At 45.8% G+C, this 576,716-nt stretch overlaps 1 protein-coding gene across 5 annotated transcripts; it reads left to right on the plus strand.

Moving 5' to 3' along the window:
* Positions 1-18,508: 18,508 nt before the first annotated feature.
* LOC144767544 (uncharacterized) lies at positions 18,509-378,550 on the plus strand. 5 transcript variants are annotated; one of them, XR_013598250.1, is made up of 6 exons: positions 18,509-18,745; positions 75,529-75,616; positions 138,426-138,506; positions 172,323-172,423; positions 273,357-273,465; positions 378,218-378,550. XR_013598250.1 is itself a non-coding variant. In XM_078650962.1 (3 exons), exons 1-3 carry the CDS (start codon positions 18,699-18,701, stop codon positions 378,362-378,364), a joined length of 303 nt encoding a protein of 100 aa, XP_078507088.1. In that variant the 5' UTR covers positions 18,509-18,698; the 3' UTR covers positions 378,365-378,550. The 5 variants fall into 5 exon arrangements, 1 of the variants encoding a protein (XP_078507088.1); XR_013598252.1 differs by lacking the exon at positions 172,323-172,423; XR_013598251.1 differs by lacking the exon at positions 75,529-75,616.
* The last annotated feature ends 198,166 nt before the right edge of the window (positions 378,551-576,716 follow it).

Consider the following 576,716-nt stretch of genomic DNA (forward strand, 5'->3'; position numbering starts at 1 on the left):
CGCCTTCCCCCATTCCGTCTTCTTCTAACCCTGTCCTGGACTCCATTTTGGAAGAGGTCCGGGGTCTCCAACCATTCATGACTGCCACCAACGAAAAAGCTTAGGCAGATTGAGGAGCGATGGGTTGTCATGGAGAGTAAAGTGTTGAATTTGGAACAGCGTGTAAGCGACATAGAGGATGCCTCTACCAAAATCCCTCAGCTGGAACAGGAGATCCACAAATTAAGACTACACACCGAAGACCTTGAAAATCGTAATCGTAGGAACAATCTACGCGTTTATGGTATTCCGGAGAACGTGGAGGGTCCTGACATGGTGTCTTTCATACGTAAATTCCTACAGGAACTCTTGGATCTTCAACCTACTTCTCACCCCCTAAACATACAAAGAGCACACTGTTTGGGTCGTCAGACCTCCAACTCTGCCAAGCCTCGTGGCATCATTATGCTTTTCCTCGAGTTTACTGAGCTAATGTCTGTCTTGAAGGCGGCTAGACTTAAGAGGCGTCTCCAATGGTCTGGTCACAACATATTTATCTCACAAGATATTTCGTCTGCCACGAATGCCCGACGCAAAGAATTCTTAAATCGTCGTCCTCTGATGAGACAGTTGTATATTCAATATGGAATCCTGCATCCTTGCTTCTGCAAAATAACGCACAATGGTCGTACCCGCTCCTTCGACGATCCTCAGAAGCTTCACTCTTTTCTTCAAAGTGTCTCTTCTTCCTCCATGGACACGGCTAACTAATATCTCCCTTCCTATGGCCTTCATGTAGTGTTTCTTGTCTTCTCAATGACGTCTGTCGACTTTATCTCCTAGTTACTGATCTCTTTTTTGACATCCAGCCTTTGTATCTTTTATGTTTTTCTTATTTGTATACGTCTCTTCATTGGTAGCTCGTGGAGATGTGTCCCCTCTTTGGTGTTCCTTCGCCCCTGTTGTCTCGGTTGCTTTTCTCTTCTCCGATCAGGCTCTTTTGCCTTGATCTGCTTACTCTTTTCTTTTTCCTCTTTATCTGTCTCCTTCTCTTTTTTCCTTTCTCCTGTTCTTTCATTATCTGGCTATTCTACCTAGTTGTCTGTCTCCCATGTTTCTGTATTCCTGAACAGTATCTCCTTTTTTATTTGTTATGGTTGTTCTTGACTTTAGATGCATTGTACTTCAGTGTTGTGAGTGCTTTGAGTGTTTCCTCCTCATGTTCAACACTTGTTTGCTGTTTCCCTTTTGTTAGTTACCTCCTTGAAGTGTGTCTACTCCATTTGTCGCCCATCCTTCCCTTCTTCCATCATGTGTAACATTGTATCGTGGAACGTACGAGGTCTCGGTCATCCTGTCAAGCGTCAGAAGGTATTGTCTCACTTGTCCAAACTTAATTCTCATGTTGTTTTTCTCCAGGAAACGCATTGTTCTGATGTTGAATCTCTTAAATTGAAATGGCAATGGGTGGGGCAAGTTGTATTCTCTCCTGCTGTTAGTAAAAAAGGGGGGTTGCTATTTTATTTCATAAAGCGTTAAAATGTTCAAATTCTTTCCTCCTTGAATGATGATGAAGGACGTTGGGCGTTGGGAAAGGTTGTTATCCAAAATAAAGCATTGGTGTTACTAAATATTTATGGCCCGGTTCGTCCGGATCCCAAATTCTGGGAAGATATTAAAGTCCTAATATCGTCCATTGATTGCCCTGATTTTGTAATTGCGGGTGATTTTAACCAATGGCTGGATCCTTTCCTCCAGTAAATTCCAACCTGACAAATCCCATAGGAGTTTTCAATCTGCCATTGCCTCTCGTCCCTTATTTGATTCATGGAAAATGTGTAACCCTGACTTACTCGAGTATACTTTTTTTTCTAATGTACATCATACTCGTTCAAGAATCGATTACATTATGGTCAGTAAATCTCTACTTCCCTCTATTCAGAAATCTGTGATTGGTTCTATTTTTATTTCTGACCACGCTCCTGTTTATACTTCCCTAGACCTCTCCCTCATTTCCTCTAAATTTAGTCGATGGAAATTCAATTCATTTCTCTTATCTGATACTGTTTTTATGAAAGAAATTGAGGGTTTTTTTGAGGAATTTTTTGATATTAATGACCCTTCGGACACGTCTATCCCTAATAATTGGGATACTTTTAAAGCTGCACTTAGGGCCTTTACTATAGCTTATGTTTCTAAGAAAAAGAAACTTAACAGGAAGAAATATGAGGACCAGCTTCAGAAAATTAAAGGGCTTGAGCACTCTTACTTCTCTTCCAAATCCCCTTCTGCACTTCAAGATTTAATCCAAGCTAAAACTGCCCTAAATAAAATTATCACTAATGAAGCTTGTAATACCCTTATTAAAATCAAATCCAAATTTCAAGGTGATCAAAATAAAGCGGGGAAAATGTTGGCAAATTATTTAAAAATAAAGTCAGAACGTAAAACTGTAGGCCCTATCTATAATGATTTGATCAATAAACTTGTTTCATCAGATGAAGATATCGCTGATGTGTTTCATCAATACTACCAATCTTTGTACACTGATGACACACACCCTTCTGAGATAAACTTAACCTCCTTTTTTGATAGCCTTCCCTCACCCCCTTCGCTCACAGATGAATTTGCGCTACTAGAAAGGGATATTACTCTCCAGGAAATTACTCGGGCTATCAACTCACTTAAAAAATCAAAAGCTCGTGGCCCTGATGGACTATCTGTTGAATTTTACTCTGCTTTTCATGCCTTTTTTGCCCCAAAACTCCTACAATTGTTTATGTTATACTGAACTTTTTAAGCGCACGGGCACCCAGGGGTTTCATGGCGCTGGCAGTGAGGAAAGATGGAAAGCAGTTAACCTATCCCGAAGCTTGCTTGAATAGCCAGGTCTTCAAGGCTCCCCGAAACTCCATGAGATTAGTACATTTCCTGAGCGACAGGGTGAAAGAGTTCCACACCTTTGGGGCAAGAAAAGCAAATCAACACCCGCCTTGATGCTTCAGTTTGAAGGAGGGTAGGGTAAGAAGGGACAGATGGGCAGAACGAAGATTGCGGGTAGGCTCATGCTTGATGATTAGGTTATTGATGAAGATGGGACTTTTCCCGTGAAGAGCCTTGAAGGCCAGACATCCTACTTTAAATATTACCCGTTGGGCTATGGGTAGCCAGTGGAGAGTGGCCAGCAATAGTTTCGCCGAGCTCCCGCCGCGGTTCTTGAAGATCAATCTGGCCGCTTGGTTTTGCACTATTTGCAAGCGTTTAGACAAGAACAGGGGGAGGCCTAAGTAAATAGAATTAGAAAAGTCTAATCGAGACAGGACCAGGGCGAGTACCACTTGAATGAGCGCTGAGTGAGTAAGTAGATGGGCAATTTTTCTGATTTTGCGCAATTGATGGAAGCTGGAAGAGATCACAGCTCCCACCTGGCCTTTCAAAGAGAGATCAGAGTTAATAGTGATCCTGCGGCTTTTCACCGAGAGAGAGGGCGAGGGAGGAGATCCCATTGTTGACGGCCAGTAGTGGGGACCCCAGCTGATCGAGCTATTGCCCGGGAGTACCAGCTTGGTCTTCCCAGGATTGAGTTTTAGGTGGTTCAGCTCCATCCACCGTTGAATGTGCAGCATGGTCGCCTGGAATTCCACGGCGGAGTCAGTAGAGTCTAATGGGAAAATAAGTTGCAGGTCGTCAGCATAGTTGTAGATCGTTACCCTCCTGTTCTTTAGAGAATGTAGAAGGGGTTTGAGATATAGATTGAACAGGAGGGGGGACATTGACGATCCTTGCGGGACACCACAGGTGGTAGATAATTTAGGAGCGGTAAAGTTCCCAAGTTTAACTGCCTGGGTCCGATTGCTCAGGAATGATTTCACCCAACCGAGAGCCGAGCCTCGTAGACCAGCCTGTTCGACACGGTGTAATAAGAAGGTATGATCCACCGTGTCGAACGCTGCCGACAGGTCCAGAAGCACCAAGGCCTGATGTATACCCCTGTCGGCATTGGACCTCATAGTGTCCAGAACTGCGAGGATCACGGCTTCGGTTGAGTGCGCCTGGCGGAAGACAGCTTGGTTGGGCTCCAGATAATCCGAGGTTTCGATAAAATTGGAGATGCAGCTAGCCACATGGGCTTCCAAGATCTTTGCTCCAAAAGGAAGAAGGGATATGGGCCGTTAATTAGAGAGATTAGCCGGTTCGGCACCCGGTTTTTTAATTAACGGGACCAACGTTGCATTTTTGAACGAGATGGGGACCCTTCCCTGTGCTAGGGACTCATTCAAGAGGGGGAGTATGCCTAGCGGGAGTGCTGAGAAAACGTCCCTTAGGACATAAGGGGGGCAGCAATCGTTAGGTGAACCGGACTTCACACGATTCATCAGTTCCACCAACCGAGGCTGATCAATCGGGGGAAAAACCACGAATTCAGATGGGTTTCTACAGATGTCCTCGATAGCTACCGTGCTAAGCCTTTCCGGGATGCTTTCTTTTATGGTGGCTATCTTATCCATGAAGAAATTATTGAGCTGATTGCAGAGCTCTTGCGTAGGAGCTTGTGGGGGGGGGAGTTCTTACATCGTTGCAGAGATCGTTCACAACCCTAAAAATTTCTCTTGATTTATTGTGCGCGTTCAAGATTTTCTCAGAGAAAAATGCTGCCTTAGTAGTTAAAATGGAGTTCTTATAGTTCCTATGGGCAGTCGTGTATGACACTCTATCCACATCTGAGTACCCATGTCTCAATTTCCTCTCAAATTGACGCAGTTCCAATTTTTGTTTCTTTAAATCTGCCGTAAACCACCTATGAGCATCCATGCGATGGGCAAGGGAGAATTTGGAGAGCGGTACATGCTCATTACAGGCTGCCAGGAGCCAGTCAGAGAGATTTTTTTTCCATGAGATTAATATCGTGGGTAGGCGCTGGGATTGAGTTTGACAGGGAAGACAAGAAATCTTGATTGTTTAGCTCCTTTATTGCAGATGCTAAGGCCTCTGGGTCTTTTCGTGATGCGCTCATTATCATAATCCCCAAACCTGATAAAGATCATTCACAATACAAAAACTTCCGTCCTATTTCAATGATTAATTATGATTGCAAAATTTTTGCTAAGATTCTGGCTGCTCGTCTCGACTCTGTTATTCCCCATCTAATCAAAATGGACCAAGTGGGGTTTGTGAAGGGTAGACTTGCGGCTGACAATGCGTGCATGTTTTCAAATGTTATTGCGCAGAGTAAAAATCTTAAAATCCCAATGGCAGCTTTATCCTTAGATGCGGAAAAAGCATTTGACCCCATTAATTGGCAGTTCATGTTCCGCACCCTTCAATGGTTTGGTTTTGGTCCCTCTTTCATTTCCCTGGTTAAACTCCTATATTCCTCTCCCCAGGCCAGCATTTTTGTTAATAATCAATTTTCTAAGTTCTTCTCTCTATCCAGGGGCACACGGCAAGGTTGCCCTCTCTCCCCTTTACTTTTTATTTTATGTCTGGAACCCTTTTTAGAATGCATTCGTTCCAATCCCAAGATCGCTGGTTTCAAACTCCCATCTACGGAGATTAAATTGTCTGCGTATGCAGATGATGTGCTAGTATATATGGCTGACCCTACTTCTTCCCTTCCACACTTTTTGGAGGAGTTGCGTCTGTATTCCTCCATATCGGTATATAAGCTTAATCTCTCCAAATCAGAAGTCCTGCCCCTGAATGTGGCTTGCTATCAATACATGTTTAGTGATACTGAATTTGCATGGTGTCCCTCCAAAATTAAGTACCTCGGTATATGGTTCTCCTCATCCTTAGTTGACACCCTTAAATTTACCTTTGATTCCCTTTTAAAGAAACTCCAATCTCTCCTTCAAATTTGGTCCCCCTTATTCCTTTCCTGGTTGGGCAGACTGGATACGATTAAAATGATGATTACTCCCCATATTCTTTATACTGTCTCTATGCTCCCTTTCAAAATCCTTAATTCATATTTTCCCCGCATTAACTCAATTTGCACAACATTTTTGTGGAATGACAAACACCCTCGCATTGCTTTGCACAAACTGACACGCCCTAAAAATGAAGGCGGTGTTCGTTTCCCCAATTTTAAATTGTACAACTCCACCTTCTTGATTAAACAGTCCTTTTCGTTAGCTTATGATTTTCTAGATAATCCTGTGCCTAAATGGGTCCTCTTAGAGCATTCTCTCTTAAAAGGTTTTTCTTTCCAACATATTGTATTTATGACAAGCTGCTCTTTTTTGACTAAATTCCCTATTTTAAGATACTCACAAACGCTGCTTCATAATGCATTCTCTTCTAACCTCTCTCCTCTACAGTGTTTCTTATCCTCTGTAGTGTGGTATAATAAATTCCTTAAATACAAAGGCAAATCGTTTTACTTTAAATACTGGAAAGAGAAGGCTATTTTGTTTGTCTATCAGTTTTTTGATGGTAATGCTATTATCCCTTTCTATGTACTGCAGAATGGGTATCACTTGCCTTCTTCGTCTCTTTCCGATTACACTACTATAACGTCTGCCATTCAATTACACTTAGCCTCTTTTTCGTTACCTGATGCCTTTCCCAGTTACAACACCACCACTCAACTGTACCCGTTGTTTTCAACTCAACAGCCTAAGGCTGCTCTTGTATATACAATTTTGTTATCAAATGTTAAGGATCGCCTTAAATCAAATGTAGAGACTGTTTGGGAACATGATCTTGCTATTTCCCTCCCTGTATCATTGTGGGATCGTTTATGGTCCAAACTGTTTAAAGTATCAATTTCTGCTCGTATTACCCAATCTTTGTTCTTCATTTATCATAGAACTGTTATTACTCCTGTCAGTATTCATAAGTTTTCTCCAACTTCCTCTCCGTTATGTTGGTCATGCACTAAAGACTTAGGCACACTTAAACACCAGTTATATGAATGTCTCCCAGTTTTGTCATTTTGGAATGATGTTTGGAACATTTGCATGCCAATGTTTCACTGTTCCGCCTCACTATCATTATTGAATGTTTTTCTAGGTTCACTATCAGCTGATATTGATATTGTATCCTCTTCTGCTAGACTGTTGGACCTGTTTATTGCTCTTGCTTTTAAAGTTATTTTATCGTGTTGGAAGAATAACTCTAAACTTTCTGTACATACATGGTGGAATTTCATTTGTGATGAACATAGGATCGCTATTGCTTCCTCCTCTTCTATTCCCCTCAAAATCAAATCCGATCTACTCTGGATCCCCTTTACTACATATCTTTCTTCCAACTCTCCTAGCTGATTGCCTTACATCTATTCCCACATGTATTACCCGTACTGCATCTCCCTTTTCCTTTTCTTCCTTCTTTTCTTCTTTCCTTTGCACTTCTCTTTTTTTCCCCCTTGTGTCTTTTCTCCCTTCTCTTTCTCTCTTTCTATACTTGCCTCTCTCTTAAAACATATGTTTTAGACTCCATGTTATTTTATGATTTCTACCATTATATATGACATATGTATGGATTTCTTATTGAAAAATTACCAATAAAAATTTCTTAAACAAAAAAAAAAGAGAGATGTCTGGCCAGAAGTGATCCGTATGCTGACGGACTATCTAAAAGCCAACGTAATCCCCATAGGTCTGCAAGTTCGTAACGTCCCAGGGGTCTTCACTGACAACCCTAAGTACATCAACAGTTTCAGCTATATAGGGTCAACCTGCTAAAGACATTGGATGGTTCTAGGTATCGATACAGCTACCGAAGCATTAAAAGTACTTGAGCTAGAAATAATTGACATTGAGAAACAAATTAAAGATACCAGCACAGTCCTCGAAGGAAAGAAACTACTAGAACAAGCATAAAAAACAATTGAAGATTTCTATAGATGGGAACAAAATAAAAAAATCAATAAAGGTCAAAAAGGATATTAAATCATACGTACTTGAAAGGACATATCCTTATCTGCAGAAAGATTATTACACTAACCGTATTTATTCCAATCCCCAAAACACCAGACCCTGGGGCAGATTCAACAGGCGTAACAACTTAGTGGGATTCTCAGATACCTCTGCAGAATCTTCAGACAGTTCCGATCAAGGGGAAACCCCAAGTACCTCTAGCCGCCCATCTAACCAAACTTTTTTAGGCAAAGGCTGAGGCGAGAATCAAGGTCGAGGGAGAGGGAAGCCAAGATGGTACAATCCTCCTGGTGAGCGACAAATACTCCGGAGATTTTACCAGTGGTAACTGACACCAATACATCTCAAACTATTCTCATCTTTAACTTGTCCAGACATGTACTAGCCGACTCTGAATTGTCCTTATTAAGCAAAGGACTCTTCTTCGTACCCACCATTAAACCCAATTTCCTTGAACTCCAGACAGAACTCTTCAGATTTTTTAGACGCATACGTCTACATGCATTTTATCTAGCTAATCCCTCGCCTACTATCAACAGCAACACACCACTACGCCCACCATCCACATTTTCGCTCAGTTCCAGAATGATTCCGAAATCATCACGTTTGAGAAAATTCTATTAAAAGATCTTGTCTCCCTTGAAAATGTAAGACGATTCATCCCTTATAACATTTCCCTTGAGGAAAGAAAGGCTATTGACACACTAAAAAACAATGAATCATTGATAATTAGGTCTGCCGACAGAGGCGGTGGAATATTCCTACAGGAAAAAGACACATACAGAAATGAAATCCTACGCCAAATCCACAACACAGACCATTACTGCAGGCTTCTAACTAATCCCACTACTGAACTCCAAAAAATGATCTTGCAAATAACCCCACGCTCCCCCTATGTTTGTACTGCTTAAAAATTAGTAAGACCTGACAGGACTCACCATTGTGGATAAACTCGGCGCCGCCTCACTCCCGACCGTCATTTTGGGTGTGGGCTCAAAAGCGCTTCAGGGGCTAGCGCTCTAGTGTTTGCAAGTGCCTTTTTGGCAAACACTATTTAGGGGACCAGTCAGCCTCGCGCGGACAAATAAACAGGATTGTCACGCTGTTGCTGCTGTTCTAGAACCTCTGCTGCCTGCTAACAATTTTAGGAGCATTTTGCTCGTTTTTAAAAGTTTTGCTCGTTTTTAACAATGACTGTATTTTGGTGACATACTGTATGCTGGGATAACCTATAATTGTGCCCCACGCTCCCCCTATGTTTGTACTGCTTAAAAATTAATAAGACCTGACAGGACTCACCATTGTGGATAAACTCGGCGCCGCCTCACTCCCGACCGCCATTTTGGGTGTGGGCTCAGAAGCGCTTCAGGGGCTAGCGCTCTAGTGTTTGCAAATACCTTTTTGCCACACAATATTTAAAGATCAGTAGGCTAACGCGCAGCGTCGCGCCGGAGGAGCGCCAGAGGAAAGCCCGTCTGTGCCCGTCCGTGCCTTGGACGGGCGTAGGGCTAATTCCGCTGCTGGTTGCATTTACTCCAAGGACGAGCTATTGGCCATAGGTAAGAGGGTAGAGGGAACATCTCAAAATGCCCTACCACAGCCCCCTGTTATGTTGGATTGTGGGCTGATCAATAGCAGATCCCTGGTGAAACATCACCAGGAAGTATCTGAGCTGCTAAATGATATGGACCTAGATGCCCTATTCATCACGGAGACGTGGACCAGCGTGGACACCTCCGTAGAGTTGGGGTTTTCGTGCCCGGAAGGGTATAAGCTATTCCACAAACCTAGGCCAGTAGGAAGAGGTGGGGGGCTTGGAGTGATTCATAAAGACAAGTGGGACTTTTCCACCCTACAGATCGACGAGGTGGCGGGGGTGGAACTACTGGGGTTCTCCTTACAAGAAACTAAAGGTAGGATCCTGACTGGATTGATATGTTATAGACCACCCAGTGCGGATACACAATACCAGGCACTGTTTGACACAATTGCTGCTCTTGCCCTGACCCACTCCAGACTGCTGATTCTGGGAGATTTTAACCTATGGGACAATGGGTCCCTGGGGAGGCATCTGAGGGATCTGAAGGACATATGTGGAAATTGGGGTTTGGATCAGCTGGTACTGAAACCAACTCACTCAGGGGGACACATCCTTGATATGGTCTTCGCCAAACAGACTGAGACTAAGATGATTGAAATCTTACCTCAGTGCTGGACCGACCACTCCTTAATCCATTTCCAGATCTCCTTACCCATGAAGGGCAATGGAAGTGAGTGCCCGGTGACTTATAGGAAGGGACGGCTTTGGTCTAAATTACCAAAGGATAAAACAAAGCCTACTTTTACTGGCAACATATCCTATGATCCAGTGGAATCGGTTGATGTGAACTATCAAAAGTATTGTAATCACATCATAAATACCCTGGATAGATTTGCCCCTTTGACAAATATAAAGAATAAAAGGAAACCATCAGCCCCCTGGTTTAACGAGGAGCTGAAATCCCTACGTAATGCACGCCGGGAGGCAGAAAGGAAATGGCGCAGAGGCTATTTAGAGACGCATAAAATATCACTTAAAGTGGAACAGGCAAAATATAAAGGAGCCATTGCCAAAGCTAAGGCACTCTTCTATGCCACTACTATTCTTCAGTCCCCTAACAGCACAAAAACCCTTTTTAATATCATAAGGGATCTCTCGCACCCCACCTGTATGGGTAATAAGGTGGTTGCAACTCAAGAACTATGCGATGAGATTGCGATCTATTTTGAGGAAAAGATTGCCAAAATTGTGGGGGGGCTGAAGGAGGAAAGGACCAGCTGCAAAGATGTAGTGGCACAGACAGAAGAAGAGGAATCTCTACCAATATTGTCATCATTGGAAGATTTCACCCCTTTTACAGAGGAGCTCTTTTATAGTCTGGCCCACAATGTGGCATCAGGGTCGCCTCTAGACCCCCTCCCGCACAGGATCTGGAAGGAATATGGGTCAGAGTTGTTTCCTTGGATGCATCGGATCTGTCGCCAATCCCTTGAGGAAGGCATAGTGCCGGAAGCATGGAAGCAGGCAGTGGTTACCCCCCTGCTTAAAAAGCCTTCGTTGGACCCTACTATTCCAGCGCACTTTAGGCGTATATCCCTCCTGCCCTACCCGATAAAAATAGTGGAAAAGGTGGTCAGTAAGTCCCTGTCAGGATATCTGGAAGACAATGGCTTATTGGACAGGTACCAATTTGGCTTCCACCCAGGCCACGGAACAGAAACTGCATTGGCAACCATGCTGGATACCCTTCGAATGCGAGCCGACAATGGCAATCCCTCAGTCTTGGTGCTGTTGGATATGTCGGCCGCATTCGATACGGTTAGCCATGCGGTTCTGTTAAGTAGATTGAAAAAACTGGGCGTGAAGGGTAAGGCCCTGAGGTGGATACAATCTTACCTAACAGACAGACAACAGGTGGTGACCTTAGCACCCTTCTCATCTTCCAAGTCCAAGGTCTGTCATGGAGTTCCTCAGGGCTCCTCGATCAGCCCTATTCTTTTTAATCTTTATTTGCAGCCTCTGATCCCCATGATCAAATCCTATGGAATTGATTTGATAAACTACGCCGATGACACCCAATTGGTGTTCTCCCTGGAAGGAAAACAGGCAGTGACCACGGAGACCTTTCAGGACTGCATGAGTAGGGTCTTCAGGTGGCTGAAAATAAACTCCCTCCAATTTAACGAAGAGAAGACGGAGGTGGTTTATTGTTCGTCAGCCAAACTGAGTCACCAACCTTCTTGCGAGATCAGGCTTGCGCCGGGAGCTGATCCTTGCATCCCAGTGAAGACCGTGTGCAACTTAGGGGTACTGTTTGATGCGGATCTCCAAATGACCTCCCAGACCAATAAAAACATCAGTGTCTGTTTTGGATTGTTGAAAGCACTCAGACAGATTTTGCCCCTTTTGCCTGATGAGTCTAGACCGCTAGTGGTCAGGAGTGTGATCCTGGCCAGACTGGACTATTGTAACTCTCTATATCTAGGGGCCCCCTTATACATCTTACAGGGGCTCCAGAGGGTCCAGTCTATAGCGGCTAAGCTGGCTCTCAATAGACCTCGTAGTTCTTCCACTACGTTGGCGCTTAGAGATTTACATTGGCTGCCAATCGGGAGCAGAGTCGCTTTTAAGTCCCTATGTATTGTATATAGAGCTCTGCACAACATGGGACCTATTCCCTTACAGGAAAGGCTCACCTGGTATAAGCCTACAAGGTCCCTGCGCTCCTCTAGCCTGGGTCTGGCAGCAATTACCAGGATTAGGAGATCAAGGATGGGAGGCAGAGCTTTCTGCACTTCTGCATCTAGGTTGTGGAATGAGCTCCCCCAGAATATCAGGCAAATGGACACCTTGTTGGGGTTCAGAAAGAGCCTGAAAACATGGTTGGTCGTCAAAGTCTGATTTTTCTTGAGTCCTTCTAACAGTCCAGGCGGCTGTTTTTTGTATGACATGACAGCCAGTATATTGTTGTTCCATCTGACTATTTCCTGTTGGCGCCAGGATACCCGTAGGGTGACAGTTGCGCGTTATAAATAATAAATACAATACTACAATACAATACAATACAATGCAATACAATAACTACAGAGGGAAAACCCAAGGCTTCCTCAGCAAAAAGGAATTCCTATTCCTTAACATCAAGTCAACCTGCACTCCGGTAATCTATACTTTACCCAAGATTCACAAACATGGCACCAAACCTCCAGGACGACCCATATTTTTCTGGCTGTGTTTCCATCCTGGAACCCCTCGGTCAGTAGGTTGACTATTTCATAAAGGAATTTGTGCCCTAACGGAATGTTATGTAAGGGACAGTATGTCTATGATCAATTTGGTCGAGCACTACCCCTTTGACATAGAATCAGACATACTTTGCACATTAGACGTTGAATCGCTCTACACCAATATACCACAAATAGAGGCAATGCTGATCATCGAAAAAGTCCTTGACAAAAGGCCACGTCCCCATAATGTACCCACCAATTTCATTCTAAAACTGTTAGAAGTGTGTCTTACCAGGAATTTCTTTTCCTTTGAAAACGATTTCTTTCAGCAAGTAAAGGGTACATCCATGGGCGCAGTTTTTGCTCCTAATTTAGCCATTCTGTACATGGACCATTTAGAAACATCTAAAATCCTGACTGCACACAACCCGTTCTACGAAGGTATGAGCCTGTGGAAGCGCTACATTGATGATATTTTTTTAATTTGGCATTCCACAGAAAGTACTCTATCTCAATTTCTCCATTGGCTCAATAATAACTGTCAGGGACTTACCTTCACACTCACACACAACAAGTCATCAATAGCATTCCTAGATCTCACTATCTACCATCACAATAATGAACTCATTACTAAACTGTACCGTAAGCCCACAGAAAGGAATACGCTCCTTAAATACAGAAGCAACCATCCCCGAGCACTACGGGACTCTCTCCCCTATTCTCGATTTCTGCGAATAAGGCGGAACTGCTACCAAAAGGAAGACTACTTCCATGAAGCTTCTATACTGTCCTCAAAGCTCCAGACACGCGGCTACCCCAAAAGATTGATACGCAATGCCCGCAAAAGGGCAGGTATTGTCCCCGCGAAGTACTCCTTACTCCCAAAACCAAAACCAAAACTGAATCAAATTGGATGGTGTGTGTCACCATGTTTTCCCCAGTCTCAAACGCTATATGCAAATCCATCCTCAAACATTGGGCAATTCTTAATGCAGGATCCTTGAAAATTGACAGGCCGTTGTTTGCATTTAAGAAAAGCCGCAACATAAAGGATCATCTGGCTAGAGCTGCTCTCCCCGTGTCTAAAGCTGCATCCACTCTCACTGAACTTTGGGGCATGAATCCCTTGAATGGGCCACAAAAAGTGTGGAACTGCAGTGTGTGCGAGTTTACCATTGAAGGAGCAGATTTTTTGTTTAACGGTGTTAAACACAATTGTTTCACAAACTGAAATTCATGTAATTTTTTTGATACAATGTCCATGTGATAAAATCTATATAGGCCAAACAACTCATAAGGCGCGCATCAGGATTTGCCAACACCGCAGCCGTGTCAGATGTAAAACACCGAATGCCCCCCTGTTTGAACATTTCTCCACTGAAGGACACAATGAAAACGATATCAAATGGACAATCATTCACCAAATCAAACTCCCTCCCAGAGGTGGCGACATCGGAAGCCTATTGAACAAAGAGGAGCTCAAATGGATTTTGCGTACTCAAAGCATAAGAAATGGTTTGAACAGGAATGAGGACTGGACTACCCTCCTCTAAACACTCGCACCTACAGCTTCTTGAAATTGTATTGTTCTTTGTTTTTATTTTTTATTTTTCATTCCTTCAATTCCTTCCACAGGACCGCAGGTATTAATGTTTTCAAATTGTACATATATATGTGGTTCTATTGTCCTTCCGGGTACCTCATGCTTCGCCAACTGAAATTATTATGGAATACTACTGTATTTCACACACCTCTCCTCCGTTACATGGTTCTTATTGCTTGTTTCCAAAAGGGTGCACCTGCATTTATTCCGCTAGGGCTCCTTGGCCCACACCTAAGATGGCCGCCGTTATTACCATTCTTCCACTTCCGGCCCACTCACACACTCCGTCATGCCCGGTCCTTCACTATTTTCGTCCCCCCCTTTTTAGGGCTCGGGCCTACGTCACCACGAAGTGGGGGCGGAGTTTCCGAGCTCTTATGTATTAGAAAAAAAAAGAATTCTGAAAGGGGTCCGGGCTGCCACATTCCAGAAAGCGCGCGTTTTTTGCGTGTGGTATTTTGCCATGTGCATGGTAATTAGTCCAGGCAAGGCTGTGTTTAAGTAAGGCAGCACACCATAGGACTTAGGAATTTGTCAATGTCCACTTCCTGCATAAAGTGTTCGGACACGCGCAGAAGAATACATAAATCCTCAATTACCAGCTGTCCGAGGTGCTGGTAATTGAAGGCAGATGGTGCTGGGAGCGTGTGCACTGCTGTGTTTTTTTCCCTTCAGCTCTGTGTGCGCGCATGAACAGCCGGCCAGCAATGTAGAGAATCACATGCATCAGATCTCGTTTTTTTAAACAATTGCGATCGCGAAAGTGATCTCTTTCTGTGCTGCTTGTTTAAACAATTGCGATCGCAAAAGTGATGCTTTCTGTGCTGCTTGTTTAAACAATTGCGATCGCGAAAGTTATGCTTTCTGTGCTGCTTGTTTTTCGTATGTAATCTTGTTCTTCTACGAACTCGATGGTAGCGGAGTATCCCATCCTCACCCTCTAGGTCACTTCATTAATTTTCCACGAGTCCGCCGTGTCTGGTGGCGAGTGCAGATTGGTAGTGCAGAGTGCATAGTGGTAGTGCAGAGTGCAGAGTGGTAGTGCAGAGTGGTAGTGCAGAGTGGTAGTGCAGTTTGGTAGTGCAGAGTGCAGAGTGGTAGTGCAGAGGGCAGAACGGTAGTGCAGAGCGGTAGTGCAGAGTGGTAGTGCAGAGTGGTAGTGCAGAGTGCAAAGTGGTAGTGCATATTGGTAGTGCAGAGTGCAGAGTGGTAGTGCAGAGTGGTAGTGCAGAGTGCAGAGTGGTAGTGCAGAGTGGTAGTGCAGAGTGCAGAGTGGTAGTGCAGAGTGGTAGTGCAGAGTGCAGAGTGGTAGTGCAGAGTGCAGAGTGGTAGTGCAGAGTGGTAGTGCAGAGTGCAGAGTGGTAGTGCAGAGTGCAGAGTGGTAGTGCAGAGTGCAGAGTGGTAGTGCAGAGTGAGAGTGCAGTTTGAGAGTGCGAGTGGTAGTGGTAGTGCAGATTGAGAGTGAAGAGTGCAGATTGGTAGTGCAGATTGGTAGTGCAGAGTGGTAGTGCAGAGTGCAGAGTGGTAGTGCAGAGTGCAGTGCAGAGTGGTAGTGCAGAGTGCAGAGTGGTAGTGCAGAGTGCAGAGTGGTAGTGCAGAGTGCAGAGTGGTAGTGCAGAGTGGTAGTGCAGAGTGAGAGTGCGAGTGGTAGTGCAGAGTGGTAGTGCAGAGTGCAGAGTGAGAGTGCAGAGTGCAGTTTGGTAGTGCAGAGTGCAGATTGGTAGTGCAGAGTGCAGATTGGTAGTGCAGAGTGCAGAGTGGTATTGCAGAGTGCAGAGTGGTAGTGCAGAGTGGTAGTGCAGAGTGGTAGTGCAGAGTGCAGAGTGGTAGTGCAGATTGGTAGTGCAGAGTGCAGAGTGGTAGTGCAGAGTGGTAGTGCAGAGTGCAGAGTGGTAGTGCAGAGTGCAGAGTGGTAGTGCAGAGTGGTAGTGCAGAGTGGTAGTGCAGAGTGGTAGTGCAGAGTGCAGAGTGGTAGTGCAGAGTGGTAGTGCAGAGTGCAGAGTGGTAATGCAGAGTGCAGAGTGGTAGTGCAGAGTGGTAGTGCAGAGTGCAGAGTGGTAGTGCAGAGTGCAGAGTGGTAGTGCAGAGTGGTAGTGCAGAGTGGTAGTGCAGAGTGCAGAGTGGTAGTGCAGAGTGGTAGTGCAGAGTGCAGAGTGGTAGTGCAGAGTGCAGAGTGGTAGTGCAGAGTGCAGAGTGGTAGTGCAGAGTGCAGAGTGGTAGTGCAGAGTGCAGATTGGTAGTGCAGAGTGCAGATTGGTAGTGCAGAGTGCAGATTGAGAGTGCAGAGTGCAGATTGGTAGTGCAGAGTGCAGAGTGGTAGTGCAGAGTGCCTAAAACACATTGCCATTTACAATGCCATTATCTCTAACTTAAAACAAACCGGAGGCCTAATGCATTCCTAATGCTTGTTTATTCTTCCGGTTGCAACGCTGTGCGCACACCAAACTGAGCCATTGAGCTCTATGCACGCTCTACTTCGCGGCTCCATTCCTGCACGGTTTCCTGCTTGCGCGGCACCAACCAGTGTTCAGGACCCTTGGCACGAGTCTTCGTTCTACTAATCCCTAAGGTAAATTGCACTGCCGCATCCCCCTGCTCACCATAGAATTCACTACCATGTCAGGGTTCCTGTTCCATCACATGTCTTTTTTTGCAGGTATTTACCCTCAACGACGATCGTTGCCCTACTGTATCCGTGGCATTGACAACATCCCAGGACCCCGGGCCCGAGCGCCACCACCGTTCTACCACCTCTTGAGGTACATTACGTTCCCTCGCCCTGCCACTCATTGTAATACCGCACTAGCACGTCAGGGTCTGAACACCGTTCCTCCCCTCTTTTGTCATTTTTACAGGTCACCTTCCTCATTGAACCAAATTACAGGTAATCACCCCGTCCCTCCTCTCGTTCATATTGCACTAAGTCACTGTGCAAGCTATTCACCATTCCCTTTTCCCACAGTGACGCCAGCACGGAGGCCCCTACTGCTACCCTCCACCGAGAACGGCTGAGTTCTCTCGCACTTTGCTCAGTTAATATTGCTACCCAGCCGCGGTCCGTGGAGGGTGTTTCGGTGAGGCAGAGAGGCAGGGTGGCGGAGGGGCAGGGTGGGGGGTGCTAAAAACCGGAGTATGGGTAATTGAAGGTAAGTAAACAATTTAACTAATAAAACTAATTTCGTAGCGCGCCCTGCATCGCAAAATGTGATGCAGGGTGCGCTATGAAATTCGTTTTATTCATTAAATTGTTTACTTACCTTCAATTATCCATACTCCGGTTTTTAGCACCCCCCCACCCTGTCCCTCCCCCGCCCCGCCTCTCCGCCCCACCGAAACTCCCTCCACGGGCCGTGGCTGTTGCTACCTATTGTCAGGCACCGGCATTGACCCCTCATATTCTCACTGTGCCAGCTCGTATGCACCTTATCACTCATTATTGAACGAAGTTCCCACCTTCGCTTACAGTTTTTTCGCATGACCACTTTCCATTAAGTCGGTTCATTCACCCTTTTCACAGCCTGACTCAGTTTCTGATTACCTCGTTGGTCAACCACATGATTTACGATCCTTTTTAACTCACGCACATCTGTGCCCTTGATATATCTTAAAGTTGTCCTTCAACAAGATCTTTAGATCAGTAATGTATGAGTGACACAATTCTTGTTTTTTTCTCCCTTTTCCTTCCAATTATGGTTTCTCGTTAAATAGTCATTGCAGGCAGACAATATCACTGTCCTGATGATGATCCCTGTTACCTCCTGAATGGGATCGAAACGCCGTTGACTATATAAACAACGTGCACACAAATAATTTGATTCGAATGTGTCACAGTTGTTGTTACACACTTTGCTTGTAACATTATATTTAATAACAAGCTCCGCCCATTTTTTCTGTTTTGCCTGAGTGCTTTTTTCTTTTTCTTTTGTCTTTTGAATTTGATTTTAAGTATTGTAGATTCATTTATGTCCACAATTTTCACTCAAGTCACTCCCTCACTTTGTCACAACTGTTTTTAGGTCTCGGTACTATCCGGTTCGTCAGAACCGGAAGTAGAGAGATCTTATGTTTCTTAGAGGGGCTCTTGATCCCGCCTCTAATTTTGGCTGTCTCCCATTGGCTGGCTTCCTAAAAGGAGGCCAGCCATTGGAGGAGAGGGCCGTCACTCCGATTTAGCCCCGTCTTTCTCGGATTTGGGGGCGTCATTTTTGCTGTTCTTTAGACAGTGACATCATCCGTCACTCAGAACAGCAAAACCACGCCCCCAAATCCGAGAAAGACTGAAGCTTGTGGGCACCATTTTTTTTTTCCTACGACGAGCTGCAGGACTCCCTTCCTCCTCCCTACGACGAGCTGCAGGACTCCCTTCCTCCTCGCCTGTGCTGCCGGGCTCTATTCCGCCTTGTACCCGTGTTCCCACGTTGCTCTCTCCCTCCTGGACTCCCCCTCCGTCTCTCCCTCCTTCAGGCAGAATGGACCGATTTAGGTTGTTGGTCGTGCCCAGGGATATTATTATAAGGTGAGCCTTTTTTCCCCTGCGGGCCCACTTCCCCCATTGCGGGAGTGGTGCTTGGGCCGGGCTGCCTGCATTTGCGGGCCGCACTTGGGAGTTTCTGTTATCTGAAGCCGAGGAGGCTTTAATTGGTTGACCTGTTACTTCTCTGTGAAGTCCCGCGCTGTCCGTCCCTTAGAGTCCGGCTATGGCTGACAGAGTCGGGTGAGCTCAGGAGAGGGGCGCGTGCACCAGGAGGCAAACGGACAACGCCAGGGGCTTCTGGAAAGTCCTGGTCGTGTCTGCCAGGTGAGGCGAGGCAGGTGTTGTGTGACAGGGGCATATGCACGTTATGAGCAGGACATGGTGAATAGCGGATCAATGTTATTATGTGACATGTGGCGAGCTGCTCAGTAGACCCGCTCTAGAAGGACGAGGAACTACAGGGAGTTCGATCGGAAGAGTATGTTATTATAAGAGACGGGGTTTGCATAGAGGTTGAGGGGCGGGGGAAGTGGGTGTTTGAATGAAATAGTTTGGTTGGACTTGATCTGTAAAGACAAGCAAACGTCAGTAGAGCCGACATATTTTTTAGGAGGGTAAAATCGCAGTTTTGATGGAACCCTGAAAATGTAAACCAAAAATAATGACCCTTTGGTGTGAGTAAAGCTGGAGGTGCCAGTTCCAGCTAGTTCCTTTAGAGGAGGAGGGACTGGAAGAAACCGGCCGAGCGCTTGAATGGAAATAGCGAGGAATCTCACGTGCACTGCACTTCTGCACTGCTTCTATAGAATTCACGTTCTTTAGATCTCTCATCATTGTGCTCCTTTCTGTAGTTTAACACGTCCGTTTTTCGTACATCAATTTCAAATTCGTGTTGGAAGTGTAATAATTCCAACCTGGATAGCCTCTTAACGAAATGAAGCATGTAAATGTAGTTAGTCCTAGGTTCAGTAGAAGAGCTATGCACTATAGGTCTATTCTTTCACATTCTTTCACACGTACACAGTTAACGCTGGTAATGCCCCTCCCCTTCAGTAATTACATTAGTTCAAGGCCAGGGAATAATGTTGCTTTTTGTTAGTTAGTCTATTATTTCTGATACCCTTGCACTAAGATTATCTGTGATCCTCGTCCCTTTTGCAGACCAACTCTTTAATTTAGTTAATTGTTTCTGTGTGCAGATCAAATGAATCTAACGTATGCCTTGATTTATAATTTAAAGTAATATGTATTATAGTTAAAGTCCGTGAGGGCTAGGTTTATGGCTGTACCAAAATAAATAGTGACATCTGATTTTCAAGCATGAAGAACCCTATTTTCTAGCATACCTGCCAAGTAGATTCTTGACTTAAAGGTATTGCCAGTACGTTTCTTTTAAGGTGCAGACTTGCGTTTTGCCAGCATTATTTGTAGTTTCCTGTTTACTATGCCTTTAAATGCTGCTGTGCCTACTTCAAAGCAATACGACTTTGATACGGTACAACCCATCAGTATCGCAGTTTACTTTTGTATGCAAGAGTGTACCTCGTATACAAGTTTCATGCAGATGACTGACCCAGCATAAATTGTATAATTTCTCTGAAAAATAAGAAAAATGAATTTCACCTGCAACTACAGACTTTTCGTAGCCTCTTGGCATGCAATGACCTTGGCCCGGATATGGCACTCTTATTGGTGGTGCCACCAATGGGCACCATGGGACAGATTGCCATATGCAAGCAGTTCTATCATACATGGTCACATAGTTGATAGGTAATTTGAGTTTGATAGCACAGCCTGCAGTTTAATTAGATTCGGCTTGGGTCCTCCCCTTTCGATTACCCTCTTTCTTTGACCACTCACTGGCTTGAACATTGTCCCACATTTTAATTCAGCCCAATGGAGTATTCTGTTCTCACCTAATATTATTACACATATGATTATATTAGTGCCAAATGTATTGTATCTTTGACTTTTATATATTACCCAGGTACAGTTATTTCAAATTCTTAAAGGATTTTTAGTTTTTACATTGGTGCTAGAAACCCTCCCCCCATGGACTGATATGATCACTGTTGACAATCTTGGATCGGGTGGACACTATTACATCACTAATAGTAGTAGCTTAGGATAATTTCCATTGAACATAAGTAGCTCCTATCACAGAAAACGTGGGAGACTCATGATCTACTCATATTGTGAAATGTCCTTTTACTTTAATTATTTTGGGAGGATGGGCACTACACAGTCTCCCGTTCTCCCTTAAGGCACAATATTATGCAAATCTGCTACAATGGCATTTTGCTGTACTTCGAATTTGCAACAAACGGAACAGTCTTTATTTACCTTGGCCTAAAAGTGTGACTTAATGTGTTACATACATGCTGAATATGATCAATATTGATGAACCAGAATTCCTTGCAGATATGTGCAAAACATCAAAGGTTGCTGGTAAGCGACAACTTCTACAGTCACGAGTAAATATATTACACATTCAAATATTTGACAAGTACGATTCAGAAATGAAGCTATTGTTTTTTCTGAGGTATTATAGGCACAATAGGATTGTAAAATATGTATAAATGTACATGAACTACAAGTTTGTACCCAACACACCTCTTGAAAGAACATTAGGCACAATACACATGGTACTAGTCTCACAATAGTCAAGTCAAACTTTAATCAGCTAAAAAAGGCATAAAAAAACAGAAGAGTGCAGAGCAGTGAGTGCAGAGTGCAGAGCAGAGAGTGCAGAGCAGAGAGTGCAGAGTGCGGAGCAGTGAGTGCGGAGCAGTGAGTGCGGAGCAGTGAGTGCGGAGCAGTGAGTGCGGAGCAGTGAGTGCAGAGCAGTGAGTGCAGAGCAGTGAGTGCAGAGTGCAGAGCAGTGAGTGCAGAGTGCAGAGCAGTGAGTGCAGAGTGCAGAGCAGTGAGTGCAGAGTGCAGAGCAGAGAGTGCAGAGCAGAGAGTGCAGAGTGCGGAGCAGTGAGTGCGGAGCAGTGAGTGCGGAGCAGTGAGTGCAGAGCAGTGAGTGCAGAGCAGTGAGTGCAGAGTGCAGAGCAGTGAGTGCAGAGTGCAGAGCAGTGAGTGCAGAGTGCAGAGCAGTGAGTGCAGAGTGCAGAGCAGTGAGTGCAGAGTGCGGAGCAGTGAGTGCAGAGTGCAGAGCAGTGAGTGCAGAGCAGTGAGTGCAGAGCGCAGAGCAGTGAGTGCAGAGCGCAGAGCAGTGAGTGGAGAGCGCAGAGCAGTGAGTGGAGAGCGCAGAGCAGTGAGTGGAGAGTGCAGAGCAGTGAGTGGAGAGTGCAGAGCAGTGAGTGGAGAGTGCAGAGCAGTGAGTGGAGAGTGCAGAGCAGTGAGTGGAGAGTGCAGAGCAGTGAGTGGAGAGCAGTGAGTGCAGAGTGCAGAGCAGTGAGTGCAGAGTGCAGAGCAGTGAGTGCAGAGTGCAGAGCAGTGAGTGCAGAGTGCAGAGCAGTGAGTGCAGAGTGCAGAGCAGTGAGTGCAGAGCAGTGAGTGCAGAGTGCGGAGCAGAGAGTGCAGAGTGCGGAGCAGTGAATGCAGAGTGCGGAGCAGTGAGTGCAGAGTGCGGAGCAGTGAGTGCAGAGTGCAGAGCAGTGAGTGCAGAGTGCAGAGCAGTGAGTGCAAAGTGCAGAGCAGTGAGTGCAGAGTGCAGAGCAGTGAGTGCAGAGTGCAGAGCAGAGAGTGCAGAGTGCGGAGCAGAGAGTGCAGAGTGCGGAGTAGAGAGTGCAGAGCAGTGAGTGCAGAGTGCAGAGCAGTGAGTGCAGAGTGCAGAGCAGTGAGTGGAGAGTGTAGAGCAGTGAGTGGCAGTGGCGGCTGGTCCATAGGGGCAACGGGGCAGCGCCCTACAAAAGAAACGGCTCACTGCAGTTTGGGCAACAGGAATGTAAGCAGACGAATTTGTCTGTTTACATTTCCGACCGGCCTGTGAGTCACGGGTGAAATTGCACATGTGTCAAGGCACAGCACACGCAGGCGAGGAGTCCAGAAGATGGTCCGTCTGCGCATGTGAGTGAGGAGCGTCGCCCCTCACTCACATTCACAAACCATTAGGCATGCTGCGCATGCCTAATGTGGTGCAAGCGTCTGGAGATAGGATCCTGCTCGGGCGGTGACGCGTTTTTTGCAAAGTCGCCCCGTGCCCTATCAAGTGGCAGGATATAGAGTAAGTAAACAAGGGTTAGCCGACACCCTGCGCATCCAGTCTCCTGATTTGGCAGTTAGCATTGCCAAAGAAAAGAGCGGGCAGAAGTTAGTGCGACGCGGGACTGGAGGAGAATGGAGATGCCTGGTAAGTTTATTTTTTTGTTGTATTCATTAAATTAATCCCCACACCGCCTCCGCCCCCCGCGAACCCAGAATCCACGAGTCATGCAGGCCACGAGGAGAGGCATCTGTCGCCAGACGATTCCACACTGAACGAGATCGCACATCTGAGTGAGGGGTAAGCAGGTGGGGCGACAAAGCAAGCTCGAGGCCAAGGTGGTTGAATGGGCTAATGCTGCACCACGCAGAGCAGAGGTGCAGGTGCATACTAAAAGTCGTAAACAAGATCTTGCAGATATCAGAGGCTTTACATTCAATCAAGATGGGTATACAAACTAATTTTTTAAAAACACGGATCAACAATTATATTTTGTGTCTGGTTCACTATCATTGGCTCTGGCTCAGCACGCAGAAAAATCTACACGGTATGAGTGTTCCAATGATGGATGGATGGGTGGATGCATGAATGAATGATGGATGCAGGATGGATGAATGGATGGGTGAATGGATGAATGGCTGCAGGAATGGATGCAGGATGGATGGTGGATGGGTGGATGAATGATGTATGCAGGATGGATGGGTGGATGGGTGAATGGATGAATGGATGCAGGAATGGATGCAGGATGGAGGATGGATGGGTGGATGAATGAATGATGGATGCAGGATTGATGGGTGGATGGGTGGATGCATGATTGAATGATGTATGGATGCAGGATGGGTGGGTGGGTGGGTGGATGGGTGCATGAATGAATGCAGGATGGATGGATGGATGAATGGATGCAGGAATGGATGCAGGATGGATGATGAATGGGTGGATGGATGGGTGGATGGATGGGTGGATGAATGAATGATGGATGCAGGATGGATGGGTGAATGGGTGAATGGATGAATGGATGCAGGAATGGATGCAGGATGGATGATGGATGGGTGGATGGATGGGTGGATGGATGGGTGGATGGATGGGTGGATGGATGGGTGGATGAATGATGGATGCTGGATGGATGGGTGGATGCATGAATGATGTATGGATGCAGGGTGGGTGGATGGATGGGTGCATGAATGAATGATGGATGCAGGATGGATGGATGAATGGATGGGTGAATGGATGAATGGATGCAGGAATGGATGCAGGATGGGTGGATGGATGGGTGGATGAATGAATGATGGATGCAGGATGGATGGGTGGGTGGATGCATGAATGATGGATGCAGGATGGATGGGTGGATGCATGAATGAATGATGTATGGATGCAGGGTGGGTGGGTGGATGGATGGGTGGATGCATGAATGATGTATGGATGGATGCAAGGTGGTTTGGGCTCGCTCGCTGCGCTCGCTCGCTGCGGTGCAATATGCAAATTAGTTTACGCCTCACCACTTTCAAATGTCACCAGCCGCCCCTGGTGAGTGGAGAGTGCAGAGCAGTGAGTGGAGAGTGCAGAGCAGTGAGTGCAGAGCGCAGAGCAGTGAGTGCAGAGCGCAGAGCAGTGAGTGCAGAGCGCAGAGCAGTGAGTGGAGAGCGCAGAGCAGTGAGTGGAGAGCGCAGAGCAGTGAATGGAGAGCGCAGAGCAGTGAGTGGAGAGTGCAGAGCAGTGAGTGGAGAGTGCAGAGCAGTGAGTGGAGAGTGGAGAGCAGTGAGTGGAGAGCAGTGAGTGGAGAGCAGTGAGCGCAGAATGCAGAGTGAGTGTGCAGAGCAGTGAGTGCAGGTGCAGAGTGCTGTGTATTGGCAATGTAAATGACAATGCCACTTATTTATGATTTAAAGAAAAAAAAAGAACTGTCATGAGCAATGCCAATAGCTCTACTTTTAATGATGCCGAGACCATTGCATTGTAAATGCTTGTTTTGTATTACAATTGGATACATGACTGTATCCTACTGACCATTTCTACTGTCCCCTGACAGAAATGTAAATAATTACTAATTAAAATGCTATCCGACTGGGTAGATCTTATATAATCCATCGTGTTCTATATTTATTTTTGATATTTTGCTTTAACAAGGACCCCTGCTCTGTTTAAACCCTTTAGACGGGGCACCTAACCAAGTGGAGGGCTCAAGCCAAGGAGGAGATTGCCTTTGCTCCCCTCCTGACTCTTAGCTTGGAGGCTGCAGCCTGCGAGGGTTATTGGTGGTGATGAGAGAGGTTGAATCTTTGGAGAGGCTGCAGGGGCCGGCGAGCTGGCAGAGGGCTAGCGGAGAACACAGCGAGGGGCGCGGCGGGGGACATAGCAGCGATGACAGTAATTTGTAGGTCAGGGCCAGTGGGGCCTCAAAGCCAGATGCAGGCCGCACCCAGTACTAACCGGACCGCCTGTGCGTCTGCCTAGGGCACGCTCTCCGCGGCCGCCATCTCATGGCAGCCGCACTGCCTCCTGTGTATGCGTCCTGCGTCTGCGTCCTGTTGTCCCCTTCCGGTCAGCCTATTTAGCAAGCATTAACACAGACCTATAGGTCCCGATTTAATGCAATAATGCTTTCTGTGAAAGCACATTAAAGCTAGACAGAAAAATGAGAGTCGGACTGTATTAAAAACTGCTTTCAATACAATCAGGCTTTTGTTTCTTTTCAAAATAAAGCAAAAGGACAGGTGGCAAGTAAGCCTTCATTATAGCTCATCTTGTTTCTATATTATAGAAAGAAAGGAAGGACTATACTTAAGACTCCCTTGCCACCCGATCTTCTTTTACCATATAAACAAAAAGAGGACCATATTAAAGGCTAGGGAGTCTCCACTACAGATGGCCTTTTGTTTCTAGGAAGTAGATTTTTTTTTTAAAAAAGAGTCTCAGCTGTTTTAAGAAATAACGTATAAGAAAAAGACAGAGAGAGGGAAGTGAGCACTGTGCGAAGGTGGTTGGCCACCAGGAGGACCATACTAAGAAAAGGACAGATGCAGGAGGAACATAGAGGGTGTTAGAGAGTGGGAGAGGAGTACATGATTAAGTGGGTGTGGAAGGATGATCACAAGCGTGTTGCGGGTTACAAATAGAACAAGGGGAAATGTTAGACCTGGCACCTTGGCGTGAGTTTCCCTTCCACTTTTTGCTGTTGTGCCTCAAATGTTTTGCTGGTGTCTGCTACTCAGGGCACTGCGCCACGGCCAACCCGTGCCGCAGTGCAAGTGCTCCCTACTATAAAGTGTACATGTGATTGATGTCCATGATTGGTTCATTGGATTTACTGTTAGTCCCTAGTAAAGTGCACCAGGAGTGCCAGGGCTTGTGAATGCCAATACTGCTAGTGGGCCTGCAGCGCTGGTTGCGCCACCCACAGAAGCAGCCTTAAAATGTGTCTAGGGTCTGCCATTGCAGAACCTACGTGCAGTCTGGTACTGTCACACTGGCTGGGCAAGTGCCCACACTTGCCAGCCCCTAAACCTTCCCTTAACTTCATATTGGTCACCCCTATGGTAGGCCTGAGGGCAGGGTGCATTGTAAGTGTAAGGTAGGACATGCCCTGATGTGTGTGGCATGTTCTAATAGTGAATTACTGCCAAATTCGTTTTTCACTATTGTAAGGCTACCTGTTCCCTTCTAGGCCAGATGGGCTGCTGGAATTATTACACTCTATAATCCCAGCAGGCTCAGGGAACATGGTAGAAATTCATGTTTAGTATGCCTGAACTCAGAATAATAAAATACTTCTTTTAGTAAAGTTTATTTTAATATCCTGTGTTTGCAAATGCTACTTTTAGAAAGTTAGCATTTGCTTGCCTAACCATTTCAGCCCGCCTCTGCTTGGATGTGGATCTGACTGTCTGGTGTGTGTGAGTGACAGGGCTGGGAGTTGACAGGTAGTGATTAGTAGGAGGACCCCTTAGTGGGTGGTGGGAGTTTCCCCTGAATGATGCATCAGGCTGTGCCCCTGCCTCCACAATGCTGGCTCCACCCTCCTGGGGAGCGACTGATGACTCAGCCTGCACCTGGCCCAGGAAGGACCGAAGCTTGTCAACAAAGTGCTCAGGCCACTCCTGTCCTCACAATGCCGGCTCCGCCCCCTGGGGAGCGACTGATGTGCCTGCCCTCACACTGAATGCAGAAGCCAGAAGTACCCACAACAAGTGCTCAGAGACTGGAGCAGTTATGCAGAGGCCCCCCTGGCTTGCTAGAACAAAAGAAACTGGGTATAAAAGAAGGAGCCCTGCTCCTTGTAAATTAGATCCAGTTTGCGCAAAGAAGAAGCTCTGCCTGAAGAGAAGGACCCTGGAAGCTGCATGGAGAAGTACTGACTCTGACCCCAAGAGACTGGCCTGTGGTGGGTGCCTTGCTGCTGAAGGAGAGCAGGAGAAGAAAGACTGAAAGACTTTGCTTTTATTCAACTTGTGCCAAACTCTGCTAAAGATCTCCAAGGGCTTGCCTGTGAACTTGCCCCCTGAACTGCGCCCCAGGAACATTGGGCGCTACCCCCCAGAAGGAAGAAGCTGCTGCCTGAAGTGTTCTGACCCTCCAGCGCTGATTCAGGGGAGCGGAGTGCGTGAGGAACCCTCCCCGCACATTCCACGAAGCAGGGTGTCCCCCGTCCACTGAGCACCGCGACCTCTGCTTGGCCGACCCACAGGAAGCAAAGTAAAGCCCAGCCGCACTGGGCCGAGCACCGTCAACTGTTGGAAAGGCTGGGCCTGGGGCTGCAACGTAAGGAGGACCCGTCCGGTCCGAGCACCACGAGCTGCTGGCCCCCAACGCCGCAGCCCGTAAAGTAAAGACGGACCCCCGCCCCGCCTCGACCTCCCCGCCGTGATCGCACTGGAAGAAGCGCCCGCTGCTGTGAAGTGCACAGCTACGAGCGTCCAGCAGGAGAGTACGTCCCGTTGTGTCCAACCCGTACTCCTGCCCGCACCCCCTGAAGCCGCTCCCCCTCCTGGGTAGAAGCGCACGCTGCGGGTACGTCTGTCTGCCCCGCAAAGCACCGTCCTTGGAGAGCCCTACGCCTGACGAGCCGCAGCCCGCCTTGGAGCACCGCGACGTGATCAAGACTGACCCCCGCTGCTGTGGCCTTCGAACCCCTCAAGCAGGTACTGTGACTGTGTGTGCCAAGTGCGCGGCGCTCAGGACCCGAAGTCCGTGAGGCGCGCACTCCCTCGAGCCCCCTGAGACCCCTCCGCTGTGTGGCCGTACCTGGGAGACGTCCCCAGCCTGTCTCCCGGCCTCGGTGCGGGTCGCACAGCTCCAGCGCACAGTACGCCTCGCCCCCTTCCTCCAGCGCCGTACGCCGCTCACGCGAGATGCGTGAGGTTTAGCGGGGCCGCGCTGGATTCACCGAACGAGTCGCACTGAGGCTCTGCAAAGCGTACCAGAGCCAGCGAAAGGGGCCCACACGCCGCACACAGTCCCTGGACCATTGGGAGCCTAAAAGTTAATCTAAGAAAGGTCATTTCTTTTGGGAACATTGGTCCATGAGTAATAAGAACTACCAATTGCTTTTGAAGACGCTGAACAAAGATTGCTTATTGCTAATAAGAACTGTGGCACACTACAAGTAACTGGAATTTGGAAAGTTTAAAGACTGTATTTACAAGCCTGCGTGAAATTATATAAAGAGATATATTTTTACTAAATACAGTTTGGTGTCATTGTGTGGTGGGTTGGTGGTGATGGTGTAATGTTGCAAATGTTTAACCCTATGTGCCCCAGAGATTAGCCTAAGACTGCTTAAGCCACACTACCTAGAGGGTAAGCAGAGGTTGTCTTGAAGGTAACCCTCAGCCCTGACGGGGAAGAGAGAGGCCCTGTTTGTCGCCAGTGTTGCACTGCGCCAACCAGAGACTCCCCCTTCCTACATTGGACGCAGCGGTGAGGATCGAGAATTTACATTTGCAGTGTTTTACCTTAGCTACTGACCATTGCATAAGTGATTACAGTCCAGTATCTTAGCCACAGACTTTTTGGTTCTTAATTTTGCTAAAAGAAGAAGATCCCTAGTGTTGAAAGCATGCCTGGCACAAACAGCATTGATGGAGGAGAATCCATAGCCTCTGGTGCGCAGGAGCTAGAATGGGATGCATCAAAGCTGGATGACTACACAAAGAAGCAACTGAGTTTTTTTTGCAGGAAACTCAAGGTTCCACACGCAGGGTGCAAAAACAAACCTGAGTTCTACAAAGCCCTGAAGGCCTGGATGGAATCTAGGAAGGCACCTGAGGATCAGGGTGCACCTGTGGATCCTGTGAGTCTGGAAAAACCAGACAGCGTCATTACCTTTGGCAGAGGCCTGTCGCCAGAGGAGCTGGCAGACAGACAGGCAACCAGGGACCATGAGATAAAGCTGGCAGAATTGAATTTAAAGGGCCAAATGGAGCTTGAAAGCAAAAGAATGGCTCTGGAAGAGCGAAAACTCCAATTGGAGTATGATGTGAAAATGAGGGAGATGAGTCTAAATGAGAAAACCTTGGATCATCCTCCCTCTGGTGGCAGCGCAACGCCGGTGCAGGTAGAGTCAAGAGTGCACATCCCCAAAGATGTAGTTAAAGAGTTCTTTAAGGGGGATGACATAGGACAGTGGTTTAGGGCATATGAGGTAGCCATGTTTTCCCACCGGGTCCCTGAGAAGGATTGGGGAGCGGGGTTATGGGGAAGGTTCCTTAGCGAAGGGCGGGACACCCTGCTAGATTTGCCCACTGAAGACCAGAGATCCTATCCCCATATGAAAGAAGCTTTAATAACCAGGTATGGGCTTACCCCTGAAATGTATAGGCAGAAGTTTAGGGGGTGTAATAAGCGGCCTGGGAATACATATGTGGAGTTTGTGACTTTTTTTTGCAGAGCACTGGATGGTTGGGTGAAGGGTAACAAAGTGAATGATTTTCAGGGTCTCTTTGATTTAATTGCATGGGAGCACTTGTCTGAACAATGTTTTCCTGAGTTACGCCAGCACCTGATTGACAGCAAGCTGTCCAACCCGAGGAAGCTTGCTGAGGAGGCGGACCGCTGGCTCAGCACCAGGGTCCACAAGGGTCCAGTGGGAGACTCCGCCAAGGGTGGGCAGGGTCCCCAGCAGAAGAGTGGGGGGGACAAGGGAAAACAGAAAGGGTTCCAAAAAGGCCCCCAAAGTAATCCCCAAGGGGACCAGCAGAAAGGTTCTCAGCCTCCCCCACCCCCAAAGCAGAATGGGGCCCCGACAGGTAGACCTGTTCCAAAGGGGCCCTTCAATTGTTACAAATGTGGTGACCCGGGGCACATAGCCAGTGACCCCAAGTGTCGCCTGTTTGGAAAACCAGCACCCACTGGTGCTCCGCCCCGACAAGTGACCAGTGTTCACTTAGGAGAAGAAGTGATGGTCCCGGGGGGTGGAGATCCTGTTCAGATGACCCTAGTCTCACTAGGAGACAGTGAGATGGTCCCTACAAACTACCTGCCCTCTAACACTAAAAAATATGGGCAGGTGGTTACCATCAATGGTAAGAAAGCTGAGGCTCTTAGAGACACAGGAGCCAGTGTGACTGCAGTGAGGCATCACCTGGTGTCTCAGGAGCAGGTTGTACCCCATGCCTATTGTAGGGTTGTCAATGCAGACAACTCTGAGAGCCAATGTCCAATGGCTCAAGTTCCCTTCGAGTGGGGGGGGGTCTCTGGTACTCTGCAGGTCTGTGTGAGGAAAGCCATGCCTGTTGACTGTTTGCTAGGGAACGACTTGGAGGACTCCCCTTGGGAAAAGGTGGAGAAGACGACTCACCTGAAGATGGTGGGTCTACCTGACTGGGCGTGCGTGACCACCCGGTCAATGGCAGCCAGTAGGGGTGATCAAGAGGTCCTGGGGCCTGAAGGAGAGGCCCAGGAACCGGCCTTAGGGAGAAGGCGCAGGGTGCGCGGGAAACCGGCCCCTGAAGTTCCCACGGTCCAGGAGGAAGCAGACCTTGAGGGGGATGCCCTGGAGCCTACTGGGGAACAGATTGCCGAACTGGGGGACCTGCCTGAGCTGACCCATTGGCAGCAAGAAGGAGGCCCCTCCAGGGAGGAATTCTGCAGGGAGCAGAAAGAATGCCCTTCTCTCGTGGGTATGCGGCAGCAGGCTGCAGACCAGGCCAATGGTGTTCAGGCCAAAACACATTATGTGTACTGGGAGAATGACCTCCTGTATTCAGAGCCTAAGGCTGCTGAACCTGGGTCAGCCCGTGTGCTGGTGGTACCCCAGAAGTTCAGAGCCTTCCTACTGGGACTGGCTCATGATGTGCCGTTAGCAGGACATTTGGGGATGGACAAGACCTATGACAGGCTTGTCACCCACTTCTACTGGCCCCAAATGCACAAGAGCTCAGATGCTCATTGTAGGACCTGTCCAACTTGCCAGGCAAGTGGGAAGAGCGGAGGGAAGATCAAGGCTCCCCTCCAACCCTTCCCTGTGGTCAGTACTCCATTCCAACGAGTGGGTATTGACATTGTTGGGCCTCTGGACCCCAAGACAGCCATGGGCAACAGGTTCATCCTGGTCTTGGTGGATCATGCCACCCGGTACCCTGAAGCCATCCCTCTGAGGACAGTGACGGCCCCCGTGGTGGGGCGTGCACTGATGGGAATTTTCTCCAGAGTGGGATTCCCTCTAGAGGTGGTGAGCGACAGGGGGACCAACTTTATGTCCAAGTATATGAAGTCCCTTTGGCAAGAGTGTGGTGTAACCTACAAGTTCACCACACCTTACCATCCCCAAGGAAATGGGTTGGTTGAAAGATTCAACCGAACCCTGAAGGGCATGATCATGGGCCTGGAAGGTCCAATGAGGCGTAAGTGGGACGTCCTCTTACCATGCCTGCTCTTTGCATACCGCGAGGTGCCACAGAAGTCTCTAGGGTTCAGCCCCTTTGAGCTGCTGTATGGTCACCCCGTGAGAGGACCACTGAGTTTGGTAAAGGAAGGCTGGGAGCAATCTCCTAGGAAACCTCCCCAGAATGTATATAGCTACATGCTGGCCTTCAGAAACCAAACCAGGCGCTTCAGACAACTTGCTGAGGCAAATCTGGAAGCTAGCCAGGAGGAGATGAAGCGGTGGTACGACCAGAATGCCACTCTGGTAGAGCTTCAGCCTGGACAAGAGGTGTATGTCTTGGCCCCAGTGGAACCCTGTGCACTTCAGGATAAGTGGACAGGCCCATTTGAGGTTGTGGAGCGCAAGAGCTCAGTGACATACTTGGTGGACATGAAGACGCCCAGGAATCCTTTACGGGTCCTACATGTCAACCGCCTCAAGCCCCACTTGAAACGGTCCGAAGTGGGCATGCTGTTGGCCACTGATGATGGAATGGAAGAGGAGTCTGAGCCTCTTCCTGACCTCTTAGGGGCCTGTGAGAAAGATGGGTCAGTGGATGGAGTTAACCTCTCACCCACCCTGACCCCTGAGCAACAGGAAGACTGCCGCCATTTGCTGGGGCAGTTTCCAGATCTGTTCTCCCTGGTTCCTAGTGTCACAGATTGGTGCGTCCATGATGTGGACACAGGAGACAGCTTACCTGTGAAGCATAAAGCTTACAGAGTGACTGACAGGGCCAGGGCCTGCATCAAGGAGGAGGTCTCCAAGATGCTTGCTCTTAGGGTGGTTGAGTCTTCCAGCAGTCCTTGGTCCAGCCCCGTGGTCTTGGTCCCAAAGGCTGCTGCGCCGGGAGCCACACCTGAACTCCGGTTCTGTGTGGACTACAGAGGACTCAATTCAGTCACCAAGACTGACGCGCACCCTATCCCCCGAGCTGATGAGCTCATTGATCGGCTAGGGGCTGCCCGCTTCCTCAGCACGTTTGATTTAATGTCTGGGTACTGGCAGATCGCCTTGACCGATGGGGCAAAGGAGAGGTCCGCATTCTCCACACCAGATGGGCATTTCCAGTTCCGGGTTATGCCATTTGGGATGAAGAATGCCCCTGCCACCTTTCAGAGGTTGGTCAACCAGGTGTTGGTTGGGCTGGATGAGTTCAGTGCCGCCTACCTGGATGACATCGCAGTGTTCAGTGGCACCTGGCCAGAACACCTGCGGCACCTCTGGGAAGTGTTGATGGCGCTGCGCAAGGCAGGCCTCACAATCAAGGCAAGCAAGTGCCAGATTGGGCAGGGTTCAGTGGTGTACTTGGGACACCAAGTGGGGAGTGGCAAGGTGGCACCCTGGCAACCCAAAATTGAAACCATCCTGGCTTGGGAACCCCCCAAGACCCAGACTGCAGTGAGAGCCTTCCTGGGGCTCACTGGGTATTACAGGAGGTTTGTCAAGGGCTATGGCACTATTGTGACCCCCTTGACAGAGCTGACTTCTAAGAAGCAGCCCAGGAATGTGATTTGGACTGACACCTGTCAGAAGGCTTTTGACACCCTGAAGACTGCCATGTGCACGGCGCCCGTGCTCCTGGCTCCTGATTTCTCCAAGGAATTCATAGTGCAAACAGACGCTTCAGAGCAGGGTGTAGGGACTGTTCTCTCACAGATGACTGAGGAGGGCTGGGACCAACCCGTAGCCTTCATCAGTAGGAGGTTACTTCCCCGGGAAAGTAGGTGGAGTGCAATAGAGCGAGAAGCATTTGCTGTGGTCTGGGCGCTGAAGAAGCTAAGACCCTACTTGTTTGGGTCTCACTTCCGGGTTCAGACAGACCACAGGCCCCTCAGATGGTTGATGCAAATGAGGGGTGAGAACCCAAAACTGTTGAGGTGGTCCATCTCCCTACAGGGTATGGACTTCACGGTGGAACACCGCCCTGGCACAGATCACGCCAATGCTGATGGTCTGTCCAGATTTTTCCGCCTTAGTGATGTGGAACTCCCTGGGGAAGGGTAGTTCCCCCCACATTTCAGCTGGAGGGGACACGTGTTAGACCTGGCACCTTGGCGTGAGTTTCCCTTCCACTTTTTGCTGTTGTGCCTCAAATGTTTTGCTGGTGTCTGCTACTCAGGGCACTGCGCCACGGCCAACCCGTGCCGCAGTGCAAGTGCTCCCTACTATAAAGTGTACATGTGATTGATGTCCATGATTGGTTCATTGGATTTACTGTTAGTCCCTAGTAAAGTGCACCAGGAGTGCCAGGGCTTGTGAATGCCAATACTGCTAGTGGGCCTGCAGCGCTGGTTGCGCCACCCACAGAAGCAGCCTTAAAATGTGTCTAGGGTCTGCCATTGCAGAACCTACGTGCAGTCTGGTACTGTCACACTGGCTGGGCAAGTGCCCACACTTGCCAGCCCCTAAACCTTCCCTTAACTTCATATTAGTCACCCCTATGGTAGGCCTGAGGGCAGGGTGCATTGTAAGTGTAAGGTAGGACATGCCCTGATGTGTGTGGCATGTTCTAATAGTGAATTACTGCCAAATTCGTTTTTCACTATTGTAAGGCTACCTGTTCCCTTCTAGGCCAGATGGGCTGCTGGAATTATTACACTCTATAATCCCAGCAGGCTCAGGGAACATGGTAGAAATTCATGTTTAGTATGCCTGAACTCAGAATAATAAAATACTTCTTTTAGTAAAGTTTATTTTAATATCCTGTGTTTGCAAATGCTACTTTTAGAAAGTTAGCATTTGCTTGCCTAACCATTTCAGCCCGCCTCTGCTTGGATGTGGATCTGACTGTTTGGTGTGTGTGAGTGACAGGGCTGGGAGTTGACAGGTAGTGATTAGCAGGAGGACCCCTTAGTGGGTGGTGGGAGTTTCCCCTGAATGATGCATCAGGCTGTGCCCCTGCCTCCACAATGCTGGCTACACCCTCCTGGGGAGCGACTGATGACTCAGCCTGCACCTGGCCCAGGAAGGACCGAAGCTTGTCAACAAAGTGCTCAGGCCACTCCTGTCCTCACAATGCCGGCTCCGCCCCCCTGGGGAGCGACTGATGTGCCTGCCCTCACACTGAATGCAGAAGCCAGAAGTACCCACAACAAGTGCTCAGAGACTGGAGCAGTTATGCAGAGGCCCCCCTGGCTTGCTAGAACAAAAGAAACTGGGTATAAAAGAAGGAGCCCTGCTCCTTGTAAATTAGATCCAGTTTGCGCAAAGAAGAAGCTCTGCCTGAAGAGAAGGACCCTGGAAGCTGCATGGAGAAGTACTGACTCTGACCCCAAGAGACTGGCCTGTGGTGGGTGCCTTGCTGCTGAAGGAGAGCAGGAGAAGAAAGACTGAAAGACTTTGCTTTTATTCAACTTGTGCCAAACTCTGCTAAAGATCTCCAAGGGCTTGCCTGTGAACTTGCCCCCTGAACTGCGCCCCAGGAACATTGGGCGCTACCCCCCAGAAGGAAGAAGCTGCTGCCTGAAGTGTTCTGACCCTCCAGCGCTGATTCAGGGGAGCGGAGTGCGTGAGGAACCCTCCCCGCACATTCCACGAAGCAGGGCGTCCCCCGTCCACTGAGCACCGCGACCTCTGCTTGGCCGACCCACAGAAGCAAAGTAAAGCCCAGCCGCACTGGGCCGAGCACCGTCAACTGTTGGAAAGGCTGGGCCTGGGGCTGCAACGTAAGGAGGACCCGTCCGGTCCGAGCACCACGAGCTGCTGGCCCCCAACGCCGCAGCCCGTAAAGTAAAGACGGACCCCCGCCCCGCCTCGACCTCCCCGCCGTGATCGCACTGGAAGAAGCGCCCGCTGCTGTGAAGTGCACAGCTACGAGCGTCCAGCAGGAGAGTACGTCCTGTTGTGTCCAACCCGTACTCCTGCCCGCACCCCCTGCAGCCGCTCCCCCTCCTGGGTAGAAGCGCACGCTGCGGGTACGTCTGTCTGCCCCGCAAAGCACCGTCCTTGGAGAGCCCTACGCCTGACGAGCCGTAGCCCGCCTTGGAGCACCGCGACGTGATCAAGACTGATCCCCGCTGCTGTGGCCTTCGAACCCCTCAAGCAGGTACTGTGACTGTGTGTGCCAAGTGCGCGGCGCTCAGGACCCGAAGTCCGTGAGGCGCGCACTCCCTCGAGCCCCCTGAGACCCCTCTGCTATGTGGCCGTACCTGGGAGACGTCCCCAGCCTGTCTCCCGGCCTCGGTGCGGGTCGCACAGCTCCAGCGCACAGTACGCCTCGCCCCCTTCCTCCAGCGCCTTACGCCGCTCACGCGAGATGCGTGAGGTTTAGCGGGGCTGCGCTGGATTCACCGAACGAGTCGCACTGAGGCTCTGCAAAGCGTACCAGAGCCAGCGAAAGGGGCCCACACGCCGCACACTGTGCCTGGACCATTGGGAGCCTAAAAGTTAATCTAAGAAAGGTCATTTCTTTTGGGAACATTGGTCCATGAGTAATAAGAACTACCAATTGCTTTTGAAGATGCTGAACAAAGATTGCTTATTGCTAATAAGAACTGTGGCACACTACAAGTAACTGGAATTTGGAAAGTTTAAAGACTGTATTTACAAGCCTGCGTGAAATTATATAAAGAGATATATTTTTACTAAATACAGTTTGGTGTCATTGTGTGGTGGGTTGGTGGTGATGGTGTAATGTTGCAAATGTTTAACCCTATGTGCCCCAGAGATTAGCCTAAGACTGCTTAAGCCACACTACCTAGAGGGTAAGCAGAGGTTGTCTTGAAGGTAACCCTCAGCCCTGACGGGGAAGAGAGAGGCCCTGTTTGTCGCCAGTGTTGCACTGCGCCAACCAGAGACTCCCCCTTCCTACAGGAAAGATGATGGGGAAGGGTGTGAGAGGGAGGCGCCTACGGGGAAAGGGGAATAGCTGGGAGGTTGGGTGGGCTGGCAGGAAAGTGACAATGAGTACACCTTGATGGAGGCAGGAGGGGATGGGAAAAGAGCAAGACACACAGGAGCAGCGCTGGAATTGGAAATAATTTAGTACAGGAACCCATAAATTCAGGGGGTTCAAGGTATGGCAGAGGAAAGGGGGTAGAGTCATGCAATACAGAGCTTGAAACACAAGACTGACAGTAAATGTTGGACTTGACCCTCTCTGCACGGTTAGCCCCAAACGTTTTTATCTTAAGCCTTCCAGGTTTTGGGACACACTTTTGTTGGCTTTTACAACCATGTGCACTTTACTACTGCTAACCAGTTCTAAAGTGCTTGTGCTATCGCCTCCTCTAAACATGGCAAAATTGGCTTATACTCAATTGTCCTATTTTATTTACTTGTTTGTCCTTAGTAAAGTGGTACTACATGTACCCAGGGCATGTAAATGAAATGCTACTAGTGGGTCTGTAGTACTTATTCTGCCTCCCACTTAAGTAGCCTTTTAAAACGTATCCCAGCCTGCCATTGCAGCCTGTGTGTGCAGTTCAAACTGCCATTTCAAATGGCACCAGATTTATTTGATCGCATTTGTAGCAGGTAATTATGTAATTTTTTGTGTCTGAGGAATTTTAATTTGAAACCCCCTTTAATGGTAAAGTCCGAATGTAAGTCACAGTTCTGAAAATGCTACTTTTAGAAAGTTTGCAGAAAATAAGGAGTTAGGTCCCGGGTTACAGGGTCAGCTGGACCATAGAATAATTTATACAAAGAGAAATGCTGGCCCTGCGATTTTTGATAGCTATATTTTGAGCAACAAACCAAATCCTTGTTATGATTTGTATGGTCGAATTTATTTAAACCATTTACTTTTTCATATAAATCTCATTAAGTTAAAGCATTGATTGCATGAGAAAAACACTACGTACATACAATTTATACAAAAACATTTGACAAAGAATTTTAACAAAAATACATAAATACATATGACAAAATGACATCCAATCATAAAGTGTACATAAATATACAAATACGGTCATACGAGAAGCATCAGTCGTTATGTAGTATTAAGCAATGAAGCTATTTGCAGTAAGGAAAAGAAAACAAAATGAATTGTAACAAATACAAATTTTCAATTGTCTGATAAATAAACTTGAATTCTTTCTGCTATTGCCAATTCCTTTCTGCTATTGCCGACGCGTTTCGAACTCGCTCTGGCATTTGGCAAGTTCTCATCAGGGCTTTCTCGTATTATTCTTCTGAAAATTATGTACAAAGAAAATGAGTGAGATTTTGCAATCCTCATTTTCGTCCCCTATATACACCTGACCATTACTATATTGTAATTTGGTTCGTTGTAATTTTCTAGAACCGAATCTACATTGATTGAATAGGATCTCTTGAAAATTGAAAACCCGCTGCCAACTTGAAAATAAAGGTACACGTTTTCTAGAAAGTCTTGGTAGGGGGCAATGTATATAGGGGACGAAAATGAGGATTGCAAAATCTCACTCATTTTCTTTGTACATAATTTTCAGAAGAATAATACGAGAAAGCCCTGATGAGAACTTGCCAAATGCCAGAGCGAGTTCGAAACGCGTCGGCAATAGCAGAAAGGAATTGGCAATAGCAGAAAGAATTCAAGTTTATTTATCAGACAATTGAAAATTTGTATTTGTTACAATTCATTTTGTTTTCTTTTCCTTACTGCAAATAGCTTCATTGCTTAATACTACATAACGACTGATGCTTCTCGTATGACCGTATTTGTATATTTATGTACACTTAATGATTGGATGTCATTTTGTCATATGTATTTATGTATTTTTGTTAAAATTCTTTGTCAAATGTTTTTGTATAAATTGTATGTACGTAGTGTTTTTCTCATGCAATCAATGCTTTAACTTAATGAGATTTATATGAAAAAGTAAATGGTTTAAATAAATTCGACCATACAAATCATAACAAGGATTTGGTTTGTTGCTCAAAATATAGCTATCAAAAATCGCAGGGCCAGCATTTCTCTTTGTATAAACTTTTAGAAAGTTGGCATTTTCTTGTCCTAGCCATTAGATGCCTGCAGCATGCTCCTGGGTCACATGAATAGTACAGTTTGAAGTTGGCCCTTGTGTATTACTCCCAGACAGCTTGTCAATGGAGGGTCTGCGTGTTGGCAGGATGGGCTATCCTAACTTAATTGTGGTGGGAGCAGAGCTGTCACCTACCACACTTGCACTTCAAAGGCACTGGCCCATCTCACACACAAAGGACCTCACACTAGCCTCTTGTAACCCCAGACAGATTGGGATTAAGGCAAGAAGGCAGGGAATTCCAGACACCTCTGTATAGGGAAGCTCCAGAGGTTTATCCCGTTTTCAAAGTAGGCACCAGGCATGAAAAGGGCACTCTCTGACCCATTCTTCAGTACACTCCTGGACCTGTGGATAATACAGAAGAAGGACACCCTGCTGCATGAGACCCGCCGTGCTGCATGAGATCCGCCTTGTTGCATGAGAAGGAAGACTGGACCTGCACCCTTCAGACCGGGGGCTGAAATGACTCTAAGGGTCAGCTGACTGACCTCCTTTTCTGAGGTACAGGGATCTAACAAGCTGCAGAGGCCTCCCTGCATATGCCCAGCTGACCTGCTGCCTGGACCTTCACATGGACCTGCAACTGAACTGTCCGAGCCCTGCTGGCTGCTGCAGGAGTTAGTTCCTGATCAGCAGGAGGTGCCCCTCAGGTCCTGGTTCCTTGGTGTGGCATTAGTTGAGTCCCTCCTTAAGGAAGGTCAGAAGTCTTTTTTGATTGCCAGAGTAGGCTTAGGTTATTGTATCCTGTTTGTAGATGGAGGAATACTCCTGGTGTAGGACTGCTGGGCTTGCCGTACTAGTTTTCCCTCTGCCCCCTTCATGTGATTGATGCTGCGAGAAATAATTGGTAGTAGTCGCTCTTGTGAATAGTGGAGTTAGGGCCAGTGATGCTTCCATTTGAGCGTCTATTTGAGCTTCTAAAGTTGTTAAAAATTCCTCTGATAATGACCCCAACTCAGGGTCTGATGTGCTGCATCGAATTAGCTCCCTTTGTGGGGATTGTGACTCCACGTTGACTGGGGGCTTAAGGGAGTAACAGTTTCCTGAGAGGTGCCCTGTTTAAATGTGCGCTTTTGTTGTGATATGGTTATTTTACATAACCAGTCCTTAAGTATCACTGTTTTGAAAGAGTGTGAGGTAGGAGTTTGTTCTCCTATGTTGCCCCCCGTCGGCTTGTGCTGCCTGAGTTTATTGTGTCTGGCCTCATTAGAGATAATGAGCATCTTGTTGTTGTTACCTTTGCACCTTTTCCGGGGTCAGGACAGGGGCGCTTTGTATGCATGACTTTCCAAAAATAGTTCTGGATTCTCCGCTATGGATGATGGAGCAGGCGTATCGAGAGATCCTTCTTTTGGTGGACTCTTGCTTCGAGGGCTTCCACTTTCCATTGCGGAATGAGTTAGTAACTGTACTTGAGCTTTCCCGCTCCCTGTCGCATGCCCCCGGTCTTTCATGCAGGTGGTCTGTTTGTCCATTTCGGGCTGCACTTCTGGTCAGACATCTCTTTTTGACCATGGTTTTAACCCTACTACAGTTCCTGGAGGGTAATACTGTGCTGCTAATTACCGCAAGAAGCTGATGGTACCTTTCACGGGCCCTTGGGACTGTTGGACTAGGCCGCCTGAGTTATGGGGGCTGGCTATGTTAATTGCACGGTGGCCGGTGCTGGCAAGGTAGCGGGGGGTCAGCTGGGGGGGCGGAGTAGAGGCTGGGTGAAGAACCTAGTTGTACTCCTACCCCTGTTACAGAGTGCTCGCTGGATGCTAGGTCAAGCTCTATGGCACTGTTATCTCATACCTCCCACCTCCTCAGGTGTTGTGATGCCATGAAGGGGCCTTGGACCCAGATCTTGCTGTCATGAAGTCACTGTCCTCGACCTTTGACCTTCCAGGGCATTGGCTTGCCTTTCCTTGGCTGGCCCTGTTAGACGGGGCACCTAACCAAGTGGAGTGCTCAAGCCAAGGAGGAGATTGCCTTTGCTCCCCTCCTGACTCTTTGCTTGGAGGCTGCTGCCTGCGAGGGTTATTGGTGGTGATGAGAGAGGTTGAATCTTGGGAGAGGCTGCAGGGGCCGGCGAGCTAGCAGAGGGCTAGCGGAGAACACAGCGAGGGGCGCGGCGGGGACACAGCTGTCGTGGGGGTGGGGCGCTCGCGCACGTAGCAGCAGCGCTGCGGCAGCAATAATCACTTGGCACACCTGTTTCTGGTTTCTGCGTAGTCCCGGACTGCCTCGCCGGGCCACGCCTCCTTTATTTGTAGCTTGCGCATGACGACACGCGCCAGCGCTAACGTGACCTCTCCGGCGCGGGTAGACTGCACCGCTACCCCGCCCCGGAGGACATTGCATTCCTTCTAACCTTTATTAAACAAAACAAACACAGCAAAACAAATAGTTATCATTTGGAGTTTTTACCATTCACTAGGATGCCAGTCCCGGGATTGTCACACCATGAAGTCGGCCAGCCTGGATGATGGAGCTGGGTTTCTTCTCAGTCCATACCAGGAGTGCTCTCCCTGTGATGATGGCGATGATGGGGTCACCCCATGCGAGGCTTCACTCTCCTGGGATCTCGCAGGAGAGTTCGGCAGACTCTCCGCTGGCGTTACTGGCAGTGGCAGTGTGTCCTGGTCGAAAAGGTTCTCATCCTTAGTGGGGGTCATTCCTGGCACCTCTGGGCCTTCTTCCGCCGCCGGTTGACGCGACCAGATTTCTAGGTAGTCTGACGCCTGCAGGTCCGGACTTCCGGCGTGCATCTTCTTGAAGAAGGAGATGTTGCGAGTGACTACTTCTGTTCCCCTCCGGGCTGTTATCATGGTGCCGGTCCTGCGGATGACTGGCCATGGTTTGTGCTCAAAGGGGAGCCGGAATTTGCTCCCAGGGTATCTATCTTTGATGTATACTTTTTCTCTCACTTGAATGACCGACCTCCGGGCCCGTCATCTGGCACTAGCTTGATCATTGGAGTTTGTCTGGTTGGCTAGGTTCTTTCCAGTGTCAATCTGTGATGGAGACCAGCTTGGGTGATGCGGGATAGTGTCTCTCACTACTCGGCCCATGCTCGCAGCTCCCGGGGCTGCCTCAGTTGTAAGATGAGGCGTCAGGCGGTATTCCCGCAAGAAGCTGTATATGGCCTTCTCCAGCGGTGATCCATCAGCATGCGCAATGCGTATTGTTTTGTTGAGAGTACGCATTAATCTCTCTACTTCCCCATTTGCTTGGGGCCAGTGCGGGGTCACCTTCCTGTGCTGAATTCCCCAGGTTTTTAGATAGTCGCGAACTCTTGTCCATGGAAGGGTGGACCGTTGTCTGTCTTCACCACTTCGAATATTCCGTGGGTAGCGATGGTCTTCTTGAACTTGGTAATGACCTCAGTGGCCGTCTGACTCCCTACGACTTCAACTTCTGGGTACTTTATGAAGTCGTCGATGATTACGAGTGCATAGCGCCCATCTGGTAGGTGTCCAAAATCTACACTCACGCACTCCCATGGTCTTTGGGGGTTGTCTTCCATGATGATGGGGTGAGGACAATCTGGCTGCCCTGCTGCTTGGCACCATGTGCATGTTCTGACTGTCTGATCAACCAGTGTGTCCATTCCGGGGAACCACACCTTGGCTCTCAGCCGGCTCTTGGTCTTTACCATGCCTTGATGTCCCCGGTGTGCGAGGTCTACTGCTTGCTGAGTCAGGCTAAACGGCATTACCAGTCGTGGCCCTCGGAGCAGACAGCCTCGGTTGTCGACCGAAAGTTCATCCTTGACCCTCACCAGGGACTCCAAAAAGGCCTTGGCCTGCGGCGTCCGTCTGATCATGGTGGACTGAATGGGGCGCCAGTCATTAGATTGGACTGTGTTTACGGCCAGTTGTAGGCATTCATCATTCCGGGTGGCTTCAACAATAGTTTCAAGACTCATGGGCAGAGGTCGGGATCTTTCCTATACAAACCGGACATATTCTTCCGAGTCTTCCGCCTCCTCTTCCTCCGCTCTGGTGGCTGTTCGGGGATGCCTCGAGAGATAGTCTGCTGGATTGGACGAACCCGGCTTGTACTCCACCCGGTAGTTATATCCCTGCAGTTGGAGGATCCATTTTTCAATCCTCGTGGAGATTTGGACGCTGACCCTTGAAACAGAGGGATGAGGGATTTGTGGTCTGTGGACACTGTGAATGGATGGCCGTATACATAGACGTGGAAGTGCCGACAGGCCCACTGGATGGCAATTGCTTCTCGTTCTATTTGCGAGTACCTCTGTTCCGTGTCCGTCAGTGAACGGCTCGCGTACACTATCGGACACATTCTCCATTTTCTTGCAATTGTGCGAGCACGGCTCCGAGCCCATACGGGGCTGGCGTCCACTGCAACGTTGGTGAATCTGGTCGGGTTGAAATACGACAGTGTCGTATCCGCCGATAGGGCCGATTTGGTAGCCTTGAAGGCTTGTTCCTGTTCGGGACCCCACTGTCAAGTGGTGGGGGATTTCGTCAGTTCCCTGAGGGGCTTCCTTAGGTTGGACAGGTCGGGGACGAAACGTCTTCAAAAGTTCACCATTCCCAGGAAGCTTCTTATCTCAGAGATGTTGGATGGTGCCGGGGCTTTTTGTACATCTCGCACCTTGTCTGGATCTGGGGCCACTCGTTGGTCCGAGAAGGTGTAGCCAAAGAAACTGATCTTGTTCTTCAAAAATTGGCACTTCTCTCTGTGGAGGGTAAGTCCCGATTCTTTGATCCTTTGGAGAACCCTTCGAAGTCTCTTGTGGTGATCTTCTATTGATGAGGCCTATATGAGAAGGTCATCACTTACATTCAAAACCCCAGGGAGTCTGCTGAGGACTTCACGGATGGTGTTTTGAAACACGTCGGCGACACTTGAAATTCCGAAATTGAGGCATTGGTATCTCCTTAGGCCAATGTGGGTAGAGAAGTTGCTGATGTATCGGGAGTCTGGGTGTAGTGGTAGCTGGTGATAAACGGACCGGAGATCCATCTTCGAGAACCACCTTGCGCCGTTCAGTTCTCCCAGTATGTTGTCGATGGTCAGGGTTAGTTGACGGTCACTCTTCACCGCGGCGTTTGGGAGGCGCATGTCCACACAGATGCGAACTTGCCCCAGCTGTTTCGGTTTCCGTGCCACTACGATCGGGGACCCCCACGGGGTGGGCCCACTGACCTTTTCGATTATTCCTTACTTCTCCAATGCCTCCAGCTCTTCCTCTACCTTTTCCCGTAGGTGGAATGCAATGCGCCTGTGCCTCAGCGCCACCGGTTGGACTGACGGGTCGATATGGAGAGAGACTTCCTTCCCTTTCAGGCATCCAATACCTCCATGATGGCCTCTAGTTCCTCTTCCTGTACTGCCATGGCGAATGATATTAGCCTCAGCTCTTCAGCTGATTGCCCACTTTTCAGCATACCGCTGCCTTCCTTTGTCATGTACACCGTGGTGGGGATCTTGAGATCTTGGTGTTGTAGTTCCGTCTTGAAACACCCCAGGAGCGGGATGGGTGTCTTATGGCCATACGCAAATACTCTGATATTTGCCTCTCTTAGGGGTGGTCGTGTACTTAGTTGGTTATGTACATTGGCCGCCATCAGTTCAATCGAGGCCCCAGTGTCAATAGTGGCTCTCACCTCCTGGTGATGGGCTTTGATTCTGCACTTTGGAAGTCGTTTCTTCGGTCTTGGCTGATCGACTGTAAATACATAGTGGACCGGGTAGTCTCCCACGTCGCATCCATATCTTCACTGTTTCGTTCTTCCGCCACAGTTTGTGCTGCTTCCTTCTTTGACTTCACTGACCTGCATACTGCCGCAAAATGGTTCATCCACCCGCACGCACTGCACTTCTTTCCTCTTGCCGGGCAGTCTTGCATGCGATGGGGTGTGCCTCCGCAGTAGCCGCATTCCTTCTTCTCGTCTTGCTGTCTTCTCCCTGTGTTTTGGCGCGCTTTTGGCCTCACCATGTTCGCCTTCTCCGCCATGTTGACTTGTTCCGTCTTGATGGGTCGGTGGAGTGCCGCCTCCATGTGAGAAGATCTGCCTTGCGACAGTTCTTTTGAGCGCCCCAGTGTGAGGATGTCCGCCAGGGGCTTGCCATCTTCTTGTAGGATGTTTACTTCGAGTTTGGACGAGTAGCACCCTTGAATTATCTGACCTCGAATTTCTTTCTGTTCGTCGCGGAATCCGCACGTGCTGCCCAGCTCCTTTAACCGTCCGTGGAATGCGTCCAACGACTCCTCCGCTTCTTGCTTGGCCTGGCGAAAAATGAATCTTTCGTAGTCTCTGTTTGCCATTGGTTCGAAGTGCGCGTTTAGGGCTTTGAGGAGCGTGAAGTACGTTTTGGGTGTGGCTCCGACTAGGGTCTTGTAGATGCGGTGGATGTCTTTACCACCGAGGTGGAGGAGTAGGGCGCTACGCCTTTCCCGGGCTATGCCCACCCCTTCAAAGTAGATCTGGAGGTGAATGGTCCAGTCTCTCCATCGCAGAGCAAGGGATAAGGGTGCTCCATCCACCACAAAAGGCTCAATGGTAGGGATCGACGCCATTTTGGCGCAGACGTAGTCACACCTCGCGCACGTGCACTGCTCACCTCCTGGGTGCACTAGCAGCCGCCTGGCCAAGGGTGATGATGCCGTTGTCAGGGCCTTCTCCTGTGGCCTGTATGTCTTCAGCTTCCCTGTCATGCTTCTCCCCTCTTCCTTTTCTTTTCAGGCAGGATGCTGGGTCACACCCAGGTATGGGCTCCTCCCCAGGGTGTGCAGGAAGGGCCTTTCTCCTACATTAGGCACCTTCATGGGCGTCAGGGGCGGCCTCAGATACAGCAGACACACTCTGGTGCCCCCAGCAGGTCAGCAACAGCCAGGTCACGCTCCGTGGGCCCAGATCCCAGATTAAAGGCACACTGAGGGCTTCAAACACCAGCCACTTAGGGAGAGTGCACAGCATAGCATGGGGCCGTTTCTGCCCCTCGTTGCTAGTGTCGTGGGGTGGGGCCGCTCGCGCACGTGGCAGCAGCGCTGCGGCAGCAATAATCACTCGGGACACCTGTCTCTGGTTTCTGCGTAATCCCGGACAGCCTTGCTGGGCCACGCCTCCTTTATTTGTAGCTGGCGCGTGATGACACATGCCAGCGCTAACGTGACCTCTCTGGCGCGTGTAGACTGCACCGCTACCCCGCGTCGGAGGACATTACAACAGCAGCGATGGCAGTAATTTGTAGGTCAGGGCCAGTGGGGCCTCAAAGGCAGACCCAGGCTGCACCCAGTACTAACTGGATCTCCTGCGCACCTGCCTAGGGCACGCTCTCAGCGGCCGCCATCTGATGGCAGCCGCACTCGCGAGAGAAGCCGAGCTGGTCCCTTTAGGCTGCTTTTTTGGACCATCGGTGAGAGTCCCCCCAAAAACTCGCCGTTGGTGGGATGCTGAATTCTGGGCTAAATGGGTCACGGCCAGCAGCTGGAGCCGAGCTTGATGCCCGCTGTTCCTCCAGCTTCCGCAGCCTCCGCTTCCGATTCTACTCTGCGTCCTGCATATGCGTCCTGCCTCTGCGTCCTGTGTCCCCTTCCGGTCAGCCTATTTAGCAAGCATTAACACTGACCTATAGGTCCCAATTTAATGCAATAATGCGTTCTGTGAAAGCACATTAAAGCTAGACAGAAAAATGAGTCGGTCTGTATTAAAGACTGCTTTCAATACAATCAGGTTTTTGTTTCTATTCAAAATAAAGCAAAAGGACAGGTGACAAGGAAGCCTTCATTAAAGTTCATCTTGTTTCTATATTATAGAAAGAAAGGGGGGGGCGTGGCCAAGATGGCGACAGAGTGAGACGTACCTTTGTGTCCCTCCGGCGCCGCGATTTGCCTAGAATTGAGACGCTGCTTCCTGGGGCCGATTTCGAGATCGCTCTTGCCCCTGCCGAGGCCCGAGGCTTAACGGGAGCGAGTGGTGTGTTTTTTCGGCCTCCCGGAACGGGAGAATAGTTGATCCGCGGAAGAGCGGGAAGAGGCCCGACTCGGTGCCTGCTGTTGCCTTGGGCTGACGGGCCACCTCTGCTCCTACGTACGACTGGGCTGCGGAGCCGAGATCGAGCAGCCGAAGACTGCGTATGGTCCGCTGACTGCGAGGAGGATTCGGCTTTGGCAGGGTCCGGGGCTTGCAGGGACTCGGATGCGGTGAGGAACCCATTGATCCATCCACTCCCGGGAGCCAGAGCCATTAATTGAGGCTGGTGCTTTAAGGCCTTGCCGGATTGGGTGACCTGCAGTGACTTGCGGATCTTCCGCGCCCCCGAGCCCGGTCCCAGATGTGGCGAGTTCCTCCCTGTGGCTAGAGGAATATCAGGAGCTGCGTGGGGTCCCCAATCTGATCGGGAACCTCTAGCACGTGTGGCGCCAGAGCCAGCCGGAGGAGCTACAGCGGACCGCTGCGGACAAGCGGGGGGTCCACAGGGTCTTTCCTGACTGCAGGCGGCGCGGTCAGTGGGGGCTCGGCTGCTATCAGGGACACGGAGCGGCCGGTGCCTGGAGTGGGGCTGCCCTGATATCGTGGCCCAGACTGTTTCAGCGAACCTGGCCTGCCGCAGTCTGCACGTGTGAAGGAGCGACGGCTGGTGCGGACGTTGCCAACCTGGAATCTCGTTGGGGAACTCCCCGCGGAGCTGCTACGGAGTTGCCGGCTGTGTGGTTCGCAGGGGTGATTGGTAGCAGCCGGTCTCTGTGGCCTGCCGGACCTACGCTTTTGGGCCTCCTGGTTGCGGTAGACTGGGGAGCCTTGGATCCCAGGGCCTGACGGAGAGTACACTAGAGTGGGGGCCCGCCACGAGATCCCCCCTTGCGGAACTATAGGGGGTCGAGCATTGCGACGGCGACATGACTGAGGACACCGTTTTTTTACACTCTCGGAGTGTGTGGTGAGGAGGAGTTTCAACTACTTTCCCTGTATCCGGGTGGTCCACTGGCCTAGGGGTATGGCGACCAGACCACGTAAGGACAAACCAGGCAAAGATGGAGCACCGAAGGGCCCGCCGCCTGCCTCGTCCCCTGGCCCCAGCAAATCGCCCCCACGTGGAGACGACGACACGCCGCCACCAAGGCCTTTATGGTCGAGCTCTTTACAGCCATCAAGGATGACATCTCGGAGCTCCGCTCCCAGCTGGCCTCGGACCAGCGTGAGGTGAGGAGAGATGTGGACAGCATCGGAGAGAGGGTGGCGACATTGGAGGACCACGATCTGGGGTTAGCGGGGGAAGTGCATCAGCTGCAGCAGGAAGTGCTTCGATTATCGGAGCAGAATCTGGACCTCCAAGCCCATGCTGAGGACCTAGAAAACAGGTCACGCCGGAACAATATTAGGATACGAGCGGTGCCCTGGGAAGGAGAAGGGGGGGATTTGCAAGGCTATGTGGAAGCCCTTTTCCTACAGATCTTGGCGGAAGATGACCTCAAGGAAATTCGTATGGACAGGGTCCACCGGGTGGGCTTGCCGCAGGGCCAGAGAGCACCACCTCCTGATATATTGGTCTGTGTTCATGACTTCCAGTTGAAGGAGCGCATACTCAGGAAAGCACGAGGAATTAATCCCCTGCAATTTCGAGACCACTGACCTCAGCTCTTTCAAGACCTGGCTGCCTCGACACTGCAGAAGCGGAGAGACTTCCGCCCCGTGACCGCATTCCTACGTGAACAGAACGTGGCCTACTCCTGGGGTCACCCTTTTTGCCTTATCTTTTGCTGGCACAACAGGCTTGTTCAGATCAGGTCACTATCTGCAGCCAGGGAGCTCCTTGGCCTAGATGACACCACTACGGGGGGCTCCCCAGCAAGACATCGCTCGCGCTCCCCGGCCTGGCGAAGAGTGGGTGGGCCTGCAGCAGTGGGGGGGCCGGATCTATCGGCTCGCCTGCACGAGAGAGGAACAGCAGTTGCCTCGGTTGCGCTGGTGAGGGAGGCGGCGCGAACGGACAGCTCATCTGCGGCATGATGCCTCAGGACGGAGTTTCGTAGACGCCGGAGGGACACGTTTCCATCAGGTACTACGTATGATCTCTGTATTCCCTGGTGCGTCTTCCTGGAACTGTGTTTTGGGTGGACACTGCCTGGTCTCGCCGCCCAGACCCATGCGGTCATTATCGAGTGGCCCCCTTGCGGGGTCTTGCATTGTTTCTGTTACATGGCTTGTTACGGACTTGTTTCTTTTCTAATGGTTGGGAGGGGAAGGGGGACTGGTGGGTTGGGGGGACAGGGGGAGGGTAGTGGTGGTAGCAGTGAGCCTTGTGTTCGGGTCTTGTGGAGGATGGAAGGTGCTTGGTGTGCTGTGATGGGTGGCCTGTGGGATGAGGGGAGAGGGGGGATCGGGCATTGCGGGGCGGGGTGCGGACATGGACTTGAACTACTGTACACTGCTTGCTTTTGTGGTGGAGGGATAGTGGAGAGGCGCTGGTCCCGGGTGGGGAGGGGGGGCCTGCCAGACTTACTATGCCTGCTGAGCGGGGTGAGGTTCTACTTCTGTTATGCCTCTCACCTTAGGAACTTGGAATGTGAAGGGTTTGAATTCCCCTCAGAAACGCCAAAAGGTGTGGAAATATATACTTGACGTGGTGGGCCTTCAGGAAACCCACTTGGCGCGGAAGGATGAGGCCCGCCTTAAGCATAAGCAATTCCCCATAATGTACAGGTCCTCGGCCCCCACGAAACACAGGGGAGTGGCCCTTCTTTTCCGCTCGGCCCTTCACTTCCAGCCCAACCGACAGGGAGGGTCGCTGGCTTATGGTTAAAGGTGTGCTCCTCGGCAAGCTATGCACGTTTTTGGTTCTGTATGCCCCCAATGTAGGCCAGAATGGGTTTATTCGGGACCTGCTGCGGATTGTTGAGGACTTCGTAGAGGGGACCCTGATTGTGATGGGGGATTTTAACCTGGTATGGCATAGGGAACTGGACAGCTCTCATCACCAGAGATCCAACGCCGGCCTTTTCTCCGCCGAGACACAACAGAGGCTGGGAGACATGGGTCTTATAGACGGTTGGCGCTTTCTTCACCCCCAGGCTAGGGACTTTACTTTCTTCTCCCACGTACATCATTCTTATTCTCGCTTAGACCACATATTCCTGAGCCAATCCCTTCGGGGGAACCTGCGCGATGCCAGGATATTTCCCTTGTCGGTCTCTGATCACAGTTTGCTTACACTTTGCTTACACTGGGCGGCGGGTTGCAATGTCCAACGCTAGTGGTACTTTCCGGCCTCCCTGGTCCGGGATGACCCCTCCTGTAAGGCACTGCGGAAGGCTATCCGCGACTTTTTTTTATTTAACCGCGAAAATGACACCTCTGTCTTTGTTAGGTGGGACGCCTTCAAAACATCGATACGGGGCAGTTGTTTAGCGCTTAACGCCACCCTTAACAAGCTGAGAAAGACGGAGCAGGAAGAGCTGGAGAGGGAGCTCTCCGCTCTGGAGCTGGCGCATAAACAAAACCCCTCCAGACAGACACTTAGGCCACTGACGGCTGTCAGGGGCAAACTAAGAGCTCATTAAAATAACAGAGCGGAATTTACCCTGCTGAAATTGCGTCGCCTTTCCTACTCTCTGGGGAACAAAGTGGGGAAGCACCTGGCCGGCCACCTCCGGGACAAGAGAGAGAGAGAATACATCGGAGGGATCCGCGATGTGGCGGGGTCCTTAGTACACAGTGATGAGGCCAAAGCTGGCCTCTTCGGTGACTTCTACGCAGCACTGTACTCGGGGGATAACCTTGATCCCGAGAAGAAAAGAGATTATTTAGCTGGGCTCCCGCTCCCCCGGGTATCTGCAGAATGGGACGACCTACTCACTGCTCCCTTCACCAGGGAGGAGGTCATGTCGGCTATTAAAGCACTGAAGCCCCATAAGGCTCCGGGAGCAGATGGCTTTACGGCTCTCTTCTATCAGACTTTTGCCTCAGCGGTGGCTGATGTTTTGTTGCAGCTTTTTAATACCAATAGCGGAGACTGGCATGACTTCGGGATCCATGGCGGAGGCTATTATATCGGTCATCCCCAAGCCAGGGAAAGACCCCTCCAAGTGCTCTGCGTATAGGCCAATAGCCCTCCTTAACGTGGATGCCAAGTTATACTCTTCCATTCTCGCTAACAGGCTACAGGACCTGATGCCGGCACTCATCCACCCGGACCAATCGAGGTTCATAAAAGGGCACCAAACTCACGATAACACCAGGAGAGTGATCCATCTAATCGAAAAGGCCAACAAATTCAAGATCCCGGCCGTTTTGGTGGGCCTCGACGTCGAGAAGGCCTTTGACCGAGTGGACTGGGGCTTCCTATTCCAAACCCTGACAGCGTTTGGCTTCTCAGACACATTCTTGACGATGCTCAGAGCAAACTACAGCAGCCCCCGGTCTAGAGTGATGGTCAACGGGCATCTTTCGGCATTTTTTCCGCATTCGCGAGCTACTAGACAGGGCTGCCCCCTTTCACCCCTGCTTTTTGCGTTGAGCATCGAACCTCTGGCGCTCGCTATCAGGGAGAACCCGGATATTCGGGGACTGCCCTTCGTGGGGGAACAACACAAGATCACCCTGTTTGCCGACGACGTCCTGCTTTCCCTTTCGGACCCCGCTCACTCCCTCTCCCACATCCAGGATGCCTTAGCGTGCTTTGAGGAAGTGGTGGGATTTAAAATCAACCACGATAAGTCCTATATTCTGAACCTCACGCTCTCTTCGACAGAGGTGGATCACCTCCAACCACTCACGCCTTTGCCGTGGTCCCGCTCATCCTTACTGTACTTGGGGATCCACCTGACCCCCACGGTTGGGAAACTATACTCTGCCAATTTTCCTCCTCTAGTGGAGAAAATGCGGACTGATCTGGCGCGTTGGCGGCCATTGTTCATATCTTGGCTGGGGCGGATTCATGCTCTCAAAATGACCCTTCTCCCTAAGTTCTTATACCTCTTCCAGGCGCTTCCTATTGTACTTGAGAGGGACTTCTTCCGCCATATCAAAACACTGATGCTTTGCTTTATCTGGCAGGGGGGTCGCGCTCGGTTTTCGTTTAACATTCTCCGACGTCCCAGGAAGGAAGGAGGGGTAGGCCTTTCCGATTTGCATTTATACTACAAGGCGGCACAACTGCGGGTACTGGTGGAGTGGTCCCAGCCTACTTTGGAGAAGGATTGGTTGCACATGGACAGGAGTGTCACGGGGAGAACGATCTGGGACTTGATGTGGAAGCCCAAAGGTGATAGACCCCTGAACGCTTAAATTAGTACCCCCACCGGCACTACTTTGAAGGTATGGGACTCGATCTCTGGTGATGAGCGATGGACGTCATTCCCGTCCCCCTTTACGCCTTTACACTTTAATCCTGCCTTTCCCCCTGCTGCGCGTGAGGGCCCCTTTGATGCTTGGAGGGAGGGGGGCTGCCTAGCTCTCACGCATTTATTCCATGGCTACGCCCAGCTCACTTTTGATAACTGTATGCGGGACTATGGGGTCCAGCGGACTGAACTGTTCCACCATACCCAGTTACTCCATTGGGCATTGTCCACCTCGGTCAGAGACGCAGCCACCAGACCGCTTACCCCCTTTGAATCCTTCCTTACTAAGTCATCCACCATGCAGGGTACCATTTCCTTTCTTTATGGCCTTTTGCTGTCCACGACCATTTCCCCTAGACAACGTTACATGGCCCTTTGGGAAGATTTCCTTGGTTGAAGTATCTCGGATGGGGAATGGTCCCACCTGTGGAATGATATAGCTAAACCTAATCATTCATTAGAACTTAGGGAAGCCCATCTTAAAACAATGATGGACTGGTATTTATATCCGGCTAAATTGAGCCGGATTTTTCCAGGTTCCTCGGATAGATGTTGGAGGGGTTGTGGCCTCCTGGGTGATTTCAAGCACATATGGTGGGACTGCCCTGCCATTCGTCCCTTTTGGGAGGAAATTCTATCCCACATAAAAGAGATTCTGGGCTACCCGATCGCGGATTCTATGGCTCATATTTTACTGGGCCTTCGGGATCCGGATCTTGAACATCACACCAGAGCGGATAAAAAGATTCTTTGGCTTTGTATTGGCGCGGCCAAACTGACCCTAGCAGCGGCCTGGAAGAAGAAGGAGGCCCCAGCACTTTCCCTATAGCATGCAAGATTATGGAAGTTGTTGTGCATGGAACGTATGGCTGATATCTTCCTCAATGACTTTCTGAACTTTACGTTCCGCTGGGGCCCTCTAGTTCGCTTTCTCTCTAAAGGCTTGCATCTGCTGTTTACCCACCTACGGTGCGAGCCCTTCATCTATTTCAAGTGTAAGACGAATTTGACCTGTTGACTGTGTATATATGACTATGGCTACCACCACTAGGGGGGAGGGAGGGAAGAGGAGTGGGTGGGGGTAGTTTAGGTTCAAGTTCTTGTGATGTTCCGCTACTTAGAGGAGGCGGAGAGATGGACAAGCTTGGGAGAGTGCAGGCCTCCTTCATTATTTTGAATATGCAGTGGCACCTACTCTAACTAATGGCCCTGATTCTGTACTGCCTTATCTCTTCTTTGGGCTGTGCTGCACATACTTCCCTTTGTTTTATGCCCTTCTAGGACTTAGATGTGCAAACTGCCTTTGATTTATGCCATCTCTTCCGCCTGACTTAACATATGCCCCCTGCGTGGGAAGTTGTGCGGGATTTTTGCATGTTTTCTTTTTCTTCTGTTCCACAATCTACCAATAAAAATACCTTTGAAAAAAAAAAAAAGAGAAAGAAAGGAAGGACTATACTTAAGACTCCCTTGCCACCTGATCTTATTTTATCTTTTAAATAAAAAGAGGACCATATTAAAGGCTAGGGAGTCTCCACTACAGATGGCCTTTTGTTTCTAGGAAGTAGAATTTTTTTTAAAGAAAGGAGTCTCAGCTCTTTAAGAAATAACTTCTAAGAAAAAGACAGAGAGAGGGAAGTGAGCAATGTGCGAAGGTGGGTGGCCACCAGGAGGACCATACTAAGAAAAGGACAGATGGAGGAGGAACATAGAGGGTGTTAGAGAGTGGGAGAGGAGTACATGATTAAGTGGGTGTGGAAGGATGATCACAAGCGTGTTGCGGGTTACAAATAGAACAAGGGGAAAGATGATGGGGAAGGGTATGAGAGGGAGGCGCCTACGGGGAAAGAGGAATAGCTGGGAGGTTGGGTGGGCTGGCAGGAAAGTGACAATGAGTACACCTTGATGGAGGCAGGAGGGGATGGGAAATGAGCAAGACACATAGGAGCAGCGCTGGAATTGGAAATAATTTAGTCCAGGAACCCATAAATTCAGGGGGGTCAAGGTATAGCAGAGGAAAGGGCATAGAGTCATGCAATACAGAGCTTGAAACACAAGACTGACAGTAAATGTTGGACTTGACCCTCTCTGCATGGTTAGCCCCAAACGTTTTTATCTTAAGCCTTCCAGGTTTTGGGACTATTTTTGTTGGCTTTTACAACCATGTGCACTTTACTACTGCTAACCAGTTCTAAAGTGCTTGTGCTGTCGCCTCCTCTAAATATGGCAAAATTGGCTTATACCCAATTGTCCTATGTTGGACCTGGCCCTTTTGGCATGTTCACCCCGAAACTTTTTGCTTTTTCCTAGCCTGTTTCTGTGACCTGGTGTTGGTGATTTTAGGCCTCTGCGCACTTTTTCACTGTGGTACAGTGTAAAGTGCGTGTGCTCTCTGTGTATGTATGGTGAGTGACCTGCCCTCCCATAGGAATGAATGGGGAATATGTATGCCCATGGTAGTTCCTGATGTGTGGGGAGTGCAGGGTCGAGTTTGATATGTGCGAACTTGTGAGATTGAATGCTGCGTAATGGTGTATGCAGCATGATTGTGTCTAGTCTAGAAGTGCCACTTTGAGAAGTTGGCATATTTGTGTAATTTGTGCCTGGCGCGTGATTGGCTGGTGAGCCTTGCCCAGAGTGCCTGGGCCTGCTTGTGGATTGACTGTCTGGTTTGAGGGTGACAGGGGCTGCAGAGCCCCCAGGAGGTTGTCTGAGTCAGCCCGTGGATGAAAGGCAGCATCTGCTGCCAAGGAAGTGGGTGGAGATAGCACCTGAGTGTGGATGAGGCTGTGCCTGCCTGCCACAATGCTGGCTCCACCTCCCCGCTGGGCGACTGTCACCTCTGTCCCTGATACTGACAGGACTTCCCTATAACCAGTTCTAGCTGGTTCTCACAATGCCTGCACAAAGACTTCAAAGACGTTTTTCTGTATAAGAAAGGGCTGTGTCCCCTTCGAAAATGTTCTTGTTTTTGGACTTGAATCTGCCAGGGGCGTGCTGCTGCTTGGGCCCAGGGGAATCCCTGGGCCCTGCCTAGCCCCTGGACACCTGATGGACTTTCCCTGGGGACCTTTGCCTGTGGTCCCCTGCTGCAGACTTCTGGGAACTTTCTCTTGCTTTTGCCAAGGCGTGTTATAGCCTAAAGTGCCTGGAAGGACTTGCTGCATCCCCTGAAGAACTTCTGTGGACCCTTCTTGCTATAGGGGTCATTTCTAGGGGCCTGTGGGTGCTGCCAGTGCCCCCAGCGCGATGGAAGCGCTTTATTTTGTCCCATAGTGCTTGAGAGCGTTTTTTGCTGAAATCCAAGCGTGTCGCCGTCACGCATTTTGCGTGAGGTTTGGCAGGTGCCTACACTGCGACTTTGCCCGTTTATTTACTTATTTAGCGAGTGCCCATCTCGCTCCTATGTTTAGTTTGGACCTCGAGGGTGTCCACCCCTCATTTGTGCCCCGAGTTCTCACCGCCGCGGCCCTCGCGCCGCAAAAACAGGAACCCAGGCACTACGGTGCCTGACGCGGGGCGGGACTTCCGGTTTTGGAAGGAAGTCCTGCCTGCCGCCGCACCCCGATTGGCTGCCCGCCGCCACCGGGAAAGAGGAGGAAAAGCCGGCGAATGCCTGTGGCCCGGGGCTCCCAGGAGTGAGGTAGAGCCCCGGGGCCGCCAGCAAACCAGCGCCAGTGTGTTGCGGGGCTCCCATGTAGAGGAAGGAGCCCCGGAGATAGAGAGCCCCGCCGGCCGCCCGAGAAGAGAAGCAGAGAAGCGGAGTACCCAGAGAGAGCAGCCCGGTGAGTACAAAGGGCTGGGTGACTCCGTGGGGGCTGCTGTGGGTGCCATGAGATGGCACAAAGACGAGGGTGGAAGTAGGGCGGTCCCAGATGACAGTGGGCCGCCCCAATGTTCCGACAGGCTCCTGTGGGTAGTTCCGTTTCCGCTCCAAGAGGGAGCCTATGGATTGTTTTGGTGCCGGTTTGGAGGCACTGAGTCAGGGCGGCCCCGGATGGCAGTAGGTCGCCCCACCGCGTTGATGAGTCTCTGAGGCTCGTGGGGGCATTTGGCTATGTTTAGCCCACGAAGGGTCCAAGAGGTACTTTTAGAGCATCGAGGGCTCCGTGAAGGAGCCATGCCAGTGCGAAGCCCAAGATTTTGGTGGGAGATAGGGCGGTCCCGGATGGCAGTGGGCCACCCCAGCGTTGCACAGAGTCCGTGGTCTTGGGGGACACAAGTGTTTTAAGAGCCTGTGTGGCTCCCACGTTCTGCGCAGTGTGGTGTAAGAGCCTGTGTGGCTCCAATGATTGAGCGCAGTTCTGTCCTAGGGTCAGTGAGGACCCTGTCGCAGTTTTTGTTTCACAGCTGCCCAGCAATTAGTGGGCAGCTGCACCGTTTAGGTTTTGGGATGTTCCCAGGTGCCCAGCAAGTAGTGGGCACCTGCACCGTTTAGGCCCCTGACATTGAGACACAGGGCGTCCTAGCCCCAACAAGGCCAGTTGGCCTAGGGACTGCCACAGGTGGTGGCTTATGTAATTTTTGCACAATTGTATGGTTATTGCACCTCTGAATGTGATCTCTTGCATCATGTGTTATTCCTGCACCTCTGAATGTTTTTAGACATCATGTAATTTTTGCGCTATTGTATTGTTCTGGTACCTCTGAATGTATTTTTATTGCATCATGTGCTTTGTTCTTAACACCGCTGAATGTGTAGGTTTATGCATCATGTGTTTCCCTTTACTACTCCTCTGAATGTATATTTATGCATCATGGGTAATGTGTCCTTTTCTAGACCCCTAAACGCTGTGTGATACTTAGGTGGTTGTCCGTACACCTCTGAATGTTTTTAGGCATCATGTGTTTTCCTTTACTACTCCTCTGAATGTGTTTCATGCATCATGGGTAATGTGTTCTTGTTTATACCCCTAAATGTATTTTATGCTTAGGTGGTTGTTCTTTCTAATACAGGTGGTCCTAGTGAGGTCCTGGTTCCCTGCGTGACATTCTCCTAAGGTGGTTAGGGTTGCGTAGGTGGTACTTACCTGTTCCCAGTATTTACTGGATGTGATTTATAACTGTTATTTTGTTTTATATCTTATTTTCTATGATCTACAAAGTACTATTTCTAAATGTGTTGATTCTGACAGTGGCCCATGTGGCCCTGTCTTGTAAATAATCCCTTATGAATATTGCCCGTGCCAGTTGGCACAATGTACATGTGTGATTTCTATCTGATGTGTTTTGACAATACAAAAGTTATTTTAATATAACCTTGTGTGGAGTTCCTTTTGTGGTGTGCCTAGGATGTTGTTGCTGTCGTACGCTGGCGCAAATGGTTTACACATTGCCTCCGAGTTTAGCCTTACTGCTCGTGCCAAGCTACCAAGGGGGTGAGCAGGGGTTATCTTGGCGTGTGACTCCCTTGCCCTGACTAGAATGGTGGTTTCTGCCTGGCTTTGGCGTCAGCCTTAGCCTACCAGAAATAGCCAGTTCTAACATTGTTGGTCAGCGGTGCGGATTTGGACTTGTGTTTGCGCAGTGCCACAGCGACAGCTGGCTACATTACAAAACTCTGCATTTTTCAGATAATCACATGTTTGGGATTATTGTTGTGATTTTGTTTTTCCTCAAGAGTGTCATTTTCAAATTGTGTTCCTGCGCTTTATGGTTAGTGGCAGATGAGAGAAAGTGACAGGGCGGGACGCCAGTAGAGGGGGAGGTTCCCATAGATTAGGAATCCCTTGCTGGGTCCAGTGTCCAATCCCTATTCCTGTTCCTGTGTGGGTAGATGGAAGAGAGGGAGTGTAGAGGAGAAATGGCTTGCTTGGGAGGGTGGTTATCCCCTGAGTGTAGTGTGTGTGTCTGGATTCCCCAGTATGGTAGGATCCAGTGGTGGCAGCTTAAATGTGTCCAGTGCGTGAAGTCCCATTCCCAGTTCCCAGAGTATGGTGCCTGGTGCTCAGTAAGAGGGGTACAGGTTGAGAGTCAGAGGCAGTGAGGAACTGTCTCACCAGTCTGGAGGGGGAGTGTGTGGATGTGTGTTGAACTGGAGGAGTTGGTGTGAGTTTGTTTTTTATGATAAAAGGAGCTTGCACAGGAGGTGTACCTCTGGTGGTGTGCAGGAGGTCCTGCAGAGGCACTGGACAAGAAGGTGGATGTCTGGCGGTGTGCTAGATGTCTTGCAGAGATATTAGGGAGTGATTCTAAAAGTAGTGGCTTGTGTATCTGATGATCCTGTGTAGGTGAAGAGGTTCATGTGTAGCCCAGCTAGGTCCCATTAGGATGGTAGGGGTGTAGGGGCTCACGCCCTGTCTCAGTGGAGGCGGAGTGAGTGTGGGACGGTGTGTCCCACGTTGGCCCGAAACCCTGTCTCTGGGCCTGGAGGATTCCCCGGGAGCGCCAGGTCAGGGGCCTAGGCTGTACTTACAGGTCATTTGAGGAGGATCTTCCTGTGTCTAGAGGACGGGGAGTGTCTGTAACCAGAGCTCCGGCGGTCCTGGTGTTGGGTAGTACCGCTCCTAAGTGGAGGGTGCAGAACTCTGGAAGGGGGTGCAGAGGGGCGGTGTACTTCTGACCCCGGTGCAACCTGAAGGTTTAGATTCTAGGTTGGGAGATTAGGAAACTTCTAGGTCAAGAAGGAATCTCTGCCAAAGTAGGTCAGCTGAAGAGACTAGGGGGCTGCCCTTGCTGTGTGATCTGGGGCTCACCTGCAGTTTGTTGTTTCCACTAAGGTAGAGGAAAGGGGGCTTTGCTGCGTGCTGTGCCCCCCACCTGCTTGAAGAGGGACTGTGCTGTGTGCTTTGTACCTCAGAAGTGAAATAGTTTCCAGGTGATAGACCAGTGATGGAGTGAGGTCCTGATCTGGTAGGAGAGTTGTGTTCTGGTGAGTGCTTCCCTGTGAGGGTGCGGAAACCCAGAAGTAGAGGTAGGGTGGGACATTCTTGCCCGTGACCTCTGGTCAGCCTGAGGGTGTTGTCCCTGGGTTGTTGGATCAGTGGTAGTTGTAGCTACACTGAGAGGGAGAGTGGAGAATAGCTATTGTGTGCCAGGGGTTACTGCCCCCCACTCTGTGGTTTGGACAGGACCTGTGATATTTGGATGACCTAGGGCCTGGTCCTGGCTGTGGATGACTAGTGTGTACCAGTGGGGTATCCTAGTTGGGTCAGAGAGTTCTTGTTTGTAGGAAACCATGTAGGTTCAGAGTGGCGAAAAACTGGAAGGTGTCCCTGCCTTGCGGGCCCATGTCCGTGTTTTGTCGCCCAAAGCAAGGAAGCCCATCAGTGGAGTGATTGGTCTACCCTGCGTTTTGGCTGGAAGGGGGTTGTGTTGGACCTGGCCCTTTTGGCAGGTTCACCCCGAAACCTTTTGCTTTTTCCTAGCCTGTTTCTGTGACCTGGTGTTGGTGATTTTAGGCCTCTGCGTACTTTTTCACTGTGGTACAGTGTAAAGTGTGTGTGCTCTCTGTGTATGTATGGTGAGTGACCTGCCCTCCCATAGGAATGAATGGGGAATATGTATGCCCATGGTAGTTCCTGATGTATGGGGAGTGCAGGGTCAAGTTTGATATGTGCGAACTCGTGAGATTGAATTCTGCATAATGGTGTATGCAGCATGATTGTGTCTAGTCTAGAAGTGCCACTTTGAGAAGTTGGCATATTTGTGTAATTTGTGCCTGGCGCGTGATTGGCTGGTGAGCCTGGCCCAGAGTGCCTGGGCCTGCTTGTGTATTGACTGTCTGGTTTGAGGGTGACAGGGGCTGCAGAGCCCCCAGGAGGTTGTCTGAGTCAGCCCGTGGATGAAAGGCAGCATCTGCTGCCAAGGAAGTGGGTGGAGATAGCACCTGAGTGTGAATGAGGCTGTGCCTGCCTGCCACAATGCTGGTTCCACCTCCCCGCTGGGCGACTGTCACCTCTGTCCCTGATACTGACAGGACTTCCCTATAACCAGCTCTAGCTGGTTCTCACACTGCCTGCACAAAGACTTCAAAGACTTTTTTCTGTATAAGAAGGGGCTGTGTCCCCTTCCAAAATGTTCTTGTTTTTGGACTTGAATCTGCCAGGGGCGTGCTGCTGCTTGGGCCCAGGGGAATCCCTGGGCCCTGCCCAGCCCCTGGACACCTGATGGACTTTCCCTGGGGACCTTTGCCTGTGGTCCCCTGCTGCAGACTTCTGGGAACTTTCTCTTGCTTTTGCCAAGGCTTGTTATAGCCTAAAGTGCCTGGAAGGACTTGCTGCATCCCCTGAAGAACTTCTGTGGACCCTTCTTGCTATAGGGGTCATTTCTAGGGGCCTGTGGGTGCTGCCAGTGCCCCCAGCGCGATGGAAGCGCTTTATTTTGTCCCATAGCGCTTGAGAGCGCTTTTTGCTGAAATCCGAGCGGGTCGCCGTCACGCATTTTGCGTGAGGTTTGGCAGGTGCCTACCCTGCGACTTTGCCCGTTTATTTACTTATTTAGCGAGTGCCCACCTCGCTTCTATGTTTAGTTTGGACCTCGAGGGTGTCTACCCCTCCTTTGTGCCCCGAGTTCTCACCGCCGCGGCCCTCGCGCCGCAAAAACAGGAAGCCAGGCACTACGGTGCCTGACGCGGGGCGGGACTTCCGGTTTTGGAAGGAAGTCCCGCCTGCCGCCGCACCCCGATTGGCTGCCCGCCGCCACCGGGAAAGAGGAGGAAAAGCCGGCGAATGCCTGTGGCCCGGGGCTCCCAGGAGTGAGGGAGAGCCCCGGGGCCGCCAGCAAACCAGCGCCAGTGTGTTGCGGGGCTCCCATGTAGAGGAGGGAGCCCCGGAGATAGAGAGCCCCGCCGGCTGCCCGAGAAGAGAAGCGGAGTCCCCAGAGAGAGCAGCCCGGTGAGTACAAAGGGCTGGGGGACTCCGTGGGGGCTGCTGTGGGTGCCATGAGATGGCACAAAGACGAGGGTGGAAGTAGGGCGGTCCCAGATGACAGTGGGCCGCCCCAATGTTCCGACAGGCTCCTGTGGGTAGTTCCGTTTCCGCTCCACGAGGGAGCCTATGGATTGTTTTGGTGCCGATTTGGAGGCACTGAGTCAGGGCGGCCCCGGATGGCAGTGGGTCGCCCCACCGCGTTGACGAGTCTCTGAGGCTCGTGGGGGCATTTGGCTATGTTTAGCCCACGAAGGGCTCAAGAGGTACTTTTAGAGCCTCGAGGGTTCCATGAGGAGCCATGCCAGTGCGAAGCCCAAGATGTTGGTGGGAGATAGGGCAGTCCCGGATGGCAGTGGGCCGCCCCAGCGTTGCACAGAGTCCGTGGTCTTGGGGGACACAAGTGTTTTAAGAGCCTGTGTGGCTCCCACGTTCTGCGCAGTGTGGTCAAGAGCCTGTGTGGCTCCAACGATTGAGCGCAGTTCTGTCCTAGGGTCAGTGAGGACCCTGTCGCAGTTTTTGTTTCACAGCTGCCCAGCAATTAGTGGGCAGCTGCACCGTTTAGGTTTTGGGATGTTCCCAGGTGCCCAGCAAGTAGTGGGCACCTGCACCGTTTAGGCCCCTGACATTGAGACACAGGGCGTCCTAGCCCCACCAAGGCCAGTTGGCCTAGGGACTGCCACAGGTGGTGGCTTATGTAAGTTTTGCGCAATTGTATGGTTATTGCACCTCTGAATGTGTTCTCTTGCATCATGGGTTATTCCTGCACCTCTGAATGTTTTTAGACATCATGTGATTTTTGCGCTATTGTATTGTTCTGGTACCTCTGAATGTATTTTTATTGCATCATGTGCTTTGTTCTTAACACCGCTGAATGTGTAGGTTTATGCATCATGTGTTTCCCTTTACTACTCCTCTGAATGTATATTTATGCATCATGGGTAATGTGTCCTTTTCTAGACCCCTAAACGCTGTGTGATACTTAGGTGGTTGTCCGTACACCTCTGAATGTTTTTAGGCATCATGTGTTTTCCTTTACTACTCCTCTGAATGTGTTTCATGCATCATGGGTAATGTGTTCTTGTTTATACCCCTAAATGTATTTTATGCTTAGGTGGTTGTTCTTTCTAATACAGGTGGTCCTAGTGAGGTCCTGGTTCCCTGCGTGACATTCTCCTAAGGTGGTTAGGGTTGCGTAGGTGGTACTTACCTGTTCCCAGTATTTACTGGATGTGATTTATAACTGTTATTTTGTTTTATATCTTATTTTCTATGATCTACAAAGTACTATTTCTAAATGTGTTGATTCTGACAGTGACCCATGTGGCCCTATCTTGTAAATAATCCCTTATGAATATTGCCCATGCCAGTTGGCACAATGTACATGTGTGATTTCTATCTGATGTGTTTTGACAATACAAAAGTTATTTTAATATAACCTTGTGTGGAGTTCCTTTTGTGGTGTGCCTAGGATGTTGTTGCTGTCGTGCGCTTGCGCAAATGCTTTACACATTGCCTCCGAGTTTAGCCTTACTGCTCGTGCCAAGCTATCAAGGGGGTGAGCAGGGGTTATCTTGGCGTGTGACTCCCTTGCCCTGACTAGAATGGTGGTTTCTGCCTGGCTTTGGCGTCAGCCTTAGCCTACCAGAAATAGCCAGTTCTAACATCCTATTTTATTTACTTGTTAGTCCTTAGTAAAGTGGTACTACATGTACTCAGGGCCTGTAAATAAAATGCTACTAGTGGGTCTGCAGTACTTATTGTGCCACCTACTTAAGTTGCCTTTTAAAACAGATCCCAGCCTGCCATTGCAGCCTGTGTGTGCAGTTCAAACTACCATTTCAACCTGGTAACAGATTTATTTGATCGCATTTGTAGCAGGTAATTATGTAATTTTTTGTTTCTGAGGAATTTTAATTTGAAACCCCCTTTAATGGTAAAGTCCGAATGTAAGTCACAGTTCTGAAAATGCTACTTTTAGAAAGTTGCCATTTTCTTGTCCTAGCCATTAGATGCCTGCAGCATGTTCCTGGGTCACATGAATAGTGCAGTTTGAAGTTGGCCCTTGTGTATTACTCCCAGACAGCTTCTCAATGGAGGGTCTGCGTGTTGGCAGGATGGGCTATCCTAACTTAATTGTGGTTGGAGCAGAGCTGTCACCTACCACACTTGCACTTCAAAGGCACTGGCTCATCTCACACACAAATGACTTCACACTAGCCTCTTGTACCCCCAGACAGATTGGGATTAAGGCAAGAAGGCAGGGAATTCCAGACACCTCTGTATAGGGAAGCTCCAGTGGTTTATCCCGCTTCAAACTAGGCACCAGGCATGAAAAGGGCACTCTCTGACCCATTCTTCAGTACACTCTTGGACCTGTGGATACTACAGAAGAAGGACGCCCTACTGCATGAGACCCGCTGTGCTGCATGAGATCCGCCCTGCTGGATAAGAAGGAAGACTGGACCTGCACCCTTCAGCCCGGGGGCTGAAATGACTCCAAGGGTCAGCTGACTGACCTCCTTTTCTGAGGTACAGGGATCTAACAAGCTGCAGATGCCTCCCTACATATGCCAATCTGACCTGCTGCCTTGACCTGCACATGGACCTGCAACTGAACTGTCTGAGCCCTGCTGGCTGCTGCAGGAGTTAGTTCCTGATCAGCAAGAGGTGCCCCTCAGGTCCTGGTTGCTTGGTGTGGCATTAGTTGAGTCCATCCTTAAGGAAGGTCAGAAATCCTCATGTTTTGACCTCTTCGGGACCACAAACGTGCCAGTTTGAGTGAAGATCTTGCCACCCATGCCAGCTGCCAACATGAAGCTCCAGTGAACTTGACTCTTCATGCTACAGTGACCGCTAGTGACGACTGACAAAGCGAGATCAGTACTTCGCACTATACCATGGACATGCCATAGTGACGGCCAACGTGAATCTCCAGCAACGACCATCTGCGACACCGCTGGAAACTAGCTAGCTATTACTAGTCATGTGCATGATTTAAGTGGCAAAATTTTTTTAACAAACGGCTAAATAAACAAAATTATGCAGTGAACGAGTTATCACCACATGTGTTGAAAACAAGATTAGAGCAGATGGGAATAGGGCTCTCTCTATGCAGTATAGCTAATGATAATTTTAAATTCAGTGCAGGGAGGTTCTACTATTATTTTTTCTACTTAGTAGCATCAAGAACTGGGAGCATGCATGATAAGAATTAAAATGCTAACATTGTCCCAAAGAAATGTTTATATTTATAATCCTTGTTGTCGTTTATATTCTATTTATTAATTCGAGTGCTTGTGGATACACAATTTTATGGTTTTCCGTCTGGTGCGTACATCAGGATTCGAAAGATTATGAGGGCCCTGGGGGGCCGATATTTAAATAAATGTTATGCCAGAAACCTTTGCGGGAGTGTACTCAACAACTTCCCAAAGTTTCATGGCGATCGGATGAATGGTGTTTTAATTCTTTTTATTTATTGGAGTGCTTGTGGATACACGATTTGTTGTTTATCTGTCTGGTGCGTACATCATTATTCGAAAGATTATGAGGGCCCTGAGGGGGCCGATATTTAAAACATTTTTATGGCAGAAACCTTTGCGGGAGTGTACTCAACAACTTCCCAAAGTTTCATGGTGATCGGATGAATGGTGTTTTAATTCTATTTATTTATTCGAGTGCTTGTGGATACACGATTTGTTGTTTTTCCGTCTGGTGCGTACATCAGTATTTGAATGATTATGAGGGCTCTGGGGGCCGATATTTAAAAAATGTCATGCCAGAAACCTTCGCTGGAGTGTACTCAACAACTTCCCAAAGTTTCATGGCGATCGGATGAATGGTGTAGTATTGCATAAAGGACAAACTGAAATTAAAAGAGTTTTTCAGCAACCAAGCACCTCAAACTACAGACAGAGACACTTCTCTACGGAAAAAATTGAATTTCTGTCCACTGAACTCACAGGTTCCTATTGAGCTACTCACCTTTGAGCAGGCAATTATGAATGAGATTGATGGATTGAAAGACAGTACTAAAAAACCATTCCAAAATATATCCAGAGCTGAACAACAAGCTCTAGACGAATTGAGAAATGATGGTGAAATCATCATAAAGCAAGCAGACAAAGGAGGAGGTATAGTCCTTCTCTCTAAGGAAGGATACAACCAACAATGCTTAGATTTGCTTTCTGACCAAAAGTTGTATAAAGTCATCAACAAGGACCCTACACCGAGACTACAAAGAACCATCACATTGATGGTCACAGAAGCAGAAACGAACAATTGGATCTCGAAGAAGGAAGCAGAATTCCTAGAAACCAATACCCCTAGGATACCTTACTTTTATTCCCTACCAAAGACCCATAAAGCCCGCAACCCACCCCCAGGAAGACCAATTGTCTCCGGGATTGGATCAGTATTAGAACCGCTGTCGCAATTTGCAGACAAATACCTGAAGCCATTTACGCAAAAAACTCCCACTTATCTCAAAGACATGAGGGACCTTCTCAATCTCCTACAGGACATCAACTCCTCAGTGGATACCATGATTCTGGTGGGGCTCGATGTTGAGAGCCTTTACACGAGCCTTCCCGAGCAAAAGACTCTTACACACTAGAAACTATCATCTTCAACAGCGATTGGGATTATAAAACACCCAGACACTTTGTACTTGAATGTTGCAAGATGGCCCTCACGGAAAACTATTTTCAATATAATTACATCATGTATCAACAATGCCACGGCACATCAATGGGGAGCACATTCGCTCCAAGTGTAGCAGGGCTCTACGTGAGCAATTTCGAGTCAGAACACATCAATAACCCCATTAATCCATATCTCGAACAGATTTTATTTTGGCGTCGTTACATTGACAACATCATTTTAATCTGAGAAGGCGATATGGAAAGCCTCAAAAACTTTCATACATGGATCAATACAAGAGACAAATGGTTACAATTTACCTATACAGCAGATAAACATCACCTTGACTTCCTTGATATTACGATCTATGCCGAGAACCAAACTTTACAGACAAAAACCTACTACAAACCAACAGCAAAAAACAGTTTACTCTCATACCAGAGTTTTCATCCTCGCCCACTCAGAGAGAACCTCCCTTACAGTCAGTTCTTAAGATTAGGCAGAAATTGCAGTAAACCAACAGAGTATAAAAAACAGGCAACTGAACTCTGTGAAAAACTAAAAGAAAGAGACTACCCCCAAAGAATCATTGACAAATGTAAGAAGAGGGCAAGGAATCAAAACAGAGAAAGTCTTCTAGAACCAACACAGAGAACACCTGAACCAGATCTGATGACATGTGTCACCACATATGGTCCTGCTAGCAATAATGTCAAGAAGATCATCAACAAAAACTGGGGAATCCTCACCTCAGCGAATATAAAATGGCCAAAACCTAGATTTGCTAATAAAAGGACACGCAACCTGAAAGACATATTGGTCCACACCAGACCACCCGCGAAGAAGTCAACAGCTGGAACGAACCAACTATGGGACCTCTGTCCCGTCACTGGACACTTCCCATGTGGCTCATGTTCAGTATGCCCGTTGACAAAGACGACAAAGGAGATACAATTGCTACCTGACTTCAAATGGAAATTAATCAACCACACGAATTGCAACACCAGCCATGTGATCTATATGATCACATGCCCATGTGAAAAGCGCTACATAGGAATGACGTGTAGAAAGGTCAAGCAACGTATCTGCGAACATCGCAGCAATGTAAAGTGTGAGAAAATCACAACCAAGATGTCAAGCCATTATCTTGAAGCAGGTCACACAATTGAAGATCTGAACTGGGTAATCCTAGAAACCCTGGGAAATAAGGACCACAATGCTGAAAGAAGCCTTTTTGAGAAGGAGCAGAGGTGGGTGCACAGACTACAGACTGACTCAGATGGACTCAATGATAATATCCCGTGGGGAAGCGTATACAAATAACTGACTGTCATCTTGGACCCATCCTCATTATCCGATGAATCCATAAGCCATTAAAGAAAACACATCTGTCTATCAGACACGATCATTTACTTAGAGTTATGTCACTCAATGATGGAACACTCGAGAGGATAACTATTCTGTATCTGTAAATAATAATTTGATTATACGTGACGAAATTTTACTAGTAGAGTAGACTTTATCATGTACAAATTGGAGCGACCTTGCTCCAAAGTTCAAACTTCAACAAACATTTGTGATATAGACTCATATGAGATATTCTACTTCTAATAATCAATTCTGCTTAAAATACAAATAAAAACATTTTGCCAAGTAAGCACAAAACGAAAACAGACTCAGACCAATCCTGATGGGTCTTTCTTCGTTGGCCACACTGCCGTCTCTCATATCTGGCAACCCGGAACAGCATGCTCTGTCCCGGGCCAAGATTGGTAGAGTCAGCACAAGTCGTGCCGAGCGAGACTGCAGGTAGCACGAGGATAAAACAACCGCCGCCACAAAACCGTAACGTACCTATATATTTTAAGGTTCTGAAATCTACTATTATTTCTAGTAGGTCTCCCTGACCCACTAGGACCCCGATGAGGTAAATATAACCGCCAACGCAGGTATGTGTCGATATTACGGAAGTAAAAGAAGTATAGATTAATTAAGCACTGGCACAAGCGTCCACCCTAATCTATTCCAAACAACAGGGGCGCGAACCAGTCACCACGTGGCACAAATCGCTGCACATCCCTTTCCCCTATTTTTGAATCTTGAAAATATTTCGCTAGTAATCCTTTATCGAGTGTTTGTCCAATCGAAAGAATGAGTAGAGAAATCTTGCCATACCCCACATTATGTCCCAATATTTTGGGAGAGTTGACCTTGACCGCTGGTTTGAATGTGGTTGATGAAAGTATTGCCATTTTCTAGTTGCAACGCTTAATTTAGCGCTTCTTATGTTCCTGGTAAACCTGACCAGTACACTAGTTATCTGTGAAACCCACCTCCCCAATTCCCTTGTCTAGTTTTCTATATTCCATTACAGGTACCTAGCGACCTACAAGGAGTTGAATGATACATTATCTCCTCATTGATCTGAAAGAAGGCAATCCATGAAATACCTACTTGCCTAGAACACAGAGGCGCCCACGGTCTCTGTACACCTTGCACTTCGGTCCTGAAGAATGCCCACTTGACCTGCTGGCAACCAAGGGCTGAAACATGTCGACCTACAACATTCACGAAACATAGTGTGTGAGAACCATTATCACTCTCAGTCACACAACTTTATTTTAACTATATTATCTCAAAACCGGAACGAATAAAAATATAACTCTGGTATGAAGATATTTTTAATCTATTCACTACTGTTTTTAACCAAGGGTAAAGCCTCCGGGTGGAGGATGCATAACAACTAAACCCCATGATTATGCATACTACGTGTTAAGAATAGCGGAGAATCCAGATATACCGCTAAAATTACCAACTATACACGTGCTTGAGGGTTTTTTAATTGGGACTAGTCAGAACCAAACCTGCATACCCTGGTTATGCAGGACAAGTGATCCTTCTCTCTTGATTATATGATAAAGGACAAACAGACAGACAGACAGACATAAATTCGTTTTTATATATATAGATTGGATGTGTGGATGTCAGTGAATGGAGCACTTGCATGACAACAGCCACATATGGGTCGGTTTTGACTAATAACATGCTATTTAGCTATTCACGCTTACGTACATTGTTGCGACCAATATAAAAGAGTAGAGAGCGGGAACTTATGGGTCGGTTTTGAGTCAGTGACTCATGTTGAAGAAAAATTTTGAAACTAAGTTGATTAGCTGCTTAATTGTATTGAATATGAGGCAGAGGTATAAATAATAAGCTTCACATATAGTACATAAACCAGTTGAAGGTGCTTAACGGCAACGTAAAAATTAGAAAAGGAACTTTTTAATCGAATGATAGTTTGCTTTTTGTTGTCTAGACAATTTGAATGTGCATAATAAAATTTAATATCAGCAAAATTGAGAATATACCATTTTCTATTAACAGATACAGTTTTGTAACCCTTGATATTGAGGCGTTATATGCAGATGTACGTTGTTACAATGCGGGTTGTAACAACGCATACCTTTAGCACGCGACCGCTACAACGCAAGTCGTTACCACGACTTGCGTTGGAGGGCGCGGATTTAGGGTTTTTATAATTTTATATTCCAACACCAGTCCCCGTGGATACTAGGGAAGGTGTTGGAATATAAATTTATTAAATTCCTTATCCCACAGCGCCCTCCAGTGCAAGTCGTGGTAACGACTTGCGTTGTAACGGCCGCGTGGTAAAGGTACCGCGTTGTCAAAACTTCGTGGTAAACGTTGTTTACCTTTAGATGCTAACATGCCTCGAAAAGAAGCTATTGAAGCTGTTGAACAACTATTAGAAAGAACTCCGGGCAACAGACCCGTCCGTTTCATTCGAGATTTTCTAAAAGCGGTTTTATTCAACAACTATTTTGAATTCAACTGTGAAATCTACCATCAGATTAAGGGAACTAGGATGGGGCGTCTTGTGCCCCTGGCAAAGCAAACATCTAAATGCGCATGTACAAGGAAATCCATATCTTCAATGAGCACAGGCCCTTCTTTGAAAATATAAAGGGTGAGATTCATTGATGATATTTATTTCATTTGGTCAGGAGAGGATGAAGAACTAAGAGAATTAATTCTCTGGTTGAATGCTAGCAATAAGAATCTGAAGTTCTCAGAAAAATACAGAAGACAACATGTGGAATTCCTTGATATATGGATTGTGTGAGTATAAGATCATATAGAAGTGGTGCTTTATAAAAAACCCACAGCCAAAAACACCCTGTTAGAATTTCAACCCAATAGTTAGAAGATCTCTGTCCCCTACTGAGAGTTTCTAAAGATTCGCAGGAATTGTACCAGAGTGGAGGATTACTTTGAGAATGGAAAGAAACTGAAAAAGAGACTCTTCGTGGCTACCATAGAAGAGTACAAGGGAGTCAAGTTTGACAACCGAGAAGCTTAAATTTACAAAACAAGACAACAAAGTAGATGAACAGAACGCATTGTTTACCGTGACACAAAAAGAGAAACTATGTAAGAGTACAATCACGAGTTTAGTTCTGGTGAAAGGTAATCACCGCTGTGGTACGTGCCATGCCTGTGTCACAGTGATCACAACAGAGAAGTGTGAAAATAACTACTATTACATTATCTTGCATAATATCTTTCCTGTAGGAAGCCTGCAAAAAGGGTGTAACCTAGGATGCCCCAATCAGGGGCAAGGTTACTAGCGGCCGGGGGGGTTACAAGAGGGGCGCATAGCCCTAGTAAATCACTCATTCCCCCTGGCAGAGAAGAAATGAAGAAGGCACACCTGGTTAAAGGACTGAACCAGGCGAGATGGCGGCGTGACTGCGACATAGAGGATCGGAAGTGGGAGGATCGTCATGAACCAGCAAGGACTGCCTGGAGCTTGTATGGGCCAGCACACTCCTGCAACTTGGAAGGCGGCCAGAAGCCACCCAACTGCTGGCAGGAGCGAGTAGCGATCTGATGCCGGCACGCCTGGAAGTGGACTCCCACACCCTTTACGGGCATATCAGACTGCTCCTCGGCCCCCCACTAATGTCCAGAGGCGGCTGAGCTAACGGAGCAGGAGGCGACCGGCTGGACAAGTGCCAGCAACTGGGTGACGAGAAGAGCAGGAGCCCTGGTAGATTAAAGGGACCAGTCCCGAATTCAGGATTGTCCAAGCCTGGGTAATATACAGGGTGGCAGGAGGCAACCTGCACAGTAAAAAACAAAGGGGGAACAAGGATAGACACTAACAGACGGGGCAGGGGCCAACAACCAGCCATCTAATATCAAGCCTTGAAAGGGTCAGGAACCCATAAACACTCTAAGGGAGTGGTTTGCAGCATAGCTACAGCCAGCCTGGGCAGGACAAATTCTGGCAAGTGGGGGCAGCAAACACACAGGAGTAGCCCATCCCCCCCTCAGCAGCAGGATGGCCGGAATATGTGGGGGGGACCGGAAGAGAGGCGAGAACCAGTGTGGTTCAGGGAGCCACTGGGGCATCCAGAGCCCCCCAGAAAAGGTGGGGAAAGACCGAGAGAAGACGCAGGACCGGATCTGGACACTGATCTACAGGCCATGTTGGAGAAGGCCTGGGCCCTGGTGGCCCTGAAAGGAAAAACATGGAAGGACCAGCAAATCAAGGAAGGGGCGCTCGGGAAGAGGAAGATGCCTAGACGGGCCCCTTCCCCAGCACCGCCTCCAAAGAAACCAGGAGATAAGGGGCATGCAGCCAAAACGGCGGCCCCCAAGAAAAGCGCACACACCTGCCCTAAGGAGGGGAATGCAGGCAAACCAAAGGGCAGGAGAAGCGGGTAGGCCTGTGACAGGAAGCAGAGGGCTACATCTCCCGTGATGGTGCCCAGCTCGGACACCGAAGACAGCAGTAGCGATGAGGGGTCTGTGACCAGCAAGGCGACCCCTCAGAGTTCACGCAGAGGAAGGAGCAACATGGCCAACGATGGCTGTATTAAGCATAGCACACCAGGCACAAAAGGAAGGTGCAAAGATTCAGGGCAAATAGTGAACCGTGGGACACAGCTAGGGGTGAATAATCTAGCTATGGGGGTGCCCTGGCTGCCACCACCTCCATGGCAGGCGGGGCAAGGAAGTTACCAACAGGGCTTCGAGGGAGAAGCATGGGGACAGGGACAGGTCCCCATGGCTTTGTTGCCCTGGTGGCAATGGCATGGGATGGAGTACCCTTTTGGGGGGCCCTCTGGAACACTGGGAAAAATGGGACAAGCCAGGGGCTGGAGAACAGAGCAAAGACAAGGGGGGGACCCTAAAAAATGCGACAGGCAGGGCTCTGGGAATGCCCAAGAGGCCACAGAAACGGGCCCCAGAGCTCAACAGACAAGGGCACCGGCAAGGGGACAGGGAGAGCGGGTGAAGGCCCAAACCCTCATGGGAAACCGGCCAGCGAATATATTCGCTCCTCCCCAGGTGACCACCAGACAACCACAAAGCCCCTGGGCTTAGCCAACCTCATCCCTCTGGCAGTGAAGGAGAGGATCTGGAGAAAAGAATATACAGATATTTTCTCATTACTAGAAGTGCGCCTAGCCAGGCATAGACCTGACAGCACAGGACAAAAAAGACGATGATAGTAGAGACATGCGTAAACGCAGTGTGGAAAGGTCCCTGGAGAATTGGCTGAGGGCTTTTAGGACCCTAGCATGTGTGTTCATTGAAAAATTCCCACGAAGTGCAGCGGCGCTCATTCTATATGAACAGAAGGTGCACGACGCCCAGCAAAAATACCAGGGGGATGTTTGGCTGAAATACGATGAGGGTTTCAGGGAGAAAATGCAGACTTGGCCCATGATTGAATGGGATTGCCAAAACATGTAAGGGTTCACCACGCACATGATGGCGGCAAGAGAAGGGGTCCCAATTTTTGTTCTTACAGGAGTAGGAGAAGATAGGAGGGACAAGGACAGGCCTTCAAAGGGAAAATGCAGAGTGGTGGCAAAACTGGGAAAGCCTGTTGGAGGTTCGACAAAGATGAATGTAGGTGAGGGCAGCATGCAGGTTCATGTACGCATGTGGGTCCTGTGGAGGAAGCCACCCCATTATACGCTGCAAACAGTCCCAAGGGATGGGGCCCAAACATGTAGTGAGCAGGGAGTCTCACCGAAGGTCAGAGGGTGGGTGGATGGGGGCACACACTCATTCCCACCCCTATAAAAATATCCATTCTACTATATTTATTAAGACGTTACCCCAAGAGAGCGGACAAACAAAGATTAGCGGAAGGTTTCACAACAGGTTTCCCCATCCCAAACAAGGGACCCAGGGGTGACAGGGATAGCAAAAACTTAAAATCAATTGGAGACAACCCGGAGGCCGCAAGACAAAAAGTGGGAAAAGAAGTGTAGCTAGGAGGGAGGCGGGGGGGTGGCAGGCCCGGTCACCTCTCCCTCTGGAGGACCTGGTAGTGTCCCATCTAGGAGTGGTACCCAAAAAAGGAGGCAGGTATATTCCATCTAATACACCATCTGTCTCTCCCCCACGGTGACTCTATCAACGATTTGCTAGACCTTGGGAGTTGCTCAGTGGCATACGCATCGGTGGAGTGATGTGGTTTACCTAATTAGACAAGTAGGCAGGGGGGCACTGTTGGCAAAAACTGACATAGAATCGGCCTTCCGGCTCCTGACGGTCTACCAGGACAGCTACTCACTGTTGGGGTTCCGTTTGGACTGCCAGTACTACTATGATATGTGCCTTCCAATGGGTTGCTCCAAATCATGCGCCTACTTCGAGGCTTTTGGCAGGTTCCTGGAGTGGATACTGGGAACACGGGCCCCGGCAGGGGGGAGGGTCCACTACCTAGGTGACTTCTGATTCATGGGCAGGGCAGGTTTGAGTGAATGCACAAACCTTCTCATCAAATTCATAGACCTGGCAGAAGAACTGGGAGTCCCACTCGCCCAAGACAGAGAGCCCAACAACAAAGCTGTCCTTCCTCAGGATAGAGCTAGACTCACTGGCTGGGACGTGTAGGCTACCTCCTGAGAAGGTGGCTAGTCTAGGGCAGATCATTGGCCGCTTGAGAGAACAGAAAAAGGTGACACTAGGAGAAGTGCTCCAGGAAAGACATGGCTTGGCAGTTCGGGATGGACTGTTCCCATGAGGCACAGGGTCAGACTGATTTGCATATAGCCATGTATGAACTGGTGGCTGAGTGGGCTAAAGAATGGTGATGGATTAAACCCAGATCAGTTGACTGGGGGTGAGTGTTTGATTTGCTCAAACGCTCCGTCCATCAACCCCTTTTGTATCACTAGGAGAAGTACAGCAGCTGCTAGAGAAGTTGAATTTCGCCACGAGGGTAATTCCCGTGGGGCGTGCCTTTGCAAGACGCCTGGCTTCGATGATCAGAGGAATGACGCAGAAGCACCACAGGGTACGCCTAACACAAGGTTTTCCTGACAGACTTCAAAGGGACCATCATGTGGCGAGATCCATGGGTGCAAGCAGATCAACTAGAACTTTTCACAGACCCCGCGGGAGGGTTCGGTTTCAGGGCCATCTTAGGCAGAGCATGGACAGCTAGGGCATGGCCCGAGAGCTGGAAAACAGCTGGGATTACTGCTAACATATCACTACTGGAATTATTCCCCATTGTACTAGCAATCCACATATGGACACAAAGTCTGGCCAACAAGCAAATAGTTATTTGCTCAGACAACCACACGGTAGTGCAGGCAATCAACACGGGCACAGCAAAATGCCCCGCAGTGGTCAACCTGCTGCGTAAACTAGTCGCTGGCCAGTTAAAGGCAAACATTGTGCTTAGGGCTCAACACATCCCAGGGGTAGACAACTTAACTGCGGATGCCATTTCTCGTTTTCAGTGGGGCAGATTCCGAGAGCTTTCCCCGAATGCAGACCGAGGGATGACCGCCAGGCTGGAAGAGGCATGGGCATGGGTGGACCTATGATAAAGAAATTGTTGGACAGTGCGCTTGTTTGTCATCAACTTAAGGTCCCCAGGCTACCACCTAGAAGACAGAGTACACCTGACAGGGGTGGGGATGGAAATGTTGCTGCTGAACATTGTAGGGGTACACAAATAGATGAGTCTCATAAAAGGGGGAGGAGCAAGGAGCGTAGGGGGAGCTCCCTCCGGTCGGGAAACCGTAGGTAGCGTGTCAGAAGAATCTTAGCAAAATTAGAAAAATAGAGAGCTAAAAATACTAGCGGTAGATGGCTCACACAGTGTCCTTGGGATGCCTCATGGCAGGGGCACTGAGGCAGCTAAGGATGGCGCAAAGATGATGGCAGAGTAGATGTGATGCTCCAAAAAGACCCTTGGGATGCCTCACGGCAGGGGACTTGGTGAGTAGAATGTCAGGGTGCAGCTCCAGCAGAATAGATGAAAGGCTCATACAGGGTCCTTGGGATGCCACACGGCAGGGACCCCCGGAGGAGCAGGGAGGGGCCAGCAAAGGGTCCAGGGCCAAACGGAACGGCACTTGCAGCCCAGGCCGGTCCTGATGGACACCCACCCATTCAGTAACAAGTTGAAGCCTGGAAGCCACAAACAAAGGAGCCAGTGACACTTAGGCCCTCCCACCAATAGGCCGTTTGGTAATGCACAGCAACAATGAATGGACATTCTTAAGATTACAAAGACAATGAAGTGTGAGTTATTATGGAAATAGTGAAAAACCAATGAATTGCAAATGTATAACCATGTTTTAATAAATGTCGACCTTTTAAGGCATCAGAGCAAGTTGGCAAGCGGTGTAATTTAAATGAAAAGGGACGCAGTTGAAGGTGAGTGGGAGGTGAGGTGGACTTGCCTCTGAGAGTGGTTTCGTCATAAATGTTTAAAATCGCAAGAAGCTTTGGATCACAGACGAACTTAGCAATCCATAGAGAGAGGTAAGGGTATGTATGGTAGATGTTTTGATAAAGACTCTAGTATCAATAGCTAATTCAATTCGGCAGGAAGAGTGTGATAGTGCGATAGTACTCGCAAGTGGTGTACTCGCAAGTGAGTTACTGAAAACTATAGAATGGGTGAGTCTCTCTAGGGACCTCTGTCTCCCTTCATTGTTATGTTTTATCTTTCATGTAGGAGAGAGACAGAGATTCATAGGTGGTAGAAGCAGAACTATGAGAGACTAAGAACACTTCTCTTGAAAGCTGCAGAAGCCTGAGTGAAGGTACTGTATGTATAGGTTATGCTTATGCTAGCCTCCCCTCACTGTGTTAAACATAGCACTGTGTAATCTTATGGCTTAAGCAAATGTAGAGTAAGACTTCCATACATTAGATATTTGCCAACTTGTCAACATTAGACAGTGCCAAATGATGACATAAGGTGATAAATAGCCACATAGTGACAATTTGAATTGTCCCTTCCATCTCCCCTCCTCTTTATGTATCTCTTATAATTTCAGATCAATATATCTAATGTGGAGTTTTAGTGATTAACTGTATACCTTTGGTGTACTTATGTTTTTATTCTCTCAGTGAAGAGAATAGTGTTTTTATGCAGTAGAAAATATTGTTTTGCTGCAGTTTGTGAGCCTCATGCCGATAGAGAACGTTTATTACGAGCAGGTGAATTACTGATAGAGAGATTCCTTTGAGGAAGAATCCTTTTCTAAATCCTGTGGACCGGTTCTTTTAGGTATGCAGGGCACTATTTTTCTGCATACTCCCGTGTGTGACATCTAGACTTTCCTGTGTAGGCTTTCCAGAGCCTTTTCTAATTTTTGATGTTGATGGTTACATTGTTTCCAGGAGACCCTCACAATTATTAACAAAGGCTCTCCGCAGATGATACAAGTGACACATTATCCCCTTTGATGAAAGACTGGTGATAGTAAGCAAATGTCCTCTTCTCTCTTTGTATATACATTTCTCTTTAGGTCACAGGTGATTTTTATTCTTTGATGGCAGTGGTAGGAGAGTTTCATAAGATTGCACTTAGGGGTATCACTGAAAAAAACTCTTCTTGGTAAATATTCATCATTATGCATGCTTATTACGAAGTTACACCTACAGGGGTATTTTCTAAAGGCTTGCCTTCACATTCTGTTCTTATTAGCATGACTATGGGTATCTGTAGACAGCAACACAAATAAAGGTAAGTATAGGTTGCTGTCTACAGAACCCTACACAACAAGGTAAGTTTGATATCTTGATAGCTTGGTAGTATCGTACATTTTCAAGCCTTTCAGTGTTGGGGTCGCCCAGTTGTGGAGGTTTTAGTAAGAAATTTGAAAGCACAACTATTTGGGCTCTGTCCATACTGATATTATAAAGAGAGAGCCCAAACCTTTGAGGCGGGTAATCTCAGTAACCACAGCACCAATCACAACACCCAATACATCGTTGGAAAGGGCAGTTGCAGCAGAAGGACATAGGCTATGCAGATGGCCACCATATACATTTAAAAGGTAAAAGAACCGTGCCAGCAAAGTAGTCCCTTGTGGGCGTGTCTGCTTTGTGCTGTGGGCATGGGCTGGGGGCGTGACTAATGCTGGGGGCGTGTGGTACGGCCATCACATCGTGGGCTGTGGGCGTGCGCTGGGGGCATGAGAAACGCTGGGGGCGTGTGTCCGGCCTTCAAGCCATGTGAACGCAATTGCGCCGCATCAAGGGGCACGCTGGAGGCGTGTGCTACGTTCCGCCCTTCATGCCATGTGGGTCGTACATTAATCAGAAGTCTGCTGTGGCCGTGTGCTGGGGGCGTGACAAACGCGTTCACCTGGAGGCCTGGTAAGTAACGTTACTGCAGCCTCTCCTGCGCGCTGTTACTGAACTCTCTCATTCAACGAAATTACACCCGCCTGCTACCATCAACCAGGACTCTAGCCGGGCTCAGGCGGCGGATCAGTATACTAATTACACGCGCCTGATAACATCAACCAGGGCTGCAGCTGGGCCTCAAGCGGGGGAACACGCGCCTGCTAACATCAAACAGGCCTGCATCTGGGCCTCAAGCGGGGGAACACGCAAATGAGCGTGTCTGCAGGGACAATTACTGCAGCCTCTCCTACTCGCTGTCACTCAACTCTCTCATTAAACTGATTTACCCGCGGCTGATAACTCTCTCATTCAACGACATTACACGCGCCTGCTAACATCAACCAGGGCTGTAGCCAGGCTCAGGCGGCGGATCACTACACCAATTACAAGCGAATGCTAACATCAACCAGGGCTGCAGCTGGGCCTTCTCCGTCCCTATTCTAATGAAACAAAAAATGTTGTCTACCGCGAGATTTTAAAATAAATTGCCCTTGCCAAATACATACTTTACACACATTCTATTTCATACCCGGACAACGTTGGGACGGGCTGCTAGTATTGTATAACAGTCTGTGACCACATTTTGACATTACATTAAAGATAGTTTGTTCTGTTATTTCTCGTTTTAGATTTCTTTCCTTGCCCTCCTGTTGTATTGTATGAAAATATAAATCATTTATTTAGTCCTGAAGAAGGTGGTTACAAATTATAAATACCACCGAAACATGCATCCACTATCTGTGTGTTCAGTCCAGTCCCATTACACCAGAAAGAGAAGTGTATAGAGTTGATGGTGTACTTTTGACTGTTGGTGGTTGTTCTTCCGGACTAGTTGATGATGAATTAATGTTTTGTAGTGTGAGTGGAATGTGAGTAGAGAGTGTGATACAGGAGGCAAAGTGAATGGGTGGTTTTGCAAACTGAATATTTTAAATCCTATCAAGTATGTGTAAAATGAAAAATGATTTGAAATGTACAATCAGATTTATGTAAAGAAGAACTGTATATACATTTGTTTTTATAATAATAAAAAAATGAACAATGGATTGTATGAAAAGAATTTATAGTGAAAAAAATACAAATTGAAAAAATAGTATATAAATAAAGACTATCAGCTAGATTCATCAAGCCGAAAACGGCTCAAAAGGGCCAGATTCTGAGAATCTGGCCCTTTGCGAGTGCAATTTTTGCATTTGGGATTCAACATCCCAAATGCGAAAATCGCTAATTGCGAAATCGCATATTTGCGAGGAATTGCATTTAAGGAATCTCTATTTGAGATTCCTTAAATGCAATTCATCAACCATTTTCTATTTGCGAATTCGCTATTTCTGGCCGCTATTTACCACGAAGTCAGACTTCGTGGTAAATAGCGAAAACTCAGAAAAATGCACTTTAGTGCATTTTTCTGAGTGGCATGTTACACACACACATGTCCTTCGGACATGTGTGTGCGCAACATCTGGCTACATTTGCTTTTCAGAGGTGCTACAGGGTGTCCTTTGGACACCCCTGGCACCCTTGAAATCACATCCTTATTTGCGATTAGCAAATTGCTAATCGCAAATAAGGAATAACTCCCCATTCATTCCTATGAGCCTTTAGGCCCATAGGAATGAATGGGGAGTTATTCCTTATTTGCGATTAGCAATTTGCTAATCGCAAATAAGGAAGATGTAGGAATCGCAATATTTCTTGCAATTCCTACATGAATCCCGTTTTGCAAGTCCTTAATAGCGATTCCTTATGATTCGCTATTAAGGACTCGCAAAACGGGATAATGATGAATCTAGCTGTATATGGCAAAATAATATGCCTTGACAAGTATGTAGTGTGGTCTGGTACTGTTTGATTTATTCCTTGTAGAAAAGCAATATAGGTAGGACCCCTTTTTGTTTAAACATTTGTTGTGTTTTCTCCCACTGGTCCTATGCCTCTCATTTGTATATGAAGGGGGCCCTTTAAAAATGTCTGGTTAACTAGAATTGAGGCTTGTGCAAGGAGTTCCGGCCTTCTGTTATTTCCTCTTTATGTTAGAAATGTATGCCCTTTTTCTCTGCACATCTCGTCCATCTGCCCATCTTAAACCGCCTCACTTTTCTCTTCAGCACCCTCTTTACACTCTTCCCCGAATGCACTCCCTTGTATCTCCCTGACATCCCCACTTCCGAATATATACAATGCTCTCTCACTTTTATGCACTTTATTTTCTTTTGCCTTGAACATATTTCAACATTTGTGTACCCCCTTCGTACACATTTTCATAGAATTTCAATTGCAACTGGAATACATGACCATTGTTCTGTGTGCTCTGCAGAGAAGCCAACCCACTGACAGGCACTTTGCTTTGCCTTCAGCCTCAGTGCCAGAGCTCTCAATCAAAGGCTCTCATAAACACCTATCACGACTCAAGGTATGCACTATATTAGAGTAATAAGATGGATGAAGCAAATACGGAAACACATGATGAAATAGCTAACACTCTTGGGACATGCAAGAGTAAGTAAAGCATGTGAAAAAAGAAAGGAAGTAAATCGCTGATATGCATTGCCTCTACATTTTTTAACATTAATTGTTTGTAAATCAATCCATGTTTTTGACATTAATGTTGAGTGCTTTAAGATATGGACACTTTTATCGCCATACAGAAGATAACTGTGTCTACTATAAGCACATATTTCTTCCTTTGCGCTTGACTTGGATATTTGTATATTCCCTACATTGCTGCCACACTGGTTTCCTGAATATTAATATGCGTGCACGTTAACAGACAGGCCGGTCATGTTGTAGCTATGTTATATTTACTTTAACTAAACGTTACAAGCAGCTGATGTTGGTAAAAGGAGGAAAATGCTGCATACATCCTCTGCTCGTTCACTATATAACTTTAATTAACAATTAGGGTAGAATGTGAGGCTATGGCAGTCATTCACGTTTCTTAATTTTCAGGGATATACCAACCATTGTCTATGCCCAGGAAGCATTCTGTGGCTGGCAGATTCTTGTCTTTCAGCTACAGTTGGTTGTCATTTTATTGTAACCCTACCCCGGTCCACAGGTTCGGTTCTCTGAACCAGCAGATTACTAATGGGGTGAGCCTATAACTCACTGAGCCACCTAAGGTTTTTTTAAAAGCATTTAATTACATGATGCATAATCTATCATAAAGTTCAGCAAGCATTTCCAAACTTTCCACTACCACTGTTTAGACAGAAGTTACTTTACAGCCCAGGAAGTGAAGGAAAAAAAGAGCTGAGGAGGAAGGCATTTTCAACAATCATTTCGCTAATATGGACATTTGGCCCAAAATTTTATTTTGAACGTGAAATGTGTTTTGCGCACTACAGGCCACCTTGCTACCTGGAATCAAACTGGAACTTGGTGTCTGCTGCAAGGGAGGGCCAAAGATAAGGGGGTGTGGGGCTCCTACTAACACCTAGAGAAATGCAGTTTCAAACAATAAAATAGAAAAAGGGCAGTTTCAGGGTAAATTAAATGCACAGATAACAAGCCTACAGCAACTAAAGTAAGTGCCAACAAGATATCTGAATCAACTTCACAAGGGAACAAAAACCCTGCTCGTCTTTTGGATCAATATCGTAGGGGAACAAATACAGCAGCACCTCTTCTAAAGGGGCCAGCGATGTGCAGCCAGGGCCTGGGGTGTCACAGTCGGGGAGGTTAGTGTTATTGGGGGTCTCAGCACAATACACATAACCCAAGATTAGCATTATCACACTTACCATTACAGAGGACAGGGGACCAAATCACACGTGCTTGCGTCCACTCCTACGTGTGACAGATGAGAAAGGGTGGGATCTATGCCTGTGATTGATGAACATCTGGAATAACGCAGGGATGGAGACTCTGATGCCTGAAACCATGATGCTAAAAGAGTCACTGGCTTACAGTGGATTCTGCCATGGATCACAACGGAAATGAAGGGTTCTAGAAAGCTAAGCCCTGCATCATACAGCACAGTTCATAAAGTTGATTTACTGCCTGGTTTCTGTCTCCTGCTTCAGAGTGAGGCGGGGCAGGTGGCCTGGGTCACACAGCATAGGTTTAAATACTTGTTTAGAGATATGATTGTATCTCTAAATAAATTGATCTATTTAATATGTGTGTAGGAATGTGTAGGAATTTCAATGGGGTGCCTGATTTACAATACTGTCATATAAGACAGCAAATCTGTTCTAGCGTACTTAATTGGTGACAAAGAGGCTGTATTTTAGAATATTTAACAGGGAGAAGATACCTGCTGCTTAAGATCTTTCTATACCCAGCAATTCTGAGGGGATTATAACAGTGGTCCGATAACTCTGGTGGTTAATGCAGTTCTTGGAGAGCTCTGTGTTGTGTTCAATCTCAGTTTTGACTCATAAAATATCATAGAGGGTTATTGTGCCTGCTGCAAAAGCACACCTAGGAGAATGCAGATCACAGTTTTGTATTGTATGTAGATAGGTAAGTGGGCTACTGTTTTTAACATTGAGATCATTTTGTTACTTCCTATTCATAAGTTGCAATCCTTCTAATATGGCACATTGATTTATTTAATGTCATCAATGAAGATACATGCAAACTGTAATGGGTTTAGATTCCTATTGCTTTTTTCTCATTCTGTTCTTATTCTAAGATTGTAAAGAAGGGCCTCTTTAGGAATTAATAAATTCATGTTTATGGGTACTCACTAACATTTTCCCTGGGGCCAAAATATAGGGTCTGTGGTGAGACTGAAGGCCGCATTAAAAACATTAGGGCAGGACCAGTGTTGGGAAGGTGTAAGGTAGATGTAGGGAAGGGGAAGCATTCACACTGTGTGGACAGTTAGTCATGGAGTTATTTTGAGGATTTGATTCCATACGGCTTTCTAAATTAAGCTGCTAGTCTCTAGAAGGCTCATAAATTTGACAATACTATGTAATGCTGTATCTGAGTTGCTGTCTCTCTACCACTCCCTGGGATAAGCATTCTCTGCTTGCTATTGCTATTGCTACCTTGGCAAGTAAAGTGTACAAAGGACGTAACTTGAATGTTGAATATGGAATTAAATAGAATCTTAGGCGTCAAAACCTCCTTATTACACCAAGTTTTAAAAGGCAATACTTGACAGAGACCCCCTAACTTTCATTGAGGTAGGCAAACACAAACACCCAGCCTCCATCTGAAGGCTTGGGGTAGTGGGAAAGTTTCAGCGATGTAAATATTAAATTTGACTTTTTATCATGGCTTTACCATTTTGCCAAAATATGCTGGTTCGAAACTCTTTATGTATTTAAAGTATGGGCAGCATCTCCAGAACAATGATATTTTATTAGGAAGAGTAGTCCCTGAGTCTCACCATCAGAATCACTCACACCTCAGTTGTTGTGCAATGAGCAGGATGGAAATAATCGAAACAGAAGGCCTGTTTTTTTTTGTTTTTTTATATCGGCCTCGCCTTGTGCACTCTTGGGTAATGACTTTCTAACAAGACTTTTTTGTTTCTTATATTTAACAGATGTGGGGAACATCAAATCAAAATAAAAACACTCGTAGTAAGTATGTAATAAAATAACTGGAGTGTAACACAGCAAACATATGTTTTTACTCATGAAGGAGAGAACACCTAGTTTCCTTGCCCACTCACTAAAATATGGTAAAGTGAGAAACTGATGACTCTTGAAACAAGGAGTCCTGCACTGGGGCGTTGGCACGCCTGCTTCATTAAATTGTTTGATGATAGTCACATCATATCATCCCGATTCCTTTATCCCCTTAATTGTCATTATGTGATAGTAAGTGAGATAGCCACTGTGAGCTTGAACTTAGTGTGAACCAGATGCCTGGCTCTGGCTCAGATCAAGGTTGCCCTTGATCATTGAACCCAAAACTTGCTGAGCCTTAATGTAACTTCTGTTTGCCACCCACACATTTTTGATGTAAAGCGAGAAAGGGAAATAGATATGCCTTAAGGGGCTGCCTTGCACAATGTGAAAACCCCAAAGTCTGGGATCAATCCCAGAATTCCCACTTGGTCCAATTGTGTGATCCTAGGCAATTGTTTTTTTCAGTTTGATGCTTTTTTCTTCATTATCACGTATGAGAGTACTTTGAAATATAGGAGCTCAGGATGTGTGTTGTACGAAACCTCTTGTGTATGATGTAATAAAATATAATGTTGTTCCATGTGTATTAGAAACGTAGGCGATCCACAGGGTGCACACAGCAGATGGCTTAGCACTTGACTTACTAGAATTAATGTTTCTAAGTTCATGTTTGGAAACTCTCATTTTTAATACATGCCTCTTAATATGATGATACAGTCTGATGCACTAAGATGAAACATTCTGCATGTTAAGGAAATACACTTTTGGAATTTTGAAAAGACTATCATATTTTTACATGCTTATTGCACTATGCCTTTAAAAATGAAAGCATCCTTGAAGATAATTGGTGCAAGACACCTTGCTCATTTCCCTTTACTTTCTGATTTAACAGCTTTCTGAATGTTAGTGCTTAGTCAAGTAAACAGAAGCCCAGTGCTGCTGTTCACCATGAGACCACATGTAAAGGTCAGGAGGGCTGAAAGCGGCTCCCAAGGCATACTTTGAGTATGGAAGGAGGGTAGGAGCACACTGCCTCACATCCCAGCACTCAGTTTTCCCCAATGCATCATCGTAAATGCAATGCATGATAACACTTATTTCAGTAGTAGATTGGTGCAGCCTGTGTAGTGTAACTCGAGACGTGCTTCTGGATTAATACCTTCAACAGTAGAGATAAACAAGTCATGTGGGGGGTGCTAGGAATGCTGCCCAAAGTCTTCTCACATCTCTGTACGGCTCTCTGGGCGCAGGTGCATCAACACAAGTTTGTCGGGTTAGTTGCTCAAGGGAGCCTTTACAAACAGAATGATGGTGTGTAGGACCCTGGCTCTCTATGCAGTGCACTAGAATTAAGTGCACTGTGCAGAGAATCCAGTTGATACCCAATAGGCATGGAGGGGTAAAAGCAGATCATTCTAACACTCTTTTTGTGGTAGTGTGGGCAAGCAGTTAGGCTTATCAGAAGGGTAGTGCTAAGCGTTTGTTGTCATATACAGAGGTAATACATAAATCTGAGAACAATTAGGAAAATAAACTTGCATCTTTATATATAGTTTTTAGATACGAAGACTTTGTTCAATAGATAGTAATTGCTTTTTATGTCGATTGTTAACTAAATGCAGTTCAAGACACAAATGCTTACAGACTTTAAGCAACTGCAGTCAATACCGTCAGACAGAGACTGTTGCGGTCAAGGGGAAGAAAACACAGGGTTGGATAGCAGAGTACTGCTAACACATTTACCATTATGGTCGATGGAAGCAATGCTCCACCAGGGGGTTTTGGGGACCAACCGCCATGCCATCATTCAGGAAAAGTTCTACTCCAGAGGAGTCAGAGTTTTGTAAGTCCCAGGGCTCGGGCACAGCAGGAAATTCTGGTTTACCTAAGTCGGAGGTGTCTTGGGATACAAAATTGTTTCTTCGCTAGCAGCATTCAGCTACAGGTGCGGTAAGGGTAGTCCGCCACTGTGATGCCCAAGTTGCTGCTTTCATGCAGTCAACACCACCATAAAGCTGGTACAGGCTCACAGGAGAGGGTCTGTGTCTAGTGTCATTCGCAGATACTGTGAGGATCCCTTCGGCTGATGGATGCATTGTATGGTTTGGCTACTTGTCTGGTGGCCAACAAGCCTTGGCAGCAGCAAATTTTGGTTGGTGGTGTGAATCGCGTTGACACAGTCTGTGCAGGTCTTCACCACAGCAGTCTATAGCGACGGTGTGCCTGGGACTAGTGCCACTTATCCAAAGGGAGGTCCCAGGCAATTGGCAAAGGCTGACAGGGCTCTGCGTTTCTTGGAGGCTGCACTGGTTTCAGGTAGGGACGGCAGGCCACAGTTCTCGAACCCTTTTGCAGTTGGCACTGTGTGGCGCTGGTTCCTTCTTCAGCAGGGCACAGTTCCTGGTTCAGCAGCAGGTCTTCTACCTGTATCTTCTTTTGGTCTGTGGAATCGGACGTCAAGGGTTCGGGGATCCACCTAAATACTGAATGTAGGAATGTTACAAGGGAAGACAGGCAGCAGCTAGTGGGCTACTTACAGTTAGGGTATCTACACCGTCTAGTGACTACGTCCTAAGGTAAGAGGCACTACCCCAGCCTAATTGGTGGTTTTTCACCATCTCAAGATGGTGGAATTTCAAGAGAGGGGTTCACCTTGCCTGCCCCACCCTAGGGGCGATGCAGCCTGAGGGGGGACCCTCCTCCTCATCTAACTAATTTTCCTCCCACCAAAAGTGGAGCAGGTAAGGGGGATCTAATGCTGTAAAGCGCTCTGATACTCTTGGGTCCAGCTAGCGCTATATAAAACCTTTTAAATAAATAAATAAAAATAAAATTGGCCTCCTCCACTATCTGGGGTTTCCCGTGTTGGATTTCAAAGGCGACATTGCCTTTGAAGCTTCCCACCCGGGAAGGCCATCCTGTCTTGGAGGAGCTGTGAAACACCCATGCCCAGAGTATGTATTGTTTCTATCCTCTGAGAGCGCTGGCTCTCACCCCAAGAGGACAGAAAAAGGTCTAGTGGTGGCAGGTTTGTGAAAACCAGACAGAGATCCCAGTAGTGTTTGGTTAGGTTCAGGTGATCCTCTAAAATGGTCTCCTGTATGAATGTATTAATAAATCCAACACTGGCATTATTGAGGATTTATTAAGACAAGATATTTGGTACCAAACCTCTTGGAAATTAGTGAAGCCATCATGGAGCTACAAACCTAGTGCTGATGAACATCCGTCCATGTCCTCTTTATGGCTTCCCTATTTACTTAAAACATCACAGAATGGACTGGACATTGTAGAGGCATATCTGTTCACGCTGATATGCCCAGACATAGAAGATAGCACATCTTACCATAGGGCTATAGGTCTACAGTAGGGGTGGCTTACCTGTCTTATACAGTGTGGTGGTGGCAAGGCACACAGGGCTGTGTGCAATGTCGACTCTGTGGATTTCCTGCACCCAAGCTGCAGTGGCAGAGTGTTAGCCTTGGTGAGGGGAAACTGGGGTGGCACAACCAGTGCTGCAGCCCTAGAGGACCCTTTTCAGTACCCACGCCATAGGCACCAGGGGTACCATTTACTAGGGACTTAAAGGGGTAGCTAAATTTGTGCCAAACGTGGTACAGTGTTTTAGGAAATAGATCTGGCACTGGGGACCTGTTTAACAGGGACCCAGTGCACGTGCAGTTCGAAATTACATCAGGCATCAGGCAAAATGTGACTACAATTAATCATAGGGGGAAGGATCACTCGTCCTGCAGAACCAGGGTATGCAGGAGGTATGTGGGGTGTCTGAGGTAAAAAAAACCCTCATGCACGTGATGGGAAGATCGTGGTAGCGGTATATGTTGATTCTCCGCTCTTCATTCACGTGTGTGCATAATCATCGGGTCAGTATGGTTATGCAGCCTCCACCTGGAGGTTCTTACCCATGGTTAAAAAAGTAGTGATCAAGTGATGTGGATAGTGCTCAAATTCGTTAAAATACCCAGCCAGCCAGATGCTTTGCATAATTGGGTCTGGATTCGGGTAGCCCGTCAAATTGTATTGAATATCGTGCGTTCCGCGAATGTATTAGGGATTCTAACGCACTCAAAGTTAGTGATTAAAAATGGCCGACATGTTTCAGCCCAAATTGCCTAGATAGGTCTTGTGGGCTTTCTTCAGGACCGGGAGTGAAAGGTGACAAAGTGGATGTTTATAACAAAAAGTTGCCTTATTATAAACAGTGTAAGAAAAGGAAAAATTCAACCTGTTTCTTTGCAATACGGGAGGTCACAGTGTACCTGTAAAATATGAAAACAATATGTATACAGATGGAGGTGGGAGTGGAGGGATGGGGGTAGGAGACACACAAGGTACATACATTACAAAATCAAGGTTGATTTTGTCGCAACTAGAAAATGGCAATACTTTACAGACCCCATAGTCCTTGGCAGTGTCAACTCTCTCATTGTCTGACTATAGTAGCATGCACATGATCTTTAGTTATATTGTGGTTTTCCAAAATCGTCTGCGTCTTTAGAGAGCATGCAGTGGAATTGCTATACTTAGCATGCTGGCACAATTACTGGTGGTGGGCGCATGCGCGTGTAAGGGTGACTACTGTACACCGTTGGCCGTTTATAAGTTACTTTAAGGGTTGCCTAAATCGGCGCTATGCTACGCAACCATACAGTGGGCGTGTATCGGGTGAACGGAGACCAATGTCTCTTCTTTTGGAGCGCTTTTCAGAAACCATGCTGCTGGTTGGGCTTGACTTGGAAAGTCTCTATACGAGCTTGCCTCAGCAGAATACCTTAGACACACTGGAGACCATAATATTCAATACTGACTGGCCACACAAAACTCCAAGACATTTCCTACTGGAGTGCTGCAGACTCGCACTCATGGAGAATTACTTCCCGTATAAAGAGACCCTCTATTTACAATGCTACGGTACCTCGATGGGCAGCACATTTGCCCCAAGCGTGGCAGGGCTCTATGTCAGCAGCTTTGAGGAGATACACATCCAGAATGAGAACAACCCCTTCCGATGTCAAATACTGTTCTGGAAACGGTATATTGACGATATTTTACTAATCTGGAATGGCGATATAGACAGCCTACAAAACTTCCACTCCTGGATAAATACCAGAGATGAATGTTTGAAATTCACTTATAATGCTGACAAACACAGCCTGGATTTCTTAGACATTACCATCTATGCTGAAGGAGAGACCTTACAAACTCGCACCTTCTTCAAAACAACAGCGAAGAACAGCCTACTATCCTTTAATAGCTTCCACCCCCGCTGTCTGAGGGAAAACTTCCCCTACAGTCAATTTCCCAGGCTGCGGAGGAACTGCAGTAAGACCAAGGAGTATAGAACGCAAGCAAATGACCTCTGTCAAAAACTTGAGGATCGAAATTACCCAAGGAAGGTGATTAATAAATGTAAGAAGCGAGCCCGCCCTCAGATTAGAGATGGTCTTTTGGAAACAACAGAAAAAACAACACAGGAAGAACTAATGACATGCATAACAACCTACAGCCCTGTGACCGACAAAGTCAAGAAGATAATCAATAAGAATTGGAGTATCCTAACGACAGGTACCTTGACATGGCCGAAACCAAGGTTCGCCAACAAAAGAAGCCGGAATCTGAAGGACATACTTGTCCACACGAGACCACCTCCTACCAAACTCAGAGAAAGAACAAGCTTATGGGGTAATCCACCTGTTACAGGACACTTCCCCTGCGGCTCTTGCTCGGTCTGTAGTCTCACTCAACCGACGAAGGAATTACAACTTCTCCCAAACCTAAAATGGACCATAAGGAATCACACGAATTGTAACACCAGTCACGTGGTGTATATGATAACTTGCCCGTGTAACATGCGATACATCGGAATGACCTGCAGGAAGGCCAAGCAGAGGATTTGCGAGCATCGGAGCAATGTTAAGTGCAAAAAAAGCACCACCAAGATGGCCAATCATTTTTTGTTTGTGGGCCACACGGTAGAAGAACTACACTGGGTCATCCTTGAAACTCTTGAGACAAAAGACAGGAATGCAGAGAAGATCCTCTTCGAAAAAGAGCAACGTTGGGACCATAGGTTGAAGACAGATTCCGAGGGCTTAAATGACAATATACCTTGGCTGAGCCTGAGAAAATAATAATCCTCTTATTCATGAACGAAGTAACATGATTAGGACATTTACAGTAAAGATATACAGACAAAATCTGTATAAGTACTTATTTTCAAACACAACCAGTTACTTTTCCAATTTTGATTTTCAAAATTTCCCCTCCCCTCCCTCCCCCCGCGCACCCCACTCCCGCAATAAGCAACATGAATATAAAGGAAACATCAACAATATTAAGCATATCCAACTCTGATTTGCAAGTCAAATCGACTCTTAGATATACTTCTCATGTTAAGACCAACAATTTCGAAACCTGTATGAATTAATTTAGAGAGTTCCACGAATAGGTATTGTTATCGCATTAAAAGCATACACAGAAATTTCCAAGAGAGACTCGCGTCTATCGACCGAGTCTTTTTTCAGTTACCAACACTGAATACTCAAAATAGACCCGGTAGCAACCCCGCGGCATTTCCGGGTTAGCGGGCGAAGTGTCAGCACAAGCAGGGCACGAGGTTCAGAGCCACAGGTAGCAGAGACGGATCTCCGATTGTCTGCACCATGCGAACCGCATGTACTCTTTGAATAACGTTTCCCTCCTTTCATTTAATTTCCTTTTAATAAGGCACCCTCACCTCCTGCCATACCCCGAGGAAGTGTGACAAATTCACACTTGAGGTACGTCTCAAAAGCGCTCCAAAAGAAGAGACATCGGTCTCCGTTCACCCGATACACGCCCACTGAATGGTTGCGTACCATAGCGCCGATTTAGGCAACCCTTAAAGTAACTTATACACGGCCAACGGTGTACAGTAGTCACCCTTACACGCGCATGCGCCCACCACCAGTAATTGTGCCAGCATGCTAAGTATAGCAATTCCACTGCATGCTCTCTAAAGACATAGACGATTTTGGAAAACCACAATATAACTAAAGATCATGTGCATGCTACTATAGTCAGAAATGAGAGAGTTGACACTGCCAAGGACTATGGGGTCTGTAAAGTATTGCCATTTTCTAGTTGCGACAAAATCAACCTTGATTTTGTAATGTATGTACCTTGTGTGTCTCCTACCCCCATCCCTCCACTCCCACCCCCATCTGTATACATATTGTTTTTATATTTTGCAGGTACACTGTGACCTCCCGTATTGCAAAGAAACAGGTTGAATTTTTCCTTTTCTTACACTGTTTATAATAAGGCAACTTTTTGTTATAAACATCCACTTTGTCACCTTTCACTCCTGGTCCTGAAGAAAGCCCACAAGACCTACCTAGGCAATTTGGGCTGAAACATGTCGGCCATTTTTAATCACTAACTTTGAGTGCGTTAGAATCCCTAATACATTTGCAGAACGCACAATATTCAATGCCCTTTGACGGGCTACCCGAATCCAGACCCAATAAAGCAAAGAATCTGGCTGTCCGGGTATTTTAACGAATTTGAGCACTATCCACATCACTTGATCGCTACTGTTTTAACCATGGGTAAGAACCTCCAGGTGGAGGCTGCATAACCATACTGACCCGATGATTATGCACACACGTGAATGAAGAGCGGAGAATCAACATATGCCGCTACCACGATCTTCCCATCACGTGCATGAGTTTTTTTTTTTACCTGAGACACCCCTCATACCTCCTGCATACCCTGGTTGTGCAGGACAAGTGATCCTTCCCCCTATGATTAATTGAAATTAAAGTTTAGGAAACTGAATGGATCAGAACTTCCTCCTCCCTCATATGATTGATTGTTAAAAAATTTGACTAGCCATGCAAAAAGAGACCCTTTCCTATTGGGTTGGAGCACACAGCCTCACATCAAAGCACTCAATTTGCCCAAATGTCTCATAGTAAAATGCAGTACATGACAACACTTACTTCAGTAGTAGTCTGTGCTATGAATGTTGGGTGACCGTTGTCACTCCTTGTTGGTGCAGCCTGTTTTGTGCAACTCTAGTCATGTGTTTCTGGATTCATGCCTCCATCAGTAAAGAGCTGCATGTCTTTTTGGGGTTGCTGGAAATGCTGTCCAAAGTCTTCTCAGATCTCTGTACCACTCACTGGGTGCAGGTGCATCAGCTCAAGCTTCTATAAAAAAAAGTAAACAAAAAATAAATTAGTAGATGCCATTTCAATCATTAATAATGTGATTACTCATACGAATAGATACATCTTACTTTCTTAGAGTGAATGTACATCTCTTATATAGGGAGGTGTGGGAATTTGACAAAGTAAAAAACCTGCATCCAAGTCATAGTTTCGCTAAAGTACTTGTGAACTGATAAGCTATGAACCTTTGTTTCCTTCCCTTGTATTGGCATCTGGGTGTTCAGTTTCAGTCTGGATGTAACTTTAACAAAAGAGGGCACCGATGGCCATTTAAATCTGGAGTTTTTTGGTAGGTGGAAGTTAAAATAAGAAACCCCCACATTGCCTGCTGGTTGCTGCACCGAAAGGAATGCAGACCAGTAATCATTGGGCAACATTAGGGGTCAGACTTGCTGTTTTACCGCAGTGTGCTTTTTAAATTCTTTTGCTCATAGTACGTTTCACCCGATATGTGCAGAACTGTTTTTACTTGTTTTGAGGGAGCACTGTTTTTGCACTGCTAATCATCTTTATCCGAATTAAACGTACCTCATCTGCCCGTCGTCCCCGTTCTGCCGCGGCTTGTGCTGTTTGTAGCGGAGGGACTACTCTGGGCTCTCAGCTTCTACCACTTCCGGTTGTTCCGGCTGGTGTGCTTGATCAGTGGTCTTGCTGCGCGTCCTCCCGCACTTATTTGGACACGGCTTGGGTGCGGACGCGCGCAGCGGCGCGCCAAAGGCAAGCCCTTCTGCGCCCGTCCGTGCCAGACCACCGCCAGCCGCCAGAACCCCTGCCTGTTGGGAGTCTTGTTCTTATAGGCATTGTAATTATGGCTAAAATCTGTTATACCAGGGGTGAGCTTGTGGCATTAAGCAACCTTTCCAGCATGGTTGTACATACTGACTGTCTGTCAGGCGAGGAGATCACCATGAGCCAGGATTACATCCCTCCCGAGCCATCCACTTTATACACAAATAAGGCCAGAGCAACAGCAGAAGTCCCTCCACCCGAAGGCTATCTATTTTAACACACAGTCAATTCCCAAACATGCACTAGAAATTTGGACTCTCTTGAATCAAGAAAAACCGGAAGTTTGCTTTATTACTGAAACCTGTTTCCAAGAACAGTCCTCTCCAGATATAGTCATTGCCTTCCCTTCTTATTATAAGATATCAAGGCTGGACAGAGCAGCCGGGAGAGGTAGGGGCTTAGCCATTGCGTCGATAGGTTCATCAGAAACCATGATAATAGATTCTCTGCATCTAGAAAAAGCAGAAATACTACTTTTCAAACTAATGTCGCAATCTGTTAAGAAATGGACAGGAGCCTTAGTCGACAGACCGCCTGGTCATAAAGCCAATTTTGTAAACCAACTAGTTGAATTTATTGCTCCTTGTGTTATGGGTGCCAATAATTTCATTTTGATCAGCGACTTTAATTATCATGCCGAGCTGGCTCATGACCCCGACACCGACCAATTGTTTACATCTCTCCACACTTTGGACCTGGAACAATTGGTAGTGGGTCCTACCCACCAGGCTGGTCATACTCTTGACCTTCTGTTCACAAACTCCACCAGGATCACTGTGGATCAACCTGTACAGCTCTTATGGACAGACCATTATTTAATACAGTTCAGTCTTCCTGCCAAGGAGCCGGTAATAAGACCAGTCAATGAAAGCGTCATAATTAGACCTTGGCGCAAAGTTAGATCTGTCTCCTTTGCTAACAATTTCAACTCTGTAGCCGTTCTGAACACCAACGATATTTTAGGAGCTGTCACTGATTTTAAACAGGCAATTAGAATGACTTTGAATAAAATAACACCTTTTTCTAGAGTGAAGAGGAAGCATAAACCATCGCCCTGGTTTACTGCAGAACTCAAAACTCAGAAATTAGCTAACAGGAGGGCCGAGCATCTTTGGAGACAAAGGAAAACAGCTAAAGATCAAGTTAGTTACAGAGAAAGTCACCGGGCATATTTAAACAACATTAAAGAGGATAAAAAGATGTATCAGCTGGGAGGATTAACAACGCAGCCAATTCAAGTAAAGAACTCTATAACATTATGACATTCGATCCTCTGTGGCTCCTTCTCAGGAGTAGGTCAACAAACTATCTTCCTTCTTCGATGACAAAATAAAGGCTATATATCGATCCTTCCCACAGGAGGATGGTATCGATCTGCAGACAACCACCAGAAGCGATCCACAAATCTCCCTTTTGACTGAATTCCAACCAGTAACTAGGGAGCAGGTTTTAGAGGCTATTGTCAAAATCAAATCCGGTTCTCCTACAGATCCTTTCCCCCACGAATGATTAAGAACTTGGCTCCCTCTTTGATACCAAGGCTTACTGAGATCCTCAATCTTTCTCTGAACCAAGTGATCGTTCCGGTCAGATGGACAAAAGCCCTTGTCAGGCCCATATTGAAGAAGCCTACATCAGATGCAAGTGAACTAGCCAACTATCGTCCCATCTCTTGGTTGTTGCCCTATTTTGGGAAAGTCCTTGAAGCCTTAGTAAATAGACAACTAACCTGCCATCTAGAAGGGCAGAGTCTGCTCGATCCTTCTTAATTGGGGTTCCGTGCGGCGCACAGCACCGAAACAGCGGTAGTCGAAATGATCGATAACATAAGGCTTGCCCTCGACAAGAAGGAATTGGCTATTTTGGTGTTGTTGGATCTATCAGCCGCTTTTGACACCATCTCCTATGACATTTTGTTACAACGGCTATGGGAGATGGAGGTCCAGGGGAAGGCACTGGACTGGTTTAATAATTACCTAATAGATCGATCTACCACGGTGCATCTCGGTCCTATGGCAGCATGCAGTAGATCAGTATGTTTTGGAGTACCTCAGGGATCCATTTTGAGTCCCATGCTCTTCAATTTGTATGTTACTCCCTTGGCCAAGATAATTAGATCTTAGGTGTTAGAAAATGACAAGAGGACAAATGGGTCGGCAGGGTCCCAGATCCTGCCCAGAAATAGCTGCCAGAACATGGATCCGGCACGATCTCCCTACTTTCCTGCACTTAACAGGAGAGGGCTAGGAGGGGAGGACTGAGAGGGCTACAGATGTAATCCTTTATGCAGTTCAGTGCAAGCACTGGTGCAGAGACGGAAGTCTGCATCCAGATAGTCAGTAGCATTAGGTAAGAGATGACTATGACACTAAGCTGAGCCAAAATGTAATTGACAAGGTGTGAAGCCCACGGCTGAAAGAGGCTAGTAGATGTAAGCAGCCATGTCAAGTTTTCCATATCCATGCGTGATGTGCTGCTCCAGTTCAGGTTTTTTCTTTGATTTCTGAGACTTGTAGTCTTGTATATTGCATTATAAAACAGAATGACAAGTTTCAGATTTCAAATGAAAAAACATGGACTGTCTCAACACATATTGCATGGGTGTGGGAAACTTGGCAACTATGAGTGAGCCACTGGTTGGATGGTAGGACCCAAAGCTAGTCTAACTAGCCATGCCGAATTTACTAGGACATTCTAATTTTTTCACCATCTGTGTCAGCAAATTTCAGTAAATTTGGCACCTATCCCAATATTCAATGAGAGTCTGACTGAGAGAAGCATCTTTTTATGTGGGTCCAGTGCATAATTAATTAGCTGCCCCAAACAAAATGCAATGACACAGAGGATAGTGTCTACATGAAACTTTGAACCACCCTAAGAGCTTGACTGACTGTTATTTCTTTTCTGTGTTGGTAAGCACTGTCATTTTGTGCCCAATGGTTGTTATAGTCCTAATTCTATGTTTATGGAATGTCCCGGTTTCTAGTTTCCAAGATCTGGCTGCTCTACCAAAGCCCACTAAATGTATTTGGTAGAAACCCAGACCTAACAAAAAGAGGTCTTTTTTTAACTGCTGCAGAAACAGAACCCACATATAAGATAATACCATTAGAAGTTTCAGTTAAGAAATAAAATATATATGTTTTATTAGGCACTCGCACTCGCAATCAGTATGGAGGGAGAGAATGAATGAATGAAACGGTTCTTATATTGCGCAAACTTAGCCCAATGGGCGTCAAGGCGCCTAAATCAAATATGGAAGCTAAGACCCCCCCTCTGCAGCCTTATCTCATTAGTAGGCCTTCTTAAAGAAGCAAGTTTTAAGAGCCTTTTTAAATGACTCTATTGAAGGAAGAGTTTTTACTTCAATTGGGATGGAATTCCAAAGCTGAGGGGCAACCACGGAGAAAGCTCTGGCTCCCCATCTAGCAAGTTTGAAACGGGGCACAACAAGTTGACAGAGTCCCGCAGAGCGAAGGCCTCTTGTAGGGACATAACGCGTGAGAAGAGAGCCCAAAGCACTTGAGGGACCTTCTGTCAGTGCTCTATAGGCCAGACACAGAATTTTAAAAGCGATTCTGTGCTGGACAGGAAGCCAGTGAAGGTCTTTCCTGGCCGCAGTGGCGGAAGAGGTTTTCGGAAGAGCCAGAACAAAGCGCGCTGCAGCATTCTGCACAATCTGCAGTCGGTGTATAAGGCTTTTGTTGGCTTCCATATAAAGAGAGTTACAATAATCTAACCTCGAACCCACCAGGGCGACTGCAACCTGTTTGCGCGCCTGAGGGGAAAGATACCCGCGGATTCTGTTAAGTATCCTGATCACACCCCAGCAAGTGGCCACGGTCCTGTTGACTTGTAGGGACAGAGAAAGCGAGGTGTCAAATATTACACCAAGATTTCTGGCAGATTGGGAGGGAGTGGGGCAGATGCCAAGAGAAGGTGGCCACCACTCACTCGACCAAACATCTTGGTCCTTCCCAAAAATCAACACCTCCGTCTTTTCGCCGTTCAGTTTGAGGGAGTTTATAGTCATCCAGTCTGCCACATACTGCATGCATACCCTGAAACTGGCGGCTGATGTCCCGACAGAGGAGTGAGCCAGTGACACCATAATCTGGGTGTCATCTGCGTAGGACACCACCTCCATCCCCTGCGATCTAACTAGTCTTGCCAGGGGAGCCACATAGATGTTAAACAGGGTCGGACTTAAGGCCGACCCTTGTGGCACCCCACACTGCAATGACTTAGCAGGGGAGAGGTGGTTCCCAAGCATCACTCTCTGCTCCCTTTCCAACAGAAAGGAATTGAGGAGGCTCAAGGCCGGTCCCATAACACCAGCTTCCCTAAGCCGAGATGTAAGAATGGCAGGGGACAGGGTGTCGAACGCGGCCGTGAGGTCCAACAAAACCAAAACCGTAGTATGGCCAGAGTCCACTTTGCGTCGGATGTTATCGACCACACAAGTAAGAGCAGACTCAGTGCTGTGGTGTTTTCTGAAACCATGTTGCGTGTTATCAAGGTATTCAGATAAATCAAGAAAGGAGGACAAATGAAGATTCAGATGCGCCTCGAGCATCTTAGCGGGAGCAGGAAGAAGGGAGATCGGCCTAAAATTTTTCAAAAGGGCCGGATCGAGGGACGGCTTCTTAAGAAGAGGTTTCACAATCGCGAGGTCTACATTTAATAAAGAATTACAAACATTTGCTTTACCACACATACAAAGTAAAGCATTTTAGCACTCCTGGGCCCCATGTTTAAAAACATAAAGGTCCAAGACAGAAATGTGTGTTAAATTCAGAAATTCAGAGTTTAGTTCTTAGGAAAGAGGGGTCCTGCAATCCATTGACATTGCCCAATTCAATATTGTGACTCAACCATTCAGAGCTGACAAGAGCAGTTGTTTAATAGGAAAAAAACACAGAGGAGACCCACACAACCAGAAATATACCACCGAGACAGAGACACACAGAATACAGGCATGCAAGCAAGAACATATACCCAAGGAGAAGGCAGACACAGTGCACCCACAAATAGTTTCTTTTTCCAGGAATACGTACGTAGGAAGACAGAGAGACATTTACACACCAGTGATGTATGCACAAATTGTGATCCTATATGTCACACACTTGCAGAAGTTGCTGCTATAAGTTCGCACTTTGCATGTTTTCTACTGGCTGTATTGTACAGACTGGGTGGAGAACATGCACAGGCTCATAGTCCCTGTTTGAGTGCCAAACATCACTGCTCAGACCAATCATGACACTGCTGTCATGGTGATAACAGCGTCGTGATTGGCTTAGGGGAGCCTGTGTGTGCTTCCTGCTTTCGGAAGGAACAGATGAGGATGGAGGCGAGGCATTGACCGACAGCAAGGCAAGTAACTTTTAATTTATTTCTCCCCCCCCTCCCACACCCCAGCCATACTACTCGGTGGCAGCCACCACTAGTGGCCTCTTGAGAAATATCTCAGACCCGAGCACTTAAATGATTAATTAACCTCTAGACATCAGAACATATGACGAACAGACCACACCTTAACCAGTGCTGCTCAAATCATGCATAAAAGAATAGCTACTTCCTTGACCATCCAGAAAGTGCTTCGGGGCTTCTTAAGGGGCAGGGAAGTGCTAGACAAATTTTGCAATAGTATACAATGAAGAGAAAAGCAGGTGAACTTCAAATTATTTTACACCGAACGAGGGTTTCCTTTTATATTCCTGTTCACTGCTACTAGAACACATACACGCTGACTCTACTATGTATATAAAGTACTATTTCATGAATTATATTCAGACTTAAGTTTTCATATCTGTATTGTATTGTATTGTAATTGCATTTATATAGCGCTTACTACCCCTGACGTGGCGACAAAGCGTTTTTTCGGCGAGTAGCACGCTACTCTGGGACCCATAGAGGATTAGTGTTGAATTAGTATAGTGAAACATGCAAGTACATCTTAAGTGGTGGATAGGTTATTCAGTTATTTGGACTTGGAATGATAGCAGAAGGATAGAGGAGGAGTAAGGTTTGTATATCTCTAGAGACTTAAAAAAAATACCAGCATTTGTAAAGTGCACAGCTACCTCCGGAGAGGTGTCCCGGCACTGGGGGCCGTCGCGAAGATTAAGCAAGCTATTGCCTAGAGTAACAAGGTGCTGGACTAACCTGCTACCGGCACCTGGGATCGAACCGTGAGCCCACGTGTTCTAGAGTTAGCTGCCCTGGCCGCGGCACCACACCTCTTCCCTTATTGATTGTTATAAAGAACTGTGAATGCAATTCTGATATAAAAGTCCTTATTACTACTTGTCTAGTGTGGTATCTCTGGGGAGGGGGATACCACCCAGGCAACTATGAGTAGTTTAATGTTTTCTGGCACCAAAAGTGTAGGTCTCGATACACTGGACTAAGGTTTACTTCATGCAGATCCACACCCGGTAAAACCGTGGGTGAAGAGGTCCAGAGGTTGAGGGCACAGGTGCACCCTTTCCCTCTCCCTACCCCCTTCAGCACCACAGAGAACCAGACACTGCTCCCCCACAGTGAGTCCAGAGCCACCCCTCACTCTAGACCAAAGGTCTTCAAGCTGTGGGGGATGCTCCCATGAGTGTTCCTATATATTCCCATGGGGCACAAAAGCCTCTGCAAGTACTTGAAGATGGCCTGAAAGTGCAACCTTATTTATTTTCCATTTCCAGGCTGTCTTCATTTTCAGCACTTGAAATGCATAAAAAAGTATGGGAACTGTGATGGTGAATGTCATGAGTTGAGGGGTGGGAGGAGGGGTGGGTTAGTGAGTGGTTGGGGGCACCCTGGTGAGAAGGCCTGTTTCTTTAGCTCTCTTTCCCTCTCCAGTGGCACTGGAACTAAGGGTTCAGGAAGTGCTATAAAACCCCTCAGCATTTCCCATCCAGGTACAGTTCTTTCTTATCAAAAACGTAGGAGAACGGTTTTTGTAAAATTAAAACAGCAAGGGCACATTGGCGTCCAAAGACACTATCCATTTCAAGTGGCGGCTTCATCACTAAGGCAGAGGAGCATCGCCTCACTGTCCTGAAGCAGCAAAAGAAAGAAAAAAAATTATAAAAATGTAATGTTAATATCATTTTAATTTGCCCTCCTGCTGCGGCAGCTTGAGTGAGGGGGCAGGCGGGGCTGCAGAGCAGGGAAGGAGTAGTAGAACACTCCTAAGTGTGCAAAGACTGTTTGGCTGGCCCTCTCGGGTCACCCAAAACAGTCATGTGCACTTTCCCTGTTCTCCATGCAGGCTGCATTACAGCTTGCGTAGAGAACATGCCAACCCCTCCAGCCCCTGGCTGAGCACCGTGTCATGGCGCCCAGATCAATCGCAATGCTGCATTGCAATGTTGTGATTGGCTACGGGGAGGGTGGGAGCCCTGGTGCTTCCTGCTTCCTGTTTTTCCCAAGAAGCCAGGAAGAGGACGTAGGAGAGGGGAGGTGGCCGTCAGGGAGGTAAGTGTTTTTTATTTTAAATCTGACCCCCCCTCAGCGCCTTCCACCCCCACATGCCCCACTGCTGCTTCTAGGTAGCAGCCGCGACTGTCCACTTTAACCTCTGTGTACATGCAGATGTCCTTTCAGGTGAGTCCAGGGCATGGTAGAGAGCAGGCCAGCAGGGTCGTATTCAGATGCAGAGCCCCAATAGTCTGGACAGCTGGGACCTCAAAATTATTGTCCAGGAGAAAGAGCAATGGAGCAAGATTTCTGGATTCTGTCACATTATTGGCCTGAAAGAAGTGTCACTATGTGGGAGCTACTTTTTTAATTTACAAATGGACAGCAGAAGCTTCTTCAGAGAGATTCCTTGAGGAATAGGGTGATATTTCGGGGTTTGCTTGTGTTTTTTAAAGGGAAATGCAGAAGCTAATTTTTTTCTGAATGGGCGTGGTGGGGAAAAAGTGAAACAGGCCCAGGAGACAGTCTACTATTCAGAGGCACTGCTATCATTAGTGCACCAGCCGCAGTTGCTTTGTGACCTAGTAATGTGCGGGGATCACATCACCCCTATTATGGGGAGCAGTGTCTGTGGGCGGTTTCTGTTTTTGTCTCATGCATTTGCTCTTTTATCTGTCTCACATTTAACATGGATTACGAGTTATAGAAAAAATATCACTCAAATGACCTGTAAGCCTTACCCCCTGCACTGTGCCCTGCCCCTCTACCTCCCCCATTCCAGGTCATAAAGTCTTGGAGGGGGTCCCAATTTTGAAACATTTTGCATAGAGAGGCACAGAGCAAACAAGCCTGAAGACGTCGGCGCTAGACTCTCCCATTGCCCTACATCCCAGACCTAAATTGGCACTCATCCAAGAGCAGGTGGTATTTGTAGCAGAATAGTCTCTGGAATTGGGTCCACGTAGTTATTCTGTAATCTGGATATTCTTGGAATAAAACTCATTAGTCTTGATCACCGAGAAATCAATATTGTTAATGTCTATGCTCGTGGCTTACGCGGCGGTCGGAGTCCGGTGACAATTATAAAGGAGCTTGATTCACTACTTGGTCTAATAGGGAGGGATACGTTTGTAATTGTAGCTGGGGATCTCAATTGTACCATTGAGCCCCAGGGAGATAGTGGTGAGGACTTTACTGCTGAAGAGGATATGCTTTGGAATGTTCCCCCCCTAGACTTAAAACCCATCAAAAAAGTGACAGAGGCTGCACTTCACTGGTTAGGTTTCTGTTTTGAATGGGGGTTGAGAGCAGTAAATGGCCGATCATCTTCAGATGTAATGGGTAGGGTCACATTTGATAATGGGCTTAGAACGAGCAGAATTGATTACTTCCTTCTAAAACTTGAGTATTGGTCGTCTTTATTGGATATGATTGTTCTTCCTCGTCCGGAGAGTGATCATAAACCCCTGGTTCTTAGATTAAAGTTTGAAAATAGACCAACTGAAAGTTGCCCCACCGAGTGTACAACTGCAGAAGTGTTGTTAACAAATGATAGAAGGAGGGTAAAATGGAACATGATAGTGGAAGAACCCGTGTGGAATTTTAGTTTGTGTACTGAACATTATCTACGCCATCTTTCAGACTCACGTACGAACACACACGACAGCCATTTTAGGTACCACGGTCTCCCTGTTCACGATCGCCCGTCAGCACACTTCCCTGAAACTTGCAAGTCTTCCCCGCGCACCCTGGCTGCCCCCGCACTCACATGCACAAGTCATGAACCCTCCCCCCCCATGACTCTGTCTCAAGGAATCACACCCCGCGCCTGACCAACACCTCCTTTCCGTCCATGAATACCCCTCCTTTGATGACCCCTTCCTCTGAGCCCGACTGCCTGTACGAACCGCTGGTCATCCCTTAGCCCGAGGATACAGTTTATTGCCCATTACTGTATTCACTCGCCTCTCCTGAAAGGAGCCACTATTGATCACGACCTCCCCATCCCCTGAGATTCGATCAGGCGCACACATTCCAAAGGAATCGGCAGAACACTCAGCTGCGTGATGGCCCCTCCCAATCATATGAGGGGAAAGGGCCTCTACTGTTGTCATGTGTTGGAATGGGCCGGAACTGGGGGGGGGGGGGTGCCGGTGATGTCGTTCTCATACTTCACAATGTCCCTGTTGTAATAAAGGACGTTCACATGCCTTAAACCAGTGTATAAAAGACCAGGTCTCAAAGAGGTTGGAGAGCACCTCGAGACGATACCTTGTTGTCTGATCTGATGTGTTCCACTCCGACGGAATAAACTTGTTTCCTGTCTTCCTGTCTCCAGCGCCTGCCTCTTTATTGAATAACTTCGTATGGTATTAGAGGCGTTTTACGCCGGGCAAATTTAACTTAGGAACCATCTACTGAAATCGCCTGACCATTTTGAATTGATCTTTAACAATTGGCGTCCCAAACGCGGGGCCCATCAGCGACACGTGGATCCAGTGGGAGAGGTCCCGACGACAGAGTGAACAACTGCAACGATCGGAAAGAGCTCCTGTCCGATAGACCCTCGTCTGACAGCCGATCATCTGAACTTCACTGATTCCGAGCTGACCTCTCCCGAGTGATCTACGGTCCTGACTGGGAACCACCAGGAGTGGCGCGATAGCAACAGAGAGTAGAGGACGATCGGGCGCTGGAAGCGGAAGACGAGAAACTGTCCATGCGGTCCGGGTAAGGTCGTGATACACGACAAATTGCGAAATTGATTGATTGATTGTTTGAAAATACTAGTATTACTTATTGACTGTTCCTGAGGAATTCTCTATTTGCAAACAAGTACAGAATCGCCATACTCTGTTTAGTCTTTGCAGATAGTGAATGGTAGGCAACGCAAGCCTTTAACACGTCGTGCCTATTTTTTTCCTCCTCATTGATTGATTGATTGAATCGAGCATTGAATTGTTCGAAGTTGGTTCTCTTAAGGATCTTCTCTGTCCGCAAACGGGGAAGAATAGGAATATTCTCTCTCCCTTTGCCGATAGTGAAGGGTAGGTAACGCAAACATTTAACACGTCGTGCCTATTTCGCTCCTCATTGATTGATTGTTTGCCCGAACATTGACTGTATTGGGAATTGGTTCTTTTCGGAGGTATTCTCTGTTTGCAAATAGCGCAGAATAGAATATTCTGTCCAGTCTTTGCAAATAGTGAAAAGATAGGTAGTGCAGGCTTTTGCCCCCCATTGTAATCCGTCATGCCTATCTTCTCCCCATTGGTTCATAGTTGGGTCAACCCGGACCGCTTATTAGAGATGAACCATCCAGCTCCACTGGAAGGCACCCCTAATAAGGACATGTTTACTAAGCAAGGACTAGTCGCTATAGCTTATAGTAAGTTATGGCATAAATATACAAAAAAGGATCCTAAAAATCAATGGCCACTGATAGGTTCTTTTGATAAAAATAAAATAAAAACACTAGAAGCAGCTGTAAAAATAAACAAGGCAACGCCCACTATGCTCGATAGTATTGGCATGTGGCGCAAAGAAGCAGAACATCGCAGGAAAAGAGAGGAAGCGAAAATAGTGAAAGAGTTACGAAAAACAGCCCATCTGGCCGCAAAAGAACTAGATGAAGAAATAAGAAGAAGAGAGGAAGTTAGACAAACGCAAGAATCAGGACTGGCAGGCCAATGCCCTGTCAGGACCACCTCCGCGCTCTACCCGGAGATGCCCTCCAAACAGCGGGCAAATGACGAGTTACTACTCGGTCCTCCAATTATCTACATGCCTCCTCCTTATGCTCCCAGCCAGCCTCTAGCACAACACTCACCAGCCCAAAGTGCAGGTATGGGTGACTCTAGCGCTAGTGCCCCGGCTCTTACGGCCTTCGCACCAGCCGCATTGGTAACAACAGCAGATGAACATGAGACTAGCAGGCACCTAACAGCCAGACCAAATAGGTTGAGCAAAGATGAGCGGGATGGAATCGACAAGATAGCAAAAACATTGGTAGAACGGAAGGAGAGCGAGGAATATACGATGAATATGCATAATTCACATGCCAGTAGTCACAGACGGCATTTCATTTTGCGGTTCAGCTACCACACCCTGAACGCGTATGAGGATAGGTACCAGAATAAAGGTCCTGCTAAATTGACGGCTCTATATAGAAGGGTCGATGTTGGAGATGGAACTGAGAGCGATGTGACGGACCTCTTCATGCAAACGCTTGAGGTCTTCCGCCACCTCGCGGAACAGAAACCAGAGGTCAAGATCACAGTCCCTGAGACGATTGAGCCCTCAGTAGAAGCAGCCAACACGATGATGCCCATCAGAGAAGCCGCCCCCTATTGGGTTCCCCCAAGAGGTCAGGGAACAAACGATGATATCAACCACGCAGATGCAAAAGGGAGGGTTGTGTACAACTGGGTTTACCAACCATGGGATCGGCAAGATATTTTAACCTTTAGGCAAACCCTGCCCGATCTGCGAAAGAACCCTACGGCATTTTATACAGAACTAGGCACAGCCTTGGGCTCAACCATAATGACTCTAGCGGACATTGATTTGTTTTTTGGGTTGTGTCTGCCGGCTGATGTGTGGAAGCAAATCCGGAAAGCCGATCACACAGACCTGTTCGGACACACCTGGAAACAACTCGATGACCTAGATAGGCAACGAGAGCCCGGAAAGAAACCTGTAAAAGACATACTGGAACTCCCCGACAAAATAGTGCAGAAGCTAAAGACGTTGATCCCAGAAAAGAAGGTAGACTGGTCGGTAGTCACGGCTCAGGAAGATGTATCAGAATACTTCTCACGATTTGAAACAGTGTTCTCCGACTACAGTGGCCAAGATATGACCACCGCAACCGGACAACACCTATTCGTGCAAAACTACGTAAAGGGGCTATCGCAAGAGGTCTCCCAAAAGTTACAAACTAGCGAGAGCAGTTGGGGAGCCTCTAAACCTGCAGCTATCCTTCAGATGGCTCAGTATTACGAACATCAAAAGAACGAGAACGAAAGGGCAACTGAGAAAAAGAAAAAGGACTTAAAGGAACGAGTAATGATTGCTCAACTGCAGGGAGTGACTACAGGAAGGGAACGGTATAGGGGAAACTACCAGTCGAATGCCCCAGGAATTCGGCCCCTAGAGACCGCAACCCCACACCTGGCGCTCCACGAACCGACCTCGATGAGAACCAGTGTGCATTTTGCAAAGAATTTGGGCACTGGAAGTCTCAATGCCTGGCCCTTCGGGAAATGATTAGAAATAAAGAAACAAGGGACATGACCAATGGCTCCAAAACTGGAGGGCAAGGACGAGGGCAGACCCGCGACACCACCAATGACCGATCTGACAGACCAAACACATTTGACCGCCCCCGACAGAATCAGTGCCAACAGTCCGACTGCAACAATGCTCACGACTCTGCATAGGACTGCCAGGGGCAAGGGAGGGATCCAGTCGAGCTCTGTGTTGACCAGCAAGGTCCTTACGTCACTGCTAAGGTCCTGGGTACAAAGTCTCCATTTTTGGTAGACACTGGAGCGACACGTAGTGTATTATCAAAACGACTGATTCCAAGGGCACCTTGTCTGGCTCACACATTACCTCGATAGGTTTCGATGGAACGCCCTCCACTAATCCCCTGTCTGTACCGATCTCCTTTGACCTAGGAAACAATCCCACTGACACAACGTTTCTGCTCTCCTCCAGCTCCCCTGACGCCATTATGGGTATTGATTTACTGAAACATTTCCGAGCTACTATTAGGTGTTCCCCGGATGGAGTCCGAGTCATCCTGTACGACAACCCGAGCATGTCCAGACCCCACCCCGCACGACATATGTACGCCATAACAGATGCTGACCTATCCTTGCTCGGTACTCTACCCCTGTACCTCTGGGCCAGAAACGACTCGGATGTAGGACGAATGATGATCGATCCTGTACACATAACTGTTCGACCAGATGCAATACTCCCGAAACTCCCACAGTACCGGATATCGCCCGAAGGCGAGAAGGCATTGGTAGCGATTATTCAGTCCTTGGTAGATGCAGGAGTGGTAGAGGAAGTGGTTAGTAATGTCTGCAATAGCCCTATCCTACCCATTGTTAAGAAGCAAGGTGAGGGAGATGAGAAAGCGTACCGCTTCATCATCGACCTGCGAGAAATCAACAAAGTGGTGGTGCCACAGTACCCCGTAGTCTCAGACATCGCCACCATCCTGACTCTCATCCCATCCACTGCCACCACCTTCACCGTTATTGATCTTAAAAATGCATTTTTCTCTATCCCCATCCATCCAGACAGCCGTTATCTCTTCGGCTTCACTTTAAAAAACCGTTCGTACCGATTTTGTAGAGCTCCCCAGGGCTACACTGAAAGTCCCAGCATTTACAGCCAGGCCCTCAAAAGACAGCTGGACGCCGTCCAGCTACCAGATGGAGTGGTGTTGATCCAATATGTTGACGATATCCTTTTGGCGGCCGACACCACTCCACTTGCAATCACAGCCACTATCCAACTCTTGCACTTTCTTGCGGAGAATGGCCACAAAGTCTCCAAAAAGAAACTGCAGTTCTGTCAGCCCCAAGTAACATACCTAGGCCACCTCCTGTCCAAAGAAGGGAGAAAACTTACGCCCAACCGAATCCAAACCATCCTAGACACCCCCATTCCAAAAACACAGAAGCAAGTCCGTTCATTAGTGGGCCTTACTTCTTTCTGCCGACAATGGTTACCAAATTTCAGTCTCATTAAAAAACCCCTACTCTCCCTGTTGGCCAAAGATGTTCCGTTCCCACTCCCTTGGACTCCCGAATGCCAAGCATCCTTTAAGGAGTTGCGGGATGCCCTTTGCTCGGCACCCGTTCTAGGAACACCAGATTACTCCAAGCCCTTCTCCTTCTTCACTCACGAAAGGGAGGGATGCGCATTGTCTGTTCTAACTCAGCCCATCGGCGCCAAACAACGCCCTTGTGCCTACTTCTCTGCCACTCTTGATCCAGTCGCCAGAGCTCTACCTGCCTGCCTTCGAGCAGTAGCCGCTGCTGCTGTCTCTATCCGCCAGAGTGAGGGAATTGTGCTTTCAAACTCCCTCACGGTATTAGTGCCCCATGCAGTTGACACCCTTTTGAACCAGACTAAGACTCAACATCTGACTAGTGCACGACTAACAGGGTACGAATTGACTCTACTTGCACCCCACATCACCCTGAAGAGATGCACGACATTGAACCCTGCTACACTGTTACCCTTGTCCGAAAATGACCCCGATGTGCCCCCTATACACGACTGTGTGACCCTCACGGACGAACAGACTAGGAGTAGAGTTGACCTCCGAGACATTGCTTTTACAGATCCTGATGGAGAACTATGGGTAGATGGCTCTTGTATCAAACTCCCAGACGGCACCACTTCTGCTGCCTATGCGGTGACGACAGCTCGAACAGTAGTTGAAACCGCTCGCATCACACAACGATCCGCACAGGCAGCAGAACTAATTGCCCTCACGCGAGCATGTATCATAGCAGCAGGAACCACGGCAAACATTTACACGGACAGCCAGTACGCCTTCGGGGTGGTTCATCATTTTGGGCTCCTGTGGAGGGAAAGGGGATTCCTGACGTCCCAGGGTACACCCATCCTTCACGGAGATTTAGTCTCCGCCCTGATTGAAGCAGTTCTTCTCCCCAGACAATTAGCAGTGATCAAATGCCAGGCACACAAGAAGGTGACAGATTTAGTTGGACAGGGAAACGCACTAGCCGACACCACCGCCCGAACCACAGCTGAGAATAGGACAACGACCCGCATGTATGTGACCAGGTCACAAGCAGAAAAATGGACCGACGCTAGGGAAACAATCAGGGACATCCAATCGACCAGCACACCACACGAATTGACTGAGTGGGCGTGGGTGGGTCTAAGGGACGATGAAGGCTGCTGGCGGACAAAAGACACGAACAAATGGTTGCTGCCTGATGCATATTCAATCGCCATACTGACAATGGCACACTCCCCTGCACACATAGGCTCTGCCCCCATGATTAAACTCATTTCCAAAGTTTGGCACAACAACAAGATCCCCGACTCGGCCAAACGTCTAGTCCAGCAGTGCCTCATCTGCTTACAACACAACCCCGGGAAAGGAACTGTGGTACCCCGGGGAGGGTTTGGGATCCCCGACCACCCCTTTGAGGTCCTTCAGATGGATTACATCCAGCTAGAGAGGTGCCAAGGCTTGAAGTACGTATTGGTCATTGTATGTGCCTTCATCAAATGGGTGGAAGCCTATCCGACCCGTGATAACACTGCCATGACTACTGCCAAAGTACTACTGAAAGAGTTTTTCCCTCGCTACGGCCTTTGTCAAATTCTATGGAGCGACAATGGCCCCCACTTCGTAGCTGAAGTTATCCAACTAATCCTGAAGGGGTTGGGGGTAAAACAAAGATTCCACGCAGTCTTCCACCCCCAATCTGCTGGCCTGGTTGAACGACACAACGCTACACTGAAACTGAAACTGTCAAAAATAGTGGCCACCACCGGACTTAAGTGGCCAGATGCCCTTCCACTGGCATTACTATCGATGCGCTCCACTCCCACTAAGCACCACTTGACCCCCTACGAAGTTGTGTTTGGGCGGCCTATGAACCTCTGGACTGCCCCCAAACCGACCTCCATTCACGACGTCCCCGACGTCCTGCTGTCAGATTATTTGTGCAAATTAACTAAAACATTGTCTGTCATTCATCAACAGGTGCAGCAGGCCATCCCCGATGCTTCCAGGGGTCCCGGTCACGATATCCAGCCGGGGGACTACATCCTAATCCGGAACTTTCAACGAGCGAAGAGTCTGGAACCCCGGTGGACGGGCCCCTGGCAAGTACTGATCACCACTCGGACGGCTCTTCGAGTGGAGGGGAAAAAGAACTGGCTGCATGCACACCACTGCAAGAAAGTTTCCTCGACCCTGGCCACGACAGACAACGTCAGCACCCAAGAAGAGCTCCTGAACAAAGACCGACCATCACTGAACTGCTATCCTGATACCGAGGCACTTGAACTTGCAAAACACTCTGATCCCACTGTGCCGTCCCGAGAAGGGTATTTCCTGCGTCGAAAGGAGGGAGCTTTGGCTAAGTAGGCCACTGACTAAGTTAAAAATCTCAGAACGGTGACCCAAAGCAACCAAGGGTTACCCGGAGAGAAGCTAAACGAAGTCTGTGGTTCTGCCCACTACCGAGCACCTTGAAGATGAAGATGATGGAAGCGCCAGATAAGAAGATGATGGAAGCGCCAGATAAGAAGACGTCGGAAGCAACAGGAAATACCCGCTACAGGAACCCAAAGACTGACAATTTGCACAAATCTAAGACAATCGCTTTCTTCATTGTCTTCCTCTTTTGCCTCCTCCTCATGACTTCCTTCTGGATCTTGGAGGAAAGCACACCCGCTCACCAGATGTTGCCAACCACTGTCCAGCCAACCACGAAAGAGCACCACCTGATCACCCTTTCACCTCAGCTCCGAAAAAGGCGTAGGGAGTTCTGGAACAATTCTTTCGTACAACTGTTGCACCAGCACAACCTTGCTGCAAATGCCACGAACTGCTGGATCTGTGGGTTGCTCCCACATGCTACCGGACACTCCATCCCCTTCATCCCCTCTCCTTTCTCAGTTCACGGCTCCTGCCTCGCCTGGTTGATCCTCATGCAGGAAAGCCACAAGAACAACGCCACTTCTGGTCAAACCGTGTCACACTTCTACTATGGGTTCTGGTTGAACAAGACAGGAAAGCCCTTTTGTCCTGCAATTTCAGGCTCAACCTTCCTTACGAACATCCCTGCCAAAGAAAGGGTCGAAACGCAAGTGCTCCACAATCCAGCCAGACCCACCTTCTCCCACCTGCGGAAACAAACGGCTGCCACCCTGACCGTGGCCCTGTCTGTCATCAATGTCACAGGACTCGTATGCCTCGAAGGACAAGGAACGCAGCTGGTGGGTCACAGTTCTTGTCGCATCACCAAAACATTGGTCTCAGCTGACCCCCCCACCTTTGTTGCTTCCCCGAATATGTACTTTGTTTGTGGCACCAAAGCTTACACTTGGCTCCCAAGAGGCTGGAGGGGTACGTGCTACATCGCCTTCATTCTTCCTCCCACGTATGTGGCTTCAGCCAACCACAACCGGCAAAAGCGTGCCGGAGATGTTGAACAAGCCGTCTCCACCGGAGCACAGTTCCTGGATGCAGCAAAGGGACTTGTTCCTCTGTGGGGACCAATGGCAAATAGCCGCGCTATCCGACACCTGACTCAGGCATTAGAAACAACCATTAACATCACCGCTGGCATCCTTGCTAACAACACGGCTGAGCTTCAGGCCGTCCGCCTGGTGGCTCTTCAAAACCGTCTTGTTCTAGATGTGGTTCTGGCCGACCGCGGAGGTGCATGCCGCATCATCGGTTCCAGCTGTTGCACCTACGTGCCAGATAACTCACCTTCAGTCTACAAAGCAATCGAACACCTTCACAGACTGTCCTCGGAGGTTCACCAGGAGCAGGAAGGATGGTCGCTTGGAGGCTGCTTCTGGGACACGTTTTTATTGATACCAATCATGATACTGTGTGGGTGTTGTTTAGGTATTCAATGTTTACCATCTTTATGTGCACTCATTTCCAACTGAATGTGCCCAAAGACTTTGAACTTTAAAACTGAGCACATGAGTCCCCTATACGAGATAGAGGTGCGTGGTCTCATGGGAATCGATCCGAACTGACAAGCTGGCGAGACATGTTAAAGGGAGGACTGTGGAATTTTAGTTCGTGTACTGAACATTATCTACGCCATCTTGCAGACTCACGTACGAACACACACAACAGCCATTTTAGGTACCACGGTCTCCCTGTTCACGATCGCCCGTCAGCACACTTCCCTGAAACTTGCAAGTCTTCCCCGCGCACCCTGGCTGCCCCCGCACTCACATGCACAAGTCATGAACCCTCCCCCCCATGACTCTGTCTCAAGGAATCACACCCCGCGCCTGACCAACACCTCCTTTCCGTCCATGAATACCCCTCCTTTGATGACCCCTTCCTCTGAGCCCGACTGCCTGTACGAACCGCTGGTCATCCCTTAGCCCGAGGATACAGTTTATTGCCCATTACTGTATTCACTCGCCTCTCCTGAAAGGAGCCACTATTGATCACGACCTCCCCATCCCCTGAGATTCGATCAGGCGCACACATTCCAAAGGAATCGGCAGAACACTCAGCTGCGTGATGGCCCCTCCCAATCATATGAGGGGAAAGGGCCTCTACTGTTGTCATGTGTTGGAATGGGCCGGAACTGGGGGGGGGGGGGTGCCGGTGATGTCGTTCTCATACTTCACAATGTCCCTGTTGTAATAAAGGACGTTCACATGCCTTAAACCAGTGTATAAAAGACCAGGTCTCAAAGAGGTTGGAGAGCACCTCGAGACGATACCTTGTTGTCTGATCTGATGTGTTCCACCCCGACGGAATAAACTTGTTTCCTGTCTTCCTGTCTTCCTGTCTCCAGCACCTGCCTCTTTATTGAATAACTTCGTATGGTATTAGAGGCATTTTACGCCGGGCAAATTTAACTTAGGAACCATCTACTGAAATCGCCTGACCATTTTGAATTGATCTTTAACACCCGCAGTTTTAGATAAGATCTCTAACTTAGTTTTGAGAACTTTGCATGCCATGCAGGCTTTGTCTGACTCTCTGGTTAATATTTTGGGACAAATAAGTGCATTACATGTACATCTTTTTAGCTCTTTGAAGGACCTCTTCTCTAAAAAAACCACAAAGTCCCTGGCCCCCTTGGCTGCGAAACCAGGACATAGATGGTATAACAAAAAGTGTTGGGGGGCACAGAGTGCCTTGATCCTTGCCTTAAAGACTCGTGTGAGCGTAGACATTAGGAAGGCTAGGCCTGAGTATAAAAAGATCCAGAATGAGGCTAAAAAGGAATGGGAAGATTTGTACTGGTCGGATTTATATGATGCGAGTCTGTCTAATAACCAGACTAAATTCTGGCAGATCGTAAAGTGGGGGAGAAGTAACGATTTGCAAACCCCATCCAACCATGTTGCCGAAGAGGATTGGGTAGTTTATTTTGAATCTCAGTTTAAAGGTCCTGAAAATGTGTGTAGTGGTGTATCGGAATCGATTCCCGCACAGACAGGACCGTGGTGCCCTCCCGTAGCATTTGAGTGCAAAGATACAGAGATTGCTCTGGGTCTCACGAAAGTTGGTAAGGCCCCAGGAATGGATTGCATTCCGGTTGATCTATTTAAACATGCTCCTGGGTTGTGGGTGCCATACATTACAATACTTGCAAATGCCATCGCAAACGGTGCCCCGATTCCGGATTTGTGTCTGGGAGCTGAAATTCTCCCCATATTTAAAAAGGGGGATTGCTCAGTCCCCGGGAACTGCCAGCCAATTAGTCTGATAGACGCGATCAAAAAAATAATATCTGGGATGGTGTTGGCTAAAATTCAGGTCTGGATGGATACTGAGAACATCTTATCCTCTATGCAGGCCGGTTTTAGACCCTGTGTCAGTACGATCGACCAGGTGTTCAGATTTATTCTCATCTATTGGAAGGTAGTGTTCCTGGGTGGCGGAACTATCTATGCAGCGTTTGTAGACCTAAAATCTGCATTCGACCTTGTCCCCAGAGCTAAGTTATGGGAGGCCCTGAGAATCATGGGCATGCCTAGTGACCTTTTAGATCTGGTTATAAGATTGCATGAGGCAAGCTACGCTCAAGTTAGATGGGGGAAGCAGGGGCAGGTCACCCAGAGATTTCCGGTCACACGTGGAGTACGCCAGGGGTGTGTCCTAGCCCCGACTCTGTTTTTATTATTTATTAACAGAGTAGTGCAGTTTTTTTGCTGACACACTGACAGATGCTCCTTTTCTGGGTGGCACTAAGTTTCCACTCCTTATTTTCGCAGACAATACCCTTATTCTCTCCAAAACCCAAACAGGTCTGCAAATAGCACTGAATAAATTTGAGGAATTCTGTAAGATCAATGACCTACAGGTCAATGTGAGTAAAACCAAATTTATGATGCTATCAAAAAATAAGTTCCAGACGGGCCATGTTACAATGAATGGTATTCGATTGGAGCAGGTGAAAACAATGACTTACCTGGGGGTCATTCTTGAGAATAGGGTTAGGTGGAAAGAACAGATCGATGGACTCTCCTTGAAGTTTGCCCATTTGACGGGGTGTCTCATTAAGGAACAGAGAACCTCAATAACTAAAAGAATTGGTCCTGCACTTAAAATATACAATGCTAAAATAAACTCTGCAATATTGTATGGTGCGGACCTTTGGGCCCATTCGGATTTGTCCTCCCTGGTAAGAGTGCAAAACAAATTCCTGCGTTCTCTGGTTGGTTTGCCCCAATCAACTCCCATGAAACCTCTATTATTGGATATAGGATGTCAACCGATTGATGAAGCTGCACGCTTCAGGCCTATTGCCCTGTGGAGGAGGATTTGGTCAACCCCAGAACCCGCATCTTTTGCAAATGAAATCCAAGACGTTAGATCAATAATAGGTTCTGGTAACCTCCCCTGGTTTAAGTCTGTTAAATTCTTGCTAGAGAAAATGGGCTTAAGTGAGTTATGGTTGAATCCTGGTGGTAATGTATTTACGCCAAAAAAGGTATTTAAAGAACTTTACTGGGCGGCTCAAAGGAACCAATGTGTGGCTCAGTCTGACTTAATTTCTCTGACTGGTAGGTTCCTGATTCACAAGCTTGACCCTTTGTTTGAAACCTACTGGGATGTAATTACCAAGAGTGCTGATAGAAAATTGTACCACCAGTTTAGGGTTGGAACGTTACCATTGAGATCATTTACAAAGAAATGGAGTACTTCGACAATGGCCACTTGTCCATGGTGTTGCGACCAAACAGAGACAGTTGATCATGTTTTCTTTGTATGTCCCGCCTATTTAGCCCCCCGGAGAAAATGGCTAAAATCAATTTGTAAAAACATGAAAACTCAGCTGGAAAAAGAGGCTATCTGGCGGTTGAGGACAAAAACTTCTGCTCCAGTTGCCATTGCGGTAGCTACATTTTTGGGATGGAGCTGGGTAATCAGTGCAAGGCACCTTAAATCCACTTCTTGATAAAGTTTTGATGATATGTTTTTATATTCAATGTACTTTTAGGGACGTCTTTATATGCTTATTTAATCCTGTTTTATGTATATTACTCATTTGCTTAACTAGTATCACAGTGCAACTGTGCTACTATGTATAGGATAGAGATGTGATTGGGCTTTATTATTAACTCATGATTTTAATATGTGCACTTTCTTATTCACTTATTTTAATATTTTTGACAATGGCTGTAAATAGAAGTTGATAGTGTTTTAGCATGTCTTTTATGATGAAACTTATCGAAATAAAGACGTTTGAACTGAACTGAACTGTAATCCGGGGAATTTAGATGTGTGGATACCAACTGGACTAGGGGATCCCAGGTATCCCCATGCCTATATCCGGCCAACTCATAATGAGGATCTTAGTCAGTTGTACATGTAGGGCTTTCCCAGATCTTCATTGTTGCTTTTCAACTAAACAGTTTTCACAGGACAATATAATGTATGAGTACATTATGTTTATTTTCTCTGAAATTATGTGGCATTCCATGTATCTTCAGTGAGCAAATTGTTTCTCTTGTTGCAATCTGAAGTGCAAACATTTGAACCATTGCAAAAGATCAAATGAAAACGTTTTTGTTTGGATAACTATTTGAGAGAAGTAATGAAGTAGGACCAGGTGTGATTAACATTGTTACACTTAATACGAAGTAGGGATTGTGGTTTAATCTCATAACTATAGGAATGCGTGTTATAAATGAAGTTGTATTAAAAGTGTCAACTTTTACAAACTGACCTTCTCTTTATACAAAATTGCTGCAGCTTTGGCCTGCAATCATGAGTAGGCAATTACATTGCGATATGTGAGGTAACACCTACTGACTGCTCTCTGTGCTGAGAGCATTCACTTCTAGATCAGATGCATAGTCACATGAAACTGAACCTCATTTACAGAGTTGCTCTGTTCCAGAATACTGAGGCAAGCTGGAGGGGTTATTAGTATAATAATTTCCATTCCTAATTGTTTTAATATAAATAGATACAGGGGCGGCTCCTCCTCTATGGCGGAGGAGTGTCGCTCCACTGCTGAAAGGCAGTAGATTAAAAATAAAATGAAAATAAAGCAGTCTTATTATCATTTTAGTTTTATGATATTCCCCAGTCCGTTGAGTGGAGTGTGGGCGGGCCATCCTCTCTATCCCGGCATCGTCTGCTAGGTAGGAGTAGTGGTAGGTGCACTTTAAGTGCGCATGTCTGTTTGGCCAGCCGTGTTAGGCCGGACAAACAGACATGCGCACTTTGCATTTCTCCACCTGGTTGTGTTGCACAGCCGGGCGGAGAACCAGTGCAGGCTCCCAGGCCCTAACTGTGCGACATTTCAGGCCGCCCAGGCCAATCACAACCCTGTTCTCATCTGAGAGCAGGGTCGTGATTGGATGAGAATGGGAGCAGAGTAGCATTGAGGTGGCGGGAGCAGAGGAGCATTGACTCTGCATCCAGCAGCAGCGGCAGGGAAGTTCTTTTATGTTTTTTTTTATTGTAAAGCCGCCCACCAAGTATTATCGGCAGTAGCCGCTACTGAATAGATATTTCCTTTTACCTGTTATTTTGTTAGGTAAAACTCACTTAAGTAGACAGTTTTTTTTTCATTAATCAGCACAGGACACTGGTCTTTGAATTTTCACTCATGTTTTTATTGGATCTGGGAGTTCCCTTTGTTTTATACAATTTTTCTTTTGCTTCTTAAGTCATACTTTACTCATGAACTTGACCAACTGTCAATTCATTTAATGTGTGTTATGAAACATCAGCATACTAAACCACTTATTCAAACCCAAGAATGTTCTGCAAAAAACACATCTGAAAGAGTATGATGACCACAAATTGAAGAAAAGTGGAGTAGAGGTCTATATTTATGCAAAACATTACATGGGGTAGTGAATATCTTATTTAACAAAATCTAAAAAGTCAAGCCTGGGGCGGATCATGATAGACGAGGATTCAAGATGCTTCAGTAATAAGTTAGTTCATTTGTATCATGCTAAATTGTTGCAAAGGCTGAACACAAGCAGAAACCGAGCCTTAGGAAAAAGAAAATGTAGTTAATTCTGTCATGCTGTCAGAAAACCGCAAGAAAAAAAAAAATTGGACTGGCTGGAAGGTTGGAGATCGGCAGGGGGGCGAAACGGTGAGGTGCCGGATCCACAAAGTCAGAGGGGAAGGGGTGATCCAGTGGGTGCGCCAGGGATAAAATACTCCACACAATATAAACAAGGCCCATACTCGTTTACCCAAATTTTTCATCACTTTTCCCCGGTACCCGCTGGGGTTCAAGTTATATAATTCACTCAGATGTCGATTAGTTATTTTCATGTAGTCTTAAGATTTTCAAAACAAAATATAGAGTCTAACTAATCTTTAGCCGATCCATGGTGGACCATTAGTTGAGTTAGTGGATGGTGATATTAACAGTTTTCTAACTAATTCATATATCTTAGTGAAATAACCACAAACTCTGGGTAAGATTTATAGGTTTTATCTAAATTTCAGACATATAGGTGAATGCTCTTTAAATACAAATTCACAGTGCAAACGCCATCATTTTCACATGGGAGAGATAAATCATTTAGCAAATACAATCAATGACACACACTCATTCAATAAATCAATGCAAAGGAGTGGATGAAGAGACAAAAGAGTTCAGAGGCAAAAATACATTTGCAAAGAAATATGCAAATTTATGAGTCAGAATGATATTTACCTATTTGAAAGTACTGAAAAATCACCCATCTGGCCAAAGGAATGGTGGGGGTCCCCTGAATTAGAATCAGGAGACAAAGACTATAGCACAGGATCAGGACAGGACAGATACTTACTAGACTTCTCTATAAACCCGACGTACAGCGGCGCATCCCTCCCTTACACTTTTTTCCTCCTCGATATTCTTCCGGAATCTTCAAATCTAATCAGACTGTCATTTCGGATCTGAATCATCCCAGACTGCTCTCTCCTCTCTCTCGACCCAGCAGCAGTTTGGCAATCACATCTCCAACTTCTTCTACTTAACATTCTAAAGTCTCTCTAGATATAGTCTTCATTTCTGCATGTCCCAACCTCAATAGTTGCAAATATTAATAAAATAAGGAATATGATTGGACAGGGCTAGGGTAGTTTTCATTACACTATGCTGACAATCATTTTTATTAAGGTACCATTGTTTCACAAACCCTTCCCCTTTAGCTCATTCATGCTTCCTTTCACAATCATATATTTGGCAAATTTTAATAACAATTTTTATGCAGGCTCCATAGACGAGGCATACACGTCTTCACGTTCCCACGTCTTCTGTCCTTGATGTTTGGCTGCAGTTCACTTCTTCGGTCATTGGGTCATATTCTGAATCTACTGAGCATGAGCAATCTCATCGTCATTCAACTTCATTTTCTCTCCCTGTCATATGCAAAGCATGCCCAAATGCACACTATTGATAAAAGAATCATAAACAGATGTTATTTTCTCAAATATAAAATTCTCACTGTTCACTACCCACTTCTACTCTATCCCACATTATTATTATTTTTCTGGGCAAAAGCATTAACGTAAGCGGTTTTGTTTTTAGTTCAGGTAAGCAGATGCCGGGCATGCGGTTCTACAAGACCACATGTAAGTCCTTCTTGCTCATGCGCAAAGATTTCCCTCCATAAGCGAGTCATGTTATCTCTACGTAATTCCAACTTGCAAAAGCGCAAAGCATTTTTACAAATCAAAGCGGTTTTAGCCGCGTTGCACTTTATTCCACATTAATTAAGATGCGAAAAGCTTTCTTCCCATTTGTCGGGGTTTGGTGTACATTAGTTTCGTCTCATCTACAACTTTTAACGGTTAGAAAAAGTCAATGAAGGATTTGTTTTGAGCAAGTTTAGTTTTTCTTGAATCCTTGCTCCATCAGGGGTAGGGTGACAGCCCAGGACACCCACTTACTGACAAGGGAGTCAGCCTTGCATAGACTTATTGCACGCTTCAGGGGAGCGAGGAAGGATGGAGATCTGATCTGTCTGTTGCTGGGGGATGCACCCTGACAGGGGCCTTAAAAGACAAATTGAGATGCTCTACTGAAGAAAACACGGGGGCCAGAGTAAATGTGCCTGCCACGAATTTGGCTGGGGGCCTCACATAAGGTAATGCAAGACTTTGATACTGAGTCACCGTTGAGTAGCACAATTAATTTGATTGGGGAGGGGCATATCTCATTGTTAGACCTAGTAATGTTTTGTAGGGCTGGGCGTCAGGCAATCTGCACCTATTGTGAGCAGGACAGTGGGGAAGGAGGAGTTGGAGGAAGTTCTGTGGTTCTTCAGCAACAGTCACATAGATGGGACCCACTGCAAGTACAAAACCTGTTGACCTGGAAACAGACATCAGAGAGGGTGCACACAACTCCACCAAAGTCCACACATGAAGGCCACTAAACTAAAGATACTTTCCTGGAATGTAAATAGTCTGGGAAAAAATAAAATAAAGAGGGGAGAGGTCACACAATATATTAAAAGAAAGGGGTCGGATATAGCGCTAATGCAGGAGACCCATCTGAAAGGTAACTCCTGTAAGGTATTGAAGAGGCAGGGGTACAGAGTCCTGGCTAATGCTGGCTTCACAACTGATTTGAGAGGAGTGGCAATCCTGATCTGTAGAACTGCACCCTAAGTCCATAGCAGAACTTGGCTCGAAGACCAAGGCCCCTTTGCTGCCTACACAGGTACCTGGTATGGGGAGGTGGTGAATATCTGCTCCTGTATGTGCCGCCAAAATTACATGCCTTGCGCGAGGTGGGCTCACTGCTGCTGTCGCTGCCGCTGGGATACTCATATTGGAGGAGTGGGACCTCAATTTAGTGATGGTTGAATATTTATTTATTTAAACTTATAAGGCGCACAGCTACCCGCAGTGGGTTTCCCGGTGCCAAGGGATAGACTGAAGAAGAATGAACTACCAAGCCTATGTAAATGAAGCTACTAAAGAAGACTGCTCAAATTACTGCTGAAAAACCCAAGTTTTTAAACCACTACGGAAGCGAAGAAGATCTGTCTCCAACTTCAGGGTCACAGGCAGGGCATTCCAGGATTTAGTGCCTAGATGAGAAAAGGAGCGGCCGCCCATCTTCGCCAACCTAAATCTAGGGACAATAAAATCTCCTTTTCCTGAGGATCTCAAACTGCGACTGGGCTTATAAGCATGAATGAGGTTCTGTAGGTACCTCGGGGCAGAGCCCTGTTTTATCTTAAAGATATAACATAAGGCCTTGAATTTAATTCTATTTGTTATTCTCAGCCAATGCAGATCGCGAAGGGCTTGAGAGGCAGATGTTCTCCGAGGAACATTGCGTAACAGCCGTGCGGCCGCATTTTGGACGACCTCAAGTTTACTCACTGTTGTTAAATCGGCACCAAGATAGAGGACATTCCCGTAGTCCAGGCGAGATATTACCAAAGCCTGCACCACAGTCCTATGTGTAGAGGCGGGAAGCATCCACAAGTTTTTTGAAGCCATCTTAAGGTGGCAAAACAGATGGAAGCCACCCTGACGGCCTGTTGCCGCATTGTGAGCTTTTCGTCAATGAGGAATCCGAGATTGCGAACCTGAGAAACGGGTTGAGGGGTAGGATCCATGCTCTCGGGCCAATGTTGAGGACCCCATAGATCTTTACCCTTGCCCAGGATCACAACCTCGGTCTTATCCCCATTTAACTTGAGGAAATTATCCTGCATCCACTCTGCCACTCGAGTCAAACCCTGCTTAAGAGCCGAGATGTTATTACCTTCCCTGTTAGAGAGGGAGAAGATGATTTGTGTATCATCGGCGTAAGAAACTAAAGTCAAACCGGCTTCCTCCACAATAGTGGCCAGGGGTCTAACATAGATGTTAAATAGTAGTGGACTGAGAATAGACCCCTGGGGAACGCCGTACGCCGATGCACATATTTTCGAGGATGCTTTGGCTGAAAAAACCTGGAAGGTACGACCACTTAAAAAAGAGGCTATCCAAGCCAGAGCTGAGCCCCCATCTCCCAGAGATTGGAGAGTTGTGAGAAGGATGGAATGGGACACAGTATCGAATACAGCACTTAAATCTAAAAGGATAAGTGCAGATGTATCCCCGCGATCGATACTGTGCCGTAAATTCTCAGTAACTCAGAAAAGTGTGGTCTGTGTGGAATGGTGTGCTCTGAAGCCGGATTGCGATGGATGCAGAAAGCCCGAACTCTCTACCAAGAGAGTCAGCTGTGAATTGATGTGCCTTTCCAAGATTTTAGAAAAAATAGGCAGCAACGAGATAGGCCTAAAGTTGGATAAATTGGAGACATCCGCTCCAGCCTTTTTTAGCAGAGGGATAACCATCGCATGTTTCCACTCCTGTGGAACATGGGATTCTATCAGCGAAGAATTGAGGAGCTTCATCACCACACGCCGAGGGTTCAAATCAAGTTGTTTAAAGATTTTAGCCGGTAAAGGGTCACGGGGAGAACCGGATTTGATGCTCTTGAGGCAATGAGCAAAAGAAACGTCATCAAAAAGCGGCCAATTGGTAAGTTTGATTGTCAAGGGGGACTGACTGTTTTGAACAGGCACAAACATAGATGATAATTCTTCGCTCGAAGGTAGAAGACTCAAAGAGTCATAAATCCGTTCCACCTTGGTGATAAAAAACTCAGCGATAGAGTTACATTGTGCCTCATTCAGAACAGGAGGGGCAGGAGTAGAGTTTGCGCCAGTCAGTTTCCTTACTACAGAAAAAAGTGTGCGAGGACAATTCTGAGCGTGTGTTACAGTATTGGCGATATAGGTAGCTCTAGCTATTTTACATTGTTTATGGTAATCTCCAAGAGCCACTCTATATGCCACCTTACAAGAGGGAGAGTAGGAACGCCTCCATTGCCTCTCAAGTGCCTTACATTGAGATTTCATGGTTTTTAAATTCTCCGAAAACCATGCCGCAGGGTGACGGTGGGGCAGAGAATGCATGGATGCAAGAGGAACAAATTTGTCAACAGCAGTAGTCAACCATTTGGAGACTGCCGCCTCCAACACCAAAAGGGATGAGTTAACATTTGGTGAGGTATCAGACAGATGCGAATTAAAATCAGTGATATTAAACTTGCCCCAACAACGTAAACTTTCTCCTGTATCAGCATCATCAGATGCTGTGATCTTAGTACATGAGAGAGAACATTTAACTGCCAAATGATCCGACTATTCCAATAGACAGACAGACAAAAGCAGGTGGCGAGGTAGGAAGGTCTAGCCCCTTTGCACAATTTGTGGCGGCTATGAGGCTGATGGACATTTGAAGGAGACACCATCCTCCAGGCAGGCAATTCACCTGCTCCTCGGGGGCACACTGGTCCTTTTCCAGGATTGACTATCTGTAGACATGCAGGGGGTAAGATTTAGAGAGGTGAGGATTTTAGCTTGGGGTATCTCTGACCACTCCACAATATGGGTGGAACTTGTAGGACGGAGTGGAGAGGGGATGGGATGGATACTGCACCCATTGTACCTGAAGGATAGGCAGATTAGAGGCAGTCTACGGACCTCAACTAAGGAATATTTTCCAGCCTACCAGGGTTTGGTTGCCTCCGACTGCATGCTGTGGGAGGCATACAAAACAGTGGTGAGGGGCAGGCACTGTCACTGATAGCAGGGGTCAAGAAGAAGAGGAGGGCACAGATGGACCACTTAGAATCTGAGTTGCTAGACTTGGAGGCCAGAGCGAGCAATTCAGCAGAGGCCGGATTGGTCCTCCAGATGGAACTCAAACATCAGGAATACCGAGACATAACTGAACATAAGACCAAGACGCTTTCTTAGTCATCCAATGCAGGCTATATGAGGTGGGCAATAGATCTGGATGATGTTTGGTCTAGCTGGGGTAGAGGGACCATTAGTGGAATTGGGAGGTAGCGGTGGACACTGAGACACAACAGAGCCATAGGGAAGGTATTTGCTGAGTTTTATTTTGGACTATACGCCTCTCCCAGACACTGCAGAGGCCCAAGAGTTCCTGGAGGACTTAGACCTCCAGCTGCTCTCTCCACAAGACAGGCAAATGCTGGACGCTGAGCTCTCTACAGTGGAGATAGAGCAGGCCATCCAGGAACAGCAATCAGTTAAAGCGGTGGACCGAATGGTCTCTGTGTTGAGCTCTATAAAGGGTTGTGGGAAAGGCGGCCCACTCACCTCCTAAGTATGTTTAAGGAAGCTGGTTAGTGGGGTATGTTCCCATTCAACTAGCAGCTAGCTACCATAGTGACCATTCTGAAAGAGGGCAAACCAGGGCATAGATGCAGCTCCTATCATCCAATATCACTGTTAAATGCTGGCCCAGAATACGAACACCCCATTCAGACCACCATCCAAATTCTCACCAACTGTCGGTATGATCCCGGGTGAAATTCTCACCTTTGAGAAACTTCTCCTCAATGACTTGACATCCCTTGAGAAACAAAAGCAGTATGTACCTTACAGTATTTCACTAATGGGGAAAAAGGCACTATCTACACTCAAGAATAACCAGTCCCTAGTCATCAAATCCGCTGACAAGGCCGGCGGGATTGTAATTCCGATATATAGACATATATATATATATAGAGGAAATCCTCAGACAACTGAGGAACCCTGATCATTATTGCACCCTACCCTGCAATCCTACTAAAGAGATACAAAAACTCATTTTGCAACTCACAAACGAAGGCTTGGAGACTGGTTTTCTCAATACGAAGGAACACCTGTTTCTTAACATCAAAGCGCCAAGAACTCCGATCGTCTCAGGGTGCGGCTCTATTCTGGAACCGTTGGGACAGTACATTGACTTTTTTATTAAAGATTTTGTTCCACGAACAGAGTGCTATGTAAGAGACAGCATGTCTATGATTAACATCATAGAGGAATACCCGTTTGACCCCACATCCAGTACCATGTGCACGCTGGATGTGGAGTCACTGTACACTAACATCCCCCAAATAGAGTCAATGCTTGTCATCGAAAGAGTACTAAATAGGCGCCCTCGTCCACACACTGTTCCAACACTATTCATATTACAACTCCTGGAAATTTGTCTGACAAAATTTTTTTTTCTGTTCAATGACCAATTTTATGGCCAGGTGCGGGGTACTTCGATGGGAGCAGTTTTTGCTCCCAACCTAGCTACCCTGTACATGGACAATCTAGAAATGAGCTGCATCCTCAACTCTACCAACCCCTTCCACAGTGGCATTGCCCTGTTGAAGAAATATATTGATGACATATTTATGCTTTGGAATGACTCTACTGACTCCCTCATACAACTGCTACACCAGCTTAACAACAACTGTAGTGGACTCAAATGTACTCTATCTGAAAGCAAAGTTTCCATCCTTTTCCTAGACCTTGAAATCAAACACCAGAATGGACTTCTAACCACTAGCCTATATCGTAAACCAACTGAACGCAACACGTTACCTAGTTACAGCAGTCACCACCCACATGCTCTCCGTGATTCTCTCTCTTATTCTCAATTCCTCCGTATTCGACAGAATTGCTATTACAAAGAGGATTATTTCACTGAAGCCAAGACACTGTGTGATAAGCTCTGTAACCGTGGCTATCCACGGAAACTTGTTCGCTGGTCCCTAAAAAGGGCCTGGTACTGCCCCAGAGACGTCCTCCTGGAACCCAAAATTAAGAAAGCACAGGAGAGACTTGTATGTGTCACCACCTTTTCACCAGCATCCAACGCTTATACGCAAAAGTGTATTGAAGCATTGGAAAGTTCTAAACGCATGAGTACTCAACATTGAATGGCCCATGTTTGCCTTCAAAAGAGCCAAAAATATTCAAGACCATCTCGTAAGGGCTGCACTTCCACCAACTACTGGTAGGGGCACTCTCAATGACTTATGGGGTCTCCCTACCCTCGTAGGCCACGCCAAATGCGGGGAATGTGTTGCATGTGATACAACCATAGAAGGCAAAGTATTTACCTATGACAAAATAAAATATGAAAGGAGGCATTTTACTAACTGTAATTCTGCAAGTGTTATATATGCAATCTTCTGCCCCTGTATGAAAATAGATGTTGGACAAACAACGCACAAAATCAGACTACGGATTGGACAACACCGCAGCAGGATCCGTTGCAGTACTCCCAATGCCCCACTAGTGGATCACTTCGCTGCTTTTGGGCATAAAAACAGGACTTCACATGGGCAATCATTACTGCAATTAAACCCCCACCCAGGGATCTGACACTGCACAATTGTTGAATTAGGAGGAACTAAACTGGATACTCAGAGCAAACAGCATCTGCAATGGCCTGAATTGCCTCGAGGACTGGACATCATTACTATATATTCATTTGACATTAAACCCTTGCCTGGGTTCTCAGTTCCCCCTTGAATGTATATACTGTGAATATATATACTATACTGCTTCCATGTCCAAAACTTTGGTTTGCCTTCTACACAATCGTCCTCTGAATTTTAATTCACTGTAATTATACCGCACAGTGTCAATATTGCACCTTCTTTTAATTGTATGTAAATATGCATAGTAATATCAAAATGTTCTTTTCACCCAGTGAACATCTGAGGGCTTTGGCCTCGCGCTCCTCCCAAGATGGCCGCTGCTTTGCTTTACTATTGTACCGTCTCTATTTTTATGCCCTTTTCTGATCACTTGCGCCGTAACCACATGATATTGCCCTTAGATTTCACTTCTCACTGCACGCCGACTCCTCACCACGAGTTGCGCCATCCGGCCCCCCACGAGCATTGTCTCTGTAAGTTTTATTGCTGCATAGCCCGTTCACAGCCTGCCCGCCCTGCCCCTACTGTTGTGTTTAAACCTTAAATCCCTTACGACAGGTCTTCGCCTTGATCGCTATCCGCAACGGCTTTGTTTATTGAGTGTAACCTCATCGCTCTTGGATTCCCTCTTGACCCAGACCCCGGTCCCAAACTACAAGCGCTCCCAATCGGGTAAGGCTTTTTTCATGATTAACCGCCAACCGGCAATCTCAGTGACGGTGGGCCTTCCAATTAACCAATGCGCTTCCATTTTCAGGACTGATCCCCGCTAGCGCTGACCCAAACAACGTTATTCCGGAAGCACTACAGCTGGAATAGACGTTAGCGAATGCTCCTCTCCCCTCACGCGGAGAACCCCTCCGATCTGAGTTTGCTAGATCCTCTTGGAATCTGCAGACCCCCCTGGTAATTATTAGTTAACTACGTTCTCCTTCACTGCGCAGTTAATTCTACCGCCATTTACGCCTCAATCACTCTGACATGTGTGTTCTCTTCTTGCACTCACAGGCCTCCAAACACTCCCTGGACACTCTTTACATTCTTTTCACTGCGCCGTCAATTTCACTGCGCCGTCAATTCACTACAGCTTGCCTCACGGGTCTTGCCCTAGCCTCAATTAGCATTGACTGAACTTCCTCTTTGCGGCGCCTCACCTTATTGATAGTCACATGAAAAGGATAACTTCAAAACTCACTCCCACTCATGTTACTGCACATGAATATGGTCATTTTTTATTTGAGTGGTCTGCCCTTAACACTTCCTAACTTGCCCATTGTTTCAATTTTTCTCCCCTTTTTCTCCCTTTTTCTTCCCCTCTATTTTTCATTTGTATTTTATTGTTAAGCTGTATGATTGCTTCCAATAATAAGGATGACAAATTGTTTGTAAAACAGGCACGTTTTATCTTTACTGTCCTGAAGATGATCCCATGTATCTAAGCCCAGGGATCGAACTTCGACACCAAGTGTACCATATGTCACAGAATAATATGTATATAATGCTCAGTGGCACCTATATGAGAATCAAGTCAGTCCAAAACACTCCTGCATACAGACTCCTTCCTTTTGCCTGAACCCCCTCCCCCCATACCCTGCTTTGTTTTGTTCATGTGGGTCACAGGTTGCGTTCCAATTGTATTTTTTTAATTTTCGTTTATATAAACTATTTTCTGAAATAAATGCTGTTCGTCTGGACAAAGAACATATTGTCTATTTAGCATATGTTTATAAGTTGTTTCTCTACTTGACATAGCCTAGGGACCGCTGTCTTTAGCAACAAATTGTCTCCCCCAAGGTCCCTAGCATAATTACCTTTGGGTTCCCTTGTCTTTTTCAAATAGAAGTTAAAATTCTGGCAAAACGGTTAGCCAACAGATAGAAAGGGGTGGTGCTGGACCTGGTCCTCCTGTATATTAGTTGGGATTCCTGCCCAACAGGGGGAACAGATTTAACTTGCAATGAATTTCCGGTTGTATGGCCTATACGGAACGCACTATGGAGGAAACAGTGGTGCTCTCCCTTGATACAAAAATGGCTTTTGGCTCCCTGAAATGGCTCTTTCTGTACGGGTGAACCTGCTGTATAACCAACCTTTGGCCCTTGGCACGGGTCAAATTAATGGGGATCTTTCAGATGCTTTTCAGTTGCACAAGGGATGCCTGCTCTCACAAAATCTTCTCGTGGTGGCTCTGGAGCCACTTGTGGCATGGATCTGGAATGATGGGCTGGTGCGAAGGTTGGGATGGGATCCCCTTGGGACGACAAAATCTCACTTTGTGCAGATGGTTTCCTTCTCTATGCTTTTCTGCTGGACTCCATGATCCCAAGAATCTTTGGCACATATTCTGGCTATACCATTAAAGAGTAGAAGTTCCTATGTATACCCTCTGTCCCCGGGTGAGGGGGAAGCCTTCGGAGGCCTCCCACTCCAGACAACGTTTGGGGGCTTTAGGTACCTGGGCATCGGGGTGACAAGAAACGACGAACAGTTCCTCAGAGTCAATCTCTATTGGCTCCTGGATGAGTTCAGGAATGATGTAAAGTTCTGGAGGACTCTGCCCCTTTCCCTTCTGGGAAGGGCAGCACTGTGCAAAATCATCATGTTGCTGAAATTGTTATATGTACTCCAGAATACACCATTCAGGGTGCCTTCTTCCAGCAATTTGGCAGTGAGGTTAGGCTCCTATTGTGAAACGGCAGGGCAACCCATATAACATTGGCAAAACTGTTGAGGGGGTATACAATGGGGGGATAGCCCTGTCAGATGTCCAGAAGTATTATTGGGGGGCACAGGTGGTGGTCGTAAATCACTGGCGCTATGTACCAATTAGGGAGCCTGCATTGCGGGTTGACAGGCCTGCGATGGGTAGAGGGGGATACATAACAGCTCTGTACAGATATCGACAGCAATATTGAATCCCACAGCACCCACATACCATTGCCATTGCCAGAGTCTGGACACAAGGCTTAAAGCATCTAGGCTGGGGAAATAAACTGACTAGGGCTTTGCCTCTGTGAGATAGTGGTGCACTAAGGCAGGTGCGCAGACTTGAGGGCCTCATTCCAAGGGAAATGATCGGCATATCCACAGTGGGCGATGTTTGGGACGAGTGGAGCTGAAGTCCCCAAAGAAGCTCAGACAGGTGTATAACTGAGGTATTCGTCTACCTGAAAGTGCAGCATGTCCTTGCAATACACATTACTGATGAAGACGATATTGAGGACTCCTTGTACCTGGAGGATAGGGTGTTAAAGGAACCACAGACTAAGAGGGCAATCTACCTAATACAGGAAAATAATGGCCAATTCGCCGGAGAGGTTGATGAAACTGAGGACTGAATTGGAAAAAGACGTTAAGCCTTTGAATACGGGGAGTGCGAAGAAGCGCTCAAGGACTGAGAGGGAAAAGAGAGCTGGGTTCCATTTTGTACAGCTCTGTTTATTGTATAAAACAAACTGTACCAGGGTGATCTTCTATAAGAGTGGGGAGGGTGGACTCCTCTGAATGCAGTAGGGGATGTGGGGAGATAGAAGATTTCCTGCACACAGTGTGGTCTTCTGAGAAAATACAGCCCTACTGGTTAGCAGCTGGACTGGGCCCCTATAGTGTAACCAGACTAAAGTGGACAATAATGTCAAGTCGCTCATACTCAATGTATGGGGGAATGTGTATCCACCGTGGTACACCAAACTGCTGCTAATGGTAGAACTGGCTGTGGCTAACAGGAACATTGCCAGAAGCTGGAGGGCTCGAGAAGCACCTAACTTTCACACCTAGGCAGAGGACATGGACTGGTGCATGAAGGCGGAAAAGCAGGTATATACAGGACTGGGGTGCCCCAAAAATGGGAGAAGAGTTGGCGCCCATGATGGAGATACAGCTTCCTGGATGGGCGGACTTAACCGGGTCTGGGAGTGAGAAGGCAATTGGGCCAATTGTGTGGGATGGGCGGGGTGCGTGGGTGAAAGTAATATGGCCCGATTTCCATGGACGTGGAACTTTATGTGCTTGTAGGGGAAACAGTGGCTGTTGATGAATGTTAGTTTACATGTTGCAACGTTAAAGATCCTGAAATGTTATGGGAAACATTTAACAAAAGCATAGAGGGCAGAACTTTCTCAGACCAACAGAAAAAGCCCAAGTAATTACAAAGAGGTGTGGGAATGTATGCAAGAGTTCAAAGAGCAGGCTCATCCCTGTTCAAAACTATATAGACCTGATTCACAAAGGTAAATATAGAGTTGATTAAATACTCCTACAGCCCTAGAATTATGTGCATTGCTCCACTTTTTTGCTGTTTGCCATTTACATAGATGTAAATGAGCGGGATGGAGCCCCCTACAACAGAATTCATAAGGGTAAAGTTACAACTAGTAACTTTTCTTCTGTTGATGGAGATCCTCCTATGGGAAAGTACATGGACATTTTATAAAGGTTATTATTTAAAAAACAATAAAAAGTAAAACTAGTTTTATGTATAATATGAGTTAATTGAAAATATTTATTATTAAACTAGAAATAATAAAATAACATTTTACAGCACATTAACTCATTCAAGTTGATATGTATTCATACCAAATATTAGATTAAATTCAGTATGGTAATTAAATGTATAAATATTACTTTTGAACAATAATTTGAACAAATAGTCACTGTCACTATTAACTGTTATTTAATATTTAGTATACATTTTATATTTAGTTATGCATTTAAAGAATTTTAAAGTGTTCCACATATTAAATGTTTTTACAAAGTAAGTTAATTATTACATTTAATATATATTATGACCCCTGTGTGATGGATCAGCACAAACCTTTTTCATGAACGAACTGAGGTGGAACAACTTTAAAATAAAGTTTTGTGCAGATTTGCCAAATGGCACCTAGGTTATCAGCAAAATAAAAAAACACTTACGCAGAAACTCTGACCTAACTGCAATGACACAGTGATGACTGAACCTTTTTTAAAAAATTGATCCAAGAAGAGCGTTTTTTATTTCGCTGATTTCCTACGTGCCGTTTAGCGAATCTGAACAACATTTTTTTTTTTTTGTTGATCCACCTCAGTTTCTTCGTGAAAAAGTTTGTGCTGATCCGTCACACAGGGGTCAGGAAAAATAGGGTTACAAATGTGCAATTTCCCATGTTAATTCTCATGGGAATTTTTACTCGCCAAACCACCAAAAGGGCTGAACAGACCTACACCACATTTGGCTTAATATTTGATCTTTACTTAGAAAGCAAGTTTGTTACTGATTTAGTGTAATTCTGTTCAGCAATTGTTGAGAAATTAGCATTTAAAAACGGGGCTTGGGTAGGGCATGAAGGTACACTAGACAATCTTCAATGGCTGGCCAGAACTTGAACATGTTGTGGAAACCATTACAGAAATCAGGGACATTCTGAAAAAAAATTAAAAAAAAATAATGAAGCAGGGCGGGCACACCCCAACCCCCAGGAGCATGTGGGTGAGAGGGGGAATCCATTAGGTGACCACAACATGGACAATATTTTTTGGGAGTCTTCATAGGACCCAGAGACATGCTTCCCATTGAAATGCACTGTAGTGAGCAGCAGATTTTGAGGGGTCTCAAAAAAGGAGCACATATAAAGGTGATAACACATTTTAGTCCCAATATAAATCATTTGTTGGTAGTGTTATAGTCATTTTATTTTAGGATGTCTGTTGAGTTGTCAGGTGATCTTACCCTGTGAAAAATGTTGACTGTGCTGGGATCTGATGAGCTAGGTTTGAGAGAACACGGTTTTCTCTCATGATTTTCTCATATAGGTTATAGAAGGTGCTCCAAAAGCTAAAAACAGAGCACAGTTTGGATAAGTTCATACTGGTCTCCTCAGCCATGTGAGAATAAAACCTGATATTCTGAGTAAAATGTGCACTTTCAACAACAACAGCAGCCTGTGAGTTAATTCCCCAATGTGTAACTGCCTGCAGCTCCACACAATGATCAACTAGAGATTCTATCATTCTATATTTACGAAAAAAGTGTGGCACACTTGAATGACATCTTGATGGAATCAAAGCTGTAAAACCTAAAGCATTTTCTTTATAAATTAAGGAAATGAGGGTGTTCATTTTGTCATGGAAATTATGGATAGTGCTTTAGAAAGCTAACATGAGGGCACATTTCATTATCTATGAGTTCTCAAATATCTTTCTTGTTCATGTCAGTAGATCATTCTGACATGCAGTCTGAAAAATGTTTTTAAACACCTGCAGTAGTCTATTACTTAACCCCCTAGTTATCAACTGCAGCTTCCCCACAGAGTTTATAATGAGCAACTAGAGTGCACATGATCTGAATTTATGACATGTGTGGCACACATGAATGCCATTTTGTTGAAATAGGAGCTATTGAATTTAAAGCTTTTCCTGAGGAGAAGGCTGAAGTAAATGAGCATTGAGATGTTAATGCAGGCATGAAACCAGTGGGTTAAAAATGTGACTGGTGGTATGGGTTTTTAGGAATTTTAGGCATAATTTATTTTTAAAGGGGCTAATAATAGTGAAAAAGAGAGATGTCTGGATAAATAGAACATCCTCTTTCTAAATTTGTTTACTCCTACCCATCTTCTTGGTCACTTAACAGTTCCCTAATTTATAAAAATGTAATATTTTGGGGGACAAATGCATATATGTTCATTAACAATCCAAAGTTAAATTGATGTTATAGTCAAGTTAGGTGCTAACAGATTAAAATATGTTAAACCACGGCCCAGAAATTTGCTGAACAATTGTCCTGAATGAGATGCAAGCTAACATTAAAAAAACACAGAACAACACTGAAATGTACCAGTTATGGTATAGTGAACTATCATGAACTGCTTATGACCTTACATATTACATCACTCATTACATGTTAAATGACTTCACTCATGACATCTCAGTTGCTAGAAATTGGGTTGTTGGTTGACTTGGGTGTGAGCCGTGGTCAAGCAACAGCCACAATCACTTGCAGGGTGAACCACAAATGTCACTAAATTAACCTGTACTTAACCCTGGGTAGCTTGGCACAAAAAGCTGTCATGCTTAACTTGGAGGTAATGTGTAAAGGATTTATGCAGCACATAGACAATAAACAAGTGAAAGCAAAACACTAGAAAAATACCAAATCAACCTAAGAAAATAGGGTACATTTAAATAAATGATTTGATACCAAAATGCCAAAAATCTAATCAGTAGAAACGGAATTTGAATTTTTCAACTTTTTAGTAAAAAGTTGTGACTAAAAGATCAAAGTGTTAACTGCGGACATATAGTTGTGCAAGACTGGGTCATAGTAAAAAAATATGACCGACTACGATAGAGCGCAGTTTGGGTACAAGAAGTGGATTGGGCCCGGTCAGCACTTCTCTTCAGACTTAGAAAAACTCTTGAGAAAAATAATAAGGTAAAGTACAGCAGGGCAAAGTGTCTGATGATTGAGCGTTGTCTTCCAATAGCCTTGGATCAAAGGCGCAGTGAAGATTTTTACATTTGGACTTAGTGTCGGAAGTAAGACTTAAAGGGCTGTAGCCGAAGACTGTTTCACTAGATCAGCTACCCCTTTGGCAAAGGACCGCTTAACAGATATGCTGCTGCAGAGAAGAACGTAACAGGAGAAGCCATGTAGTCAATTTAACCAGCGATGTACCTCGGGGAATAGGCAAGCAGGTTGGTCCCAGTCTTCTCCTGATAAGGGTATTAATAGACTGCACGTACACCAAAAGGTTTCATGGAGCTAATAGCCTGAGAAGACATAAAAAAACAGTCTGCTAAGAGAAAGAGATACCCTAATTGTACACTTGCTGGAAAAGTCAGGTCATAAGTGCCCGGCTGAACTTTATGTAATTTGGGGCCATTTGTTTATTGAGAAGAAAATAGTTCCAGATTTGGAGGGGCACGACAGACAATCTGGAATCTCTAAATCTTTTCTTTTTGATCTTCTGTATAAAAAGAATATTCGTAAAAAAGGAATGTAAAGTCCTGTTAGTAAGTGTATTTCATAGGCCTGGAGATTATGAAGGCGGGACTCTTTTCAGCGAGAGCTTTAAAAATAATACATCCTATTTTAAAGACAATCTTTTGCTCCATAGGAAGCCAACGGAGATCTTGATAGTGTTTATCACAGGTTATTTATATATCAGACTAGCTGCTTGGCTCTGGACAATTTATCGCCTGCTAAGAAAAGCCTAAGGGAGTCCAATATAAAGAGAAATGGCATAGTCAAGATGAGATATTCCAGAGGCAATTACTACCTGGGTTAATACTTCGATGGTGAGAATTTTTTTATTCTGTGAAGCGATAAGAAAGATGATAAAATGACTGCACATAACTGGGGTTTCATGGTCTTTAGCATTACCAAAATGTTAAAAAAATCAAAACACAACACAAGAGGAATCCCTTAACTGATTTCGAAAAATCAAGAAAATTTTTTAAATGACACAAAAATTATTAAAATCTGTTCAGAGGCAACAGAGATGTGATTTGTAAAGGTTTTTAGGTGAAAAAGCCGTGAAACAGCATAGCCTCTATGAATGTGTTAGACCAGAACCTACGCACAAGTTGAGGCTGACCGTAATGCATTTGCTGCTGGCTAAGCCTAGTACAAGGGCCCTGTCTAGGAAGTTACCTTCTCACTTAGAGTGTGATTTTGAGTTTGGTGGACGTGTACTCCATCACAAATGCAGTGGATATCTTGTGTGCCTTATTACAGATGCCATAAGATATAAAGTACTTGTAATGAAGTGTACTGGATATGCGTGATCTGTCTGCCAAACCCTAAATCAGGCCATTAGTGTTTTCAAATTCCAAGGTTCAAATCTGCATCTGATAAAGCTCTCTTGAAGTTGGATAGCTATTGGGCATCGTCCTGCTGAAGCTGTTGGTTTTGGTGGGAAAAGCTCTGAGTTGGTAAATTTAAAATTTTGCACCCGCCAATGTCCACTTGTCGGTCAGATACTGTACGTGCCCTCACCCAATAAGAATTTGTACACTGGGACTAAGTCTCTTTTTTGGTGTTCAAAAACTTTGAGCCTTGAACTCGTAGCCTGACATATTTCACTGAAACTGGATACCTTAGCTGCGAAGTACCACTGAAACCTTCTTTCGGTTGACAAAAAGCTGCCTCATTTTCGTGCCTGATAATGCTGCACCTCGAGTGGATAGCTAGCTGATTGTTTCCAGTTTTCCAGATGTCTGGAAGTCTATTTATTTTTAAGTCTTAACTTTTTCCAATCTTCTGGAGTAATTCCTCTTGGTCACTTGTATGGCTCCTTTGACCTAAGGGCAGGACTTAACGTGGCTTAACGCCGCCTTCTAAATAAGGCCCCCTTTCACACTACACTTACTGTGAAAGGGGCGTGCAATGGGTGTTACGGTGGGCGTTCCACGGCAACACTCATTGATTTTGTTGCTACCCCCTATTTACAAGTGTGGTGTAAAAAGGAGGCATCGCCAAAATGAAGACCAGGGAAAACCTGGTTTTAAAATGGCAAAAAGAGGAGAAATGCTCAATTTCTTCTTGTTTTTGCTGTTTCTGTGTGCTGCATAGTGTAGCACACAAAAACAGCAAATCGCCATGAAGAATTGTTCATGTACCGGAAGGTGTCTCTTCCTGCACATAAACAATTAAAACAATTACGATTTGCAACTTCTATGTGTGCTGTACAATGCAGCACACATAGAAGTTACAATTCGCCATTCTGGATTGTTTATGTGCAGGAAGGAACAACTTCCTGTACATGAACAATCATTTATGGCGATTCTGACCCCCAACACTAGCACCCTTGCACTATGGTGTTTGGGTGCCTGTGTTGGTGCTAGGCAGCTTGATTTAGCACCTTCGCTAGGGGAAACGCAGGGGTGTGCTGCATTGTCGTAAACATTCCTGTGTTTTCAGAATGGCAGAGCGTCGCGTTAGCAATGTTTGCTTAGTGCCACACTTCTTCATTCCCTTGTGAAAATGCCCCAAAGGTTCTAGGTGCAACTTCCCCTCCTTGTGCAGCACAACCTATTTGCCTTGCAGTAATCTATCACACTGTACACTACTCCTAGTGAAGCATGATATGGCTCATTCTTTCAACTTTGGAGGAAGCTGTCAGCCCACCACAGGATGTGTCTACTCTATGGAAATGAGTAGCCCTCTTTTCCTCAACTACGCCACACTGGTTCTGGGATGCAGTCAAGTTCACTACAATATGCCCTAGGATAAAGAGGCCACTCCTCCATAGTCTCTCTTCATACTATGAATCAATGATTAAACTTCATTCTGTTATCTTTCAAGTTACTGTATTTCCTGAACCCTCTCAACTGCCCTTCCCGAGAGAGGATCCTTAAAGGCCCAAGCCTTTGAATCAGGCCTGGGAGCAGTTTTCACACCTCCTCAATGGGAATACACTGACAGTGGGAAACTTCAGGCAGGGTAATGCTAATTTGTCTACTGGATCTTTAGGCAAGAAAGGATAATCATATCATAGTTAGTTTTCCGTTCGGTTTACCAAAAATATAACTTCTCCATTAAATAGAAGTTTTAATGAATATTGAAACCAGTGGTTGAATGGACTCTGAAACCTATTCTAAACCAAACACACAAAAATAGTATTTTTATTGTACTTTAATTTTTTCATAGAAACAGCTACAGCTCTATAAAGTGAAAGAAGGGTTTGGGGGATAGTCACTGTAGGAACAGCCCAACCATAAATTCGTACATACATGTTCCACATTTAAATATTAGGCATCCTAGCCTACTACTTAGCGGTGACTTACTTAATGTGCAAAAGTAGGTTTCCTTCCTGTAAATTAGCTCATAGATTTAAAAGATTCAGCAGTCAGGCTACACATGTAGGCTAGTGCTGCGCGAATTTCGCTGCAGTGCTGAAGGGTTTAAAACCGTATTGGCTCATGACGGAAATGTTCCGTCATCAGCACTGGAGCACTGACGCTGATGACGGAACCGTTCCGTCATGAGCATGCAAGGGGTTAAAGCCATGTATTCTTGCCAGCCTAGTGGATGGCTCAATATGTAGTTCGCAGGTGACATTTAACTTCCATGCCTTGTATTTCTTATACCATATACTACGGCCTTACTTGAAAATTAAATATGCCAACATGGAATATCCTGTTATATTATGTTTTAGAGGTCAGACCACGAAGACTGGGGATGTCAGCAGTGCACCAGTGTACAGAGCTAAATATTATTGGGCTGGGTGAAATTAAAATTATGCCGGCGTAATTAGCGGTATTTCAGGATCTTCATGTTACACAAAATTTCCAAACCATGATGCCATTTTGTGTCATTATGTGGCAATTACCATTAAAATTTACAGAGAATGTGCCAGTCACAGTAAAAATTGCAAATGCACAGAAACAACTGAGTGCTGTTGCTCACAGTGTTTTTATTTTTCGCACTATTATTTTAGGTCAAAATGCATCTTTGGATCAAAAATTAGTACAAGGACATATTTTACAGAAAAATATTGTGCGAAATGACCGACTTGCATTTCACGTAACTACACGTAATTTTACATAATTTTTCAAACATTTCATGCAATTATGCAAAAGCACATTATGCAAATTTCGCACACCCTTATTAAAAAAACAGCAGCATCAGACATTAAAAACATGGGGTGGACATGCAAAAGATGTAATTTCTCACACTTCCCTACTACCATAATTTGTGTGATCCTATTGAATAAAATAACTGTCTATAGACACAGTGTAATAAATAATAAACAATGCTTGATTGCTTCATTGCTGGGCCTTTTCCCCCGTTGCTGAGCCCTTTTTGGAATATTTGGGGTAGTTTGTGCTTAGGCCTCCATATCTTTTTGTCCACATAAGGTATCCATGCCAAATGTCCTTCCATTTTTACCAGCATCTTGGGGATTCTCCAGATACCCAGAGTTTTTGGATTCCCCTGAAGGGGCCTAAGACAATAGCCAAATATAGCTAACTTTTGAGTTTTGGGGGAAAAATAGGAAAAAAGTGATAAAAGTGTCTACTTTTTCCCCGAGAAATGACATCAAGACCGGTTTGCTGCGCTAAAGTCAGCATCAGTCCAGGAAGTGGTAAGGAGACAGACTAGTGCTGTCTCTTCCCAAGACAAAAAGCTGTTTAAAAAACGATTTTCACTTTCTGTGCTTACTGTCTATGCCTGTGGTTGTTACAGTTTAAAATTTGTAGTTTTAGCCTGCCTGTAATTGCATATTTTATCACCTGTGTTGTGTTTTAAATGTGTGGTTTTCCCTGCCCATGATTGCCTTCATTTAGTGTGTTGAATTGTGGGATTTGCAGTCCAACCTCTGTAGTTTGCCCCTCTAATTCCTTGGTGACAAATCAGTTTTCCCTCCAAATTTCTCCTTTGCTCTGCGCTTAGGCCTGTGTGCTCAAACAGTGCACCCCCAGCCTCCATTTTGTGTTCACAAGCCAGTGAGGCCAGCCCCCCTGCCTCCCCCCTCCCCCCCTCCCAGCAACAGGGATTTTCTACATCAGAGGGTGCTTCTGTGAGCTGTTGAAACTGTATTTACTGGGGCCTGTGCACTTCGTTTTTTGGCCAGCAGGGGGAGTAAAGCTTTATTCAATCAGTATTGTTAGATTTCGAGTTAGTGAAGCCTTTACCTGCTGAAGTCCAAATTTGTGGATTGAGCCTGTCTGTCTCCTAGGAGATTCTGAACAGGAGCAAGCAGCTCCCCAAACCCCGCCCCCAGGCCAGCAGACCATTGGCTATTCAGCTACCAGGCAAGTCTGAGCCCTCCCCTCACACCAGCCCAGGCCCCTAAGGCCTTGCTGGGTGCACCCCCAAATCATTCTCCTCCATCTTGTGAGTTGCAGCCTACATGTGGCCCAGATTGCAGTGAGCAGAGTCCAGGAAGTGGTAAGTAGACAGACTAGTGCTGTCTCTTCCCAAGACAAAAAGCTGTTTAAAAAACGATTTTCACTTTCTGTGCTTACTGTCTATGCCTGTGGTTGTTACAGTTTAAAATTTGTAGTTTTAGCCTGCCTGTAATTGCATATTTTATCACCTGTGTTGTGTTTTAAATGTGTGGTTTTCCCTGCCCATGATTGCCTTCATTTAGTGTGTTGAATTGTGGGATTTGCAGTCCAACCTCTGTAGTTTGCCCCTCTAATTCCTTCTAATGCACTACCCTATCTCGCATCCTATAGATCTATCAATATATCCTCTACATCCACTCTCTCATTTATCCCAAACCCCATACCACTACTATGATCGCCAAAATAACCTTTTCTAGACTCTCTCCTGCTCTACCCCTCCATGCATCATCTGACACCTTTTTACTACACCGATCCCCTAAAACAAACATTTCTAAACTCTCCCCTCTGACTCCTTCCCTCCAAAACTCCTTTTTACTCATCCAAAAGCCTCTTCCTACTACTAATATATATATAAAAAAAAATCTTTTACTCTTTTATCCCTCCACTATCCTTTTTTCAATAAAAATTAACAGACTAACATGTTTCACTTCTCAAATTCCATATTCAACTATACTAATATACTGCCTAAATAACTGAATAACATATCTACTACTCAAATTACTTCATATTTATACTATACTAATTTTCAACACTAATCCTTTATGGGTTCCGGAGTGGCGTGCTACTCGCCAGAAAAGCGCTTCAACGCCCATCAGGGGTAACAAGTGCTATATGAATGCAAATCTTTCTTCCCCTTTTATCCATCCGCTATCCTTCTCACTCCAAGTAACAGACTAATATCCACCACTGAAATTACCTCATATTTCACCATATTAATTCACCACTAATCCTCTATAGGCTCCCTGAATAGCATGCGTCAACAAGCGAGCGATAGATAAATACGAACCTTTGTCCTACTCTATCCTTCTGCTATCATTCCAAATCCAAATAACTGATTAACTTATCCACCACTTAAAATGTACTTGCATGTTTCACTATACTAATTCAACACTAATCCTCTGTGGGTCCCGGAGTAGCGTGCTACCCGCCGAAAAAGCGCTTCGACGCCTCGTCAGGGGTAGTAAGCGCTATATAAATGCAATTACAATACAATACAATCTGGACAGCTTTCATTAATTTGCAGAGCTGAATCCAAAAACTAAAGTTGTCCCATTTTTCAAAGAGGTATTCCATTTATCAATTTTTTTGTGGTGCAAACCTGTGCGAAACCCATGGGTGATCCATGTGAGCTATATATTCCTAAAACATAGACACAATTCTGAATTCAGGAAGGGGTCATATGTTTAGCTCTCTTATGATTTTTCCAAAGAAATTACGTGTTGAATTAAAGAAATATTGAATATGAATAGGAAAAAAACAGCCATTTGTGACCATGTAACATTTTGTCACGGTGGCTGATTTACAAAACCAATGTACCATTACGTTCGGTAAACCTTTTTAGTTGTGGGTATATGTAGGGTTTGTAGGTTCTCCAAGAATCTGAGCTACCCAGAGCCAACAACTGAGCTGCACCGTTAAAATGTTTTTTCATTGTGTACTGAGTATACACCAATTCATATGGTGAAATATGTAGTTTAAAAAAGGTATCAAAGAAACCTATGTATGTCTGAAATGTACCCAAAATAAGGATTTTTGGAGCAGTGGTTATTTGTACATCTATGAATTTGTGGGAACCTGTACGAGCATATGATTCAAACCTTTTTTTTTTTAAATATCTTTTTTCTTACACAGTGGCTGGAGATCTGGAAGGCACAAATGAAGCACAATCAAATTGTTAAAAAGAATGTTCCCACGTGTCTTCTGATAAAAATGGTAATTTATACTTTCTCTACTGTTGCACTCACTGGAGTGGGAATAGTAATTTTTGCCCCTCCGCTATCCACCACTTTCCCTACTGTTCCACTCACTGGAGTGGGAAATGTAAGTTTGAAGATTTTTAAACAGTTAAATGTTTTAATTTATAATAGAATGTTTTTTAATTAGATTTTATGTTATTGGTATATATATATATATATATATATATATATATATATATATATATATATTATCACAACCTCCGTCTGGTGAAGCCGCCGCTCCACCACTACCAATTTCGTAGCAGCTCCTCGTCGAGGACGAAAAAGAACAAACCCTTCTTGTTTGAATTTCAGTGGATTTATTTCATAAAGTTAACCCAGCAAGTCCGCATGACGCGTTTCGCCTCCAACACGAGGCTTGGTCACATGATAGCGTCGCGGAAGAAAAGCAGGATATTTAAACATTTACAACTGGCGGAACAGGAGGAGTCAAATGATCTCACTCCTACGTTTTAATTTAACTCTTGCTTCTCCAGTGCAATGCAAATTGACGAGTGCAAATACGCAAGTGCAAAAAAGATAAAGGGCGCAGTGCCCATCATAATAGGGTAAATACAATTCTGATTCAATGCTCCGATCACACACTATTTCATACAAAGTTGTTAAAACCCACAGTTCTGTACATTAGACAACTTAATATATATACACACTCCCATCTAATTATATACATACATTCAACTAGTTGCTATCAAAAATATATACTCTATAATACAAAACTACAAAAATATGCATCTATGATAAATATTTACATTTTCACATAATTTCATAATATATACATTTCCCAAATATCCAATGGAAAACTTTAAAAGATATATACTCCCATTTTATTTGTACCTGTATATGTATGTTTATCTAATTGTTGATCAGAACACTGTTGACATATCATATCGACCAGCAACCATAATACACTTTGGCTGGTCAATCAAGTATTCTACCCCTTCTTATTATTCTTACTCGTTCTCATAGTCATTTGCTATACTCCTATCTTCACAGGAGAAATTTCCACTCCGTTGTATATCCTGTATATGACCCACACCTTACAGTGACTACCAACAAAATCTGTAAAAAATCAAAAAATCACCAAAAAGAAAAAACAGTCTTTCTTTTAAAATCTATTCAATTTAATTGAGTCAATAGGGGGAAGGACTTGTTCTGACACACTCCTACCACCACCCCTGTGGACCTTCATGACACCAGTATCCCAATTCTTACTTAACCTATTTCCAAATGTATCATTGTACTTTTATCAGAGAATTTCAGGGTTCTTTTCGCATGATAAGTTTAACCTAACGGAATATGAGTGGAAACAACGAGAATTGGAGCAGGTCCGAAGGCACTACAGGCAAGTGTATAAATCTTCACTCGCGTTCATGCCATTCGGAGTCTTGCTATCCAATTCCAGTATATACCTCGTCTCCAAAGCTCTTAACTTGGCATTCCTATCCCCCCCTCGCTTTAGCGGAGGGACACAATCAATGGCATAGTATTGTAACAAGGCTGCATCACTGTTATGTTTAGCTTCAAAGTGGCGAGCCACTGGATAGCTCTGGTCTTTCCCCACAATTGCCCTAATATGCTGAAGAACTCGTTTATGTACGGGCAACCGAGTACTCCCTACATAGCGCAGGGCACATGGGCATTGCAGTACATAGACTGCAAAGTCTGTTTTGCAGGACATCCTTTTCTTAATTTTTACAGGCTCTTTTCTGAAAGGTACATTGTACTGCGTTTTACTGCAGCCATGTTTACAGGCCTTGCATACAGCACATTTTTTAAAACCTCCTCCCAATGCCCCCCATGTGTCGGAGACTCGTTTTTCGAGGAAATTATGGACCAGCTTATCAGCCATGGACCCTGACCTTCTGAAAGTTATTTGTGGTTTGCCATGTATATATTTACCAATAACAGGATCCCCTGTTATTAGATTCCAGTTCTTATAGAATATCTTGCGAATCTCCTTATGTTGCCTACAGTATTTTACAATCACCCTGGGTTCAATCACCGGGTTGTCAGTCACTTCAGTAGAGGGACCTTTCCTGGCCCTTACTGCAAGCGCTTCCTGTCGGGGAATTGCATTAGCTCGGTTTGTTGCTCTTAAGATGGTTTTTAACGAGTACCCACGTAACAGGAAGCGATCTCTACTTTCCTCTTGTGCCTTTATGCAGTCCGCATCCAGACTACAAATTCGCCTAATCCGCAGCATCTCCCCAAAGGGGATGCTGGTGATTAAGTGCTGAGGATGATGACTTGACGCGTGTAAAACGGTGTTGCCCGCCGTAGGCTTTCTGTGCATTTTCGTGGCTATACCTGACCCTGTGACAAACACTTCTGTATCAAGGAAGGCGACGGATTTAGTATCGATATTGGAGGTAAACATCAAATTTATACCATTGTTGTTTAAGGTTTCCACAAAATCTGCCGCCTCCTGCTCCGTACCACGCCATACAAAGAACAGATCATCTATGTACCGTAAGTACAGAACCACATGCTTCTTCATTATCTCATTTAGCGTGCCCCATAGGACCTGCTCCTCCCAAAGCCCCATGTGCAAGCACGCTAGACTCGGAGAGAAGCAGGCCCCCATTGCTACGCCCCTGATCTGTTGGTACACCTGATTATCAAATAAGAAGAAGTTTTGTTCCAAACACAGTTCAATCATAGCCAACAACATCTTGTTATGCACTGAAAAATTCAAAGGTCTCTGATTTAGAAAGAATCCCACCGCTCTTAAACCATCTGCATGCTTGATTGATGTATATAATGACGAAACATCTAACTTCATCAACAAACAATTTTCCTGCCATACCACCTGATTCAATTTCCTGATAAAGTCAGACGTATCCTGGACGTATGACTTTAAACCTTTTACCCAGTCCTGTAAGAAAAAGTCGATGTATCGCGAAATGTTCTCAGTGGCGCTATTGATTGCCGAAATAATCGGGCGACCTGGTGGAAAATTAATATCCTTATGCACTTTCGGTATAAAATAAAATGCCGGGATTACAGGATAGTCATTTTTCATGAATATATATATATATATATATTGGTAAATGTTTATATAGTTTTAAAATTATAAAATAAATTAAAATTAATAATTTATTGTTTTAAAGTAAATACATAAGAATTATTATGTATGTGTTTAACTTTTTTATTACAGTTATTTATTATATCTTTTTTAATTTATATTAAATCTACTTTATTTTTATATATTCATTCTAATATTTATCATATTTAATATCTATTATATGTATGTATATATATATATACATATATATATACATATATATATATATATATATATGATACACACTCGTCTCCAGACAGCCAGCGTACCCGTAGTTATCAGGTGTCGTCGGTTGAAAAACGAAAGTTGACCCAGGCTGAGGTGAAAAGATATTTTTTATTTAAATTTTCAGAATCGCCACCAGCATAACGTTTCGGCCTTCTCAGAGGCCTTGATCACATGACGTTATGGGAGGGACACAGGTTTTTTAAAAGTGCAAGTGCTGAAAATGTTAAAACATGATTGGAGGGTTTTAGTACAAGGTGATAGACATAGTAAACAGCCTTCAAATGTATTGCACGATCATGGTCAGTTGTACATAGAAACAAAGGCATTATTCTCGGGGGGGGCAACGATTTCACAACATTTTATAAAATCAAATTTACACACCCTTATCCACTTGAAATGCACTTAGTTTTGGAAAACAGAAAGGAAGAACCACACATTACTGCATAAAATTACAAAATCTGTGATAACTCTTCATAACGTATCTCCAAGCATTACCAACACCAATGTCTCTGTACAAACAAATTAATAACACCCAAGTGGGTAATGTGTATTGACCGTGTAACTGTATGCCATTCACCTGCACTCTAATGGTTATTATATACTAATCACATTGGGGTAAAACATCCCCAAACTAAAACCCCCCAATTATATACCATACATCTAAAGAAATGTGTAACAGAAAAAGGGTGTAAATATGAAAAAGTGTGATGTTAAAAACCCCCTATTAACAAATTAATTCGAGTTATAGTTTCATAATTTCATATATTCTTGACCACCATGGGATAACCGTCACAACGAGCAAGTATGGAATTTACAGTTAGAAATACTCAAGTTATGACATGTGTCCCAGCCTTAATATATCCTTGCACAGGAGTTCTTAGATTTACAGGACAAAACATATTCGTCAGAGTACGCAACAGGATTCGGGGCTGACCGTCATCTTATGGATCGAGGGAACGGAAGTAGGGGATACGTTATAAGTGTGTATGGAAATCAACACTTGTATTGAGACCCATAGGGGACCTGGTATCCAGATCCAGAATATATCTGGTCTCCAGGGCCCGTAACATTGCTTCCCTATTGCCACCCCTACGTAAAGGTGGAATTCCATCAATGGCAAAGTATCTCAGAAGATGACTCTGTGTGCCATGAAATTCCTTAAAGGCATCCTCGGTATTAATTGCCCTTATGTGCTGGAGAATCTTTTTGTGCACCTGCAACTTGGAACTACCCACATATTGCAGGGCACAAGGACACTCCAGCACATAAACTGTATACTCCGACTTACATGTGAGCTGTTTGGTAATCAGCCGGGGGGTATCAGAAAAAGGGGTCAAATATTGAGTTTTATTGACACCATGTTGGCAGGCTTTACAGGATGAGCACTTTTTGAAGCCCTTAATGGCTTTAAACCAAGGGGTCACAGTGACCACTTCAAGGCTGGATTTAACCAATGATTCTCTCAGTGAGAATGCCCTTTTACATGAAAAACTGGGCTTCAAAGGCATCAGATGACCAATAGTGGGATCATTGTTGACCAAATCCCAGTTTTTAAAAACGATTTTACGTATAGCCTGGAATTGCTGATTAAAAGTCAACACCAATCTAATTGGTTGGTCACTGCTGTCAATTTCCTGTTTTCTACCCTGCCGAGTTTGCAAAACATCTTTCCTTGTCATAGTATTGACTTTTCTAATTGCAGAATTGATGATATCCAAAGAATACCCTTGGGCTACAAACCGCTCCTTGCTGTCCTCCTGTGCTTGTCTACACTGCTCTTCTGTACTGCAAATGCGTCTGATGCGCAGCATCTCCCCATAGGGGATGCTGTGAATCAGGTGTGCAGGATGATGACTCCTTGCGTGGAGAATAGTTTTCCCAGCAGTTGGTTTGCGGAACAGAGTAGTTTGGAGTTTGTCATTTTTGATCAGAACCTGAACATCCAAGAAACATACACTCTCCTGACTCATATCGTGAGTGAATTCTAAATTAAATGCATTGATGTTAAGTTGCCTAATGAAATCTAAAGCTTCTGTCTTGGTACCGCGCCAAATCAAAAAAATATCGTCGATGTAGCGGTACCATTGAACAATCCGTTCCGCCACGATCAGGTGGTGCATCCCCATGAGGACCTGTCTCTCCCAGTAGCCCATGTGCAGACAGGCATAACTGGGAGAAAAACAGGCCCCCATGGCCACACCCCTGATCTGTTGGAAAAATTCGTTGTTAAACTGAAAATAATTATTGTTCAATTGGTATTGGTATTGGTATATTTGTATAGCGCTTCACTGTCACCCCACGGGCATCCTGGTGCTTGAGATCACTATCTGCAACAGGACTACAACTTACACTACCCTAGGGAACAAGTGGGTCTTCAGCGCTTTTTTAAATGGTAGAAGGTCCTTTTGACCTCGTAAAGGAAGTGGCAGAGAATTCCAGAGTTTAGCCGCTGCAACACTAAACGAGCGTTCAAACAGAAGGAGGTCATTGACATCAGCATTCTATTGTGTTCCGCATACTGGACAGATCTGTTATCCAAGTAAAATTACATAGCCCTTAAACCATCACAGTGTCTAATACTGGTATAAAGTGATGAAACATCAAGTGTAATTAACCAGTACCCAGTTTGCCATTTCACAGATTCTAATTGTCTTAAAAAGTCACTGGAATCTTGCACATATGACGGCAGAGCAGTAACAAAGTCTTGGAGAAAAAAATCAATGTACTTAGTGACATTTTCTAATAACCCATTTATGGCAGAAATGATCGGTCCGCCAGGAGGTTTGTGGGAATCCTTGTGAATTTTAGGGATTAAATAGAACACAGGCATAACTGGAAAGTCTTGTTTCAGAAATTTGAGTTCATCAAGACTCAAGAGGCCCACACTCTTCCAACTCAATAGTAGGCTCCCCAATTCATTTTGTGCCTGTTCTATGTCAGTAAGTTCGCATCGTTTATAACATGAGGTATCCAATAATTGTGAATATGCCTCTTCCCAGTATAACGTCCGTGGCCATAGCACGACATTGCCCCCCTTGTCGGCTTGACGGACAATGATCGAGTTGTCGGCTTGTATCTTCCTGACCAAATTGTTATACTTGTTGTTGTGGATGCTGTTTTTTCATTTTGTTTTTAAAGTTGACACATGTAATTTTTTAATCCCTGCAACAGTAAGGTCATGGAAAATGTCAAGATTGTCATGAACGGTCAATGGTGTAAACGTAGACCTCGGTTTAAATTTCGTCAGCCCAGGTGCGGTGGTTATCACAGGTTCATCTTGTGATGCTGAAGATGCCCCTTCATTTCTTAAGGCAGTTAGATCCTGGAGTAGGTTAGCATCCCCGGCTACAGCTCTCTGCGTTGGTAAGCCTCGTGGAATAATCCATGGTTTCAATGAGGGACGGCTGTTTAGGAAATGTTTTTTGAGCTTGAGTTTACGAATGAATTTAAATAACTCAATCCTTGTTTGCGCATAGTTGAAATTGTTAGCTGGACAGTAGGAAAGACCTAGAGATAGGATTTCGACATCAGACTTATTGAGTACCGTTGGAGTGAGATTAATCACCGCTGGACCTCCCAACTGTTGTACTTGTATTATGTCTGTGTCAATTAACTTTGTTTGTTCCATCTCTTTTTGCTTTTTGCTACAAATTTCTTATTCGTTGTTGGTTGCTCGCCTTCAGGCTGCTTTGCGCCGCTGGTATCGCTTGCGGTTCTGTTCTTGTTTGCTTGTGTCCATGGGATTCTGGGGCGGAGTGTGTCTCGACGGTCTTGCCAGAGACAATTTACTTCTTGCCCCAGCGAGAATTTGGTAAACCCCAACTTCGGGTTTGTTCTACCACTATCTGTGTCTGACCCACTTTCCGGAGCAGAGCTGTACTCCGAGGCTGAGGAAGGCAGATTGGTGGCCGATGTTCCTGCTGCCCCCGCTGATAATGTACCTGACCCTCCACTGCAATTAGCCGCTTTAATGGCGTCGTATTTTTTAGCAAATGTGATAATCAGCTTTGTCCCTTTGAAATTTGAAAGTTTTTCGTTTTTTTATTATGTCTTCTTCCTTAAGCAGCCTAGCTGTCATCTCCTCTCTTAGCTTTTTGGACTCCTCCTCAGAACCTTTTTCCAGCTCAATGATTTCATTTTCAAGGGCATCAATTTGTTGTAACAGAAGTATACGGTCACTTTCTGCATACTTCACTAAGATTATCACTAGCCTTCGTGATGAATCCAAATTGCATTGTGCCCACTCATCGAGCATTTTTGGGTCCGGTTGCTCAAATGATGGTGCCAGCATAACACGCAACCCGCGGGGAATGGGCCCCACCTCCAGGTATTTGCTGAGAGAGCAATGCTCCCACCACTTGGATTGCTCTCTCCTCATGATCTTTTCCAGTTTTTTGTATATACAGTTCGATATTTTGTACAGCTACATTCTTTACATCAATATTTTTTCCCGACAATTTTATACTTACCTGTTTAAGTATAGGGAGTCGATATTTTTGCATTCTATATTTTTTCATCTATATTTTTTACATCTAAATTTTTAACATCGCCCATAGGCAAGATGGCGCCCACACGAGTGGACGCGTAGGCTGCTTGCTCCCTGCTAAATCCACAGGCTGCTTATGTGGAAGGAAAGTGCGGGCAGAGAGGAAAGGAAAGGCCACCGAAAGGCTTGTGAATTACGGGAGAGAATTTACCAACAAAGAGGAGTCGCAGTAGCCGCAGTAGACGCTGAGTTGGAGGACGCCGGGAGGACGCCGCGAGCTCTGCCTTTCTCTTCGATTCAGCCCCGGTGGTGCGCTGTGTTGGGTCGCGGCGGAGAGCAATCGCGTCTACAGGTGGTGTAGGCGGGCAGAGCAGCGGACTGTTGATTGGTATCGTAGGAGCAAGTTACAGCTGCAGCCGTCGAGGAAAAAACGCTGGCTGTGCGCTTTATTGATTTACCTGTGTTTGAGTGCAGGGCCATTTCTTCTGGTAAAGTGGTTCAGGGAGTGTTTGCCATGCCTCCCAAAGGAGCAAGAGGGAAGGCACGAATACCAGAGGAACAAGTGGAGAATGGCGCCCCCTCAGAGGTGAGCAGAAAAGTGGCTACTCCCCTGCAAACTAACACTAAAAACTCTAAAAGCCAGCAGGAAAGTTTAAAAGCAAAAACAGCGGGAGTGGAAAAAAATAAGATTATTCCGGCAATTTTTGCAGCAGTAAAGGATAAATCTAAAGGGGGTAAAAACTTGTCTAATGCGGCAACAGAACTGACTGTAGAACACACTACCCTAACTACTACAACTGCAACAGATACAGGGATAGATCTCTCAGCAGTGGATGATAATCGCTTGCAGAGTAATACTGCTGGAATTGCTTCAAAAGAAACAGTTTGTTCTAACCCGACTGCGTTAGTAGCCGAGAATTCTTATTCTCTCCCACCTGTAACCGCAAACTTGGATTCGCAATCTAAACAACAAAGCAGTAATGATGGAGTTTCTGATGATAAAGACCCTCGGGTACTAGGAGGTGGGTAGGATGCTCAAAATATACAACAGGACACGGAATCTGGAGATTTTTATTCTCTGTCTGAACAATCACTACCTTCATCTTGTGAATATTTAGTGTCACAGTATGCTCAGCATATGAGTATGGAGGTGGGGAGCCCTTGTAGTAGCATTTGTCTGGATGACTCGGTGGATATTGTGGAGAATAGTCCATCTACAGTGCGTAAAAACTTGGAAAAAAAGATAGATAACAAGGGTGAACAAGACATCCAGCATCATTCTCAGGATGGAACAGACGGGGGAGTATCTCTATCATTGATCTACGAATCCATAATGTCCCTGCGGGACGAGACAAGGGAAGAAAGCCAGAGGGTTCAAACTCTCTGTCGCAAACTGCAGAGCTGCGTTCGTAGAGTAGCAAAATCACAGGCTGACTTTGCATCCAGATTTACTGAGGCTGAAACCCGTATTTCAAACTTAGAGGATGAAGTTGGGCAACAGAAAGTGGTGACTGATTCATTGAAGGCGATAAAAGAGGATACGCAATGGAAATTGGCAGACTTTGAAAATAGAGAACGAAGAAATAACTTACGGGTGCTACTAGTCCCAGAGGGAAAGTAGGGTCAGGACCCCCGTAAATTTATGGTTGATTTATTTAAGAACGCTTTCCTTGAATTAAGTAAATGGGATTGGGACAGAGAAATTGAAAGGGCGCATCGCTTCCCTTTCAATAGTCGAGTACGCAATGGACAACCTGCTGTAGCTTCGGGCGGTCAAAACATGGATAGACCTAGAGCATTGCTAATTTCGTTTAACAGCTTTTTGGCCCGCGAGGATGTGTTTAAACTTGCTCGCCCAGATAAGCAGAGAACTGGTTTAGGTCTCGAATTCTTTGTTAGACCTGATTTTTGCAGATACACTATGGAAACTCGGTTGCAACTCCGCCAATTAATCACACCATTTCAAGCTAAAGGGGCGCAAGCTTACTTATTGAATCCTGCAAAATTGAAGATAATACATCAGGAGCGTACACAATACTTCTCTATAGTAGGCCCTGCTAAAGAATTTTTGAACAGTATTTAGTTAAACATTGGCTAACTACTTAATCGATTGAAATATGATTGAAATATGACTTACGATTTATGATTCATGATGTAGATTACATAAATTATGCAATGTTCTTTTGTAAACTAACTTCTCTTTACTCGTTCCTTTCGCTTCCTTAAGTAGGGAGACAAGAGGTTTTGTTGAAGATCATTTATTGTTTATCGACTTGGTTCTCCCTTTAATGAATGAGGATAACTCATGTGACCGGCCTGTGGGTAAATGCAGGGAAACCGGCAGCCGGCATCTACAGGACCATAAGTCCTAAAGCCTTGCTAGAGGGTGGGGTGGGGGGGATCGAAGTTCTTGGGGTTTTGGGGATTTGGGAGGTACGGGAGGTAGGGGAGGTCATGGTGGTGGGGTAAAAGTGGGAGAAAAATTCACAGTTTTAACAAAACAAAACAAAGTGAGTTAATAAAAGGGCAAAAAAAGCAACAAAAAAACTTTTTGGGGGGATAAAGGCACTGCTTATCCTTGGGCGATCTCATTTGGAATTCGTTATGTGGTTGGATGGCGGCTAGAGATATCTGAATATGCTCTCTTAATGTCTCTGGCTTAAATAATATCAATAAAAGAAAGAGGATTGCATCTGAACTGCGCTATAGTCATCCGGACATTTTTTGTATTCAAGAGACACATTTGCCATGGAGTAAACGTTACTTATTAACAGATTTGGGGTTTCCCACTCTCGTCTCTTCGCAACAATCAGTCACAATTAGGGGGGTGGCTATTTTAGCAAAAAAAAAACATGTTTACCGCTCACCGAACATTAGCAGATAAATTCGGCCATTGGGTTATTGCTGAACTTAGTGTTGGGTCAATGACCTTTACTATATATAACATCTATGGGTGTAATTTAGATGCACCTACAATCTTGGAAGAATTACATACAACACTGGCAAAGTGGCCTACCCCCTTAATTATTTGTGGCGATATGAATATCAATTTAAGTAGACATGATTTCTTGGGAGGGCCAAAAAGTTATAAAGGCCGTAAACCACAGGTTTTTAAAGGTTTGTTTAATATACTAAAGGACTACGGCCTGGTAGACGTATGGAGTACATTATTTTCAAATGACCGCGGCCATACGTTTTATTCCTTCCCTCATTAAGAGAAAGTGCGCTTAGACTATTATTTTCTGGGTACGGCATATTTGTCCAGGGCAAAAATGTAGATTTATCCAAAAATTGCATCTGACCACTCTCCGATTTTATTAACAATTTCTGGTTGGGGAGGAATTGGAGTACTTAAAAAATGTTCCTTTGACCGGAAGCTTTGCCTGAATAATAATTTTAAGAATTATATGTCTGTCTGGCTAAAAGAATTTTTTTATGACAACAGGGATTCAGCTAGTATCAGTACTGTTTGGGATACTTTTAAAGCTTGTTTTAGGTGGGAGGTGTTAAGCTTTGGGCTATTGCAGGAAAAAAAATTAAAAAGAGAGATGGAGAGGCATTATTATGAGCTAAATTTACTCAGGGTATTATCTCTAATCTAGAGGATGAGGATACTAGAAAAAGGGCCAAAATAATGAGGGTTTGGGATGAGGAGATCGCAAGAAAATATTTGACCCAGAGGCGCTTTCTGGGCATTCTTCCTGCTACCTGTGAGGAGCCAGACTTGTGCTGTGTGTTTTCCTGCCTCCCGGCATTCTCATCAACTGTTCGCGACACCCGCTGCGTGGGTGCCGCTCACCGCTTTGTTGCCCCATCCTCCCTGGTGCGAGCGGCTCCACAGTCCGTGGAGAGTAACGCGCTCCCAGGTTGAGGTTAGACATCATTAGATTGTGCGTGGAGCCTACCGGGGGACTGCGAGGTCCAGCAGCCTCAGCTGCACACAGCTGCTGCCTCTTCCCCCGGCGGCCACGCCCCCAGCCTCTGCAAATATCATCGCCTGGGTTTCCGGCTGAATTGGCGCTTTCTGGGCATTCTTCCTGCTACCTGTGAGGAGCCAGACTTGTGCTGTGTGTTTTCCTGCCTCCCGGCATTCTCATCAACTGTTCGCGACACCCGCTGCGCGGGTGCCGCTCACCGCTTTGTTGCCCCATCCTCCCTGGTGCGAGCGGCTCCACAGTCCGTGGAGAGTAACGCGCTCCCAGGTTGAGGTTAGACATCATTAGATTGTGCGTGGAGCCTACCGGGGGACTGCGAGGTCCAGCAGCCTCAGCTGCACACAGCTGCTGCCTCTTCCCCCGGCGGCCACGCCCCCAGCCTCTGCAAATATCATCGCCTGGGTTTCCGGCTGAATTGGCGCTTTCTGGGCATTCTTCCTGCTACCTGTGAGGAGCCAGACTTGTGCTGTGTGTTTTCCTGCCTCCCGGCATTCTCATCAACTGTTCGCGACACCCGCTGCGCGGGTGCCGCTCACCGCTTTGTTGCCCCATCCTCCCTGGTGCGAGCGGCTCCACAGTCCGTGGAGAGTAACGCGCTCCCAGGTTGAGGTTAGACATCATTAGATTGTGCGTGGAGCCTACCGGGGGACTGCGAGGTCCAGCAGCCTCAGCTGCACACAGCTGCTGCCTCTTCCCCCGGCGGCCACGCCCCCAGCCTCTTCCTTCTTTGCTGGTCTCAGATCTACCGCGACGCGGGACGCGCGCGGGACGCAGCTCGGGGCGAAGACCGGGCAAAGAGCGGGCCGTTTAAGGCCGTTCAAGGACGGCAAAGGACGGCCCCGGCCCAGTACTCCTGTTTCTTTGCCCTTGATAATTATAACACCTAAGATGTCGACTATACGCAACAGAACTCGAAGTTGCGTGAAAAAAGCTACGGCGGTAGCACAGGTGACTGGACCTATTGATCTTTTTATTTCACGAGTCCATGAGACTATTGACCAAAGTATTGTTCTATTGGAAAAAAGAGTCTCTATGGACCTTGCAAACGCTAGGCGCTCATCTTTGGGCCCTTTGGCTAAGGTTAAATCACCTGCTCCGCAGACTATGAATAATTGCTCCTTACCCATAAATATGCCTACTAGTAGTGTTTCGACTGTACTTAATACTGTCGATCTATCGGTTGCCCCATCAGACTCAGACCCGTCTTTTGAAGACCTGGAGGTCACACCAGACCTAGAAACCTGTCAGTCACCTGACAAAGCGGGGCTGAGTCTGAGCGGGTTTAACGATGCGGAAACAGTTCCCGTACCTATTGTTCCCCGGGGAAGGGCTCCTAACCCCCCTAAGGTTACATCGAAGGGCAAAAATAAAGTAAAAGCATCAGTTAGGAATCACAATTTGATTTCCCCCACTCCACAAATGACATTAGGTATCCCATGCTGGGTACAAAATATGGTAATAGATTTAAAACTAGACCTTGAAGCCACTTTAGCAGCACAAATTAAGCCTTTAATTTCTAAAGTGGACAGGCTTACTTCGTTAATACATTCTAAATGGCCACACAAAAAGCAGGGACAAGGGCCTGATCAGCTACAAGGATCCACAGATTTAGCCCCTGAATGTTTATCGAGCACCCAGCCTCCTAAAGATGTATTAAATAAGGGTCAAGTTATTACAGCCCCTGGGAACCCAGTTATATCCCTTGTATCGCAAACAGGGAACAACTTTGTCCAACCAACAACTGTACTGGTTTCGAAGGAGAAGGCTCCGGTTCAGGCGAATCAACACCCTGTTACTGATAATAATAACACCTCTTCTATTCAAGCTAAAGATGTTGTAGGAAAACCCAATCCTAAACCTGCATCCCTCCCTACAAATAAACCAGAAGGGTCTAAGCTAAAGCAGGCGCGTTTTAGGTCCATTAATCTACCACCAGAGGTTTCCCCTTTTGTTGTTGTGTTGACAGCTGTTCCTCCATTGAAGGAGGGAGTAAAAGAAACGTTTACTGAGCTTAGAAATAAATGTGCTCAATGGCTCCATCTACACAAACCCCTACCTAATAACATGAACGGTGAAATCCTTACCGTGCGTAGAGGGGATTGGGTGGGCAGAAGCAAGAAAACAATAGCAGGGGACGTAATCACAGTTAATTTTAGGGATGTAGGGGCAGCAAACTACATATGTAATGCACCCAATAGTGGTCCTGCGACCCAAATCAATCCACTCCCTTTGTCTTATTTCTTATCAAAGCCAGCACGACCCAACCCTCCATGTCCCACTTTTCAAGATAACAGAGGACCTGTGTATTTTCCACAGCAAGCTGCCAAACCTTGGCTGCAACCACCTTATCCACCTCCTTTTTTCCCACATTATGTTAATTTACAACAGCAATTACCAAATGTCACACCATTTCCTATGCACCAAGTTAAAGCCCCCTGGCAACACCCATTTCATTTTCCGCCACCTTTACCCCAGTCTGCTTATCAATGGCAGCAACCTTTTCAGCCACCACAATTAGATAAACAACCGTGGCAACAATCATGGCAGGACCTGCCCCACTCCCAAGATTCTATGTCCTCACAATTCGCCCATCCAAATAGATATGCCGTGCTAGATGAGGTAGACTGACTCACCCCCACAGAAGCACTGGATCCAAACATTCCTACGCCCTTTCTTGAAATGGGGGGTTCTCTCCCCCTTGTCACCGCCCCAGCCGAACTCACTATATTGACATCCCTAACACCTTTTCAGCATACAGGCAATCGGGGTAGCTCTGACACATGCATAACCACTGCTAGCCCCAGCATAAGTCCAGTCACCATCCTTCGGGAAGATAGTCCTGCCTTATTACCACCAGCAAATCAGTCGGAGTTGTCTGTTGTTGGTGATCATGGTAAACCAGCAGGAATTTCTCTTATTTCCTGGAACATCGCTGGCCTTTCCGGCAAATTAGGTACACCTTTTTGGACCAGCTTTTTAGGCGAGGGATTTGACCTGATCCTATTACAGGAAACTTGGTGTCCAGACCCTATCTATATCGAAGGGTATGCATCCTTCTGCCTTAGAGCAACCAAATCCAGCTCGGGCAGGGCTAAGGGGGGCCTTTTATTGCTTGTGTCAACTAAGCTGTGTGACTGTACGGTCAAATATAGTACGACCGTAGGGACACACAGCCAAGTTATAAGGATGGGGTGTAGGAAGAACATTGATTTAGTTATTGTTAACTTTTATAACAATATCTTTGATGCTACTAGGGGGGATATTTTACTGCCCCTGGAAAGGGAAATTATCAAGGCCCTTAATATTTCGAAGGAAAGGGCTGAGGTGGTTTGGGCTGGCGATTTTAATTTGCAGCCCTGCCACTTGTCTAATGGGAACATCTGTGGCTTTGATGCAGCATTAAATAGCCATTGGGGAGACTTGGGGGTGAGGGAGGATTCTCCCCACTTCCAACACTGCAGTTATGGTTCCACGTTAAATAATATGCTAGTCACGCTGGACATGACCCTGTTAAACTGCAACGTTGATAATCGGGCAATTATCTGCCCTACATTTACGGGCAGAGATGCAGGTTCATTTATAGACCACATTTTGCTGTCTAGCAGTGGAAACTATACTGATTTGTACGTAAACAAAGAAAGCCTTAGTGACCACAATAGCCTACGTGTTACCCTTTTGGGGCATGGTACCTCATTAGTTCCAGGTGGTAAATGTACAACTGACATAGTGCCTACCAGACCAAAGGGCCTAAGGATCAAATGGACTGGTTTAAATTCTAAAGTCAAGCAGAAGGAGGTCCTTATTCAATGTAAGAAACAAATTAGTTATTGCCTGGACGATGACTGTGATTCTGGCTGCTTAATAGATTATTTTGTATCTATGAATAGTATTATCGATGGCATTTTTACTAAGACCCCGTCAGCCAATAGTGGTCCTAAGCAGGGGTGGTTTGACAAGACCTGTATAGTTGCCCTCCGCGACCTAAAGAGTGCTTTAGGCACCAAACCACGTGTTAAGGCGGACATACAATACCTTAGGGCCAGTTACAAAACAGCTATCGATAAAAGGAAAAGGGTATTACAGACCGAAGCGTGGGATAAGTTGAGGGAGGCTGCTGAGACTAAGAATAGTAAACTTTATTGGGAAACAATTAATAGCCCGTTTCTCAATAAAGAAAATGTCCCAGAACTGACCTCATATGTGGCATGTAATGACTGGGTTAACCATTTTTCCAAAATATTTAATCCAGAAGGTTTAACCTCTGAGTTACCACCATCAGATATAAACCCATGGTTGCCCCTTCCAATGGCTATAACACTAGAAGAATGCCATGAAGCAATCTCTTTAAGTAAAGGAGGCAAGGCCCCTGGTCCCGATGGGGTCCCGCTGGATTTATATAAAGATGAAACAGTTTTATGGGCTCCCATTTTGATGAGGATTTTTAACTGTGCGGCTGAAAGTGACTTTCCATCTACGTGGGGTCAATCGATTATCATTCCTTTACATAAGAAAGGTGACAAATCAGAGGCCTCTAATTATCGTCCAATTTCACTACTGGACGCCTCTGTAAAGGTGATGAGTAGGATTTTGCTGAAGAGGCTAGAAGACTGGGCTATTGATTTTAATATCTTAACTAGAGTTCAATATGGCTTTCGCAAAGGCCTGGGTACACTGGACCAATGCGTAAATCTGGACCTTTTAATTAGTAAATATACTGTGGCTAAAAGTGGCAACCTCTTTTTATGTTTTGCTGATTTGAGCAGCGCTTTTGATTTGGTTAACCATAATATTTTATGGGAGGTTCTGCTCGATGCAGGGGCCCCAAGGGAAATAGTTTACTTTTTAGCTAGACTATATGAAAAACTTTCATGCAAAGTCCGCTATGGGACCCTTGGCGAATGTACCCCGTTTTTTAGAGTGTCCCGGGGTATACGCCAGGGTTGTGTTTTAGCCCCGCTCCTATTTTCCTTATTTATTAATGGTGTCGACCGAACCCTGATCGACATCCCAGCAGATGCCCCCCTGATTGGTGGTAAACCTGTTCCGCTGTTACTTTATGCGGATGACGCTGTTCTTCTATCTCGAACACAGATGGGCCTACAACGCCTAATTGATAATTTTATGCAGTTCATCCAAGCTAGGCGGCTCTGTGTAAATAAAACAAAGACGTATGTAATGTCATGTGGTCAGGCATCCAAGCAGGTAAAGCATACTTTTTTCCTAGATAAGACAAAGTTGACCTCTGTTAAATCCTTTTGTTATCTGGGAATAACATTTAATAATAGTGGGTCCTGGAATGTGGAATTTGATGCTGTAAACCTAAAGATGCTACGGTCCACTAGTAGCATATTTCGCTTTGCCTCTAAACTTGGCTCACGAAGTATCTTTGATATGATGAACATTTACAATGTATGTTGTGTTTCCTCTGCTCTGTATGGGGCAGGGGTGTGGGGACACTGTGAGGGTACTTCCCTGCAGAAGGAGGAAAACAAGTTCTTAAGGAGATTGTTATGTGTTCCCCCTTCTGCTTCCATCCAACTGATCCATAAAGAAGTTGGGATCGAGTACATCTCTGACTTAGCAGCAGTTCGGCCACTTTTATTGTGGCGTTCTATTTGGGCTAAGCCAGAGACTCGATTCACCCAGGATATTATCCTTGACTGTATAGGTTTGGATCATTCCTCACGTATATCCTGGTTAAGATACATCCATCGCTGGTATCTCCTTCTTTTTAACATCGATGTGCTCCGTGAGCCCGAAAAGGTTGTCTCCATTTCAAAAAAAGAAGTTAAGACAACATTTTTAAATTTTCGTAAAGCTGAGCGAGATAAAGCCGTTGGCAACCTTGTCACCGTGAAATTCTACAAAGATTTAAATTTAGCTCCTGGACTCCAATCCTATCTTGTATATGTGACTCGCCCCTCTCACCAGTATGTTTTAACACGGGTTAGATTGGGCATTGTTCACCACTTGGTTGCTTTCCCAAACACAAAAACCAGTTCAAATATGCTCTGTCCGTGTGATAGTACCTCTCGGCAGAGTAGTTGCCATTTTTTACTTTTTTGTAAATTTTTTCAGTCCTTTAGGATAAAGTACCTTAAACCAATTTTTATCAAATATAATATTTATACCACACAAACAGCATTGATATTTTTATCTTCACTAGAGAACGAGGAGATCTGTTTCTTCTTGGCCACTTTTATCTTAAAATGTACAGCTGCCAGGAAAAGTATTGTACTATAATAATGTTTATTTACCTGTCTGTACTTATGTTATACAGCTGCCAGGAACTGTTTATGATATTACCGTTTACACTCCTGTCTGTATATATATGTTCTTAAATTTGTAAACTTTATATCAATTTCTGTAATTAAGGTATCATTATATATGTAGAGGTCCACAGTATTGAATGATTATTTAATAATTTTAATCTACAATCCCCAGGAAATGCCTAGTGAGTAACTCCTTCTGATCCCCAGACTGTCCATATAAGAATGCTTCGTATCTTACAATAACAGGTTGACCTAAAGAGGCATGATTATTTATCACTTTCTGCACTTTAGCCTTTTTCTCTTTTTTCTCCTTTTAGGAGAGATTATATGGTGATTTTAACATTTCAATTATGTATTTGCTTGTATGATTTGTATGCACAAATCGAATAAAAGCTTTTGAATTGAATTGACCCAGAGGAAAATATTGTCAGGTCCGGGTGTCCTCAGGATCGTACGATGCTCAATGGGTTCCACCTCTTGACAGCCCCTAGGTCTGAATGAACACAGACTCGCAGGAGTGGTCAAGTGAGGGATAAAAGGTAGGGTAGGATGGGGACGGCGGGGAGAGGAAGCTGCAACGAGAACAAGGCACTATAAGTCAAGCACATACACTGGAGACACTTTACCCAGATGCATTAAACATTGTACCACAAGAGATAAATGGACTCATAAGCTTAGTACCTGTAGGAATGAAAAAGGTTTGCTTTGCCTGGCAATCGGAATGTAGAACATGTGTCACAAATCTAGAAAGCAAAGAACTACAAGTTATCTTTCAGGTCACCAGTACATGACATAATAACACTCCAGTACTTTAAACACGTACCAACTGTAATAACAGAAAAGGCTTCAACAGAGGGCAATGGAAAACAGCCTGGCAGGCGAAGCTCATAAACCCCTGTTGCAAGAAAACCCAAAGATAACGCAATCGTTAGTCACAGATCCCACAATGGATATGAACTCCTGGTTAGCTTCACCTGGAGGGTGGTACTATGAATAATAGACTTTGAACAATCCAATATAGGAATACCTACTGCATATCACATAGGGACCAAGTCAAAAGATTGCTGAATAATTCTTCCGCAAAACAGAAAGATAAACATCAGTTTGGCATGATGTCCCTAAACTGTGCAGTCGCACTGTACCGAAGGAAACCTCCCAAAAAAAAGAAGTATTACCTCTCTTAATCCAGAGAGCTATCGCCCAAGTCAATGCAACATGACCCTAAGGGCTTGGAAACAGTGTCACGAAATCTCAGGAAAAGAATCATGAAATAATGTCACTCAATCCGAGGCCCCGATCCAGGCGCTCATACACTCAATGTCAATATCACTCTCGTGAACGGAGAGTCCAGTGAAAGTTCCGACACTAGGAAGCAGAACGTAAGCTCCTCCTCAGGAACTCGAGAATTGGAGCCTCCAGCCAACTGATCCAAACAACACACAATAGTCACCTCCCACTCGAGCAAGGAGCTCAACCAGGATACTCAAGGAACTGGAAACCTGACGAGCCGAGGCTCACGAAAAAGGATACTCTGGAACTTGGTGCGAACACCCCTACCGTGTCTTCGTGAAGAAAGGTAGGATCAACGGCGAGGTGCTGTCGTCCACGGCTCCGTCTTGAAGCTTCCGCGTGTGACGTCATCTGCATAATGCATCACGCGCATCGCCGAGGATCATGGGAACTGTAGTTTCCACCTGAAAAACACGTCTCAAGGCAGGGTTTGAGGCTGCTCACCTCCATGGGACATAACAGTACATCCCTCCCCCGAAGAACACTGACAGAGACATGGCTTGAATGGGAATCGTTTGTGGAATTGTCTTACGTACTTAGGAGCATGGACACCCGCTGCTGGTTCCCATGAATTTTCCTCATTGCCATACCCCTTCCATGCCACCAAATACCATAATCTGGTGCGGTATATTTTTGAATCCACAATCCCTCTCACCTCATGTTCTTCTTCACCATCTACTGCAACTATTGCAGGGCTGATTCTCTTAACAGAACGTGTGGGTTTGACCAGAGACACGTGAAAGGCAGGGTGTATCCGCAAAGATGACGGGAGAGCCAACTTGACCACCACAGGATTGATAAGTTTGACTACCTTGTAAGGACCTATGTATTTAGGATTGAAGATACTGTAACGTTTGAAGCGTATGTTCTTAGTTGATAGCCAAACATAATCCCCCTTTTTATACACCGGACCAGATTGTCTGTGCTTGTCCACATAGGCCTTGTAACTCATATTGGCTTGTCTCAAATAACCCTTGACTTTCTGCCATGTCTCCTGAATAGCCTTTACTCTTTCCTGTACTTCTGGAACTGGTGTTGCCGATGCAGGATGTAGGAAGGGTGTGAAATTGGGATGAAAACCATATGTACTGTAAAAAGGGGCATGTTTAGTGGAACCATGTACAGCACTATTGTACGCTATTTCAGCTAACCATAATCTGTCTACCCAATCTTCCTTTGTGACATCCACATAGCATCGTAAATACTGCTTTAGAGTTTGATTAACCCGTTCAGTCTGCCCGTCAGTTTGGGGATGGAAACTAGTGGAAGCGCTAGATGTTATTCCCAGGGCCTTACACCAGGTCTTCCAGAATCTAGCTGTGAATTGACTGCCCCGGTCTGAGACTATCACCCTGGGTAGTCCATGTAGCCTTACTATGTGTGATAGAATTAAACGAGCTAACAAACTAGCAGAAGGAACCTGCTTGCATGCAATAAAATGAGCCATCTTCGTTAAATAGTCCACCACTACCAGGATGGCTGTACAACCTTGGTCAACAGGCATGCCCACCACAAAATCCATAGAAATGTTCTCCCAGGGTACTTCAGGAGTAGAAAGAGGCTGTAATAATCCAGATTGTTTGGTATGTAGTGCCTTCATTTGACTACAAACAGGACACCCAGCTACCCAAGCAGCAACATCCTTTCTTATATTCGGCCACCAAAACTGTCTTTGTAATCTTTCGAGTGTCTTACCGGTTCCGTTATGACCGGCACACGGGGCACTGTGACACCACTGGAACGCTTGCTTCCTTAGCGCCAGGATGGGTAACAAAAGTTGTTTCTGCCACATAGGGAGTCCCTGAACCACCTTGAACTCGTTGTTTTCTTTTAACCATTTCTTCCACCCATCCTGCAATATGCTTCTAGCGACACTACGCAGAAAAGCCTGGGTACATGTTACGCCGATAACCTTCTCCGGGCTGATAATGGATTCTTCACGTACTTCATTGGGTTCTGTCTTAGTAGACTGCCTAGATAAAGCATCCGCCTTTCTGTTATACTTCCCTGGCCTGTATGTTACGATGAAATCAAATTCAGCGAAGAACATCATCCATCGCATCTGCCTTGTTAAATGGTGGGCTGCTGCCATGTATTGCAAGTTACGGTGATCTGTATATACTGTTACTGTGTGCCGAGCTCCCATGAGATGATGTCTCCATTCCAAAAATGTGGTTCTTATAGCCAGCAGTTCCTTTTCTGAAATAACATAATTCTGTTCAGCCTGATTCAGTTTACGTGAGAGGTAGGCCACTGGATGCAATTGGCCTGTATCAGCGTGGCGTTGAGATAAGACTGCTCCTACCGCGGAATCCGAAGCATCAGCTTCCACTATGTAAGGCTTGTCGGAATCTGCATGTACCAAAATGGGTGCTGAAACAAAGGCCTTCTTCAGATTTTCAAAGCTTCTTTGGGCTTCCTCTGTCCAAACGAATGGTACCTTCTTTTTCAAAAGTTTCATCATGGGGTGGCCATTGCGGAAAAATTCTCAATAAACCTGCGATAAAAATTCGCAAACCCAATAAAACACTGGATATCCCTCACTGTTTTGGGTATTGGCCAATTCTTCACTGCCAAGATCTTTCTTTCTGACATTTCTTGTCCTCTCGGCGTGAGCATCACCCCTAGGAATTCCACAGAGGTAGTATTAAACTCACACTTGCTGAGCTTGCAATAAAGACTATGTTCCAGTAATGTACGCAGGACAGTTTTCACATGCTCTGCATGTTGTTCCTTGGTAGACGAATAAACCAGGATGTCGTCTATATATACAACGACAAAGCGCTCCAAGTAGTCCTTGAGCACATCATCCAGGAAGAACTGGAAAGCGGCAGGCGCATTGCATAACCCGAAGGGCATTACAAGGTACTCGTAGAGCCCGAAGCGGGTCTTGATGGCAGTTTTCCACTCGTCCCCTGATCGCATTCTGACTAAGTGGTATGCTCCCTTAAGATCCAGCCGTGTGAAAATCCCCGCCTTTTTCACCTGCTCCAGCAGCACATTGATGAGGCGGAGAGGATATCTATTCTTTATCGTGATGGCGTTCAATGCCCTATAATCCGCACAAGCACGAAGTTCCCCATTAGCCTTGGGAATAAAGAACAACGGGGAGGCAGCAGGGGACTTTGATTCTCTGATAAATCCAAGCTCCAACAGCTTATCTAGATAAGACCGAAGATGTACAGTTTCTGGGTCTGTAAGCGCATAAACACGTCCTGCTGGTATCCTTGCCCCTGGAATCAAGTCGATCTGGCAATCATAAGGTCTGTGTGGTGGTAACACCTCTGCCATAGCCTCACTAAAGACTTCCGCCATCTCCTGATACTCAATTGGGAGTTCCACGTCTTGTTCTGCTGCAGTGGCTATATGATGTATACAAGCTAGACCAGAAGCGGGACTATGCCTTAAAGGGTAGCAATTCTGTTGACAATAATCCGATGTGAATTGTAGGGTCTGACCTTCCCAATCCACCGTGGGGTTGTGTTTTCGTAACCATGGAAGTCCCAGGATTACCCCATACTGCGGCGCCTGGATAATGTTAAAGCACACCATTTCATGATGTTCCGTTCCCATGGACATACTGAGATCCCCTGTTTGTAACCTAATAGGTCCCGAATCCAGCTTTCTACCATCCACTGCAAAAACGGCTTCGGGTGTCTCCTTTTCCAGCAGTACAAGTCCTAAGCCTATAGCCTTGGTTTTGTCCATAAAGCAACCCGTTGCTCCTGAATCCAACATTGCTCGGATCATCAACCACTCACTGTGTATTTCCAACCTGATCTCAACATAGAAATGTAGACCCTCCTTTATCACATCACCGTCCAATGAAGGGATGAACAAAGTACTTGAAGGGATCCCTTCGTCCACCTTCAAGCTTTCTCGTTTCCCGACCCCTGGTCCGAAGCAACCACAGATACCTTCTTGTATCCGTATTTGGGTCTTGTTCTCGAAGGGCATTCCCTGATAAAATGCCCCTTCCGGCCGCAATATAAACACAATCCTTTCTTTCTTCTATATTCTCTTTCCTCTGTAGTTAAGGGAGACCTCACTGCCCCTATTTCCATGGGTTCCGGTTTGGCTGCTGCATTACCCTCTGTGACTCTGGAATGTTCGTAACGTGGTGGTAGCCTTTCCTTCTGCCGGGTTTCTCTCCTCCTGTCACTGAGGCGATGATCCAATCTCAGAACCAGACTAATCATATCCTCACATGTGCTGGGCTGAGGATCAATCTGTGCCAATACGTCCTTCATCTCCTCCTTCAGGCCCTTGTAAAAGATGGCATGACGTTTCTCCTCCGGCCAATCAGTTTCTGCTATGAGCCTTCGGAAATCATTGAGGTACGCAATCAAATCTCTGTTTCCCTGTTTTAAGTCCAGCAATTCCCTATTCGCTGACAGGGTTGCTGATCTACGATTGAAGGTTTTCTCAAAGTCTAGAAGAAAAGCCTCCCAATCCCTCAATATGGAGTCATCTCTCTTTACTAAAGGTACTGCCCATTGAGCCGCATCCCCGGCTAGGTAGGAAATAAGAAAGGCCACCCTGGCATGATCCGTGTTAAAGACCTTAGGCCTGCAGGAGAAGTGTAGTAACACCTGCGTAAGGAATACTTGTACCTTGCTGCTATCCCCATAGAATCTTTCCGGGGGGGGGGGGGCTAGGGGTATTGGAGCGGGTACTTCCACCACCAGGGAGGAAGTCGGTGTGGTACCAGCATCAAAGGGATTTCGGCTCAACCTGTCCACCTGTGCCTGTAACGTAGCAGTCTCAGCTCTAGAAGCCTGCACCTCAGACTGCACCAGTGCCAGAGCTGCCATAACATCGTCTATGGTGGACATTGTATCGTACGATCGGGAGGACTATATTTCTTGGGCCGTTGATTCTGTCAGGTCCGGGTGTCCTCAGGATCGTACGATGCTCAATGGGTTCCACCTCTTGACAGCCCCTAGGTCTGAATGAACACAGACTCGCAGGAGTGGTCAAGTGAGGGATAAAAGGTAGGGTAGGATGGGGACGGCGGGGAGAGGAAGCTGCAACGAGAACAAGGCACTATAAGTCAAGCACATACACTGGAGACACTTTACCCAGATGCATTAAACATTGTACCACAAGAGATAAATGGACTCATAAGCTTAGTACCTGTAGGAATGAAAAAGGTTTGCTTTGCCTGGCAATCGGAATGTAGAACATGTGTCACAAATCTAGAAAGCAAAGAACTACAAGTTATCTTTCAGGTCACCAGTACATGACATAATAACACTCCAGTACTTTAAACACGTACCAACTGTAATAACAGAAAAGGCTTCAACAGAGGGCAATGGAAAACAGCCTGCCAGGCGAAGCTCATAAACCCCTGTTGCAAGAAAACCCAAAGATAACGCAATCGTTAGTCACAGATCCCACAATGGATATGAACTCCTGGTTAGCTTCACCTGGAGTATTATCTCTCTTAATCCAGAGAGCTATCGTCCAAGTCAATGCAACATGACCCTAAGGGCTTGGAAACAGTGCCAATTGCAATTAGTAAAGGGTGAGAACTGGTCCAAGATGGCGGATTGACACCGCCGGAGTGGAGAACACTGAAACGGGTCCAGGCGGATACTAAGCTAATGGCCTGAAAATAGCAATACAAACTGGAGCGGCGAAGTTGTAAGCCTACGGTGCTTTTTGAATTATTCGCCTTGTAAGGAGAAAATCGAATGAAGACTTACTCGCATTACAAGGATCGAGGACAGAGGAGGGTGTTCTCAATGCTGCAGCTACAGCTACAGCGGATTGGGAGCCGTATCCGGAGCCTGCTACAGTCTGCTAGCACAAAGAAACCTGCGGCTTCACCACGTCGGGAACCCTTGAGTGGCAGGCCGAGCTGGGTGAGTCTGACGCGGTGGACGAAATCGAGATTGACGGCAGTCAGCTGGTTTGGCCTGCGTTCCCCCGCAACACCGGCAACAGCACAGCCAGAGGAGACGAGCGTCAGCGGGAGCAGCGGCAGGATGGCGCCGAAACCTCCTACACGGACAACCCGCACAACAGCGGCTAGCGGGAGAGCGACGGTTACACCGGTCACCCTGCCAGTCTCAGCTACGGCCACTAATGCTTTTACAACAAGCAAAAAATCCTTTTGCTTCAACAACGCGAGGAGCGCAGCTTCAGATGCGGAGCAACTGAATTCAGGTAAACTTGGGGAGAAAAACCCAACTCGTTTGAAAGATAATGCAGCAGATAGCACGGCTGATGACACAGCAGAAAGTCCATTATTAAACGAGGGCGCTCAAATGAGAACAGAGGACTCTCTTCAAAGCAGTTGTGTTACAGCACAGAACGATGATATCTTAAATAATGTAACTATGCTATCTACATTAGACACTGCGGAGCTGGTTGGTGTAGAGGAAGAGGTAATTAATCTATCTACTACTCTAGCTAAAGGAGAGATCGAACCCTCAGAAGCTCTGAACAAGGTGATTAACCTTGATATTGACACTGATACCAATACTAATGTGAGCACCCCTCATACTGAAATAATTAACACGACTAGCATGCCTGCAGACAAGGGGAGCGCTGAAGGTGTGGAAGAAAGCGAGAGAGCTGAAAACACTGACAATACAGATATCGCTGAGACAGATGAAGAATATGTGGATCTTAACGATATAGGAAGTAATGCGACTAAAAACAAAAATAAAACCCTCACTACTAAGAAATCAAAGGGCAAAAATAAGAATAAAGTTACTAAAATCACAAGCAAATCCAAAACAAATGTTATGAAATTGATTGCTGAGAATAGTCCAATCAGACAATGGGTACAGGCTAAGGGTGGTGTAAAATCTATGGCAATGAGACTATCTGGTAATAGCCCTAATGATCAAAACACTATTTCCAAAGACTTAAAGCAGATTACGGTACCACTCAGCCCTACTCATTCTAGTGTGACAAAGGTGACAAAAGCAAAGACCGATAGTTTTGATAAGGCTGGCTTGAGTAAGGAACCAGCAGAGTCTTTGGGGAAGAGTCTATTGGACCAGCCACACCCCCCTGTACCTAATACGATACTCACGGAAGACAACTCCGCTTCTTTGTCAATTAGCTGCAGCAGTGACAAAAGCAATAATAACAGTAGTGGCAGCATAACCCAAGACTTGCCGGATACTCCAAATGGGTCTACAGGGGAGGCAGCAACTACTCCGATAGAAGAGGCTATACAAGAAATACATCCGGAAAATATCGCTTCTTCTCTATCTAGCGGGCCAACTGAATGGATTCCACAAGGGGAGGTGTCTGCTTCTTTCCAGACAATTTTACAACTCCTACATGAACAGAAACAAGAAGCTAAAAATCATTATCAGCAAATGAGGGAGGACAACAACAGAACTCAAACCTCTCTGCAAGAGATGGCGTGCAAATTGGGGGCAGTGTCTCAAGATATAGAGGAACTACAACAAAGAGTAGTGGTGACAGAGGAGAAATCACAGCGCTCGGAAATAGCGGTGAATAAACATGCTTCTCAATTACTTCAGATGCAAAATAAGCTGGAAGACTTGGAAAATAGACAGAGAAGACAGAATCTCCGTGTTTTTGGAATTGCTGAAGGAGCGGAGGGGGCGGACCCGAGAGCATATATTACCAAACTATTCCAAAAGGCCTTTCCCGACCTCTCAGACTGGGATTGGGACTCTCAGATCCAGCGGGCACATCGCTTACCCCTAGTTCAAAAAGATAAGAGTGGTAAATTCCCACGACCGATTTTGATTTACATAGGTAACTACCTGCTCCGACAAGCTATTTCTTTAAAAGCAAGGCCTAACACTCCAGTCACCATTGATTCTACTATTTTTTTTGTGAGATCTGACCTAAGCAAGCTTTCGCTAGAAAGACGATGGAAATTGAAGCAATTCATCGATCCGATTAAAGAACTTGGATATCAAGTTTATTTGCAGGAACCTGCAAAACTGAAAGTGATTAAAAACGGCCGATCCTATTTTTTCTTGGAAGCAAATGAGGCTGAAAGCGCTATTGCTTCCTGGCGACAGGGGAAATGATTAAGCTAATAACTAAGTTAGTGTCTAATGCTCTACACATACGGTTTTGTAGACTCGTCAGTTATAGTTATATTTTAGATAGCTATAAAAAGTTTTCTGTGGTAATTAAGCGATTGTTCCTATGAACGAGCATTGGGTAGCACGGGTCTCTTTCTTTTCTTTTTGTGTTACTACGATTAGTATCTTATGCCTGGATCTTATCAGCGTTCTATCCGCTCACTGACTGCCAAGGGAACGGCAGTCAACCGAATGGGGGGACCAGAAGGTAGCTATTGGGTGGGAAATGGGGGAGGGGAAAAAACAAAAAAATGCATCATGAGTATAAATATATCTGTGTTTTTTTTTTTTTGGCTAAGAGAAGCTTATATGGTATGCAAAAGTGCTTTTGTTTTTTCTTTTTTTTGGGTAGAAGCTTTGTCAGAATTTTTAATAATACCAATTAAATGTATCAATTAAAACTTCTAGTTTGGAATGTGGCTGGCTTAAACAGTCGGAATAAGAGGAGATTAGTATATGAAGAACTTAGGATGCATAACCCTCAGATAGTAGTTATAACTGAGACTCATATTGCATATAAGGATAGACGTTTATTGAATCAGTTAGGCTATGATCTTTTGGTTAGTACAGAGTTTAATGCTTCAATCCGAGGTGTGGCCATACTGAAGCATAAACAGCTCAAAATAGAAGTTAGCAAAAAAATGACGGATAAAGCTGGCAGGTGGGCCATGGTACAAATGACTCTGGAAGGTCTCCAATATATAATTTGTGGGGTATATGCCTCAAATCAGGACGAACCAAGAATAATTGATCAGGTCAATATGGAGTTACTTACTTGGGAAGGGGAGCGAATAGTGTTGGGTGATTTTAACTGTGTTATGGATTATAATATGGACACAACTAGAAAGGGTGCGTTTCAAAGGATGCGTAAGACGAGGGCTGCCATCATAGATTTGGCTAATATACATGCAATCAAAGATGCTTGGAGGTATCTTCACCCACACTTAGCAGGGTATACTTATTACTCATCCGCTCATAAACTCTGCTCACGCATCGATATGGTTTTTGCCTCTGACTCTACACTGTCAACTAGTACAATGTCAATATGCCCTAGGGTAACATCGGACCATAACCCGCTTTCATTTATAATAGAAATTGAAACGGACAGGCATCCACCTAGGCCCTTCTCCTTTCCCAGATACTTATTCCTTGATGCTAACTTTGTAAATTTGTTGAAAGTACATATAAAAGATTTCATGGATATCAATGGGTCCTCTACATCTCCTTTGATGGTGTGGGATGCATGTAAGGCCAGCATTCGGGGGTTCACACAACAGTTTGTTTGGCAGCAAAATAAAACCAATAGGGGAAAAAATAAAAAATTACTAGATGATATATCTAATATCGAAGAGAGGCTATCTAAGAGGCTAGCTACTAGCACTACTACTACAAGGGCAAAAGAAATCGAAGATTTAAATTTAAAACTGAAGGAATCAAGACTTGTTCTGAAAAATATTTTTAGGGAGAAAAGCATTTCTAAATTAGCTAAATATAGGTTGAATCAATATGAAAGTGGGGAAAGGATAGGAAAAATTCTAGCATATAAAGTGGCAGAAGACCGAGCCCAAATGCTGATTAAGGAAATAAAAGGTGACGATGGACAACTACATCAAGATTCTAAATCAATTTTACTTCAGTTTGCCACATACTATCAAAAGTTATATACGCCTGAAACAGTCCCAACAGGAGATAATATAAAAGTCTATTTGACAGAAAATGCCGTACAGAACATAGAGGATGAGCAAGCTGATCATTTAGAAGAAGATATAACTGTAGGAGAAATACAGACAGCTATTAACTCCCTAGCATTGGGAAAAGCTGCAGGCGAAGATTCAATTCCCCTTGAACTTTATAAAAAATGCATGGAAGAATTAATTCCTCTCCTGATTATGGTTATTAAAGCTATTGGTAAAGGAGAACAAGCTCCAAAATCTTGGAATCGCACTCAAATTATTTTTTTTCTTAAGAAGGGGAAACCCCCACAAGAGAGAGGGTCTTATAGACCCATATCATTAATTAATGCCGACGCAAAGATATTTGCAAAAATACTAGCAACAAGGCTTGCGCTACTAATGCCACAGATGGTTTCACCATTTCAACACGGGTTTATCCCCAAAAGGGATACTGCCGCTCACATTAATACTGCTATAGCGGCATTTGATGTTGCTAGGACGTGTCCCACCTCACTCGGTATGATCCTTTTAGATGCGGAAAAGGCATTTGATCGCGTGGGGTGGGACTTCCTTTGGGCAGCTTTGGTTGCATTCGGCATAAAAGGTCAGTACTTGAAATGGGTTAAATCCTTGTATGATCAACCAAGGGGTAAAGTATGCTACTCAGGACAATGCTCACCTATCTTTCCAATTGAACGTGGCACACGACAAGGGTGTCCTCTGTCTCCTCTGTTATTTGCTTTAGCAATAGAACCCTTCTTGATTGCATTGCACAAGCAAGAGATGATTGTACCGTTTAAAAATGGCCTTAAAGCACTAAAAATAACTGCTTATGCAGATGACGTAGCGGTTTTCTCTACAAATGTCCCTGAAGCGATATTAGGTATTGGTATCGAAGCAGATAAATATGGTATGGCATCAGGGTACAGATTAAACATCAGCAAAACGCAAATAATCACAAACTTTACCTCACTAATACCAATGGATGGAGTATGTAATGTTGCAACATACCTCGGTGTAAAAATCTCTGCTAATCCTGATTCAATAATCGCACTTAACTATGAACCTTTATTAAAAGAAACTTCTCTTCTTCTTAAGAAATGGCACAAACTTCCAATGGGGATCTTGGGACGAATTAACTTAATCAAGATGAAGATTCTACCTAGATTTCTATATCTTTTCCGGTCCATACCTTTAAGAGTATGCAATACTTATTTTAGCAGACTGGAGGGTATCATTAGCAGCTTCATATGGGGGTATAAGAAAGCACGACGGGCGATATCTCTGCTTAAACTCCCCTATGATCAAGGTGGACTTGGGTTACCAGACTTTAAGTTATATTATTGGGCTGCTTTTTTAACTCGTTTTCGCAGCCTACTCATTTCCGATAAATGTCTTTATTTTCATAAATTCACACTAGGGGAGGAGGCAATTATGTTTTTGTACAGACTCAATGACCCCAACTACTTTAAACGAGTACGGTTCAAGACGATTCGAGACACAGTAAATATCTGGCGATCTATCCTTAATAGGAATAATATCTCCCTATTTCATGTCAAAACACCACTCTGGTATAACCCAGGGCTACCAGGTGTTTTTCATGATTCAGCTAGTTTTATGTTTTCGGATAATGGCATGAATAATCTGGGAGATTTGTATGACCATACTGGATTTTCTACTTTCGAAAAGCTAAAGATGATATATAAACTACCAGAAAGGGCTTGGTTAAAATACAATCAGATCAAGGATTATATCATCCGTAGAACAGGCCTTGACAGTTTATCTGAATCGGAAATCTGGAGCTGTATGTATAGGGATTCTGACAAGGCACTGATCAGCTGTGGGTATAAGGCTTTCTCTATCTTACACAAGGATGACATTAGTAAGGTGGCAGAAAAGTGGAGTACAAAGCTGGATGTGAATGTAACATCAGATATGATAACTTCCTCGCTAAATAGCCTAAATAATGCAGTTCAATCGTCTAGTCTGAAACTACAGCTGTTTAGAACTTTGTTTCAATTGTATTATTCACCAGACAGGATTTTAAAATGGGCTTGTAATAATGAACTGAACGAATCGAATGATCGTACAAAATGTCCTAAATGTGCACTCAAAGGGGCAAACATCGTTCATATGTTTTTCTCATGCCCTGAGCTTTCCATTTTCTGGAAGGATGTAGTGGGGGTCATCTCGAACAAAATGGCTAGGCCAATTATACTCACGCAACTGGATATTTTGATTGGAGTTGTTGGGGCAAATAACAGATTTCGGGACTTGATGAATATACTTTTTACATGTGCCAGATTAACTATTGCCAGGGCTTGGATACAAAGTCATCCCCCCACGGTCATGGAATGGTGGCTTTTGGTTAAAGACATTTATAATATGGAAAATTCTTTAGCAATGACTAAGGGACCGAGGCAAAAACGGAAGATACAAGAAATTTGGGGAGTAATTATGTCTTAATGGTCAAATAGAAACATTGAGTTTGTAGTATTATTTTAGATCAATGCCCTTTCATATATGATTTGTCTGATATTGTACATATATATGTATTTGATGCTACTCATGATGCTAATAAAAAAATTATGAAAAAAAAAAAAAAAAAAAAAAGGAAACAGTGTCACGAAATCTCAGGAAAAGAATCATGAAATAATGTCACTCAATCCGAGGCCCCGATCCGGGCGCTCATACACTCAATGTCAATATCACTCTCGTGAACGGAGAGTCCAGTGAAAGTTCCGACACTAGGAAGCAGAACGTAAGCTCCTCCTCAGGAACTCGAGAATTGGAGCCTCCAGCCAACTGATCCAAACAACACACAATAGTCACCTCCCACTCGAGTAAGGAGCTCAACCAGGATACTCAAGGAACTGGAAACCTGACGAGCCGAGGCTCACGAAAAAGGATACTCTGGAACTTGGTGCGAACACCCCTACCGTGTCTTCGTGAAGAAAGGTAGAATCAACGGCGAGGTGCTATCGTCCACGGCTCCGTCTTGAAGCTTCCGCGTGTGACGTCATCTGCATAATGCGTCGCGCGCATCGCCGAGGATCATGGGAACTGTAGTTTCCACCTGAAAAACACGCCTCAAGGCAGTGTTCGAGGCTGCTCACCTCCATGGGACATAACAAATATGTCATGAGTATGGAGAATCTGTTGGAAGAGCTTTAGCGCTTAAACTACGGATGAATGATGCTTATCGTAATATTGCTTCATTAAAGGATAAGGCAGGGATTTTAAGATCGGACCCAAAAGAGATATTAGTTAGCTTTCAACAATTTGATATGGATCTTTATACTTCCTAACAAGGGGGGCCTGTGGAAATTACACCAAATGTGTTAGACGAAATGTCCACATTGGAATCAGAGGCAATAGAAATGTTAGAAGCCCCAATAACGATGGAAGAACGATCCAATGGAGTGAAGACGGTACCCGTGGGGAAGGCAGCGGGCCCGGACTTATTACCAGGAGAGATATATAAACTCTTTTTTGATGATTTGAAGGAGAGTATGTTAGCTACGTTCTGGGCAGCTCAAAATGGTTTGGCACCAAACTCCTGGGATGAAGCGACAATTGTAGTTTTTAGCAAAAAGCGGAAAGATGCAGAGCTACCGGGTTCATACCGCCCCATTTCACTTCTAAATTGTGATGGGAAAATATATTCAAAATTTTTAGCTAACCGTCTCTCCAAAGTAATATCCTTATTGGTATCTCAGGATCAACATGGTTTTATACCTGGTCGGGGGACGATAGCACACATTAACAAAGTAATTACTTTGTTTGATATAGCGGAGGTAGAGAGGCGAAAACATGGGCTGATTCTGCGTGACGCAGAAATACCGCTTGATCCTGTAGAATGGCAGTATCTATGGACACTAATGGAAAATGTGGGATTTGGAGAAAAAAATTTGACTGCACTGCAAGTTCTATATACTACACCTGTAGCGAGAATAGCGACAATGGGATTTACCTCAGAAATACTACGGATTACCCGAGGGACGAGACAGGGATGTCCCTGTTCCCCGTTACTTTTCGCTTTATATATTAATCCCTTTATAGAAATGCTTTCTAGAAGTCAGTTAATTAAACCCTTTTTGGTACGTAACACTCCCTATACTGTATTTGCATATGCGGACGATATCGCAATTACATCTGCGGATCCGGCTACTGCCATATTCGAGATTGAACGGCAGGCTGCGATATTTGGGCGGATGTCGGGATATAAGTTGAATGTTACTAAGACGCAACTTGTATGTACTGACACTGTAATATTAAATTACCCAAGAGTTGTGACAGAAGCCACGTATTTAGGGGTGAAAAGTAGGGCTACAATTAACACACTGGTTGATGCACACTGGGGATCATTATGTAGTAATATTGCAGATTCTTTGGAGAGATGGGGTAGGCTGCATCTCACTCTAATTGGGCGAGCGAATGTCTTAAAAATGAATATATTACCGCGGGTACTATATCTATTTAGAGCAATACCTTTAGAAATTACACCAACTCAACTGCAGAAGCTACAGGCATTCTGCTCTAAATTTTTATGGGCTCCGGAAAAGCCTCGTAGAGCTATGAGATTTATGTTGCTTCCGACTTCAAGGGGTGGGTTAGCAGTGCCTGATTTTGTTCTATATTATTATGTTTGTTGGTTACAAAAAATGGCTGTATTACTGTGTGGAGCGGATGAGGATAACATAAGTATTACTAATTCTATTTTTTATTTAATTTTAGGAATAGAAGCTAATCGCAGCTTATTTCGTGAAATTGAGGGAAGCTACTACAAGAGGACTAGGTTTAAGATTTTGGATGAAGCGATAAAAACATTGAGGAAAGTACGTAAATTAATAGACCTAAGACCTCTTTCTTATTATACTCCCATTGAATGCGACGAAACTGCTCCCAGTTAGTATTTTTGGTGATAGGATGGTAAGGGGCTGGCAAGACAAAGGTATATGCCAACTAGGTGACTTATTTGATGATGGGGGACTTATTAAACAGTATAGAGATTTGGTAATGGTATATAATTTATCACATTCACAGTTTTTTAAGTTTCTTCAAATACGGGACTTTCTGTTAAAAAAGAAATTAAAATTGAATTCCAATCCTCTGATTGAGGCTATTAAATCTCAGAATAGAATTGGTGTGTTGTATAAAATTTTGACGTCATGTCAAAAGGATGACTTGGAGAAATACAATCTACAATGGTCTTTGAAACTGGGAGAACTGTAAAAGTACAGTTTTTTAAAACTATATTCAGATTGTATTATACCCCAGCACATATGTATAAGTTGGGGGACCGCTATGATGGTAAATGTTTTCGATGTGGGGATGACAGTGCTGACATAGAACATATTTCTTTCAGTTGTGTCAAATTGAATGTGTTTCTACATGATATGGAAAATGTCCTATCCATTATTCTGGGGATTGCGTTTAATATCACTCCAGTCTTAATGCTCCTCTGGCTGGGGCGGCCAGTCACAAGAGGGAATGTACTGTATAAACATCGATTGTTCTTGTTTTTTGCAATGACGGTTGCTCGCTTGTGTATTGCCGGGGACTGGGTATGCCCTGAGCGACCAAGGTTTGAAGACTGGAAGGCAAAAATGTTTCGATTAGCCATTCTAGAATTTAGCTTATATTCCGTAAAGGGTACTACCAAACGTAAATTAGGATTAAATATTTGGGAATTGTTTTTCACCCATATGAATACTTGAATGTACGATGATATGATATATTGATATATTGGTTTTATGATGACTTAGTTATTTTTTCGCTTTTTAAATTAGCCTCATCGGTGTTTGTATCTGTAACTTGCACATTTTGGATTTATGTCTCTTTTCCTTTTTTTTATTTATTTTGTTGTTTTATTTATTTTTTTGCTATCTCATGTTGCTGAGCTGTGGAATTAAATAAAAATAAAAATAAATAAATAAATACATTTTTAACATCGATGCCAGTAGGTAGTTATAGTTAGGACATAGGGGGTGAATATGATGGGGGACGAATATACGTCCGTCCGCCACCGTCCCAGGAATTGGGACCGCCCGCCTATGTGGCGACGGTCCCACACATGAATGAACTTCTTTATTATTGATTAATACAACTCATTACAAACAGAAGTAAAGAAAGAAAAAAAATCCTTTGGATTACAACAAAAGCTTAATTATACCAATTTGATCTAGCTAAAATCATGTCTTTACATATCGTGGCATTTATAATCCATTAATTTGAAAATAATAACAAGGTACGTTATATTTTGGTTCCATATTTCATGCTGATAACATAAGACATCGCATAATATTGGGAATAAAAAATATAAACGACCTCGATAGAACGACCTACACTTCCCCACATTTTAAAATTCATATCATAATTAAAGTACAATAGTTAAAGTGCACTAATACAATAACTTACATTTAGCAGCAATGGCTTCAATCAACTCAATTATACCAATCCAATCTGTCTAATGGTGCATCTTTGAGATAACAGCTAACCACCTACACTACCCCTTAATTTAAAATCCAGATTTAAAATACCATAATTAAAATGAAAATTGTTACTATGAACCTGTGCCATGTTTGACATGTCAGACGCTGACTGTGTAGACAGCAGGACGCCGGTTATATCGAACCACTTTTAAATACAGACTGAAGTGTATTTTGGTCAGAAGGGGAAAAATAAGACCACATTTAAGGTAACTGCTCCTGAACTATTGGCATTCACTGCTGGTACCAGTGGGAGGCTATTTAGCTATCCCTCTTCTTGATTGTGGATCATTAAATAAAGCTTAATTGTATCCACATCATGTTAGAAGGGTCATTCATCTTTATACTAAATGTCCTGAAGATGGAATGGATATATACAATATTAGACCGAAATGTAGATCTTCACACCTATTTCACACATCATTGGAATGGAGTACATGCTGTCTTTTTAGTCGATCATATTGCCCTATCACTGTCTTTGAAAAGATGTTCACAACTGTAACAAAGGGGTGGCTGTAATATTGAATCATTGTAAACATCCGGTTGCATTGTGTTTATGGAATATTTTTTATATTTGTTTTTGTACCCTCTGCAAATTGCTTTACTAGTATACATTTTTTGAATACATATACCTGTGTCTAAGAATTCTTCTGATGATTAGTTCATATGGAAATAATTGAAATTATATTTATAAAAGTTGAATTGTAAAGTACTGGACAGAGCTTATTAACATTGAATCCAGAAATTAACATGAATTTGTAGTTTAAGAAATCCCTTGCTGGCACATATACCTGACAATGTTTGACATCTAGCAGCAAATACTAAAGTGCACTTGTGCAATTGATTACAGCCTGCAGCAATAATTAAAGTGCACTTGTGCAATTTCTTAGGCAAGCATCTGATATCACACTCTGAGAATAGTTCTTTCCTGCGATAACGGTAAACTTTACAAACGATATTGACCGGCAATGCATGTTCAAAGAAAGACAATTTCAGACAAAAAAAAAAAAACATTTGAAGTACATGAATTAAAGCGTACCTGTGCAATGTTTTACATCTAGCAACCATTGTCAAAGTGCTCTTGAGCGATGGGTAAATCATATCTATACAATCGTTTGCAACTAGCAGCAAATATTAAAGTGCTCTTGTGCGATGACTTTTTAACATCTTTTAAAACTTCTGTTTCAAACCCATGCACACAACTTCAAGTACAATATGTGCAGCTCCATTTTCCGTTTAGCGATTTAGATATCTAATAAAATCATTCATTACTATTTTTTAGTTTAGCATTATTTAAGACTAGCAAAATTATCTGGTAAGACCAGTCATTAATTCTCTAGGCGAGTATCTAATATCAGATGTGACACTCTGAGAGGAGCTTTTTTCTGTAACAAGGATGCTTTACAAACTGAGTAGTCAGGCAAGACGAGTACCCAGAGAGACAAGTTATAATGGCTTGACGACACCCCTCATTCATTAAAGATGGACTTTAAAAAAAAAATCCTCTCTTCTATCAGTTGTGGACAAGTGGATACAATATGCATAAGAGATTCATTATAAAAAACACATAACTGACTGACAACTGTTTGTGGGCCAATTTAATTCCCATTTAGGAATTCCATCCTTTGTGGGGTATCTCCCAAATCATAACTGCATAAATCTGTTTCTTAAAGATGGTTTTTAGTGTGTTGTGAGGTACGATTGTGATTCCAATTTAAAGCAGGCCAAGTGTGTCTCTTTTTAGCGAACTCATCCTTATCCAGAAGAATCGATAAGAAATTAGCTGAGCAATTTATTGTCTGTTTAAACACCACTTTACTCCTGGTTTCATTTTCAAAGGGCGGAGACTTAAAATTGTTTAAACTCTCAGTTAAATAAGCTCTCCAAACCTTAGCATACTCATACCTCATTACCTCCTGCCAACTCTGGTTTGCCAGAGATCCCTTGTCTGAACAGAAAAAGAATATAGGGGCATATTACCAAGATTAAGCGATAATTATCGCTTAACACGGTTAGCGGCAATATTATTATCGCCAAGCTCCGCCGGTTTTTATCGCAGATAAACCTTGCTATTATCAAGGTTTATCTCAAAAGCGATACAAATCGGCCGAAATGCATGAATATCGCTGAAAAGTCAGCGATATTCATGCATTACCGAGCTAATGCTCCTAGCCATGTTATCCACCTACCATTGGATAACATGGCTAAGAACTGCTCTGGGCAGGCGTTAGCTTTTGGAGATATTCGCGCTTAGCGCGAATATTTCCAAAAGTACGCCTTTGTAGGTAATAGGAGATAGCGATGTGCTAACATCTTGGCATGCCCACTTTGCATGTCATTAGCGATAAATATCGCTGACATGCAAAGTGGGCCCCAAGATGATCGCTATCTCCTACTAGCTGTCGCGACAGCTAAGTAATAGGGCGATAAAATTATCGCCGCTTTAGCGAGAAAAATTCCCGCTAAAGCGGCGATAAGGCCCTTGGTACTATGCCCCATAATGACTTTAAAAAGGCAGATTGTCTTGTCAGAGTTTGTCTTTTAAAACCAAATTCCAATCTGACATTAGCATGTCCAATATACTTTGGGACCCTAAAAACAGATGTAATTTTTTATTTGTAGGTTATCAAGTGATTTTGAGTCTTTACCTCGAAAAATCAATGAGCCGTAAGTCAAAGAGGGAATTAGCTTTCCTTTCATAATCTTAAGTAATGCTCATGATTTGGACATGCCAAAGTATCTCTCAGCTTTCTAAAAGCATAGGACAAGGCACTAGCTTTTACTTTTTGTAATCCCCAAGTAATTCATCGCACATGAAATTACAATGCAACCACCACTGCGGCGGTCAGATTGTGCCTGTTTCCCATTGCGGCGGGTGCTGCTGGCTGCAGCATCTGCTGCAATGATAAAAATGCATGTTGTGCATTTCCCTGCACTACGTGGCAGGCACGACGCGGTGCCTGCCACCTAGTGCAGGGAACTGTGGTGCCCCCAAGTGCAGGGAACTGTGGTGCCCCCAAGTGCAAAATTAACATGCCCCTGCACAAGGGGGGCCCGCTACGGGCCCCCAAAGTACATCCCCAACAGCCTTTCAATGGTGGTTGAACCGCCATTGACAGGCTGGCAGGGATGCATCATCCAAATCTGGCGGCCGGTGCCTGCTAGGTAACGCAACCATTTTGTGGATGCGGGGTGGGTCTGACAGGCAAACGTAACGATTGCCTGTCTCAGACCCGTGGCGGTAATTGGCCGCACGATGGCGGTGAACCCGCCACCGGCAGCCTACCGGTGGCGGGTTCACTGCCATCATAATAACCCCAATAGTTTCCATAGACAAAGCATTTTCTGTTTTGCTAATAACTTTGGAGCTGTTTGGTGAATCTGGTTAAAACTAGCTTGCCACTCACTTCAGCTTCAGCAAGAAAAAGGGGTGTCCCAAATACTTTTCCCCATGCAATTTCCCATAGCAATTTTGAACATGATAACTGCCTAAACTGCTGAACGAAATCACACCAAATTTGGCAGAAAGTTAGCCATGGTCCAGAATGAGCCCTTTTTGTAAATTTGTGATTTGGTGTAAATCCATTCAGCATGTGGAAAAGTAAATTTTGCCATGTTCTGTGTCCCTACGCGTCCTCCATCATATGTTATGTGTGCATGATTAATATGCATATGTATTCCCCATGTTCGATTAAAGATGCAATTACAGCTGTGTCCACCTCTAGTATGCCAGTTTCCAGTTCTCGTGAATACTACGAATATCAGGCCTATGTAAAGCTACGTTGCCACGTTTCTCAGTGTGCACGTTATTTCATTGTAAAGTCCCCGTTTCTAGGCCTCAAAAGGGCCCGGATACTAGATTCAGCTCCTGTCTCCTGAGCCTCGCTGAGGAGCGATACAGCCCCCACCTGTGTTCCTGACCCTTCACTTACTTCCTGCCTCACAGTGCCCGGCTCAGCCTGGCTCTGCCTCTGAGTCTGCCAAGAGTATGTTATGATTCCAGTTATCAGTTCAGTCCTCCTTCTCTGCATTCCTAAGCTACTGAACCGCATCAATAGTTTCCGTCATTGTCTAGCCTTTACGTCTCCATGTAAGAGAAATACTGCATTTAATGGTCATTTAATATTCTTCATCACGCACTACATGTAGAATAATGCATGCACCATTCTTAGAGTCCGTTAGCCTTTACCCCGATAACTTTTGGATTCTATCAACATGTTCTCTAAACATCAGATACTAGATACTGCTTAGGTACATGTCGCCCTGACTCTCCAGACTTCAGTCTCTGCTCCTAGCACAGAGTTCGTAGCCCCAGCTTCTTCTAGTAACACGTCATTGCCAGTTTGCGCGCACCATTAGGTCAGAGGTCCCGGCTCCTTAGGTAGCCCCCTCCATGTCTCCACCCCATTCATGACATATTCTGTTACGTTTGCATCACATGTCTATGTATACGCCTCTGTTACACCTACTTTCACCCTTATCTTTCGCGACTGCTATTGACCACACCCACTGCTCCGCCTATCGTATGTATTGTAATGCAACTGTTTTAGTATATATGATCGTGTATTGTTATTAAATGTTAGCGCGCTCATCCCAGATCCTGCCCGGCAGCTGTCGGGACCCCCCTGTCAGGCTCTGCCATCCTATTCCTATGCAGGTTGTCCTGTTCCTGTCCTTTATGCTGTAATAAACCTGCAAACTCCTACTACCTCGAATCTTGACTCTTATTTATTGAGCTATCTGTTATTGCTATGCCTAGACAAAAATAGATCCGGTATTATTTATTTATATACCACATAATGGCGCCCGAACAGGGACTTGCCCTTTCCCCACGCGCCGGTGAAGCCACGCCGGCCCCCTGACCCTCTGCAGCCGTGACGGAACCATACCGTGCACGTGCAGATATTTCTGCTTCAAGTATCCCTCAGGCCCACGGAGGAGACGGAGGAGGCGGTCCAGCATCCAGACGATGCGGTGGAGGAACGCGGCGAGTCCCGACCAGAGCCCAAGCCGAGAGTCCAAGGTCTGAGGTATCCGGAGGCCCACCCGTAACAGAAGTTCGAAGTTCGTCCGTCCGGCGTCGAAGCAGTCCAGTCCAGTCCGAGGCCTTCCGTTCTTGCTGCCCGGTGAGTACCGTTGCTGGGGTAGTATCTAGACAGGGTCAATCTAATTGACTCTGGTCCGTGGGTTGGTGGTACACAGACCCACAAAACGAAGTGTCCACTTCGGTGGATACGGGTCCTGACGTGTCTCTGTATGAGACCGGTAAGTTTCGTACTGTTTCAGCAGTGCATCTAGTCTCTGTTCTAGTCAGTTCTGTTCTCGAGAAAATTCATGTATTCTGTTTCCCGTATTCCAGGTAGTATTCTGTTCGAACTGTTATTCTGAATGTTATTCATGTATTTTAATGTCGTGGTATGAGTGTGAAGTAACTATCGTGTTTATTGTGTATTGTGTTGTGTCCAGATTATAGTTCAGTCATGCCGCTATTTTCAAAACTGCGTCAGTTAAAAACCAGAAAAGGTCTGCTAGAAGCAGCAGTTCCTGTTCCGCCTAGGGACAGTCCAGGTCATTTCATGTATCAGAAGCATGGCATAAGCGCCATATTGTATCTAGATTTATGGGTAGAGTATACCAAACAGTTAGAGGAAAAGTATAGATGGCCCGTATCAGGTACGTGGGATGCCGAGTGCATCATGAGAGTAGAAGAAGCATTATGGAAAAAGAAAGCCAGACAGTCACAGAAAGATGCCATTGAGTTATGGCGCAAAGAATCTCATAAAAGAACCGAAAAAGAAATCAGAAAGTCAGAATTAAGTAGAGAATCCTTAGAACGAGCCCAAGAAAGGGAATTAATCGAGATAGGTGAACGAGTTAAAACCGAACAGTCAGACAGACAGAGGCATGCTCTTATTAAGGGTATGTATCCTCTTCTTGCCGAGGGCTTGCCAAAAGCGACCCCGGAGGCATTCAGTAATTTTCCGCCACCATTAGTTCCGACCAAGCTACGTCACAAACCGACCGCAGCTGATATTTTCATTTCGTCCTATTTGGACGACACAATCCCAGAATATGCAAATCCTGTTCCTGCTCCGCCAGTCCCTGTAAATCAGGCACTTCCCGCGCCTCCAGACACCGGAGTACCTGTTACGGTACCCCCGGTCCAGCCCGCCATACAAGTCCAGCCTGCATTTCCATTTCCCACTCTGCCAGGACGAAGAGCATCAGTAGACGACTCTAGTTTAGGGGCCGCAGGGGGAGGTCCTCCAGGAACCCCGCCGCCACACAAGCGTTTAACGTTAGCCGAATTACATGCACAAGCGTCACAGCGTACGCCCAGACATCAGTCTGTTGCAGAAATAAGAAAAGCCCTTACCGAATGTGGCTATGATCCAGTCCCAGGCGAGGATAATATGGTTTTATATTCATTACGCGTGAGAAAGGTGACCGAGTATCTAGTCACCCTACCAGATATGAAAGAAGATCTAGACAGAATATATCGTTTCATCCGTACAGGGAATGATCCAGAAAGTATTAGTGACGTCATGTGCCAAAGAAAAGTTGAAGTCCAGCTCATGATATTAAAGTTTCTGATTAATTGTCTAATAAGGGAACAAGATTATCCGACCAAAGATCGAGCCGAAATGAAAGTCCTGACAAGGTGGAGTGATAATATAGCCGAGGGTAAGCATAAGACCATCAGTAGTATAGAGAGTATGTACAAGAAGATTCGTAAAGAAATAATAAGGATACACGAACAACGTAAAGCAGCACAAGTAAGCGAGAAAGAAAATGACTCTTCTACAGAAGAGGTAGAGGACGAGAATCCCGACAGAATAGCGTATGTAGGAAAATCTAGATTTCCAGATCGCCATTTGCGCCTAGAACACAAGTCAATTTTTCATCATCCAGCACCAGAACAAGGTTCTCTGGAACAAGTATTTCAAGCTACCGATCACATTCTGAAATCACGAATCGGTTATAGCGAGTTAAGTACTATGCATGAACAAGAACTAGTCCGATCAGCAGTCCGATGGATTACTGATTCTACCACTTTTCCAGACGAAATAGTGGCACAAATGTTTCTGAAAATGCCCCCAGCCGAGCAACGACTGGCGGGTATGTATATGATCCAGCACCTCATCACATTGTATGAGGGTCAACATTCTGATCCAGGTCCGTTACACGAAGTCCTGAACGAGTTACTCCAGTATAGATGGAAAGGTTTAGGTACCGATTTAATTAGTGTCATTCTAGAACAGCGCCACAAATACAGAATGTTTCTGAACCCACATTTTGTTCATGTCTCACCCCCAGAAAGTAAACCCTTTTACATAGACAGACAGAATCCGTTACGAGAAGTGCATCCAGTTAAGACAGAGGGTGGTGAGATGCAACGAGTGTTTGTTTACACCCCTATCACAAAGATGGAACTCTTAGAGATGAAAAAGTTAATTCCCTGTCATGATAAAGATCCAGCAGGGTTCCACCGAGAATTAAAAGACATGCTCCGTATGGGAGAATACACGTATCCAGATATCATTAAAATGTTAAAGGTCTTGTTGCCCGCAGGGGTATATGAGAAACTCAAAGAAAAAGAATGGGAGGTGGGAGAGAAAAAGATCGATTGGACAGTCCTAGAAGCTGAAGACAAGGCACGAGTACCAGGTACCGGTCTTGGAGATAAATGTAAAGAATTACCAGAATTATTAATACAAGTTTTGCCTAGGTTATTGACAACTAGAAAAGAAGACTGGGATGCAATCTCAGCCTGTAAACAGAAACAAGATGAAGATATTAGTGATTATTATTCCAGATTTGAGAAATGTTTTACCATAAACAGTGGCCTCAAGACAAGTAGCGAATCATACCCTCATCTTTTTGTTACTAAATTAGTCGAGAATTCAAGTCCACAAATTAAGAATCGAGTTTTGAAAGTCGAAAGTACCTGGCAAGCTAATACCCCGTCCCAAATGTTACAGATGCTTCAATACCACCAGAATAGAATCAGAGAAGAGCAAGATCACGAGAGAAAACGTATGAAAGACACGAAAATGAAAGTACTAGTTGCACAATCTGTTCCTCAAGACAGTCAGAAGAGGGGACCAAATCAAGCCAGTCATCCTGCAGCTCCCGTTAAAGGAAACTGCAATTATTGTAAACAGCCAGGTCATTTTATAAACGAGTGTGCAGTTCTGAAACACAACATAGCTACCGGTAAGACTAAAGAAAGACCACGTCCGCCGAGACAAGAACAAGTTACACAGACTCCTCAGTCACAGAATGCACCACAGACAGTTACAGCACCGCAGCCTATCGCTGCAACACAGCATGTTACACAGCAGATGTACCAGTATGCACAGTCTGAGTATCCAGAGTATCAGCCATATTCATGAAACAGCCTAGAGAGGGAGGTAGGCTTGCCTCTCATCGAGATACCTGTAGATCAAGAAGGTCCCTATGTTCATAGTCAAGTATTAGGGAAAGATAGAAAGTTTTTGATTGATACAGGGGCAAGTAGGACCACCATCAGTCACGCCGAAGTTCCAGGGGCTCCGCTCTCAGGCTCAAGAAATGTTTCCCTTGGATTTTCAGGAAAACCTATTGTAAATGAAATATCAAAGCCAGTTACTCTAGAAGTAGGTCCATTGTCCCGCACTACTGATCTGTTACTTACTAAGTCATGTCCAGAAAATCTATTAGGCATTAAGACACTGAAAGAGTTAGGTGCAGTTATATGCTGTTCCCCAGAGGGAATACGATTGTTCCTACGTGACTTCAAGGGTCACTATGTATTACGAGATTTTGATCCGAGATTGTCCAATGTCCCGCAGCATCTATGGGCACAAGGTCCAACTGATGTTGGCTTTATGCAAATCACACCCCATCGTGTGACTCTCAAGCCAGGTGTAGTCCTGCCACGAATCAGACAGTACAGATTGCCACCTGGGGCTGTAGCAGCCTTATCCAAAATTATTGACGAGCTCATGGCTCAAGGAGTAGTTGTAGAAACTGACTCCAATGTATGCAATTCTCCGATCATTCCTGTTATGAAACGTACTGATCCGAATGCACCTCCCGTATATCGTTTAGTGATTGATCTCCGAGAGCTTAATAAATGTATTATTCCCCAGTATCCAGTTGTCCCAGATATCTCTTCCCTGTTGACAGCCATTGATTCTGAAGCCTCATTTTTTTCAGTCATAGACCTCAAGAACGCGTTTTTCAGTGTTCCCATTCATCCAGACAGCCAGTTTCTTTTCGGATTTTGTTTAAATGGAAGGAGCTATATGTTCACACGCGCTCCTCAAGGTTTCACAGAAAGTCCTAGTATTTACAGTCAAGCACTCAAGAGACAACTAGACAACATTCACATGCCAACTGACACTGCCCTGCTCCAGTATGTCGATGATCTCCTGATCACAGCCCGTTCTGAATGTGCTTGCGAGCGAGCATCCCTTACAGTCTTGTATTTTCTAGCCGAGATGGGACACAAGGTGTCCCCTTCGAAGCTTCAATTCTGTGTCCAGCAAGTGATCTATTTAGGCCACTTACTGTCCAAGTGGGGTAGGCAGTTGACACCAGACCGTATCCAGTTAATAGCGAGTCTTCCTCAGCCCAAGACCCAGAAGGAGGTACGTGCTTTTATTGGCCTTACTTCTTATTGCAGACAATGGATTCCTCAGTATGCATTTCTAGCCAAGCCACTGATACAGTTAACGACACAGGAGGCAGCCGTATCGACTGTCCTCCCTTGGACATCTGAACATACACTTAGTTTTAGTGAATTAAAGAAAGCCCTATGTCAAGCTCCAGTTCTAGCAACACCGAACTACAGTAAGCCTTTTACACTTTTCGTCACAGAACGCGAAGGTACAGCATTATCTGTCCTCACACAAGACCAAGCAGGACAATACAAGCCTTGTGCTTATTTTTCGAGCACATTAGATCCTGTAGCCCAGGCTCTGCCTGCGTGTCTCAAGTCAGTTGCAGCCACAGCACTAGCTATCAGACAAAGTGATTCCATAGTATTAGGACACTCCTTGACAGTACAAGTCCCACACTCCGTGGAAGTTCTTTTAAACCGAACACAAACTCAGCACTTGACAATTGCACGTTTAACAGGTTATGAATTGACACTGTTCCAGCCACACATAGAAATCAGACGCTGCAACGTTTTAAATCCTGCTACATTGTTACCATCAGTTACTTCGAATTCTGCCACACACGACTGTGTGGAAGTAGTTAACATCATGACAAAGCCAAGACAAGATCTGACAGATATTCCATTACCAGATCCCGACCTGACACTTTATGTGGATGGTTCATGCATGAGAACTAGTACAGGAGAACTAGTAGCCGCGTATGCAGTGACTACTGACACTGAAGTTATTGAAACACACCGCATTGACACCCTGTCTGCTCAAGCAGCGGAGCTAGTTGCTCTGACTCAAGCCTGCATACACGCCAAGAACCTGAAAGTTAATGTTTACACCGATTCACGTTACGCATTTGGAGTTGTACACGACTTCGGAGTGCTCTGGCAAGAGAGAGGTTTCATGACTTCTCATGGAACCAAGATTCAGCATGGTCTCCTTATTCAAGCTCTGTTAGATGCCATACATTTACCGACATCCATTGCTATCATGAAGTGCAAAGCACATACGAAAGCTACTGACACTATTTCCCAAGGTAATGATCTAGCAGATCGCACAGCCAAGCTTACAGCTCAGACTCCAGACATTTCAGTTAATCCGACACAGACACACACTCCAGATCCGACTACATGTATGACAGTTAAAGACCCTACTCAAGATGTCATAGATATCCAGTTACATGCTACTCCCGATGAAATCAAGAAATGGTCCGAACAAGGAGGGGTACAGACAGATCAAGGATGGTTAACGAAGGGTAGAGCCACATGGTTTCTCCCCGACTCTATGGTTCAAGTCATTATTAATACCGCACATAGTCCAGCACATTTAGGAGAAAAAGCTATGTTAGACAGTATCCAGAACATTTGGTTTAACAAGCATTTACGAGCTGCAGCCAAGCAGAAAGTCCGTACCTGTATGATATGTTGTCAGTTTAATCCAGGTAAAAGTGTCCCGGTGGAACAAGGTGGATTCCAGCCCCCTGACCACCCTTTTGAAGTCCTCCAGATGGATTACATTCAGATTGAGCGATGTCGAGGTTTCAAGTATGTCCTTGTAGTTGTATGCGCTTTGTCCAGGTGGACGGAGGCATATCCAGTTCCAGATTACACAGCCACGACTACTGCCAAGCAGTTGGTTCGTGAGTTCTTCCCCCGTTATGGACTCCCTAGGGTTGTATATTCTGACAACGGCCAGCCATTCTCATCTGAACTCATGAAGCATGTGTCCCTTTTGTTAGGATACCAGTGGAAGTTCCATTGTGTACGCCATCCTGAAGCAGCCGGTCTCGTAGAGAGACATAATCAGACCCTGAAAATTCGAATTGCAAAAGTTTGTCAAGAGAAAGGTGTGGACTGGCTCATAGCTCTGCCAGTCGCCCTGTTCTATATGCGCATGGTCGCACATTCCAGATCAGGTCTGTCCCCGTATGAGGTCGTTTTCGGCCGCCCCCCTAACATGTGGGGTACTCCTAGACCCCGAAGTATTACCGATGTTTCAAGTAATATGCTGACAGATTACCTAGCTTCCTTGATGTCTGCCCTCAACTCTTGTCGTTCACAGGTTGCCGCCGCATTTCCAGACAATACCGAGGTGGCACCGCATGAAATCGTTCCCGGATCCATGGTCCTAGTGCGAAATTTCGATCGTTCAAGTCCGCTGGAGCCTCGCTGGAAGGAGTCCCGACAGGTCCTCCTGGCCACCCGCACAGCCGTGAAGTTGGAGGGACGCAAAGGCTGGGTGCATCTTTCGCACATCAAGAAATTTTATGGATTGAAACCAGTTTCAAAGAACATTTCCGAACATTTAAAAGACTGCCAAAGTACTATTCTTAAGGACTGTCCCGCAAAAGACACTGATACTGCACCCTCCCTGTTAGAGACAACTCCGCAACAGGAGTATAAGAAAAAATTAAGGTCTAGTAAAATAAGTCAGCCAGTTTGATTGTCTAAGTCCTCCCCTAGGTGAAACGGTTAGACCGGTTTCTGACATGTATAAAATAGACCCCCATAGTGAGAGAGTTAGTCAAAACTCAATCCGATGTATCATTTTTCTATGTTTCATATTATTTCTCAGTATTATGATTTCCTGCACCAGTTATGCATTTTACTTGTATTTTCCAGTTTCTCATGTAAATAAGTCCTCTAATGCTACAGTAGAGCACACGTTTAGTGATCTGCCTCCTCATGAACTCTCTTACCGCCTCGCTATGCGTAACAATTCTTTTATCCGCATGTTACATTATTCACACCAGACCAGCAATGCCACTAATTGTTGGGTGTGTGGTCGACTCCCCCCTTTCCAGACCCCGAAGGGAGTTCTGCCACTCTTTCCTTATCCATTCTCACATAATGGTTCGTGTGGAGCATGGTCCACGTTAACGTCATCCTCAACGGATATGTCTTTCCTTAACAGTACATGTTTCCCAGACAAGCAAGGTCTTCCCCACAGAACAGGGTTAGATCTAGAAAACGAAGTTTACAATCTAGGTAATTATTCTTCGAATTTTATGGTCCTGAATGTTCAGTCTGATTCTACTCCAGACTTACCTGCTATTTCAGTACTACCAGTCAAAGGCGAATTATGTGTTAGAAATAATGGTTCCGTACATGTAGGACATAGCGATTGTACTACTATTGTCAAATATAGTGACAGTGGGAAATCTATTTTCAAAGCTTCACGTCATTCTTATTTTATTTGTGGTCAGACCGCATATGTTCGTCTGCCCCTCGATTGGGAGGGAACCTGTTACATTGCCTTCCTACTGCCACCTGTTTTCCTAGCTCCATCTGATTATCATAGAAACACACATCTAGTACACATTAGACATAGAAGGGAGATTGAGTCCCCCATTGTCGATTATACTGAAACTGCTCTAGAACAGTATACAGATTTCAATAGAGGTTTCTTTTTCTTTATAGGACCTATCCAGAATAGTAAGCTAATTCGTAGGTTAACCAGAACCCTTGAAGCAGTAGTTAATGAGACTGCCTCTGCTCTAGGTAACTTAACTGAAGAACAATCTGCTATGAGATTTGTCGTTTTACAGAATCGTCTCGTCCTTGACGTCATATTGGCCGATAGGGGCGGGGCCTGTAGAGTCATCGGATCTAGTTGCTGCATTTTCATTCCAAATAACGCGCCGTCTGTTTATTCAGCTATAACCAGACTCCATAAAATTGCCCATCTGTTACACCAAGATCCAGGCACCTGGACATGGTCCGGTTGGTTCTGGAATATAATTTCCGCTTGGGGATGGAAAGTCTTGTCCTTTCTAGGTATTGCAGTAGCGATCATATTCAGCTGCTGCCTCTGTATACAATGTGGCCCTGCGATTTGCGGCATTTGTGCTACCTCTTGTATTCCTAGTCCCAAGCCCCGTTCTAAAACCCGTTCCCAGAAAATTCGAGACGAGCAAATGATACTGTATGAAATGATAGATGGTATCATGAATATTGATGTTTCCTGATGGAAACGTAGTGACAAGGAGGGAATGTGGAAAAGTAAATTTTGCCATGTTCTGTGTCCCTACGCGTCCTCCATCATATGTTATGTGTGCATGATTAATATGCATATGTATTCCCCATGTTCGATTAAAGATGCAATTACAGCTGTGTCCACCTCTAGTATGCCAGTTTCCAGTTCTCGTGAATACTACGAATATCAGGCCTATGTAAAGCTACGTTGCCACGTTTCTCAGTGTGCACGTTATTTCATTGTAAAGTCCCCGTTTCTAGGCCTCAAAAGGGCCCGGATACTAGATTCAGCTCCTGTCTCCTGAGCCTCGCTGAGGAGCGATACAGCCCCCACCTGTGTTCCTGACCCTTCACTTACTTCCTGCCTCACAGTGCCCGGCTCAGCCTGGCTCTGCCTCTGAGTCTGCCAAGAGTATGTTATGATTCCAGTTATCAGTTCAGTCCTCCTTCTCTGCATTCCTAAGCTACTGAACCGCATCAATAGTTTCCGTCATTGTCTAGCCTTTGCGTCTCCATGTAAGAGAAATACTGCATTTAATGGTCATTTAATATTCTTCATCACGCACTACATGTAGAATAATGCATGCACCATTCTTAGAGTCCGTTAGCCTTTACCCCAATAACTTTTGGATTCTATCAACATGTTCTCTAAACATCAGATACTAGATACTGCTTAGGTACATGTCGCCCTGACTCTCCAGACTTCAGTCTCTGCTCCTAGCACAGAGTTCGTAGCCCCAGCTTCTTCTAGTAACACGTCATTGCCAGTTTGCGCGCACCATTAGGTCAGAGGTCCCGGCCCCTTAGGTAGCCCCCTCCATGTCTCCACCCCATTCATGACATATTCTGTTACGTTTGCATCACATGTCTATGTATACGCCTCTGTTACACCTACTTTCACCCTTATCTTTCGCGACTGCTATTGACCACACCCACTGCTCCGCCTATCGTATGTATTGTAATGCAACTGTTTTAGTATATATGATCGTGTATTGTTATTAAATGTTAGCGCGCTCATCCCAGATCCTGCCCGGCAGCTGTCGGGACCCCCCTGTCAGGCTCTGCCATCCTATTCCTATGCAGGTTGTCCTGTTCCTGTCCTTTATGCTGTAATAAACCTGCAAACTCCTACTACCTCGAATCTTGACTCTTATTTATTGAGCTATCTGTTATTGCTATGCCTAGACAAAAATAGATCCAGTATTATTTATTTATATACCACAAGCAGATTTAGAGTTCTTTACGAAAAAAATTATTTTGTATATCTAGGGACGCAAACCTTTCCCGGATTCGACAGATCTCATGTAGATATCCGATTGGCTGCCAACATTTAACCAGGAACTGTTGGCAGCCATCTTGGGACTCAGAGTCGTTGAAATCCCGAGAAAAAAGGTGAAAAAAGATAGGGGCAAGATATAAATACCCTGACCTCCTCGGCCTTGTGGTGAGGTCTAAAAGGGTCCCCGCCAGAGGTAAAAAAGTATTTGTTTTTTCAATTTGGCTGTGATTTTATGAAAGATCCGTAAATTTGTGGCAAAATTGAAAAAAAAACAAGAACAGGCTCCTGCACTTATTAATATGTCTTCGGGTGGCCAGTTTCCGGGGGGGAGGGGTTGGATAAATGATAATAATGGGGGGAGAGGCCGCATGACCCCCTCCTCGCCATTTTTTGGACCTGAGGACCACCACCTCTGAGAGCCATGCGATTATAAAAATGGAGTTGGGGGCCTTTGACCCTCCTCTCGGGTCATATTGGATCTGGGAACCTCCACCTCCTATATATGTATATATATAGGGGATGGGGGTGTGCAGCCCCCCTCCCAGGCTATATTCAGCCCTGGGGACCACCACCTCACTAAGGCCAAGCTGCGATCGGCCCCAGGACCCCATTTCCCAGGGCCCGGCCTGCATATGAAATTGAGGGGGCGGTGCAGCCCACCTCTCAGAGCCAGAAATGGGGCCCTGGGGAGCCCATCCCTCAGGGCCAGACTCCGCTATGCCCTGGGGTGCCCACCTTGGGACATAGTGGCTTCCCTGACCTGAGCAGGGAAACCTCAGTTTACTCTTGCCTGACAGGAGCAATTTAAAGCTCCTTCTAAATAAGAGCAAACAGTAGACAGTAAACAGCAAACAGTATGTCCACTCCCAGCTGGCAGGAGCTTCAAAAATGCTCTTGCCAGCTAGGAGCAGACGTTTCATTTGTTCCCTGCCCACTGTCAAGCAAACTTGGAAACAAATCAAAAATTTCACCCACAAACAAGGAGCAATATTTGTTGCTGCTCCCTGCCTGCTGGAGGCAGGAAGCCATCTTGAGCCGCGGGGGTATTGGGGCTCCCCATTTCCCCTAGCAACAATCATATTGCTGAAATTAAATGCACACAAGATCGCTGAAGCCATTTCCTCGTGGTCCATTACACAGCTGTACTGTAGAGTACGCACTTACTATTTACCCAATGAGGTAGCACTTACCAGTGGAAAGCACTCCAGTAGGGTAAACATTTTGTGCAAAACTGTGGACTCTTGTTAGATAAACAGGCAGGTGAAATTCCGTTCTGGCCTTGATGCTCATTTCACAGAAATTAAACCTCAACAGGAAACACTTTCAAATATAAACATAGCAGGTGCCCCAGTTGAAGCTCCACTTCTGTAAAGGATAAATGATCCTAACTTCCTGGGCTTGGGATAAGGTTAAACAAGTGTGTTTTCTAAGCAATTCCAAATTGAAAAATGATCTGAAATCCTTGGTTAGGGTGAATGCATCATTGATCTATCGGAGCATAATCTGTTGTGACGGTGAAGATTGGTTCTTTCCTATCACCTCCTGGTGTGGTGAGAGCAGAATCCATGGTTCTCCATTTAAATTAGTATGAGTATGCAAATGCACATAATCACCTAGAAGCTTGCCCGGTTGTCCCCCCCCCATCCACCTTAGTAGTATGCAACTTTCTTCTTGCCTCGTGCCAGGATGTTGGACAGCTTGCCAAAAGGCCAGCTGAGCACTTTTGTCACCAATTTTGGTGACACTTTCTTGATGTCGAGGAATAGGAGGACATCTCTACCAAGCAAAGAAACACTTACTTCATATGTTAAGAGGAAGTACCTTTGTTTGGTGGAAATTCACTTCTTTATAGTCTCATCATCTTCTCTAGATTTCGGGCAGAAGACACTCGAGGAACAATCACATTGCCAAAATCAAATGCATGCAAGGAAACTGGAGACATTTCCTTGTGGTCCATTACGCAGTTGTGTTGTAGAATATGCACTAGAAATTATCCAATGACGTAGCCTTTATTAATTAACCAGTAGAAAGTACTCTAGTTGGGTAGACATTTTGTGCAAAACTGTGAAGTCTTGTTGGATAAATGGTAAGGTGAGGTTTTGTTATATTCCATATAGGCACGGGTAACATTGCAACCTTTCATCTATATTCTTCCCTACACTACATACATAACGATTCTTAGGGACTGACCTTTTACCTAAATATGACACTGCATTAAGAACGCAGGTTTATCCCTAGTTCAAATCTCATAAATTATGCATGAAGCTTCTTGGAAGCACAGCAGAACTAACATCTCCTGTATAATATCTCTGTATAAAGTTCAGGCCCAATGTCATCCTTTAGGCCCACACCGCAACACAGCAAGCAAGGACCCCTGGGGAGACCTAGGGGTATATATACATCACATCTTGCCTAGAAGGACAGAGGAGACCGAGACTTCCCGGCCGACACACTGACCAGAGATGGTGAGGTTCCTGCCTGCAGACGCTCCAGCTCGCAATGGTCTAACATCCCTCACGGCGAGTCCAACTCGAGACCAGGACGGGTTCCCATACTCTCTCATTCTCAGGTAATGGGGTTGACTGGATCCTAGAGGGATTCTTGGCATAACACCTACACAGATGCTAAGTACATTTAGGTACATCTAGTTAGGGAGGCATTGTAGAAGTATGCACTTTTTATCATGCATTTTATGTACTTGCATATATTCATGATTACTGCAAGATGGTAGAACTCTACCAACCCTTTACTTTCATAGTACTTCGAATCATATATCTCTGCTTTTGTCTAATGGTTGTTGCAGCTCATCTATTCTACACTTGAATAACAACTGTTCAATAAATTCTTATTGAAAATGCCCAGCCTGTTTATTCTGCGTATCTCTCTGAGACAAACTAAGTGAGCACGAGTGTATTATAAAATGATGAAAGGGTCCACACACAGCGTAGTCTTCAAATAGGATTTATTTCCAAAGAAGAAGAACAGCTTGACAACCACCAACTGCCCACACCGGCAGTCCAGCTCCAACTGACCGGAGCTGAGCGGAACATTCTAAATTCCAGAAGCTCGCGTGCTGGGGCGCACGCAAGCCGCATATAACACACCTCCCCCCCTAAACACAAAAAAAACAAAAAAAAACTAAGAACAAACATAATCTTTCAATTTGCAGGTGGACGCGAGACACGTGCACTCCTTCTGAGTACCGCATCTTCAGTTCTTTGCACAAACTCACCTTGAACCGCAGGTTCCAAATCAATGACATTCCCCAAACAATCAGAATCACTGAGATTCTCCTGCGGACCAAGTGTAGTAACAACAGGCACATCAGAATTGACAGGCAAAGACACCTGTGAGTTTTGCATAGTGTTGAACTCATCCAAAAACAATTGTTCATTATCTTCAACATAGGCATGAGAAACACTTTTCCTGTGATTCATCAACCATTTCTCAGATCTAACCACAGATACACGTCTGAAGTTCCAAATTTTCCCCCCTTCGACACGTACAGCCTTACTAAAAACTTCAATCACTCTGAGAGGATCCGACCACTTAGCCCATTTCCTGGCAGATGAACTTCCAAATTTCACACGCACAAAGTCGCCCACTTTAACCTTGTGACGTGAACCACTTTCCGTAGAACCTTTACCCATTTTCTCTTGATAAATCCTGACCCGTTCACCCATTTCCCTGGCATTGGAAGCAGACACAACGGGACCATTGGATTTCAACCACCAAGGTAACAACTTAGAACCAGGTTTGCGACCTCTTAATAATTCGAAAGGGGAACACCCCGTCACCGAATTGGGTGACGTGCGATATGTAAGCAAGGTGGCACTTAAAGCTTTCCTCCAATTCAACTCATTCCTGACCGCTAACTGAATAGACTCTTTGACCACTCTATTAAAGCGCTCGGTCTGGCCATTGGCTTGAGGATTATAATTGGAAACTCTCTTGTGAGATATACCGTGATCCTTAAAAATGTTTTCCATCTCACTGCTGGTAAACTGCGTTCCATTATCTGAAATAACCTCAGAAGGTAGACCCTCCCGACTAAAAACATTGTTAAGGAAATCAATGACCTGCCTGGAGGTGATTCTTTCCACAATTTTGACCTCCGGCCATTTCGAAAAATAGTCTATTAGGACTATACCGTATACCTCCTTGCAACCAGGCAAATTCAAAGGACCAATGATATCGATCCCTAACCTCCTCCACGGCCCTTCGGCATACTCAATAGGAGTGATTGAGGAGGACAGTGGTTTCACACTTTTGTCACTATTGGAGCAAGACACACAATTCCTGACCCATCTATCTACAAAGGCATCTAAAGAAGGCCACCAATAGTACTCCCTTAACCTCCTCTTGGTGGTGGACATGCCCATATGACCCTCGTGAGCAATTTTAATCAATTTCTCCCTAACCGACATAGGGGGAATGATCTTGTCACCCCTAGTGATGATGTTGTTAATACACATGAGCTCATCCTTAACCTTAAAAAATGAACTTAAATCACCTGACAACTTCCTTTCTTCAGGCCAACCATACTCAAGATAAGTGTTGACCAAACCTAAAATGTTATCCTCAGACATTGCTTCCGCCCACAGATTTTCACTGATGACCTCTGAATCATCCACATTGATGTCTTTCATAGTGTAAGCTACGTCACACTCATCACTGTGTTCAACATCGTGATGGGGTAAAGCTAACCTTGACATGCAATCGGCATGCACATTGAGTCTACCAGGAATATACTCCACTGTACATCGATACTCCTGTAGTTTGGCCGCCAGTCTGGCCAAACGGGCTGTAAGAATCCTTCCACCACCCGCAGCCAACATACTTACTAACGGCTTGTGGTCGGTTCTAAGCACAAATTTTGTACCCCACAAAAACTGCCGGAAATGCTGGGCTGCCCAGGTGCACGCTAAAAGCTCTTTTTCAATCGTCGAATAGTTACTTTCAGCACCTTTCAATGTCCTTGAAGCATAAGAAACAATACTTTCTTCACCCACATCTTTCTGCATCAGAACTGCACCCAACCCAGTGTTACATGCATCAACAGAAACAATACATTCTTGACCCACAACAAATGGTTTCAAAAAAGGAGCAGAACAAATTTCCTTTTTTAACATATCGAATTGCAGTTGCTGTTCATTTCCCCATACAAATGTTGCACCTTTCTTCAGTAACAGTCGAAGAGCAGCCACTTTGGAAGCATAGTTCTTCACAAACTTGCTAAAATATTCAGTTAACCCAAGGAAAGAAAACAATTGATCCCTATTGGTAGGAGAAGGAGCCTTTGAAATACTGGAAATGTGATCAAATTTGGGTCTTATTCCTTCCTTGGAAATCTCATGTCCCAAATAATCTACCTTCTCCTGTCTGAATTTGCACTTAGCCAACTTGAGGGTCAAGCCTTTAGATTGTATCCCTCCTAACACAGCTTTGAGATTCTTATCATGTTCCAGAACATTGAGGCCAAACACCAGGATGTCGTCCTGGAATGCTATAGCCCCTTCACATTCATTCAACACCTCCTTCATTAAGCGCTGAAATACTGATGCAGCACTGGCAAGGCCAAACGGCATCCGTAAGTAGCGAAACATACCCTCAGGCGTGACAAAGGCTGTCAGATTCCTAGAATCCTCATGCAAGACCACCTGGTGGTATGCACTAGCAAGATCTAAAGTAGAGAATACACTTGCACCAGAAAGGGTGGAAATAAGCTCATTGATTTTGGGTAGGGGATGCATGTCAGACCAAATCTCTTTATTGAGGCTTCTTAGGTCCACACATAGGCGGAGCTCGCCATTGGCCTTTAGTGATAAAACAATAGGGGAAACCCAAGGAGAAGACTCTATAGGTTCAATGATGTTGGATTTAACAAGATCATCCAGAATCCCTTTCATTTTACTACGGTAGGCTAAAGGTACATTCCTAACCCTATGCCTTACCGGTACCGCATTGTCCTTAAGAATGATCTTATGTTTGAATTGGGCATACTCGCCTAGCTTCTCATTAAATACTTTTGGGAATTCATTCTTGATACTATCTACAAATTCACTGTCATTTGGGGCTACCATGCAAACAGGCCATGGAATAGTTGGATCAATATACACAGGAGGAGAGGCATTCGGATCTAATTTAATGCCCATCTCTTTCTGATGGGGCCATCCTGAAAGCGATTCCCCTTTATTGGCAATATATATTTTAGCTTGAGTGAACCTGTCTTTAAAAACAACCTTTGCCCAAAAGCAACCCATTAACTCTATCTTGTGACCAGAATAGCTGCCGGGTTTGATATCAGGACTCGTAAATTCTCTATTAGGCCACAATTCTTCAAACACATCTTTCCCAATTATGGAATACCAGGCACAGGAATCTACTAGCATGGATATCTCTTTACCATCTATATGAAATAAAGCAGAAGGAAAACTTTTGCATTCATCAGAAGATACACACGAAATACAGTTGAACTCACTAAATTCTGCATCAAACTCATCTTCATCTACGGAAATACAATTTACTTTTTGTGGTGAACGACACATTTTCCCAAAATGACCAGTCTTTTTACATTTTACACAGATCTTATTTAAAGCAGGACAACTTTTAAAATTCCCCACATGCTCAAAACTTCCACATCTGTAGCAGATTATGAAAGAGCGTCTATTGCTGAACCTATTTTCTTTCGAGAAACTTTCATTAAACCTATTGTCCCTCGTAAAGCCTTCCCTTTTAAAATTTGAAACAACAGGTTTCTTTTGAAATGCTTGACCTCTGACCACGGAAACTTCAGGTACGGCCTCTTGGATCTTTACTGACATGCCTTGACTCTGACCTCTTATTTCAGACACAAACTTTTCTGACTGCTCGATCCCTTTGGCTATATTGACTACAGCTTTTAGCGAAGTTTCCGTCCCTAGCCACAAACGTTCCTGTATCTTCTTGCTCTTAGTCTTCATCATTATCTGGTCCCTAAGCACCTGTTCATAATTAATTGTTTCGAAGGCACAGGAACCAGCAAGAGCACGTAACGCAGAAATATAGTTCTCAATGGTTTCGTTATCCTTTTGCGCCCTTGAATAAAATTTGAAACGTTCCATCACTGTATTTACCTTTTTCCCAAACCTAATGGTAAGTTGCTTGACTGCAATTTCAAAAATATCTGTTTCAGTGTCAGAATCTTTTAAGGGAGGCAAATCAGATAACTCCTTTAGTCCTTGTCCACCTAAAGACAAGCGTAATAAATCTAACTTTCTTTTGGCTGAACACCCTTCCTCTTCTAACACACTGACATAGGCCAAAAACATGGGATACCACAAATCCCAATCCATTTTCGGCTCTCCTGCCACTGGTAAGAAATGTGGTGGTACCATAATATTAGACATTGCTTTAGTGTAAATGAGCCACTACAATTGAAATCTTTTTTTTTTTTTTTTTTTTGATGAATAATTCTTATTATTAGGCACTGCTGCGTTGCAACTCGAATATTTTTAACACATCCCTTAAACACTCTTTGAATGTGTTGTTGAACGTTGCACAGTGTGCTCCTCGAACTCCCCCAAACCAAAATGGCCGAAGGAAATCAGAAACGTCACTCCCAGAATGCTCTTCGACAGAGACGACCATCCGGAGGGCAGATGCTGACGTGCAGAGCAGGGAGAAACTGGGAGGCTTCAACGTTCTACTGCGCAGTTAAAATGCGCTCGAGCCTTCAAGTGAGTGACTTTAAAACTCTTCCAATTGCGCACTCCCCATGTAGTAGAATCCCCTTTTTGAGTAGTTCACACTCAATTACCAGCCGCGGGTGCCATCACGTGCACAGATTTCAAACAGCCGCCGACCACAAACATGAACACCCGCTTTAACCACGGACACAGGCGCTCGCACTTTAAATCTTTCACCAGCAATGAAACTGCCGCAGGTGCTATCACTGCACAAATGCCCTCAGTAACCTGCCGCTGGCGCTATCAATGCGCTTTACAAAATTAAACCATTTAACTTCTTACTTCCTGCTGGAGCTTTCGTGAACGCTGTTCTCCTTTCCTTTTCTCCTTGAAGACTCGTGCTCCCAACGTCGCCAGTATATTATAAAATGATGAATGGGTCCACACACAGCGTAGTCTTCAAATAGGATTTATTTCCAAAGAAGAAGAACAGCTTGACAACCACCAACTGCCCACACCGGCAGTCCAGCTCCAACTGACCGGAGCTGAGCGGAACATTCTAAATTCCAGAAGCTCGCGTGCTGGGGTGCACGCAAGCCGCATATAACAGAGTGACTGAGCGAAAAGTAGTATATTGTTTCCACGATTCCGAGGGATCAGGTTTGTCATGTTCTGATGTTGCCAGAAACTGTTCTCTCCTTGATAAAAGGAGATTATAGTGGCACTGTGAGCTAGCTGATACAGAAAGGCTAACATACCCGGTGGAGGTGTACGGAATCAGTCTGCCACCAATCTCACAGTTTATGTTATCCAAACACGCAGATCCCGTATAGGTTATATAGGAACTACACAACAGTTTGTTTCTGGTCTTACTGCTAATTTCACAGAAATTAAAACTCAACGGGAAGCGCTTGTAAATATAAACAAGCAGGTGCCCGAGTTGAAGCTCCACCTCTGAAAATAAAAAAATTATCCTAACTTCTTGTGCTTGGCAAAGGAAAAGCAAATGTGTTTTCTTGCCAATTCCGTGGAATAAGAGGACATCTACACCAATGAAGTACTTGCTTCATACAGTTAAGAGGAAGTACCCTTGCTTGGTGGAGATTTAACACTTTATAGTCTTGTTGTCTTCTCTATATGATGATTCATGTTATCACAGACTTCTGGAAGAAGAAGCTTGAGGAAATCAGCCCAAGGAGGGGGCTTGTTTGGGGGTTGGCTTTAGGGCCTGGCCTCAGACCAGGCCTTCGACTAACCACCCATTGTGCACAGCCAAAGGCTGTGCCAAGTGTGGGGTTAGCTGCATGCGGGGTTGGCTGAAGGCCATGCCTTGCGCCCACCCCCCCACACGCACATGGACGAGGCCATGCGTGCCAGCGGTTGGATTAACTCATTGTTGTTATGTTAAAAAAAGATAGAAATTCAATAAAAACAAAGGTTACAAGGACGCTATGGTTAGGAAATACCATTTAAAAAAACGTGGAAATTCACTGAAAAAAGCAAAGGTTACGGGGACGTTACAGTTAGGATATAGAATTCAAAAAAACCTTACAAATTCACTAAAAAAAAAACAAAGATTACAGGCATGTTATAGTTAGGGTCACATTTTACACGCACAAAACCATAGAAATCCAGCAGTTATAGTTATAGTTATCTCAAATAACTATAACTTGTGGCCTAAGGTAACTAAAACTCGCACCCACACCATTAACTGCTAATTACACCACATGTTACATTACTCATAACATCTTCTATGATAACATTGATAATATCTCTGTATCATTTGCAGTGAAATTATTGATGAGAAAACTGTGTATGGCATGTGCGCGAGTTAAAGGTACCTTAGGGCACGAGTTATACTTACATGGAAGTGTCTGGTATTGCATATCTGTTTTGGCTGGATCACACAGATGCATCTTAAAAAGCATTACACATTACTGCTTAATAGCTCGGCTTCTAAACCTACATTGTAAAAGTCATCTCTAAGCTAATTAGGTGTTCTTAAAACAAGTGTATATATTGCAGTAATGACATGGACTGTGCACAAGCGCAAGATGAGTGTAGGGCGAAATTATTGAGGAGGGGCTATCAACCAAGAATGGTTGAAGAGGCCATAAAGAAAGCTAATGATCCCAATAGTCTTCTAATCAGAAAAAATCAGCCTACTCAAGTGAAAGCAGACATTAACCTGAACCGCCTAATTATGAAATACAGTAATCAACATAAAAACATTCGCAGGATAATCACCAAGCATTGGAGTCTTATCACCAGTGATCCGGTTCTGGGTCGGACAATGACACCTTCGCCCAGTATTGCCTACAGGAAAGCAAAATCTCTTGCTGACCACTTGGTGACTAGTAGTCCTGAAGTAAGAGTGAATATGAACTGGTTGAGTGGCAGTAAAGGTTTTATAAAATGTTCAGTTTGCAAGGCCTGTAAATTTGGAGAAAGTAGAACTCAATATACAATTCCACTGAGTACTAATCCAATAATTATAAAAAGCAAGCTAACCTGCAAAACTGAGTACTCCGTGTATGTGCTGGAGTGCCCTTGTGGGCTGCGCTATGTGGGAAGCACTAAGCTGCAGGTGCATAAGTGAGTGCTCCAGCACATAAGGACCATAAACAACGGTGACACGGCGTACCCGGTGGCCAGGCACTTTGGAGAAGTACACAATGGCAATGTTTCAGGCTTGAGATACTTTGTCATAGATACGTTTCCACCGCAGAGAAGAGGTGGTAACCGGGAGGCTGAACTGAGGAAACTCGAAACCAGCCATATAGTTTTATCAGATTGCAAAATGCCTAATGGATTGAACACAAGTGAGGATTTTTATACCTATCTTCACTAAGGGTGGTTTAAAAGAAAGTTAAGAACATCTAATGCTGTTGCCTCTCAATCTATTTAGTAGAAAGATCTCATGATTTTAATCTTTTTAATCTTTAGTTTTCCAATTATAAGTTGCACAGGGTGAGCACATATCCACACATTTATCCTTTTAAGTAGTCCCAGTAGTCTGATACACTATGGTTGTAGCAATGAAATTTGCTAAAAGAACAGTAAGAGAATGTTTTGCAGGAGGTTGGCTAAATGTATGATATAATAATACACAACCAACGTAGATACAAAACAAAAAAACTTGTTCTGTTGAAAACCATAGAAATGTAGAGCTTTTACGTTTTTATCTGTGCAAAGTAAATCAATGGCTGCTAATATAAATCGAGATAGCACAATTATTTATATATATTTTTTTACATGAAAATTTTATGGTTGTGTATAGATCAATTATATTTATGAATGTACAGTTGGTGTATATAGATATATAGATATATTTATGATGAAGATGTATATAAGTATTTATCTTTTATATCTATACACTTATTTATTTATTTATTTATATATGTGTGTGTATATATATTTATAGTTGGATGAGGTAAGATCTTTATGCATTAATCTCGAAATTTATCAAATGTAAGTTTGAGAGACATAATGTAAAGCCAACATTTTCATAAGCAAGCTTTAAAGTCATGGACAGGAATTTTTAGCATGTATTTTGCACAGATTTATAAATAACGGAAAGCTCATGCATTTATGCAGCTATAAAAACTAAGTACTGTTTCTAACTCAATGTCTCAGGCGAGGAAAGGGGAAGTACTTATTTGCACTAGCACTTTAAAAGGGAGGTGACCCCTCGCACATGTCATGTGACCAAGGCCCTACGAGGGCTGAAACTCGTCGTGGCGATGGTGTTGCTGGGCTTAACAAAATAAAAATTGCACCATCCATCTGGGTTTGCCTCGTCTGATTGTCCATCCTTGGAGCGTGGTTGGAGGATGAATTCTGGTGATATATATATATTACCTACTGGCGGTCGCCAGTAGGTATATATAGTTAGGATTTTTTCCCTATGGGATTTTTGAAAATTCTATGTCTAATAACTTTGGCGTTTGTGGACGGAATTGGCTGAAATTTTCTGGAAAATGGAACATTTTGTTTCTGAGCAGCCCTTGGAAATTTGGGGGGGTTTCGTCAAGGGGGGACCGAGAAAAAAGGGGGGTCCCAAAATGTGTTTTTAACATTGAGTTTTCCATAGGGCGGTTGGCCTCACTTTTAGCCCGAACGGCTGAATGGATTTGCATGAAACTTGGCAAAATTGTAGGGACTGGTAGCCCGATGTGCCTTTTGTAGGTCTCAATATATGTGCTGCAGTGGATTTTGAGAAATTAACGTTTAAAAAAAGATATATATCTGTAAGCGCGCTCCGGGCAGCGCTCCGGTCCGCGGACCTTAAGCGTACCGGAACTTCGCGTAGCTAAGCTGATTGGCTCTCCGGTGTCTGTCAACATTCTAAACAGTCCGGAGCGGCCGCCATCTTGTCTCTCGGTAGGATTGAGAGACAAGAGGAGGCCAAAACAAAGGCGAAAATGACCATAAGGGGGCATACTAGATCCTCCCTGACCCCCTAGGTTTAATGTGGAGGTTTTAAAAGGGCCCCGCGGGGCAAAAAAAAACAAAAAAAAATTTTGGGGTTTTTTTGCGTGGGGAGCGCCCGGTCCGCGAACCGGGAAGCGTTCTGGGCAGCGTACTGCAATGAAAAATGAATGATAGACTTTTCAAATGCTGTATGTTAATTGATTGTTGTTTTTGTTGATTATTTTTTATTTTTTTTATTTTTTAAGCATTTTTTTTTATTGTGATTGTGTTTCATAATTTATTAAACTTTCTAACATTTCATTGTCAGAAATTTCATAATTATCATGGAATATACATTGTAGTCTCTGAGGGTGTAAAATGTCCTCATTTGCAAGGAGGTTATCTACTGCTTGTACACATTGCAGTAGTTCATTGTCCCAAGTTTCATCGAAAAATTCAATGTCAATTTGATCAATTGTATCAATCAATTCTTGGCTGCTCTCTTGCAGGTCCATTTCAAAAGAAACTTGGTTTTCGCCTTCCATTTTGCCTGAAATTTGGATTAAAAAAATATATATTAGTAGAGATAGGGCAATGTTGGGAATAATTTTAGATAGGCATTTTTTATCAGTGAATTTATCTTTGGGCAGTGTATAGTATCAGAGTGGAAGTAGGAATATAAAAAAGTGTATGTGATTTAACGTAAGTAAATTCATAATTATACAAGAGAAGCCTAACTCCATCCATAACTATAACAGAGAAGTCTCTCTAAATCTATAACTACTACAGAGGGATAGTATATATCTATCAGAAAAAGTTTACCATATTAACTTATAGTGCACAATATACTTCAGTTTTAAAAATAAAAACTTACCTTTAGAAAGAAGTTGAAGGAATTAGTGAAAATACTATTGAAATGTACAGCAAGAAGTAGTAGTCAAAATGGCTGTGTTTTCTTCTCTTCCTTTATATATATTCAGGTATATAACCAATGAAATGTCAGGTAAAAAAAGTAGAAAATGAAAGTAACATTTTCATTGGTTGTCAATTCCAACACTTCAGATGTGTTTTGTGAAGTAATTTACCTCAGGGTATTTAGAGAGGTCTACAGGCTAAATGACTAAATGGAATTCCAATCAAATTTGTGAAAATGGTAGGGATTGGTATGTAGTATGAGCTAATCTATATTTGGTGAAATTGTCTCCAGTGGCTTTTCTGTGAACTACTTTCCCACCTTTTTTGATGGTGCGCTTCCCAGGGAGCGACCCGGTACGCGTACCGTTGAGCGCCCCGGTTCGCGAACCTTAAGCGTTCCGGGAGTCCACCATTTTGTGTTTCGGTCGAATTAAGATACAAGATGGAGGGCAAATAATGTTCAGAATGGGTAGAAGGGGGCACGGTAGAGTTATCTTGACCCCCTAGGTTTTCTGAGGGTGGCTGAGGAGGCTTATATGTGCGAAAAAATAACATTTTAAAAAAAAATTCGCGAGGTTAGCTCCCGGTTCGCGTACCGGGTAGCGCCCCAGGGAGCGTACTTTGTTGGAAATTTGTGAAAAATGTTAGAGTAAAATAATAATTGTGAGTGATCAGATGTAGGGTAGCTCTGAGAAGAGCTTTTGGGTTTATGGTACATTTAGGTACTTATAAGTAGGTACCAATGCACATTCTTAAATTCAGAGTGAAAACTCTGTTGCCCTCATCTGAGAAGTGAACTCCATCTCCTCTGTAGATATCTTGCATGTAGTAACGCAAGTTATTGTTGTACAGGGAGCCCATTCCATGGTCTCTCATGTAAGCTGAAACAGATTTGTTTACATGCTTCCTCGACTTCTCAATTTGTGGACAAAATTGGTTTGACCACCTCCATTTCTGTCTTTGGCATATATTTGAATATACCAAGGCAGTCTGAGGAAAAAGTACCATTAATTGCTCAAAGGTGTCCTTTAAAAGCATTTCCAGACCTACACCAGTCAAAGTGCCCAAGTCATTACCTCCACAGTGCACAATTAACAGGTCAGGTTTGGGCAAATGCATAAAGGTTTTCACCAATGGTATCAATTGGTGACATTTTAATCCTCTGTGGCCAAACCACTTAATTTCCACATCTTGTAAATTGAGGTTAGGTAATTTCCTGTTTTCAACGTACCTTTGAGCCCAGTGAATATAACTATGTCCAACAATCCAGACAGAAAACATGGTGAGAGAAGGTTCTCCTGCAGTCAGATGAAGTGTGGCAATGAAATGGCAGTTGAAAAAATGAGAGTTTAAAATGAAAAAAACTGTGGAGTTTCTGTGTTCATGAAGCAGTAACAGTGATTGGTGGATTTTGATTGCTGAAAACAGAAAGTTAGGGTGCACGGATGTGTTCTTTGAAAGATGTATTTTGAATGGTCAATAAAAAATCATTAAATGAAAGAATGCACTGGATATGCAGGTGCACTGAGAGTTCAGAGTTCAATTGCAACAAAGTTGTGTGAACTTGCAAACACCAGAAGTCTTCCAAGAGGTGGTTGCCATGCAGAAAAGGCAGAAAGGGCAGAGGGAGGAAGGGTTTTCATTTGAAAAAAAGTGAGGGAAGAGTTTTGATTGGGTGACATGAGAGATATGTGTGAAGAATTACAGCATTTCTGTGCTTTTGATAGCTGCAGACTCTGGAGTGCATACCTTTTGCTCTGCTGAAGACAAATTGGTGTGTTTCTGAGACTGTTTTCAAACTCAAAGTATTTGCTAAGGTGAGAAAATATTTCTTTAATTTAGATAGAGAATAGTGTGCTTTTAGGAGAAAATTATGAATTATGTGGCGCAAATTGCTTGTAAATATGCTCCCACATGTGCATGGAAAATTTAGATTTTGAATGTTTGTGTTACATAGCCATGTTAAAAGTGATACAAACATGCTGCAAAGGCAATCAAAAAACGCTTTTATGTGTCTTAAGGACATTTTAAGTAATTTTCCCATGTGCAGTGTTTTGAAATTATGATTTGAAAATCGTTTTTGGGGAAAAGGAATTGTTTTTAAATTTATGACAAGGACATAATGGTGTATGCTTCTTTATACGGCAATTGACTGTCCCTGATGTTATTTTTCCCATTTTAATGTAAGACCTTTCTCTGTGGCGCAAGTTGCTTGTAAATATGCTCCGACCTGTGCATGGGAAATTTAGATTTTAAATGTTTGTGTTACATAGCCATGTTAAAAGTGACCCAACCATGCTGGAAAGGCAATAAAAAAACACTTTCATGTGTCTTAAGGACATTTTAAGTAATTTCCCTGTGGGCAGTGTTTTCAAATTATGAATTGAAAATCGTTTTTGAGGTAAAGGAATGTTGTTAAAATTTATGTGCGCCATATGTCCACAAATTTCGTTTTCAGGGGTGCAGCAGGGTGTTCTTGAGACACCCCTGCACCTTTGGAAAAATTCCTAATTTGCGATGAGCTAATTGCTAATCGCAAATTGCACCTTCATTCTTATGGGCCTCCTGCTCCATGGAAATGAATGGGTAATTTGCAATTAGCAATTTGCTCATCGCAAATTAGGAATGGTAAAGAATCGCTATTTATTCCTTAAAATTCGCTATTTTGGAAATGCAAAATAGTTATATGATACATATGGCGGTTGATGTCTAACAAGATAAGAAGCTTAGGGATACATTTATGATGACTGGCGCAATGAAGTGGACATCACTTACTTCATTGGTAGAGCTTTACATGTATTATGTCCTCTGTATTCTTCATCAAGCGTAACTTTAATCTGCAATCCTGAGTAGGCCTCACCTTAAACAAACCTCTGGATAGGCCACACCTTATTGTCATCCTGAATTAATCATTTAAAATGCTAGGGACAGATTTATGATAGGTGTATGCCTCTTTTGCACCACTTACAAAACACTGTCCACGGGGAAATGACTTAAAATGTCCTTAAGACACATGAATGTGTTTTTTTAAAGCGTTTGCAATTTTTTGGGGTGACTTTTAACATGGCTATGTGACTCAAACAGTCAAAATCTAAATTCACCATGCACAGGTGGGAGCATATTTACAAGGAATGTGCTCCATGGGGAAAGGTCTTATAGTGTAATATGGGAAAAATGACATCAGAGACACTGAAATGCCTTATAGAGAAGCATACATCATTATGTCCTTGTCATAAATTTGCAAACCATTACTTTTCCCCAAAAACGATTTTCAAATCATAATTTGAAAACACTGCACATGTGGAAATTACTTAAAATGTCCTTAATTCAAAATTTGCTATTCCTTATTTTGCGATTGCACTGAAGGATTTGCAAATTTTGCGATTCCTTAAATGCAATGTATCAAACAAAAAATATGTAAAAAATGATATTAAGGATTTGGAAACTACCACCAACTTCTAGTTTGTGGTAATTTGCGAATTCTTTTCAAAAAGCATTTTTTTCCAAAAAACAAAAGGTGCCATATGACGCCTATACATGTCCTTAGGGCATGTATGTGTGCCATATGCCCCCAAATTTCTTTTTCAGGGGTGTAGCAGGGTGTTCTTGAGATACCCCTGCACGCTTGAAAAAATTCCTATTTTGTGATGAGCTAATTGCTAATCGCAAATTGCAACCTTCATTCCTATGAGCCTCCTAGCCCATGGAAGTGAATGGGTAACTTGCAATTAGCAATTTGCTCATTGCAAATTAGGAATGGTAAAGAATTGCTATTTATTCCTTAAAATTTGCTATTTAGGAAATGCAAAATAGTTTGATGGTACATATGGTGGTTCATCTGTAACAAGATAAGAAGCTTAGGGATACATTTATGATGACTGGCGCAATAAAGTGGACATTACTTACTTCATTGGTAGGCCTTTACATGTATTATCTCCTCTGTATTCTTCATCAAGCGTAACTTTAATCTGCAATCCTGAGTAGGCCTCACCTTAAACAAACCTCTGGATAGGCCACACCTTATCGTCATCCTGGATTAATCTTTTAAAATGCTAGGGACAGATTTATGATAGGTGTATGCCTCTTTTGTGCCACTGTGCGTCACTTTTATGATGCAGCGGCGGTGCTAATTTGCAATTAGCAATTTGCTCATTGCAAATTAGGAATGGTAAAGAATTGCTATTTATTCCTTAAAATTTGCTATTTAGGAAATGCAAAATAGTTTGATGGTACATATGGTGGTTCATCTGTAACAAGATAAGAAGCTTAGGGATACATTTATGATGACTGGCGCAATAAAGTGCACATTACTTACTTCATTGGTAGGCCTTTACATGTATTATCTCCTCTGTATTCTTCATCAAGCGTAACTTTAATCTGCAATCCTGAGTAGGCCTCACCTTAAACAAACCTCTGGATAGGCCACACCTTATCGTCATCCTGGATTAATCTTTTAAAATGCTAGGGACAGATTTATGATAGGTGTATGCCTCTTTTGTGCCACTGTGCGTCACTTTTATGATGCAGCGGCGGTGCAAAAGATTTGCTATGAGGCGACAACATTACAAATTGATGCATTTAGGCAGATATGTCATGGTGTAAAAAAAACGTACCACATGAAACCGATGCAGCAGTGATGCAAAAGATGCACCATGTCGCAAGACAGGCCTCACTTGGGGCCATATGTATCAAGCTAATTAGCATTCGCAAAGATCAAAATTCTACGAATTTCGGCCTTTGCGAATGTTAATTAGACAAATGGTATGTATCAAACAAGTTTGATGCAAAATAAGGAGTAGCAAAATTTTCTATTCCTTATTTTGCAATTGCACTGAAGGATTTGCAAATTTTGTGACTACTTAAATGCAATGTATCAAACAAAAAATATGTAAAAAATGACATTAAGGATTTGGAAACTATTGTGGTAAATTGGTGGTAATTTGTGAATTCTTTTCAAAAAGCTTTTTTTCAAAAAAACAAAAGGTGCCATATGACGCCAACACATGCCCTTAGGGCATGTATGTGTGCCATATGCCCCCAAATTTCTTTTTCAGGGGTGCAGCAGGGTGTTCTTGAGACACCCCTGCACCCTTGGAAAAATTCCTAATTTGTGATGAGCAAATTGCTAATCGCAAATTAAACCTTCATTCCTATGAGCCTCCTAGCCCATGGAAATGAATGGGTAACTTGCAATTAGCAATTTGCTCATTGCAAATTAGGAATGGTAAAGAATTGCTATTTATTCCTTAAAATTCGCTATTTAGGAAATGCAAAATAGTTTCATGCTACATATGGCGGTTCATCTGTAACAAGATAAGAAGCTTAGGGATAGATTTATGATGACTGGTGCATCACCAGGGATGTGTCAGTCATCCTGCGCCGCTGTTCCGCCACCCATGGTGTGCTGCATTTAGAATACGGGGCATCATGGGGCAAAAATGGCACAGATGCGTGACGTATCTGTGCTGTAAAGGTAGTGATTGCTGGAGTTGTATCGCAAGTGCGATGCAGCTCAAGCAAGGCTCAGGGGTGCCCCATCTCCACAATGTTGTGTCAAGACCTATGCCTGCTTAAAGCAGGCGCAGGGTTTTGACGAAGCTTTCTCCTATCTGATTGTAAATACGGCACACCATGGGTGGCAGAGTAGTGGTGCACGTTAACTGGTGCATGCCTGGGGATGTGCCATTTAACATAAATCTGCCCCTTTACATTTAAGTATGTGCAGGACACACAGAGTCGGTGAGGCTTATCCAAGGTTAAGAAGAGATGAGTCCTGTTCACTGAAAATTTAGACATAGTCTTCACCTGCTCAGCATTGCTGGACATGGCTAAATAATAGCTGCAAAATATTACTCTTGTTAAACAATTTTACTATTATAATCTCTGAGATTTGTCTCTTACTCTGCAACATCTCATTGTTGTTATCTTTCTTTAAAGATAAAGACAACCTCAACATGAGCGACAATCTGCAATCAGTTGATTTTGACCTCATCATTGAACTTGTAATTGAAACATCAGTGGATGTTGATCCCTTGGATGATTTAAATCCTGAGGATGAAGAAGAGCGTGATGAGGATGCAGATTTGTCCGAATTATATGACATAGGATGGGAAGCTGACCTGCTTGAGCCTATGGAAATATAAACATTTATTTTTAAAATTTATAATTAATAAAAAGTAAAAAGGTAAACCGTTTAATTTAAAAATAAAGACACCTTCAAAAGCAGGTTATGTGTAGTGTCTTCAATAAAATATTAAAATATGCTCATAAAATTAGATCAGATTCACATATAAAATAGCACAGGTAACATAAATATAAATGTCATTTCTTTTCTGCTATTTCTGTATTGTAAATTTGCAAGGACTAAAAAATCTATTTAAAATGTCAAGTAGTGTGTTAAGTTTTTGATCACTGTTATTGTTTTACTGTTTGGTAATAATGGTTAATAAAATTTTTTATTATATTTTACCACAGATTCAACTGCAGATCATTTCAAGATTTCACCATGCCAACAATAGAAAGACAGAGAAAGGCTGCAAAACGTCAAAGACAGCAGGTGAAAGAAAATAAGCAGCAGTCCTCTAACAAAAAGATTTGTCAAGTCACGAAGAAAGCACCGGGTAAGAGCACAAAATATTTCATAAGAAATATGTGTAGTAAAAAAAATATTACTACAGAAAATGTTTCAGTCCATAAAACGAGAAGGAATTCAAATGGAAAGGAAAGGCCAATCAAAAATGTTACTGCTAGAGCAAGAGATAACTCTGTGCATGATAGTAGAAGGAAACAACAGTTTAGGGAGATTCGTAAACGAATGTTCCGCAACAGGATAATTGGCAATTTGTTAAAAAATATTAAGAAAGGTCAACAGAAACTGTTTTTTTATAAGAGAAAAAAAAAAGTTGAGAAAGTTATTGATCAGGCATTTGAAATTAAACGTAAGTTATTTATTTTGATAATCAATAGAATTAGGAAGCTAAACAAGGCAATTTATGATTTCAAAAGAAATAGTAGATGGAAGAGAATAGTTAATCGTAGTAATTTTTGTGAAGTTTTTTCTGGAGAATGGATGCATAGTTCAAGCTGTGAGGCATTTTTTAATGAGGAGAGTTATTTCCAGGATAATGATTTGGTGCATGCAGTTGACACCAGTGGTCGTGCTTATGAAGTGAAAGATGGTTGTCCAGTTGAAAAAGAAAAACTTGTGACAACAGAGGCAGAAGAGGTGTTAGGTAATGAGGTTTTAGGAAGACGTGCTAAGGGTCCTGTGTACACCTGGAAGTGTAGTAGTATTTGCAGTGTGCGACAGGATTCCATCAATTTGCTTTGTGATTTTGTACGGTCATTTAATAAGAAAAGTTTGAAGCAGAAAATAAGGTTGTTGCAAGAATTAGATCCTTGCAGAGTAAGAGAAGTGACAGGTTTGCATGGTCATTCACTGGCTTGTCTTTCCAGGAGAGTATGCCAGAGTGTTTTTCATCATTTCAGGATGCTAGCAGTGCATCATAATAAAGTGAGGAAATTAGTTAGAATGTTGTATTATGCTAAGAGTCCAGCAATTATGCTTAAACAATTATGCGCTGCTCTTTTGCATGGTTCTGAAATAGATGTGAAGAATATATGTGAAGAAATTGAGTTTTGTTACTTTGGAAGTAAAGAGGAGAATGTTGAAATTGAGCAAGAAGAAGAGGGTCATGTGGAAGATAGTGTACAGGTTTCCAGTACAGATAATTTCCAGAGGGAAATTGCGACGTTTGAGGTGAAATCAAGTGAGAGGCCTAATTTCACTTGTGTGTGTTGTCGACGCACTTATTATAAGAATCAGACTAAGTTAGTGGAATTATATGCAAAAAGTGAAAGGGAAGATAATAGTGAATGGAAGGATTTCGCAACATACTTGATGGTAGAAAATTGTTTTGATTTGGGATTGGATCAACGTGTGTGTACTTATTGTTGTTGCAAATTAAATCAAAACCAGATGCCTGCTAGAGCAGTTCATAATAATCTGGAATTGGTTGAGATTCCTTCTGAATTGAAGGATTTAAATACTTATGAATCTATTTTGATTCAAAGTATCCATCCCTTTCAGGCTATTGTAAGAATGGAGCCAAAGACAGGGAAATTGCCTCCATCAGATTTACAGAGAGGATTAAAGGGAAGAGTTGTTTATTTGCCTCTAGATTTGAAGAAAAACATTAACACAATTGGAGTAGAAAAAGTGGAAGAGGAACCTCTGGTTATCTTAGTTAATGGGGTTCCGACAAAGAATAAGAAAATATGGCAAGATTTAGTAGATGTTAGGAAAGTTAAAAAGGCAACATTGTATTTGAAAAAAAATAATAAATACTATAAGAATGTATATGTTGCAGAAGAGGAAGTAAGTGAGGAAGAGGATAGCGATTTGTGTGCTGGTCAAATTGAGAAAGTAGAACCCTCTACTAGTGAAGAAATATATGAACATTATAGTGTTCATCCTTTGCATTCCAAGGAAGTCATGGGGAATGCTATTGAGTTGTTTCAAATGAAACAAGCCAAAGGGAGTCCCATTAGTGTTTGGGAGGAAAGTTTGGAAGCTCGGTGTTTCCCACAGCTTTTTCCAACAGGTCAGGGAGGAAGATATGATGAGCGACCTCATCAAATTCCTGCTTCTGAATACCGGACTTTGCGATTGTATGCAGGAGATGCTAGGTTTCGACAATGCATTCCTTATTTGTTTCATCTCCTGTTTGAAAGCGATCTGTCTGGACTGTCATATGCAGTGAACCACATCTTGAAAAGTGGTATACACATGCAAAACAGCTCGGCAAGTGACTTTATGGATAAAGTCAATGTCCAAGACAGTATTTTGGATTCTCACCTGATTAATCTCATGGCGTGTCAGCGTGGTACTAATGAGTACTGGTACCGTCGTCATGGTGATTTAAAATGTATGCTGAGGAACTTAGGTACTCCCACATGGTTCCTCACTCTGAGCTGTGCCGAGTATGGCTGGGAAGACTTACTTGAATTTCTACGAGAGGCAAATGCTAACGTAGATAACATCGAATTCAAGACACCCGGAGAACTGTGCTCTTTGGATCCAGTCAATGTATGTAGGTACTTCAATCATAGATTTGAAGCTATGATGTCTTTCATCATGAATAAGAAGAATCCACCTCTTGGAGAGGTGTTGGATTTCTTCTGGAGAAAGGAGTACCAAGCAAGAGGTGCTCCTCATATACATATGTTGCTGTGGATCAAGGATGCACCTAAATTTGGAACGGATCCAGAAGACTCAGTGATGAGTTTCATCCAACAGTATTCTACGTGTGCTGTTCCAAACGCAAAGGAGAAGAAAAGCCTAAGAGAAAAAGTTCTGCGTTTCCAAAGCCATCGATGTGGAAAGTACTGCCGTCGTAAATTCCGAAACAAGGACAAGTTCTACACCAAATGTCGTTTCGGTTTTCCACGACCGGTGATTTCTAAAGGAAGAGTAAACAGTTTGATGTCTTCGCTGCGACATAATGTCATGAAGAAATCACCTAAAAACACATACAATTTGAAGAGGAACGAAGAGTCCAAGTACATCAACGACTACAACCCGGTGATTTTGTCCATGTGGAATGCTAACATGGATATACAGTTTGTGGCTGATAACTGTATGGCTGTGGCTCGGTATGTGACGTCTTACATCACCAAAAAAGAGAAGACAGAATTGAAGGATATGTGGGAGGACATTTCCCATGAAAAGAGCCTCAGCAAGAAGTTGTACAGTTTCAGTCTGAAGATGTTGTCGCATCGAGAAATTGGAGCTTACGAATGCTCTTACCGGTTGTCTTCAGCAAGTCTCTATGCCAAGTCCAGGAGTATCGTTTGGGCGAGTATTGGTCTTGCTGCAACGCGTAATCGAGTTCTGAAACCTGTGCGGGAAATTGAGTATTTGGCGGAAAAGGAGCCAAACAGTACCGACATTTTGAAGACCAACATGTTGGATACATATTATCCAAATAGAAGCAGTCACCTCGACAATGTTTGTCTGTATGAGGTTCTTCAAAATTACATACTCAAGAGGAACATCAAAGAAGATACTGAGAAAGGAGTGTATGCTGTAATAGGAAGTGAGGGATGTCTGGTCAAGCAAAGAAAATGCCACTTGGTAAACCATCGAAAATTGAGTGGCGAATCTCCTGAAAAAAAGGAGTTTTTCTATTTAGCACTTTTGCAACTTTTCAAGCCTTGGCGTGCAGAAGAGGAACTGCTTGGAGATTTCCTCTGTTACGAAGACTCTTTCAATGCCGCCAAGGAGACCATAGAATGTCCTGCTTTTCCCAAATATGTAGAAATGTTGAATGCGGAAATTGAGCAGGAAGCAACGATTGCAGCCGAGATTGCCAGAGACAGTTCTCAGGACAGTCAGAGTTCTGCTTCATTGAGTCAGGATCCACTAGGAGGACCTGTTATCGAAAATGAAGCTGCCACTGCCATGAATGAAGTGGAAAGAGCCATGGCACATGCTCAGGAGGATGCGGTTAACTTAGAAGAGTTGGAAAGACAACTCAACGTTGAGCAGAGGAAAATATATGACGAAGTTACCATGCAAATTGATCATGGATTAAGTCATGACAAGAAAGAGTGCTCATGTACGTCGTTGAAGCCTGTCCGACTGTACGTGAGTGGAGAAGCGGGAACTGGAAAAAGTTTCCTCATTAAAGCAATTTCATGCTATTTGCAGGAAAGGACAGAGTCATCGCTGTCTTGTGTTGTCACCGCTCCAACTGGACTGGCAGCACATAACATTAAAGGGATTACTTTACATCGTTTACTGATGCTGCCAGTGGAGCATGACAACAAATTACAATATCACAAGCTATCTGGAGATGCTTGTTTTGAAGTTTCAAGAATCTTGAGGAAAATGAAACTTCTTATCATTGACGAAGTAAGCATGGTTTCCAATGTCATGCTTGCCTTTGTGCATTTGAGGATGCAAGAAGTTCTCAAAACAGAGTATGATGTGTTATTTGGTGGCAAACACATCATTGTTTTCGGAGATCTTCTGCAGCTGACACCAGTGAAAGGGCAACCTGTGTTCAAAATGCTCACGCATGAGGATACCAGGAAGTGCCTAGGCAGCATTGGCAACGTCAATATATGGTTAAACTTCATTTATGCTGAACTGCATGAAAATATGCGTCAGGCGAAGGATGAAGTTTACAAGACTATTCTACAAGATGTTAGAATTGGAAAAGTGACCGAGCATGGGAAAGAAGCTTTACATGCACGATTACTGTCAAATTTATATCCAGAACAAGATGTTGTGCCTGAGAATATTTTTCAGAAAATTACTGATAAGAAATCTGGAATATGTTTGATGCCAACTCTTGCAGAATGTGCCAAATTCAACAACAAAATGTTGCATTTAGAAAAGCAAGAGATTGTGAAACTGGAAGCTATTGACAGAGTAGAGCATATGGGATCAACAATTATTTTGTCTGAGAATCTGAAAACAAAATTGGATTCATTAGAGAAGAGTATATCTAAAACTGCAGGTTTTGAAAAGACTCTGAATGTGTGCTTGAACTGCCGTATAATTTTAAGAAGGAATTTACATGTTGAAAGAGGTCTGGTAAATGGATCAATGGGTAATGTTGTTGATTTTGTAAAATACAGAAATAGAGATGGAATTGAATTTTTAAAAATTAAATTTGATGGCATTGAGGAAGTACAGCTAATTGGTCGTTGCTCTGCTAGATTTTTGCTTGTAAAAGACTTATATGTTCGCCGTAAGCAGTTTCCTGTTTGCTTGGCATATGCGGTGACAATCCATAAATCGCAAGGTTTAAGTGTAGACAGTGCATTGGTGAATATTGGCAGTTCTGTGTTCAAGGAGGGTATGGCATATGTGGCATTGTCACGAGTTAGAACTTTATCGGGATTGTACTTGATTGAGTGTGATGTCACAAACATTTGTGCTGATCTAGATTGTGTTAAGGAATACAATAGGTTAAGAAGAGAGTATGCGCCACATTTGCCTCAGTATCCTTTGTTTGAGAAACGTGTGGTAGGCCAGAAACGAAGAAATGTGACCAATACTGGGGAGGTTGTAGCAAAAAGACGAAAAGTCGATGAACCTAAAATTACAAGCAGAAACAAAAAGGATTCTGTTGAAGATGTTGTTGGTTTTCAATTTGAAAACAGTTCTGGTGTCAACTGCTATGCTAATGTAGTGGTTAATGTTTTGTTTTCTCTAGAAAATGTAAAAGAAGAGATTGTGGTCAATTCTGATCAAAGATTTTGCAGTTTGTTAAATTCTGTGTTAGAGAAATGTAGCACTGATAGAAGAAACATAGAAAGTGTGTCTGAAATTCGAAATCTGTTAGACAGATGTTCAGGCCAAACACAATTCTCTCAAAATATTCAGCAAGATTGTCAGGAGTTTTTAATGTATATGCTTGATGTATTACATGCTGAAGGTGTAGATGTAGATCAGCTGTTTGGGCTTTCTTATCAATGGCAGCATGACTGCGAGAACTGTATGGTATCAAGTACTACTAGTGTAGACTCAGAAAGATTTATATATTTAACTTTGCCAGACAGTAAATCAGTCTCCTTTAATAAGCTAGTAAAAGCAGCTGATCACAACATGGAGTGTAGCCAATGTAAATCTGAAATGATTTCCACATTATTTATACGAACATATGGCCAGTATGTCATTTTAATGTTCCAACGATGTAGGCCTGATGGAACAAAATTGACAACTTTAATTAAAAATTTTGTAGCTTCGCAGTTGTCAATATCAGGAAGGACTTTTGTAACTGCAGCAATTATATATCATGACGGCCCTTCAATAACATCAGGACATTACACAGCTTATTTAAAGTCTAGAAATGGCTGGTCATTCTGCAATGATTCTGTTTTAATTTTAAAAAAAAAATTGCCGTATGACCTTAAAAACTCTTACCTGGTGTTTTTAAAACCAACATTTTAGGGAAATAATCTCGGGATGTGCTCTGTGGAATTTCAAGAAGTTCTAATGGCTCCTACACAATTTGGCCTTGAGGATAAGTGTAGTTCAGAGACATAACTTCTAACCATAGGACTGGACGTAATGGAGAAATACGTGCACTTTGAATGAGTTCAGAAAAACTGTTTCTTTTTATAAGCTAATTGAAGCAGCCAATCAAAACATGGAGTAGAGGGAATGTAAGTCTGCAATGCTGTCTACTGTTTTACATTGCTTTGTGATTAAAAGTGATGTAGAGAATTAAATAATTGTAGTAGTCATAGAGGTAGTGTAAGTCTGCTTCATAGTAAGCAGTATCAGTGTCATAGGAAATGTAGAACATGACTGAGCAAGAAGGGGAAGATATTACTATTCCAGGATTGTGAAAATGATCTTCAACATTTTAATTCTGAAAGTTGCGGAAATGCCAAATGACGGGATTGGCTTACAAGAAATCCAAGAGTTATAAATGGCTCTGACCAGATTTGGCCTTGTGGAAACTTGTGGTAGAGAGCAAGAAGTCATTTATTGCATGTAAAGTGTTTTTAAAAACGATGGAGATTTTCTTTCAGAAAGTGGCGGGCTGAAAGTAATAACAGCACAAAAGAGTGTAAGCTGTTCATAGGACATCCTTGGACGTCATGGAAAGTAAGTTAACTTTAAGGAGTTCTGAATTTTGATTTCTTATGTTGTATGGGTTTTTTAAACACAATCATTTTGATTGTGTTTTTTTTTCCCCGCTGTTATATGATGAATACCTTCAAGTCACTGTTTTTAGTGAATTTTGATACATTCTGAGAACAGCAAAAATAAACCATTTAACATGTATAATTAATTCTGTACTGTTTGCATTTATGATGTATATGTAGAACTGTGTAGGAGGCATGGAGAAGGTGAGGCTTCTGTAAGTGTCAAAGTTGTTGCATGCAGTGCTGCACTTCTGCGTATTCTTTCATATGCTGGACTACATCTGCACAATGAGATACCTAAGCAAAGGAAACACAAGTGATGTGATTGTGAAATGAGCAAAATAAATTGCACGTATTTCTTTTACATCACCTGTGTTTCCTATCATTACGAATCACATTGTGCAGATCAAGTTTAGGTCTGTCCAGGGAAACATAGGAGGTTTGGACTTTGTTCAAGAGTGCAGTGGACATGACTCACTTCATTGGTAGACCTTTACATGTATTATGTCCTCTATTCTCTTCAACAACTCGAAATTTCATCTGCAACCCTGAGTAGGCCTCACCTCAAACAAACCTCTGGATAGGACACATCTTATTGGCATCCTGAAGCAATTATTTAAAATTTTAGTGTCTTGCGACACTTTTCTGAGACAACAGCAATGCAAAAGATGCACCATGTTTTAAGATAGGCCTCACTTCATCTGCATCAAGATACTGTTAGTTTAAAATGTATATCTTTAGGACTGTGTAGGGGGCCTGGAGAAGCAGAAGCTTCTGTAAGTGTCAAAGTTGTTGAAAAACTGTTTGTCCTTCAATCTTTTCCCTTGTCTTTTGTAATTTTTAAATACATGTTTTAATATTTTTGAAATGTTTGTTCTCTCTTTCACAGATTGAAAGTATAAAAACAAAAAGTGAGTAATTTAACGACAATTATAAGGTAAATGCTTTGTACTCTTTTCGTTACATTTCTATCACATTCACCTACTATTAGTTCCACTGCTTCATTTCTTTAACCCTCAGTTTCCTGCCTTTGCTACTTCCCTCATTCCTTTCTCTATTACCTACTTACTCAACTCCTTCCACTCTTTTTCTCAGTCCCTCTCTTCTCATAGTTCCTCACTCTTGTTCACTCACTCCGTCTCTATTACTCTTAGTGTCTTTGACTGATCACTCTATCACTACTTGTTCATAATGCTTTCTCTGTGTAGTTGAAGCACACTAAGGGGCATATTATGAATACAGCCAATAAAATTATTGCTGTTTTTATTGGCAGAAAACTGGTGCAAAAGTGGTTTTAGCGGCAGTTTTCTGCCGCTAAAAGCAGCTTTAGCGACACATTTCTGCCAATAAAAGCTGCAAAACTTTTATTGCCTATGTTGATGATATGGCTCAATGTTACTTACATTTCTTTGCTGTTTCAATTAATCTTTTTCTGTTATTTTTTGTTTTCTGTTTTCTATTTTTTCTCTCTGTTATTCCTCATGTTTTAATCTTATTTTGAACATTCACTCACATTCTCCAAGAAACTCTTCTTTGTTAATGTTATACTCTCTTTTTTTTTCTTTCACTTCGTTATCTATTTTGTTTTTCACAATTATACCCTCTTCCGTCTTTTCTTCGGTAAATAGATCTATTAAACAGTATCTCTTCTTTACTCCCTATAGCTGTCTTTCTTTTAACATCACTCTCTGTTTACTTTCCTTATACTTACTCTTTTTTTTTTTTTTTGGTTAGCTCCCGGTCCGCGTACCGGGAAGCTAACCCGGGAGCGAACCAAAAGAAATAGAGCTTGCCAGAGTGCTAAACATTCTAGCAATTTTTTTTGAAAGGGAAGGTAGTTCTGAAAAGAACTTTTTTTTTTATATTTTTGTTGTTTTATATTTTTTTTTTATTTTTTGAACATTTTTTGGTTTTTTTGTATTTTTTGAACGATTTTATATATTTTTTGGTTTTTTTTGGGGGGGGGGGAAACAACAAAAAACAGGCGTTGAAAAGGGCTCAACAGGAGCAAAAAAAAATTACTGGGGGCGGTTAGGGCAATCATGGTGTTCATACGCCAGGTTGAGTGCATTGATGCTCATGTTGCCACAAGCTAATAATGTACGACAGTGCATACATAAGTGAATCATGTGCCCAAAATGTTCTTGAATATTTGGCACAGTTTCCCGTGCCTCTTCTGGTGTTAGAGAAATCGGTATTGTTGGTCTGGCCACAGGAGTTGGTCTTGGATTGTCAAGCATATCCCTTATTTCCGCCCGGCTGTAATTTAGTGGATGCTTCCTTGTCATGTGCCTGTGCATTGTGTGATTTCCATAGCTATATTTTTTGTCCGTCCCTCTGGACAATTGCTCTTTGCATATGCGGCAGGTGACATACCTCGCATTGACTTTTTTTTGGCCACGAGGGATCGAATAAAACTGCCAGATGAAACTGGCTTTCTTTCTGGAAACCCGGGGCACCTCTTCTAAGAACTGTGGTTCTTCTCCCTCCTCATCCATTTCTTCATCTTCCTCCTCAGTGTTGGTAATGACCTGGGGAGGTGGTCCTCTCTTCCCATGAGGAGGTGGAGGTGGTGGTGGGGGTCCACCAGCTGAAGCTACCAATGAAGCCATTTTCCAACAAGCAAAATAGGTCTTCCTCTCACAATGATGAAAGTCAGAGTGAGGAAAGAAGGAGGGGTTTTCATCATTTGGGAAAAACAATACTTCTCAACCAATGAAAAGTGTTATTTTTAGGTCACCTGACCTAGCCTTACATCATTATGAAACCAAAAGTGAAATGAACCAATGAAAAGTTTTATTAACAAGTCACATGACCTCTCACGCTCATGTTACGCGCTGCGGAACGCGCCCCGGTTAGCTTCCGGGTCGCTAAGCTTCGCGCCCCGGTCCGCGCCCCGGGACACTTCCGGGTGCGCTAACGCGGTAAGTCACAAGACGCATTACGCGGCAACGCGATACGTCGCGTTTTCGCGAAGCGCCGCGGATCGCTTCCGGGGAGCTGCGTTTCGCGCCTCGGTCCGCGCCCCGGGGCACTTCCGGGTGCGCTAACGCAGTACGTCATAAGACGCATTACGCGGCAACGCGATACCGTCACTATGTTGATTTTTTACCGGTTCGCGGACCGGGTCGCGGCATCAAATTGAGCTAACGGGAAGCTTCCCGGTCCGCGGACCGGGAGCGAAACAAAAAAAATATTTAAAAAAATTTATTAATAAACATATAAAATATATTTTTGGATTTAAATAAGAATAAATTTTACAGCTATAGATATTTGCTATTAAAAAACCATTGAAATTCACTGAAAAAAACATAGGTTATAAACCATATATAGTTAGGAATTAGCATTTACAAAACCTTGAAAATTCACTGAAAAAACCATAGGTTATACACCATATATAGTTAGGAATTAGCATTTAAAAAACCTTATTTTACTCACACAAAACCATTGAAATTCCATATATAGTTAGTTGCACTAACTATATATCGCGCACCCGCAATCCACTGCTGATGATGTCACATATTACATCATTCATGACATGGTCAGTGACATCACTGATGACATCACTGATGACATCTCAAATGACATCACTGATGACATCACTGATAACAACATCCAGTGATTTTATGTTTCTGTAAAGTTTAAATATGTCTTACATATTGAAGAATGAGTGGATGTATAAGTGTCTGGACGAAGGATTTAGTAGGTGCATGACTGACTGTATGAGTGAGTGATTAAATGTATCTCACTGAGTGCATGGGTTAGTGACTAAACTGTCTTAATTTGTGCATCATTATGTCTGTTGTTCTGTAAACTGCTGCATGTGTTGATCAGTAGCTATATGAGTAACTATATGGGTTATTGATTGATTGTCCAAGTATTTGTATGGGAGACTGAGTGTGTGTGTGGCTGGCTGGGAGGTGTGTGACTCTGTGCAGATCAATGTGTACTTATATCAATGATTGTATAACAAGGTAAGTATGTGTTAGTATATGTTTGAAAATGTAAGGTGCTCTATGATTAACTGTATAGACAAGAAAATAGAAGTGTGATTGATTCTTTACAGGACTGACTAGGTGTGTGAGTAACTCCATGGATGAGTGGCAGAGTGTGAGTGTCTGTATAGGTGTATGAGTGCATATGATAGTGTTGTAAAGATGAGTGATTGTATGTATGAATGATTGTATGGGTGAATGAGTGAATGTGTGTGTAGACATAGGAATCAGTGAGTACATATGTAGTAACTAGTATTGGTGTGTCAATGGTTTCAAAAATTATACTCTGTATTTAACACTGGGTGAAACAGAGGTTATATTAAAATGTGAGGAGATGCATTGTATTGTCACATGAATGATATCATCAGTGATGTGGTCATTGATGTCAAATGAGATGTCATCAGTGATGTCATCAGTGATGTCATTTGAGATGTCATCAGTGATGTCATCAGTGATGTCACTGACCATGTCATGAATGATGTAATATGTGACATCATCAGCAGTGGATTGCGGGTGCGCGATATATAGTTAGTGCAACTAACTATATATGGAATTTCAATGGTTTTGTGTGAGTAAAATAAGGTTTTTTAAATGCTAATTCCTAACTATATATGGTGTATAACCTATGGTTTTTTCAGTGAATTTTCAAGGTTTTGTAAATGCTAATTCCTAACTATATATGTTTTATAACCTATGGTTTTTTCAGTGAATATATATATATATATATATATATATATATATATATATATATATATATATATATATATATATATATATATATATTACCTACTGGCGGTCGCCAGTAGGTAGTTATAGTTAGGATTGTTTTCCATAGGGAAATCGCAACATTCTATTGGGAATAACTTTGGCGCCGGTTGAGGAATCTGCCTGAAATGTTCCTCAAATTTGCCTCGCGGCTCTCCGCTCCTTCCCTGAAAGTTTGGGGGGGATTCGTCAATTGGGGGCCGAGATAAAAGGGGGGTCCCAAAACATGTTTTCCCCGTGTTAATTTCCATAGGGCGGTTGGACTCACTTTTAGCTCGAACGGCTGAATGGATTTTCACCAAACTTGGCAAAATTGTAGGGACAGGTAGCCCGATGTGCCTTTGCTATGTCTCAAGATATGTGCTCCAGAGGATTTTGAGTAATTTAGGTTCAAAAAAATATATATATCTATAAGCGCGCCCCGGTACGCGCACCGGGGAGCGTACCAGCGCGTAACGCGAGTTCGCGCGCGGAAAGCTGATTGGCTCTCGGGTGTCTGTAAATGTTCCAAACAGTCCGGAGCGGCCGCCATCTTGTGTCTCGGTAGGATCGAGACACAAGAGGTGGCAAAAACAAAGGGGGAAATGACCAAAAGGGGGCAGGGTAGACCCCCCCTGATCCCCTAGGTTTGATGTGGGGGCCATAAAAGGGTTCCGCGGGACAAAACATTTTTTTTTTTTTTCGATTATCGCGGGGGAGCGCCCGGTACGCGCACCGGGGAGCGTACCAGGGAGTGTACCACAGGGGTAACCAAGTGAAACAGTAAAATAATAATTGAAAGTGCTTAGAGGTAGGGTAGCTCTGCATAGAGTTGTTGTGTTGTGTGGGTGATATAAGTACCAGCATATAGGTACGAATGCAGAGTTTTAAATTCAGTGTAGACTGTCTCCTCTGTAGATAATTTGCATGTTGTTACAGAAGTTATTGTGGTATATGGAATCTATACTATAGTCTGTCAGGAAAGCAGAAACAACATGGAGGCAGGAGATGAAAAAGAGATGTCAAATACACATTGGAGATAATAAAGTGGGAGAAAGGAAGTAACTATGAGCAAAATTACTATGTTACACAAAAAGGTTGCACAGTATACTATAAGTCTCACTTTATATCATAATCATTTTGGTACTACTTCATGAATTACATATAAAAATGAATAATGTCTCGAACAATTTTTGATTATTAAATATACATTTATTTTTCTGATTCTTTTTCAAAATTTAATAAAACTTCTAACAATATATTGTCTGGAATGTGCTCATTTTCATTCTGTGATTCTATTGCTTGCACACACTCAAGTAATTCATGGTCCAGAGACTCATCCATAAAGTCAAAGTCATCATTCTCATCAATATTTTCTTCAGGGTTGTTCTCCATAACAATTTCGAAAGAAATATTAATTTTATTCTGTTCTGCTTCCATTTTCTTGCTGTAATTGCATAAAAAATAAATATATCAGTAGAGATAGGGCACTGTTAGGTTTAAGTTCAGACAGGTACTTCTGAGTTTTTAACAGTGAAGTTATCTTTGGGCAGTGTATGGTATCAGGCAGGAAGTAGAACTATTAAAAAGTGCATGTGATGAAGCCTAAGTAAAATCATAATTATACTAGAGAAGCCTAACTTAATCCATAAATATAATAGAGAAGCGTATCTCAAGCTATAACTATAACAGAGGGACAATAAATAAGTATCAGAAAACGTTTTTACTAATTAATTTAAAGTGCTCCTTACAAATTAACAACTTACTTTTGAGAGAGGTGAAGAAGAAAAAATGTGAAAATCCTTTCAAGATGTACCTCAGGTAGTTGTAGTCAAAATGGCTGTGTTTCCCTCTTTTTTCATTTATATTCATGTACATAACCAATCAAATGTCAGGAAAAATTGTAGAAAATGAAAGTAACATTTTAATTGGTTGTAAATTCTAACACTTCAGATGTGTTTTTGTCATGTAATTTACCTCAGGATATTTAGACAGGGCTACAGGCCAAATGGCTCAATGGAATTCCATCAAATTTGGGAAAATGATAGGGACTGGTATGTAGTATGGCCTATTCTATATTTGGTGAACATCTCTACAGAGGTTTTTATGTAAATTAACTTTTAAAAAATGTTTGGGAGCGCTCACTACGGGAGTCCTCCATCTTGTGTTTCGGTAGATTTGAGACACAAGATGGAGGACAAACAACGTTGGGAATGGGTAAAAGAGGGCACGGTAGACACTCCCTGACCCCCTAGGTTTTCTGAGGGGGACTTAGAAGGCCCATATAGGTCCAAAAAAAACAATTTTTTTTTAATTTTCGCGGGGGAAGCGCCCGGTACGCGCACCGGGGAGCGTAGCGGAGAGCGTACTTTAGTGAAAAACAGTGAAAAAAGTTAGAGAAAAATAATCATTTTGAGTGATCAGAGGTAGGGTAGCTCTGAAAAGAGCTTTTGGGTTCTGTGGCTGATTTAGCTACCTGCAAGTAGGTTCCAATGCACAGTCTTATATTCAGGAGGAATATTCTATTCCCCTCATCTGAGAAGTGCACACCATCTCCTCTGTAGATATCTTGCATGTTGTAATGCAAGTTATTGTTGTATATTGAACCCATTCCATAGTCTCTCATGTAAGCAGAAACAGATTTATTCACATGTTTCCGTGCTTTCTCAAATTGTGAACAAAATTGGTTGGACCACTTCCATTTCTGTCTTTGGCATATATTGGAAAATACCAAGGCAGTTTGAGGAAAAGGTGCCATCAATTGTTCAAAGGTGTCCTTTAAAAGCATTTCCAGACCTACCCCAGTCAAAGTGCCTAAGTCATTTCCACCACAGTGCAGAATTATGAGGTGAGGGTGTGGCAGATGCAAAAAGGTTTTCACCAATGGTATCAATTGATGACATCTCAATCCTCTCTGGCCAATCCATTTAATGTTCACATTTGGTAAATCAAGGTTGTGAACATTTCTGCTAGCTGCATACCTTTGAGCCCAGTGGATGTAGCTATGTCCAATAATCCATACAGAATACATGGTAAGAGGAGGTTCTGGTGCAGTCAGATGAAGTGTGGGAATGAAATGGCAGTTGGAACAGTAGGAGTTTGCAAAAAAAAAAAACTGTGGAGTTTCAGTGCTGTTGAATCACAAGCAATGATTGGTGGATTCAGATAGTTGAAAACTGAAAGTTAAGGTGCATGGTTCTGTTTTGTGAAAGAAGCAATTTGAATGGTTAAGAAAAAGTCATTTGAAGAAACATTGCACTGGATAAGCTGGGGTATTGAGAGGTCAAACATCCTTGCTAAGTTCAATTGAAACATTGTAGAATAAACTTTTAAACCTGAGAGCTGAGTGAGGAGGGAGTTGCTATGGTAACAGATAGAAAGGGCTGAGGGGGGGAAGGGTGTTGATTTGAAAATAGAGAGGGGAGAGTTTTGATTGGTTAGCATGAGGAATATGTGTGTAGAATTAGAGGTTCTCTGTGCCATTCATGGTTGCAGTGCCTGGAGTACATAGCTTTTGCTCTGCTAAAGAAATATTGGTGTGTGTGTCTGACACTGTTTTCAATCTCCTAAAGCATTTGTAAAGGTAAGTAATGATTTATTTAATATAGATAGAGAGTTGTATACTGTATGGAGAATATTTGAAAGCATATTGTGGTTTTTAAATGTTGTTTGTGTCCTGCTTTTTGATAATGCTTGGTAAAAAGTTTGCACTGCATAGAGGAATTGTATTTTGTAAAATTGTGAAGTTTCAGTAGTGACATGGAATGCTTGTACATAGGTCCTGTGCTGTGTTTCTTAAATGTGATGTCAAAAACGATTTTGGGGAAAATGAATGGCTTTTACATTTTTTAGAAGGAATAAATAATGTTTGCATGCTTAAAGATATAAATTTGACCCTTTCACAATGATGTTACCTGTGTTAACTCAGTGTAGGAAGCACATTGAGTTTCTTTGCATAGAGGAATTGTATTTTGTGAAATTGTGAAGTTTCAGTAGTGGCATGGAATGCTTGTACATAGGACCTGTGCTGTGTTTCTTAAATGTGATGTCAAAAATGATTTTTGGGAAAATGAAAGGCTTTTACATTTTTGAGAAGGAGTAAATAGTGTCTTCATGCTGAAATATATAAATTTGACCTTTTCACAATGATGTTACCTGTGTTAACTCAGTGTAGGAAGCACATTGAGTTTCTTTGCATAGAGGAATTGTATTTTGTAAAGTTTTAGTAGTGACATGGAATGCTTGTACATAGGACCTGTGCTGGGTTTCTTAAATGTGATGTCAAAAACGATTTTGGGGAAAATGAATGGCTTTTACATTTTTGAGAAGGAATAAATAGTGTCTGCATGCTTAAAGAAATACATTTGACCCTTTCACAATGATGTTAACTCAGAGTAGGAAGCACATTGAGTTTCTTTGCTGTTGGTTTGTGTCATGTTTTTTGAGAATGGTTGAATTTCAGTAGTGAAATTGAATGCTTGTACATAGGACCTGTGCTGTGTTTCTTAAATGTGATGTGAAAAACGATTTTGGGGAAAGTGAATGGCTTTTACATTTTTGAGAAGGAATAAATAGTGTCTGCATGATTAAAGAAATACATTTGAACCTTTTACAATGATGTCACCTGTGTTACCTCATAGTAGGAAGCACATTGAGCTTCTTTGCTGTTGGTTTGTGTCATGTTTTTTGATAATTCTTGGTATGAATATTTGCAAGATAGGGGATTTGTATTTTGTGAAATTGTGAAGTTTCAGTAGTGACATGGAATGCTTGTACATAGGACCTGTGCTGTGTTTCTTAAATGTGATGTGAAAAACGATTTTGGGGAAAATGAATGGCTTTTACATTTTTGAGAAGGAATAAATAGTGTCTGCATGATTAAAGAAATATATTTCAACCTTTCACAATAAGGTCACCTGTGTTACCTTAGATTAGGAAGTAGATTGTGCAGATGAGGTGAGGCATGTCCAGAGGGACAGAGGAGGTGAGGCCTGTGTTCAAGACTGTCGTGGGAGAGAGACCTTTCCTGGGGAGCGTAGGTGGTGAGGCCTGTGTCTAAGAGTGCAGTGGACTAGGCTTCATGAAGCCTATCCCCCACTGCACTCTTAGACACAGGTCTCACCTAATTTGTACCCGTGGACAGACCTCTCTTCCACTACACTCTTCAATACAGGCCTCACCTCTTCTGCACCCCTAGACAATCCTCACCTCATCTGCAACCCTGAATAGACTTCAACTAATCTGCATCCTTAGACAGGCCTCACCTTATTTACACCCTTGGACATGCGTCACCTCATCTGCACCCAGTTACCATCAATTATACTCAATACATTGAAGCCTGTCCAGAGGACACAGATGAGGTAAGGCTTGTCCAAGGGTGAGAGGAGGTCAGTCCTCTCCACTGTACTCATGGACACTGAATGCTTGTACATAGGACCTGCACTGTGTGTCTAAAATGTTATTTAAAAAACGATTTTGGTGCAAATCAATGACTTTTAGATTTTTGAGAAGGAATAAATAGTGTCTGCATGATTAAATACATATATTTCATCCTTTCACAATAATGTCACCTGTGTTACCTCAGATTAGGAAGTAGATTGTGCAGATGAGATGAGGCATGTCCAGAGGGACAGAGGAGGTGAGGTCTGTGTTCAAGACTGTAGTGTGAGAGAGGCCTTTCCTGGAGAGCGTAGGTGGTGAGGCCTGTGTCTAAGAGTGCAGTGGACTAGACTTTATTAAGCCTATCCCCCACTGCAGTCTTAGACACAGGCCTCACCTTCTTTGTACCCCTGGACAGACCTCTCTTCCACTACACTCTTCAATACAGGCCTCACCTCCTCTGCACCCTTGGACAATCCTCACTCTAGATTTCAAGAAAAATATTGATACCATTGGTGTAGAGAAAGTGGAAGAGGAACCTCTGGTTATTCTAGTTAATGGGGTTCTGACAAAGAGTAAGAAAATCTGGCAGGATTTAGTGGATGTTAGGAAAGTCAAAAAGGCAACGTTGTATTTGGTCAAAAACAATGAGTACTACAAACATGTATGTGTTGAAGCAGAGGAAACAGCTGCAGATGAAGACAGTGATTGTTCAGCTGGCCAAATTGAAAAAGTTGATGTGTCTAGAAGTGAAGAAATATATGAACATTATACTGTTCATCCTTTGCATTCCAAAGAAGTGATGGGGAATGCAATTGACTTGTTTCAAATGAAAGCAGCAAAAGGAAGTCCCATTAGTGTATGGGAAGAAAGTTTTGAAGCTCGTTGTTTTCCACATTTATTTCCAACAGGTCGAGGTGGACGATATGACGATCGACCACTTCAAATTCCTGCATCTGAATATCGAACTGTAAGATTATATGCTGAAGATCCAAGGTTTCGTCAATGCATTCCCTATTTGTATCATCTACTGTATGAAAGTGACTTGTCTGGGCTTTCTTATGCAGTAAACCATATACTGAAAAGTGGAGCACATCTGCAAAATGTTTCGGCGAGGGACTTTACGGAGAAAGTGAATCTGCAAGATAATATTTTGGAATCTCATTTAATCAATCTCATGGCATGTCAGCGTGGTACAAATGAGTATTGGTACCGTCGTCATGGGGAATTGAAATGTATGCTAAGAAACTTAGGAACTCCAACATGGTTCCTCACTCTTAGCTGTGCCGAGTATGCATGGGACGACTTACTTCAATTTCTACGAGAGGCAAATGCAAATATACAAAATATAGAATTCAAAACTGCTGGAGAACTGTGTTCTTTGGATCCAGCGAATGTTTGCAGATATTTCAATCATAGATTTGAAGCTATGATGTCTTTTATTACCAACAAAAAAAATCCTCCCCTTGGAGAGGTTTTGGATTTCTTTTGGAGAAAGGAGTATCAAGCGAGAGGTGCTCCTCACATACATATGTTGTTGTGGATTAAAGATGCACCCAAATTTGGAACAGATTCGGATGAGGCAGTGATGAGGTTCATTGAAGAGTATTCAACATGTGCTGTTCTGAAAACTACCGAAGAAAACAGTTTAAGGCAACAAGTTTTACGCTTTCAATCCCATCGTTGTGGAAAGTACTGTCGTCGAAAATTCAGAAACAAGGACAAGTTCTATACAAAATGTCGTTTCCACGAACAGTGATTTCTAAAGGAAGAGTAAATAATTTGATGTCTTCTCTGCGACATACTGTGACGAGGAAATCACCAAAAAATACATACAATTTAAAAAGAAACGAAGAGTCCAAGTACATCAACGACTACAACCAGGTGATTTTGTCCATGTGGAATGCTAACATGGATATTCAGTTCGTTGCTGACAACTCTATTGCTGTGGCTCGATATGTGACGTCTTACATCACAAAAAAAGAAAAGACAGAACTGAAGGAAATGTGGGAGGACATTTCACATGAAAAGAGTGTAAGCAAGAAATTATACAGTTTCAGTTTGAAGATGTTGTCGCATCGAGAAATTGGAGCATATGAATGTTCTGATCGGTTATCATCAGCAAGTCTCTACGCCAAGTCTAGAACAATTATTTGGGTGAGTCTAGGTCTTGCTGCAACACGAAACCGAGTTTTGAAATCTGTACAAGAAATAGAGTATTTGGCGGAGAAAGAACCAAATAAGGGTGGGCGTAGTTCACGAAGTAGCGCTACGCGAAGCTACGCGAAGCTACGCAAAGTGCACTTCGCACTACGCAAACTTCACGTAGCACTACGCGAGCTGCGTAGTAGCATGTTCGCACTGTGCAAGATGCGTTTTCAATGATTGCACAGTGCGGACAAGCATCCGGCACTGTGCAAGCATTGAAAACGGCATCTTGCACAGTGCGAGCTGTAGTTTTCTGCTGCTCGAGTAGATTATCACTCGAGCGGCAGCTTTCTCAACGCGAACAGGTAGTTTCTCATTGAGAGCGGTCGCGAGCATGCGCAACCACTCACAATGAGAAACCTGACCTCCTCGCGTTGAGAATCTCGCCGGGATGTCATTTTGCTTGCTGGCGGTCGCGAACATGAAGTTCAGGACCGCGAACAAGCAAAAAATGACCGCTGCACTACGCTACGCTGCACTACACATGTTCGCACTGTGCTATGTGCAGCTCGCGTAGTGCGAAGTTGCGAAAACTTCGCAAACTCCGCGAGCGTAGCGTAGTGCTTCGCCCAGGGTGAGAACCAAATAGTACAGATATTTTGAAGACAAACATGTTGGATACATACTATCCAAATAGAAGTAGTCATCTTGAGAACAGTTGTTTGTATGAAGTTCTGCAAAACTATATTTATAAGAGGACCATCAGAGAAGATATCAACAATGGAATATATGCTATCATTGGGTGTGAAGGATGTCTAGTGAAGCAGAGAAAAGGCCATTTGATTAATCATCGAAAAATTAGTTGCGAAAATCCAGAGAAAAGGGAATTTTACTATTTAGCTCTTTTGCAACTCTTTAAGCCATGGCGTACAGAAGAAGAACTACTTGGAGATTTTCTCTGTTACGAAGATTCTTTTAATGCAACCAAGGATACCATAGAATGTCCTGTTTTTCCAAATTATCTGCAAATGTTGAACAAAGAAATAGAGCAAGAAGCCACAATTGCTGTAGAGATTGCTAGAGACAGTTCTCAAGACAGTCAGAGTTCTGCTTCATTGAGTCAGGATCCACTAGGAGGACCAATTATCCAAAATGAAGCTGCCACTGCCATGGATGAGGTGGAAAGAGCTATGGAACAAGCTCAAGATGACGTAGTTAACTCAGAAGATTTGGTGAAACAACTAAACCTTGAGCAGAAACAGATATATGACGAAGTCACAGAACAGGTTGAACATGGATTCAGTCATGAGAAAAAAGAGTGCTCATGTATATCATTTAAGCCTGTTCAACTGTACGTGAGTGGAGAAGCGGGAACTGGAAAAAGTTTTCTGATTAAAGCAATTGCAACTTATCTGCAGAAAAGGACTGAATCACCGCTGTCTTGTGTTGTTACCGCTCCAACTGGGCTGGCAGCACATAATATTAAAGGGATTACTTTACATCGTTTACTGATGCTGCCAGTGGAGCATGATAACAAATTGCAATACCACAAGCTACCTGGAGATGCGTGTTCCGAAGTTTCCAGAGTCCTGAAGAAAATGAAACTTCTTATCATTGATGAAGTAAGCATGGTCTCAAATCTAATGCTTGCTTTTGTGCATTTGAGAATGCAAGAAATTCTTAGAACAGAGTATGATGTGCTATTTGGAGGGAAACACATTATTGTTTTTGGAGATCTACTGCAGTTGACTCCAGTGAAAGGACAACCAGTGTTTAAAATGGTCACGCATGACGATACCAGGAAGTGCCTAGGAAGCATTGGAAACGTTAATATATGGTTAAATTTCAAATATGCAGAACTACTCCAAAATATGCGGCAGGCAAAGGATGAAGATTATAAAAATATTCTACAAGATGTAAGAATCGGAAAAGTAAGTCAGCATGGGAAAGAAGCTTTACATGGACGATTAATTTCAAATTTGTACCCAAATGAAAACATCCTTCCAGAAAATATTTTTAAGAAAATTAACGAGAAGAAATCTGGGATATGTTTGATGCCAACTCTGAAAGAATGTTCCTTGTTCAACAACAAAATGTTAAAGTTAGAAAATGAAGAGATAGTGAAACTGGAAGCTATAGATAAAATAGAGCATATGGGAGCAATAATTATTTTGTCTGAAAATTTGAAATCAAAATTGGATTCATTAGAGAAGACTATATCTAAAACTGCTGGTTTTGAAAAGACTTTGACTGTGTGTTTAAATTGTCGTATCATTTTGAGAAGGAATTTAAATGTTGGAAGAGGTCTGGTAAATGGAGCAATGGGTCATGTTGTTGGTTTTGTGAATTACAAAAATAGAGATGGAATTGAAATTTTAAAAATTAAATTTGATGGCATTGACGAAATAGAACAAATTTGTCGTTGTTCAGCTAGATTTTTGCTTGTGAAAGACTTATATGTTCGCCGAAAAACCGTTTCCTGTTTGTTTGGCATATGCGGTGACAATCCATAAATCTCAAGGTTTAAGTGTAGATAGCGCTTTGGTGAACATTGGAAGTTCTGTGTTTAAAGAGGGTATGGCATATGTGGCATTATCACGAGTCAGAACTTTATCAGGATTGTACTTGATTGAGTGTGATGAAACAAAGATTTGTGCTGATCTAGATTGTGTTAAAGAATACAATAGGTTAAGAAGAGAGTATGCTCCACATTTGCCTCTATATCCTCTGTTTGAAAAACGTGTGGTAAGCCGAAAAAGAAGAAATGAGAATAATTGCAGTGAGGTAGTAGCAAAAAGACAAAAAGTAGATGAAACTGTAATTGTAAGCAGAAAGAAAAAGGATTTTGTTGAAGATGTTGTTGGATTTGAGTTTGAAAACAGTTCTGGTGTCAACTGCTATGCTAATGTAGTGGTTAATGTTGTTTTTTTTCTTCAAAATTTACAAGAACAGATTGTTGAAAATCGGGATCAAACATTCTGCTGTTTATTGAATTCTGTGTTTGAGAAATGTAGCAGTGATAGAGCAAAAATAGAAAGTGTTTCAGAAATTCGAAATCTTCTAGACATATGTTCTGGTCAAAATCAATTTTCACAGAATATTCAGCAGGATTGTCAGGAATTTTTAATGTATATGTTTGATGTTTTGGAAGATGAAGGTGTAGATATAAAAAATCTTTTTAGCCTTTCTTATTAATGGCAGCATGACTGCGACAACTGTAGTTTATCAAGTAGTACTACAATAGACACTGAAAGATTTATATATTTGACTTTACCAGACTGCAAATCAGTGTCTTTTAATAATCTAGTTAAAGCAGCTGATCACAATATGGTGTGTACCCAATGTAAGTCTGCAATGCTGTCCACATTATTTTTACAAACTTATGGTAAATATGTGATTTTAATGTTCCAACGATGTAGACCTGATGGAAGTAAATTGTCAACTTCTATTAAAAATATTGTGGCTTCTCAGTTATCAATTTCAGGAAGAACCTTTGCAACTCTAGCTATTATTTATCATGACGGTCCTTCAACAACTTCAGGGCATTACACATGCTATTTAAAAAGTCGTAAAGGTTGGACCCACTGTAATGACACTCATTTGACTTTCAAACAACGTTTACCTTTTGACTTAAAAAATTCATACCTAGCGTTTTTAGAACCAAAATTTAAGTAAAGGTAATTGGCCTATGAAGACGGGAGCAGTTAATAAAGGTTAGTTTGCTGTTTAAAATTATATTCTGAGTAAAAGTGATCAAGATAATATAAAAAACTGACTTGTCATATAGGTACTGTAAGTGGATCTCATAGTAAGTGATATCAGTATTATACAAATTGATGAACATGAGTGAGTCAGAGATGGTTTTACGAACATTTAAATATTGGGAGTATGTTGCATGAGCCTTTCTTTCAGAACATCGGAAAAACGGTAAATTCACAGTTTCTTTTAATTCATTTGAAAATATACTCATACATCTGACACTATTTGGCCTTAAGGAAAAGTAAAGGAATGAGCAAAGAGTCATGACTGAAAAAAAGGAGTATATGAAAATAATGAAAATATTTCAGATGTTCTTGGAGCTTTTCTTCTAGAAAGTCGATGAAATGGCTTTTTTAATGAACAGCAGAGTACTTTCCAACGAAAAGGACCTTCATGATATACTATTTGGCCTAAAGGAAAAGTAAGTGAATGGAGGATTAGTGTTTTTTTTTCCCGCTGTCATATGATGAGTAGTTTGAACTCACTGTTTTAAGTGAAATTCAATATATTCTGAGAACAGCAAAAATAAACAATGTAACATGTTGTACAAGTTATTCTATAGTTTGTATTCTGTAATTTAAATTGTATTCCCATTGTCTCACACTCACTTTCCATTTTCCACCCTCTTTCAGCTCTTTTTACTCACTTATAATGTCTTTCTCTCACTCTCTTTCACCCCCGTTCCTTTACTCCACTTCTTTCACAACCCCTCATTCTCATTTCAACTGTCTGCATCCCCCCTCTCCCTTGCATAACTATTCAGCTTTCAGTCTCTCTGCTTTACTTTCCTTTTCCGTCTTTTCCTCCTTTGCTCTTTTAGTAATTCCTCTTTACTCACTCAGCAGTATTGTCGCACTCTGTCACTATAAATCACCCACTCTCCCTCGCTTATCTTTGTTTGCTCCTTTCTTTTGACCTCTGCTCTCTATTTTCCGTTCACTACCTCAATGTCCTCAGTCCCTCACTCTCCTTGTGTTATGTTCACTTGTGTTTATCTACCTTCTATCATTTCTCTTACAACAACTTCACTGCTCCTCTCTCATCGTTCTTAATCCCATTTCTTTTACTCTGGTTCCATTACTATCCCTCATTTCCTATCTTTCAGTGTCCTTCTCTTTACTTTCATCACCGAATCATTTTCTCTCAAAACCACTGTTTTAGTCCTCTTCTCCTCTCTTTCCTTTTTTTGCTCCCTTACTCATTTCCTTTCCTCACTCATTGTACTTCACTTCACTCAGTTTTTCTCTTAGTCTGTCTGTCTACTAACTTCCTCACTCCTTTTCCCTCAATCCTTCTATATTATCCTCTCTCCCTTCATCCGTTCACTTTATGACTGTTCTTCACTTACTCTCAGTTATCTTCCATTCCTCATTCTTCTAAATGCATCCTTAATTAGACTCTTTTCCATCTCAGTCATTATCTTTTTAATTACTACTGTTTCCTGATTTAGTTTTGCTAACTCACATTCTTTTAGTATCTTTCTTACCTTCAGTTCATTTCTCTGTTCTTCTCTTCCTCTCTGTTAGTGAATCTATATGCCTTACTCTTAGTAATTTGCTCTCCTTCTATTTCTTTTTCTCTCTTTTTGTCCTTCTACCTTACTTTATTTCTCTTTCTGTGTCCTTCACTCTTACTTTATTTCTAAATACACTGTTATGATTTTTAACCTCTTCATTTGTATCTTTTATTTTAAATTACATATTTTACTAATTATAACTTATTTTTTCTTCTCTCTTTCACAGATACAAAGTGTAGTAAAAAAATGTAATAAAAGTTACATTTATTATATGGTAAGTGTGACTAAAAAATGTAGTTTGTCATCACCCTTTGCTTTAACCTCACTAATAATTTCTCAACCAACCTCACTCCTGTTTCTTTACTCTGCTTCCGTCACTTATTCTTATTCTCCATGTTTACTCCCCTTTCCCTATTTCCCCTCTCACATTCAACTTCTTTCAGTCCCCATTCTTTAGTTCACTTACCCTCTGTTCCCTTCCTTTGCTCCCTCACTCATTCTCTTTTTCTTAATTATTTACTTTACTCCTACACACACACCTCACCCCCCCAACACATACACATACCTCTGACATACACCTCACACACACACCACACACACACCTCACACACACACCCCCCACACACACTTCTCACACACACACACACACACATCCCACACACACACATACATCCCACACACATACCCCCCACACCCACACACCCCCCACACATATCTTACACACCCACACCTCCACCCACACCCAAACACCCCACACACCCACACACACACCTTACACACCCACACCCCCACCTACACCCACTGACTCCCTATAAGTCACCCACACTGCCTTACTTACCTTTCTTTGCTGTTTCACTCAGACCCTTTCAGGCACTGTTTCCTTTACTCTCTCTGTCCTTTCTCTCTGTCACTCCCTATGTCTTATCCTAATTCAATTTTTTTCACCCTCTTTCACCCCTCTTTACTTACACTCACTGCTCTTTTGTCACCCTCCCTCACCGTTGTTCATTTATCCCGGTTCCGTCACTACCCTTCATTCCCCATTCTTTCAACACCCACTTACATTCTCCCAGTACCTCTACTTTAGTCTTCTTCCTCTCTCTTCCCTACTTTCGCTCCCATATTCATTTTACTTTTCTCACTTTCACCCTATAACACCTTCTCTGTTTTTTACTATGTAATAAACAATCCCTCTGTGTTGCTCCCTCAATGCTCTCTTTCTCTTAACATTACTCTCTCTGTGTTCTTCCCTTATGCTAACTCCTTCATTATTTTTTTTTTTTTTTTTTGTGCGCGCCCCGGTGCGCGTACCCTAAGGAAAAAAGAATGACAGAGATTCTTTAAAAATATAGGTTTATTTTTATAAATTAAAGGTAGTTCTAAAAAGAACTGTTTTTTTTATTCTTTTTGTTGTTTTATATTTTTTTATTGTTTCTTTGAACATTTTTTACTTTTTTTGTTTTTTCTGAACAGTTTTGTATTTTTATGTATTTTTTATGGGGAGAATAAAAAAACAGGGAATTGTAAACGGCTCAACTGGAGCAAAAAAAATATCAGGAAAAAATTAGGGTTTTTTGGGGCAATTGTGGTTGTCACCAGCAAGAACGATGAGCTCTACACTCTGCTCACCATAGCTGATGGTCTTACCACAAAAAATGCAAGTGACCCTGAATTCACCAAACCGTGGTTGTATGATTGGCATCGTCTCCCTTGTTTCTGGTCCCGATGGAGTGGGTTGCTTTCTTTTGGAGGTGCTGGGTGAAGATTGGGGAAGGTTACTGGCCAGATCTCTCACCTCTGCAGCAGCATAGTTGTTGGGATGCTTGCGCTGCATATGCCTAATCATGGTGTAATTACCAAATGAATATTTCCTATTAGGGTTCCCCCTTGAAAGTTCCATGCCACAGATTCGGCAAGTCACCTTTGGCGCATTCACTTTTTCTTGCCCTCTGGGATAGAAAAAACTCCCATACAATGTGCTTCTTTGGCCTATATGGGGTATTGTCTTCTGGGAGGTATGTCCTTCTCCCCTCCTCGTCCTCCTCCTCCTCTTCTTCTTCTTGACAACCAATGTGATGTTGTGGTGGTCCTCTTGGTGGTGATGGTGGTGGTGGTGGTGCAGATGCTCCAGCTGCTGCTGCTACTGTAGCCATTTTAAAGTAAAAAAGATTAGAGACAGATCTCCAAACAGGTCTTCCTCAGTCAAAGGACAAAGTCAGAATAAGGAAAAAAGGTGGGGGCTTTCATCATTTGGAAAACAAAACTGTTCTGGACCAATGAAAAGTGTTATTTTCAAGTCACATGATCCAGGCTTTCATCATTTGGAAACCAAAACTGATCTGCACCAATGAAAAGTGTTATTTTCAGATCACATGACCCGACGCGCTTACGCTACGTGCCCCGGGGCGCGCCCGGGGGCGCGTAGCGTAAGCGCGTCAGGACGTTGCGCGATCATATGCGCTCGCGTGCTTCCGGGTGCGCTTACGCAGTGCGTCATATGACGCATCACGCGGCTACGCGATACGTCACGATGTTGTTTTCGTTCGCGGCAATAGCGCTAACGGGACGCTCACTGGTACGCGCCCCGGGGCGCGCCGTAACAATGCGCTCACCGGTGAGCGCATCGATACGCGCCCCGGGAGCGCTCCGGGGCAAAAAAATAAAATAAAAAATAAAATAAATAATATACATAATTATACAATATAAAATTCGTTATAATTTTTTTTACTTTTTATACCTATAGAGATTTGCTATTAAAAAACCATTGAAATTCACTGAAAAAAAAGGAGGTCAGTCGCTCTGTCACAAGGATGGTGTCATCAGTGATGTCATGAGTGATGTCACTGACCATGTCATGAGTGATGTAATATGTGACGTCATCAGTAGTGCATTGCACGCGCAAGTTATAGTGAGTCCAACTAACTATAACGTGGGAATTTCATTGGTTTTATGCGAGTAAAATTTCCAGCTAACTATAACTGGTGTGAAACCTATGGTTTTTTCAGTGAATTTAATAGGTTTTTTAAATGCTAATTCCTAACTATAACTGGTGTGAAACCTATGGTTTTTTCAGTGAATATATATATATATATATATATTTATTTTTTTGCTGATGATGTAATATGTGACATCATCAGCAGTGGATTGCAGGTGCGCGAAATATAGTTAGTACAACTAACTATATTGGAGCAATTTCAATGGTTTTGTATGAGTGAAATGTCCAGCTAACTATAACACCCCTAAAACTTATAGTTTTTTGAGTGAATTTCAAAGGTTTTTTTTAATGCTAATTCCTAACTATATAAGGCCTGAAACCTATGTTTTTTTTAGTGAATTTCAAAGGTTTTTTAAATGCTAATTCCTAACTATATAAGGCCTGAAACCTATGGTTTTTTCATTGAATTTGCAAGGTTTTTTATATGCTAATTCCTAACTATATAAGGCCTTAATCCTATGGTTTTTTCAGTGAATTTGCATGGTTTTTTTAATGCTAATTCCTAACTATATAAGGCCTGAAACCTATGGTTTTTCATTGAATTTCAATGGTTTTTTAAATGTTAATTCCTAACTATATCAGGCCTGAAGCCTATGGTTTTTTCATTGAATTTCGAAGGTTTTTTAAATGACAATGTTTAAATGTGTTAATTGTTATTTTTTTTAATACTGATTTACTACATTTTTGCAGGCAGGTGTTTAGAGGGCACGCCCCCTTTTTACAACACTCTGCAGCGCAGCTCCATGGCGCTTACTGGAGATACCTGTTGGACTAGTTCCCTCTAGGGAACCTCTGGATTGAACAGGAATTAATTCCCCAACTTAAACTGTGCAAACACGCCCTGTAGAGTGTTCTAAATTGGGGGATTAAGTTCCCTTGCATACTGGGGGTCCCTGGGGGCCAACTAGCCCACCATGAGCCTCCATTATGCGCCAGGGGGCTGCGTTGCTTTTCCCCGGGGGGCGGCGGTCCTTGGGGCAGTGTAGGGGGGATTGGGCCCCCTTCACACTTCTTTATCACTATTCCCTCTGTGATGTTGTCCCCCCGGGGGGTAATTTGAAAACAAAACAGGTTTAAAACAAAAAAATTGGGCCTTGGGGGTCCTTGTGGGACCACCTGGGCAGGCCTAGGGGGTCAGGGTGTTTCTACCCTGCCCCCTTTTTGTGTTCTAAACGTTTGTTTTTCTGCTTTCTTGTGCCTCGGTCTACCAAGCACAAGATGGCTGCCATCAATTTATGTTTTGGAGTGTTGACAGACAGTGGCAGCCAATCAGCATGTAGCTCGTGCACGGGAAGGTGCGCGCACGGTGCGCGCTTATAGATATATAAAAAAATGTATTCGATTTTCTCAACAACTACTGGAGGGATTTACACCATTTAAACAAAAGGGCGATCTGCGAATCAGACTCTACCATTTTGCCAAATTTGGTGTAATTCCGTTCAGCGGTTCGGGCTGTAGCCGTGTCTAAAGGTCCTATGGAAATTAACATGGGGAAAACACGTTTTGGGACCCCCCCCATATTTTCTTGGCCCCCGCTTGACGAATCTACCCGAGACTTTCAGGGAAGCAGCGGAGCGGAACGGGCCATCTTCTTTGAGAAATTCGCGAAGCTTCAACAACCGGCGCCAAAGTTATTCCCAATAGAATGATGCGGATTTCCTATGGAAACTAGGTCCTAACTATATATACCTACTGGCGACCGCCAGTAGGTAATACATATATATATATACATATATATATATATATATATATATATATATATATATATATATATATATATATATATATATATACAGATATAAAACTATAGATATACAAATATTTGTATAAAACAATCAGCAATAGTGATTCTAGTTATTATTCAGATGCACTTCAAATTTGAAAGACATTTATGGTTTGATAATAACTGCACTATTTGACAAACCTACGTAACGTTTTGCACTCGCTTCCTCTATCTAGCTAAGTTCAGGAATACGATGTTTTATGCAGCTTTCATCATAGAACACAGGTCTTCATACTGGGGGGTAGGCCACCTAGGTGTGCTCCAGGTGATCCCAGGGGGGCCTTCAGGCTCTGGCCAAAAGAAGCATTATGATCTGTAATGGGCCATCACTAACATCTTTTGTCATTTATATCCTAGCTGGGAGAATGTGTCAGAAGGGGAATGACTCCAAATATTCTTCAACTCTCCCAGCCACACACTGCGGATACATTTCTTTTTTTTTATTATTATTTTTATTAACGTTTCCAGTTACAAACATTGCTGCAATATCATAAATTTTCTTCGTTGCATACATCACATTATGATTAAGTCTTATTCGTGAAAAATCTTTCTTTGCCCATAGACATGTTGGGTTTTTCTATTGCACTCTTATCATTGTCCACATATCTATACAGTATATCAGCATCTGCCATGGATACAATATCTAGTCAGTGTCATCTGATAGTGATTCTTCATGCGGGGGATCACAAATATTACCTCTATACTTATTCCACTTTCTCCACACTCCTGTCCATTTTTTGGGGCACCTCCTATGTGTGTATACTGATTTTTCGGTTATCCTTAAGTCATCCATGTCTCGACACCACCTACCCACTGTGGGGTTTTGTCTAGCTCCCCACAATTGTGCTATATTTCTCTTCGCTAATGCCATACCCAGCGCTACCCACGTTTGCGCTGCAAGGTTGAGGTCTGTCGGCTCCCAGATATTGAGTAAACATCTTTTAGGCTCTGGCTCAACCGTCATTTCTACTGCCTGGGAAATTGTGTGCATGACTGCCTTCCAGTATTCCGTGACTTCTGCGCATTGCCAGATTGTGTGACAGAATGTGCCATGCTCTCCACATTGCCTGAGGCAAGGTGGCGTATCTGCCTTGTGTATTTTATACAACAGTGTTCTAGTATAGTACGTGCGGAGTAGAATCTTTGGTTGTATTCGTTTGAATTTAGAGGGGATCGCCACCTCCCTGGGGGATGCCATTGCCTCCTACCACTCTGTCTCGTCCAGTGCACCTAGGTCTGTCTCCCATCTAGCTTTCAGGGTTGTCGTCAAGTCCGGTTGGTTGTTTATTATTTTCCTGTTAGTGAGTGAGATGACTTTTTTAGTCAAATGGTCGGTGAGCAGTCTATCCTCTAGGGGTGGCGACTCCAGTATTTGGGTCCCCTGTGGAATCAATGCTGTGAGGGCGTGCCTGGTTTGTATGTATCTATAAGTCGCAGAGTCTGCTAGACCATAGGTCTGTTGTAGTTGTGTAAAGGGGATGATCTCATCTTTCCGCCATAAGTCCCCCACCTTCGAAATATATACATATATAAGGTCCCATTGCCTAACAGCTTTAGTGTTGCATAGTTTACCTAATTTTTTGGTGTCCCATAGTGGTGTGGCCAGTGTCACAACCCCTTCCCATCCTAGTTCTCTTTGCACCGCATGCCATATCCTAATGGTGTGCGCTGTCGGGCCTGTCAGAGTCGTCGTTTTATTCTTGTTATACAGTTCTCCCATCATACCGTCTGCTCCCACAAGGTGTCTGTCTAACCGGTAAGCTGGGTCCTCCTGTGAGGCATGGAGCCATTGATTTATTACTGTCAGTTGTGATGCCCAGTAATATGTTTTGATATTAGGGAGCGCTATGCCTCCATAGTACCAGCTTCTAACCAGTTTATGCATGGCTATACGGATTGCCTTACCATCCTATAACAGCTTATTCACTTCACTATTGATTGCAATGAAGTATGTCGGGGGAACCGGGAATGGCATATTTTGTAAGATATATAGGAATCTGGGGAGCGCCAACATTTTAAAGAGGGCCTCCATGACCAGCGATGTGAGTGGTCGGGATCGCCAGTGGAGAACATCTCGACAAAAGCGCGCCAGAGGCTTCATGAGGTTTCGTGCAATAAAGTGCGTGTCTTGACATGTTATATAAATACCCAAATACTTAAACCCTTCGCAAGCTATTTGTATGTCACAGTGGCACGGGAGACGTGGGATATCACCCGACAAAATGAAAATATGTGATTTTGCCCAGTTTATACTATAGCCTGACACCCGTCCATATGCCGCACAAATATCCATGAGACAGTCAAGCGAGCGTGAGGACGAGGCCACGAGGGATGAAAGACGTCGCCGAATGGATGAAGAACAGCCGCCTGAAACTGAACTCAGATAAGACGGAAGTCCTCATCCTGGGAACATCGCCCTCTGCCTGGGATGACTCCTGGTGGCCCCCAGCCCTGGGCACCGCTCCCAAGCCAACAGACCACGCACGCAACCTGGGCTTCATCCTGAATTCCTCCCTCTCGATGACCAGACAAGTCAACGCCGTCTCTTCATCGTGCTTTCACACCCTTCGCATGCTTCGCAAGATCTTCCAATGGATCCCGACCGAAACCAGGAAGACGGTCACCCAGGCCCTCGTCACCAGCCGACTGGACTACGGAAACACCCTCTACGCCAGAACCACAGCCAAGCTACAGAATAGACTCCAACGCATCCAGAACGCCTCCGCCCGACTCATCCTGGACATCCCCCGACGCAGCCACATCTCCGGCCACCTGAAGGACCTGCACTGGCTCCCCGTCAACAAGAGGATCACATTTAGGCTCCTCATCCACGCACACAAGTCTCTCCACGACCTTGGCCCCAAGTACCTCAATGACCGCCTGACCTTCTACACGCCCACCCGCCAGCTACGGTCTACTAGCCTCGCCCTCGCACCACGCATACAAAGAGCCCCCGCCGGAGGCAGATCCTTCTCCTACCTGGCGGCCAAGACATGGAACTCCCTCCCCATCCACCTTCGGCTGACCCAGGACCACCTCGCCTTCAGGAGACAACTCAAGACCTGGCTGTTCGAGCAGCAGCGGACCCCTTCCCCCAAGCGCCTTGAGACCCTTCCGGGTGAGTAGTGCGCTATACAAGTGTTATGATTGATTGATTGATTGAATATAGGAGCACATTGTCGGCATGAAGCGAGATGCAATCCTCCCATCCCATTGTCTATTTGAGCCCGCAGATTACCAGGTCTTGTTGTTTCCATGCCGCAAGTGGCTCTAATACTATTGCTAAAAAAAAGCGGCAATAGTGGACAGCCCTGCCTAGTCCCTTTACCCAGTGGGAAAGTAGCAGAGATTCGTCCATTTGCTACCACATGCGCCATTGGTTTTGTGTATAACAATTTCACCCATCGTATGATTTTGGGTCCAAAGCCCAAGTGGTGCAGAGCAGCGAACAAAAAGGGCCATTCCACCATGTCAAATGCCATTCGGGCATTGAGAGATAGGATAATTGCATCCTCTTCTATAGTAGATCTGCGCGCTAACACGCTAAGAAGCCTTTGCAAATTCAGTGCCGTATTGCGTTGTGGCATGAATCCTGATTGATCCGGTGGATCACCTTTTCTAAGTATGGCAATAGTCGTGTTGCCAGTGCTTTGGCTAATACATTTGCATCTGCATTGATAAGGGAAATCAGCCTGTGCGACATGCTGCTGTGTGGTGGTTTGCCTGGCTTATGTATTGCGACTATCGTTGCTTAGCGCTTATCTTCAGGAAGTTCGCCCCGTTCTAGGCTGTCATGGAACATGTTAAGTAGGTGGGGCACAAAGATACTGTGGATACGTTTAATAGATACGATTTAATAGAATAATTGTGAAAAATTCTCAGTGGGGCCTGTGGGGGCAGGGGGTGGGAGGATCATTTTTAAGTTTGAAGACCACTGCCATAGTAGGAATTCCCCAGAAAAGTAACTGATGTCTTATCTGTAGTGAGAGTGGAAAGTGAGGGAGGCCAATTGATACACAAATGTGATCCTGTGCCTCTGCACTCGCCTAGAGAAGCAGGTGGCACACTTGTCAGGTGATACAAAAATACAATTTCAAACAATGTCATGTTGTTCTCCAGAACTACAGCAATGGTAGGATGAGTGACATTGGGGGTTATGTAGTTGGCGTGTGTAGAGCTCAGTCTGACATTAGTATGGCTGTGCAGTCAGTTTTGCTGCTTCGGGTGCCTGTGTGTACGATTCCAGAATTTCCATCTTGGAGTGGAGTCTGTCATTCTGTGAGTATTCCAGAGTTTCCATCTTGGAGTGAAGTCTGTTATCCTGGGACGATTCCAAAGTTTCCATCCTGGAGTGGAGTCTGTTATCCTGGGATGATTCCAGAGTTTCCATCTTGGAGTGGAGTGCGTTATCCTGGGATGATTCCAGAGTGTTCATCTTGGACTGGAGTCTTTTATCCTGGGATGATTCAAGAGTTTCCATCTTGGAGTGGAGTCTGTTATTCTGCGATGATTCCAGAGTTTCCATCTTGGAGAGGGTCTGTTATCCCTGGATGATTCCAGAGTTTCCATCTTGGTGAGTGTCTGGTATCCTGGGATGATTCCAGAGTTTCCATCTTGGAGTGGAGGCTGTTACCCTGGGATGATATGTCCTGGGTTCAGAGGCCTAGTTCTTCTCCGTTTGGGTGGTGGTGTCATGGTTGATGAGCTGTTAATGTGCATTATCAAGTGCAAAAATCATACAAGCAAACATTGATGAAACATTATACATCTAGAAACTGTGTTCGGCTGTTGGCCTGCCTGCATGCAGCTTTCTTTCCCGCCAAAGGTATGGTGCAAACACAGTTGAAATTAAATTCCTTCCTTAACAATGTGGCATGATTGCCCTACACAACAACATTGTAATATGACCCTTATCGCTCATTAGTAATTTACCGGTGGCAGTGCTGAGCGCAAGACATTTCTGGTGTTGGGATTAAGATACGTTTTTCGGCCCTACACATTTACCGACATCCCCGTATTTACTGAGCTGTTGAAAAGGGAATACCAGCAGGTCAAACGGCAACAATGCATATCTGGAAATCTTGGAGACGTCTTAAACTGCCTATTGTTGCCAGATTAGTTGTGAAGAAAAGACCAGTGGGAGCCGCGCTGCCACTGGTGATTCCCTTTCTCTGAGGGCCTTGTTCTGAACACACAAGAAATGGCTGCCAGTCATGGTATTACTAGCTATTCTCGCATAGATTTATTAGCAGGTTCGTTTCCGGCCAACTTTTTCATCACTACAAATGACTGGGTCTGCGTCTGTAGGCCCATTAAAATACCCAGGCAGAGTACACTGCATACCTACATTTCAGAGGAAAGATAGGGTGGCGCTGTCTTACAGGCTGATTGGCAAGTGGACTCCAAAGAAGAACATGCCCCTGCCCCCAAAGGCACCATAAGCAGTGCAGAGCAGAGGACAGACAGAGGGAACAAACCCCACAAGGTATGCTCAATGTGCAGAGCATATATTTGTGATTTTTGGCGGAGGGCAATAATGAGGCATGCAGCACATAAGCATCTTCACGAGTCGGGATCACATATACTTGTGATTTCTTGATGATAGGACCACACTGAAATGTGAGGTACACTCTAAGGGTGTCCACTTACAGACAAACAGATTCTTAAGCTACTTGGTATTTATCCTTTTACCATTTCACTCGTTGTTACTTGTGTCTGTTCCTGCAGGTGGCCATTAAGAGTTTAACTAACGCACAATTGATTGTTCCCTGACGAGGGGTTGTTGTAAACCAGAAACGCATTGGGCAGGATAAGAAAAACAAGAATCAAGTTGTTTTGTTACTTTGAATTTTGTATACACATATGGTGAAGTATGTGACACAACTTTGACTTGATGATGTATATCATGAAAATGTTATACCTATGTTATCTAGAATGGGGATTTGGGGGGGTGGCCGACCAGCGGGAGGCTCTCCTCCCGGGGAAGTTTGGGGCACCAGGGGAGGGGGGGGAGGAAGTTTGTCACACGGGGCTTCCCGTAGCTGGGTCTGTTTGGGCTGGTTTGAGCTCCTTGGGCTCTTTGGGCTTGTTTTGGGCTGGTCCCATTATATAGTCGGCCATTTTGTGTCACTGCACACTGTTTGGTGGTGCAGTGACACAGCAGCCAGGGGTCTGTAGGCGTTTTTTTGTGAGACTTATTTACCTATTTACCAGTAGTGGATTAAACGCGGGAGTCACTGCGAAAGTCGATTTGCAAGTTGTGCGGAGTTTTTTGGTGCCCAGGCGGTGGTAGCGTTGGCGGGATGGCGGCGAGTTCAGATCCGCGATTGGCCGAGGCTTTGCGGCTGTTGAGCGAGGCGGGCCGCATGGACATCGTGCGGCCCGACCTCCAGGTAAGGCCGCAGCGGCACGCTGCCAACGGCGCCGCTGCAGCTGTTGTGGCTTGTGAACCGCCGCGGTCGCGGCCGGCTCAGCAAGGCGGGAGGGGGGGGGGGGCGGAGGGGCGAGGGGCGGGGGACTGTGCACGGAGGCAGCGCCGCGTGCGAGGCCGAGGGGAGGTGCCACGAGGGCAGGGCGGAGGGGGAAGAGGCGAGCGTTGGACTTCGTGGAGGCGGTGGGGGAGAGGGGGGAGGGGGCGGGGGCGGCTCGCAAGGCAGTGCCAAAGATGGTGGGGCAGGGGGGGTGGGGGCGTCGGCGGGGGCCCAGGCAGGGGCGCTGGGGGAGGGTGGGGTGGGGGGCCGGGGGGGCTGAGGATGCGGAGGGGACCGTGGGGGAGTGGGGGCACGGCACGGGAGGGGCAGGGGGGCCGAGGGGGGAAGAGCAGGGTGGGCCACAAGTGGGGGTGCGAGGGGGGTGGGGGGGGCGGGCTCCCCGCTATTGATTGACGAAACGGATGTGGAGGAGGGGGGGAGGGGGGGTAGACACTGAGCTGGATTGGGGTTCATCCTCCTCGGAGGAGGGAGGGGGCATGGTGGGTCCGAGCAGGCAGGTGATGCCGGGGCGGCGGGGGAGGGGTGGGGGGGCCCAGCAGAGGGGTGTGGCAGGCCAGGGGGGCTCGGGCAGGGCGAGCGGGGGAGGAGGAGCGGCGGGCGGGCGGGGTGGGCCGGGGCTGGGGGAGGGGGTCGGTTGGGGTGGTGGGGGGGTGTGGGGGGGCGGGGGGCAGCGGTGGGCCAGGGGGGATATATGGCGAGGGGGGGAGTGAGCAGGGGGTGCGGCAGGGGGTCCTGGGGCAGGGGCGTGGGGGGTTGCGGGCCGAGTTGGGGTTACGGGGGGTGGGGAGGGCCGGGGGGCTGGACTTGGGAGGGGGGTTGGGGTCTAGGTGGTGGGGGGATCCCGTCGCGGCGCTGAGGTCACTCGGCAGGATGGGGGCGGGGGCGGCACTGGGATGGGGGTGCGGGGGAGGGGGCGGCGCGTGGGGGGGAAGGGGGGTCTTTTCACCCTGGCATGCTGGACTCCCCCTTTTTTCCTTGGCAGGAGCTTTTTGCAAGGCGCTCGGGTGAGCAGCATGCGGCTCCAACCCACCGAGAGGATGGGCCGGCTCTGTCTGGTGCGGGCGGCCGAGCTCCAGCGAGGGACCTGGCTCATGACCATGGCGAATGGAGGTGGGCTTCATCTTCGCCGACCCCTCCCCGAAGGGTCGTTACGGCCGCCGGGGGTAGGGGAGTGAGGATGGATGCGCATACTTCTGATTGGACTGCGAGTGTGACGGATGGGAGTGGGAGTGTGGACTTGGTGGATTTGATGCGGGTGTGTCGGGAGAGAGCGGGTTTGAGCCGGCTGGAACCCCAAGTGGGGGGCCGGGGTGGTGTGGAGCCGGCTGATGGATAGTCGGAGGAGGAAGGGGAGATTCGGGAGGACGGGGGGCTTGTAATGTTGTTAGCAGTGTATTACAGGTGCCAGCAAGGCGAGAAGTGCCCAGGGTGACGGCCCCCTCAGCTCCACTGGTTAGGCGGCGGGATCCGGCAAGGACGCCGACCTTGACGCCAGGTAAGGAGGGAGACGGAGCGGGGAGTGGCAAGCGGCGCTGTGTGCATGTTTCAGTGGGGACGGGGGGCGAAGGGGAAGATGGGTGGTGGCTGGTGCGAGGACGGTACGTGCAGGACGCTGGAGTGGGCACGGACGGCACGGCGACGGGCGGAGACGGGTCAAGCGCGGGCGGCGGGTCGGCGGCGGTTGGAGAGAAAGAGCCGGCGGGCGGGGGGAAGAAGAGTTGCATGGTGCCGGTGCGTAAGTTACCGTACATGGGGCTGACTAAGCCACTGGGGGCGCACCTTTCGGCGGCGACGAAGGAAAAGATATGGAAAGGGGAGTACATTGACATTTTGAAGCTTCTCCACAGGGAGTTGACGTCCAAGGAGGGGTCAAAGGAAGAAGAGCAGGAGTTAGCTAGGCGCCCAAAGGTGCCCCTGACACTGGACAACTGGTCAGCGGCTTTCCTCATATACGCGAGCGTGTATTGCGAGAAGTTTCCGGACCGGTCCGTTGCGCTGTTCAAGTACATGGATGTAGTGCGAGGGCACAGGTGACTTACGGCGGGTTCGCGTGGTCACACTACGACGAGGAATTCCGGGTGCGCATGGCGGCGGACCAGGGGGCGCAATGGGGGGAGTTGGATTCGGATCAGTATCAGCAGACGATGGGCGGGGCCAAGTTTGGCCGCACCATTTACACGGCAAGCGGTTTGCCGCTGGTGCCGCCCCCCTTTGCGGCCCGCCCCACCCGTGGGGGGGTGGGGGAGGGAGACTCTGGCGGCCAGGCCACGGTCAGGGCCTGCTGGGACTTCAATAGAGGAGCCTGTGGGCGGGCGGCATGCCGTTTCCGACATGAGTGCTCGACATGCGGACGTCGACACCCAGTGGTGCGGTGTTGGGGGCTCGGGGGCCCTCAGGGGCTGCAGCCCGCGCAGGGAGGTGCCCCAGCCAGAGGGGGACAGGGTGGTGGGAGAGGGGGAGCCAGAGGGGGGGAGCCGGAGCTTTGGGAAAAGGCTTGTACGCTGGTTAGGATCGAGCGGATGGAGCCATGGCTGTCTGCATATCTGCGGGCGGAGGATGCGGCGGTGCTGTGGCGTGGTTTTCGGGAGGGGTTTCGGCTTGGCTATGAGGGCCCTCGCATTGCTCGCTGGGCGGACAATCTGAAGTCCGCGAACGCGCACAAGGGCATTGTGCGTGAGAAACTGTTCAAAGAAGTCAGAGAAGGTAGGATGGCGGGCCCTTTCACGGAACCGCCGTTGCCGGGCCTGATCATCTCCCCCATCGGTGTGGTGCCCAAGAAGGAGGAGGGGCAGTTCCGATTGATACAGCACTTGTCTTGGCCGGAAGGGGAGTCGGTCAATGCCTACATTTCGGCGGAATTGGCGTCGGTGACTTACTCGTCGGTGGACGTGGCGCGGAGGTTCATTTCGGCGGCCGGAAGGGGCGCGCTGATGGCAAAATGTGATGTCAAGTCGGCTTTCCGACTCCTTCCGGTGCACCCGGCGGATCACCAGTTGTTGGGGATTCAGTTCCAGGGACTCATATTTGCGCTGCCGATGGGGTGCTCCATTTCGTGTGCGCTATTTGAGCGTTTTAGTTCTTTTCTGCAGTGGGTTTTTTCCAGGCGCACAGGCTCGGAGTCAGTGACGCACTATCTGGATGATTTCTTCCTGGGGCCCGGAGCGGCGGACTGTCAGCGGCAGCTGGATGGTTTGGCCGGGTTGTTGGGGGAATTTGGGGTTCCCATGGCGCCAGAGAAGACGTGCGGTCCCAGTATGGTGTTGTCCTTTCTCGGTATCGAGCTCGACTCGGTCGCCATGGAAGCGCGCCTGCCGGAAGACAAGAGGTCAGCGATGCTGGTTCTGGTGGATGGGATGTTGGCAAAGAGGAAGGTGACGGTGAGAGAGGTGCAGGTGCTGTTGGGGCATTTGAATTTTGCGTGCCGCGTGGTGCGGGCTGGTCCACCGTTTTGCCGGCATTTGGGTTTGGCGTTGTCCGGTTTGACCTTGCCTCATCACCATGTGCGCCTCTCGGCGGGGATGAAGGAGGATCTGTGCATGTGGCGGGCGTTCTTGGAACGGTTCAATGGAGTACCCATGGCGCTGGCGGAGGACTGGGAGTGGGATGTCACCATGTACTCGGATGCGGCGGGCGTCGGAGGTTTTGGTCTGTATTCGGAAGGAAAGTGGTGTGCGGAGCAGTGGCCCGAGCACTGGCAGGCAGGCGGGAGGAGCATTGCGTTTTTGGAGTTGTTCCCTTTGGTGGTGGCGGTCACGGTGTGGTCGGGGGCGTTGGCGCACAAGCGCGTGCTGTATCGAGTGGACAACATGGCTGTCGTGCAGGTGGTGAACAGGCAGTCGGCCCGGACCCACAGGTGCTGAAATTGATGAGGGTGTTTGTTTTGCGTTGCTTAGAGAATGACATCCTGTTTCAGGCGCGCCACGTTCCAGGGGTGGACAATGACATTGCGGATGCTTTGTCTCGTTCACAGTGGGAGAGGTTCCATGGGCTAGCCACGGCGGCGGAGGAAGTCAGGACGCCGGTGCCAGAGGACCTGTGGTCGGTGGGCGAGGCCGGGTCTTTCAGTTGGTGAAGACATCGGTAGCGGTGTCCACGTGGAAGGCATACGAGCAAGCGTGGGAGGAATTTCTGCAGTCCGGTGCAGTGAGGAGAGAGGACCGGTGGCAGTGCGAGGAACAGGTGGTGAGGTTCATGCTGGCACTCATGAACAGAGGTTTGTCGCAGGTGTCGATTGCGGGCAAGTTGTCGGCGGTGGCTTTCATGGGTAAGTTGTGGTGGGGTTACCCTCCGTCGGCGGGGAATCGGGGACCCGGCTGCTGGAGGGGTGGGCGAGAGAGAGGGGTGCGGCGGTGCGGCCGCGACGTCCCATCACGGTTCAGTTACTGGAAGGAGTCATTGGCGCGCTCCCGGCGGTGTGCAGGGATGAGGGAGAGGCGGTGCGTTTTTCTACCTTGGTGTCCTGGCTGTTCTTTGGAGCGTTTCGGGTGTCGGAATTGCTGGGCGCAAAGGGGTGTTGTGGGAGGATGTGGAGTTGCGAGCACAGGAGGTGGCGGTGCGTTTGCGTCGCTCGAAGACGGACCAGTGGGGGGGTCGGGACCTGGGTGGTACTGGGCCCAGGCGGCGGGGAGGGGGTGTGCCCGGCGGCGTGGGGGAGGCGGTTGATGGCAGGCCGTGGCGAGACGATTGGGGAGGTTTTGATAGAGATGGGGGTGACGGAGTTACAGCGGCTCAGGCTTTGTGGGTTCTGCAGCGCGCCCTGCGGTTCATGGGTGAGGACCCGCTGGCTTTCGGGACGCATTCCTTCCGGATCGGGGCGGCAACGGAGGCGGCACGGAGGGGTTGGGGTAAGGAGGAGATTCAGAGGCTGGGACGGTGGAAGTCGGATTGTTACCGGTTGTATGTGCGATTGAGGGAGGCGGATGGGGTGTTGTAACAGTGTTTCCCGATTTTGATATGTGTGTCTTTTCAGGTGGCTGTTTTGAATGTATATATCGTGGGACACTCATTTGTCAAGAGGGCAGAACAGGCGGAGTGGGACATGCATCGGACACTCAATTTGGGATTGGATGCGGGGATGTACCGTTGTCATTGGAGGGGGAAACGGGTAGGCGTTGGCATGAGTTGTTGCCATTGTTGAACACGGTGGTGAAGGGGGGTATGCCCGGATGTGGTGGTGATTCATCTGGGCGAAAACGATTTGGTGCAGTGCAAGGGTCTGGCGTTGCTCAAGCAAATGAAGAGGGACCTGAGGGAAATTAAGAAGCAACGGGCTGGCTGTCATGTTATCTGGTCCGAGTTTATTCCCAGGCGGGTTTGGAGGGGGGCAGAGCGCCCGGGAGCCATAGACAGGGCACGGAGGAAGATTAATCGGGAGATGAGGGAATTTTGTGCCAGGGAGGGGGTGGGGAGGATGGAGCACCCGGAGTTGCGCTATGGCGCGGTCTATTTTTTCCGGGAGGACGGGGTTCACCTGTCCAGGTATGGCATGGAATTGTACATCATCCAGTTGAAGGAGGCTTTGGATGGGGCTTTGGGGGTGCTCCGGTATCCCAGAAGGCAGGAGTCCTAGGGGGGGGTCAAAAGTCGTAAGCGATTTTCGAGTGGCGCTTTCCTAGGAGATAGGGTGGATTTGCTGGAGGCCTGGGACTGTATGGTAGGTGGGGGTGAGGTCATGGAGGTCACTGTGGCATTCAGTCGGGGGGTAGGTTGCTGAGCGGATGTGTTGTATTTTCAGTTGCAATGTTGGGGTTAACTTTAGGGGTGGGGTGGGGGGCTGTCAGGCAGTTGTTATTTAGTGAGCACTAGTTTTGTTCGGTACAAGCCAGGTGGGACTTTGTTGTAGGTGCACCTGATTCCAATAAAGCGGCCTTTATCACTCTAATTTGGTGTCTGTGTCAGTGCTTCCCCCCCTCACCTACTGGTGTGCCCCAATGGGGATTTGGGGGGGTGGCCGACCAGCGGGAGGCTCTCCCTCCCGGGGAAGTTTGGGGCACCAGGGGAGGGGGGGAGGAAGTTTGTCACATGGGGCTTCCCGTAGCTGGGTCTGTTTGGGCTTGTTTGGGGTCCTTGGGCTCTTTGGGCTTGTTTTGGGCTGGTCCCATTATATAGTCGACCATTTTGTGTCACTGCACACTGTTTGGTGGTGCAGTGACACAGCAGCCAGGAGTCTGTAGGCGGTTTTTTGTCCCTCCCACCCTCCCTGTAATTTTCCATCGGGGTTTTTGTGTGGCGGGGTTGGTCCTGGTTCTGAGGGGTTTTGTTGGTCGATGGTGCACTGGTTAGGGTTTAGCGTTGTGGTGTCGCTGGAACAGGTGCGGTTACTGGGGGCGCTTTCCTAGGAGATTGGGTGGATTTGCTGGAGGCCTGGGACTGTATGGTAGGCGGGGGTGAGGTCATGGAGATCACTGTGGCATTCAGTCGGGGGGTAGGTTGCTGAGCGGATGTGTTGTATTTTCAATTGCAATGTTGGGGTTAACTTTAGGGGTGGGAGTGGGGGGCTGTCAGGCAGTTGTTATTTAGTGAGCACTAGTTTTGTTCGGCACAGGCCAGGTGGGACTTTGTTGTAGGTGCACCTGATTCCAATAAAGCGGCCTTTATCACTCTAATTTGGTGTCTGTGTCAGTGCTTCCCCCCCCCTCACCTACTGGTGTGCCCCAAATGTTTGACCAAAATGTCACGATCATTTTGCTATGAGTTTTTTCTAAATAAACTGGATGGGAACACATAATTTGTTAGAACCCTATAAGTCTTGGAGTAGTGCGCTTTGCGAAAGATGTGAATGTTGTTGCACACCAGGCTTTGTAATTTATGCATTTGGACATAGGCAGGTCCTTACTCAAAGCAGCACAAACTGATCACACTGATAAACTGTAGGTTTCATAATTTCACATGTGAACACGTAAGTGGAGTGATGGTGAGCTCTTAGATGGCCCAACTACATAGACAAAGAACAGAGTCGGATGGCCTATGGAACAGTCTGGCAGTGCTCGATTGGTTGGGCGCACAAATCAGTGTGTGGGCTGTTAAGTTTACTAGTATGTGGGCCAGGTTGGCCGTTTTTTTCCCTTACTTTTGATTTCCCTGATATCACCCCAAACCTTGCGTGCAGCAAAAACAAATATATGCAGTCTTCCATACATTGCATAATACTCATACCATGTGTCTTTAGGTAAACAACCTTTACAACGAAACTATTACAACACACTACCATTACAACGCGGTCATTACAACGCAAACCATTACAACGCATTGCGCTGGGGGGCGCTCTAGGATAGGGAATAAGTTTAATTTTCTATCCAACACCTTCCCTAGTGTCCACGGGGACTGGAGTTGGAATAGAAAATTATACTTACCACTATCCAGCACCTCTAAGCGCTATGCGTTGTAAAGGTTTCCGATGTAAAAACCGCGTTGTAAAGGCAGGCGTTGTAATAGCCTGCGTTGTAACGTCATACATCCGTGTCTTTACAAGTTTAAAATATCCTGGTTTGCAAATATGGGCCACTTTTGTTTTTAGCTATCGGCTTGTTGAAGGGGACAGTTTAATTTTGGTGCCCACTGCCAGCGCCTATTTTTCGTCCTAGTCCGACCCTGATGAAGAATCATAGCAGTAGAAAGCACTGTAGTTTTGCTTACAGTTACAAAACATATACATTCTGGGATAGACTAGAGCGGTGTCTTTTTCAGTTAACAGACTTTCCGGGCATGGGCATGAGAATTTCCTTTTAAATAAACATCGAGCCACTGCTGTCTGCAGGCTCTAGTGGGAGAAGTGAATGAGCACGGAACAGACAATACTGCCTTTTCATATAATGGGAATCAACAGGAGCAAACAATCACACCGTGGCACGGTACGCCGAGCTGTAATTAGAGCGCGCTCCGAATATCGGCGTCTCGGCGGCCGCTTCCGGTAAGTCGAGGAGTCTCACCGCCTGCCTCATTTATTCTTTCCTTTTTCCGTGAACAACAGTAATAACGGCAGAAGTCATCGCAGGGAATTGGAGGAGAGGTTCCAGGAAGGCTGCAGCTGGGAGGGTTGGCGCTGACGAGGACAGAGGACCCTCTTACCTCATTTCTCCTCACTCGCGTTATTTGCCGACTGTCCTGTTTTATTTCTTCCTTTCAGCTGAGGAGAAATCACGCACGCTTCTCCGCCCGGGGCACGCCCTCATCACCCTTACCGCGAAGAGGGTCGTGAATGCTGGTTTATTTCCCGAAGTTTAAAAACGTGTCTGTCTATGTTACATCATATTATGTCATGTAATGTTATCAGCATTTACATAAATCATTTCAGTCCCAGAGATTAAAAAACCGCAGGAATGGAATTTCCTTTTCTATTGAAGCAGAGGCACTTTCAGAGGGGAGACAGCTAAAGGAATGCAATTTTTGGCTTAAAAAATCTGGAGTCTCCCACCTGAGTCTGGTCTGTTGGCATGTATGCATTTTGCATGGATTCGTGGCCCTTTCAGGAACAGGGCGCCCATCTCACATGGTTCTGAGGTTTCTCCTTCACAAAAGGCATAGTGGGCAGGAACCTCTGTGTTCGCCAGTTTCCTTTGTCCTTCATACACCTTCATCTGTCTTTCACCGCTCATCTCTAATCTCAACTTCTCTCTGCTGCATTTTGTCCTCTGTCCTCCCCATTCCTGCCCCCGCTCTACACCACCTATACCTCTCTTCTAACACTCAACACCTTACACTGCCAACTGGTTTCTCTCCTTCACTTCTCCAAATCAGACATTTTGCTCTCTGGTTTCTTATCATCTCCCTTCAGCACGAGCCTCTTAATTCTTTTCCACTACCTGCAACTTCACGTGTATTTCCAGTTTGTTGGCACTGGAATGTCCTCTGCATGGTAAAGTGGCTTGTACCTCTTCCCTGAGTGACCCGACCGTGTGTGAAACCGATATTTCAGTCTCTTTGTTGGCACAGCTAGCATGTTAATCAGGCTCGTGCATCGAGGACAATGCCTGTGCATGGCAAAGCCTGAAGTGGAGACACAGGCGAGGCAGTGGGGGAGAATGGAGACAGAACTACCCTTAGAGGTTATTTGAGGACCTTTAAGCAGGCATAGCTGATTAGCTAATCCTGAGCACTGCCATGTGGCACGGGAGAGCAAAGTAAGTCAGCAGATGCTGCTGTTAGAGGTGAGGTTCTAGGCAGGTCCAGCTCTTTTGTCTGCCCCTGATTAGTACTTCAGGATAACTAATGACAGCCAGGCAGGAGCGTCTATCAAGCCCCTACTTTAACAACTACAGCTGGGGTAGGGTCCTTGATGGGCCTCTTCTGTCAGCAACTCTGCAGATGAAGCCTCATAATTACAGTGAAAGGGTGGGTGAGAGAGTAAAAGGATGGATGGATGAGTGAAAGGGTGGATGGATAAACATGCATGAAGGAGTGAAACGATGGATTTAAAGATGAATGAATAAAAGGGAGGAAGCATGGATGGATGGATGAATGGGTGAGTGAAAGAGTGAATGGATGGAAGGATGCATGAAACAGATGGATGGTGAGACAGGATGGATGGATGAGTGAGGGAACGGATGGATGGATGAGTGAAAGGGAAACTGGATGGATAGATGAGTGGATGGATGGAGGGATGAGTGGAAGGCTGGATGAATGGGCATTGTAAAAGGGTGGATTGATGTATAGATGAAAGGATGGATGAGTGAAGGATTGATGTAAAGATGAATGAGTGAAAGAATGGATGATAAGTGAAAGGGAGCATAGATGGATGACTGGATGAAAGGGTGGATGGATGGATAAGTGAAAAGGTGAATAGATGGACAGATGAGTGAAAAGATGAATGGATGGATGAATGAGACAAGGCATAAATGAATGGGTGGATGGATAAGTGGTAATGTGGATGGATGAGTGAGTGCAAGTATGAATGGCTGAGTGAAAGGGTAGATGGATGCGTGAAAGGGAGGATGGTTGAATGATGGAGTGAAAGGGTATATGAGGGGTTGGAATGAAAGGGTGGATGATTGAAGGATGGATGAATGAAAGGGTGATAGTGAAATAATGAATGACTGAGCGAAAGGATAGATGGGTGGATGGATAGGTTTGAAGACAGATGGATACATTTGGAAACGTTTACCACTGGTAACCTCGCTGTTTTAAGGGCGCTCAAAATATCTCCGGGGATTTGTAATTCCTTCTCAAATTAATGGTGCAGCTAGGTGAAAATGGGGGTGATTACCAGACTACCCCCAAAAACCCACACGCAAGTATGGGAGACAAACCTTAAACAATGGGAGTTCTCACCTGCGCTCCAGTATATCTAAATACAACAGTAGTCCCCGTACGGGTTCGCAAACGACTAAATATTACTGATATATAGAACATGCACATGAACAATTATAATATATAACACAGGTATAATGCAAATAACGTGACCAGAGTTCCTGGTCACAGCAACTCAGTGTCCATTCCTCAAATCCTGGTTTTAAGAAGGTTGAAAATAAATCATATAGTTCTTCAATAACTCCAAAATCCAAAAACAATGTCCACAAACTTAATATTTGGTTGTAGATTTCTTCTCTTTATTCTTAACTTCTTGTATATGTCGATTCAAACTTCAAAACTTTCAGTCAACAGCCTACACGTGTTTCGTCTGGCTTAATACAATAGCCAAATTACTTCATCAGGGCTGTATAATAAACATAAAAATATATACATTCATCAGTATTTGATTTTCTTCCCAGTTCATTTATTAATAGCTGAAAAGTCAGTCAAAAGGGGTATAAGATCAAAGGAAAACACCCCAGTGATTTATGAGGAATATGAGAATCAAGAAGTCTACTACACCACCAAGGTCATCAGGTCACCACTGTGCACACCTAGTTATCCAAGAATAAGTAAGTATGGCTGTAGTCACCTTTCAGTGTAAAACAGAAAACGTCAAAAGGCACTCATCTAGTCTTCTAAACCGAAGACCATCTCCTCATCATCTGTATAATACAAACACATCAAATCAATAAATTTCCCTACTAGGATACCATACCTTGTCCCATCAACCAAAACATAATGTCGCCAAGTCTTCCAGTCATCATTTTCCTAAGTCAAAATATTTGTCGATAGTAAAAAGTAACGTTTCTTTACAAACTTACCAAATCTATAATTCAATTCTCATCCCATAAGTTAAGGGGGTTTGGGGTCTAGAATCACTCCTGGATTGTACGTGTTAGTGTATATCTGTAATAAATATATTAACGTACAACTATCACAATTCGATTGTCTCCCTGTATCATACTGTAATCACTGCCCCTCGTGATTACTTACTTACAAACTTACCAAGTTAATAGTTCGGCTCCACTTCTCATAAATAAAGGTATTGAGGTCTAAATTCACTCCTAGTTGCACACGTTAGTGTCTATCTGTAATAGAGATATTAACGTGCACCAGTCACTACTCACTTATCTCCCTATATCATATTTTAATCAATGCCCCTAATGTTCACTGTATTACTTACATTAATATGATTCCATATCTCGTAGAAAGTAATATGTCCATATGATTCCAAAGTCCTCAAGTATCTGCGTTTTTAAAAAGAAATAGGCTTCAGTCGGTCACATTTCTAAGAACGGGGATTCCACATCCGCAACTAAATATCACTAAATATATACATAGTGCTCACCTCAGGTTCACGATTGCGTCATTAATGATCTGAGGGAGTATAAGAGAGCGAGGATATATCAGTGTTGGTAACCCTGAGTGCAAGTTGAAAATTGTGCTGTTATTTAATAAATAAACAAATAAACAGACCCCAGACGGATCACTCACCCACTATTTCCATATCCGTAGCGGAACTATCCCGAATCACGTCAAAGGGCAAAAAAAAGGAAGAAAAACCGAAATACCATGTATTACTCTAAAAGACATCCGTATCATAGTTTGCATTATAATAAACGCAGCATTTTCACTTACCGAGTATCTAAACGTGCCCCATCTTATCACAACCTGGCGTGCAGCACGGCCGCCATATTGGACTGCCTTTATATACTAGCCAAGTTTGGGCGCCATCTTGTAGTGTGCAATGTTACATCATATTTAAAGTGTTGCACTTCAATAGTTTATTTTTTATTTTCATTTGTACCACGGGGTTACCTACTCTATGCTTCAAAAACCGTAGTAAGAAAATCTCGAGTCTATATCACTATCGTATGTAGTACATCAATCGAGTATTTTTCGCACCGATTCAATCTGCGGTACCTAGTACTATATTAAAATCTTATGTTCCTGTAGTCTTGTGTCGTCCAGATATATATCTGACAAAAACATGGTAATTGTAGTCCACAAATTCAGAGTCTTTTGTAACCAAAAAAATATATATATTTTCGTAACCAAAAATTGATAACCAGACTATACCAGTCTCGAACCGTGTATTTATGTGTATATGTCACTCTCCCCTATTCTCAGTGCTACCGATCATTCTATTATCCAGATATGGAAACAAGTGAAATGGGATAGGATTCAGGTAGAATCCAGTGTAGGAAAGGATATAAGAAAACTGAGTGCAAAACCTTACTTCAGTAGGAAAGTGAGTTATATAGAATATCAAATATAAGCCCACAGACCCAGAAAGTAAAGGAAACAGAATCTAAGAGAAAAACACATCCTACGTTGAGGGTACAATAACTGCCTGTCTATATTTAATTAATACAAATTTACAATGTTTACTACATAATAATAGGACATTCTCCTAACTTATCAAATCTTCCTTCTAAAGGTTTACATCATACTCTAATAGAATTACAGACACCATGCAGTACAGGACTAAATTGTTTACATCCTAATACAAATAACAGATATATAAAAAAAATATATAAAAAAGTCAATGTCATCATCTAGTGATACAATCTATTCAATGTCCTAGATAATATTGTAGTTCTGATTCTATATTGAGGCCGTCTTCGACGGCCCTAAGTTTCATGATCCACATACATTCCCTATGTCGTAACTGTAAGGTTCTATCACCTCCTCTTTTATCTGCACACACTACGTCTATACCATGATAATGAAATTCGTGTTTCATCCTGTCATTCTGAGTTCTGATATAATGTGCAGCTATAGGATATCTGGTGTCACCATTTTTAAGTGCTCTAAAATGTTCTGTCATCCTGTCGCGTAGTCTCCTAATGGTGCTACCGACATAAATCTTAGCACACGAGCATACAATTACATAGACCACATGTGTGGTCTTACACGTGATGAAAGAATTGATTTTGAAAGTCCCCATTCCATTATAGTTAAATTCCTTACTCAAAAAAGGTTTAAACTTCTGTCCATCTAACAAAATTGATTGGAACTTAGCGAAAATTGATCTGTATAGATTTACGAGGATGTTGAAAATAAAGAAGCATTTTGCAAATCATCCGAAGCCATACAGTACTGTTATTAGACCAGATCTGAGTAACCTCTCAATTCAAGAAGTACAAGATACGAAATTATTATTGTCACTTACAGAGCGCGAAGAAGACCCAGTCACCATGTCAAAATTACTTATGGACTTGGAGATTAACCAGACTAGTGTAGAGAGTGGCTTGAAAAATAAATCACATTGGACCCCACAGTTATCCTCGGGTAATGTGATCGATGCTTTCTTTAAGGCAGTCAATTTGGATATTGATAAGCAGATCAATAAAGACATCATACATAATAATAGATATCCCAAATATAATAATTTGACTACTAAAGAACGTATAGCTTTGAAATCTCTAATCACAAATACTGATATAGTCATAAAAATGGCAGATAAAGGAGGAAATATAGTTATTCAGAATACTTTGGATTATGAAAGTGAAGTGTTTTCTCAACTTGATAATACTCATTACTATGAGAAGATGGCTACAAATCCGCTACGTATAATAATACCAGAGATTAATGATAAATTGAAAACTTGGTATGACCGATCTTTGTTGGATTTTGACGAATACATGTACCTGAAAATTGTATCACCACGTTCCCCTTGCTTTTACTGTCTGCCAAAGATTCATAAGAATAGAGAAAGACCACCAGGGAGGCCGATTATATCAGGCATTGATGGACCCACGGAGAGAATATCACAATATATAGATATCTACGTACGCCCATTTTTACATAATTTACCATCTCACATTGAGGACACTAGACATGTCCTTAACCTTATGAATGATGTTACGTGGGAGAGTGGTATGATTTTGGTAACACTAGACGTTGTCTCTCTGTACAGTAATATTGATCATGATTTGGGGATAGCAGCCATAGAAACTTTTTTAAGAAAACGACCAGCTGAACAATATGATCATACCATGATGTTACTAGAAATGACTCGGCTGGTTCTTGAGAATAACTATTTTCTTTTTAAAGATAAATGGTATAAACAAAGACATGGAACAGCGATGGGATCCAGGTTCGCTCCGTCTTTTGCCAACCTTTTTATGGGTTGGTTCGAGGCGGAGTGGATCTGGGGTCCCAGAGGCAGTAAATGGATCGACCACCTGTACTACTGGGGGCGATTTATAGATGATTGTCTGATGATTTGGAGAGGCACCATAGATGAACTGAATGAATTCTTTGTACACTTAAACAATAACCATGTACATATGAAATTCACAACAGAATACAGTTATGAAAGACTAACCTTTCTTGATGTAGAATTATTTATCAAAAATGATAAATTATGTAGTAGAATGTTCAGAAAAACGACAAGTTGTAATTCAATATTGTCAGCAGAAAGTTGCCACCTATCTTGTCAGATTAATTCTATTCCATACGGAGAGATGTTGAGAGCACGGAGAAACTGTTCAGAAGACAAAGATTTTGAGACTAACTTGCTTGATATGAATGAAAGGTTCAAAGCTCGAGGATACTCAAGTAAGGTCATCAAAACAGCCACGAAAAGAGCCCAAAGTGTCTCTAGACAAGATACACTGAAAGCCAAACCGAGTTCAAGAAATGCTAGGGATAGCAAAAAAATGGTGAGACTAGTGACCAACTATGGAGAAGGGAGTCATCAGTCATTTTTGATTCTCAAAAAATACTGTCATCTATTATTGAGTGACTCTGATATTAAGGTAATGCTGAATGATAGACCAAGCATTACATACAGTAAAGGTATAACCTTGTCCAATAAACTTTGCCCAAGTTATCATAGTACACCAGTTAAACCCAATTGGCTCAGACACCAACCGCAAGGCTTTTTTCACTGTGGCAACTGCAGCTCCTGCAGATGGGCCATTAGAAGGATTAAGGAATTTAACTATAATGGAATGCGGACTTTCAAAATCAATTCTTTCATCAAGTGTGAGACCACACATGTGGTCTATGTAATTGTATGCTCGTGTGCTAAGATTTATGTCGATAGCACCATTAGGAGACTACGCGACAGGATGACAGAACATTTTAGAGCACTTAAAAATGGTGACACCAGATATTCTATAGCTGCACATTATATCAGAACTCAGAATGACAGGATGAAAGACGAATTTCATTATCATGGTATAGACGTAGTATGTGCAGATAAAAGAGGAGGTGATAGAACCTTACAGTTACGACGTAGGGAATGTATGTGGATCATGAAACTTAGGGCCGTCGAAGACGGCCTCAATATAGAATCAGAACTACAATATTATCTAGGACATTAAATAGATTGTATCACTAGATGATGAAATTGACTTTTTTATATATTTTTTTATATATCTGTTATTTGTATTAGGATGTAAACTATTTAGTCCTGTACTGCATGGTGTCTGTAATTCTATTAGAGTATGATGTAAACCTTTAGAAGGAAGATTTGATAAGTTAGGAGAATGTCCTATTATTATGTAGTAAACATTGTAAATTTTTATTAATTAAATATAGACAGGCAGTTATTGTACCCTCAACGTATGATGTGTTTTTCTCTTAGATTCTGTTTCCTTTACTTTCTGGGTCTGTGGGCTTATATTTGATATTCTATATAATTCACTTTCCTACTGAAGTAAGGTTTTGCACTCAGTTTTCTTATATCCTTTCCGACACTGGATTCTACCTGAATCCTATCCAATTTCACTTGTTTCCATATCTGGATAATAGAATGATCGGTAGCACTGAGAATAGGGGAGAGTGACATATACACATAAATACACGGTTCGAGACTGGTATAGTCTGGTTATCAATTTTTGGTTACGAAAATATATATTTTTTTTTGGTTACAAAAGTCTCTGAATTTGTGGAATACAATTACCATGTTTTTGTCAGATATATATCTGGACGACACAAGACTACAGGAACATAAGATTTGAATATAGTACTAGGTACCGCAGATTGAATTGGTGCGAAAAATACTCGATTGATGTACTACATACGATAGTGATATAGACTCGAGATTTTCTTACTACGGTTTTTGGAGTAGGTAACCCCGTGGTACAAATGAAAATAAAAAATAAACTATTGAAGTGCAACACTTTAAATATGATGTAACATTGCACACTACAAGATGGCGCCCAAACTTGGCTAGTATATAAAGGCAGTCCAATATGGCGGCCGTGCTGCACGCCAGGTTTTGATAAGATGGGGCACGTTTAGATACTCGGTAAGTGAAAATGCTGCATTTATTATAATGCAAACTATGATACGGATGTCTTTTAGAGTAATACATGGTATTTTGGTTTTTCTTCCTTTTTTTTTGCCCTTTGACGTGATTCGGGATAGTTCCGCTACGGATATGGAAATAGTGGTTGAGTGATCCGTCTGGGGTCTGTTTATTTGTTTATTTATTAAATATCAGCACAATTTTCAACTTGCACTCAGGGTTACCAACACTGATATATCCTCGCGCTCTTATACTCCCTCAGATCATTAATGACGCAATCGTGAACCTGAGGTGAGCACTATGTATATATTTAGTGATATTTAGTTGCGGATGTGGAATCCCCGTTCTTAGAAATGTGACCGACTGAAGCCTATTTCTTTTAAAAAACGCAGATACTTGAGGACTTTGGAATCATATGGACATATTACTCTGTTTTTCTACGAGATATGGAATCATATTAATGTAAGTAATACAGTGAACATTAGGGGCATTGATTAAAATATGATATAGGGAGATAAGTGAGTAGTGACTGGTGCACGTTAATATCTCTATTACAGATAGACACTAACGCGTGCAACTAGGAGTGAATTTAGACCTCAATACCTTTATTTATGAGAAGTGGAGCCGAACTATTAACTTGGTAAGTTTGTAAGTAAGTAATCACGAGGGGCAGTGATTACAGTATGATACAGGGAGACAATCGAATTGTGATAGTTGTACGTTAATATCTTTATTAAAGATATACACTAACACATACAATCCAGGAGTGATTCTAGACCCCAACCCCCCTTAACTTATGGGATGAGAATTGAATTATAGATTTGGTAAGTTTGTAAAGAAACGTTACTTTTTACTATCGACGTATATTTTGACTTAGGAAAATCATGACTGGAAGACTTGGCGACATTATGTTTTGGTTGATGGGACAAGGTATGGTATCCTAGTAGGGAAATTTATTGATTTGATGTGTTTGTATTATACAGATGATGAGGAGATGGTCTTCGGTTTAGAAGACTAGATGAGTGCCTTTTGACATTTTCTGTTTTACACTGAAAGGTGACTACAGCCATACTTACTTATTCTTGGATAACTAGGTGTGCACAGTGCTGACCTGATGACCTTGGTGGTGTAGTAGACTTCTTGATTCTCATATTCCTCATAAATCACTGGGGTGTTTTCCTTTGATCTTATACCCCTTTTGACTGACTTTTCAGCTATTAATAAATGAACTGGGAAGAAAATCAAATACTGATGAATGTATATATTTTTATGTTTATTATACAGCCCTGATGAAGTCATTTGGCTATTGTATTAAGCCAGACGAAACACGTGTAGGCTGTTGACTGAAAGTTTTGAAGTTTGAATCGACATACACAAGAAGTTAAGAATAAAGAGAAGAAATCTACAACCGAATATTAAGTTTGTGGACATTGTTTTTGGATTTTGGAGTTATTGAAGAGCTATATGATTTATTTTCAACCTTCTTAAAACCAGGATTTGAGGAATGGACACTGAGTTGCTGTGACCAGGAACTCTGGTCACGTTATTTGCATTATACCTGTGTTATATATTATAATTGTTCATGTGCATATTCTATATATCAGTAATATTTAGTCGTTTGCGAACCTGTACGGGGACTACTGTTGTATTTAGATATACTGGAGCGCAGGTGAGAACTCCCATTGTTATGGATACATTTGGATATAGAGGGGCGGATGGATGGACGTAAAGATGAAATGATGATAGATTGAATGATGGATGAAAGATTGAATGGAAGACATAATGTAAAGGTAAAATGGTATGTATCAGTGGGTGGATGGAAGGACGAAGGGTGAATGGATAGATGCTTAGATGGAAGAGACAAGGAAGATCTTCTGGGGAGGGTTGTGATGACATGCTTCCCTTGCTTGTTTTTAAAGGAGTTTGGTTCAAAGTGGGAGGTATTTTCATTTTCTGACTACCCCCTTGTAGCCAGGTGCAGAGTTTTCACATGTAATGATACCCATATTTCATATACTCTTGCTTGGAGTCAACCTCATCTCTACTTCCTGTAAGGTCCATCACCTTGCACAAAGGCTTTGTCTGCACTAAAATCAGAAAAGAGCATTTGAATAGTAAACTACCCAAACCGGTTTCCGAACCTTTGACTGTGGATCCACATCCCCTTTCTGGAAAATGAGTATAAAAATGCGATCCAACCGTCCAACTTTGTTCCATGTCCAAGATCTTCTTGAACAAGGTAGGGCAAGCTCAGTAGATTACTCAAAGGGTCATTGTAAGACCACGGCTCATGTCTGCATGACAGCCAGTCTCCCAAAGTTAAAGAGGACAAAACCTGATATAAGTGTAAATGTTTGGATAAGCTGTTGATCTGCATATCACTTAGAAGAATGTCTAACTTCTCAGAGAGGGAATGAGAGCCTGGCCATGCAAGAGGACAGACTTGCCAGGAGGAGAAGCTCAACCATGCTTTTGCTATGTGGAGCACCCAGAAAAGCTGACGACATTGTGAGCGAAGCCTGTGCTGACCCTAGTTTTCAATAATGACCCCATACTCAGGGGGAAACGTTCCTTTGGCATGGGGGTCATTCGTTTTTGGTGGATGGCCATCAAAACTGACTAAGTCCATCCACCAAACCTTTTCTACTTTGACAGGAACCGTCATAATGGTGGTTCCTGCCAAGGTACAGAGACCATCACTGGGCTAGTGGTGAGCTCTAAATTTGTCAAGCAGTAGTCTGTCAGTGTGGAGGAATGAATGTCCTCCACCACTGGGATGGCTTGAGTACCGTCTGCCAAACTCCGTCCCTAGAGCTACATTTTCATTATTTTATGTTTTCGTTGTTCACTCCCTAACAGGCTCATATCCCTGCTTAATGTCATTGGGGTGTGCTAGACATGACATCCTTGGCTTGGTATTACCCAAACGTTTTGCCTTCACTCCATGATTTTGCTGAACTAATTTTTGTTAGCATTAATACTCTATGCACTTTACTCCTGTTAAACAGTGCTAAAGTGCTTGTGCTCTCTCCTTCAAACAGTAAAATTGGACTACACCTAATTAGCAGCTTCAATTTACTTGTACTACCTGTACCCAGGGCCTCTACATTAAGTGCTTCTATTGAGCACCGACCCTCTTTGTGCCACCCACTAAAGGAGCACTGTAAAACATCTCAGGTGTGCCACTGCATCCTGCGAGTGCAGTTTTAAAACTGTCATCTCAACCTGGCAGAATAAACCTCATGCCATGTCTAAAACTTTCTTTTTATTACTTATATGTCACCTCTAAAGTAGGCCCTAAAGGCTCATCGGGCAGGATGCATTGATTTAAAAAGTAGGCCATGTGTACTTAAGTTTTACATATCTGGGTAGTAAAAAATAGCTAAAGTCGTTTCCAGTTTCGTAAAGGCCTGTGTCTACCATTGACTAACACTGGGTTACTTCATTACATTTAATAAGTGCTGACTTCTGATGTGAGCAGATAGAATTGTGTAATTTAAAATCCTTTTTAAAGGCAAAGTTGGATTTAAAGTTGCAATTCTGAAAATGTCATTTTTAGAAAGTTAACACAAAGGAATGATGGACGTAGCTCTTAAACTTTTCAGACACTCACTCCAGTCACAGATATGAGTTGAATCCATCATCGTTCTTTAGCTCACTTTGCCACCCCAGTTCAGAGACATCCATATACAAATTAGTCTTGACCCTGCTCCTCATGGGAACAGTCCAGCTCGAACTGGCAAGCCAGGTCTTCCCTGGAAAAAAGCGTCCTGTGACCGGTTTCGGAGTATCACCCCATATCAGCCAGACTAGTTTGAATCCTTAGGTTTACTTTTAGAAAGTTGGCATTTTCTTGACCTGAACAGCTGTGCCTTTCTACCAGTGTCATGGGTCGCCTGGTATTCAAGTTTGGGTATTGCTTCCAGTCAGTGTGACTCGGTGTGGACATTATGGGTCATCCTGACAGGATTGCTGGGGAGGGGCTGTTCCCAGTCTTACAACTCAAAGGGCTTTTGCCTACAAGTCACCAGTTGACAGTTTTGGAGCCTGGACTAGGGGAAGGAGAAGATCTGACCAGAACCAGTTTTGTGAGTAGGTGAGAGAACACCCACACACAAAGGCTGGAACCAGGTATTCACATAGGACCTTCAGAAACACTCAGAGGAACATTCCTGAACCTATGGAAGATTCAGAAAAAGGACTGCTTTGTTCCCAGTCGGGATACTCTGCTGCCTGAAGAAGGAATTTTGGATCTAATTGCCTCGATCTCAGTCTACCCAGAGTGCCTCCAAGTATCACTTGGGTGACCTCCTGTATGAGATACAGGGACAGAACATTTATTTTATTTATTTATTTTAGTGTTTTATAGAGCGCAAACTTGACCTGTGAGGGTATCAGAGCGCTTTACAGGGTTTTACAGAAGTGAACAAAAATGGCTTAGAAATACAGAAGTATACAAACAATTGGAGATGGGCCGAGGTGCTGGACATGGGGGAATAGAGGGACACGTGTGTATGGCTATAATTACAGTTAATCAGTATAAGACTCCACAGTTTCTAGGTGGAGTGAGTAGGTGATCTGAGGAAAAGGCGATAGTCATAGATTAGTCAGGCTCTCTGTGGTGGTTGAAGGCAGAGATTAGGCGAGGAATTTACCCATGAGGAAAGTTTTGGCCTCCTTTTTGAAGCATGCCAGAGAAGGGATTCTTCTGATGGCGGGTGGGAGAGAGTTCCAAATTCTTGGTGCGGCCCCGGAGAAAGCCCGATTGTAGTTTTTTTTTTTATGAAAGCGGGCAGGTTGGAGCAAGAGGTCTCTGGCGGACCGGGAGTTCCTGCTTCCTCCAGATACCATGAGTTTCTGTGCAAGATAAGCAGGGGAGTTTACATATAGAGCTTTGTGTGTAATGCCACCAGTTTCAGCTGTATTCTGGCCTTGAGGGGGAGCCAGTTCAAACCTTTCAGATGTGGAGCGATGTGGTCAAATTTCCTTGCACTGGCACCCTGTCAACAAGAGGATTTCCTTTAAGCTCCTCATCCATGCACACAAGGCACTCCACAAGACCGGCCCAGCCTACCTCAACAGATGACTCTTCTTCTACATCCCCAACCGCCAGCTCCGTTCTGTCGACCTCGCCCTCGCCACCGTCCCTCGTATCCGAAGAACAACCACCGGTGGCAGATCCTTCTCCCACCTCACCGCCAAGACCTGGAACATCCTCCCACTGAGCCTACGACAGACCCAAGACCTGCTGACCTTCAGGAGGATACTCAAGACCTGGCTGTTCAACCAGTAGCGCCCCCCCCTTTTTTCCCCCAGCGACTTGAGACCCTCACTGGTAAGTAGTGCGCTCTACAAATTCTTGATTGATTGATTGATTGTGCTGGTAAGTAGTCTGGCGGCTGCGTTGAGGCAGGCTTTTAAAGGTGTCAGGAAGATCTTGGGTAAACCCGAGAGGGTGGAACAGCCATATTCCAGCCTAGAGATGACTAGTGCTTGGACTGCCATTTTTAGGTCGGGAGCATCGATGAAGGGTTTCAGCTTCTTTAGGTAGTTCAGGAAGAACCTGGCTGATTTAGCCATCGAGTTGATGTGCTCCCGCATGTTCAGGTTGCAGTTGAGGATTATTCCCAGAGATTTGGCCGATTCCACAACGGTCAGTGGGCAGTTTAAGGCTGTGATGGCCTTGATCCACATCTGAATCTCCTAGTTGGCTTTTGTGGGGGAGATTAAAAGAAATTCTGTTTTCTTTGTGTTGAGTTTGAGTTGGTTAAAGGCGAGCCATTGGACGGTCATTTTCAGTGCCTCATTCAAGGAGAGTATCTCCTCGAGTGATGACATTTTAATGTATATTTGGGTGTCGTCCACGTACATATGGTAGGAGATGTTAGCGGTGCGAAGTACTTCGGTAAGCGGTTCTAAGTAAAGATTAAAGAGGATGGGGACAGGGTTGATCCTTGAGGGACTCCAACCGAGACCGGGGAGGGAGCGGAAAGGTTGCCGGTAATTAGGAATCTCTGTGATCGGTTGTGGAGGAAGAACCTAAACCATTCTAAAACAGAGCCATCGAAACACATCCTGAGTTTGAGGCGTTCGAGTAGTTTTTATTTCATGGTTGACCGAGTCGAAGGCCGAAGATAGATCTAGGAGGATTAGAAGGCAGGTTTTGTCTTGATCAAGGGCTTGGGGGCATCGTCCACGATGTGGAGCATGGTAGTTTCAGTGCTGTGCCCAGGTCTGAATCCAGATTGGGAGTCATCGAGTAGGTGGAAGTTGCTGATGTGTTGACTTAGTTGCTGTTGTACTCACTTCTCTAACACTTTGGCTAACAGAGGGATGTTGGAGATAGCTCTGAAGTTGTCAGGGGAGACTGAATCCAGCGACATTTTTTTTAAAATGGGAGGACTTGGCCGGCTTTCAGAGAGTCAGGAATCCATCCCTGCTGGAGAGAGGCGTTGATTATTGCAGTCCAGCTAGGAACAATGGATTGAGTGGCAGCAGCAAGGCAGTTGGATGGTAGCGGGTCATTAAAGTGATTGTTCGTGTTTAAGGTAGAGAGGATATTAGAGACTGAGTCTTCGTCATGTTACTTGAAGTCGGTCTGGCGTGCTTGATTTTTAGGTGAGGCCGGTGGGGGCAGCACGGAGAGAGGGGGCAGGTCAGAAAGGGTGTTGGACCTGTCAGCCTTAGGGTGGTCTTCCCCTACCTTTTTGCCCTTTTGCCTCCCAGTTTTACCTTACCTTTTGTTGGACTTAGGACTCTGGGCGCCTCACCACTGCTAAACAGTGTTGAGTTGCAGGTGCTCTTCCCTAAAACCTTGTGAGGCTGGCATATCTGCCAGAAGCCACTGCTACCGCAGTACGGCTTAATCCTCCATAGGCTAACATTGGGAACCTCCCCTTATGGGATAACTTCTGATAGGGACCTAATAAGCCTGTTATGTTTGGTCTTGTTGGAATCGGGGCGGGGAACCCTTTCCAATGATATATAGGGTTTGGGCATTACTACGCTAGGGATCCCACTTTTATAAAGGGGACCTTTTCCTGCCTACACTTAGATTAGGCTCTGCAGATTCCCCCCTCCCCTCTGCATACTGATAGCCTGCCTGGGTTGGGAGTGGTGATTCACACCTTCTTCCCTGGGATGAGCTGTGATGGGCTGCCCACCGTAGCCTTAATGGCCTGTCTCTCGTCACTGTGACAGCTAGGTCAGGGAAGGCAGGGAACATACCAGAACTCCCTGGACTCTTCCAGAAGCCCCTGCCCCCAGACCCCTCCAAAGACTTCACCACTTTCTAGCCCCTGGACTGTAGAATATATATGGGAGGGTCCTGGCCTCACTCTTTGTTACACTGCTGGACCTGGAAGAATCCCTGCTGGAGGGAGGACTGCTGCGCAAGAGGATTAACACTGGGAAGGAGGCTGACTGATCCAAGGAACTGCTGCCCCACAACCTGCTGAGCTGCCCTACTGTCTGCTGATCCTGCCCTGCGTGGGAGACTGCAACATCACCACCAGAGTGTCTCCACAACATCCCAAAGGAACTACTTTTCTTTGAACCACATTTTAAAGAGTCTTCAACCTTTTAAAGATTGCCTTTTTGGGACTGCACCCTTTTTAAGCTAAAGGAAACTAGCTGTCCTTGGACCACAGCGTTTTAAAGACTGACCTTTGGAACAGCAACAACACAAGATTTGCCCTGCAACGCTGTACCTGCCCTCAGCACTGCTTGTCCCATGATCCTCCCGAGGGCTCTGTGATTGCCTCTGCTTCTGGCGCAAGCCGACTGAAACTGGCCCTGAGGTCGCCGCCACTGGGAACGGAGCGCGCTGTGTAGCGCTGAGAAGCAAAGCGCTGTGTGGCAGGAGGCTCCGTCATTGCCCCGGACTTGGAGGCACTGTTAAGCGCTGTGCTAAAGGAGCGCTGTGTGGCCGCGCCCCCACACGTGCAGCGCCTGCTGAGCCCGAGGCCCCAGGGGGAGAGGAGCCTCGCATCCTCTCCCGCAACCACCACTCCAGGTAACGCCTCAGTGCAACCAGGCTGCTGCGAGGGGGCGGGGTGCAGGTTGGCCGGGTACCTGGAGTGTGAGCTTTGTGCTTGGCTGGGAACTGACATTCACTGACCGGCCTACGGGGGCATAATTACTTGGTAATTGACACTGGGGCATTTTTTAGCATTACCAGCAGCGCCTGGGCAGCCGCACTTCCTACGCTGGGATCATCATTTCTATGAGAGGCACACTTATTACGCTACAAGGGAACTTTGGCCTAAGAACCTTCCCACAGTGAATTTTGACCATAAGAACCTACCTCAAGTGAACTTTTGCCATCCAAGGGCACTGTGAGAAAGACATTACCAGCAGGAGCCCTTGGCACACATGAGCTTTTGGTGATTGGATCAGGCCTGGGAACTGGATTCATTCTTATTGATTATTGATCTGGCTTGGAAACTGGAATCCTTTTTATTATTGATCAGGCCTGGGAACTGGATTCATTCTTATTGATTATTGATCTTGCTTGGAAACTGGAATCCTTTTTATTATTGATATTGCCTGGAGCTGGATTTACCTGCTTTTGGTTCTCGCATAATTTTTAGATAAAGAAATTCTTATTCTTATACAAAACTGGTGTGGTGTTCCTTTTGTGAGTGTTTTTACTGTGTCATCGCCGTTGTGTGTTGCACAAATACATTACACATTGCCTCTGAAGTTATGCCTTTGCTGCTCTGCGCCAAGCTACCAGGTCAGAAGCGGTGGTCCCTACTTGGACTAGGGTGCATACCCCTGCCAACTAGAGACCCCGGTTCTAACATTGGTGATCGAGCGATGGGATAGGACTTGTGCTTGTGTAACACCACGCAGCGACGCAGTGTACACCGCAACCCTACACCTGACTCTACTGAATATTTGTCTACCCTCTCCAATTGGCATTTTTGAATTTTTTTAAATTCTCCCTGACTGGCTGCTCTTTTTTAAAAGTCCCTTTTGCCTAAGTCCCATTTGATTTTCTCTACAAACGTCTGAGGCCCCACCTAGCAAGATGGAATTCGAGCTGGCCAACCTGGAAGTTTACACAGTGGCGCAACTCAAAGAGTTCTGCGAGGAGAAAGGGGTGCCCTTCAAGTGAAGCGCCAAGAAGGCAGAGCTTCAGAAAGCCTTGAGAGCATAGGTAACAGCCCACCCAGAAGGAGATGGGGACGAGCAAGGACCAGAGCATGACGCCACAGGAAATATTGACCGACTGCACTTGGCGGAAAATGGTAATTTGTTACCAGGTACAAGGGTACCTTCCAGGGCAGGCAGTACTGTGTCAGTAAAGACCCTGTCCTCAGAGGACTTGGAGGACAGGAGAGAGGAGAGACAGCTCAGATTGGAGCTTGCCAAGCTGGAGAAAGAGCGGGAAAGAGAAAGGTGGGCCATGGAGCAGGATCGCGAGAACAAGCGACTGGCTATGCGGGAAAAAGAACTTGCCCATGAGCTCAGCCTGAAGGAACTGGAAATTCGGGCCCTCGAAGTAGGGGCCAACAGCAACAAGAATGGTGGCAGCGTACCTTTGGAAGCTTCACGTGAGTCCAGGGTCTTTATGCCTAAAGATGTGATGGCCAGTTTTAAGGTGGGGGATAATATTGATAAGTGGTTAGCCGCCTATGAGGTGTCTTTAAGAGCCCATGGGGTCCCAGAGAGTTATTGGGGGGTGGTTTGTATAAATACCTACCTCCAGATGTTAGGGACACCCTCCTTTACCTAGAGAAGGAAGCCCAGACTAACTATTCTGTCATGAAAGCCGCATTGCTTAAGAGGTTTGGTCTTACCCCTGAGAGGTATAGGCAGAGGTTTAGGAATAGCCACAAACTTCCCACACAGAACTGGGTAGACTTCCTGGACTACGCTAGTAAAGCTTTAGAGGGCTGGGTGTGGGGCAGCAATGTGCATGACTAGGAAGGGTTGTATGACTTGTTTTTAAGAGAGCACCTTCTAGAGAAATGTTTTCCAGAGCTGCGCCAACACCTGGTTGACCGCAAGTTGACCAATCCTAGTAAACTTGCGGAGGAGGCGGACACATGGGTCAGTACCAGAGTGTCCAACAGGGGTTCTGGGGGGGACTCCCAAAGGGGTGATCAGGGTTCCCACCAGAAGAAAGAGGGGGGGACAAAAAGAAAGAGTTCTCCAAAGGCCCCAAAATAATTCACAAGGGAAAGGGTCTGGGTCCCAGCCCCAATCCGGCCACCAGAAGCCTCCTTTCCTGACAAAGGTCAACAGCCCAGAATTGCCGGTGCTATGAGTGTGGTGAACTTGGACACTACAGGGGGGATCCCAAGTGTCGCAAGAATGCACCACAGCCCACTGGAGGTAAAAACCCCGGGGTGGCTAGTGTAGCGCTTGGGGAGGAGCTGTCCCTAGATGATGGGAGTGAGGGGGCAGGGCTTGTCCTAGTGTCTCTGGGAGACAGTGAGATGGTTCCTAAGGTCCATGTGCCCTCCAATACTACTAAGTATAGGCAGTGGGTCACCCTCAATGGTCAGGTGGTGGAGGCCCTGAGGGACACAGGTGCCAGCATGACTATGGTAAGGAGTCAGCTGGTGTCCCCAGAGCAAATAATTCCCGATGCATTCCATCCAGTTGTGATGGCTGACAACCGGGAGGGTCATTATCCCGTAGCACAGGTTCCATTTGAGTGGGGAGGGGTTTTAGGCCTTTTAAGAGTTGCTGTGATCCCTGCCATGCCAGTGGACTGTCTGTTAGGGAATGACCTTGAGCACACTGCCTGGAAGGAGGTAGAGCTCAAAGCGCATGTGGAGATGCTGGGGTTACCAGAGTGGATCTGTGCTACCACATGGTCCATGGCTGCCCGGAAAGGGAGTCAACCAGGGCTGGAGCCTGGAAAAACGGCCCAGCCAGCTGTTAGAAAGGGAGGAACCCGAGGGCGTGGGAAGCCCGCCCCAGGCGGTCACCCCGTGAGATGGATGGGGCACCTGAGGAGGTCGCACTGGAGTCCGCGGAGGGGGACGTTGTTCCCTTGGGGGACCTACCTACCCCTGCAGGGTGGCAGGTGGAAGGAGGGCCTACCAGGGAGGAGTTTTGCCGGGCCCAGAAGGAGTGCCCTACCCTTGAGGGCATGAGGCGACAGGCCGAAGCCCAAGCAGCAGGCAATGCCTCTGCAAAGTATCATATTTACTGGGAGGATGGGCTCCTTTACAGTGAGCCCAAGGCTCCTGTGCATGGGTCATCAAGGGCCTTAGTGGTCCCCCAGTGCTACAGGGCCTTTCTTTTGGAATTGGCTCATGAGATCCCTTTAGCTGGACACTTGGGCCAAGACAAGACCTTTGCTAGGCTTGTCCCCCATTTGTATTGGCCGCAGATGAGGGTCTCCTCACATGCATTCTGCAGGACCTATCTGACCTGCCAAGCTAGTGGGAAAAGCGGGGCTAAGCTGAAGGCTCCCCTGGAACCACTGCCTGTCGTTAGCACCCCCTTTGAGAGGGTGGTGTTGTGCAATCACGCTAAGTGCTCCAGTTGTTTCCTCTTGACGCCGTTAAGTCCCAACTCCCTCTTAGACTAGTAAGCGTAGCAAGGATGTAACTCTTACTAAGCCTGCTAGTCCATAAGGGAAAGGGGAAGTGGAAGAGAAACAAACAAACAAACACTGGTTCCACACTAGTTCCAGCTGTTGCTTCTCTGGAAGTGTTCTGGGCCGAGATCTTGCTGGCACGTGTCCTGAATTATTGTACACAAGTATTAATATTCACTATTCTGGTTTTGAATAGTTCTAGACAATAACTTGTGCAGCATATTACATTACTGACCATATGATTTATCGGCCCTTGTCCACACTTCTCTGGTACAGGTTTTGCGCAGACCGCTTTGATTTGACTGCCGCCTTAAGATATCAAACAGAATTACTTAAAACTAAGCCTCTCTTAAATTTCTGCAAAATTAGTGGTTACTGATTGTTAGAGCTCACTTCTATAACCATGCACATACCTGAATACCAGGTGAATTATTCTCCAAAAGGGATTCTGTGAATTAAAGAAAAAGAAAGAACAAGCAAGATACCAGCAACCACCAGTAACAACTGTATACTCAAAGATAGTTGCTCTTGAAAATCCAACACTAATCACAACTCGGTAGAGCAGAGCATGCTTTCTATAATTGTAAAGTCTTTTCACCAAGTATCTAACAAATAAGTCTCAGAGTTCCTTATAATAGGTTTTAAACAATGAAATAAATAATTGTAGTTGTAAAGGCTTGTTTGTTTTTCATTTCAAAAGTCTTTTAAGCCCAGCACTAATGTTCTTAGGAAAATAAAACTAAGTCTCTGAAGCTTACTGTCCTTCTTTTGTTTCCGTAGATATGTGGTCGGGTTTCCTGGACGCAAACGGATGTTGCTCGGACTTCCGATGAAGCTCTGCAATCCTCCAGTGTCTGTCAAGTCCGAACAAGAACTCGAGGTGAAGCAGGTAAGGAGGAAACAAGAAGTGAGAAAGGAATTGAAGGGGAGGCGGGAGGAGAGTCAGGACGGGGTTGCAGGACGAGGGGAAGCTGGAAGGAAGGGCCGGATCTGGAAGTCTGAATTCATGGGAGAAAACTGAAGCACTCGTCGTGACGATCAGCAGGTCTTTAAGCCAGCATCCACATAATATATTAACCTGCCTGAAAACTGGTTATCTCATTTAGGGAATGAGCTCTAGAGAACGATTGAATCAGTGACTATATGTAATTTAGGTAGGAAAACCTGTAGCTGTGTGTATTCCCTTAACAGGTGGGCATCGACATTGTTGGGCCCATGGATCCACCAACTTCTTCTGGTCACCGGTTTATCCTGCTTCTGGTGGACCATGCCACCCGGTACCCAGAGGCTATTCTACTGAGAACCATCACTGCACCTGCAGTGGCCCGGGCCCTGATGGGGATTTTTACCAGTGTGGGTTTCCCCAAAGAGGTGGTGTCCGACAGGGGAACCAATTTTATGTCTGCTTACATGTAATCCATGTGGAAGGAGTGTGGGGTTACTTATAAGTTCTCCACCCCTTATCACCCACAGACTAATGGTCTCGTGGAGAGATTTAACAAGACCCTAAAAGGCATGATCAGGAGTCTGCCTGAGGGCCTGAGGAAAAAGTGGGACGTCCTCTTGCCCTGTTTGCTGTTTTCCTACAGGGAGGTACCGCTGAAGGGGGTGGGTTTCAGCCCCTTCGAGCTCTTGTACGGTCACCCTGTTAGGGGACCTCTCAGTTTAGTGAAGGATGGGTGGGAGAGGACTCCAAGGAGGCTTCCCCAGGATGTAGTGAGCTACATGCTGGCCTTCTGTAGCCAAATGGCTAAGTTGTGGAAACAAGCTTCTGACAACTTAAATGCCAGCCAGGCGGAGATGAAGGAATGGTACGACCAGAACTCTCACCCTGTAGAGCTAGAACCTGGACAGAAGGTGTGGGTCACGGAGCCTGGGGAGTTTAGTGCCCTCCAGGATCGCTGGATGGGCCCTTACGGGATATTGGAGAAGAAGGGTAAGGCCACTTACCTAGTGGACCTTAAGACCCCCAGACAGCCCCACAGGGTGCTACATTACATGCCAACCGTCTCAAACCCCACCATGAGAGGTCTGAGCTCACCTTACTGATGGTGACTGATGGGGCAGAGGAAGAGGAAAGTGAACCTCTCCCGGACCTCTTTGCTTCCAAAGAGAAGGATGGATCGTGGAGGGAGTGGTCCTCTCCCCATCCTTGACTCCTGAGCAACAGAGGGACTGCCGCCAGGTCCTGGGGCAGTTCTCCTCAGTGTTCTCCCTTATCCCAGGGATTACCCACCTGTGTACCCATGATGTGGACACAGGAGACAGCCCCCCTGTCAAGTCCAAGTCTTATAGGCTGTCAGATAAGGTGAAGGCCAGCATCCAGAGTGAAGTTACTAAGATGCTGGAGTTGGGGGTGATAGAGCCCTCCAACAGCCCTTGGTCCAGTCTGGGGGTTCTGGTACCAAAAGCTGCCCCACCGGGCACCACACCAGAACTTAGGTTCTGTGTGGATTACAGGGGACTGAACTCTGTGACCAAGACTGATGCTCAACCTATCCCTAGCGGATGAGCTCATTGACCGACTAGGGGCTGCCCGATACCTGAGTACCTTTGACCTCATGTCAGGGTACTGGCAGATCGCCCTAACAGATGGAGCTAAAGAGAGGTCCGCCTTTTCCACCGCAGAGGGCCACTACCAGTTTAGAGTGATGCCCTTTGGACTGAAAAATGCTCCTGCCACCTTCCAGCGGCTGGTGAACCGGGTCCTCTCCGGTTTAGAGGCCTTCTCTGCTGCCTACCTGGACGACATAGCTGTCTTCAGTAGCAGCTGGGAGGACCATCTGGGTCACCTCCAGGAAGTGCTTCAGGCCCAGCAGCAGGCAGGCCTGACTATCAAAGACAGCAATTGCCAGATAGGGCAGGGGTCGGTAGTCTACTTAGGACACTAGGTGGGCGGGGGCAAGGTGCAGCCCCTACAGGCCAAGATAGAAACCATCCTGGCCTGGGAGCCTCCCAAAACACAGACTGAGGTCAGGGCATTCCTGGGCCTCACAGGTTACTACCGCAGATTTGTCAAGGGCTATGGCACCATTGTGGCCCCCTTGACTGAGCTAACCTCTAAGAAATACCCTAGAAGAGTGATTTGGACAGAGGCTTGCCAAAAAGCCTTTGACTCTCTAAAGCAGGCCATGTGCACAGCTCCTGTGCTCAGGGCCCCTGACTTCTCCAAATAGTTTATTGTCCAAACGGACGGCTCAGAGCATGGCATAGGGGCAGTACTTTCGCAATTCAATGAGGAGGGACGGGACCAACCAGTTGCTTTCATCTCCAGGAGGCTACTCCCCCAAGAACAGCGGTGGAGTGCGATAGAGAGGGAAGCCTTTGCGGTGGTCTGGGCTGTGAAGAAGCTGCGCCCATACTTGTTTGGCTCCCACTTCCTGATTCAGACTGACCACCGGCCCCTCAGGTGGCTCATGCAAATGAGGGGCGTGAATCCCAAATTGTTGAGGTGGTCCATTTCCCTACAGGGGATGGACTTCAGGGTAGAACACAGACCCGGAGTAGACCACGCCAATGCTGACGGTCTCTCTAGGTTTTTCCGCCTTAGTGATGAGAACTCCCTAGAGGTTGGGTAGTTCTCCCCACTTTCAGCTGGGGGACACACGTGTTGGACCTGTCAGCCTTAGGGTGGTCTTCCCCTACCTTTTTGCCCTTTTGCCTCCCATTTGTACCTTACCTTTTGTTGGACTTAGGACTCTGGGCACCTCACCACTGCTAAACAGTGCTGAGGTGCAGGTGCTCTTCCCTAAAACCTTGTGAGGCTGGCATATCTGCCACAAGCCACTGCTACCACAGTAAGGCTTAATCCTCCATAGGCTAACATTGGGAACCTCCCCTTATGGGATAATTTCTGACAGGGACCTAATAAGCCTGTCATGTATGGTCTTGTTGGACTTGGGGCGGGGAACCCTTTCCAATGATATATAGGGTTTGGGCATTACTACGCTAGGGATCCCACTTTTATAAAGGGGACCTTTTCCGGCCTACACTTAGATTAGGATCTGCAGACTCCCCCCTCCCCTCTGCATACTGATAGCCTGCCTGGGTTGGATGGTGGGAGTGGTGATTCACACCTTCTTCCCTGGGATGAGCTGTGATGTGCTGCCCACCATAGCCTTAACGGCCTGTCTCTCGTCACTGTGACAGCTAAGTCAGGGAAGGCAGGGAACATACCAGAACTCCCTGGACTCTTCAAGAAGCCCCTGCCCCAGACCCTTCCAGAGACTTCCACCACTTTCTAGCCCCTGGACTGTAGAATATATAAGGGAGGGTCCTGGCCTCACTCTTTGTTACACTGCTGGACCTGGAAGAATCCGTGCTGGAGTGAGGACTGCTGCGCAAGAGGATTGCCACTGGGAAGGAGGCTGACTGCTCCAAGGAACTGCTGCCCCACAACCTACTGAGCTGCCTTACTGTCTGCTGATCTTGTCCTGCTTGGGAGACTGCAACATCACCACCAGAGTGTCTCCACAACATCCCAAAGGAACTACTTTTCTTTGAAACACATTTTAAAGAGTCTTCAACCTTTTAAAGATTGCCTTTTTGGGACTGCACTCTTTTTAAGCTAAAGGAAACTAGCTGTCCTTGGACCACAGCGTTTTAAAGACTGCCCTTTGGAACAGCAACAACACTCTCAAGATTTGCCCTGCAGCGCTGTGCCTGCCCTCAGCACTGCTTGCCCCGTGATCCTCCCGAGGGCTCTGTGATTGCTTCTGCTTCTGGCGCAAGCCGACTGAAACTGGCCCTGAGGTCACCACCACTGGGACCGGAGCGCGCTGTGTAGACGCTGAGAAGCGAAGCGCTGTGTGGCAGGAGGCTCTGTCATTGCCCCGGACTTGGAGGCACTGTTAAGCGCTGTGCTAAAGGAGCGCTGTGTGGCTGCGCCCCCACACGTGCAGCGCCTGCTGAGCCAGAGGCCCCAGGGGGAGAGGAGCCTCGCACCCGCGCCCGCAGCCACCACCCCAGGTAACGCCTCAGTGCAACCAGGCTGCTGCGAGGGGGCGGGGTGCAGGTTGGCCGGGTACCTGGAGTGTGAGCTTTGTGCTTGGCTGGGAACCGTCCTTCACGGACCGGCCTATGGGGGCATAATTACTTGGTAATTGACACTGGGGCATTTTTTAGCATTACCAGCAGCGCCTGGGCAGCCGCACTTCCTACGCTGGGAGCATCATTTCTATGAGAGGCACACTTATCACGCTACAAGGGAACTTTGGCCTAAGAACCTTCTCACAGTGAATTATGACCATAAGAACCTACCTCAAGTGAACTTTTGCCATCCAAGGGCACTGTGAGAAAGACATTACCAGCAGGAGCCCTTGGCACACATGAGCTTTTGGTGATTGGATCAGGCCTGGGAACTGGATTCATTCTTATTGATTATTGATCTTGCTTGGAAACTGGAATCCTTTTTATTATTGATCAGGCCTGGGAACTGGATTCATTCTTATTGATTATTGATCTTGCTTGGAAACTGGAATCCTTTTTATTATTGATCTTGCCTGGAGATGGATTTACCTGCTTTTGGTTCTCGCATAATTTTTAGATAAAGAAATTCTTATTCCTATACAAAACTGGTGTGGTGTTCCTTTTGTGAGTGTTTTTACTGTGTCATCGCCGTTGTGTGTTGCACAAATACTTTACACATTGCCTCTGAAGTTACGCCTTTGCTGCTCTGCGCCAAGCTACCAGGACGGAAGCGGTGGTCCCTACTTGGACTAGGGTGCATACCCCTGCCAACTAGAGACCCCGGTTCTAACAAAGGGGTTTAGAATATGAAGCGGAACTGAGTTTATATCCTAAGGCTGTGATTTTATCAGCGAAGAACGAGGAGAATTCTTCAGATGATATTAGAGATTTAGGAGTTTCCTTCTGTGATTTAGCCAGTTTATTTGATTGGTGTTTAACCAGTTCAAAGAGCTTGCTGCGTCTATTCTTGGCATTCCCCAGTTCCGATCTGAAGTATTCTTTTTTTTAATTGAGGATGTTCTTGTTGAAGGTGTTTTTTTGCCTGGTGGAGAAGTTTAAAATGCGCAGCAGAGGGGTGCTGTCTCCAAATTCTTTCAGAATGCCAGAGGGATCTCCTCTCCAAGTTGAGGGAGCCAGTGAACCAGGGGTTTCTGTCTTTGATTTGTGTTATTTGTAGTTTTAGTGGGGCTAGGTCATTCAGAATGTTCAATGTAGTCATTGAGTAGTGATCGTTGAGGTCACTGACCGTTGTTATATGTGAGGGGGGAGGAGGTCAGAATTACAGCGAGCTTTCAGTTTTCTGTGGTCAAGGTTCTTGGTGTCTCTGACCCAGCGTTTGGGAATCACCAGTTGCGGGTGCCTTTGTCTTGTGGGTCCCGGGTAAAAGGAAGGCAATGGCATGGTGGTCAGACCAGTCACATGGGTCTATGGAGATAAGCTTGACTGATGATTCCTTAGAGGTGATCCAGTCCAGGGTGGCCCCTTTTCAGTGAGTTGGCAGTGAGCAGGCTTGAGTCAGGGCTTGATCAGTTAGGAGATCTTTAATGGCGTTGACGTGAGGATCCTTGGGTTGAAATCACCAAGGAAAATCTCTTTGGCGGTGAAGGAAATCTTAGTTGTGATGATTTCCAAGAGGTGATCGGTGAAAGAGTCATTCAAGCCTGGAGGGAGGTAAAAGATGTGCAAGTTGCACAGTTGTATTGAGTTGCAGCAAATGGAGAGGGCAAGGTATTTGCCGGAGAGAGTGGTGTCGGCTGTGAGTTCAGTGACAAGGAGGTTAGATCGGTAGATGCAGGCGATGCCTCCTCCTTTCCTGCTGGATTGTCTGTCCAGTCTAGCAATGTTGTAGTTGGGAGGGACTAATAGGTCCAGGCAAGGAGATGAGTATTCATTGAGCCATGAATCAGTTAGTATTGCTAGGTCGAAATTTTTGTTCAGGATGAGATCAGCAATATCGGCGGCATGCTTAACTGCTGATTGGCAGTTGATTAAGTGACCAGATGGGGGGGGGGGGTCGGGGCAGTGTCAGGGGTCTGGGCAGACAGGTGTACAGGAGTAAGGTTGCTTTTAACCACACTTCTGTTACGGTGGGTAGATGACCTGTTGGGGTTGATGGTGACCGTGCTGATGGCACAGAACTTGTATCTAGTGGACCAGGGACGACTTGGACAGAGATGTGGTCTTGGAGGATGGCTAGGATTTAGTTTTCCGTGAGGTCTAGTGGAATTGAGGTGGCAGTGGTAGAGTTGTAAGAGAGGGCGAGAGCTCGGGATTCCTCCTCTGAAAGGTGGCATGGTTGCTTCTGCGGGCGGAGGTGTCTTAAGGGTAGCGGTAGTGGGTGCTTGGGAGGCTCTGTGACCTGGGGTGGATATAAGCGGGCTTGAGGTTAGCAAGGGAGAGTTCGGCAAGATGAAGGAGGTTCATTAGGTCTAGACTGGAGATATGGATGCTCTGAGTAAGTTTGGCCGCTCTGAAGTGCAGAGTTTCAAAGTCAATATAAGAGGAAGGTGCTAGAGGGCAGGGGGGCAGAGGTGCAGGAGCAGTACAAGCGAGTTTTTCCAGAGATTTTCTTTGTGAGACGCCAGCCGCATTCATCAGAACACAGTGTCATATCGTCGCAGAACAAAATAAGCATTTGTGCATCGATAATTGCAACTTCGGAATAAATAAAGGATTTGCTCACCGATAATTTTCTGCATTTTTGGAATCGCCATCTAGACAGCTGCTGCTGCAGATAACCTTTTAAAATTATAATTATTGATACAGATAGTGATTCACTCTCACTTAAGTGGTTCATCAGACAGCACCAAATTTTACTGTCCTGAAGATGGTCTGAAAGACGAAAGCTGAACAGACCGAAACGTCGACTATCACATCTATTTCCAAGTGGAAATTAATTTGGTGGATCCCCACCGAGACCAGGAAGACCGTCACCCAGGCCCTCGTCACCAGCCGACTGGACTACGGCAACGCCCTCTACGCCGGTACCACCGCCAAGCTCCAGAAGAGACTCCAGCGGATCCAGAACGCCTCAGCCAGACTCATCCTCGACATCCCACGCACCAGCCACATCTCCGGACACCTGAGAGACCTTCACTGGCTCCCCGTCAACAAAAGAATCACCTTCCGCCTCCTCACCCACGCACACAAAGCCCTACACGACCAAGGCCCGAGCTACCTCAACAGCCGAGTCAACTTCTACGCTCCCAAGCGCCACCTCCGATCAGCCAACCACGCCCTCGCCGCCGTCCCCCGCATCCGAAGAACGACTACAGGAGGAAGGTCCTTCTCCTACCTGGCCGCCAAGACCTGGAACTCCCTCCCGACCGACCTGCGCCTGACCCAAGACCACCTCTCCTTCAGGAAGAAGCTGAAGACCTGGCTGTTCGAGCAGTAGCGGCACCCCCCCCCCCCCCCCCCCCCAGCGCCTTGAGACCCTACGGGTAGGTAGCGCGCTCTATAAGTGTCAATGATTGATTGATTGATTGAATTTCTTTGAGAGTTGCGTATTCTTATTGTTTGATTTGTGACTTTCATCATTACATTTGGAATAGTCATCTTTTATGTATTGTTAGCACAATGTGTTTTTGGCTTCTTTGCATAAATTTGTTGCTGTAAATATTTACTTTTATTCTGTACCCTACTTTAATATTTAATGTCTAAATAAGACTGACCTTTTCTAAATACCCAAGTTCTCCCGTGTTGTTTTTTCCCCTTTTCCATCTGTTTGCATTGCTGCTTTGTTGTCTATTGACACTACTTAGTAATCTCCTGTTGGAGTGACACCTTCAGATTAAACCATATAATTCATCAGAAGTTATTCTACTTAAACAAAATCCCTTGCAGGTTCCTTTTACTTGATTAAAGCATTGCCCAACCCTACAGAGGTATATTGGGTTTCCCCCCTTTTATTACTCGGAGCAGTACAAGCGGCATGCATAGGTGGTAGGGGAGAAGGGTAGACTCGAACTGAATCGAAGGTCTTTAAAGGCGTACCAAACTCGCGTTTCAGGTGGATGGCTGGGGTGGAGGTGGTCAGAGGTCTAGGGGCGACTCTGTTGGAGGTGCCGCGGGATGTGCTATGAAGGTTAGGATGATCAGTGTTGAAAACCCTTAGAGGGCTAGCTCGACCTGAATCAGAGGTCTTTGGGGACGTACCAGTCTCACAGTCAGTGGGAGACAATGGGGGGGGGGGGATCAAATGTGTAGTGGCGATTCTGTAGTCAGGGTCAGGAGACATGCTGGGGAGGATAGGATGAACTGTGTTGGAAGCCCTTGGAGGGGGGTATGTGGGTGGCTAGGTACGTTATGCTGGCTGGTCATGGGGTCATTGGTGCAGGTGTTAGTTACCCTGTGGGTGTCGTGCACATGGTTTCTGAGGAGGGTGAAAAGGTCTGCAAATTTATTGAGGTTATTGTTTGAGGCTTGAATCAGACCGATACCATTTTTGTAGAGGGTGATGGTTAGGTCAGCTCGCAGGGTTGAGGAGGGCGCTATTGTGAGCTTGTTGCTGTATGGAATGTTCTTGTTTGAGCGAACAATAAGAAGGTGCACAAAGGTTTTGCGCCAGGAAGCTGTTCTTCTGGAGTAGAAGATAAGGTCATTAATGACTATGCCAATGCCCGCGCTGTAGCGCAGGTCGGATATCAGCGTCTCAGGGTGGCATTTTAGAGTGGCATGCTTGAATGATTTAGCAGCGGTTTTGGAGAGGTTGGGGGGTAGACCAGAGTATAAGAGTTTTCCCCAGTCACGGTCGGGCCAGGACCTGACATGTTGGCTAGGGTAGGGCACTATATGATTAAAAGGGACAAATAGGCAGCGGAGGGATTGGTCTCCAGGCACCAGGCGTGATAGAACTATAGAGACTAAAACTGGTCTCTCCGGAGTGCTACTCATCAGTCACCAAGGTGGGGCGGCAGAACAAGTTTAGGAGAGACCTCCTTGCAACTGCGTAGCTGGCCAGCTTTACCTGGTCCTGCTTGGACCTGTCTGAGCTCTGCTTCTGGCCTCTGCTGGAGTGAGCCCTGAGCCCCAAGACGTGCCACCAGAGTTCTGGAACATTGGCTAACATCATTGGAAGATCCTCTGAGAAGAACAAGGTAAAAATCCTGAAGTTGGGCTCTGCATGACCGTGAGCAGGCCCATTTGCACTGAAACTCTGCCACATGCGACAACCACCAACGCGAAGTTCCGATGAGATATGCTCTGCAGGTCGACAATGACCAGCTACGATGATCGCCACGCGAGACCTGCACTTCGTCCTACAGCAATGACAGCCAACAGCAACCGCCACCGAGAACCTCCAGTGATGACCTGATCTTCGCATTACAGCAACAACGTTCCACAACGCTAAATCTGTACTTTGCGCCAAAAGCCTTCTTTTGCAGCCTCCTCCAAAGCCAATGGGACTCTTTGAGCAAAACTTGAGAAGGTAACTCTTCAGTGGGACTAACCTGGTCCCATTATCCATCTCGTGCTCCATCCTAGTCAGCCAAAACTTGTGACTTTTTATCGGTCTAGAGTGACCAGATGACCGCAAGTGGGGCTTTGTGCCTTTAGGCGCTATTTTATCGAAATCTTTAAAATTGAATATATCTGTTTCTACTGATTAGATTTTTTACACTGTTTTGAGATTTTTCTTGTTTTGTGTTTTCACTTTAATACTGTTTGTGTGGTGCATAAATACTTTGCACATTGCTTCTAAGGTAATCCTGACATTTTTTGTGCCAAGCTACGAGACGGTTCAGCAAAAATGAATTTAGTGAATTTTCTGGTTCACCTTGACAAGGATTGTGGTTGTTTTCGGAGTCGGGTTTCCAACCCCTCAAATAATAACCAAATTTCTTTCAGGTGGCATAGCCATGACTGTGAGTAAATCAAGGGCTCGGAAAAATACTATGCCCAAAAGGGGTCCTATCGAATATTACGATGTACTGCCTATCTATCAGAAAGCAAGGAGTAAACCGAGTACTAGAAATAAGCAATGACTAAGTAACACACCCTCACACTTTCCAGTTAGGTGCAGGCTATGGCCATTCCCTACTCACCCACAATAATTGTAGCACAAACTTTATGACAGGCCTTTATTTTTTAAAATAAAAAATCCCAATAGGATGTCTAATTTGTTTTCGAATATGTCACCTATTGATCCATTCAGTGGCACAACAATCAATAAAATAAACAAGCAAGGAAGGAAAGTGACAATAAAGTAAAGCCTTAATAGTGCATGAAAGATTGGAATTTCACTCAGTAAAATTTAGTATCTATTTCCTTCTTCCTCAGTTTCTTGTGTAATAATCTTTCCAGTCGGTTCCAATATTGTAATGAAATGACAGCTTCAGTCTTCTGCTCTACACTCCTTCCCTTCAATGAAGATGGGACAGCCACACAGACATGCAATAAAGGTAGAATGTTCAAACCCCCTGTTGGAAATGGCCCTTTTTGCTGGGTTATCCCCAAACTTTTTGCTTCTTCCTCCTTCCTTACCTGTAGTTGTTGGCTATAGGACTCTGGGCACTTTACCACTGCCGATCAGTGCTAAAGTGCATATGCTCTCTGTGTAAATTGTTATTGTGCTTGGTTATCCATGATTGGCATATTTGCTTTACCAGTAGGTCCCTGGTAAAGTGCACTAAATGTGACAGGGCTGGTAACTCAAATGCTACTTGTGGGCTTGCAGCACTGATTGCGCCACCCACATAAGTAGCCCTGAAAAGATGTCTCAGGCCTGCCACCGCAGTGCCTGTGCGCAGTTTGCTAACTGCCATCTTGACCTGGCCAGTGAACCCACTTGCCAGGCCTTACCCTTCCCTTTTCTTGCACATTGGACACCCCTATGGTAGGCCGAAGGTACCCCCTGGGCAGGGTGCAGTGTAGGTAAAAGGTAGCGAATGTACTAGTGTGGGTAACATGTCCTGATAGTGAAATACTTCTAATTTCGTTGTTCACTATTGAAAGGCAATTCTGCAGTTCACTGCTGGAAAATTCATTGGCCTTGGCCACTACCCTCCCCAACTTTATGATTCTAGGGGACCTAAACATCCACTTTGACAATGGCGGAGACAAGTTAGCCTCCAAATTGTCAATGGACCTGGCGACCTATCAGCTTCATCTGGGGAGCCTCCAGCCCACTCATACTCTGGGGCATCTCTTGGACCCCATTTTTCCAACATCCCTGACATCAAAGTACCCACACCTATTCAAGTTCCGTGGTCAGACCACTTTCTTATACCGATTAATTGGCGATTCGCGGCCATCCATCGCCCCAAACCAGCCCCCAGTAGGCTTGCACGCCCATGGTATAAACTGGACCCGGAAGAATGGAAGCGTATCTTGGAGCTCTCACCTCTAACGGGTGAGACGGATCCTCTATCAGCGGACATTACGTTTTCAAAGTGGATTGAAAACTCATTGGATACAGTCCTTCCGAGAACATCCACCTGCAAACCTCGTGGCAAAACCACAGCGCCCTGGTTTACTAAGGAAGTCCAACTCCTAAAAAAACTTTGCAAAAAGTCTGAAAGGGCATGGAGGAAGGACTTCGATCCCTACAAGAAGCAGGACTATAAACTCATGATTCTCAAGTATAAAAAGGCTTTGAAATCGGCACAAGCCTCATTCTTTGAAGAAAAAAATTAGATCTTCTGCCAACTCGTCGAGGGAAACATTCCAAATTGCGAAAAAGCTTTTAAAAATGCCTGACCCCCCCCTTGCCCCATAGATCCCTCGGATAGTCGCTGTAATGAGCTAGCCGAGTTTTTTGACTCGAAGATCCAAAAAATCTTAAACCATCTCCCCCTGCACAACACTACTGGCATCCATGACTTACGAGATTCGCCTAGTTTAACGTCATCGCAACCCGAGCCCAATCTGGATATGTTTGTTCCTATAACAAAAGACTCCCTTTCCTCCATCTTTCAATCAATTAAAAGCGGTTCGCCGTTAGATCCTGCCCCTTTGAACATCTTAAAATTAGTGACCCCGGTTATTCTCGCACCCATGGCAAATTTGATTAACCTCTCGCTCTTGCAGGGCACTGTACCCCTAAGTTGGAAAAGGGCTGTCGTTAAAGCACTGATCAAAAACCCAATCTGGACCCGCTGGAATTGAACAACTTTTAGCCAATCTTCCTTTTACCAGGCGTCAGCAATACATTAATCGTCAGTAATCTGACTATCTTGAAACAAATTATCTACTTAAACCCTCACAGACGGGCTTTCGCCCTGGTCAGAGCACGGAGACCGCAATGATTGCGGTTGTGGAAGAGGCTAGAAAGATCATAGACTCAGGGGGATCAGTGGCAGTGATCCTCCTGGATCTGAGTGCGGCCTTCAACACCGTGAATCATCTCACACTGGTCCACCGGCTCGAGAACTTGGGTATCTCAGGGTTGGCTCTGTCCTGGCTCAAATGCTTGTTACATAACCGCTCATTTCAAGTGGCGGATGGTAATGTTATCTCTAAGACAACTCCTGTACACTGTGGCATCCCCCAGGGCTCTTCTTTGAGCCCCACGCTTTTTAATGTGTACATGTCCCCACTTGAAAAGATTGTCACCCCATATGGTATTAAGCTCCTGACCTATGCTGATGACACCCAGCTTGTTGTATCACTAAGTCAACAGGATCACCCTCCTACAGATCTTTACTCCTGTCTTGGGGATATAACTAGATGTATGGACAGGACCCATCTCAAGCTTAACAGCGATATGACGGAGATCCTGGTCTTGGGCAATCAATCACACTTTCGCCCGGAGACCTTGTGGCCCCCCTGTATGGGCCCACCTCCAATCCCAAAGTCTGACATCAAAAGTCTGTGGATTTGGTTAGATTAAGGCTTACACTTAACACCCAAGCCAGAAAAACTGCTGGAGCCTGCTGTGGTCTCCTACGCATTTCTCGAAAAATCCTACCCCTACACCCGACCCAATCTAAAAAGCTTCTGATCCAGGGCCTCGTTCTGTCCCGATTGCTCTACGGCAATGCCCTTTACCTCGGTGCCCCTAATAAAGTAACGGCGAAGCTCCAGGTTGTACAAAATACCGCTGCCCGGCTTCTTACGGGCACTAACAACCGCTGCTCAGCCAAACCAGCCTTCAGGTCACTCCACTGGCTACCCATAATTGAAAGGGTGTATTTTAAGGCCCTATGCACTACCCACAAAATTCTGCATGGCAAGGCCCCTCCCATCTTAAAGGACCTCGTCGTTCCCTACAAAAGCAACAGAACTCTTCGATCCACTCACCTTCATCTGACTTCAATACCCAGGATCAAGAGGGCCCGGTCTGGAGGCCGTCTTTTTTCATACAATGCCTCCTAACTGTGGAATGCACTGCCAATCGACATTCGGGCTCAGCCTAATCTTCTATTGTTTCGTAAACTTCTGAAGACTTGACTGTTCCCCTAATTAATTCCCCCTCGATCCCATCTGTTCTATCACCAGCGCTGGGACGCTCATGGGCAGCCATGCACTCTATAAATCCGTAAACATAAACATCTTACCCATAGGACAGAATGGGGAATGCCGTGTAACATGTTTACCTGCATATCTTCGCATAGGAGTGAGGTAGAAAATTGGAATCTGGTGTCCCTGAACTCAGAAGTTGATAACACATCGTTTAGGAAGGATGGCTTTTAAATTCTGTGTTTGAAAATAGTGCTTTTAGAAAGTGGCTATTTTCTTGTTCAACCTTTCTGTGGGCCACTGCCTGTTTGTGGATTGACTGTCTAGTTTGAGAGTGACAAGGGCTGAGGTGGCTCGAGGAGTCTGGGTGAGTCAACATTAGGATGAATAGGACAATCTACATTTGGCCTGGTGGGAGGAGTAGCATAGCCCTGTATCCGTGTGTGAGGCCCTTGCTGCTGGGAGTTGGAAGCATGACGCAAGGAGGGAGAAGCTTGATGCCGCTGCCGCTGTTCCCCGTCGCATCACCGGAGAAGCGTGTCCCTGGACAGTCGCATCACTAAGGAAGCGTGCTGTTGCAGATCGCCATTGCATCACTGGAGAAGCGTGTTGCGGCTCAAGAAACCACCAATTTCGCCGCACAGCCGTAGGGCGTGCACACATCGAAGTTGATGCATCGCACCAAAGACACCTTTTTACCACATCGCACCAGATCGTCGCAACGCATCGAGGCGCCATCTTGTTACATCGCAACTGGAGTGGAGGAAGAATCAACGCATCGCCTTCTCTGCGACCCATTTGTTTGTTCTGCGTTATGCATCTAAGTTACTTTGAGAGAAAAGTGGCTCATTTACCATCTACAAGTTTATTTTTGCAACAACCCTTTTTAAAGTCATTCTACTGAGTATTTATATGTTGGATTTGTGTTGTTTTGGTCTTGTTTAGTTTAGATAAAGATATTTTATTTTTCTAAACTGGTGTGGTGTCCATTTGAGGTGTTTTCACAGTGTTACTGTGAGTGTTGGTACAAATACTTTACACATTGCCTTTGGGATAAGCCTTTCTGCTCATGCCAAGCAACCAAGGGGGTGAGCAGGGGTTATCTAAAGTGTGTATTCCCCTTACCCTGACTAGAAGCAAGGGTCCCTATTTGGACAAAGGTACCTACCTCTGCCTACTAGAGACCCCTAGCTCTAACACCTCCCATAGCCCATAAATCCTTGGGACATGTTACATCTGGCCCTACCACCACTCAAATCTTTTCTCCAAAGTAATCTCCTTGGTGGTGAGTGGGCTGTGGCAGGGCCCATCGCTGCTTTGTGTAGCGCTTCGCGCTTTCGTATTTTTAATAGCTTGCTCAATTCAAAAGCATTTTAACTCATTTTTAATTGCTTGCTCAACTTAAAAGCACTTTAACTCATCTAATTTGCACTTGTGCTGGGCGGGCAGCGGGATAGCGAGTGAGGCTTCCCGTCTAGGCGGCCCTTAGCGCAGTATCCGGAACACCTACCTGACTAGGGACGCACACCGGGGGGCTGATCTGTCATCCTTCCTTCCCGCCCCGGTCCGACGTGGTGGCTAGCACCTTTGTGCAGAGGGCGTGGAAGGTAAGACAGCCACTTCCGGTGCGCGGGAGGCCGATCAGCGGTCTAGTGTTCCTCACGCAGACGGGCTGCGGGATACTTAAGGCACTAGAAGATCCGCCCGCATTGTGGTGAGTGGGCTGTGGCAGGGCCCATCCCTGCTTTGTGTAGCGCTTCGCGCTTTCGTATTTTTAATAGCTTGCTCAATTCAAAAGCATTTTAACTCATTTTTAATTGCTTGCGCAACTTAAAAGCACTTTAACTCATCTAATTTGCACTTGTGCTGGGCGGGCGGCGGGATAGCGAGTGAGGCTTCCCGTCTAGGTGGCCCTTAGCACAGTATCCGGAACACCTACCTGACTAGGGACGCACACCGCGGGGCTGATCTGTCATCCTTCCTTCCCGCCCCGGTCCGACGCGGTGGCTAGCACCTTTGTGCGGAGGGCGTGGAAGGTAAGACAGCCACTTCCGGTGCGCGGGAGGCCGATCAGCGGTCTAGTGTTCCTCACGCAGACGGGCTGCGGGATACTTAAGGCGGATGCCTACCCGGCCGTGCAGCGGACGCGCGCAGCCGGCGCGCCGGCGGCGTGCCGAAGGCGCACCAAAGGCAATCCCGTCTGCGCCCGTCCGCGGCTGGACGGGGGCAGGGGCCAGAACCCCTGGACAAAACGGGGTAATAATACGGTGGAGTCCCTGTCAACTCCGCGCACTGCGTCCCAATACCGCTAAGGCCTGCCTAGATTGCTTGAGAGCTGAGGAGGATAACAGCTGCAAAGAGTGCAAATACACGTGGCGTACCAGTCAAACTAGGGAGACTGAAGACCTAAGGCTGATTTGCGGACTACTAAATGTTAGGTCTATGTGTAAGCACAAATTAGATATATATGATCTGCTTATGGAGATGAAATTCGACCTTCTATTTCTCACCGAGACATGGCTTGATTCCAACTCCGAGCCAGACGTAGTCGCCTCCCTCCCGGATGGTTATACCATGGTAAGGTTGGATAGACCTGTGGGTAGAGGTGGAGGAATAGCGATAATCTCTAAAATCCCGCTATGCTGTCAACTGGTACCACTCACCACTGTGGATAGTGAGGCAGGAGCCTTCTCCATAAAGGTTAATGCAGGTAACACAGTGAAGGGCCTTCTGATTTATCGTCCACCTGGCCCTTTCACTCGTTTTACCACCAGTTTGATAGAAGGCATAACGGAAGAGGCCCTACGTAGGGACAAGTTTCTGCTATTGGGTGACCTTAACTTACATTTGGACGACCCACAGGATAAGGGAGCCACTGACTTCTGTCAGGAATTACATGCTCTCCAACTTCACCTTAGATCTCAGGCCCCCACTCATCAAAAGGGCCACTTATTGGACCCTATCTTTGCCAACTGGGAGGAAATGAAAGTAAGTACCCCTATACCTATTCCTTGGTCTGATCACTTCTTAGTACCCTTTGTTATAAGTGTGCCGGTAACAAACACCCAAGAGCGGGTCAATCCAAAATACCCCAGTCGGAAATGGGCAACTTTTTTCAAAGCCAAGTTTGACACTGCCCTGGTCAAAGGAGGTAGACCTGGAGAGCAGGATGCTAATTCTGCATCCGATAGACTGGAAGAGCATATCAATAATGCATTGGACGCTACCGCTCCACTGTGCTTAAAAAACCCTGGTAGCAGACCTCAGAAATCCACCCCCTGGTTTAGCGATGAACTCCGTCGAGCAAAGGCGGAATGCAAACAACTCGAAAGGCGATGGAGGGTTGCCTTTCTGGATCAGGCCAAACAGGAATATAGGGTTAAACGGAGAGATTACCATAATTTAATCAAACGCTCCAAGGCCAAATATTTCGTAGGAAGAATAGGGGAAGCTGAAAACTCCATTAAGGAGCTATTTAAAATCTATAAAGAAATGTCTTTCCATGGACCATGTGCAGATCCGTCTAGCGTTTCAGAGGAATCTTTTAATCGCATCGCTACCTTCTTCTCTGATAAGGTGGCTGCTATATACTCCGCCTTTTCAGGAGGAGACAGAAGGGGCTCTGATTTCAGACGGATAGAACTGGATGTTGTGGATGAAAATAGGCTGGTGAACTTTCTCACGCCACCTCCAGATAGCCTGATACAGATATGCTGCTCCATCAAGTCAGGATCCCCCCGAGACCCGGCTTCACCCAAGCTGCTCGCGGGGAGTATCGAGATCCTGGAGCCCTATATTAGGGATGTCCTGGACCTATCGTTTAGTACTCATACCATACCTGACAGATGGAAGCAAGCAGTGGTACTTCCGCTTCAAAAAAAGTTAAATGTGAGCTGGGAAGGACTGGATAACCTCCGCCCCATTTCTCTCTTACCCTACTTGGCCAAAGTGGCAGAAAAGGTGGCTAATCTTCAGTTGATGGCTCATGTGGAGAAGGCAAGCCTGCTTCATCCAACTCAGTTTGGCTTTCACACACGCCACTCCACTGAGTCAGCGCTGTTGATGGCCACTGAATCCATCAGACAAGGGGTAGATGAAGGGCACACGATGGCCCTTATCCTACTCGACTTGAGTGCAGCGTTCGACACTGTAGCACATTTCACCTTGCTACAGTATCTGAACAAGGGTGGAGTCATGGAGACTGCGCTGAAGTGGATCCAGTCTTTTCTGTCCAATAGGGGCTTTCAGGTTAGACAGGGGGAGTATTACTCCCCTATGATCAACTTGGATCAAGGAGTGCCGCAGGGCTCTGCCTTGAGTCCAACCCTGTTTAACCTTTATGTGGCCCCCGTAGCAAACATCATGGAGAGTCATGGCCTGCAAATTGTGTCATATGCCGATGACACTCAGCTGGTCATCTCGCTGTCACGAGCGCCCGAGGTTGCGGCATCTAACTTCAGTGCCTACATGCAGGAGCTTGCCTCCTGGATGTCTAACAACTGCCTGAAGTTGAATGGTGCCAAAACTGAGGTGCTCGTGGTGGGGGGGTGACCAGTCTGTGTGGTCATCGGCATGGTGGCCGGCATGCCTAGACAACACTCCTGTACCCTGTCAGCAGGCTAAAAATCTTGGGGTAATGTTTGACTCAGACCTTTCATTCACTCCCCAGATTGGTCGTGTGGTTGGGACGTGTGTTGGCGTTCTCAAAAACCTGCGGAAGACTCTGGATTTGCTTCCTGTTGGTGCGAGACGGACGCTGGCGCCCGCCCTGGTAACTTCACAACTAGATTATGCTAACCTTCTCTATCTGGGGACCACGGTTAAAGGTCTGAATCGTCCGCAGGTGTTACAGAATGCCGCAGCCCGGCTGGTATTGAGGCTCCCTAAAAGAGCAGCCTCTAAAGCCGCCTTGAAAGCTCTCCACTGGCTTCCTGTCAGGGAGAGTATTGTTTTTATGGCGCTATGCATATGTCACCGCATTATTGGGGGTAAGGCACCCATTCCCTTACTGAGCCTCATCACACCTTACAGACCTAATCGGGTACTCAGATCCACTGGTGTTGGCTTAGTAGTTGTTCCCAAAATTAAGAAAGTGCGAATGGGAGGCAGATCTTTTAGACACCTTGCAGCTAAGAACAGGCTCCCGATGGAACTGCGTCTTGAACCTTCGGAGGCTAAGTTCCGGAGAGCTCTTAAAACCCATTTATTCTGCTCTACACGCCATTAGTGGCTTGTTGGCCTACTCACTGTCTCTCACCACAGCGCGAGGACACGCCGGTGCGCGTAACCAGGCGCTTTAGAAATCTCCATAATAATAATAATAATAATTGGGGACCCTGACACATCTTCCAGCCTTTCACTCAAGCTGAGAACTACCCTATAGACTTCCACCTCCGATCCCTGAAGATCTTTATTGTAGGTTAACTAATTTAGTGCCTGAAGTGCAGTCTCTAAGCTATCAACTTAATTATTTGCACTTTCCTTAGATACCAGTTGCAAAATGTTTACACATCCTTATTGATGATTTACACCATTATGCCAAATTCAAATGAATATGACTGCTTTTCTATGTTAAGTAAAGTACTTTACATTTAAATATACTTTATGGCATCATATTTTATTGACGTACTCAGACCAATGTTTCACAGAGCTCTTATGTTTTCCTAAAACATTGCATCTTAGCTTAGGACTCATGGTCATACCAACTATGGTTCCCTTATCCGATTCCCCAACGCTTTATTTGTACCGATTGGCTAAAGATTTCCAGTCCCTTCTGGAGAGAGTATCAATACCCACATAATGTGGTTCAGTGTTCCTGATATTAATTCCCACATTTTATCTGTTAACCTCACCTGGGTACAATCACCAGACTCACTGAAACCCCCATATTGTTCGACAGAAGCATCCGATCGACTCTGCTAGTGAAAAATTAAAAAAATGCTGGAGACACATGATAACTCTCTGAGCTCTATTGTAGACAAGGAGAAATAAACGTGTAGTCAAACTTTGTACTCATGAGAACCTGAGAAAGTAAAGCAGCATACTGTATAGCCACCAGAAACACTCGCATTCCACATAATTTACATATTTATCCCACAATGTTGTCTGAACTTCAGCATCTCTATTACCAACAATCATGCTAATGACACTCTCAGAGAAACTGAACAGAGCTAATTTAACACTTGCATTTTTTAAGATTTGCAGTGTTATCTTTGTAGCCTGTCTACCTCATTTATCCCGCTTTACTCATGAGCGACCCTCCAGCCCAACACTATTCAATCTCTATGTTACATCGCTGGTTTCTCCCTAGCATCATACGTTGACGACACTCAAATTGTGGTGTCATTAACAAAATGCGAAATTAATTTGAGCTCTGCCTTTAGGACCTGCATGAGCAATGTGAGCAAGTGGATGGACAATCATTGTCTTAAACTGAATGCCACAAAGACTGAGGTCATCATTTTTGGCAATAATCCCTCCTTTTGGACGTCGGCTTGGTGGCCGCCCGAGTTGGGCCCACTCCCTCAACCCACAAATAAAGTAAAAAGTCTTGTTTTTTTGTTAGATAACGAGTTGAAGCTCAAGGATTAGGTGAACAAAATTGTATCCGCCGCTTTCTGTTCTCAGAGGCTGGTAAAAAAGATTGAAAAGTTCCTACCTCCTGAGGTTTGGAAAAGTGTAATCCTTGCTTTGGTACTCTCAAGGCTTGACAACTGCAGCAGTCTTTATCACAATCTGGCAGTAGGTCTCATGAAGAGGTTTCAGACTTTGCAGAATGCAACTGGAAACTTCCTCTTCAAAATTCCAAAATATAAATCTGCTAAAGGAGCCATTAGGAAACTCCACTGGTTACCAGTCAGACAACGTTGCAGGTTCAAGGCCCTCTGTCTGGCCTATAAATCACTGTACGGACTGGGACCAGTCAGTTTGAGGAAGAAGCTTAAATGGTATATCCCAAGGAGGACTCTCCGTTCAGGTTCTGCCATGAACCTGACTGTCTCTCCATTTAGGAGGAGCACCTGGGGTGGAAAGAGCTTTATCAGGATCACTGCAATGCTCTGGAAAAGCCTACCACTGACACTAAAACTTGCCTCCTCCTTACTCACCTTCAGAAAGATCTTGAAGACCTGGCTCTTGTCACAAGACTAGGAGGCACCCAACCTTCTGCAAGAAACCTTCTCCGCAATAGCTCTGCATCCATTCCCGCCCCCTATAGTGGCAAGATACCCTTGGGCATGAGTTCGCGCTTTACAAATTACATTCGTATCATATCATATCCCTTGGTATCTATTTAAAAAACATTATGCACCTCCACACTACTTCATTTTCACATTTCTTTCTCCATCCTTCCCATATTCTCCATTGTTCCCTTCTTTATTCTACTCCACTGCTCTCATCCTTATTTACGCGTTCCACTTTTCTCCACCATTCCCCTCTGCATTATTCACCACCTATTCTCACTTATCCGTTCTGTGATCTTTGCTTCAAAATGCCTTTTCTGTCATTGTTTACACTCTAATGTATTTGATCTTTGTAGTATTCACCTTCTTGTCTAGGTTAGAATGTTGAGCATGGAATCCAGTATTCGGTTTCCATGTTTGAGGAGGGGTTCGGGAGAGTGACAGTTAGAGTGCAGCTCTAGACAAAGAGTGTTGCTGGTGGCTCATCAGTGTAACTATGTGTGAATAAAGAATTTTACCTTAATCCTGACTTGACTCCTGGCGTTGAATCACCCCTCTCCTTCTCAGTCTTCTAGCTTCTTGTCTATCTCCATCCTCTTCACATCTCTCCTCTTCCTTTCACCTTCCTTCAACCCTCTTTCTATCACTTCTCCATCCTTCGTGCCTCTACCTTCTCCCCTTCATTCTGCTCTTTACTCACTAATCTTTATATCTTCCTCAAAATCCCTCTCTTCTCTTTCATCTTATCTGATACTTTTACTGTCTCTTTCTTACTTCAGGGGGTTTCCTCTTATTAGCTCCACCCATATATGTACTTTTCTATTTCTATTCTTTTTTCTTTCCCCTAACATCTCCTTATATACATCTTCCAAATTATCTCTGATTTCTTTGTATCTTCTTTCTATCCTGTTAACTCTCTTTGCCTCTTAAATTGCTTTAGTTTGATACAGTTAGATTTGGCACCATTGGCGTGAGTCTCCCTTCCACTTTTTGCTGTGGCCTCATCATTTTTTGTTGGTCTAGATGCTTTGGGCACTTTGCCACTGCTGATCAGTGTCAAAGTGCAAGTGCTCCCTACTGTAAAATGATGTAATGGATTAGTGATTCCATGATTGGTTATTTGATTTACTTGTCAGACTCTAGTACAGTGCACCATGTGTGCCCAGGGCCTGTAAATCGATTGCTCCTGGTGGGCTCAAAGCACTGATTGTGCCACCCACAGAAGCAGCTTATAAAATGTGGCTCAGGCCTGCCATTGCAGAGCCTGTGTGCAGTCTGGGACTGCCGTATCGACAAGTCCATAAACCTTCCTTTTTCTATATATTAGTCACCTCTAAGATAGGCCCAAGGGCACGGTGCATTGTATGTAAAAGGTAGGACATGCCCTGATGCTTGTGGCATGTCCAGATAGTGAATTACAACCAATTTCGTTTTTCACTATTGCAAGGCTACCTGTTCCCATAGGCCAGAAAGGGGCAGTTTGAGTATAACATCTTATAATCCTAACTGACACAGGGAACAAGGTAGAAATTTGAGTTTAGCATGCCTGAACTCAGAATGTTAAAATACATATTTTAGTGAGGGTCATTTTTACGTTCTATGTTTGAAAATACCACTTTTAGAAAGTAGGTATTTTCTTGCCTAACCATCCAGCATGCCTCTGCTAGGTTTGTGTATACCATGTCTGGTTTGTGAATGACAGGGGCTGGGGTGGCTCCAGGAGTCTCGGTGAGTCAGCACTAGGCTGAATAGACCTATATGCATTTGAAGTGGTGAGAGGAGTAGCACATGGGCCTGAATAGAGCTGTGCCTGCCTTCCACAATGCTGGCTCCATGGCTCCACCTTTTGTGGTGCGTCTGATGACCCTGGCCCATACTGACAAAGGAAGAAGTTCTGCACTGGCAGAGGGCACCCAGAACTGGTTTGGACTGGGTCCAGGACCCCTCACACACAGAGAACAAAGACTTTTGGGGTTTAAATATGAGAGCTGAAACCCACGAACTTTAGATCACTTCAGGGAAATCAAGAGGAACCTTTGCCAGGGAGATGAAACCGGAGAAGCTGAAGGAGGATTACTGCCCCTGTGCTGTTTGCTGTCTGGGGTTGGCCTGCAGTAGTTACTTGTTGCCAAGGAAAGAAGAAAAGGACTTTGCTGTTTGCTTTGTTATCATGAGGAAGATTTCCAAGGGCTTAAACTGAGCTTGCCTCCTGTCTGAAGTCTGAAGGGTACAAAGACTTCACCACCAGCTCCCTCTGAGCTCCGTTGCTTGGAGTTCTACCTGCAGTGACGTGCCTGCTGTTGTTTGGGCCCTCTGAGAGACTGCGTGTCGCTGGGAGCTGGAAGCAGGATGCAACGGGCAGAAGTGTGTCGCCGCCGCAGCAGTTGCCGTCGCATCACTGAAGAAGCGTGCTGCCGCAGCTCTTCACCATCGTATCGCCGATCAAGCACGTCGCATCACCGGAGAAGCGTGCCGCCCCGTCGAGGTCGCCATTGCATCACCAGATAAGCGTGTCGCAGGGCCTGTCATGGCTCCAAAGATCATCGATTTCACCGCACGGCCATCAGGCGGGCACGCATCGCATCCACGTTAACGCATCGCATCAAAGATGGTATTTTGTCGTATCGCACTGGACCATCGCGTCACATCGAAGCGCCATCTTGTTGCATCGCACCGGCTCACAGTAAGAAACCGACGCATCACCTCTTTCCCGGCAAGGAGCCGACGCATCACCTTCCCTGCGCAGCAGTAAGGAACCAACGCATCACCTCCCCTTAAGCAAGGAACCAACCCATTACCTTCCCTGCGACCGTTTTGTTTGTTTTGCGTGACGCACCCAAAGTACTTTGAGAGTAAAGTGTCGCATTTTTCATCTACATTGAACTAAGCTATTTCTACCATTTCAAAGTCATATTTTTATTACAGTATTGTGGATTTTTGTTGTTGGGTCTTGTGTTAAGTCTAGTGAAGATTACTTTTTTTTCTAAACTGGTGTGGTGTCTATTTGTAGTGTTTTCACTGTATTACTGTATGTGTTCACAACTGCTTTACACACAGCCTCTGAGATAAGCCTGTCTGCTTGTGCCAAGCCACCAAGGGGGTATCAGGGGTTATTCAGGAGTGTATCCCCCTTTCCCTGACTAGACGCAAGGGTCCCTATTTGGACAAAGGTGTATACCATTGCCAACTAGTGACCCTCATTTCTAACACTGGTGGTCAGCAGTGAGGATTTGGACTTGCCTTTGTGACTCATATACAGTGATTGGTGTACACTCCTAGTGAGTGCAGACCAGAACGCGACCACATACATTTGGTAGAATATTTCTGGGACTATTTTTTGAGAACTGCCAATACTTACCATGAGTAAGCCATCCTCCAATGCATCAATGGATTTAGACTTTGAAGAAGAAAGGATTGATACCTACACTGCACCACACCATAAAGCTGTTTTTAGGACATTCAAAATCTCCAGGAGAGGCCTCACCAAGAAAGAGGAATTCCAAAAGGTGCTGAGGACCTGGTTGGAATCTAGGGATGCCAGTGAGCACCCTTTATAGCGAATAATGGAGGGAGAGAATGTGGATGGGCAGCTGGAGAGACCATTGGGCCTGGCTGGGGGGAAAGCACCTTCCAGAGCAGGTAGCAGTGTTTCTTCTAAAGGCCTGTCTACAGAAGAGCTGGAGGACAGAGAGAGAACCAGGATGCATGAATTGGAGCTCACAAAGCTCAAGCATGGGAAGGAGGATGCAGAGTTGGCATTTTAGAGAGAGAAATTAGCCCTAGAGGAGAAAAATGTGCTTAAAGAGCATGAACGAGGGTTGAGGGAGTTGGATCTGAAAGCAAACAGTTTAGAGATCAGTCCCTCTTGTGGCAGCACACTGTCAGTGCCTGTGGAAAGTAGAGTTTATATTCCCAAGGATGTCATTAAGGAGTTCATGAAGCATGAGGACATTGGGCAGTGGTTTAAGGCTTATGTGGTGGCCATGATGGCCCATAGAGTCCCTGAGAAAGACTGGGAGCAGGGTTGTGGAGCCGCTTTGTCAGTGAAAGGAGGGACACCTGTTAGACCTTCCCAAGGAGGATCAGATGTCCTATGCCCCCATGCAGGAAGCCTTAATGAACAGGTATGGGTTGACCTCAGCGCTTTACAGGTAGAGATTTAGAAACTGCAGGAAGCTGGAGTCTAGTACCTCGGTGGAGTATGTGACTTTCTTTTGCGGAGTCCCGGATGGTTGGGTGAAGGGTAGCAAAGTAAATGATTTTAAGGCGCTCTATGATTTGATTGCATGGGATCACTTGTCCAGTAATTGATTTCCAGAGCTAGGCCCACACTTGATTGACAGTAAGCAGACTGAGCTCAAGAAGCTTGCTGAGGAGGCGGACCGCTGGGTGAGTACCAGGGTCCAGAAGGGTCATGTGGGAGACTCTGCCAAGTGTGGGCAGGGTCCCCAGCAGAAGAGCAGGAGGGACAAGGGTAAACAGAAGGAGTTCCAGAAGGGGCCCCAAAGTAATCCCCAAGGGAACCAAGGGAAATGTTCCCAGACTCCCACTGAGAAAAGGCCATGGGTCCCGCCAGGCAAGACTGTGCAGAAGGGTCCCAAAGTCTGTTTTAGCTGTGGTCAGGAGAGTCACTTCAGGAGAGATCCTAAGTGTACCAAAACAGTTAGCAGTACACCCACTGGTGCACTACTTCGGCAGGTGGCTAGTGTAGCCCTGGAAGTAGAGTTAGGTGTCCAAGGTGGTTGGGGTCCTGCAGAGATGTCCCTAGTCTCTTTAGAAGACTCAACTGCCTGATAACAAACAATACAGGCAGTGGGTGACCATCAATGGCCATAGAGTGGAGGCTCTGAGAGACACCGGAGCTAGTGTGACAGCTTGACAGTTGTCGGCTGGTATCTGAAGAGCAGGTGATCCCCAATGCATTGTACCCTGTTGTTGCCGCTGACAACACAGAGAGCCACTGCAAGGTGGTTCAGGTTCCCTTTGAGTTGGGGGGGTCTCAGGTACCTTTCAAGTAGCTATGAGGCCAGCCATGCCTGTTGACTGTCTGCTAGGCAATGTTTTGGAGAGCTCCCCTTGGGTGAAAGTGGAGCGGAGGTCTCATTTGGAGATGTTGGGTCTGCCTGAGTGGGCATGTGTGACCACTTGGTCAATGGCAGCTGGTAAGGGTGTTCAAGAGAACCTGGAGCCTGAAATAATGGCAGAGGTGCCTGCCTTAAACAGAAGAGGCAGAGAGCGCGGGGAACCGACCCCCAAAATTCCCATGGTCCAGAAGGAGGCAGACCTTGAGGGGGATGCCCTGGAACCTACAGGGGAACAGGTAGCTGAACTGGGGGACCTGCCTGAGCTGACCCATTGGCAGCAAGAAGGAGAAGGGAAGAGTTCTGCAAGGAGCGGAAAATGTGCCCTTCTCTTGTGGGTTTGCGGCAATAGGCCACAAACCAGGCAGCAGGTGATCAGTCTGGATCACTTTGGATCTACTGGGAGAATGGTCTCCTGTATAGTGAGCCTAAGGTTGCTGAGCCTGGGTCAGCCTGTGTGCTGGTGGTACCCCAGCGCTTCAGAACCTTCATACAGGGTCTGGCTCATGATGTGCCTTTAGCAGGACATTTGGGGCAAGACAAGACCTTTGAAAGGATAGTCACCCATTTTCACTGGCCCTAAATGCACAAGAGTTCAGATACTCATTGCATGACCTGTCAGACTTGTCAGGCAAGTGGTAAGAGTGGGAGGTAGCACAAGGCTCTTCTCCAACCTTTCCCTGTGGTCAGCACCCTCTTTGAGAGGGTGGGTATTGACATTGTGGGGCCTCTGGATCCCAAGACAGCCATGGGCAACAGGTTCATCCTGGTCTTGGTGGACTATGCCACCCGGAAGCCATCCCTCTCTGGACTGTGACGGCCCGTGGTGGGTCGTGCATTGATGGGGATTTTCTCCCATGTGGGATTCCCCAGAGAGGTGGTGTCAGACCGTGATACCAACTTCATATCTAAATATATGAAGTCCCTGTGGCAGGAGTGTGGTGTAACTTACAAGTTCACCACTCCTTATCTCTCCCAAGGTAATGGGCTGGTTGAGAGATTCAACCGGACCCTAAAAGGCAGGATTATGGGTCTTGAGGAACCTAGGAGGCATAAGTGGGACGTCCTCTTATCATGCCTTCTGTTTGTTTTACAGAGAGGTGCCACGGAAGTCCTTAGGGTTCAGCTCCTTTGAAATGCTGTATGGTCACCCTGTAAGAGGACCTCTGATTTTGGTAAAAGAAGGCTGGGAGAAAGCTCCCAGTAAACTTCCCCAGGAAGTATATATGCATGCTGGGCTTCAGAAACCAGACTAGGTGTTTCAGACAACTCACTCAGGCAAATCTGGAAGCCAGCCAGGAGGAAATGAAACAGTGGTATGATCAGAATGCCAGTCTGATCGAGTTTAAGCCTGGACAAAAGGGTTGGGTCATGGCCCCAGCGGAGCCTTGTGCGCGCCAGGATACATGGACCGGACCATTAGAGGTGGTGGAGCACCAGAGTAATGTTGCCTACCTGGTGGACTTGCGGTCTCCTAGGAACCCTTTGCGGGTCCTGCATGTTAACCGCCTAAAGCCCCACTTGAAGAGGTCCGAAGTGGGCATGCTCCTAGCAACAGATGCTGGGATATAAGAGGAGACTAAGCCTCTTCCTGACCTCCTGTCTGTCCAGGAGCAAGATGGGTCAGTGGACGGAGTAAACCTCTCTACCACCCTGGCCCCTGAGCAACAGAATGACTGGCGCCAGCTGGTGGGGCGGTTTTCTGATTTGTTTTCCCTGACCCCTGGTATCACTCAGTGGTGTGTCCAGGATATGGATACTGGAGACAATTCAGTCACCAGGACTGACACGCATCCCATCCCCAGAGCTGTTGAGCTCATTGATCATTTGGGGGCTACACGGTACCTCAGTATGGTTGATGTAACGTCTGGGTACTGGCAGATCGCCTTAACTGATGGGGCAAAAGAGAGGTCAGCATTCTTCACACCAGATGGGCACTGCCAATTTCGGGTTATGCCCTTTGGGATGAAGAATGCCCCAGCCACCTTTCAGAGGTTGGTCAACCAGGTGTTGGATGGGCTGGAGGATTTCAGTGCCGCCTCCCTGGATGATATCGTAGTGTTCAGGTCAGTCGGGAAGAACATCTGGGCCACCTCTGGGAAGTGTTGATGGCGCTGCGGAGAGCAGGTCTCATGATCAAGGCGAGTAAGTGCCAGATCGGGCAGGGTTCTGTGGTGTACTTGGGACACCAAGTTGGAAGCGGCCAGGTGGCTCCCCTACAGCCTAAAATTGATACCGTTCTGGCTTGGGAACCCCCAAAGACCTAGACAGAGGTGAGAGTCTTTTTAGGACTCACAGGGTATTACAGGAGGTTTGTCAAGGGATATGGCAACATTGTTGAACCCTTGACAGAGCTGACTTCCAGGAAGCAGCCCAAGAAATGGAACTGGACTGATGCCTGCCAGAAAACTGAAATCTGCCATGTGCATGGCACCCGTGCTTCAGGCGCCCAACTTCTCAAGGAAATTCATTGTGCAGACAGATGCTTCAGAGCATGGCGTGGGGCTGTGCTTTAACAGATGAATGAGGAGGGCTTAGACCACCCTGTAGCCTTCATTAGTAGGAGGTTACTTCCACGGGAACAGAGGTGGAGTGTAATTGAGCGTGGAGCCTTTGCTGTGGTCTAGGCACTGAAGAAGTTGAGATCATACTTTTTTGGGACTCACTTCCGGGTTCAGACAGACCACAGACCCCTCAGATGATTGATACAAATGAGGGGTGAGAATCCAATGTTTTGAGGTGGTCCATTTCCCTACAGGGAATCGACCTCACAGTGGAACACTGCCCTGGTACAGAACATGCCAATGTTGATGGTTTGTCCAGAATTTTCCGCCTTAGTGAAGAGAACTCCCGAGGGGTGGGTAGTTCTCCCCACATTTCCGCTGGAGGGGACACGTGTTAGACTTGGCACCATTGGCGTGAGTCTCCCTTCCACTTTTTGCTGTTCCCTTATCTGTTTTTGTTTGTCTAGATGCTTTGGGCACTTTGCCACTGCTGATCATTGCCAAAGTGCAAGTGCTCCCTACTGTAAAATGATGTAATGGATTAGTGATTCCATGATTGGTTATTTGATTTCCTTGTCAGACCCTAGTACAGTGCACCATGTGTGCATAGGGCCTGTAAATCAAATACTGCTGGTGGGCTCGCAGCACTGATTGTGCCACCCAAAGAAGCAGCTTGTAAAATGTGGCTCAGGCCTGCCAATGCAGAGCCTGTGTGTAGTCTGGGACTGCCATGTTGACTTGGCAAGTGCACCCACTTGCCAGTCCCTAAACCTTCCCTTTTCTACATATTCATCACCCCTATGATAGGTCCAAGGGCAGGGTGCATTGTATGTAAAAGGTAGGACAGGCCCTGATGTGTGCGGCATGTCCTGATAGTGAATTACAGCCAATTTTGTTTTTCACTATTGCAAGGCTACCTGTGTCTGGGGTTGGCCTGCAGTGGTTACTTCAAGACGTGATGGGGTTAAAAGGTCCAAAACCCTTACTGGCCAAGGAAATGAGCATAAGGTTGGTTCTAGTAGTCTTGCCTTAGACAGGGGGTGCAACCCCTGACCCCCTAGGGTAAGTATGAAGCAACCGGTTTTTGCTACGGCAGGATACATACTTCAATGATAATTGAAAAAATTCCAATAGTTCACGCGAAAAGTGTTTGAAAATGTATTCGCACTCTGTTTGCCAGAGTGGGTGAGATGAGTGAACAGCCAACACGTGTTTCACCCCTTACACGGCCATCTGGCCTGGGGCTTCCTCAGGGCAGTTGAAATATAAAGGTAATCCGTCAGCGTAGATGAATGGTCAAATATCTAGTTAGTCTTGAATCTCGGCGTAATGCTCGGCATGTCAGTTCGATCCGGTCTCTTCAGTGTGTCAGATGGCCGTGTAAGGGGTGAAACACGTGTTGGCTGTTCACTTATCTCACCCACTCTGGCAAACAGAGTGCGAATACATTTTCAAACACTTTTCGCGTGATCTATTGGAATTTTTTCTGAGAATTATCATTGAAGTATATATCCTGCCTTAGCAAAAACCAGTTGCAGTGGTTACTTGTTGCCAAGGAAAGGAGGAAAGGACTTTGCTGTTTGCTTTGTCATCTTGAGGAAGATCTCCAAGGGCTTGAACTGAGCTTGCCTCCTGTCTGAAGTCTCAGGGACACAAAGACTTCACCACCGGCTCCCCTGAACTCCCTTGCTGGGAATTCTACCTGCAGTGAGGTGCCTGCTGTTGTTTGGGCCCTCTGAGAGACTGCGTGTTGCAGGGAGTTGGAAGCGCGCCGCTACGAGGTAAAGCGTGTCACTGCCCCAGCAGTTGCCGTCCCATCACCGAAGATGCGTGCCGCCGCAGCAGCTGTTCGCCATCACATCGCCGAGGAAGCGTGTTGCATTACCGGAGAAGCGTGCCACCACAGCAGAGGTCGCCGTCGCATCACCGGAGAACCATATCACAGGGCCTGCTGCGGCTCCAAAGATCATCAACTTTGCTGCACGGCCGTCGGGCATGCACGCATCGCATCCACGTTGTCGCATCACATCAAAGACACCATTTTGTCGCATCGCACCGGATCGTTGCATCGCATCTAGGTGCCATCTTGTAGCATCGCTCCGGATCACAGTTAGAAACCAACGCATCACCTCCCCTGAAGCAAGGATCCGACGCATCACCTTCCTGGCGACACTTTTGTTTGTTTTGCGTGACGCATCCAAAGGTACTTTGAAAGTAAAGTGTTGCAATTACCATCTATATTGAACTTAGCTATTTCTACCATTTCAAAGTCATATTTCTATTACAGTATTGTGGATTTTTGTCATTGGGTCTTGTGTTAAGTCTAGTAAAGATTACTTATTTTTCTCAACTTGTGTGTTGTCCGATTTCTATTACAGTATTGTGGATTTTTGTCATTGGGTCTTGTGTTAAGTCTAGTAAAGATTACTTATTTTTCTCAACTTGTGTGTTGTCCAATTGTTATGTTTTCACTATATTACTGTGTGTGTTCACAAATGCTTTATATACTGCCGCTGAGATAAGCCTGTCTGCTTGTGCCAAGCTACCAAGGGGGTGAGCAGGGGTTATTCAGGAGTGTATCCCCCTTTCCCTGACTAGAAACAAGGGTCCCTATTTAGACAAAGGTGAATACCATTGCCAACTAGAGACCCCCATTTCTAACAGATACATTTTGTTCTCATTCATCTCTCTCTAGTACCTGGAGTTCCATATTTCTTTCAATTATCTTTTGTTTGGCCTCTTTCATTTTATCTCATTATTTTTCACCTCAATCGTTTTTCACCACGTTCTAAATTACTGCCTCTAATTCCCTTCACCATTTTTCTTTCTCATTCTCTTCTTTCCACCCTCTCTTGTTGTCATTTTTCTGTTTGCTTTATTTATTCTTTCTGCTTTTTGTTCGACTTAATACCATCCGCTTTCTTTACTCCCTCTCATTTTCCTTCCTTCCCTCTCACCGTTTGTGACATGGAGCCGTCTGCTGCTGACCATCAAGAGTATCTAGGCTTCCAGAATACATCATATGTAGAAGATATAGAGATGTTTATTGACTTGGGGCCAGATGTAAGATGTAAAATTGCATGTGCAAACGGGGTTGCGTCCCGTTTGTGCATGCAATTTAGTCTGGGTCATGTACATACACTATTTTGCGAGTCGCAAATAATTAGCGACTCGCAAAAAAGTGTTTAGAGACTCGATATTTGGAAGAGGCGTTCCTGTCCAAATTGCGACTCTCCAAGTCATGTATGAATGTTTTGCGGCCACAATTGCAGTCGCAAAACACTTGCAAATTACCACTCTCTTCAAGAGGGTGGTGATGGAGTCGCAATATGGAAGAGGTCCCCAGTGGACGCCTTCCACTTTGTGACTGACTCCAAAAATATTTTTTAAGGGCTGGCAGTGGTTCGAGGGACCACTTCCTGCCCTTAAAAAATGAAATGATTTTTTTTTTTTAAATGCATCCCGTTTTCCTTTAAAAGCAGTCCCAGACATGGTGGTCTGCTGAGCCCTCCAGGCCACCATATCTGGGAGGGCCTGTCATTCCCAATGGGCTCGCAAATTTGAGAGGCTTATTAATATTAATGAGCCTCGCAACTTGCTTCCCCATTGGGAATCGCAAACAGTGTAAAACATACTGTTGTACAACGGAAATTGCGCCTTGTAAATTGCGACTCGCAAAAGAGTTGCAATTTGCGAGGTGCAATTTTCTTGGTCATACATCTGGCCCAAAATGCCTTACTAATTTTGTTCTTTTTGCAGGTCATCCAAGCATTCATACGGGTCTCAGGTTATAGAGTGATATCTGTGAGGCTGATTTAATATTAGTACATTTTGGTGAAAAGGCCATTTCAGTAGTTTCTGTCATTTGAAAACAAGCCTCTGTCTGGCGTTCCACCCTCTTGGAGACCCTTTCAGCTTTTATCTTCCAGGTAGGTTCCTGTCTCAAACCTTGGCATCACCAAGTTTGGAAAAACTGGCTTTTAAACACCATCGCTTACAAGAGCCCTTCCAAGGGTCAATGTTGAAGGTTATCTTGTAAGTTTTTCGAAAACAAAAGCCCGGCGGAGTGTCATTATGTTTCCTACAAATCCCATCCAAAGGCCTATAAAGTAGAGGATAATGATGATGTTGAAGATAAAACCTCTACTGAAACTCAGCCCACCAGAAATGGCAATAACAGAGATGAGGTTTTACTGGACGTTATTGAGGTTTTACCGGACATCTCTGACCCTATGATTCTCGACCAGCTTTTCCCTTATGTCCAAGTCTCATGTCCTGCTCCTTCCAACAAGCAACGCTAATGTAATAATAGTCATCTTGCCTAATGATGATTCATTCACGTCTAGCTTTTTCTCTCTTCTTTACCCTTCAATGGGTCAGATCAGATGTATGGATATATCTAGGCTGCAAAATATTGGTCGGAAATTGTGACCAGTGTTTTTTGCGAAAATTAAGGGTTTTTAAGTGACAACCTATGTACTAATATATAGGGTCTTAATCTGAATTGTAGTGGGTTGCAATCTGAATTAAGTCATGAATATTAATGATGTAGGTTGCAAATTGTGACTCACTATGATTGAAGGGCTGGCACCTGAGGTGGAAGCCAGGAGTGTTTTTAAAATTGTTCCTCTACTCTGCTCTTTACTTTGCGCCGCATTATATCCTCATTTGACATTGCACATTATTTTTAAAAAATGAATTCAACTCTCTCTCTCTCACCTACCTTCTTCAAGCCGATTAGGTGCCTGAAGACCACACGCTAGGACGCTGCTCACCGCAGGAGCGGGAGACATATTGGGCAGGTAGCTCACTAGTCGTTGGTTCCTCGAGGTGTTAAAACCGAGGCTGTCAGCGCGTGCGCGCAGTCTTTTGATTGGCTCCTGAGGCGGAAGCCGGGAGTGTTTTTAAAATTGTTCTTCTACTCTGCTCTTTCTTTGAGCCGCATTATATCCTCATTTGACATTGCACATTATTTTTTAAAAACAAATTGAACTATCGCTCTCGCCTACCTCCTTCAAGCCGATAAGGTGCCTGAAGACCAAACGCTAGGATGCTGCTCACCCCAGGAGCGGGAGACATATTGAGGAGGTAGCTCACTTAGCGCACTAGTCGTTGGCTCCTCAGGGTGTTAAAACCGAGGCTGTCACACGTGCGCGCAGTCTATTGATTGTCTCCTGAGGCGGAAGCTGGGAGTGTTTTTAAAATTGTTCCTCTACTCTGCTCTTTAGTTTGCACCGCATTATATCCTCATTTGACATTGCACATTATTTTTAAAAAACGAATTGAACTCTCGCTCTCACCTACCTTCTTCAAACCGATTAGGTGCCTGAAGACCACACTCTAGGACGCTGCGCACCGCAGGAGCTGGAATCATATTGGGCAGGTGGCTCACTTAGCGAACTAGTCGTTGGCTCCTCAGGGTGTTAAAACCTTGGCTGTCTACGCATGAGCGCAGTCTATTGATTGGCTCCTGAGGCGGAAGCCAGGAGTGTTTTTAAAATTGTTCCTCTACTCTGCTCTTTACTTTGCGTCGCATTATATCCTCATTTGACATTTGACATTATTTTTAAAAAACAAATTGAACTCTCGCTCTCGCCTACCTCCTTCAAGCCGATAAGGTGCCTGAAGACCAAACGCTAGGATGCTGCTCACCCCAGGAGCGGGAGACATATTGAGGAGGTAGCTCACTTAGCGCACTAGTCGTTGGCTCCTCAGGGTGTTAAAACCGAGGCTGTCACACGTGCGCGCAGTCTATTGATTGTCTCCTGAGGCGGAAGCTGGGAGTGTTTTTAAAATTGTTCCTCTACTCTGCTCTTTAGTTTGCACCGCATTATATCCTCATTTGACATTGCACATTATTTTTAAAAAACGAATTGAACTCTCGCTCTCACCTACCTTCTTCAAACCGATTAGGTGCCTGAAGACCACACTCTAGGACGCTGCGCACCGCAGGAGCTGGAATCATATTGGGCAGGTGGCTCACTTAGCGAACTAGTCGTTGGCTCCTCAGGGTGTTAAAACCTTGGCTGTCTACGCATGAGCGCAGTCTATTGATTGGCTCCTGAGGCGGAAGCCAGGAGTGTTTTTATAATTGTTCCTCTACTCTGCTCTTTACTTTGCGTCGCATTATATCCTCATTTGACATTTGACATTATTTTTAAAAAACAAATTGAACTCTCGCTCTCACCTACCTACCGATTAGGTGCCTGAAGACCACACGCTAGGACGCTGCTCACCACAGGAGTGGGAGTCATATTGGGCAGGAAGCCCGCTTAGCGCACTAGTCATTGGCTCCTCGGGGTCCATAAATCAAGGATGCCAGCGCGTTCGTACCGATAGCGCGCCAAAGGCAAGCCCGTCTGCGACCTTCCGCGTCAGGCCGGGCCCAGGGGCCAGCCCCCCTGCACGAACCACCATTTACACCTCGGGGGATCTAAGAAGGCTTCATCAGGTAGACCTTTCACTCTGCCCTACCACTCATGCACGTCTCAAACGCCTGGGTATCCTCCATAAGCAGAATATACGTCAAGAGCTTCCGCTTATTGTCCCCAGCCAAAGTCAGATGCTTTCCTCTGGGCAGGTTATAAACTCCACGTTGCGTATCTTCTACCTCAACACCCGCTCCCTAGTTAAGCATCAACTAGATATTTTTCTCCTTCTCCTATCGGAACTACCAGATATTTTCTTAATCACCGAGATATGGCTGAACACTGTTTCTGCCCCTGATATCCTGGCAGCCCTTCCGGACACATATTAAATCTTACATGTCAATCGGGTTCCAGGAAAAGCTGGTGACGGAGTAGCGGCTATTATTCACAAAGACCATGTCTTTACCTCTATGGCCCCCTTAAACCTTCCTTCATTAGACAACATGATCATTAAACTTGATTCTAATGTTGGCCCACTAATCTGTGTCTTAATATACAGACCCCGTCACCCTATGCCCCTATTCCCTCTGTCATTGAGCGAGCAGCTGGCCACTTTGGTCACGGCCTACGCAAAAATACTCCTACTTGGCGACCTCAATTATTGGTGTAATGATGTCTCTGGCGGCCCCCATGCCAGTGAATTAACAGAACTCCTCTCTAATCTATATTTTAGTCATCATATCTCCTCTGCCACACATACCAAAGGTCACATTTTGGACCAGGTATGGACCACTAACCTTACAGCCTCCACACCCACTATATCACTGTGTATCTGGTCCGATCACCATTTAATTAACTTTACTATCTCTTTTCCTACTTATAGTAAGACCCCGGCGTTCGAGGGGACCTTATCAGGAAATGGAGAACCTTTGATAAACAGGATTTCTGGACAGCTTAGCTAGCTCCACCCCTGTAGACAATCTAGATGTGGACTTAGCCGAAGCCGATATTTCGGCTTGGCTACTAGCAGCTTGCAATATACATGCTCCACTAAAAAAACTTAAAATTGCACGCAGTTCTGAAGCTCAGAAATGGTTCTCCCATGGCCTTAGGACCCTCAAATTAGATCTTCGCAAAAAAGAGAGGAAATGGAGGCAGGCTTATGCCCCAAATGCGAAACTCCTGTATTCGGCCGCGCGCAAAGATTATAAAAGAGCCATCGTTACAGCCAAAGCCACCTATTTCTCTGAAAAAATTGAAACATCTAATAACAAATCTAAAGACATCTTTGCCATAGTCAACGAGCTATCCAATATGGAGAGAATCCTCCCTAAACTCGCACCTACTCAATACCTGTGCGATTCCCTCAACAAATATTATTTGGAAAAAATCGCCACCATTAAAGCTATCATCCCTTTCGCTGACCACAAGATGGACCCTCCGGCCATGATTATCAGTACCCATACCCTTGATCATATTCCACCAATAGATGTACACTCTCTACAGGCCCTTCTGGTCAGGGTAAAGTCCGGTTCCCCACACATCTTAAAAACGCCTTCTCAGCACTTTCATCTCCCATCTTGACTTTTCTCAACGGCTTCCTGTCTCAGGGTACAGTCCCCAAAGCCTTTAAGGAAGCAGGCGTTGTTCCTCTTCTGAAAAAAAAACCTGGAGCGGATCCTTCTGACCCCGCAAACTACAGGCCCATTTCCCTCCTCCCTTATCTGGCCAAAATTCTCGAAGCGCACGCTACCACCCATCTCTCCTACTTTATAAAGCAGTCTGACTACTTTGACCCCCATCAAGCTGGGTTTCGCCCTGCTCACTCCACTGAGACGGTCATAACTGCAGTCATGGATGCCCTTCGAGGAAACGCCGACAAAGGAATCCCACAAGCCTTGGTTTTCCTGGACCTCTTGGCCGCGTTTGACACGGTCGATCACACCATCCTATTAGACCGTGTCAAACAGGCCGGCATCCGTGATTCGGCTTACAGCTGGATCAGGTCCTTCCTTAGCGACCACACTCAAGCGGTCCACCTCGGCCCTTTCACTGCTCCTACACTTCCCACACCCTGTGGGGTCCCCCAGGGGTCTTCACTTTCCCCTTTATTGTTTAACTTGTATATGTTACACCTGATTCTCTCCCTGAAAGACTTGAAGGCAACCACGTTCAACTATGCCGATGATCTTCAATTGATTTTCACAATTGATAACTCCCCTGATTCTATCCGGGAGTTCCAGGGTATGCTTCACATCCGCCAATGGATGGATCTTAACCATCTGAAGCTAAACCCTGGGAAAACCAAGCTAGTTTTGAACGGTAACAGTCAAACGCTCTGGGGCCCACATTATTGGCCCCCAGAACTTGGTCCTCCACCCATCCCATCCCCCTCGGTAAAAAGCCTAGGGGTGACCATTGATAAGGATCTCTCCCTAAAAACCAAAATAGGCACAGTTGTGTCCTCCTGCTTCTTTCACTTCGTAAGATCCGGAAGATCAGCCAGATGCTTACCCAATCGGCCCTGATCCAGGTTGTGATTGCCCTGGCATTATCAGACTTGGACTACGCCAATTCCATCTATTTAGGCCTCCCACTCTCCCTTAGCAAACGTCTTCAACTGGTCCAAAACCAGGCGGCCAGACTGATCCATCAGCAACCGCGCTGGCAATCTGCCAGACCTTTGCTAAAAAGACTCCACTGGCTTCCAATCTCCCAATGTTTTGCCTTCAAGACGGCCTGTATGATCTTCAAATCCCTCCATGGCCGCAGCCCTCAATTTATTAGTCATCTTCTGCCTAGGTACACTCCCTCTCGCAATCTTCGCTCCGCCAACCTCCATCTCTTGGCCATCCCCTCCTTCAAGCTTCAACGAGGACGCAGGTTCGCGAAACTCCCTCCCACTGGAAATCCGCTCCTGCAACAATCTCCTAAGCTTTAGAAGATTGCTCAAAACATGGCTTTTCACTCAGGCCCACGCTTAAACTATACTGGCATTGGCATTCTCTAGACTTAGCGCCATGAAACCTCTGGGTGTACGTGCGCTCTATAAGCAATTTTTAACATAACATAACAAGGGCATCATAGGAATGGTGGCTGGCTAGGGTAAGTAGACCACTATGTTACTAATTGCTTTAAAATAAAGCAACCATTTTTTTTCTTCAATACAGCCTGTTTTCCTTAAAGTAAAGGGGACTGGATTTAAAAAGAAAGTTTCCTTTTTTGTAAAAAGTTTGTCCCTTGTACCACTGTCTACATTTTTTTAATTCACAAAGGGGAAGTGAACCCAAGGGTATCCCTTCCCTTTTACGAATGGGTTACTATCTGTTAACTTTTGAATGTTTTGGTATCAGATTTTGGTTGCAAATTATTGATGCATAGCATACTGCTTTGGTATTAGGACAGGAAACATACAACACATCCCTTGCAGATAACAAATCGGCGTTTCTATTCACAATCCCATTTTTGGAGTCAGTAAAATATTTCTGACTTCTAAAATGGGTTTAGTAGATCCTAAAAGGCATTTTTATTGTTGTAAACTGTGAATCGACAAATTTGCAACCATAACAATTCTTAGTAGATCTGGCCCCAGATCTCTTTCCATTTAGGGTTCCCTGAGGCACTTTACAGAACGGAGTTCACTCTGCCGACTCCTGTTAGAGCTTAGTGTTTGGTGCAACCTCCTGACTCCACATGCCCACGGTTGCCATGATTTGTCCTCAAGTTGCTTGTTTTGAAACGTCTTTCCCTTTCTTCACTCTAAGGCTCCTCCTGAATCTTTCATTGACTTCTTTTTACTGACCTTTCCTTTTTTGTCAATTTAGTGAGCTCTTGTTCTCCCTCTGGGTTTGTTAGAATGTTGATAAAATGAACCTAGAATGAAAGTGCCTTGGACTGATGTGATACAAACAGAGGCTTACCAGTCCCACAAGTCAGGGTTGTAGCAACTCTGTTACTAATGAGGTAACAGTGATCCTTCTGCCTCCTTATTTCCCAGACTCTAACATGCTGGGAATCCAGTCAATTTTTCAATAGCTTCTTCTTTATAGGCTACATCTCTCTAGGCAAAGACTCTTGTGAGATCCTCTGTCTGGTTTCTTGGGTCAAACTGGAACAAACCTTTTCTATTTGTTTAGAATTGTAGTCCTAGAAGAACCTGTCTCTCTGCTCATGTCCCCTTTGCCTTTAAGATCTAGCTGGTTGCACGTCCCCTGTTTGCATAGACCTGTCAGGGTGAGGTTGTCTTGGTTTGACTGGGTGCATTCAGAGGATTTTGGTGGCCCCTCAGGGACCTCTGATTACAAGGTACCTCTTTGATGGTTCCAGGCCCTTCCAATTCAAGAGTGGATTGGGCATCACTATCCATTGTGTCCATGAACAAATTGGTCCTACGTGGTGATTCTCATTGAATAGCTTCAGGGTTTTCATGTTGCTAATTGGCCCATACTACTACCTTCAGGACTCTTCTCCTTAAGCCTGCCATCTTTAAAACTGTTGTAGTTATTAACTGGCAATAAACTTGCATATACTGCTGCCTCTCGAATTGCATTAAAATGGGGATTTTCTTAGCTTTAGCACAGTGGAGGCCTCAAATAATCATAATATCTCCTCTACCCCTGTTGTGGTCTATGGGTTTATTGAGGTAGTGACTCTTAAAGTATAGTTTTTAATTTCCTCTTGCTATTTAATAGCAGGCCTTCATTATGCCATGCATACTTCTACCTCACATTTATTGTTTATTTCTTGCAATTTTTGCGTCTTTGGGTCTAGCACAGTGTTTTTGTTCTTCACGTATGTGTTATGGCACTGTAATAGCTTTTGTGATTGGCTTTAGTGTTCTTCAGCAATGGTCCACGCTATCCTTGCTCTTTAATGGCAGTTTTTTTCTTAGTCTGCAATGACATAACAATTAACATTTAATTGGGAGGGAATCAATTGTACATTTAATGGTTTGCCTCTTTTCACTACCTAAACATGCTATGGAATGGCTGGTCTTCTCCCTAATGCCCTATTCTCCCATATGTCCAAGTATAGGAACGAGTCTTGGGCTAAACTTCAATTATAGCTATTCTTTTATCCTTCATCAAGGCACCCTCTCGGCAAAGGCTGACTTTGTGCTCTTCAACAGGTGATCCTATCACGCAGTTGCCAGTTATCACTTGTCTAGAGCTTCATCATACTCTCCAGTTCTGCAGCTTTCCTACTTCACAGGGAGTAATCTACTTTTCCTACCACAGAATGCTAGCACATTACTGTTTGTGATGCTGGGAAGCCCAGTATGTTCTTCATGGAATCTAGCCTATCCCTGTTAACGTTTGCCTTGCCATGAGTTATGTCAAGCATAATATAATTGTTCTCTTACCTCCAAAGAATTTATTGATATTTTGTTGGTGGTGTCTCTCTAGCTTTCTTCTTTATGCCATTATCACTTTGATCCTCCTTTGGCTCCTTCTTTCAGAACCACTAGAGCTATTGTTTACACAGTCCTCATCCACACTTGTTGTTCACAGTTGTCTTGTGTAGATACCTAGCCTAGTGTCTCCTTCTTTGTGTTTTGACGTTGTGGTCAATTTTCTGGTGGGGATTTTGTTAGACCTGCATCCATGGCGTGGTTTCCCCAGACATTTTGCCTTCTGACCTTTTCACTGACTTCATTTTTGCTAGCTTTAGGAATCTGGGCACTTTCCTACTGCTAATCACACATTTGCATAGGTGATTTCCTTATAAGTCCCCAGTAAAGTGCACTACCTGTTCCCAGGACCAGTAGATAAAATGCTACTTGTGGGCCTGCAGCTCTGATTGTGCAACACACTTAAGTAGCCCTTTAATCATGTCTCAGTCCTGCCACTGCAAAGCCTGTATGTGCAGTTTTAAACTGCCATGTCGACCGGGAAAGTTAATCTACTGCAAGGCCCAAACCTTCCTTTTTTATTACATATAGGTTGCCCCTAAGGTAGGCCTTGAACAGCCCATGGGCAGGGTGCAGCGTATTTAAAAAGTAGGACATGTATGTTTAGGTTTTACTTATCCTGTTTGTGAAATACTAATTAAATTAGTTTTTCACTACTGCATGACCGATCTCGCCCATAGAATAACATTGGGATTGCCTCATTACATTTTAAGTGTAGTTTCCAATTGGGAAGGAATGGGACCTCCTTGTTGTTTCTGGAGTCACAATTTAAAAACACAACTTACGGTGAAGTTGGTTTTTAAATTGCAGTTCTGAAAATGCCCCATTTTAGAAAGTTGGCATTTTCATACTTAAAGCATTTGGAGGCACATGCATCAAACCATTTTGCAATCGCAAATAGTGCGCATCGCAAAATTAGGCCATTTGCAATCGCAAAATGGCCTTTTGAGATGCATGTACTTTTTTTCAATTCGCAATTAAGGAAATCGCAATTTTTTGCTTCAGGTTGATGGTAATTTGTAATTCCTTTGAAAAATGCAAATAAATGCATTTTTAAAAGTGCATTGTGCTGCACACTCATGCTCTTAAAGGATGTGTGTGCACCACAAGTGCATACTTACCTTTCTTAGGGGGTGCATCAGGGTGGCCTTTTGGCACCCCTACGCCCTTCAAATTGCATGCGCAATTTGCGAGTACCTATTTGGTACTTGCAAATTGCACATGCAATCCCATTCATTCCAATGGGCCTCTAGGCCCTTAGAAATTAATGGGAAGCCATTCCTTAATTGCGAATTGCAATTTGCAAGTCGCAATTAAGGAATGTGTAGGAATCGTAATTATTTTTGTGATTCCTACATGCATAAGGAATTGCGTATCCTAAATTGCGATTCCTTAAAAATCACAATTTAGGAATCACAATTCCTCACTTTGATGCATGTGGCCATTGGTGCCTTCCGCATCTCTGGAATACACGTCTATGGTGGGTGACAGCTGGCTTCCTGCATTCTTTCTAGACAGCCACACACAAAGGTAGGGTAGGCGTAACTGAGTAGCCATCTGCATGTCAATGATTAATCCTGAGTAGGATGGGAGGGTGGCGCTGGCACTTTTCACCTGAAAGGGGCTGTGTCCTGTCCCCACACAAAGGATTGCATACCCTTCTGGAGTGAGTCTGGAGCCAGGGCAGGAAAGGCAGGGTCTGGTGCACCGTCTGGTGCACCTCAGAGCATCTCTTTGAAGTCTCCCTACTTCAACTAAGTACTGGGCCACTGACACCACCAACTCAGAACAGTTCTGGAACTGAGGACATTATACCAGGAAGATGGACAGCTTTGCAGCCAGAAGGGTCTGCCATTGTGCTGAACTGCTTTGCTGTGTTGGCCTGCTCCCTGCTGCTTCTTGTCTGGAGTGAGAAGAACTGGACCTGCATCTTTACATCCCAGAACTTAAGTAATCTCCAAGGGTTTGAAGGCTTGCCTTCTATTTCCGAAGTTTCAGGGATATCAAATACTTCACTTTCATCTTCAAATCAGGACTTGGACTTGACTCACTGTAAGTCTTGTTCTGCCAAATGTTGCCAATCCATTCCAGGACCCTTGGAAATGAATTTAAAGTGCTGAATTTGCATGAACCTGCATATCAAATTTACTGCACTGATCTAAACAGGCACATGGCCTGCTACTAGATCAGGATTGATGCATCACTGCTGCTACAGGGACTGGTACTGGCGCATCGCATTTAGAACCACCGCACTCCGGAATCAGCACTTCGCCCACAGAACTGGCGCATCGCCACTGCTGCATTGAGATATCTGGCACAACCTCGCAACTGCTTGGGATCATCGACGCATCGCTCGACTGCGCCTCCCATTTCGTGCTGTGACAAGGATTAAGGTACTTTTGCTCAGCTGGCCCTGCATGGGTCCAGTCGCCAGCCTGCACTCTATTGCAGGGGGCCCGACCTCTTGACTTTGTCCTGGTCCAGCGCAACCATATACCCCTTTAAGCGATATTTGCTTCTAAGATCTATTTTTACACGTAATGTTAAAAAATTCATATCTTGACTTCCATTTTTGTCATTTTGGTCTTGTTTACTCTTAAAACTATTCTCTATTTTTTCTAAACTGGTGTGATGCCATTTTGTGGTGTTTTCACTGTGTTACTGTGTGTTGTGTGTACAAATACTTTACACATTGCCTCTTCGTTAAGACTGACTGCTCTGTGTCAAGCTACCGGAGGGTGAGCACAGGTTAATTTAAAGTGTGTTGCTGACTTACCCTAACTATGATTGGGTTTCCTGTTTGGACAGGGTGCATACTTCTCCCAACCACAAATCCAATTTCTAATACATTTGCTTCCTTTTTCATGGATATGTGCTGTTGATTGGTTACCAGGAACCCAATGTTAAATGGTGTTCCTTGAATCGGATGCCTACGTATGATATGTTCTAGACTGGTGAAAACATGCTGGGTTGGTGTTGCTGGTTACTGTTTGCGGCCTTGAACTGCTGAATTACCACAGTGTACTTGATGCTGGGAAATACAGTACTAGCAGGATTTGCATATTTTACTATCCTTATTTTATTTAATCGCACCTTATATTTCCTCCGAAATAAAGCTATGATCATCTAAGAATTCAATGTTATTAATCCACTGTTGTCAAAAGGCAATTCCTGCATACTTCAGAGCCGTATTCTGGTCAAATCTTAAGACTATACACAGTGTCCAAGTTGCCAATGACTATAGGGAACTATAATACCTGATTCCCAAGCCATTATAAAAAAGTTCAGGGGCATTTTACTACTATCACTTGCTATCCTTATTTAATGGTTGGTCGTATCAATATTGTGAAAATGATAATAGTCACAGAGAGGTGACAACAAAATCACTGAGTTGGTGCTGTGTAGCTTGGTACGGGAGAGGGGAGAAGGATCAGAGTTTTTGGACGTTGGATTTATGTTATGAATTTTTATTCTTATTTCAGTGCAATTTCTACTCACTTTTCCTCTATTTCTCTATAAGGCGATCTCTAAATTATCTACCACTAATTGAAAAGGACCCCCGTGTAAGGTGATATATTTAGAATACGAGCGACAAATTGATTGCCCTATTTCTTTTAAGTTCAAGAGAAATTTATTGATCATAATAAAAGGCATGAATACATAGTACAGTTAAAGAAACATGGGGGGAAGAAAAGGGAGGAGGGGGGGGAAAGGGAAACCTAGGAGGAAAAATTCAGAATACAATATAGATATAAAAGTAACATCAGGAAACTTGGCATGGGCAATAAGAGTAAAGAAAAGGGTATAATAAATACAAAATGAAAACAACTATAAGCGAAATTATGTAGGCAATTATGTTAAAGCAAAGAAACGGGAATGAAAAAAGGGCATCAAGGGGGTTTGGAAACTTCCTGCTGAGCAGGTCTTGGGCAAAAGGAGCGAGTTGCACAGTGATCTAAAAACAATGTAACAGGAAGCCATAAATCTGCACGTTTAGCTGCCAACTGGGCAGGAAAAACAAAAGCAGTATCAAGTCTATGGTTATGACAAACATTATACCACCATGCTTTGAATGTAATAGTAGAGGAAGATTTCCAATTAAGAGTTATTTGTTGGAATGCAACAGCTAATAATAAATCAACAATACGCACATAAAGATTAGTCTCGTCCCAACAGGGAGAAAGACTTCCTAAAAAGACATGGGTGGGAGAAAAAGGAATACAAGTGTGGAATATAACATTAATTTGTGCCCAGACCCGCAACCAAAAAGCATGTACATTCTTGCAAAGAAACAGCATATGAAGAAGAGTGGCATTGGGTGAGGAATATGACCAACAGACATCAGGGGTGCTAGGAAATCGTTTGTGTAGAGTAAATGGAGTGTGGAGCAACCGATTGTATATGAAAAATAGAGATTGAGTCAAGGAGGCCGATCTAGAGGTTTTACGAACCTTTGTCCAAATTTTGTCCCACAAAGAAGCTGGCCATGAAATAGAGAGGTCAGTTTCCCAGTGCTCTTCGACCTTGGATTTGGGTCTGGGGAATACATGTGCATGGAGGTGTTTGTAAATAACGGAAGCTTTAGGAGAAGGTTGCAGAATAGAGTGGAGTCGAAGGGTAGGGTCAGGTGAAATAGAAGAAGGGGGCGCAGACAAGAGTCTCGTGTAGACCTCCATGACTGCTGCTCTAAGGAGAGGATATTTAGAAGCAAAGGAAGATGGTAAATTAAATGTGGAACATAAGGCAAGGAAAGACAGGCAGGTGGACTGTGAAAAGAGCTGTGATACCCAGATCAAACCTTTGGATCTCCAAGAACTCCAATAAATGAACTTACCTCGGATTAAAAGGTACTTATTATGCCATATAGTGGAGGAGAGGAAATCAGCAATAGTTGTGGGGGGGGGGGAAGGTTTAGAAGATAGAAGGAGTTTGACAGTAAATTTATGAATGGTAGTGGGAATCGAGAGGGGTTTACGTGAGAAGGAGATATATTCAGCAAAAGAAAAAGGAGAAAGACAAAGGCGCTCAACTTTGGTCCATAAAGGAGAGGGGGAATCAGGATCCTGTAACCAAAAGGAAGCCTGGGGTAACAAAAAAGCTTTATGATAAGCCGGAAAGTCAGGGAAATTAACTCCTCCTTCAGAAGTAGGGCGAATGAGCCATGCAAGGGACATTCTGGGCTTTGCCTTATGCCATAAAAAGGAGGACAAGATCGAGTTAATTTTCTTTAAAAATTTGGCTGGGATAGAGACAGGGATGTTAGAAATTGTGTATAAAACAATGGGGGATAGCATCCTTTTAATGGTATCTAAACGACCCCACCAAGACAAGTAGAGAGGATGCCACCGGGCTGTAAGTTCAGAAATTTTCTGAGTACATTTAGTGAGGCAAAGGGAAACAGTGTCAGGGATAGAAGGAGTAATATACAATCCTAAATACTTAATGTGGGAAGGACTCCAGGTAAAATTAGAAGCGCTAAAATCAGGCTTAAAAGTGAATTTTGTCAGGGGGAGGATCTCACATTTGTCATTATTGAGCTTGTAGCCAGAGATGAGAGAATATTGTCGCACTTCTTCCAAGAAAGCAGGAATGGAGACCGTGGGATTCGAGATAAGGAGTAGAATATCATCCGCATATGCAGCAAGTTTAATGGAGGATTCTGTGGTTTGAAAGCCATGAATATCCGGATTCTGTCGTAGCCTGGACAAAAAGGGTTTTAAAGCAAGATTAAAAAGAAAGGGTGAAAGGGGACAGCCCTGGCGAACTCCTCTACCAAGGTCAAAGTAAGAGGAAATTCGACCATTGGCATATAACTGCAGCACGTGGGCGAGAGTACAATAATGAGACAAGGGAAGTCAATTTAGGGCCGAACCCGAACCAACCGAGAGTGTGGAAAAGATAAGGCCATTCAACCCTGTCAAATGCCTTTTCAGCATCCAAGGCTATCGCGGCTATGGAGTGTTGGAGATTAGAAGATTTTGACAGGATATTAAACAGAAGTCTGGTATTATCTGTGATGTAACGACCTTTGACAAAACCAGACTGTTCTTCTCCTAAAAGATCAGGTAAAAGAAGGTCTAGTCTCAACGCCAAAGACTTGGCGTACATTTTATAACAAGTGATATAGGTCTATAATTTTTGCAATATTGCACATCTTTGCCAGGTTTGGGGATTAAACAGATGTGTGCATCTGAAAAAGACCCCGAGGAGACACCTAAGTCAGAAAAGGAGTTAAGAAGAGAATGCAGTTTTGGGAGTAACAATTTGGAGAAATTAAGGTAAAATTCGACAGTGAAACCGTCTGGGCCAGGAGCTTTGTTAGGTTTAAGATGTTGGAGTGCGTTAAGTAGCTCTTTCTGTGAGATGTCAATTTCCAATGAGGATAGATCAAGAGGGAAATGTGATGGTGGTTGAATAGTGGAGAAGAAATGGGCGAGGGATTGAGGAGAGGGTTGAGTGTCAGATGTATATTAAGTTTCATAAAAGCGGGAGAATGTGGAGAGGATGTCAGCATCTTTGTGATGTAAATGCGCATTAGAGTCATAAACAGATTCAATATTCATCTTGTTATGTTTGACCTTCAAATAGTTGGCAAGGATTTTTCCAGCTTTGTTTCTCCCACCATAAAATCTAGCACTTGATTTAAGTAGATACAAGGAAGCATCTTCAGTTGATTTTTCATTATATTTAAACTTAGCAGTAACCAGAGCTGTCAGACTATCGCTGGAATGTGAGGTGAAGTAGGCGTGTTCCAATTGCTTAATGTTATTAAGAAGGATTTTAGTGGATTGATGCGCGTTCCTGCGCTTCTTTGCAACATAATTAATAATGAAATCTCATGAGGCAGCCTTGAAGGCATCCCACACGGTATGTTGTGGGGTAGGTGGAACATCATTAAATAGAAAAAACTCATCAAAAATGCAGTGAAGGAAGTAGAAAACTTGGGATCTAGCAGAAGGGCATTATTAAATTGCCACCTTCTTGGTCCATCGACTTTCGGGAGTACATCTAGGCTGACTACAACAGGAGCATGATCCGAGAGCAGAATCGGACCAATATCTGCTGCAGTAAGCGTTTGGGCAAGATCATGGGAAACAAAAATGTAATCAATTCGTGACTGGGAATGATGACATGGTGAGTAAAAGGTGAATTCTTGCAAAGTTGGATTACAGAGTCGCCAAGAGTCAACAAGTTTATGTTGGGAAATAGGCTGGGTAAAAAGTTTGTGTGGTTTATTAGGGATAAAAGTGGCATCAGATTTCCTGTCTATAAACGGATCCAGAGGCTTATTACAATCTCCAGCGAGAATGAAATTATCCTCCATAAATTGGGAGATGCGTGGAGGGAATTCAGCCCAAAACAAGGGTTCGTCAGTGGTAGGACCATAAACATTAAGGAGAGAAATTGGAACACCTCTAAGCGATAGTCTAACATGTGTCCACCTGCCATTGGTATCAGATTCCTGGGAAATAACTGTGAAAGGTAAAGACTTACGACAAAGAATTGCAACACCATTACGTTTGCCATCACCCTGTGAGTAAAATACATCACTGACCCAACCTCTTTTGAGCTTAGCAGATTCTGCATCAGAAAGGTGAGTTTCCTGAATAAATGCAATGTCAACGTTCAATTTGGGTAGATGGGATAGGATGCGTTGATGCTTGATTGGATAATTAATACCCTTAACATTCCAAGAAGTTATATTCAGAGACATAGCACATTCAATAAAGCAATGAATTCGCAAAAAATGAAATTAAGATAAAAACCCATGAGAGAGAACAAATGGATAAAAAAGAGAAGTACATTAAGGAGGAAGAAGAGGAAGAGGGAGAAGAGATAAACGAGAAATAGGAAGTGTGCAGAAAGAAAAAATAAAAAGAAGAACAGTGAGGTATGCAGAAAAAAGAAGAGAAAAAAGAAAAGGAAGTAGTGAATAGAACAACCTGGAAGAAAGATGGTATAATGACAGTACGGCCAAAGGAATTGAAGCACACCAAAAAAACAGAGAACCATAAGGAAACAAGGGAGAGGGAAAAAACAGTGAATGAACATACCCACAAGAGGAGAAGACGAGGAGGAAGGAGAAGCGGGGGGAGAGGGAGCCACAGAGGTGAGGCAACACATCCGAGGACGGACGGGTGGAAAACCAGGGAGACATCATCAAACGAGGAGGGGATCCTGTGAAGGCAATGAGGGGAGATGAAAAAGAAAGTTACAAACGTACATCAAGGGAACAAACATTCAACAAGCGTATAAGTAAATATGAAGAACATTAAGAAAGCCTCATGTGAAAGGGATAAAACGAAAGCATGAGCAAATATGAATAGCACAAGGACAGATTAATTGATATCTCAGCCGGGGCGCGAAGAAGAAGGACCAGCGGAATCCATGTCAGTAGCCTTATGTGCATTGATGAAACTCTGCAGTCTCTCTGGATACTCATAAGTGGTCGTCTTGTTGTTATAAGTGACTTTGAACATGCAAGGATGATACAGGCCATATCGAGCACCCATGGAGCGAAGGTCATCTCTCATCCCAAGAAAAGCCTTCCGGCGATTTGCAGTTGCTTTAGCATAGTCCTGTGCGAAGAATAAGGAAGAGCCAGACCATGACAAGTTGAGAGAAGCCTTGGCAGTTGTAAGAACCTTCAAGAGATCAGTATATTCCAGGAAGTAGAGGATGACACCACGTGGACACTGTGATGTGGAGGTGGAAGTATGAGGGCGACCCAGACGATGAGCGCGCTGAATATTTAGATTCGTACCTTCCGGCAAGTGGAGTAGCTTAGGGAGAAAGGATTTGAAAAAAGTAATAGGGTCTGCACCCTCAAGACCTTCTGCCAAGCCACAAATACGAAGGTTGTTGCGCCTATTTCTATTTTCCAACTCCTCCACCTGCCTTTGGAGGGTGTCCACCTGCGAAGTCAGATAAAGAACCTTGGTGGTTGTTTCTTGGAATGAGGTGACCGATTGTTCAACTGTAGAAACTCTTGTCTCGATTTGTGACCAGTTGTCGTTGAGAGCCTGAAGCTTGACAGTAGTTTCCTCCATGAAAGGACGCAGAGCACCAATCTCTTCCAAAAAGGGGCGAAAAGATCGTATCTCCTCCAGCAAGAGTTCCATGGAGACAGGTGTGGATTGCTTGGGCGGCGAAGGGGGGTCTTTTTTTAGTCTCTTGGTGGTGGATTTTCCTGACGGTGGTGGAGGAAGATCCATGGTGTTACCAGAGCCAGAAGAAACGAGGGAGTCTTCTAGTTTAGAGAAGGCAGAAAAAACTTTAGAATTTTTCACGAAAGCCACCTTTGAAGATGATTTGGGGGATGAGCGTGACATAGATAGAAATCGCCTCATGCAGCTAAACAGATGGGAAAAGATGGAAGGATGAGAGGGTGCTCTGTGGGGTAAAGGGTCGTCCAAACAAGGCTATAGCCCAACCTCTGGTATCAATTGAAGAAGGTCGTCTGTAGATACGAAGGGAGAAGGGATTCTGCTCAATGTGGTCACAAATTCGCCACACCCGGAAGACGAATAGTCTTTATGTAGAGACACAATCCATAAGCCAATATACTTGAGGAAGGTAAGTAATCATCCAAGAGCCATGTAATGAACGCAGTTTCAAAAGCACCTAACAAAGTTAGGGTAAAAAAGAGTATACCAGGTCCTGAAAGTATAGGAAGTGAACTGCGCAGGATACCGGCAACATCAGTGATATCAAACTGGAGTCACTTCAACAGCACCGTGAGAAAAAATAAATGAATGCCAATGAGCTTAAAAAAACATAGCAAATGGACAATAGCTAGCCATATCAAGGTCTGAGGCAGGACATAAATGTAATGATATGCTGAAAAGCGTGCTGGCAGTCAAAGGATATCAATGAATGAAAAAAAGAAAAACTGCGCACTTAAACATATGTCTCCGCATATGCAAGCTTCGTGTAGTAGAAGGTTAACACCATTGCGCCGTAGATAAGTATTAGACTTTTATGAGGAATAGTGCAACAATGGCACAAAGGCAGTAAGTAATCTACTGCAGGTTCAAAAAGAGGTGAAATGGTGTCTGAAATTCAATACAGAAAGTGGCATAAATAGGAAATGCCTGAATTCAAATTGTAATTATGAGGCATGTGCTGTCCTGAGAGAAAATACGTGGCGCGCCAGCTTGCACAAAATGGCGGCCGCGTCAAAAAAAGAAAAATGCCAAAGATTCACTTTAAAGGAGGCCGGGTCATTACAAAGCAGAAAAGGATTCCAAACGCCATGCAGCAAATGGTAGCAGTCACAAGCAGCTCACCAGTCTCTCCGTGCGAGGCGTAGAGCAAAGCACTCGCACTTCGGTAAAGGAACTCGGCACGTCGGCCGATGTAAAATGGTGTCGGCAACTGCAGTGAACGCCGTCTGAAACGTTGGGAGCAAATGCTGCATCTTCAAGCGATGAAGAGGGTCCTCAGGGTTCGTGGAGCATAGCGGGATAGCTCCGACAGCAGAGACGAGCCTCCATTCAGGAAACAAATGTAGATGGAAAGGAGTTTCCCCGGAGTCGCCGCGGAGCCTCACTCAGTCGCCGCCATTCCTCTCAGGCGCCAAGCCACGCCCCTGATTGCCCTATTTCTAATAAACTCCGACCTTGAGTATGCTCCAAATTCTAAACAAGCTCTCTCTGAACAGTATCCCTGTCTTGCTCTGGGCCTTTAGAGCTAAAACCCTCTGCTGTGTCGATTCCAACATTAGATCCCAGACCCATCACCTCTTTATAATTTCTTACTCCTCCCCACCCATCTAAAATCCTTGAATTATCAGTTAATGCTAAAATACAACTGTGTACCTAAAATAAAGCAAGATTCACTGTTTCGAAGAAGACTTCAGGTTGTATTCACACCACATCTCTCCCTTGAACTGCATTCACTCTTTCTTGACACAGTCTTTGACTCTGCCCCTGTTGAGTCTCCACATTATTTGGTGGTGTGGAGTGTCACACAATGATCTGCTGTTTGACCACTTTCAAATCAAATACCTTTATTCGGCACTTCAGAGAGTACCATAAAAGAGCATAAAAATATGAACATACAATCTATATGTACACGTTATTATAAAAAGACATACTTATAAAAAAGGCATTATTAAGAAAAAGAGACAGGTTAAGAAGAAGGTATAAAATATCCCAGAGTATCCTACACATGGGGCAAGATCTTCATTAGGGAGTTTTACTAGAATCTGAGGCTGGATTTTACAGGATGTTAAAGGTCCATTGCTTCTCGTGTATTCCTTATTCTCATTGCCATCTTAATGAAGCTTATTATGCATAATAAAGTGTGGGGGTTTGAAGCTTCTTGCAGAAAGAGTAGAGCAGCTTTCGCCTGTCCCAGCTTCTTTTTTTTCAGAATCCCTACTAAAAACGTACGCATAGGGACTGAATAAAAAGGGCATAATGAAACAAAATGAAGGGTATCCTGCGGAGACATAGTGTCGCAGCCGCAGGTACCCTTCAGTTCTACTGATTTTGTAAAGCCCGAGGGGACGGCAAGTAGATGGTGTAAGAGATTTAGTCTGAGGCGAGTCATATAAAATCTTTCCTGCGCATTGTGCATAACCGCCAAGTATGGTTCCATTCCATGTGATTTTTTTAACGCACAATGCTCCATGACTGACAATTTCCCCTTTACCTTAAGGGCCCTTTTTGATGATGTCCAATCAAAAAACAGTTTTTTGACCTCCGCCTTGTTCAGATGAGGCGTGGCTTCAGGGTCCAAAAAGGCATTTTGCGGCCTATTGTTTCCAAAGAGTCTTTAACATACTTTAGCCACGGGATCTGTCCCCCTTTGTCCCGGCTCATGCAGTCTTTAATGAGTTGTCGGCTGAAGTTTGCCTCAGGGTTCCTCCAAATTTTGATCCAGGCCAAAAGCGGTCTAATCATTATTCTGTCCTCGCTATGTGATTCCCCCAGTTCATTATGTGTGATATACGACGAAGTACTCTGGGGAACCTTTAATAGCCTTTTGAGGAACTTGTTTTCCTCTGTTTGAATATGACACACGTAGTTAGTCTTAAAGCCCCATACTTCCGCCCCGTAAGAGACTTTGGAACAGACGATTGATCGGTACAAATTGAGAATCTGCTCCGGCGACCATCTTCCAAGTCTCTTCCCATAGGCCAATATGGCGCACGTTGATGCCACCAGTTTCGCTGCATGTTTTTCAATGAGACCTCTGAAGTCCAGTTTCTCATCGAAGGAGACTCCTAAATAGGAAAAAGACTTGACCCTTCCCAGCCTATGGGATCCTATCGTGTGTACAAAGGCCTTTTTGGTACTTGTGCCAACTGACATGACATATGATTTCTCCAGATTTGCTGCGAGGTCCAGTGAATTCATGAAGCTTACAAAACCATCGATCAGTTTTTGAAGACCCAGTGAGGTGCAGGCCAGCAACACGGCGTCGTCCGCATATAAGAGGACAGGCACCGGGTGCGGCCCTATTCGAGGGCAATCCACACTCAACTTCTCTAGCTCTTTATCCAAGCTGTTAATGTATAATGAAAAAGGAATGGAGCTAATATGCACCCCTGGCGCACCCCGCTTGTACATAAGAATGGCTCTGTCTTCTTTCCATCTTGCGTGTATCTCACTGAGGCTGTAGTCTCCCAATGTAGGGCTTTTAGTATGTTAACTAATCCATGGTCCAATCCTAGACTTGTCATCAGGGCCCATAATTTTTGTCTATTGACGCGATCAAAGGCCGCTGAAAGGTCCATGAACCCCATATGGATAACCTCTTTGCTGGCGATGGTGTACTTAGCCGTCAGGAGATATAGGTTTAGGCATTGGTCCGTTGTTGATCTTCCTTCTCTAAACCCGTATTGCGTGTCAGTTAAAATATCATTGTCCTCTGCCCATGTTTGTAACCGGCTTAGGATGACACGCCCCAGGACCTTAGCCGTCACATCAATTAGTGATATAGGGCGGTAACATTGAGGGTCCTCACGATTCCACTTTTTATAAATTGGCACGATGGTTGCCGAGGACCAGGAACGGGGCAGTCCTGCCACTACTGCCTCGTTCAGGACCCTCCTGTGAATGGGGGCCCACAAGTCGATGTGACTCAAGTAAAGGTCCGGTGGAATACCGTCAGGGCCTGGCGCTTTGTTTTTTGTTAGCCCTGTGATTGCAGATTTTACTTCTTTCAGAGAGAAGTCTATGCTGACAGGTACTGAAGGGTTTATTCCTCCCTCCTGCTGTGACAATCACGTATGACTATACAGACTCTGGTAATGGGTGTACCATTGTTCGGGTAATATTGAGTTCACCATCTGTGGCCCGCTCGGGTCTCTAAAGCATGGGTCGTTGATGACTTTCCAAAAAGCGGCAGTGTCTCTCCTTTCCGCCGCCTCCCTTAGGTCCTCCCAGGCCAGATTTTGCAGGGTAGATTTGCGACTTTTCAGGGCTTTTTTATAATTAAGTCTGCTACAAGCTATTTTGTGATTATCCCTTGGTCTCTGACTCAGGCATTTTTTTAAGTCTTTGAGTGACTTAGTGCAAATCATGGTCGAACCATCGCGGGTTCTGGGTTGATTTTAATCCTTTTGTTGTCTATAATAGTCCGTCCACAAGGCAGGCTATTTCTTGGAATGCCCTGACCACACTCTCTCCTGTCGTACTTTCATCAAGGCAGACATCTATTGTTTTTTTCCCTTTTATTACAAGGTTGCGGTAGAATTCATCTCCATTTACCTTGGCCCACCTTAGTCTCCTCCCCTGATCTGTGACTTTTTCTATTGTGCCAATTGTACCCTCTGGTTTTTCAAAGTTAAAACAGTTTAGGTCCACAACCAAAGGATTGTGGTCACTAAAGGGGCTAAGTTCAATATTGAAGTGGCAAGTCCAGTTTCTAATCGTGGGCGAAACCATAATATAATCTATGTAGGAATGGCAGCCTCTTCCCTTGAATGTTGGATTAGGCTCCTCAGCAGTGTCTACTTTTATTAGATCCATTACGTGTATCAGGTTATGTTTATTAACAAGATTAGCCATTTCCAGCCCTTCTGCAGAATGGACAAAATGTGGGCCCTTTACAACTGTACATCTTGACCATTCCTTGTTGATTGGTCTTAATCTCTCACACAAATGACAGTTGAAGTCTCCTACAAGAATAATGTATGGGTTCCTAGCAGGTTTGTTGGAAGCTGACTGTGCCTGTAGTTGGGCGTCCAGTTCTTTTATGGTGTTTGTTCTGGTGTTTGTTCCCACAGCGTTATACCGGTTTACCACCATAATGTTTAGCCTTTTATTGCGAAAGCCTATTGCCTGCATATTCACTGAATCCCATTTAAGATCGGACCATGTCCCTTGTATCCGGAGATCTACGTAAGTGAGTAGCCCACCCATTGCTCTCCCTGATGCCCCCCTTACAGCTGGTACAGCAAAGCATTTGAACCCATCCAATGTACACTGGGCGTGATCAATTGCCCAGGTCTCCTGGAGACATATAATTTGGAAGCTGTTTATGTAATCCCTCCATTCCTGGCATTTGAACTTGGCCGCCAGCCGAGCTATATTCCAGGATATAAATTTCAAACCATCCTGGTTATCCAGCCTTATTACCTGCCATGGAGTTTGCCACTGTTCCTGTCTAATTTGTTGCCCAAAATGAGGGGCTCCACTCAGGTGGTCCCTATTTGTATATGATGGTCTCTGTGGTGCCACGGGGTAAAAATATGACAGGTGTAGTGGGAAGATGTTGGAAGCAGAACCATGCGTTGACACATTACAGATATGGTTCACTGCTGAGGTGTCCCTGAAATTTATAGCTATGATGTCTCCAGCTATCGTTTTGATTCCCTTCCCTATCCATTCCCCTCTTCTTACAGAGAGTATTTCCCCAGAAATATGGGGCGGTAAGGGCCTATTTATTCTTAGCCATTGGACGCATTTGTTTCTTAGTTCTGTGTCATTTCCCGTTTTCCCTTCCTTTAGCAGGGGTACCCCTGTTAAAACTGCTACGTAAGGTAGTGCCTGCGGTGGTAGGTTAATTGTATGAAAACTTATTGGGCCTTTCTTCCCTTCTGTTTTTTTGGGGAGGCTATTCTTTGCTGGGATAGTGTTCTCCTTCTGAATATTGCCTGTAGTGTTTTTGCTTGCGGTCAGACTGTTTTTACCCTGTCCCTGAACTGTTTGCGTCAGCATTGTGTTGCTGCTACTGGAACATGACTGAGAGGGGACTGTTGATTTAGTAATAGTTGTTATTTGGGAGGCTGCGCTGTTTGTTTTGATGAGTTATTATCTAATGCTGTTATACTGATACTTGATGTACTTAATGTTTTTGTACTTCCCTTTGTCTTGGTTTGTGGGGCTGGGGTAGTTACCGATTTAGCTAATCCGGTCCCTCTATTATTTATTAATGAAGTGAGTCTGTCAATTTTTTAAATCAAGGGTTTGATTTGAGAAATGATAGACTCTTCCAAACCTGCCTTGAGGTCAGCAACCATATTGGCTATCCAACAGGGTATGCCCTGCGTGGTATTAGACATTGGGGTAATCAAATTTTGATTAGTTTTATGATGAACCCCCCCCCTTTTTGTTGGACTTATTTCCATGGGCTTTGTTCCTTCCTCTTGTACTGGAGTTATCCGGATTCGTCTTTTCTAGGTTAGGTGGCGAGGACACGTCCAAACTGAGCGCCTGTGGTTCTCTGGGTGTGTTTGTGACTGCCTGTGCGCATGGTAGCTCTACATAAGAAGAGGTTAGGGAGAAACTAGTGTCAGGTTCATCCGCTATTACTACCAAGGGGCCATCCTCAGAGTCCTGGATCTCTATTGATGGTGCTAGTGAGAGCCGTCTATCGGTATTTACAATGGCAGATGCCACTACCCCTATGGTTTGCTGCAACATCCTATCAATCGAGGTTAGGGTCGGTAAAGGCTGTGGCGTGTTCACTTTTGGTCTTGTGTTAGACCTTAAGGTAGGCATCCTGGACGTTTTGGCCCCTTTCCTCATGCCTAAACAGTCTATACTTTTTTGTCAAAAAATCCCCTTAAGCGGTATCAGTAGCTGCCTGGATCGAACAGTAGGGCTTTAAGACAGGTAAACAAACTCTGGGGATAGATGTACAGTACCTTTGTAAGAGCCGAGTCTTTGTAGCTTCAGACCTGGAGTTAGAGGAGTGGCCCAGCCCAGCCTTGTCCGGCCTTAGAGGGCCGTAGAGGGCCCGCCCTTTGCCCGGGCTTAGCCCGGCGCTGCTCCCGCGACGCGGAGTACACAGGTGATTTTAAGGCGCCTCCTGGCGCGTCATCCCCCAGCGTCAGCTGCACAACGCAAGGGCACTTGGGAGATGCAGTCTCTCCGTGCCCCTCGATCTCCCCTCCTCTGCTGTCCCGCTGAAGTTAGAGCAGCGCCGACAGCGGGGAGAGACCGGGCGCTGCGTGGGCGGTGGTGATGAAGGCTTTCCCAGTGGCAGGGACGGCAGGGACAGTGTTTCCCCCGGCGCCAACACGCTCTACAGCAGGTAGCCCCGCTCCGCCGAGTACACAGGTGATTTTAAGGCGCCTCCTGGCGCGTCATCCCCCGGCGTCAGCTGCACAACGCAAGGGCACTTGGGAGATGCAGTCTCTCCGTGCCCCTCGATCTCCCCTCCTCTGCTGTCGCGCTGAAGTTAGAGGAGCGCCGACAGCGGGGAGAGACCGGGCGCTGCCTGGGTGGTGGTGATGAAGGCTTTCCCAGTGGCAGGGACGGCAGGGACGGTGTTTCCCCCGGCGCCAACATGCTCTACAGCAGGTAGCCCCGCTCCGCCGAGTACACAGGTGATTTTAAGGCGCCTCCTGGCGCGTCATCCCCCGGCGTCAGCTGCACAATGCAAGGGCACTTGGGAGATGCAGTCTCTCCGTGCCCCTCGATCGCCCCTCCTCTGCTGTCGCGCTGAAGTTAGAGGAGCGCCGACAGCGGGGAGAGACCGGGCGTTGCGTGGGCGGTGGTGGTGAAGGCTTTCCCAGTGGCAGGGACGGCAGGGACGGTGTTTCCCCCGGCGCCAACACGCTCTACAGCAGGTAGCCCTCCATTATTTGGTGGTGTGGAGTGTGACACAATGATCGGCTGTTTGACCACTTAATAGCATTAGTACCTAATAATGTAGGGCCCTATTTACAAGAAACTAACGCAGCACTGTGCCGCAAATCATTTTGCTGCGCCGTGCTGCATTAGTTTCGAAGCATAGGGATGCAACATATTTACAACATATTTAATCTCTGTGCTGGCAAACAAATTGCTGCCATGCGCCGGTGCCGTCACCCTTGCACCGTGGTACAAGGATGCCTGCGTCGTGGAGAAATTGTTTTTGTAAAGGAACGGGCACCTTTCTGAACAAAAACAATAAATTGAGGTGCTTTCCTCTTTTGATGTGTGCTGTAGAATGCAGCAGGCATTGAAAGAGTAAACATCATCCCTGGGGGTGTCATAGTATTCTGATGCATTTCCCGGTTTACGATTGCTTGTAAATCTGGAAATGCATCAGTGGACAAGGCTGTTGCGTGGGAACACCCACAGGAACACCCATGTCACGCCCCTAAGACGCAAAGTGTTGCGTAAAAAGGGGTGATATTTACAAGCACACATAAAGCCAGGCAGGGTGGCTTTATGGATGATTGTAAATATCACGCAGCAGGTTGCACTGCTGGTGCACCACGCAACGTGACACACCGGCGGCACAAGGGGCTTAGTAAAGGGGCTTGTAAGTAAGCCCTGTAGTGTTCTTGCTTCATGCCAATGAGTGAAATATTTCAAGCATAAAAAAAATACTAAGCATAGGATGAGTTTCAAAAACAAGCCTAACATCAGCCCTGCTGAGTGCACCTCGGCCATCCATTGGCAGACGCCAGAGGATATTCTATAGTGGAAGTGAACGAAATCCAAAATCCCACTGTCAAAGGATGACTTCCTTCTTTAGGAGACCAGATTGTGGCTTCTTCTTTGAGCCAGTATCCATCTCCCACCACTGTGATCAGTATTTTGAAATCACTTTTAATAATGGCCTGTTCTTACTCCTCAGGTTAGTTCCATGATCAAGAAGATTTTTACGATTTAAACAGCAGAAATAAACTTTCTTTCACGTTCCAGTCCCATGAACACGTCCTTTCTTTGATTTTGAACACGTGTTTGATTTCATTATGAACACGTCACGTGCCTGCTCTGATTATAAACACATCACGGCTTCCCAGCTACGCATCGGACGTCTACCACACGTTCAACGTGGCTGCAAGAGTCCTGTAAAGCAATGTAATCCATGAGCACTGCCTTCCCGCCACTGACTTCCTGTACAGAAAACAATTCTATTTACATCTCTCAGCCGGAACCATCTGACTTTTGTTTGGTTCAGGCCCAACACTTCTGAGAAATATAGATTCCAGAAGTATCAACAGTGGCAAGCTTTGCATCTTCATGTAGCTGCATATTCTATGTTCTGTTCTTCAGATAGCCGTGGCTTGGGAAAGGGCATTCCGTATAGAAAGTACCCTGCCAGGAAACTCTCTGCCCTGGGTCATCACTTAAAATTCCACCCAGAATTGAGCACAAAGTGTTAAACTCTGTTTGATCTGATTCACAAAGCGGCTCCTCAGTAGGCCTAGGTGGAGTTTGCAGAGTTTTACCATGCGGAACTCTGCGAAGTGCCAAAAAACTCTGTTGCATTCCACGGAGTACTGCCAGTGGCGGAGTCTGTTAAGTTGCACTGCTTGCACTGATTTCTAGCACCAGGAGTTTGTCCTGCGCTGTAAAATCAGCGCAGATGCCGCTTTCTGCCACTCAAGTAGACATTCTACTCGAGCAGTAGCTTCCTCAAAGAGAGCTGCAGATTCCTCAAAGCAAGCAGTCGCAACTTGCTGCCACCACCCGCATTGAGAAATCCCCCCCGGGAGGAGGTCCAGCACACCATACCGTGTCACTTTGCTGAGTTTGTTCAGAACTTTGCACTACGCGCGGAGTTGCCAAATCTCCGTGAACTCTGCTGGCGCAGCAGAATTTTTCGCCCACCCTTACTCCTTAGTCGTGTCGGAGCTCTACAATGAGAACTCTCATTGCGGATATTCCACCACGAGTGAAGACCATCCTCCACAACTGCAGAGGCTTTTTGTGAATTGGGTCTAGAACATTGATGTTCTTTCCTAAAAAAAACTCCTGGGTTAGGCACAACCTATAAACCTGCATAACTTATCAAGAAATGACAGGACATTATATTACATAACTTAAAACGTTAAGGGCTTATTTAGAGTTTGGTGGACAGGATACAATGTCACAAAAGTGGTGCATATCCTGTCCACCATATTACCAGTGTGTTATAGCCTATGATGTTTGTAATATGGCAGAAAGAATCTCTGCCACGTTTTGACAGAGTATCCCTTCTGCCAAACACTAAATAAGGCCATTAGTACTCCCCACGCACCTGTACTTCAAACACAGTACACAGAAACATAATGCTTTCACATGGATATCAAACTCATAACACCCTTCGTGTGCACTGGCAACCGCATATGACACTTGAAATCGCACCACTACACCTTCCGTTGTTAAGCAACACTAGAGACCCAAAGGAAGGTCAGCTTGGCATGTCTTGACCACAGAAGAGAAGCTCTGTTATAAGGACCATACAGCCAACACACTGAATCTTGCGCATTATGATAGGCTTTAAGAAACGCTAAAGACCCAACTGTATGCTGCCTTTAAATCTGATGTCTTGTACACAAAAGGGAGGTATGGTTATATGACCATACAGAAAACACCCTTAGCCTTACACATTATGATGGGCTGAAGTATGAGTCTACATCCCTAAACATGTCAAAACGAGCCATAAGACCTGAAATATTCCCTCTCATTCATAACATGAACATTGGGTTTGCCATAAACTTGGAGGATTAGTCCAGTAACAAACCTAATATTCCTTATACACATGGTATGTTTAATACATACACATACACACAACTATCCCCTCAAAACAGGTGACTCTTCGGATCTCCTACTTAAACACACGCTCATTAGTGAAACATAAATTGGAGATTTTTACACTACTCTCGAATGAATCACCGGACATTCTGTTTCTTACCGAAACATGGCTGACTCCTGATTCCATTCCAGATATACTGACCGCTCTCCCTACAGATTACTATATACTCCACACTGATCGCTCTCCAGGAAAAGTGGGTGGTGGAGTGGCTGCTATTATTCAGCGTAAACATACTTTTACGACTATTACGCTTCTTAATTTGGTTGTAGCAGACAATGTAGTGATCAAGTTAGATTCTGATCACACCTCTCTGATCTGCATCATTGTCTACAGGCCCTCTCAGCCTATGCCCCTCTTCCCCCTCACCTTGAGCGAGCAGATAGCAAACTTAGCAACTAAATACTCAAATATTTAGCTAATTGGTGATTTTAACTACTGGTTCGGCGATCCGTTAGGCGGCCCTCATTCTCTCGAATTCACTAACCTCTTAACAAATTTTAATCTTACACAACATCTCTTAACGCCAACGCATCAGAAAGGCCATATACTGGACCAGATCTGGACGACAAACCCGATTATTTCTGCCCTGAGGGTACTCCCATGCATATGGTCTGACCACTTTTTGGTCACATTCCAACTAACTCTGTCCATAAGAGTCAAGCCCCCCCTAGTTGAGGGTGGCTCAGTGAGATGCTGGAATACTATTGACAAGCCAGAATTTATGAACATTTTAACTCGCTCTATGCCAAGTCCTGTGCAGAATGTGGACATTTACGATTCTCAGATCTCGCTGTGGCTAACAACAGCGAGCGACCACTCTGCACCACTAAAAAAAGATCAGGATTAATCGAAAGGCAGAAGCTCATAAGTGGTTTACCAAGGAATTAAAAGAAATGAAACTGTTACTCCGCCAGAGGGAGAGAAAATGGAGAGCTCGTTATGGCTTAGGGGACAGGATCCTTTATAAACAAGAGCAGGTAAAATATAATAAAGCCATTAAAGCAGCTAAGGTAGAACACTTTTCCTCGAGGATCCTTACCTCTTCCAACAAGTCGAGAGAAATCTTCTCGATTGTGGATGAGCTATCTAACCCGGATAGACTGTCACTTAAACCAACTCCTTCATTGGAGCTATGCGACAAGCTGAACCCTTTCTTTCTGGAAAAGATTGTAGCTATCAAAGCTAGCATTGTATGCTCTCCATTAACTGAGCCTCCGACTGATACTATCATGAATACTTCTACAATGGACATCTTCCCTATAATTAATGCTGAATCACTCTCTCCTCTACTGTCTAAAGTAAAATCAGGTTCCCCCCGGGATTGTTGTCCACCGCACATACTGAGGGAGGTTTTTTCCATCCCTCCTCAGCCTGCCTTGTCCTTGCTCAACTCCTCATTAACTCAAGGCTGTGTCCCTAAATCGTTTAAAGATGCCATAGTGGTTCCTTTGTTAAAAAAGGTCGGTGCCGATCCTTCGGAACCTTCCAATTATCGCCCCATCTCCTTGCTCCCTTACCTGGCTAAGGTCCTGGAGGCACACGTGGCAAAATGTATGTCCGGCTTTATGGAACATACTGGATATCTGGACTCCCACCAAGCCGGCTTCCGGCCCGATCACTCCACGGAGGTGGTTATTTTGGCAGTCCTGGACGAGCTCCGAAGGAAGGCTGATGCTGGAATCCCCCAAGCACTGGTCCTTTTAGATCTGTCTGCCGCGTTCGACACGGTGGACCACAATATCTTGGTGGACCGTGTCGGACGGGCAGGCTTTCAGGGCAAGGCCTTGAAATGGATCGCCTCCTTTTTGGAAGATCGTATGCAGGCAGTTCGCTTAGCAAATTTCACTGCTTCTAGGTCGAACACCACATGTGGGGTCCCACAGGGATCTTCTTTGTCCCCACATTTGTTCAATCTCTACCTTCATCCCCTGATTAAAGCTTTAAAACAGAGGAAAGTATCCACATTTAATTATGCGGACGACTTGCAGCTCTCTTTCACCATAGATAATTCAACTGAGTCTATCACTAATTTTCAGGAAACTATGGTGTTTATCCGCCATTGGATGGATCATAATCAATTAAAGCTCAACCCCGGGAAGACGGAGGTGCTATTGATAGGAGACAGCTGCATCTCCTGGGGCCCCCACTATTGGCCTACAGAATTAGGGCCTTTTCCCAAACCCTCCTCCTCTGTAAAAAGTCTAGGGGTAACTATTGATAGAGATCTCTCTCTGAATACTCAGGTGGGTACAGTAATATCTAAATGCTTCTTTCAATTGCGAAAGATCCAGAAGATACACCACCTGCTCACCCAGGCAGCACTGATACAAGTTGTGATAGGATTGGTCCTGTCTCACCTAGACTATGCAAATTCAATCTATCTAGGACTCCCCTTGTATCAGATCAAGAGGCTCCAGCTGGTACAAAACCATGCCGCGAGATTGATCTATCAGCAGCCTAAATGGCAATTGGTAAGACCCCTAATAAAGAAGCTACATTGGCTTCCACTGCTCCAACGGTCCATTTTTAAAACAGCTTGCCTAGCATTCAAGTCCTTATATTGCTATAGCCCCATCTTTATTAATAACCTGATATTAAGGCACACTCCCACTCGTGATCTCCGTTCCAAATATCAAAATCTGTTAGTGAGTGCCAGGTTCAAACGGAAGCGACATGGCGGTCGTCACTTCGGGTTCCTGGCACCACAACTCTGGAACACACTTCCATTAGAGATCCGCTCCTGCTCTGAGTTACTCCGATTCAGAAAGCAGCTTAAGACCTGGTTGTTCACACAGGCATATGAGTAAATTAGTCCTGCCCGCATCCTACTCTGAACAGCGCCATGAAACCTTGGTCTACGTGCGCTCTACAAATGGGTTATAACATAACATAACATAACATAAACTACCATTTTGCAGGTCATGCCCCTGAAAAGGTCACCTTCTGCTATGGAAGCAGATGTTGGAGCCACCCCACCTTTGTCAGGCCCAGGAAAACCCGGCTGGACTGAGGGCCTCTGAGTTTAATGTTAGCGGATAGCCCAGATTCATGGTCTTGGTCTGCCAGAGGTATGGGCAACCCCTTCTGGTAGCTTCAATGCTGCTGATGGTAGGAGGTGCCTGAGCAGATAGTGCCTTCCAGAAAAAGCCTGTGTTGGAGGAAAAAGCGACTTGGCAAAAAACCTCTAGATGGAGAGTAACAGTCTAGTGCCAGAATCCGGAATACTGAAGGAGGCGGGGTCAGAAGCAGGGCAGGAACCAGAGGTGAATTGTAGAACAGGTACCAAGACTCATGAAACAACTAAGAACGAAGAACTCCAGACGGGACTGATGAAGCATTGCGATACAAATGCAAGGCAGTTATGCTCTCCTTTTATACACAAATCCCAGCAAATTACATCAGTGAAGGAGGAAGCCCAGATGGATTGGGAAATTATTATGTGAGACTATGGATGGCTGCCCTATTGGATTGGGATAATATACTGTAGTAATTGAGAGAAAAATGTATTGACTCAGTTTTGCATAACTGACTCCATTTTCTGACCTGACGCCATTTTCTGTGCTCCCATGTAGCTGCAAAGTGGGGAGGGCATGTTTCTGCTCCTCACTTGTTTTTCACTCCTCACTGACCAGAGTGAACTAATTATTATCTGTGGAATGGGTAACTCTGCCTCGAAGTGAAAATACGGGAGCTTGTCCAGCCTCCGTCTTGGCCTTAACACAGACTGGTACAGCCAGCTCGTTTTTTCCAATGAGAAGGGGGCGAGGTTTTCTAGAAGCTTCGCCTCATGTTGAGTAATGGTAATAAAGCTGGGAGCCTTCGGGCCAGGTGGAAGCTCACTACAGAGTAGACGTATTGCAATGGAGGTGACGGAATTTGGGTCCTGATCAAACTCCTTCCTGGGCTGTTGACGGGCTTTCCCAGCTGGCAAGGATGTTGCTTAATCGATTGGTGAGGTGTTCCTAACCAACATATATATATTTTCTACTCTTTGCTACTTGTATATACTGCATTTTATTCTAATTGTTCATTTTAGTCACTTGATACTTGAGAATGTGCATTTACTGATATATTCGGCCTACCTTTCTAAAATATTGCATTAATAAACTTGTGTGTGTCATTTTAAATGCACCTGGATTTGTTTTCTTGCCTCGCCTTAAGGGAGTGCTGTTCAAACCGTGTATTATTTAAAGGTGCAGTGGTATATTTGCCTCCAAAGTGGGTGTGCAGGGTTTGGGTGTGGCTTATTGGTGAGAAGTCACATTCATTGCATATACATATATGTCTCATTAGGGATTTTGGGAGGGAGAAAAACTGGGAAAATTGAGGTAAGCCTGGTACCTTATAGCATTAAGCCCCCCACGGACAATACGATGGCGCTGAGGACAACTTGTAGTAAGGTAAGTAAACATGAGGAGCGTGGCATCCAACAGGAGCCCCCTGCACCGCTACCGTGGTGGATGCACTGCATGTTGTGCTAAAGCCTGCATCGGAAACAGGTATTGGGTGCGGTCACCACAGTATGCACCTCAAAAGCTCCTGGTTTATCAGGAAACTACTTTACTTTACTTTACTTTACTTTACTACTCCAAAACTGAGAAAGATTCTAACTTTAAGACTTTCGGTATTCACAGAAGGCATTTAGGAGTCCTAAAGTTAGGACTCCTAACTTCTGTGAATACCGAAATGAGTAAGTGCCTTCTGTGAATACCAAAATGAGTAAGTGCCTTCTGTGAATACCAAAATGGTAGTAAGTTTGGGATTTTCTCTTAAGTTAGTTCTGTGAATCGGGCCCCATTTCTTCACGGTCTTGGTTTGCCAGAGGTATGGGTAACCCTTTATGGTAGCAACGATGTTGCCAAAGCTAGGAAGTGCCCGAGTAAATACTGCCTTCCAGAAAAAGCCGTTGTTGGAAGGAAAGGCCAACTTGGCAAAAAACTTCCAGTTAGAGAGCAACAGACTTGACCAAGAAACCGGAATACAGAGCGAGGCAGAGTCATACGAAGGGCAGGAACCAAAGGTACGTGATGTAAGTAAGTGGACTTTGGCAGCCCGTTGGAGCCCTCTGCACCACTTCCACTGGAGATGCGCCACATGCCACGCCCACTTGAGCCTGCATCAGAAACCAATGTTTGGCGCTGTGCCACAGTATGCCCCCTGAATGTTCCATCATCATCTCAGTTTTCGACACAACCCAAGGGCTGTTGTTAGCCTGCTCCAGAGATTAGGACTCAACTCGGCAGGCACCACTTATCATGATCCATCTTTCTCCAGACTCGTACAATATACATTATGTATTCTCCAAGCTGACCCTGTGCACCCCTGTCCATCGTAAGCCCATTGGCCAAGTTGTTGTATAAATACACTCTGTTAACTTTCTGACAGTACTCTTACCTCATATATTCTACCAGTACAGGGTCATGGTGGCTCACATTGAACTGCTGACTGTTATAGGCGAGCTATTCATATGATGAAAGATAACACATTTTTTTTTCTATTCAACTGTTCCCACCCTTTTATTTGCCTAGCCTTCTCGCATTATCCACTAAATCTAAATCATTCACGTTCAAACACTTTCGTAAACCTGTGGCTTATGCATTACCCTCTGCTTTACATTCCCCACTTGGTATTATCTAATCATACGAATTGTTCTAGATAATGGTTCAGCTGGTACATCTGAGATCGCGACAAACCTAAAATATATTTCACTTAGCAATTAAAAATGCTTCTAAATAATGGCCACACTCTGCATGTATGTATGCAACATACAATCGATGACATTCTTTAAAATTATTGACAAATAACGAGGTCTTGTCTTAATCCTGAAATATGTACTTGAAATTAGTTTTGCTAGCCGTGCTCCTCGATGACTTAAACCTAGTTATACCGCTCCATTGGAATTGCTTGAAGGTCTAACTACCTGAAATGGACTTCAGGTGTTAGCAAGTCTTGTTGATCATGTTAATGTTTATCTTTGACATCAGAACACTTGGATTGCCATTTTTTAACTGCACGCGGATATTGCTGCGATTAATAAACAGTCTTTGCTAGCACAGATCCACCAATCTTGACCTCACTCTGCTAAGCGCTCAAGGAGAATACCATTTTATACCAAATTAATTAACAATTAAGTCGAAAATGTACCTGATGCATGAATGTGAGTCACCTATTCTCAGACATCCCATCATTCTCATCAACGGTTTCGCGGAACACAATTTCCATTCGTCTCCCATCCCTGGTGAATTTATCAAAGTTATTTGAAAACAGCTGTTCATGCAACAGCTTCTAGCTGTTTACGAAGCTGACAAGAAACGTTGTGGCAGAAATCTAAAGTGTTCTCAATAAACGGATGTAAAATAACTTTCCCTCTTAAACACTTACCCCTCATTGACGTTAGGAGGTATTTCCAAAAACATAATAAAAAGAAATACCACATAGTAGTACTGCATGTACCCACTTTGATTATATTGCCAATAGTGTGGTAGAATTGAACAGATGTAATTTGTGTGCATGGATTTACCACTGGCAATTTGGTACAGCAAATTAGCTCTCACCCAAACACTGACTACTAAAATTCACTAGTGAAATACCACATACTGTAACTTTGATGATTATGAGTTTTAGAAACAAGTATATAATAGTCAAAATTACTCCTGAAAGCCTTAGCCAGATAAAAGAAACCAAACCTATTGCAATTATTCTTAACACTAGTTAAAAATGAATCCTAATACACCGTAACATTCACAAATAACACTGCAAAGAAATTAGGGCCAGATGTACGACCATTCTGTTTTGCGACTCGCAAATTGCTTGTCGTAATATGCGAGTCAGAAATTCCAATGTACAACAGTGTCCCAGACACTGTTAGCGATTCCCAATGGGGTTGCAAAATGCGAGGCTCATGAATATTAATGAGCCACTCGCAATTTGCGACCCCATTTAGAAAGGCTGGCCCTCCCAGGGATGGTGGCCTGCTGGGCTCAGCAGATTACCATGTCTGGGACTGCTTTTCATTAAAGCAGTTTTTTTTAAATGCAGCCCATTTTCCATAAAGGAAAATGGAATGCATTAAAAAAAAAGAAAATGTAACATTTTCGTTTCATTTTTTAAGGGCAGGCAGTGGTCCCTGGGACAACTGCCTGACCCTGAAAAATATTTTCCCCTGCCTTTGCAAAGGGGATGCTAGTGCATTACCACCCTCTTGTATAGGGTGGTAATATGCGAGTGAAAACATTCATACATGGCTTTGGGGTAGCTATTAGGAAGGGAATGCCCCTTCCTAATAAAGACTCGCAATTCCTAAATAGCGAGTCGCAAATAAATTGTGACTCGCTATTTAGAAATGATACATGGCCCTGTGAATTTTTGCAAACCCGTAAGCGCGTGCAATTTAGGGTCGTACATCTGGCCCTTACTCTGCAAACAAAGTTAAACGATACTCAGTACACACCTGTTAAAAATGTGGAGCCTACAAGTCAGTAAGATGTAAAAAAACACGGAAATGCCCTAACCAACATTATATTTAGGAGGTCCTCTTTTAAGTTTAAACAAATAAATAGTGAAAAACACCTGCACAACCACAACCACAAACTAAAATACCATTGAAATCAATCAATTAGGATTTCTAAAGCACGGCTAATCACCCGATAGGGTATCAAGGCGCTTGCAGGCCCCGAAGGGTTATTTGAACAGCCAGGTCTTAAAGGTCATTTGGAATTCAGGAAGTAAGGTGATGGCTCGGATGTACATGGGGAGGCTGTTACAGGTCTTTGCTGCGATGTGGGAGAAGGAGCATCCTCCACTTCTGCTTCCATAGATGCGAGGAGTATGGGCAAGTGAATTGGAAGTGGAGCATAGTCTTTTCAAAGGTTGGTCGCAGTTCATGCGGGGTTAATGTAGGCTGGTCCATGGTTGTGTAGAGCCTTGTGTGCGTGGGTCAGCAGCTTGAATTGGCATTTCCTATGTATGGGGAGCCAATGGAGTTTCCTGAGGTGGGGTGTGAATTGGGTTTGTTGGGGAAGGCCAAGGATGAGGCTGGCTGTGGTGTTCTGTATGGTCTAAAGTCTCTGTAGATGGTGTGCAGCGATTCCTACGTAGAGGGCACTGCCGTGGTCCAGTCAGCTGGTGATGAGGGTTTGTGTCACAGTGCGTCTCGTGTGTAGGGGTAGCTACATGAAGATCTTACAAAGCATGCGCAGAGCGAGGAAGCAGGCAGAAGAGATGGCGTTCCTGTGTGATTTCATGGTGAGCTTGTAAATGATGATTCTGAGGTTTCTGGCGTAGATGAAGGGAGTGGCTGTGGGTCCTAGGTCTGATGGCCACCAGGAGTCTTTCCATGTGTTGCTGCTGTTGCAAAAGATCAGTACTTTATTCTTGTCTCTGTTCAGCTGCAGGCAGTTGTTCTTCATCCAGTCTGCGATGTTTGTCATGTGGTTGTGTGATGTAACAACACATGCCTCAACAACGCATGCCTGAACCACGCGGACTTAACCACTACGGCATCTTTAATGCACATGCCTTTACCATGCATGCCTTTACCACGCAATATCATGGTAAAGATATGATTGGTAAAGGGACATGTGTGATAAAGATCACATTCCTGCCCCTTTGGCCTGAGTCCTAAAATTCAGCCCTCCTGTGGTCTATTCTTCCTGCCCCAGCACTATAAATTTTCTCCAACCCCTATCCTATACCTTAATACTCGACCCTGAGCCCCTAAAAATTACTCTCACCACAGCCCCCCTCCCTGAGTACTAAAACCAGCCCCACCCTCTAAAACCTACCCCACTTCCCTCCCGCCCCAGCCCAACTGCCCCCTTAACCTGTAAACAGCCCCTCTTCCGGGTCCTGCCTTGAGCCCTAAACTCGGCTCCTAAAAACTACTCCAATCCCAGCCCTCCTCCCTGAGCCCTAAAACCAGCCTGACCCCTATAATCTACCCCTACCTAGCCCATTCCCCAGCCCAACCGCCTTCTTATCTTGTAAACTGCTCCTTTCCCATCCTCTGCCCGAGCCCTAAAACTCCTGACCCCTCCAAACCCTACAAAGTACACGCACCCCCTACATACTACCCCCACCCACCCAAAACCTCACTTACCTCACCGCCTCCTCACAATCTTTCCTCTTCCTGCCCTTCCGCTGAGCAACTGCCAGCAACTATACCGCGCAAATACCTTAACTATGCATGGTTAAGGCATATGCGTGATTAAGGCAAGTGTGGTTAAGGCATGCGGGGTTACGCTTGCGATGTCACAACACACGTGGCTTAGGCCATGGGGTTCCGACTGTTTCCCTTTTCATGCATCTGCGGAATTTGGTTCTAGTGGTGGTGGGGTCGTCGGTGAGTAAGAGGATGAGTTGGGTGTTGAGACAATGGTATCTGACGATGTAGGCCAGCGGGGTCATATATGCATTGAAGAGCGTAGCCTGAGTGTTGAGCCCTGGGGGACACCGCAGGTGATCTCCTTGGGTTCAGAGGTGAAAGGTAGGAGGTGGATCCTCTTGGTTCTTCCTGTGAGGAAGGAGGTTATCCATCTGAGCTCGTCCCCTTGGATGCTGTTGTGGTGGAGTCTTTCGATCAGTGTGCGGTGCAATATGGTGTAGAAGGCTGCAGAGAGGTCGAGGAGGATCAAAGCCGCTGTTTCTCCTACGTTGAGGAGAGTGTGTCGTTGGTGGCTACGATCAGGGTGGTTTCAGTGCTGTGACTGCTGCTAAAGCTGGATTGGGAGGCGTGTAGTAGCTGGTTCTGCTCCAGGTATGTCATGAGTTGATTGTTGATGATCTTTTCTAGTACCTTCGTTGGGATGGGAGTAGGGAGATTGGCCGGTAGTTTTTGAGTTCACTGAGGTTGGCGGAGGGTTTTTTGAGTAATGGTATGACTTTGGCGTGTTTCCAGGTGTTGGGAAATGCTCCAGTGATGATAGAGGTGTTGAGTAGGGTAGTGAGTTCCTGGCTGATCCTTTGATTTTCGAGGTTGAAGATGTGGTGCGGGCATGGGTCTGTGGGAGCTCCAGAGTGGATGGATTTTATGGTGGAGGTGGTGTCCTGGGTGGAGAAGATGATCCAGGTGGTCAGTGTGTGGTCATGTTAGTTACAATGGTGGCATATCTGTTGAGAAAGTTCATAGGTGTGGGTTGGGGTTCGGAGTTTCTGTACATAGTTGTGATCTTGTTGTGGAAGAAGTGGGCGAGGTTGTCACACAGCTCCTGTGAGGATTTGATGTTGTTTTCCCTGGCAGATGGGTTGGAGAATTCCTTAATGATGTTAAGAAGTTCCTTAGTGTTGCTGGCACTGGTTTCGATCCGTGTGTCAATGGCTGTCTTCCTTATTACCCTCAGCTGGCAGTGGTAGATGTTGAGGGAGGTCTCGAAGGTTGCCCAGTCAGAGATGTCCTTGCAAGTACGCCATCTTCTCTCCAACTTTTTGCTGTCTCATTTCGCTGTTCTGAGTTCTTGGGTGTACCAGCTGGCCTTTTTAGAGGATTTTCTCTGGATATTGCTCTTGATGGAGACAATGCTGCCTGCGCAATTGGTGATTCAGGGGTCGAAGTTTTCACTCCCTGTTCGAGGTTGGTGGTGGTAGCAAGGTTGGAGGTATTGAGGGCATTCACCCAGCTGGTCTCTGAGATTTTGTTCCACCTCTGGTGGGGGGCGTTGGTCATTTTGGGGATAGCGGTGCGGGCTAGAGACGCTGAAGTGGAAGATGGAGTGTGTTTGAACCACCATCCAAAATCACAGACCAAACAACTACCATCTCACCTTTGACGCCAAATGTTGTAATACGTAGATTAGTTGGATTCTTTATTACGCAGTTACAAGGAGAAAACAAGGAATCCCACCAGGAGCAGCCACCCTGCTGCTCAGCCTATACCCAACTGACACTCACAGACATCCAACATTCCATCCACACCAACATTCCACTCCACAATCCTACTGGCTAAGCAGGAGGTACAATAGAGTGATCATCCATCTGAGTTTTGTGACATGACTGTATTTGACGCTGATGCTGGAGATGAAAATTAGGTCCATTGTTTGTCTTGCGGAGTGTGCAGGGTTGTGGATGAGCTGGGTCAATCCGAGGCTGCTCATACTGTCGAGGAGGTGTGCAGTGTTTTTGTCATGGGGCTTGTCGATGTGAAAATTTAGGTCACCGAGGAAGATGTAGTCCTTAGAGTCTAAGGCTAGGGGCGTAATGAAGTCTGCAATAGTGTTGCAGAAGCTGGAGCGTGGGCTTGGGGCTCGATAAGTGAGGGTGCCTCTGATGGTTCTCTTGTCGTCCGTGTTGAGTTTGAAGTTGATTGTTCCATGGGTTTGGTGGTGTCGGAAGTGGTGGTACACTGAATGGTCTCTTTGTGAATGATGGCTGTTCCTCCTCTCGGCTTGTTGGGGTGATTTTATATTCATTGGGGATTGCAGTCCCAATGTCTGGGGTGGATGTGGGGTTGAGCCAGGTCTCAGTGAGGGCTATGTCGGGTGCGAGGCTGGTGATGAGGTCCCACAATTTATTGGAATGCTTGCCTAGTGAGCGTGTGATGAGAAGGGCGCATGCGAGTTGGTGTTTTGTTCAGGTGGTTTCTGTGCTGTGTTCGGGGTAGGACTGGTCGGTGGGCTGGTGTGTTTGCAGTAGCAGGTGAAGTGGCTGTGTGTGTAGGTGAAATGTCCTACTGTGGAGCGTGGGTCGGTGGGATGGCCGTGTTTGTGTCGGCGTCCAGGGTCTAGGATGTAACGCTCAGTGATGGTGTATCTTCGGCCAGGGGTTGTGGTGCTGGGTACGGTCCCGGCACCGTCGGGTGCAGATGGGCTTCGTTAGACCTGGCATATCTTGGCATGATTACCCCAGACTTTTTGCCTCTACCTCCTTTGCTTTTAGATGCTTTGGGTACTTTGCCACTGCTGATCAGTGTCAAAGTACAAGTGTTTCCTGTGTAAAGTGTAATGGTAATTGGTTGACCATGATTGGTATGTGTGCCTTACTAGTAAAGTTATGTGCACTGTGTGTGCCAGGTCTAGTAATGCAAAGGTGTGCGGAGAAGAGAACTCAGGCCTGCAGTGGAGGGCCTGCGCGCAGTTTGCTAAGTTAGCATGTTGTCCTGACAAGTGCAACCACTTGTCAGGCCTTATTTTCCCTTTTACGTACACAGTGGGCACCCCTGTGGTAGGTCCCGGGTATCTCCTGGGCAGGTGCAGTGTAAGTAAAAGGCAGGACATATACCGAGGTGTGTGCTATGTCCTGACAGTGAAAAACACTCCATTTCATTTTTCACTCGTGAAAGGCCATCTTGCTCATAGGGCAGAATGGGCGAGGCTGGGTATTGTGTTTGTTAGCCTAGTTTCCCATAAGTTTAAAATAGAGAGGTGAAGTTTAGTATGTATGAACTCACAGTGTCATAACACATCTTTCTATGAAAGTGGATTTGTCACTGTGTGTTCAGAAAACACTCTTTTAGAAAGTGGCGGAGTTTTGTGCTTTAACCCCTTCGACGCTGATGACGGAGCGGTTCCGTCATCAGCGTCGGTTGGGCTGTGCTGATGACGGAACCGCTCCATCATAGGCACAGCCCTCGGGGGGAGCGCTGGTGCTCCCCCCCTGGGGCATCGATCTCGGTGCTTTTCCCTGGGGTGGCAGCAGAAGACTTTCCGCTGCCAACCCCTGGCCCCCGATGCTTCCTGGTGACGTCAGCACGCGCCGACGTCATCAGGAAGCGCTGGAAGCCATTTGTTTCCAGCGCATCCAGCGAGAGGAGGTCGGTTTTGGCCTCCGGTGGGGCGGGGGGGCCGCTGTTCAGTGCCTTGAGGCATCGGGGGGGAGGAAACAGGGTTTCCTCTCCCTTGATGTCCCAATGCAGGGCATTCCTGGTGCACGATCGCGCACAGCGTTGCGATCGTGCACCAGGAATGCCCCACTAGACACCAGGGATTGTTTTTTTGTCTTTGTTTGTTGTGCAGGAAGCGACCCCTTGGGCAAGGGTTGCTTCCTTTGGGGGCAAATAAATTTACAGACTTTTCTGCCCCCCCTGGGGCAGATCGGCCGTTTTTTTGGCCGATCTGCACCCAGGGGGAGGGGGCAGAAAAGCCCACTAGACACCAGGGATTGTATTTCATTTATAAAGGAAGGGACCCCTTGGGTAAGGGTTGCTTCCTAGGGGCCCACATTTTTTTTAGACTTTTCTGCCCCCCCTGGGGACAGATCGGCCATTTTTTGGGCCGAATCTGGATCCAGGGGGGGCAGAAAAGCCCACTAGACACCAGGGATTGTATTTTATTTGTAAAGGAAGTGACCCCTTGGGTAAGAGTCGCTTCCTAGGGGCCAACAATTTTTTTTAGACTTTTCTGCCCCGGCCGTTTTTTGGGCCTAATTTGGACCCAGGGGGGGGTGGGGGTAGAAAAGCCCACTAGACACCAGGATTGTTCTTTTTTTATTATAAAGGAAGCAACCCCTTGGGCAAGGGTCGCTTCCAGGGGGCTAAATCATTTTTTTTAGACCTTTCTGCCCCCACTGGAGGCAGATCGGCCGTTTTTTGGGCTGAATCTGGACCCGGGGGGGTAGATTAGCCCACTAGACACCAGGGATTTGTTTTTTTTTATAAAGGAAGCGACCCCTTGGGCAAGGGTCGCTTCCAGGGGGCAATATAAATATTTTAGACTGTTCTGCCCCCCCCTGGGGACAGATCTGCTGTTTTTTTTACCGTTTCTGGACCCGGGGGATAGAACAGCCCACTAGACACCAGGGATTGTTTTTTTTTATAGGAAGCGACACCTTGGCCAAGGGTCGCTTCCTTGGGCCCATTTGTTTTCAAAAATATGTTCTGCCCCCTCTGGGGGCAGATTAGTGTCTTAATTTGGCCTCTCTGCCCTCCGTAGGGTTGCTTCCAGGGGGCCCACATTTATAAAGATTTATATTCTGCCCCCCATGGGGACAGACACCCCATTTGTGACATACCCTGTGACATGGCCTGTTGTAATGTGTGTTGTTTTTGTTTCTTCTAATGTGTATTGTTTTATTTTCTCTTTAGATTGTTGCAGTGTGCGGTTCCGTTACTGGTGGTTCTGTTGTTCTGCTGTTTGTGTAGTTGTATGTGTTTGGTAAGAGACCTTTTTTGTTCAATTGTAATGTAATTGTTTTTTTGCAAAGTGTGTAATAATACGAGTATGTTTGGTTTCTGTTTTTTGTGATTGTAAAACATGTTTTGCATTTGTTCTTGATGTGTACTTCTGTAGATGTAATTTTTTTTTTCTTCTTTCTAGTGGGATATCGTTGCCTATTTGCTGTGTCTTTGCAGAGTAGGTGCTGGTGAGTGTAGCTGTCTCTTGTAAGTGAATTGTACATTTTTTCAATATATAGATATTTGTGATAAAGGCTTACGTTTTTTTACTTACTTTGCACAGTGTTGGGGTTGTTCAGTTGTTTGTGCAGACTCCTTTATTTGTAAGGATAATGGCTAGCCGACGGATTACTGCTCAGCAAGTTGTTGGAATGCTTTTTGATTCTTCCTCTGACCATGGTCCAGAGACTGACTCTGATTCTGAGCCAGAGGTGGGAGGTGAAGATTCAGGTAGTGGGTTTTCTCTACACATGGCTTCATCTGATGATGAAGATACTCTGAGTACTGATGAAGCTACTTTTGGTGTGGATGAAGTGCCTGTGGTTGCGGAAACATTGCTGTGCCAATAGTGCCGCAAGAGGCGTCTGGGCTGCAGCCTGGGGCTGCTAGACTTCCAGTTGGTGTAGTGAGACAAGAGGCAGCTGGGCGGCAGCCTGCGGCTGCAAGACTTGACGTTGAAAGTTCTGACCTCTGGGTTGCACCAGGCATGGTGCAGCCGGCATTGCCTGAATTTACTGGTGTTCCAGGGTGTAGGGTGAACACTGAAAACTTTTTGCCAATTGATTTTTTCAAGTTGTTTATGGACGATGTGTTTTTGGCAGCGATTGTAGAGCAGACTAATTTGTATGCAGACATTTTTTTGAGGGTGAACAGTGCCAGCCTTAAGCCCCACGCTAGAGCTACCCGGTGGACTCCCACAAATTTGGAGGAGATAAAAAAGTTTTTGGGTTTAACTTTTTTGATGGGCTTGCTTGGGAAACCATCAAGGGCTTCATATTGGTCTACTAGTCCCTTGATGGCAACAGCTACATTTCCGGCAGTCATGAGCCGTGATAGGTATTTGCTTCTGCTTCGGATGCTGCATTTTGTTGACAATAGTTCTGCTTTGGCACAAGATCACCCTGATTGTGACCGTCTTTTCAAGATTCGGCCTGTAATTGAACATTTCGTTGATCGATTTCCTGAGATCTTTTATCCTGGGAAAGAAATTGCAGTGGATGAGTCTTTGCTGTTGTTCAAGGGCCGCTTGGTATTTCGGCTATACATTCCTAGTAAGAAGGCACGCTATGGAATTAAGCTTTATATGCTGTGTGACATTCTGACTGGATATGTCTTTAATTTCAGGGTGTACACCGGTAAGGAATCCAGGATTAACCCCCCTGGTTGTCTGTCGACTTTTGGAGTGACTGAGAAAATTGTGTGGGAACTTGGTCGTGGATTTTTTAACAAAGGCCATCATTTATATGTAGATAACTTCTATACTGGTGTGTGGTTGTTCAGGGAATTGGCCAAGGTGGACACTGTTGCTTGTGGCACAATCCGCTCAAACCGTAAGGGTTTCCCAAAAGAACTTGTTTGTCAAAAGCTTGCTCGGGGACAGTGCAGTGCATTGCGTTGTGAGGAGCTTCTAGCTGTGAAGTTTTCAGACAGGAGAGATGTCTACATGTTGACTTCCATACATGATGAAAGCACTGAACCGGTGACTGTTTGAAGTCAGGTTGCAGAAGCGCGCAAACCTGTGTGCATAATGGACTATAATATGCACATGGGTGGTGTTGACAGAGTAGATCAGAGGTTGGAACCGTATGCTGCTCTTCGTAAGGCTTACATCTGGTACAAGAAGTTGGCTATCAATCTTTTCCACTTGGCAACCTTTAATGCTTTTGTTGTGTTCCAGAAATCTTGTCCCCAGTCAACGATGACTTTTGTAAAGTTTCGGGAGTCTGTAATAGGCAGCCTTGTTTTAGTGGAACAGGCAAGTGTTCCTAGAGTTGGAGTGGTGGAGGATGTTGCCAGATTGAAAGATCGCCACTTTCCTGATCAAATTCCTCCTACAACCTCAAAAGACTTTCCCAGTCGGAGATGTAGAGCCTGTTGGCGAAGAGGATTGCGGAAGGAGGTTCGTATGTACTGCCCCGACTGCCCTTCAAACCCTGGGCTGTGTGTACCTGCTTGTTATAGATTGTACCACACGCAAAATAATTTTTGGGAGCATCCATGAGTGGTAAAGTGAACTGGTTGGTCTTTATTCTTTAAAACTTATTGTTCAGTTTCAAAGTTGGCATTTGTGTAGTCTTTTTATATTTAGTTGTTGTGTTAGTAGATTTGTATCAATTTGCAATTTGTTTTTGTTTTTCATTTGTTTTGAAAAAAACCTAAAGTATGATGTTGGTTTGCGTGTAGTATCCATTGTCTGACGGTGTGCATGGTTTGGCGCTTGGCTGGCGGTGTCTGTGGACTGGTGCTTGTCTGCCGGTGTCTGTGGACTGGTGCTTGGCTGGCGGTGTTCGTGGTCTGTTGTTTGGTTGGCGGTGTGCGTGGTCTTGCGCTTGCCTGGTGGTGTGTTGGGATTGGTGCTTGGCTGGTTGTGTGCCTGGGCTGGAGCTTGGCTGGCGGTTTGTGTGGAGTGGTGCTTGCCTGGTGGTGTTTGTGGACTGGTGTTTGGCTGGTGGTGTGTGTCGTCTGGCGTTTGGTTGGCGGTGTGCATGGTCTTGCGCTTGCCTGTTGGTGTGTTTGGATTGGTGCTTGGCTGGTGGTGTGCCTGGACTGGTGCTTGGCTGGCTGTGTGTGTGGAGTGGTGCTGTCCTGGCGGTGTGTGTGGACTAGTGCTTGCCTGGCGGTGTGCGTGGTCTGGTGTTTGGTTGGCAGTGTGCGTGCTCTTGCGCTTGCCTGGTGTTGTGTTTGGATTGGTGCTTGGCTGGTGGTGTGACTGGACTGGTGCTTGGCTGGCGGTGTCTGTGGACTGGTGCTTTCCTGGCGGTGTGTGTGTGGACTGGTACTTGGCTGGCGGTGTGCGTGGTCTGGTGCTTGACTGGCGGTGTGTGTGGTCTAGTGCTTGGCTGGTGGTGTGCGTGGACTGGTGCTTGGCTGGGGGTGTGTGGGAAGTGACTTAATGCTGGTTACTACACACAGTGCTAGTTGAGCTCCACTCCATGTAATCCATGAGTTTGTGTAGTTGCTGTGTCAGGAATGTGGGTGTGTGAAAATGATGGGCCCTTGATTGGCGTTGCCTGCTGGTGGAAGTGTAGTAATGTGATGGGTCCACAGCTGGCGGTGTGTATGTTTTGTATGTGTCACATGTATGAAAGGTGTATGAATGGCCTGTAAAGCGGTTGGTGCCTTGTCATGGCTTTACAGCTCACGAGCTGTGAGTCAATGGTTCAGTTTCTTGTCCTTTCCATTATTAACAGTGTATTTAATTTTTTGTGAAATCACTTGCTAATACAATGGTATATAATGAACCATCACTCACACCAGTATGTGTGTGTGTTTGAAAACTTGATGTCTGTGTAGTTTTTTTTTTTTAAGCAGGACGCACCTTGTCACTTTTTTTGTAAATGTTGTGATCTGTTCCTTTTGTGCCTGGTGGTGTGAATGGTGTTCTGTGTGTCAGGTATGAAAGGAGTGTGAATGGCCTGTAAAGCGGTTGGTGCCTTGAAGTGGCTTTACAGCTCACGAGCTGCGAGTCATTGGTTCAGTTTTTTTGTTCATGTAATTGACAGTGCATTTAATTTTTGGGAAATCTCTTGTTAATAAAATTATATATACTGAACCATCACTCGCCCTCGTGCCAAATCCAACCAGTATGTGTGTGTGTTTGAGGAATAGATGGCTGTGTGGGGATCTTTTTTTGTCTTAGTCTCTGTGCCAAGGTGTACATTCCGCTTACGAATAACCTGCCAATTGTAGATATTCTTGAAAACCCATGGGACTACATGGTGATGTCTCTCTGGTGAAATCTATCAATTAATTGTATCCACAATATCCTGCAAAACTCACAATGTCCGTCATATTTTCCTTGCAATATTGCGCCCAAATTGTCACGCTGCACAAGTAAACAACTAATTTTGTCAAAACTAATTGGTTTAGCTAGGGGGGTCAAATGGGTTTTTCACTCCTTCCTCGGTTGCCATCTAGGGAAACCTAGCATACCCACACATTTTTGGAAAGTAGACATCCGGGGGCTTTCAAGGGGGTATGGCTTGCATGGATCCTCCAACGTTCCTTTTCTCAGAATCCCTAGCAAACTTTAAATGTAGCTGAAATAATTTATTTTTTTCAAACATTTATGTGTTTAAAAGTGTGGCATCACTGGGCTCACACAAATTTCGACCCACCCCGTGTACCCCCAGGACTCCTGAAAACAATGGTACCTCACTTGCCAGGGTCTGCCGCGTGCCTGTGACAGGAAACAGCGCAAAACGCAAACCAGGTCGCACTGGAATTTTCGCAGTGAAAACGGGCCCTTTTGTGGCAAAGTGCCTACCTTTCGTTTTTGAACCCTAGCTCTGCCGGCACCTAGAGAAACCTAGCAAACCTATACATTTTTGAAAACTAGACACCCAGGGGAATTCAGGATGGGGTGACTTGACTGCCTCCCACCAGTTTCTGTTACCCAGAATCCCTTGCAAACCTAAACAATTGACAAAAAAACACATTTTCCTCACATTTCTCAGAATCCCTAGCAAACTTTAAATGTAGCTGAAATAATTTATTTTTTTCAAACATTTATGTGTTTAAAAGTGTGGCATCACTGGGCTCACACAAATTTCGACCCACCCAGCGTTCCCCCAGGTCTCCTGAAAACAATGGTACCTCACTTGCCTGGGTCTGCCTAGTGCCTGCGACAGGTAACCCTCCTTGCAAAAGCTGGTGGTTTTCACATAGGCAATTTGCCTATGTGAAAACCACCAGGTTTTGCAAGGGGGTTACCTGGGTTTTTCGACCGTGCTAGACGCCCATCTAGGTAAACCTACCAAACCCACACATTTCTGAAAAGCAGACACCCGGGGGCTTCCAAGGAGGTATGGCTTGCATGGATCCTCCAACGTTCCTTTACCCAGAATCCCTTGCAAACCTCAATTTTAGCTGAAAACAATCAGTTTTTTCACACTTTTCTGTGTGGGAAAGCGTGGCATCACTGGGCTCACACAAATTTTCTCCCACCCAGCGTTCCCACAGGTCTCCCGATAAAAATGGTACCTCAATTGCGTGGGGAGGCATAGTGGCTGCAACAGGAAAAGGCCCAATTCGTACGGTGGAGACTTAAAAATTACCTTTAGCAAAACTACCTTATTTTTTGGGGGGGTCACCTGAGCTTTTGGCCCGGGGCTCGGCGGGCATCTTTGGAAACTACAAAACCCAAACAGTTCTGGAAATGAGACACCCGGAGGAGTCCAGGGAGGTATGGCATGCGTGGGTCCCCCAATGTTTTCCTACCCAGAAATCCCTGCAAACCTTCAATTTAGGCTAAAAAAACACTTTTCCATACATTTTTGCGTGGGATCTCCGTGCCGGCACAAATGTCCTACCACCCAGCGTTCCCCTTGATCTCCCGAGTAAAATGATACCTCACTTGTGTGGGTGGACCAAAGGCCTGTGACTAGGATGACCCCAAAACAGTAGAATTCTCTGTGCTTAATTTGTCAATCCTGAATGCTACAATTTCTTAAAAATAAATTTTTGGCCTGTTCTGCTTTGGCCCACCCACACAAGTGAGGTATCATTTTACTCGGGAGAACTAGGGGAATGCTGGGTGGTAGGACATTTGTGCCGGCATGGAGATCCCACGCAAAAAAGTTTGGAAAAGTGATTTTTTTTTACCTAAATTTAAGGTTTTCAAGAATTTCTGGGTAGGAAAACATTGGGGGACCCACGCATGCCAAACCTACCTGGACTACCCCGGGTGTCTAGTTTTCAGAACTGTTTGGGTTTGGTAGTTTCACAAGTTTGCCTCCGAGCCCCAGGCCAAAAACTCAGGTGCCCCCACCCAAAAGAAGAAAGTTTTGCTATAGGTTATTTTGAAATCTGCCCCGTACGATTTGGGCCTTTTCCTGTTGCAGCCACTATGCCTACCCACGCAAGTGAGGTACCATTTTTTTAGGGAGACCTGGGGGAACGCGGGGTGGGTGGAAATTTGTTGATCCACGCAGATTCCAGAACTTTCCACCACAGAAATGTGAGGAAAATGCGTTTTTTTGGTCAATTTTTTAGGTTTGCAAGGGATTCTGGGTAACAGAACCTGGTGGGAGGCAGTCGAGTCACCCCATCCTAAATTCCCCTGGGTGTCTAGTTTTCAAAAATGTATAGGTTTGCTAGGTTTCCCTAGGTGCCGGCAGAGCTAGGGTTCAAAAACGAAATGTAGGCACTTTGCCAAAAAAGGGCCCGTTTTCACTGCGAAATTGTGGTGCAAATACGTTGCGTTTTGCGCTGTTTCCTGTCGCAGGCACTAGGCAGACCCAGGCAAGTGAGGTACCATTTTTTTCGGGAGACTTGGGGAACACGGCGTGGGTGGAAAGTTGTTGATCCACGCAGATTCAAAAACTTTCCACCACAGAAATGTGAGGAAAATGCATTTTTTTGACAATTTTTTAGCTTTGCAAGGGATTCTGGGTAACAGAACCTGGTGGGAGGCAGTTGAGTCACCCCATCCTGAATTCCCCTGGGTGTCTAGTTTTCAGAAATGTATAGGTTTGCTAGGTTTCCCTAGATGCCGGCAGTGCTAGGGTTCCAAAACGAAAGGTAGGCACTTTGCCAAAAAAGGGCCCGTTTTCACTGCGAAATTGCAGTGCAAACACGTTGCGTTTTGCGCTGTTTCCTGTCGCAGGCACCAGGCAGACCCAGGCAAGTGGGGTACCATTTTTTTCCGGAGACCTGGGGGAACACGGAGTGGGTGGAAATTTGTTGATCCACGCAGATTCCAGAACTTTCCACCACAGAAATGTCAGGAAATGCGTTTTTTTGGTCAATTTTTTAGCTTTGCAAGGGATTCTGGGTAACAGAACCTGGTGGGAGGCAGTTGAGTCACCCCATCCTGAATTCCCCTGGGTGTCTAGTTTTCCATAAATGTATAGGTTTGCTAGGTTTCCCTAGGTGCCGGCAGAGCTCGGGTTAAAAAACGAAAGGTAGGCACTTTGCCAAAAAAGGGCCCGTTTTCATTGCGAAATTGCGGTGCGAACACATTGCATTTTGTGCTGTTTCCTGTCGCAGGCACTAGGCAGACCCAGGCAAGTGAGGTACCATTTTTTTCAGGAGACCTGAGGGAACATGGGGTGGGCAGAAATGTGTTGATCCACGCAGATTCCAGAACTTTCCACCACAGAAATGTGAGGAAAATGCATTTTTTTGTCAATTTTTTAGCTTTGCAAGGGATTCTGGGTAACAGAACCTGGTGGGAGGCAGTTGAGTCACCCCATCCTGAATTCCCCTGGGTGTCTAATTTTCAAAAATGTATAGGTTTGCTAGGTTTCCCTAGGTGCCGGCAGAGCTAGGGTTCAAAAACGAAAGGTAGGCACTTTGCCAAAAAAGGGCCTGTTTTCACTGCGAAATTGCGGTGCGAACACGTTGCGTTTTGCGCTGTTTCCTGTGGCAGGCACTAGGCAGACCCAGGCAAGTGAGGTATCATTTTTTTCGGGAGACTTGGGGAACACGGGGTGGGTGGAAATTTGTTGATCCACGCAGATTCCAGAACTTTCCACCACAGAAATGTGAGGAAAATGCATTTTTTTTGAATTTCTTTTAGATTTGCAAGGGATTCTGGGTAACAGAACCTGGTGGGAGGCAGTTGAGTCACCCCATCCTGAATTCCCCTGTGTGTCTAGTTTTCAGAAATGTATAGATTTGCTAGGTTTCCCTAGGTGCCGGCAGAGCTAGGGTTAAAAAACGAAAGGTAGGCACTTTGCCAAAAAAGGGACCGTTTTCACTGCGAAATTGCAGTGCGAACACGTTGCGGTTTGTGCTGTTTCCTGTTGCAGGCACTAGGCAGACCCAGGAAAGTGAGGCACCATTTTTTTCGGGAGACCTTGGGGAACACGGGGTGGGTGGAAATTTGTTGATCCACGCAGATTCCAGAATTTTCCACCACAGAAATGTGAGGAAAATGCTTTTTTTGGTCAAATATTTAGGTTTGCAAGGGATTCTGGGTAACAGAACCTGGTGGGAGGCAGTTGAGTCTCCCCATCCTGAATTTCCCTGGGTGTCTAGTTTTCAAAAATATATAGGTTTGCTAGGTTTCCCTAGGTGCCGGCAGAGCTAGGGTTCAAAAACGAAAGGTAGACACTTTGCCAAAAAAGGGCCAGTTTTCACTGCGAAATTGCGGTGCGAACACGTTGCGTTTTGCGCTGTTTCCTGTTGCCGGCACTAGGCAGACCCAGGCAAGTGAGGTACCATTTTTTTCGGGAGACCTGGGGGAACAAGGGGTGTGTAAAAATGTGTTGATCCACGCAGATTCCAGAACTTTCCACCACAGAAATGTGAGGAAAATGCGTTTTGTTTGACAATTTTTTAGCTTTGCAAGAGATTCTGGGTAACAGAACCTGGTGGGAGGCAGTTGAGTCACCCCGTCCTGAATTCCCCTGGGTGTCTAGTTTTCAAAAATATATAGGTTTGCTAGGTTTCCCTAGGTGCCAGCAGAGCTAGGGTTCCAAAACGAAAGGTAGGTACTTTGTCAAAAAAGGGCCAGTTTTCACTGCGAAATTGCGGTGCGAACACGTTGCGTTTTGCACTGTTTCCTGTCGCAGGCACTAGGCAGACCCAGGCAAGTGAGGTACCAATTTTTTGGGGAAACCTGGGGGAACACGGAGTGGGTGGAAAATTGTTGATCCACGCAGATTCCAGAACTTTCCACCACAGAAATGTGAGGAAATGCTTTTTTTGGTAAATATTTTAGCTTTGCAAGGGATTCTGGGTAACAGAACCTGGTGGGAGGCAGTTGAGTCACCCCATCTTGAATTCCCCTGGGTATCTAACTTTCATAAATGTATAGGTTTGCTAGGTTTCCCTAGGTGCCGGCAGAGCTAGGGTTCAAAAACGAAAGGTAGGCACTTTGCCAAAAAAGGGCCCGTTTTCACTGCGAAATTGCGGTGCGAACACGTTGCGTTTTGCGCTGTTTCCTGTCGCAGGCACTAGGCAGACCCAGGCAAGTGGGGTACCATTTCTTTCCGGAGACCTGGGGGAACACGGAGTGGGTGGAAATTTGTTGATCCACGCAGATTCCAGAACTTTCCACCACAGAAATGTGAGGAAATGCGTTTTTTTGGTCAATTGTTTTGCTTTGCAAGGGATTCTGGGTAACAGAACCTGGTGGGAGGCAGTTGAGTCACCCCATCCTGAATTCCCCTGGGTGTCTAGTTTTCAGAAATGTATAGGTTTGCTAGGTTTCCCTAGGTGCCGGCAGAGCTAGGGTTCAAAAACGAAAGGTAGGCACTTTGCCAAAAAAGGGCCCGTTTTCACTGCGAAATTGCGGTGCGAACACGTTGCGTTTTGTGCTGTTTCCTGTCGCAGGGACTAGGCAGACCCAGGCAAATGAGGTACCATTTTTTTCAGGAGACCTGGGGGAACATGGGGTGGGCAGAAATTTGTTGATCCACGCAGATTCCAGAACTTTCCACCACAGAAATGTGAGGAAAATGCATTTTTTTTGTCAATTTGTTAGCTTTGCAAGGGATTCTGGGTAACAGAACCTGGTGGGAGGCAGTTGAGTCACCCCATCCTGAATTCCCCTGGGTGTCTAATTTTCAAAAATGTATAGGTTTGCTAGGTTTCCCTAGGTGCCGGCAGAGCTAGGGTTCAAAAACGAAAGGTAGGCCCTTTGCCAAAAAAGGGACCGGTTTCACTGCGAAATTGCGGTGCGAACATGTTGCGGTTTGCACTGTTTCCTGTCGCAGGCACTAGGCAGACCCAGGCAAGTGAGGTAACTTTTTTTTGGGAGACTTGGGGAACACGGGGTGGGTGGAAATTTGTTGATCCACGCAGATTCCAGAACTTTCCACCACAGAAATGTGAGGAAAATGCAATTGTTTTTACAATTTTATAGCTTTGCAAGGGATTCTGGGTAACAGAACCTGGTGGGAGGCAGTTGAGTCACCCCATCCTGAATTTCCCTGGGTGTCTAGTTTTCAGAAATGTATAGGTTTGCTAGGATCCCCTAGGTGCCGACAGAGCTAAGGTTCAAAAACGAAAGGTAGGCACTTTGCCAAAAAAGGGACCGGTTTCACTGCGAAATTGCGGTGCGAACATGTTGCGGTTTGCACTGTTTCCTGTCGCAGGCACTAGGCAGACCCAGGCAAGTGAGGTACCATTTTTTTTGGGTGACCTTGGGGAACACGGGGTGGGTGGAAATTTGTTGATCCACGCAGATTCCAGAACTTTCCACCACAGAAATGTGAGGAAAATGCTTTTTTTGGTCAAATATTTAGGTTTGCAAGGGATTCTGGGTAACAGAACCTGGTGGCAGGCATTTGAGTCTCCCCATCCTGAATTTCCCTGCGTGTCTAGTTTTCAAAAATGTATAGGTTTGCTATGTTTCCCTAGGTGCCGGCAGAGCTAGGGTTAAAAAACGAAAAGTAGATACTTTCCCAAAAAAAGGCCAGTTTTCACTGCGAAATTGCGGTGCGAACACGTTGCATTTTGCGCTGTTTCCCGTCGCAGACACTAGGCAGACCCAGGCAAGTGAGGTACCATTTTTTGGGGGAGACCTGGGGGAACACGGGGTGTGTGAAAATTTGTTGATCCACGCAGATTCCAGAACATTCCACCACAGAAATGTGAGGAAAATGCGTTTTTTTTATAATGTTTTAGTTTTGCAAGCGATTCTGGGTAACAGAACCTGGTGGGAGGCAGTTGAGTCACCCCATCCTGAATTCCCCTGGGTGTCTAGTTTTCAAACATATATAGGTTTGCTAGGTTTCCCTAGGTGCCGGCAGAGCTAGGGTTCCAAAACGAAAGGTAGGCACTTTGTCAAAAAAGGGCCCGTTTTCACTGCGAAATTGCAGTGCGAACACGTTGCGTTTTGCACTGTTTCCTGTCGCAGGTACTAGGCAGACCCAGGCAAGTGAGGTAACATTGTTTTTGGGAGACCTGGGGGAACACGGAGTGGGTGGAAATTTGTTGATCCATGCAGATTCCAGAACTTGCCACCACAGAAATGTGAGGAAAATGTGTTTTTTTGGAAAATTCTTTTGCTTTGCAAGGGATTCTGGGTAACAGAACCTGGTGGGAGGCAGTTGTGTCACCCCATCTTGAATTCCCCTGGGTGTCTAGTTTTCAGAAATGTATAGGTTTGCGAGGTTTCCCTAGGTGCCGGCAGAGCTAGGGTTCAAAAACGAAAGGTAGGCACTTTGCCAAAAAAGGGCCCGTTATCACTGCGAAATTGCGGTGCAAACACGTTGCGTTTTGTGCTGTTTCCTGTCGCAGGTACTAGGCAGACCCAGGCAAGTGAGGTACCAATTTTTTGGGGAGACCTGGGGGAACACGGAGTGGGTGGAAATTTGTTGATCCACACAGATTCCAGAACTTTCCACCACAGAAATGTGAGGAAATGCTTTTTTTGGTCAATTTTTTAGCTTTGCAAGGGATTCTGGGTAACAGAACCTGGTGGGAGGCAATTGAGTCACCCCATCCTGAATTCCCCTGGGTGTCTAGTTTTCAGAAATGTATAAGTTTGCTTGGTTTCCCTAGGTGCCGGCAGAGCTAGGGTTCAAAAACGAAAGGTAGGCACTTTGCCAAAAAAGGGCCCGTTTTCACTGCGAAATTGCGGTGCGAACACGTTGCATTTTGTGCTGTTTCCTGTCGCAGGGACTAGGCAGACCCAGGCAAGTGAGGTACCATTTGTTTCAGGAGACCTGGGGGAAGATGGGGTGGGCAGAAATTTGTTGATCCACGCAGATTCCAGAACTTTCCACCACAGAAATGTGAGGAAAATGCATTTTTTTGTCAATTTTTTAGCTTTGCAAGGGATTCTGGGTAACAGAACCTGGTGGGAGGCAGTTGAGTCACCCCATCCTGAATTCCCCTGGGTGTCTAATTTTCAAAAATGTATAGGTTTGCTAGGTTTCCCTAGGTGCCGGCAGAGCTAGGGTTAAAAAACGAAAGGTAGGCACTTTGCCAAAAAAGGGCCAGTTTTCACTGCGAAATTGCGGTGCGAACACGTTGCGTTTTGCACTGTTTCCTGTCGCAGGCACTAGGCAGACCCAGGCAAGTGAGGTAACATTTTTTTCGGGAGACTTGGGGAACACGGGGTGGATGGAAATTTGTTGATCCACGCAGATTCCAGAACTTTCCACCACAGAAACGTGAGGAAAATGCATTTGTTTTTACAATTTTTTAGCTTTACAAGGGATTCTGGGTAACAGAACCTGGTGGGAGGCAGTTGAGTCACCCCATCCTGAATTCCCCTGGGTGTCTAGTTTTCAGAAATGTATAGGTTTGCTAGGTTTCCCTAGGTGCCAGCAGTGCTAGGGTTCCAAAACGAAAGGTAGGCACTTTTCCAAAAAAGGGCCCGTTTTCACTGCGAAATTGCAGTGCAAACACGTTGCGTTTTGCGCTGTTTCCTGTCGCAGGCACTAGGCAGACCCAGGCAAGTGAGGTACCATTTGTTTTGGGAGACCTGGGGGAACACGGGGTTTGTGGAAATGTGTTGATCCACGCATATTCCAGAACTTTCCACCACAGAAATGTGAGGAAATTGCGTTTTTTTGGACAATTTTGTAGCTTTGCAAAGGATTCTGGGTAACAGAACCTGGGGGGAGGCAGTTGAGTCACCCCATCCTGAATTCCCCTGTGTGTCTAGTTTTCAGAAATGTATAGCTTTGCTAGGATCCCCTAGGTGCCGGCAGAGCTAAGGTTCAAAAACGAAAGGTAGGCACTTTGCCAAAAAAGGGACCGGTTTCACTGCGAAATTGCGGTGCGAACACGTTGCGGTTTGCGCTGTTTCCTGTCGCAGGCACTAGGCAGACCCAGGCAAGTGAGGTACCATTTTTTTTGGGTGACCTTGGGGAACACGGGGTGGGTGGAAATTTGTTGATCCACGCAGATTCCAGAACTTTCCACCACAGAAATGTGAGGAAAATGCTTTTTTTGGTCAAATATTTAGGTTTGCAAGGGATTCTGGGTAACAGAACCTGGTGGCAGGCAGTTGAGTCTCCCCATCCTGAATTTCCCTGGGTGTCTAGTTTTCAAAAATGTATAGGTTTGCTAGGTTTCCCTAGGTGCCGGCAGAGCTAGGGTTAAAAAACGAAAGGTAGACACTTTGCCAAAAAAAGGGCAGTTTTCACTGCGAAATTGCGGTGCGAACACGTTGCATTTTGCGCTGTTTCCTGTCGCAGACACTAGGCAGACCCAGGCAAGTGAGGTACCATTTTTTTCGGGAGACCTGGGGGAACACGGCGTGTGTGAAAATTTGTTGATCCATGCAGATTCCAGAACTTGCCACCACAGAAATGTGAGGAAAATGCGTTTTTTTATAATGTTTTAGCTTTGCAAGGGATTCTGGGTAACAGAACCTGGTGGGAGGCAGTTGAGTCACCCCATCCTGAATTCCCCTGGGTGTCTAGTTTTCAGAAATATATAGGTTTGCTAGGTTTCCCTAGGTGCCGGCAGAGCTAGGGTTCCAAAACGAAAGGTAGGCACTTTGTCAAAAAAGGGCCCGTTTTCACTGCGAAATTGCAGTGCGAACACGTTGCGTTTTGCACTGTTTTCTGTCGCAGGCACTAGGCAGACCCAGGCAAGTGAGGTAACATTGTTTTTGGGAGACCTGGGGGAACACGGAGTGGGTGGAAATGTGTTGATCCATGCAGATTCCAGAACTTGCCACCACAGAAATGTGAGGAAAATGCGTTTTTTTTGGTCAATTCTTTAGCTTTGCAAGGGATTCTGGGTAACAGAACCTGGTGGGAGGCAGTTGAGTCACCCCATCTTGAATTCCCCTGGGTGTCTAGTTTTCAGAAATGTATAGGTTTGCTAGGTTTCCCTAGGTGCCGGCAGAGCTAGGGTTCAAAAACGAAAGGTAGGCACTTTGCCAAAAAAGGGCCCGTTTTCACTGCGAAATTGCGGTGCAAACACGTTGCGTTTTGTGTTGTTTCCTGTCGCAGGTACTAGGCAGACCCAGGCAAGTGAGGTACCATTTTTTTCGGGAGACCTGGGGGAACACGGGGTGGGCAGAAATATGTTGATCCACGCAGAATCCAGAACTTTCCACCACAGAAATGTGTGGAAAATGCATTTTTTTGTCACTTTTTTTAGCTTTGCAAGGGATTCTGGGTAACAGAACCTGGTGGGAGGCAGTTGAGTCACCCCATCCTGAATTCCCCTGGGTGTCTAAGTTTCAAAAATGTATAGGTTTGCTAGGTTTCCCTAGGTGCCGGCAGAGATAGGGTTCAAAAACGAAAGGTAGGCACTTTGCCAAAAAAGGGCCCGTTTTCACTGCGAAATTTCGGTGCGACCACATTGCGTTTTGCGCTGTTTCCTGTTGCAGGCACTAGGCAGACCCAGGCAAGTGAGGTACCATTTTTCTCGGGAGACCTGGGGAATGCTGGGTGGGTGGAAATGTGTTGATCCACGCAGATTCCAGAACTTTCCACCACAGAAATGTGAGGAAAATGCGTATTTTTCCCCAATTTTTTAGGTTTGCAAGGGATTCTGGGTAACAGAACCTGGTGGGGGCATTCGAGTCAACCCATCCTGAATTCCCCTGGGTGTCTACTTTTCAAACATGTGTAGGTTTGCTAGGTTTCCCTAGGTGCCGGCAGAGCTACGGTTCAAAAACTACAGGTAGGCACTTAGCCAAAAAAGGGCCAGTATTGACTACGAAATTGAGGTGCAACCACCTTGCGTTTTGCGCCGTTTCCTGTCGAAGGCACTAGGCAGACCCAGGCAAGTGAGGTACCATTTTTCTCATAAGACTTTGGGGAACGCGGGGTGGGTGGAAATCTAAAGATCCACGCAGATTCCAGAACTTTCCTGCACAGTAAAGAGAGGAAAATGCAAGTTTTCCCACATTTTTTAGGTTTGCAAGGGATTCTGGGTAACAGAACCTGGTGGGAGGCAGTCGAGTCACCCCATCCTGAATTTCCCTGGGTGCTTAGTTTTCAATAATGTATAGGTTTGCTAGGTTTCCCTAGGTGCCGGCAGAGCTAGAGTGCAAAAACTACAGCTAGGCACTTTGCCATAAAAGGGTCAATTTTTAACTGCACAATTGAGGTGTGACCACGTTGCATTTTGCGCCGTTTCCTGTCGCAGGCACAAGGCCGACCCACACAAGTGAGGTACCGTTTTTATCGGGAGACTTAGGGTAATTCAGATTTGTAAATCAACTGTTATTACCTATTGAGTTTTCATACATTTCTCCCTTCCCAATGAAAGACATTGTGTAAAAAAAAAATCTTTTTAAAAAATGACCAATAATTCTCATGCTAGTATGAGTATTCCCAATTTTGAAAATGTACAAATATATACTGTTTCTAAACTCTATAATTTGTACCAAATTCAGAAATACATAGGTGTCTTTCATACCAATTTTTCCATGTATACATTTTCCAAGAATAAGTGCTCTATACCCAGTAAATAATAAAATACCATTGAAAGTTGCTGCTCAGTTTTTGGCTCGGGGTTCGTCGGGTTCTTGCTGAAACTACAAGTCCTATATATCCCCACAACCAGGAAGGTCAAACGGATGGAACGGTATATTGCTTTTAAAGAGCTGTCAAAATTACAAGAAGTTATAGGTGAAAACGTTGAGACAAAAGGCTGTTGTTTTCAACTAATTTTCAATTATTCCAATATTTAAATGTTAGTTTCTATAAAGAAACCTTCATGGATTTAGACAAATGACCCCTTTCTGAATTCAGAATTTTGTCTACTTTTTGAAAATGTATAGCTTTCCAGGACCCATTATTGCTTTCAAACTCATTTCTACCATTTAACTGGAAGGAGGTTGAAAGCTCTAAAAATAGCAAAAATAGGCTATGTCCCAGAAAAATGCAAAAACTGTGTGAAAAATGTTGGTTCTCTGACAAAAGACTGTCATTCCCTAAAAGCTGAGAAAATGGAGATTTCAGCCCCACAAACCCTTTTTTGATAACATTTGCAGGGAAAAACCCAGAGGCTTTCATTTGCAGCCCGTTTTTCCAATTTTTCTGAAAAAAACTAGAATTTCACTGTATTTTGCTTAATTTCTGGGACCCCTCCAAGGGAATCCACATGATGTTGGAAGAAAAGGACGCAAATTTGGCGTGGATACCTTATGTGGTCAAAAAGTTACAGGGGCCTAAGCGCGCACTACCCAAAATCGCCAAAAAAAGGCTTAGCACAGGAGGGGAAAAGGCCTAGCAGCGAAGGGGTTAAGCATTTCTGCGTGTCTCTGCTGAATGTGGATTGACTGTCTGGATCTGAGAGGATGTGGGGGAGGTCTTGACCCAGGGAGGGGTTGAGATGGCACCAGGCTGACCTGCATCTGGAGAGTAGGCGGAGGAGAAATCCTGGGAGGTGAAGAGGACTGGGTTGCGCTATAAAACAATTGACCCATCTCCTGCTGAGTGATTAAGGCTCCAGACCCCCAGTATCAAAGGGAGAAAGCTGACACTGGGAGAGAGACACCCAGAACTGATTTAGGCAGGGATCAGGGACCCCTGAGCACAACGAACTTCAAAGACATTTAAGGGTATAAATATGAGAGCGGAGACCCCTAAACGTTGGAATAGAAATGGATTGAGACTGAAAAGGCTTGGACCCATTTTGTGATCAAGAGGAACCTCTGCTAAGGAAGGGACAACTTAAGAGACTGCTGGGAAGGACCGATCCTTGCTTCAGGATCTGGGGCTGGTCTGCAGTTTGCTGTTTTAGCCAAGGAAGTGGCTGTTGGGACTGCGCTTTGTGTGCTGGATCCCCCTTCTTGAAGAAGACTGTGCTTTGTGCTGTGTCTTGTTACCCCAAGGGCCCGAGGTGAGCTGGCTCCCTCTTTGGAAACACAGGAACATAAAAGTTTCTGGAGAGGTTTCAAGCGATGCAGTGGGCGTGTGCTGTGGCAGATTGAGACCCTTGGAAGGTGTGCCCTGTGATCTTGGACACACGGAGAAGTAAGACTCAGACGTGCTGGGTGCGTATCGTGGTGCACAGGAAGCGGTGAAGAGCACCCGGTAAACGTGTGATTCAGAGGTGAAGTGAGTCTCGGACGTGCAGGGTGCGTGTCATGATGCAACGCAGGTGCTGATTAAGTGGCCTGGTCAGCGTGTGCATCGGAGGTGAAGGGAGTCTCGGACGCCTGGTAAACGTGTGCATCTGAAGTGGATGGGGCCTCGGACACGCAGGGTGCATGTCGGGGTGCACCGGTGGCGCTGGTGAGGAGTGCCTGGTCATCACGTGCACCGGAGGAGAAGTGAGGCTCGGATATGGTGAGCGTGTCAGGGTGCGGCCGAAAGTGTTGGTAAAGAGCGCCTGGATATCGGGGCACCGGAGTTAGAGTAAGTCTCCGTGAAGCAGTGTGCCTGCTTTGGTGCAACCTGGGACTGTGGAGATGATCAGCTGATCATCGTGTGCACTGGAAGAAAGTGAGTCTCTGCAGGGCCCTGTGCGTGTCTTGGTGCAACTGAGACTGCAAGAAGGAGTGCCTGGTGAACGTGCACTCGGGTCGACGTGAAGTCCCATCAGCATTGTGTGTGCGGCTTTGTGCCAGAGGAGACCCGGAAGGTTGTGTAGTGAACGTGCACCTGGAATGACGTAATCTCAGAGGTGTGGGGTACGTGTGCCCTGCGGCCGCCTGAGACTTTCCTAACAGTCGCGGCCCGGACCGCCAGCCCCAGAGGAGCTGAGCTGCCAGGCCGAGCCGCTGAGGCCATGGAGAAAGTTCTGCATGGAAGACCCAGTTTGCTGAAGGTAGAGAGGAGAGTGGGGTCGCGCCCCCAGGTAACGTGGACCACTACCTGGGCGGGTGCGGGCTCAGAGGGACACTCTCTCGGCCTCTCAGTCCTTCGGGGGATGTGAGCCTTTGCTACGGCTCAGATTGGGGCCCGTACTGACCAAAGGAGTGGCAGTACTGGGGCCATAGTGAGAAGCTGTACTTTATGTCATCGTTGATACGTGTGGGGGCAACTGTTATCGAAGAGGCTGAATGTCATAATGCACATTGCCAATATTGCTGCGAGCGAACTGCTGGACTGTCTTATGACACCTGACATTATTTCTGCATAACGAAGTACACGATTGTAGCGCTACGCATGGCATTATTTCTCCATTGCAAAGTACAGGTTTGTAGCGGCCTGCATTGCATTATTCCTTCATAGCAAAGTACATGATTGTAGCTACGCATTGCATTATTCCTTAATTGCAAAGTACATGATTGTAGCGGTGCGCATTGCATTATTTCTCCCATTGCAAGGTACCGGGGTGTATTGTTACGCATTGTACTATTTCTTCTTTGCCCAGCACAGGATTGTATCATTATGCAGGGCACTATTGTTTGTCCATGGCAACCTGTGTCATTCTAGCATTGCGACCAGCATAGCATTTTGAAAGCGGTGGTTGGGATTTAGCAGCCAGCCCGAATGAATATTACCCTTTACTATATGTTGGCTTTTGTATTGTGTGGTCTGATCATATATCTTTTTATATAAAGTTTATACTCGTTTTATCAAGCTCGTGTGGAGTCCATTTGTGGTGTCACCAGTGGGTTGCTGTGAGTGTGGTTGCACATACTGTAGACTCGTGCCTTGGAGATAGGCCTGGCTGCTTGTGCCTAGCTACTAAGGGGGTGAGCAGGGCTATCTCAAAATGTGTCCTCACTTGGCCTAATGTTGAGTGAGGAGTCCCGGGTCTCACATTCGGTGACAGTGGTGCAGGACTAGGACTCCGGCTTCCAACATTTGGAGGCAGAGCAGTGGGATACAATCCTAACGTAACTGAAACGTGTGTGTGTAAAACCATTCACAGTAATTGGTGATCATCGTAAATTGATCGCAGACCACGACGCAACAACATATTGTTTTGAATTGTTGGTTCTATTGTTGAGTAACATTTAAACTACACATCATGTCTCAGGAGGGGAGCCAGATAGCCGGTGAGGCTGCGGCTGCAGAATTAGAGTTCAACATTGAGGCATTGTTTTCCTACAAGCTTAATCAGTTGAGGAAATTCTGCAGAGCTTTGGGATGTCCCGTGAAGGGTAGCGCCAAGAAGGAGGAGCTGCAAGTGGCCTTGAGGGCCTGATGGGAAGCCAAAGAGGCTCAGGATACGGGTGATGTTGAGGTGGATGAGGATGAACCAGGGAATGGATTTGGTCCACAGGATTTGCCTCTGGAGGAACCAGCTGCAGGGGCTAGTAGTAGCCATTCAGGGAGGCGTTTTTCACCAGAGGAGTTGGAGGAAAACCAAAGGGTCATTCTGCATGAGTTGGAGGTGTGAAAACTTTAAACTCAAACAGAGGAAAGCAGGAACGCTCACACGTTGGAAGAGAAACAAATTATCTTCACTCATAAGTTAAGCATGAGGGAACTGGACATTAAGGGTAGACATGCCGAGCCCAGTTTGAATGGTGGCAGCGCATCACCAGTGCCAGTAGGGAGGCTGTACATTCCCAAGGATTTAGTGCGAGGTTACCAGAGGGGTGATGACATTTATGCGTGGTTCGCGGCATATGAGATCGCACTAAGGATGAATGAGGTGCCTGAAAAGCATTGGGGTCGAGCCTATGGAAACACCTTGAGGCTTTGGGGAGGGACTTTCTATCACCTTTAGAGAGGGGGGTACCCTGAACTACGCCAACATGAGGGAGGCTTTATGCCTCCGTTATAGGCTCACTCCCGAACAATACCGGCAGAAGTTCAGGACCTCCAAGAAACTAGAATCCTGTACTTGGGTAGAATGTGTGAATGAGTACACACGGCCACTGGATGGTTGGATGCTGGGCAGCAAGGCCAATGATTTTAAGGGCTTATGCAATTTAATCAGCTGGGAGCACTTGAGTAGTCAGTGTGTTCCAGAGCTGCACCAGCATCTATTGGATAGTAAGCTGACTGATCTCTGTAAGCTTGCTGAGGAGGCGGACTGCTGGACTAGTACCCAGGTCCACAAGGGGATTGGGAGTACCAGTGCCAAGAGTATGCAGGGACCCCCACACAAGATGGGGGAGGACAAGGGTAACCATAAGGAGTCCTCTAAAGGGCCCCAAGGTAGTTCCCCCAAGAAAGGGTCCCAGACCCCCAAGGCCAAGTGGGCCTGGGCCGTCAAGGGCAAGAAGCAGCCCGAGGTCCCCCTACATGTTACTTCGGTAAAGAAGTGGGTCGTATTTCCCCTAAATGCCCCAAAAAGTCATCTGCACCCACTGGTGCTCCAACACCTGGTTTAGTGTGTGTAGCGTAGGGGGAGGAATTGAGTACTTGGAATGGGGAGGTGCAAGCAGTTATGACCCTGGTCTCCTTTGGAATTGAGAGATGGTCCAAGAAATCTCTCTGCCTGAGAACACTAAAAAGTACAGGCAGTGGGTGACCATCAATGGACGGAGGGTGGTGACTCTGAGGGACACCAGAGCCAGTTTGACATCAGTCAGGTGTCAGTGGGTGTCTGAAGAGCAAGTAATTCCAGGAAGGAGGTGGCGCGCCAGGCGCATTTGGAGATGTTGGGTCTACCTGAGTGGGCTTGTGTGACCACTTGGTCTATGGTAGCCAGTAAAGGTATTCAAGAGAACCTGGAGCCTGAAACAGTGGCCCAGGTGCCTGCCAGTAAGAGAAGAGGCAGGGGGTGTGGGAAACTGGCCTCCACAGTTCCCACAGTCCAGGAGGAGGCACCCTTTGAGGGGGATACCCTAGAGCCTACGGGGTAAAAAGTGGCTGAACTGGGGGACCATTTCGTGGTCAAGAGGGACCTCTGCTAAGAAAGGAACAACTGAAAAGGCTGCTGGGAAGGACCGACCCTTGCTTCTGGATCTGGGGCTGGACTGCAGTTTTCTGTTTTAACCAAGGAAGAGGCTGTTGGGACTGTGCCTTGTGCGCTGGGTCCCCCTGCTAGAAGAACACTGTGCTTTGTGCTGTGTCTTGTTACCCCAAGAGCCCGAGGTGAGCTGGCTCCCTGTTTGGAAATACAGCAACATAAAAGTTTCCGAAGAAGTTTCAAGCGACGTGGTGGGCGCATGTTGCGACAGCTTGAGATCCTCAGAATGTGTGCCCTGTGATCCTTTAAACAACCTAGATAATTTGATAGGGAGTCAAGTTTTATGGATCGAAACAAGGCGACACCGGATAAGTTGGTTTGTATAACAAAACATTCGACCATCAATCACAAGGTGAGACAGACCATCAACTCCCTTTGGTACTTGTTAAACATCGGAGAAAATGAGAATGCGATCCCCAAGCCACTCTTCGCTTTTCGAAGATATAAGAACCTTAGGAACCATCTGGTGTGTGTCAAATTGCTACCCCTAAGGAAATGCGTCAAACTGCTGTTCTGGAGTTGACTCCTATCAAGGGAAACCACCGCTGTGGTACCTGCCAAGCCTGTTCCTATGCTGTGGTAGGCAACCAATTGGTGATTGGCAATCGGACGATACAGCTGAACAAAATGAGTAATTGCCGTTCGTCCAATGTGGTGTATGTCATTCTGTGCCCATGCGGACTCCCATATGTTGGAGAAACGGGCCGCGAATGTCACTTCAGAATTGGAGAACATAAGTCAAATATAAGAAACCATAAAAATTGGTCTCCGCTGGTGCAACATTGGCTTAACAAAAAACATGATGAACTTGACCTTAAATGGTCCCTTCTGGAAAAAATACGTGCTGTCCCTGGGAAGAATACCACTTCCATAAGAAAGAAAAGGGAAGTCTTTTGGAATTTCTTGCTTGATGCTACAAACAAGGGGCTCAATGAACACTGTCCATAGGAAAACGTCATTTTATGCACGTCCCCTATGATTTCCATCTTAAGAAAGCAGATGAGGTCACAGAAAAGTTTGATACGTTTTATGTACTAGTGATCCCCTGCTTGTACCCACGGTTGAGGGCCTGGTCCTTGATGGTCGGCAGACAGGCGATTCATATAGACTCTGCTACATATATGTGTACGCGTCCCCCCGTGCCGTGCCTTGCTGTGCTAGTATGCGTACCCAGAGGCGATGTGGTTCCTCCCTGGGCCTTTGCGTTGAATCTTTTCTTCTGACCTCTGTCGATTTTTATCGTAAAAATGAGGTGAGGTTACAAAGGTGTGTTGATATATGGATGATCTTCCGCTTCTGCACTTTCCTGGGGGTTGATTTTTTTAAATATAGCGGGTAGGTTTTTGCAGATGAATTTGATGCACAGATGATTCTGTGTTTTGGTTTACTGCTTATTATTTGACTTATGGTTGTGTCTATGAGATGAATGGGCTTGCTATGCCCCGCCTTCCAGCCTACTCAACTTTTCCGATCCATTTCGTTCTTTGATACCATATGTCTTTTCAGACCTATCGGATCCAGTTCGGATCTTGCTTTTGACTTTTTGAAATGCCTTGCTTCCCGCCGTTTTATGATAGGCTGCTATCGAGGGGCGGGTCCCTTAAATCAAATCGGCTCGGTCGCCATTCACCTCCGGCGTTTTCTTCGCTGACATCCTGGTGCAGCCTGATGCGGACTCCATTTCGAAGAAATCTGTATAACTTTCAGGTATGACAATTTTGGACTATTCCTTTCTTTCTTCTTTCTGTTGGAGCGTGCGTCGCTCGATTTGTAACCTGATCCCTGTCCCATCTACTAAGGCCCTCGGGCTAACGAACTACGACCCGTACAGGCATAGGCCCCCTCCACTCCCCTATTTTGATCTTAGTGACACACCGGGCCCATATTTATTTGCTCCCCTGCTCTGGCCCGCATTCGTTAGAATCTTAAGATCTACACTCATTGTTTAATGGGGCCTCTTATTACCAACCTGCTAAATTCATTAGTATACGTTAAATCTCTATCCTGATGTTTCGCATTCTGCCTGTTTTCTTCGACAGTTTCGAACGGATATTTGTATCTTCTGTCGATTTGGATAACTGGATCACCATACGTATCCCTTCTAAACAACTAAGGTAATGAAAGTTTTTATGTGTCTATGCTACTACTCTATTGCGAACTGAGAGCGTGCTACCTAAGAGGGTGTGACTGAATTAATTGACTCTGCGGTCCGCAAACTTACTTGTCGAGCTATTTTAGTTGGGCGCGGGTCGATGCGGGCAGATCAGACGCTGGATATTTTGAAGATACTCTTCTGTCGAGGTATAGAAAAGTTTTATAATCCGACTAACTAAGGACCTCGACTGACTCTTCTGGAGTCAGAGGGTGCCTAGACTGAATGTCTCGACTATGTTCATATTTTTACAGAATCTGAATTTCTAACCTCCTGTGAAACTGGTCTGGGAATCTCAACCAGTTACAGTACCATTCTCGGAACCAGTACCGACGCTTGGGATACCATTTCTGCGGATAATCGCATCCCCCCTCCTGTTCACTATCAGTGTGTATATATAATTTCTTGTAAGAGATTATTTTGCTAAAGTTTAAATATCTTGTAATTTTTGGAACATAAATCTTATATTGAAGGGACCTTTTAGAGGTCCATAGGGATTAGAACCGTGACTGCATCTGGAGGGTCTTCTACTTTCATTCTTTCTCCCATTTCAGGCCCTCCTAACGGCACTTGTGGTGGTTCTCGTGCCCTTAGCCCACATCTTGTGTGCCAGCCCAATCCCTTTGGGATGATTGACGGCTGGCCGTGAATATATGGCCACGCTCCATACAGTGAATGATTGATCTGAAGTGCGAGGTGGGTATTGTTATGATTGCCCTTGCTGCTATCTTTACAGGCTGTATAGCAGCGGTGATCCATCGGACTTGATGTACGAACCCACTAGAGAGTGTACCACATATATGACCACTGGGGGAGGGTCCTGAATATTCTGTTTCATGTTTGAGGTTGGTGCAGGGTCTCTATATATTATGTATCATGCATTCTGTTTCGCTTTTGTATGTTGTCTTCAGTGTCCCGGTTACCATTTTCTCTTTTTTAATAGAAATTTTTGAAACTATGTGATCCGTTAGTACTAAGCTCACTGCTTATGACCAGATTTATTTGATGAGAAATATGTTTCTTATATATATTATATGATTGACTCAGATGATGTAATTGTAAATATGATGAAATAGATACTTAATGAAGTTTTAAATTATTGCAGATCTCTGCGGTTGTCCCCTTCCCTTCTACTGTGTGCCCTGATGAAGGTGTGACCCTTGATCCGGCCAAGCACCGAAACGCGCGGTGGCGCCTCAAGCTTGTCCTACTATTTTGTCATCTAGTTTCGGTTCTCTGTGAGACTATGTAGGACTGGATACATCGTTAACAACTGGCAACTTAAGTGTGATATGTATTGGATGTATGAAGAGTGTTTGAGTATGTGTGAGGTGGATATGACTGATTGAAGGGATGTGTGGGATCTAGGTTGAAAGATTTTACTTTATATTATGCTATTGCTATTATGTTTTGTTATAATTAAAAAATCCACATTTATGAAAAGATGGAATAAATAAGAAATGGTTTTTCATGACCCAACTATTTTGGTTATTATGATTCTTTTTTGGTCTTAGTGAGCTTAATACTGATGATACAATTTTTGGACTCTATGTTATGTTATGTTAGGTTGTCTTGTAAAGCGCATGGCTATCCCAGCAATGGGGCGTCCCAGCGCTGTAGACCACTGGGGAACCCGTCCTGGCTTTCCCTGGGAGATGATCCCTGCTGGGTATCTCCAAGGTGAAACCAGGCATCCCCAGTGTATGTGGGGGGCCGTAGTGGAGATGAGGCAAGCTAATGCCCAGAGTTACCGAGTGTGATCCCTGGTTAGAGTAGGCACCGAAGCGAGAATTATCGAGTCCGCTGACCCTGGTCCACGACCCTGCCTCGTCGGGAATTGAACCCTGGTCCCGGGCCGTCCTCTGCTTCCGGGTCTGCCGCCTCCAACTAGTGAGCCACACCACTCCACAGCCTCTTTTTATATATATAGGGGCAGACTGTCTTTTGTATTGAATTGCTCTTGATTCCCCTGCCCGTCGGCCCTTTATTTGTGCATTCAGGGGGCCCCTATTCTCATTGGTCCTTTTCCCAGCCCTGTGCTGTGGGGTTTTGTGTCCTGTTGTTGTGGAACCGTGGCCTTCCGTATAAAATTATGTGTACTTATAGATGTATGTTTTGAACATCTCTCCTTTCTCACTACTATCTATGTGCACTTATATCCACAGCCACAGGCTGAGATAAGCCCTCCATTTGGCTGTTGCAATATCGGGTGTTACGTTTGGTGTACCCCCTCCCCCTCAACCCCTCCTGTTTCTCGAAGATTATCTCACTTTTTCTCTCTACGATATTTATTCCTGATGGAGAGCATTAAGACATTCGGCTTCTCAGACGAGGATTTTGCACGGATGATAGGTGCATCTGATGGAGGCGATAAACAGTTCACCCTTGCCAAGGGAATTGAAGGTGAATGGAATAAACTCCTTAATTTGAAAAATAAATATATTAGAACAGAAGCTCATGCTAAATTTATGTTGGACTATTTGAAAGCTGGAACCATCCCGATTGGTCTGAGGGTCAGGAATATTCCTGGCCTTTTCATTGAAATTAGACATTTTTTTGAGAAGTGGGCTCTCATCTCCAATAGATGTTCTAGAAATTACATGATGTTGATAATCGAGACCGTCCGAGAGGTTCTTGCTATTTTGTCCAAAGAAATTGAGGAGCTGGAAGAAAAACTCAAAAAAGACAATCCTGTCAAGTTAGGAAAGAAAAAACTGGAAGATATTAGTCTTGAATTGGACTCGTTCTCGGAATATCTTCTTAAAAGCAAGACTGAGAAATTTAGAAAGGACATCAGGCTATTTTCACAGGAACGGGCGTATCCGTATCTGGCACCCCAGTTCTACTCCACCTCTGATGGAACCGATCGAACCCAGGGTCCCCCACGTTGGGGTAACCGAAGAGTCACCACCTTCTCTGACAAGACTGATTCAGATGGGGAAGGATCATCTAATTATGACCCTAATTATAACACCAACTATACGCCCCATCAAGATTCCTTTGACAGACCATCTGGACATGAACATTTTTTAGGGAATCGTAGGGGCAATTTGCGACCCAAAAACCAGACCCCCCAAGTGAGGGCATTCCATCAGGGTCAGGGGCGACCACAAAGATACATTCAAACAAGACAAAACCAATACTGGAGAACCTGAGTACTATCCCAGTATTCAAGTTGTCGGATACATCTATTTCCTCGGACTCCCTGACCTTACTTTCCAGGGGACTCACGTTTGTACCCACCATTGGATTTGATCGGTTTGAATTTATGAAGGATCTTCATTCTTTCTTCAGGAAGATACGCCTTAAAAAGTTCTTCCTTACTCGACCGTCTCTAGATGGGCCCGAAAACCTATCGGGTTTGAAACCTCCTTCCAACTTCACTCCCAGTCTTGATACTTTAGGACCAGAGGTAGGAATCTTCGAAAAAGCAGTATCTGAAAAAATGGATAAAATCATCAAATTTGTACCCAGACCCAATAATAATCTCCTCATTGGAGAACATTTGGTGTTAAAAAGCTTGCAAGAGGATCAACATTTAACAATCAAACCGTGTGACAAGGGCGGTGGCATTGTCGTTTTCAATACCCCTACCTATGTCACCAAAATGACTACCCTACTCTCCTCGACTAGACACTACAGACGAGTCACCAGATGTCCAGAGGAGTCTTTAAAACAACGGATTTTAGCTCTAGTGAGGAACGCAGTAGATGATGGATATATCTGCACTAAGGAGGCGGAATATCTGACCCCTACTTACACCTGTATGCCCATCATCTATGGTTTACCGAAAACTCACAAAAATGTTCTGTACCATCCAATGAGACCGATCGTATCGACGATCGGGTTAGCCACTGAGCCACTTTCGAAATATGCTGACAGTTTCTAAAACCCCTGGTGAGCAAATTACGGTCCTTTGTCAAGGACACTGGACACTTTATATCGAAGGTGGAAAAAATGACGTTTGATAGTGACAGGGAACTGCTAGTGACCATGGACCTGGAATCGCTTTACACTATCATCCCACAAGATGGAGCGATCCAGGTCCTGGAAGAAATCTTGTCCACCCAAAGCGGGCTCTCCTACGCTCCACTCATCGTTGAATGTCTAAAAATTGTTTTATGTGAAAACTACTTTGAATTCAACAATGAATTTTTTCATCAAATTCAAGGCGTGAGCAAGGGGGCATCTTGTGCCCCCAGTGTTGCTTGCCTTTATATGGGCAATTTTGAAGATCATAACATCTACAATGAGATGGCACCATTTTTTTAAAACGTCCGAGCCTGGTCTCGCTTCATCGACGATATTTTTTCGTCTGGGAGGGCGACCCGACATCCCTGAATGAATTTGTGATGTGGATCAATGCTGCCGATCCCAATTTGAGATTTACAGCGAACTCCAGTTGTACCAAGATCGAATTTCTGGACGTTTGGGTCGAACATGCCAACAACGAACTTTTGGTTTACTTATATGTAAAACCTACGGCCAGAAATACCCTACTCCAATATGGGAGTTACCATCCCCGCTGCCAGAGGGATGGAATCCCGAAGGAACTGTTCTGAAATGAAGGACTTCCTACTTCAGGCAGATATCTTGAAAGATAAACTGGCCGAACGTGGATACCCTCATCAACTTATTCGAGACTCCTTTAAACGAGCTAGATACTTTGATAGGGAGTCAATGTTTCTGGATCGAAACAAGCTGACACTGGATAAGTTGGTTTGCATAAAAAAACATTTGACCATCAATCACAAGGTGAGACAGACCATCAACTCCCTTTGGTACTTGTTAAACATTGGAGAAAATGAGAACGCGATCCCCAAGTCACTCTTCGCTTTTCGAAGAAATAAGAACCTTAGGAACCATCTGGTGTGTGGCAAATTGCCTACCCCTAACGAAATGTGTCAAACTGCTGTTCTGGGGTTGGCTCCTATCAAGGGAAACCACCGCTGTGGTACCTGCCAAGCCTGTTCCCATGCTGTGGTAGGCAACCAATTGGTGATTGGCAATCGGACGATACAGCTGAACGAAATGAGTAATTGCCGTTCGTCCAATGTGGTGTATGTCATTCTGTGCCCATGCGAACTCCCATATGTTGGAGAAACGGGCCGCGAATGTCGCATCAGAATTGGAGAACATAAGTCCAACATAAGAAACCATAAAAATGGGACTCCGCTGGTGCAACATTGGCTTAACAAAAAACATGATGAACTTGACCTTACATGGTCCATCTGGAAAGAAAACGTGCTGTCCCAGGGAAGGATACCACTTCCATTAGAAAGAAAAGGGAAGTCTTTTGGATTTTCTTGCATGATGACACAAAAAGGGGCTCAATGAACACTGTTCATGGGAAAACGCCATTTTATGAACATCCCCCATGATTTCCATCTTAAGAAAGCAGATGAGGTCACAGAAAAGTTTGATACGTTTTATGTACTAGTGATCCCCTGATTGTACCCGCAGTTGTGGGCCTGGTCTTTGATGGTCGGCAGACAGGCGATTCATATAGACTATGTGTACGTGTCCCCCCGTGCCGTGCATTGCTGGGCTAGTGTGCATACCCAGAGGCGATGTGGTTCCTCCCTGGGCCTTTGCGTTGAATCTTTTCTTCTGACCTCTGTCGATTTTTTACGTAAAAATGAGGTGAGGTTAGAAAGGTGTGTTGATAAATGGATGATCTTCCGCTTCTGCACTTTCCTGGGGGTTGATTTTTTTAAATATAGCGGGTAGGTTTTTGCGGATGAATTTGATACCCAGATGATTCTGTGTTTTGCTTTACTGCTAATTATTTGACTTATGGTTGTGTCTATGAGATGAATGGGCTTGCTATGCCCCGCCTTCCAGCCTACCCAACTTTTCCGATCCATTTCGTTCTTTGATACAATATGTCTTTTCAGACCTATCGGATCCAGTTCGGATCTTGCTTTTGACTTTTTGAAATGCCTTGCTTCCCGCCGTTTTATGATAGCCTGCTATCGAGGGGCGGGTCCCTTAAATCAAATCGGCTCGGTCGCCTTTCACCTCCGGCGTTTTCTTCGCTTACATCCTGGTGCAGCCTGATGCGGACTACGTTTTGAAGAAATCTGTATAACTTTCGGGTATGACGAATTTGGACTATTCCTTTCTTTCTTCTTTCTGTTTGTGCGCGCGTCGCTCGATTTGTAACCTGATCCCTGTCCCATCTACTAAGGCCCTCGGGCTAACGAACTACGGCCCGTACAGGCATAGGCCCCCTCCACTCCCCTATTTTGATCTAAGTGACACACCGGGCCCATATTTATTTGCTCCCCTGCTCTGGCCCGCATTCGTTAGAATCTTAAGATCTACACTCATTGTTTAATGGGGCCTCTTATTACCAACCTGCTAAATTCATTACTATACGTTAAATCTCTATCCTGATGTTTTGCATTCTGCCTGTTTTCTTCGACAGTTTCGAACAGATATTTGTATCCTCTGTCGATTTGGATAACTGGATCACCATACGTATCCCTTCTAAACAACTAATGTAATGAGATTTTTTATGTGTCTATGCTACTACTCTATTGCGAACTGAGAGCGTGGTACCTAAGAGGGTGTGACTGAATTAATTGACTCTGCGGTCCGCAAACCTACTTGTCGAGCTATTTTAGTTGGGCGCGGGTCGATGCGGGCAGATCAGACGCCGGATATTTTGAAGATACTCTTCTGTCGAGGTCTAGAAAAGTTTTAGAATCCGACTAACTAAGGACCTCGACTGACTCTTCTGGAGTCAGAGGGTGCCTAGACTGAATGTTCCGACTATGTTCATATTTTTACAGAATCGGAATTTCTAACCTCTTGTGAAACTGGTCTGGGAATCTCAACCAGTTACAGTACCAGTACAGACGCTTGGGATACCATTTCCGCGGATAATCGCATCCCCCCCCCCCTGTTCACTATCAGGGGTGAGTATCTTGTAATTTTTGGAACATAAATCTTATATTGAAGGGACCTTTTAGAGGTCCATAGGGATTAGAACGGTGACTGCATCTGGAGGTTCTTCTACTTTCATTCTTTCTCCCATTTCAGGCCCTCCTAACGGCACTTGTGGTGGTTCTCGTGCCATTAGCCCGCGTCTTGTGTGCCAGCCCAATTCCTTTGGGATAATTGACGGCTGGCCGTGAATATATGGCCGACCTCCATACAGTGAATGATTGATCTGAAGTGCGAGGTGGGTATTCTTATGATTGCCATTACTGCTATCTTTACAGGCTGTATAGCAGCGGTGATCCATCGGACTTGATGTACGAACCCACTAGAGAGTGTACCACATATATGACCACAGGGGAGGGTCCTGAATATTCTGTTTCATGTTTGAGGTTGGTGCAGGGTCTCTATATATTATGTATCATGCATTCTGTTTTGCTTTTGTATGTTGCCTTCAGTGTCTCGGTTCCCATTTTCTCTTTTTTAATAGTAATTTTTGAAACTATGTGATCCGTTCACTGCTTATGACCAGATTTATTGTGATGAGAAATATGTTTGTTATATGTATTATATGATTGACTCAGATGATGTAATTGTAAATATGATGAAATAGATACTTAATGAAATTTTTAATTATTGCAGATGTCTGCGGTTGTCCCCTTCTCTTCTACTGTGTGCCCTGATGAAGGTGTGGCCCTTGATCCGGCCAAGCACAGAAACGCGCGTTGGCGCCTCAAGCTTTTCCTACTATTTTGTCATCTAGTCTCGGTTCTCCGTGAGACTATGTAGGACTGGATACATCGTTAACAACTGGCAACTTAAGTGTGATATGTATTGGATGTATGAAGAGTGTTTGAGTATGTGTGAGGTGGATATGACTGATTGAAGGGATGTGTGGGATCTAGGTTGAATGATTTGACTTTATAATATTCTATTGCTATTATGTTTTGTTATAATTAAAAAAATCCACATTTATGAAAAGATGGAATGAATAAGAAATGGTTTTTCATGACCCAACTATTTTGGTTATTATGATTCTTTTTTACGTCTTAGTGAGCTTAATACTGATGATACAATTTTGGGATTTTATGTGAGCCTCTTTTTGGTGTTGGATTTACCTTCCCTAGTGTCCGCACAGACTGAAGTTGGAATAGTAAATTATACTATTCCAAGATCCAGCGCCCCCTCCGAAAGTCGTTGTTACGACTTGCGGAGTAATGGAATGCGGAATCACAATGTGGTCGCGATAACGACCGCGTTGTGATTCCATGCAGGAAGAAAGACTGCGGGACAAAGAGGTATATTCATTTGTACTATAACATGTGCCCACAGACCCAGAATGGTTAGAAGCCCTTTTATACATCAGCCCCCTTTTCTAGCAGATCAGTATTGAAAGCAGATCAACTGCTAAACACCCCAGGCGTTAAAAGTTCAGTGTAAGCTGTAGTGACAGCTACTTGCAAAAAGAGAGTTGTCATCGTACATATGGGATAGTCGTGAAAACATGAGACAAGATTTTCTGTATACCAACATAATTCATATCAGCAAAGTTGCCAATTGTTTCAGGGGATATCTTCAGCGTATAGTGGCTCTTTACACAATTGCACTTTACTGCTGGGGTCATTGAGCTCATAGGTATAATGTTAACAGCAAAATGGATGGTCCCCGAATATAATGTGATGTCTATTAAAAGGCCAGGATGCCTTAAATTAAGACATTTGGCATCAGGATATTTGACAGCTATGACTGTCCACAAAGCACCCGTACCACTATAATATCACCAGACAAAAAGTGCAGAAAAGCAGTGGTAAGCCTAATTAAATCAATCAATGTTGAGGTGCCTTAGAATGTAGATATACAAACAAACCTGCAGCAATTCAAAATTGTAAAGGTTTCATAAGGTACAAATCTGTCGGCAGGGTTGACCACCCCTACTATGTCATAATATTCAGTAACGAGTTGGAAGGAGTAGATGAATGATCTTCAACTTTGCCCAGGAATTTATTTATTAAAATATCTGAATATAACACTTTTACTTTTTTAATGTATTATTCATTCCATAAACCAGACATTATGAGAGAGGTAATGAGATGTGCAAGAGGGTACTTAGATGTGAGTTAGAGTGCACTATGCAGACTTTCTATTCCATAAGTCCATTGGACAGACTCCCAATGGAAAGATACTACACATCCTGCATTACTGCTCCATTCCGTCATATATGTGCTTCAAAACAATCACTGCTAAAAAGTAGCATGTTTTGTACACACTGAAAAAAACTGTTTTGTCTATTTTGGGGGTTGGGGGCTGAATAAACACAGATAAACACTCATTTTATAAGGTTTGGAAAATGTTGTGTGTTTGATGTAACACCTTAAGTGGCCATGGGTATGTCCAGACATGGGTCCCTTGCTCACTGTGCCACTGGAACAAGCTGTACCCAACTGATGAGCCGCAATTAGGGCTTAACCGGTCTTGGCTTGCTTGTGTAGTGGTTCAGAGAGGACCTGACCTGGCAGTTTGAGGTGGTCTGTTCCTATTGGAGAAGGGTCAGGTCTGATTTGCATATGACTGGGTCTAATCTGAGGTGGAATGGTGGGCAAAAGAATGATGGGTTTGAATGCTAACCTGAGCGATTGCCAGTGGTAAGACAAATTGCAAGCATTACTCCCTTCACCTTTTGTGTGTTTGAAGCGCTCTCACACTCCTACATAATAGCAGTCACACATTACGGAAAACACTCACTTCCTTCACAGATATGAAATCTCACACTACTGACAGCAATCCCGCTCCTCTCAGAGTAACATTCAGACACTACCAATAACATTCTTACAATCCTCATAAACAAGCAATCACACATTACTTACAGATAAGCAGTCTCACACTGCCACAGGCACTCTCAAACACCTCACGAACTAGGAAGCTCCCTCTAGAGACAACTCTCTCACTCCCCTCACAGAGTAGCTGTCTCAGACAGTTGAAAGCATTCTAATACCTCATACACTAACATCACACACTAATGATAACACTCACATCCCTCATAGACTAATATTCACACTACAGACGGCACACTCACACCCCTCAATAGAAGACTTGTGATACTGATAGCACTCACACCCCTCACAAACAAGTAGTCTTTGGGTCCGATTGTGACATTGGTGGTGCAGCGCCGGGTCTGCCCTGCCCTGTACCAAAAAAGCCATGGTCAGACAGCCCAACAAATTAGGAGTTTCCTCCAGTCTGCCAGGTTTTGTTTTTGACGTTTCCACGTGGTGCCCTGAAAAAGGGGCATCGCAATGGGAAGGGCAAAACGGCAAAACCGGTTCCTGCACGGCATGGGTGGTAATGTCCATGCCTTGGAGGAACTGGTGTGCATGCACACATAGCAGGAGGAACCAGGGGACCCTGTGGGGCCTCCTTTGTTTCCTCTCCACCACAATTTTCATGGCGGTGGAACCGTCATGAAAACTGTGGCAGAGAGGAAACTTTTTATATGCTTGACAGGACTTATTGCAGGACTTATTGCCTCCTGAATGCCGCACATCACCAGGGAACCGCTGTTCCTTGGTGGCTGCAGCAGGCCTGTGGCAGTCCCACCACCCAACTCATGATAGGGTGATCAGGATACATCCAGTGTCGTGCCACCGCGAGTCTGGCGGTCCACGGACCACCAGACTCGTAATTGGGGCCTTAGTCTACTGATGAGCAGCCTCATGCCCCTCATGATGTAGCAGTCACACTACAGAGAGCACTTTCACACTCCTCACAGTCTAGCAGCCTCACACTATCAGAAGCCTCTCTGACACCCCGAGTGGTAGTCTCTTATACCTTCTACAAACTATCAGGAAGACACTAGTCATCCTTCACATACTCCTCACACAGTAATATTCACAGTACAGTCAGCACTCTGACATCCCTCACACACTAGCAGTTATACACCACTGGAAGCACTCTCACATCACCCATGGACTAGCGGTCTTACACTTCTGACAGCCCTCTTACATGCCTCCCACTAGTAGGCTCACACTAGTGACTGTACATGCAAACTCTTAATATGCTAAAAGTCTCACATTGCCTACAGCAGTGTTACATCTTTAACAGACCAGCAGTCATACAAAACTAAACACGCGCGCACCTCTCACAACTCTCACCACTTTCACAGACCACCAGCAAACCCAGTAGGTTCTGCTTCTAACTTAAAGTGCCACTTCAATGACTGGAGAGTTTCTATGTATAGTATTGTAGATGGGTGAGTGGGTGAATGCAACAAGGAGAAAAATATCATGTAACAAAACTATTGTTTCTAAAATATCGAGGACCAAAATATCGAGAAGGTAAGAGCACATAGGTAAGTATAGATTTACTATTCTTAATTCCACATCTATGTACCTTGAACATATACATATTGTGATGGTGTATTTGTGTGGAGGTAAGTATCGTAGCACTCTGCATACCCATAGAAACTTACCTTCACAATATTTTGGTACCTCTATATTTCTGTATCAATATTACATTCACATAATATTTTTCCTTCAATATTGTGATCAAACAAAAAGTGATTGAGTGCATGCATGGCGGATGAGTGAATGCATACCTGGAAGCATCTAGACACCTTCAGTTGTAAGCCAGATCGATTCCCTTCGCAGCCTGGCATCTTCCCCAAAAGTTTTGCAAAAACCATGAATAAAATTAACCGAATAGGCTGGAGGCCAACACAAGACTGATTTGCTTTACTTGGTATATCATGAAGTGACTGCTTATCCTGTCTATTTGTAGTAGTGGGCCTCAGCAAGGCCTACCAGTGCTAGGGGTCACTTCCCTGTACAGAGTCCTCAGACTATAGAATAGAAGTTGGGACAGAAACTGGAATAGAAATTACAAGATTTATTAAACCTCATGAGGTGGAACTACATTCACACAACACCCTTCGGTAGTGTATGAAGTAGCACCCTGAATGGAAGGAGCTTGGTCCTTTTATACCCACACAGGGTCTCAAATGAAGGCGGTACAAGTACAAAATGCTGGTTTTAGGTACATATATGGTCATACAGAAAATGTCAACAAGTGAGAGGAGCTAACAGTTGCTAATTCTGGTGAACACATCCTGACAGTCACAGACTAGGGACAGCTACAAGGACAGCTGCAAGCTCAACTGAGCATGTGCGAAGCAGAAGAAGCTAAATATAACCTGTCTCTAGGCAGAATACATGAGCAGTTAACAGAAAGGTAGGACAGAGCACATGGTTAACACGAGGTGGCACATGGCAAACAAGATGGCTACCAGAAATACAAAATGGATTCCACAAAACGGGCAAGATAGCCTCTAAATACAGGATGGCTTCTGCTAACGCTATCCCGATCGCTGCCAATTTACAACAGACAACCCTTTTAGCGTTAGCTCAAGACATTCGTTTATCTGGGGTAATCTAGATATGCATCCTGTACATCGATGCTCATTAGTTCAGTGATCTCTTTAGTTAGTTTTTGTTGGGCTTTCATTTCTGCAACATTTCTTTTGGCAGGTGTACAAGCAGTAATGCAAATAGAGCAAAGCATGGGACTACATTGTATACATAAACAGCATGTAAATAGTATCACCAATAGTATACATAGAACAGTCAGTAGCTTCCAGCCCCAAATGATAAAGAGTGTCCATATCCAGTTTGAAAATGTCCATGTACTAGTCTCTGGGTGAATTTCTGCAACAATCTTATGCAGTTTAGAAATTGCATCGTATACTGAAGGCGAGTGATCCTGAATGAAGACAGCTGCTGCCAATGATGCGGCATGCACCACCTTGAATAACATCTAATACCATGCGATTCTGGAGTGACACAATCCTCGCAACTTGCAGCTCCTCTGTAATGTTCCCAAGTGCCATAGCTGTTTGATTGGTGACAGCTTCCACAACACGAGTCAATCGCCTTATCTTTCTGCTATTCAATGCAGCACCCACAAAGAAGAACAATCCTAAGTTAAAATGGACGTATTGTTGTAGAGCAGTGTCAGTTGATCGACTTCGCCCATACTTATTGTTCTCTTATTTCGGTTCATAGAGATATCATTATAAAGTTTAAAGTCTCTGTGATAAGATGCAGGTGCCAGAAACACAGGGGGCAATAGAAAGGATACATAGCAAATCCTTGACCACCCAATAGGTAGTTGATAATATCCCTTATTGCCACACACAGAGTAAGTATTATGCGAGGCTGTAAAACTGCTATTATTGGCACCTTCAATAGTCAGTACCACTATACACTCACTCCTTCCTAATAGAATTCTCCCAACACTACTAATACACAAATCTGCTTTAGCTCTAGTAACAGAAATCACAAATAGTCCATTAGTCTTAATAGCTCTCATATTCGTGAAGACATATGGTGTCGAAATATTGTCAAGTTGATACTCTTCCCATTCCCATTTAGTCCCTTTAGCTTGTGGATAACCTTCTTTATCTTGGTAGCATACTTTATTAAGGTGGAAGTTAATCCCACCTACTGAAGGCTTTCCAGATGCAAACAAAAGTGCATACCAAGCTTGACATGAACCATTATGGGAAAACGGCAGAGGAATAAAAGGTGTTCCTCCCTTTTTCTGGTGAGCTGGTATCATCCCACACACGCAACAGTTGGTGGTATTCGTGGCATTATGTGTATCATGTAACATTCGAATGAAAGTGTTGTTTAAGTAGAATTGTCGATGCTTCTGCTCGTGATAGGGAAGCGTGAAGTAGTGATGTTCCATTGGTACTGTAGTAGTGGCAACAAAAAGCTGTTGAGCAGGAGCCACTTTCTCAACAAACCAGGTGATTATTGCCATAGCCACCAGAGCAACAACAAACCCTACAGCACAAATGATTATTTTGTTATGCATTTTAGCAACAGCGATAATTGATCTTTCTACAAACTCGTTGAAACAATCGTTGGAGCTCTTATCCCTGGGCAGCCGTTGATTTCTTCACCACGGGCCAAGACGGGTGTCACTACACTACTAACCCCCCCCCCCTTGCCACATCGGCGTTCCATTTCACTAACCCAGGGCGGTAGCTCAACCAGTCTTTTTCGGCAAAGCGGATTCTTTCCTTGGTCTCATCTGATCTCGGGATTCTCCAGCGATCGTGTGGTCCGGGAAGACTTCCTCAGATTCATCAGGTGGGTTGGCTTGGTTTTTCTCCGTATCAGGATCTCTCGATGATCAGTTAGCACAGCAGGTTGCACCAAGGCAGGCGACACACGCTTACAGTGTGTGCTGTGGACCCAGTTCTTCCGGTTCGTCACTCGAACTGCAGTCCTTGTCGCAAGGAGCACTTGCTTTGGTCCTCGCCACCTCGGCTCCAAGCTGTTCGATCTGTCGAAGACCTTGACCATCACGTGGTCGCCAGGGCGGAGTTTATGGGCCTCACTTGTAGACCTGTCAGGAAGAGCTTCTCGAACCTGTTTATGAATAGAGATCAAACTGTCGGTTAACTGTGCCAAATGATCATTCATCAGAACACATGGAACATCATATATGGGGCGTGGCTTAGGAACTCCCCAAATGTTCATTGGTCTCACAAAGACCACTTCATATGGGGTAAGGCCGGATCGTGAGTGTGGTATCGATCTAATGGACAACAATGCCAAGGGTAGGGAATCTTGCCACTTCAAAGACCAGGAAGCCAGTATTTTCGCCAACTTCAATTTAAAGTAGCGTTGTACCTCTCTACTAATCCTGCTGATTGCAGGTGGAAGACTGCATGGAATTTCTGCTTGATCCCTAATCCTTTCAGGACAGGCTCAACAACTTGCCCAATAAAATGAGGTCCGTTGTCACTCCACAAAAGTTTACAAACACCATATCTGGGGAAAAACTCCTTTAGAAGAACCTTCGCTGTAGTGAGAGCTGTATTATCCTTTGTAGGGTATGCCTCTATCCATTTACTGAAGGCACATACCACCACTAGGACATACTTCAAGTTATTGCAGCGTTCAAGTTGGATGTAATCCATCTGCAAAACTTCAAAAGGTGCGGTTGGTGTAGCAAACCCTCCTGTAGGAGTCTGTGTCCCTTTACCAGGATTATACTGCCAACAGATCAAACAGGACTGTACTACTCTTTTAGCTGTGCTGGCAATTTCAGGATGCTCTCAAACTCGGATGTATGACATTACAACGCATGCTTTTACATCGCATGCTTTTACAACGCGAGTTTTACAACGCATACCATTACAACGCATAGTGCTTTGGGGCGCTGGATAGTGAATAGTTTAATTTACTATTCCAACTCCAGTCTCCGTGGATAGTAGGGAAGGTGTTGGATAGTAAATTAAATCTATTCCCTATCCTAGAGCGCCCCCCAGCGCAATGCGTTGTAATGGTTTGCGTTGTAAATACCACGTTGTAAAAGCACTACGTTGTAAAAGTTGCGTTGTAAGTGTTGTTCACCCTCAAACTTGTGTAAGTACTTTCGTTATCGCTAGAGCTCCAACATGTGCCAGACCAAGTGCCATTTGAACCATAGGTTGTAAATAGGCTGCAGGCAATTTCCATTTATCCATATCTTTGTTACGCCAACAACCTTCATTGTCCAATATTCCTTCTTTGGCCCATTGCTCAAGTTCTGCTACAGAAGCTGATCTCTGTACATCTAGTACTTCCTCTCTAAAATCATGCCATCGCTCAGCTTGAGACTTCACTACGTACATGGAAGTAGTGCTTTGTTGCCTTGCAGTCTCACGAGCTACGCGATCAGCAAAAACCTTGTCCTATCTTTTCAGTCATTTTCTTGTGTGCGCTACATTTCACAATCGCTATCTTCTTCGTATATGTCAGTGCAGTCAAGAGATTATGCACCAATTCTCCGTGCATTATCTGCATCCCGTGGGACGTAAGAAAGCCTCTTTCCTTCCAAATCAGGCCAAAATCATGGGCCACTCCAAAAGCATAGCAGCTGTCTGTATAGATGTTCACACACAAGTCAGTACTAAGTTGACACGCTCGTGTCAGAGCTATTAGTTCAGCTGCTTGAGCCGACTTCTGTGGTATGCCAGCTGTCTCCACTACTGTCTCAAGTGTCGTAATTGCATATGCAGCTGGGGTCGTGCCATCTGGTAACTTCAAACAGGACCCATCAACCCACAGTTCCCCATCTACATCTAAAAGGGGTGTATCTTGCAAGTCAATTCGACCCTTTGTCTGTTCCTCAGTGAGGAATATACAATCATGAGGCTCCTTTGACTGAGACTGAGTCACAGGATATGGCAACAGAGTGGCTGGGTTTAGTGTCGCACATCTCGTCAATGTAATATGAGGTGCTAACAGTGTCAATTCATATCCTGTCAAGCGAGCACTAGTTAAGTGTTGTGTCTTAGTCTGATTCAAAAGGGCATCTACTGCATGGGGTACTAGCACCAACAGTTTGTGTGACAAAACTATCTCTTCACTCTGACGTATGGACACAGCTGTTGCTGCAACTGAACGAAAACACCCAGGCAATGCACGAGCAACAGGATCAAGGACGGCTGAAAAATATGCACGGGGACGCTGCTTATCACCGTGTGTTTGTACTAGAACTGACGCTGCACATCCATCTTTTTCGTGTACATAGAGTGTAAAAGGTTTCGTGTAATCTGGAGTGCCTAACACTGGTGCAGAACAAAGAGCTTGACGTAACTGTATAAAAGCATTCTCACATTCATCTGTCCATGAGGAAGTCATTGGAGTATCTTTCGTCAAAAGTGCTAGCAAGGGTTTGACAATGTGAGAAAACCCTAATATCCATTGCCTACAAAATGACGTCAGACCAATGAATGCACAGACATCTTTCTGAGTGGAAGGTACTGGTGTGTCTAAAATTGCTTGAATGCTATCTGATGTAAGTGCATGGCCCTTCTTAGACAGAAGGTGACCTAAGTAGGTTACCTTCGGTCTACAATATTGCAATTTCTTTCGAGACACTTTATAATGGTGTGTAGAAAGAAAAGAAAGCAAAGACAAAGTACACTCTTCATATAGTTCAGGCGTATCGGCTGCCAACAAGATGTCATCGACATATTGAATGAGAGCCACTCCTTTAGGTAAAACGAAAGAATCAATCTGCCTTTTCAGTGCTTGGCTATAGATACTAGGACTCTCAGTGTACCCTTGAGGAATTCTACAAAATCAGAATGATCGATTAGTTAAAGTGAAACCAAACAAATATCTGCTATCAGAATGAATAGGGATTGAGAAGAAAGCATTCTTCAATTCAATCACGCTAAATGTAGTCGCTGTCGGGGGAACCAAAGTAAATAGTGTTGTTATGTCAGAAACCACTGGGTATTGTGGTACTACAATCTTATTAACTTCTCGCACATCAATAATGAATCTGTAAATCCTAGTATCAGTATCCTTTTTCAAAACGGGCAGAATAGGACTGTTACAAACATTGTAAAGGACTTCCATAACCCCCACTTTAATCAGATCATGGACAATGCGAATGAGTGCTTCTTCGCCTTCCTGAGAAATGTTATATTGAGGCAAGCGCGGCAATGAAGCGCCCTCCTTGACACTAATATGCACTGGTGGAATAACCATTTGTCTTACATCAGTGTCTGAAGTAGCCCACAAAGCACTAGGGAGTGAAGCTAATGCAGTATCTTCTTTAACCAAACAAGATCTCTCAGTCATGGGGTAGTTATGATTCAAAATAACACGCACTCCTTCAGGAGAACATCGTATTGTAGCCCTGAAATACAAGAGCATATCAAAACCCACAATATTGTATGGTGTGTTCGGAGAGAGCAAAAATGGACATGGAGCAGCAAACTTATCAACATGGAATGCGAGTGGTTGTGACAATGGGCTAAGGGAAGGCGTTCCATCGAACCCTATCAATGTAATGGTTGAGCCAGACAGGGGAGCCCTTGGAACCAATTGTTTAGATAAGGCGCTACGAGTAGCTCCTGTATCAACCAGAAACTGATCAGTAGAACCAAAAAAACATGTCCTGTAACATAGGGACCCCTCTGATCTACTGGAACTTCAACTGATTCCTTACCCCATCCTAGGCAATCCTATGCTTGAGCAGACGGCATATAGTCAGACATTTAATATTGGTTCCTTCTATCAAAAGTGTTAAACCCATCCTGCCCACGTGTATTTGCATCAAACCTAGCGCGATCATTTGTGCTTCCTCTAGGCCCTGAATATCCTGAACGACTTGTCATTTGATCCTGACCACGTGGACACTGCTGAGCACGCAGCACTGGACAATCAGAAATCCAATGTCCAAATTTCTTGCAGTACGCACACTGGTCAATAGGCAAATTCGGACAAGCATAAGAAGAAAAAGGCGAACCATTAGATCCACGTCCACCTCTATCATTACCTCTAGAAGACGGACCATAAGCCTGAGCCAATATAACCTTTGTTTTCAACTCTTTAGTCTTTTTATCCTCATTACCCTTCGCTTCCAATTCCTGGCGTTCATAATACTGAGCCATAGTCAAAAGAGAAACCGGAGAACAGGTAGTCCATGAACTCTCACTGGCCTTTAGGCGACTAGCTATTCCTGGCAAAAGGTTTGTGACATATTTATCGACAAACAGATGTCTACCTGTATCATCTGTCAATGACTGGCCACTAAAATCCTGGAGTGCCTCCTCAAAGCGTGTAAAGAAATCTGAAACCGATTCATCTGACTTTTGCTTACACGACGCTAATACAGTCCAATCTATCTTTTTAGGGGGAATAATCGCCTTTAACTTAATTAATATAGCTGTAGGGAGATTTTAAATCAATGTACACGGTTTCTGTGCAGGCTCCCACTCTACATCCATTTGTTCTAACTCTTTCCATAATGCCCCAAAAGTTACACGATCATCAACTTTACGCAGAGTTCTTCACATGTCAGGTGGCAATATCAATCCGAAAAACAAATCAATATCAGGCAAAGTCATGGTACAAGAGCTAATAGCACCCTCAACTTCCTCATAAAAAGCTGCTGGATTTTTGCGCGGATCAGGCAATGCATTTTTAAGGGCCATAACATCCGCTCTATTCCAATGAGTATAGACCCAATTATAAATAAAGTAACCCTTCGAATCAGCAGAACTTTTATCATCATCTGTTCCCTCGCCTCTAGGAGGAACATACAAAGGCGCGGCGTCCCGCATAGGTTTTGCATGAACTATCATAGTCTTATCTGTTCCAAAGATAGAAGCTTGTGCCACGCCGGTCTGAGATGTTTGTGCAGCTGCATCTGCTGCCTTTTTCTCCTCTCGCAAACGGACTGCCTCAACACGTAATTTAACCGACCGCCTGATAGAGTCAGCCACCTGAGAAAAGAGAAAAAGACCATCACGCATTTGCTTATAATCATTTGCTATATCAACAGGCTCCAATTCCTCAGAATGTTTCCTAAACCGTTCAGCTACTTCTGCGGCAAACACCTCGTAAACAGTACTTGCTCCCTTTCCTGCCAATTCTTCATGTCATCTAAAAGTTCAGAGGCAGAAGCAGTATTACAGGTGGCTTTGCGAGCAGCAGATCTAAGCTCAGCAGAACACGCAGTGGTCAACATAGAACGAGTTTCTCGTGCTTTGTCCTGATCTGTAGAAGCTTCCTTATCGGACTTATGAGTAGCGGAAGGGAAAGTATACGGAGGTAGAGAACGATCTAATAACAAGAAATCATCTTGCGGTTTGTTAAGGATAGGATAAAGGGGCTGCCTAACAGCGTATTGGCCAGTTACCTGTAAATGGCGCTCCCTATCCTCTCACTCTTTCAGTTCCTTTATTTCCTTGTTTTTCAACTCTAATGCTTTTGCATAAATGTTCTTTCGCTGTTCTTTTTCAATCAAGGCTTGCTCACGCTTCATTTGTTCACGCACTTCTTTCTCCCACATTCGCACACAGTCAAACATATCTTGCCTAGTCTTTCGCTTAAACATACATTGTTCCACATACTGAATCTTTCACAAATCAAATGACCCATGCATAGGCCAAAGCAACTCAGGATCCTTACGAGTATATTTATTCCATAACGTACTGCACATTATAGAAGAAATACCATACTTAATATACATATCCCTATTAGGCGTCCCCTCCGGGGGGAGGTGGTTGTGCTTCATCGAGTCTCAAACTGGTACCTCTACAAAAGCAGCACATCCTACGAAGTGTGCTGGAAAGAGGCATGCCAAAAATAGTGCAACATATGCAGTATTATAATCAAATTAGCGCTTAAGGTACTCTTCGTACATTGCGCTGTTCAAACAAATAGAGAAAAATCTCATTACCTGCCTATATAAATTGCAATTTATTTATTACATACATACAAATACAAATATTGGCCAATCCTTCAAATCAAAAGCCACAGTAAGTGTTACTAAACTACCTTACCAATCCAAGGCATTGAAAACCAACAGCAAGTGCCGCAGAACGACTCTTACCAATCAAATGGTGTTCAGGTTCCAACTGCCAAGTTCTCAAATCGACCAAATGGTCACTGCACGGCGAATCAACAGAAGGGATCTCAGTCGAGGACCAGCACCACCTGGATGGTCAGATCAGAAAGAAAGGAAAAATGCCGTGGTTGCCAAGACTCGGGTCTCCTCAGGCAGGGATCGCATCCAAAGCGAGATTCCAATCCTTTGTTTTGACCAGTCCTTCGGGCATCCGAGTCGTGGATGAGCCCCGTGTTGGAGCGCCAATTTGTAGTAGTGGGCCTCAGCAAGGTCTACCAGTGCTAGAGGTTCTCCCTTCTCTGCACAGAGTCCTCAGACCATAGAATAGAAGTTGGCACAGAAACTTGAATAGAAAATACAAGATTTATTAAACTTCATGAGGTGGAACTACATTCACACAACACACTTCGGTAGTGTTTGAAGTAGCACCCCGAATGGAAGGAGCTTGGTCCTTTTATACCCACACAGGGGCTCAAATGAAGGCGGTACAAGTACAACATACTGGTTTTAGGTACATATATGGTCATACAGAAAATGCACAGTCAATAAGTGGGAGGAGCTAACAGTTGCTAATTCTGGTGAACACATCCTGACAGTTACAGACTAGGAACAGCTGCAAGGACAGCTGCAAGCTCAACTGAGCATGTGCGAAGCAGAAGAAGCTAAATAAAACCTGTCTCTAGGCAGAATACATGAGCAGTTAACGGAAAGGTAGGACAGAGCACATGGTGAACACGAGGTAGCACATGGCAAACAAGATGGCTGCCAGAAATACAAAATGGATTCCACAAAACGGGCAAGATAGCCTCTAAATAAAGGATGGCTTCTGCTAACGCTAACCCGATCGCTGCCAATTTACAACACTGCAATGTCACTAACTAGAACATCAAACTCCTCACAGCTGTTTCAAAGGCTTCATCTTGGAGAGGAGGAAGACATGTGGCTTCTTAGAGGTTCTTGGGGAGCCCATCCTTGAGTTTTGTCTGAAGAAAGCCAAAGAGAGTTTCAAAAGTAATGTGTGAGAGAGGAGTTTAAGAAAGGGCGTGATGGAACCATATATCCTGTTATGTCACATGCAGGGCCAACAATATGGAATTGTAGTGTAGTTCCTATATTCCCAATAGGCTCTGCGCATTGGAATAATATATACTATAGATTTGACATAGGACTGAGGTCAGTATGTCTCTATCGAGTATACTGAACTTAATTGTGTGTGCCAGCTAGCTCAGAGGTCACTAGAAACGTTCTCGAATACACAAGAAGGGATTAGTTCCTGACAACCGCATAAACATGACAACGTTGTTTCCCCAAGAATCAAAACATATCTTCAGAGGCGTGGAAACAATAGAAAACTATTTTACTCAGTCAATCGTGCATGCTTAGTTTCTACAGAGTTGCACAGAAATAGAGAGACGGGCGTTTCAATAAAAGGGGTTTATCGAACAGTTTTCTTTCTCATGCAAGACGGGTGAACTGCTACAATTGTTAGACAGAATGCAAAGTATAATGCGTACAGCGAGAACAGTAATATAAAATAATACTGTAATAGCATTGTCTGTTGCTATGACATGTAGAAACACATACATATATAGCAAAGGCTAAAATACTCAACCAGTGCTTCTAAAATATGCCTACCCCAGTGTACCTAACCTAGGTCTAGTACCAGGGAAGAGGTAGGTGTTTGTCTTTTAGCATAGGTTTAGTTCTGCCAAGAATTGCCAACGATTTCTCTAGGTTCTAATCAGCTCCATGCCTTAGAATGAGAGAGGTTGGTATCTCTTTCACGGACTTGATTTCCCAACACCCCGCACGGGGAGTCAGAAACACTGGAGCTGGATTCTCAGTAGGAGATGACAGCTTCTGGTCAGTGCGTCAGCTGGAGAGTTGGCTACCTTCGGCACTTGCTGTAACGAGCTACGTAGTGCAAGTAGGTAGTCAAACTGCACCAAACCACACTGTGCTTTGCTATAGCAAGTGAAGGTATATTTATACCTTGAAGGTGTTTAGGAATGCCAGCTTTGACGTAAAGTCAGGCATATGAACATCATGAATGAACCCCTAAGGAATAGTTGTTCATGCATAATAATGAGTTTTACGGGAAATCAATATCCAGGCTAGGGGAAGTCCCTTCTGCTTAAGAGTCTGGTTTTCCAAGAAATCTTGGTGACATAGATGAACGGATGGAAGTAGCCATGCCTGTATTTGGGTAGCATGGGCTATGCCTAAATATGGACTGGATTTCTCTGCCTATATAAGGGCAATTTGAATTATACATATATAAGGGCATGAATCGGGAAAAACGCATACAGAATCTAAATCGTTACACAACGGCATGATCAAATGCTACCAGCTCACTTGGTCTTCTTGCTCTGGAAGTGAAAACACTGAACCTGTCTACCGTGGAAGTTAAAGAGCTAAGGAACTTTAGAGGGGTTATAGTGACTGTAGAGAAAAACAACAGCTCTTTAAGCCCAGCCCGACATCGCTGATAGTCGCCAGTAATAGATGTTTAAGAATTTCACTATGTTTGGTAATATCAGCTTCAGTTTTTAGGTCCATTGTGAGTTCATTCACTTGATAGCCATTTCAGGAAGTGTCACATTGGTTTGAAATTACCTCTCTGGAGGTGTTGGGTGTAGCTTGAATGCTCAATGGTATTATGGATAGTTGAATGGTGTTTTAAACCATAGGAGGTATATTGTCAGCTGGACTTTCGACTCACTACAAAACATCATAGTCAAATAAGTTGTAGTGTCGCCCAAAGGATCACTCATAGAATATCAGAAATATTGTGTGGACATAATATTGTGCCAAAAATATCGAGGACCAAAATATCGAGAAGGTAAGTACAAATAGGTACGTTTGGCTGTAGTATTCTTAAATCCATAGCTAGGTACCTTGAAGATATTTATATATATATATATATATATATATATATATATATATATATATATATATATATATATATATATATATATATATATATCTCGTCAAGATACATATATGAGAGTTATTTATAGTAAAACTTTGCTTACACATAGAAACTTACCTTTACGATATCTGTGCCCTCGTTATTCTTGACACAATATTTTGGTCCACGATATTTCTATTTCCGATATTCTGTCTAAATACCCACAGAGTGGCTTTTTTGCATGGGTTGCAGACTCCATGAAATGGCATTGTTGTAGGAGAGCGTGGACCACCAGAAATGGAGATTTCAGGGTAACTGGTCTTATCCTGGAAATGGTGTGGCCCTCATGGTGCAAACTGTTCAGGAAAAGTCATTGGCTATGTGCAGTACTTGGTCCTAATGGAGTGTTGGCAGGGTATCTGTCAAGCGGTGAGGCAGGGTATCTGTCAAGCGTGATGCTTACACTGCAAGCAGGCAAGCCATCTTTCATGGTGGCTTATTGAATTCGGATTTCTGTATACCTGAGGTGATCTTGGAGTACCCCACAAGTACTTAACTTCGGAAGACTCTGAGGCAATCGCTTTGGGTGAAAGGTTAAATAAGATACCAAAATAAATGTTAACAAGTCTGGGGGACTTCATAAGAATAAGTGGAATATACTCTTGAAATGCCCCTGAATACTGCATAGGATTGCCACCGTAGCGGTGTGAGTTAATCATAGTTGATATTGTGGCAGCCAGAGAGATTATATATATTTTTTAATATACTTCTCTTCCACTATTTCCAAGTGTTGCACATTTAAGGTGTTATTCAATTTAATGGTACTCAAGGATGGAAGTCTGGGATTCAGACTTGTGTTCCTTGAAGTGGTGAGTGTTTACACCAAGGAGCCATCCTTCTTAACACAGTAACAGTGGGCTTTGAATGTTGATAACCTTAAAAAGCATTGTTATGGACCATGTATTGAATCGGGAAATAAGACAGATTACTTGTAAAATCAAAAGCCAATACGGCAGTCAAGGGTTTATGAAGCAGTTGTGCTGCTAGGAATTAATTAATGATGACTGCTCAATATTGACAAAATTATAGTATAGAAGTTTCACCAGACTATATCATAATGAGAAGTCCAATGTGACAGAGTCCAAGTCAAGATTATCATACCATTGGACCCCAGAGTTCCTAATAGCGGGTGGGTATGAAGTTACGAAATTACCTTAGGACAAATTTGTGCTGTAGGAAAAATGCATTAGCATTACTCTATCACAAAAAATATTGCAATTGCATACACTCCTTAACACATATACCTATACATGCACCCGCACAAACACACACACACACACTGGCAATAAGGACGCCTACACCCTTTTCATGATTAATATTTTATAATCATAATACCTTCTTTCCTTGTTCAGCTCACATTATATCTCCAGGTATGTTTGCATGCATATTTCAAAACCACGTCTTGAGGGTCGCAATTTGTGACGTAACTTGCTGCACACTGTATGGGAGTAAAGGCTGAATGGCAAGAATGGCTTGACCCCTTGTCATCCAAATGTTGGGGTCACTTCCTGCTGCTTCACTTCCGGTGCACTGAATTGTTGGAAGCGTTAAAGTGCGAGTGTGGTTTGATTATTGGGATCCGTATATTGTGTTCATCTGTGATGTCATGTCTTAAAAGCTGTTTGATGCACTTAGCTTGACCATTGCCAGGCAGATGTTGGAGTTACCAATTATGTTGTTTCCTGTTCTTTGCATGGTGGAAAGGGTTGACGGGTGAGTGCGGTTTGATGCTTTGGACCTGGATGTTGTGGTCACTTGAAGAATTTCAGTGGGAAGCAAGTTCTGTGGAAGGCTGTCTTATTTAGGGTCTGTGGGAGATGTAACTTTTGGGTCATGGGTATGTGGGTGCCTTCTACCTCGAGTGGAAATTCAGTATCCCCGCTTGAGATCAGGGTCAAAGAGCCTGGCTCTTGCCACTACTGGGTCAGGATCTGTGGGTGACACCATTTCCAGGTCATTGTATATGCGTGATGCAATTTCTGAGTGAGGATTTCCGTGGGTGACATTGGTCCCAGGTTAGAGGACACAGCGATGCCACTTCAGGGGTGGGTATACGATGGAGCGAAAAAGAGACGGGGTGCTTCCCACTATATGCAAACCATACTCACCTTTATGTTTGATGGAATGTTTACAAGTATACTACTTACATCTTTAGGAGTGGGGCTGGTGTATTTTTGCTACCCCCAAACGAAATCTATTGGGAAAAGCCCTTCTTGGAAAGAAAGTGTAGTGTGGTTCCTATATTCCCAATAGCCTCTGCACATTGGAATAATATATCCTCTAGATTAGACGTAGGACTGAGGTCGACTAGGTCTCTATCGAATATACTAAACTTAATAGTGAGTGCCAGCTAGGTCAAAGGTCACTAGAAACCTTCTCGAATTCACAAGAAGGGATTCATTTCTGACAACCGAATAAACATGACAACTTTGTTTCCCAAGAATAAGAAATGTATCTCTAGAGTCGCGGAAACAATAGATAAGTATTTCTCTCAGTCAATCGTGCTTGCTTCGTTTCCACAGAGGTGCAGAGAAATAGAGAGACGGGCGTGTTCAATAAAAGGATTTATTGAACAGTCTTCTTTCTCATGCAAGTAAAGTGAACTGCTGCAATCGTAATGCAGACTGCAAAGTATAATGCATACAGCGAGAACAATATTATAAAATAATACTGTAAGAGCATTGTATGGTTTCTAAACCATATATAAATACATACATAAATAACAATGGCTAAAAGTACTCAACTGGTGCTTCTAAAATACTCCTACCCCAAGGTACCTAACCTAAGTCAGGTACGATGGGGGAAGTAAGTGTGGTGTAGCATAGGTTTAGTTTTCTTTGCCAAGAATCTATCCAAGATTTCTCTTAGGTTCTAATCAGCTCCATACCTTTAGTTTAGAATGAAGGAGGTCTGGTATCTCTGTCTCGGGACTTGATTTCCCAACACCCCGCAAGGGGAGCTTGGAAAGACTGGAGCTGGATTCTCGCAGAGAGAAATGCAGCCTCTTGATCAGTGCGTCAGCTGGAGGGTCGGCTTCCTTCTGCACTTTCTGTAGCGAGCTGCGTCGGACAAGTAGATAGTCGAACTGCTCCGAACCACTGTGTCTTGCTAGAGCAAGTGAGGGCATATATATACCTTGTAGGTGCCTAGTTTGATGTAAAGTCGGATATAATAACGTCAGTAAAGACAAATCAATATTCAAGCAGGGGGAGGTCCCTGACTGCTTAAGCCGATTTTCCAGGAAATCGTTGTGACGATTTGGTACAAGTGGAAGAAGCCATGCCTGTATTTGGACTGCATGGGCTATGCCTAAATAAGGGAATGATTTCTATGCCTATATTAGGGCAATGTGAATTGTACCTATACAAGGGCATGAATCAGGAAAATTTACACAGATCCTAAAACGCCATATAACACCCACTCCACTCTCTTATGTATGACATTACTAAGTTCTAAGCACATAAAACATATCTAAAACATGATGTGTTAAAACCCCCATCCTAAATGCATAAAAATGCATTTGAAATGGCTGTACACGAAAAGAGCATTTGTGCTGTACGCATATAAAAGCAATGTTTCATTCAAAGCATATAGATGACATTTTAAAAATGCTATCCGAATGAATCATGAAAAAATACATTTATGAACTGGCTCTTAAATACAGAAGGGAAAACCATCGAGACCATTCCATGACATAACTTATAATTACTTTGGTTGTGGACAAGGTAAAATATTGTCTCTTGGAAGTATTCAAAGAATTATTGTTCTCTAGGAATAGTTCTACTTTAAGCAGATTTCTCTGTGCCCAAAAAAAAATCAATTTTGTAAAAAAGTCAAATCATAAAAAAATAGAGTTTCAAAGTTAGAAGTTTGTTTTGGAAAGTGAAGGTCTAATTCAGAGTCTCACAGAACACTGTGTGCTAACTTCAAAAGTCAGTCTCATTGTTTGGAGAAAACATCAAATCTTCTAAGCTGGTAAAGAATTTGTCTACTACTGTAGGTGAAAGTTGGACAACCTCGTTAAGCAGATCAATAGCACATAGATGCGAAGCATCGCCGTCAGCGTCAGTCGCATTAGCAATTCTCAAAGTAGATGGTAACTGTGTGCCACGTATCTCACCGGCTGCAGTTTGCGTCTGTGAGATCTCAATGAATGACTTCATCAGGATTGGTAGCCGCTGGGGACAACACAGTGCATGAGCCGTTACTGGTCCAAGCAAAGTATCAACATCCATTGCCAGGACTGATGGGAGTTTTAGACAGATGTCTAGCGCGCATTCTTCTCCACATAGCAGGCATCATAGAACAGGTAAGATGCAATCTTGCCAGATTGGTCGGAATGATAGAAACCACGTGGTATTCAAATCTCTTAAACGAGTAAGTCCCAGAATCTGTATCATGCGCTCACGACACTTCAATGCCAGGAAAGTGTTCTTTAAGGTAATCTGGGTGTCGCACGTGATTTGACTTGCCATATTGGAGCAGAATTAATAAAAATGGTATTCCTGCTACGAGTCTCAAAATGAGAGGCAGGCCGCCAAACACTGAGTGCACAAAGTTTGGAAATATACCGAGGACTGCTTCAAAGGGTGCTAACAGTCCCGAAAAAATTGTCTTAAATACATGTACAATACCACTGGTATCAGAAATGTTTAAGATACGACCTAACATTTCTGAAAAATGTATAGGGCAGTTTGTGGATAAAAGGGCATATATCTCTGCAGAAGTCCTTGCAACTTGCAGATCATACGTCTCTTTGGACGAGGTCAGTGGCACAGTTTTTTGTAAAAGAATGGCTTTTATTCTGTTTAAAGTATCAATTCGTATAGAAGAGATGTTCAGTGAAGGCCATAACGGCAACTCCGCGTCTGTCTTCGTTTTAGGACACAATACTTGCATACAGCAAGTGACCCTGGCTTACACACATACGAGATAGGGTATTCCTGGCAACATGCCACAGCAGCTGTGATCATTCAACATAATATAACTTCCATTAGAAAGCTGCCTAAAAATTGGATCTATCACTGCAGCTGGAGAACCTTACAGGTGGCAGGATAAGTTGGTCGAAGACCATCGCAGGCCCAGTGTAAGTTAATACCCAGACATAAAAGTGTACCGCTAAGTGCGTTTTTGCAGTTTGTACCACTAAGAAATACTTCTTTTCCCCCACTCCAACATCTGTGTGTATATGGTAAGCCCCAGGATGTCTTGATGTATTCTTTACCCAACCTTTCATATACGCCTACAGGTATATGTTTCAAACAATACTGAAAATAGAAAACCGTCACAGGCAGAGTGATTGTCCCATGTATTATCCATTCTGTCGCTGGTTTTTCAGAAACAGTTAATGGTAATCTTTCCAGTTTTTCAATGCTCAGCACAGTATAGTCTGCTCCTCTTTGTGCCAAAGTGATTTGTTTATCTGTAAGGTTAAATTCAGAAAACAATGACATGGTGTTGATTAAACGCCATGGCACATAGCCAGAACAAAGATTTTGTAACGTCCAGCCCAAAAGCATTATAGAACGCAATTGTGACTGACCATGTTGCATCATGACCAAGTCTTGTTCCATTATGTCTATGGCAGAGGATACTATGCTGTCCAAAGAATACATTCTGGATGACAGAGTTGTTAACCCATTGTCAACTACAGAGAGAGATTTCTCTAAATTAATACGATCAATTTCTCGTATTCGTTCTGCAGTCTCGGCTTGAGTCGTTTTCCATGCTTCATTATAACTGGCATAGATACAAGTGTATATAAAATGTTTATGATGCGGTTTTGCAGGTCCTTGCAAGAAGTCCCTTAAATCAATGCTATTTTTAAGTAAAGATAAGTATTGTTTTATCTCTTTTAGTGTAGATTTTAGTAGCTACTAAAGGCACAGTTTTCCTACACTGTATGATGTTACTAACCCTGGTTGTTATTTCTGGACATATCTTGGATCTGGCCTAGTGAATGTGAACCCTTGTGTCTTATTCAGGAATCTATCTTGACAGTTGTTTGTGTCTGTGGGCCCGATTAACCATTTTTTTCCAATCAGGATCTGTTCTGTTTTTAAGTAAAATAGTTTTTACATCGACCACCCCCTTTGTAGTGTTCTTACTATCAGGTGTAGGTATTGACGATCTGTTTAATTATTTTATCTTAGCTAGACCAAGACATTATGTCTACTGAACAGTGTCATTTAAAAACATTATTTGTTCAGGGATGATGCAGGCTCTAAATAAAGCTTCTAATCCCTGCACCTGCCAGTCTTTTGTGCATCAGACAGTTTTTGTCTCAATGTTCTTTTACAAAAGTCAAAACCTAATGTGGACAGCTGAGCATAAAAGGCAGCAGAATACATTTGCTTAGTATTAGTCAACATACATTTCATTCCTGTCTTATTAACATTTTTAAAGTAAAATGCTTCTGGATTTGAGACATTAAAACCTGAAAAGTATGAAAACGTTTCCTAAAATGTTTTTGAGCTACCCTTTTGTGGCGTTGGACAATGTTCCCATTAATTATAAGTATAAACATTTCTAGGATTTGCAGATATGTGCACAAAAAATGATGACCATAGTGATTATAACAGTACATTTGTTCATAATCTGATGAACCTTCTAAATATTCATGGTTTGGAAAATTTTGCAGAGATTTCTAAGTCTGACATCATATTATTATCAGTCTCAAAGTCCCAATTGTCAGAAAACCTGCTGGGTGAAACAAAGTCACTCAAGGAAACCTTGAATTGGTGAGGAATCTTCAACAGCTCCGCCGAACTTTGAATGTCATATTCAGTTGTCTCCCAAGCTATACCCCCTGGTATAGGAATGGCTGTGATGTTCACTGCTGACAAGTCTCTTTGTTCACAATGGGATCGTTTATGTGGCTTGAGGAGTAAGTTGATGTTCTTCCTCACTGTGTCCCTTGTACTATATTTCCCACTGATCAGCATTCCCAAGGTAAATACCATAGTCAACCAAAGTAGTAGAAAAAGTACACCTAAGACAATCCATACTTCAGCCCATGGTGAAACCATATAAGTTTTTTCTAGTTGATGAAAAAGTTCTGAAGTTTGTTCTTTAAAGTTCTCTTTACTGGCGATGTTTCCAGGTCACTGGGATCCTTGAAAAACGTATCAAAGTTAATGAAACAGCCAGAGGCAGTTCTGTCGATTGTACGTATTGCGTCAGGATTATTTCAAATGGCTGGAGCTACTTGATCCCTTGTGATATTAGTATAGTCAGATGCTATATCATTGTAGACAGGCGTTTCTTGACAAACTGTTATTTGGGTTTCAAGAGTTACAACTTCCATGGCTTTGTTGCATAGTTCTTTGTTCTGTGCTGCGGAGTCGTTCCAATTTTATCAGTCTCTCAGTTTGAACCTCTTGGATAGTAGCCAGATTTGGTCGTCTGCTACATCTTTGGAGACCGCTTGGCCTACTATTTATGATTGGCCACATGATGTGGTTTGACCAGGTCGATGTATACGAACCTGTTCTCCTTTCTTCCAGCAAGGGGCGGTAGTAACACTGTTCTTGATCCGTGGATTGCTAGCACAGGTACTGGTTGTCTGTAAGAAGGCCCAAACTAGATCCCCAATCTTTGGAATCCAGGCAGGCCTTGCTGGGACTGGTGGTTCTCCTTCAGTGGTCGTTGGCTTCTGCAATGGGTTGCTTTGAATTTTCCTTGTTTCATTTAAGTCCTGCAAAACAGCCAAACGGTCTTTGATATCAAAAGGGTTTTGGTCTACCATTGAAGTGTGACGATCAAGGTCCTGGACAATCATTCTAGTTCCAAAAAGGATTTCATATGGAGTGATTCCTCCCAGAAAACTTCTTGGCAGATTGTTAAGACTGCGTTGGACACTTATTAGATGTTTGACCCACCCGTCACCCGAGCCTAATACCCTAGCTGTTATAGATTGCTTTATGTCCCAGTTTTTTCTCTCCACAACCGAATTTCCCTCAAGATGGAATGGACTAGAGTACCGCAATCCAATGCCCAGATTGGCCGTGGCCTCCTTGTAAGCTTTTGAGAAAAACACAGGACCCTGGTCAGAATGTAGCGTGCCGACTGCGTATGTGCCGATAAAAACTCGCAAATCTTTTATAACAGTTCGGGCGTCAGCCGAGCGCTGAGGCCACATCCAAATGAATCTTAAGCACGAATCCACTGCAACCATGATATATTTATAGTTGCCATACCTCTGTAAGGGGCCACAATGGTCAAGGTAAACACAAGCTAATGGTTTATCTGATATTAACAGAGGCGTCTGCGCAGGACGTTTCACTGTAGACACTTTCATCTTTTGGCAGATTTCACATTCCAAAACATGGTTTCTTGTTTGTTTCCTCATGCGCGGCCACCAGTATCTCTGTTTTAATAACAATACTGTGGCGGAAACACCTGCCTGTGCAGAGGCAAGCCCTTAGTGTGCTGCTAAAATTAGTCCTAATCTATGTTCCATGTTTGGAATTACTCTATCCCCCACTCCAGGGATTCGAGCAAACTGAAAATTATTTGCATCAGTTATATACGAGTATTTGAGTGGAAAGCCTTTTGGTAATGTTTTACCGCTGTCTTTGCTTGAAGCAGTGACAGCGTGCATTATTTTGCTGTCTATTTTTGTTTTTGAACGAGTGATTGCAGCTACGGAAGCCGTTTGCACAGCTGCCTTCACGGCTTTATCAGCCAATGAATTCCCTGCAACGTGAACAGCATCACATTGATGACTCAGTGTATGGATCACATGAGTTTTTGTAGTTCTTTTTGTAACTAAACTACTTGTTCCCAAAGCAATTTATGCTTGATTGTGCCACCTTTTGCATCTTTGAAACCTTTTTGAATCCAGTTCTGCAAGTATTCATTGTAAGATTGAACGCAATAATAAGAATGGCACACTATGAGTGGAGGGAATTCGCGATTAGTATTTTCAAGCGCCATCTTGAATGCTTGTAGTTCAGCTCGCTGAGATGTACAATCTCCGAGAGATTGTGTTTTAGTGACCATAGGTCAGAATTTACCATGGCGCCAGTGACCTTTAACGATGGCACATGCAGCACTATAAGCTTGTTTACCCCAATTGCAGGCTGTGCTGATCCGTCTGTATAAATTATACATTCGTACTGTTGTAGAGGCAGAATTTCAGTGGGCAGAGGACATTCTTGTTCGTATTGTAGAAATTCTTGTGTTTTCAAATAGGGATCAAAAACGTATTCAACGTGTTGCAGCAAGAGAATTAACCCATTGTATCCATCTCAGATGTAAAGCCTTTGCATTTGGAATGCTCGCTTTTGTCACTGCCTCTAAAGCAGGTACAGGAGTAACGACCATAATGCGTTTTCCCTGTGCAAGGGCTCTTTCCTTTGCCACAGCAGTTTGTACCGCAGTCAGAATTTTTTCTGTAGAAGTGAATTTCATTTCAGCTTGTGTGTAAAAGTGTGATTTATAAGCTATTGGTACTTTTCCTCCTTCATTAAAGGTTAGGTATGTGAATCTGCATCTTCCTGGAATGATTTGGATTACAAGGTTGCGTACGTTTATGCGAGTCTGTAAATGTGTTGTTGCTAACATGTCTGTTTGCACTTTACCCTTTCTGCGTAGTTTAGAATGTAAGTTCTTCCGAAATTCAGAAAACCTAGAATCGACTGTAAGTTTTTCAGCGTTTTTGGAGGTTGGAGCAGCGCACACTTTTGCCTTCACTTGATAATTCGTATCCTAGAAAAAGGACGTTTAAATGGGCGATTCGTGATATCTTAAAATTAAATTTGTACCCTTCAGATGCGAAGCCAAGTATTATGGTGTTCACCCTGTTCAAGTGCCTATCCAAGTCATCGTCCGTTAGATAGATGTCATTGTCATATGATAATGCCTCTTCATCATAGGTTTGTAGTAACTCTGTTACTCTGGCTGAAAATAACCCTGGACTATTCGTGAATCCCTGGGGGAGATGACAGAAGTGACGCTGTGTCTCCATAATTGAGAAAGCGGTCAAATACCTACTTTTGGTGCAATGTTTTGACAGAAGAAACCGTTAGAAATATCTAATGTGGTTTTATATTTTGTACGCACAATGTTATTCATTAGTGCTGCACTGTGTGCATTTTGTACTGCAAAAGTTTTGCAACAAGAGTTTAGATGTCTGTAATCCAATACTAGACGATATGTATTGTCTGGTTTGGAGACAGGAAACAAAGGATTGTTCATGGACAAGGTGCATGTTTCAATCATCCCTTGGTATTCCAGTTGATCTAAGATCTCCCTGACCTGTTTTTCAGCTTCTTGTTTAACTGGGTACTGCCTTTTTACAGTTGGTTGAGTTTGTAATTGTATTTTATGGTGAGGGGAATCCCCATCCCATCCTACATGATTTTTGTATAATGCAAGAGCCTGGGCTACAGCCCATTTTCTGGCATAAGTATATTTTAAATGATTTGGAATATTATTGGAGAAGGCTGGCATAATGATGTCTTCACCATGTGGGCATTCCCTGACAAATTCAGGGGGCCAGTCTTTTTCAGCTAGAAGAATGTCATAACCCTTAGAGAGCTTTTCCCAAAAGAGAGCTCTTATTTTTCTAGTTATATCCCCCTCCATCCGGAGTGTTACTTCATATAACGTATGTGGGACACTAACCCTGGTATCTGCAGTTTCAACTTGGATGTACTCATTCAAGTCCACTGTCTCCAGATAATCCTTCAAGATCTTGCGAGCTATGGTTACTTCTGCTGCGCTTTCCAACATTGTCTGAGCCCACTCTCCGTTCTTGAGTTGTGTCCTCAAGATCCTTGGCATGTCTGATTTTTAGACCTGCTACCTTCTTTTTGGTGAATTGAGTTTTCCTATTTTTTGGAAAGCGTTGATCGTCTTTGGACTTCAAGCGTTCTTCCTTTTGCTCTTCTTTCGGATTTCTGTGAGGAGGTCTGCAAGGTACCGGAGGAGCGTGTATCCGTATCTTGGTATCTATCAGGTTTTCTCAAATTATCCCTGTTCCTGTTTTCAGAGGGCTCCTTTTGAGGAGACCTACCTCGGGATTGAGAACGCTTCTCTTTAGAAGCTTGTTTAGAGTTCTCCCACTTCTTTTTAGGGACAGTGAGAGTGTTTTTAATAAAGACCTTTTCAGGACTTTCAGTCAGCTGGGGTTTTACTGGTTTAAAACCCAAACTGTCTCTACCTAGTTCTTCATAGGATTTTTCAATTATTCTGGCCAGTTCATATGGTTGCACAGTTACGTCAATTCCTCTTAATTTTTAGCGGATCGCCTGGGATGCTGCTTCACCTTTAATGTTAGCTAATATTATTGTTGAGACCTGTTTGAAATCTTTCAGTAATTTCATACCTAGATTTAAAGCAGGCTCTGCCCCGTATTAATTTTGAATCTGTTTCAGGACATCTGGTATTACCGCCATAGACGGAACACCATGTGTTTTTGTATAGATTGCAGCAAAGACTGTACCCCAAGTGTCACAGTCCTCCAGGTGTGGTGCGATCCCCATTGGTAAACAAATTGTTAGAATCCTGTGTTTCTCATGAGGGGTAGCATCGGGAAATACTGCCTCGATTTGAGTAATTTTTTGAGCTATCCAGAATGGAATTTGTTCCCGTTTTGCAGGCAATTTACCAAAAACTGATTGTATAGTCTGTGGTGTGATTTTATTTGTGTTCCCCTGGTAAGGGGTGTGTTATGGAATCCTTATAGGAGGTTGGACTGTTAGAGTCCGCATGACATATTGAACCAATTGTCTATGGATTTTGATTAGTTGTTTCAGTTGAACTAATAGTTCCGCACCTGTCATTTCTTCAATGGGAAGATGTGGTGTATAGCTAGCTAAAACCGGCCATGTTGCTCCTGGTCTACCTAGTAGACCGTGCATGGTAAGTGATTTTGATGCTGTAGGGCGCCTTTAAACCAGATCGCATGCTCTTGGTATGTTAGTGGAATTTCAACATCCTCGAAAGGAATGTATTCCGTTGGATGTTCCTCTTCTTTGTAGAAGTGAAACACATGTGTTACTGGATTTGCTTCAGGGAAGATAATCCATGAATAGAATACCTCTGTCTCCCGATATTCATGTGCCTCTATGACAAAAATTACCCTAACACCTCTTGATGATAGGCCATTTGTTATAAGTTTTATAGTGATGGTTTTCCTTAAATTTTCCGGGATGATTATAGCATCCAGGTCATCTTCATTAAAGCCTGTAACATCTAAGCTTTGTTGGGCTGCAGCTGCTGGAGCTACACCGGTTGCGTTGTTGTCACCGTCCGGCATTGTTTAAGGAAAGTTTGCAGAGCAAGTTTAAAGGGAACAAAGATAAGATGCACAATATTTTGGAACACTGTATCCTTCAACGTTGAACAAAACCAAAAACTAATACATAGGATTTTCGTCCTACTCTGTTAGGGCGGATATTTTATCCTTTTACCCACTCCAGATGTCTAATGGAGTATTTTACGGGAAAAAGGGATCTCTGAGAAAAGCACGACTGAGTTACTTTAGTATCTAGCGTTAAATTAGTGCCTTACGGGGTCCGGTAGGAGCTGCTTGCTGGGGGACATCATTATTAACTGCATCTCTGGTGGAACTCGTGGAACCTGTTCACAGATCTTCTCGTCATTTGCCCGCATCTCCCCGCAGTTTCCCAGCGCCCTGGTCACTCGCGCTCTCCCTGGTGGGACTTCATGTCCCAGGGAGCTCCGCGCTGAGTGCAATTGTCCACAGCTGCAGGGGGAGGAGTTTCTTGCGGCACAAAAGCGGTGCTGCCTTCCCGCGACACGGGCCGCACGCGGGCAGCGCCCAGGCGAAGCCCAGGCCAAGAGCGGGCCCGTCTGTGCCTGTCCGCGCCAGAACGTGGCAGGGCTGGGCCACCCTATTGATCCCTCGTTATACAGAACTCCCAGGTGACATTGTATACAGGTTCTGAGGCCTAATCGTAATTGTGGACGAGGTCATTGAGTTTTTAAGTCATAGTATATGCGTGTATCCCCCTTTTGTTTGGATTTTTATTATTTATTTTTTTAGGGGATTACACCTGGTACTAGTACTGTCTCCCCATGTAACTAACTCTAAATATACACACACCTCTTTAAGTACTATTGTGGCCCTAGCAGAGACCCCTACTAGAGCTGGAGAATTTTAATGAGGCCTTACTGTGGACAAAATGTCTAATCGCAAGCTACAGAAAACACCCAATGGCAATGCTAGCAAGGGCTCTACCATGGACGACTTTCTGGTTAAGGCATTGAGTGCAATTAATGTTGAAATTACGAGGGCAGAACGCCGCCTCTCCCTTGGGGCAGGCCTTGGGACAGAAAATATTCCGACCCTAGAGCCAGACATTATTTTGGTAAATCCACAACAATCTATCTCTATTTCCAATCAGGAGTCCTCTTCCCATTGTCAGGAGGCCCCTTTGGCAAACAAAATACTACAATGACCAAATCCTAGCGGACCACCAACCCCGAAGCGTAGAAGGAATTGCAGGAAAGACCTGCCTAAATTAGGGAATCCAGGTAAACAAAAAAAAGGCCCCCCGACAGGGAACCAAAGTAAGGCCCCCGAGAAAATCTGTACTTCAAACATGATACCTGAAGAATTAGTTCATTCCATTATTTCAATAATGACACAAAAAATTGAATCTATACTTAAGCCCTTGGTCGATAAGATAGATGCTTTAAGTGCAGAGGTCCAGAAGTTGGGTATTATCATAAAGGATACTAGTGGTCCAACCAGGAACAATGGAATCGACCCTCAAGGGACGGGCAATATAATCAATTTACAAAGGACGGAGCCAGCTTATGATCGCCCCAGTGTTATGGCCAAACCGAATCTCTTGTGTAGGGATGTTGGGCAGTTAGGCATAGCAATCAATCATCCTCTGCCACTAGAGCTAGTGCCACTACCATCATTAGTGGGGTTCCACAGATAGGCCCTCAGAGCAGCACCCTACAATCGGTGAGAGGAGACTTGGGTACTCATAAGAATCCACCCCAAGACCCGTACATATCTAAGGGCCCGAGAGAGCAGGCAGAGATTAATTTACCGCTTGACTGCAGCCCATACGTGGCAGTCATGGTCAATGTACCTTTACTCAGGGAGGAGCAACCAGAAAGCTATAGTGCCCTGAAGAATAAAGTGATACATTGGTTACATCAACACTGTGATTTTCCTGTGGGCAGAGCAGATCAAATTCTACTAACAAGAAGGGTGAAATGGATAGGTCCTTCTAGAAAAACAGTGCAAGGGGACTGCATTATCATTAACTTTAAGAAGCCGTCCTGGGCACAAATGTCCCTGGAGAGAGCCACGTATGGTTCTCATACAGAACGTTCAGTCTAACTCTACCCCCTTGGTTATTTTTAGACACCTTGGTAACCCTCCAGCAGGGGGTAGGAATCCTCAAGTAAATAGATCCAACTTCATAGATATTCCAGAAATACATTCTGCTGTCCCGGTAATGAACAGATTCCATGTCCTTAGCTCCTTAGATTGCAATGACTGACTGGACCCAGTATACCTAGTGGGGAGGGGGGTTGCTGCTAGGCCCCTGTTTATGACTCTAACATCTGGGCCCCGGTATGACAAAGTTCTCAATGTCCCTACATTATTTAATAGGCCTTCGTATACTAATATAACACCAGGTAACGAAGGAGTGTTAACCCCAGAGGGCATAGGGGCCAAGGTAGAGAGCAACAGGCCAGGAACATCATTAAATCATACCTCTAGTACACATTTAGAGGATAGTAGGGGGGCAGTTAGCAATGGTGTTTCCAGTATACAGCAGGGCCTAGGGGCAAATCTTCCAGTATGCCATCAAGACAGCGGCTACTCTATTGTTACCTGGAATATCGCCGGCCTAGCGAATAAAATAAACCCGCTAGGATTTAAGGAATTTATTGGCTCACATGATATAGTTTGCCTACAAGAAACATGAAGTACCGTAGATGTCCACTTGGAGGGGTTTACCGCCTATAATCTGCCTGCAATACCGTCTGCTTCAGGCAGAGCTAAGGGGGGCCTGTTGATCTTACTGAAAATTAACATCCCAGTGAAAGTTAAGAAAAGTATTAATCTAAGTTATCTCGCACAATTACTCTGGTTGCACAGTAAAGATGGCCGGGACCTTCTTTTGATTGATTTCTATAAAAACATATTTAATTCCACGCGCCACAGTATAGTTGCTGAAGTAAGATACGAATTGGAAAGATTGGTAGAATTGGATTTACCTAACATGAATATTGTTTGGCTGGGGGATTTTAATGTGCCTATTTGCCCCTTATCACTCACAAAAGTATGTGGGCTTCAAACAGACGCAGGTAATTATTATTTACATTTCCCCCACACCACTTATGGTAATACTTTAAATGCGATCCTTATTGAATTTGACTTGGAAATTCTGCAATGTGCTAAAGATGTATGTGGGAAGGAGATCCTGACTTTCACAAGAAGGTCAGCAGAGAGTAGTATCGATCATGTAATCGTCTCTGCTAACATTGTGAAAGTTTGTTCAACCCTACAGATAGCTGAATTGTCTATGAGTGATCATAATCCAATTATAATGGGACTGCACCTCTGGGGGGGATAAGAAGGTTGAAGTATGTACTGTTGTAACCAATACTGTCCCGATTCGCCCAAATGGTTTTAGAATTAAATGGGTGGGAGCCAACTCAGCCGAACTTTCTAAAAAAATTGTACTAGCCTGTAGCTGTAGCAAGGAAAAATTGGATAGTCTAATGGTCAGGACTGAATCCATTGTGATCATGTACAATTTTATTAAGATTAATGAACGTATTTCAAATCTATTCACTGTGACCTCCTCTAAGAAATTAACACTGCAAAAGGGTTGGTTTGACCATTCCTGCACTCTCATTGAATAATCTATAAATTTGCCCTATCGAAGAAAACAAGAGACAGTGTAGTAGTTCATGGTCTCAGAGCTGATTATAACTCTAATCTGAAAAGACGGAGCTACAACAGGAGGCTTGGGACAACCTTAACCTTGCGGCTGCAACCTCCAATAATAAACTTTTCTGGGACACGGTGAATAGAAAATTCCTTAAAAATGAAACACTCCCAGAATTTTTGGCGCATGTGAGGAGTGAAGAATGGGTAGACCACTTTTTTAATATTTTTAACCCAAGGGAAATCCCACCGATAGAACCATCGACTCTAAGTAAGTGGCCCACAATTGAGTTAGATATCACCCCGGGATGAAGTAATAACAGGCATAAGTACCAGCAAGGGGGGGAAAGCACCAGGAGCTGATGGTGTCCCCATAGATGTATACAAATCCGTTCCAGAATTATGGGGGCCCATGTTGACGAGGGTTTTTAACGTGGCAGTAATGGAGGGATGCCCCCCCCCTCTTGGGGGGAATCGGTAATTATCCCTATTTATAAAAAGGGAGAGAAATCGGAAGCTAAAAACTACCGACCCATCTCCTTAGTAGACTCCTCGGTTAAAATAATGAGTAGAGTTTTATTGATAAGGCTGGAGGAGTGGGTTTCGGACAACAATATTTTAGCACAATCCCAGTATGGTTTTAGAAAAGGCCTAGGTACCCAAGAACAGTGTATCAACTTGGGAAAATAGGAAAATATATCAAAGCCAAACAGGGCTGGCTGTTTTTATGTTTTGTTGATCTAAGTAGTGCTTTTGATCTAGTGAATTATGGAGTCCTATGGCCTGTTTTAATTAACTTAGGTGCACCCAAACCTATTATTTACTTTTTAGCCAGGCTGTATGAAAATGTATCAACTAAAGTTAGGTACAGCCAACAGGGAGAATGCACCCCTAATTTTACAGTTAGGCGTGGCATTCGCCAAGGTTGTGTGTTGGCACCACTACTTTTTACTTTATTTATTAATGATGTGGATGTGGCCCTTAAAACAATTCAAGCAGATTCCCCATTGGTTGAGGGGGAAGCGGCACCGATTCTGCTTTAAGCGGATGATGCTGTGCTACTATCAAGAACACCGGTAGGCCTCTAGAAGTTAATTGAAGGGTTCGCCGCTTTTATCAGCAAGAGGTTGCTGTTGATAAACAAGACCAAAACTTTCACCATGGTGTGCGGACCTAAATTTAAAAACCTGAAACCATTCGCTGTCGAGGGTAACAAGATACAGAATGTGGAGACCTTTTGTTACCTAGGTATTTATTTCTCGTCTGATGGGGAATGGAACTATGAGAGGTCAAATGTTAAGGTTAAACTCAGAAAGAGTATAAATGGTGTTTTTAAATTTGCTTTTAATTTAGGGGATCGGCGGATCAAAGACATAATCGACATATACAAAGCTAGATGCACTACGGTCGCACTATATGGGGCGGGTATATGGGGCCACCAACCTTGTTCAACCCTCCAATCTGAAGAGAATACTTTTCTAAAGAAGCTATTATGCCTCCCAGCATCAGCATCCACTGAACTTATACATAGCGAAGTTGGCCTCAATTATTTGACGGATCTGATAGCAATGAGACCACTACAGCTATGGAGACTAATATGGTCCAAGGATGAAACCTCTTTTACAAAGGCCATTATCAATGATTGCTTGAGATTGGACCATGGTACTAAGATACCCCGGCTTAGCTATCTAATTAAGTCCTATGATTTATTACACAGATCGATTTTGGGAAACCTTAACAATTTACCATCTCTGTCCAAGCAGGAATTGAAAAGAACCTATTTATCCCATAGGATTGAAAAGAGGAAGGTAATAGTTAGGAAACAGATTACGTATCAGTTTTACCATATGTACACTGATACGTCTGGTTTCCAAGGGTATCTTTCTTTTGTTTCTATACCTTCTCACCTTTTTGTCTTTTTTTTAACTTTTTATTGTGGTGTATTGTCAAGAGAACAGATGGATATTCACATATGTGTACATGCAGGCAATTATGAAGGGCAGGAATCAGGTTAAGTAATAGTACACAGCCTTTCGGTCCACAACCCTGAGGTCGGACGGCGTCGAAGTCTAGTAAAACCATAAGAAAAGAAAAGCAATACCAGCATTGGACACAAACAGGGTAGTCACACCACTTTTTCCATTTAAACAGAAACAATACTCAAATAAATAAATCCAGCAGAGAGAGTCAAGATAGCCTACAGTCCAACTCAAGGGTCCAGCTCGAACTAGTGGTGCTGCATCGCCCCAGGCCCCTGTTGGTATAAAACAGAATTATAGGAGCATCACACGTTTCGCTGAGGGAATAGAGGCAGAACACATTAGAGGCCAGTCCCACCCTCCTCAGCCCACACACCCGCTCCTAGGTCCTCTACGGGGCATCGCCAGTTCCGCCGTTGGAGAATCACACAGGTCACCACGGTATGCATTCCAGAGTCCCCACTTCTTGTCCCACACCCCGGGGCAGCCCCTTATTTTATATATGGTTTTCTCAGCTATCATGCATTGGTCCATTGCGGCCACCCATCTCACCACCAGTGGTCTGTACGGGGAGCCCCATCCCATCGCTATGGAACGCTTGATCAACAGAAACCCCAGTGCCGCCCACTGTAGCTCAGGAGCATTTAGGTCGTTCGGCCCCCAAATGTTGAGGACACATTCCTTGGGCGACGTGGGGAGCGGTTTACCCAAGGAGCTGCTCATTTTTCGCAGCATAGCCGACCAGAACTGCTGTATCACGGGGCAGTCCCACAAGATATGGTAGAAGGTCCCAAGGAGTCCGCAACCACGCAGGCATAGTGCGTCAGGTCGCCGACTGATTTTGGCCAAGGTGAGGGCGGACATGTATACTCTGTGCAGCACTATTAGTTGAATCAATCTAAACCTGTGGCATATGGCCAATTCCCTCGGGGACATTAGCACCGAACGCCACTCGTCGTCTTCCATAGGACCCAGGTCTGTTTCCCATTTGGCCCGTAATGGCAAGAAGGAGTCGGGAAGGTTGTTGCAGAGCTTACGATAGGTCAGGGATATGGCCTTTTCAGGAACAGGTTCCGACAACAGCCTATCCTCCAAAGGGAAGGTATCAGGTATGGAGGCGAAGTCTGGAAAGGCGACCTGTAGGGCGTGTGTGATCTGCAGGTATCGAAAATACTCAGTGGATGCTAGGGCATATTTAGTTTGTAGGTCACTAAAGGTCAGCAATTTACCTTTATGTACTAGGTCTCCGACCTCAGAAATCCCTATCGCGTCCCACCTGTCAAAACCACGGGAGAAACAAAGGGAGCCCAAACGTTGAGCGGACCACAGAGGCGAGGTTTTGGTAAGTTTGTCAGCCCAGCCCAGCCGTGTATTAGCTCTGTGCCAAATGGCCACCGTATGTGCCATAGGCCCAACGTACCTAGCTTTTGTGGGTTTGCTATATAAGGCTCCCAAGTAGCCCTCCCGCCCAGTTTGATCTCTATCTAATAGGAAGGCCGGATTCAGAGGTGAGCCGTGTATCCAGTGGTTAATCACCACTAGTTTGGAGGCCCAGTAGTAAAGACGGAGATTATGGAGGGCTATTCCCCCGTCATACCATCCCTGAAACAGCTTACAGAGAGCAATCCGAGCGGCACCGCCATCCCAGAGTAACAGTCGGAGCTCACTTTCTACCGCCCTGAAATATGAATCTGGAATGGAGAAGGGGCAATTCTGTAGGACATACAGGAAGAGTGGGAGCTCTAACATTTTAAACAGTGCCGCCCGTCCCAGGAGAGAGAGCGGGAGGGAGCGCCAATGAGCAACGTCGCTACGAAGCCTGCGAAGTGGGCCCAACAGATTACGATCATAGAACTTTTGGAAGTCAGGGGTGATGAAGATACCAAGATACGTAAAGACTTCAGTGGCTAACGTGATTGAGAACCCCCTGGGCAGGCGAGGCGGCGGACCATGTAACATGTACAGCACCCATTTGGTCCAATTTATAGCGTAGCCCGAGTATTTTCCAAAGTTGGTAAGGACGTGGAACAGGCTGTTAATGGAGGACTGGGGAGACGACACGTATATCAGGATGTCGTCGGCGTAGAGAGAGATCTTGTCAACAGTCTCTTCGCTCCATCGTAGGCCTCTGATTGAGACATCCGTGCGGACCCAGTGAGCCAAAGGCTCCAGGGAGAGGGCAAACAACAAGGGGCAGAGGAGGCAGCCCTGTCTGGTGCCCCGATGGAGAGGAAATCTCCGGGACAGGAAATTGTTGACCCGGACTTGGCCAAAGAGGTCCGTATATAAAAGACGCACCCATCCAATAAATTTGGGTCCGAAGCCAAAGCGGTGGAGGACCTCAAACAGGTAAGGCCACTCAATCGAGTTGAATGCCATCGCTGCATCGAGGGATAAAATAGCGGCATCCTGAGACAAAGTGGGCTGACGGCTCAACATGTTTTGCACCCTACGGAGATTTAGCGCCGTATTACGGCCCGGAAGAAAACCGGACTGGTCGTCATGAATTAGGGAAGGGAGGACCAGAAGAAGACGAGTCGCTAGTAGTTTAGCCAGGACTTTGGCCCCAGCGTTGATCAAGGAAATCGGCCAATAGGACTAGGAGCTACATGCAGTGGGGGGCTTGGCAGGTTTGAGAATGACCGCAATAGAGGCCAGTCTTTGATCGAGAGGGAGCACTCTAAGCTCCAGGATCTCCGTAAACATATTTAAGAGATGGGGAATAATATCAGGGACCATTCCCTTCAGAAACTCAACTGGGACTCCATCAGGGCCCATAGCTTTGCTGGAATTCACAGCAAAAAGCGCCGTGGTGAGCTCGTCAGCGGAGAGATCGGCGTCTAGGGCAAGCCGGTCAGAGTCTGAGATGGTCGGGAGGCGCATCTCTCCCAACAGTTGTCTGGATTCGGCGGACGAGTAGCCGTTACCAGCGGTGTATACATTTTCAAGGTGATCAGCGAACGCCTCCGCAATGTCTTGGGGATCCACCACCACAGATCCATCAGGCCTAGTTATAGATGACACCCATCTAGATCCTTGATCGCGACGCTCCAGCCATGCAAGCATCTTGCCTGCACTGTCTCCTAATTCGTAGACCCGATGACGCGTGTGGAGCAACCGCGCCTGTGCCTTCTCTTGGGTCAGCGCTTTGTAGATCAATTGTTGGGCATGGAGACGTTCAGCAGTGGTATCCGATGGTGCCACATTATAGGACGCCTCAAGGCCGATGAGAGCAGTTTCCGCCTGCGTAATGTGCTCGGCACGTTTACGCAGATGACTCGTCGTAAGGGCTAGTGCTTCACCCTTTACAACTGCCACGTAGGCCTCCCAGAGCGTAACAGCCGAGTCTACTGAGCCTACCTTTTCCACAAAATAAAGTTCGGTACGCTCCCGCAATGCCTCTCTAATATCGGGAGTCTGCAAGAGCCAGGGATTAATGACGATAGGTCCCCTCACCAGCTGGCGATTGTAAGTTAGGTCCACCATGAGTGGCGAATGATCGGAAATACCACAAGGGAGACCTCTCGGGCGGACAAAGCAGCCAATGTCCGTGACGGGGCAAAAGAAATAGTCAATTCTTGATGTACTGTTGTGTGCATTAGAGTAGTGCGTGAAGTATGGTGTGTCTGGAAAGTGAAGGCGCCAGATGTCTTTTAAACCTAAAGCCTGGGCAAAGTCAGCTAAATCCGAGCTCTGACGGTGTGAGCCTCTCTTAGGCCTACGGTCCAGGTCGTCGCACATCGTGGCATTGAAATCTCTGCCAATTATGAGTGTACCCGGGGAGAGGCCTAACAATTGAGTGCCCAGTTCTTTGAGGGAGTCTCGTACTAAGGTTGGCGGGAGGTACGCAGAGATGATGTTCAAGGGACGCCCCTCCCAGGTGGCCTCCACAATAGCAAATCGACCTAGGGGGTCGGCCCAGCAGCGTGAGTAAGTGAGTGCGAGAGATTTCCTAACTAAAATCCCGGGGCCTCATTTATGAGGCTGTGCGTCACTTTTACGCCGCCGGTGCGTCACTTTTTGTGACGCACCAGTGGCGTAAAAAATGCGCCTAGTTGCGCCATATTTACAAAGTGACGCATCTAGGAAGATGCGCCACTCTGTAAACCCCTGCGCCACATTATACCTGCGCCAGGTATAATGTATGCAAGGGGTGCGTATTGACGCAAGGAAGGGTCGTAGAAGTGACGCAGTGAAATCTATGAGATTTCACTGCGTCACTTTTAGGACGCTGTTGCGTCAAAATCTTGCGCCTGCCTCACAGCAGGCGTAAGACTGATGCAAGCCCTTTCACATGGGGCCTGCCCCATGTGAAAGGGCGCATTGCTGGAGTTGCGTCACTTTTGTGACACACTCCAGCAATGCGTCACTTTTGCGCTTACAGATACGTCAGAAATACTGACGTATCTGTAACTCCTTGCGACATGATGCGTCATACATTAAATATGACGCATCAGGAATGTCGCAAGGAGTGCGCACTGAGAAGTTACGCATCGCTGCTTTCACGCAGCGATGCGTCATTTCTCATAAATGAGGCCCCCAGTACCTCGGGACCCAGAAGTAAACCCAGCATGGACCAAAAGCTTGTATCCCCCCTCGCTGATGCGCCCAAAAGGTGTTACCGACCAAGTGGGTCTCCTGCAACAAAACTATGTCGGGGGAGTGGCGCCTGAGGAACTGGAGGACTACACTTCTTTTTATTTTGTGACCTAGACCATTAACGTTCCATGCGAGGATAGTAAGGGACCTAGAGAGTAGTTGAGTCATGACTGCAAGATTGGGGGGTCAAGTATATGGGTCACCCAAGAAAGAACCACCAATGGCGGCGGAGTCCCGGGGCCACTCGAGGCACGGGACAGGTCAGGACATATTGTCTCCGGAAACCAGATAGCAGCCGGGACAGCAGGCCAAGCACCACGGGACCCTGGACAGGCAGGAAGGCTAAACTAAAGACGGCTCCGCTGGAAGCACAAGGATAGATGAGCGAGACGAAACGAACTGTGAAAACTCTGCTAAGGACAAAAGTGAACAACATGACAGCAACAAAACATTGCCAACTCCTCCCCCCCACCCTGCTTCCCTGCCCGCGGATTCAGAACTATCCACACCCTAACTAGGCAGAGTGCCTGTCGCCCTCCCACTCATAATCCGGGTACTGAAGGACCGACAGTGCCACTTGCCCGACTGAAAAACATTATAAATTTAATACACTTGTAAGGTCGTACCATAAGACTTAAACAGCATTCACATATTAGAAAAGTTACTTGTCAGTCAGCTGGTGCAGCCCGATCTTGGCCGAAGGAAACAGGTCCCAGAGACAGAGGCCAGCACAAAAGGAGGAAGCTCGCTGCACCGGGCAGTCCCATCGATCATGAGGCAGCCGCATGGAGGAGACCCCTGCAGTCTGTGACGGGGCCCGTCTCGACAAAGGGATGTCATTCCACTCCATCAAAAGGTCCAGTGAAGAGGTCCTGGCTCTCAGGCGGATGGTCTTCCCGTAGGGCCGCATCCGGCGTGGATCGGTTCCGTGGAGAACCTCCCACTCCTCTCCAACCCTCCAGCCAGTCCCACACCTCCCCCGGCGAGAAAAAGAACCATGTTTTTTCATCCTTTTCAACACGTAATTTCGCCGGGAAGAGCATGGAGTATTTGACGCCCTTTTCGCGCAACGCTCTCTTGACCTCCAGAAAGCTGTGACGCCTCGCCTGCACCTTGACTGTAAAGTCCAGGAACATGGAGATGCGAGTGTTCTCCAAGAGAAGAGGTGGGCCAGATCTGGCAGCCTGTGATATAGCATCACGATCTCTAAAGTTGAAGACCCTCACAATGATGGGACGTGGGGGGGCCCCCAGCTTAGGTTTACCTCCCGGGACCCTGTGCGCTCTTTCAATAGAAAAATAATTCGAAAGTTGTTTCGGTTTAAGGTGCGTTGTAACCAGGGACTCTATAAACAAGTCAGCTGAGGGCTCCTCCATTCATTCCGGGACCTCTAGGATGCGGATGTTGTTCCGTCTCACCCTCCCTTCATAGTCGTCGAACTGGTCACTCATCAGCGTCTGCTGTTTCTGAAGCTGGGCAACTTGCTGCTGAAGTGTAGAGGTATCGTCGATCAAGGCTGCCGTCTTGATCTCTACTTCTTTAACTTTGGTGTCCATTTTACGCAAGTCGGCACGCAGGAGGGTCACCTCAATGTTCACGGAGTCAATTCGAGTCTCCAGAGAGGAGCGGACCCCAGCGATGGCCTCCATTACGTCCTCAAGGGTGAGTGACTTTGCTCCCTGCGTGGGGGACGCGAGCTTCGGATCTCCCGGGGGAGCAGACTCCCTGTTGTCCACTCTGACGTCCCAGGAGTTCTTATTAATCTGTCTCTGAGTTGGGGGCCTTGACCCCTTGCCGGACGCCATCTCCTCTCACTGGTAGGAGCCAAGAACAGACTGGGCAAGGCGGCGCTGAGGTAAAGAGTGGAGGCCGGCACTTCCCCACAGCGTAGGAGCGGAGCAGGAGCACACCACACAGGACCCTCGAAACCACTCAGCGTAGCACACCTCGCGTAGGTCTGGGGGCGCAGGGCGTCCTCGCCTCCAGGGATCCGGGCGCCGTGTGTGAGGCAAGACAGGTGGGGCCACGGGGCAGACGGGGTAAATATTGAGGAGTTCAGTCCCCACCCGCGTTGTGGCGCAGCTGCGCGTACCTGGTCTCCGTGGTGCAGCAAGGTGATGGTGGGCTCAAGGGAGTAGGGGCTCCCCCAGGTGTAGATAGGAGGTGCCAAACTCATGGGCAGTGAGGGGCGACACAGCCAATAGCGCCCCCCACCACCGCAGACCAGGGTCGATTGGCGGGACAGGAGCGGCGTGGCCGGCAGGTGGGTGGCAAGAGTACCTCCGGGGCAGCAGACCTCCGACTCGGCCTCTAGTGAGCTCTTAGAGCCGGATGTAGCCCCACTGAGCAGGCCTGGAGTAGGGCCGGTGAAAGCAGGGACCCACCAGGGCCCCCAGGGTGCGCTCCCAGCGATCTCAAGGGAAGCGCCGCCCGTGGATCAAAGGCAGGGGGGGGCCACAGGTCTTCAGAAGACAAAGAAAGGTGTACCGGTGCCTTAAAAAGGAAGAGCGCCAGAGCCGGGACGTCGCCTCATATGCCCCCTTGCACACAAGGAGTCCTCTCTGTTCTCCCTCACGTGGGGCCAGGGTAGCTGTGCGGCACACACCGAAGGTCTGCCTCTCCTCAGGTGGAAGGAAGGAGGTCCGATGCGGGTCCAGCCAGCTATCTGCGGGCGAGCCGGAGCTCCATAGTCAGTAGGCCCTAAAGCCGGGGAGTCGCGCAGACAGCTCCCTGGCACGGAGGGGACCCCCACAGCGTCACTCCCCGCAGGCCAAGAACAACTCCGGGAGTCTTTTATGGGGCCCACCTCGCTCCGGCCAGATAGAGAGCAGATCCGATTGGCAGCTCGGGGGCAAAACGTGTCTCGGGTCCGATCCTGGTTCAGCCGCGCCCAGCCAAGGCCGTGTTAGAAGGCCGGCCGGGACTCCGACACGGCCGCCATCTTGCGGGACCCGGGGGACTTCTCCGTCTCGGGTCCAACTGCCTCCAGGGAGCCTCAAACGGGACCAGCACTTCGCAGCCTGAGGCGCAGTCGATTCCTGTCGGGGTACCCCTTAGCGGGAGAGGAAACCCCGGTGTGTAGACGGATCACTTGGGCGGATTGTCGGGCAAGGATCGGGAGTCGCACTAGCAAGCGACCATACCCGTCAGCTGTTGGCCACGCCCCCTCACCTTTTTGTCTTGATCAGAACGAGGCTAGGTTTAGTGCATCATCTGGTTGCGTTCCCAATAATGAAAAAGTATCTGTCCTCAAAGCAGAGCACTATGAACTTTTTACTTTTATGTGATCTGTTTTTGGCTTTTAGAATTACGTTCCTCACACCATTTTTTTTAAAAACATGGGGTTAAAACTACAACAGCTGCTATGTCATTATTACTCACCATGGAAGAACCAGGGATTTGCTTTTTTACTGCTACATTTATCCTCAGTTCAATTAAGGCCAGAAAAAGTATGGTGTATTAACAAATTTCTCCTCTTTTCTTTTTAAATTGTCAGAAAGCCTGTGGTGGTCTGGATCACTAATGCACTTTGCACTTTACTTTGTATATATCACTGAGTTTTAATTATGTATATATACCACAGCAAAATTGGTGGCCTTTCATTCTGGGGTTGTGCTTGTTTTTATTTGCTTTTTATCAGTTTTTATTTGTGTATACTTGTAATGTCTTGATTTAATAATGATAATGTCTACCACCCCTAATAGCTGCTAATGTTTATATGAGGCGATGTATATGCTACACTTATGCACTTTAACTCAACTGTTCACTAACCAAGTAAGAGTTGTACTATTGTACACACCCTCATATGAATCTAGATGTACTTGTTTCTATTTTTACAAAGAACCGCTTTTTAGACTGTTATGTATAATCTGTGCTTTTATGGTTGATTGTCCCAACCGAATAAAGCTAATTTTGAATTGAATAGTGCCTTACTAAATGTTGGGCGCCATGTAGTGTAGTTCCTATATTCCCAATAGGCTTTGTGCATTGGAATAATATATCCTATAGATTAGACGTAGGACTGAGGTCGACGAGGTCTCTATCGAATATACTAAACTTTATAGTGAGTGCCAGCTAGCTCAGAGGTCACTAGAAACTTTCTCGAATTCACAAGAAGGAATTAGTTTCTGATAACCGCATAAACATGACAACTTTGTGTCCCAAAAATAAGAAATGTATCTCTAGAGTCGCGGAAACAATAGATAAGTATTTCACTCAGTCAATCGCGCATGCTTCGTTTCAACAGAGGTGCAGAGAAATAGAGAGACGGGCATTTTCAATAAAAGGATTTATTGAACAGTCTTCTTTCTCATGCAAGTAAAGTGAACTGCTACAATCGTAATGCAGACTGCAAAGTATAATGCATATAGCGAGAACAATTTTATAAAATAATACTGTAAGAGCATTGTATGGTTTGTAAACCATATATAAATACATACATGAATAACAATGGATAAAAGTACTTAACTGGTGCTTCTAAAATACGCCTACCCCAAGGTACCTAACCTAAGTCTAGTACGATGGAGGAAGTAAGTGTGGTGTAGCATAGGTTTAGTTTTCTTTGCCAAGAATCTATCCAAGATTTCTCTTAGGTTCTAATCAGCTCCATACCTTTAGTTTAGAATGAAGGAGGTCTAGTATCTCTGTCTCGGGACTCGATTTCCCAACACCCCGCAAGGGAAGCTTGGAAGCACTGGAGCTGGATTCTCGCCGAGAGAAATGCAGCCTCTCCATCTGTGGAAAATGACTAAAATCGGTATACATAAGCGGCGTTCATTTATGTTCACCACAGCCACTGTTGAAAGTAAAGCGACAATCATGAAACAGTAGCCACGCCATCTTGTCCCTTTTAGGCCCCATCGCGAACGTAGGTGGCAGTCATTTTGTGTGTCACGACCTCTCTGCCCACTGCCAATAGCCTGCGCGTCTCTCCCCCTCACTCCCCAGCCTCGCAAACATTCCCCCGCGCCCCGACAGCCCCCGGTTTCTCCTGCTTGGGCCATAAGCGCACCTCTAGCGCGACCCTGTCTCCGAGCCACATCCCGTGCTGAACCCCCTCGCTTTTTCATCTCATTCAAAGAACAGTTCTTTAGATAACCTCTTCCTCCCTGCCCAATTGCCTAGCCTGATCCCAGGCCATCACCTCGCCCGACAGATGCAGTTTATTGCCCCCTACAGTAGGACCTCGCCTCACATCAAAGGAGCGGTGGTTAATCAATACCCTCACACCTCCAGATCCGACCGACCGCTCACTTTCCCGTTCCCAGCGGAATGTCCAGCTGCGCGACAACCACCACATGCTGAGGTTGAGGTGGGAACTCTACTGTAAATGTGTGTGGGAACGGGGGTGAAGCGGGGATTCCGAGGATGTCTTTCCGTACATCAAAGTATTGACAAGAATATGTTTCATGTAATAAAGCAATAAACCTGTGTATAAGAGGCCAGGCCTCAAGGATGCGTTTAGAGCACCTCGAGAAGATACCCTGTTGTCTGATTTGACGTGTTCTGCTCCATCGGAATAAACTCCTGTTTCCTGCCTTCCTGTCTCCAGCGCCTGCCTCTTTGTTTGGTAATCTCGAATGGTATGAGAGGCGGCTAACGCCGGGCAAATACTGAAGGGTTCTTGGTCGAATTCGGCCCTACCTTTCTACAATTGGCGTCCCAAACGTGGGGCCCATCAGCGACACGTGGATCCAGTGGGAGAGGTCCCAACGACAGAGTGAACGACTGCAACGATCGGGAAGTGCACCTGCCCGATAGACCCTTGTCTGGCAGCTGATCATCCGAACTTCACTGGTTCCGAGCAGACCTCTCTCGAGTGAACTACGGTCCTGACTGGGAACCATCAGGAGTGCCACAGCAATTACGGAGAATAGAGGACGATCAGGTGCTGGAAGCGGAAGGCGAGAAACTGTCCATGCGGTCCGGGTAAGGTCGTGTAAACACGACGAATTGCGAATTGATTGTTTGATTGTTTGAAAATACTAGTATTACTCATTTGATTGTTTCTGAGAGATTCTCTATTTGCAAACAAGCACAGAGTCGCCATACTCTGTTTAGTCTTTGCAGATAGTGAAGGGTAGGTAACGCAGGCCTTTGCCCCCGTTGTAATCCGTCGTGCCTACTTCCCTCTCCATTTGATTGATTGTTATCCAAGCATTTACTGTTTTGGAATTGGTTCTCTTTGGATCATTCTCTATTTACAAAAAAGCACAGAGTCGCAATACTCTGTTTAGTCCTTGTGAATAGTGAAGGATAGGTAACGCAGGCTTTTGCCCCCGTTGTAATACGTCGTGCCTATTTTTATCCCTCATTTGATTGATTGTTTGACCGAACATTGATCGTTCTGAAATGGTTCTCTTTGGGTTATTCTCTATTTACAAATAAGCACAGGGCCGCCATGCTCTGTTTAGTCTTTGTGAATAGTGAAGGATAGGTAGTGCAGACTTTTGTCCCCTTTGTAACCCGTCATGCCTATCTTAGCCCCGTTTGTTGGTAGTTGGTTCAGCCCGGACCGTTTATTAGAGGTAGATCATCCGGCTCCACCGGAAGACGCCCCTAATAAAAAGGACATAAATATAAAAAAAATGTGGATTAGCCGCTGTATCGTGCTAGCAAACAATAACATAAAAATCGTTAGGAAAAACAAAAGGAATCGAGCAAAATCAGTAGGCCACTGATGGGATCTCTTTTTGACCTCGCTAAAATAGAAACATTAGGAACAACCCCTCATGAGAAATATGAAACTAGTGAGAAGAATCGAGCTCGACGCCATGATGGCTGCAAGACAGCTCGGCTCCACCGCCCACCCCGCCCAAATAACGACAAACAATATGCAAATATTATAAATATATACAACACTCCAGCAAAGTAACATGTTAAAACTTTTTATTAAACAACTATTTAAAACTTTTTATTAAACAACTATTTACATGGCAGCCGGCTGCAACAACAAACCCAAATGCATTCGCCTGTTATATTTCCAACTATAAAATAAACCTTCACCGGTCCTGCAACCGTTAGTCGCGTTTAGTTTTTCAATTAAATGGCTCGTCCTTTGCTTACATCTATACTACAGTGTAATGTCTCCTTACCTCATGCGTTTCCCGTCTGCCCCGTGGCTGGCCTACATGGTTGGAGGCCCGTATTTGAATGCTGACATCCTCACAAATAAATATATGGAACTAGCCTCATAACAGTCACTTAGATTGGTAGGTTCTCGAATAAAGAAAGGGACAAGATAAATGAAGCAATTTTGGTCATGAAAAATTAGAAAGACATGGTACATAGAAATAATGCGAAAGGAATAGTCAGGATCTGTCGCGTTTTACATTTCTGCAGCATAAACAATAGGTAAAAGATCCTGATATTTAGATATATCTATGAATAGGACAATAGACCAGTTCCTCTGGGCTTCAAGGCCGAGAGGCAAGGTACTGCATCCCAAAGAAGATAAGTTAGGTACGTGGTAGGTAAAAACATTTTCGTGTTTTTGCGCGCTGATGTGCTTTGAACGCTGTCGCCCCCCCTTTTTTCCTTTCTCTGCAGGTTAATATCGGAATTTCAGCTGAAGTATGGAGAAGACCCAGAATGCACCGTGTTCCACGCAGAAAGAAGAAGAATTGTATGGTGTGAATGTGCGCGTGGGCCCCGATTTGTGTCGTATGAATGCTTATGTGTGGCGCACATCTGGGTTGACGAACGAATGCTTTTTGGTATGACTAAGGTGTTGATCGAACGGTCAATGGGATAGGAAAATTAAGCCCGAACATGGTACCTGCATGTGAAAAACGAATAAAGATATAGCACTTTCCTTACTTAGGAACGACTCTCTCTGGAGCTAACGACTGGGGGAGTGGCCTATGCCAGAAACTTGAAGGCCTATTTCAGTACGACCCCAACCCCAACCCCAACCGATATCCCAAATGAACGCCCTAAATGACGCGCACCAGTGAGTCAACTTAATGTGCGGACTAGATGAGAAAAGTTAGGGATACCCCGGGTTGGGGTTCATCCAAAATCCCCCCTCAGCCCAGAAATTAGGGATATTGTCATGTTTTAGATTCACCCCCTCTTCTTCCATCCTCATAGAAAAGTCAGAATTGCACCATCGCACGTCCGACAGACACCCCTCCTTTACCTCAACTTGGATCGTCATTTGTTAGATGTTGGAAGACCCCACCGTGAGTATAAGCACGACTGGACCAGTGTCCGACCAATTAAAAGGAGTAAGTATTTATTGAAGCGAGGTTACCAACAGAAATTGTCTGCTATTAGGAAGGAAGGAGAACGTAGAGCTCGACCCCCAAATGAATTAAATGGAGTACTGAAAATATGCAACACGCATGGAAAGGCTCTTTCGCCAAAAATAGCCCTCTGTTTTATCTTAAGTTTTCGTACTTGATGTATGTACTGTCGCACCCTATCTGGTATTTGTGTATACGTAAACTATGAATTTATGTTTTCCCTCAGCTTGTGTTTTATACGTGAAACTGACCCGTACTGATCTATATGTGTGTGCACTGAATAGCCTATTATTATACACGTCTCTCTCTCTCTCTCTCTCTTTTTATGTTGTACGTGTACTAATAGCCTATTTGGTATGCACGACGCTCTCTCCCTCTGAGGGCTCCCTTGCTCCCTTGTGAAAAAAAAAAAATGACGACACTGTACCTCGCCGGTACAGGTATAATTGGCTTTAGACACGACAGTGTTTGAACAAATTGACAGAAACAAAACGATCATATTTAGCCATATTACTACCTCTCCTTTCTGTAAAATGATGGAACTTAATTGGCTGAGAAAGAAAGGACAGGTAAGACGACTGATGTCCCCTAATCTGACCCTTAAAAGGGAACTATATGTCAGTGGCTTTTGTTTTAAGTACTTTGGTAAACATCACCCTCATCGTTCGGATTACCACCGCCCATTGCACAAAAATAGAATGTCCGACACGTCCCTGTTTCTCCAGAATGGCCCCAGGTCTGTACCAGCCGTCCCAGAAAATCTTAAAGACTGTAGCCATAAGCCCATGATAATAGCGTTTCACACCTTTTATAAATTAACAGACCTTGAAGAAACATATAGCTCAACAGGATTTGTTTTAGACAAACGCGAGTCTCTACTGAAGGAGCTGGTTCGAATTCGATAAACTATGTAATTTTTAGATATCAGACTTCTTGCCACGTTCGCAAATATAACAAGTGTAAAACGCCAGACAGACATGTTGTTTGAAAATTAAAAAAAATGCTTGCCGACCTGCACTACAACAATGATGCATGAGTTAACAACATACACCGATGTAAGGATTACTAAGCATCCACCCTATCGTGACCAATGAACGTTTCCCCAACTACTTGGGGTTGGGAGAGAAATTAAAGTGTGTAAACGTCTTCCCCTGCCAATTCTCTAAAAACTGTTTTTTTATACTCATTTAAGGATAACGTGCAGTCGTCGGAGGAGAGGGGCCGGATGTGACGCACAGCCTGGCTGCAGATCGGGGAATATCTATGACCTCAACCAAGGTGGAGCCACGGAGCAAAGAGTTGCGGGACAAGGCACCGTTCTCAGCGTGGAAAGTGAAGGAAAGAAGGGCCGCCCAGAAGCCCCTGCACGTTGATGAACTCGTGCCGAAAGTCCCAGCCCATTGTGCCCGATTGGTGGGCCCACTTGCTTGAAATTTCTGCCCTCCTTGGTCCGCCTCAGATCTGATCCCACACCACCCTCTCTTCCCTCGGCCTCCCAAAGCACGCCCCCATCACCCCCCTTTTTTTTTTCATATGGAATTTTTGAACTTGACTCTGAGAAGAAAGACAGCACAAAAGATAGAATAGGGTTTGTCACGAAGGAAGAACGGAATGCGGGTACCCCGCCTAAGGTACCTATGATAGATTAGTTAGGGAACAGGACAAACACAGGACTGTGGTCCAAGAGCAAAGAATGGCCACACCCTGCAACGCGAGATCTGAAGTAGAGCTGGACGCATAGCTCCACCGCCGGTGCTCAATAGTGCCAACGAAAGAAGAAAAACAATGAGAGCCTACCAGTGATGGCTCGCTGTAAAAGGACACTGGAAAGACGAACCCTTTTTGAACATTGCCACCCCTTGACTGTCCCTTGTATCAAGTTGAATTTCTCTCCCAACCGCTTTGTATTGATTACCACCCAATTGAGTTCTCGAAACCTTACATCGGTCATTTCCAACTGTACATGATTAACCAAGAAGGCGTTAACTCTGTACCTTGATGATTGTAGAACACCAGTTATGCACATGAACATGCTGTCTAGTTTTGACCCCCATGGAGTCCAGACCTCAAGAAATGTACTTAATAGCCCTTATTTGGCCAGAACATTTTTGTATGACATCATGTTTGTATTCGAACGAATTTCCTACATCGTCTAAATAATGTCCCCGTCTCCAAGGTCTAACATATGACACGGCTAATGTAATTTTGTATGCACTGCCTCCTCGCCTATCGCATTGACTACATGTGGTTATGTACGATTCTGTCAACATTGATAGCAGGATTATTTCCATCTGCCCATAATGCATATGGGCTACCAAAGACCTCAATAGACAGCCCAGCCACATGCTTCCCTTATTAGTATAACTAGATGTCAGCTTGTACGTCCTTACCTCAGACATGAACAGAACTGAACTAACTTATGATAAAAACTGGGGACTGTGGAAAATGACTAAAATCGGTATACATAAGCGGCGTTCATTTATGTTCACCACAGCCACTGTTGAAAGTAAAGCGACAATCATGAAACAGTAGCCACGCCATCTTGTCCCTTTTAGGCCCCATCGCGAACGTAGGTGGCAGCCATTTTGTGTGTCACGACCTCTCTGCCCACTGCCAATAGCCTGCGCGTCTCTCCCCCTCACTCCCCAGCCTCGCAAGCATTCCCCCGCGCCCCGACAGCCCCCGGTTTCTCCTGCTTGGGCCATAAGCGCACCTCTAGCGCGACCCTGTCTCCGAGCCACATCCCGTGCTGAACCCCCTCGCTCTTTCATCTCAATCAAAGAACAGGCCCTTTAGATAACCTCTTCCTCCCTGCCCAATTGCCCAGCCTGATCCCAGGCCATCACCTAGCCCGACAGATGCAGTTTATTGCCCCCTACAGTAGGACCTCGCCTCACATCAAAGGAGCGGTGGTTAATCAATACCCTCACACCTCCAGATCGGACCGACCGCTCACTTTCCCGTTCCCAGCGGAATGTCCAGCTGCGCGACAACCACCACATGCTGAGGTTGAGGTGGGAACTCTACTGTAAATATGTGTGGGAACAGGGGTGAAGCGGGTATTCCGAGGATGTCTTTCCGTACATCAAAGTATTGACAAGAATATGTTTCATGTAATAAAGCAATAAACCTGTGTATAAGAGGCCAGGCCTCAAGGATGCGTTTAGAGCACCTCGAGAAGATACCCTGTTGTCTGATTTGACGTGTTCTGCTCCGTCGGAATAAACTCCTGTTTCCTGCCTTCCTGTCTCCAGCGCCTGCCTCTTTGTTTGGTAATCTCGAATGGTATGAGAGGCGGCTAACGCCAGGCAAATACTGAAGGGTTCTTGGTCGAATTCGGCCCTACCTTTCTACACATCAGTGCGTCAGCTGGAGGGTCGGCTTCCTTCGGCACTTGCTGTAGCGAGCTGCGTCAGGCAAGTAGCTAGTCGAACTGCTCCGAACCACCGTGTCTTGCTAGAGCAAGTGAGGGCATATTTATACCTTGAAGGTGCCTAGTTTGACGTAAAGTCGGGCATAATAACGTCAGTAAAGAACCCCAAGGGAATAGTAGTTCTTTGTAAAGTACATGAGTTCCTGGACAAATCAATATTCAAGCAAGGGGAGTTACCAGACTGCTTAAGCCGATTTTCCAAGAAATCGTTGTGACGTTTTGTTACGGGTGGAAGTAGCCATGCCTGTATTTGGACTGCATGGGCTATGCCTAAATAAGGGAATGATTTCTATGCCTATATTAGGGCAATGTGAATTGTACCTATATAAGGGCATGAATCGGGAAAATTCACTCAGATCCTAAAACACCATACAACAAAAGGAGGACACCAACGGTGCCAGCAGTCCACCTATCTATAACTCCTACCTGCAACTATAGCTTGCACTTCTGTACAAGAGAAAATTAAATAAAGGAAGGGACGACCATATTTATGCACAGAAATGTGACTTTTTAAATTTTTTTTTATTTACAGAGTTTTATATAGCGCGAACTAGACCCGAACTGAATCGGGTATCAGAGCGCTTTACATAGCACCAGTTACGTTACATGAGGACACGCATTCACTTTAGGCACGGGGAGATTAAGTGATTTGCCCAGAATCACAGGAGGTTTTTGGCATCGTTACCGAGACTCAAACCCAGATCCCCAGGTCCGAGGTCGAGCGCCCTAGCCGTTAGGCCAGCTCCTCACGGAGTTCACATTTCCTGATGACCCACACCTCTTGAGTTGTGGCTGTCTTATGACTCATGTGCCCTGCCACCACAACCTTAAACAAGTTGAAGCCATGTATCACATATGTATACAGTCCATGTGCTTCACAGGGTGCCTTTTGTTTGCTGTACAGCAACCGTAAAGAGGCCAGACCTGCTCCAACTCTCACATCAGAAATGTATGTCTGTTAACTATATAAATACCGCTTATGTAAAGGAATGGAGGAGACACACTCATTCTTTTGCTTGACTAAAAAATTAAATGAATTGTTATCAGTGCCGTGATTTTATCCCAAAAACCTTGGAAAGAACATACTATCCAAGCTAAGCTCATTTCTTAGAGGCACAGTCAGGAGTTGTACCAATAAACCCCCCTCGCCCATTTACATCTGTTTTTAATAGATCTGATGTCATTCCTCATTAATTTTAGAGTGCCTGTTTCCGAGATACACACATAATAAATATTTAACTGTCGCTATTGGATGAGGGGCTGCTTTTTATTAGAAAGTGATGCTACCGCAGTTGGCAGTGTGCCTGCGGTGGTGCCATCCACCACAGGATTCCCAGCAGGTGTAAATGCATTTACTCCTGTGTAATCCTACGCCATTCCTGTATACAGTGACGCATGAGTAAAACCAAATCTAAGGCGTAGGGATTAGATTAAACTGGAAATGGACAGGAAATGGTGGGTGTTTTGCTCTTTAAGAGAGCTGGGGGAAGGGTAAGAGGGGAACAGAACACTCCAAACATTACAAAGGCACATAGGCACTCAGGGCATATTTATGAAAGGCTTGTATCACGTATCACGTTTGCACCACGCAACATGGTACATGCGTGATGCAAACCTCTAAGTCAGAAGGAGAAATAATATATCCAGGATTGTTTTGTGCATGAAGGCATTCCTTCCTGTAGAAAAGCAATCCTGCATGCAACAAAGGCACCTCTCACCAAAGTGCCTGCATTGGCAATAGGCTGCCAAAAGGGTGCCGTCGCAGGGGAAAGGACTGAAATTCCTGTATTGCCCTAAATACAGCACATTCCTGTCCTTTCCATGTCATGCAGTGCGGCACAGCAAGGTGACTTGTGGCGCTGCGTCACTGACTCATAAATGAGCCCCTTAGTTCCCCCAGAATGGACTTCTGTGTGTATAGTTATCCATTGTGTAAAACTCTCACGCGGCCTTGCCAGTAACATTCCTGGAGCCTGTGACGCACTTTCCAGATGCACTAACATGAAATTCTGTGGATTGTGAGAAGTAGTAAATCTGCACCCATTTTTAGGAGCTTTTCTATGAGTGTAGACTTTGATCCCTATTAGGCCGTTAGAACACTGAATAATTCCACTTTTCAGGATATCAGTTAGGACAAAAGATAGGGCATGAGAATGTTCAGGGCAGCAGACAGTGAGATCATTAAACTAGATGGGACAGTCACGCCTTAACTAACTTAACCTTACATTTTTGAGGAAGTTCACATTTTTGAGTAAGCGAACTACTTTTTTGAATTCACAAACTGTACTTTTGTAGTAACGTACACTTTTGTAGTAAGTACAGCATTACATAAGGCCAACCACTGGTACTGTGCCATCCTCCCATAGAAACAAATGAAAGCAGGGACTTACAAAAAAAAAACCATAGCAAACGTTTAACTAAATCATCTAAATGGTTTACATATAAATAAATATTAAGTAATATTAAAAAAGAGTACATATTTATTATTTGATTATTGAATATGTAATAACCAATTTGCACGTAAAAACAATGGAACAATAAATGTTATGTTAACATTTATTGTTGCATTATTTTTTACATTAAAAAATAGCTTATTAAATATGTTATAATTTATTATTGACAACAGTATATGTTATCTAAAATAGTTAAAATTAATTTTTCAAACATTTCTGATGATAATGCTGGAGACTAGCAATAGTCTATTTTCTAATAATATATATTATTATTTAGGTTTATAAATCTTAAAAACTTCGACACAGTTACAATTCAACATTCAGGAGCTGATTCTCCTTTTAATAACTTTCATGGAAGGTGTTAGCAGTTACAAAGTTTTAACCCCTTTATCAAAAACATAATTGATAGAGGAAGAAATAGGCCAAATTACATAAAAGTTTTAAATAATTTTCTGATCTTCAATCACTTTCAATTAACTTGGGAGGTTGCTGCTCTTTGATTTGCAGGTATAATGTTTTCCCTTCTGCTACGACACCTTCCTCGTCACCTGTGCTATCGCCTTTTTTGTGCTGTTCATCTGCTTTCAGGCCTGTCTAGGATTGAATTTCGCTTTGTTGAGGGACTGTTGCAAGGTCCTGTACCATCTCAGTCTGTGACAGGAAGCAGGAAAGGTTGTTGTATCGGGCTCTGATACTGGAGGAGGCATGAACACCCTATGCCACCAGCAACCCTGAACCTTATCAATGACTCCCGCTGTTATGGCATAATTGGCACTGTTCCCCTTAAGTAATTACTTAGGATAGGCCATTTAGGTGGCACCAAATCCCCATCTATACAATTTCCTTTGGAAGGTTGCTTGTATATAGGATTCTTAATTTATTTTGATGGGTACCCACTATCTAAGCTGTCTACCCAACCACCAACATATGATCTATCAACAGCTGAGTATATGTGTAATGGGAATTCACGTTTAATGCACTAATCCTTTGCCAACCATTACAGTTTTAAGACAGTGCTGCCTATCACATCCGATGATGTCACTTCATGTGATGTCGTTTCCAATTGCGGTCAAAGGTTACACCGTATGACTAGGTTCTAACACCGTCCCCTCCGCCAAGGACATTTGAAAGTTGTCATCTCAGCACATAAACATAGGGCCACTTGTGGAGTAGAATAATTGCTGATAGCACCTTCTTCCTGAATCAAAGTGTACATATTGATATACCCACAGCACTCTATGCAGAAATAGCAGCCCACTTCCCACAGAGACTCTAGGCCATCCAAAACTCCCCTGCCAGACTCATCCTGGACCTCCCTCGACATACCCACATCACTCCCTACCTTAGGCAGCTTTACTGGCTCCCAGTCCAGTCCAGAAATGTTGCCAGTTCAAACTCCTCACACACGCATTCAAGGCTCTGCACAACATCGGATCCTTTACCTTAACTACCACCTCCACTTCCATCAACCCACCAGATACCTTTGCTCTGTCTTCTTCTCTCTATCTCTCGCCCAAGAACCCGGCATAGTCAGAAGCAAAGTCGGAGGCCGATCCTTTTCCCACCTTGCGGCGAAGTCCGGGAATGGCCTTCCTTTCCACATCACGATGTGCACATCACTGCTGGAATTCTGAAAGAAGCTGAATACCTGGCTAATTGACTAGCACTCTAGTCCCTCCACCGACCACTGCAAGTTTTACCCTACCTAGTACCTGGATACCCTTGTGAATAGTAAGCCGTGCTCTACAAATCCACCAACATAACATAACATAACATAACATGTCAATTATGTTTAAACTGTATAGTGTCATAAAAGGAGATGGTCAGCATCAAATAAGTGGTTGCCAAGAAGCTTGATCTGTATAAATTGACTGGTTCTAAATCCCTTGTGTTTGCCCATGTGTGCTTGTCCATGTGACAGGTGGCAGCCTGAGTCATTGATATGTAGGTTACTAAGTACTCATTGTTTTCATAGAGGAAGATTCTATTCACCAACATGATGAGCTAATTCATTAATAAATTGGACTCTGTCAACCTTCTAGGGTACATTTAGCATATCCGTCAGTGCTTACTGATCGCTTTTAGCTAACAGTAAACAAAAGGTCTGTATTCTGTACTCCAGAAGGTTAGTGTAAATTGACAAACATCATTGTCAAGAACACGTCTTCCTAACTCGGGACGATACTGCCATGTCCAGTGCTATCTGAGAGGAATATTTTCAGTATTTTTATACTCTGCATTAGCTCCCACAATATAAGGCCAAGCCTAGTTGTCTCTAGCGGAAGACCTCACACAATGAAAAGCCTTTCTTGCATTACTGATTTTTATAAAAGCTTAATCTAGGTCATGTCACAATTATTAATTATTATATAAGCATTGGAAATGCTTATAGGCATAGCTTTAATCTTGTAATCCTAGATAAAAATGGCAATGAAAAGGCTGCTGTTGTGAAAAAATAGAAGTAATGTTCTCTTTATGTATACATTGTAGGATAATTGACTAACTTATAAACAAGTTTGAGTTTTAGATGTAAAATGGTCCCTCGTGTTTTGCATGTCAAAAGAAGGCAGAAGCATTCATTCAAACAACAGCCAATAACATGAGGTGCTAGAGTAATATTGTAGTGGGGATGTGCCAAAGCCCCAAATGTATATGTTTTGCGAAGAATAGGTCAAACAGACAGTTGTAATATCAAGCTAGATCTAAAAATGACACACAGAGCTGACTCACAGATTCAGGTCTCGAAAGTAATCAAGATGGAAGACTGTCAAAGGCTCTCCAGAACTTGGCATATGAAATTTGTAAATGTAGCAAACTACAATTAGGGTCCACTGTCCAAATGGAAGTATTCCACACTTGAATGAGGGGTTGAGGGGGAGGGGTGCGGTGCTTTCTTAGTTGAATGAGAAAAGAGAAGAACACCAGGAACTTGCAATTTTTTCCCAGAAATAAATTGTGTAATATTTGAGCAATAATGTTTTGCTAACATTTAAGATCTGAAAATGCTTAGGCCATATATTTTGGCAGCAATTTATGTTTACATCTTTTATTCCGGTTAATACCATGCAGGACACTGAAAACATCCAGATCCGTAAACACAGATCCCCTCCATAACCTTGTTTCAACAATTGAGACACAACTCAAGAATTTCCATCAAAACCTTGGGGGAACAGGGAGAAGGGAGGGGAAGGGGAGAGTGGGGATTCTAAAGGAAGAGGGCAATAGAATGTGGAGTAAAGAGCAGTCAGGCCGTGCCTCCTTAATATGATCTACTGGTTGACTTCATTCAATCCAAAATGACTGTTGCTTCCACTCCTAAGAACATAAATGTTCCATTGGAACTGCATGAACCCAATCCCACAGGTGGATCTGTACATGATATATCTGTCTGCAAATTTGGTATAGGTAGGGGACAGAAATCCCCGGTCGGTGTGACAGGCTTTGTCCTCGACTTATACTAGGGTCCTGAACCCGTGGACACCAGAAAAGACATCTGTGCTTTGGGGATGAGGGCACAGACTACCAACTTCCCTTTGCCATGTTTGGAAACAGGAACCGGGCCGTTCTACATCTCACCAGAAAAAGCTGCCTTGTGGCTACTTTGAGTGTAGGAGCTGACTGACTGCTTGGGATTGGTGCTAGAGGAAACCTTGCATGAATGGAAAACTGACCTGAAAAGAAAGGCTGTGAAGAGCTCTCTAGGGAGGAGAAGCCGGACCTCTTTAGCCAAAGAAGGTTCGGCCCAGTCAAGCCTTCTATTGAGGGCTTTTGACCCTTGTTGCCCTGCAACGTACACCATCTCGCTTCCCAAATTGCTTTACATCTGCGACTGGTGAAATTCCATACCAAGTTCAAGGAGCCATGCAGAAAGGGACTGGAGTGGGGGAAGCAACCCCAAAAGACAGAGTTGCCTAAAAAGAGCTGTGATGACTTAGCACTATACAACATCACTACTGTGATTTACGGTTTATGGTCGACCAGAAGAAGTGCCTGTGATGGCTTTGTGCTACAATGATTGGCATCCACAATCAGTAGTTCATCACATAATCAAGAATATAAGTGTGACTCGGTTGGGATCTTTCCTTGTTTGGGAGGTGGGCTTCAGCTTTAAGCACGAGAAAGCTCCGAAGGAGATTACCTCCCTCCTGCCAGTATCAAAGCAGGCAATGTTATGTTACGTTATATGATTTTATAAAGCGCTCGAACACCAATGAGATGTCTTTCCGCTAGCTGAGTGAACAACCACAGCAATGACTGCTGCAGCTGGAAGATTAGTGTGAGGTGAAAAGCCATGTTTTAAGAGCCTTCCAGAAGGCTAGAAAATGGGGTTGGGATTTAATGGAAAGAGCAACCATTTCTTGCCTGTGACTGAGGTGCCTCCCCTCATCTGAACCATAAGTGTACACCCAAGCACAACCACACTGCCAGCGGGAAACACATGAGATCCTGGTACCAGGGCAGAGGTGAGCGTAGTGGTTCCAAAGAAGAATGTGTGTAAGCTGACACACAGCCAAGAGCAGTGGCTCAGTTTCAGCCCCAGTGCATTGTGGGAAGTAAAGCAAGCTAACAGAGGTACTGTGTGCAAATCAAAAGTGAGGAGTCTATGCAAACTCTTGCAAACACTGCAATACATCTAATCTAAATTAGAAATGACAGTGCTGTGATCATTGTCTGGCAAATAGCCACTACCTGGGAAGGGAGAGGATGATATAGCCTTGATCCCGGGGGCCTTCTGAATGTGTCTTTTCCCCTCTGGTCTTGTTGAAGTGCCTGGGATCCACTGTGTACCTTGTTTTTACCCTCTCTGTCTTATGTGTAGTATGTAAATGTGTGTTCTGATCGAAGTAACTTTCCTTCTCAAGGATAATCACTGATTGGACAGTTGATTCTTGTTAACTGCATCACATTATACCACTAAGTAAGCTGTGGACACCTCAACTTTGAATCCCAAAGGAACAAGTGCCAATGTGGTGTACTTGGTGCTTGGTTTGGGGTATAACACCAGTAGCAAAAGGCTGCTATTGTAACAATTAGATTCCAGTAACGCCCAATTGCCTTTGGAGTCCTACAAAGGTTCCCATACATGCTTACTACTTTTGTTGCTGCTGAGCAGGAGTTATTGGTAATGTCATTCAGGTAGTACGCTTGGAACATGCCAGGGGGAATGGTTGACCCACTGTCTTTTCTCTGCAGTCTATAACAGGTGGTAGCTCCATTGTGTGTTGATTTGGACATGACTGTGCTTATGAGTGTCCACTTAACTTATGATTTTCATTGTATAAGTTAATTGTATTACTGTATGGCTCATTGCTTTCTTGTGCTATTATAGTATGACTAAAGCAGTGCTTAATTTGAGCTGGTGGTTTCCGGTTATGGCACGGGCACTTGTCAGCACCGTACTTTTGAGAGTCTGCCACATGGTGACGCTGTTTGTCTAATTTAGTGATAAGCACCCCAAGAGTTGTGTATTCATTCAATATATATTAATAATGACCGATACCTGCCACCCAAGCCATTCTTATAGTGTTAAGGGCCTGTAATAGTCCGAATTATCACACTTGTAGGAGAGTGAAGATAGTAGTTGTTTTGGTACTATAATTAGCAGCGCTGCCAGGGACAATGAGTAGTTCAAGCTACAGTGACCTTCTGACAAGGGCCCTGGCGCCTATATTTTTTACATTACAGTGCCAAAAGGGGTTTAGAGCACAATGCCCAATGTGCAGCCAGCCACTGACATAGGTGACATTAGGCAAACCATTGTGGCTTTACCCTGGGCTATTCATCTTCAGCTGGAGATGTTTTAAAGCAGGGGCAAAGTGGGCATTTGCCTAGGGTCTCCACCTGCCACGACCCCACTTGATGAAGTGATTGGGACATTAAAAAGACTCTCTTACTTCTCTATCTCAAAAATGTTTCCTCTCTCTGACTACCTTTGACTGTTCTCTCTACAGGTCCCTTCCTCACCACTCTCTTCTATTCTATCTAACTCTCTTTCTCTACTTAATGTATCTCTTGTTCTTTCATTTCCCTCTCTCCCAACCCTGCTTATCCCTCTTTATCTCCCTCTAACTTACTCTTACCTCCATATATCTACCTTAACTCTCTTTCTACCTCTCCCTGCTAAACCCAGAGACTGATTCAACTGCCTTGCACTGTGTCACTTAAACAGGATAAGGGCACCCTGGTGAGCACAGACTCCTTGTTCCTGCTTGGCCGGTACATTCTGTGTACTTCCCATTTGACGCTGGTGATGCAGAGATGGATATGCATGTCACAGTGAGTGATCTACACTATAAGTAATGGCATAGCCACCAAATAGTACATAGGAAGAAGACACCTAAGGACACTATCGGGGAGCTATATGATGTGCAATGCTTTAGCACTTTTATCTGTTGTCTGACTTTGTTTTTGAATATTTAGGCTATAATTCATGATTGTGTGGCATAATGATGGCTTGAATTATTTGAAAATGGCTATGTAAAGTAGTTCCTAATAGGCGCCCCCAAAATAGGTCTTGCCCAGGGCCCCAAAAATCCTTAAAATGGCTCTTACATCAGCTGTTATTTCAATGATCATACTGGACTGGTTGTGTCATTCTTTTAGCCAAGCCCTCAAGCAGCCTGTTTATTAACCATAACCTAAGTTATGTATATCACCAGTGTATTGTTAGTGCTAATTGTACATCTGTATCATGCCATATTACTACATGGGGGCAGTTCAGGAAAAAGTTGGCCTCCTTATTCCACAATACTCTGTGGGAATGGCATGTGAAAGAAAGTGGGTAAGTTGAAGTTGATGGTAGTCCTTTTCAAGTCATTCTGGCACTATTCCTTACTACGTCCAGTTAGGTCTCACTAGGGGCTTTAGGCAGGAAATGCCAACTTTTAAAAGATGCTTTCTCAAAGTAGTAAGTTAAAATCTGATGACCATTATATAGGATTTTCATTTCCTATTAATCTGAGTCCTTGAATCATGATTCTAGCTATTCCCAACCTGGGGTTATGCATTATATGGTGTTAGAATGTAAACCAGTGCTTTTCTACAGACGAGCTAGCCTTTCCACAGTGAAAAACAACTTTGGGTATTTTCCATTGCCAGCGTATTTGGAGCCAACTTTAGGGGTGATTTATAGGTATGAACAAGTATGTTCTAGGTCTGGCAAAAGGGTGACTGACTTTGTCATCCCGAATTTGCAGTTTTAAAACTGCACACTCAGGCTGCAGAGACAAGCCTGAACACATGATTTGTACTGTCATTTAGTGATGACACAATAATTGCCTCAGTCCACTATTGGCATGTACCTTACAGTCCCTGGGTACACTTGGCACCATGTAGTAGGAATGTATAGGTAGATTAAAAATGCCAATCAGGGATTAGCCAATTCTACATGTTTTATGTGTCAAAGCACAGTCACTGCGTGCTTGACGGCGGGGCTCCAGTGTTCAGAGTCCATATTCCAGCAATAAAATCCAGCAAAAAGTTGGGGGTGACCGTGCAAAAAGTGCATTTCCTTGCAGCACGAATCTCCGGGAAGCCTTTATGGTGAAGGATGTCAACAATCTTGAAGGGCTTGCCCCGTTGCCATCCTGAAAGCCATGCCACACTGTGGCACATGCAGCTTTCAGGGCCCATATCATACTGTGCCATTCGTTTGAATTCTGCTGGTGCGGAGGGCACATTGGATCCCTGCAGCACCTGCATCAGCACTCTCTCTCCTGAAAAACCCATGTAATGTCTTCATCATCACACAGGTCTGCAGCGTGTGGGAAAAGTGCAACATGCAACGGGCACCAGTCAAGAGAGAGGCTAGCAACCATTGCACCAGAGCTGCCTTCGCTTTAACTGCTTTGTGTGTTTGAGGAAGGCCTACACTGCTCCTATGCAGGTTGTGCATCTACTCTGTAACAGGAAGGCTTTCTGCTGCTGCCTGTTCTGTTTCTTCCTGTGTGTTCAGAGAGTGGTCTTGCATTGCTATGGTCTACATTACACCTCTGTGTGCAATTAAATCTTCCATGTTTCTTTCCATTATGTGTCTGCTCTGTGTATATGAATCCTACACTGATGCTGTTTGCAGTACTTGGTACTTAGCTGTGTGCTTGTTTGCATCACTTGGAGCCTAAATGGGTGCTTACATTTTCCCTGATATGTTTGTGTATGTGAATTTTGAAGTGCTGCTGCCCATGACCTGTACAGTGCTAGTGAAGCATACACTGCTGTTACCTGCATTATACCTGTTGTACATGACGGTGTGAGTGGAGGGCCTTGAGGTGGAGTTACCTGCTTCATAGGGAGTGTGTGTGCAGGGCTTTAAATGGGCTAGGTCCCCCCAGGTCTCAAGCCCGGTAGTAATTTGAAACGGACATTGGAACGGGTCCTTTTCGGACCCTGTATTCATTACCGTAGCTTTTCATGCAAAAACGATTTCTAAAGGGGTGTACAAAATGTTGAAGTAATACATGTCACTCCTGCTTATGTTTTGCATGCTTTATTTAACCCTATCAGTGCTGCCGTTGGCCACTGAACGTTCGGAGCACTACCTGGCTGGTGCTGCGAACATTCAATGGCCGACGCGGCCCCGCCCACTCAATAAAACGCCCGCACTGGGCCAAAATAACGGCCGCAGTAAACGGGTAAATCTTGCATTCCATATGAGTGTTTGCTTTTTTCAGGAAGTTGCGTTACATTTTATTTCAGGCAACATATTACTCTTGTCTAGTGCATAATTTGAATTGAGTCGTATGCAGGTGTTTATAATGGGGCACAATTGAGTTGTGTCTGATAGTGCAAGTTTCTCTCAGTGTCCGTCAGTGGGCAAAAAGGTGTCAGAATATGTGATTATCCAATCTTTGGCCTTTCTGTTAGGAGCAATTGTCACCAAGACAAGACCAGCCAGACCAGATATTGGTCATTTCCCCGAAGGCTGCTTTTGTTATTGGGAGCCACGCTTGTAGAAGTGTAGCAATTTTAAAAAGCACTGCAGAGTTCCTTGTATATCCAGTAGTTTCCAGGCAACAATAAAAGTGTCAAGATAACTATGGTGATTAATATACCTGCTGGAGTGGGATTGGGGTTTTGTCTAGTGGCATTGTTGACTCATGTAAAGTAGAGCAGAGGGATAACATGTATGCGGTGCAGATCACAGAACAGTATTTTATGTGCAAGTTCAATGGGTTACTGCTTTTATCACAAAGATCCTTTTGTTACTGTGTAGTTCATAAATTAAAGTCATAATCTAGCAGAGCGAGCTATGAACTGTCATCAAACAGCTGGATGGAAACTGCATGGTACACGTTAGAAAGGTTTGATTTTTTCCCAGTCTTTCACTATCCTAAACTTGCTTAAAACGGTTTGTTTGGGCAGAAATAAATTCTTATTAGTAAAATAAACCGCTCCCACTGTGTTACGTTCTGAATCCTGAGTTTGAACTTCTATTGACCAAGCACTCTTAAAAAATGCCTACCAGTATGAATGACATGCGAACCCTACACCTTGTAGTACCCTTTGTCTTATGTAATATTTTCTATACATTGATTTACACTCGTATGAATCATTTTCTCTGTATGTGTGTGTGATGTAAAGTGCTCCAACACCCTACACTGGTATGTGAGGTGCTATAAAACAACTGAAACACATATGAAAGGGACTGAGGGGAGATGAGAGGTACTGCTGGAAGGTGATAGTGAGGGAATCATTGAAGAGCCCCAACAAAGATTGTCAGATCATGGGGCAGTATAAGGTCATAATTTACTGCGCTTAAATAACTAATACAAAAGAATATATGAAAAATGTGTTTTAGAATAGACCATTTTTTCCCAAATTTACTTTGGAGAACTCCCCACCCCCCAACCACTCTTGTGGTCAGGCTCACTTGATGCACTTGTTCGCTGTACATCGTACAGGGCCTAGCAAAATTTGCCAGGGCTGCTTTGGGTTCCCAGTCCAGCCCTGATGGTCACGTATGCCAGGTGTAATTGTTGTTCTATGCAAATTTGTGGGTAGGGTTGTGCTTCAAGCAAAACGTATTACATATGTTTAAGCGCGCTCTTAACTATATGTATGCCACCCCTTTCAGGGACAACCCCCACACTTTTGTCATCCCACTTAAAGCTCTGTGTGTATATATGTCTGTGTGGGGGAGCTTGCTTCTTTGCAGAGAACTCCTTAGGCCTACTGTGAGTGGAAATATTTCACACTACAACCAGTACAGAACCTTTTCTGTCTTTGCAAGGGAAGCTTGCCCTAGGCTATGCGTGCAGTACTTTTTCCCTGCGTCTTACCGCTGCTTGTGAAACTGTTCCACTCTGTCGCTTTCTGTCCGCTCCTTTCCCTCATGCCGTCAGCCACACCATCGCACTCCATCTCTTTCTCTTCCCTCCAGTCCCTACTACATTCAAACTCAGACCATGTCTCCCTTCTAGTTTTATTCGCGGTTTCACCGTCACTCGCAGCAACATGCTCTGAATCTTTATCACACTGTTTGCTTTCCCTCCCTCTTTTTCGTCTGATTCTTTCTCCCTCTGCTATACTCTCTCCCCAGAGAACGGAGCCTTCCCACCCCTCCGTTCTGCTTCCTTTCCACCTGGCTTCTCTCTCCTGCTGCCTCCACTCTCCCTCCTTGAGTTTCTTCCTCCCAGCTCCCCTCAGCCCACCTCCCGCTCCTTCGGCCTACCTCCCGCCTCTGCCCGCACTCCCGCCCCCCGCTTCCTTTGTGTCTCTCTGATTTACATGGGATATGCTCAGTGTTTCCGAGAAGTCGCAGGCCCCGCCCCCTGCTGTAAATGACAGATAAATGTTTAACAAGGGCCCGCGCGGGATCTCGACAAACAAATAAATCAAAAGGGCAGATCCAGGAAAGTGTGATAGAAGGCCGCAACCACCTCCTCTAGCACACACAACACAAAAGCGGGAGGAGGAGGAGGAAGTGCAGCGAAGTCAGGCCAACCAAAGGTCATTGTACCAGGGCATGAGTGAAGGTGAAAGGTCAGACTTCTAATAATACCTTCTTTTTGCATAACGCTAAGCCTTAATACTGTACACCGGGACCTGGGGACATCCCCAACCCTGATAATTACTGTATTTCACTGCCACCTCAAACAGCAATGTGGGGGATGAAGGGGGGCATTTAGTTCTTGCTTGTGCGGAACCTACGCCCCCCCCCCCCCCCCCCATCCTCATTTGCCCAAGGAAGCATGAAAGGACACTTTGCATTTCCCAGAGGCTGAGGGAAGCAAATCCCAGATCAAGGCAAACTATTGAACGGGGAAGGATAGGCCAGACACTTCAACCCAGAAACATTTAGCATGCAACGTAAGAAGAATGGGGAATAACAGAGCCTCACAGAGGCTGTGGGTGAGGGGACGGAGTGTTTTAAAATGGAACGTGCTCTTGTTGAAGGAAATGTTGTGACCAGACCTTCAGGACCATGGAAAGGAGGTATGTTCCACCGGGGCGGGGAATCACCTTGCATGAGGCAGTGTTAACCCGAGGGGGTTATGAAGAAAAATTAACATACAGGTAAAAAAAAACTGGAGCTAAATCCAACCTTTCGACCCTGACATTAATTGCGTGTTCTTGTTTTAGGCCTTCTTTGTTAAAGTAAGAAGGGTTGATCCTCATAGTGTATGTGGATAATGAAGTTTAGAAGTAAGTAATTGGTGCATAACATCCTCAACTAATTTACCGGAGCAGTAACAGCAACTCGATTCCTTAAAATAATAACACAACTACTGAATAATGCAACTTATCTAATGCTTAATGAGAAATGTCATGCATTTGCAGAAGACAAAGTCACACAGGAATAATGGCTGCGAGTACTATCCAACCAAACTCTAAAGATGTTTTTATCACCCACATTAAGTCTACAGTGGGAAACAAAAGTAGATGGAGCCATAAGGGCCCCCTCCCCCCCCCAAGGTGAAGCCCGGCAAATGTCAAGATAGAAAGCGCCACCGGCCTCTGAGCAAGAGGATGCCATCCTCAAAGCCAACCCTGTACTGAAAATTGAAGGGAAGATACTCGAAAAGAATATGCCATAGAGGCACAAGCTCAAACCCATTGACTTGGAGTACAGGAAGAGGCGTTATGCCCTTTCTAATGGTTCCTAAGTTCACCAAAATATTCCCACATTGTCTATTGTAAAGGGATCTAGCAAGTAAGCAACATAAACTTGAACAGCTCAAAATACATCTAACGTACGCTAGATTTTCTCTTTAGGAGAAGAAGGTGGAGGAAAATAGGAGGGTAGAGTTCCTGTTGTTGATGAAAGGAGGTCATTACCTTGAGACAAAGACCAAGACTCAGAAATCGCACTAGGGTGTCAGGGAAATTCCGTAAATATAGAGTTCTAATAGATAAAGATGCCAATTCTTCCAATCTAAGGGCTGAAACAATGGCCATCAGATAAAGTATGTTAACCTACAGGCCTTTGAGATCAATATATGTAATAAGCTCGAAAGTGAGTTGAATTAAATGTTTTACTATTTTGTTTGTGCATTGTTCTCCTTAAATTAGCAGTTGGTGCACCAATTTTATGTTTAGCCACCATTTTGAATCATGTCCTTAACTCTGCATTCTCTCCTCGAGAAGCAGGCTGTGGAAAGTTTCATTTTTCCAAGGTTAGGCCTTGCTCTGCTAATGAATACACTGTTCTTATTAGCACATACCTTTCTCACCAGATAGAGGTCTTCTCCCACCAGTCTAGTGGCAGGCACGGACAGAATGACCTTTGGTTTGAGATACTGTGTGCCCGGCCTCAGAATCGAAACCCATTCTACTGTACTTCTTTGCACCTGCTTGGAAGATTCCATTATTGGCGGGTCTTCCTTCATTCTGAAATGTACATAATGTATCGTTATGTTTGCTGAAGTCAGTCCTCTCTACAGCACCCCTAAGCGTCTTGGCAGACGGGGTTCCACTCGAGTGTATCTGAATAAATATATACTTGGTTTGTATTCTCTACTGTCTGACCGACTCTTCATTTGTATGGAAGGCCGAGAGGTGGTCGTGAGTGACCCGGGTGGCCCTAATCGGGTCATTTCCTTTAAGGGAGAGACTGCAGTTTTTTTGACAATGTATTTTTATTAGTGACAGCAAAGCTTTAATGACTGGAGGTTGCTCCTAAGTTGAAATAGTTAGTCTAACTGGATGTCATATTAGAGAAAAACCTCTTAAAATGTTATTAACCAAAGACACATGTTTCAGCCAAAATCCCAGACCCCTGCAGGAGATCTAGTTGACTTAATTCGGACGCTGCTAAACCCTGATCAAAACCACCCTGTAAAATTGTAGAAGCCACCTTACCTCAAAAGAAGAGACACCATGAAACAAGATGCCAAGTAATGATCATTAGAACATCAAGCAGACTGGTGATAACATTCTTGAACTGCAGCTGCTACAGGAGTAGGATTCTCCATAACCCTCCTTTCCAAGCCTAGCAAATTAGACACACCTACTGGAGATGACAAGGATCTTGAAGAATACACAACAGAGCCTGGGCCGTGAGTCTGACCATTTGTTGAATCATATAGTCTGTTCAGACCATAACTACTGGGCCCCTCAAACGTGGAACAAACCAAAGAAATGTGCCATAAACTGTAACCAGTTCTCTACAGTTGGATGAGTGAAGACTTTCTTTTTGAAGCAGTCTCCCGTAGCTTATTGGGTAACTAACGTTGCTCCCCAACAGGTCGTGCTTGCATCTGTGACAATACAACTGGAGAAATGAGGCAACAAGGAACTCCTCTTTTAAGGATTGAGGGTAAAAGCCACACTGAAGATCCTCTCTAATTAGGTTGGATATTGTACTGGAAGACTGAGATTCTTAGATCGAGGAGAACAATGTAGCAGTGCATATTGAACCAAAGGCCCAGATGTAGGCGAACCAGTGGCAGCACAAATACACTGGAGACCTGCATAGGAAATACAAAAAGACAACCAGATAGATTGTTATCTTCTCGTGTACGGCTCAAATTAAGGTTTACACTAAACCTGGACTTACCATGTTGCCTTGGACTCAAAATCAATCCTTGGGTGAGGCATCCTCCTGGTCCACAAGTTTGATAACTAGCTGTTGCAGTGTGGTTTTTCCTTAATAGAGGAAGAATCACCACAGATCACAGATTAGTTTGGAAGCAGGCTCTATTGAACCCGAGGTCTTGAAAGGGTGTGAACCAGTATTTCATGCAGTTAATGAGGAACCCATGTTTGGGCAATAATAAGCATACTATGGTTCTTTCCTCTTGGACAATATGAAAGAAGGAAAGTGAATACGCCAGTCATCTAACTCTGGATGGACTGGAATGTTCTTGTTTTAAAGAAAGGCCACCAATGGGTCAACAGTTTTTGAACACACTTGAAGCAGATATTAAGCTGATGCCTAAAAACGCACCTGCAGATGATTCATAGATGAACCTTGAGGATCAAGAGGTTTAGTTGAGACATAAACAACTGACCATGCTTCGGATTCTTAAACCAAAACAAAGCACCTCCTACAGCTGGTTGTTAAAATGATAAGTCTTCAATACTTTTCAAAATACATATAACAAGTCTACAAGTTCAGAAGTGCCCCAATTTGAAAACATGGCCCTCTTCATATGTATCACTTTTATTTTAGAGCCCTGGCCTATTTACTGTCCTATTCCAACACTGGTTATGCCGGTGGTCAAACTGTGTGATTCTGAATTAATCACTTTGATTCCTGAATGTAGACAGTACTACATTGAAGTACTTTCCTAATCTTTGACATTTACATGATTCTGCCTCTCAAAGGGCAGGAGGGTCTGCAACTGTCTCAGGTTTACAGGAGTGACTGGTGAGGAGATTCACAACCAGAAAACGATTTGCACCCAGAAAAAGAGAGGGAGAAAGAGAGAGTGTGCATGGGTGTGTCTGCATGGCGCCAATGACATTGTAGCAGACTCAGACTGTGCCCCAAGGTAAGTGGGTGAGACTACATTAAAACCAGAGGGTGAGGAGTGAAGGGAGACTTGCCAAAAGACTAAGCTTGTGCAGCATGCCATGACGCGTGCCCAAAGCGTCATCCTCAGGCAAGTTTTAGCATGCCTACACGCACGTTTGTTCCTTTAGATGTTATCCTAATGAATTTTTAATTTCTTGTGCTCTGGTTTTGCCAGTTAGTGGCATTGGATACCGCATTGCATGGCATTAACTGCAGTGAAAATTGTTTTTTAACTTGGGCTTATGAGCTATGTTGCACTGTGCAGAGTGATGGCAGTATGAATGATGCACAGTTCAAAGTCAAACTCAAATAACTTTATTCGGTATAATAAAAACTAGGCCATAGAAGTACAACATAAGACATTACAATACAATAGTATCAAGAAATGTTAAAACAATACAAATAGTTACAAATATTGCGAATACAAACAGCATAATGGTTTGACAGCTCCAGATTTCAGCATTCGTCATAATTAAAAATAATTTTGTGATATTCGAAAGAGCAAATTCAGGGCCCTCCTACACGGGTAAACACATTAACAAACAACAAGTGCAAGGAAAGGAGAAGAAACACCTCAAATTATTAGGGTTACTATATGCTCCTTCTGAATCAAAATAAACCCAGACAAATCAATTAGGACCTGGTTACGAGTCTGGCTGTCCGAAGACCGCCAGACTCGTGGTGGTGCAGAGGTGGCGGTCCTGCCACACCCCCACCAGCGGCCCTACCACCCCATTATGAGTTGGGTGGCTGGACCGTCCTGGGACCACCACCGCCAGGGAATGGAACCATCGTTGCCTGGAGGTGGTGTGGCGATCAGGAGGCCATAATGTGCTTGGCGGACTTCCGCGGACCCGCAAGCATATTACGAGTTTTCTCTCCTCCAGGGTATACATGGAGGCTCCTCCTCCATGTAAAACTTGGAGGAGAGGAAACAAAGGGGGCTCTACAGGGCCCACTGTGCCTCCTCCGCTTGTGCATGCACACTGGGGGGCATAACATGTGTAAACTGTTTGTTGTTACTTTAGATCCTAGACTTTGAAGGAAATATAGTGTCTGTGTGCAATGTCTGATGGAGTGTTAATTCAAGAGGGCTTTGATAGTGCAAGATCGGGGTTTGGAATAAAAACTACAGAAGAACATTATATGTAAAGTGCTTTGTGGAGATGCCTTATCGCAAGGGCATAGATCAAGATTACGCTCCCAATTGTTACAGTGTGGAATGGAGACTCAACAATGAAATTGGTTTAATCTGGGGATAAAGTGTTGATAGTGCTATGCATTAAGTAGTGGAAAGGGCTGGGGACCATCATTGGTGGCCAGCGATAGGTAGGAAATAACGGATGACAATTTTCTGGCTTTTTCCCACCTTGTATCCAGATGCAGCGTGTAACACATATCCTTCATTGCCCTTTTGTCAAAAGAGGATAAAGTTGTAGGGTCTTGTAACAATTCCGGCATGGACAGAGCCCGTGGCCATGTTCCTGACTTTTCTCAGCCACGGACTCTTGAAGTTGCGGTCTAAAGACAGGAAATCTTCAATTATCAATCTATTTATTGCTGGTGCCTCATTAGACCACACTTTGTGCCACAACATAAATGGACAAGTCCATATTTTACCATCCAAGGGAAAAATTGCTAGCTCCTTATGGCAGATCAAGGTGGAAGTGCCTTGGGGGAATAAAAGCAAACAAACGGGCAGAATATTTTCAGTAGCCTCCAACGCAGTTGCATTATGAATTCCCCAGACCCCTGCCCTATAGATCACCACTCTTGTACATTTTTCCTGATAGATTGCCAGCATATGGCAATTCGATCTTTTGCCCAGTTTTGCAGCAAAGCATAAAAGATCATTAATGGTCCTGGCAAACTGGCTTTTTTCTGATCTCCTGCTGTGGGTACTACGACCCTTTGCTACTGAAGGTCACACAAAAGTAGTTAAAATCAACTGTGTCTTGAATGTGTGCACAGCGATCAAGTACACTTTTGGTTTAACAATATATTTTGAGCTGTAGGACATAGCAAAGGTTTTACTTGTATTAATTTTCAGGCTAATCCCTTCCATAAAGGCTGAGAACCAATCTAAGAGGTGCTGTAGCACTACTGGCCTTTGGCCCATAAGTACAGCATCATCTGCATACAGCAAGGCTGGTTTGGTATGATGTCTCGTTTGAGGCATGTCTCTGCACATTGGAACCAAGTCCCTCTTCAATTGGTCAATGTAGAGAGTCAAGAGGAAGGGCGCAAGAACAGTACTTTGCATGACTCTCCAGCGGATGCCAATTGACTCTGAACATCCTTCCTTCCTCCAGGCGAAACCTGACTGAAGCACTCCCTTCCTCCCCCAGCTCCCCAATACCCTCCAGCATGGAGCCAGCAGCGTGACCACACAGCGGACGAACACAGAGCACTCGCCACACACGCGCCAGGACCACTCCCAGCGCCCAGACCCCTACCCCGCGGCTACCGCTGCTTCACCTCGGAAGAAGTTCGAGCCCTGAGCCCAGGACAACAAAAATTGCATCTATGTACACCCGAGGCCCTTTTTCCTGCCGAAACTGCCTCTTCACCTACATCACAAAGGATACCACCCACACCACACCCATCAGCCACATCCTGTCGCACACCTACAAGGACAAAGCCAACGCCTCTGGAGAGATCCAGTGCCTGCTGATCAATGCATGCTCACTTGGAAAACACTCTACGGAAATCTGGGACACCATCACAACCCACGCTCCGGACACTGTCTTCATCAGAGAGACTTGGCTGAACCCAGCATCTGCTCCAGACATCGCCACAGCCACACCCAATGGATACAAGTTAGCATAATGGTACGATCCAACAGAAATGGCGGTGGAATCGCCATAATCTACAAAGAGAACCTCAAATGCTCTACACCACGTACAACTCCACCCCCTTCATGAAGCATCTTAACTTCCAAATCCAAACTAACAGCAAAACCACTATCAGAGGCACCACGGTATCCACTTAATCTCGGAACCCCCCAAAACCCCCACTTCCACCACCAGCGAGACATGGCAAAACCGGGCAAAGGTATCAGAACACTAATGGACCATCGCCCTCAACTTCTGCCTACCCACCACCACCAGAGACACAGTACAACTTCGCAAACGGAATCATGCAAGCGCTGACAAAGTTGTACCCAAGAAATCCACCTACCTCAAGAAACAAGCCAGACACACCAACTGGTTCAATGCAGAACTGAAAAACCAACATCATGACAGCACAAAAAAGGAAAGAAGGTGATGTGCCAGCAAGCCCAGCGAGGACCAAAAGCACCTCAAAAATGCCCTCAACTAATACCACCACCTCTTGAAGAATATCAAGAATACCGGGCTAGTCACCCGAATCAAGGACAGCTCCAACAACAGCAATTAACTTTTCAACATGGCCAATGAGTTCACCAACCCCTCGGCAACCAAAAACATCACACCCTCACAATCTCTCTGTGACACCCTCTTGTATTTTTTCACAACAAAATCAACACCAAGAGTTCGCACCCCAAACCGCTGCCGAGGTCAGCATCAACCACATCTCGCTGACCGACGCACACCCACACCAGCTCACCTCATGGAATACCGTCATCAAGCAGACAGCAGCCATCATGAGATCAATCCACTGTGGAGCCCCAACAAACCCCTGCCCACACCATACCTTCAACCTCGGCAAAGCAAACCATCAGCAAAGAACTCACCAAGGTCCTCAACTCCTCTATTACCGCAGACAATTTCCCCACAAAATGGAAACATGCCAACGTGAAGCCGCTGCTGAAGAAGCCATTCACAGACCCAGGGGAATGGAACAACTACCGATCTATCTCCCTGCTCCCTTTCCCAGGCAAGGTCATCGAGAAAGACATCAACATCCATCTCAGCAGACATCTGGAGACCCAGAACCTTCTGGACCTCTCCCAATCAAGCTTCAGAGCTAACCACAGCACAGAGACAGCTCTAGTCACAGCCACAAACAACATCAGATTGCTGCTTGACAACAGAGAAACAGCAGCCCTCATCCTCTTCCAACTCTCATCAGCTTTCAACACCGTATCCCACAACACACTGATTAACAGACTCCACCAGTTTGGAATCCAAGGAGCAGCCCTCAAGTGGACTGCATCCTACCTCACAGGAAGAATAGGCCATCCTCCTTCCCTATGCTTCACTCCCCAAGAACATCAGCTGCGGTGTACCTCAAGGCTCATCTCTCAGCCTTACTCTCTGACACCCCAGGCCAACATTGTCAAAAGCCACGGATGAACATCATCTCCTTTGCCAATGACAGCCAACTCATTCTCTCCCTGACCAACGACCACCAAGGACAAGTTCCAAAGATGTATTAGAGACGTCGCCGTATGGATGAACAACTACTGCCTCAAGCTCAACACCGACAAGACAGAAGTACTCATCTTCGGGAAAGGAAAGGACACCCTCTGGAATAATGGATGGTGGCCACCTGAGCTGGGCCCAGCCACCAAACACTCTGAAGACGTCCGCAGCCTTAGCATCATCCACGACAGCCAACTATCCAGGAAGAAGCAGGGCAGCGCCATCTCCTCTACTTGCTTCTTCACCCACCGAATGCTCAGGAAGGTTTTCCAATGGCTCGCACCCAACACCAGGCGGTCATGAAAGCACTCGTCACCATCAAATTATACTATGGCACCTCCCTCTACGTAAGATTCACCGCCTGACTGATGACCAAACTCCAGACCATCCAGAACACAGCAGCCAGACTCATCCTTAACCTCCTCAGACAGACACACATCCCTCCTCACCTCAGGAAACTCCACTTGCTTCCAGTTACGCAGAGATGCCAGTTCAAGCTGCTCACCCATGACCACAAGGCACTACACAACAAAGGACCGGCATGCCTCAATATTTGAATGAATTTCCACCAACCCAACAGGAAACTCAGTGCTGAATACCTCTACCTAGCACCCACCTGAAGCATCCACCGGGCGAACAGTGGAAGCAGCTCCTTCTCCCACCTGGTGGCTAAAGCCTGGAACAACATCCCCCTGCACCTCAGAGCCTCACCATCGCTCCAGCAGTTCAGGAAGGACCTGAAGACCTGGATGTTCATTCAATAGGATGACAGGCAACATGAGCATGGTCCCCCAGCTCCTCGAGACCCTCACTGGTGATGCAGCCGTGCTTTACAAATCCTGATTGATTGATTGATTGACTGGAGTTGCAATTTATTCCCCTAATGGGGTTAATTGTGGACATGTCCTGCCAAGATCTTCCATAATGCTCCACAGTTTGCTATGAGAGACACAGTCAAAGGTGCTGGACAGGCCCATAAACTCCAGAAACAGGGAGCCCTATTTGGCGATGGAATACTTGCCCAGCAGAAGGGAGAGATTAAGGCAATGGTCCTCCATCCCAAGCCCCCTTTTGAACCCGTATTGGATACCTGAAAGTGTGCTGGTCTCCTTGGCCCATGCCTCAAAATGTGACAACATGACAGTTACAGCGAGTGCAGATTTAGCCAGGTCACAGAAAAGAGAGCCAGGTACAGTGCTTAATTTGTTAAAAACAAAAAAAAGTACTATGGCTCTCCTCAGGGGCCCACTGCAGCTTGCACCACTTATTGCCCCTGCCAGAACTGCCAATGACAGTACCAGTACTACTACACAACTCACCACAACACTCCTACAACAGTGACAATTCAGGATATTCCACGCCCACAAAGCTATAAGAATGGTTTGGAGGGGAGGAGCCTAGCTCGCGTCCGAGATGGCCGCGTTTTAGCTCGGCTCCGTTCGCCTGCCCGTTTTCATCATATATCCTGTTGCTATCCTGCCCCGGGAAGTCCTCTTTGCTCTACTGTGGCTTTCGGATACCTTGCAGGCACTCACCTTTGGCTCCGGTTGTCCGGGGTGCCGTGGTTCCTGAGCGGCGCTCCCACTCGCTTTGGGGCCTCCGGAGCGGGCTGGACTGGATCCTCTCGACCGAGCCCGGACGGGGCGGAGCGCGATGGTCTGCCTTGATGGGGCGGCAGCTGCGGTTGTGGAGGCCGTTGTGCGTGTTGACCGGCTGTGACTTGCCGGCCGAATCCGGCGGACCGGTGGCCCTGGGTGGAGGAGCTACCTTCTGTGGACGGGGCTAACCGTTCTTTTGGCTTGCTCCCCTTTGTTCTCCGGTCCGGCCATTTTGATTCCTTCCGCCCGGACTCGGAGAACGGGGCCGGCGGCACTGGGGAGCCGGCGATCCTCCTTCTTCTGGTGGCTCCCCTTTCTGCTCTGGGGCGGCCCTGCTGCCGGTCGGCTGATCTTCATTTGCCTTGCAGCGGCCCGGACGGGGGTTGGCGGACGCCGCGGCCCCGTAGGGCTCCTAAGATGGCGGCCGGCCCTGTGGGTCTCTGCCGGGCCTGGACGAGCGCTGGAGGCCCGCCGCATGGCCCGGGTGCCGGATACTGTGAAGGTTTTCCCACACTTAGGAGCATCCTAGACGCCCTCCACTCCTGGGGAGCTTCCTTGGCCGCGCCCGTTGTTATCCTGGAGGTGGACCCTCTCTCCGGGCCGTTCGGGCCCCCTAAACTGGGTGCGGCTTCGCCGTTACCGGGCGCGGCTGGAAATATCCTGGGAAGTGTGGGTCCGGCGACTGCTGATTCCATGGGTGTACGAAGTTCTGCTGCCCTTCCTCATCCTGTGCTGTCTCCTGCGCCACCGCTCCGGGGGCCGGGTCCCATTCGGATTGGACTTGATGGTTCTTTTTGCCTCCCTTCGCTTCGAGTGGCCGACTATGGCTCCTGTGACGACCCGGCTGGGTCGGCTTGCCTTGAACTGTCCCTGGAACTGTGCCTGCATTGCTCACGAGGTTCACTGACTTTTTCGGATCATCCTGGTTCTCCTCAGCATATATTGTCTGGACTGCCGTTTGATTTCCCTGTGCTTCGCCTTCTGTTCCTAGCGGTCTGGTTCCTCGTGAATCGGACGACTACAACTTTGGACAAACAAGGACAGGGTTGAGACGGACTTGCCTCTGTGTACGGTAGTCTTGTACTGCTTGGATGATCGGTGTGTAACGATATGTTGTGTGAATTCATGGTTCTCCTGGAGTGTATCCTTTTATTTCTTCGGCTTCCCGAGGGCTCTGTTTTCTTTTCGGGCTGGTGGGTGGGTGCGCATGATCCTGCTATAAGGCCCTCTCCCATGCGTTCTCTTTCCCCTTTTTCCCTTTTTCCCCCTCTCCTTTTTCTCCTATGTTTCCGTCTTGTCTTTGCTCTTCTATATTTCGGGTTCCATTTAGGGCGACAGGCACGCTGCTGGGGGGTAGGCCATAGCCTTCTGCAGGGGTGCAGGGTGGGCTTGAGGGGTGGGTGGGGGGGTCTGTCTCTTTGGGGGTTTCTCCCCCCCCCTTTTTTTCTTTATTTTCCCCTCCCTTTGTTCTATGGCTCTTTGTTCTTCTCTTTTTCGGGGCTCCCCCATGTCTCGTGTTCCCCTGGGGTGTTTTGGTTGTACCGGCCGTCTGGTCTTATTATGATTACGGCCCACTAAATGTTCCTGTCTCTGATCCTAGTCTATGCTGTGTGCCGGCTATTGTTTTCCTGTTTCGTTCCCCAGGGGGCACGTGTTTGAGGGGAAATCCCTTTCTTTTCCCTTTTCCCTCCCCTCCCTCTTTCGTGAGGGTTTCTTCCTTTTAGTGGGGTGTGTGACGTATTGCTTTATGCGTCGGGCTGTAATGGTGTCTGTATGTTGGGCTGGGTTGTGGCGGTGGTGGGTGGGCGCTGACGACGAGCGCGATTGCCTCCCCTGGTGGTGCCTCCGTTGAACTTGTTTTTATCAATATGTTTAGTCCTTGTCGTATTTATCCTGTAGCTTTTTCTGATTGCCTGTTCGCGACTCACCACGGCCTCCCCTCCTTTTAATATGACTCATTGCCCGCCACGATCCTGTATTCCCATTCCCATAATATAAAATCAACCTTCTCATATCCTGTTCCTGCTGGCTGCTCTATGGCGCTCCGCCCATGCCTCCTGTATTCGTGTTGTCTTCTCCTATGGGTATTCTTGTACTGTGAATTCTGCTTCCGATATGTGGTGGCCAGCCCGTTGGGTTGTAGGCCCGTATTTGTGAGCACTTTCTGTAAAATAAAGGTTTTATAAAAAAAAATAAAAAAAAAAGAATGGTTTGGCCGGGAATGTGGATTGAATTAATAAACTGTTGCTGTGCTCATTTCTAAATTAGACAAATAGCTCCAACTTGTGGTAGACTGTCATAAGTGCCTGTGTTGATGAGCACCGGAAACCACCAGATCAGATTAAGCACTGGCCTTGTGGAGACTAACATCAGAAAAACAGCAGTGAATTGCATAAGTCATTTCTGAGTGAAAGGAACAAGTTGTGCCCCTGCATCTTCCAGTTTAGATCTTCACCCCTCTCCAGAGGGGCATAACTTCAGCTTCTTAGATTCAAGGGTGGGTAGCTTAGAGCCAGGAAGGCCTGATGCTTACCACATTTTCCCAGTAATCACTGACTGTGAGAATGCACTCTATTTGCATTAAATATATCACAATTTATAATATGTGGATATTTTAAAGATAAGGCACGTGTAGAATGGTGAATTAAAACTACATTTATTGGAGAAAAGACAAGAACATCAAACACATAAAAGGTGATAGGAGGGTGTTCCAGGCAGTCTAACTGTCGGACTGTTCCAACTGGAGTAAGATCAAGACTGGTTTTCATATGGCTGGGTCTAAACTGAGGTGACATGGTGAGCAAAAGAACAATGGGTTGGAATGGTACCGCAACTGATTGCCAATGGTTAGACAAATTGCAAGCATTCCTCCTATCACCTTTTGTGTGTTTGATGTATGGCCCTAAGGTGGCAAGGGTATGCCAGGATGTGGGTCCTTGCTCACTGTGCCACTGGCATCAAGCTATACCCGACGGACAAGCCACACACAGGGCAAAAACTGTATTGGGTTGCTTGTGTTCCAGTTTAGAGAGAACCTGGCGTGACCGACTGGGCTGGACTGCTCCTGTTAGAGTAGGGTCAAGGCTGACTTCCATATGGCTAGGTCTAAAGTGAGGTGACATGGTGAGAAAAAGATTGATTGGTTGTAATGCTACCCCGAGTGATTGCCAGTGGTTAGATAAATTGCAAGCATTCCTATCATCACCTTTTGTGTGTTTGATAAGAATAGAACTTCTAATCCCTGGCAAGCACAATATCCATCTCTTCGTCACTTAAAAAAATACTCATGACATAACTTAAAAAGGCTAGAGTCTAACACAAAAACATAACATATTCCTCTTACTGAAATGTATGAAATAAGACCATAATAGTTGATTTGGGGATTAACCTGACTGGAAACATGCCAAGTGTATCATGCCGGACACAGGTAACACACCGATAGCAGAAGTAAAACTATGGAAAAGTGAAAGGTCAAGAACATACAAGGAAGACAGCTACTGGGCTAAGTTCATTATGAGGAATATAGGAAATATGGACCAGATAAGCTCAGAGAGCATTGATGAGACTATTCCATATAAGCAGAGGGAAGAAGCAAACCTCCTATTTACACAGAAAAGCACCTGGCTTCTTGTGTCTTCTCTTAACCTGTGCACTGGTTTTCCTACACACTTCTTCACTCCCTTACAGGTTCAGGCCTTCCATCCAAATCTGACGTTCAAGGTCATCACACCTTGTGACACTCCTCAGATTTCACTTGTTACCATTGTTCAACACCACAAAGCTATATCTTACTTCAACTGCCTCCTTGGGAGCATACCTTTCAGATAAACCTTTCCTTACACCACCTTCCATTCACACTCTCACAAAACCCCTTTCTTGAGTCTACATGCCACCCTCATCATCGTATTATTGTTCCTATATGCTTGAAGTTCTTGATAACAGTTAAACTTATCAGCAATACACTTCTTTCAAGAGCCTTTTGATCTACTCTTTCCATTCAATCAGGTGCAACAGTTAAGAATGCTACCCTGTTTCTGAAACTGTATTTCTAATACATTATGAGTATTTTTTGTAATTAGTTGTGAAATATAGGCTTCTTTCTTTCCTTCCTTCTTTACCTGAATGATTTTTCCAGTATGAATTTGTAGTTGTTATTGATCTGTGTACCTGAACCTCTTGTTGTTGTTGTTCCTTGCTTGTATGTATGTATGTATGTATAGGCGTTCTTATATAGCGCATTTGCTGTCACCCGACGGGCATCCTGGCGCTTAGACAGTCATGACATACAAGATGTTACCAGCATCCGAACTCCTATTACAGCATCCTAGGGAACAGGTAGGTTTTCAAGGCTTTCTTACAAGAAGGGAGGTCTTCCAGACCCCTCAGGTCCAGAGGAAGGGAATTCCACAGTCTAGCTGCGATGAACCTGAAGGCCCGGCCTCCCATCCGGGACCGCCGGATCTTGGGTACTACTACCAGGTAGGCTGATGCCGACCGAAGTGGTCTACCCGGAGTATACCAAGAAAAAAGGTCCTGCAGAGGGGACGGACCTTGTCCATGAAGAGCCCTAAATACCAGGCACAGAGCTTTGAAATCGATTCGCTGCGAGATTGGCAACCAATGGAGGTCCCTGAGTGCCTTAACAGAGGAGTCCATGCGTCGGCGCGACAGTGCCAATTTGGCGGCGAAATTCTGCACTCGTTGCAATTTCCCCAACAAAGTGGCAGGTGCCCCCAGAAGCAGTGCGTTGCAGTAGTCAAGTCGACTTAAAATAATGCTCCGCACTACCTCTGGTCTAGCCTGTGCAGGGAGCAAGGGTAGGATCTTGCGCAGCGAGCAGAGCAGTGCCATGCAGGTGGCTACCGTTTTGTTCACCGACGCATCTAGTTGCAAACTGGAACTGTACATCACACCCAGATTCCGCACAGATTCAGCAGGTGAACCAGTCCCTTGGAAATCAGGGGGCCAAAAATCCAATGGGAGAGGCCTAGGGGTCCGGTCCATCGAGCAGTGCAGCACCTCGGTTTTCGAGCTGTTAAATTGCAGGGAGTTGTTACCTAGCCATTCTGCCGTGGTGCTCATGCACCGATGGAAGACCTCCTGTGATACCGCCTCCTTACCTTCAAACGAGAAGATAAGTTGGGTGTCGTCCGCGTAGTTGGTGACTGCTATGTCAAAGGATGTTATCAACGAGATCAGGGGGCGGAGGTAGAGATTAAATAGGATGGGACTGATGGCCGACCCCTGTGGTACGCCCTGTCCAACAACCCTCCTGATGTCCGATTTAAAGGGTGGGAGGGCCACCACCTGGTGCCTATGATCGAGGTACGACACCAGCCACTGCAGGGCCAGACCAGACACTCCGACCTCCGTCAATCTCCTGATCAAGGTAGCGTGGCTGACCGTGTCGAACGCGGCCGACATGTCGAGCAGCACTAGAAAGGCTGCTCGACCCTGGTCGGCACGCGTCCGAAGGTCGTCAAGAACAGTCACCAATGTCGACTCCGTCCCATGTGCTGGCCTGAATCCAAACTGGGCCACATCCAAACACTCGGTAGACTCAAGAAAGTTGGAAAGATGTTTTGTGGCCAGTTTCTCCAGGGTTTTGATTGGAAAAGGCAGCAGGGAGATGGGCCTATAGTTAGCTGGACACTTAGGGTCCAGATTTTCTTTTTTCAGCAGTGGGGAAACCACCGCCAATTTCCAGCAGTCTGGCACCCGTGCAGAACCCAAGGACTGGCAGCAAATCGAGAAGAGTGGGGGAAAGAGCTCTTCCCGAAACAATTTCCAGAACCTAGGTGGAAGCGGATCAGATGGAGATCCAGAGGACACACCATCAGCCAGAGCGCAAAAGTCCTCGAAAGATGGTAGAGGAAAATTGTCCAATCCAGCTGATATACCACCCTCCTTCCTGATCTCATTCGAGGAAGAGTTATCCACCACCTTGCCGGTGGACGGGGCAAGATTATTTAGGATGGTAGCAATTTTGTCCTCGAAGGCTTGTGCTAACGAGTCACAGAGAGCCTGAGAGGCCGGAATGTCATTTTTAGTGCAAGCTGGGAGGGCTAAATCCTTAACGATTCTGAATAGAGCCTGGGACTTATTCGCAGCAGCCTTCAATGATTCCTCTAGAAATCTAATCTTGGCCAGCTTGATCTGGGCATTATAGTTCGCCAATGCCTGTTTAGCGAGGATTCTTTGTGATTCTAGGTACTGTTTCCTCCAGGCCCTCTCAGCCTGTTTGCACTGCAGCTTAAGGTGCCGGAGTTCTTCTGAGTACCAAGGCATCGCAAGATGAGTCCTAGCTCTAATTGCACGCATTGGCGCCAAGGAGTCTAGAGAAGTTAAGATTCGCTGACGAAAGGTCTCGTAGCTCACGTCCACACTAACTCCCAAAGTAAAGCTGTCCGGAAGCAAAGTAGGCAGGGTAGATCGAGTAAGGATTCTGGACCATTGTCTGCCCATCCTGGTGCCACCTATCCTGCCCTTCTTAGCAGCAGCGGCTGAGCACGAGAGAGAGAAGAGGACGAGAGCGTGATCCGTCCAACACTGAGGTAGGGTGTTCCTCAGAGACGTTTGACGTGCGTCGGCGAAGAGCAAATCCAAGATGTGGCCCTTGGAGTGGGTTTGGGTGAGTACGAGCTGTTCCAGCTCAATATTACGGCATGCTTGGACCAGCTCCACAAAGGCTGAGTTCGTTCGTAACACTGTCATTATGAAGTTAAAACTGAAACATGCAAAGTGCTGCTGGCTAACATGGCATATTTGAATGAAGGTGTCATACATGACATGGAGCTACCTGTCAGCTAAAGACTATAAAGTTGTTGACTCTATTTAAAACACTCTTCTTGTTCCTCATGGAAAACAAAATGTAAACTGTGTTCACATATTTTGTGAGGGTTCACTCTTTTATCCAGAATATGCATTACAACAAAGATGTTTTGTCTTTTGTGTAGTAGAAACACAACACATGTATAACATTGGTAGTAGCACAAGCTTCTCTGACATGAAGACAAGATAAACAACAATTGTCAATAGAATGAAAAGCTTTGGAATGCTTTCTCTCACACACACAACCCTGGAAGCTAACACACTTAGGTGACAGGAATTAAAGGACAGTTGTTTACTCTCCATAAACAGCCTCATCATTCAAAACAACACTCTTGAAATAAACGACCAAACCTCTTATGGAATTACTATTCATTCATGTACATAGGTTGATAAGCCCTAACATACAACAGTGGTATGCTTTTTAAGTGGGTTCCACATTAGCACTTCGAAGTATATGAAGTACTAATGCTATACAGGCTTTTAGTTAATGGTTTCCTAGTTTGGGGCGATGTTATATCCCTATTGTTGCAATGTAATGGATCTAGCCTGCACACCTACTAAGTTTCAACCAATTAATCGAATGTAACTACAACTTCTACAATTTTAGGAGCTAACCCAGTGAGAATTGTGCCCACAATTCTTGGTTAAACAGCTCTGTAAGGACCTGGTGTGACCAGGTCTGACCGGGAGCTCAAACTCAGTCCATTGAAGGTTTCAAGGGTTATGTAAATCTAATTTATGAACACTTGTCCTATTCAACAACATTAAACATTCAAAAAGTTCTGGTTCATAATCAACGTAAATTTTTACTGTATGTGAAACATCTTATTCATATGGTTTCAGTAAATACAATAATTTGAATAGAATGATACTCTTTAACAATACACTGTTAAATCACATATGTGTTTTGCATACTTTACACCAATTGAAAAGTCAAACGAGAAACAATAAAAAATCAAAACATATCCCAATGCATTTCGGGTCATTATGCGACCCTTCTTCAGGGGTAATCCTTTGTTCAAAATGTTTAAATCCTTGATTTTCGGTGCATGTTCTGTGTGTACGCACTTCAAAGAGGTATTTCCAACACTGTAACAACAGTAATCCACAAACGGGCAAAAGCATCATTTTGAAATTAAGTGCTGATTGCAACACTGCAGGAGTCATTTACGCTATACAATGTCCATGTGGGCTCACGTATGTGGGACGCACATCAAGAAAAATCAAGACTCGAATAATCGAGCACAAGAGTACAATACGCAACAAATCCACCACCTCTAGTTTAGCAACACATTGGTCTAGTGCATCACACACTATACCACAATTGCGATACACAGTGTTAGAAGTGGTAGAAAAACACCCAGGTATTGATCATACTGTTGCTTTGTCTCGTCGAGAGACATTCTGGATTAAAAGATTGGGCACCCACACCCCTGGGGGGCTCAATGACCAATATGAGATGTTATGTTTCTTGTGAACAGATCCAATAGGCAGATGTCAATCATGTGTGATAATTAGACAGTTCTAACATTGAACTATTTTTGGACAGGACTAAAACATGTATTGTTTTAGGTTACTATGTACACAGGTGTTCCTCAGGAATGTAGACCTAGTTATCTCACATGAAATATTGTGAAACAGTCCTTGTGGCGTTTTATGCAAGTGCAAATCCTTTGTTTTTTCATATAATGGGCAGCAGCAGTAAAAATACCCCTTCTTCATATAACAAGTACACCTTGGGCAGCCAAGCTTCCATCATCAATGGATATCTACAAATCCGGCAATTAAGCCTGCTTCCTCAGAGAACAGGTATAGCATGGCAGCAACAAAGAACAATGTTCTGTCTCACAGAAGGCCACAAGTGCAATCTTCCATTCCTTGCTGAACAGATCCCACAGGGCAGACTAGTTCAATGTTTCATTAGTCACAGAACATGTACAGGTAAGGCATGAGCAGCATGTAAAGTACAGACAAATCTATGGAGCAGGTGCTTAACCCCTAAGAGGAATGTGCGTACAGGTGGATGAGTGAGTGAATATGTGAGTTCTGATACTACTCTCAGCTGATATTCAATGTCAGCATCCTGAAAGTTTGGCAGCTGTCACTCAGCAACCTGGTGTTACTGCTGTTTAACTTCTGTTGTTATATCCTGAAATCTTGCTTCTGTCACTTCCCATAGATCCAACAGCTACATTTCACATACATATTTGTCAATGAACCTTAGATATCAAAGGCTAGGCCCTTGCTAAACCAATATGCTAAACCGATTAAGAGATATTCCCTGTTTGTGATGGAGAGACAGGCATGTGCCCACCTCGATCATTTAAATACAAAATGGCAAAAACAAACCCTCACCTATATGCTGCTTTAATGATTTCCTACCCCCCGTTGTCCCTTCTGGATCCCCCTTTATTAGATACTAGCAGCCCGTCCGACGTTGTCCGGATATGAATTGCTGCCGGTCAGTAGTATATTGTTTTGTAGGATTTCGTTTTGATAGCATTTCTTATCTGTGACAGGCCTGTAAAACGCTCCGATTCACAGTGCACTGCTGATGCCCATAAGAGTGCGCGTTCAGTAGTGTGTGAACTCGAGTTTCCCTACTTTATTTTTCCTTGCAATATTATATAGCGCAAACTCCACAACATGGCATGAGCACAATTTACATTACAGAAGAACACATTAATTTGTGGTAGGCACGGGGACACAAAGCGATTTGCCTGGAATCACAGGATGTTGAGCTGATGCCGAGATTCGAACGTAGCTCCCCAGCTCTAAAGTTCGCAATTCTAGAACTTGTGGCAGGAGGTGTGTCTAAAAGTGTATGTCGGTGCTGGCCATCAATGAGAGAGACCTGTGCATTTTTCAAATGGGTGGTGAAAAGATATGAGTATGTTGCTGGAGATGTGGGCCGCCGTGCCACCAATGTACTTACCGGGGGAGGGTAAACACCCATTATTCCGCAACTTTCTTTTCGCATACCATCACTCCTCATACTTTCATTACGAAAGTACCATGACTCCGCAATGCCATTATAATGCATGGCATTACATTTTATATGCTTTTACCACACATACATTTACAACGAAATTCGTTGTAAATGCATGAATGGTAAAAGCATGTTTTTTTTATGTTTGGATAAGGTAAGTATGGGTATAGGGGTATATTTGTTTTGGTGTACTGAGGTATATGTTTTGGGGTGTTTGGGTATTCTAAGTGTTCAGATATAGTTTTGGGTTATGGGGTACAGGGGTAGTTTTAGGGTTTAGGGATAGGTATGGGTTTTGGGGTACAGGGGTATTTTTAGGGTCCAGGGCTAGGTTTGGGTTTTGGGGTATAGGGGTATTTTTAGGGTTCAGGGGTAGGTTTGGGTTTTGGAGTACAGGGGTATTTTAGGGTTCAGGGCTATCTTTGGGTTTTGGGTACTGGGGTATTTTTAGGGTTCAGGGGTAGGTTTGGGTTTTGAGGTACAGGGGTATTTATAGGGTTCTGGGCTAGGTTTGCGTTTTGGGGAACAGGGGTATTTTTAGGGTTTAGGGATAGGTTTGGGTTTTGGGGTACAGGGTATATTTATAGGGTTAGATGGGTTAGTGTTTAAGGGTGTTGGGGTATTTTAAGGAGTAAGGGTGGGTTATGACTATGGGGCGCATGGGTATTTAAAGGGAGCAGGGTGGGATTAGCACACGATATGAGACATGGCATGAAGGGCGGAACGTACCACACGCCCCCAGCACACGCCCCCAGCACAATGCAGACACACCCACAAGGGACTACTTTACTGGCACAGTTCTTTTACCTTTTAAATGTATATGGTTGGCGTCTGCATAGCCTATGTCCTTCTGCTGCAACTGCCCTTTCCAACGCTGTATTGGGTGTTGTGATTGGTGCTGTGGTTCCTGAGATTACCCGCCTCAAAGGTTTGGGCTCTCTCTTTATTATATTAGTATGGATACCCCTTTAATCTATCTCTCCCTGCCCAGTCTCTTCCTCAATCCATTCTTCCCTTGCTCCCTTTTGTATTTTAATTTCTCTTTCCCTTCCTCTGTCTCGCATATTCACCTATACAGCTTACATTTCTCTCTCTTCTTAATCTCTTCGTATTTTCTTCATCTTTCTCCCTCATTTGTCAATTTAACCTTTTTGCTTCACCCTCAGCTCTGCCACATTCTTTGATTTACACCTGTCTCTTTTTCCATCTTCTCTCCCAAACTACTCTCGAATGATACCTTCTGTCACTCACTTCCATTCCCCCCACTATCTCACCACGTCTAGCACTCACTTAACCCCTCCATTACTTCTCCTTTCCATTCCTTCTAACGTCTTATCCGCCACTAAAGGCCAGCAGAAGAATGTTTCATCCTGAGCAAAGGTATATTTTGCTATACTTCCCTCTCTAGCAATGTTCCCGTTTGTACTAGCAATATGATTCACTTTGCAGGTGGCAGCTTCGGCACCCACCTAGAATTTTCTTCCCCTCCAAAAATTGCCCGGCTCCTTTCTGCATCTCACATTGTTCTCTCTTCTTGCAGCAAGTCTCTGAACTCTTTTTGTATCAATAATTTACCATCCTCTTGTTAAACATATGTTCCTTACTTGTTCCCTTCCAACCACTCCACCTCTCTTTATCTCACATACCCTCTCCTCATCCTTCTCACACTTTTAATTCACATGCCTCATTCTCTTCATCCCATGACCCTCATTTCGTTCCTTCTTCTCATATCCCTGCAGCTCATCTCTGTCTCTCGCAAAATCAAATACCCAGGTACCATTCTTGCCTCTCCTGATACTACATGAAATTACACTACTCTAGCACCCCTCAAAATCCTACTTTACAATACTTGTCCTTCCTTCTTCTTCACCCACCCTTAGTTGTTCCATATTTTTTTTGAGTTTTCTATAGCACAAACTCGACCAGAAGGTATCAGAGCGCTTTACATGAACACCAGTTACATTACAAACGGACACATTCATTTTTGATAAGGCACCGGGAGATGAAGTGATTTGCCCAGAATCACAGGATGTTGAGCGTCCTGCTGAGGCTTGAACCCAGTTCCTCAGCTTCGAGGTCGACAGCTCTAGACATTAGGCCACATCCTCTCCTCAATATTCCTCACTCCTCTGTCTGCTGATTTCATCTCAGCCCCTCTTGATCCAGATACCAGTCTCCCCTAAACGTGCAACCCCATTTTATCAGATTTCGTTTTCTCCCTTGCACCTCTCCTGCTCCATGTTCTTTGCTCACCACTCCTCTTGCATTCTTCCTGCTCTAAGTTACTTGCTCTCCCCTTCTGTTGCACTCTCACCTGCACTGGCTTGCTCCTGATTCCCCACTGCCCATCAACTGCACTGCATGCACACTCATTCCAGATTGCTGGCTCTTCTATAGGCTCTTTCATAATGCCCTACTATGCCGTTTTAAAATCATCATTTTCTGTCAAGCCATGAATATAACGTTCCCCTGCTCTTGCATTCCAATCCCCTGTTTGTTTTTTATTTATTTATTTATTTTGGATATTTGTATAGCGCAGCTATCACCTTACAGGCATCCTGGCGCTGAGATTTCTCGAGGAGGAAGAAGCAAGGGAGAGAGGCAGATCAGTAAGGTGGCCATCAATTAACCCTTCGGAAACAACCAAGTTTTGACACGTTTCCTAAAAAGAAGAAGTTCTTCTGTTTGGCGGAGGTCCAGGGGGCGACTGTTCCAGAGTTTAGGGGCAGCAACTCCGAAAGATCTGCCCCCGGCCCTGGCCTTTTTAAATCTCGGCACTTTGACAAGACAGGCCGTTGCAGATCGAAGAGCTCTGGTTGGGATATACCAGGCAAACATGGCTTGTAAAGAGCTAGGCCCAAGTCCATGCAGGGCTTTGAAAATGAGACAGAGGGATTTAAAGGACACTCGCTGCTTTAACGGGAGCCAGTGGAGTTCAGCCATCGCTGCTGTGGCCGAGGACCTTCTGGACCAGCCAAGGGCCAGTTTAGCAGCAGCAGACTGAACTCTTTGAAGTCTGTCTAACAGCAGGCCTGGAGACTCAAGTAGCAGCGCGTTGCAATAATCAAGGCGACTTAAAATAGTGCACCTGACTATTAATGTCCGGGCCTGTAAGGGAAGCAGTGGTAAAATCTTACGTAGGGACCGAATGAGGGCAGAACAGGTGGACACTGTTTTCGCAACCTGGGCTTCCATGCTCAGTTTGTTGTCCATCATAACACCCAGATTGCGAACAGTGGTGACCGGCTGGGTCACCACTAAATTGTGAAATAATTGTTTCATTAGTGTAACTGTAAAATGTTTCAGCCATGTGTTTCTATTCATTCTTATAAATGCCTAAAGAAAGTGCTCAACCATACCTTTAAAGCCCCTCTTTCACGCATAGGCTCCTGAGATGAGAAAGTGATGATTAGCTTGCACAGCTGAAAATGTTTACATGCTTGGTACAACGAACTGAGGATAGTATTCTTTCTTTTTCATGATTTTAATCTTCGGACACCAGTATTATTTATTTGGCTCCAGGCACATGCTCTCTTTCCAGAAAAAATATGCAAGTCCATAGGGATCTGTGCCCTGCACTTGTCTTTCAGACTTTTAGAGGACCTTTTGGTCAGCTGAATCTAAGATTCAAATTTTTTTTATTATTCTTTTGTTATTAAAACCTTTCAGATAGATTCGTGAGATTTCTTTGACACGCAACTAGAAGTGGGCAAACTTGCAAAATAACAGGGAGAGCCAAATCGAGGCTCTGGTAAGGTTCTAGAAGCTCTAACACAAGTCGAGTTGACAACCTATTTAGCATTTAAATAGTGCAACCAATGTCAGCATGATTAAGTCTCTTCAAAACTATAAAAAAACCTACTTCCTGAACATGCAGAGGAGTTTCACTGTTGAGCATCAGATTGCATCACTGTATTGAGTGTCATTTTATAGAAGTTATTGCTTTTAAACATGAACCTCAAAACATTCATGTCCACCCCCACCGTCCTATTACAATGCCAATCATGAACTGTGCGGCAAGTCAGTCTCATGTGTACCCTGTATGGTAGCATAGGTTGGGGATATAAATGGACCAACATTAAAGTCTGTTCAATCAAGTAGATTTTTATTGGTGCACATTCTCACCGCAAAGTACTTTCACATGTGATTATAAAGGTAAAGATGGCATAGTAAAATAAGTCAATTTCCTAGGTGTGAAATCTGTTTTTCTTTTTTGCAGCATTTCCTGTATTAGAAATCGAGCTTCTGCTAACATTAATTGAAAAATGTGCTTTCTTCCAGTTTGATATGACGTTGCAATACAACACATGATAACTGCTGTTGTAGTGCTCCTGCTATAATAAAGAATTGTGACCTTTACACTGAAAGACAGGAACGTTTCCAGTCTTCTGATCCTGATATACCTAATCAAGGACAAACTGACTGTCCCAGATCGCATTGTACACACTATTTCAACTCATATTCCCTGAATAAACCCTGAGACCATCTGAATCTAATGTAATTGCATTATGAGAGAATCTTCAAAAATATTCTGTAGTAAATTGTTTCTTCATGCTTGTTCTCCATTGGTGAATATCAGCAGTGGCGGCTGGCATGTATTGAGGGTGGTAGACAGGGACACACACACATAAAAAGCACTTACCTCCCTGCATGAAGTCCTCCTTTTTTGGTCTTCTCAAAAAAAGGCTCCAACGTGGGGCCCAGCCAACTCCCCTTACCAACCGGGGCGCTGTTCTCACCAGTAGGAGAGCAGCGCCAGGATTGGAAGGAGTAGAGCACTGGATGCCTGCACTTTCTCTAACCCAGCTTTATAAGACAGCTGAGTTAGAGAAGTGTAAAATGTGCATGTCTGGTGGTAGTTGCAAGACAACCGGCCAAAGAGACATGCAAATTTCACAGTGCATAGCTCCCTGTTGCCACTCAGCAGCATGAGGTTGTGTAAATTCTGAACCCGTGTTTCAAATGTCATGGTTCCGTTACGATTTTGGTAACAAGGAACCGTAACTGATGAGTTCGGCAAGTACAAGTGTCTTCACCATGTTACACACGAAGACTCGCAGTGTATTTGAAGATTCTGCTCCGAACCATAGTTATCATTCTGTATAAGGCAGCCATTTTGTGGTTGCCCTCACATAGGCCGATGGCTGCGGCTGAATGAGCCTTTAAGACTCATTCCCTTTAGCTGGGGTTTGTGCTGACTTCTACATGACCCGAAGTGAATTGACCTCGTTGCCTGAAGCCGACCTTGCTGAGCCAGTTCTTGCCCGCTAGCTGATCAAGACTAAAATCAGAGCGCAGGGCATCGTAAAGTTTTACTACACACAAATATGCCTTATCCTACTCTTACCTGTTTCTGTTTCCGTCTTTATGGTCTATTTATGATATGGATCATGGCCCTCTTTTATTATGGGTTCGTTCGGCCTGTCTTAAGAAGAATGTTGGGTTTGTCCGATGATTGATCATGGGCCGGGTAATTGAAAAGTGGGTTTTACTGTCATGCGATACCTTTGGTTTAATTACATGTGATTGGTCAGTTCGTAAATGTTAGGTATTTGTCTGGAATGTGATTTTTGGCATAAAAAGGGATGACTTGCTTTGTAAAATTGAGCAGTCTCCTGAGAACTCATACCGTGATGATTTCTAGGACTTCTGTTACTGGCTGCAGTCAAAAATTCGATCTTTGACGTCACCACGAAGAGTCCCGTGTCTCTGTATTCTAAGACAGGTGAACCCGAAGACTTTGGGCGTGCCCCTGGCGCCTCCGGGTCTTAAATAACCCGGTTCTTCAGTTGGCGCCCAACGCAGGGCGACATCAAGCGGTACCGTTCCAAGCCTGAAGATTGTGAGGAGCTTCGTGAGGAAATTCCGGAAGAGGGCCCCACTCCATCGACCCCAGTATGTCGAACGTGGACTGAAGGTCTTTGCTGCGAGGTTTCCCGCTTTCTAGACGGCTACGAAGGACCGCTGCCCTGACTACCGCCCTGTCTTGGACACCCCTTTGTGCAGCTATGTAAGGCGAGACGATAGACGGGTCTTCTGGTAATGTGACTGATACCTTAGTTAAGTATACGTGGGTCGCTCCCAGTCCTTTGTTGTTCTTTGTTTTTTGCTTCTTTGAATACTTAGTTTTTCTTTGGGTCTTTGATTTGGGCATTGCAATTTCCAAAGCCGAGGGACTCGTATATTTGCGAAACTATCATTGCAGATAATCCCTTGAAGTTTGAAGCTAGATTAGTGAGCAAAGATGCCTAGTCTTAGCAAAATTAGGAGAATATTCTGTTGTGGTTGTAACAGGGATTCCCGATTGGAGGATTCATGTCGGATACCTCCAGTTGGGACACCGACTTATGAACTTTGTTCTAAACACGGCGTGGGCCCCATTACGTTCAATGAAGTATGGGTCCGCTATACCAGAAAAGATGGGGTTTTACGATGGCCCCAATATGGTAGTTTTGATACTGAGATTTTGGATAACTTAGAAACGAAATTGTTTAGGAAGAAAGCCCGGCCGGCAAAGTTTGACTCCTTTTGCCTTTGGCGTAAAGAAGCCAGACAACGAGAAATCAAACAAGCTAAAAAAGATAAGAGAGAAAAGGGGTTGTTGATAATGCAACCTGCCAGGCAGTTTAAAGAAGATGAAGAAGATAAAGCAATTGAGGTATCAGATAGGCAACATAATATGGCTATTGATAAATGTTACCCAGCATTGCCACCTATTCTTGAGAAGGCAACAAAGGATCCTGAAAAGGACCCTTTAATGTCGCATCTATTGAGATTACCACTCCCTTATGCACAGAACGCTACGGCACCTCCTCCACCTCCAGTTGTTCCGCCTCCTCGTCCTGCTCAACCGCCAGCTCCTCCTCAGTTGGTTTCTCCTCCTATGGCGCAGCCTCCTCTGGGGCCGCCGACTTTGCTATCAGTTCTACCTCAAACTTCTTCATCTTACTCTCCTGTACCTTCCATTTCTCTTCCTACTACTGCTACGTTTCTATCACCCCAAAATACTTTGTCTTCCGTCCTTATGACGGCTTCTCCTTCCGCTCGACAAAGAATGACTGAAACTGTTACTGGTCTTTTGTCTCCTTTCTTTGGGTCGTCGAGTATGACCCCCGTTTCTGTGCGTAAACAACTGCGTCGTCAGTTACCTAGTCCCGAAGAGCGGACAGTGTTGGATCTCCTGGTTCGCAGATGGATTTCGAATGTTTCGAGGTATAATTTAGAGTCAGTTATGGATGTCTTCTTGCAGTGGGAAGCACCCAAGCAGAGATATGTGTTTGATGTAATGTGTACTTTCCTCTGTGAGGAATGGGCAGATAATGATTTGGGTTCAGTCCCGGTAGAGTTGCTAAATGTCCAGTCTGAGTTTGCGAAAGGGACGATAGTGGGTCCCGGGATTGAGGATGCGGTTGCGATGGTTCTTGCATTTAGGAGCGATTTCCCTTCTCAGCGACTGTTTGAGCCTGATTCCGCAGTTAGGAGAAAGGTACGACAATATCCAATGAGAGAGGTTCCCCCAGTTTGGAGAGAAGGGGACGCAAACGCTAATCAGCCTGTTCTGCCTCATTTTCAGAGAGTATGGGTACATGTGCCATGGAAGAGAGTAGAAGTTTTGGCCCTTAAACAGTCTTTACCTGATCCCCGTAAGAATCCAGCTGGCTATTACAAAGAATTGTCTCAGATAGTTGACGCATGCATCATGAATTTGGCAGATATAGATATGCTGTTGGGTAATGTAGTACCTCAACCTCTATGGTCAAAGATTCGTCATGAGGATCATGCAATTGAATTAGGTGACTCATGGGTCAATATTGCTGCTGGGGACGCTAGACAAGTTGGTGGTGCTAAGCCTGAGGCTCTAGTGGCAGATCTACCTGGCAGAATTATAGATCTTATGAAAACGATTATGCCAGCGTTACGAGTAAATAGGGACAAGTTAGCAGCATGTAAGCAGAAGAAGGACGAAAGTGTATCTGATTTCTTCATTAGATTTGAAGAAACATTTATAGATCATAGTGGTCAGGATATGAGTACGGAAGGTGGCCAAAGATTGTTCGTAGATAAGTTTGTCTTCAACTTACTTCCTGAACTGTGTAATAAGTTGAAAGATTCTGAGAGTTCTTTGGCTGTTTCCTCGTCGGCCCAGATATTGGCAACTGCACAGTACTATGAGAATAGGGACAAGGACGAGAAAGAAAGAGTAGAGAAAAAGACCAAAGACTTAAAGACAAAGGTTCTTTTGCAGCAGGCGTATCCGCCTTGCTCAAATCAGCAAGAGTCACAGCAACGCCCACAGTTTCAGCAACCTCCACCATTTCAGAGACTGCCACAGAACGCTGGGTATTTTCCTCCAAGACCACCCTTGGGTTTAAATCAGTGTGCGTATTGTAGGGAGGAAGGTCATTATAAAAATGAGTGCCCTGTTTTGCGACAGCGCGCGAGTGGTATGACGGCCCGAGAGGCCGTGGTGGTTTTCAGCAAGTGTCTAGGGGTAGAGGACATGGTGCGTTTCCTCAGAACGAACGTTCCTTTCCCCCACAGAATTCTATGAATTGTTTTGATCAACAGAAAATTGGATCTGGTCAATCGACTCAGTACTATGCTGATGACTATTATGTTGAGAGTGAGAATGCTGACTATAATGATTGCTAGTACAGCCATGGACAAAGAGTGGGAGTAGTGTCGGTCCAGTAGATCAGAGTGGGCCTTATGTTGCAGTACTTACATCAGGTGTGGTAGTGCCTTTTCTCTTGGATACCGGTGCAGCGAAGAGTTCTATCATGCACTCTAAACTCCCTGGCACACCTTTGTCTGGCTTAACGAATGTTTTGGTAGGATTCTCTGGCACCCCAGTTCGTAATCCAGTTTCTAGTCCCTTGTCTCTTTCTATAGGGCCTTGTGAATTGGAAGCACCTCTCATTTTAACGACAGGTTGTGGTGAAAATTTGTTAGGTTTGGATTTGTTGAAAAGGTTGAATGCAACATTGCATTGTTCTCCTTCGGGGGTACAGCTTACATTGGGTAAGAAAGTGATCTCTCCGATGTATTTGTCTAAAGATCGGCTTCCACCGAAATTGCGTTCTCTCCCTGATACTCTTTGGGCTACTGGTCCTAATGATGTGGGTCTTTTGGAGATTCCACCTTACGTTGTAACGCTTAAAGCAAACGTTAAATTGTCACGTATTCCCCAATACAGGATTTCTAGCGATGGTGAAAGTGCGCTTTTAGCAATCATTTATGATTTAATTGAGAAAGGTGTGATTGAAGAAACGAGAGGTAATGTGTGTAACAGTTCCGTTTTGCCTGTCCTGAAGCGCACTGACTCTTCTCAGCCACCTGTCTACAGGTTTGTGATCGACCTTCGAGAGGTTAATAAAATTGTCGTGCCACAGTTTCCGGTTGTCCCAGACATTACTGCTTTGCTGACCATGATTCCGGCTTCAGCTGCCTGGTTTTCGGTTATAGATCTGAAGAATGCTTTTTTCAGTATTCCAATCGCCGAGGAGAGTAGAGATATTTTTGGCTTCTCTTTAGGAGGCTGAAGCTTCCGGTTTAAACGAGCTCCTCAAGGCTATTGTGAAAGTCCTTCCATTTATAGCCAGGCTTTGAAAACTCAGCTTGATACTCTTGTGCTGCCTGCTGGTACTGCTCTTATTCAGTATGTTGACGATTGATTAGTGACTGCTGATGATGAGGAAACTTGTAAAGGAGCTACTCTCTCTTTGTTAAGACATTTGTCTGACTTGAATCATAAAGTGTCACCTTCAAAGTTGCAGTATTGCCGCCAAGAGGTGACCTAATTAGGTCATCTCTTGTCGAAGGAGGGAAGAAGGTTGACCCCAGAACGAATTCAAGCGATTGCTCGAAGGACTGTGCCAAGTACACAGAGAGAGGTACGTGCTTTTCTGGGTATCACGTTGTATTGTAGACAGTGGATTCCGAACTTTTCTTTGTTGGCAAAACCTCTGTTGGCATTGACTTGTAAGGATATACCGAACCCTCTTCCTTGGTCTGACGATTGTCAGAGAGGTTTTTCTGAATTGCGTGATGCGTTGTGTTCTGCTCCAGTGTTGGGTACTCCTGGCTACAGTAAGCCTTTTACGCTCTACGTCCACGAGAGAGAGGGTTGTGCATTGTCAGTTTTGACTCAACAATTCGGTGATAAGCAGCGTCCATGTGCGTATTTCTAGTCGACTTTAGATCCGGTAGCTAGAGCGTTGCCAAGTTGCTTAAGAGCTGCAGCGGCTGTTTCTATCCGACAGTCTGCTGGATTGGTCATGGATAACACGTTGGTCGTGATGGTTCCACATGCAGTGGATACATTGTTAAATAGAACCAAGACTCAGCACCTTACTAGTGCGAGATTGTCGGGCTATGAGTTGACGCTTTTGGCTAGTCATATTCACATCAAGCGGTGTAATGTATTGAATCCAGCAACATTGTTGCCGATTTCTGCGGACACAGATGGTCAGGAACAGCATGATTGTTTTCTTAGAACGGAGGAGGAAACGAAGGGGAGAGTCGATTTAAAAGATACTCCTCTTTCGGATCCTGATGGTACGCTATGGGTTGATGGGTCATGCTACAAGCTCCCAAATGGTGATACTACCGCGGCATATGCCGTGACGACATTATGTACGATTGTTGAAACTGCTCGAGTGAGCTATAATTCGGCGCAAGCAGCAGAATTGATTGCATTAACGAGAGCGTGTATTTTATCAGAGGGAAAGAGAGTGAATGTGTATACCGATAGTCAGTATGCGTTTGGTGTAGCACACAGTTTTGGACGCCTGTGGAAAGAAAGAGGATTTCTCACATCGCATGGGACTAAGATCCAACATGGGCAGTTGGTGAATGAGCTTCTTGAGTCACTTACTTTGCCGAAGCAAGTTGCGATTGTGAAGTGTAGTGCTCACTGGAAGGTTACGGATGATGTTGGTCGTAATAATGCGTTTGCGGATGAAGTCGCGTAAGAAACAGCGAGATATGTGATGAGTCGAATGTACGTTGCAGGCCCTGCGAGATGGATTGGTGCAGCTGGAATGTGTGAAGATACGATTGAGAGTGTGAAATCAATCCAGGCTGAAGCCACTGAAAATGAAAAGAGTGTGTGGAGAGAAACTACGGGTAGATTGGATTCGACTGGTTGTTGGGTTGAGTTATCAGAACACCAAAGATGGATGTTGCCGGATGCATATGTGCTTGCGGTGGTTACGATGGCACATGGGTTTTCTCACATTAGTGTGAAAGGAATTTGTAAGTTGTTGGCTCCAGTATGGCAGAATGCTGGAATTCCCAAATGTGCTGAGAATGTGGTCAAGAATTGTATGGTGTGTTTGATGTATAATCCAGGTAAGGGAACTCCAACTCCAGCAGGTCACTTTGCGCCTCCGACGTATCCGTTCGAGGTTCTGCAATTGGATTTTATCCACATGGAGAGCTGCAACAATTTGAAATACGTCCTTGTAGTTGTCTGTGCTTTTTCTAGATGGGTAGAGGCATACCCCCTAAAAGACAATACAGCCTTGTCCACAGCGCTAAAGTCTTGCTCAAAGAATATTTCCCTAGGTTGGGGTTGCCAAGGATGGTGTGGAGTGATAATGGAAGTGAGTTCGTGGGGAACATCATGAAGAGAGTGTGTGAGGGTTTGGGCATAAGACAAAAATTCCATGCTGCAAATCATCCCCAATCAGCTGGATTAGTGGAATGTTACAATGGCACTTTGAAGCTAAAGTTAGCCAAAATTCAGGCGAGTTCTGGCCTCCAATGGCCCGATGTTTTGCCGTTGGCACTTTTGTCAACTAGAACTACAGTGCATTCTCGAATCGGACTTAGTCCGTATGAGATTGTCTTTGGTCGACCGGCAAATGTGTGGGGAGTGCCGAGACCAACAAAATTTTGTGATATTGACTATCCTGTGTTGGTGGACTATTTGTATGACCTGAGGGCTAAATTGCGTGTTTTGCATCAACAGGTTCACGATAACCTGTCACCAGCCTCTGTGGACCCAGGTCACACCATCAATCCTGGTGACTGGGTTCTCGTGAAAAATTTTCAACGGACCAAGAACGACCAGCCCCGCTGGACGGGCCCTCATCAGGTGTTGCTGTCTACGAGAACCTCTGTAAAGGTCTTTGGGAAGAAAAATTGGATTCATGGCGTACACTGTAAGAGGGTACCTTTACCTCTGCCGTACGACCAGTGGATCCTCGACGGTATTGCAGACACCGAGACTGAAGGGTTGCCAAAGTTCACACCGTTCAGCGACGCTGAGTTAACATGGAAAGGGACTGAGAAAGAAGACGATGTCTTACAAGCAGCTGTGCCTTCATCTTTGAGATTGGACACCACCGAGCCTGAACTGCTATTTCAGAACCAGACAGAGCTTGGTAAAAACCGTTATAATCTACGACCTAGAAATAATGGACAAATAAAGAGCAAATAATTAGTTTTTGATTTTAGAACTGCACTCTCTCATCCAAAAAACAGTTTTGAACTTTTTTCCCTTTTTCCAACCACCATCTGGGTTCAGCTGTAGGGTCGCGGTGTAAAGACTTGGGATTGCAGCCGTGTAGACACAAGGTCGGCGGTTCTGGTTGGTCTCAGGGCGTTCCCTGGACTGACAGACGCACTCCTTAGCAGAAGAAAACCAACCGCCGCGAACAGCCCAGTTAGAGGATGGAGTTTTTTGGGATAGAGAGAGCTGCTGAGAAAATGAACTTTAAGATGAAACTATGTAAAATAATGCATAACAAGTACTTTCTCAATACATGTATTCTGATGTTTTTTAGCATGACGTTGACTTTGGTGGGTTGGGTTGTCTTTTCTACTCAATTGACTTCTGCACCCGTTTCTCAGCCTACGACTTTTCCTACTACTACTCCTTTGCATTCCTTTCATATCTTACCTGAACACGAGCAGATCAGAAGGTCAGAGTTTGTACATAACACATTCATACAGCTACTGCACCAACATCAGTTGGTAGTGAACATTACTAATTGTTGGGTGGGTGGTCTTATGCCACATACTACAGATAGAGTTGTTCCCTATCTGATCCTACCGTTTAGTCAGAATGGGTCGATATGGGCTTTTCAGACGATGTTCATTTATGCCCTGGAAGTCTATCCTCTGCATTCCATGAGAGATAACTTGAGTAATCAAGCCTTGGTGAAGGGAGTTATGAATATGAGCAGAGATATCGATACGAACAGGACTATTCCCAAGGAAGAGTTATCGGCTTATGTTGGATGGAACACAACCGGTTACAGCTGAGCTCGTCATGAACCGTGGGATTTCGCGATTCTCAGCGCACAGCGGGAAAACGCGCTGCGCGCATGGGGTTAATTGAATATTTACCCTGTAAAATTGCACAAAATTTTTACATACAGGTTGAATTTATTTGCTTTTTAAAAAGATTTTATAATGTGACTTCTTATATGTAGTATGCTTTTATGATAATTGTTTTATCGAATACAGCAAATTTGAATTGAATGCGTGAGCTTAAAAGTATTAGAGAAAGGTCCAATAGGGAAGTACCAAAGACTGTAAAGGGGCTACACCTCTCCTAGAAAGCCTTTGGTGCGCCCTTGGTGGATAAAAAGAGACAGATTTCCCCCTGACAAGGATCTCACGATTTAGTCAAGCATGGAAGCTAGGTTTGACCCAAGGTTTTCTGCTTGTGCAATTTAGCCATTGGATGGGTATGTCTTCTTCCCGTTTGTCATCAAATTTTAGTGGTTTGTGTTTAAATCTCTGAAGAATGTTATCATTATAGACTGTTAAATATATACACATCACGCTAGTTGTAAATGAGAAGTATTTCTAGAAAACGGTGATTTAGGTAGGAATGGCAGCAGAAACCACTGATTGCATTGGCTCAGCTCTAGCCCGTGGTTCCATGAGGACCACGAGCTGAGCCAGAGCGAGGGCCAGGCATCTGGCTCGAGCTTTCAGTGGCTCACCCACCTCCACTCCCCACTTCCCTTCAAACACCTCCTGTTCCATATTCCTCCCCCTCTACTTTTCCTGCAACCCTCCTGGTCCAGACTTTTCAATGTACACTGTCCTTGAACCTCCATCCTTACTGTTCCAGGGTTCTTATTCTCACTTGCTGTAGCATCCTTGCCCCTCCAGTTTGGTTCCTAGCTCCCTTCCCTATTTGTACTGATTTACCTTCCTGTTCCAGATTCCTTGATATGCCTTGCTTTTCTGGTATGTCTTGTTCCAGATCTCTCTGCCTAACTTCTCTTGCATCTGCAACCCTCATGATCCTTTGCTCACCTCCCCTCCTGTTCTAGATTTCTTGCTGTTTCCTACTCTTTTCCCTTCACCTCCTGTTCCAGATCCCTCACTGTTTGCAGTTCTTCCCACCTTTCTTCTCTTGTTCTAGATTCCTTGATCATCCATGTACTTGCACCCAATCCCCTTCTGCTCCAGGCTCATTGCTCTCTACAGCACATGCACCCTCCCCAACGCCTGTTCAGAGCCGACCTTTGCTAAGATAGTGCCCGTAGCAGAGAGAAAGTAAACACCCTTGCTGATGCTAGTTAATAAAATGAGGCTGCATGTGCCCCCTTTTGTGCTTATTGGTCAGCAGCATCAGATTGCAAGGACGGGCAATCGGCCATTGGCCGAGGGGCCTGGGGCAAAATGCAGCTAGTGGGCCATTTTTTTTAGCTGTAGATAAAAATCAAATTTTCCTGGGCTGGCTTGGCCGCTGGCGCTTGAACTTAAAGGCAGCTGTGGCCTTAGACTGAAGATCGGAGCTCATTATAACCAAGTATAGAGAATGGCTGGCTCATTGTTTTGTGCAGTAGTACAATGGGCTGAACTGAGCAGGCACAGCATGTGGTGGGTCTCCTCCTGTTCCGTGACAGTGAGGGAGGCCACTGAGAGTGGCTCTGCTCTTTTTGAGTGTCACAGCCAGCACTAATATTACCTGGGGTTGGAGTGGAAGTGGGCTGTGCAGGCAGACAGAATACATGTGGTGGCCATCTGAGAGGCTCTGCTTTTGTCTCCAGTAGCAGACAGATGCGCCACAGGTGCCCGCTGCGGCCTTGACATTTTAAAAACTGCGACTAGACTCCAGTTCACCACGGAAGGAAAATAAACAAGCATTGGAAATGCAATAGGGCTCGCATTAGGAAAGTTTGAGCTATTGGTCTTATAAATGAATTTTTTTATGTATGTGTTATTTTTTAAAATAGTTAAATTAATAACTTTGTCATTTACAATGCCAATAGTTATAACTTTCGCAAATGTGACACCTATAGCATTTGTAATGCAACATGTTTTGTATTTACGTGACTTAGATGTATTGATATTACAAATAACAATGGCTTTTAATTTTTTTAAATAATTAATACTTAAATAATTAATTTAATTTGTAATGGCAATAGCTTAAACTTTTGTAAATAACTTTTGTGAAGATTATGTTCAGTGTTTTTTATTGTGACGAAAATCCAAGAACAGAAGTGAAATATTAACATCTTTTTGTGATTTGTAATAAAGTGTGAAAGCTTGAAAACAGCTTGAAACATTGAAAGAACATATTTGAACCAGTGATGCTGTGGTTGCGCTGAGTGATGCTGTGGTTGCGCTGAGTGATGCTGTATTGGTGCTGAGTGATGCTGTGGTTGGGCTGAGTGATGCTGTGGTTGCGCTGAGTGGTGTGTGCATCGGTGGAGCTTAGTGGGTGCATTGGTGGAGCTGTGTGGTTTGTGCATTGGTGGAGCTTAGTTGGAGCATCGTTAGAGCTGTGTGGTGGGTGCATCGGTGGAGCTGTGTGGTGGGTGCCTCGGCGGAGCTGTGTGGTGGGTGCATCGGTGTAGCTGGGTGGTGGGTGCATCGGTGGAGCTGTGTGGTGGGTGCGTCGGTGGAGCTGTGTGGTGGGTGCTTCGGTGGAGCTGTGTAATGGGTGCATCTGTGGAGCTGTGTGGTGGGTGCCTCGGTGGAGCTGTGTGGTGGGTGGAGCTGTGTGGTGGGTGCCCTGGTGGAGCTGTATGGTGGGTGCCTCGGTGGAGCTGTGTGGTTGGTGCATCGGTGGAGCTGTGTGGTGGGTGTATCGGTGGAGCTGCATCGGTGGACCTGTGTGGTGGGTGCATCGGTGGAGCTGTGTGGTGGGTGCATCGGTGGAGCTGTGTGGTGGGTGCCTTGGTGGAGCTGTGTGGTGGGTGCATCAGTGGAGCTGTGTGGTGGGTGCATCGGTGGAGCTGTGTAGGTGGAGCTGTGTGGTGGGTGCATCGGTGGAGCTGTGTGGTGGGTGCATTGGTGGAGCTGTGTGGTGGGTGCATCAGTGGAGCTGTGTGGTGGGTGCCTCGGTGGAGCTCTGCGGTGGGTGCATCGGTGAAGCTGTGTGGTGGGTGCATCGGTGGAGCTTAGTGGGTGCATTGGTGGAGCTGTGTGGTGGGTGCATTGGTGGAGCTTAGTTGGAGCATCGGTGGAGCTGTGTGGTGGGTGCATCGGTGGAGCTGTGTGGTGGGTGCATCAGTGGAGCTGTGTGGTGGGTGCATCGGTGGAGCTGTGTGGTGGGTGCATCGGTGGAGCTGGGTGGTGGGTGCATCAGTGTGGTGGGTGCATCGGTGGAGCTGGGTGGTGGGTGCATCAGTGGAGCTGTGTGGGTGGAGCTGTGTGGTGGGTGCCTCGGCAGAGCTGTGTAATGGGTGCATCTGTGGAGCTGTGTGGTGGGTGCATCTGTGGAGCTGTGTGGTGGGTGCCTCGGTGGAGCTGTGTGGTGGGTGCCTCGGTGGAGCTGTGTGGTGGGTGCATCGGTGGAGCTGTGTGGTGGGTGCATCGGTGGAGCTGTGTGGTGGGTGCCTTGGTGGAGCTGTATGGTGGGTGCCTTGGTGGAGCTGTGTGGTGGGTGCATCGGTGGAGCTGTGTCGGTGGAGCTGTGTGGTGGGTGCATCGGTGGAGCTGGGTGGTGGGTGCATCGATGGAGCTGTGTCGGTGGAGCTGTGTGGTGGCTGCATCGGTGGAGCTGTGTGGTGGGTGCATTGGTGGAGCTGTGTGGTGGGTGCATCGGTGGAGCCGTGTGGTGGGTGCATCGGTGGAGCTGTGTGGTGGGTGCCTCAGTGGAGCTGTGTGGTGGGTGCATCAGTGGAGCTGTGTGGTGGGTGCATCGGTGGAGCTGTGTGGATGGAGCTGTGTGGTGGGTGCATCAGTGGAGCTGTGTGGTGGGTGCCTCGGTGGAGCTCTGTGGTGGGTGCATCGGTGAAGCTGTGTGGTGGGTGCATCGGTGAAGCGGTGTGGTGGGTGCATCGGTGGAGCTTAGTGGGTGCGTTGGTGGAGCTGTGTGGTGGGTGCATTGGTGGAGCTTAGTTGGAGCATCGGTGGAGCTGTGTGGTGGGTGCATCGGTAGAGCTGTGTGGTGGGTGCATCAGTGGAGCTGTCTGGTGGGTGCATCGGTGGAGCTGTGTCGGTGAAGCTGTGTGGTGGGTGCATCGGTGGAGCTGGGTGGTGGGTGCATCGGTGGAGCTGTGTAGGTGGAGCTGTGTGGTGGGTGCATCGGTGGAGCTGGGTAGTGGGTGCATCAGTGGAGCTCTGTGGGTGGAGCTGTGTGGTGGGAGCATCGGTGGAGCTGGGTGGTGGGTGCATCAGTGGAGCTGTGTGGTGGGTGCATCAGTGGAGCTGTGTGGTGGGTGCATCGGTGGAGCTGTGTGGTGGGTGCATCGGTGGAGCTTAGTGGGTGCATTGGTGGAGCTGTGTGGTGGGTGCATCGGTGGAGCTTAGTTGGTGCATCAGTGGAGCTGTGTGGTGGGTGCATCCGTGGAACTGTGTGGTGGGTGCATCGGTGGAGCTGGGTGGTGGGTGCATTGGTGGAGCTGTGTAGGTGGAGCTGTGTGGTGGGTGCATCGGTGGAGCTGGGTGGTGGGTGCATCAGTGGAGCTGTGTGGGTGGAGCTGTGTGGTGGGTGCATCGGTGGAGCTGGGTGGTGGGTGCATCAGTGGAGCTGTGTGGGTGGAGCTGTGTGGTGGGTGCCTCGACGGAGCTGTGTGGTGGGTGCCTCGGTGGAGCTGTGTGGTGGGTGCCTTGGTGAAGCTGTATGGCGGGTACCTTGGTGGAGCTGTATGGTGGGTGCCTCGGTGGAGCTGTGTGGTGGGTGCATCGGTGGAGCTGTGTGGTGGGTGCATCGGTGGAGCTGTGTCGGTGGAGCTGTGTGGTGGGTGCATCGTGGCGCTGGGTGGTGGGTGCATCGGTGGGGCTGTGTCGGTGGAGCTGTGTGGTGGCTGCATCGGTGGAGCTGTATGGTGGGTGCCTCGGTGGAGCTGTGTGGTGGGTGCATCAGTGGAGCTGTGTGGTGGGTGCATCGGTGGAGCTGTGTAGGTGGAGCTGTGTGGTGGGTGCATCGGTGGAGCTGTGTGGTGGGTGCATCGGTGGAGCTGGGTGGTGGGTGCATCAGTGGAGCTGTGTGGGTGGAGCTGTGTGGTGGGTGCCTCGGCGGAGCTGTGTGGTGGGTGCCTCGGTGGAGCTGTGTGGTGGGTGCCTTGGTGGAGCTGTATGGCGGGTACCTTGGTGGAGCTGTATGGTGGGTGCCTCGGTGGAGCTGTGTGGTGCGTGCATCGGTGGAGCTGTGTGGTGGGTGCATCGGTGGAGCTGTGTCGGTGGAGCTGTGTGGTGGGTGCATCGTGGAGCTGGGTGGTGGGTGCATCGGTGGGGCTGTGTCGGTGGAGCTGTGTGGTGGCTGCATCGGTGGAGCTGTATGGTGGGTGCCTCGGTGGAGCTGTGTGGTGGGTGCATCAGTGGAGCTGTGTGGTGGGTGCATCGGTGGAGCTGTGTAGGTGGAGCTGTGTGGTGGGTGCATCGGTGGAGCTGTGTGGTGGGTGCATTGGTGGAGCTGTGTGGTGGGTGCATCGGTGGAGCTGTGTGGTGGGTGCCTCGGTGGAGCTCTGTGGTGGGTGCCTCGGTGGAGCTGTGTGGTGGGTGCATCGGTGGAGCTTAGTGGGTGCATTGGTGGAGCTGTGTGGTGGGTGCATTGGTGGAGCTTAGTTGGAGCATCGGTGGAGCTGTGTGGTGGGTGCATCGGTGGAGCTGTGTGGTGGGTGCATCGGTGGAGCTTAGTGGGTGCATTGGTGGAGCTGTGTGGTGGGTGCATTGGTGGAGCTTAGTTGGAGCATCGGTGGAGCTGTGTGGTGGGTGCATCGGTGGAGCTGTGTGGTGGGTGCATCAGTGGAGCTGTGTGGTGGGTGCATCGGTGGAGCTGTGTAGGTGGAGCTGTGTGGTGGGTGCATCGGGGGAGCTGGGTGGTGGGTGCATCGGTGGAGCTGTGTAGGTGGAGCTGTGTGGTGGGTGCATCGGTGGAGCTGGGTGGTGGGTGCATCAGTGGAGCTGTGTGGGTGGAGCTGTGTGGTGGATGCTTCGGTGGAGCTGGGTGGTGGGTGCATCAGTGGAGTTGTGTGGTGGGTGCATCGGTGGAGCTGTGTGGTGGACCGTGCATCGGTGGAGCTTAGTGGGTGCATTGGTGGAGCTGTGTGGTGGGTGCATCGGTGGAGCTTAGTTGGTGCATCAGTGGAGCTGTGTGGTGGGTGCATCGGTAGAGCTGTGTGGTGGGTGCATCGGTTGAGCTGTGTGGTGGGTGCCTCGGCAGAGCTGTGTGGTGGGTGCATCGGCGGAGCTGTGTGGTGGGTGCATCGGTGGAGCTGTGTGGTGGGTGCATCGGTGGAGCTGTGTGGATAACATGCATTGGTTGAAACTTCTTTTTTTTTTATTGAGAGCGCAGTAAATACAAAGGCAGTTTACTGTTTTGTGATGGGGGGAAGTGCAGTAGATTAATATAAGCCTGCAAGCTTTATTTTCAGACACAATGAACTTAAATGTTTTCCTATTTGGTTTCAAACACAATTCAAACAAATAACATTTGTGTAACAATCTCGCACTTTTTATAAATCATTAGTAAAAGAGATCAATGAAATTCAACTAAAACCCATATATAGCAGAAGAGGAGAAAGCTCTAGTAACGGGATTCAGGATGAATGTATTCCTTTGAAGCAAATCGCCAGCATGTGAAAGGTGTAAAATAGCAATCAGCATAAAACGAAAATGCCAGCAAAAGACTTTATAAAATTCTTTGTGGCCCTGATAAAATAATTAGAGCGTTTAATTATATCATGACCAACAACGGTTATTGTTTCAAGAGCAGTGTGCGAGATGGTTAGGCTGCAATATAAAAAAAAAAGCCCTTGGCATTGCTGTGGTGGGGAGGGGGGGCGGGGAGAGGCAAGAAGGGAAGAATAGGGGAGAGTAAGGGTGAGGAGACGCAGGGGGAGCAGCAGCCTTTGATGTGCTGGCCGGCCGTGGGCAGTGAATAATTAGGGGAGGAGAAATTCCAGAGCGCCCCAAGGGGAAAGCTTGTGGGAGGGAGGCTGGTGGCTTTGATGCTGTGCACGCGCTTTTTCACGGGCACAGCATCAAATCGCCACTTTAGTTAAGCTCTGGATAAGCCCAAATATGTCTTGACATCTGCAATGCTTGCGCATTGCCAGAGGTCGAGCCCTAAAAATAACACAACCAAAATGTGCAAAAAGAAAAAGGATTTTTACAACACAAAACACTTTTGTTAAAAAACATTAATGTGAAAAACGTTTGTTTGAGGCCAAAGGGACAAAGGTAAGGGACAATAGACATGGCAGGACAGTAACAAAATGAATTGAGTGAGGAGAGCAATGTGGAGAGAGACAAGAAGGAGAAGTGAGACAGCTCAGTGCAGAAGCATGACAAAAATAGGTGAAGAGAAAATAAAATCAATTGAGGAACAAAGGAAAGGTAGAGGAGAGATAGAGGTAGAGGAGAGATAGGAATGCTAGAGCAACCACTGCGCCCTCACCGGCCTGGTGCCCCACGAGCCTCGCTCCTGCTCCTGCGCCCTCCTGCTGCCTGTGCCGCCCGACCTCCATCGTTGCCTGCTCTCGGCGCTCCAGCCGCCGCAGGGCCGCCAGAGAAGCCCGCACCCGGTTTTCCTGCCGCCGCTGCCTGCAGACCCGCCCCCCCGCCAGCCGATTGGCTAAGACGCTCTCGCCTCCCAGCTGACCCGCCCTCACTGCTCCCTTCTTAAGGGGACCCTCATCTCCCGCTCAGGAGCAACCACTGCGCCCTCACCGGCCTGGTCGCCCCACGAGCCTCGCTCCTGCTCCTGGGCCCTCCTGCTGCCTGTGCCGCCCGACCTCCATCGTCGCCTGCTCCCGGCGCCCCAGCCGCCGCAGGGCCGCCAGAGAAGCCCGCACCCGGTTTTCCCGCCGCCGCTGCCTGCAGACCCGCCCCCCCGCCAGCCGATTGGCTAAGACACTCCCGCCTCCCAGCTGACCCGCCCTCACTGCTCCCTTCTTATGACGCCCCCAGAGCAACCGCGCAGCGGACGCGCGCAGCGGGAGCACCGATTGAGCGCCGAAGGTGCGCCAAAGGTAAGCCCGTCTACGCCCGTCCGCGCCTGGACCGCGCCCAGCGCCAGGACCCCTGGCCCTCGCAGACCCCAGCCCACCCGCCGGACGTACGACGCCGCCACCCTCAACGCACTCAACGCCGGCCGAACCCCTGGATGCTACCGAGCCACCCCGAGACGCACCCACGGACCCTTCATCTGCCAGTCCTGCAAGTTCTCCTGCATCCGGACCTGCACTGCACCAGCGTCCACCAAGCAGAACACCAGCAGCAACCACCTCAAGTACAGCCTGCTCAACACCCGCTCCGTCCACAGACACGCCGTCGAGCTCTGGAACCTGCTCGACACCACAGACCCAGACGTCGCCTTCCTCACGGAAACCTGGATGAACACCTCCTCAGCGCCCGACATCGCCATCGCCATCCCGGACGGCTACAAGATCATCCGGAGGGACCGCGTCAACCAGACAGAAGGAGGCATCGCCATCATCCACAGGAACACCATCCGCATCACGACCAACACCGACGACACCATCGCACCTGCCGAACACCTGCACTTCCAGATCCACGTCAACCCCAAGACCACCCTCAGAGGCACCCTCATCTACAGACCCCCGGGACCACGCACACAATTCAGCGAGGACATCGCCGACTTCATCAGCCCGCTCGCCCTCCCCTCAGCCGACTACATCCTCCTCGGGGACCTCAACTTCCACCTGGAGAACAACAAACGACCGCAACACCACCACCCTGCTGGACAACCTCACAAACCTGGGACTCAAGCAGCTGGTGACCACCCCCACCCACTACGCCGGACACACACTCGACCCGATCTTCTCTTCCAGCAAGGACATCGCCTTCCGCCACGCCACGGGACTCCAATGGACGGACCACAGCTGCGTCCACTTCAGCTTCAGAAGGACCACGCTCCACCATCACCAGCAACAGGTTCCCCGCAGAAGCTGGAACAAGATCACTGCAGACCAGCTCACTACGTCCTTGAGCAAGAACCCTCCCACCAGCACAACCAACCCCAGTCAAGCAGCCACCAACCTCACGAAATGGATCAGCGACTGCGCAGACGAACTCGCCCCGCTGAAGACCCCGCCGAGCAGACCCGGCAGCAAGAAAGCCCCATGGTTTAACGACGAACTCAAGAGCTCCAAGAAGAACTGCAGAGCACTCGAGAAAACCTGGCGCACAGACCCAACACCGGACAACATGACTGCCCTCAAGCTCGCCACCCGAAAACACCACCAGCTGATCCGCGCCACCAAGAAAACCGCATTCAAGGAACGACTGGACAACAACGCACACAACAGCAAGGAACTCTTCAACATCGTGAAAGAGCTCTTCAACCCCAACGCCGGAAACAACGACATCACCCCTTCGCAAGACCTCTGCAACTCCCTCGCCTCCTACTTCCACAACAAGATCGCGGACATACACAACAGCTTCAGCACTCAACCAACGCACGCCACGACCGAACCACCGCCCCCCACCACCACCCTCCGCGCCTGGACCCCGATCAGCACCGAAGACACCATCCGCACGATGAACTCCATCCACTCCGGATCTCCGACAGACCCCTGCCCTCACCACGTCTTCAACAAGGCCGACGCTGTCATCGCACCCCACCTGCGGGACATCATCAACACCTCCTTCGACATCGCCACCTTCCCGGAGAGCTGGAAGCACGCCGAACTCAGCGCTCTACTCAAGAAACCATCAGCAGACCCTACCGACCTCAAGAATTACCGCCCCATCTCGCTGCTCCCGTTTCCGGCCAAAGTCATCGAGAAGACCGTCAACAAGCAACTGGCCGCCTTCCTCGAGACGAACGGCTCCCTCGACCTCTCGCAGTCTGGCTTCCGGGCCAACCACAGCACCGAGACCGCCCTGATCGCAGCCACAGACGACATCCGAGCCCTGCTCGACAACGGAGAAACAGCGGCCCTCATCCTCCTGGACCTCTCCGCGGCCTTCGACACTGTCTGCCACCGCACCCTAGTACAGCGCCTCAGCAACGTCGGAATCCAGGAGAAGGCACTGGAGTGGATCACCTCCTTCCTCACCGGAAGGACACAGAGAGTCCGCCTCCCCCCGTTCAGATCCGAGGCCACCGAAGTCATCTGCGGCGTTCCTCAAGGCTCCTCGCTCAGCCCAACTCTCTTCAACGTCTACATGAGCCCCCTCGCAGCCATCGCACGCCAGCACAACCTGAACATCATCTCCTACGCCGACGACACCCAGCTGATCCTCTCCCTCACTAACGACCCCGCCACCGCCAGAGCCAACCTGCACGAAGGGATGACAGATGTAGCCAAATGGATGTCGAACAGCCGCCTGAAACTGAACTCAGACAAGACGGAAGTCCTCATCCTGGGATCCACACCCTCCGCCTGGGACGACTCCTGGTGGCCCCCTGCCCTGGGCAGCGCACCCAAACCAACTGACCACGCACGCAACCTGGGCTTCATCCTGGACTCCTCCCTCTCCATGACCAGACAAGTCAACGCCGTCTCCTCGTCGTGCTTCCACATCCTGCGAATGCTACGCAAGATCTTCCGATGGATCCCCACCGAGACCAGGAAGACGGTCACCCAGGCCCTCGTCACCAGCTGTCTGGACTACGGCAACTCCCTCTACGCCGGAACCACCGCCAAACTCCAGAGACTCCAGCGGATCCAGAACACCTCAGCACGACTCATCCTGGACATCCCCCGCCGCAGCCACATCTCCGGACACCTGAGAGACCTGCACTGGCTCCCGGTCAACAAGAGAATCACCTTCCGGCTCCTCACCCACGCACACAAAGCCCTACACAACCAAGGACCAGGATACCTCAACAGCCGCCTCAACTTCTACGCTCCCACGCGCCAGCTTCGATCGACCAGCCACGCCCTCGCCGCCGTCCCCCGCATCCGAAGAGCCACCACAGGAGGAAGGCCCTTCTCCTACCTGGCCGCCAAGACTTGGAACTCCCTTCCGACCCACCTCCGCCTGACCCAGGACCACCTCGCCTTCAGGAAGCAGCTCAAGACCTGGCTATTCGAGCAGTAGCGGACCCCCCCCCCCCCCCCCCCCCCCCCCCCCCAGCGCCTTGAGACCCTCCGGGTGAGTAGTGCGCTATACAAATGCTCTGATTGATTAGATAGATGGAGGGAGTGGGGTAGAGATTAGTAAGAAGCAGTGATGGCAGATAGTGCAGAGAAGGGCAGAAATTGTTCAAGATAGAGAGGAAGCTGGGAAGCGGAGTTGGAGAATAGGGAGACAGGAAAGTGGTAGAGAATGCAGCGAGGTAGTGCTAAAGTGCAATTAAGAGGACACGTAAGAATATAAAATTAGGTATAACTCCCCCAGTTCACCTAAATCACCCATAGGTTACGTGCCTCATGCTGATGAGGGTGTTGTTGGTGTGTGTCAGCAGGAGTAAGAGCGTGAAGGGAGGGCAAGGAAGGTGGCTAATGGTCTGTTAAAAACATCGCCCACAGTATGATAATGAAGGATTAAAATCACTTTAAACTGGCAAGCATGCTGGGACACGGGTAAGGATGGAGCAAGATGAGGGGTGTTGCTGTTTGCATAACCTTAATGTACACACCACTGTGTGCCCCTCGGAATATTGGCGCCCTGGTCCTGGGCCAAGGCTACCCATGCCAAAAGCCAACCCTGCCCCTGTGTTCCCTGTCCCTCTCTGTGCCCTGCTCTTCTTCGTCCATCGCTCTCCTAGTCCAGATCTCTCGCGCTTCCCTGCCTGCTGAGGTCCCCTCCACCCGCCTCCTGTTCCCTGTGCGTCGCTCTCAATGTTCACTCGTCCCTGAGTGGCTCCCGAGCCTTCTTTTCCCGCGTCTGACATAAACCGGTTGTTTGCTGCTTCAGTTGAACGACGTTTATTGGAGGGAACTCGGCTGACCCGGCGCACGTGGCTTCCGCATTTCCCTGCGTTTACTGGAACAGCTCCTGATTGCTATTGACAATCGGCGTGTTGCAATATTCATCGTTTCCTCTTTTTCCCCTTCCTCCTCTGTATTTACCGACGCCCCCCTTGCATCCCAGTAGAGCTTAGACGCGCGTGCAGCTGACGGCTGTCTCGGATCACCCTGTACCGTACTGTGGGCAGTACTGACCGCATGTTTATTATTTTTTTATCGTGCTTTTCTTTGGAAAACGCAACCAGTAAAAACAATGCTTGTTTACGTGTGAGACATTCATATCTTGTGATCCATCTGACTGTATGATGTGAGGACCTAGCGTTGTATGAGGACAAAATAACCATATACATGTTTGATTCCAACAGTTGTTGGGGGCGGGAGCTGGGGGTACGGGATGATCTTGCTGGGAAAATCTATAATTAAGACTATTAACCACATATAAGGGACCAGCAGGTTCCGGTCTCAGACTTTAACCAAATGCATTCTGGGAGATGTAGTCCGCAGCCACCTCATTTGGTTTGACAAGTGGAATATGGCGTTGTAGATTACACAGAGCCATCTGCTAACCTCTATCTCTGTGCAATCTGTATGACACATTGCCACCACCAAGTGGAACTCTGTCATTGTTTACACCCGCAGTCAACCATGGAACCTTTAAGCACAAATTTATTGCGAAACGTGATATCGCTCGCAGAATACAAAAGTGCTGTTGGATGAAAAGCCACGTTTGGATGAAGGTGTCAGAAATGACACAGAACCACTTTGCAACCCTGGCATTTCCTTTGCAGATTTCTTTCCTTTGATATAATCTTGCATCCACTTCTGCGTGGCCTGGCTGCTGATAGGTACTGTGCATGTATGTAGGCTTAGCTTACATATAAAGCAGGAAATGCTACGATGTAAAGGGAATATATGGATTCCTTGAGCTGTGATTTAGGAGGCACTTTGGTAGGAAATATTAACTGTGATTATCTTGAAATTTTAGATTTTGGTTCTTAACATTGCGTTTTTAGTACTGGTTATTCAAAGAAACTTTGATATCCCTGTGAATTATTGATTTACCATAATTTATAGAGATGAAATTATGTGTGCAAATTATAGATTTCAACCACTGAGAAACTAGAGATAGATATAGAATAGTGAGAATTATATAATTGCATTGTAGCACTGGTTTCAATACATTTTTTTCTGATTAAGAGGCGTAATATGAGAAATATATCATGGGTGACCTCTTACAGTGGTCTGGTGGTATTACAAACGACTCATTCACATGGTTTAATTTATCTCACCAGAGCTCCTCATTTGGCATTACAGGGACCCAATACATATCCATGTTACAGTGTCACGTGTTTTGGCTATACTTTTTCAAATCTTTGACAGAAATTCATCACATTTCAGATTGCCAACTGGCACACAACTATGCTATGCCTAAATATATATATATATATTTTTTAATATTCTTAAAGGACTTTTTGAAATCTGGTTTAGCGGAATTTTGTAAATCGGGCTTCTTAAAGCACACTCTCAAAATCATTTGTATCAGATTTTTCCAAACCTGACATCATCAACATGGTGCACGTGAGCAGTAAAACTATTAGGTAAACCGTTTCAACCATTTGAGAAAACACACTTCAAATGTTTGAAACTTCTCTGTTGTTTGGCCGTACCCAGAATAAACTGGATACCTGAAAAAAATGTCACAAACCCATTACCTGTAAAAATGATTCAGGGTATTGCGTAGCTCTATGTCATGTCATGTCATGTTTTTTTTTTTAGACAGGTGTCTTTTTTTTTAGGTCTTTCAGTTGTTATGCGCAAGTAGCCAATAAGGCAGAGGGTCCGCCATTTTATGTTCATCTCTCAAGGAGATGGTGATTTTAAAGCTGTCAGGTTGCACCCTGCTTTGCATACTGTTCTCTTTCATGCAAGCTTGCGCCCACCCCAACTAGGAAGCACTGCAGAATACTACATCCACCCATATCCAACGTCTAGGGTTAGAGAATGGGGCTTTGCGGGGGGTGGCCGACCGGAGGGAGGCTCGCCCCCCCGGGGATTTTGGGGCTCCGGGAGGAAGGGGAGGGGAGGCATTTTAGAGGACACAGGAAGTGAATTGGGCAGTTGGGCTGGTCGGCGGGTTTGGGCTGCTTTTGGGCTGGGTGGGGATAAAACCGGCCATTTTGGGTCACTAGTCACCATTTTGATGGGACAGTGACCCAGCAGCCGGGGCGGTAAAGGGGTTATTTGTTGTGGAGACTTTAGTAATAGTGCTTACTTGGAAAGCGATTGTTTCTGTCAGGCTTTTCAGGCGTTCAGGACAGCGGCAGCGTGTTGAGTGGTGCGGGTGGTTTTCCGGTCTGGTTCCTGTTGGTTGTCTGCAAGTGCCGGGCTGCGGTGCGAGGAGGCGGCGGTTGGAAATAGAAATACTCGTCATGGCGGCGGACGCGTTCGGGGATCCCAGGGTGCAGGAGGCGCTGCGCTTGCTGGAAGAAGCGGGCAGGACCGACCTGCTGTGCAGCGGAGTGCGGGTAAGGCCACCGCGGCGCGCTGCTGATGGCGCCGCGGCGGCTGTGATTGCCTGTGACCCGCCGAGGTCGCGTGCGCGCAAGGGGGAGGGGGCGGGAGCGGGGAAGAGGGCGGCGCGCGGTGGCGGCCCTCAGGCGGCTGGTGCGCCGAAGCGCAAAAGAGCTCCGGTGAAGAGGCGCGGTCCGGGCAAGAAAGCGCCCCTGGTGTTTGTGGGGGATGTCGTGGGGCTGGGGGAGGTGGGGCATGACGGGGGGGCGGGGGGGGGAGGGCCCAGGAGGACCGGTTGTGCGCTCTGAGGAGGAGATGGTGGGGGTGGAGGGAGGGCTCGAGGGGGGAGGGGTCAGGGAGTTGGGGCAGACAGTGGTGGAAGAAAGGGGGGGGAGGGAGGGAGGCGAGGGGCTCCTGGAGGGGGCGCAGGGGGGTACAGGGGGGTAGTGCAGGGGGGTGTTGAAGGGGCTGGGGGGGTGTCCCCACTGTTGATTGAGGATACTGAGGGGGAGGAGGAGGAGGAGTTGGTTGGGGGGGGAGTGGGCAGGAGGTGGAGGAATCTGAGGAGGAGCAGCAGGACCCGTCAGGCGGTAGGAGCTCACCGCGGGGTGGGGGGAGGGGGGTGCTGGGGGGAGGGGGTGCGCAAGGGGGCAGGAGGGTGCAGGTGGGGGGTTGGAGGATGCGACGGGGGGTGGGGGCGGACGGAGGCGGGGGGAGGTTCCTGGAGGGACACAGCGGAGAGGTTGGTAGTTTTGAGGTTGCGGGGGGGAGCAGGGGGGGGGAGTTGCGTGGTTGGGGTGGATGGGGGGTATGGGAGGGAGTGCGTGGGAGGGTCCGGGCGGGGTGGGGAGCTGGGGGTGGGGGGAGGGTGGGTGGGGGGGTCGTCCGGCGTGGCGGGGAGGACATTGTGCGGCGGGGGGAGAGGCGGTTGGGGAGGTAGTGGAGATGGTTTTGCCCCGGCTTGCTGGACTTCCCCGTTTTTCTCTTGGCAGGAGCAGTGCGGGAGGGGCTCGGGTGAGCAGCATGCGGCTCCACCCCGCCGAGTGGATGGGCCGGCTCTGCCTAGTACGGGCGGTCGCACTCCAACGAGGGACCAGGGGTGGTCCGACAGAAGATGGATGGATAGTGGCTCTCCAGCGCCCCCCTCCCGATGGGTCGATCCGGCCGCCGGGGGACGGGGATGGAGCAACGAGGCAGCGGTTTCTTCTTACCAACATGAGGGTAGACGGAGAGTGAGTGTGGACCTAGGGGCATTGATGACGGAGTGTAGGGCCAGAGCAGGGTTGAGCAGGGTATCTACTAGTAGGATTGTGGTAGAAGGGGCAGGGAGTGCGGAGCTGGAGTCGGAAGAGGAAGGGGAGTTGCGGGAGGCCGGGGAGGTTTGTAACGTTGTTGCCAGTGTTTTGCAGGAATGCCCCCGGCAAGTGGTGCCGCGTGTGACGGCCCCCCCTGAGGATCTGGTTAGGCGGCGGGATCCGGTGAGGACGCCAGCCTTGACGCCAGGTAAGACCAGTACGGGGTCGGGGAGTGGCTTGGGCACGCCTCAAGGAGGCAAGGCGGGAGGTTGTGGTGTTGGAGGACACCACGTGTCGGTTGGGACGGATGCGGAGGGTGGGGATACAGTGAGACTGGTGAAAGGTAGGTATGTGATGGATGCCGGTGTGTGTACTGAGGCGGTTTGCGGGTCGGCGGGGGCGAGCGGGTCCTCTAGTGAGGTGGTGGCGGCGAGTGTCGGAGCGAAGGGGAGCGGTGAGGGTCCGGTTGCGAGCGCGGCGGTGGGGACCGCTGGGACGGATGGGGCGTTAGGCGGGGCGGCTGCGCCGAGTTCCGGGGCGAAAGAGAGCTGCGACGTTCCAGTTAAAAAGTTGCCGTACATGGGAGTGGCGAAGCCCTTGGGGGCTCATTTGTCATTGGCGACCAGGGAGAAAATATGGAAGGGGGAGTATGTCGAAATCTTTAGGTTACTTCACCGGGAGTTGATGGCCAAGGAGGGGTCGAAGGAGGAGGAACAGGAATTGGCACGGCGGCCGAGGGTGCCGGTTACTATTGAAAACTGGTCAGCGGCGTTCTTAATCTACGTGAGCGTATACTGCGAGAAGTACCCAGACAGGGCGGTCGCGCTGTTCAAGTACATGGACGTAGTGCGGAGGGCGCAAGTGACTTACGGTGGCAATGCGTGGTCGCATTACGACGAGGAGTTTAGGGCGCGGATGGCGTCGGATCCGGAGGCGAAGTGGGGGGAGTTGGATGCGGATCTCTATCAGCAGACAATGAGTGGGGCGAAATTTGGCCGCACCATTTACACGGCCAGTGGTTTGCCACTGGCTTCCACACCCTTTTCGGCGCGCCCCACCTGTGGGGGGGTGGGTCCGGGGGGTGCCGGGAGCGTCCAGAGTGGGGGGGCCTGCTGGGATTTTAACAGGGGTTCCTGTCTCCGGCAGACGTGCAAATTTAGGCACGAGTGCTCCTCTTGTGGGAAACGACATCCAGAATCGCGTTGCTGGGGGCTTTGGGGAGGCCCCTCGCAGAGTCAATTCCCGGCTCCCGGGCCCGGTAGGGGTAGAGGGGGGGGAAGGGGGGGTGCGAGTACCTTGGGAAAAGGCTCGTACTCCGGTTAGGCTGGATCGGTTGGAACCTCTCTTGGAGGTTTATCCGCGGGCGGATGATGCGTCGGTGCTGCGTCGGGGTTTCAGGGAGGGTTTTCGGTTGGGGTACGAGGGTCCGCGGATTGCTCGTTGGGCGGAGAACCTGAAGTCTGTGAACGCGCACAAGGGCATCGTCCGGGAGAAGCTTTTCATAGCATCCGCGGGCGGATGATGCGTCGGTGCTGCGTCGGGGTTTCAGGGAGGGTTTTCGGTTGGGGTACGAGGGTCCGCGGATTGCTCGTTGGGCGGAGAACCTGAAGTCTGTGAACGCGCACAAGGGCATCGTCCGGGAGAAGCTTTTCAAAGAAGTAAGAGAGGGGAGGATGGTGGGACCGTTTGCGGTGGCACCTTTGGAGGATCTGATCATTTCACCCATTGGTGTGGTCCCAAAGAAAGAGCAGGGTCAATTCCGCTTGATTCAACATCTTTCGTGGCCGGAGGGCGCGTCGGTGAACGATTTTATATCGGCAGACTTGGCGTCGGTGTCCTACTCGTCCGTGGACGTTGCGAGAAAATTGGTGACGACGGCGGGGCGAGGGGCGCTCATGGCAAAATGCGATGTAAAATCGGCATTCAGGTTGCTGCCGGTTCACCCAGAGGATCATCAGTTGCTGGGAATACAGCTGGACGGGTTGATTTTTGTTGACAGAGCGCTTCCGATGGGGTGCTCCGTGTCATGTGCCTTGTTTGAGCGATTCAGTTCTTTCCTGCAGTGGGCTTTTTCCTGGCGCACAGGCTCTGAGGCGATTACGCATTATCTGGACGACTTCTTCCTGGTAGGTAGCCCCGGTTCAACGGACTGCCAGCAACAGCTGAGCAGTTTTATGGACCTAATGAATTACCTGGGGGTGCCTTTGGCGCCAGAGAAGACACAAGGTCCCAGCACGGTGCTGTCGTTCCTCGGGATAGAGCTCGACTCAGCGGCCATGGAAGCACGCCTGCCGGAGGACAAGAGGTCGGCAATGGTGGTTCTGGTGAGGGACATGTTGGCAAAAAGGAAGGTGCTGGTGCGAGAGGTACAGGTGTTGCTGGGGCACTTGAATTTCACGTGCCGAGTGGTGCGGGCGGGTCGTACTTTTTGTCGACGGTTGGGATTGGCGTTGTCTGGGCTGTCAATGCCTCATCACCACGTTCGGTTGCCGGCGGGCGCGAGAGAAGACCTGTGCATGTGGTTGGCTTTCTTGGAGAGATTCAACGGTGTTCCCATGGCGCCGCCGGAGGAGTGGGAGTGGGACGTGACAATGTCATCGGATGCGGCGGGAGTCGGCGGTTTTGAACTCTACTGGGCGGGCGGGTGGTGCGCGGAACAGTGGCCGGAGCAGTGGCAGGCGGGGGGGAGAAGCATTGCTTTCTTGGAGTTGTTCCCGCTGGTGGTGGCTGTGACTGTGTGGGCGCGTGAGTTGGCACACAGGCGCGTGTTGTTCAGGGTGGACAATATGTCGGTGGTACAGGTGGTGAATCGGCAGTCTGCGCGGGAACCTCAGGTGCTGAAGCTGATGCGCGTGTTTGTGTTGAGGTGCCTGGAGAACAATATCTTGTTTCGGGAGCAACATGTGCCGGGAGTGGACAATGACATTGCGGATGCTTTGTCTCGTCAACAGTGGCAGAGATTCCATGGGCTAGCCACGGAGGCGGAGGCGGTCAAGACGGAGGTGCCGGAGGAGATGTGGTTGGTGGGAGAGCGCGGGTCGTTCGATTGGTGAGGTCGTCCGTGGCGGTGTCCACATGGAAGAGTTACGAACAGGCTTGGCTGGAGTTTCTGCGTTTTGGAGCGGTAAGGCAGCGGGACAAGTGGCGACGGGAGGAACAGGTGGTGCAATTCATGTTGGGGTTGATGGACAGGGGTCTGGCGAGAGTGACCATTGCGGGTAAGCTGGCGGGGGTGGCGTTTATGGGCAAGCTTTGGTGGGGCTATGCTCCCTCGGCGGGGGAATTGGGAGGGCGTCTCCTGGAGGGTTGGGAAAGAGAAAAGGGGGCCCGGGTACGGCAGAGGCGGCCCATTACGGAGGCAATGTTGGAGGGGTTGTTGAGTCGGTTGCCGGGGGTGTGTAGAGATCAGGAGGAGGCGGTGCGGTTTTCTGCTTTGATGTTGTGGTTGTATTTCGGGGCCTTTCGGGTGTCAGAGTTGGTGGGTTTGAAAGGACAGGCGGGATTGCGGTGGGGGGAGGTGGAGTTTCGGGGAAGGGAGGTCGCGGTGAGGCTCCGACGTTCCAAGACCGACCAGCGGGAGAGGGGCACGTGGGTGGTACTGGGTCCGGGGGCCAAGGAGGCGGTGTGTCCGGTGGAGTGGGGGAGGCGGTTGGCGGCCGGTGGAGCGCTGGCGGGGGCGGAGGTTTTTGACAGGGGAGAGGCGGGACGTGTGACGGCCGCGCAGTTGTTATGGGTCCTGCGGCACGCCCTGCGGTCTATGGGTGAGGATCCAAAAGACTTCGGGACGCATTCTTTCCGCATAGGGGCGGCGACGGAGGCGGCGCGCCGGGGTTGGGGGAAGGAGGACATAAAGCGGTTGGGGCGCTGGAAGTCGGATTGTTTTAAGACATACGTCAGGTTAAGAGGGGTAGTGGTGGAATGAGAAGGTGTGGACTGGTTGCTTACATGTGTCTCTTTTCAGGTGCAGTGGCAGGGCCTACGGCGGCGGCGGTGTCCATTTATGTGGTGGGACATTCTTTTGTTAAAAGAGCAGAAAAGGCCGAATGGGAGAAATGCAGGAGCCTTAACCTGGAATTAGATGAACAGTTGTTTAAATGCCATTGGAGAGGAAAGGGGGGAATGCGTTGGCACGAGTTGGTGCCGGTTTTAAATAATGTTGTTCGGGGAGGGGTGTGCCCGGATGTTTTGGTAGTTCATCTGGGTGAAAACGACCTGGTGCAATGTAAGGGTTTGGCCCTGGTAAAGCAAATGCAGAGGGATATATTGGAGATTAAGAGGCAGTGGGCAGGGTGTCACATTATCTGGTCTGAGTTCATTCCGAGGAGATGCTGGAGGGGGGCGGTGAGGCCGGGGGCGATAGACAGAACCAGGAGGAAGATCAACAGGGAAATGAGGGCTTTTTGTGAGAAGGAAGGGGTGGGCAGGATGGAACACCCGGAGCTAACGTATGGAGCTATATATTTTTTCTTGGAGGATGGTGTCCATTTGTCTAGATACGGGATAGAACTGTATGTGGTACAGTTGAAGGAGGCGTTGGATAGGGCGATAGGGGTGAAGCGGTATCCGAAAGTACAGAGGTCCTAGGGGGGGGTCGAAAGCGGTAAAGGCTTTCGAGTGGCGCTTTTCCCTAGTATAAGGGGGGGGTAGGATAGGAGGAAGGAGCTTTACTGGTTGGAAGGGAAGGAGTGTACAGAGGGCAGAGGTTAAAACATTGAGCCAGGAGTTTGTGTAAATGACAAGGAGTTTTATGAGGTTGTTGGGGAACTGTTTAGGGGTGGGGGTGGGGGGATTGACAGTTTGTGCATATTTAGTTAGGCCTAGTTTTGTGCGGCAAAGGCCAAGGTTGGGGTATGTTCAGGATGCACCTGTTTCCAATAAAAGCGGCCTTTAACACACTATATACCTGTGTCCGGTCGGTTCTTCCCCTCCCCGTCTCCCGATGGGCCCCAATGGGGCTTTGCGGGGGGTGGCCGACCGGAGGGAGGCTCGCCCCCCCGGGGATTTTGGGGCTCCGGGAGGAAGGGGAGGGGAGGCATTTTAGAGGACACAGGAAGTGAATTGGGCAGTTGGGCTGGTCGGCGGGTTTGGGCTGCTTTTGGGCTGGGTGGGGATAAAACCGGCCATTTTGGGTCACTAGTCACCATTTTGATGGGACAGTGACCCAGCAGCCGGGGCGGTAAAGGGGTTTTTTGTCCCTCCCTCCCTCCCTGTTTTATGCTAGCTAGGTTTCGGGGGGGATACAGCAAGGGTTTTTGTTGGTATCAGGTGCTTTCTGTGGTAGGGTTTTCGAGTGTGTCGCTAGGATCAGGTGCGGGGGAGGTTTTCTTTGGGTTGGCGCTTTTCCCTAGTATAAGGGGGGGGGTAGGATAGGAGGAAGGAGCTTTACTGGTTGGAAGGGAAGGAGTGTACAGAGGGCAGAGGTTAAAACATTGAGCCAGGAGTTTGTGTAAATGACAAGGAGTTTTATGAGGTTGTTGGGGAACTGTTTAGGGGTGGGGGTGGGGGGATTGACAGTTTGTGCATATTTAGTTAGGCCTAGTTTTGTGCGGCAAAGGCCAAGGTTGGGGTATGTTCAGGATGCACCTGTTTCCAATAAAAGCGGCCTTTAACACACTATATACCTGTTTCCGGTCGGTTCTTCCCCTCCCCGTCTCCCGATGGGCCCCAATCGGCAGTTTTAGGATGCACACATCGACACAGCCCAAAATATACTAACAGTTAGCACAGTGCACGCATTCCGATGCACATACACTCAACATAGGTCTGATAGCTCTTAATCCGGGTCTGGTCGGATTCACAAGATCACCTTCGATGGAAGGGTGTCTCATCATCCCCTATCGTTCCAGACACACCTTTCAATGGGCAGCTTAGACAGAACTCTAAGACCTCCAGGCACATAGCATTGCAGCTTAGCCACACTGATGGCAAACACAGCTAAACCAACAGCACTCTCATGCACCACAGTAACACACACCATAGAACCCCTCTGATAAATGTAGCGTAATTGCTCCACACTCTCACAAGTGTCACATAACAATTACCCATCTGGGGCAGCGCATTCAAGTGAAATACGGAGTGGCTCCTTCAAAGTCGCTCTGTGTTTCACAGTGGGGTGAGAAATCCCCTTGCAGGCGGGTGCAGTAAGCGATCGCACCTGCCTACAGCTGGATGCTTGGGGGGGTCCATGTGACCCCCATTCTCCCGCCCTGAGGGCTGCCTTTAGAGGCACACTTTCAGTACACTATCTGTTTGTGGCGCTTTTTCACTGTACCTCCTAAATGCATTTTTCCTCTGTGCCCACGTCGGTCATAAAAACAAAGTGATTCCCTACTCTGCATGGGCCACGCCCCCATGCAGATGGAGGAACACCCTCTCATGATAGTGCTTGCATTACCTGTGCACCAGTCTATCAGTTTTACAGAAGGGGACACACAAGTGTCTGGAGCCCCTTCTGTACTACCATTGTATTCCGGGGGCGCACAAAGCAGGCGAGTATGCCCATTGCGCACCCGGGGCACATTGTATAGTACGGCCCCTGGACTGTAATTCATAGACAGAGAAAAGTTGCTCCAACTGAGCAATATACAACCATCCTTCGAAAATCAAATGCAACTTAACTTTACACTTACCTACAGAAACCATGTATAAACGAAACATTGAACACACTTTACTCTTCTCTCACGATTATACAGTAACAAACATCCGACACAATTAATGGCCTTCACACAATTCTTTACAAAAGAGTGCACAGGGAGAAAGTGCTGTGGAACAGTTGTTAGCACGATAGGTGGCTGGCAATCTTCACAATATTTGGTCCGAATTCCAACAACCGAGCAAACGTGAGCAAGCCTGACTTCATCTACGAGGGTATGGTGGTCTCTCCCCAAGAAAAGTTTATAAAAAAATGGGTACAAATAGTGCTTATAAATCATAGGTTCTCAAAATGCAGTCTTTAAATATTCAAATACTTTCATTGTGTGCCAAGTCAATGAAACAGATGGTCTCCAGAAGTTGCCACCATGTTTTCCAAAATATGCAGTTGTCCCCATATGCCAGTAATGGCATCCATTCCGCTAGGGCCCGCGTTTTGTCCGGAGTGTCTTGTACACTACAAAGACCTTCCTTTGAAGAGTCCCTAGTTCAAAGGCTAAAATGGGTAAAACGATTGGATCCCTGACACCATAACGGGGGAAACATAAAACACTACTGGACTGGGGACATTCTGCCATGAAGAAGAGCCCTAGGGCTTGAGTTGAGCTTGCCTCCTGTTGAAAGTCTCAGAGCCATCAAAGACTTCACCTGCATCTTGTTACCAGCACCTGGACTGACCTGTCAAGTAGTGCAAAACCCATTCTTTGACCCTCGGAGATGATTCTGGTGGCGCAACCAAGAAACCAATGCATAGACTCCAAAGAATCAATTTAGAACTGGTGCATCCCTGCAAAATCGACGCATCGCTGCTGACTGCACGAAGCCGCAGTCCCCACTCGCTGAGTGCGCAACGTAATGACTGCGACTTGAAATGCAAGCCCCAATGGTGCCGCAGCACCCCCGAAGTAGCGCTGCTGTGGGAGTCTCAAGCACTGCTTCACCAAAGTCTGTGATGCACTGCTCCGACACAGTGCCGGTGGCCTAGTGGTCTGAAATTGATGCCGTAGAAGCGACTCACCGTGCTGTGACTTCAACGCATCATTGACACCGCGTTGCCTTCAGGACCTGAGGTCTTACACCTGCAACTGACGCATTGCCTCCCCTGCACCCTGTATCATCTCTGGGCTCTAGCGGCTCAACAACCCTGCACTGCCTCCAGGAATTGATGCTTAACTTTGTTACAGTGACGCCTCACCTCTTTTGCGCAGTGCATCATCCCCTAGCACGAATGTATGACGATACAGCGCATACTTTTACAACGCCTACCTTTACAACGCGGTTTTTACATCGCATACCATTACAACGCATAGTGCTTTTAGGCGCTGGATAGTGATTTATTTAATTTACTATTCCAACTCCAGTCCCCGTGGATAGTAGGGAAGGTGTTGGATAGTATATTAAATACATTCCCTATCCTAGAGCGCCCCCCAGCGCTATGCGTTGTAATGGTTTGCGTTGTAAAAGTTGCTTCGTAATGGTAGTGCGTTGTAAAAGTTTCGTTGTAAAGGATGTTTCCCCCGAGCACCAACGACCTGCCTAGCAGTAAGGAACCGACGCTTCACCTTCTCTGCTCATGAAATGAAATGAAAATGCGTTTTATATAGCGCGAAAGAGCTGCCCGGGGGCGTCCAAGCGCTGAAATTGCATAACATTGTAAGCAGTAAGACCAATTGGCACAGAGAGAGAGAAGAAAAATTATTTATTGAACAGAAAAGTTTTCAAATGTTTCCTGAATGAAGTCAGGTCTGAGTTAGACCTTAATTGGAGGGGTAGGCTGTTCCACAGCTTGGCTGCGTTCAAGGTAAAAGAACGGCCACCTGACCTGGCCCGGTTGACTTTGGGCACCGTGGCAAGGTACGCGCTGGCTGAGCGTAATTGTCTACTGGGGAGGTATGGGGTAATTAGGGGGCGATTGATCAAAGGGCCAGTTGCCCAGAATGACTGGTGGGCAATACAGAGGGATTTGAAAGCAATCCTGTCTCTCACAGGGAGCCAGTGTAATCTTGCTAATCCAGGTTTAGCGGAAGACCTGCGAGGGATTTGGAGTAGAGTCCGGGCTGCACAGTTTTGGATTACCTGTAACTTCCGCAGAGTAAAGTCAGGAGCTCCCAAATAAAGTGCATTTCCGAAGTCCAGCCTGGAATGGATCAATCCCTGTACAACAATCTGCCTAGCTTGGAAAGGTAACAGGGGGAGAATCTTCCTCAACATTCTGATAATGCCAAAACAGGTAGCAGACAGCTTAACAGCCTGGTGGTCCAGCGTTAGAGCTCTGTCCAGCCAAATGCCCAAGCTCTTAATGGCATCCTTTGGTACTGGAGGGGGACCCAAACAGGCCGGCCAGATGGAGCTCAGCGAGGATGGGGCCGAGCGTCGCAACATCATAACCTCTGTCTTGGCAAGACAGGGTCATCCAGTTGTTCACTTTGCTCAAACATCCAGCCAGATCGACTATCGCCGTAGGGTCCTCAGCCTGCGTCAATGAGACAACCAACTGAGTATCGTCCGCGTAGGTAACGATCTTAATACCATATGGGCGGACGATACCTGCCAGTGGCCTCATGTAGACGTTAAACAACGTCGGGCTGAGTGAGGAGCCCTGCGGGACTCCACAGCCCAGGGGTTTGCTGGTGGAGATGGTGTTACCCTCAAAAACCTGGAATGTTCTATTGGACAGAAATGACCTAAGCCACTTCAGCGCTCCTCCTTGGATCCCGATATCGATATCATTGCACCATCTTTGACTTTGTGGGGCATCCAAGGTACTGTACTGGGGTCTGTGTGACTCCTGTAGTCGGCCCTCACTCCCTCACGGTTGGACTGAACTTGTGGATTTATCTTGGTCAAATGTGACGAAATAGCCCCGGTTGGAGCTGTTGTATCATAACTGCATTAACTGTTGGAGGATTCATATCATGACTTGTGTATGTTTCTATGTTGGATTTATATCATTCTGGTCTTGTTTTACTCAGATACTTATTGGCTATTTTTGTTAAATTGATGTGGAGTACTTTTGCAGAATTTTCACTGTGTTACTGTGTGTGTGTGTGTGTGCACAAATACTTCATACATTGCATATTTAGGTTAGTCTGACTGCTCTGTGCCAAGCTGCAGAGAGTGAGCACAGGTAAACTTAGTGTGTACTACCCTTACCCTGACGAGTGTGGGTCCCTACCTACTTGGACAGGGTTCAAACCGCTACCAACTATAGACCCCATTTCTAACATTGGTGATCAGCAGTGGGATAGGACTTTTATTAGTGCGTTACAAACAGTGGTTGGTGTCCGCTACTTCCATATCACAGACCATTACAGCCTACTATTTTTCTTTTTCCTCTTTTGGCAACCTTTTGAGTTTTTACAATCATGTCTCAGTCTAGGGAGCCATAAGGTGCACCGGCAGATTTGGGTCTTATTTACGACAAAGTAATGCAACACGGTGTTGTCAGCCATTTGGGTGCATCGCACTGTGTTACTTTGGAAGCAAAGTGATGCGTCATATCTACAATGATATGACGGATACCCTTGCTTTCCCCTGCACTAGTGCACAATTGGCTGCCATGCACCGATGCAGAGATCCTTGCACCATGGTGCAAGGGCGTCTGCGTTTTAGGGAAGATTGTTTTTGTGCTTCCTGCACAACAACAATTACAAGAGGTGATTTTCTCATTCTATGTGTTCTGCAGAATGCAGCATGCATAGAAAGAGGAAAAAACGAGGAGAAATCAAAATATTTCTCCTCATTGCTCATCGCTACGCCTGCCCTGGGAGGCGTAGCATTCTAACGCATTCCCAGGTTTATGAAAGGTTGTAAGTCTGGGAATGCGGCATCTGCCATGGGTGTTGTGTGGGAACACCCACCGCAACACCCGTGGCACGCCCCTTTCACGCAAACCGCTGCGTGGAAAGGGGCTGCATTTAAGAGGACACAAAAATCCATGCAAGGTGGCTTTGCGTGTTGTAAATATGTGGCAGCAAAACGTGTCGTCGGTTCGTCACAAAAAATGACGCACCGGTGGCACAAGGGGCTTGTAAATAAGACCCTTTGAGTTTCAGTAGGAGAAGTTGAAAACCTATATGTTGCCTCAGCTCAAAAAATTCTGAAGGGATTTAAAGTGTTCTTTTAAAGGCCTCACTAAAAAGTAAGAGCTGCAAAAGGCACTGAAGGCCTGGATATCAGCCAGGGATGCAGCTGGGCACCCAGAGGATAAGAATTTTGTTGTGGAGGAAGTTGAACCGAGCTTGCATCTTAAATGGCTAAAGGAGCCAGAATTTGCCTGTGAGGCGGGGGCCAGTCTGAATTGTGGAGAGCTCCCTCCTGAGTTAGCAGTTGTGTTTAATCTAAAAGCCTGCCTGCAGCAGCGTTGAGAGATATGCTGGAAGAAAGTTAGCTCCAGTTGGTGCTGGCAAAACTCAATGTGGATGTGGAAAAGCAAAAATTAGCTGTGGAGGAAAGGAGTATGCTTTTTGCTCAAGAGCTGAGATTAAAGGACCTGGGTTTGAAAGCAAAGTCCATCACAGATGGTGGTAGCATTTCTTCAGTACACTCAGAAGGAAAGGTACACATACTCAAACATGTGGTGCCTGATTATGGAGTGGGAGGCGACATAGATCGGTGGTTTCAGGCCTATGAGATTGCTTTGCAGAATCACAGGATTCCAGAGAGGGATTGGGGTGCAGGTTTATGGAAGCATTTGACAGGGGAGGAGAGGAACACCTTATTGGCCTAGGAGTTGAGGACCAGACAAGGTACCCGGCCTTGAAGGAAGCACTGGTCAGGAAATATGGTAGACCCCAGAAAACGAAAGGCAAAAGTTTAGGGAAAATGTGTAACTTGGTACTCAGACTTGAGTAGATTGTGGTGATTCTTTCTGCAGAGCACTGGATGGTTGGGTGAATGGCAGTGAGATAACAGACTATCAGAGGCTGTACAATTAGATGGCATATGAGCACATATTTGGTCTTTGTTTTCCAGAGCTGCACCAGCACTCGTTTGATAGTAAGTAAGCTGACAGGCCCCAGAAAGCTTCCTAAGAAGGCAGACCTCTGGCTCAGAACCAGGGTCCACAAAATGTTGTATGTGGGAGACTTCGCCAAGGAAAGGCAGGTTCCCCAACAGAAGAATGAGGGGGGGACGAAAATAAAAATTAGGAGTTCTTGAAAGGGCTCCTAACTAGATCCCAGGGTAAGGATTCCTAATCCCCTGTTACGTAGAAGAGCTGGTTCCCTTCAGGAACGTCTGCAAGGAAGGGACCCCTGAAGCGTTTTGCCTCTAATTAGGTAGGGCACTTCAAGGGGTACCCCAAGTGGACACAGCCCCCACCAGTGGGCAGTCACTGTGGTTGGCGAATGTAGCACTTGGGGAGGAGTTGGTCCCAGCTAGTGGTGCGGGCCTGCGCAGATGACCCTGGTTTTCCATGGTGACAGCTAAATGGTCTAGAGAACCCTCAAGCCTGACAACACTACGAAATACAGGCAGTGGGTGACCATCAATGGAGGGAGGGTGGAGGCTGTGAGAGACACAGGAATCAGCATGACAACTGTCCGGTGTCATAAGGTGTCTTCAGAGCAGGTAGTACCCAATATGGTCCACCAAGTAGTTGCTGTAGACAACAGTGAGCGCCAATGATTGATGGCTCAGGTTCCCTTCGAATTGGCGGGGGGTCTCAGGTTTCTTAAGGGTAGTAGTGAGTCCATCCATGCCTGTGGATTTTCTGCTGGAGCATACAGCCTGCAAGCAGGTGGAGATCAGGTCGCACTTGGAGATGATGGGTTTGCCTGAGTGGGTGTGCCTGACTACATGGTCTATGGGGGGGGGTCTGCATGAGGGAGGTCAGAAGGATCTGGAGCCTCAAAGAGTTTCCCAGGTCTCTGCCAGGAAGAGAAAGGGCAAGGCTTGTGGGAAACCCGCCCCAGAACTTCCACGGTTCGGGAGAAAGGCTGAACCTGAAAGGGATGCCCAGAACCTGCGGGGGAAGATGTAGTTGATTTGGGAAAATTGCCTGAGCATTCCCAGTAGAAGGGTGGTCTATGCACTCCTTATTTTAGATTTATTAGTGATATCGTTTGTAATCTATCTTCCGATCAGTGTGCTGTGTCTGATTGAGTGTACCTAAGCCCTCTAATGTGAATAAAGGTAGGGGCTAGCTAGCTAGATTGCCTGCTAGACTCAGGCACGCACAACTATTAAGGATTTACAAATGTTTAAAACAGCTTAAACATTAAACTTAAAGCATGATAATCAATTGTTTCAATTTATTTTAACTGCTTATTATTTTTTTATTCCTTTTGTGTCACAGTCTCACTTGCGCCGGAATTTTTTATTTGAACTGTTACATTACCACGTTGTTTTTGAGGTGTTTCTTACTTGTATAAGCGCTGTTAAGGGCAAAGTCTGGGTTGCGATTTGGGACGTATGTAGTAACGCATCAATTTTGGTATTATGTTTGTTCGTTTGCCGCAGGTCTACTTTTATTTCTTCAGCGAGTATTACGGGTAATTCATGGAAGTTTTGCACTAACGTCGCTAGTATTGTAAGTTGCGGATATTGTTGAAGCTTTTTTCAATAAAGTTGCTTCACATTCGTTGTTCGTTGTGGAATGGTTACTAAGACAACAACGTGATCACGTGGGCCAATAGCCATAAAGTGCCGTTAAATATGTAACTTCATTACGCTGAAACTCTGTGTCACAGGACCGGACGATCGTGGCAGTCATGGTGGCTATTTAGGAGGTGTTTGTTCCAGAGTTCTAAGGTATGCACTAGAGTGAAATGTAATAGTTTTGGGTTAATGTCACTTACAAAGGAAAACTTTGATTATAGCCTTCGGTTTTCTCTTTCTGCCCTAAGGTATCGTTATTATATGAAAACGCTTTGTTGATTTGAGCTCTTCCGAAAGGAGTATTAATATTTACGGTACGTGTGGGCACTGATTTGGTATCATTTTCAGAACGCGGTCGTCAGTGGAATTTAGTTCTTATTGCTTGTGCTCCGATTTTTGCATTTAGGTGGGGCGATATCAACATAACTCGGATAGTAAGTTGATTTACTGAAGCATGCACTATTCACCTTACAACACCAGTCATGGGTGCTTGTTGGTTGACTTTATATGTTTTTTACTGAACAGAATACAGAAGAATTGAACAATTGAGCAGCACGACTGAAAGGCTGTCTCTTGTTCTATTAAGCTCAGAGTAAGTGTATTCTGTGTAGGAGTTGCACATTTTTTCACAGAGGTGATGGTTTCTTTTCACGTTGTCCTTACTATTCGTGATTTTATGACACAGCTGGTTTTATATTTTTATATTGGTTATCTAATAACGATGATTGACAATTATTGTGCACTATGTTACAATGATGTATTGCTGAACCTATAGATTCCCCTATGTGCTTAACATATTTGTTCATGTTTGATTGTTTTTTTTGAATGACAGTGTTGCCCCTGACAAAGGGACAATGAAAAGTCCCGAAATTTTTGTGCTATCAACATCTGCATTATTTAAAAGAAAGAAAACTGCATTAACCCGTTCCATGCTGCCGTCGGCCGTTGGACGTCGCGAGTGCTACCTCGCTGGTGCTGCGCACGTCCAATGGCCGACGCAGCCCCGCCCGCTCCTTAGAACGCCCGCACCGCGGCGGCAAAACCGCCGCGGTTAAGGCGTTAACTACCGGGGCGGCACAACCGCCGCGGTTAAGGCGTTAACAAACTGAATATTTTTTTTCGTGTTTATTGAGAACCACATTGAAGTTGTTGTTGACTATGTGAAGTTGTTGAATTGAGTACTTACAAAAAGTTGATATAAATCTTTTTGTTGAAATAAATTGAAACAATTGATTATCATGCTTTAAGTTTAATGTTTAAGCTGCTTTAAACATTTGTAAAATCTTAATAGTTGTGTGTGCCTGAGTCTAGCAGGCAATCTAGCTAGCTAGTCCCTACCTATATGAGCTGTCCCAGTGGCAGCAGGAAGGAGGTCCCTCCAGGGAGGAGTTCTGCGCAGCACAGGAGGAGTGCCCTACTCCTGTGGGTCTGCAGAAGCAGGCCAAGGCCCAGGCAACTGATGACACCTCTTGAGCTCACCTGATTTATTGGGAGAATGGTCTCCTGTATAGTGAGCCTAAGGTTGCTGAGCATGGGGCAGCCCTGTGCTGGTGATAGTCTTCCTACTTGGTCTGGCTCATGACATGCCTCTGGCAGGTCATTTGGGGCAGGACAAGACCTTTGACAGGCTTGTCAACTACTTTTATTGGCCCCATATGAGGAAGGCCTTGGATGTTTTCTGCCGATCCTGTCCTAACTCCCAGTGAGTGGCAAGACAGGGGGAGATGCAAGGCTCCCCTCCAACTGTTTCCTATCGTGAGCACCCCTTTTGAGCTAGTGTTCATTGACACTATGGGGCCTCTGGATCCCAAGACAGCCATGGGTAACAGGTTCGTCCTCGTCTTGGTGGACCTTGCCACCCGGTACCCAGAAGCTATCCCTCTGAGACCGGTGACTGTGCCTGCCGTGGCTAGAGCACTGATGGTGATTTTTACCTATGTGGGTTTCCCCAAGAAGGTAGTATCTTACTGCGGTGCCAACTTCATGTCTTTGTACATGAACGCCATGTGGAAGGCATGTGGAGCTACCTATAAGTTCTCCACACGTTCCACTATCAGACCATTGGGTTGGTTGAAAGGTTCAACCAAACCCTGAAAGGCATGATTATGGGTTTCTCAGAGCCATGAGGCATAAGAGATACGTCCTCATGCCATGCCATCTGTCTGTTTACAGGGAGGCACGACAAACGGGGTAGGCTTCAGCCCATTTGAACTTCTGTATGGGCACCTTGTGAGAGGACCTCTCAGTTTGGTGAAGGAGGACTGGAAGCAAGCCCCCAAGAAGCTACCATAAGATGTATTCAGCGCCATGCTAGCCTTTAGAGACCAGACAGCCCGGTTCCATGAACTTGCCCAGAAGAATCTGGAAGGTAGCCAGGAGGACATGAAAGGTTGGTACGACTAGAATACCACTCTGGTTGAATTTCATCCTGGTAAAGAGGTGTAGGTGATGGCGCCAGTAGAGCCCTAAGCCCTACAAGTCCGCTGGTCTGGCCCATTTAAGGTGAAGAAGCACAAGAGTGACATCGCCTACTGGTGGACTTGCAGACTCCTAGGAACCCCTTGATGGTCCTACATCCGAGCTACATCTGAAGCCACATTTTGAGAGAACTGAGTTGACCTTGCTCTTGGTCACGTATTATGGGGCGGAAGAGAAGAGTGAACCTCTCTCTGACCTCCTGTGGTACAAAGAGCACGATGGGTCAGTGGAGGGTATGAACCTCTACCCAAAACCGACCCTCGAGCAGCAGAGAGACTTTCACCAGGTATTGGAACAGTTTGCTCCACTATTTTCACTCACCCCAGGAGTCACCCTTTGGTGCACTCATGACATTGACATTGACATTGACTGGGGATAGCCTTCTTATTAAGCACAAAACTTACAGGTTGTCTGAGCAAGTGAGGAACAGCATCAAAGAGGAAGTCTCAAAGATGCTGGAGTTAGGGGTCATTGAGCCCTCCAACAGACCTTGGTCCAGTCCCTTCATTCTGGTCCCTAAGGCGGCTCCACCTGGTGTTATACCTGAATTTCGGTTTTGTGTTGACTACCGTGGGCTCAACGCGGTCACAAGGACAGACGCACACCCCAACCGCAGAGCAGTTGAGCTCATTGTTCGGCTTGGAGCTCCCAAGTTCCTCAGCATGTTTTGCTTAACGTCTGGGTACTGGCAGATTGCCTTAACTGAGGTAGCACGAGAGAGGTTGGCGTTCTTAATGCAAGAAGGGGACTTTCAATTCTGTGTCATGCCTTTTGGGTTGAAGAACACCCTTGCTACCTTCCAGAGTTTGGTCAACCAGGTACTGGCTGGGTTAGAGAACTTCAGTGCTGCCTACGTAGATGACATTGCTCTAGTTTGGAGGACCATTTGCACCTCCTGGGGGTAGTGTTGAGGGCACTGCAGAGTGCAGGCCTCACTATCAAGCCCTGTAAGTGCCAGATAAGATAGGGGTCTGTGGTTTACTTGGGACTCCAGGTGCAGCCCCGCCAACCAAAGATCCATACCATTCTGGCTTGGGGACCACCCAAGACCCAGACCGAGGTTAGAGCCTTCTTAATTCTCAAAGGTTACTGCATGTGGTTCTTCAAGGTATGCAGCATCATTGTTGCACCCTTGATAGAGCCGACTTCCAAGAAGGAGCCCCGTCAGGTGATCTGGACAAAGGCCTGCCAGACCGTTTTGACACCCTAGAGAAATCCATGGCGTCCGTGCTCAAGGCTTCTGATTTCTCCAAGAAAGTTGTGGTGCAGACGAATGGCTCAGAGCATGGCGTGGAGGACATACTGTCACAGCTACATGAAGAGTTCCTAGATTCAAAATATAACTAAAGGGGAGTGGAAAGAGAAGTCGACCCGGTCTCCCCGGCCACAATTTTATTAAGCAAAAAGAATCCACAGAGAAGTGTATTTTATATGGCCCCTACAATGGTGGGGAGCACACTGTGTTCTTTAAATATCCCTCACACACCAAAAGGACCCTTGGTGTCATGCTTCATCATAGGGGTCTCCGCATCCTTCTACGGAATGCGGCATGCTACTAACCAGCGACTACGCGGGAGCACTGATGTTAACTATATGTGTGGTACGTGAGGGTATTGGATGATGAGTGAGTGGTGGGTCAGGAGCGAATAGTGCGTGAATAATAAAAATTTTAAAATACCTGGCACGTGAGGTCTAAAAATCTTTTAATGGGCCTCTGTTGGACTTGGCCCTTTTGGCAGGTTCAGCCCGAAACTTTTAGCTTTTTCCTAGCCTGTTTTTGTAACCTGGTGTTGGTGATTTTGGGTCTCTGCGCACTTTTTCACTGTGGTCCAGTGTAAAGTGTGTGTGCTCTCTGTGTGTGTGGTGAGAGTGACCTGCCCTCCCATAGGAATGCATGGGGAATATGTGTGACCATGGTAGTTCCTGATGTGTGGGGAGTGCAGGGTCGAGTTTGGTATGTGCGAACTCGTGAGATTGAATGCTGCGCGATGATGTGTGCGGCTTTAATGTGTCTAGTGTGGAAGTGCCACTTCTGGAAGTTGGTGTGTCTGTGCAGTGAATGTACTGGCTTGTGATTGGCTGGAGCTGGCTGGTGTGCCTGGCTCCTGGAGTCAGGATGGGTCTGCCCCAGTGGTGAATGGGGAGATCTGCATGTTCATAGCAGGGAGGGGCGGCACCTGGGACCTGAATAGGGCTGGGTTTTCCCTCCACAATGCTGGCTCTGCCCCCTGTGGTGTGTCTTATGTCCCTGACCCACCCTGTGAATAGGCAGAGGGGCTGAGCAAAACAAAGTGTTCAGGAACCAGTTGCATCTGGTTCGCCCCTTGCCTGCACCTTTGGAAACAAATTGAAATGGTGTATAAAAAGAGGCTGTGACCTCATTTAAAATGTTCTTGTTCCTGACTTGAATCTGCCAGGGGCGTGCTGCTGCTGGGGCCCCGGGGAGATGGCTGGCCTCCCTGGGCCCTGCCCAGCCCCTGGCTACTCTGTCCCTGGATACCTGGAGGACTTCTGGGAGCTGTTTTTCCTGGTGCCCAGAATTTCTTGAAACTTGCTTCCTTTGTGTTTGCTCTTGCCAAGGTTTGATGTTGCCTGGGGGCTGAGCAGCGCAGCGCTGCAGAGTGGAGCTATGCTCATCTTCGAGGGGGATCCCGACGTAGGGATTCCCCCGCTGCTGGTGACTACTGGCAGGAGCCTACCCTGCATTATGCCCATTTATATTTCTAATTACGGGTGCCACCCCGCTTATTTAATTATTTAGGCGCAGGTGCCCACCCTACGCCTTCCTTTTTATTATATGCCTACCGAGGGTGCCCACTCCTCTTTTGCCGATATCAAAATCACCGCCGCAGCCCTGAGCTGCTTGTGGAGACGTTGCCGGGCCGCTGCCTGCCGCGACCCAGAAGTAGTGGAGATGGGCGGGCCTGGTGACCCTTGGTTCCGCTTCCCCCTGCTTGGGGGAAGCCTTTGTGTGCTTTTTCGGTCTCCCGTGTGGAGGGGGAGACCGGGGGATGCTGCCGGCTGCCACCGGAAGCAGCAAGAGAAATGCCCCGGAGGAAGAATCTGCACCGAAGCCTCGCCGGCTCCATTCCTAAAGTCCCGGCCGCGAGATGGGGGGCCGGGTGAAGCTGGGCACCTGTTGAAGTGGGGCTCCTGTGAGAAGGGAGAGCCCCACATGCCGCCGCCGAGAGGAGGGAAGAGAAGTGGCGTCCGAGGACGTCCATAGCAGCGCGGGGCTCCCGTGATGGAGGAGAGAGCCCCGCGCCGTGCTAATCTCGACTGCCCCAGAGCCTGTCTTCTGCCTCTATGGAGTCCCGGTAAGAGGGGAGGGGGCTCGTTGCAGACGAAGGTTGGTGCCTGATTTAGGCCTCGTGTGATTGTACCTGTAGGGCGGCCCCAGATGGCAGTGGGCCGCCTCACCATTTTTACAGAGCCGAATGGCTCCCACAATTGGGGACCTGATCATTTTCAGAGCCTGCGGGCTCCCACGAGGCCCCATTTATCTTTAGAAGGCTCACACATGGCGCAGTTTTGTCCTAGGGCCAGTGAGGGCCCTGTCGCAGTTTTGCTGATTCACAGCTGCCCAGCAATTAGTGGGCAGCTGCGCCCTTTAGGTTCTTTTCTTTCAGGGGACCTGTTCTTTGTGAATCCAGGAGTGAGTCGCACTCCCTTCGCCCCTACCTTGGCCTTTCACAGCTGCGCAGCACTTAGTGCCAGCTGCAGCGTTTAGGCCCTTGTGATTGTTCTCAGCTGCCCAGCAAGTAGTGGGCAGCTGCAACGTTTAGGTTTGCGCCAGTGGTGCACGCTGACTGGCGCTGGCAGCGCGCCTTGACATTCTGGACACAGGGTATTTGAGCCCCTCCTTGAGATGGCCAGTTGGCCAGGGGGGCTGGTTTGTGGGTAGGGCGCAAGGCTCTGAATGTGATTTATGTGCTCTAAATGTGGCGCAAGGTGATTGCCTACTGTATTTATACTGTTTAGGCCTAACTGTGATTTCTGCGTAATGTGCTTTGCCTTTATGCTTGTTTTATATTTCTAAATGTGCTCATGCTTAGAAGGTTGTTTTGCCTAGTAAGTTTATACTAGTGAGGTTATGTGTACAACTAGAAAGATTCAACATAGGACAACACATAACATAAATTGCGACTGACTGACTGACTTTAGCAGTGGTAGGAGGGAAGCCTTGAGATTCCTAATTTTCTCCTTAAGGCATTTCCTATCCATTTCTTACTTTTTAATCCTGCTAGGGGTACCAAGGAAAGTGGAATAAATATACTTGTTTGGTTGGCACCCCTAATCAGTTTTAAGCACTTCCCTTGAACTGCACTTTTTGGTCGCACTTACAGTTTTGGTCACTGGGTGTCTGCACGACTTTCACCGCAATTTATGTTATGTGTTGTCCTATGTTGAATCTTTCTAGTTGTACGTCTTGTTAAGTGGAATTTATTATTTTTCCCCCTCCCTTATGCTCCGCCCTGAGTGTGGGTACACCAGGGCGTATTGTAAGCAGGCCCAATGATGAAGCACTTCGGTATGTGAGTGAGGGCAGTTTTTCCAAACAGAGCGATTTGCCTGCTTGGGATATTTATGTTTTTGTGTTTTGCTTGTGTGGCCTACTCTATACACCCCCTTTTGTGTGTGTACATTTGTGATTTCTGGGGGTCAGGGGTGGTAGAGTTTAAACCTATAGGACCCTCACCCCTTTTTTGGGTTGAATAAGTGGCATAAATTGCCACCACAATATGTTTATTAACTGCAAAAAATAGACTAAATGTGCCTATTTATTAAATTATTATTCATAAGTACCTACATTGAGGACTTGCTACCATAATTTGAATGGTATCATGAGCCTTAAAATGGAGGGATCACGTGCTTCCTAGCAACCAATAAAGGAAGAGGTTCTCACTGCCCCAACTGTCCAGTCCGCGGCTCCATGTAGTCGCTGGTTAGTAGCACGCCACATTCCGTAGAGGGATGCGAAGACCCCTATGAGGAAGCATGACACCAAGGGTCCTTTTGGTGTGTGAGGGGTATTTAAAGAACACAGCGTGCTCCCCACCATTGTAAGGACCATACAAAATAGAGGGGCATATTAGCAACAAATAGCGATAATTATCGCTAAATGAGCTTAGCGATTATTTTTTTATCGCCGGATTTTATCGCAGAGATAACGTGCTATTTGCAACGTTTATCTCTAATGCGATAAAATATCCGGCGATAGCGGCTCAATGTGTGAATATCGCTGGAAATCCAGCGATATTTAGGCATCATGCCCAATAGGGTCTTAACCTGAATATCCACCTCACCGTTGGATAAAAAGTGGTCTGAGCAGGCGTTAGGTTTCGGCGTTATTCACAATTTTTTTTATCGCTTCGCCTGCGATGAGAATAGGCGATAGCGATGTTAGCGACTGGTTTCAGTTGCTTACAGGTTGGGTATGCCCACTTTGCAAGTCATTAGCGATAAATATCGCTGACATGCAAAGCGGGCCCCAAACCGGTCGCTATCGCCTACAAGCTGTTGCTAACTGCTGTTAGCGACAGCTTGCTAATAGAGCGATAAAATTATCGCCGCATTAGCGGGAAAAAGTCCAGCTAAAGCGTCGATAATGCCCAAGAGAGTTCCTAGGTTAACCAGTGGCTTTTATTAGTAGGAGGTTACTTCCCAGTAACAGAGGTAGACTGCAATAGAAAGGGAAGCGTTTGCTGTGGTCTTTGCACTGAAGAAGCTAAGACCTTACTTCTTTGGGACTCATTTCCGGGTTCAGACAGACCCCAGGCCCGCATGTGTATAATGCAGATGAGGGGTGAGAATCCTAAACTATTTAGGAGGTTCATCTCCCTACAGGGAACGGACTTTATGGGGGAACACCAACCTGGAACAGAACACACCAACACCGATGGCCTTTCCAGTTTTTTCCATCTTAGTGAAGAAAACTCCCAATAGGTTGGGTAGTTCTCTTCACTTTCAGCTGGGGGGGACACCCATTAGACCTAGCATCTTTTGGCATGGTTTCCCCCATCTTTTTGCTTCTAGCCTCCAGTTTTTGATTGTGTGCAGGACTTTGTTTTTGCTGGTGTTTAGACTCTGGGCATTTTACTACTGCTGACCAGTGCTAAAGTGCATATGCTCTGTTCCTAAAAGGTAACAGCATTTGATTTCTCTGTGATTGGCATATTTGATTTGCTAGTAATTCCCTTGTACAGTGCACTACATGTGTCCAGGGCCTGCCACTCAAATACTACTAGCGGGCCTGCAGCACTGATTGTGCCACCCACTAGTAGCCCTTCAAATCTGTCTCAAACCTGACACTGCAGAGTCTGTGGGTGTAGTTTTAATTGCCATGTCGACCTGGCAAGTACACCTAAAGGGAACAAACCTTTCCTTTTGCTACATGTAAGGCACAATTAAGGTAGGCCCTAGGTAGCCCCAGGGACCGGATGTATGCATTTAAAAAGTGGGACATGTGCTTTAAGTTTTTACATGTCCTGGTAGTGAAAAGCCGCAAATAAGCTTTTCACTACATCAAGGCCTATCTCTCCCATAGGTTATTTATTTTATTTAAAAAGTTTTATATAGCGCTGGCTAGACCCGTAGGTATCAGAGCACTTTACATAAGGTCAGCAATGTTACAACAATAATAACAATTTCACGTTACATCAAAAAAATGAGACACAATAATGGGGGTGAAGGAGAGACAAGTAGAGAGGGAAGGGAGAGAGTGGGATGAGAAGGGAAAGGTCGTGGGGGAAGATGGAATAAGAGACAAAGGGAAAGTCAGCCCAAAGACCGAATGGGTAGGTGATGGCCAGGGAGATACTCCAAAGCCAGTCTCCCCTATAGCTCTCAAAGGAAGCTCCAACGGGCGTCAGTAAGAAAGGTAGATAGAAAGGAGACAGGGCAAAGGCAGAGCGTCGGAAATACGAAGAGGGGGGTATCGGTGAGACAGGGAGAAGGGGAGAAACTGTGCCGAATGACCGGCAGGGCAGGTGACGGTCAGGGGGTGAGCCGAGGCCGATCTCCTCATTAGCTGAACAGAGCAGCCCCACTGGGCGTCGGACATAATGCTCTGACTCCGCTGTCAGGATAGAGGACATGTATACTCAGGGATAGTCAGAAAAGTGCGGGGGCGGGGAGCCATGGTCCGTAAGAATTCCAGACATCCTCATTAGGGCAGCCGCAGTCCTGGACGGGTAGAGTAAGTCAAAGTTCAGCAAGGGTGGAAGAAGTCATCATTGTCAGCCATGATGGGCTCAGGCTTCCTTGGACCCTGTTCCATACCGAGAGAGTGTTGAGTGCGACGGAGCTTTACAGGGAGGGAAGAGCAGACGCCCAATAGTTGTTAAAACAGGCCACAAAGATCACCCCCGGCGTCCCTAGGTGCTTGGGGCGTAGTGCAGACCCTGTAGGCGCGCTGGGACACATCTCCCTTTATGGTGGGAGCCGCCATTTTGCCTCGCACATGGGGGAAGGGGAGGGGGACCACTCACATCACTCTTCGGCAACAGTAGCCTCTGGACAGACTAGCTGGCATGTCCGCTGCGGCCTATGGATGCTTATCACACGCAGCGGACTGGTCATACCGGTGGACAATGGTGGGGCGTCTCAGTTTAGCCCGGTCACGGAGCCGCACAGGTTAGCCATACAGTGTCCATGTGGTCTATACCACGTGGGCAAAACAGAAAGATCTATGCATACTCGCATAACTGAACATAAGAGTAGAATTGGGACCAGGGTACTGAGTTCACCACTAACAAGCCATTGGGTTGAGCTCCACCATACTATTGCCCAGTTAAGATTTACCACATTGGAAACCATTAAGAGCCGCACAAATAGTGATATGTAAAAATACATTATACAAAGAGAAAAGTTTTGGATACGGTACTTGGATACCATCACCCCAAGGGTCTCAATGATCAGCTGGAGTTATCCTGTTTTCTTTGAAGCAGCTTCACATGAACCAAACATTGAGCATACTATTTTAATACTGGAGAGGGCATTAATATACCCACCCCAGCATGTCAGTCAGGAGTTAGACACATCAGCAGCATCTAGGTCAGTCAGAACACCTGCATATATCTGGGGTAGAGGTCTTTTACACTTTTTACACTCTATCTCAGTCCTGTACAGTTTATCTTAATTAACAGGAGAGTCTTTGATGAGGTTTTAGAGAGCCAGACCGTATTTCATCAGATGTAATATAAGAACACAGGTTTTTTCCCCCCCATTGACCGGTGAACTTTCGGCACTTTTTAGGTTCTCTTTCTGTGAATCAGTGTTACACAATGTACCTCGATGTATTCTCACGAAAAAGTTGTGGAAATCTGTTTTACTTCAATGTAATGTTGTTCTGACTAGTACATGTACAGTGGGTGAAGCATCGTGCAAGTATGTCACTGAGACTTGGAGTTATTATTTGAGTGTGATTCTGTCAAGCATCTCTCTTTCAACTTCCTGTACCTATTTCAACTCTCTGTCACTTTCACGATGGCCGCAAATTTCACCTTCGATTTTCCTGCACTTTGAGTACTATTTCTATTTTTACTATTCGTCATCTGGCAGTCAGCATGGCACGGGAGGGTAATGAACCGGATGTAACTTAAAACAACCAGCGGGGAGGTATTCTAGCCAGTGATTCAACACAGAGGGCAGCCGTTACTGAGCGGTCTGTAGGATAGGATAGGATAGGATAGGATAAAAGGTTTATAAAGCGCTCTATTGCCGTGGCGTCTTGGCGTTAATGTGTGTGAGTACAGTTCCAAAGTCGTAGTTTATGCCATCCTAAGTTACAAACAGCAGCGTCTTCAGGTTCTTCCTAAACAGCCTCATATCTGGTTGGAATCTCATATCCAGAGGTAGTCTATTCCACAGGCGTGCTGCCCCGTTGGATAGTGTCCTACCTCCCCATCTAGCCCGTTTAACCCTGATAGTTTTAAGAAGCCCTAGATTAGTAGACCTCAGATGACGTGAGGGAACATAGGGCATGAATAATTTAGAGATTTCATTGGCACCCCCTCCATAGAGAGCCTTGTGAACCAGGCACAAGGCCTTGAAATCAACGCGCTGCTGTACTGGGAGCCAGTGCAGTGATTTAATGCCAGCTGAGGTTGGGCAACCCCTTGGAATGTTCAGAAGCAGCCTTGCTGCTGCATTCTGAAGGGACTGGAACTTTCCCATCTGCATTTTATCTATGCCCATAAACAGGGTGTTGCAGTAATCTAATTTGGAGAGAAAAAGACTCACCATCACCGTCTTCTGGAGGTCACGTGAGAAGAAAGGAAAAATCTTTCTTAAAGTTTTTAGGAGAAAAAAACAGGACGATGTCAAACTATTGACCTGGGCAGAGAAATTTAGCTTGTCATCGAAGATGACCCCCAGGTTCCTAACCTTAGAGACAGGAAACTGACATTTCCCGGCCTCGGCTGGCCACCATCAGTCATTCCATACGGAGGAGCCCCATTCCAAATTCTATCACGTCCGTTTTATCTGTATTAATCTTCAGAAAATTGTGGTTCATCCAGACAATGATCTCGGATAGGCAAGCGTGGAATTTAACAGCTGTGACCTCAAGCTTCTTGCAGATGGAAATAACAAGCTGTGAGTCATCAGCATAAGATACCAACGTGAAACCATGTCTTCTGATGAGCCTCGCTAACGGGGTGACATATATGTTGAACAGTGTGAGGGATAAGGATGATCCCTGTAGGACCCCGCATGGACAGTGGCGGTTCTCCCATGGGGCGTTTGGGCGCCGCCCCCCCTGCTTTCTCGCCGTGCGAGAAGAAGGTAGAAACAAATGGTAGTTATTTATTTATAACTACCATTTGTTTCTGCCTGCCCTTCTCGCACGGCCAGAAAGCAGTCAGCAGAACTTCCTGGTTACTCGAGCCTCAGGGCAGGGGGGAGTAGCTTGGGGGAGTGGCTTGCCCACTGTTGTTAATACTGACTGTTTGGACTGCCTGAGAGGCTGTCCAAACAGACAGTATTAGCAACAGTGGGCAAGCCGCTCCCCCAAGCCACCTCCCACTCTCCGTTCTGCAGGATACAGACTAGGAGAAATGACGCGGTTAGGGCAGCCGGCTGAACCAATCAGCGCCGGCTGCCATGGAGGGGAGGGAGGCTGCCTGCAGCCTTCAGTGACGAGAGCCCACTCCACGTCAGACGCAGCGGCGGCATTCAAAATCCAGGACGGCGGGAGTCTGCAGTCTCGGGACTCGAGTCGGGAGTCAGCGCGGGAAGCCAAGGTAAGTTTAATTCTGGGGCCTCAACTGCAGATGCCATGGTTATGTTTCGAGATGACGAGACGTCGTTCCAAATCATGTGGCGTTGGTGAAATTCTGTATATGAGGGCATGGATATATTGAGGAGGCAAACGCTTGTTGGTGGTGGTGTCGAACTATGTCGAACTGTGAGGTGAGCACAACAGTGCTGAGAGTTGTGCCTAATGTGTTGTTCTGTACGTTGCTTCGGGGACACAGTCTCTACTTTGTCAGCCGGGGTGCAGGTAAGAAGAGGGCGGCATGGGTTATACCTATTTTAGGAGCGACTGATCTCAGTCCAAATATTCATATTGTAGCCCACCAGAAGGTATACAACTAAGCATACCCTTCACGCTTGCTTGCACGTTCATTTGTTGGAATATTATGTTAAGTGTTTTGGTTCACTGTCTATGGGTACGGGCTAACCCCCGGACTCGGTTTGTACATTCTTCTTAGAGCCATGTTGGTATGGTACTTTGGCACACAACCTGTAAGTCTCTTTTGGGGGATGCAGAGTTTGTACTGCACTTTTCGAAAGTGCTCGATTTTCCCACTTGTTTAAGGTCCCGTCCGTTCCTCCTTTGGATGGGTATGGCATGCTGGGTTCTTTTGGGCGAAGGGGTCCGCATTTTTCTTCGAGGGGCAAATATTTCACTTTCCACGCGCAAGCTCAATCTTTGGGTCCCTTCGTGCCTGGCCCGCACCCAGCGCCAGACCCCACGGCCTGTAGTGTACTATTATTTGAGAGGCACGGCCTGTACTTTCCTTTGGGGTGGGTGACCTCTGCATTCCTTGGCAGCCTTTGTCCTTCCTTGTCGGCGTGGCAGGTCCGAACTGCCAAGGTGAAAGCTTAATTCTGCCAGAGTCGAGCCAGCGTGACTAAAGTGGGCAGTGCTGTTGCATTGTCTCTGGACCCAAATTAAATGACACTTTTTTTCTGAAGGGAAATATGAAGAAGGGTTTAACACAAATGCCAATCGCGGCTCGGGGTTAAGTTTACTGGGAGTTTTCATCTTGATTTCAAGTAACTATTCATAGGAGTGCCCTGCCCCTAGACTAGAAATTCAGGAGTGTCCGTGTCCCAGTGGGTTGCACTAAGCAGGGTTTGTCAGGAGAAAGGACAGGAATGAAAGCTCTATCTCGGGAACTTGCGTGACCCGTATTTGGGTAGGAGTACTATTGCTGCAGATGCACGTGAAAGCTAGCAATCCCTCTTCTAGTCACATAGTGAATCATTCAAAAATCTATTTCCATTTTAATGCTAAATGCAAGTTAGTGTTTTTAAATCCTCTCAAACCCTAAGAAATTGAGCTGCGAGTCCATATATTTTGTGCTAATTGGATGGGTGGTTTTAGGAATTCCACTTAGACCTGCTCCATAGCGGTCGCTCCCCTCGCTCACTGCCTGACCCACCAACGCTCTGCTCCTTGCGGACCACTTCGCCTGCCTGCCCTGATACAGCGCTGCCTGCCCTGATACAGCGCCTGGCTATCCACATCACCTGCAACTCAGAGCGCATTGAATTGCACATAGCGCCTGGTATCGTTAGCATTTCATTTTATTTAAGCGCATTGGCGGCAATTTTAAAACAGCCTGTAAAGTGTTTTAGTGATTTCTTTGTAACTGTACCTCTGCTCGCTCTCCGGCTGTGCCCCAGTTTCGTCTTCGGTCCCGGGCAGACATTTTGTTGTGGTGTTTACTTGTGGCCCGTGTCTCCTCCCCGATCCCGCCTCCCAGCTGACCCTCCCACGCTCCGCCCCCTCCACTCTCCTTTTAAGACAGATGAACCAACGCGCAGCATCCACACGCAGCGGACGCGCCAAAGGTAAGCCCGTCTACGCCCGTCCGTGCCTGGCCCGCACCCAGCGCCAGACCCCCTGGCCCCCGCAAACACCAACCCACCCGCATAACGTACGATTTCGCATCCCTCTCAGCACTCAATCCCGGCCGACTCCAAGACTGCTACCAAGCCGCCCCTGGAAAAACCCATGGACCCTTCACCTGCCACTCCTGCAAACTCGACTGCATCAGGACTCACCCTAAATCCACATTCTCCAAACAGAGCTCCGACACTAACCACCTGAAGTGCATACTACTCAACACCCGCTCGATCCACAGACACGCCATTGAACTTTGGAACCTACTCGACACCACTTCGCCGGACGTCGCCTTCCTTACAGAAACCTGGATGAACGCCTCCTCAGCGCCCGACGTCGCCATAGCCATCCCGGACACTTACAAGATCATCCGAAAAGACCGCACCAACCAAACAGGAGGAGGCATCGCCATCGTCCATAAGAACACCATCCGAATCACGACCAGCTCTGACGACAACCTCGCGGCCGCCGAACACCTTCACTTCCAGATTCACACCGACCCCAGGACCACACTTAGAGGCACCCTCATATACAGACCACCAGGAACAGGCACGCAATTCAGCGAAGACATCACTGACTTCATCAGCCCACATGCCCTCGCCTCCGAGGACTACATCCTACTGGGAGACCTCAACTTCCACCTGGAAAAGAATAACGACAGAAACACCACCACCCTTCTGGACAATCTCGCCAATCTCGGACTCAAACAACTCGTTGACACCCCCACCCACTTGGCCGGACACACGCTTGACCCCATCTTCACCTCCAGCAAGCACATCTCCTTCGATCTCACCACAGCTCTCCATTGGACGGACCACAGCTGCGTTCACTTCAGCTACAAAAAAACCACGTCCCACAATCCCCCACAACCTATTCCTCGAAGAAACTGGAACAAAATCACCACCGACCAACTCTTCACATCGCTTAACCAAAACCCTCCTACCATATCATCGGACCCAAACCTAGCTGCTACCAAACTCACACAATGGATCACCCACAGCGCTGACGAACTAGCACCCTTGAAAAACATCCAGATCAAACAAGATAGCAAAAAGGCCCCCTGGTTCAATGCTGACCTTAAGAAATCCAAGAAATTATGTCGCAAACACCACCAATTGATCCGATCCACAAAGAAATCAGCATTCAAGGATCGGCTCAACAACAACGCCCATAACAGCAAGGAACTTTTCAACATCGTCAATGAATTTACCAACCCCACCGCCGGCACCAACGACATCACTCCCTCCCAAGACCTCTGCGACTCTTTAGCCTCTTTCTTCCACAACAAAATCGCCGACATACATAACAGCTTTGAAAACCATTCCGAAGAACAGTCCACCCCACCCACCTCTGAACCAAAAGAGCACTCTCACAACCTCTGCACCTGGAACCCAATAACAACCGAAGAAACCGCCCGCCTGATGAACTCCATCCACTCTGGCTCACCAACCGACCCATGTCCCCACCACATCTTCAACAAAGCAGATTCCATCATCGCACCCCATCTCCGCGATGTCATCAACTGTTCCTTCAACTCCGCAACCTTCCCGGAAATCTGGAAACATGCCGAACTCAGCGCCCTTCTGAAGAAACCCACAGCAGACCCCTCTGAACTTAAGAACTACCGTCCCATCTCACTCCTCCCATTCCCTGCCAAAGTCATTGAGAAAGCCGTCAATAATCAGCTCGCCACCTTCCTTGAATCCTTGAATCCAATAACTCCCTTGACCCCTCACAGTCCGGCTTCCGAGCCAAACACAGCACCGAAACCGCCCTCATCGCTGCTACGGACGACATCAGAATGCTACTGGACAACGGAGAAACCTCTCCGCCGCCTTTGACACAGTCTGCCATAGCACCCTCATACAACGCCTCAGCAACGTCGGAATACAAGGAAAAGCTTTGGACTGGATCATCTCGTTCCTCGATGGAAGAACCCAGAGAGTCCGCCTCCCCCCTTTTAGATCAGAAGCCACCAAAGTCATCTGCGGCGTACCACAAGGATCATCACTCAGCTCCACCCTCTTCAACGTGTACATGAGTCCCCTCGCATCCATCGCGCGACAACACAACCTCAACATCATCTCCTACGCAGAAAACACCCAGCTGATCCTCTCCCTCACCAAAAACCCAAACACCGCCAAAACAAACCTACACGAAGGAATGAAAGAAGTAGCCGAATGGATGAAGAACAGCCGCCTAAAACTAAACTCTGACAAAACAGAAGTCCTCATCTTAGGATCATCCCCCTCTGCTTGGGACGACTCTTGGTGGCCACCAGCCCTGGGTACAGCACCCTTACCCACAAACCACGCACGCAACCTGGGATTCATCCTAGACTCCTCCCTCTCAATGACCAGACAAGTCAACGCCGTCTCATCTTCTTGCTTCAACATCCTACGCATGCTCAAAAAAATCTTCCGTTGGATCCCCACCGATACAAGAAAGACAGTCACCCACGCACTGATTACTAGCCGACTGGATTATGGAAATACCCTTTACGCCAGAACGACACCCAAACTACAGAAAAAACTCCAACGCATACAAAACGCCTCAGCCAGACTCATACTGGACATCCCCCGTCAAGCTCACATCTCCAGTCACCTGAAAGACCTCCACTGGCTCCCCGTCAACAAGAGAATAACATTCCGCCTCCTCCCCCAATCACACAAAGCCCTCTACGACCTAGGACCCGAATGCCTCAACACTCGACTATCCTTCTACACACCCACCCGCCAACTACGATCGTCCAATCAAGCCCTCGCCGTAATCCCGCGCATCCATAGATCCACCATGGGAGGAAGATCATTCTCCTACTTAGCGGCCAAGACCTGGAATTCCCTCCCCAATCACCACCGCCTTACACAGAACCACCTCTCCTTCAGAAAGCAACTCAAAACCTGGCTTTTCGATAAGTAATGCACCCACCCTCCCTTAAGCGCCTTGAGACCCCCTTGGTGAGTAGTGCGCTATACAAATTACTGAACTTGAACTTGAACTATTGTACGTGTGATTCAACGAATCAGCACATTTTAAAGTTTTGCCTCGTTCTCTGCTCCAGTTTTCCTCTAACTTTCTGTACATTTAGTGGGGACAGAGACGCTAATCGAAAATATGATCCTTATCAACTTTTAAAATGATGTTTGTGTTCTCGGTTCTTGAGTACTATTTTAATTTGCTTGCAGGCTAATCAGGGAAGGGGCGGCTCGCAGGGTGTGGTGTGTCTGCTTTCACTGTGTGATTCAGTGGCGTTGTGTCATCGTAGTGACATAGGATATATCATGAGAGGGGAAAAACAAGAGATTTCAGTGACGCTGTGAGGGAGTAACCTAACCAAACAGTAGTTTAATTTGAGAGATGTTAAGTTCTCCTCTGGAAGAGGTTAGACTCATGTGTCACTCTATGCTGTCCTTAAATGTGCACTTTCTCCAATGAAAGTGGTTGTCAGTCTGGCTGGCACATGATCAAGTTTGTTTAAAAGCATATGTAAAATAGTCTCTATCACTCTTCATTTCCCTGCTGTTCATGTTCTGTGTACGAAAGATGACAAAGGATGCTCCACCACTAATTTTACGCCTCACCACTTTCAAATGTCACCAGCCGCCACTGCGCATGGAAGATGAAAACTCTTAGACTCCAGTCCATCCCAAACCAAATTTTGTTCCCTATCTTCCAGAAAGGAGGCGATCAAGGCTAGGGCGGTGTCCTCAACCCCCAGATCCTTCAGCCGCTGTACTAACACCGTGTGATTCACGGTGTCAAATGCTGCCGATAGGTCTAGGAGTATGAGGACCGCCCTGCCCCCTTCGTCAACCACCCTCCGAATTTCCTCAGTTGCACCAACCAAGGCCGATTCGGTGGAATGACAGGCGCGAAAGCCATGTTGGGTTGAGTCTAGCAGCTTGCAAGACTTTAGATAGTCACTCAACACTTTGTTCAGTGATTTCTCGATGACCTTCGCCAACATGGGTAGTCCTGCAATCGGACGGTAGTTCTTTAGTACCTCCGGATTCAGGTTAGGTTTTTTAAGCAAGGGTCTAATGGCCACATGTTTCCACCGAGCCGGGTATGATCCTGTTGTCAGTACCTGATTAATGAGGGGAGTCAGATTTTCACAAATCTTCTTAGGGGCTAGATGCATGATGGCGGGAGGGCAGGGATCTCTGGGAGAGCCTGATTTTATGGTGAGGAGCAGCTTTTGCACCTCCTCCTTTGCCAATTCTGGGAAACAGGATAGCTTGCACTGCGTCAGTGGCCAATCATCTTCTTCATTATGTTTGATGATATCCTGGGATCCCTGTGCATTCTAAAAGTCCACTTGCACCTTGTTTTGAAAGAACAGGGCCAGATTGTTACACATCTTCTGGTCAGCCTTAAACGCATTTTTCTGCTGAGGTTTTGCCAGAAAATTGACCACTCTAAAAAGTTCTTTATTAGAGTTGGCCGCGTCTCTGATTTTGGTAGTAAAGTATTGCTCCTTAGCTACAACTATCTCATTCTTATATTTCTGCAGTGCATGGTTATAAATTGTTTTACTGCTCTCACTGTAATCTTGTCTCCACCGACTTTCCGCTCTCCTGCATTCTCCTGCATTGAGCTGAGGACTATACCAAGGAGAGGATATCCTTGGCTTCCTTACAATTAGCTCTTTTTCCGGGGCTACCTGCTTGGCCGCCGCCTCAATCCAATCATTGAACAGGGATGCCGCAGCATCATTGTCTAAAGAGGACAAGTCCGGGCCCATGCCCAACGCCTTCTCAAAATCACTACCCTGAACCTACCTCCTGACGAGGGTACCTCTGAGGGTGGTGTGATCGACGTGGATCTGGAAGTGTAGGTGTTCAGCCATGCTGAGGGTGTCTTCGGTGTTTGTTGAAATTTTGATGGTGTTCCTGTGGACGATGGCGATTCCTCCTCCTGGTTTGATGTTTCGGTCCCTGTGGGTGATCATGTAACCATCCGGGATGGCTATGGCTATGTCCGGCGCTGATGAGGCATTCATCCAGGTCTCCATCAGGAAGGCGATGTCCGGGGAGGATGAATCAAGTAGGTCCCAGAGTTCAACGGGGTACTTGTGTACCGAGCGGGTGTTGAGTAGTATGCATCTGAGATGGTTGTGGTCTGCTTGGTGGGATGAGCAGGATGTGCAGGTGTGCGCTGGCTGGTGTAGCTGCAGTTTCAGGTGAAGGGTCCGTGGGTGAGCTTCGGGGTGGCCTGGAAGCAGGTGGAGGATCGGCTGGCGTTGAGTGCGTGGAGGTTGTTAGCGGTGTCAGGAGTCGTGGCGCTCATTGGGGCCAGGGGGTCTGCCACTGGGCGCGGTGGGAGCGGGAGCAGAGGTAGGGGGGCGGAAGCGGGCTGGATTGGGGGCTGGGCCAGAGGGGCAGTAGCTGCAGGAAAACAACGCACAGCACACAGGGAAGCTAAAGCGGCAAAAAAATAAAAACTAACACAGAGTAACTAAAGCAGGAAAATACAAGCAGGAACAGAATACAGGCACATGGGGCAACGAAGAGGGACGGGGGACCTTTGACAAACCTCTGACAACCAAAAACAGACAAACTGCAGGGGTGGAATAGCGGCACAGGGACGGGTTGCTGGCTCGAACCCTGAGCAGAGGGCACGAGCTGGAGGCTGGGGACCGGCAGACAGGAGGAGCTGCTGGGGAGAGTGCTGGTCTTGAATCAGTGGTCAAGGTATCACACGCGCTCCCCCGCAGCGGTCGCCATATGAAGGGGAGGGGGGTGGGAACAGGGGTAGGGGGTGGGAGCAGGCTGGATCGGGGGCGGAGTTGCAGGGGCAGCAGTGACGGGAAAACAACGCACAGCACACAGGGGAGCTAAAGTGGCAGAAAAATAAAAACTAACACAGAGTAACTAAAGCGGGAAAATACAAGCAGGATCAGAATACAGAATACAGGCACACAGGGCAACGAAGAGGGACGGGGGGACCTCTGACAAACCTCTGACAACTAATAACGGACAAACTGCAGGGGTGGAACAGCGGCACAGGGACAGGCTGCTGGCTCAAACCCTGAACGGAGGGCACGAGCTGGAGACTGGAGACCGGCAGACAGGCGGAGCTGCTAGGTAGAGTGCTGGTCTTGAACCACTGTTCTTGACAGGGTAAACTAGGAGATCTTGAAGAAGGTGATGATAGGACTAGGAGAGGAGTGGATTTGAAAAGTAAAGGCATCATATACAAATCCTATAGCCAGAATCACATTAAACAGGATTTATTTAGGGAATCTACGGGGCATATTATCAAGGACCGGTGTTAAAATTATCGCCGTTTTATTGGCAGGAAACTGCCGATAAAACGGCGATAATGGGTTTGATAATACGCCCTTGTTAATTCCCATAGTAGCCCATGTTAACATCAGAACATGGGTAACATGTAGTAGCACGAGCAAGGGGCACCCGATTGTCACCCCTGCCCTTTATAGTGGCAATCTACCCTCTAGCTACCAGAACTCAACATTCTAATGAGTTAAAAGGGCTGACCATTGGGCGATAAAATACAAAATATCCCTATTTGTAGCGAATGTGTGGCTGACCCTTAGTTTAATTTCTCTACTACTAAATTGCGATAGACATTCAAGGAAATTTCTGGATGCAAACTCAACCCTGAATAGTTGGAACTACTGATAATAGCTAGTAAAATATAGGATGACATCAGGACGAGCTTTACCTTTAGAACAGCCACTCCTTTGAAGTACCTGGGGATACGCATGCCATTTTCAAAGCCAATATTATCCCACTAGTGGAGGATGTTTTTCCAGCACTTCTAATAAGAATAGAACATGCCACACCAAACATTATAGAAAAGCTGGATATCTATGGATAGCAAAGGAAATTACCAAGGACAGTCCTTCACAAACCTTAAAAAAAGGGGGTCTAGAATTTCTAGTCATGAGAACCTACTACCATGCCTTACAGTTACGTGCAGTATGGGAATGGTCCAAAGACCATGGTGCACATGGATAAGGCAATAGCAGGAAGAACATTGTTGAATATTATCTGTTTGTTGAAAATAAATAGACCGTAGGGGCGAAACTATTTTCCAAATATGAGCACGGCCCTTGACATGTGTGACCCCAAACCAATCAACCAATGGCTTACATTTCCTTCACTCTCATTTACAGTAACATAGATTTTTACACCAGCTTCTGAGGGCATGGCTCACAAGGTACAACAAGACAGGCATTGAAGGATGCCAGCATTTTTATATAATAAAGACCAGATTTGATTCTTTGAAGACTGTAAAAGAACATATAGAGTGAAAGAGACAGAACCCTTTTGCTACCAGAAACTACAGCACTGGGCACACCATACCCCAACAAGCTGGCAGCCACCTGATAGATGGCAATTGCGGGAGCCGCTATCCATCTAGAGTGGCCATGCACTGCAAGCACAGATTACTGCTGGTAGGCGGTCCTAGGCCCAATACAACCCCTGGGCCGCCATAGCCACCACGCAGCGGAGCAGAACGGCTACACTGCAGCATGCAGGACCCCAGCTCACCCGGCACATCCGGTTGCTGCAGGCAGGGTTCGCTGTCCGTCTGGTGCCACAGGCACCTCCAATGTGCCTCCTCTATGGCTACTCACCGGGAGTAGACAGCGCTGCTCTCTTGAGGCACAGATGAGGCGCAGTTGTGGCACAGTGGTCCTCCAGCATCTACAGGCCGCCACCAGTCCAGGGACGCCCCAAAGAATGGGCAAGGAGTTACCAGCATCCACAGTACACACCACTGTACTAGTGCAGCCAGACAGGGAAATCAAGATCTGTGAGGCCCACCCTCAGCGTCCAGTAACCACCTGCTGCCACTCAGCCATAGGCCAGAACCAGGTGGCACTCTGACTTCAATCATGGGGGCCCAGACACTTCTGAAAATAATCTATCCAGGAATGCAATCGGGCAGATTTAGGTGGTGAATGGCTGGCAAAAATAAGGATTACAGGAGGATAACGGAGTTATATGTGTGGATCCTCTTTAGAGTGCGTCCGCCATCTTGGCACTACAAGCTACGCACTCCCAAGCATATGTACTAATAATGCAATGCATGTTTAAAAACATTTTTCTCAGTATTCTGCAAATTGTACATGGTCTTTGAACACAGAACATGTTTAGAGTTTGAATACAAGTACTGGGAGTTGCTTAGCAGACTCCAATGCCCAGAAGTTCAAAATGCCAGCTGTCTGTTCTCAATATGCCAGAGGAATTGGCATTGGGCAGTGGAAACTAAAACTCTGAAGGGTGCAAATGTCACTAAAAGAGAGGTGTCTACTTTCCAGACAAGTAATAACTTAGTGGCTTCATTTGGGTTCTATACCGTTAATATCCTCATTCTTTCCAATAGTTAGCATCTTAAGAGTATGGTAGGCTTTGGTGCTAGGGACCACAGAACACAAGCCTCTGCTCCCCCCCATCATCTTCACATATTAGACAATAACTTCCTGCTAGTATCCCTCACAAACATTGGCTCTCCACTGTCCATACACTGAGCTAGGAGTTAGGCTGCAGCATTTCTGCATCCAATGAGGCAAATTTAAAAGTGATTTGGCTACTAAAAAATGAAGAACTGCTGGATATCGATAACTATTTATAACTATTTATATAGCTCTGTATACCTTGGTGTGGATTTACTGGTATAAGGGGACTTCACGTTGTGAGATCGCATTAATTCCTCTTTGTACGAGCACCACACTCTGAGATTGACCAGCAAATTCAAAAGACCTGCACATTTTGTCTTATAGAACCTGTTTCATGGCAACTGAATTTTCTTTTCAAAACAAAAGTTATGTTATGTTATGTTATTGGTATTTCTAAAGCGCGAACGGTTACCCAAAGGTGTCCTGGCGCTAACTGCTTTCCTCTGGGCATTAAGATAAAGACACAAATTATAGGTTAAAAAACCAAGTTTTCAGTTGCTTCCTAAAAATTAGCAGGTCAGTGGAGTTTCTCAAGTAAAAGGGGAGATCATTCCAGGCTCTTGCTCACAAGCTAAAATCTCAATTTGACCTTTTTTTCCATGTTTACATTGTCTTCAATCTAATGCCAATAGGGAACCTCCCTTCAATTACTATTTTCTTAAATCAAAATCCTCATGTGCTCACTTAACCATGAATCGGGTGCAAATGGGAGCCCATGCTTGGTGTCTTCCTTAAACAACATATGTCAATTTTCATGGGGTGTTTAACAGAAGATACTGGAGAAGCTTTATTTGCTAGCTATCAATATATTTATATTCAAGTATCAAGAGCCACTTGTTGAATCCCCTCCATCCAACCCAAGATTGCCCATGTTTTTTTTATGAACTTTGGTAAGTGGTTAATCACAGTTTATGGAAGACTGTCTCCGGATGCCCAATAAATGTTGAGGAGGTGCAGGAGGCGTTGAAGCCCATAGGAATCAATGGGAAATACAGATTCGGTATTTACAGAATCGGTAAATACCGAATCCTGCAAGGGTGCAGGGGGTGTCACTTTGACACCCTCTAGCACCCCAAGTATAGGCTAGTGTGACATGTGGCACACATACATGCCCTAAGGGCATGTCTGTGTGTCACATTGCACAGGTGTGCATGCACAGATGTGCATGCACACCTGAATTCGGTATTTTACCACCCAATAGGATTGGGTGGTAAAATACCGACTCTTAAGGGCCTGTGGCACTCTTAGGAGTGTCACCTACATATGGATGTACAGAATCGGTATGTTTACCGATTCGGTAAAATACCGAAGTGGTAAATTTACCGAATCGGTAAATATACCGATTCTGTAAATAACTGCCCACCTACATCTCAAAAGCCGAATTCGGCCGTTACCGACCGGTATTTGGCTACCTACATCTGGCCCTTTGTTCCTGTGTCAGTATAGTTTTTATCCTGTACAGTACAGTGGAACAATGCCTGAACCTGCATTTGATTGTGGGTAAGTATACCATTGCAAGGCTCTGTCCACCGTACCTGGCCTTCTTAGATTTATCCAGTGCTTTTGATTGCATGAACAGGACTAAGCTATGGCTGATTTTGTTAGATCTGGGATTTAAAATTCCTCCAATGAATTTCTTGTATACTCTGCATGAAAACTTAGGAGCCAGTGTTCGTTACAACTGTGCAGGGGAAATATCTGATATTTTTCCCTTAGCTAGTAGGTTGCATCAGGGGTACATTTTGGTTCCACTGCGTTTTATTATTTACATCAATGAGTTAAATGCCCACTTGTCTGTAGCTACTAGCGTAGTGCCGAAAATTGCTAATGTACTTGTTCCAGCGTTATTATATGCTGATGCTGCTGTTTTAATGCATGGGCTCCCAGTGCTCTGTGAATTTTGGTTTAGTTCATTATTTCTTTTATGGGTAGTTTAGACTTGTTGACCAATCATGGGAAATTCCACAGAATGGCGTGTGGTCCTGGAAAGAGGACTTTGAGGTCCCTGCGGATTATAGATCACTCTCTGAGTTCTGTGGAAAATTCCATTACCTTGGTGTTACCTTAGACTCAGCGGGCTCTTCTTGGCAGCCACAGGTAAACGCTGCTCATATGAAATTAAGTAGGGCGTCAAGATCTTTATTTATTCTTACCCAGAAAGTAGGCATAGGCCATATTTCCCCCTATATTAAGATTTATAATCTGCATTGCATTCCTAAAGCTACATGTGGTGCTGGCGCTGGTGGAAGAAAATCGGATATGCAGGCTAATTCTGAATCTTCCATCAACGACCTTCCATTTTATTTTGCACTCAGAGTTACATTTGTATTTTGTTCCTGATTTAGTTACGTTAGCCTTGCTTTTGCTGAGGCTTAAGGTATGGTCTAGTTCTGTACAAAGTGTTATTAATTTAGACAACGGCCTCTCAATTCCTTGATTGACATATGTCAATAAGGCTCTTACCAACATTGGCCTCTCTGAAATGTTTACCGCCCCAAACATCTTTAGTAAATCTGATAAGACGTTAGTGAAGTCTCATCATGTAGAATTTTGCTTCTCCCAAAGAGGGAGGGGTTTTTAGTAAATTATATATCCTTGGTTATTATATTTTTTGGCATCGGGAGAGATGTTATTCACATCTGGTACTTCCACGGTGGGAAGGGGCTCTTCTCTTCAGATTTAGGGCAAGCACAGTATGGCGTCTTTTGTGTTTTTATAATGGGACAAAGCTTTGGGGGAGCAGATTACCAACCGGCCTGTCCTCGTGATGGGTCCACTGAGCAGCCCCAGTTGTATTTTATGTTGTTTTTGGAAAATGTACAGACCTTGCCTATCAGAAATGTAAAGATGCGTTATTGTATTTACCGTTGCTAGTCAATTTTTTACAGTGTGTTTTTTTCTTAAAATGTCACTTAGTAAAAGGAAATCTTTGGACGCTTGAGGAGAGCCTCTCATGTCAGTTACTGGGCCTACTGCCCTTGTATATGTGGAGGTGTTCTCCTTTTGTGAAAATTTCCTTTATTGTATTGGATTTTATTGTACGGAGACTTGATTCCCCTGGATTAAATGGCAGCATCAAGTTTTATGACTAGTTGCTAGCTTATATTGTATCTTATTCTTTATGATACATTGTATTGTGTTCTTTTATGATGTTACATGGAAATTGAATAGACATGATTGATTGATTGATTGCTTGATAAGCCTCAGCTGCCTAACCCCCTCACCCCTGAAAATCACAGTCAGAAGACACGTAAATGCAAATTCAGTGAACTCAGACTAGTACATGGATCCTGTTTTTCCAAGAACAGGAGCAATACATGTCACAAGGACAGCCTGACTGTTTATGAGTCACACAGGGCCCAAGTATCAGACCTAACACTGCCTTATCCTATAATCGCACACATTTCCAGGCCAGGGTCAGGAGGAGGTTCATACTCAAGAAGGTTCTATAAAGATCACAACAATGCGTGCTTACCTGGAAGTCCGCACTGTTCGATTTGCAGGGACATAATGGACCAACTTTCTAGTACCCTACCTCACTGCCTGTGAAGCGAATGTAGCACAAGGGAGATTCAGTAGAGCTCAGGGAAGAGGGCCTGATGGAGGATGTAGTTGGTGCCTTCACGCAATTGTTGTCCTGCGAACAACTGCCTTAAAACTATACGTTCAATGATGTGGCTTGGTGTGACGTGGTATGTTGCTGGCGGTGATGTATCATCTGAGATTCTCTCTATTGTAGGAGGAGTGTACTCAGCCAAGAGTTAGACTTTTTACAGTTCACCCCCCCCCCCCATTCAATCAAGTAGATGATGGATCAACCAAGTAGATGATGGAGACACCAAGGTACGGTCCTCAAGATTTACGTAATACCATCCAGGTAAGTACACCTGTAATTACTGACAGTCTCTGAGTATTGAAGCGATGTAAGTATCTTGGCAGTCTTAGTACTGCGCATGAAACACACTTCCAAGGAGTCCTGTAATGCGTTCTGCAATGCATGTACTGCCACTTCACGCTAGCGTATATTATTGTACCCTTTTATCTCCACAAGGTTTCAAGTTTTTAACAGTACATGTTCACACCAAGAACAATACTCGAATTGCTCCAAAAATCGTTCCTTATTGGATTCAGGAATCTGTAATGTTCAAAAAACCTTATTTGCGTTGGGTACAGATGACTGCACTTTGACGGTGTTATTTCTCTCTATACAGGATTATGTGCACTGGGAACGGAGCGCCGAACCCAGGAAGTAGAGACTCCAAGGTAATCTCGTGGTACAAGGTAAGGAGTTGGAAGCATCCGCTCACTATCCCACGACAAATCCTGAAGGCAAAGTGCCTTCCAGAGGCTGGGTGTGGCATTAAATACTTGCACTACACCCAACATGGCTGCCAGACGCCATCAAGATCTCGTAAGATCTCGGCGGTATGTACATGCAGCTTCACAGACGTAGCAAAACAGAAGGCCACAAAATGAGTGGCCTGCAGAGAAGAATGTCACTGTTTGGTGATGATGTAATTCCAATATGCCTACAAGTCTGGTGGCAGTACAAACCTTTGGCAACAGAAGATCAGGGCCAAGTGCATACATGAATATCATCCATAGATTATCATGTCACATAATACCATTTCTAAACACAAAAAGCTATCTTGATGCACGGCAGTGCTGGTTGCACGGGATCGGGTGTGTTTTTCAATTGGGGGAAACAGGGACTTCTAAGTCCTGTCCTGCATGCACTTCAGGAGGGCTGACGACTGCGTGAAGGGACTGTTGGGAATCATGACAGGTTCCGAATCTGAATGTTCTGAGTATATATTAAGAGATTCAACAAAGGTGCTGCTCAATCATTTGAACTGTGGTCATATCTATATGTTGAGCAGAATGGGTGAGGATTCCTAGAGACGCGAATAGGACACCTTTGAGGAACGTGTAACATCTACTTGAGGGCTTTGCCCCGTTCACTCATCTAGTTCCACACATAATTAAACAGTATTCTGTGCTCTGTAGTGTGTCACGGGCTATAAAGAGCACCAACGGTGTCAGTGTTCATCTAGCTAGCAAGATGAGGCGGTAATGTCGTCATAAATAAAGAAACAAAGAGACTCTTTTGGAACTACTGAAGATATTTCAACTGAGTATATTCTGCTATGTGTACCTCATACATTCAAACATCCACACAGCTCGAATGGAAACACCATAAATGAACCCAAAAACCAATTGTGATCCACACAGGGATAAGAAACTTTGCCCAATATAAAAAAAGGATATTAGGCTTCAGTAAAAATACAATTTAAAAACATGACATTTATGTGATGTGTAAAATAATATGGTCCAAGCAATAAAAACAATCAGCGAGTGACAGACAAAGTGTGAACAAATCAAATCCTCATATTAACGTTACCCCGGTTAATTTCTGCCTTAAAAGATATAAACAAATGTATATATTTATATAAACAGCTAACAATAGAAGGTACGGCCTCTCAACAGTAAGGCTAGGCCCATTAAACAAAACACCCCTGGAAATGCCAATACTGTGCACAATTTCCTTCCTTATTCTCAAATTGAGACACATTCCTGACTCAATGTGACACAAAAAATGACTTCATATTCTTTTATATTTTTTCAAATTGTTCATTATCTTTTTTCTTTTTTTATCAATACTAAGATCATATACTTTACACATCTCTTATATACAACCACACCCACCTTTTTACAATTATACAAAACACAGACAAAAAATATTTTTTGACATTACCTCATTACAACATAAAAACAAACACATTCTTTATACAAAACAATCAAACACAAACATGACAAAAAATTGCTTATTTTTGATTCACTGGATAAACCTCTTAAAATAAACAGTGCCTATTATTAAACAACCCTCTACTCGTAGAAACTAAATCTCATTGATAGAATAGTTCATTCAAACACTTATAACGAGATAAGGGGGATTTTTTCTCTTTGCGCTGCAATTGTAGAACAATGCGTGGTCGACGCGTTTCGAACCCACATAGATAAGGGGTTCTCATCAGGACCAATAGCTGAAAAACCAAAATGTAACATTAAAATATCAATTCTCCAAAAAAGAAACTCTTTATCTTAGCACCTCCAGTGTTCAACTACTTACCTTTTTTTCTGATGAGATCAGCCGATCTCCCTTTCCAAATAATTAATGTCTCCAAAACTCTTTTCTGCAACACAACCATACGGGGGGGGGAAGGGAGAAGGAGAGAAAAAAAAGAAAAAAGAGAGCGAAATGGACCGTCAGGGTTTGTTTTAAACCTAAGATTCTGCCACTTGCGACATGGTGTTGTGCACTTAGTTGGGTCTCTCTATTGGAAGGCATGGGTAGCCATCCTTGCCGAGTGTTACTGCTTCTGAAAAGTGAAATAATGACGGCAATGTGTTTAACCTGTCATCTTAATGATGACATGACGCTGCAATCATGCGAAAGCATACCTTTCTTTTTTCTATTATTCACTTTGTGTGCCAGATAGGATGATTTAAGCTGCCCTAAGGAATAAACCAAAAACTCCGGTAAGATAATGCTCAATCGTACATCAGTATTTTACAATTTAGTTCAATTCTTTTTTCCCAAGTTATATGCCAGGTTCTAGAAATCTACTTGTGAACAACGAAAGCGCGAGCTTCATAGAAGTGTCCGGTTTATGACAACCATTTAGAAAGATTCCTGTGCTAGAACTTTACTTATAACTCCGTAGGCGCTGATTTTTCGTTGTATTACTCTGCTTAATATGCCACGACAATTCGACCTAGATTATAGTTAGATGACGGGAAACGTTAGCGCCTATTAGTTAAGCCGCGACCGCAGTTAGCTTTTTCAACACTGCGGCCGGGCTTCCACATTTACCCTTCACAGTAGCACAGTGTGCTTTCTAAATCGGATAATTTCGGCACTTACTTGTTCTGTTAGTTAGTAACGCGACGGATGGCTTATTCTTTGCTCATGCAGACGGGTGAAAATCCAAACTGTTCGGAGCCATTTACCTAACCCGGAACTTCCTGTTTGTCCCTTGCATGCCTGGACTCATGGGAATTGTAGTTTTCTATTATGGTAATGTAAAAATCGATTCATCGATGAGCATTGGTTTAGATGGAGCAACAATCAATCCGAAAGATTAAAGTAACAATGATTACAAAGGTCAGAGCCATCGAGATAAAGCCCAAAAACGAGTGTTTGACCACATAGCCATACTTTTACTCTTAGGCCGATTTTCACATCTTAGAGATTATAAATTTCAGATAATTCATTGAGGCCATCAATGGCAGTATCAAATTTGACGATTAGTAATGCCTCTCTCTGTATCAATCTCCTTTCCAAATCCCCTCCTCGCGGATCTGGTTCCAATTTTGAGATCACAGTCCAGCATAAATCTTGTTCTGTGTGATTATGGTTGATCCAATGATGGGCAAATGGTGCAGACAGTACCTTTTTTCAAATTCTTGATTTATGCTGAGTTAACGTTCCTGGATTTACAATTCGTAAAGGTGTCATGTTTCCAACTCACATTCTTGTGAGAAAAAACTGAGCCTTCTATTGTCTGATTGCAGCAAAGACATGTACCACATTTGTGATGACCCTTAATCGGGGGCAAACATAGTTGTTCCCGCAGAGTTTGTCTTGATCCCACTAGTGGAAGAGCAGCACGCACCACCTGATTACCGATGCTGTTTTCTTTTTTGAGTGCGAATAATGGACGTTGGTTCAGTGTGTTATCCAATTTCTGTACTAGATGTCAATTCTGGCAAATTATCTTTTTTAGAAAATTTGTACTCGAGCAGAATGTGGTAACACATACCATGCAATCCCTCCTTGTTTTTTCTTTCCTTTGTAACACACTTCCCTGGGGGTCCACTTTGAATTTTCACCCGTCTGCATGAGCAAAGAAGAAGCTATCCATCGCGTTACTAACTAATAGAACAAGTAAGTGCCGAAATTATCCGATTTAGAAAGCACACTATGCTAATATGAAGGGTAAATGTGGAAGCCCGGTCGCAGTGTTGAAAAAGCGAACAGCGGTCGCGGCTTAACTAATACGCGCTAACGTTTCCCGTCATCTAACTATAATCTAGGTCGAATTGTCACGGCATATTAGGCAGAGTATTACAACGAAAAATCAGCGCCTCCAGCGTTATAAGTAAAGTTCTAGCACAGGAATCTTTCTAAATGGTTGTCATAAACCGGACACTTTTATGAAGCTCGCACTTTCGTTGTTCACAAGTAGAGTTCTAGAATCTGGCATATAACTTGAGACAAAAGCCTAGAACTAAATTGTGAAAAACTGACGCATGATTGAGCATGATCTTACCGGAGTTTTTGGTTTATTCCTTAGGTCAGCTTAAATCGTCCTATCTGGCACACAAGGTGAATAATAGAAAAAAGGAAGGTATGCTTTCGCATGATTACAGCGTCATGTCATAATTAAGACGACAGGTTAAACACATTGCATCTTTATTTCACTTTTCAGAAGCAGTAACACTCGGCAAGGATGGCTACCCATGCCTTCCGATAGAGAGACCCAAGTAAGTGCACAACAGCGTATCGCAAGTGTTAGAACCTTAGGTTTCAAACAAACCCTGAACGACCATTTCTCTATCTTTTTTTTTTTTCTCTCTGTTACCCCCGTATGGTTGTGTTGCAGAAAGGAGTTTTGGAGAATTTAATTATTTGGAAAGAGAGATCGGCTGATCTCATCAGAAAAACAGGGAACTAGTTGAACACTGGAGGTGCTAAGATAAAGAGTTTCTTTTTTGGAGAATTTCATATTTTAATGTTACATTTTGGTTTTTCAGCTATTGGTCCTGATGAGAACCCCTTATGTATGTGGGTTCGAAACGCATCGACCTCGCATTGTTCTACAACAAGTGCAGCGCAAAGAGAAAAAATCCCCCTTATCTCGTTATAAGTGCTTGAATGAACTATTCTATCAATGAGATTTAGTTTCCACGAGTAGAGGGTTGTTTAATAATAGGCACTGTTGATTTCAAGAGGTTTATCCAGTCAATCAAAAATAAGAAATTTTTCTATGTAAATATTTGTCATGTTTGTGTTTGATTGTTTTGTATAAAGAACGTTTTTGTTTTTATGTTGTAATGAGGTAATGTCAAAAAATATTTTTTGTTCGTGTTTTGTATAATTGTAAAAAGGTGGCTGTGGGTTATATATAAGAGATGTGTAAAGTATATGATCTTATTATTGATAAAAAAGAAAAAAGATAATGAACAATTTGAAAAAAGAAAAAATAATATGAAGTAATTTTTTGTGTCACATTGAGTCAGGGATGTGTCTCAATTAGAGAATAAGGAAGGAAATCGTGAACAGTATTGGCATTTCTAGTGGTGTTTTGTTATATTTATATAAAAACATTACATTTGGTGTCTAGCGCCCGACATAATTACGTCCCGTTGTTATTTTAGGTGTGAAAGTATTTTTAGCCGCATGGTATTTTACATGGTATTTTACATTAAAGAATACCATATCAGGTCCCGATCTGAGACATTGAGCAAAGTTTCTTATCCCTGTGTGGATCACAATTGGTTTTTGGGTTAATTTACGATGTTTCAATTTGAGCTGTGTGGATGTTTGAATATATGAGGTATACATAGCAGAATATACTCAGATGAAACGAGATATTCAGTAGTTCCAAGAAAGTCTCTTTGTTTCTTTACTTGTGGTACCCTGTCTCTTGGCAAGTGGGGTCGCTCCCTTGTTTTTTTATATGGTCAAGTCATCATGCCATGTCATATCATGTTATGTCATGTTATGTTATGTTGAGTTATGTGCATCTATCAAACACACTATCACCCGGGAGGATATCTTGGCGCTAGAGATACTACCTAATGCCTTCCAATGTGGTGTCTGTTCCTCTTGGGAATGTGATTCTTATTTAGGAGATGTGAAGAACTTGAAGGTCATGATACAGAAAGAGTCTGGTCCATGCAGAAAACTTTACTTTGTACAGCAGCCAGACTCACTCTTGCTGTAAAGGGATTCTAAGTTTCTTTGCTGAAAACAGGGATCGTTGGCAAAGAGGTGCAAGGCGACCAGCTCATGACCATTAAAGGACATGCTTCTGATTGTAATTCACTGTGAAAAGCTGCAAAAGCTGTGGTAGAAGCCTTCATATGATGGCAGACCTCTATCCCAACATTAGCATTCCCAATGTGCCAATATTGACACTCCTCTTCCTTGTGGCCTTTGAAGAACAGGGGTCACAATGCAACAAGAAATGGCACACTGTGTGATTTCGGGGAGACCGCTGTCTGCTACTCCTGTCATTCCCAGCCTGCACAAAAAGGGTGTAAACTCACTGGTCAAAGTGGGCAGGATCTGAGCGGTACAACGTGCCCATCCTTTTTAATTACGGAAAACAGTTCCCCTTCTTTTTTGTGAACAGATAGCCGTCGTCCCGGAAGGGTTATTTCCGACAGTTGAGATGCTTCAGCTGAAGTGTAAAGCAGGAAGTCACCTCTGTTGTGAAACCGAGGTAACAATCCTTCCTGCCAGGGTGCCTGCTTGCCTGAAGAAAATGTAAAGGATTAACAGCTGGTTAATCTGCAAAGGGTGCTTGGAAGGTGATAAAGGCTTTAATTGATGGAATTACATGAATTGTAATGATGACACAGATTTCTTCTTTCTGAGTGGTATAGGGAAGGGAGTTACCGGCTGAGATGTGTGTGCTTTTAAGGGACAGTTATTTAAAAAAGCCTTATACTGTGTTTAACACATGTTTAAAGTAATGATTTATGTATACTGGGCAAAGTTATATTAAATAAAATTAACCTGTGGGAAAAGGATAACGCAATTTTATGTGATACACAATATGGATTTAGAACAGGGAGGGGTACCGAGGAGCAGTGTCTGAATTTGTACATGACCGTTTCCAAATATACTGCTGCCTCTAGTGGGTCAATCCACCTAGCTTTTATGGATCTGTCCACAGCGTTCGACCTAGTTAATAGGTCGAAGCTGTGGACAATTCTTTCTGAGTTGGGTCTGGACCCTGCTTTGATTAACTTCTTAGCTTTCCTGCATACCGACCTGACGGCTTCGGTCCGTATGACCACAGGAGGCAAGTGCACTACTGGGTTTAGATCAGCAAGAGGGGTGAGACAGGGGTGCATTTTGGCCCCCATGTTATTTTCCCTGTATATTAATTCCCTGTACTCTGTTTTAAAAACTGCTACCCCAGATATACCGAATATGGGTGGGTTACCGCTGCCTGTACTGATGTACGCCGATGACACGGTCCTCATTGCCAGAACCCCTAATGGTCTACAACTGCTCCTTGATTCATTTGGAGCTTTTATGAACAAACTAGACCTGGTTGTAAATATGGGTAAATCGCACGTTATGTCCCTAGGGAAAGGAAAGAACACCACTAAAACCCTGCGATGCAATGGAGCGATTTTAACCAAAGTTAAAACATTTACATACCTCGGAGTCATTTTTGACGACACGGGTACATGGACCCCACAGGTTGTTAACAAAGCAATGGCTATTCGGCGGTCATTCGGAGCAATACAGAGCTTTGCTAAAAGACTGGGGGGCAAACCAACGGAAGCTATTCTCAAGTTGTATAGAGCCAAAACTTTGGCGCTGGCTAGATATGGGGCTGGAATCTGGGGATTCAGGGATCTGGCACTGATACAGAAGGAGGAGAATAGATCCATGCGTTCATTATTGGGCTTACCACAGTCTACACCCATTTTTTCGGTGTTGACAGAACTAGGGCAGGGATTTATTGAAGATACTCTTAACCTGGCCCCCCTACTTCTATGGGTGAAATTGTGGTTGAACCCGAATTTGACGTTAAATCGACAGATTATCATTGATTGCATGGGGAGAGACAGAGCCTACGATATTAAATGGCTGAGCTACATTAAGTTGGTTGCTACTCGTCTGGGCCGTGTTGACTTGTATAGTAGCCCGGAGAGACTGTGCAAAGAAGATGTCACATGGATTAAGACACAATTTTTAGAGACTAGAAACATGCTGCGTGAAGCCCAGGAATTAGAGAAAACCACTGTTAGGGCTCACTATATTGTAGTATCGACCATGAACATCCAGCCATACTTAAGGGTAGTGAATAGGCCTTATCATCGATGGCTTCTTACCAAATTTCGTTTCAACCAGATGCACCTCCTTCTGGGAGAATACTTGAAATGGAACAAGCCAAGGGACCATGTCCCATGTAAATGCGACTCCTTTTCCGACCAAGACCAGTCCCATTTTATATTTTTCTGTCCCTTTTTTGTGGAGGGGAGGAAAAAATATATCTTACCACTATTGAGAAACAGGGGATTTGTGCAAGTGAAACCGGCATTGTTGTTTTTACAAACTATGGAGACCCCTATTGTGATGTACGGAGTCGCAAGTTTTTTGGTTGCAGCAATGAGAGCAAAACGATCTAGATCATTGTGCCACACAATACCCGATTGAACCATGTAAATATAAGTGTCACATATTATATAATTTATCCCTGCAGACTTGTATAATAATCCTGTCCAATATAGTTTTTAAATAGGATGTATTTTAAACATTTTAAACATCATTTTAAACGTATACGACTTCCTTGCACTGCATTTGCTGAAATTTGTATGAAATGTAATCTCAATTTTATCATTCATTTATACACATTTATGTGCTTTTATATGTTTTTTCATGTGTTTGTAGTATACTTTTATGATTTTAACTAATCGAATAAAGTATTTTTGACTTTTTTTTTTTGATTTATGTATTCATAGTGCTTTCTGTCACATGCTGGGACCTTGTAGCACTCAATATACACAAGCCACTCTTCACTGCATCAGCCAGGATTCAATTGTGTGATGATATATTCCCGAGTTAGGCCCATGTAGCGAAGCAGCTTATTTCTTACATTGTCCTATTTTTCAGCAGTAACATTTTGCACATATTTGCGTGTGCAACAATGTTGGACTAGTTTACCTGAAACTAAACTTGTTAACACTTCTAACTTTGCACAACATTATCAAAATGCCCGGAACATCATGTAGAAGGTCTCATTTCGCACTATGTACAAATGTCATCTCTAGCCTCATCCACGGAGTGAAAGGGCTATCTACGTATCCATTACATCCCTAATCTTTACACACATTGCAAGGCTGCTTTCTATTATAAAAGATGAGCATCCAATAGCCTAGCAGAGAAGACACTCCAGCTGACACCAGAGGTCCAAGCATGCTGAGAATTCACCACAAAGTGGTCTGACATCGTTGTGAGGGGTGTCCAGTTCGTGACCAAGACAGGGTCCTTCATTCTCTCCCACCTTGTAATGAGGTTGGATCGTCCCTTGGGAGGATTCTTGGCTCTACACCTACACCCACTTTAGGTACACTTAAAATAGGGTTCGCATAGTAAGAGTACGCTCGATTACTGCCTTGATTTATATGCCTGCCTATATAAATAGTTTGAGCACTAAGGTAGAACTATATCCACTATTCACGCTATTGGTTCTTGTAATCACTTTCATCTGCTCCTGTCTAGTTATCATAGAAGTACTTGTATTCTATATGAGAATAATTTTGGTTCAATGAATAGTTTGAAAATGTCCCACTGTGTATTCTCTGTATACTTCTCTGAGATTAAGAGAGCACGAGTGACTGAGCGAAAGGTTCTGTACTGTTTCCACAATCCCTGGGGGGTCAGAGTTGTCATGTTCCGTGGTTGCTAGAAACCATTCGGTCCCTGGTAGGTTAGGGGGGTTACGGTGTCACTGTGAGCGGGAAACATCCTTTACAACAAAACTTTTACCACGCAGTACCTGTACAACGCATGTATTACAACACAAGTCGTTACAACGACTTGCGCTGGAGGGCGCTGGAGGATAGGAAATAGTTTAATTTACTATCCAAAACCTTCCCTACTATCCACGGGGACTGGAGTTGGAATAGTAATAATAATAATAATAATAATAATAATAATAATAATACTGGAACGCTGCTCCTAATGAAACTTTCTAGGCTTACTACTGGGACTGTTTCCCCCTAAGTGATATATCTTGTTATCCTTACGTCTAAGGGTACAGATGTATTACTTTTTCACAATTCATGCTTTGTGTGTTTGTGAAATCGTGACTAGAATAATGTTTGATCTTAGTTGTGTGTTTTAGTGCCTACAGTATTACATGTCTGTGGGAGTTTTGTATGCCCATGGTACTGTGTGTTTCAGTAAATTATCTACATCTTCTGACCTGACAGTTTTTGTTAAAGTGGGAAATTGTGTTTTTTCTTCTGCCTGTGCTGATGTTTATGTCTGTGGGCCGGTTTAGAGGTGGGCTGCGATGTAAAATCTGCAGATTCCTGGCATTCGCAGTAAAGCTGTCAGTTGTAACATGGCCATGGCCCTGGCTTCATCCCAGCGATGGGGAATTTACGGCCTCTTCCGGCAATAGCCGGAGTTTACATTACTACGATCTATGTATCCATGAAAGAGTATTTTTTTTAGGCGGGGCTGCAAGTGTATATATCTGTGAGGGTGTTTTTGTGTATTAGTCTGAGCCCTGTGATTTTATGCGGAGAGTTTTGCAGGTGAGTTTTTGGTCGCCCTCAAAGGTGCTGAACTATTCAGACTACTTGCCTGTACCTTTTAGCACAAGTTCCAATTGTTTCCCTGTGTCGAGCTTGCACTAAGCTTGCATCAGGACGATTGTGTAAATACGGAGTGCCCCGAGGGGAGGGGGGAAGTTACGGGAATCGCATAGGCCCTTGCCAAGTTCCCTTCCTTCATTTTCTGCGCTCACCCTGGTTTTCCAAGGACATGTTTCCTTTCGATAAACCAAGAAAGCTTTAAAATAAAACACTCTCTCGAGCATGCAATGAATCTCAGCTCAAGAGCTGGCACTGACGAGGCTGACGCCAGGCCTGTGCCAACAGAGGAGGGGGATGGGGCAGAGTGGGAGATGACATGTTTGAATTTAAGCCTTGCTCGCTCTTGGTGATTTACATCACAGTATCCTGGTTTTGTGGTATTTTTATTTTTATGGTCCTAACTTTATTTATCCTCAATACGAGTGACCCTTGAATTCCGAACCCTACACAAATCCCTGTTTTGATAGGGCCAGCATTCTGATTCATGCAGACTTATTCACACTCGAATATTATCAGGTATAAGAGAGTCCAGTCCGCCCCTTTGTTAAACTTCAGGAGGTCAGACCTGCCAGAATTTAACTCTTGAAAAAGCCCCCGTAATTACCGGAATATGCAGATTTTAGTGAAGTAAATTCCGGAAGCTGAATGTTATTACTCAAAAGCTTGTATTACACCACAGTTATCACTCCTGATAAATTCCAACCACTTTGGGGTCAGATTTTATCATCTGCGTTAATTATTACCCTCGATAGAGGCCACCTGTATTGAGGGCATGAGAAAAAATGTGTACGTGTGTTATTGTTTAAACGAAAAATGTGCACCTAAGCTTTAATGCCAGCAGGGATTTTGCGCTACATAAATTAGCCATGTGCAAAACAATCATCAGGAGGCTTATTACATTTGTCACCATATGAATGTTAGTGCTCATGTGAAATCGACCAGTTTAAGAGTACTGCAACATGGATACTGAAAGTGGGTATAGAAAGGACCCTTTTGACCAAAAACTGTGGCCATTTTCTACATACATTTACATTTGCCAGATAATCCATAGTTGCATAATTTGAAGATTTTTTCACAAAACCTCAAAATTATTTCTTGCTGAAATCAATCCAAAATCATTTTGATGGGTGGGCACTGGGTGCAGCGCAATGCTAGGTGTTTACACTTTGCAAAAGTTAACCAGTCACCTTCCACCAAAATTATTATTCTAATCAGGCATAACAAGAGTGCTAGTTGCTCCCATATGGTGTAGAGCATTTGCAGTTGTTCGGATGGAAAAGGGATTTTGCCTGCAGCATTTAACAAATGCTTAGATGACCTTAAAATAGGGTAGAAAGCGTCTGTCTTTGCCATGAAACTGTTATATTTCACTATTCATGTTTATGTCACAGACATAGTTCTCATAGTAACACCTATTTCACTGTGGCGTCTACTTGTACCAAGGGTGATGAACGCACTAAATAAATTAATAAATAAATGAATACATTCACTTACCTCCACAGCGCGGCGTCCTCCTCCCTCTGGTGTCTTCCAGGAAGCTCCCCATGCTGGAAACTGCACTACCCAATCCTGGCGCTGCTCTCACAGCATGAAAATAGTGCCAGGATTGGCTAGAGCAGGCTCTCACAGCTCTCCTAAGAGCACTGGAGGCCTGCACTTTCTCTAATCCAGCTCTCTAAGACAATTAGGTTAAAGAACTTTAAAATGCGCATGTCTGGCTGGCCGTCCCAAGATGGCCAGCCAAACAGACATGCACATTTTAAAGCGCACAGCTCCCTGCTGTTGCCACTCGCAACGCAGGCCCCCTCCGTCCTGACACTTTGGGCCTCATTACGATGGCCGAAGGACCGCCACCAGGCTGTTGGTGACGGTCCCTCGACCTTCTTAACAGGGATCTCCGTCCGCCATATTACAATGGCTTCTGGACGGGTCTTTATCCGACCGCCTGTCGGACCTCCCTGTAGTCTCATAACGGCGGTGGTGCCTTCAGGCACCACCATAGGCATTACAATATCCCTTTCTACCGGTTGTTCTGCGTTGGTCAGCCCGCTGCAAAATGACAGGCTGAAACGGATTTGGGGGCCCGTAGTGGGCTCCCCTAACCCCCTGGGCCAGGCACATAGGCCCTGGGGGCCACCTATGGTGCATTCTACATATCCCTACACCAAATGGTAGGCACCGCATGGTACCTGCCTTGCAGTGCAGGGATATGTGTGGGGTGTCTGTTTTGTCTTGCGGCGGGTGCTGCAGAGCGTAGCACCTGCCGCAATACAAAACATGGGCAATGCGACCGCAACTGTGGCAGTCGCATCCTAATTTGCCCTGTGGGACCGGTCCATATGAGGTGCCTCCTTCATTTATCTCTATCACTGTTCAACAGATCCTGACAGACCATACGGAGCAGTGATTCCTCCGATGCGTCACTGATTGGAATCTACCAACAGCTCTCTGATCCAAAATTTCCGGTCATGAGCCCTGACTTTACAATTAAATAGGGGTTGCTAGCTAAACAACTTTTCGAAAGTTGCCATTTTTCTGCCCTTTACCCTTTGTGCCTTAGGTCTGTCGTGGGTCACATGACAGGGTGTAGCTGACAGTTAGACTTTGTGAACTCCTCCCAGACAGTCACACAATAGAGGGATTAGGTGTGCCTCAATGGGTCGTCTGCTGGCAGGATAGAGGGGGCGGAGCTCTGCACAGCCCCACTTGCAACTGAATAGCATGCTCTCTACCTTCACACAAAGGGCCTAACGACCCCACAGTGTTACTGCAGCCAGTTTGGAGCTGGTGTAGGGGAGTCAAGAAATTCCATGCACTTCAAAGAACCTTTCCAGAATCTTCTCCCATCTTCCAGAAGAAGGGCACCAGCATATAAAAATAGGACCTTCAGACCCACTCTCAGTACACTTTTGGACCCATGGACACCCTGCCAGGAAAAAGGACTGCTGTGCTGCTGAAAGGACTGCCACTCTTCTGGACTGCTGACCTATGACTGCCTTGCAGAACTCTTGACTTTCTGCCCTGCTGTCTCTTGCCTGAGTAAGAAGTACTGGACCTGCAACTTCATCTTGAACCTAGGGCTACCAGAGTGACCCCAAGGGCTAGTCTTATGAGCCTTAGGGACATAAAAGGATCCGTAACATCCTGTTCCAGTACCTAGACCCAGCTGAAGTGAGATCCTGACCCCCAAATGGTGCCCCTCAGGTCCTGGACCCTTGGTGTGGCTTAGTGAGCTGTATTCAAGCTTTTGGGCTCTTTGTGACTGCAAACAGGTCAGTTTGCACTGAGACCTCGGCGTATCGCACCTCATATCAACATTATGCACCTACAGCCCAACCCTTCATCCCACAGCATCAACCACTTGCGGAGATAGCCAGCGCAAAGCTCCAGCATCCCCTGTCTGAAACGCCTGGCCTGCTCTTTGTTCTACTCCGGCAACCTCCAGAGAAGCTTTTCCTGCACATTGCAGCCCCTCCACCGTTAACGGGACTCTTGGCATGAATTTGAGAAGGTAAAACTTCAGCAGAGTTAACCTTTTGAATGTAGTTGACTTGCGCTCCAGCAAAGTCGGCCGGACTTTGATCCGGTCTATCCTGACCAGATATAAATAGTTGAGGCTTTGTGCTTTTTGGTGCTATTTTCACGAACATCTTTAAAAAATCATAACTCCGGTTCTCCTAATTAGATTTTTTATTATTTTGGTGTCAAAAATGTATTAAAATTTACTCAATTGGAGGAGTCACGCTAGCAACCAAGATGGCCGCGTAGGCTCCCGGCTCCGCCGACCTCTGCCTCCCACCGGAATATCCTGTCATTTATCCTGTCCTTGCGCCCAGCCACCGGGTGTATGATCCTGCCGTGAGATTAATGGTGCTATCCCGAGCTCTCTACCTGTTTGGCTGACGAAGATATGTCGAGTGGAAGTTTGAGGCCTAGATCTGCCCGGAAGCCGGGGTCTCGAGTACTGGCCCGTCCGGGTTTCAGTTAAACAACATCGGCTTTGGTGGTGTGGTTGGGTCCGGTCTACCGGAGTGGGGAAAAATATTTATTCGCTTTTTTCGAATTGATGTGGATGACGTTTCGGCTGCCTTGGTGAAAGTCGGAGGAGGGGTGACAACCCAACGGTTGCAGCTGTGGACGGGGGTCCTGCCCGGTGACCCGGTAAAGGGCCCGCTGGTGTTCGCTGGGTCAGGATCTCCGCCTGCGGTGGCGGTCCTGAGGTATCATCGGAACAACTGATAAGTCTCCCTCTGTAGTCAACTGTTCCCTATTCGCCCGTCCCCCTCTGAGTGATTGAGCTAGCTGGGGGAAGCAATCATGACCGACACCGATAGAAGAGTGGTTGAACGGACCGAGAGTGATCCGTTGCTACGAACTGTGTTGGCAGCCCTTGGGTCCATTCATGTGTACGTCGAAGGCCGCATTCAGACGATGGTGGCGCGCTTGTCTGAGATGATACGAATTGGACCGGACCCTACTCCACTACAAGAAACGGTGACGACCGAGATACCCAAGATGGCCACTCTGATGGAGGAAGTAGACCCCGTACTGAGTGAGGTGTCGGAGCCTTTGACCAGTGTTTTGCAAAATGAGAACCAGCTCGATGCCACCAATGGATTGTTAAGCCTACGATCGTTTCCGACTATGGAAGGACTAACTGATTTTCCCACTCCAGAGACTTTTGATGAGAACTATTATCGGAATGAAACTGCGTCACTCCACTGTACATCGGAGCAGCTAAGATGGCGGACGAATCAACGCTGGGAGTTCATAATGGGGAAGGGAGTCTCTGGACCTGACGGTCTTCATGGCGCCTTAGTTCTTCTGCTTTGTTTTGAATTGGGTTTTATTACAGTTTCTTCGTACTCGGACTGTCCTGTGGAAGAGGTGGTTTGTCCGGAGGGGACTCATGCGTCTGATCGGAAGGGGCAAGGATGAGATTGAAAGACTGAGTTTGACTTAAGTATCGATGGGCTCGGGATCTCCTTAACTTATGCTTTAGGAAGGCTGGGCGGTGTTAGAAGTTTCCCTTGTAGAGATGCATATTTGTTCTCCAATAGATTTTTTGACTTCAATCTGGGGATTCTTGGTTCTGGCGGGGGGGGGAGGGGCGACCGGGAGCCTGTATGAATAAGCCCTCCTCCACTTCTCTTTTCTACTTTGGTAGATTTCTTCTTTTAGAACCTAGTTAGTTGGGGCGACAGGCACGCTGCTACTGGGGGTTAGGTGATAGCCGTTTGCAGGGGTGCAGGGTGGGGGGAGGGGTTTATTGTTTTCTTTTTGTTATCGTCCATATGGTTTTTTCTCCTTTTTCATTTTTTTTTCTCTTCTTAGTCTTTCCTTTCTTCGTAATATTGCGAAATATCCTGACTTTGATCCTTAACTTCTAATGTCTGGTTGCCATGATTCTCCTGCTGTTTTGATTTATGGGTGGGAGGGTCTTGAGGGTCCGCATCTCAACTGTTTAGCGATTACACTGCTGCATATTTTGTTTTGTGCTTTATTTTATTTTATCAATTTATATGGCGCAACAGCTACCCAAGAAGGGTTTCCCGGCGCCTAGACACAGCTGGAAAAAAGGACAGAAAGGAGGGAACTGTGTGAGGTGGTTATTGTTCGTACAGCCAGGTCTTTACAAGCTTTCGAAATCTACAATAGTTTTCTTCCTTCCGGATGCCTGGAGGAAGCGTGTTCCACAGGGAGGGTCCAAGATAGGCAAAAGATCTGCCCCCTGATCTTGCCCGTTTAAACCTAGGTATACAGAAGCATGCTGCTGTCTGGGACCGGAGGTTTCTCTTTGGCGTGTAGAGGCAGGCAAGGGATTGGAGGTATTTTGGAGCTACTCCTGTTTTTATTTTGAACATGTAGTTCAAGGCCTTGAAGCGAACTCTGCTCTCTATCCTGAGCCAGTGAAGATCCCGACGCTTCATAGTGCGGGCCTCTCGAAGAATTTTCGCTGCTCTATGTCTATCCTGTTTTTGTACCAATTTACCCTGTTATCATTGGATGTATATATGGCACCGGATACAGATATGTCTGTCTATTTTTCTTGTTTTTGAAACAATAAAAAGATTTATTAAAAAAAAAAAAATACTCAATTTTTCTAATATGGTTTGGAGTTTTTCTTGTTTTTTCTTTTTAGTACTATTAGTGTGTTGCAGAAATAATTTACACGTTGCCTCTAAGTTAAGCCTGACTGCTTTTTAATTCTCGGACCGTAGGCTGCGCTTGCGCAGTCTCGCTCCGAGATTTAATGTTTTCCAGAGTGGGGCTTGAATCCGCCCCTCTTCTTCATTGGCTGGCTTCCTAAACGGAGGCCAGCCATTGGAGGAGAGGGGCATCACTCCGTTCAAGCCCCGTCTTTTTCGGATTCCGGGGCGTGTTTTTTGCAGTTTTTAAGTCTGTGACGTCATCTCTCACTCAACAGCAAAAAACACGTCCCCGAATGCGAAAATGGCGCCGCTTTCCTGATGCCATTTCTGCCCGACCACCGCCGGAAGAAGTCGAGAACTTGCCGAGTCCTCCGGTGAGTACTCGCTTTTCTTGCCTCTCTTCCCTCATTGTTGCTCCTGAGCCAACGACGTGTACAGAACACACGTGTAATGTCAGCTTGTGGTCCCAGCTAAAATTTCAGATGCGAGCTGTCGATGTACTCCTAAAAACACACACATGCACTGAATTAGCATAAAGTGCCCTCTTTGCCACTGGGCAAGAAAGACGTTTATAGGATGGGCATGGGTGATGCCATCCTGATTGGAAGTGCCTTTCAAGGACACTTGTGCTATGCTGACAAATGTTAGTTTCCAAATGATCTCCAATGCCCCCTTTGCCCCTCCCCCCGCACTAGTTTTACGAGCACAAAACAGCTGCCTTTCTATTTGACGCAATGAATACAGTTTCTTCTATCGCTTGCAATAGAACCCGATACATTAGAATTATGAGATGTCTTGTCATTTAACTCTGGAAAAAAAGGTACACATTCAGGCGGACTGTCCGCAAAGTTTGCCAGCAAAACTACATTCTGTTCTGGCGCCGAGTACAATCAGCAGCTCGCTGTGATCTGAATTCCCAGTTTAAACACGCGACCCTACCACCCTATCGAGGCAGACTCCCACGCGACAGCCCACCACAGTGATGAAAAGTTACTTAAAGCGTCCGCGGAGGGGCGACCCGGGGCGGCTCCCGGCGACTGCTCATGCCTTCCGTGAGCTGCGTCCGAAGCCTGCAAAAATCCCTCTAGGCTGCCTCGTGTCTCTCTCCGAGGGTTAGTGAATTACAAGCTGCTCCAGCCAATGATGATCTCACAAGCATATTGTTTGCTTAATGGATTGACCCTTTTAGTGCTGGCTTGTGTACAATCCATCAAGGCGATTTGTTTTAAGCAACGATTGCACCCGCCGTGGCGCGGAAGGCGGCGATGATGGTAAATATTAAATGCTGATTGTGAGTGTGGTGAGCTTCCAGAATGTTTAAAGGTGCACCCTCGGGAGGGGACAATGTTTACCATCCCTCCTCCCAGTGGCATTCTCATGCCATCGTCTATCAAACATCTTCGTCACCAGAGAATTCCGCCCACTCTAGACTCTCTTTTGAAAGTGTTTACAAAACAGAACTCAAGTTATATGGATGTCCCAATGCATGAATGTGTGTTTCGCCATGAAATGAAATGAAATTAAATGATTAGGCACTTGTATAGCGCACGACTACCCGTAGGCATCTTGGCGCTTGTACGAATACGCCGAGGAACCCTTCCTGGCCTTTCCCTGTGAGGAGCCCACTCCTGGGCACCCCCAAGGTGAAGTCAGGCATCCTCAGCGTTGTTGGGGCTGTTGTAGAGATTAAGCAAGCTATTGCCCAGAGGTGCAGAGTGGGACTCATGATTAGAATAGGCACCGAGGCGAGAATTATCAGGTCCGAGGAAATTGAGCCCGAGACCAGCCGAGGCGGGAATTGAACCCTGGTCCCGGCCAGACTACTGCATCAGGGTCTGCCGCTCTAACCATTGAGCCACACTTCTCTACATACACACGTCATGTAAAGGTTAGCCCGTATAATGGCAGAATTTAGCATCAAGGTGTAGGTAATTAACCCCTCTCCCTCGAGTATTCATCAGATGAGGTGCTTATTAGTCACCACTTATCCTTGTGGATAAGTGGTGACAGACATGCAGCAGTAGACTGATCAGAATCCTGGCTGACAGCTTTTCCTCCAACACTGCTACATCCAGCATCACACACCACCCCAATGAGTGGGACTGAAGGCCATTTCTGCCTTTTGCCACAATTCATCAGCAACCTGGCCACTGACATGGACACGCATACACATGTACACATGCGTACACACATACAATCTCTGAAGGTTGAACACACACAAACACATGCTAGTTCGCGCTACATAAAACTATAAAAAAATCAGAGTTTCTCCTTTAAGCTCCTCTGTTCCCCTCACCCGTCCCATCAACACAGAACTGTCCCACCCCCTTCCCCCCACTGATCCTCCATCCACCTCTGTTGCACCCTCTGACACTCCAAGCAACCTTACTGCCCCCATTGACACACATCTTCGACAAATATTCACTAGACTGACTTTAATTGCACCCACCCTAACCAGCAAACACACAGTAACAAAACTCGATGATGCACACCAGAGCCAGATGGCATCAGCCCCAACTCAAGACCGTCGGCCACTGTACCCCTAGTGGGCACAACCCTCTATTCCAATGTAGACCCTACTCAGCTCACACAGTCTACATTTCCAGTTTCTTCCTTCATTGTGCCCGTGTTCTTGTGCTTGCTTTCCGCCCCCCCCCTCGCTGTGCTTGCTTTCCGGCCCCCCCTCGCTGTGCTTGCTTTCCGCCACCCCTCACTGTGCTTGCTCCCCTGCTCCCTCGTTCGTTGTGCTTGCTGTCCTGTCCCTGCTCCCTCGTTCGTTGTGCTTGCTGTCCTGCCCCTGCCCCCTCGTTCGTTGTGCTTGCTGTCCTGCCCCTGCCCCCTCGTTCGTTGTGCTTGCTGTCCTGCCCCTGCCCCCTCGTTCGTTGTACTTGCTGTCCTGCCCCAGCCCCCTCGATCATTGTGCTTGCTGTCCTGCCCCCTCGTTGCTTGTGCTTGTTCTCCTGCCCCCCCCCCTCGTTGGTTGTGCTTGCTCTCCTGCCCCCCCCTCGCTGGTTGTGCTTGCTCTCCTGCCCCCCCCTCGCTGGTTGTGCTTGCTCTCCTGCCCCTGCCCCCTCGTTGGTTGTACTTGGTGTCCTGCCCCCTCATTTCTTGTGCTTGCTCTCCTGCCCCCCTCGTTGCTTGTGCTTGCTGTCCTGCTCCCCTCGTTGCTTGTGCTTGCTGTCCTGCCCCCTCGTTGGTTGTGCTTGCTCTCATGCCCCCTCGTTGGTTGTGCTTGCTCTCCTGCCCCCCCTCGCTGGTTGTGCTTGCTCTCCTGCCCCCCTCTCGCTGGTTGTGCTTGCTCTCCTGCCCCCTCGTTGCTTGTGCTTGCTGTCCTGCCCCCTCGTTGCTTGTGCTTGCTGTCCTGCCCCCTCTTTGCTTGTGCTTGCTGTCCTGCCCTGCTATTGGCATTGTAAACGACAATGCCATTTATTTATGTTTTAAAAACAAAAACATAAATAAAAATAATGTCATGAGCAATGCCAATAGCTTTTACTTTAAGAATGCCGAGACCATTGCATTGTAAATGCTTGTTGTGTCAAGCTACCCAGGGTTAAGCACAGGTTAATTTAGTGACTTTTTTTTGTTCACCCTGCAATGGATTGTGGCTGTTTCTTGACCACGGCTCACACCCCAGTCAACAAACAACTTAATTTCTAATAGACAACCTCTTATGATACTCCGAGCGCAATGATTCTCAAATTCAGATTTTTGGGAAGCGGTTAGTCTCTGAGGAGGCGGACCTGGGCATAGGCCACCATTTGCAGTTACTCCCTCTCCATTATTGTAGACCTAGTTTCCTTCTCCTGGATTCTCATGGGGTGCACACTAGCTTTTGATGTCTGTTTGATCGGTGAGTAGTAAGAAAGCACCTTTCTTTTCCATTGGTTTGGCGGGGCAGCACTGCTTCCAGGTGGTGTGCACCACATGCTCAGGGAGCACAAAGAGCAAGAGCCACATCTGTGGTGCTGTTGTGGTATTGCAGGTAAGCATAAGCAGCGCAAGCACCAGTCAAGGAGCCTGCAACTGACTAACTGCGCTCCTGGCTCGGCAAATCTTGGGACTTCTATTAATGAAGGGAAAGAAGTTGCCCTAGTGAAATGGAGATTTTATAGGTAACACTGAAAGGTATAGGGCTGATCTTGTGAATAAAGGTCAGTCACTAGGTAAGACTGCCATTAGTTGTGTAGTTAGCAGGGATTTCCTTTATCCCTGCTACTTTTTCTAGTCGTTATGGACTACTGGATACAATAAGAAGCAATAGAGATGACATCAGAGAGGCTCCTTGTGCCCCATAAATTAGCAGTATGCAGATAACATTGCATTATATCTGGCCACTATTTCCCATGGATAATAAAGGCAAGTAATGAGTTTTCACAAACGCCTGATTCACAGATTCCCAAACTGAGGTGATATTATTCAAAGGTCTTTTAGAATGTATGCTGAGAGAATTGAATACCCCTATAGTAAATTCATGTTTTGAGTGACATTAGAGTGCTCATGTTATAAGCTACTATTACTCAAACTAATAAGGAGTGGTAGCTGCCCATATAAATTATAGGCAAGGGCATTAAAATAATGCAATTCTATGTCCACTGCTTTTCCTACACATTCATGAATTTATAACGCTAGCCGCATATTCTACCATCTGCTACATAATTTCCACATTTGAACAAAGAATTTGTCTATTTCTCAAAATATTAAAATTTGGTGCTGATCAGCCTCAAGTCTTTTGCAAACCTTTTATCTTCCAGCTGCCGATTGTTGTATATAGGTGTAAGACTAGTATTAATAGTATGGCATGAATTTGAGAAGGTAAAACTTCAGCGGAGCTAACCTTTTGAATGTAGCTGACCTGCGCTCCATCAAAGTCGGCCGGACTTTGATCCGGTCTATCCTGACCAGATATAAATTGTTGAGGCTTTGTGCTTTTTGGAGCAATTTTCCAGCCAGATATTATTAATTTGTATAGACACTTCTAGCTGTACATTTCTGCTTGTTTGCTCATTCAGCTCTTGGTCCATCCAACAAGAAAGCATGTGTATCTGTGCGAGTAATCTTCTCACCCTCAGTGTTCCAAAGTATGATGCTATCTGTTCTGGTAGTTATGACAGAGACCCTGCACGACCTCCACATGGACTATTCATTATCTGTCAATTTATTTGATATGCCCCACTAAGGCCTTCCCAATTAGCACCCTTCGACACATTAATACAGAGTTCTGATTCTTGCACCTTCAGCATTAATACCCCTACAGCCTTCTCTAAGAAAATTCCAATTGGAATAAAATACCGTCTCTTCTTACCCATGGGTCTAGAATGAGTCAAGGAGGCAGCTTTGCATGTTTCATGTGCTGTGCACAGAATTATTCCGCTTGATGAATAACCTAAAGATCAATATAGCTGCATTAAAAAGAGGTAAAGTAGGACATCAAGAGACCAAGGACAGGGAGGGGCAGCCCAGCATTGTTCATGCTCTGGAAGGCCGTGGACTGGCTTGCCCTTGGCCAGGGTTCTCCCAGACCAATAATTTGGGTATGATAAAAACCTGGGCCCACAGTTCAGTGGGCGCAAATATTTTCTAATGAAACTATATTTTTTTTGTTACAGTAACAATACATTTCTTGTTATATCATACGTTTTGACTATTTGATAAATTCACATTGTCCATATGATGAGCTGTTGGGACTTCTCCCTCTCCTCGCATTCTACATAGAATGTTCCCTGCGTGGAACACTTAATTAATTCTTTCCTTGGCAGTTGCTGCCGGGGAGTTGCTGTGGCTGGACGTCTAATAAAGTCGTGATTCCACTAACCTGTCGTGTGGATCTTACTTCTCTTCAGTGGCGACGATCGGTTCCAGTTCCCAGCCCCCCCAACTCCGAAGAAGATCTCTGCACCCCTGCTTTTCGTCGAAATTTGTAATCGACATCTTCTTGTGGAAAGTGCTGTTCGTTCCTGGGCCCATCCACGAAGCTTCATACGGTGTCCAGCTTGCCCGTCAACCCCTCGATCCTTCCCAACTAAGGAATTAAGGTACTCTTTTAGTTTTCCCTGCGCGACCGAGCCTTGCGCTGCTCTCGCGTTATTACGCGATTGTGCCTGACCTGCCTGACGACGCTAGCGGGACAATTGACGTTGCGTGTGGCGGCCATCTTACTTGCATCCTAGCAACCGAATGCAAGCCACACAACTCCACTGATGCGCACAGCATAACTTGGCCGATCTCAAGCGCACAACCATTTAGGCTTATCGCTGATGCGCACAGCTCATCTTCTAAACACTTTAAATCCTCGATTCTACGACAGGTAAGTGGATCTTACTTCTCTTCATGAGCCTTATAATGGAAACATTGCACTGAGGCAAAAAAGAAGGCACGGTAAGCCTGCATGCACCATTTGTGTTGCCAGCATAGTAGTTATTGGTGAAAAAGGAGTTAGATCCAAAATAAAGTATTGCACCAGCGTACAACTTGAAGTAAAGTAATTTCACACTTTTTTTGCAAATTCAGAAACAATGAAAATATATATTTTTTTTTCATTAGTTCAGTTGAAGGGATGGAACTAGGTTTGTGGAAAACAAATTTCACAGCCCTGTAAATATTTGTTAGAGTCGTAATTAGTCATGTTAGTGCGTCAATGTAAGTTCTCAGGCGCATTTCTCAAATAGACCCGAACAAGTCTGCCTAATCTGAGGTGACTTTCCAGTGGTTGTTTTGGTAACTCTCTGTCAGAGAGTAGGGGCTGCTTCCTATGGTTACCCCCACCTTTTGCTGTGATTCTCTGGTTTTTCGACGTTAGTGTGGCTGTGGACCTGCTAATCAGGCCCACAGCCCAGCTGTTCTCTCTCTAAATTGATACCATGTACTTTAGGTACATACCAGATTGGTTACTGGGTCACCCTTGTGAGCCCCTGTATAGTGTACCATAGGTACCCAGGGCAGAGGTGCACCCTAGGCCTACCAGGGGCTGCAGCATGTATTGTACCACCCCTGGTTTGCCTTCCAAACTGACACCACAGGTCTGTTCACACAGCCTGGGTAAGGTGGTGTAATCACCCCTTACTTAGATATAGTATACCTATATCTATATATACATATAGACACATATACACCTATAAGTCACTCCTATGGCAGGCCTTGACAATCCTGGAGGCAGAGTGCTTGGTTTTATGTGAGAGGGTGCCCTAGCATGAGCTGAGCCCCTCTGCAGCTTTCAGAACCATATCCTTATAGCTGTTCTATGATATAGCCATACCATATACTCTTAAGTGCATTATAATCCTCGCGGTTAATGCTAACTTTGGTTTGGCTTCATCAAAACATGTTGTGTAAGGTGTCAAACACTTTGGAATACTACCCCCCTGCCAGTCCTGGCAGAGGGGGTAGCATTCCACCCTTCTAGAGGGAGAAGACATGTAGTTACTGGTTTACCCAGTTAAAAATAAACAGAGCCTCAGCATCACAAAATGGATGCTGCTGCCACAGACACGAGTCTGCCCTCCTACTGCTGGATGAAACTCCAGCAGGGGAGGCCTGGACAATAGGTTTCCTGTCCAGGGAGGTGCTGGCATTAGTGTATTGGGGCAGGGAGGGTTGCATTCAGTGATTGCTTTTCAAGCACTGCCTGGGGCACACTAGGTGCTCCATGCGTTTCCCAGTTCAAACCGGTTGCTGGGCAGCTCTGGCATGAAACTGGACAAAGGGAAAGGGGTGTAACCACCCCCACCACAGGTACACCCATAGGAGGGACCTTAGAGTTAGTCCAACCCCTAAACTTGCTATAAGTATAGAACCCCAGTCCCTAGGACTTTAGATTACCCTGGACGAAACTCTGAAACATATATCCTGGACCTTCACCATTCCATTTCGACTGGAAGATGGAAGACATCTCCCTTGTGGTCAAGGAGTGACCACCCTGTTCAAACAGGCACCAACAACATCTTTGCAGGTCTGCATTTTCGAGGCTCCCGCTGGATCCAGAAGAATCTGTGACACAGGACATGGACTTCAAGACATCTCTAACCCCGACCTTCGCTCACAGCAAAGCTGAGACCCATGGCGGACACAAGAGACGTGGGACCGTAACTTCTGGACATCCTGCATTTGGCTACCTGCATCGACTTCCCGAGGTATCCCGAAGTTGTGCATTGGGGTGCTTGAAGCCCCAGACCTGAGCACTTTTTGCACCGAAGCTCAGAGCTCCGCACTCCACGAGTGGCCCTTGGGCTCGCTTTGTGCATTCCCGCTCAACGCATCTTTGCGGTTCTTAGTCCGTTGGCTAGTGAGCAAGCAATTTGGTACACACCCCATTTACTCTCTTTGAAAAAAACTTTGTAGAAAACATGAGAGGAGATGGCGCATCTCCCATAAAGAAAGTGACAAAACCCAGTTCGTAGCTTCTATGTCAAACTATCATAAGGGTATCAAGGGTGCACGAAGGGATCACATTTCCACCCAACTCTCTTTTGCTGGTAAACCACCAAAGGTTCTATATAACATTCTCAAGCAATTTATTAATCCTAAGGCTTGTGAAAACGCAGAAGCCCCCACACAACCTCTTTGTAACCAAATCGCATTACATTTCTTACAAAAAATTGAATCAATTTACAACAGCATTGTTCTTTCGAGCAGCGCATCGCAACCATCTGTGCCAATTGATGTACTAGGACAGACTACTTCTACGTAACTCAAAAATTTTCCTCTACTTTCCATCACAGATGTAGAGTTCCTAATGCATCAAGTGAAGTCTGGTTCACCTAGTGACATAATCCCTGCTAGAATCGCCAATACTCTTATCCCTCAACTTGCACCACTGTTTAAACATCTTCTGAACCTATCTTTGAAGGAAGGTCATGTTCCATTGGAGTGGAAAGCAGCACAGATAATGCCCATTCGAAAGAATAAAAAGGCCCCTCTGACCGACTTGACCAACCTCCGCCCCATCTTACTCCTTCCCCACCCGAGCAAAGTATTAGAGAGACATGTCAACAAATGTCTCTCTAGCTTTGTCGAATATTCAGGCAGTCTAGACCCTTCCCAGTCAGGCTTTAGGCCCAAATATAGCACCGAATCAGCCCTGCTAGAGGTCACAGATAACATCAGAATGACCCTAGACAAGGGCCATTCCATGATTCCGCCACATTCGACACCGTCTCCCACCAAATACTGCTCGGTAGGTTGAAGGAAGTCGGATTAAGGGACTCCGCCTTCCGTTGGTTGGCAAGTTTCCTCTCTGGCCGGACTCAGTCGGTTACATTATGTGCGTATTGTCAGATCCACGTTGGCTTCCTGGATTCGGTATGATGCACAAAGTGGTCCACCTCCCGATGTCCCCAACTCTGGATGGAACTCAGAGTAATGAGGCAATCAGGTGAGGGAAAAAAGAAGTGAAGGTATAGGCCAGAACTGCTGGAAAGGGGAAGCCTGTAAGAAAGAACACAGTATAAATACCCAGCATAAAACAGTCTACTCTCGTAATGTCTCACTAGGGCTGAACTAATACCTGTGGTCTAGCTGCCGAAGCCTTTTGGTCCTCAAGATTCCAACTAAAGATCACCAACAGAGATACTTCTCTCCACGAAACAACAATTCTACAACGGATAATGCAGGAAAACATTATTCTCACTATCATAACGTTTGTCAGCCAAAAACACTCGATGTACACTCATACATACCAATAAGATGACCTTAGATGCTGCAAGGAATGGTCTACTCATAAACAGAAAATAACCCCCACTGTAGGTAGGGGCTGCAGCAATAGGTATCAGGCAGGAATAGTTCCAGATAGTTTTTCCAGCGTTATTAAACAAAACAATAAACTCAGAGTCATTAGAAACCCCCAGAAGGAATACTCCCAGCGCAAGTCCACAGCGCAGGTAAACCCCGGGTCCTTTACTCCCCACGCCAGGCAATAGCGTGTATAAGCAAGTTGAAGTATTTCCAGCGCTTCTACACAGCGCAAGTAACCAGAAAGAATATGGAGCTTACCTGGGCTCGACTCGGCTCAGTAATCCACGAACCTCGCCGCTTACGTCAGCGGGAGGAAACAAGGAATCCACAGTCAGCTTAATTGTCTGGACAGACAGCCCCGAGTTCTGTTCGACTCTCTAACGCTTCCACCAGCGTGAGAGGAACATAAAGCTGTCTGGACAAAAGGCCCCGAGTTCTGTTCGACTCTCTAACGCTTCCTACAGCGTGAGAGGAACATAAGGGGGGGGGTCTGAAGGCCACACTACAAAAACACGGCTCCAACGTGTGTCCTAGCGTTTGTAAATGTACGAACCCAGCGGGACACTGCTGTGAGCTGCTTCTTCCGCAGCGCGACTTCCCAAACGAACAATGGATCCGGGCCAGAACAAGAACAAACAACACCGGGGGGGGGGGGGAAGGGGGGGGGGGTTTGTTAAGGATTCCTGAAACACCAACAGAAGGGTCCCGAGGACAAACCAGCCTGTTTGTCTCCTAGTAGAACAGAATTACGCGCACTTCCTGTGCGTTCTAGCTGACCTATATCGAGTATGCTCCTCCCTTGACTAAGAGCATGCTGGGAGGTGTAGTCTAGGATTACGTAGGCGCAATTATCGACTCCTGACACGTATCGTTCTGCACCCATGGGACTTACCAAGGGAGTTCCACAGGGCTCCTGTTTGAGCCCCACTTTATTTAACATCTACGTGGCTCCCTTGGCTAATGTTCTAAGAAAACATGGGTTCATTCCAATATCGTATGCAGACGATACACAGCTGCTTTTCCCCTTCGACGCATTTACTCGACTATCCAGGAGACCTTCTCTCGGGGCATGAATGCCATCTCACACTGGATGAGGAGTAATTTCCCTCAATTTAACGTTGGTAAAACTGAGCTCCTGCTTTTTGGAGAGGCCCCTGTACTATGGTCACCAAACTGGTGGCCCAACAATCTTGGAAATCCCCCCATTCCTAAAATCTCTGTGAAAAACTTGGGATTTCGGTTAGACCAACCTCTTTATTTTAAAGAGCATGTTGGTCAGACAGTCGGTGTTTGCTTTTACACCATGGGCTTACTCCGACGAGTCTTTCCTTTACTTCCAGACTCTGTCCGAAAGACCCTGACCCAGGCACTTATACTGAGCCGCTTAGACTATTGCAATGGTCTGCTGCTCTCTGTTAATGAACATCAATTAACAGATTACAAGTGGTGCAAAACACGGCGGCTCGTCTGGTCCTGAACATGCCGCCTAGATCTGCTTCCCGACCGCTTCTCCTAAAATTGCATTGGCTCCCAATACGCCAACGAATAAAGTTCCAGATATGCTGCACCGTTCACAAGACACTACACAATCTCGGCCCCAGTTATCTATCCGAAAAGTTTATTCCCTACCATCCATTGAGAACCTTGCGCTCTAGTACCAAATATTTGTTGACAGTTCCTAGAATCAGGAGAGTAAGACTGGGGGATAAGTCTCTTTCATACCTCGGACCTAAATACGGGAATGACCTCCCTCTTCCACTTAGAGAATGCTCGAACCATCTTGCTTTTAGAAAATTGCTGAAAACCACTCTTTTTTGTTCCTAAATAATTTAATAGTCCCCCCTGGAATAATATGCACCCACTTAAGCGCAGAGATACTCCTCGGAGTCGATTCTGGCACTATACAAACCCAATACAATACAATACAAGAAGACAATCCTTTTTTTCAACTTGCTTTCCTGGTTGATCCAGGCTTGCTCCAACTTCCCTGCAAAGGAGAAGTTCCACAGACCTTGCTGGTCTGCACCGAAGCCCATCTCAACATCCTGCGTGGGTTGCGTTTGCCAAGGCTTGTTGGGTCCAATCTGGATACCGACACCGCAGTCAACAAGATCCTTCGTGGGACAGCTCGAATCCAGCTCCTGGTTGTCATTGACACCTCCTGGTCCTCGTGGCTGAAGAGACAAACTTCACCTTTTCACCTGAAATCACCCGACGTCTGGTGGCATCTTTCTATCGCTGCCCTGGTCACTGGCAAGTGGCCCAGACTCTGTCTCCTCTGCTTTCAGGTTCTTCAGATCTTCAATCCACCCTTGGATCCACCTGGACACTTTTCTTCTGGTCGCCTGCAGCACTTCTTTGCAGATCTCCATTGAAATCGACGACGAAACCCGACACCAAAAGAAACGTATGCACCCGGCTTCCGTGGGTGAGGTAACACGAGTACTCTGGTAGTCTCAAGGGTATTGGCCCTCCTAGTGTCTAAGTCTTAAAGCGTTCCATCGTAGTTCATTTAGAAGTGCCCTTAAATTGTAAATTTGTAATTTGTACGTTTCCCATAGAAAGTCAATGGGAACCCGCGGCTGTGTTTAAACACTGCACGCGTCTCCCGTGGGCCTCCTACATCCAAACCTTTGGTTGTTTAGAGTAGCCCCAGCGATTCCACAGGCCCCAGGCCTGCTTTCTAATTCTCACGTGGTTCTTATACCACTATTTTAGTATATGGTTTGTGAGGCCCCCTAGGGAAAAACGTTTACTGTGCAACTTATCGTATGCTAATTAAGTAACTTGTATTGTACTTTTACCTCTGACCTCATAAAGAGTGCAGAGGGGCTGTGTTTAGAATAAATACATATATATTTGATATGTACTTTGTGTGGTGTGCTTTCATTTGGTACTCAAGGGATTATAATTGGTAAAACAACTAGCTTAATTCGCTCTCTGAAGTCTTAGTCTGAAGACTGCTCGCCATTGCTACCCCATGGATAGCTTTCTATAAGGTTGATTTTACAACCACCATCAATAAGGGTCGATTAGACTGGTGCAAGGTGCCCACTAGAACTAGTAGACATCATATTCCAGGCTAACTTCTCACATTGGTGTGCAGCGGATGGGATAAGAGCTTGCATTGTTTTACCAAATATTCTTGAGAATATCATTTGAAAAATCACATCAAGGTACCTGTAGGTACATATGAATCAAGTCTTATAATACATAAGTTCTACTGAACTTAGCAGTTGTAGGTAGTAAGGGCTTAGCACACCCTGACTACAACTTCTAGAGAGGTTCTAGTAGGAAACCAAGTAGTGTAGGTAGTGCACACACCGCACCTCACTAGTCATGGACTTAAGGGGAGGAGCTAGTTGCTCTTTGCCAGATGTCAGCCAAGTGCAGACATCTAAATATGACACATTCTCATTCCAAGACTTAAGGGGATTATGTGTCACAAGAAAATTAAGGCAAGGACAGAGTCCAACCACCCAACACCTCATAGATATTCTGGTGGCAGATGACTTACCAAAAGTCCAGGTACCCTAGGTAGTGGGGAGGGGGGCATCCATCATCAGAAGAGGATCCTAGTGGGGCTCCCCACCAGGACTCTGAAGAGGATGAGCATGCAGACCAGGAACTGGTTGAAGAACCAGACCTGGGAGAAGCAGGACTAACTGGAGATGGAGATGGCCCCGAGGGTCACTTCTTCATTCCCCCAGGTAGGCCTACTGGTGTACCTAGAAGACAGAGATCTCACTCAGGTGAATCTCACCATTCTGGTTCATCAATATGGTCCTCTGCCTCATCTCACAGGAGGAGAACATTCCCTCAGAGAAGAGAGCAGGAAGCTAGAGCGAAACAAGTCAAGCTTAGGATCCAGAGGCAACAAGTTTCCCTGGAGAAAGAGACCCTAGCTCTTGAAAGAAAGAGAAAAGTGTGTGGGCTAGAGCCCACTGGTGGCAGCATAATCCCTAGTGGTAGGGATAGGTCTTATGACCATAGAAACCTAAACACGATTGTCCCTCCCTATCAGATGTAGGATGACATCCACAAGTGGATAACTGCTTTGGAGAGGGCCTGCAAAGTACAGCAGGTACCCTAGAGTCAGTGGGCAGCAATCTTGTGGCTCTCCTTTGCAGACAAAGGAAGAGACAAGCTCCTCACTGTGAGAGAAGAGGATGCTGACAACTACAATGTCCTGAAGAGTGCTCTAATAGATGGGTTTGGCCTAACCACTGAGCAGTATAGGTTGCTGTTCAGAGATAGCCAAAAGACACAGACTCAGGACTGGACAGATTTTGTGGATTGTGCTACTTAGGCTCTGGAAGGTTGGTTACTGGGCAATAAAGTAAGTGACTATACAGGATTGTATAACCTTATAATGAGAGAACAGATTCTTAATAATTGTCAGAACCAGTTATTGCATCAACACCTGGTTGACGCTGATTTGACCTCTCCACAAGAATTGGGTAAGAGGGCAGACAAATGGGTCAGAACTAGGGTGAAGCAGAAGGTACAGAACCAAGGTGGTGACCAGAAGAAGCAAGACCAAAAGGGCGGGGAGAAAGCAAAAGACCAGAAGTCTTCTCAAGGTCCCCAAAAAGCTTCTAATGGTGGGGGTTCCCGACAATCGAAAAAGAAATAAGGTCCAAAGAAACCATGGTGCAAGGTCTGTCAGACTAATACTCACTGGACCAGTAAGTGCACTAAAAAGGAGACCGCTCCAGCCACCATAGCCCCAAAGCAACTGTTCCCCCTAGTTCAGCTACAAGTGGTGGTTCTCAACAGAAGGGTGTAGTAGGGTTAACCCTGGGAACAGAGATGGACTCTGGCCTAGTCAGAGTACCAACTCAAGCTGTTTTGATCTGTGATGGAGGCATGGATATGTCCTTCCCTGTGAGTCCCAATAATTTGGGCAAGTACAGACAAACTCCTTTAGTCAATGAAAAAGAGGCTCAGGCCTACAGGGACACAGAGGCTAGTGTCACCATGGTAATACCTGACTTTGTGGACCCTGGACAGATCATACTAGGTGAGACTTACCTAGTGACTGATGCTAGCAATGTCACTACTGCACACAGTATGGCAGTTGTGAATTTCTCCTGGGGAGGGGTAACTGGCCTTAAGAAGGTTGTTGTTAGTTCAGACCTCCCTGTAGAATGTTTGCTTGGCAATGACCTAGAGACTTCAGCTTGGTCTGAAGTGGAGTTTAGGACACATGCAGAAATGTTGGGCATATCAGCACATGTTCTTGCTGTGACCAGGTCACAGGTCAAAAAACTGCAACACTGAACAGGCACTGGATTCTGGAATAATGGACCAGTTGCCTTCCAGGAAAAGGAGCAGTAGGGTTAAGGCTGTGCCTTTCCCCCTCCCTCAGGATGAGGATTAGCCTTCTGAGGAAGCTGATGTGAGCCTCAAGAAGGAACTGTTCTAGAAGAGCTTGCGCCTGATCAGGTTGAGTTTCTTGGGACAGTGAGACCTTCTAGGGCAGATCTGAGGCAGGCGCAGTTGGACTGCCCTTCTCTTGAACCCCTCAGACAGCAAGCTGCTGCTGAGGCTGCAGGGAATGCTAGTGGAACCCATAAGGTTTACTGGGAAGAAGGGCTCCTGAATTCAGAGGGTAGAGACCCCAAGCCTGGTGCTTCCAGGAGGTTGGTCATACCTTTGGCATTCAGGGGCTTACTTTTGACACTAGCTCATGATATTCCCCTTGCAGGACATCTTGGCCAGAACAAAACTTGGGACAGGCTTGTTCCACATTTTCACTGGCCCCACATGTCAGAAGACACCAAGGAGTTTTGTCGTTCCTGTGTGACCTGCCAAGCCAGTGGCAAAGCAGGGAGCACTACAAAGGCCCCCCCTTATACCACTACCTGTGGTGGGGGTTCCCTTTGAAAGAGTTGGGATGGACATTGTTGGACCAATGGATCCCCAAACAGCCTCTGGGCACAGTTTATTCTGGTGGTAGTGGATCATGCCACCTGATACCAAGAAGCTACTCCACTTAGGACCACTACAGCACCTGTTGTGGCAAGAGCCCTTTTGGGAGTTTTCTCAAGAGTGGGTTTCCCTAAGGAGGTTGTATCAGACAGAGGTGCAAACGTCATGTCTAGTTACCTAACTGCAATGTGGAAGGAGTGTGGAGTGAACAATAAGTTCACCACACCCTATCACCCATAGTGCAATGGTCTAGTTGAAAGGTTCAACAAGACCTTAAAGGGTATGATTAACGGTCTCCCAGAAAAGCCCAGGCGGAGATGGGATATCCTGCTACCCAGCCTTTTGTTTGCTTATAGAGAGGTCCCACAGAAGGGGGCTGGCTACAGCCCTTTGAACTTTTGTTTGGGCATCCTGTAAGAGGACCCCTTTGTCTGGTGAAGGAAGGATGGGAGTTACCTCTCAAACTTCCCAAGCAAGACATTGTGGACTATGTACCTGGTCTCCGCTCCCGGATGGCTGAGTATATGAAAAAGGCATCCAAAAACCTTGAGGCAAGTCAGGAATTGCAAAAGGCCTGGCATGACCAAAAGGATGTACTGACAGTTTAACAGCCAGGACAGAAAGTGTGGGCGTTGGAGCCAGGGGCCCCAGCAGCTCTCCAAGACTAGTGGAGTGGACCCCACATGACTGTTGAACAGAAGGGAGAGGTAACCTATCTGGTTGATCTTGGAACTCCCAGGAGCCCCCACAGGGTGCTTCATGTCAACAGACTAGAACCATATTTTGACAGTGCAGACATTGGCTTGATCATGGCTACTGATGAAGGACAGGAGGAAGAGAGTGACCCTCTCCCAGACCTGCTGTCTCAGAACCCTGATGATGGTTTAGTTGATGGTGTAGCCTTGGTAGGCAGCCTCACTGACCAGCAGCAAAGTGACTGCAGACAAGTTCTGCAGGCATACAGACATATGTTTTCACTGACTCCAAATCAGACTACCTGGTGTACTCATGAAGTGGACACTGGGGACAGTCTGCCTGTTAAAAATAAGATTTACAGGCAACCTGATCATGTCAGGGACTGTTTCAGGACAGAAGTCCAGACAATGTTGGAATTGGGAGTGATTGAGTCCTCAGAGAGCCCTTGGGCCAGTCCAGTAGTTCTTGTGCCAAACCCTCACACCCAGGGTGGTAAGAGAGAGATGAGGTTTTGTGTAGACTACAGAGGTCTCAATGCTGTCACTAAGACAGATGCCCATCCAATACCTAGAGCAGATGAGCTCATAGATAAGTTGGCCTCAGCCAAATATCTGAGCACATTTGATCTGACATCTGACTACTGGCAAATCAGGTTAGCTGATGAGGCTAAGCCAAAAACAGCATTTTCAACCCCTAGTGGGCATTATCAATTTGTGGTGATGCCCTTTGGTCTGAAAAATGCACCTGCCACATTTCAAAGGTTGGTGAAAAAAGTACTCTCAGGCCTGGATGACTACTGTGCAGCTTATCTTGATGATATTGCTGTCTTTAGTGCCACCTGGGAAGATCACCTGATCCACCTGAAAATTTTTGTTGAAGGCCCTGCAAAAGGCAGGCCTGACTATCAAGGCTACCAAGTACCAGATAGGGCAGAGTCAGGTTCAAACGTCTTTATTTCGATAAAATTAATCATAAAAGACTACATACAACATCCTTCTTTACAGCATAGAGTAGATAGTCATCCGAATATTACAGGTTTAAAACACATTAATTTAAATACATAAAACAGTATTAAATTGGCATATATATACCTTCTAAAAAATACAGTGCAATTAATAACATCACATTGCTAGTTAACTCTCAAGTAATGATTTGGTGCCTAGCTCTAATAACCCAGGTCCAACCCAAAAATTTGGCAACCGCTACAGCCACCGGAATAGATGTTATAGACCTCAGCTTCCACAACGCTTCCTGGCCCACCCGTGTTTTCAAGTTCTTACAAATTGGTTTTAACCATTTTCTCCTGGGGGCCAAGTATGCTGGGCATACAAAAAAGACATGGCCTGTAGATTCTATCTGGTCGCAACACTACGGACATGTTGCCAAAGACTCACCCCCCCCCCCATTTATGTGTAAATGATCTTAGAGGTAGTGCCCCAACTCTAAATTGGTGATACAATTTCCTATCTAAACTCTTGGTAATAGTATCCCAGTACTTTTCAAACTGGGGATCGAGCTTGTGTGATAAAAAACGACCAGTCAGGGAAGCTATATCTGACTGAACAACAAGCTGGTTATTTAGAGCCGCCCAGTAAAGCTCCTTAAATGCCTTTTTAGGAGGAAAAACATTTGTTCCGGGGTCCAACCACAGCTCACTTAAGCCCATGGACTCCAATATAGATTTGAGACATTTGAACCACGGTATATTTCCAGAACCCACTATTGATCTCACATCCTGGATTTCCTTTGCAAAGGAAGTAAGTTCTGGAGTTGTCCAAATCCTCCTCCAAAGTGCAACAATCCTAAAGCGTGCCACATCCTCAATTGATTCACAACCAAGATCTAATAACAGACGTCTCAATGGGGTAGATTGGGGCAAACCAACCAAGCATCGTAAAAATTTGCTTTGCACTCTGACTAGATGGGACAAATCAGAGTGACCCCAAAGGTCCGCACCATACAAAATTGCCGACCTTATTTTTGCATTATAAATTTTAAGTGCTGGACCAATTCGTTTTGTTAAAGAGGATCTCTGTTCCTTAATAAGACAGCCAGTCAGATGGGCAAACCTCAGGGAAAGGACATCAATCTGGGCTTTCCAGCTAGCTCTATTTTCAAGAACAACCTCCAGCTAAGTCATTGATTCCACCTGCTCGAGCCCTCTCCCATTCAGGCTAACACAACCCCCATAGGTCTATTTTTGGTTAGCACCATAAATTTGGTTTTGCTTACATTAATCTGAAGATCATTATTCTTGCAAAATAACTCAAATTTATTCAATGCTAATTGTAAGCCCTTTTGGGTTTTGGACAGGATGAGGGTGTCATCTGCAAAAATAAGAAGAGGGAACTTTGTACCTCCTAGCACCAGAGCATCCGTCGGGGTGTCCTCAAAAAACTGCTCCACTCTATTAATAAATAATAATAAGAGAGTGGGTGCCAGGACACACCCTTGGCGGACACCGCGGCTCACTGGAAATCTCTGGGTACCCCATCTGATTTGTTCGAAGTTCGCTCCATGCAACCTTATGACCAGATTCAAAAGATCACTTGGCATACCCATGTTGCCCAAAGCCTCCCATAGCTTAGCTCGGGGGACAAGGTCGAATGCAGACTTTAAGTCTACAAATGCCGCATAAATAGTTCCACCACCCAGGGTAACCACCTTCCAATAGATGAGGATAAATCTTAGCACCTGGCCGATATTACTGGCACAGGATCTAAAACCGGCCTGCATAGGGGATAGAATATTCTCAATGTCCATCCAGGCCTGGATTTTAGCCAGCACCATCCTAGATATGATTTTTTGGATGGCGTCTATCAAACTAATAGGACAATAGTTCCCCCGGTTTGATCGATCCCCCTATTTAAATATAGGAAGAATTTCCGCCCCCTGCCAAGAATCCAGGATCGTGCCCCCTCTGCTATTGCATTCGCAAGAATGGTTATGTATGGCACCCACATTCCGGGAGCATTCTGAAATAAATCTGCCGGGATACAGTCCGTACCTGGGGCTTTACCACCTTTAGTTAACCCCAGAGCGATCTCAACATCCTTGTGCTCAAAAACAACAACGGGTTGACCCAGAACCCTAGACAATAAGGCAAAATTCTCCGGGCCTTCAGTGGCAGCAATATCAGGACCCCTGAACTGCGACTGGAAGTGGTCTACCCATACATCTGCAGCAACATGGTTAGTAGGGATTTGTATTTCTAGACCACTACCCCATTTAACAATCTGCCAAAACTTGATCTGATCAGTAGACAAACTAGCCTCGTATAGGTCCTGCCAATGGCGATCGTCCTACTCTCTCTTTGCCTCAAGCAATGACTTTTTGTAGTCTATCCTTGCCTTCCTAATGTCTAGGCTCACACAGCTTTTTAAGGCTGTGATCAGGACACTGTGTGCCTGACGGCACTGTTTCGTATACCATTTGTGGCCTTATTTTACTATCGAGGTATTTATGGGTTTGACTTTTTTTGTGAAAAGGGCTTTCAGGGAACTAAAAAGTTGATCATGCAAAGTACTTAGTTGCTCCAAATTATCCACAGAATCAACCAGAGTTTGCATGACGTGCAAGGTATTTAAGACTATTTGGGATATCTTGGCCAGAACTGCTTGGTCTTCCAGTATCCTACTCCACCTCACCCGTCTCATGTCATTAGTAAGAAGGGTCTCTGCTGTAACACACTCGGAGTCATGTGTGTGGACTGGAGTGCTTTCAAGCTCCAAGGTAAGCACCAGGGGGTTATGGTCACTCTCCGGGTGGGCATGAACTGACATGTCAACCAGGGATGACCAGCACTCAACCTTTAGTAGAATATAGTCAATTCAACTTGATCTAATATTATTGTCGAAAGTCTGAGAGCGATCGGCCATTTACAGCTCTCAACCCCCATTCTAGGCAAAATCCCAGCCAATGTAAGGCAGCTTCTGTCCCTTTTTTGATTGGTGACAATTCTAGGGGAGGAATATTCCAGAGCTTATCTTCATCCGAAGTTAAAACAACCCCGCCACTCACACATGGCTCAAAAGTGCAAGAGTCGAGCTCCTTTAAGATAATCGTCGGGCTCTGCCCCCCTGGTGGCCCACGGGCATAAACGTTAATAATAAAAATATCTCTATAATTTGGTTTAGTAAGTTTTAACCCAATAATATCAGGGTTGTACACAGTCACCTCGGTGGGTCTATAACTAACTGTCTGCCTTACCCAAATAGTAAGACCTCCTGAGGCCCTTCCTTTTCTCATCCTGATAGCGGGTTTATGAAAGTTCAATTAGCCGATATAAGGGTTTTATTGACCAGGTCTCCTGAAATAAAACAATATCGTGTAGATCGTGTAGATCCACGAAGTAAGCCCACTCAGCAATATCTAACCTACTATTCAACCCAGCGATATTCCATGAAACTATTTTGAGAGGGGCGACCTGATTGGTCAACTGGGAAGAGGCTTCATTATGATCTCTGTTACTAACTAGCTCCTTCAAGATACCACTACCTGACCGCACAATATTATTATCACCTGCTATAAATGACTCTCCCAGACTTTCAATCTCAGGATGTATACTACCCGGTCGTTTAAACAAATCATTGTCATCTTTATTAACGCCAGCTACGTTAGGGAGTCAATCTACACCCTCCAGATCTGTAAGGGGATCAAACCTATTGAACACTGGGAAGGGATACACCATCCTATGGTACAGATTTGGGCCCATTGAACCTCTCTGACGAGAGTTAGGATGGGGAGTATAGCGCCCATCATTTGTACCTGAATAGAAATAATCAAGGCCCAAATATTGAATGTCCCCTTCCCAACCAAACCTAGCTTCTCTCCGAATATGATCTACCGCCGAGGGGTCCCTAAAATTCACTACAATACAGTCCCCCTCCAGGTCTTTAGGATTTTTACCCACCCAGTGCACCCTTCTGACTCCCACAATCTCAGTGTTCGAAGAGGGGGGAAGGGTCCTATTCCTATTTAACCAAAAAATCACCTTATTTTTCAAATCCCTGTAAGATTCCGATTTTCCTGCCCCTAGGGCTCGTACACCCACCAGTACAATCGAATAGGGAGCTGACTCAGAAGGAAGGTCTCATCAAGGGAGGTGATCTTTACAAACTTCCTTATCCTGCTGTAGTTGCCTAATAGGCCTTCTACCAGCTGGCAAACCACTAGATGCAGGTTTCGGTATAGGCACCGACTCCGTCACCCTCCCACCAGATCTAGAAGAACCTACTGGTTGGTTCTTTGGGCATGATTGTATCGTTAGACCATTCGGTTTTTGCCTGATACCTCAGTGGTAGCCCTAACGATAGTACTAGGGCTCGGACCCTTTATAGTAGTATCTGTAGTTTTAGGGCTGGCCTTACTTTTTACCAGGTCGGCCAGTAAAAGTGAGTTGCCTCCGACCTGTTTCTCAATCTGGTCTAGTTTAGAATTGATCATCCTGGTTCTCTCTAAGCGAGGCAACATCAAAGATTTCACCAAGATTTAAATTTTTTCCAGAAATCCATCCTCATTAATAGGACAATTAGGGGTGTGAGTAGCTACTATGGGAGCCCTAGGCGGAATAGGAGGCTGGGCAGCAACTGAGGGGACCGAATTAGAAGACTTCTTTTTTAACTTTGCTTGACTGCCCTTCAAAGGGCTACCCCCTCTTTTCTTACTATTGGGTTTATTCTTAACTATTGACCCCTGGGTCTGAATGGGGGGGGGGATAAGGTAGATATCCTCGGAGAATTGTATAAACCAGTATTACCTCTAGAAGTCTGACTCGAGGGAGACAAGATTATACTACAACTATCTAGATCTTCACCTATATCCACCAACCTAATTTCATCCCCTATAGCATGTGTGGGTACCGGGGAATCCACCGACCCTATTTGACCTAAGGACGATCGCTTCCCCGTTATTAGATCCAGAGACAAACGCTTCTCTGCATAAGCATCTCCTTTTCAAGTATTGTGGACGCTCTCTTAAAAAAGTGATCCAGAGTACCTGTGGCCACCCCACCAGAGGTAGAAAGTGTGGTATGTTGATTCTTTCCGGACCGTAAAGACATGGTGATTTCAGCCACAATCTACCTAAATGCTATACAACAAATATCACAATTGTACCTGTTCTGCGCTCAACTTCACTAAATGAGCGAATAACTACGGAGCTTGGAAGAGTTACCAGTGAAAGAGAGGGGGCCCCGCCCGGCCTTACACGACCTTGGACGGCCTTGGACGGCCCGCCCTTTGCCCGGGCTTAGCCCGGCGCACGACCCGCGTGCCGCGTGTTGGGGCGTGGTTAAATAGGGAGTTAATAGGAGGATGGGGCGGGAAGAGGACCCAGGTGCGGGCGATGTCCTGCCGCACAGACACCTGGTCCTCGCAGTCCTGCTCCCGTGGCAAAGCAGCAGGTCCTCCGGTAATAAAACCCAAGTCGGCGCTGATTCAGGAGTGACTTCCGAAGAAATGATTGTCTAGGTAATGTTCTGAGAAGCACAGGGTCAAAGTACTATCGCCTCCCCGGCTACGAGCGGCACCCGCGAAGCGGGGGCCACGAGGCGTTTTGAACTGCTGGGGGAGGGGCAAGAAGAGGACCCAGGTGCGGGCGATGTCCTGCCGCACAGACACCTGGTCCTCGCAGTCTCGCTCCCGTGGAAAAGCAGCAGATCCTCCGGTAATAAAACCCAAGTCGGCGCTGATTCAGGAATGACTTCCGAAGAAATGATTGTCCAGGTAATGTTCTGAGAAGCACAGGGTCAAAGTACTATCGCCTCCCCGGCAATGAGCGGCGCCCGCGAAGCAGGGGCCGCGAGGCGTTTTGAACTGCTGGGGGAGGGGGTGGGAAGAGGACCCAGGTGCGGGCGATGTCCTGCCGCACAGAACCTGGTCCTCGCAGTCCCGCTCCCGTGGCAAAGCCACAGGTCCTCCGGTAATAAAACCCAAGTCGGCGCTGATTCAGAATGTAAATGTAAATGTATTTCGATTTATATAGCGCACGATTCACCCAGGGGTCTCAAGGCGCTTGCTTAGGGAACCCGTCCTGGTATTCCCCTGTGAGAGATACCCCGGCAGGGTATTCACAAGGTGAAAGCCAGGCATCCCGCCGCAAGGGGCCGTAGTGGAGATTAAGCAAGCTATTGCCCAGAGTCGCAGAGTGTGACCCCGTGAGTCGAGTAGGCACCGGAGCGAGAATTGTCGAGTCCGTGGAATTTTTTGAGCCTGAGACCCGCCGAGGCGGGGAATCGAACCCTGGTCCACGGCTGATCTCAGCTTCCGGGTCTGCCGCCTCTAACCACTGAGCCACACTTCTCCACAGAAGAAATGATTGTCCAGGTAATGTTCTGAGAAGCACAGGGTCAAAGTACTATCGCCTCCCTGGCTACGAGCGGCACCCAGGGCAGAGTGAGGTTGTGTTCCTGGGCCACCGTGTAGGTGGAGGCCAGGTTCAACCATTACAGAGCAAAATCCAGACCATAATGGACTGGGTTGCTCCAACCACCCAGACTCAGGTCAGAGCTTTCTTGGGCCTGACTGGGTACTACAGGAGATTTGTCAAGGGGTATGGTTCCATTGTGACACCCCTGAATGACCTAACTTATAAAAGAATGCCCAAGAAAGGTCAGTGGACAGTAAGCTGTCAAAAGGCATTTGATGACCTGAAGCAGGCCATGTGCACTGCTCCCATTCTGCAAAGTCCAAACTACTCCAAAGAATTAATTGTCCAAACAGATGATTCTGAGTTGGGGGTATGGGCTGTACTATCACAATTGAATGATGAAGGTCAAGACCAGCCAGTAGCTTTTATTAGCAGAAGGCTGACCCCTAGAGAGAAGCGTTGGTCAGCTATTGAGAGGGAGGCCTTTGCTGTGGTTTGGGCCCTGAAGAAGCTGAGGCCATACTTGTTTGTTACTCACTTCACAGTTCAGACAGACCATAAGCCCCTAATGTGGCTAAAACAGATGAAGGGTGAAAATCACAAACTGCTCAGGTGGTCCATGTCCCTACAGGGGATGGACTGTACAGTGGTACACAGACCTGGGAGTAATCATGCCAATGCAGATGGACTCTCCAGATATTTCTAATTAGAACATGAAGACTCAACTGGTCAAGGTTAGTTTAATGTCCCTGCATTTGGAGGGGGTTGTGTAGGAGAGTAGGGTCTGCTTCCTATGGTTACCCCGACTTTTTGCTGTGATTCTCTGGTTTTTCGACTTTAGTGTGGCTGTGGACCTACTAATCAGGCCCACAGCCCAGCTGTTCTCTCTCTAAATTGATACCATGTACTTTAGGTACATAGCAGATTGGTTACTGGGTCACCCTTGAGAGCACCTGTATAGTGTACCATAGGTACCCAGGGCAGAGGTGCACCCTAGGCCTACCAGGGGCTGCAGCATGTATTATGCCACCCCTGGTTTGCCTTCCAAACTGACACCACAGGTCTGTTCACAAAGCCTGGGTAAGTTGGTGTAATCACCCCTTACTTAGATATAGTATCTCTATATATATATATATATATATACATATAGACACATATATATCTATAAGTCACTCCTATGGCAGGCCCTGACAATCCTGGAGGCAGAGTGCTTGGTTTTATGTGAGAGGGTGCCCTAGCATGAGCTGAGCCCCTCTGCAGCTTTCGGAACCATCTCCTTATAGCTGTTCTATGATATAGCCATACCATATACTCTTGAGTGCATTATAATCCTTGCGGTTAATGCTAACTTTCTTCTGGCTTTATCAAAACATATTGTGTAAGGTGTCAAACACTTTGGAATACTACCCCCTTCCAGTCTTGGCGGCGGGCGTAGCATTCCACACTTCTAGAGGGAGAAGACATGTAGTTACTGGTTTACCCAGTTAAAGTTAAACAGAGCTTCAGCATCACAAAATGGTTGCTGCTGCCACAGACACGAGTCTGCCCTCCTGCTTCTGGACAAAACTCCGGCAGGGGAGGCCTGGACAATAGGTTTCCTGTCCAAGGAGGTGCTGGCACCTCCCCAGACAGGCTTTAGTGTATTGGGGCAGGGAGGATTGCATTCAGTGAATGCTTTTCAAGTACTGCCTGGGGCACACTAGGTGCTCCATGCATTTCCCAGTTCAAACCGGTTGCTAGGGCACTCAGCCCCAGCTCTGGCGCGAACTGGACAAAGGGGAAGGGGTGTAACCACCCCCACCCCAGGTCCACCCATAGGAGGGACCTTAGAGTTAGTCCAACCCCTAAACTTACTGTAAGTATAGAACCCCAGTCCCTAGGTCTTTAGATTACCCTGAGTGAAACTCTGAAACATATATCCTGGACCTTTGACATTCCATTTTGACTGGAAGATGGAAGACATCTCCCTTGTGGTCAAGGATTGACCACCCTGTTCAAACAGGCACCAGCAGCACCTTTACAGGTCTGCGTTTTCGAGGCTTCCTTTGGATCCCGAAGAATCTGTGACACAGGACATGGACTTCAAGACATCTCTAACCCCGACCTTCGCTCACAGCAAAGCTGAGACCCATGGCGGACACGAGAGACATGGGACTGGAACTCCTGGACATCCTGCATTTTGCTACCTGCATCAACTTCCCGAGGTATCCCGAAGTTGTGCATTGGGGTGCTTGAAGCCCCAGACCCGAGCACCTTTTGCACTGAAGCTCAGAGCTCCACACTCCACGACTGGCCCGTGGGCATGCTTTGTGCATTCCCGCTCAACGCGTCTTTGCGGTTCCTAGTCCATTGTCTAGTGAGCCCCCAAGAAGACAATCCTTTATTTCAACTTGCTTTCCTGGTTGCTCCAGGCTTGCTCCTACTTCCATGCACAGGAGAAGTTCCACAGACCTTGCTGGTCTGCACCGAAGCCCATCTCGACATCATGTATGGGTTGCGTTTGCCAAGGCTTGTTGGGTCCAATCCGGGTAAGGACACTGCAGTCAACTAGTTCCTTTGTGGGACAGCTCCAATCCAGCTCCTGGTTGTCATCGACGCCTCCTCGTCCTCGTAGCTGAAGAGACAAACTTCACCTTTTCACCTGAAATCACCCGACATCTGGTCTCATCTTTCTATAGCCGCCCTGGTCACTGGCAAGTGGCCCAGACTCTGTCTCCTCTCCTTTCAGGTTCTTCAGATCTTCGATCCACCCTTGGATCCACCCGGACACTTTTCCTCTGGTCGCCTGCAGCACTTCTTTGCAGATCTCCATTGAAATCGACGACGAAACCCGACACCAAAAGAGACCTATGCACCCGGCTTCCGTGGCTGAGGTAACACGAGTACTCTGGTAGTCTCGAGAGTATTGGCCCTCCTAGTGTCTAAGTCTAAAAGGGTTCCATCGTAGTTCATTTAGAAGTGTCCTTACATTTTATATTTGTAACTTGTTTGTTTCGCATAGAAAGTCAATGGTAACCCGCAGCAGTGTTTAAATACTACATGCGTCTCCCGTGGGCCTCCTACATCCTAACCTTCGGTTGTTTAGCGTAGCCCCAGTGATTCCACAGGCCCCAGGCCTGCTTTCTAATTCTCACTTGGTTCTTATATCACTATTTTAGTATATGGTTTGTGAGGCCCCTAGGGCAAAACGTATACTGTGCAACTTATCGTATGCTAATTAAGTAACTTGTATTGTACTTTTACCTCTGACCTCATAAAGAGTGCAGAGGGGTTGTGTTTAGAATAAATACATATATTTGATATATACCTTGTGTTGTGTGCTTTCATTTGCTACTCAAGGGATTATAATTGGTAAAACAACTAGCGTAATTTGCTCTCTGAAGTCTTAGCCTGAAGTCTGCTCGCCATTGCTACCCCTAGGATAGCTTTCTATAAGGTTGACTGTACAACCACCATCAATAAGGGTCGTTTAGACTGGTGCAAGGTGCCCACTAGAAATAGTGGACATCATATGCCAGGCTAACTTCTCACACTCTCATCACCACAACACCATTCAGATGGATAATGAGAGCTCTATAAATCATTATGGGCCTGATAATGATGTCATGCGGAAAGCCTCCAACCAGCTGTTTTAGGAGAAGGTTTCAGCCGACCTCTGTATTAGGATGACAGCCTCATTTTCCTTTGCACATGTTACTATAAACATGATTGTTTGCTTTTGTGCCACATTGTACTTTCACACGGAACCCGAAAATTGTTTCACGTTCTGTTCATTTGCTGCGATTTAGTCTGAGCACCATAGACAAGATCAAACAACAATGTCCCTTGTTATACTTTCTGGTCAGCCACTAGCACCTAGGAATAACACAATAATGCAGCTGCTGTTTATGTTCACACATGTCCTATCATATAGATGGGCACATGAGCCAAAAACACAACACATGGAAAGAGTTCACTGTGTCTGCTGACATATAGAACATCCATCTACGAATGCTAAGGCACAGGGTCTGCCTGTAATCCCAGATATCTTCGATATATAATCATTTAGGGGCATATGTATCAAATACTCTTTTTGCGAGTCTCAAATAGCGATTTTTTGAGAATCGCTATTTGAGAATCGCAAACGAGATGTATATAAAAATTCGCAAATAGTTAGCGATTTCTTGTTTCTTTCTTGTCTTGAGAGAAGAGTCCACGGTCCTCCCTTTTAATTACTATGAGTATGCAAATGTTCAAAATCATCTGCAAGGTCTGCCCATGTGCCCTGCCCTCCTTTCCTTAGAGGTATGCAGAGGTCTTCCCACTTTTTCCCATGTTGATGGACAGCTTACAAAAAAGCCTCCGAGCAAGTTTCCCGCTGATTCTGGTAACACGATCTTGATGCAGTGGAATTTTGGGGAGTCTTCATCCAACAAAGAAGCATTTAGTTCATATAGTTAGGAGGAAGTACCCTATTTGGTGGAGAGTCCCCTCTTTAGAGACTCATCTTGTTCTCTGGATGAGATTTCATAGTGTCACATATTTGTGGATCAAGACGTTCGAGAAACAATCACATTGCTGAAATTACATGCACACAAGCTCACTGGAGACATTTCCTTGTGGTCCATTATGCATCTGTAGTATAGAATATGCAGTAGCTATTACCCAACCTGATAACCATAACTAAGCAATAGAAAGTACTGCAATTGGGATATCATTTTGTTTAAAACTGTGGGCTCTTGTTGGATAAAGGGGCAGGTGAGGTACTGTTGTGGCCCAGTCATTCACACAGCTACTGACACTCCCACACATGCACTCAGATACCGAGTCACCTCTTCACCCACTCTCACATACACTCAAAGAGACGCACAGCAACTCACTGACCCACACTCACACCCTTACAGCCACTCATACCTACTCACACAGCTACAAAACTACTAACATACCCACTCACAGACCCATACAGCCACTCACACACCAACTGACACGCATAACCCCTCACATGCCCACTCATAGACCCACACAGCCACTCAAACACCAATAAAACTACCATAGAATAAGTGGGTGTGTGAGTAGCTGTATGGGTGAGTGAGTGACTGTGTGAGTGGGTGAGCATGAGTCTGAGTGGTTGTATCAGTGACTGTGGTGGCTGTGTGAGTGGCTCTATGGATGGATGAGTGTGTTTGTGAGTTATTATATGGGTGACTGAGTGGCTGTGTGACTGGCTCTCTGTGATATTGACTTGATGTGTAAGTGGGCTTATGGGTAAGAGTGTATGTTTGACTGAGTGCATGGGTAAGTGAGCGGGTGTGTGAGTTGCTGTATGGGTCTGTAAGTGGCTGTGTGAGTGGCTGTATGAGTGTGTGTGTCAGTTAGTATTGTTCTGTGAATGGGTATGTGAGTGGTTGTGTGGGAAAATGAGTTGGGTGCAGAGAGGTTGTATGGGGTTGTGAGTGGTTCTGTGGTTGATGTCATCAGTGACAGCATTTGAGATTTCATCAGTGAAGTCATCAGTGATTTGACTGACC

This window comes from Lissotriton helveticus, chromosome 7 (assembly GCF_964261635.1).
Source record: "Lissotriton helveticus chromosome 7, aLisHel1.1, whole genome shotgun sequence".
Taxonomy (NCBI): Eukaryota; Metazoa; Chordata; class Amphibia; order Caudata; family Salamandridae; genus Lissotriton; species Lissotriton helveticus.

Excerpts from the sequence above, each read along its gene's own strand:
- LOC144767544 (XM_078650962.1), top strand. The coding sequence starts at position 18,699 with ATGGACCGATTTAGGTTGTTGGTCGTGCCCAGGGATATTATTATAAG. Across the intron at positions 18,746-273,356 it reads CCCAGGGATATTATTATAAG|ATATGTGGTCGGGTTTCCTG; the intron begins GTGAGCCTTTTT and ends TTGTTTCCGTAG. Across the intron at positions 273,466-378,217 it reads AAGAACTCGAGGTGAAGCAG|ATGTCTGCGGTTGTCCCCTT; the intron begins GTAAGGAGGAAA and ends TAATTATTGCAG.